General features: G+C 46.6%; 1 protein-coding gene and 1 pseudogene across 2 annotated transcripts; both read left to right on the plus strand.

Annotated features, from left to right (window-relative positions):
* Positions 1-113,813: 113,813 nt before the first annotated feature.
* LOC147727539 (E3 ISG15--protein ligase HERC5-like) lies at positions 113,814-438,217 on the plus strand. 2 transcript variants are annotated; one of them, XM_086961610.1, is made up of 23 exons: positions 113,814-114,162; positions 139,400-139,523; positions 142,652-142,728; positions 164,444-164,665; positions 176,061-176,152; positions 182,104-182,234; positions 203,399-203,523; positions 225,651-225,745; positions 231,095-231,198; positions 235,113-235,172; positions 237,093-237,192; positions 238,106-238,295; positions 278,762-278,916; positions 279,155-279,268; positions 292,420-292,527; positions 326,974-327,144; positions 329,362-329,505; positions 339,238-339,404; positions 368,577-368,643; positions 378,638-378,708; positions 400,783-400,966; positions 401,066-401,174; positions 437,852-438,217. In XM_086961610.1, the coding sequence occupies exons 1-23, from the start codon at positions 113,922-113,924 to the stop codon at positions 438,055-438,057; spliced, it is 3,057 nt and encodes a 1,018-aa protein (XP_086817736.1). In that variant the 5' UTR covers positions 113,814-113,921; the 3' UTR covers positions 438,058-438,217. The 2 variants fall into 2 exon arrangements, with proteins under 2 accessions (XP_086817736.1, XP_086817737.1); XM_086961611.1 differs by lacking the exon at positions 235,113-235,172 and having other exon boundaries at positions 113,856-114,162.
* Positions 438,218-506,093: 67,876 nt separating this feature from the next.
* On the plus strand, positions 506,094-508,454 carry LOC147727540 (arf-GAP with coiled-coil, ANK repeat and PH domain-containing protein 2 pseudogene; annotated as a pseudogene).
* Positions 508,455-576,716: the final 68,262 nt, after the last annotated feature.

The following is a 576,716-nucleotide window of genomic DNA, read 5'->3' on the forward strand; positions in this document are numbered from 1 at the left end:
TGAAAATCTGGCTAGATACGGGAAAGGAAAGGCTTTTTCTCTAGCACACATCAACATTTAAATGTCTGTAAATTAGCTGTATAAATATTTCAGAATAGATCAGGATTTGGAAAACACAAATCAGGCAATTTTTTTATAATTCTGAAGTGTGGTGGAAACATTTTTTTAAATAAATAATACGATAAAAACAAATCAATTTACTAGGTGATGCCATTTCCACCCATTATCATGAGGTACCGGGTTTTTATGGACCCGGCGGTGCCAGGGGGAACACCCAAAGACCTCTTGAGTCCTTCCTCTTTTGGACCACAGAAACACAGAGTCTTCTAGGTGATGTCAAGGATCGAGTTTATTGGCTGCAACCAGTAACAGGTATCCTAGAAGTACAACAGCATGTAGCGCATGTATGTTCTCAGGAGACTGCTCGTTTTTACTGCACTAGTCTCTTCTTTTTATACACAAATATAAGCTTCAGGCAAGAATTCTTTGTTTTACGGTTCAACCATATACATATTTTCACAACAAAGAAAAAGCAGAGTCATGATGGCAAGCCCATATTTTGGTTTGTCCAGTTCGTGATAGATTACCCAGCAAGGCCCAGAACTTCCATCAGATATCGATGAACCCCCAATAAAATCGGGCACCTCCTCCTTGTAAAACTAGTCATAAAGAAGAAACAGGGACAGGTGTGGGTGTGATAAAACATGGCTTGTATGCGATGAATGGTTTATGACATGTTGTGCTTTGATGCTAATTTCGCTCGGCCATTGGGATGGGGACTGCCCGAACAGGTTTGGCTTGAGGCAGTGGAGTCAGCTCGCCCAGGTCACAGAGGAGTCAGGAAAGGTGTACGTGTCCTTTCAGATCGAATTCGGCCTTGGTCATTTTGACTATGTAAGGGCAATCACAAAATGAATGCCGCTCACACAATGGAACCCGAGGGTTCAAGATAGAAAGTACGATTTTAAGGTGATTGCATCACTCGATCATGACGCAAATGCATAGGTATAATGTCCTAATCATTACCGGTCTGCCGATACCAAATTCGTCATGATACGATGATATTTTCGAAATGAGTGTTGGGCTTCGGTACCACATTATAGCAGGGTCCAGAATTTTCAGTACCACAGACCCTCCTTTTGCCCTTATATAGGCAATAACCTATACTCATGCTAATCTGAGTCCAGGTCTGTGTACATAAAGTCATTGAGATGCTGCTGTAGCATCATCTTGTTACTTAGTTCGTCCCTTGACACAGGCTTCCTTACACATGATGTAGCACAGAGGCCACATATTGCAGGAGCGCACTGCACACACAGGCAGAACATGAACAGAATGGCTAAAATCATCCCAATGAATATCAGAGTTTTCCATCCCCAGGCAGATATCAGTTCCCAGAACCACCCCATTAAGGACCAGTCCCCTTTATCCACGTGAATGGATTCAGAGATCTTATGCAGTTTGGAGATGGCCTGGTATACTGTCGGAGCGTTATCGGGGATAAAAATGCAGCAACTGGATTGGATCACTTTACATACCCCACCACGGTCTGCAAGTATGACATCTAGGGCAACCCTGTTCTGAAGAGTCATAAGGCGGTCCGACTGGAGCTCCGCAGTTAGGTTACTAAGGGCACCAGCCGTTTCAATCACGGCGGATTCAACTACCCTCGTCAATTGGCGAATGTTCCTGCTGTTCACCATGGGCCCCCAAAACGGCAGAAAACCTTTTGCGAAATCCCCAAACTCCTGTTCCGCAGTGTCGTCTTTACTCACAACACCCCTAACTGTCCTTGTCCTATGGTAATCTGCCTCGGCCGTGTAGGTGGGTGACAACAGGAACGAGATAAAACATGTGCCCGAAAAGTCAGGGGGCAGCCATGTATATGCTCTATCATGGCAGACGAAGTAGGTACCCTTAGCTGCTAGGAATGAAGGGGAGGTCTGAGGCGGGAAAACGTAAGTTTCAGTACAGGCACTCTTCCCTAACTGAGCTCTGGGGTTTTTGCCATTTCCCTGCAAACATAGGTGACCCTGATGGGGTACTATCCAAATTGGGGAGGATTTCTTTGCTCGCTGGCTCTCACTCAAGGAAATGCCATATTTAGTTATATTCCATCTACTGTACGCCTTAAATTCATCTTTGGGGATCGTTCAATACGTGTTGATATCCCTGCTCATATTTCTGATTCCTGCCACTAGTGCCTTGTTGCTTGAATTTCTTCCTGTGGGACGCGGGGGATATGGTTCTATGGCAAATTGGAACATTGTTTGAAATGCCCACAAAGAACCATAGTAGCTAAATGGCAGGACAAAATACGGGATACCCTTATCTGTCGTGTGTGGCATAAGTCCACATACCCAACAATTTGTCGTGTTCATTACAACCTGGTGCTGGTGTAGGAGCTGAACAAATGAGTTATTTGTGAATTCTAATCTTCTGGCAGACTCGTGTTCAGGTAGAGGGTGAAAAGAGTGCGAGGAAACAGTAGGAGGAGGTATGGGTTGTGTGGTGTGTGCAAATGATACTTCAAAGGTGAATAAAGCATAGCCCACCAAAAACATCATTATACTGCACAACATAAGAATGCATATTATTAAAAATCGCTTTTTCGCCATCACAGTGCATATTCTCGTTTCAAAGTTCGCTGATCTGGCAGGTCTCTCCATCTTGGGAAACTTCATCCTCTAAGTTGCTGCCCGCGGTGGGAGATTGATTCTGCTAAGGAGTGCTTCTGTCGGTTTAGGGCAACTCCCTTAGACCAACCAGAACTGTCGACCTAACCGTCTCCAGCTGCACTCCAAAGACTGTGGCAACCGCGACCCTAGCAGCAGAACCAGATGGCGGTTCGAAAATCAAAAATGAGCAAGTTTCTAGGATGAGAGAGCTGCACAATCAAAAAGAAAAAGCTTTATTTGTCCATAGTCATAGGTCTTGGCCTCAAGTTATAGCGGTTTCGACCAGGTGCTGTGTGGTCTAGAAACAAGAGTTCAGGCTCGACAGTGTTCACTCGAATTGACGGAGGCACAGCTTCTTGTAAAATGTTATCGCTTTCCTTTTCAGTAGTAGTTCCTTTCAAACGTGCATCACTGAAGGGTAAGAAGCGAGGCACAGTCTCAGCCTCAGAGTCAGAAATTCCCTCCTGGGCCCACCGGTCATAAGGCAGAGGTAACGGGACCCTTTTACAATGGGCGCCGTGCACCCAGTTCTTCTTGCCGTGGACACGTACTGCAGAGCGGGTAGCCAGCAGCACTTGGAAGGGTCCGGACCAGCGAGGCTGCTCGTTCTTGGTTCGCTGGAAGTTGCGCACCAGGACCCAGGTGCCAGGTTCAATTGCGTGGCCTGGATCATCAGATGCTGGCGGAGAAGAACTGTGGACCTGTTGGTGTAAAACACGCAATTTAGCCGTCAATTCACACAAATAGTCAAGCAGTACAGGATGCTCTATTTCACTGAACCTTGTGGGCCTTGGCACTCCCCATATGTTGGCTGGGCGGCCGAACACAATTTCATGTGGACTAAGTCCCACTCTAGAGTGAACAGTCATTCTTGTCGATAGTAGTGAAGAAAGGCAGGGCGTCAGGCCATTTAAGGCCTGTGCTTGCTTGGATCTTGGCCAGTTTAAATTTTAACGTGCCATTATCGCACTCTACTAGTCCAGCTGATTGGGGGTGATTTGCAGCGTGGAACTTCTGATGTATGCCTAGTCCTTCACACACTCTCTTCATCACTCGTCCCACGAATTCACTCCCATTATCACTCCAGACCACTCTAGGCATTCCAAACCTAGGGAAGAACTCTTTGACAAGGGCTTTGGCTGTGGACAAGGCAGTATTGTCCTTAAGGGGATACGCCTCCACCCACCTGGAAAAGGCACAAACAACAACGAGTACGTATTTCAGATTGTTGCACCTCTCCATGTGGATGAAATCTAGCTGCAAAACCTCGAACTGATACGTTGGAGGCGCAAAATGACCAGCTGGAGTTGGGGTTCCCCTACCAGGATTGTACTTCAGACACACCATACAGTTCTTGACCACATTCTCTGCACATTTAGGGATTCCACTATTCTGCCATACTGGGGCCAACAACTTACAGATCCCTTTCACACTGATGTGAGCCATCCCATGAGCCATTGTCACCACTGCAAGCACATACGCATCGGGTAACAACCATCTCTGATGTTCTGACAATTCAACCCAACAACCATTCGCGTCCAATCTACCCTTTCTTTATCTCCATTCATTCACCTCTTTCTCTGTGGCTTCGGCTTGGATGTAATTCACACTCTCAATCGTGTCTTCATACATACCCACATCACCAATCCATCTTGCAGGGCCTGCAACATACATTCGACTCATTACATTCCTTGCAGTTTCTTTTGCAACTTCATCCGCAAACGCATTTCCACGACCAACATCATCAGTCACCTTTTTGTGTGCACTGCATTTCACAATCGCAACTTGTAGTGGCAAGGTCAGTGACTCGTGAAGCTCATTCACTAGCTGACCATGTTGGATCTTTGTACCATGCGACGTCAGGAACCCACGTTCACGCCACAATCGTCCAAAACTGTGAGCCACGCCAAAGGCGTATTGGCTGTCCGTGTACACATTCACTCGTTTTCCTTTTGCCAACACACACGCTCTTGTGTTGGAGTAAGAATTTTTACCTGCACAGCTATCCAAGGACACACCTGTCACCTGCACAACATGACCCCTGTGTGGGCCCTGCTGTTTAGAGGTTACAGGCCTCAGTTACATTGCCCTGGGCACTGTCATTTTCTCTTAGCTTAAACAGAAGCAGAAAGCAAGTCTGACCCAAGATTCACCCAGCAGCTCTTGTCTGCAAGGCTCAGCACTCCTACCAGGCCCCCACCTCATTGTATATTTCGCACACACTGTAGAAGTCAAGTTCCTCTATAAATCTTGCAACATGCCCCACGTCCCCCACCTAAGCCATGAATAGAATAAGGGAAGTTCCCACCACAGCTACGTCAAGCAAGATATCCGATAAACTGAGGATAAGTGTAGCGAAGTATTATCGCAGACTGCCTGATTGACACATGAATAGAACCCTTCAAAACAATAATAACACATTTCTGATTAATGACAAACTTCCAGTCAGAATGGCAGGAACTCAGTCTAGGCTAGCATACTTGCCACACAATTACGAGAAGGTAGTCACATCTACACTAATGATGGGAAAGTCACCAGGCAGGGGCGTGAGAGGCGATAGAAGGATATGTGGTTCGAGGTGACGTAATATAGCGTGACCATAGGCCCCTCACCCCTGAACAAGTATAAAAGGGTGGTCCGCCCGATTATCGTTGAACTACTCTCTGTCAGCACATGGGTGGCGGACAAGAGTTTTTCCCAGGGGTTACTCGAGATAGCCCCTGTTTCATGTACTTAGGTTTCATGTACTTAGATTCTACTCCATTGTATATTCTGCTGTAATGAAATGCTTTTTCCTTGTTGCATTTAAAGTTGTATTCCATTATTTGAAATGTTATGTTTTCTCTGACTTTGTTTTATCCGCACTGAATTTAAAGTCTTTGAACTAATACATTCAGGACATCTTACAGGTAGTGGTGAGTGTGCCCAATAATAAGTGCTTAACCTCTTCTATACAATATGCCTCATGCCTCACCAGTGTTCTTAAAGTATAGTTTCTCTCTCTCATAGCTGCTGTAAAATGTACTTTTCAAACTCAAACTGGTCCATGTGACTTTCAAGAGAATGCTGGGTACAGGACCAAGTACTGTATGGTGTTTATGCTATCACTGATTATTTCTAGAAGCTGTGTCTTCAAATAAATTGTACAACTCCAAGCTTCAGTCTCCAAAAGCTCATATGTATGTTTTTTCCTGTTTTAGAGCAAGAGGTCCAGGACAGCACCGGTGCAATTTAAGCCACCCTATTCCCCTTAGTTCTCACTCACGGTCTCGCCAGCGCGGCTTCTGAAAGCTGTGCGCTGAGTCCCCCTCCTGCCTCCTGCCCTTAATAAATCATCCCCTCCGACAAGTGGTGACCTCGTGACGTGATAATAAGGAGTTAAACTGACAGGATGCAGCTGGTTCCTAAGGAGGAAGTACTAAACTGCTACACGACTCTGCAGCCATCCTGCTGGACCATTGTGAGGGAAACACTGGGCTGAGGGTAAGCATACATAATATTGTGTCTGCCCGCCGCTGCGCTGTCTCTCTCTCTTGGGTTTGGCCGAATGGTGGGCTTTGTTGTGATACAGCGGTACATCTGATGGTCCAGGCTTCCTGTCTGTTAACCTTGTTATTTGATTCTACGCAGAGGAGGGATTGTGTGCTAAGTGGAGACTGAGCCTGACAGTTGGGTCATTATTGAGATATATGTGTTTCACTTTGCTTTATAAATAGTCGCATGTTATTGCTAAGCCGCGTGTAAATACTAAGAAGGATTGTAGCAGTCGCATTGTCAAGGCTTATTCTATATTTACTCTTAAACGCGGTGCCTCTCTAGAGGGAGGGGACCTTTAATACATCTTTTAGGCTTTTTTAAGTGACCCTCTGAAGTTTCAGGGAAGGAGGACCGCATGTGGCAGGTCTCTCAGCTTATTTTGGAGCCTCTCCACAGGGGGAGGGCCTTTGATACATCTGCAACAGGGTGTCAAGGAAGGAAAGGGTTGCGTCTAGCATCTTTTTCAGTATATTCGTGCAAGAGATCCTCTGTTTGATAGGAGTGACAGAGACGAGGTAATCTCTCATGTCAGTAGTCCATGAGAAAGAAGGAGTTTCAGCAGGTCCGATTAGCTACCGTGACCTTTGATCTTTCCTTAATTTAGCGGTGATATCCCCTGCTGTGTGTCCAGGGAAGAGTTCTGTGCGGGACTAAGAAGTTTATTTACTCATATTGTAGGCATTATATTTTCGCCAAGCTGAACGTGATTTATTAATTATTGTTGGTACGCCTCACATGTATAAAGAACACTCTAGCACTCTAAAGGCCATAGAGCGTGATTTATGTAAAATAATTGTGGAAGTGTTTACATTTTACTTTCCTCTTATTAGATGCCTGTTTAGACACAGACCGGCATGTTAGCGCCTAGTGTTTAATGGTGAATGTATTTTTAGGTTCATAGAACAAAACTTGTGTGATTCTTACTGTTTTCATGGTCTCTTTTTGTTGGGAGTCACTGGCTCGCACAGAGGCTGACCATAGCGAGACTATACTATTGATTTATAGGTGTATTGTGATCGTTCATTTTTCCTTGACTAATTATAAACTGTGAACATCGAATTTCTGTGTAACACTGTGTTGTCTGGCCTCATACCAATATTACCACTTAAGGGTAAAAGGCCTGCTAAGTAGGGACTGCTGTGCACAACTGTGATGTCTGGCCCCGTACCATTATCACTTAGGGGGGGGGCCCGCTAAGTAGAAATTGCTGCTAAATATATTTTGTGACCATCATTTGAAGACTGTTCTTTTAGCGAGATTCAATAACTAGGGAGATTGTAAATGCATTTCTGTGTTTCCCATGTATGTTGATCTGCCACTGGCTAAGCTGAAGAGAGTCTATAAGCTACAGCATTTCGAGCCACACGGTTGTCACACATATATATATTTCTTGTTTTCCTTTTTTCTTGCTGCTGTTAAACTGCGTGCCCTTCTGGCATTCAGGATTTCCCCTTCCCTCTACAAGCAACTGCAGGCTTCGCGAGGGAAGTCTCAGGGAAGTGCTCTGCGTTATTTTTGAACTACAGATCGTTTAGAATAAATAAGAAATGTTTTTATTTTTTTAACTGCATTCCACGCTAGGAATAGGATACATGAGTATAAGAGGTATCCAGTCATCATAGAAGCATTGTGCTTGTGGTAAACTGTCCCGACCCCGAAAACAACGGACAGGAGGTCAGCCTGTTTTTAATACATATACATACATATAACAAAAGAAAGTACAGATGAGCTATAGTGGACAACAAATTGAGGTAGTCCTACACATATTGAACAATAAAATTGTATCAGTGCAGAACGTGAGCGCACAAACTTATAGAGAATTTAACAGAAAGGAAATTTCCTTAATATCTAGGGCATGGGACTTGTTGGGAATCCCACTCACACAGGGTACTGAGATAAGGGCATCCACATTGCATCTAGTGAAACTGTGCCTCCCAGTGCCAACGTATACATCCCCCACTGATGACACACAACTTACACTCCAGTCAGTAGGTAGTGTAGTAAGTAGCGAAAGCCCTGATACTGCTCCTCAGTGTTCACTCACACCGCCTCCTCCAAGCACCAGCTGCCCGGAGGGGCAGGAAGAGTCACAGGATACCCTCACTCCACTAGGCTGTGAGCATAACGCCCATGGGTTGCATAACAAGCTGCAGCAGCAGCTATCACCAAGACTCACAGAACTATTACAAAGACATCCTTCCACGACGCATTATCCAGAAATCTGGGCATATTTACAAAGACGCATGTTGAAAGGAGATTAGTTTCGCCACATTTACTGCCACAGATAGCCTACCTCAAAGATAACTCGACCCTAGGAGATGAGCAGACAGCCCACACAAGATCCAAGACTACAGATTACGGTACACATAGTGAACGGCTGTGTTGTTGCCCTTTCTGAGGATACAGCAACATCCCCTGAGTCTGTCTCACCCCTGACATGTACAGTCATTTTGACGCTAATTTCAGCCCTAGGAATTGACATAACACACTTGCAGCAGGTAAGACTGACAATAATACCCGGTGGCGTTGCACACTTACGCCAGCCTACACACCACACAGAAGGATAATGTCTAAACCCACAGTACATCCACCAGCCTATGACGCAGATGACATTAATTTAGGACGGGGTATAAAGACTGACATAGAACTCTTATCAGATGTCCAGGCAGCCGTAGGCCCTGACGATGCCTCAGCCCCAGACATCTCAGATAATTCACAAGATAGTACTTCAGAGAGTACATTAGGCCAGCTATCCCTAAGTTCGCAAAGCCCAATACTGCAGGATGCAGCTTCAGTAATGCCAGGTCAAATTGACACGCTATTGATAATAAAAATGAGACGTGTCCAACTCTGCAGCCCCCAGCAGGAAGAAAATAAAGAGAGCCATGAGGCCTCTGGTGCTTCACAGCACAGCTCCTACATGACACTCCCCAGACTCGACAGCCCAGCACCCACTTCCCTCACTGAGGATCACGATACCCCAAGAACAAGAACAAGACATTATGGCCCATTCCGATTCCCGAGCCACCAGCATTGCAATACACAGAGTCAATATAATGAGTGGCAGCCCCTTAACACAGGTCCTAAAAGAGAGGAAGAACACCTGCTACAATTCGATGAAGTAAAGAAAGACAGCGAACAGTATCCCTCTGAGGTAGTAACTGAGGGAGACATTAGCAGGAATAGGACAGAAAGTGACCTATGCCAAAGAACAGGTAAAGAAGTAGGGGACGTGTCACACACACAGTACTCAAGAAGCCCCACAGAAAATACAGCAGCACACCAGCAACTGTCATTATACCTAGCCAGTATAGGGGATAGAATGACTGAGCAGATGGGTGCAAAGAAAAAACAAGGACCAAATGAAGTAGCTAGTAGTGTGAAGGAGGTAGAGCCACACAGTGATGGAGTCCAATATATCATGCCACAGCAAGGGCCATGGATAGACTTACATCAGGAAAATAAAAGTGCAGCCACACCACAGATCAACATAGCAGCCTCTCTCACAGCCAACTTAAGTGTGCCCCAAGCTCCGTCTACAGTCATTAACTATAGCACTCAACCACCTACGCCTATGCCTCAGGCATCACCTCCAGTAGTTACACCACGTAGGCTAGAGAGACCACAGCTAGAGCGAGACAATTTGGATCTGCCAAAAAAGATGTTCGAACAGGCAGAAGAGAGGAGAAGGCAGAGAAGAAGAGAGATAGAAAGAATTGCAGTACTAGGTGACTATGGGCGACTGGATGACGTCCAACAGGAATATGATGCATCAGGTACAGCAGGTCTGCACACCGCCAGATTTGGTGTACTGCACCATATGACCCTTGACAGGCCAAGACCGCCACTGATCAATGGTCTGACGCCAAAAGAGATAGTGATACTTGGAGAAGGGAGTGACCTGTATGTCAATCCATTCTCAGATAAATTGGCAGACTGGACAGAAGCAAATGCATCTCAAATGAAGGTTTGGCCCCAAGAGGGTTCCTTTGAGCCAGATGAAATGGCCACTGCTGAAGAATGTATATTGCAGGGAAATGGAAATGACGATTGGAACTATACCTACATGCGCGAAGGCCTAAGGGTCTGGAAGAAATACGCACGCAGGTATTGTCACACAAGACCCACAGGGGTAACACACCAGCTGCCCCTGCTGTCCAAGGAGGTCAATGACCCCCCTACCTCAGTAACTTGGTCCCTAACGGACAAAGAAAATTTAAAGAGAGAACTCCCACCCCTCATGGAGGGTGCGGGAAAGTGGATAGAAGCCTTTGAAAATGACACTTCAAGTGTGTCATTGGCTATTTGGGATATGAAAAGCCTACTCACATCCCTGATTGGAAAGGATGCAGAGGATATGTTTTCACGCATCAACACAAGGCTTTGCACCACTAATCCAGAATCAGATGGTGATCCTTTCAATAAAATAAGATCAGCGCTATGGAACGAACTGCGCCAGAAGTTTCCAGATGTCTCAGACATCGGATCTCTAATGTCACAAATAAGGCAATTAGCTATTGAGAACACAACTGCTGAATTAGAACAGCAGAAATTAAAGAAAAGAAAGACTCTTGATGCAGTTAAGCTAGATACACCAGTGAGTCAAGTGACTACTGTCACCAATGTTTCACAAAGTGCCAGGAGGTAACACACAGGTAACAACACATCAGATACAACAGGTACCTCAGCAACACATGCCTGTGTACAAAATGGTGCCCCAGACACAAGCCCCTGTATCACAGGGAGCTTCAGTCCTGCCCCCCATTGATTCGGTTTCACAGGGCACCATCCAGCAGCACAAGGCTGGAGGCAATTCAAGTCAGGATAAACCCACAGACAACTCTAGTGTGTCCCTTGTTGTCATGTCTCACAAAGATTAAAGAGGACCCAGTTGTGAATGTCATGATTAACAACAACACGTATAGTTTTTTTGATTGACACAGGTGCCACATTCTCCTGTATCAAGTGGAGGGCACTGCCCACTTCCAACTAGAGCGCAAAGACACTAGATTTCTCTGAAAAGATATTAAGGGTCCCTTTCACAGAACAAGTACGAATAGAAATAGGAGATAAAATTATTGAGGAGCGTCTACTTCATGCACCACAGTCCACGTGATCTGATGGCCAAATTAAATATGAAAGATGAGAATATGTTTCAATGAAAAAGGCACAATGCCCTTTTCGGTTCCCAAGTGCACGCAGACTGTCAGTTCTATGTTTGCATTTTTGTTCAGAAATAGATAGTTATGTTATGTGAATGGTCAAATATAATTCACACTGTATATTTCGCTAAATATTGCAAAATAGAGCAACTAACTAAAATTATTTATTCTTACGTCCCAAAATTCAGCAGCAGCTGACACAGGCACAAGAAAGATATAAAATGATGGAATGGAATGCACACTAGTTGCATCGCATTTCTTTTCAGATATAGACACGAGATCATGTGCTGCTAGGCCTATTGAGCATTTCATCCTTCTAAGGTGGATTCAAGAAATACCTTGAGTTGGGGACAATAGAGATCTGCTGTTTATCATAAATATACCATTCTGAGTGAACATGTGCATTACAAATAAGCCATCTTTATTTCTACAATACGATTCGTATATTTTACATATTGCAAATAGAAACAGCACATGTTTTCAGATATTAAAAAGAACTGAAAAGCCAACGGGGTTGTATTTTTTTTATTTTCGGATCGCGTTCACAAGTAGCTTTCCTGGCCAAGTGCATATTCTGGGCGTAGAGCCAAACAGGAAAAAGGTTTCCTGTAGTCGACAGTTACCAATAAGATTGATGAGAAAGGGAAAAGTATTGTGTAATAATACGTTGGTCTATGGAAATGAGCAAGAGAAATGAGTGGCCCAAGATCACACAGTTAGGTGAAATAAATAGTAAGGAATATGTTAAGATGAATGAGAGGAGATAAGGAATACGTTTTCAGATATGCACAGCTGTACAGTAGTTACTTCACACAGGCCCAGTACTGGGAAAGAAAAGAAAATAAATAAAAAGGAATACAGATATAAAGTAGATTTCAATGTTAAGAGGACGTATGCAGGGAGAAAGCAATGCTCAGTATTAAAATATTGTCAGACTGAAATGTGCGGATTTTAGAGGTGGTCGTATATCTGAATTATGAATATGAAAGAAGTAGCCAGAAGGCCCGGACATGCACCATCTCTATCCCCAGCACAAACTGACTGTGCCCTCCATTCTGCTTGCCCAAATACACCCTCAACAGTGCAAGAAGATACATCATGCCCATACACTATTGGTAATACACAGCACTATGATTTCATTGCGCAGCTGCACCTTAGAGAGACACAGAGAAGTGCACCACCTGAAGAAAAAAGTTGAGGAAAGAGAGGGGAGTACAACAGGATATTTCATATTTTATTTTTCAGACAGACAAATGACAGGAAAGCCTGTCATACCACAGGCCCTTCTGCAAATAGCACTCAGTCAGTTGCACCTTCCTACACAGGCCTCACATGATATCATGTCCACAACTTAGCAGACAGAGTGGTTCATCCCCAGTGCACATGAACAGATACAACACTTTGTATCCTTTTAGGGTCCTTTTTAGAGCTCCACATTAACTATGTAGACATGATTGACAGATGCCTAATAATAAGACACATCATGTTAGTGGTGTGCCCCTTTTTCACTGTGGATTTAAGTTGGACCATGTGTCCATTATGACGCAAAGGCCGCAGCTAACTTCCTACTTCATGAGGTCATATGTCACTGAGGATTACTGGATGCCGTTGCAGTGACCCGCAGTGACAGTGGCGACGAATGTTGGGCCTGTTCAAAGCCAAGATCAGTAAGATAAGTGCCACAATTGGGAAGGAATGGCTATATTGCCTTCTCGTTGCTCTGTCTACACTTAGAAACACTCCCAGCTCTGATCATCACATCACATCTCATCGGCTTGTCACTGACAGATCAATGAATATGGTTGTTCTGTCCACCAGACTTAAAATAAGATACTGGGCCCTCTTCTGATATTATAAACGATGAATAGTTGTTCATTTATGTGCACTAATGCGTGCTCCAAAGTTCCTTTCCATCCAGATATCGAAGAAAAGAACAAGGGTCCTATCTCTGATGAACTTCCGCCTATCTGCTTTGGGACACACATCTTTGTAAAGGAGCAGTCCGGAAGTGGAGAGACTTTAAATTCAATGAACACTTGCAAATGAACTTTTTGTGGTCCCACTCGTCACCATCCAAGATCTGAACATTGAAGACATCATGTACCCACAGACTTTACGGGAATGTGAAGATCGTGTGATGGCCTACGGACTGAGACGCAGCAACAGAACAACTCTCCATGTCAAGATTTTAATTAATAAGATATGTACAAATATAATTATTTTCTTTGTTATGTTTGTAGTTTTAGTAACAGCATTCCACTGGTTAGCAGTGCGATCAGAGAGAGAAGATACTAGCAATATTAAATTTGTAGCGACTACAGAGCTCCCCATGCACAAGACACTTCCTGCTAACAAGCAAACTGGGATAAGCACCAGTAGTAGCTATGACACCTCTGTGCCTGTCTTGACACTTTCTATACACCATGCTGACCCTACAGGAAGGGACTTGACACTCGATATCATCTTGATCCCCACTGTGCCAGGTACCCCAAGACGATCCCGCCAAAATAAAAGAAGTCTTAGACATAGAATGAGTAGCGAGATAGTGCCAGTTAGATATACATCGCATACTCGACTTATGGCAGACTGGGTTAGTAATCTCCAAGACACAGTTGTTTACACCTTCGACCAGCACTCTATGTCTGATTTTTCCTCCCAGCGTCCTGGTGTGTCAGTACAGAATGATGGTACCCATAACGCATTGTTAGATAACATGTGGTACAGAGACATGAGGGAGGTGGGAAGAAAAGCCACAAATGAGTCATGCTTTGTATGTTCTCACATTCCACACGCTGTAGCCACAGATGAATTGATCTTTCCTAAAGAAGTCCCACCACCCACAGCCAAATGTCTTTTACACTTGCTTCTTTGCCGCATACATGGTCAGATACAGCTCCACTCAGCCAAAGTGGATGATGCATTTGTAAATACAACAGAGTGGGATGACAAGTATGGGAACATTTAGGGACATCACCAATGCATTGGAAATAGAAAGGAGAATGGAGGTTTACCGTGATATGAAAGTACCTGCCGACATAGTGCAGGATTGGGAACATCACTATAAGAAAATAGGGTACTTCACCTTCCCAACACCCCCATCCAAATGCCACTCACCTGAACATCACCGATGTAACAACACCCATAACACATGCCCTTGTCAGTGGAGACATATTCTGCACCTGAAGGCCAACATTTATTTCGACAATAAGTGGAATGGTCCACATGACATAATATGTAAGGCAGCGTCCTTAGGTAGCACAGCTATAGGACAAGAGCACAAACATGATTTAAATGTGGAGACAGAAAGGGAGTGTGATGAGATATGGGGTAGGGAAACTAGAAGATACACGTCCAGTGAGGGTACACCATACACACAGGAAAAAGAATACAAGCTAAAGTCTCCTCTCCTTTGCTTCCTAGGTAGTGGAACGGTACCTGTGGGCAGGAATGCCAATTACAAGAGCACTAGTACTAATTCGGACTCGAAGTACAGCACGTCCATCCTCATTGGCATCTATTGGATATGCGGAGAAAATATGTATCTGCAGCTGCCTCCCCAATGACAAGGACTTTTGTTCTATCTTGACGATGCATGAATGGCATCTCGTCGTCCCAGCAGCGGACATTTCCCGCATCCACACACACACAATGGCAGGTGATGTCACCCTGCCCCACCACCGAAAAAGAGAAGTCAATAAGTACTCCTCAGATGACACATTCCATGAGATTCCGGAAGATTTCAACGATGCTGAACTTTTCTTTGGGGGAGCGATCCCCATGTTCCAGACAAAAGCCAATGCTCAATGGCTCCAAGTAACGAGATATGAACTGATGCAGCTTGTTAACAACACCCGTGATGGGTTCAACGCCGTGGAAGAAGAACTACGACCTTTGAGACTAATGGTTCTGGAACAATGCTATGTTCTAGACCAGTTAATTGCGATGAATAGTGGTGGATGCGACAGAATGGGAAAATAGTCCTGCTGTGTCTTCATTTTGGCCGATGATGCTGATAACGGAACACTTACAAACGCCATTGAGGACTTGGACAATTTGGGGAGACAGATGCCTGAGGATGGAAGTGCAGAAGCAGATGTTTTACGTAATTGGTCCAACTTGGACTGGATGCCTTCATGGCTATCTGCAGTACTAAAATTTATAATGCCTATATTATGTGTGCTTGTGGTTGTGTAATTTTGAACACAGGTTATGTTGCATTATGTTAGAAGATTAAGGTCTAAGATAGTTGAGATGAACTACACAGGTACATGCATGGGACAAGGGGAAGATGTAGAGATAGCAGTGCTGAACATAGAGCGTACCATCCCTGACCCTCACTTAGCGCAGGTCCCCTCTCTGAAAGTCAGTACCTCCCTATGAGACCATGTGTAAGAGATTGGACCAGAAGAGGATTTAGGAACAAATTCTTCATAAAATTGCCCTGGCCACCCCCCGTCTCCAGCTAAGTATGCAGTTCGAATGATGTTTAAAGATGATTTGATAAAGTTCGAATTTCGAACTTAAGGGGGGAATGTTGGAGTAAGAATTTTTACCTGCACAGCTATCCAAGGACACACCTGTCACCTGCACAACATGACCCCTGTGTGGGCCCTGCTGTTTAGAGGTTACAGGCCTCAGTTACATTGCCCTGGGCACTGTCATTTTCTCTTAGCTTAAACAGAAGCAGAAAGCAAGTCTGACCCAAGATTCACCCAGCAGCTCTTGTCTGCAAGGCTCAGCACTCCTACCAGGCCCCCACCTCATTGTATATTTCGCACACACTGTAGAAGTCAAGTTCCTCTATAAATCTTGCAACATGCCCCACGTCCCCCACCTAAGCCATGAATAGAATAAGGGAAGTTCCCACCACAGCTACGTCAAGCAAGATATCCGATAAACTGAGGATAAGTGTAGCGAAGTATTATCGCAGACTGCCTGATTGACACATGAATAGAACCCTTCAAAACAATAATAACACATTTCTGATTAATGACAAACTTCCAGTCAGAATGGCAGGAACTCAGTCTAGGCTAGCATACTTGCCACACAATTACGAGAAGGTAGTCACATCTACACTAATGATGGGAAAGTCACCAGGCAGGGGCGTGAGAGGCGATAGAAGGATATGTGGTTCGAGGTGACGTAATATAGCGTGACCATAGGCCCCTCACCCCTGAACAAGTATAAAAGGGTGGTCCGCCCGATTATCGTTGAACTACTCTCTGTCAGCACATGGGTGGCGGACAAGAGTTTTTCCCAGGGGTTACTCGAGATAGCCCCTGTTTCATGTACTTAGGTTTCATGTACTTAGATTCTACTCCATTGTATATTCTGCTGTAATGAAATGCTTTTTCCTTGTTGCATTTAAAGTTGTATTCCATTATTTGAAATGTTATGTTTTCTCTGACTTTGTTTTATCCGCACTGCATTTAAAGTCTTTGAACTAATACTTTCAGGACATCTTACAGGTAGTGGTGAGTGTGCCCAATAATAAGTGCTTAACCTCTTCTATACAATATGCCTCATGCCTCACCAGTGTTCTTAAAGTATAGTTTCTCTCTCTCATAGCTGCTGTAAAATGTACTTTTCAAACTCAAACTGGTCCATGTGACTTTCAAGAGAATGCTGGGTACAGGACCAAGTACTGTATGGTGTTTATGCTATCACTGATTATTTCTAGAAGCTGTGTCTTCAAATAAATTGTACAACTCCAAGCTTCAGTCTCCAAAAGCTCATATGTATGTTTTTTCCTGTTTTAGAGCAAGAGGTCCAGGACAGCACCGGTGCAATTTAAGCCACCCTATTCCCCTTAGTTCTCACTCACGGTCTCGCCAGCGCGGCTTCTGAAAGCTGTGCGCTGAGTCCCCCTCCTGCCTCCTGCCCTTAATAAATCATCCCCTCCGACACTTGTAAGTGCAATCAACTCTGCTGCTTGTGCAGAATTGTGTGGGATACGTGCAGTTTCAACAATCGTATGCAATGTTGTCACAGCATATGCTGCAGTCGTATCACCATTCGGCAACTTGAAACACGACCCATCAACCCATAAGGTATCATTACATTCAGGAAGAGGAGTTTCCTGTAAATCTACTCTCCCTTTTGTCTCTTCTTCTGTCCTAAAGCAGCAGTCATATTTTTCGACCTCATCTGTCACTACTGGAATTGGCAATAACATGGCTGGGTTGAGTGTATCACACCTCTTTATGTGTACATGACTCGCTAACAGTGTCAGCTCATAACTTGACAATCGAGCACTAGTTAAGTGCTGTGTCCTTGTTCTGTTTAGCAAAATGTCTACTGCATGTGGGACCATAACTATTAGTGTATTATTCATTACTAACCCAGCAGACTGTCGAATACAGACAGCTGCTGCCGCAGTGGCCCTGAAGCAACTTGGCAATGCCTTAGCTACCGGATCCAAAGTCGCCGAAAAGTACGCGCATGGACGCTGTTTGTCCCCAAAGGATTGTGTCAGGACTGATAATGCGCAACCTTCCTTCTCATGGACATACAATGTAAAAGGCTTACTGTAGTCGGGGGTACCCAACACAGGAGCCGAACACAAGGCATCACGTAATTCGTAAAAACTTTTCTGACACTCTTCAGACCACGGAATGGGTTTCGGTGTATCCTTGCAAGTTAATGCCACCAAAGGTTTGGCCACCAAGGAGAAATTTGGTATCCATTGTCTGCAATATGATGTAATGCCCAAGAAAGCACGCACTTCTCTCTGTGTCCTTGCAACACTCAATTTTGCAATTGCCTGTATTCTTTCTGGGGTCAGCTTCCTTCCCTAATTCGATAAGATGTGACCTAAGTAGGTCACTTCTTGTCGACAAAATTGCAGTTTTGAAAGAGAGACTTTGTGTTTCATATCACACAAATGACGCAACAATGACAACGTGGCTTCTTTGCAAATCTCCTCAGTATCTGCAGCGACTAGCAAATCATCTACGTACTGAATAAGGGTCGCGCCATCAGGTAAAACAATCGTGTCAAGCTGTGATTTCAGAGCCTGACTGAATATTGATGGACTTTCACAGTAGCCCTGAGGAGCGCGTTTGAAGCGGAAGCTTCGGCCTCCTAAATTGAAGCCAAAAATATCTCTGCTCTCCTCAGCAATCGGGATGCTGAAGAAAGCATTCTTTAGGTCAATCACTGTGAACCAAGTGGCTGAAGCTGGAATCATAGTCAATAGGGCAGTTATATCAGGAACAACTGGAAACTGTGGCACAACAATCTTATTCACCTCTCTAAGATCAATCACAAACCTATAGACAGGTGGTTGGGAAGGATCAGTACGCTTCAAAACCGGCAGTACAGGACTATTACAGATGTTCCCTGTTGTCTCTTCAATGACATCTTTCTCAATCAGATCGTAAATGATTGCTAACAACGCCTTTTCACCTTCGCTAGAGATCTTGTATTGGGGAATACGTGGCATTCTAACATTGGCTTTCAATGTTATATCATATGGCGCTATTTCCAAAAGACCCACATCATTAGAGCCAGTGGCCCAAAGTATATCCGGAAGCGAAGACAATTCTGTTGGAATTTTTTCCCTTGACAAAATACATTGGAGAAACCCAGTGTGAGTTGTACTCCCGAAGGAGAACAGTACAAAGTCGCATATAATCTCTTTAACAGATCCAATCCCAACAAGTTTTCACCACAACCTGTTGTAAGAATGAGGGGTGCTTCTAATTCACATGGCCCAACAGAAAGGGACATAGGACTAGAGATTGGGTTCCTAACCGGGGCGCCAGAAAAACCTACTGAAACATTCATTTCGCCAGACAAAGGTGCACCAGGAAGTTTTGAGTGCATAATAGAACTCTTTGTAGCACCAGTATCCAACAGAAAAGGCTCTGACACACCTGATGTAATCACCTCAACATAAGGTCCATTCTTATCTACTGGAACTGAAACAACTCCCTCTCTTTGTCCATGGCTGTCCTAGCAATCATTACCCTCATTCTCGTTCTCTGCATAGTAGTCATCAGCATAGTACTGAGCTGTCCTAGAAGACGCATTATTCTGCTGGTCAAAGCTATTCATAGAATTCTGAGGCGGAAAAGAAGGAGCATTCTGGGGGAAGTTTCCACGACCCCTACCTCTAGGAGCCTGTTGAACACCTCTACCTCTTGCACCAGAGACACCATTCATACGCCGTAACAGAGCCGGACAATTATTCTTGAAATGACCCTCTTCCTTGCAATAAGCACACTGATTCGGACCATATGGTAAACGCTGTTGAGAAGACTCGTTTCTTTGCAAGTTTCTCGAATACTGCTGAGGTTGCTGATAGTCGCGCTGACTATTATTACGAGGTGGATAAGCTTGCTGTAGAAGGACTTTAGTTTTCAATTCTTTAGTCTTTTTATCTGCGTTCTCTAGCTCATCTTTACGCCTATTCTCGTAGTACTGGGCTGTGGCTAAAATCTGCGCTGACGTGGAAACAGCCCATGCACTCTCTGAATCTTTCAACTTATTACATAGTTCAGGAAGCAAATTATGTACAAATTTGTCTACAAACAATCTTTGGCCACCCTCAGTAGCCATATCCTGACCACTATGATCGACGAAAGTCTCTTCAAACTGCGTGAAAAAGTCAGACACATTCTCATCTTTTTTCTGTTTGCACACAGACAACTTGTCCCAATTTACACGTAATTCGGGCATTAAAGTCTTCATATATGTGATAATTCTACCAGGAAGTTCTGCTACCAAAGGCTCGGGCTTAGAGCCACCAACCTGTCTAGCATCAGCAGCAGCAATATTAACCCATGTATCACCTAACTCTTGGTCATGATCTGTATGACGAATCTTTCCCATAAAGGCTGTGGAACAACATTTCCAAACAACATGTCTACATCGGCTAAATTCATGATACATGAACTGGCAGTCTGTGATAACTCCTTATAATACCCTGCAGGATTTTTACGGGGATCAGGCAACGTCTGCTTTAGAGCCAAAACCTCAGATCTTTTCCAGGGAACATGTACCCACACACGCTGAAAATGCGGCGGAATTGCTGGATTCGCATTTGCATCACCTTCCCTCCAAACTGGAGGAACCACTCTCATGGGATACTGTTGCGCCTTTTTCCTACCTGGCATGTCATGCTCGGAAAGTGATCTAGAATTGCTTCCTTTACTCCTATAAGACAACAACGTCTCAATCGCTTGTTCAACATCGGCACCCACAATCATGCCTTCTGCGAACTTGAACCGTACACAGAATAATTCAGGCATGTCGTATGCTGGATCATTGCCTTCCAAATCCTCACAAAGAAATACACACATTTGTTTAAAAACATATCTCTGTGTAGATGCTTCCCACTGACGGAAAACTTCCATGACGGACTGAACGTCATACTTTACAGTATCAGTAACCCATTTACGCGCTAACTCATTCAGTAATTCTCTCTCGTGATAGTCAGGCAGTCGACTCCGCAACTGTCTTCGTTCTGTGTTAGGGGTCGTCTTAGGCGACCCAAAGAAAGGTGAGAAAAGACCAGTGACAGTATTTGCCACTCTCTGTCGAACAGAAGGAGACGCTGGCGGAAAGGCAGATGCGCCAGAAAAGACAGGCTGATGTAAAGTAGAAGTCGAGGCAGTAGCAGAAAGAGTATTAGGAGCAGTTGGAGCAGTAGGCGAAGTCGTAGAAAAGGCAGATGGAGTATGCAGCAAAGGCGGCGGCCCTTGAGAGGGCTACGCCGGAGGAGTAGAAACCAGCTGAAGAGGAGCTGGTGATTGTATTAGAACCTGTTGTCCAACAATAGGGGGTTGTACAACTAAAGGTTGTTGCGGTGCTGTAGCACTTTGCGCATATGGAGGTGGAGAACTCAGTAGATGAGACATTAAAGGATCCTTCTCAAGTGTCTCTTTTGATCCTTGTCCTTTATGTGGCAAAACTGGGTAGCATTTATCTACTGCTAACTTCCTACTTCTAAGCATTTGTTCATTTTCTTGTTCTTCCTCATTATCCCTGAATGCAATGGCAGCTTGTACCATTGACATACCTCGTTTATTTTTCTTTGCTAATTTCATTTCTTTCTGTTTGGCTTCCTTGCGCCATAGACGAAAAGAGTCAAACATCGCCGGCCGGGCTTTCTTCTTGAAAAGTTTCACCTCTAGATTGTCTAAAATCTCTGTGTCAAAGCTACCATATTGAGGCCATTTTAAGACACCATTGTTTCTGGTGTATCGGATCCACACTTCATTATATGTGATAGGGCCTACGCCATGCTTCACATAGAGCTCATATGTTGGAGTTCCAATTGTAGGAACCAGACATGAGTCCTCTAATCGGGAGTCCCTATTACAACCAAGACAAAACAAATTTCCAAGTCTGCTAAGACCAGGCATCTTCGCTCACTAGTCTAGTTTCAAACTTCAAAGGATTATCGAATACGATAGTCTCGTGAATACACGAGTCCCTCGGCTTTGGAGCTTGCAAGTTCCAAATCAAAGCGTATCTCAAGGATACCAAAACTAAGAATCAAACTAAGGACTGGGAGACGCTCCACTTATACTTAACTGAAGTATTGAAGATCGATGACGTCACTAGAAGACTCGTCTATCGTTTCGCTCTACCAAGCATCAATGGGTCCAAAACAGGGCGATAGTCAGGGCAGCAGTCCTTCGTAGCCGTCGGGACGCGGGGAACCTCGCAGCAAAGACCTTCGGAACCACGTCGACATAAAGGGGTCGCTGAAGTGGCTGGCCATCCTCTGGAATTTTCACACGAAGCTCCTCACAAACATCTGGCTTGGACCAACACCGCTTGATACCGCCCCGAGTTGGGCGCCAACTGAGGTACCGGGTGTGGGAGGGCAGGTCGGATATACAGACGCGGAGGCTGAATATATTGGCGAACAGCACTTTTATTATCAGGAAACAAGGTTTTAGGTTTCACAACGGGTTCCGCACTTCCTCCCGCGGCACCGAGTTCTCCAGTGTTGAAAGGATTTGCCGTGGTACTCGATGTTCCTCCCTCTTCTTCCAGTGGTTGTTATTCCTGGGACGATAGGGTCTCTGTGGTGTTGGTTTACCGGAGGTACCGAGAGGGAAAAAGAGAAAGGGGCCGTCAGTGGTACTGTTGTTTCGAAACCCTTGCTCCTACACCGGAAGGTAGTGCACGAAAAATGAGGATGGTGAAGGGTTGTGCATAAAGGTATTGAAAGTGGCAGATAAAAGGGGTAGGTAGTGAATTGGTACGAAATGAGGATAAGATTTAGCGGAGATAGAGTCATAGACCAGATACAACTAATCCCAAGATAAACAACCAAAAGTGATACTGTCGGGTACTGTTCTCTCACAGGTGAACGTTTCGGTTTCCCATTTACTAAATTCCACCCAACACCCACAGTTTACTCTCTACCTCCCACCTCCCGCAACACACAACAATTCCCCAAATGGGCTTCGGTTCAATGTCACTCACCGGCCCCGCCGTAACTCTCCTGAGTCACGGCACGCTCTCCAGCCTCCTCCGGGGGACACCACCACTCCTCCGTCCAGCGGTCTTCGGTTTCCCCCGCCTCTTCTCCACGCTCAGCAACGCTGTCTTGACTCTCGGCGTTCAGCTCCGGCTCCCGGCTCCGAGATTCGGCGTCCTCCTCGTGGTCCGTCTCTGGTCCCGCCTCCTCGACGTTCTGCGACCCAGCTTCCTGTGTGGCATCTGTTTTTATTCGTCCATTTTCTGTAGCGCCTCCTCTAGCCGTTACCTCACGCTGTGGAAAGAGAGGAGAGATATAGGTCTTCGTCCGTGTTTCTGGTGCAACGTGATGTAGGCTTGTACGTGCAGGGGCGTCTGGGCTTTGTAGTCCAACCCTATCAGGTGTTCCGACAAGATCTTTCTCACACCGGGTTTTTATGGACCCGGCGGTGCCAGGGGGAACACCCAAAGATCTCTTGAGTCCTTCCTGTTTTGGACCACAGAAACAGGTGATGTCAAGGATCGAGTTTATTGGCTGCAACCAGTAACAAGTATCCTAGAAGTACAACAGCATGTAGCGCATGTATGTTCTCAGGAGACTGCTTGTTTTTACAGAACTAGTCTCTTCTTTTTATACACAAATATAAGCTTCAGGCAAGAATTCTTTGTTTTACGGTTCAACCATATACATATTTTCACAACAAAGAAAAAGCAGAGTCATGATGGCAAGCCCATATTTTGGTTTGTCCAGTTCGTGATAGATTACCCAGCAAGGCCCAGAACTTCCATCAGATATCGATGAACCCCCAATAAAATCGGGCACCTCCTCCTTGTAAAACTAGTCATAAAGAAGAAACAGGAACAGGTGTGTGTGTGATAAAACATGGCTTGTATGCGATGAATGGTTTATGACATGTTGTGCTTTGATGCTAATCTCGCTCGGCCATTGGGATGGGGACTGCCCGAACAGGTTTGGCTTGAGGCAGTGGAGTCAGCTCACCCAGGTCACAGAGGAGTCAGGAAAGGTGTACGTGTCCTTTCAGATCGAATTCGGCCTTGGTCATTTTGACTATGTAAGGGCAATCACAAAATGGATGCCGCTCACAAAATGGAACCCAAGGGTTCAAGATAGAAAGTACGATTATAAGGTGATTGCATCACTCGATCATGACGCAAATGCATAGGTATAATGTCCTAATCATTACCGGTCTGCCGATACCAAATTCGTCATGATACGATGATATTTTCGACACGAGTGTTGGGCTTCGGTACCACATTATAGCAGGGTCCAGAATTTTCAGTACCACAATCATTTGTGCGCTGTAAAGTTTTATCAGTAAAAATGTATATGCAAATGTATTGTCATTTCAATTGGAAATTTGTTGTCTGTAATGGCAGTGCGCTATTACACCATACATACTCCACTCTACAACACTCTACTCCACTCTACAATATTCCACTCTAAAACATTCCACTTTACGACATTTCAATCTGACACTCCAATTTACTCTAGGTCACAACACTCCACTCTACAACACTTCACTCTACGACACTCCACGCTACTTTACTCCACTCTATGTCACTACAAGGTATGCCATTCCACTCTATGACACGTTACGTTGCTCTACGCTTCTCCACTCCACTCTACACCATGCCACTCCACAATATGCCACTGTACTGTACTCTATGCTATGCCACTCTGTCACTTGACTTTACATCTCTCCTTCTACACCACTATACTTTATGACACTCTACTCCACTCATACCATGTTATGCCACTCCACTCTATGATACTCTACACCACTCCACTTTGCTTCATTCTGCGCCACTCCACTTTACTCGACTCTATACCACTTTACTTTGTGACACATTATTCCACTGGGCGACCCTCCAATCAATGGCCCACCACTCCACAACCCTCCACTCCACTCTGCAACATTCCACTCCACTCTGACGCTTGACTCTACAATACTCTATGCCACTCCACTCTATGTAATTCACTCTAAACCACTGCACACCACTTTACTCCACTCTATTAAGGTTGTATGACTAAACAACTACCTACTAAATCACGAGTGCCTGAACAACGAACAGTAAACAACAACCTACGCCAAACCACTAACTATTTATCCACGACTTAATGAACCACAAACACCACGTTTAACCACTATACCCAATGCACTCAAAGGAATCCATCAATTATAACAACAGAATCCTCAATAGACTTCCCAGAGGCGCGCGCTTCCAAGTTGATGCAGGCTTGCCAGGTGAAAGCAAGAAGTTTCTTTAATCACCCGAATCTGTGTTGGCAAACTCCGCAGTCTCTCGTGGAGATAAACTTAAATAAGAAGAGCACGCTGCAAGCGCCGAGTAGCTAACCACTTCTTCTTCCAGATGTCAGAAATATTTAAGGACATTAAAGCAGAGTATTTATTTTAAAAAAATTAAAAACTCAGTTACGTGCTTCCACTCTCTCGTGTCCCTACCCTAAAGTTTTATAATTGGTAATTAAATGTTTGCTTAGAGCTACTACGTTGGCTACAGATTGCAACAATGGTCAACAAGCGCTTTTACGAAACACACCAAACACTTCAAAAATGAAAAATAATTTGTGTCCTGTGATCGGGATCAAGAAGCAGATAAGGATGTGGAAACAAAGCTTTCCTGAAATATGCTTCTTGTTAAAAATTTGTAGAAAGAAAATAAAAAAGTATGGTCCGTAAATCTGCTGAGAGTCATTTGTGAGAACAGCAGTACCATCTGAAAATTTCTGCTTACGCAGCTCCTCGTCCTGACGGCTGCAACGAGCCGGGGTTCACACCGTGACTGGAGGACAACGCATCGTACAACGCATTGCCGCATCGAGTCATCCTGGTCGGAATGACACGTCCACTGCCGCTGAGTTCGAGTCTACGATCGCACCTGGAGAGGGTTACGCTCCGCACGTTCGTGTCATACCGCCTCGCACCGCATCAAAGATCAAGCATCGCTGCTCCCGAGGTATGGCTCGTACGCCGCAACGTAAGAAGATCGCACCACATCGAGCTCCGTCCCCTCAAGCACCGCGACTCGGAGTTCAACAATCCGCACAGGCGCCGTCAACAAGCTGGAACTCGCACTGCGACAGGAGGACATCGCCGTGTACAACGCTTTCTTTTGCAACGCATCGTCCGTGCCGGACGCAACTAAGTAAAGGTACTGTACGACTCGAACAAACATCCCGTACGGACTGGACCGGCGAGTCAGCTGCGCTTGTTAGACTCTTTGTGTTATTTTCATTGCTATGAGAGCCGGACAAAGAGTACGAACCGTACAGAACTCTAAAACCAAGCATTTTAACAAGAACTCTGTATTGCTAACAGTATTGTGGGTTATGTTTGTCGTTATTTGGTCTTGTGCTAAGTCTTATATAAAAGCTAACTATTTTTTATATAAAACCTGTGTGGTGTCCATTTGTAGTGTTGTCACTTGATTACTGTGTGTGATTACAACTGCTTAACTTACATCGCCTGTGAGATAAGCCTTGATTGCTCTCGCCACGCAACCTAGAGGGTGAGCAGGGGTTATTTCTAGGGGATAATTCCTTTGCCCGGACTAGAGGAGAGGATCCCTGCTTGTCACAAGTACATACCTCTGCCAACCAGAGATCCCTGATTCGAACATTGGTGGCAGTGGTGGGATTCTGAATTTGCATTTATGATTCATGTACAGTGGTTGGTGAACACTACTTAGTGAGTTCAGACCATAACGCAGCCATGTACTTTTTGATTTTTGTTTGCCAAGGGATCTCCATTTTTGAAAGTCATGCCTGGTTCAGCCATTGTAGACAAACCAGCCTCTGTAGTCTGTGACATTGAAGAAATAGATTGAGAAGAAGAGAGGCTAGAGAGCTACACAGTACCACTGCTGAAGGGCGTCTGCAAAAAGTTCGGAGTTTCCCAGGCTGGATTTAGAAACAAGGCATACTACCAAAAGGCGATGCGAGCCTGGATTGAGTCAAGGGCACCTGAGGATATGATGGAAATTGAGCAGGCAGAAAGCCTCCATGGTTTTGGCAGAGTCCTGTCTCCAGAGGAGTTGGCAGACAGGAAGGAAACCCGAGCACATGATATGGAGATGGCAAAACTTAAATTGAATGGGCAACTGGAGCTGGAAAGCAAAAAGATGGCTCTGGAGGAGAGAAGAATCCAAATGGAGCATGAAATGAAATTGAGGGAGATGGAGCTAAAGGCTAAAAGTTTGGAGCTTACTCACTCTGGTGGCAGCACACCACCAGTGCAGGTAGAATCAAGGGTGTACATACCAAAGGAGGTGGTGAAAGAATTAAAAAAAAATGATGACATAGGGCAGTGGTTCAAGGCCTATGAGGTAGCCATGTCTTCCCACCGGGTCCCTGAGAGAGATTGGGGAGCGAGGTTGTGGGGGCGGTTCCTGAGTGAGGGTCCTCCATGTGAACCGCCTCAAGCCCCACTTCGAGTGGTCTGAGGTGAGCATGTTCCTAGCCACCGATGATGGAGTGGAAGAGGAAACTGAGCCTCTACCCGATCTCCTGTGTGCTAAGGAAAAGGATTGCTGCGTGGAGCGGGTAGTTCTCTCCCCCCTCCCTGACACCTGAACAGCAGGAAGACTGTCGCCAGTTATTGAGACAGTTCGCTGATCTATTCTCCCTGGTCCCCAGTGTCACCGATTGGTGTGTCCACGATGTAGACACTAGGGACAGCCCCCCTGTGCGAAACAAACCCTACCGCGCCCCAGACAGAGTTCGGTCCTGTATTAAGGAGGAAGTCTCTAAAATGTTTGCCCTGGGGGTAGTAGAGTCCTCTGACAGCCCATGGGCCATCCCAGTGGTCCTGGTCCCAAAGGTGGACGCGCCTGGTACCATCCCCGAACTGAGTTTCTGCGTGGATTACCGTGGACTCAATGCTGTCACCCGAACAGATGCGCACCCCATCCCCCAAGCAGATGAACTCATTGACCGGCTGGGATCCGCACTCTACCTCAGCACCTTCGACCTGACCTCAGGGTACTGGCAAATCGCCCTCACAGAGGGGGAAAAAGAGAGGTCCGCCTCCTCCACCCCCGAAGGGCACTACCAGTTCCAGGTGATGCCCTTCAGTATGAAGAACGCCCCTGCCACCTTCCAGAGACTGGTAAACTGGGTACTGGCAGGGCTGGAGGGATTCAGCGCCGCGTACCTGGATGACATTGCCATGTTCAGCACCGACTGGAGAGCACACTTGCGACACCTCTGGGAGGTGTTGATGGCCTTGCGCCGGGCCATACTCACCATCAAGGCCAGTAAGTGCCAGATTGGACAAGGGTCAGTAGTCTACCTAGTGCACCAGGTAGGGAGCGGCCAGGTGGTGCCCCTCCAACCCAAAATCTACGCCATCCTGGCTTGGGAACCCCCACGACCCAGACAGAGGTGAGGGCCTTCCTAGGCCTCACCGGTTACTACCGGAGATTCATCAAGGGGTATGGCGACATGGTGGGACCACTGACAGAATTGACCTCTACGAGACAGCCTAAGAAGGTGCACTGGACCCCCACCTGTCAGAAGGATTTTGACACCTTGAAGACAACCATGTGCACAGCCCCAGTACTCCAGGCCCCTGACTACTCCCGGGAATTTGTTGTCCAGACAGACGCCTCAGAGCATGGTATAGGGGCAGTTCTATCACAGCTGAATGAGGAGGGCCTAGACCAGCCAGTAGCATTCATAAGCAGGAGGTTACTACCCAGGGAACAAAGGTGGAGCCCCATCGAGCGACAGGCCTTTGTGGTGGTCTGGGCCCTGAAGAAACTGAGGCCCTACCTGTTCGGAACTCACTTCCAGGTCCAAACCGACCACAGGCACATTAGGTGGCTAATGCAGATGAAGGGAGAGAATCCAAAGCTGTTGCGGTGGTCCATATCCCTCCAGGGGATGGACTTCACCGTAGAACACCGCCCTGGTACCGACCACGTCATCGCGGATGGTCTGTCCAGGTTTTTCCGCCTCAGTGAAGAGAACTCCGAAGGGGATGGGTGGTTCTCCCTGCCTTTCAGCTGGGGGGGGGACACGTGTTAGACCTGGCATCCTTGGCGTGGGTCTCCTTACATTCTTTCCCCTGGGCCCCCGTGTATGTCCCATTCTTCTGGCTAAACTCCTTCATGCTCCACCCCAGAACACTGTGCGAGGCCTCATACTAATAAATTAACCCTGGACCACACAAATTCACCCGACCCCGGGGAGGAAACAGGAACTCCAGAGTAGCGCCCCATCCCCAGGGTTCATGAGACCTACACGTAGCGAAGACCTGTAGGACCCCCCAGTGTAGGAAAAGCAGTGTCCTGTAAGATCCCTGACTCCCTACCCCCACCACCGTACTCTGGGCCATAATAAATGTGGGGGCCTGAAACATCCTGCCAAGTTGTCTCCCAGCCTGGTGTTAGCATGCAGGCGCTAAGTGAGGGGGGTGGAGGAGTTTCGGCCAACCGTCCTGTCTCCCCCCGAGGCCGGCCCGGCTCCCCCCTGGCCGTCTGACAACTCTACCACCAACTTGAAAGGAGCCAGGTGCCATCTGGCAGGAAGCCCGGACAAACTTCAAAGGGTTGAAGCCCTATAACTGGAGGACCCTTCCCCACTGGCGGCAGTTGACTTTTGAACCTCCAGTGCCCTGCTGACGCTGTAGCGGCTCCTGCAACCAACACCTCCAGTACGTGCCGTACCCGGACCTCCAGAGCCCTGCTGACGTTGTCGCGGCTCCTGCAACCCACACCTTTAGTACGTGCTGTACCTGGACCTCCAGAGTTCTGCTGACTTTGTCGCGGCTCCTGCAACCAACACCTCCAGTAGGTGCCGTACCCAGACCTCCAGAGCCCTGCTGACGTTGTCGTGGCTCCTGCAACCAACACCTCTAGTACGTGCCTTCCGACCGCAGAGTACGCTCCGTACTCCGGGACGCACCCGCTGGTGCGCCTTGCTTCTTCTGCCTTCAGGACACAGAGTACGCTCTGTACTCTTGGACGCACCCGCTGGTGCGCATTTCTTCATCTGCCTTCAGGACCCCGAGTACGCTCCGTACTATTGGACGCACCCGCTGATGCGCATTGCTTCATCTACCTTCAGGACACCGAGTACGCCGCTCTGTACTCCTGGACGCACCCGCTGGTGCGCATTACCCCATCTGCCCTCCAGACCGCAGAGTACGCTCCGTACACCTGGACGCTCCCGCTGGTGCACATTGCCTCATCTGCCCTCCAAACCGCAGAGTACGTTCTGTACTCCTGACACGCACCCGCCGGTGCGCATCGTGTCTTCACCGTCTGCCACAAATCTACGCCTCGGACTTTCCTCAGCCCAGCAGAATTGCAACTCGGGCTCGTGACCCACGAGCCAGATGCCAGGGGCGCCCTGCACTTGGGCATCCTCGCATCACGTGGCTCAAGGATTGAGAGCCGTATGCCTGATATGCCCTGCATCAGTCTAACAGACCTCCCCACGTGGCTCGAGGATTGAGAGCCGGCCGCCAGACCACCACATCACCGCTGCGCTTCCCGGTCTTGCAGGATCGACCCAGCAAGGGATATCTCAGGCCCGAGGACTCGTGAGCCCACCCCACTCTTGGCAGACTGTGAGTACTGAGGAAGCCACCACGATTATACCCCGTTTGAACTGTCTCATGTTGAGGAATGCCCCTACCACCCACCCTAATTGTATAGCGTACCCGTGGACTTTGCAAGCGAGGACCTCTGTTACATAAAGAACCCTTTTATTCCTATACCAACTGGTGTGTTGTCCTTTTGTGGTATAGTGAGATCTCACTGTGTGCAACTATCAATGCCTAACCCTCCCATCTGAGGGTCAGATTCCAAGTGCTCCGCAACGTTCCTGGGAGAGGGGGGTCCCTGTGTGGTCAGAATTAACTACCTCTACCACCCTGAGACCAGCCTCTTCTAACAATTTACATCTAAGGCAACTGAACAGGTGTTGAATAGAACTCAAAGCAATACAGTACAAAATGTATTAAGTGGGGAAAAAAGACGTACCAAGTTAACATTTAAAGTGAATCTTAATTAAATGGAGTCTGTCCTCCTCCCCCTCCATGTAATCTAATAATGTGTATGTATTACACATACTATCAAAGATATGAGCAGGAGTGCAAATCAACATTTTTGTATTGGATAAGACTGGTCATACCCTGTTACGTCATTTAAATAAATATTGATTTATTGAATACATATTTTTTGTTTAATTTGTGCTGGTGGTTGAAGGTGATGGACACCAGCACTTATTTTTCCAGACCTGGATTTATTTTTTCATCATCAGACTTTGACCAAGGAATGAGAGAGAAGTGCAGAAAAGGGAGAAGTGAACGATAGGAAATCAGTGACCAAGAAATAAATAGATGCCTAAAAATCTGCAAGAGGACGATAAGGAGAATGGAAATGTAGTGTGGTGGAAGAAAGAGACAAGAGGTGGAATCAAAACAAGGCAGACTTGATATTCCTTAATCCTGGCATTTAATAGCAGAGCTCCAAAGAGAAATTTGGACCCTACCTTCTTTTTTTATTTTTTAAACAAATTCAGCTGTGGAAAGCATTTGTGATTACTGATCTTCACTAATGAAGAGAACCTCTAGGATATAAAACAAATGCAACATTGAGTCTTTCATGGGGCATAATACAGATAAATGTCAAAACATGAGTTTGATGGTTGCCACCTGGGTGCTGCATAAATGATAGAGGATATGTTTAGTATGGCAGTTGCCCATGGAAGCACTTGACAAATGTGCACTTGGATCACAAAAGTAGGAGTCTCTCCCAGCAATACAAGGGTTTAAGGTGTATCCTCAAGAAGGTAAAGTATAAAAGAGGTCCAAGAGAACCCGCAGAATGCTGCCAGGCGTAGTAAAAGGTATAGCCATCATCCACATATGTTAAAATCGGTGTAACCTATCAATGAGCGCTACTGGGATACAAGTCTTTTATGACTTAACGGAGGGATATTGTAGAAAATCCAAATGTCTACCCAAGGAATTTGCATAATACAAACTGTGTGGATATCCACTTATTTATTTGTTTTATGTGGCATGCACACACACCCAGACTGCCTTTACTGCAAAAAAAGCAGTTGCATAATAATCTATTTTTACAGAGAACTGTAAAGTTTTTCTCCAACTTGCAGAGAGGAACTTCAGCAGACTTTCCTTACTACAGGCACGTTTCTACGTGAAGCTCTCAGATCACAGGTGCAGCTAACAACTGAACAGGCTCTTGTTCCCAGACAGAATGTTGGAGCACATTCAGTCAAATTAATGACTGAACAGCCTCAAAGCACATAAGGTGCTGGTAGAAACCGCACCAAGATGGAATACAAAAGACAATCCTTAGTGTTTCCGAACTGTGATTAATGGGAAGAGTCTGCTGCACTGCTGTATAAGTGAATAAGGGGCTACTGCAATGATATCAGGTGTTAGACCTAGCATCCTTGGAGTGGGTCTCCTTACATCCACTCCCCTAGGCCCCCCACGTGCATGACCCACTCTTCAGGCTAGACACCACCATGCCCCCAACAGTAGCCCTGTGTGAGGCCCCCCATAAGGTAACCCTGGCTTCTGATTTCACAGATCCCCCATGACCCTGGGGAAATAACAGAAACGCCAGCATAGCACCCCGATCCCCCATATCCATGAAGCCTAGGCTTAGAGCAGAACAATAGAATGCCCAGTTCAGGAATCACCCTTTCCCTAAGACCCCTGACTCCGTAGCCCCCACGCAGGGCCCCGAACCAAGGGAAACCGGGGGCCAAACGCACCATGCCAGGCTGTCTTCCCCCCGCCTGAGGGTAGCGAGCCTCTCCCAAGTGAGAGAGGTGGAGTAGTTTCGATCACACCTCCTGACTCCCCCAGTGATGGGCCGCTCCCCGCCGGCCGTCTGGGAACCCTGCGGCACGACTTCAAAGGGATTGTGGTGCCAGCTGGCAGGAAGTCCCCACAATCAGCAGCGGGGCACCAGGAAACCTCCTGGGAGATCTCTGGACTTCAAAGAGAAAAGGACTATAACTGGTGGCCCTTTCTGCTACAGAGGGTTGTCATTTTTCTGGTACGAGAGAGCACTTCTGACCTGGTCGTGGCTCGTCTGACTTGGATCCTAAGTACGTTTCACTCCTGGCACCCGGAGAGTCCTGCTGATGCTGTCGCGTCTCGTCTCAACCCCCAAGTACGTCCTGTTATACCCGGATCGAGCCCTGCTGACTTGGCATTGGCTCTACTCACCCCTAAGGACGTTCCGCTTTCAACTGCTCGAGCCCTGCTGACCTGGTCGCGGCTCGAGCCGGACGCCTGGTACCTCTCGTACCCGCAGCATCGTAGAACCAACGCGGCTCGAGAAGTGGGAGTCGGACGCATGGTACGTCCCGTACCCGCAGCATCATAGAACCAACGCGGCTCGAGGATTGAGAGCCGTACGCCTGGTACGCACTGCACCCGCAGCCCAAAAGAGTCAACGCAGCTCGATGAGTGCGAGCCCTACACCTGGTACGCTCCGCACTTGCAGCATCACCGTATCACGCGGCTCGAGGATTGAAAGCCGTACACCTGGTACGCACCATACCCGCAGCCCAAGAGAATCAACGCGGCTCGAAGATTGCGAGCAGTACACCTGGTACCGCCCCATACCTGCATCCTCCCCGTATCACGCGGCTCAAGGATTGAGAGCCGTATGCCTGGTACACACCGCGTCCGCAGCCCAGCAGTCCCCACGTGGCTCGAGGATTGAGAGCCGGCCGCCAGGTACGCTGCGTACCTACCGCTGTAACGTCACCGCTACTCTTCACTGTTCCCCAGAACTGGCCCGGACGTTGTGTACCTCTTGCCCGTGGACTTGTGACTACCTGCCTTGTGGGACTGTGAGTGCTGGGAATGCCTCTACGAACTAATCCAGATCGAACTGTCCTTTAGTCACTATGTACCGGGGGATGCCCCTACCCCCACATGAGTGTATGGTGTATTCCTTGACCTTGCGAATCTGATGATAATCGTTATATAAAGAACCTTTTACTCGTATACCCAACTGGTTTGGTGTCCCTCTGTAGTGTGATGAGACCTTACTGTGCAAGACCATAAATGCATAGCCCTCCCATCTGAGGGTCAGACTAAAGCGCTCAGCATCGTTCCTGGAGGAGGTGGGTCCCTGTGTGGTCAGAAGTATTTACCTCTACCACCCAGAGACCTCCAATTCCAACACCAGGCAATCATGATCTATTTTAGTCTATGGCTGTGGTGTTTTATTAATGTATTATTTGTAGAGTTAGACCCCTTTGGACAACAAGTTTCACCCTCCTCTCGAGAACATTCCTCCCTTGCTGCTCATTATTGAGTCATATAACGCTGTGCGTAGGAGCTAGATTAATAATTATTGTCAAAGTTGTAAACCTGCAAGAAGCCTTATTGGTTGCATCATTGTTAGCTTACTAATTGTTCTTTATTTCTTTAATTGTTTTATAGCCATTTTACTTTTTTCGTGTACAAGTATAACCAATACATTGTAATTAGTATAGAGCCATACAATCTGTATGCAAAACATGATTTCAAGAGGATCGAACGAAAAGGCCAGTACAGCTTCATGAAAGAACGCAGTCTATGCATATGGGCCACCTATACATAGATAACCGTACATGAAACCTATGACTGCAACAATGTGGGTGGCAAGGAACATTGCATGGTTGAGGACTTGTGCAGTGAATTAAAAGTCAATATAACCATAACAGTGGATGCACTCCTCCGTAGCGCTGAGGTAACCTAATCCAAATGTGACGAAGCCAGCAAGAGATAGTTTGGGCTAATAGAAGAGAGGGGGTGGGGGAACAGAATGGGGAAAGGAGAAGGAGAAAAAATACAGTCCAAAGATATCTTTAAGGGGTGGGTGGAGTGACCAGGCTCCCTTTGCAGAACTGTTCCAGCAATAGCTTCTTAGTAATTGTTCTTCATTATAGTAGGATTGGTTTGGTATGTTTTTCTGAGGGTCTTATACATTACTTAATATTTTGTTGTTGTTGTTTTTTGAACAGGTGGATGGTGAAACATTTATGGACCTCTCCGGTGTAAATCTGGATCTATTTTGAATCGCTCCGCAGGAGTAACTTGTGCGACTGCCATTGGAGAACCGGGCCTTATGGGCCTGGCGGCGCAGGGTACGCCTTAAATCCCCGAGTTCACCTGCCTTGTCAGACAGAGACACAAGACACTCTGTTAGGCATAGAAAACCAGGTTTATTAGCTGCAGCTAAGCACAGTTGTCCCAGAAGTACAGAGTAGGTTCTCAGGAGACTGCCACTTTATTCCGTGGCGCACAATCTTTTATAGGACACATATTTACAACGTATACTCCCAATACATACAAAGCAAGCCAATAGGAAAAGTTGGAAAACAAACTATCAGGTGTCCCAAATACGCCCCTCTTTCAGACCCTGTGTGTCACCCCTCCCCACAAATTAATCAGTGCTAGTGCCTGCAATCCAATTTGCAGGTGGCAGGACGTATTTGTGTGCCTCAAAGGATAGTTGTGTAACTAGAGAATACAAGGATAGAATAGCGAAGGCCAGTCGGATAAGATAAAGTGAGGAAAGAATAGGGGAAGCCAAATAGTCAGTCGAGACAGGGATCAATCAACCCAGACATGGGTTAGTGAACTTGGCCAGACCCTGACACCGGTTTCATAAACAAGGGCAGGGGGTTACTTTTTAACAGAAGAGACATGTAGCAGCTGGGAAAGGCAAAAACACTCAGTTCGCCATGCTGCCTGAGTGAGGGCAACACAAAATGGCGACGAGACACAAAATGGCGGCCAAATAAGGGACGAAGTCGGAAACCGAAGAACCTCACCATATTCTGATGGCACTGGACTGATAACGCCACTGTTTGCATGACGTTACATGCCAGAGAATTGTGCAGTTGCAGCTGCACATCATATAAGCAAAGGCATTTCCTGAAAGTGAGCAGTGAGAACAAGTGATGTTCTACCCTTGAATTTCGCAAATTTTCTTTTTAAATTGGCTTATTTTTATTCAAAGTCAAAGTCAAAAAGCTTTATTTCGATAAAAGTAATTATCATAAAAGCAGCTCAGTGTATAAAAAGTTACAGATAAGAACAACAGTAATGAGTTTAAAAGATTTTGTATCTCTGTACAAGACATTTAGAAAAGACAATAGTTTCAGTGAAAAAAATGCTTGTACAATGTTGAACTAGCCAACTAATTGATTGAGTTTTAACAAATCAAGCAAGTATGGCAGTATTTTCAGTTTAAGAAATTTACTAAGAAGAATTAAACAGATTGTTTTAGCTTTTTGGCTCGTATAGCCCAAGCCCAAGATAAAAATTTGGCTAGGGCGCAAGCATAGGGTACGCTACTGTCCGAAATAAGTATCCTGATTGCCTCATCATGACTCCTAGTCCCCAGCTGACGGCATAGGTTTTTGAGCCAGACCCTCCTTGGTGTAGCATACTCGCCGCACACGAACATAAAATGTGCCAGTGTTTCCGGTTTAGCAAGACATGCAGGGCATAGCTCGGACATTTCCATACAGGATTTCCATCTTTTGGTAAAAGTGTTAAGTGGTAGAGTTCCCACTCTGAATCTGAAATACAAGGCCCTATCGAAGGGTTTTCCAATTGCATCCAGATACAATTCCCGTCTAGGGCAGTCTTTAAACCTCAAAAAGTCCTCTGTAAGCCTGCCCAGGGAGGTACTAGAGTTTCTTTGTGAGCAAATCCAGTCCCAGTAGAGCTTTTTGAGTGTTTGCTTTGGGGGTGAAGTTTTATTCAGCCATGATTCAAGTTGTCCCAACTTAGTTAGTAAGGTCTTCATGTCTTTTAGCCGTTTGATTTTATGCCAGCTTGGCGATGACATGATTTCCTTAAGGCCTCTGGCATATCCACTTAGTTCTTCTACACGCCAGATGCGAGCCCATAGTAATAATGGGCGAAATTTTGCGATTTCGCCAATCTGGGTGCAGCCAAGGTCCATAAATAAAGGAAGTGTGGGAGTACCTTGTGGAAGGGACATTATTTCTCTGCAGAATTTGTTCTCGGATCTCTGCAGAGCATCAGTGGTCGAAAAGCCCCAAAGTTCGGCCCCGTAGAGGGCAGAGCTAACACCTTTGGCTGTGTAGATCTCAAGGACTGAGCCTATAGGCCTTGTTGTACTGGAACGTTGCTCTCTCAAAAGGGCACCTGTGATCCTTTTGTGGTTCAACAGCATTTTATCTAGGTGTGGCGTCCAGTCCATTTTGTCCGATAGGCGTATCCCGAGGTAATCGAAGACCTTTACCCTTTCCAGGAGCTCAGCATTTAGGGTGGGGGAACGCACATGTTGTTTCGGTGGATTGAAGACAAGGGACTTCGTTTTGTTTGTATTTATTACCAGGCCTCGTTTGGTACAAAAGGATTGGAAATTGTCCAAAAGTCTCTGGAGTCCCATTGGGGTTTTGGAGATTAAAAGCCTTGGAGATTAAAAGCGTGTCATCCGCGAAGAGGAGTGTCGGTATGCGTTCACCAGCCAGGGATGGCTCGTCAGATGGATGTTTGAGAAGATGCTCAACCACCCCATTGATGTAAAGAGAGAAAAGGGTGGGAGCCAGAACACATCCCTGGCGGACTCCTCTCTCAACCGGAATACTACCCGTTTTCTCCCCTCCAGGGCCCCACCTGACTTGGGCAAAGCTGTCCTGGTGCAATCTGACTAATAAGGATAGCAAATAGTGGGGCAGCCCCATGTCAGCAAGTACTTTCCATAATGAGTCCCTAGGTACAAGGTCAAAGGCAGTCTTTAAATCGATAAACGCGAGATAAAGACTGCCCTTGCCTATAACCACGACCTACCAATATACCATCATGAGCCTGAAGGCTTGCTCAATCGTTCCAGTACCCACTCTAAAGCCTGCCTGGAAGTCAGAAAGGATTTTATTTTCTTCTACCCAATTTAAAATTCTAACTAACAGGACTTTGCCGACAACTTTTTGGCTGATGTCTAGCAAGCTGATCGGCCTGTAGTTAGATGGGTCATCCCTCGAACCTTTCTTGTGGATAGGGACCACCTCAGCCCCTTTCCACGATGAGGGAATAGGGGCACCTTTACAAATGGCAACAAGGAGGGAATGAATCAATTTACCCCATTTAGCACTGTCGGATTTTAGCAGGTCTCCGGGAATCCCATCAGGTCCGGCCGCTTTTTGTGGAATGATAGTGCTTATTGCGTATTCCACTTCCTTTGGTGTAAAATCAAAGTCAATGGGGCAAAGTGCATAGTTTGTGGTGGGCGAAGGTGTAGCAAGCCCTCCCTCTTCCAAGACATCGTGGCAGGAATAGAGTTTGGAGAAGTGATCCTCCCACGCCTGACTTGGGATATTGCAGGTTAGCAGATCGCTGTCTGGTCTATTGCGTGCCCTTATAGTGTCCCAAAACCATTTAGAATCTTTTTTCAGGCTGGCTTCTTTAAGGGTTGACCAGTAGGCGTCTTCCCACTCCCTTTTGGCTAACCGCAAAACCTTTTTGTGTTCCCTCCTAGCTATTTGTATTGGTAGTTGGGACTTCCTTTTGACTGCCTCAATAAGACGTGTCTTGGCTTTCCTGCACGATGCGGAATACCAGTCATATCTACCTTTGGGTTTGGTTAGAGGCATGGTTTTCCCTATAGTCCCTTTTACCCAAAAAAGGTCTCCTATAGTTTTTATGGCTACTTCGTAGATAGGTGTTACCTTATCTGCTGCCATAAGTAGGTCTATGGAGCTGATTTCATCTTGTGAGCCTTTAATCACCTCTTCAATAGTGGACAGTTTATCAACATTACACAAGATTTTATTCCACTTGAGGCGTCTTCCACAGGGGGCGACAGTAATCTCCTGTGGGCAGTTCGGTGGTACTAACGGCGCTCCGGGGGACCAGGAATTCATTAGGGTTAGGGAAAGTGAATTATGGTCACTCTCTATAGTAGGGATAATAACCATATCGATGACCGAGCTCCAAAGCCCCCGGTCCAACAGAATATAGTCTATCCTCGTGGAGTGACCAACTCTATTGAACGTTGGGGCGCCCATCTGATCAGAAGGTGTGCGGCCATTGGCTGCTCTTAATCCAAACTCTAAGGTGAGTGCATTAAGCTGTATTGCACTGCAAGTCCAGCGCTTAATGGGAGGAATAGAGAGCATGGGAATACCCCACCTGCTATCCTCTTCTCCTAGATCAGGTATTCCTTCTAGGGGGAGTGGCTCATATGTGCAGTTGAAATCTCCTGCTATTATGATGTGACCGGGTTCACTATGGTCCCCTAGTTGGGCCTCAAGCTCCGATATTGTTGGTGAGATACACCCATTTTTGGAGCCTCTAGCGTAGACATCGTAGAGAACTACAGGTAGTCCCCCACGTTGGCCCGATAGAGAGATACCAAGGATATCTGGGTTTGCTGTCTTCTTTATGGTTATCCGGCAATTAAGCGAGATGCTTACCCAGATGATAAGCCCCCCTGATGGCCGCCCCTTCCCTATCTTAGGTTTTACAGCTGGTGTAAAGAAGGTGACAAACCCAACACGATACAGTGGCTCAGTGCTCCAGGTCTCCTGGAATGCACAGATCTTGTGGGCGTCAATCAGGACGTTCCACTCCGGCAGCCCTAGTTTCCTAGAGATCCCCGCAAGGTTCCAGCTAAGGATTTTTATCTCGCTATGTATTGGATCACCGTCGGGGATAATAGTAGTTCTAGGGTTAGGTGGATCTACTCTGTCCTTAGTTGATATGTGGGAGAGTGGTAATGCAGGTGCCACTATTGGGGATTCGGGACAGATGAGGAAAGGGATGGCTAGGGGAACATCCTCCATATCATTATTAGTGATAGTAAAGTTTGGATCTGGAGTTTCCATGAGGTTGAGTCAGTCAACCTCATCTAGCACACAAAATCTATTGGGGTGAGCTAACTGTGAGTACAAGGGATCGAAAGGAGGGGGCAAGTCTTGCCATGACTGATGCCACTGATGGTTAGCGGGTTGTGGGGGCTGAGGGGGTGGCTGCCACTGCTGAGCCGGCTGATAGAGAGGTGGTGGGTGTTGGAAAGGTTGTTGCCACTGCAGACTAGTATGGTGTGGAAATAGAGATGAGAATTGTGATGGTTGCTACCAGTGTTTGGTAGTATGTTGCGGGGGATATACAGACCCTCTGTTATTTGGAAAAGTAGGCCGATGAGTATTTAGTCTTGGCGGCATGGGAAGAAAGTAAGACAAAGGGAGTGGGTTAATTTGGGTGGCAGGTCCACTGTTGGGTGTATTGCATATGTAACTGGCTGTCCCTATGTCCCTAAAGTTAACTGTGATTACATCCCCTGCTATTGTTTTCTTACTCCTGCCCACCCAATCCCCTCTACGCACAGTAAGAATTTCTCCACTCATGTAACTAGGTAAAGGTTTATGTAACTGGAGCCACTGGGCACATTTATTTCTTAGCTCTACAAAGGTTTCTTTTACTCCCTCCTTCAGTGGTGGAACAGCTGTCAGCACAACCACGAAAGGAGAGACTTCCGGTGGCAGGCTGATTGCCTTAAAACGTGCCTGTTTTGACTTAGAGCCTTCGGGCTTGTTTGTAGAGAGAGGAGCAGTTGGGTTGGTGGACTTTCCTTTAGGATCTTTTGCTTGTGAGATGGTGGTTTTATTTCCATCAGCAGATAATTGCAAAGCCTGAGTAGGACCCACCGCCTTCGGGGTAGATAAGAGTGGGGGTTGAGCAAAGTTGTTCCCTGTTTGGGAGAGGTGTAGTGTGGCTGAATCCTTAGTAGCTAATAGTATTTTGGCCTTGTTGGATGTGTCTTTAGGGAGCTTGGCGCAAGGTGAAGGCTTGGAAAGTGTTTCTTTAATCCCTTGCGACTGGGTAGACCCAGACCCATTCATCTTATTAGGCCATTTCGAGTTCATTAGTAACGTAAGTCTGTCAAGTTTGGAAATTAAGGGCTTAATTTGCGCTGCTATTGTGGCCTCAAGGTCCAATTTAAGATCTATTACCATATTTTCAACCCAGCAGGGTATGCCTGATGCAGAATGCGGGGTGGGCGATATCAGGTTATGGTTCCTGGCTTTAGCTTTGGGTTTTTCCTTAGACTTAGTCTTGGACGCAACCTTTGTAGAAATGGTAACCCTTCCCCCTGAGTCGATAGTTACAGGAGCTGTTCCTTTATCAAGTTGCCCATCTAGACTCGGTTCTGTCTTGTCAGATGGCTGACAGGCTTCTAGATCTGGGGTAGCCTCAAGATCACCATAAGACGGATCGGAGTCAGATTGGGTGACTGACAAGTCGACAGCGTTCGGTACAGTGAATGCGCCAGTGGTGGACAAGGGTAGGGGTAAGGAACAGTTGTTCAAAGCTTGCTGGGAGGGCGAATTTGCAGTTGCAAGAGAGCCCAAGGACGAGCGCTTGGCGTTCATGAGATCCAAGGAAACTCTTTTTTCCAGCAATATAATACTTTTATCGATGGTTTCATTCACCCGTGAAATAAAAAGATCTATAGGTCCAGTCACTTGTGCTACGGCCATGGCTTTTTTAGTACAGCTTCTGGTTCTGTTGCGCATAGTTGACATCTGTGGAGCTGGGCCAGATGCAACAAAGTTGGCCTCACAAGAACAGTAAGTGTTAAGACTGGAAGGCGGCCACTATGTATTTAAGGGAATGATGGAAATCACAGTGCCGCCTACCTTGGGAATGGATTGGAGGCGATGAAACAGGGGTTCAGGGCCAGGGCTGTCCTCTGCCGTCCTTGAAGGATGTATGACGTTACTCCGCATACCGTTACAACTACCTACCATTACAACGCGACCATTACAACGCATACCATTACAACGCATAGCGCTTTGGGGTGCTGGATAGTGGTAAGTATAATTTACTATTCTAACTCCAGTCCCCGTGGACCCTAGGGAAGGTGTTGGATAGTAAATTATACTTATTCCATATCCTAGAGCGCCCCCCAGCGCAATGCGTTGTAATGGTATGCGTTGTAAAAGTCGCGTTGTAATGGTAGTGCGGAGTAAAAAATGCGTTGTAACAGGTGCATACCGTCCTGGAACGGCCTTAAACGGCCCGCTCTTTGCCCGGTCTTCGCCCCGGGGCCGCGAGAGGTAATGAGCTCTCAGGCGGGGGGGGGCGTGGCACTGGGAGGGGGCGCGGCGCGGCGGGAAGAGGAACCAGCTGGCGGTGTCAAGCAGGAATGCTGGTCCTCGCAGTCCCGCTCGCCGCGCCTCTCACCTCCGCTGCGGCCGAGTCCTCCGTTGGCAGAAACCCCAGCAAAGTAGAAATATGCTCCCAGCTACTCCTGTAGCGAGCGCGGACAAACACCAAAGGGACAGCGTCTAACTCTCGAGCGGCACCCCTTTGCATCCGTCTATGGAGGCCGATTATCATCTATGTTGTCTTTCATTTTTATATCTTCTCCATTAGCCCATGAAAAAAACTCATTGAACAATTGAAATGAGTTGACAGGACTAACTGTTGTCCTTGGTAAGCTGCTCATAACACCCATCTCATCCCCAGTAAACAATTTCACTTTCCAGTACTTTGGGATTGGTGCCTTTGTCGAAGGCCCCTGAGTGGTCGTGCACTATGAGGGCTGCTGTATCAACTGTCGAGGATCATCCTGATGTTATCTGTGGCCTTGATGAGGGCTGTATCTGTGCTGTGATTGGGCCAAAAGCGTGGTGTATAGGAGCATTGAGAGCGAGTTGCATGTTAATGGCTTTCTCCTTGGTAGTGTAGAAGGTAAATCGGAAAGTAGTTTGCTTGTTGAGTGGGGTCTATCACTTGTTTCTTTAGCCATGCATTGATCATTGTTTTTGTTTACAGGCATCAGGGAATGCCTTGATGGTGATAGTTGTTCAGGATTTGGGTGAGAACTTTGCTGATGGGGATGTGCCCATATTGTAGATTTGGGGCAGGGGTCCGTTGGAGATCCAGAGTGGATGGTCTCATGATGTTGGTTGCTTCTTCTGCTGTGAATGTTTCCCAAGAAGTCAGTCTTTCTGTGGAGGGTTGTGGGTAGGCTCGTTGTGAGCATGCAGGGCTTTGGTGGTGGGCGTCGCAGTTATAGGTTGTGTTGAGTTTATTGGGGAAGAAGTCAGATGTTGTCTCCTAGTTCTAGTGAGGCAGTCATGCTGTTAGTGGTGGTACCTAGTCAGATGGAGTCTTGATGTCTGCGCATATTTCTATGCTGCTATTTGAGCTCTTGTGTATGGGCTCTGCTAGAGCCTTCTTTGTATCTTTGATTTGCTAGAAATAGCATCTAAGGGCTGCTCTGCAAGTCTGCTGTTTTCACTGTGGCTCGTTCTCCATCTTTGCAGTTGTTTGCAGTGTTTGTTTACTGTGTAGAGAGCCTCAGTGTTGCAGCTGGCCTGCTTCTGATTCCTCTCTGTGTGTTGTGTTAATGAGGTTCAAGGGAGGAGTTTTGTCACTAGGGTTTGGCCGATTTCTTTGCACTGTGTCAAGTCGTTCCAGATGCTTCTTGGTTGCTGCAATCCAATGTTGTTGAGGGTAGTAAAGACCGAATCAGTGGTGTGTCTGGACGTAGTGTCTGGGTCTGAGTATACATTACGTGTTGTCAGTTCCGGTTTGTGGTGTTGGTATTCCTGTCTTCCACACAGAAGTTGAAGTCTCCTTGTAGGAGCTAGTTGTTGGAATTGATGGCAAGGGGAAGACAAAGGCAGCAATGTCTGTGAAAGTAGCTTGTGCCCCAGTGGTTTTAAGACTAGGGTTCCACTCAGGGTGTAAGTTGCGGAGGGTCATAGCTTGATATATAGGTGCTCCATGTAGCGGGTTGCATTCTCTGTGGTTGCAGTGCATTTGAAGGATTCTTTGAATACTGTTACGATTCCTGTGTCAGGTTTGTGTTGGTGGTCGTGACTTGTAAGCTTTTTCCTGATGGGATAGCTGTGGCGATGTCTGGTGCCATCTCGGTGATCACGATTCAGAAAAGGGGGTGATTCAGAAAAGGGGGTGGTGATGAACAGAGTGTCTGAATTAAGCAGACCACTCTTACCCAGTCCAAAGATTAGGGCTTGATCCATCACCGTTATTTATCTCACTGCACCATCCCAGCTCAGAACCTGGCTATATGCAAATCAGTCTGTCCCTGGCCCAGTGCATCATGGGAACAGGGCAGACTAAACTACCAAGCCAATTCTTCACCAGAAAGGGACAAGCTACCGGGGACCGGTTTCTGGCATTTCAGCCGTCTTCGGCCCGGCTTGCTTGAATCCTGATGGTGCAGTGAGATCAGTCATATTTCTGTAAAGAAGAGGATGTTGTGGATGTTCAAGATTTCTGTGAAATGTTTGCTGAATGAGCAGGGGTTGATCATGCATGATAGTTTGTCATGGGGCGTGTTTCTAGCTGGGGGTGGTAGGAGTGCTGTGTGTGGGTGGTGTAGGTGTACTGTGTGCGGTGTTGCACGTGAAGCAGAAGTGGGTGCAAGCAAAACCTCCCTTTGTTTTGCGTGCTGCAGTACAGAAGCAATGAGTGGATGGATGGCCTTGGTTTAGTGACATAAGTTCTGCAGCGTGAATCTTTCTAGACTCACTATGGTGTGCATTTTTCCGCCATCTAGTGGTTGGGTCTGGAATTGTAGTCTTTTTTTCTCTTTGTTTTTGTGGCCAAGGTTGGCATCGACATCCCACCATTTGGTGTCCTTCATGATGTCGACGTGCTTCCTGCGGAAGCTCCCACCTTTGGTCGCCATCTTCAGACAGAGGAGTTCCAGAGTTTGGAAGAGGAATACAAGCAAAATAGAAGATATTCAACGAAGAATCAAGTTTTCAGCTACACTGGACTAAAGGTCCGGTACCCGGAGCGACGAGGGAGAAGTTTAACAAGCGAAACCTCGACGTTCGACGGAGAATGCACTCGTAGGGGGCTCTGTGAGCACAGGGATGGACAAAACACTGTTCAAGTTTTGCACCAATTGCCACCACAGGTACGCCCAGAAGGATCAGCATCCAGTCTGCAACCTCTGCCTGCCGCACAACCACAGAAGCAAGGACTGCAATGTCTGCTTGGCGTTTACACCCAAGACCCTCAGAGTAAAGGAGAGGCAGAGAAGGGCAAACCACAACATGCAGGGCCAGGGACCACCTCCATTGCTCCGAGACTTGGGCCTCTCCAGTGGAGAAGAGGACAACATCGCCGAAAGGACCGGAAGACTGCACGGTCGTCGAGGTCCATAAGAAGACGTTGAAGGAGGTAAGGGAGTCGTCGACCCCTAAACATCCAAGCAACACTCGCAGAAGTGAAGCCAAGTCCTCGAAGGGAGCTCTGCCGCCGAAACATCAGACTTAAGCAACAGCCTCCAGGGACAGTCAGCCGAGCGGATCCTTCGATAAGGACTCCCAATCGGCGAAGACCCTCAAAGTTGTTGAAGGTTGCCCTCCAGAAGGACACCTCGGCGCCGAGGAAAGAAGGACTGACGTCCTCGAAGAGAAGCGCTCCAACCCTCGATGCCGAACATGCCGCCGAGATGGAGAGGAAGAAAAGGAGGCTCGAGGCTGAAATGGCGAGCATCCAACAGCTGAAGAAGGACTTCGATGAGAAGATGTGTCGATACACCATCCCGCGGTCGAGGTCGAAAGGGACGACAAAGACGCGGAACCGTTGAAAGCGCCCGAACCAGTCGAACTGGGAGAAGAGGACTACTATTTCAAGGGGGAAGGCGACAAAGATCTGCAATCCTACCGGGACCCGACATCCTCGAAGGCACAAGATGTGGAATGGCAAGATCTCGATGCTGAATCACCAAAAGAAGGTGTAGACACTTACCCTTGAGGCCTTCGCCGCCAGACAACATAGGGATATACAATATGGTCGTGCAGAAGGCTGCACAGACTTATGGAATGAAAATGGAGGAGGAGAAGCCCAAGGCATGTTTCCTCCTGGAAACTACTGCCTCAACAGACAAGGAGCCAATTCCTGCCCATGCTCCCTAGGGTGCTGGAATTGGAAAGAGAGGCCTTTAAGGAGCCAGCAGTATGCAAAGCTGTGACACCTAGAACCAAGAAGTAGTACAAACATTCTTTAAAGGACCCTGCATACATCCAGGGGTCAGTGCCAGCCGACTCCTTAACTGAAGCAACAGCTAGGAAAAAGGCTAATGTTCTCACAAATGCCGGACCACCTCCAGACAAGGAGAGTAGGAGGTACAAACTAACATCTTAAATACACCCTTCAATGGGGAGCAACTGTTCAGCACACCAGTGGGCGACAAGTTGATGCAGCTCAAGTAGGACAATGAAACAGCAAGGTCCATGGGAGCGCTGCAGTTCAGGCGGAGGAGAAGAGGCACACCCACAAGGAGGCCAGTTGGTAGAAGTGGAGCCAACGTGCCGACCGCTTTGCACCAAACGTTCCAGCAAGGCTCCAAGGGAACAACCAAGGCCAGCAGCAGCAGCAGGGTCAGCAGCAGCACAACTGGCAGCACAAACCCTGCGGACAGTCCTTTCGAGGGCGCGGAAAAGGACGAGGACAAGCACAAAGGTGAGTACAACAGCCCTCAACCAAGTGACTCCGCCATGCATCAGGCCCCCACCCTAACAACACCTCGGGGTGGGCGGACAGGCAAAAAGGAACAATGCAGCTAAACATTCAACGACAAACAGTACCTCGAACAGGGAGAAGAATAAGAGACTTCATCCTGGAATGGAGGAAGGTCACATCGTACAAATGGATACTAAACGTCATACAATACGGGTACTGTATAGAGTTGGAAAGACAACCTCCAAACAGAAAACCAAGAAGAAAGGCACACTCATTAAAAATCTCTCGCAGCTAGAGGCACAAGAATTGCTTAGCAAGGAAGCAATAGAAGTGGTACCGCAAAACCAAAGGAACAAGGGGTTTACTCAACCTACTTCCTGGTGCCAAAGATGGACGAAACACTAAGACCTATCCTAGATATAAGGTTCCTGAACAAATTCGTAAGGACTAACCATTCAAGATGACCTCCCTACAAGAGGTAACACCACAAATACAGCAAGGAGACTTCATGGCTACCATAGATTTAAAGGATGCATACATGCACATCCCCATCAACCACAAACGAAAGCGACTACTAAGGTTTGTGATCAACCAAAGCCACTACCAGTTCACAGTACTGGCATTTGGCCTAAAATCCACACCAAGGGTGTTTACAAAATGCCTAGCAGCTGTTGCAGCACACCTACGAAGGCAAGGGATACACGTATACTCTATCTCGACGACTGGCTTGTAAAGGCATGTTCATTCAAGCAATGTAAAGAACACATCCAGCAGGTCATACTAACACTGACAGGGCTGGGTTTCTTGATTCATTGGGAGAAATCATCAACCGAGCCAGAGCAAATCAAGATATTCTTAGGGGCGTAGATAGACACTACACAGGCCAAAGTGTTCCCCAGCAGGAAGAGAACTTTGGCGATACTGAAGGAAACACTTAGGGCTCGATGTAGATAGCCAAATACCGGCCGGTAACGGCCAAAAATCGGTAATTTCGGCCTTTACCGACTGGTATAAGAGTATCGAGATGTATGTGTTGAAAAAGATACCGATTCAGTAAAAACCAGTTGGTAAAATACCGAATCGGTATTTCATGAATCGGAATATACCGACTTCTTATTTACCGAATCGGTAAATAAGAAATGGTTATTTTCCGAATCGGAACATACCGAATTCTTATTTACCGAGTCGGTAAATAAGAAATGGTAAAAATTGCAGATCGAGATGTAGGAAACCCAAAAAATACCGAATTCCATGAAAATCGGTATTTAAGAGTCGGTATTTACCATGTATTGAAAGCAGGTGGAAACCAGGTACAGGATATAATAGAAGGCCCCAAAATGCAACAGTGCAACCACAATGGCGGCTTTCTACATTATGACAAGGCGGCTACGGATGCAGGCAGCAGGAGAGAGGGTCTGTCTAAAGGAGGAGCAGGTGTATAGGCAGAGGATCACCCTCTTCCAACTGACTGAAGCTGAGATCTTGCAAAGGTACAGACTCCACCCCAGAACCATCCTGGACTTGATCAGGGACCTCCACCCATATCTGGAACACCCAACCCCAAGAGCACACGCCATCCCACCCCACGTGCAGGTGTTGTTGCTGCCTACACCTTCTTGCTTCTGGGAGCTACCAGCATTTGATTGCTGTGGTAGGTGGGGTGTCCCAGAGCAGCCTGTCACGTTTCTTCAGAAAATTCCTTGATGCCATGATGCAGAGGATGGAACACTACATTGAGTTCCCTGACACACCTGCTGAACTAGCAAAGACCAAAACCGATTTCTACCAACTTGCACAGTTCCCGTACATCATAGGCTGTATCGATGGGACGCACATCCCACTATGCCCACCTGCAGCAACAGAACACATATATAGAAACCGGAAGTCTAGGCATTCAATCAAAGTGCACGTGATCTGCAACGCTGCCAACATAATTACGGACATTGTAGCAAAATTTCCAGGGAGTATCCACGACTCCTACATCTTCCAGAATAGTGGGATATACAGACACCTTGTGACTGGTGATTTTGGGGATGGATACCTGCTAGGTAAGTAAGTGTGAGACACCCTGATAGTCAATGCAGAAGGATCAATCTGCTGTGTCTGTGGGCTTCTCCCTCGCAGCAGTTGCTGGTGCACTTGCCTCCCCTCCCTGCGCTGCACTGCGCGATGACTCTCCTGTGGGCAGACATGGACAATGATCACCTGTGTGTTTTCATTAGACAAATTCCTATCACACAATTTCCTATGCCTCAACTGCTTGTGTATGGAGAGTGTGGCATGGCATGCAGTATTCTGTGTTGGCTGCTATGATGAATGTTCCTATGACTACGACTACAATGATGCATTGCTGGTGAGTACTGACATGTGTTCTGGATTGTGATTGAGTCACCCACATTGGGGAAGGGACCAGGGAATGGGTGGGGATTCATGTCCATGTATCTTACCTTTCTGTCTTGCAGCTCTGGCTGAGCTGTCAGCATCCCCAATCCCGTGTATGCTTTCAGGCTATATGGTGGATTCCACAAGCTGCTCCAATTCAGTGAGGCTTGGTGCACGGCTCTTCCCTCCACTTGTAGCTGAGGATTCTTTCCTCTGGTTTGCAATCTTCTTTTTGGCGGTGATCCTCAGATCATACCACCTTTTCTTGATGTCTTCAATTTCACGATGTGTGACCCCTAGGGCATTTACTTTGCTCTAGATCGCCAGCCAGGTGTTTCTTTTAACAGACTGTAACTTGCAGGGACTGTCTCCCAAAAAGCTGGCTGTAATGCTGCACTAACTCCTCCACCAGCACCTGGAGCTCAGTTGTGCTGAATTTAAGCTTCCTTTTTCTGTCAACACCATCCTTCTGGCCTTCTGGGACTCAATGGTGATGCTCTGCTGGGCTCAGTGCAGCCTGCTCCTCTGTCTCCCCTCCAGCTCTCCAAACAGTTCTGTGGCTCTGCACCTGCATGGGTGTGGCCAACTCCAGGCACTGGGTGTGGTACTTGCATCTGATTTGTTGATTTCACAGTTGCTTTGTTGTTGGGTGTGGTGGGTGTCCCTGATTGGTTGACTGGCTCACATGTCTTCCATTTGAATTTTCGAGATCGGATGTTACCGATTCGGTAAATACCGATTCGGTAATTTCCGATTCGATAATCTCCGATTAGGTATCTCCCATTCATTCCTATGGGCCTGGAGGCCCATAGGGTTGAATGGGTAATACCGATTCGGTGATTACCGAAATGACTGTTACCGATTCAGTATTTTTTAACGATTTTTTAGCTACATACAGTTTTCCGATTCATAAATACCGATTCGGTATGAATCGGTATTTATGAACCGGTAAAATGAAATTATCTACATCGGGCCCGTAATTACCGCAAGGGGCAAGTTCTGACAGTGAGGACGGTGAGCAGGGCTGTGGTCGCAACAGGATGCGGCCAAGCACATCAATTACCTGGAACTAAAAGCAGTGTTCCTAGCCCTGAAAGCTTTTCAGAAGCACCTGTATGGAAACAGGGTGTTGATCCAGACAGACAACACCACAACCATGTTCTACATCAACAAGCTGGGAGGATCATAGTCAGTAGCGCAATAGAGGCTAGCACAGGAGATATGGACATGAGCCATCCCACTAAGGATAAACCTACTAGCAATACATCGCTCAGGCAAGGACAACGTGGAGGCAGACAGACTCCGGCATCAAGATCAAACGAATGGGAGATCAACCATCAGAAATTACAGAAGGTATTCCGGAAGTGGGGTACACTGCAAATAGACCTATTTGCAACACACGAAGATGCCAACACTTAGCATCCAGACCACCGGTCACAAGGGAATGCGATATGCATAAGTTGGTCAAAGACATTTGCATACGCTTTTCCCCCGATCCACTGATACACAGGGTACTCAGCAAATGCAGGATCAGCAACATGTCGCTGATACTAATAGCGCCTCAGTGGGCCAGAAAGTCATGGTTATCGCAAATTGTGGAGATGGAGCAGGCAACAGCACACAAATTCCCAAAGAGAAGGGACCTATTAACAATGCAGAACGCAAGGGTGCTGCACCCAGTGCCAGAGAGCCTCAGCCTGGCGGTATGGCTCCTGAAGACCTAGAGTTTGCACATCTCAAGCTACCGGCGAGCACAATGGCAGTGCTCAGGCATGCAAGAAGACCTACCATAGGGAAATGTTACTTAGCAAAGTGGAAAAGAGTCTCAGAATGGGGCATTAGAGAAAAACTGCAAAGAAAGATCACAAGGGAGTCAACAGTGTTAAAATACTTAACACATCTACGGCAAAGCAAACTAAGCTACACGTCCCTAAGGGTACACTTAGCAGCGATTGTGACATACACTAGAGGAGAAACAGGGAAAAGTTTCTTCACCTCCCAAGTCGTAAAGAGATTTCTAGAAGGGGCGAAGAGAATCGCACCTCCAAACAGAATGTCAGCACCAGCATGGAACCTCAATGTAGTGCTGACCCAATTGATGAAGGCACCATTTGAGTCCATGCACAAAGTTACACTGCACATGCTCACACTAAAAACTGCCTTAGCAGCTATCACATCACTACGGAGAGTAAGTGACATGCAGGCGCTAACAATTCAAGAGCCCTACCTGCAGAGATACATAGTGATAGGATTGTTATGAGAACAGACCCACACTTCATGCCAAAGGTGGTGTCTCGGTTCCACATCAACTAAACAATCCAAATACCTAGTTTTTTCCAAAAACCAACCACGAGCACAGAGAGAGCGCTGCACACACTGGATGACAGAAGGGCGGTGATGCACTACTTAGAAAGGACAAAGGAGTGCAAAAAGACAAAGCAACTCTTTGTTTCCTTCTGAAGAACCGGTTAAACCCACTTACTGGATCTCAGCGGCGGGGGAACCGCCCTAGTCTTCCATACCTTCCATACTTAGTAAAAGGAAACACAGGAGCCTTCATCTGCAGGAGGAAGCCAGATTTATTTCAATAGCCCGGGCTATGGCACAGAGTCCCAAGCTAGTCAGAGACAAGACAGAGGAGGCTGCTACTTCACTTTGTAGCTTACAAGCCTTTTATACATTTTTCATCCCAGTCTTTTGGTTGTTAGTCCATTGTTCAATCAGGGCAGATTTTGCAGTTGATAACCAGATCCAGACGATGTTTGTAGTTGGTGACCTGGTCAAGGCTTGGTACACAGATCATTGTTCACTCAGCATGCTCAAAGCCGTTCTTTCAAGTCATTGTTTAATCAGCCTGATAAGGGCCCAACAGTCAGACCATTGTCCAGATAACCTGATCACGGTGTCAAGGATGTTTACCAGGCTGGAAGCAGGAGATAGAAAACAAGCTTGTTTACACAGGGCGCGGGTGTCTCATGGCTTTCTGTTGAACTGCAAAGAACAGGGGGTTGGGTGTGCGACAGTTCCTGGGCAGAAATGCAGGCTGCAAGATGGTCTCTGTCGTGTCAGTTCAGATTTTCCTCAGGCATCAGCAGAAACGACCAGGTGGGTCGTGTGGAAGCGTTTGACACGAGATGGCAATGAAAAAACAATGGAGTCCTGGTACAAATGATGCCGATCAGAAAAACACTTTTCCTCACTTCGCAAGCAGTTTCTTGGGACGACCTGTCACCAAGAATACCATTGCACGATGGATTGCACAATCCATTCAACTATGCCATGAACCAGCTGGGCAGCATTTGCAAGGAGCAGCTCATGCCCACTCAACAAGGAAGAAAGGAGCTGAAATTGCGTTTCGAGCTAACACACCAATTCAAGACATTTGCCAAGCTGCAACATGGTCTTCAGTGCATAGATTCAGTAAGCACTACTGTGTGGATATCCAAATGAACAAGGAAGCGCAAGTGGGACAGAAGGTCTTGCAACACATTTTCAGTAACCAGTGCTCATCTTCCACCCAGTCACCACAATAAGGACAAACCTCTACAAACTCTATGCACAGCATAGTGAATCCAGAAAGATTTACGCTGCAAAACATATAGGTTCTTACCTGTCGGTGTAGTTTTGCAGCTTGAAGACTTTCTGGATTCACTATTGAACTCCCCCCTCCTCCGCCAGAAAAAGGAGGAAGGGGATTAAGGATGAACAAGACTTACAAATTAAGAGGAAAAACAAGAATAACGCAAGAAAAGAAAAAATAAGAAGATGGCGACCAAAGGTGGGAACTTCTCCAGAAAGCGCGTCAATGTCACAAAGGACACCAAATGGTGGGCTGCCAAAGCCCACCTGGGTCACGAAAAAAAAATAGAAAAAAAAAATACTATAATTCCGAACCCAACCACTAGATGGCCGAATAATGCACAGCATAGTGAATCCAGAAAGTCTTCAAGCTGCAAAACAACACCGACAGGTAAGAAACTGTACGTTACATCGCAGAGTAGAGGAGGTGGAAGGACCAGAGTTCATTACACTGTGCGTGGGTAAGAATCTGGTAAGGAGCATCAGAGGTGGGGACAAGCGCAAAGAGATGATGGCGCAACCAGGGGTCAAGGCGAAAGAAGAAAAGAAATGCAAAAAGTCGAAGTAGAGCAAGAGTAAAAGTACAGAAATGGGGCAAAGAGTACAATGCGAGTACAAGCTGCAAAACTCAGGGGCATAGTCTCAAGGAGTTATCGCCGAGTTAACAGCACTTTATCGCAGCCAAAGTGGCGATAAATATATGGCCCTATTCACAAGCTGGTGCAAACAGCCCATATCACCAGTTAACCTGTGATAGCAGCCTAAAAAACATTGCCACAGATGACCCCCACAACTATCGCTAATGAAATGCCAAGTAGGCGTTTCTGTGCCAAAAGCTGTGACAACACCACTCAGCAACATTCTCAAACGACCAGCCAGATTGGCGATACGAACCCAAAACAGGCGATAAGGTGCGTTAGCAGCAGGAAACTAACACCTGCACTGACCTAGTGTAAAGTCAGACAACAGCCTACACCAGAAAGGGGATCAAAGCCAAGAGCCACACCTGAAGGGCAACAGATGCGATGGAGCCAACGATCATGAAGCTGGAAGCCCCAAAAGGGCCACAACACCCACCGCCACCACCCCCACCACCCCATCTCCCCAAGCCCGAGGCCTGCAAACATGGTCCCTCCACATCATGCAGCCCCGCTCCCCAGGCCACTAGGTCTCACATTTCATTCTGGGTCTTGATTTTGCCATGGCAGAGGACATACCAGTACTCAGCCCTTGAAATGCCACTAACTCTGTGATCCAGGAGGCGACGCCACATGGCGGAAGGCCCACGCTGCTCGCTGGCTCTGGAACTACACTGCGGTCCAACAGGGCACACAAATCCTGAGCAGAGCGGACCTCGGGGACGGGGCATCATCACAGGTTGCACACCCGCTCAGCACTTAAGGTGCCCCTATCCCAGTGCACTGAAAGTCACCGACCCGTGGCGGTGTGCTTGTGCCCGCCGCAGTGTATCGGTGCCACCAAGTCTGTGCCCTGCAAGTCATGGACCCTGTGTGATTGGGTATCGTGGTGGGGACGCCATCATGTCACCTCTGGGCTGGGGAAATGTGATGTTTCAGGGTCCTCATGCCTACATGAGCACCACACAGATACACCCAGATAGAGGTTGGAAATGGTGTCAAGCACGTGCGCCCGGCCCTTTTTATTGGCAGGATCACATGTCCTGTGATGGGTGTGCGGGATAGGTGTGGTGTGGGTGTACACCAGCCGTGAGTGAGTGCCTGTGGCATGCTGACAGCTAGACCTGTGACCAGCAGATCACTACAGGGTAGACCAGGGACATGTAGCGTTGCTGCTCCCCCCTCCTGTGAGCGTAAGCGGAGTGGGCTTGCCTGGCGTATGCCAGTCCAGCGTAAGGGTGTGAACAGTGACCCCGGGGCTCTGGACGTTCCTCTGTATGGGGCTGGACAAGGAAGCAACTAATGCGTGTGTCCCTGTTGTGTCTGCGCCACCCGGACTGCATTTGGCAATGTGTCACCCTGTGACCCAAGTTCTACGACATGAGCACATAGACATAAGAGGAATTAATTGAGCGTACATTCATCCATACTTCCACACTTAAAAGAACATAGACATGACACATCTGTGTGATTAGGAATGTTTAATGCACATTCAGTGGAGTGTTGCATCTGGAGCAGTACATGGCAGTGCAAACCCCACTTGACGATGTTGGCCCATGGAGGGCCAGCCAGAGTCCTTCAGGGAATGACAAGTCCAAAAGACGAGTAAGAGTTCAGTCCGCAGTCTGATTGCTGTGTCATTGGCGATCAAACAAAATATGGCAGTCCATGTCGAGGTTCAAGGTGAGTGTCGCAGAGTGCATCGGGGACAGTGAAAGGCGATGATGCAGAGTGCAGAACAAAGCAGAAGCTGCCCATATGGCGGAGAAGAATGCTACTGCGTCCTTCGGACCATGAAGGCAGGTTCATCTGCATCTTCGTCCACTGCTGTTGCATGTGCCTCACGTGTGGATGGAGTTCTGTCTCCTGTACTGTGTGGCAGTGACACCTCAGGGGCCAGAGGTGGAATGTGTGCCGCACTGTGTGACACTGACACTCCAGGGTGCGGCGATGTAGATGTAGTGGTAGTAGCAGCATGCATCACACCAGGCCTTGTGGCAGCAATGCCATGAGGATGGTCATGAGGTCATTGAGGATCCCAGCTACCACTCACTGGTGTGCAGCCGTGGCAGCCGCTCTTATCGCATTCGCCCGCTCTATGGTCTCCATTAACCTCTACATATTTCCCAACTCCCGTGTGACATCGCTAGAGCCACTCTGACTGGACAGTTCTTCTATTCTCTGAGTCAGAGCTCCAGCGATGTCAGCCATGGTCAGTTGGAGAGCTGACTGTGATTGTCTGTTAGGGACTGTGAGTGGCCCCTGATGGGACTTAGACACCCACGGATTGCATCTAATTTGTCTGCCATGTGGTCGAAGCCCACCCGCACCTGTTCAGCCAGATTCTCCTGCAACTCCAACACACGGCGTTGGAAGGTCAAGTGTTGGTGGGGGTCCTGGGAGGCAGCTGTGGTGATGGATGTTGCCTGCTGTGTGGTCTGTGCAGGAAGTGGGGTCCCCTCGATGCAGCTGGGCTGCCCAGCTCCTGGAAGAGAGTGGGCTACGGAGGCTGTCCACGAGCTGTTGGAGGGCATCGGAGTCAAAGCTGTGGTGGTTCTTTTCGTCATCAGAGAAGAGAAGTTTGGGCTGCTCTGCTGGAGGTGTTGATTCTCCCTCTGCAATGTGAAGGGGAAATGCAGTTTAACTATGTGTCCACATGTATGTTGTCGCATTGTACATGTTTTTATACAGACTGCATGACTGTGTACATTGTGGCTGTTTGGGAGGGGCTGCCTATTTGATGGGGGACAGTGGACATTTCGGCAATATGACGTGTGTGTGTTTGTACTTGTACATTATCAACTCACATTTCCCTTCAATGCCAAATGTGATTGGCCAGTGTCTACACCCAGTCTGCACCAGTTGTATCTTCTGTTCTGTTGTGGACATGGTGTGGTTTGTACCTCATTGTTGTCAGTGTTGATGTGCTCTGCATGTTATTTGTGTGTGCTGCATTTTGGGGGAGTCGCCCCAGCAGCTCTGATTTTGCTGCCCCTTCTCCATTTCATGTGATGTGCCTTTGACTTCTGTGCCTATACAGTGCTGAGATGTTGCATGCTTGAGTACATTGGTCTCTTGGTGGGAGTTGGGGGCTGGGACATGGTTTGTCCCCAGATGTGCTCAGCTCAATTATACATGTGTGCCATTGTGCCCATCTCCCTCCATCCCCCAGACCCTGGTCGTTACTCACACTGGTGCTGTTGTGTCCGGTCATGTTGAGCAGTGTCTGGGCCCCCAACTCTTGCCACCATCTCCCCACTGATGACTGTGAACACCATTTCCTCCATACGTCCAGCTCCTCCTTTGGCGACGGACTTCCACCTCCAGTCTGCATTGATGCCTTCCGGTTGTTGGCGAGTTTCAGCTTGGTTTTGCGCTTGACATCATCCCAGTTCCTCTTGACCTCTACCATTGTCCTCTTCAGCACTCCCACTGCATTCACCTTGCCCACGTTGAACTGCCATAATCCATTTTTGGTTGCCAATGACACAGTGGAGGTGACAAACAGTTGGTGATGGTGTTCTATCACCTCCGTTATCAGGACACTGTTTTCCTGCGGACTGAACCGCTTCTTCCTACTCTTCTTCTCCTTGGCCTTCCCTGACCCCGAGGTCCCAGGCAGGTCCTCCGGGGGGCTTGTGGGGTTCTGGTTCTCCTCCTTACTTGCTCTGGTAACATCCATTGTGCTTCGCTATTGTTTGGCATTTGTCTGTTTTTTTCTACTTTATGGTGATTTTTCCCACCTGACGTGTGTGAATTGCAGGCCTGTCACTCTTTTTCGTGGATTTTTGTATTGCGATTGGCCGCATCGCTGCTTTTTTTGCTTTCGTGTTGCGCATTTTTGTGGCATCGCGTTGGTTTTAACTCCGTCATTTGATGCGTTATCGTGAGACTATCGTTTTGTACCGTCGTGTTGTGAATACTTAGTTAACACAGCGTAATTTTACTGTGATAGACTGCTATGTTGAAAGTTGCGTTAAGCTAATTTTGAGATAGTTATCACACGTTCTTGAGAATATCCCCCAAAGTGTGGGAGAGAGCACAGATCAAAGATTGCAAAATATGCTAAGTGTGAAAGTGAGAGTGTTATAAGGGGCGATCCCAAGGGGGGACACAATATCCTCCTGACCACCCCAAGACCCACCTCTCCCAGGAACACTGCCGAGCACTGGCGGGAGACCCTTCAGGGAAAGAGTCTTGTCTCTAGAATCGCATGCGCTGAGCTCGCACCACTCGACAAAGGGACACCACACAGTAGGTTCTGAGGAACAGTTCTTTTATCGATCAGAACATCTGGATCTTTATGGTTCTCAGGTCATGTATGTACAAGCAGAACAAGGGTTCATAGAGTCTCAGTAAGGATGGGGGTAGCGGGACAGTCTCAATTGTTCAGAGTTAAAGGCAAGAGCGTATCCGGCGCACAGCTCTCAATCCTCGAGCCGGGGGATACGGTAAGATCTTGGGTCCAGCCGGACCAGAATAGCCTCCGAGCCGCGACCAAGTCAGCAGGGCTCGAGCGGGAATGAACAGGAGGTCTTACGATCTTCCGGGAGCCGCGATCCAATCAGCAGGGTTCGAGAGTTCTCAGAGTTCAAGGGAGCCGCGACCACGTCAGCAGGGCTCAGATGGTTCAGGCAGAAGTCTGTCTCTGCCAAGTTTGAGCCGCGACAATGTCAGCAGGGCTCGCCAAGATTCAAGAGTTTCAGGTAGCGTTTCTTCTTCGATGTTCCGTAGAGCCGTGACCACGTCAGCAGGGCTCTCTTCTTCCAAGATTCAACTGCCTGATCGTTTCAGAGCACCCCTTGTTATAGGTCTGTTCTCCTTTGAAGTCCAGAGTCCTCGCAGGCAGGGATCTTGGCGCCTGGGGGCCGTTTGTCGGGGTTTCCTGCCACCCGGCCCTTTGATCCTTTGAAGTTGGGTCTGGAGGGATCCCAGACACCCAGCATGCATGGAGCCAACCCCCCAGGGGGCAATCGAAACCCATCTCCCGAGAGGAGGTCAGAGGTGTGAGCGAAACTGCTCCTCCCTATCTTGCTCACGGGGACTCTCTACCCCCCAGCCGGGCATGGCACGTCTAGGGCCTAGGTCTTGCTGGGGTCGAGGTCGGCCATCTTAGGTACAGGGGCATGGTTACCGGAGGCCTTCGGGTGTGATGGGGTGTGGGGGCGTCCGGTACCGGGAGGACTGAGGGTGGTGACGGGGAAGTATTGTCCTATCTGTGGGATCATGGAAGGAGTGGGTCGGGTAGGCCATGATATTCAGGGATCTGGTGGGGTGCACGGGTCAGGGTTGGGACGCTATGGGTCAGGGAGGCCCATGCCACGAGGCCGGGTCTAACAGAGAGCAAAGTGAGCAATTGTGGCGAATTGTAAGAAAGGGTACAAAAACGAGCAAAGGGTGAAAAAAGAGAAGACTGCGTGAAAGAAATTAGCAAAAGAGCTGGAGAGGCTTGGGCACAGCCAGGATCTCCAGTGCAGGGGCTGGGTTCGTGAGGGCCTTGAGGGCAGGGCCTCAGCTCTTTCCTAATTTGGAACAGGTTTATGGCTGACCTGATGGAGATGAAAATGTTGTTCAGTTCCTTGAAGGTCTGTTGCCCTGTAGATTTTCTTTTTGCACTTCTTTGTTTACAGTCTGATGGTGTCCTGGCTGCAATTGGGCTGAGAGCAACCGAAGATGGGGAGCTTGGTCAGCCAAATCGGAGGGAAGACCGGTTGTTAGGGCTTTTCAAATTGCAGCCGGTTTTGATGAAGGGTGGGTGGCATAGGGGTCACTGGGAGTTCAACAATGATGGCTATTCCTTTATACCATTTAATTTCATTTTCCCACAAATCTTGCCTTTTAAGTCATAATAGCCGTGCTATATGGTAATAATAAAGTAGAAATAGTTCAGAAGCTAACAATTGTATACCATGTTGCTTGCAATTTCTACAATAAAAGGAAGGTTTTGACCTGCGAAATAAAATACTCTTTTGTACTGCCAGTCCTATGCATGTTTGTGGATTTATGTTGCAACTCAAAACACATTCTACAATATACTTCATAAAAACGAAATTATTTTCACCTCGTAGTAGTAGATTAGTATAATCAATTGAACCTATTAAAAATACAAACTTATCCTTGGATGTTAGCCTTAAGGGAGTGAAAAGAAGTTGGTAGCTCTGATTTGCCATACTTCAGTTTCAATCACAACCCCGATATTCAAGCCAACAGAAGTTGTTAGTCAAGGTGCTGTGGAGTTTGGTTCTCATGGTTCGAAGTTGTGGTGATCTAGATGGTTACAACTGTCTTTTGAACTGTCTTCTCAGTCTGAAGCAAGACCTTTGAACTTCTACCTGTGCACAATTAACAGCACAGTAAATTGAACTAACTGGGCCAATATTTAAACATGGTCCAATGACATTATTAATATCAATGCTTAATTTGAGCTGGTGGTTTCCGGTGCTCTGCACATATTTGTCAGCACCGACACCTATGATAGCTGCCACATGGTGGTGGTGTTTGTGTAATTTAGAGATGAGCAGTACAACAGTTGTTTATTCATTAAATATGAATTAAAAACAACTAATACATATTGCCAAAGCCATTCTTATAGCTTTGGGGGCATCAAAAAGTGTGAATTGTCCCACTTGTAGCAGTGTGATGGTTAGTAGTTGTGCTGCTGTTGTCATTGTCAGCGCTGCCAGTGGCAATGGGTGGTGCAAGCTGCGGTGACCTCCTGACAATGGTGCTGGCACTTACTTTATTTTTATTTTTTTACAAACTAAGCACTGACTAAGATAAGCTTATTCTCTTGTCCTCAGAACTGCTTGCACACTTCTTCAGAACTTTGTAAACTACCAAAGGAGCAGGCACAATGGGGCATATAAACGGAATTGTTCTGCCTGCTAATTCAAACTGAAGAAACCTCGAAATTGAGTCAAATATAGGTATCTTGAAGCATTCGAAAGGGCTTTTTGGTCAGATGAGCAACTGGGTGCACAGCCTAGGTGAACGCACTATGTGTAAAAGGGGGCTGCATTTGTTAGGTGCAGAAGGGTGAGTGGATAAGCCTGCCGCACCACTCAGTAAAGAGTAGACTAAGCTGCTCAATGAAAGATTACGGGATATTTTAATGAATGAAATTAAGATGGTTAACTGACCTATAAGACTAAGACTGTATAGTCCTTTTGAGTAGAGAGAATGATTATATATAAGAATCATACTGTATAATTCTGTTATTGGTTTAACAGTCACGTATGAGTGGGTTGTGCACTTCGGGCGCATTCGTCGACATCGGGAGACAATTGTATCCCGGCAGCCCACTTCACCTGTCACTTTATCTCACTACGGCCTGGCGGTATTGCCCGTGGACGCTCGGTTACGAGAAACAGAGGTTTCTTTCTAGATAACATAGCCTTTGTAATACATACAGAAAATTCTAATATGGCAGAAAAAATATTTTGTGTTTTCGTAATATGCCAAGAATTTATACAGCAAGATCGTTATTCGCAGGTATAAGAGAGGCTACTTACAATTTTCGTGTTATCTGAATTCGGGTATTCAACCATGCCGAATTTGCTGAAATATTACAAAGTTAATTATTTATATATTTTAATGGAGGCAATGGAGCTAATACACTTCCTCATACACCACGTTCGTTAGAGGTTTACGTTCTAGTCCATTTAATTTGAACCTCTATGTGCAATTGGCTGCTACAAAAGTGAAGGATTTCCGGGTCACGTGTCCAAACAGGAACACGTCCCGGTGAGAACACACTCCGCGACCCGGTCTCTGCTACACAGAGGTAAGCACAGAATTATACGCCATACCGGGATCTTTGACTGGTCTAAGAACATAACGAGACTCGAGCAATTGCCAGATCACCAATCATTTACAAACGCTTTTTCTTCTTTTTCAGTCTCTGTCGCTTTCGAATTGTTTGGGAGTTGTACCCGACTTCTCATCGTGGTGGGTTACAGCCACTCAACCCGCCTAGGTAAGAGTACTACCTATGACTCTACCTTTAGCATCACTATGTAATACAGCCTCTAAATGCATTTTCTGCATTTCAGAATTCTTGGATTCCAACTCTGCAGTCCAAGACCGCAAAATTACACTGGACGCTTCGATCACTATTTTCGAGACTCCACGCACACTATTGCTTTACATTGGTAAGCCCTTTGCTTTCATAATGACTATCTCTGGCGATGCATATTCGATGTATATATTCACTCAGACACTACAGTTATTTTTAGGTCCTTCGTATGACCGATTGACGTTCAAGTATAGAATTATCCCGAATCTGATATGTGCTTTATGACGTAGTTCTGTTATTCCTGTTGCTCCCCCCATCCACGCCTCAGTGCTTAACACAGTAAACAGGCTCGGTCTTAGCCAAACACGGGTGTAGTGAATCAAGCACTGCATCTAGTGCATTGTAAATAGTGTTTTCCATCCAGTGTTTGTTTTCACCCAGACTCTGCCCTAATTATACAAAGACAGTGTTCTCTAATATATGTGCAGAACTTACTTGTTTTTGCTCACACGATCACCCCCCCTTACCTTACACTTGTCACACTTTGTTTTGACCCTACCTCAGTTTTGGAACCAATCCTTTGACTCTGCCTCTTCTCTAAACCGACGGTCACGGGCCCAGCTGGGTCGCAAGTATCACCAGCAGTGCGGTGAGCCTATACTCTTTATTTATTTTATTGCCACATACTGTGGTTCCTTATTTGTCCCAGAATTGTATCCCCAAATACAATTGTAATGAGCTTTTCCTCCGTTCATCTTGTTTTTATTCACAGACCTTTTGGTTTAGATACAGCCATTATAGGTATGTGGTCTACTGAGGAAATATGAATTTTTATGGTCAATTGTGTCCCCTATCGTAGACCCCAACGGCTCCATGTACGTGCTACAAGTACATGTATGTTCCCTCCACTTCCAGCTATGAAGACGCAAATACATTTGCGTCCAACGTTAACATGTCCTCTTTCAGATCCACCATGAATGGGTCGAATATTCCGTTCCTAAATATGCCTTGCCACCGTCTTTACATGGTGCACTTTTCACGTTTTCGGCTCTGGCGAGTTAGGCCCTGATTTCTGCCATCGAGCCTTTCCCTGCCTTCTGCCTCTGAAAGCTACAGCCTGGACCTGCATCCGTATCCCTGACCCTTGTCGTACTCCTTGCGCGGCTAGCGGTGCCGGGCTCGGCCTGCTTGCCTGCCAAGACTGTATTCAGCCTTCAAGTTATCTGCTCCGCTCCTCGAAAATACATTCCTGTCTAGTAGTTTAAGTAAACATCCTTCCCAGCTGCAGAGCAAAGGGCCCGGCCTTTTCTGTCTCCATGCAAGTAATTTACTGCTCCCGTTACCATGGTAGGCCCATGCCCCCCTTGCATCTCACATAGACACGTAGACGCTTATACACGCACTAGCAGTCAGTATAGAATAGCCTCTGCCGAGAGACCTTTCCTTCCAGATAATACAGTTCCTCAAACACCAGATATCAGATATGATTTGGGATTAGGTTGTTCTGACACCCCAGACTTCTGTCTCCTCATGTGAGGCTAAATGTCAAGTCCCCTTCACCCTCCAGTTCCACGTCAATCACACGTCATGCTGCTGCGCGCGCATCTCTGCCATATATTTTTGCTGACACTGCAGGATTCTCCTATGGATCCACCCACCTGTGACACCTCTATATGACGTTTCTAGTACATACCCTTGTGCACGCCTTCTGTTACGCCTTTTTCATTACGTATGTGTGTTCTTATCTCTCCTCTCAGCTGTTACGCCTTCTGCATCCATCGCCACTGTAATGCATTGACTATATATATGATAACCTGTCAATAAAGTATTGTCTATCCCTTCCTGAACCTTCGTGGTGATGGAATATGATTGCCTGGTTCGAACCAATTCCTTTTTAAGGAATAAAACCCCTTTTTAAAACCTCAGATACCACGGACTCTGTCTCTTATTATTTCTGAGTTATTCTTATTGAACTTTACCGCATAAATTAAGTATAGGTAATTTAAATTTACCACATAATTGGCGCCCGAATAGGGACCCCTCCCCCACCTTACGCGCCGGCGGTGCGTTGCCGGCCCGGTCCCCTGCCACAGCCGTGACGGACAACAACGCGTACCCGCAGGATTTCCTGTACCTCCCTCAGGCCAACGGAGGTGACTGAGGCTGCGATCGACACCGAGACGAGGCGGTAAGGAGTGCGGAGGATCCCGACCAGAGCCTAGCTGAGAGAGCAAGGTCCGAGGTATTCAGAGGCCCACCAGGTTCCGAAGTTCCGAAGTACCTACGTCACGAGTCGAGTCGAGTCCAGTCCGGTCCAGTCCAGTGTCGAGTTTCCGAGGCCTTCCGTTCCGTGCTTCCCGGTGAGTACCGTTGCTGGGGACGCATCTAGACGAGTGCATTAATTTGTGCCGGTCAAGACGGGTTTGGGTACACAGACCCGGTCTGCACTGTTTTAGCGGTGTATCTGTACTGTTTAGCAGTACATCCGGTATGCAGTTAGCTAGTTGTATTCTAATTATTGTTGTTCGTTTTTACATATTTTGAGTGTGTTTTTAAATGTTGTGGTATGAGTGATTGTTCGATCTTCATTACTGTGTTCATTATATTCACTGTGTTCAAGTACGAGTAAGTATCAAGTAGCAAGGTTCAAGATGCCTTTATTCTCTAAACTAAGACAGATAAAAACTAGAAAAGGGATACTCGAGGAAGCTGTTCCCATCCCACCTAGGGACACACCCGGATATTTTATGTACCATAAGCACGGCCTAGACGCCGTATTATTCCTTGACCTGTGGGTGGACTACACCAAAGATTTAGCAGAGAATCTGAGATGGCCCGTTACGGGGACATGGGATGCAGATTGCATCATGAGAGTAGAAGAAGCGTTATGGAAAAAGAAAGCCAGACAGTCACAGAAAGATGCCATTGAATTATGGCGTAAAGAATCACATAGACGCACAGAGAAAGAATTCAGAAAAGCAGAAAAACATAGAGAGGATTCAGACAAAGCCCGAGAAAATGTATTAGTTGAGGAAGGTATACGAGTAAAAGCAGAACAAGTAGACAGACAGCGAAACACTCTTGCGAATGGTATGTATCCTCTCCTGGCCGAGGGTTTACCTAAGGCCACCCCGGAGGTACCAAAAGATCTGCCACCTCCATTGCTCCCGACTAAATTACGTCACAAGACCGCAGAAGACATTTTCCTTTCTTCCTATTTAGACGACGTAGCTCCCGCATATACAAATCCACGTGTCCGCACACCACCCGTTGACGGCACTCCACCCCGAGATAATCTACCCCCACCTCCGCAACAACAGACTCCTCCTCCCGCTCCACATCCTCCGCCTCTTCCCCCAGGCCTTCCTGCACCTATTATTCCTATCATGCACCCACTAAACCCTTTCTTACCTGGCACCTCAGGAGGTGCGACAGGAGGTTTTCAAACGCCACCACAAGCACATCGATTGACTTATAGGGATTTAGCACAACAACGTACACCTCAATCAGCGAGTTACGACATACTTAAAGAACCTCTTACAGACTGTAGATATGATTCAGTACCCGGTAAAGGCGACAGAATGTTGCTTGCATTAGTACGTCTACGACGAGTCGCAAACTATTTAATGATACTACCAGGAATGATTGATCATCTAGACAGAATATATCATTTTGTCTAAACGGGGGAAGGTCCCAAAAGTATCGGCGACGCCATGGCACACCAGAAAGTTGACACTCAAAAGATGATATTACGTTTTTTCATAAACTGCTTGATAAGAGACCAAGATAGGCCTGGTGTAGACCAGGACGAAATGAAAGCACTCAACAAATGGGGTCAGAATATAGCAGACGGAAAACATGATAAACAGGCTTGTATAAAAAACATGTACCGAAGGATCCGAAAAGCGGTAGAAAAGATACACGAAAGAAGACAGCCTGAAATAGAAAGAGATTCAGATAAGAATGAATCCTCGGAGGAGGAACAACCAGAAACGACAACAGGAACATTGCAATTACCAGCTAGAGAAATGATAGCATATGTAGGTAAGGGAAGACCCTTTAATAATTCAACACGTCCGGTACGTCCAGAAAGTAAGAGACTTTTTCAAGCTGCCATGTCAAATCCGAAGACCCCTGAACATTTGTTTCAGGCTACCGATAAAATACTTCAAGAACGAATGGGGTACCATGTACTCGATTCCATGGACGAACAAGAATTAGCCAGGTCAGCAGTACAATGGGCTGACAGCTCTGAAAAATATAGTGATGATGCGTTAGCGCAAACGTTTTTAAATCTTGCCCCAGATGAACAGCGTCTAGCTGGTATGTACATGATACAACACCTCCTTATATTGTACAAAAGCCAACATTCTGATCCTGGTCCCCTACCTGATATATTAATAGAACTACTCATGAATAAATGGAGAGGCCTAGGTACCGATTTAATTAAAGTAATTCTAGAACATCGGCACAGATATAGTGCCTTCCTGTGTCCACAGTCTGTTCCAGTTCCAGCCATAGAAAGAAAATCGTATTACATAGACAGACAGAATCCCTTACGAGAAGTGCACCCAGTCAGGAATGATGATAATACTTTTAGACGTGTGTTTGTGTACACGCCCATAACTAAAATAGAACTATTGGAAATGAAGAAATTAGTGCCCAGCCATGACAAAGATCCAGCAGGTTTTCACCGTGAAATAAAAGACATGTTACTCATGGGTGATTATACCTATCCTGACATTATGAAAATATTAAAAGTATTATTGCCTGCTGGTATTTACGAGAAACTCAAAGAAAAAGAATGGGAGGTGGGAGAGCAAAAGATCGATTGGGCTGCATTAGAAAATGAAGAAAATACTCGAACTCCAGGCCTAGGGCTTGGGGAAAAAACTAAAGCATTACCAGGATTGTTAGTACAAGTATTGCCACGTTTATTAGCAACGAAAAAGGAGGACTGGGGTGCAATCTCAGCCTGCAAACAGAAACCCGAAGAAGACACTAGTGATTTTTATTCCCGATTCGAGAAATGTTTTGGTATTAATAGCGGCCTGAAAGCAAGTAGCGAGTCATATCCACATCTTTTTGTAACAAAATTAGTCGAGAATTCCCTGCCCCAGGTTAAGAATCGTGTATTGAAAGTTGAGAGCACATGGCAAGCTAATACCCCTTCACAAATGTTACAAATGTTACAGTACCACCAGAATAGAATTAGAGAAGAACAAAAACACGAACAAAGACGTATGAAAGACACGAAAATGAAAATGCTAGTTGCTCAGTCCGTTCCAGCTGACGGTCAGAAAAAGGGTATGACCCAGTCCAGTAATTCGGCGGCTCCTGTTAAAGGGACATGCAACTATTGTAAACAGCCAGGACACTATATAAACGATTGTGCCGTTTTGAAACACAATATCTCTACAGGTAAAACTAAAGAGAGACCGCGTCCACCTAGACAAGATCAGGCCCAACAACAAGTACCCCAGATCCAGCCTATGCATGCTTCACAACAGTCAGTACAGACCGTAGCAGTACCACAACCACAGCCCATTGCCGCAACACAAAACACGACACAACAGATGTACCAGTATGCACAAAATGATTATCCCGATTATCAACGATACACATGAAACAGCCTAGAGAGGGAGGTTGGCTTGCCTCTTATTGAGGTTCCTGTAGATCAAGAGGGTCCTTATGTACATAGTCAAGTATTAGGGAAAGACAGAAAGTTTTTGATTGATACAGGGGCAAGCAGGACAACTATAAGTCACGACGAGGTTCCAGGGGCACCCCTCTCAGGCTCACAGAATGTTTCCCTTGGATTTTCAGGAAAGCCTATTGTTAATGAAGTATCGCAACCACTTCCCCTTGCAGTTGGTCCATTGACACATACTACAGATCTATTACTCACAAAATCATGTCCAGAAAACTTGTTAGGTATAAAGACACTGAAAGCTCTAGGAGCTGTTATTTGCTGTTGAACAAACTTGTTAGGTAACAGGGAAATAGGGCGCACAGCTAAGAGTATGGCTAAAGTGTAAAATTCAAAAGTATCTAAATTAATTGCTACTAGGCTGGAAAGGGATGTTACCTATACCCCTTAGGTATCCTGAACTTGTCCAAGATAAAACTTTATAGATATTCCTGCCGAGCAATCAGAATTATTATACGATATTTCTAAACAACATGTATATTATTTTTACAAATTTCATAAGGCAAGTGTAAGAGCAAGAATCCAAAGTCTCATCCAATAAATTTCCAGACTCCCGGGTCTTGTAATACGCTGGTCCGTATTTTAATTTCAACTTTCAAAGTTCAATTCAAGTTCAATTTCATAGATCCAAAGTCACAATTCCATCCAAAATGCTAGGTGCAATGTTCAAAACAATATTCAAACTTCCAAGGAAAAGCAATCACTGCAGCCAACACGTGTTTCGTAGGGCATTAATCTCATGCCACATAACTTCATCAGGGCTGCAAGCCAAAATGATAAAATAGTAATGAATATACTGACAATAATCAAACTAGGAAAGTACCTAAAATCAGGTCACCACCTAAGTGAAAGGAAAACATAGTACCCTTAATCTCGTGACACATTAAAAAATACAATAGAAATACAATATGTGACAGTCCCGGTGTCTGATGAGTAAAGTCAACAAAACAGTCTGAAAATATTGCCAAATTCAGTAAATACGGTGGTAAGTTACCTAATTAACAATAAAGTTTCCATCAATTTCAAACTCCTTCCAGGGGGATGTTTAAATCAAATTTACAATGTCTGGAACGATATAAAGAGGCTCTTAGTTCTGTCACCACGTTTCATCATAAAAATTCAGGCTGTTTCTCAAGCATTGTTTGTACCCTTGTGTTGTTACTCTATCTTGTTTTAAAAAAATCTCCAGACTAAATGTAACAGCAAATGCTTATTCAAATCTCCTGTAAGGACGACTGTGTTACCTTTTCTCTTATCTTGGTTTCCCACGTTTATTTTACCATCGATCGGTTCTGCGCTTCGCAGGAACTACAATAAAGAGCCTAAAGGTTAGACTCTAACTTGTTAGGTACGAGATAATACTCCGTTCGATAACCAATTCCCCTTACCTATTTATCAGTGAAGACGTGTAGCAATCCGCTTCCGTTTTGAGTAATCTCGTAATCTACACCATATCATCAATAAAGGTTCTAAAAGAAAAAGAACCTAAGATTCAACGTCCCACTCTTGTATGATATTACAAAGGTATCAAAAATAATAATACGCGAAGACCCCCTTACCTGTGTCCCTCTATCTAGGACTCCGTGTATCTACTCCTGGCTCTATCGAGTGTCGGCGTTTGTTGTAATCGCCATTTTGCTTAAGTACCCGGTCATTTTGTCTTCTACTTCCTAGTACTGCAGTGCGCGATATCGCCGCCATCTTTGAATGACCCATTGTATCTGTGTGCAAGGCATATTAACAAATTCACCACAATATTTGGCGGAAAGAGCTATTATTTTAATATTAGTACTATTAAAGTTTGTCTAAACGAGTAAAACGAAAAACGTTTTTTCAATAATGATGACCGATAATGTGATTAGCAACATGATTCCACCGCCAGTTATTTAATAGTTACACGAAGGTGGCAGTGGACAGTATATACATTTTTTGCATTAATAGAAAATAAACTTAGCCCACAGTAACATGGCGGCCGTAAACATGCCGCGTTTCGAATAAGTGGCTCGTTATATATAATTTTTAGCGATGCCTTTATTTACTCGTTTAGACAAACCTTTAGGCTCTTTATTGTAGTTCCTGCGAAGCGCAGAACCGATCGATGGTAAAATAAACGTGGGAAACCAAGATAAGAGAAAAGGTAACACAGTCGTCCTTACAGGAGATTTGAATAAGCATTTGCTGTTACATTTAGTCTGGAGATTTTTTTAAAACAAGATAGAGTAACAACACAAGGGTACAAACAATGCTTGAGAAACAGCCTGAATTTTTATGATGAAACGTGGTGACAGAACTAAGAGCCTCTTTATATCGTTCCAGACATTGTAAATTTGATTTAAACATCCCCCTGGAAGGAGTTTGAAATTGATGGAAACTTTATTGTTAATTAGGTAACTTACCACCGTATTTACTGAATTTGGCAATATTTTCAGACTGTTTTGTTGACTTTACTCATCAGACACCGGGACTGTCACATATTGTATTTCTATTGTATTTTTTAATGTGTCACGAGATTAAGGGTACTATGTTTTCCTTTCACTTAGGTGGTGACCTGATTTTAGGTACTTTCCTAGTTTGATTATTGTCAGTATATTCATTACTATTTTATCATTTTGGCTTGCAGCCCTGATGAAGTTATGTGGCATGAGATTAATGCCCTACGAAACACGTGTTGGCTGCAGTGATTGCTTTTCCTTGGAAGTTTGAATATTGTTTTGAACATTGCACCTAACATTTTGGATGGAATTGTGACTTTGGATCTATGAAATTGAACTTGAATTGAACTTTGAAAGTTGAAATTAAAATACGGACCAGCGTATTACAAGACCCGGGAGTCTGGAAATTTATTGGATGAGACTTTGGATTCTTGCTCTTACACTTGCCTTATGAAATTTGTAAAAATAATATACATGTTGTTTAGAAATATCGTATAATAATTCTGATTGCTCGGCAGGAATATCTATAATGTTATTTGCTGTTCTCCGGAAGGAGTAAGACTGTTTTTACGTGACTTCAAGGGTCACTATGTATTGAGAGATATGGATCATCGGTTACAGAATGTCCCTGCACATTTATGGGCACAAGGCCCCACTGATGTAGGTTGTATGCACATTACACCATATCGAGTCACACTCAAGCCAGGAGTGGTACTACCACGAATGCGACAATACAAGTTACCCCCAGATGCTGTAGTGGCTTTACTGAAAATCATTGACGAGCTCATTGCACAAGGAGTGGTTGTAGAAACCGACTCGAATCTATGTAATTCCCCCATCATTCCAATTCTTAAACGTACTGATCCAAATGCACCTCCAATTTATCGATTAGTTATCGATTTACGAGAATTGAATAAATGCATTGTACCACAATATCCCGTGGTCCCAGATATCTCTTCATTATTGACAGCTATTGATTCAGAAGCAACGTTCTTTACTGTAATTGACCTCAAGAACGCCTTCTTTAGTGTTCCAATTGATCCGGAGAGCCAATATTTGTTCGGATTCTGTTTAAATGGACGAAGCTTCAAATTTGCACGCGCACCTCAAGGATTCACAGAAAGCCCCAGCATCTATAGCCAAGCACTGAAGAGACAACTTGACAGTATTCACATGCCTGTTAACACTGCCCTGCTTCAGTATGTCGATGATCTTCTGATCAACGCCCGATGCGAACGTGACTGTGAACGAGCATCACTGACGGTTTTGCATTTCCTGGCCGACAAGGGGCACAAGGTGTCCCCTTCGAAGCTGCAATTCTGTGTTCAGCAAGTTGTGTACCTAGGGCACTTGCTGTCCAAAGGGGGGAGACAGCTCACACCTGATCGCATCCAGTTAATTGTAAACATGTCACCACCGAAGACACAAAAGGAGGTACGGGCCTTCATAGGCCTTACTTCTTACTGCAGACAATGGATTCCCCAGTATGCATTTCTAGCAAAGCCACTCATACAGTTGACAACCCAGGAGGCAGCGACATCGACTGTCCTCCCTTGGACTCAGGAACATACACAAGCTTTTGAAGACTTAAAGAAAGCCTTATGCCAAGCACCTGTTTTAGCAACACCATGTTACAGCAAGCCTTTTACACTTTTTGTTACAGAACGCGAAGGTACTGCATTGTCAGTACTCACTCAGGAACAAGCAGGTTCACACAAACCGTGTGCTTACTTTTCTAGTACATTAGATCCAGTAGCCCAGGCTCTGCCTGCGTGCTTGAAATCTGTAGCGGCAACAGCTCTAGCAATTAGACAAAGTGATTCCATAGTGTTAGGACACCAATTGACAGTGCAAGTTCCACATTCCGTGGAAGTTCTTTTAAACCGAACACAGACCCAGCACTTGACTATAGCACGACTGACAGGTTATGAATTGACATTGTTTCAGCCACACATAGAAATCAGACGCTGTAATACACTGAATCCTGCTACACTTTTGCCATTAAGTGGAACAGACCCATTGGCACATGATTGTATTGAAATTATTACTATTACGACGAAACCCAGACAAGACTTGACAGACACTCCATTATCAGACCCAGACCTGACACTTTATGTGGATGGTTCATGCATGAGAACAAGTACAGGAGAGTTAGTGGCCGCCTATGCAGTCACGACAGAAACTGAAGTTGTAGAAACGAATTGTATTGACACCTTGTCAGCTCAAGCAGCAGAGCTCATCGCTCTGACACAAGCCTGTATTCAAGCCAAAAAGAAGAGAGTTAACATATACACAGATTCACGTTATGCATTCGGAGTTGTACACGACTTCGGAGTACTCTGGCGAGAGAGAGGTTATTTGACTTCTCACGGTGCCAAAATTCAGCACGGTCCCCTCATTCAAGCTCTGTTAGATGCAATACATCTGCCTACAGCTATATCCATCATGAAGTGCAAGGCACATACGAAAGTCACAGATATCATTTCCCAGGGTAACGACCTGGCAGACCGAACAGCCAAGCATACAGCTCAGAATCAGACTTACGCAACTGACATGACAAAGACAATAGTCCCGACACCGACACACTGCATGACAGTTAAGGATCCCGCACTAGATGTAATTGACAAACAGACACATGCTACACCAGATGAAATCAAGAAATGGACTGAACTAGGAGGGATCCAGACAGATCAGGGATGGGTGACGAAGGGAAAATCTACATGGTTTCTCCCCGACTCTATGGTTCAAGTTATCATTAACACAGTACATAGTCCAGCGCATCTAGGAGAAAAAGCTATGCTAGACAGTATTCAAAACATTTGGTTCAATAAACATTTACGAGCAGCAGCCAAACAGAAAGTGCGTACTTGCATGATTTGTTGTCAGTTCAACCCAGGTAAAAGCATTCCTGTAGAGCAAGGTGGATTTCATCCTCCCGATCACCCTTTTGAAGTCCTCCAGATGGATTATATCCAGATGGAACGTTGTTGAGGATTCAAATATGTCCTCGTAGTTGTTTGTGCACTTTCCCGTTGGACAGAAGCATATCCAGTCCCAGATTACACTGCTCCGACCACTGCCAAGCAGCTGGTTCGTGAATTCTTCCCCAGGTATGGTTTGCCCCGTATCGTATACTCAGATAACGGTCAGCCATTCTCATCCGAGCTTGTGAAACAGGTTACACTCCTGCTAGGATATCAGTAGAAATTTCACTGTGTCCGACATCCCGAGGCAGCAGGTCTCGTGGAACGCCATAATCAGACTCTGAAAATTCGTCTTGCCAAAATCTGTAGGGAGAAAGGCGTCGACTGGATAGTAGCTTTACCAGTTGCGCTCTTCTATATGAGAATGGTCGCACATTCCAGAACAGGGCTATCCCCGTACGAGGTGGTCTTTGGTAGGCCACCGAATATGTGGGGGACGCCTTTGCCTCGAAAAATTACCGATGTTGATTGTAATATGCTGACAGATTACCTTGCCTCCTTGATGTCTGCACTACAATCTTGTCGTTCACAGGTAGCTGCAGCCTTTCCCGACAACACAGAGGTGAAACCCCATGAAGTCGTTCCCGGCGATCTCGTATTCGTGAGGAACTTTGACAGGAGGAGTCCGCTGGAGCCCCGTTGGCAAGCGCCGAAACTAGTACTCCTAACAACAAGGACAGCGATTAAAGTCGAGGGCCGCAAGGGCTGGCTTCACTCGAGCCACGTCAAGAAGTTTCATGGACTGCCGCCAGATCTGAACTCTCAGCCCTGCCCTCCTCCACAGACTGATTCAAAACTCCCCCTGGCCGAGAAAACTGCTTCTCAGGAATATAAATTAAAATTGAGGTCTAGCAAGTCAGACAGTTTAATTGTTTAAGTCCTCCCCTAGGTGAATCGGTTAGACAAGTCTCTGACATGTATCCCCTAGACCCCAATAGAGAGAGAGATAGACAGAAACAGCTCAAGAAACATGAATATTGTAAATCACTTCGTAGTCACTGTATTGTGACATTACTGATTATGTTTTTTCTGAGTCTTTTGATTATTGCTGCAAGTATACAGTTACATATATATTACCCTATTTTCAAGCGTGCACATTCTGCCTTCAATGTTACTGCCGAGCACTCTTTCAGTGAACTACCCCCGCATGAGTTGTCTTACCAACTTGCGCTGCGCAACAATACATTCATCAGTATGTTACATCATTCTCATCAGACCAGCAACGCTACAAATTGTTGGATATGTGGCCGACTCCCTCCCTATCAGAAATACAAGGGAGTTCTGCCCCTCTTTCCGTACCCGTTCACACACAATGGTTCCTGTGGCGCATGGTTTAGTTTGATTAATTCCTTAGATTCAAGTTCCGTAGTTTACCAGGGCAACTGGGTATGGGGAAATCTGAACACTGTTTTGCATAAAGTATGTTTCCCTGACAAGGAGGGTCTTCCAAAAAGGACAGGGACTGATCTAGAAAATGAAGTATATGGATTAGGTAACTTTACACTTAACCTCATGATTCTGAATGTCGAATCTGAAACCGCACCAGTCTTGCCTGCTATGTCAGTATTACCAGTCAAAGGTGAATTATGTGTTAGAAAGAATGGTTCAGTACACCTGGGTCATAGTAAATGTACTACTGTGATCGAATTCAGTGATAAAGGCAAGTCTACATTTAAAGCTTCCCGTCACTCCTACTTCGTTTGTGGTCATACCGCATATATACGCTTACCTCCAGATTGGGATGGCACCTGTTACATTGCATTCCTTCTGCCACCTGTTTTCCTAGCCCCTCCTGATTATCATAGGAATTCCCATCTAGTACACAATAGACCCCAGAGAGATCTCCCGATTGTCGACTACACTGAAACGGCATGGGAGCAATACACAGACTTCAATAAAGGTTTCTTTCCCTACTTAGGTGCTGTCTTTAATAGTAAACTGATACGTAGATTAACCAGAACCCTCGAAGCAGTAGTGAATGAAACTACTTCCGCCCTAGGCAACTTAACGGAGGAGCAGTCTGCGATGCGGATTGTTGTTCTTCAAAATCGTCTTGTCCTTGACGTCATCCTGGCCGATAGGGGCGGAGCCTGTAGGGTCATCGGATCGAGCTGCTGTGTTTTCATTCCAGAAAACGCGCCAACAGTATATAAAGCCATAACCCGTCTTCATAAGATTGCAAGTCAGATACACCAGAATCCAGGCACCTGGACTTGGTCCGGTTGGTTCTGGAGCGTGTTGTCAGCCTGGGGATGGAAAGTCCTATCCTTCCTAGGTATTGCCCTTCTCATAGTATTCAGTTGCTGCCTATGTCTACAATGTGGGCCAGCGATTTGCGGCCTGTGTGCCACATCATGTATTCCTCATTCAAGTCCACATTCAAAACACCGTAAAAAGAAAGAAGAGCAAATGATGTTACATGAACAGATTGATAGATTAATGAGGCCGTAGGGGACAAGGAGGGAATGAGGAAATATGAATTTTTATGGTCAATTGTGTCCCCTATCGTAGACCCCAACGGCTCCATGTACGTGCTTCAAGTACATGTATGTTCCCTCCACTTCCAGCTATGAAGACGCAAATACATTTGCGTCCAACGTTAACATGTCCTCTTTCAGATCCACCATGAATGGGTCGAATATTTCGTTCCTAAATATGCCTTGCCACCGTCTTTACATGGTGCACTTTTCACGTTTTCGGCTCTGGCGAGTTAGGCCCTGATTTCTGCCATTGAGCCTTTCCCTGCCTTCTGCCTCTGAAAGCTACAGCCTGGACCTGCATCCGTATCCCTGACCCTTGTCGTACTCCTTGCGCGGCTAGCGGTGCCGGGCTCGGCCTCCTTGCCTGCCAAGACTGTATTCAGCCTTCAAGTTATCTGCTCCGCTCCTCGAAAATACATTCCTGTCTAGTAGTTTAAGTAAACATCCTTCCCAGCTGCAGAGCAAAGGGCCCGGCCTTTTCTGTCTCCATGCAAGTAATTTACTGCTCCCGTTACCATGGTAGGCCCATGCCCCCCTTGCATCTCACATAGACACGTAGACGCTTATACACGCACTAGCAGTCAGTATAGAATAGCCTCTGCCCGAGAGACCTTTCCTTCCAGATAATACAGTTCCTCAAACACCAGATATCAGATATGATTTGGGATTAGGTTGTTCTGACACCCCAGACTTCTGTCTCCTCATGTAAGGCTAAATGTCAAGTCCCCTTCACCCTCCAGTTCCACGTCAATCACACGTCATGCTGCTGCGCGCGCATCTCTGCCATATATTTTTGCTGACACTGCAGGATTCTCCTATGGATGCACCCACCTGTGACACCTCTATATGACGTTTCTAGTACATACCCTTGTGCACGCCTTCTGTTACGCCTTTTTCATTACGTATGTGTGTTCTTATCTCTCCTCTCAGCTGTTACGCCTTCTGCATCCATCGCCACTGTATTGCATTGACTATATATATGATAACCTGTCAATAAAGTATTGTCTATCCCTTCCTGAACCTTCGTGGTGATGGAATATGATTGCCTGGTTCGAACCAATTCCTTTTTAAGGAATAAAACCCCTTTTTAAAACCTCAGATACCACGGACTCTGTCTCTTATTATTTCTGAGTTATTCTTATTGAACTTTACCGCATAAATTAAGTATAGGTAATTTAAATTTACCACACTACGTGTTCATAGGTTACAACTCCATGTGACCTTATCACTTATCACAGAGCTTGAAGTCTGAATGAACCGTGCACTTAAATGAACACTCGTGCTTTTATACCAGTGAATGCGCCACGTTCAGGTTTTTGTAGAATATCCCCGAGGTTCTTTCACAAATACACATGGTCACTAGCACGGCCACAAGATAACACAATTAATGCACCTACGGCACGTATGTCTTGTGGTTGCACTTGAAAGTCACTAGACACAACTTTGGGAGTTTAAGTAGTGGAAGTCTTGAAACTGCTTTTGAGACTTTACATTATGACTCTTGTAGAAATGTACAGACGCATAGAGAATGTTCCATTGTTACTTATTTGTCTGTTTCAGCCCTGAGGATTTGCAATAGCGATGAAACACGTGTCGGCTGGCTGTTTGACATAATAAAGGACTCCTACGGACTACTCTCCCTCTGGTGCTTCTGATTGACTTCTGTTGTTTTGTTGCACTGTACTTTGTATATATTTGCTCACATAATATATGTGTTACTGTTGCTTGAGTAAATTAAAAAAAAAATTGAATTTGAATTTAAAAACATTTGTTGAGCGCGCTTATACCCAGCGGTTTCATGGCGCTTTAAGGATTACGACCAGCAGACAGCAGCAGGAAAGGGCATACTAAGTGGCAAAGGCGCTAGAAAAAAGAAAAGTTTTCAGGTTTTTCCGGAACTCTAAATAGGAGGATGAAGTACGGAGTGCCAAGGGGAGGGAGTTCCAGAACACTGGTGCAAGGGTTGCAAATTTCGCCCCGCCCACTTTCTTTTTCTTGAAGCGGGGTATGGTCAGGAGTGCCATGTGGGTTGAGTGGAGTTCTCTGCCCGGTAAGTAGGGGCTGATGGCTGAACTGATGAACTCGGGAGCAGTGCCCATCCTGGCCTGGAAAGTGAGGCAGCCGAGTTTGAATAGGGATCGCTCTCTCAAGGGCAGTCAGTGCAGTGCCTTTAGCAATGGAGTGGCTCGATGGTATTTGGGCAATCCGTGAATCAGGCGGGCAGCCTGATTCTGCACTAGCTGCAAGCGGTGTATGGCGTAAGCCGGCGCGCCGTTGTAGATTATGTTTCCATAATCAAGGCGCGAGAGCACCATAGCCATTACGATGACCTTCAACGACTGGATGGAAAAGAAGCAAGAGATTTTCCTAATTGTCCTGAGAGAAAAGAAGCAGGAGGATACCACCGAACTAACTTGGGAGTGCACAGAGAGTTGTGAGTTGAGCAAAATCCCAAGGGTCTTGACTTTAGGGACCGGGAGTGGGGGAACACCAAGTGAAGGGGGCCAAAATAACGGGGACCATGGACTGCAACCACCTCCAGTCAGGACTAACTCAGTCTTGTCTGGATTGAGCTTGAGGTGGTTGCAGTTCATCCAATCCTGGATGAATCGCATAACGGTTTGAACATTCTGAGCGGACGAGGGGGAATGGGATAGATTAAAGATTAGCTGGAGGTCATCGGCGTAGTTGAACACCGTGACCTCCAGCTGCTGCAACATAAAAATGAGGGGGTAGATGTATAGATTAAACAAAAGGGGGGAAAGTGATGAGCCCTGGGGGACGCCACACTCCACCTTACGGGAGGCGGCAGTGAAGCCAGCAAGGTGGACTGCTTGAGCCCTGTCACATAGGAAGGACTCAAGCCATGAGAGGGCTGAGCCCTCTATGCCCGCCGCCTTGACACGGGTGAGGAGGATGGAGTGGTCCACAGTGTCAAAGGCGGCGGACAGGTCCAGGAGGATAAGGGCCTGCGAGAGATTGGTGTCAATGCCCTCGCGAAGTCCATCCATTACCGATATCACTACCTTCTCCGTGGAGTGTTGCGGTCGGAAGCCCGCCTGGCGGGGGGAGAAACAGTGATTTGCTTCCACGTGAGCGCTCAGGGTGGTGGTGACATGAGTTTCCAAAACCTTTCCCAAATAGGGCAGCAGGGAAATGGGGCGGTAATTGGAAGGGGATGAGGGGTCAGCACCAGGTTTTTTCAGGATTGGAATAACGACCGCTGCTTTGTGAAAGTTGGGCACAACACCATTGCTGAGCGAGTCGTTAAGGAGTGTGAGGGGGGGACAGGACAAGTTAGGTAGATCTCTCTAAGGATGTGAGCAGGGCCAAAGTCCAAAGGAGAGCCCGATTTTACCCGTTGGAGCAACGGGGGAAGGGAGTCCGTGGTCAGTGGAGGAATGATGGTCAGTTTAGAGGCAGTGGGGGGGGGAAAGGGGTTGACAAATGTAGGTGAGGGAGGGGGTATGTTAATTTTAATTTTTGAGTGCATTGGGTAAACCCGAAATATAGGTCTCTTGTTAGTTTAGTTTAGCTAACTAATACGGAGGAGACATGTGCCCCTTAGGCAGACCACAAAACAGCCCTGGCAAAGTTTGTCAGACCAATGCCGATACGGTGCATAACGATTGCAGTGAGCAAACCAGACCACTAGGCTTTGGGGGGGCAGGAGGGGGGGGTCACCCCCAAGAAAATGTAGGGAAAATGGTGCATTCTAAAACACGTTTGTCATTATATATTCTGTTGTATTCACTTCGAAAGCATATTAAATGATGGCCTATAGTGTTCACCAGGATGCAACTATCTTTCTTAGGGCTTTTCAATTATTCCCTCACTATCACCCTTAAACAGTATCTCTCATCTCTCCATAGCCCCCACACAAAGTCTGCTGCCAGCTGGCGGGAGCTTTGAAAAGGCTCCTGCTGGCTAGGAGCAGATTTTTATCTGTTCCCTACCCGCACTAATGAGGAGCAGCAAAAATAGCTGCTCCCTGCCAGTTCCCGCAACATGGGGGTGGGGGAGGGTGGGAACAGGCTGTGGTCACAATGGCCATGGGGCTCGAACCATGGCCCTCAAAGAGTGTGTGGTGGGTGCCTTGGGTGGCACCAGGGGACCTGCCTTTAAGTAATGCAGGCTTCGGGGGATGGGGTCCCCAGGACCGATAACAGCTCCGGGTTGGGAGCTGCGCTGCCTTCCTCCCCTTTCTTTTAAGTAGTGGCCCTGGTGGATGGGGTCCCCGGGCCTAATCAGGCTCTGGGAGGGAGGAGCCAGTGACCCTCTACCTCTTTAATTGAAAAAAATATATACTGGTGGAATTGGTATCCAGGGTCTTATGAGGCGTGGAAAGGGAGGCAACACAGCCCCTTTAATAAAAACTAAAGGCCATGAGGGATAGAGCCCCCAGGGCCTAAAAAGACTTGGGCAGGGGTTGCCACATCGTCTCCTCACCTTTTCAGTAAGTTTCGGCACCTGGGGTGCGCTCCCAGGGCCTATAATATTTTAGAGTGGGGTCCCCATGGCCTCCCTCACCTTTAAAAATGGGAAAAAACACCCGGGGGGTTGGAGTCCTAAGGCACTAAAGAGGCTCAGGGAGGGGGTGGTTACATGGCCGCCTCCACTTTAAAAATCATATGGCCCAGAGAGGGCAGGACCACATGCCCCCTCCTCTTTAAAATATATCTGGCCTTGGGGATGGGGTCCCCTAGGCCATATTAGGCTTTGGGAAAGGGGTCGCCCAAATTCATTCCCATTTAATTAAAATGACCCTGGGGATATTGTCCCCAGGGTTTGAAAAGGCTCAGAGAGAGGGGCGGGGGCACTGGTGCACGTGGCCCTTTTTCCATTTAAAATTCTTAAGGCCATGAGCGATGGGGTCTTCAGGGCCAAATGATGCTTGGGAATGGGGAAATTGGCTTCACCCCGGGGGATGGGATCCCCGGGACTAATAAGGCTTGGAGGAGGGCGAAGGGGGTGGGCGCTCACTCCCCCTTTTTTTTTCTTGTATTTTTAGACGAATGGGGTCCCTTGGCCTGCAGGCTAACCTTATGCTGCTCATGGCAGAGGCCGACCACAGTGTGGTTTGGCTGCCTGCTGGGGACTTGTACACTGGGCAGGCACTGTGACAAACTCCCTGCCAGGGATTTGGGTTTACGTATAGTGGTAAAATAAAACTGTACGTAAAAAAAAAAATAGAAATTTACTGAAAAAAAACACAAAGGTTAAAGTAATGTTTTGGTTAGGTGTGATAAAAAAGATTTGTTTTTGCTTTTAAAAAGAACTTAGAAGCCCACTGAAAAAGATCATGTTTAAAGTAACATTATAGTTAGGTGAATATGTTAGTGACAACTAACGTTATTAACTAAAATATACATAGAAATTCACAGGTTATAGTTAGAGCTAAGAAGGTTTGTTTGGGTAGAAATGCACTTATTTTTAAAATCAAAGCTCAACGCCGTTATGTTCTGACTCCTGAGTTTGTGCTTCTCCAGATCAAGCACTCTGTAAAAAAAAATGCCTACCAGTGTGGATGACGTCTGAATCTTATGCCTTGTAGTCTCCTAACATTTTCTGTACACAGATATACACATGTGATTCATTGCCTTTGTATGTGTGTGTGACGTAAAGTGCTCCGACACCTTACACTGGTATGAGAGGTGCTATAAAAAAAATAAATGTGAGAGTGGGGCGAAATAGAGAAGAGAGCCACTGTTTGAGGGTGTTAGTGAGGCAATTGTTGTAGGGCCCTAACAAAAATTGTATTCTGGTGTACAGTAAGTTCCTAATTTACTATGCTTTAAAAGCTAATGCAATTGAATATATAAAGACGTGTTGTAAAATGCAACACTTTTTCTCAAATTTTCTTGGAGGGGTGGTCCAGCCCCGCCTCCCCCCACCCCCCCCCCCCCCCCCCCCACCCCCAAAGTTTCTTTGTTGTGGTCATTCTTGCTTGCTGCACTCGCTATGCACTGTACAGGGGCTGGTCTGACAAAATTTGCCAGGGCTGCTTTGGAATCCTAGTCCAGCCTTTGAGGGTGACCACCCCACCAGGCTTTTGATGCAGGTTATCTTTACCCTGCCACCTTAGGTTTTTTTAAAGATAATTTTTGCAGGACTGAGGACTGAGTCCCAGAGTCCTAAAATGGTTACCCCCACATCTTTGTTGATGTAGTGGCAGACGATTGGCTGTTATCTTTAGATCTATTGGATCCACGGAGGATCCGCTTCCCTATATGTACATACATTTTCAAATTTAGTTTCTCAGAAAACTGCTGAACAGATTTACAACAAAAAGCACGCTTTCCGGAACAAGAACTAGGTTTGTGCCAAATTTGGTGTATTTCCATTGTTGCTGTATTGCTGTTAGGTTTTCCTATGGAAAACTGCATGGGCAAAATGTTTTGGGACCCTGCGTTTTTCTTGGAAACTTTGTTGACGATTCGTCAAATGGAGCCAAAGTTATAAGCAAACCAGAAAATCAATTTCCTGTGAAAACTTGGTCCTAAGTATAACTACCTAGTGGCGACTGCTACTGTATATATGTTCTTGACAAGCTGTCAGTTCTACAGGTTACTCTACTTTCTGTAGGTCTTCATATTAATATTAGAAATAGACATTGCTAAACTCTGGAGATGCATGTAAATGCATGCTTTAAAATTGCATTTCAGCAGAATCCTACACCTTTCAAGTATTGCAGCCTTCCTTTGACAAATAGGACATTGAAATACTACCCTGGTGAATTGAACAACATTAATACAGACATTTACTTTCATAATACCCTCTTTGTTAGCTGCCAGATGTGGCTTATTATCACCTTTAGCTTCCTTCGCTTTTGTTTGCCCGCATGACCATACATATTTTCTCATTTTCCTTTGATCCTGAGGTTACTGCTTCCTATCAGAACAGCCTTAAGCTCTCAATATTTCCCTACATATGCGCCGGGCACTTACTTTACTATTGCAACCCCTGAGCTGATCGTCTGACATTGCTTGAGCAGTGGGCTAGTGGTAGCCTAGAAGCAGACAGACTTTTGTCCTGATTGTAGTGCATATCAAAAGTACCTAACACAGCACTATCTTATATGCAAATAATGATGTTTCTTTTTATAGTCTTGCATCTTCAAATTGATCACATCTCAAAAAGCATCCTCTATATTCTTAATACCCTGCCTGAAAAAATGACCTTTAATTAAAAATTCTGATAGTCGCCTCTCCTTTTTCTTCCAAATGACCCTCTTTCCCTTCCATCCTCTCTACATTCCTCCCCTCTGCCCAGCTTTCTTAGTCACATGAATGTTTGCCTTAATATCTTTTCATGTATTTCTGCAAACTGTCCACCATTCTTTTTAAAGCACACAACTTCTCCAATATTAAACCTGCAACCTAATAGTTAATTTCTCATTGCTCATTTATTATCCCCGCCAACCATCTGCAGGAACTATCACTCACTCTACTAAATATCAGGTCTAATGCCTATTTATTTAATCTACCACAAATAAAATGGAGAACTGCACAGAATGGCTTGAGTACACAAGAGTAAAAAGAAGAAGGGAGGCCTCCTCTATTGTAAAATAGGGGACAAGGAGTCTAAGTAGGAGGAACAAAAAGGTCCCACAGCCAATCAACTTGTAAGAACCCAAGTGTAGATCACATATCTCTCAAAATACCAGGTTTACCTTGAAACTTGTACCATATTACCATGAACAAATATTAAGCAAATCACGAAACATGGAAGATGTGTGTGTTATAAAAGTATACAATTTATTACAATACAAAGATAAAATCAAACAATGTATACAATAAATGTGCCCAAAGACACAATAGCTTGTTAAAAAACAAATAAAAAAATCACAATTTATGAAAAATTGTTTTTAATAAATTGTGATTTTTTTATTGTTTTTTAACAAGCTATTGTGTCTTTGGGCACATTTATTGTATAAATTGTTTGATTTTATCTTTGTATTGTAATAAATTGTATACTTTTATAACACACACATCTTCCATGGTTCGTGATTTGCTTAATATTTGTTCATGGTAATATGGTACAAGTTTCAAGGTAAACCTGGTATTTTGAGAGATATGTGATCTACACTTGGGTTCTTACAAGTGGATTGGCTGTGGGACCTTTTTGTTCCTCCTACTTGAGTACACAAGACTACTCCCAGCAATCAACAATAGCCGTTAACACTAGGCTACCTACTATCCGTATGTTGCTGAGCATTGTGTTTCCCGGCATAAAACACTTTCACACCTCATCAGTTCTAGTAAACGCTATATAAAGTTACAGTACAAATACTGTACTGTATTCACAATTTTTATTTTTAATCATGGGAAAAATACAATACTGTGAGGTTGAGTGTAAACTTTATTAAACAGTCATGAACATCTACTCTTCTGACAATTGTTGAGCAAAAGGTTTTATCTTTTTTCCACAGGATGCCCGTAGAAGAACAAACTGGTGCCTGGCTAGTATTTAGCCTTTTTAAGGAAGCTTGAGTTTTTAGGTCTCCCCTGAGCCAGCGCATGCACTGTCTGGTGAGACATTTAGTAGCTACTTAGAAAAGTGCTACTTTGCCGGCCACCGGCTAGCTATCAGGCGCACAAGAGCGCACAGCTGCCATCGTGCACCGCTGTCATTTGGCTTCTTTCATTGCATGTGTGAAGGCCTTCCCCTACCCCCTCCCTTCTTTCACTCCCTCTTTGTCAGCTTCCTGCCTTTGTATGGCGCGCGGTAACCTGTCACCGTTTCACTTTCATTATTTTCACTCCCTCCTTGTCTTTGTCAGCTTCCTGTATTTGTTTGCAAACTATGTTTAAGCTTGAGACAAGGCTGACTTTTAATTACAGGCAGAAGTTCCATTTGGAACATTATGTGTTAATGCAGGGTTTTCAGCAACATTAAAGCTGTGATTTATGAAACATCTTGACATAGTTTATTTTGAGATGCTTTTAGTATTACTGCCACACACACAGCCACACCCACACACACAACCACAGCCACATGCACAACCACACATAAACCACACACACACACAACCACACACACACACAACCACACACACACAACTACACACACACAACCACAAACACACAACCACACACACAACCACACACAGAACCACACAAACACAACCACACACACATACATATAATCATACACTGAAGGCGGCGGAATCTGTGGAATCTGCCGATTTTTCCGGAGGACGCCTAGGTTTCCCCCGCGATTCCGAGGTGGGGAGAAGTGACCGCATCTCTGCTGCACCCCCGTTCGTAGGCAAAGGTCAGGTTGTGTATGAGGCGCGGGGAGGGGGAGAGACGCGAGACGCGAGCGTGGCTGCCGATAGAGGCGGCCGCAAAGTAAGAGCCCGGGGGTTTTGACCGGAAGGCAGTCTGACTAGGTCCGAATTGCCCGTGGTCCCCCCCCCCCGCGAGCACCACTCGCCGCCAGTCCCTCCGTGAGCCCCCCGCTGTTCACTACTTGCCAGCAGCCGTGGAGCCATTGGGGGCCACTAGGATTAAAGTCTCCCCCACTGTTGTCTGACCTGTGACATGTGAGCCTCCCGCTGTTCACCTTATTTTACCAGTAGCTATGGAGCCATTGGGAGCCACTGGGATTAAAGTTGCCCCCACCACTGTCTGATTTGGAAATCATCTTCCCTCAGAGGCTCAGCCCATAAACTTGTTCATTTACTAGTTTGTTTTACCTTGTTCATGTTCATCTTGTCAATCACTCCAGCTGTCTGTGGGGTCTGTAAGAGCCATAAGAGCCATAAAAGCCACGGAAAACCACAGAAAATTATAGCTTCTGGATAAAATTGATTATCCTTGTCACTCCAGGACCCAGAACACAGGAGTTAGGAGCTAGGACCAAGGGGGGTTACCATAAGGCCGAGCAGGTCAACAGGTCAACAAGTTAATACGTCACAAATCCATTAAAATTCATTACACTTTGTCCATAGCCAATTAAAAAAGACCAAGGATTGACTAAAACAAGACCTAAGTAAGAACCCTCGCAGAAGACCCCACTAGGAGGGGTACCACTGAGGGAAAGCACTACGTGCCTCAACCTCAACCTCAACTAACGATTTGACACAAACTAGTTAAACAATATATAGGCAATGAGATCCGGCAGAGTTAGGCAAACACTACTCAAATCAAAACGTAACTCCAAGCCCAAGTCTCGGAAAAGGAAACTGGAGCCAACACTGTCACCACATCCAATTAACTCTGAGGAAACAAATCCTAATGTTCACAATATAGACAAAGTAGGCCTAACTATGGAAACTTCGATGTCAGATACAATTCAAAGCCAAATTTCGACTCTAACCCTAAATAAAAACGGTCATACCAAGGACTCTGCAGCATTATCATCGGCCGACGTCTCTACCATTTCAACCGTTTGTCCAATCGTGGCTCTTCAGCAACCTTTGAGATCGCCAATTCCGCCAAAGTCAGTACAGTTATCCACACAAACTTTATCACCCCCTGTATTAAAGTCATCATTGACAGCCCCAAACAACCTCATAACCATCGAAGGAACGCCAGCGAGCAAAAAGATACGTTCCCATCAACCAAAGATATATACGAAGTTCTCTTTTTTAAAAGACCCTGGAACAGTTATTTATTCTAAGATAGGGAACATAAAAGGTCTCCACACACCGCTCCTATCAAGCAAACCTGACTGCAAACCTAACTGCCGTCATACTCACAGCAACCCACCAGATTCTCCCCGGTTAGCCGGGGTCCTCAATTTCTCCATCACTGAGCCAGCACCTGCAGCACTTACATCGCCTGAAACAAGAAGAGAGGCAGTACCCACCGACTTAGCAGGCCAAGGAGCTATTAACCACAATAACCACAATAGCCAAAGAAATGATAATCGGGAAACGCCATACCCCAGAAAAAAGACCACCAAAGATTGCACATGTAGCCCACCAAAGATACTGAAGCTTGTAGAGACAGTAACCCATTTACAGTTAGCTAGCCAGACAGAGTCTCACTCTAGACATGTTAGTTTACCGCACTTAGAAAACCAAGACTCATTAGTCAAAATTAAGGCTCAGATCCATAACAATGAGAAAAGAGAAGATCCACTTTCTCCCCAATTACTCAGTAGTTCACCAAACTTAACAAAGGTAACCCGAGACATACAGATAGAACCACCAACAAAAACTAAAGAGCATGAATGCAGAACGCAACTCCTCCAATCGTCCAATACCCCTGCAATTCAAACTAAGATACCTCAAACAAACTCCAACGGCACCTGGGAACAAATAGCAGACCAGCAGCGCAGATGTCGCCTCAACGCCGTATTTTATCACCACACAACAATTCCCAATCCATAAATAACTCCACAAACAATTACATGACTTTCATAGCAACACAAGAACGGGAAGAACTAGTTGCCTCTTATAATCTTAAACCACCTCACGGTAATTCATCCATTGACGCAAACAAATCCCCGAGACTGGAAAAAACCAACAACATTGGAAACCCATTTTCCGAATCCAAATGGATAACAATTTCAACACTTTGCAAAATTCAGCTATAGCCCTAAAATTCCAATCTCATAAAATGGATCTGCAGCTTTCAGTCCTTCAGACAATGGCTGACTCTATTTCAGGAATTGACTGGAAAATCTCAGAACTAAATGGTCTCATAAAGAGGGGCCAAGATGCCGTTTCCGTGGATCAAATAATTCCATCACAATCACTACCCTGCGATCCGATCCTAGACAAACTATCATCTTTACCATCTATGCTAGGGGACCTGATAAGCGATCTAAAATCAGTAGTCTCACAAATTTCGATCTGACAAACTTCGGACTTAACTCCAGAATATTCTGTAGCACAAATAGCCCTAGTGACCGAGCAGCCGGCCGAACAGAGCCCAGTTATCACCCTACCCCTAGGTGGAAGACCAGTACTAACATCACTCCCGGGAACCATGGAAATCGAACCCACAAACAGCAGTGCAACTCCAGTTGAATCAGCTTCAATGAACACTCAGGCCCCGAACAAGATCCGTAGAAAGTAAAAAAGGAAAGGAAGAAACCGTCTGTCAATGGATGTAAGACATAAAATAGAAGTACAATTAAACTCACCTCCTGTAGTAACGACCAGTGGTCGAAAATATAAAGACATCGAACAACTTCCATTTTTACATAAGGACCCCGAGCGTCCTCTTCCATTGTCCCCAGCACCTCGGACAAAATTAACAGCCAGTGCCGCCCAGGAATCTGGACAGGGAGAACCCAAACAGAAACTTGCTCAACCTGAAACAACTCAACCAGCGCACAATATTGACCTAACACCTCTTGAACATACTCTGATATAAGAAACTGAGGATAATGCTACGACTAACAACGCAGAGTCAATTCAGCAACCAACATGAAGATTGAATAGCAACGTAAGGGAACCGAGGACAGATAACCATCAAAGTGAAAAACCAAATTATTCTGACACAATATGCCTAACCTGTCCTCCCCGGTCCACCCAATATGGCCATGAGGGATCACAAACTAATTCAACAATAACCCAAAATCAGAACAGTCCGACAACGATCCTCTTCATTCCTGAATACACGTCCCAAGGTAGGGACGACATACTGAACAGGGGTAACATATTAAGACTTTTGGACTCGGTTACAAGCTTAGCAAACATCAGTTCCTCTGACCTCATGCAAATAGAGTTCCAGCCAAACAACGAATCGCAACACCCAGACACAACAAAAGCAACCTGGAACTCCTTTGAGACAGCCAGCAAGATCATGGAAGATGAAGCAACGTTCCAACAATGGGGGATAGCATTGAGACTTGAAAAGCAACCTCGCTATCCTACGCCATTTTTACCCCTCATTAGACCTTCGGACCGAAACAATACCAACTCAGTACTAAGGGGAGCTAGGAGCAACTCCCCAAGGATGTACTCCCAAGATACAAAAACATTCCTACCTGAACAAAATCAAAGGTATAATAGCTACATTGCCCCAGATACCCTCCTTAATTGGAAGTCAATTCAACGAACAATTATTATAACGACTGGTGCAAATTGACAACGAGAAAAAGACATTGCTAATCCCCTAGAAAAGACCAGGGAAATCAGCATTTGCTCCTGGAACATCAATGGCCTAGCCAGTAAAAGCAATGACCCAGAGTTCCTACAATATCTGAACACATTTGATAGTCTATTGCTCCAAGAAACCTGGGAAGAAAAGGCATTTGAGCTGCAAGGGTTTACATCTTGTTGTACTCCAGCAAACAAAAACTCCGTCTTCGGACGAAGATCAGGAGGCCAGATGTTCTTTGCTTCAATAGCAACAGTAGGTGAAATTACGGCAATAGAATCCCACATATCTCCCCCTAGTGCAATACAGGTGGTAAAGATTTTGCTTTGGTTACAGAAGCAGCCTCAAAAAGTAACAATAATCAATACATATATCCATCCTAAACAGAAACAAAAAGCGGCCAAGGACCTGGTGAAAGCCCTGGAAAAAATAATGGAAGAAAAAGACTCCGATTTAATCATCTTGGCAGGGGACTTTAACATGTTCCTTGTCAGTACAGACCCAGATAACTACCTCACCCAAGAACTGAACGACAAGGCTCCATAAAAACTAACAAATCAACGAAGTATTCAAAAAACTTACTTCGAAACCTGGATCAACTTAATCTAAGAGCCCTGAATGGGAGTTATGTCGAAGATAATCCACCAGTTGCTACTTTTCACTCCAAAAGACAATCTTCCCACCTTGACTATATGTTTACATCCTTAAATATGCTTGGCTGGGTAACAACGTTCAAAATAGGGACGAGCGACTTCAGTGACCACCTGCCTCTAGAAGCTACAATAAGAGTTGACTCACAACTGGAAACTGATCCACACATAGGCTTTGACACTAAAGTTACTTCAAATTTGAGGCGGCTCCAGTGTAACGTCGATAATATCGACTCCATAAGCAATGCAGCAAAAACTCTTTTCACTCAAACTGTCAGCTCTTCAACTAAGTTGTCGGAAGTTTGGCAAAACTTCATTCAAAACATTAGTGAGAAATTGCTAAAAACGTCGCCAAATTGTTTACGTCAAGGGAAGGGAATTTCAAAGAAAATACAACTCACCCCAGAAATGAAAACGCAAAAACGGTTAATAAATCAAACATTGAGGCAAATGCGAAAGGATCCCACAAATCACAACTTGCAAACTGTCACACTGAAAGCAAAAAAACTGCTAAAACGGATGAAATGGGAAAAACAGAAGCTAAGAAACGATGCCCTATGGGCCAAACTTCTTTATGAAGGAAAGCGGAAAAATAGCTCCAGGTCTGGCAAATGGTTAAAAAAATTAAGAATCCAGAACATCTCGGCCAAAACTCACACTTTTCAGAGGAGGTATGGACAAAATACCTACTCAAGCACTTTAATAATGAGGAATGCCCAGACGACGAGGCAACAAAGAAACCCAGCATAGAAGTTATGAGGGCTAAAACAGAAGAAAAAGACAACTGCTACATGGCAACAAGGTCCCAGGAAACATGTGAGCACAGCTTAAGAAATACCCAGACTCTTCCTGAGTCCTGGCATGGGTCAGTCTTTAGCCCGATTTTCAAACATGGCAGCAAGAAGCACCAAAACAACTATCGACTTATTGCCCTCATAGACGTGGAGGTCAAATATTTCGCAGGAACCATCTTGGAGGAGCTAACTCTATGGGCATCTGAAAATTCCATAATCCCGATCAACCAAACGGGGTTTTTCAGGGGCCAAGGGACTTCAACCAACATCACGGCACTGACCTTGCTGATGGGAGCAGCAAAAGAGATTAAAACACCTTTATATCTCTCGTTCATTGACTACACTGCTGCATTCGACCATGAGGATCGCAATAAACTACAGCAGAAATTGGATCACTGGGGAATTCCTTAACACCTCCTGGATGTGCTAATACTACTACACTCAAACACCTGGATCCAAGTGAAACTAGGAGCAGGCACCCATCTCTCGAAGCCCATTAGGACAACAAAAGGGTTAAAACAGGGGTGTGTATTAGCACCAATTTTATTCAACCTTTTTCTCGCTGATCTACCAGGGGAACTTGACAAATGCCCTAATCATGCGCCTAAACTAGGGAAAATTATCCTCTCCAACCTGCTATACGCGGACGACTTGGTGCTGATAAGTTTGACACCCATGGGCCTTCAGCTTTTTCTGAATGTAGCTCACACCTTTTCAGTAAGGAATGCCCTGCAAATAAATTTCAATAAATCAAAGGTCATGGCTGTGAATTATAGGAAAAAAAGGAGAATTATTTGGCACCGAAACGAAGAAAAACTGGAACTGGTAACTACTTATAAGTACTTGGGTGTAATTTGGGATTCAAAAAACACATTTAAACCACAACTTGACTCCTTTCGAGGGAAGGCGACTATGACCTACTTGACTATAAAATCATTAAAGGCCAAACTTCCTGATCTAACACTTAAACCTCTCCTCCAAATCCTGCGTGCAAAATTACAGCCGACCCTTACATACGGGAGCGAATCGCTTCATGGGAAGGATGCCGCATTACTGGACATAGTTATAGCCAACTCATACAGGGCTATCTTTAACCTCCCAAAATACGTCTCACCTGCTCAGATCCGGCTGGAATTCGGAATTCTTAAACAAACACTAGAAAGGTGATGTGCGTATGTAACCAGCTGGCATAAGATTCGCACTGCGGAGGTTGGCTCCTTAAATTCCAATGTATGGGTAGAGCTGCTTCGGCATCATAAATCTTCAGCCAGAGATTATTTACTTGAATCACTTCAAGTCCTAGGTCTGACCGAAGTCTGGGACACTCCAATAGACCTCTTGTCCTTCAAAAAAGTCGCAAAAAAATCAGCACGCATCATCTCAGCAATTGAGGACAAGAAGGCACTAGCAAACAGAGCGCACGGCTGGATCACGCTTGGTGATTACGGAAGAATGCAACCACAAGCATACCTCAACATTGGTATGAAAATAAAAACCAAAGAAAAGTTTCTAAAACTACGCCTCGGTGTACTCCCACATTTACCAACCTGGGAGAGAAAAAACTTCTCACAGCAGTGTCGCCTGTGTAAATCCGGCAAGGAGGACATCGTCCATGCGATTTGCATTTGCCCCAAACTAAAGGACTTGAGGTATAACTTATTACGACCCTCCTTCAAATTACATGGTGTTCGGACATGCAGGCAGGCTGTCAAACTGTGTTTCAACCCCAACAACACCAAATTAAACTGCCAGGCCGTAAAGTTCTTTGACTTAACAGGAAAAAGACTTAAGAGTGCATGATGAACATTGGAAGATATTAAGTATAACCATGAACTGATCTTAACCAAACTTTTAATCTGATAAGATTAAGTACAAATGAATTTTTCTAGATAATTTGTACTAATGTTTTATAATTTTGTAAAGTTTTTAATTAATCATGCACAAATAAACAATTACTTACTTACACACACATAACCACACCCACCCACACACACAACCACACACACAACTGCAAGCACACACAACCACACATGCACAACCACACACACACAACCACACACCCAATCACACACACAACCATACACACAACCACACACACAACCACACACACAACTACACACAACCACACACACAAACACACAACCACACACACACACAACCACACACACAACCACACACAACCACACACACACAACCACACACACAACCACAACCACACACACAACCACAACCACACACACAAACACACACACACAACCACATACATAACCACACACAACCAAACACACACAGAACCACAATCACACACACACAACCACAACCCTGCACACAACCACACATACAACCACACACAACCACATACACAACCACACACACAACCACACGCAAAACCACACACACAACCGCATACAACACCAAATACAACCACATCCAACCACCCAACCACACACACAACCACAGCCACACACACAACCACACACACAACAACACACAACCACACACACAAACACACACACCCACACACACACAGACAACCACACACTACCACACACACAACCACACACACAATCACACACACACAACCACACACACAACCACACCCCCACAGCCACATACAACCACAAGCACAACCACACACACACACACACACACACACACACACACACACAACCACAATCACACACAACCACACACAATGCCACACACAACCACACACACACAACCACAACCACACACAAACACACACACAAACACATAACCACACAACCACACACACACAACAACACACACACACAGCCACACTCACAACCACACACAACCACACCCAACCACACACCACAACCACACACACAACCACACACACAACCATACACACAACCACTTACATATACACCACCACACACATAAACACAACCACAAACACACACACACACAGACACACAACCACACACACACAACCACACACACAACCACACACAACCACACAACAATCACACACAACCACACACACAACTACAACCACACACACAACCACACAAATACACACAACCACACACACACAACCACACACACAACCACAACCACACAAACAACCACACAACCACACACATACACACACCCCCACACACATACAATCACACACCACCCCACAACCCCACAACCAAACACAACCACACACAACCACACACACAACCACACACACAACCACACCCAACCACACACACAAACACACACACAACCACACACAACCACACACAACCACAGACAGAACCACACATACACAATCACACACAACCACACACAACCACACACACAACCATACACACAACCACTTACATACACACAACCACACACATAAACACAACCACACACACACCCACAGACACACAACCACACACACAACAACCACTCACAACCACACACACAAAACCACACACAAACACACACACAACCCCACAAACAACCACACACATGCACAACCACAAGCACACACCACACACACACAACCACACCAACCACGCACACACAACCACACACACAACCACAATCACACACACAACCACAACCACACACACCCACACACACAAACACACACACAACCACACACACAACCACACAACCACACACAAACCACACACACAACCACACACACACAACCACACACACACAACCAAAACCACACACACACAACCACACATACACACAACCACACACTACCACACACAGCCACACACACAACCACACACACACAGCCACACCCACAACCACACAAAACCACAACCACACACACAACCACACAACCACAAGTACACATGTTGGACCTGGCCTCGTGGCGTTGTTCCCCCGTTCCTCAGTATCCCGCTAGCCCAGCCCTGCACCCCGAAACCCCTGGTCCTCCTGTTCTCTGTCCGCCCCGCTCCCTACACGACCCTACCCATGGGCGACCATCCCCGCATGCTCCTCCCGGGACTGGGCACCCTGAACCTGCATCACCCCACAGGGCCACCGACCGCCATTACCCTTCCCAATGTCCCTGACCCCATAGCCTTGCCTGACCCCGGTCCCAGCGAAACTTAGGCTGCAGACGTGCCAGTGCTGTGCCAGGGGGGTAAAGGGTTTCCTGAGTGAGATAGGACCAAAGAGTTTCGATTGCACCTCCGGCCTCCCCTGGGGACTGGTTTCTCTCACACCTCTGGCCTACCCCCGTGGGCTGGTTTCGATCGCACCTCTGGCCTCCCCGAGAGCTGGCTCCAGACCCTGCTGGGCGTCTGGGAATCTCCGGACGCATCTTCAAGAGGATCAAAGGGCCAGCCGACGGAACTCCCCGACGACCAGCCCCGAGGCATGAGATCTCTGCCTGCGAGGGTCCGGACATCAAAGGGCCACTGCGCGATATCAAGGGGCGCCCAAGAACTAGCGAGCAGTTGTATCCTGGACAAGAGAGCCCTGCTGATCTGATCGCGGCTCAACCCCTTGAGGAGAAGACTGAACTTTGGAACTCATCGAGCCCTGCTGACGCTGTCGTGGCTCATCCTTGAAACTCTAAGGACATTCGCTGAACACCCTGAGCCCTGCTGACGTTGTCCCGGCTCCTCAAGAACTGACAGACACTCTGTTCACTCCGGATCGAGCCCTGCTGACCTCGTCGCAGCTCGAGAAGAACCTTGGTCCGGCTGGACCATCGACGCTACCAACACGACCTGAAGCGAGAGGAGTGAGTACAGCAGCTAGTACGAACACCATCGCCCGTATCCCCTGGCTCGAGGATTGAGAGCTGTGCGCAGGGTATGCTTCGTACTCACCTGATACTGAGACTGTCCCGCTTCCTTGCTCCCCATAACCGAGACTTTACGATCCCTCGATCGCTTGTAAATAAGTGTTCATTTTGCCTAAAGCTCTACTGTTGATAAAGAACTTGCTTACTGAAATCCACGGTGTGGTGTCCGTTCATAAGTGTGGTGTGAGCTCAGTGTGTACGATCTTAGTCCCGGGGTCCTCCCCGGCGAGGACTTCACGTTAGGACTCGGCAGTATTCCTGGAAGAGGTGGATCATGGGAAGGTCGGGAGCATATATTCTGACCCCCTGGGATCGCCCCTTCTAACAACACACATAACCACAAACACAACCACACACACACACACACAACCACACACAACCACAAACAACCACACACACTCGACCACACAACCACACAAAAAGCACACACACAAACACATACAACCACACACACACAACCACAAACACTAACAACCACACACACACAACCACACCCACACACAACCACACACCACAAACACAACCACACACACAAACACACACATACACACATAACCACACACACACACCACACACAACCACACACACACAACCACACACAAAACCACACACAACCACAACCACCCACACAACCACACACACACAACCACATACACATAAACACACACAACCACACACACACAAACACACACATACACACATAACCACACACACACACCACACACAACCACACACACACACAACCACACACACACAACCACAACCACCTACACAACCACACACACACAACCACATACACATAAACACACACAACCACACACACACAAACACACGCATACACACATAACCACACACAATCACACACACACAACCACACACACAACCACACACACACAACCTTGATAAAGAACTTGCTTACTGAAATCCACGGTGTGGTGTCTGTTCATAAGTGTGGTGTGAGCTCAGTGTGTACGATCTTAGACCCGGGGTCCTCCCCGGCGAGGACTTCACGTTAGGACTCAGCAGTATTCCTGGAAGAGGTGGATCACGGGAAGGTCGGGAGCATATATTCTGACCCCCTGGGATCACCCCTTCTAACAACACACATAACCACAAACACAACCACACACAAAACCACACACACAACCACACACAACCACAAACAACCACACACACTCGACCACACACACACAACCACACAAACAACCACACACACAAACACACACAACCACACACACAACCACACACACACAACCACACACAACTACAACCACATACATACAACCACACACACACACAACCACACCCAGACACAACCACACACAACCACAACCACCCACACAACCACACACACACAACCACATACACATAAACACACACACAAACCACACACAACAACACACACAACTACACACACTACCACACACAACCACAACCACCCACACAACCACACACACAACCACATACACATAAACACACACAACCAAACACACACAAACACACCCACACAAGCACACACACACACACACACACACATACACGCATAACCACACACACACAACCACACACACAACCACACACAACCACAAGCACACACACAACCACATAACCACACCCACAACCAAACAGAACTACAACCACACACACATCCACACACACAACCACAAACACAACCAGACACACAACCACACAGACACAACCACACACACACAACCACACATAGACAACCTCACACACACACAAAACCACACACACAGCCACACATACAACCACAACCACACACACAACCACACACACAGCCACACACACAACCACTCACATATAAACACACACAACCACACACATACACGCTCAACCACACACACAACCACACACAAACAACCACACACACACACACAACCACAAGCACACACACAATCACACACACACACAACCACAATCACACACACAACCACAACCACACACACAACCACACACACACACACAACAATAACCACACACACCCACGCACACACACACAACCACATATAGAACCACACACCACCACACCCAGATATTTCTGTTCAAATATCGAAGGTCAACACACATTCTGATATTCTTCCTCCCATCCTTGGATGGCAAAACTATAGGTGCCAACCACTCAGAGGACTCAATCTCCTTGATTACACAAAAATTCTTCAATCTTTCCAATTTAGTGGTTGTATCATCAGATTAGGAACCTTCCTTACTTTATCAACTACAGTTCTTGCTCCTTTTTTGAGTATGATTCTATGTTCAAATCCTTGACGCAGACACAACTTATCCTAGAAAATTGCAGGAAAATGACTGACTATATCATTGTCATCACTCAAATTTGCAATCATCATAACTTGATCAGGTTAATTAGGATTCAAGGTAATTCCATTTTGATGCCTCCAACTTAAGATATTGTCCTCTTTCTTCGCACATTAAGGTTTCCCTTAGTTTCTCTACCCTTAAACATTATTGTCATTGGAGCATAGCCTAACAGATCTACAGAGACACCACCATAACCCACAGGATTTATGTCAGGTTTATGTAAAACAATTCCTTTTGCACCAAATATAGGGTCCCAATCATGGTGTAGAGAGAACCAGCGTCAGCTAGTACCCTAACTTCTTTCCCACCAATGACAACCATGCATTCAGGCATTTTTTTCACATTTGCATCATGGTCTGAAACTACAGTAGGAACGGGCATTACATCGAAGCTAACTTGTTTAAACCCTCCTGCAATTGTTTTACTTGTTGAAGGGTATCAGTGCTTAAAATTCATTTTCCTTCTTGACAGGTACAAGCTGTTGCATAGAGGCCTTTTTTGTCACACCTCCAACAAGTGGAGAGTCTTGTATAACAATTCAGAGTATTTTAGGAGTAATTAGCATTACCACAATGATAACACTTGAACTTCCTAAGTAAATGTTTCTGGGTTACCAAATTCTGTTTCTTTCCATTGACTGCATCTTCTTGAGATCTGTCATTGACCCTGGCTTTCTCAGCAATAACTGGTTCATCGTTCCTCATCTTTTTGATCCACCCGAAGTGTGTTCAATCCTTTCAATAATAAAGAAGGCCTCTTTTAGGTTATGATTCTTGGCTAAAAGTGTTTCTTGAACCTTCAAATTGTTGGTACCTTGCACCAATTGATCTCTAATAAGCAAATCAGTGAGGTCACTGAATTCAAATAACTTTGCTGGATTTTTTAAGGAAGCCACATAGTTAGAGACTTTCTCAATTTTCCCTTTGTGGCTAGAATAAAATGTTTGCCTCTCCTTTACTACATTTGTCTGGGTGCAAAATGCAGCTCCAACATCTCCACTGACATTTCATATTTCATATATGTCAGTTGGCTCTCCATCCCCTTGAACTACTGCACTTTCATCCAAGCTCTCGTAAATATTTCTGACTTTGATTCCTAAATTGTGTAGTAGAGTTCCTTGCTTCTGTAGTGTCTTGTGAGTTAGACAGGACAGACCCTTTTGGTCCCTGACAGACTCTGTAGAACGATGATGTAAGTGTTTTTGTTTGTGTGATAGAATCAATAATTTAGAATCTTCAGTTAACGGTTCCACGCTGAGGAATAAAGATGTGTAATACCAAGCTCTGTGTGTGGCATGATGATTTGCACGTATCCGGGCTGGGAAGGACACTATAGCTTCCTAACAGGGGAGAATTTCTCACTTCCAATGGCAACCAGAATAGAATCAAGTAGTTTCCTCCATCTCTTACATGTTAAAAGTGGCTCCCCTGCCTCTGACAGAAAAGAAAGAGGTTTCAACATCTAGCTGCTGACATCATTCTCAAAATGAAAATAAAATTACTAGGAAAGTAAGCTAACACAATTAGCTAAAACAACAGGCCAACACAACTAGTTAACTAAACAAACTAATATAAGAAATCTTCTGGTCTTGACGCTCCTTGAATATTGCTGCAGCTTTGTGGAGATCCACATGCCACCAGTGTTTCCTTCAAGTGAATACTCATAACCTCAGGTACTATCTTCATCTAATTGAAGTGCTGTCACATCATTTGTTTACAGTTGGCAGATGCAGTATGAGTTAATCACGCAATGACGTCACACGTGACATACTGGTAGCCAATGAAAATGCTACTTTCACAGCAGTCGCTAGCCAATGGAAAGACCTCTTCCAACAGTCTCCTCTCTGTGGCAAAGCTCTGTATAGAATCTTGCGCGCGCACGTCTTGTAAGTAAACAAGACCATATTCATTACCACATGCTATCTGGCTTGTAAAATTTTAAACACTTTTAATTTGCCAGATACCTTGTCAGAAATCAAATATTTTGTTTGTTTGAAAGGGTGGATGGGTGAGTGAGTGGGAGGATGAGTGTTTAAAAGGAAAGGGTGGATGGATGAGTGGGTGGCTGGATGAGTGAAAGGGTGGATGAATGAATGAAATGAAGGATGGCTGGATGGAGTGAAAGGGTGGATGGAGGAGTAAAAGGATGAATGGATGATTGAAAGGATGGGTGGATGAATGGATGAATTAAAGGGCGGTTGGATAAGTGAAAGAGTGGAAGACTGAGTGAAAGGGTGGATGGTTGGATGGATGGATGGCTGGATAGGCTTTATGATGGATGGATAGGTTTTGATATGGATGGAGGATGGATGTATGTAAGGATTGGTGACTGACTGAATGATGGATGAAAGATTTAATGGATGACAGAATGTAAAGGTGTAATGGTGGATATCAGCTGGTGGATGGAAGGATGAATGGACAGATGCTTGGATGGAAGAGACCAGCAAGAGCTTCTGGAGAGGGTCACAATTATTTGCTTTACTTCCTTGGTGCCAAAAGGTGAACAGATTTAAAGTGGGGGGTATTTTAATTTTCTGGCTGCTCCCTTGAGCCAAACTACAACATAGCACTATAAAACAAATGAAATGCATGTGAGAGAGGGGCCACGGAGAGATGAGGGGCACTAGTGGAGGGTGAAAGTGAGGGATTTCATGAATAAGGAGCCTTTTTAGGTCTCGTCCTATTCCATTCCGCAAGGAATGAATAGGTCGAGACTATTGGGGCGAAACTAAGAGCTAAACTAAGCTCTCAAAAATGCGGATTTCCAGAAGTGCATGTGTCCCGTGCACGCGCTTCTAACCGCCTGCCTGCCTGCCTGGCATCACCACATCAAAGTCAGCCATCTGTTGCTTCCCCAGCGTGGTGCTACCAGCAGCTTCACTTCAAAGGGATCCGCTCCGCCCCCTGCTGCATCAAAGGCTTTCATTTTGCGACCGCGTTCCTTTATGTTATAAATGTTTGAGTGCACGATAAACAATGTGCAGCGTCCCATTTAAGAAAAGCCACTCACTGGTGATGTCATCAGCCATGCTTGCACGAAAATGGTCCTTTAGCATGAGGCTAAGGGTTGCGCGCGCCACAATGTAAAGCCGAGCCACCACTATACTGCATCTCTGACATACCATCTTCGAGCACAAATGTCTGCTTGATCAGAAAAGAACTTAAAACCTGGCTATTCGATAAATAATGAACCCCCTCCCCAAGCGCCTTGAGACCCTCTGGGTGAGTAGCGCGCTATACAAATTCTTGAACTTGAACTTGAACTTATACAATATGTAACTTCACAGAAATAGCACATCTGAAGCATCAGTGTCACACAATATTTAGTTTGCCCGTTTTATTTGAAGTGTTTTTGTTTGTTGCCAGGTTGTGTTTCTTTAGCGCTTCTGGCTATGCATACATTCTAGAAGAACTTGTGCTGAGCCTGCCATGTTATGCCATTTAAACAGACCCAAACAAGGTTTGCAAACCCCGTTGTCGATGGACTCGTATCATCCTTATGGTTGGAAATGTATGTTTCATGCAAAAGTTAGTTTTGGTGCTATGGTGCCACTTTGCGTCACACGAGTGCAGAGACAAAAGAACAGTGAATCTGGACCCGATACTTGTGGAGACAGACGGACCGGCGATCTGCAGAGAGCAAGCAGCTCATTTCTCAGCTCTATTATGCTGCGTTTAGTTTGTGAGTGCATTGCTCTATGCCACAACACTTCCCATATGCAGCTTTGAATGCTTTTTAGGAAGAGTCCTGTCTGCCAGATTAAATCAAGTGCCTTTTGGAAACCAACAAAGTTTACAAGAATTCAGTCCGTGTAGTGCAGGGGCATGTTAGTTTTTAGGGTGTGTACTAAAAGGATGGTGTTGGTTTCAATAGCCACTCTTTCCCCTTTGCTCATTTTCATTAGCATCTCCTGCTATTCTGCCCCTTCCGTTTGCAACGTGTCGCCCTGTACTTCCTGTTTACATATTCCCACAGGCCTTCTTTCTCCTATGACCTCCAGCCTCTGTCTTAAACCTCTTATGTTTGAGAGCTGTATAATGGTTTTTCCCCGCTCTATCAGCCAGATTCATCAATGTCCCGATTTGCGAGTCCTTAATAGCGATTATTAAGGAATCGCTATTAAGGACTCGCAAATCGGGATTCATGTAGAAATTGCAAAATAAATTGCGATTCCTACAGCCTCCTTATTTGCGATTAGCAAATTGCTAATCGCAAATAAGGAATAACTCCTCATTCATTCCTATGGGCCTAAAGGCCTAAAGGCCCATAGGAATGAATGGGGAGTCAATCCTTATTTGCGATTAGCAATTTGCTAATCGCAAATAAGAATGCGTTCATCATGTGTGCCTTTCTTTCTTTAGCTGAGATGCACTGAGCTCTCAGGGTCAGCCTCTGGCTACCTAAAGCTGGAGGCTGAGTACCTCTGTTTGGCTTACTGGAGGGACAGGTCAGGTTTGGGGGTTTTAGGCCCCAGGTTTGGCTGTGCCCAACAGTGTCCAGCTGTGGGAGGACCCTAACTACTTTTAAGGGGGATCCCTCAGGAGTCTGTTTTACTTTCACTTGGCTAGGTTTACCAGCTTCAGTGATCCTAATCTGCTGATTAAGGAGTTCTTTTGGACAGGGGGCCCTTTGGGGTCCACCACTGACCTCCCTGACCTCCACAGCCCTGGGCTGACTGAGGCAGGGTAGAGAGGGGCAGGTTACCTGCTCCAGACTGGGTCCCACCTTGGAAGGGTCCACTGACATCAGGGGCTCTGCCAGGCTAGGCCTGACTACCTCTGGGGCAGTTCCTTCACAAGGGGTCAGATCAGTTCCCTGAGGAGGCTGATCCTTTCCTAAAGTCTGGTGAGAGGGAGATTTCTCTTCCTCCTCAATACTCTCTGTCTGAGTGAAGTGATCCATAGTTTCAGGCTTCACAACACTATTATCTGTTTGAGTAGAGGCTGTGACCATTACAGCCTTGCCAACCTTTTCAGGAAGGCACTCAGTTTGTTTTTGGGCTGTGACTGTCACAGCCCTCCTATCCTGTTCTGGAAAGTCTGTCTGAGCCTGGGTAGTGGCTACCACTGCCCTTCCAACCTTTTCAGGGAGGAATGGTGCTTGGACTGGGGCTGTAGCTATTACTGCCCCCTAACCTTTCTGGATAGGCCTATCATCCTGGAGTGAGTTTCTTGCTCCACCTCAGCCCATGCTGAGAGTTCCAGGTCATTCCCCAGTAAGCAATCTACAGGTAGGTTATCTGTCACTGCCACTCTCATGGGCCCTGTGACATTACCCCAGCTGAGCTTGACTACTGCCATGGGATGCCTTCTTTTCACTCCATGAATGTCTGTCACCTGATAACTGAAACCAGGGGTCAGTTGAGCAGAGGGGACCAGATGGTCAATCACCATGGTGATGCTGGCCCCTGTGTCTCTGAATGCCTCAACTTTCTGACCATTGACTAGGAGCTCTTGTCTATACTTTCCCAAAATGTGGGGTCCAGTAGTGAAGTTGGCAAACCCCATGCCAGTCTCACAGACAAGAGTGTTGTTAGGGGACCTGGCTAGGTCATAGTCCTCCTGATTGCCCAAAGTAATGCCCACCACATTCTTGGGGGCACTCCCACCACCTGGGGGATTACCACTAGTGGTAACAGGAGGTTTGGGAGTATTACTTGGGGGTATATTTCCCTTATTGCTATTTTTAGGGCAACTGGCATCACTTTTGTAATGGCCCACCTGTTTACAGGTATGGCAATAAGGTTTCTTCTGTTCTGAAGGAGTGTTCTGGGACCCACCACCCTTGTTGGAGTTTTGGGGCCCTTGGGAAGTCTTCTCTGTGGATTTATCCCCACCCTTCTCTTGAGGCTTGGTTGATTCCTTCTTTTGGTCTCCACCCTGGTTCTTAGGCCTGACCCTGGTTCTGACCCATTTGTCTGCCCTCTTACCCAATTCCTGTGGAGAGGTCAGATCAGAGTCTACCAGGTGCTGGTGTAATAACTGGTTCTGACAATTACTTAAGATTTGCTCCCTCATAATTAGATTGTACAATCCTTTAAAATCAGTAACCTTACTACCCAATAGCCAGCCTTCAAAAGCCTTAGTGGCACAATCAACAAAGTCAGTCCAATCCTGAGACTGAGTTTTCTGGGTGTCTCTGAACAGCATCCTGTACTGTTCAGTGGTTAAACCAAACCCATCAACCAGTGTATTCTTCAGGACTTGGTAATTGTTAGCATCCTCAATTCTAGTAGTGAGGAGCTTATCTCTACCTTTACCTTCAAAGGAGAGCCACAAGATAGCTGCCCACTGACTTTGGGGAACACCCTGCACAGTGCAGGCTCTCTCCAAAGCAGTAATCCATTTGTGGATGTCATCCCCTTGTTTAAAGGGGGGCACTATCTTATTCAGGTGCTTTGTATCAAAACTCCTTTCCCTATTGCTAGGTATAATGCTGCCACCAGTGGGTTTTGACCCACTCAATTCTTGCTCTCTAGCAAAGGCAAGTCTTTCTTTGGCCAGGGCAAGTTCTTCCCTTGCAATCCTCAGATTGACTTCCCTTTCCTTGGCTTCATAGACTCTCCTCTGAGGGGAGGTCATCCTCCTCAGATCAGATGCCTGAGAGCCATTGGTTTGAATGGATCTGTTAGAGCCTCTTGATAGAGACCTAACTCGTCCACTCCCAATGTTAAGCTGGCCTGAGAGGGGTCCCAGGGGTCTCCTAGTACCATTCTCATGCCTGCTTAAGTTGTCCCTAGTTAGCTGACTAACTATTTCTGGACTTTTGTCTGCCTCATCCCCAGATGTCTCCTGATCATCATCCTCCTCGCCTGAGAGATGGATGAGATCTGGGTCACCCCAGGTTCCTTCTAGGGCTGGCATGTCCACTTCTGGATGAGAAGAGCTAAGAAGTTTCTCAGCTTTTCTGGCATCATAAGTCTCTAAGAGACCAATCAGAAATGGGATTGTGGGGTTAGACCCCTGTTTTAGCTTCCTGGAGGTACACACTTGTCTCATCTCCTGGAAGCTAAGGGCTGCATATCTAGAAGAGGCCTGTGGAGGGTCCTCAACCATCAGAGGGGTCTCAGTAGACTCTCCAAGGTTAGACATGCTTCTAATGTGGTGTAAGTGATGCACCTACCTACACTATGTGTTTGCCTACTGATCCCTTGCTAAGAGTTGCAGCCAAGGTGTGCTTAGCCTTGAGGAGCTGCAACAGCTGGTTCAGTAGAACTCAGAGTATTCTAAGCTAAGTTATATGTACCTAAAGTACTTATGTGATCTTTCAACAAGATATTCTTAGGATACGTGTGGTAAAACAACAGCAAGCTCAAATCCCAACCGCTGCTCACCAATGTGAGAAGTTGGCCTGATATGCAGTGCTCACTATTCTAGTGAACACTATGTATCAGTCCAGACAACCCTTATTGATGATTGGTTGTAAGTCAACCTTATAGACCAGCTATCCTAGTAGCGTGGATACGAGCAGTCTAAGGCTAAAGACTCGAGAGGGCGTGTTAAGCCAGCTGTTATACCACACATATACCCCTTGAACACCAAGTGAAAGGACACCACACAAGTGTTATGAAAATAAACAGTGTATTTATTAAAATCACAACAGCCCTGTACTCTTTATGAGGACAGGGTACTAAGCACAAAACAAAACTCTGACGAAAATACTTAAGTTAGCACAGTATATACAAATGCCCGAGGGGCACGGAAAACCATATACTCTGAAAGTGGAATGCGAAATTACTAGCAGGTAAGTACAGTACTAATAGGCTTTGGAATCGCTAGGTCTTGACTATAGAATCTTCAGATTACTTCTAGGAGGCCTAGGGGACTCGGGTGCAGAGTGTGCACTCTCACGCGGGATGCGGGACAAAGTCTATGGTAGCTAGTAAAGACAAAGTTAGTGTTCTCGGGCGAACCCGACCTGGTAGGAGGAAAACGAAAGTGGATTCTGACCCTTGGATAGTGAGGCTATGCTGGGGCACCGAAATGCCGAAGTTACCTAGCCCAGGGGCTGCAGCTGCATATGTCTCAAAAGACGTCGGGAATCCTCGTAGACGGACCAGGAGCCTGGAAGAAAGATGCTGGCAGGCGACCAGTGAAGAGAGTTCGAAGTGATCCAAGCCTGGATCTTGAAGAGAGACGACACCTGAAAGCAGAGGGGACCAAGTTCGTGACTACTAGCCAGTAGTCAGGAGGCACCAGGAGGGCACCGGATGGTAGTCACCTCGACTAGGTGAGCGGGTGACGCTGTGCTCTGCAGATCTCACCGACCAGGAGGCGTTGTCGGCGACCAGGATGGAGGAGCGAGCTGTCCCACGATGGATGAAGCTGTCGGCGTCGCTGGACCCAGGATTGGGCAACAAAGCCTTGGCAAATTCAAGCCCACGCGGTGGACCTAAAATGGCGTCTGGAGTGGACCAGGAGGGTCCGGGGTGCTTCTCTTTTGGAAGGAAGCAAGGGCCAGTCTGGAGCAACCAGACCAGCAGCAGTGATGTCGTCGGGCGTCGTGAAGAAGGCCACAAGCCAGCCGGCTCATAGCCAAACAACGCGGTGAGCAGCAAAAAGCAGAAGGGCCCCTCGCAGATCGTGGAGATGCTGGAGGGCTGATCTTCGGTGCTAGAGCTGCTCAGGGTCGGGGCTTCTCGGACCCCAAAGCACTCACCAGTGGAACACTCGGTGGGCTTGCTGTAAAGAAGTCGTGCAGTCTTGGCGATCGTCGGTCCCTCGAGGTCTCGTCGCACTCACGGTTCTCAGCTTGGCTGTAGAGGTGAGTAGAGGTCAGAGGTGCCAGGGAATCCGGGTCTCGTCGAGCTGTGTCGTCGGATTCCTGAGGAAGGACTTGCAGCAGACCGCAGTGTTCTTAAGATGGTGCCTGCGGATGCAGGGTGACTACTCCTTAGTCACAAGGGAGAATCTTGAAGAAGAAATCTTGATGTCCTTTCGCAGAAAGTCGTGTCTTGATTCCAAAGATGATCTAATTTGAACAGGGGGCCCGCTCCTATCTTTATACTAAGAAAAGGGGCTGACCCGGTGACTAGGTCCTGCCTATGGGTGGGACTAGGAAGGGGGGTGGTTACACCCCTCTCCCATGCTGGACTTTCCCCAGGCCAGGGGCTGGTGTGCCCCTGGAACTGGTTCTGACCGGCCTATGCGTAGTGAGCACCGGGGTGCCACTCAGCAGTCACCTTCCTGTAAAGCCCTGCCTACCCAGGATACACAAAACCCTGTCTGGGATGGTGCTAGCACCGCCCCTGACAGGAAACCCTTTGTCCAGGCTCCCCTCGCTGGAAGGACTCCCAGCTGCAGGGGGTCAGACTCATGTCTGTGGTGGCAGCATCCATTTTGTGGAGCTGAGGCTTCGTTTAACTTTAACCGGGGTTCACAGTTACATACATGTCGTGTCCCTCTGGAAGGGTGGAATGCTAACCCTGTCGCCAGAATTGGCGAGGGGTTAGTATTCCAATTCGTATGACACCTTACTCGACATGTTTTGATAAAGCAATACCAAAGATAGCATTTAACCGCGAGGATTATAATGCACTTAAGAGTATATGGTATGCGTTATCATGGAACAGCTATTAGGACTTGGTTCCGCAAGCTGCAGACAGGCTCAGCTCGTGCCAGAGCACCATCTCACACGATTCCAAGCACTCTGCCTTCAGGATTGTCAAGGCCTGCCATAGGAGTGACTGATAGGAATCTGTGTGTCCATTTCTAGGGTTATTGTAAGGGTGATTACACGACTTTGCCCCAGCTGTCATGCAGCTAGTTGTGTCAAATTTAGGAGGCCAGCCAGGGGTGGCATAATACATGCTTCAGTCCCGGGTAGGCCCTGGGTACACCTATGCCCTGAGTTACAGGGTCTGATAAGGTGGCCCAGTACCAATTGGAAATGTACCTAAGGTACATGGAATCCATTTTACAGAGAGAGCAGTAGGCCTGGGGTCCAGATTGGCAGGGTCCCAGGTCGACTATGTCAAAAACCAGCTAAAACACAGGGCAAAAAGTTGGGGGCAACCATAGTCAGGAGGTACCTTCCTACAGTGGTCTTCCATGTATTTTGACCATCAGCGACAGGCCTCGAAAAAAATCATACATTTTTTTACTAGACCTGCAGGTCTGGTACCTTGAATAATCTAAACTGTAATGTACTTACCCCATAAACTCAGCAATAAGGCCATCCGATATTTTAATATTTTGCAGAGCCACCTTTTTCTTCATTATCACATATGACAGCACCTTCCAATTTCTGAGTTCAGAATTCCTGCCGTCCAAACAAATCTATTTGGTTTGATTTAAGAGACTAACCGTTTGCTCGATGCATAATACGAATATAGCCCACGTGTAGGGTACACATGATCCCTGGCTTACCTCTTAGTTCACTAATAGCATTGCCATCAGGGCAGGGGCGGGAATGTTTCTCAGTTCATCTTTAAAGATTCACTTTTAATAAATATATTACTAAAGAATGAGATGGGAGTGCACTGTCATTTACAGACAGTATATTTTTATTGGAAATGGCCATAAAAGTTCCCACTACCTCACAAACCTAAAAAAAAAACACGGACCACACACTAGCTTATCAGACCATGTCCTCAGGCCTTGACTGAGATCCCTATAGGCCAGTCTGGCCGTAATGGAAACTGATATTCAGTGGAACTTAACTTGAAAGTTTAGGAGCACAAACCATTGTTCCTGTTCTACTAGTGAGAAAAAAGGCTACAATCCCCATAAATTCTATAAAGTACCTCATAAATGGCTTCCTTTATGTAACATCTTTATGTGTTGTGGGTTTGGGTTAATCTTTGTTGTTCATGTTAACTGGGTGTTCAATATCTTTTATGTTCTTCAAGGTTCTTGCATACAGCACACAGTGGTGGTCACATGCCAGTTATCCTGTCCTTGGAGAAGCTCCTGGGGTGTACTTTATATATCCTGTTGCAATTTCAACTTTTCTGGTGTTTTTTATTTTATTTTATTTTATTATGCTTAATTTTGTCTGACTCCTGCCAAATAACTCTCGGAGAGCTAAACAAGAATTTGTATACAAAAATAAAAGATCAACAATACAGTGAAGATACAAATTTTAAAAACAAATAAAATCACTAACTGTCCAAGTAGAACAAAACCATTATAGGAATGGGTCTATTTGTGAAATATAACAAGTAAGAGGCCAGGTGAAGAAGAAGTGGAAAGGTAATCTAGAGTAATTGCAGGGCAGTTTCTGGAATACCCTGAGTTTGGCTTTTGCACATAGTGGAAATATCAAAACGTGGTGTCCTGGGAATTGGAACTGCTAGCCCCAAGTCAGTAGAATGCCACAGAAAACAAGATACCTAGCAACTCTGTGCAATTGTGATTGGCTTAAAGTATGCCCCAGAATGTCCGAGTTTCTGGAGGGAGCGTCCAAAGGGCTTTTACCAACATGGCCGCTGGTTCGGCAGAGATGCCTCGCTGCTGTGGAGTCTGAGCTGGCGGCTCTGCCCCCTCCGACCGGGAGGATTGGTGATTGCGGCGACTAGCCTGCGAGGAACCGCTCCAGTGTAATCCATGGCTGGAAACCAGAGCCTGTGGAAACCGAAGCCTGCAGTGAGTTATGGCTATCCTGCGATTTAACCCTGGACATGTCTACCCTCCAGCCCCGACCTATATTTCTTGCCACACCGCAGCCCCTTCCGGAACATACCCACGCTAGGCCCCCAGAGAACACTCTTCATCAGCGATGCACTTCCCATCGATAGTTATTTGGATCGAGGCGCACCCAGCATCCAGATGTATCTAAATGCCCGTTTTAATTTTGGGTAATAAGTTGGCAAACATAGAAAACCAGATATAAATGAACAGACCCGTTTCTGCCATAGCGGCTAACACATATCAGTCAGTTACCGCCCAGGATTCGTTCGCCATACTAGCTTCTCGCTTGGTACTACTTCACCCCGGGCATATCATCGCGTCTTATAATCAACTCTTATGAAGGCAACTATAACAACCAATAAGCGAGATACAGAGAATATCCTCATCTCCATGACTGAACAGCAAGAGATTTTTTCTTAAATGAAGAGTATAGCTATTGTTTTTTGTTATGTTTCTGTCTTAAAGCAAATGACGGACTCCTGAGGAAGGCAAATGCCGAAACGCGCGTAGAGTTTCCACCCACCGCTTTGCTTACTCCGCTAGCCCGACCTATCACCATAGTCATTTGTACTCTGTCTGTTGGTTTTTCTTATGTGTTAAATCTCTTAATTCTCACCTTCGTCATTTGAGTGTTTTTGTATATGAAATGACAAATTACGTATTAGTGATGTCTTAAATATTTATATGTATCTTTTAGAAACAAGATTCTTATAAAAAAAAATGTAGAAAATATTTAAATAAAATACAAACTATTTTTGAATATAATCATTGGGTTCTGTTTTATCAATTTGGTTTACATGTCACTTCAATGAGTTAATTAGTTCCTTTGGTTCCTTGGGTTCTTTGGCTCATTCACTAAGCTCACTACCATATGTTTTTCTAAAAAATTGTCTATTCTACTCCCTGCCGGTAGTGTATGCATTAGCAGCAGGGGTTCCCCTTATTTCTAAAATATGACACTCTTCATCAGCGGCCTGTCCCGCCACGGACTCTCATGGACTTCTTTACTTTTTCTTTTGTCCTGTCCGCCATTTTGCTGCTGTTCTCTGCCACTTTTCTCTGGACACTGACCCGCTATCTAGTCCATTCCCTCGTCCTTTACCCTTTTCCCTCGTTTTCCCCTTGACGATCCTCAAATGTTTCTTCCCTTTTCTGTTTTGCCTTTTCTCCATATCCTTGTATCCCTCCCACCCTTCCTTGGTGCTGTGACTGTGTGTCCCCTCCGACCCCACTTAATGGAACTCTGCTCTCCTTTTTTAGGTCGAGCTGACGTAGCATTCATGCGAAAGCATGAATGCTGTCAGCAAGACAACTAATGTCATCCGTATTTAGGAAAGTGAACAGCAGAGTGTCACGCGCTTTCCCAGTGTCGGATTTCACCGCGGGAGCGAGCGCGCTTGCGCAGACCGCAGGGCTTGCATGCAAACACGACGCGCACACAGGCAGGCCCCATCCACTGCACGCACAGGCAAACGCGCGCGCGCGCACACACACACACACACACGCACACGCAGGCACACACATGCAGGCACACAGCCCCCCCCGCCCCCTCCCGCCCCCTCCCCTCTTACCTCACCGGAGTCGGGCTCGCACCATCTGCCAAGGGAGCCCCGCAGAGCACTCGAGCTCCTCTCCCACTCTACGAAGAAGCGGAGCTCTCCCCATAGGCATGGGGGCCTCGCAGTCTCCCCGCTGGTCTTCACCCGGGCCCCCTCCTGGGACCCGGGACTTCATGCGGCACTTCTCTTCTACGGGCTCGCGCTGGTGCAAAGGAAACGAAACTGAAGAGTGGCGCGCATGCGCAAGCAGCCCCCGCCCTCCCACTGCTCACAGGCCGGTAAAGAGCTGATGGCAACGCAGGACTGGTGATTTTAGTGTAATTGTGTGCTTATGTCATTAATTTCGGGGCCCGCTGCTAAAGATAGCATTTACTTTCCTGGCAGTCTGTCGCTACCTAAATAAGCACGCGTTCTAGTTTAATACTTTTATGGCTCTTGGTATTTATTGCTCGCCATATAGCTTGCTTTCAAAGGAGACAATGCCGTTCACCCGGATTCTTGGCAGCGCGCTGACTCAAGGTGCTGTTTTTCATGTAGGGAGATAATAATTAATTAGCATTTGGAGAAGGAACTGCGGTCCCTCGTGAAATACCGCGCGCCTAAAGCTTCTTTAATTTAAGCGAGAGAGAGGGCTGCGGCAGAATAATGAGCAGATAGGCATGTTGTGTTATTAAAAACAACAAGGTGTGATAGCTGCAGAGAGTGAGGGCTGAGGACCTGCGGTGTGACAGCAACTACTTCTTACTCGAAAATTAAGAACTACACACATTCCAGGGGATCCCAGAATCTTGTACAACGCCGGTGTCTGCTGCTCTTCATGTTTGTGTATTTTTTTTTAAATTGTATTTGAAAAAGATATGGTTGCACTTTGAAGAAACGCAGCATGCACCCTGTGTGATAGTTGTGTAAACGTTGCACCCATCAACCTCACACCGCAATGGAATGCTGCCTACCACCTCAGACATCGCTGTTTATTTATTTATTTTTACTTAATAGGTAGAGATATGCTAATAATTGCCGCCGATGCCGAGGCTCCAAACATGTTAAGGGCATCCGTTTTAGCACTTCCCTCTCCTGTGTTATGTTTAATTTGTGGCTCCGGCACGATTCTCTGCATCATTTGTTTCAGATGCTACACTTACCCATCCCAACCGTGTTTCTTTTTTCTTTCTCTCCCCACCGCCCCTCTGAGATTGCGGTTTAATTATTTATTTTTAATTACTAGATAGGGATTTGCTAATAATTACAGTCGATGCTGAGGCTCAAATTATGTTAAGGGTGTTTGTTTGTCCACTTTCCCCTACAGTGTTATGTTTACTTTGTGGATCTCTCAACCTCACCCACCCTCACCCTCACTCACACTCTCACACACCCTCTCACCCTCACACCCCCTCACACACCCTCTCACCCTCTCACACCCCCTCACACTTACACACCCACATACCCTCACCCTCATGTACCCTCACCCTCACACCCCCTCACCCTCACACCCCCTCACAGCCTCTCACCCTCACACACCCTCACACACCCTCACCCTCACACCCCCTCACCCTCCCTCACCCTCACCCCCCCTCACCCTCACCCTCACCCCCCCTCACCCTCACACCCCCTCACCCTCACACCCCCTCACCCTCACTCACCCTCACCCTCACTCACCCTCACCCTCACACACCCTCACTCACCCCCACTCACCCCTCACCCTCACACACTCTCACCCTCACACACCCTCATACACCCTCACACACCCTCACTCACCCTCACTCACCCTCACTCGCCCTCACTCGCCCTCACTCACTCACCCTCACTCACCCTCACTCACCCTCACAGGATAGCAAAACATAGCATAGCATAACATAACAAAGCATAGCAAAACAAAACAGCATAGTATAACAAAACATAGCATAGCATAACAAAACACAACAAAACATAGCAGAACAAAACATAGCATAACATAACAAAGCATAGCATAACATAACAAAGCATAACATAACAAAGCATAGCATAGCATAACATAACAAAGCATAGCATAGCATAACATACCATAGCATAGCATAACATAACAAAGCATAGCATAATATAACAAAGCATAGCATAGCATAACATAACAAAGCATACCAAAACAAAACATCATAGTATAACAAAACATAGCATAACAAAACAAAACATAGCATAACATAACAGCATAGCATAACGAAACAAAGCATAACGTAACGAAACATAGCATAACAAAACATAGCAAAACACAACAAAACATAGCATAGCATAACAAAACATAGCATACATAACAAAACATAGCAAAGCATAGCAAAACAGCATAGCATAGCATAACAAAACACAACACAACATAGCATAACAAAACGAAACAAAGCTTAGCATAGCATATCATAACAAAACATAGCATAACAAAACATAGCATAGCAAAACAAAGCATAATAAAACACACCAAAACATAGCATAGCATAGCATAACAAAACATAGCATAGCATAACAAAACATAGCATAGCATAACAAAGCATAGCATAGCAAAACACAACAAAACATAGCATAGCATAACAAAACACAACAAAACATAGCATAGCATAACAAAACAAAGAATAGGATAGCAAACCTAAACCTAGCATAACAAATCAAAGCATAGGATAGCAAAACAAAACATAGCATAACAAAACACAACAGCACATAGCATAACAAAACATAGCAAAACACAACAAAACATAGCATAGCTTAACAAAACACAACAAAACATAGCATAGCGAAACAAAACATATAATAGCATAGCATACCAAACACAGCACAGCATAGCATAACAAAACATAGCATAGCATAATAAAACACAACAAAACATAGCATATCATAACAAAACATAACAAAGCATAGCATAGCATAACAAAGCATAGCATAGCATAATAAAGCATAGCATAGCAAAACATAGCATAGCATAACAAAACATAGCATAACAAAACACAGCATAGCATAACAAATCAAAACATAGGATAGCAAAACACAACATAGCATAGAGCCTCACTTAGCACCACTCAGGGGCACCACAGCATCACTATGCGCTACCACAGCATCACTGAACGCCACAGCATCACTCGTTCGCCACCACAACACCACTCAGCGCCACCACAGCATCAATCTGTGCAACCATTCAACACCTGGTTCAAATATATTCTCTCAATGTTTCAAGCTTTATTACAAATGTCACAAAAAGATGTTAATATTTCACTTCTGTTCTTGGATTTTCACCACAATAAAATACAATGAACATAATCTTCACAAAAGTTATTTACAAAAGTTTAATCTATTGCCATTATAAATTACAATAACTTTTATTTAAGTATTAATTATTTAAAAAAATTAAAAGCCATTGTTATTTGTAATATCAATACATCTAAGTCACGTAAATACAACACATATTGCATTACAAATGCTATAGGTGTAACATTTGTGAAAGTTAAAACTATTGGCATTGTAAATGACAAAGCTATTACTTTCACTATTTTCAAAAGCAAAACCTAAATAAAAAATGTGTCATTTACAATACCAATAACTCAAACTTTCCTAATGCGAGACCTATTGCATTGCAAATGCTTGTCTTCTCTACCATTCCTATGTGACTCTTAGAGTATATCCATTTGTACCTCTTGCTTGAGTGACTTTACTACTTGTACATTTGCAATTTTTCTTTCTGTTTGTATCACTTCCTTGTGTGACTTTACATCTTGTACATGTGCAATTTTTTTTGTTTGTATTTTTTATGTAACGCGTGTAATCCTAAATCCTTATGTTTTGCAACTGGTTCTTTACAGGCACGCAACACCCACTCGACTCCCCGGGCTTCAGCCCCCCCCCCCCCCCCCCCGCCCCACTCTGCCTACTGATTAAAGGTACAGCCCCCCCCCCCCCTCCCTCTCCAAACAACCCCCCCCCCCCCCCTGAAATTTGGCTTTAGTTGCGCCTCTGGGTTCTTATGTAGAGCGCTCTGACACCTTCGGGTAAAGTTCGCGCTGTATAAAATCGCATTAAATAAAATAAAATAAATGAAAAAAGGAGCATATAGCAAACAAACACTCTAAGACATTTCGAAAATGTCTGCTTCAAAGAGGAATAATCTGCTAAAACAGTTTCAATTAATCTAGGGCTGAAAAGAATGATTACTAATAAAATAAAGTATCGTAATAATGCAGCAAATTTTTAATTTTTGTGCCGCAAAATGTGCAAATCTATCTGATTTTTAAATAAAAATGCGTCTCTTTTCAAGTTCGTAATGTTACTGTACTGTACTGACTGCGTCGGGTTTGAGGCTTTAACATTGGATTGTGAAAACCTTTTCTTCACGTTTTCCCTTCCTCTGACTCAGGTTTTCATTTCCAATCTCGAGGCTCTGGTTTCGGTTTCCTTTCTGCTGCTGCTCCTAGGTATGCAGAGACAGGGTTTGCCTCGAGGGCTGATGTCGTCATCGCCGTCTCCGGAAACGAAACTGAACTGTCCCGCAACAGTGTATATAAAATCGGCAGGCGTTGGGCGCACTTGGTATTGCGGTTCTAGGCATGGGTAAGAAGAGAACTTCGGGGAGCGGTGCGCCGCTGGCAGGGGGCGCGCTTCCCAATCTGCCCTCATCTCTGTGGTTCTATTCGGCTGGGGAATGCCAGCCGAGCCGGTGCCCCCTGGAGTTCAGTGGTATTCGGCAGGTGAGCTGCAGCCTGCGGCATGTGGCTGTGGTGCTGAGCGACGGCAGAGTGGCCCTGTGTGCCACACAAGAGGCTGGAGCGCTTCTGACTGGAAAACCGAGTGAGTGGCCGATGGCTAACAATATATGTCTTTTTTTTATATGAAACGAAAACTTAAACATCTTCTGTCTGGGAGTTCCATACACTTTGGCGATTTTAGAACGTTGCATTTTTAGAGGGGCTTGCAAAATCTTTACATTCACTAAAAGTGTTTTTTTTTTTACTTCTGGCGTTAGCCAATATCTTCTGATGTTACTAACATTATATACGTCATATACTTACAGGAGTTTTCGGCCAGCTCTCTCCATTCATCGGTCTGTTGTTGTGTCATTCACATATTTCTTCTGCCCACGGACAATATGCGTCAGTCCACTTCACGCAGTAGTCGAATTGGGGATGAAGCTTCAAAAATGCAATAGGTCTCGCCTTTCATTAGTTAAAGCCATTTGCTTTGCTATACAATACCATTAGCTAAGCAAATGGCTTTAACTTAACGAAAGGCAAGGCTTATTGCAGTTTCAATGCTTGTTATCTAGGCATGCCTTTACTGCATGGGGCTGAAGCCCCCTCGGCCCCTGGGACAGTCACTGCATGCAGGCCCCGATGGAGGCACCCCACCCCTCCCCTAATGAGCTGTCACGTGAGGGTTGCCCATCAGCACCATTGCCATACGCCATTTCCGGGTGGGAGTGGAGGCTTAACCACACTGGACCCCCTGCCGGGGACGTCCCTTATGCTGCCCACTCATACTTGCACCCAGATTTGTTCTGTCCATTGTCATTGCATGCTTTACATAGGGCTGTCCCCGTTACTATTTCACCACCTGTAAGGGGCTTGGCCTAATTGTTTATGCATGTTTGGCCTGTAATGGGGGCTTGCAGTGGGATTGCACCATTATTATTTGAATGTGTTACTGTAGCCAATTTACCCCCAAACCCCTGTGTAGTTTTCTTATTCCATCTGCTGCAAGGTGCTTTCTCTACCCATTCGTTTTTCAGCACCTCTAGGCCGAAGATGGTTTGTCCCCTCTTTCATTGCAACACCCTGCCCAGTACGAAGCTCCACTCCTGTACTATTTAATTATTTGTAATGTGCTTACCTCACCCTATTTCCGTGCACGTTATCTGGACACAGCTACCTGTGGGAGATGGATTTCTCCTCTATCACTGGGAGAGGCCCCATCAGCCCCATTAGGAATGTGCAGGCTTATTCTGTGCTGCTCCTGCCCTTCAGTCCCATTATCATTGAGACATGCCTGTCCTGGAAGGAGGTCGTCACCTCCCCCGCTGTGTGACCCGCATAGGGTTTAAATATACCGCACACTAATAGCCAAATCCCTGTCTTATTAGGACATTTGTTTTTAGAGAAGTTTGATGTATATGGTATAATTGGAGCATGCTTCTGCAGCATTTAAGGTCCTCTTTTCCAATTTCGTTTGGGCCCTGTGTCCAATAGGGCACATGACACTCTACTTTCCATTGGACCATACATACCTGTTCTCGAGGGAGTAGGGGGTGGGCCTTCACATCCTCCATTACTGTTGGAGCATGCCTGCCCAATAGCAGCGTGGCAACATTGGTACTAGATTATTAGTGGAACATGCATGTACTGTACTTTGTCCTCTTGTTACAAGCTGTCTGACCAGCTGCAGGGCTTCTCGTTATCCCCCCATTCTAATTGTATCATGGCAACAGCCAATTTCTCTACCCGTCCTGTGGGGTATGGCTGCCACCCCTCTGGATCCAAGGGTAATATCTTGTCACCTCCTAGAAAATGCCACACAGGCAGCCTCGGTGACAGCTCTGGTTCTCGTCTATGCACCATCTCCTCCACCCTTGGATGTCTTGGCTCACTGTGCAGCACACACCAGTTATTCAATGCGCTGGTTGAAATAACCACCCCTCCTTGTGGAAGTGTCTCCTTGTGACCAAGCACCTCTTCATGAATCGGCGGCTTGGCTCAGCTGTGCCTTCCACAAATGCGTTTAGCCTAAGCTATGACATGAGCCAATGGGAAAAGGGGGCAGGGCTTCAAGTCACCTTCCTCGACCATATTGATTTCAAGAAGCTCTCTGATGCCGATAGCAGCGCACATGCGCTGCTTTCGCCAGCCGAGACCTAAAAAAGTAGGGGAACTGTGGGTGGAGAATCAGAGGGCGGGAATAACCCGAGAACTGAATCAGTGGGCGGAGTCAGAGGTGTAGCTAGAAAGCGCAAAACATCCCAATTTTTTGTATTTGTTTGGCATTTCACTGACCAGTTACAGCTTATTATGTTATTTGATTCAAACAACGGATACACATGATTATTTAAGGTTTAATATGAGTTATTGACATTAAAATACAATCACAAAGTAGGATGGATATTTGTCCATTCACAGAATGTCCCAAATACACTTAAAAGTGAACTCACAGCCATTTGTCTCTCATCCATGGAGTTTCTGTCATCGGCACTTCTCCTCCCTTTTTCCACAAGATCAGTTCCAACATGAATGGCAAAATATCCTATTTTGCAAATGTTTTCCATATAATTATGGCTCTGCAATATTTGCCACATAATACAACATCTGCTACATAATCTGCTACATAATCTGACTGACAATTTTAACTAATAAATTGTTTGAAGCTCAAACGGATCAAAAGTTACTAAAAAATGTGATTTGAGTTACTGAGAAGTGGATGGCTCTTTGCAAAAGTTGACTGATCACCTTTCTCACTGCTGCATTTGTATGTTACACTGGTACTAATAAGGCAAAGTCTTTCCAGCATGTGTTAAAATGTCAAAATAATAAAAGTGTCAGTAAATATACTGCATTATGTTGCAGCCTTTTTTTGCCGCATAATTTAGTCTACACTGCGGCGTAATTTTGTCCTCTTTTATTGCATAATTCCAGTGCCCCACAGCAGGCAGCACATCTTAAAAGTGCTTGTGCATGAAGGAGAGAGAATGTGAAGTTTGCAAAACCTAGTTTTGTGTGCGTGCAACTCCTGCATTGCCAATCCCTGGTGAGTTGCAGCTACTACTGCTGCACTACTGCTAAAACAAGGCCAAGTGAGGCGGCCTGGCCTCACGGGCAGGGCCGGCTTTAGCGGTGGTGGTGCCCTGTGCTACAGTGTTTGTTGGCGTCCCCCAATGACCACCTCCACCACGGATTCTCTCACTACCAACCTTTAACAGTGCCCCTCAAGTCTCCATAACTGCTCTTTCTCAGATGCATTTAATTGTATTTACAGCACCACTCATACCAGTGTAGGGTTTCAGAGCACTTTACATCACAAACACTACTCAGAGACAATTATACGTGTGTTAATCACTGTATAGGAAATGTTACATAACAAAGGATTACAATGTGTGGGAGTCACATGACAACCATACTAGTGGGCAGTGTAGTTTAATAGTGATTGGTCTGGACAAACACAAACTCAGAATTTGAAATGTAATACCATGGCTGGGGGGTTTTCTTGAACAAAACTGATTTCTATCCAAATGAGCACTTTTTCCAACAGTAGGATAATCAGAGACTTGGGGGGGGGGAGGGGGGGGGGACGATAATGCTCTATTTGATACCTTGCAGTTTGCATGCAGCTCTTAGATGACAATAGCTCACTGTTCTATGTTAGGATTTTAACTTCTAAACTGCAAGTAACTAAAGATCTGTCTGACAAAAGCAGTAACCCATTGACCTATTTACATTATGTGCACTTTGTGATCTGTATGGTGCATGTTCTTTGCAGCAGGCACATTAACCCTCTACGCAACCTTTCCATGAATCAAAACTTCCACTAGACACAACTCTGATCTCTCTATGGGAAGAACATTAATCAATGGAGTTATCATAACATTTTTATTGTTGCTGAAATGTGCTGTAGGCCAGGAAGGAGGCAGCAAGCATCTTTAAAACCATAATATACTTGCCACTGAAAGTCAGCACCCGGTGCAAATACACCGGTCACACCGCCGTAGAGCTGGCACTTTTCAAGGGACCTCAGTGACAGGTTCACTGTTGCTCTAGGGTGTGCTGCTTCATAAGCCTGCCCGCAAGACTAGAGGTGAACTTCAGTATGGATTCAAGTGGACAGGCATCCAAGGTTAACCCACACTTGCCCCCACTAGGGTAAACTTGCTGTTGCTAAGACACCAGGGCTTCTGTGGTCTTGCAGGGCCTTCTAAGGCCTAGCATAGGAATGTGATCCCTCAGGAGAGTGGTCTGGGGGATTTGTCATGAAGGCTGAACCTGGATCACCAGTTTCAAATTCGGCAGCTCTGACCATAGTGCCACATCTACTCTCCCACTGAACATCATTCTGCCCCACAGAGAGATACTCGCACGGCCTTCAACTACAACCCAATTGAACCCTGCTATAAATACCTGGATGCAACTCAGTTCGAATTACGCACTAGACAAGAGCAATACGCTGCCTAAAAAACGTAACAACATCCTGAAAAAAGCAAACACTCAAGGGAATGAAAGATTAAGTTAAGCATGTGAAACGTAAGCAGGAACAACATGGTTACCTTAACGCATTTACTCTCAATAGTCGGAGATCAGTGAGTGCTTTTGCCTGAAAAGTTAAGGACATGACTACAGGGCCAAGAAAGGATCCGCTTCAATGTCCATTGCTTATATCCTTACAAAACGCAAGCAGTATGGTTTAAAAAGACCACATCCATGAACACCAAGCCGCGATACGCATTTTGTTTTCCAATCCATCCATCAATCCGGCATTGCAGTATCCCCAGGAATGGTGCACTTCCTCATTGAGTGTAAACAATGCTGTTCAAAGAAAAGATAACACAAAAGTAGCGCTTCACTGGCAAACTCTGTAAAGTGACACTAGTGTATTTGGGTCTGAATAAAATCAATCTGGACACTTAGTGAACACTGTCTTGCTTTATTTAGTTATTTATTTATTTTTCACAGTTGAAACTTTTATTTCTCTCCATCCAGAGGCTGTACTTTGGAATAGAATGTCAGAAAAAGACATTTGCAGCAAAAGTATTTTTCTTTTTTGGGTCCATTTCACAGGGGAACAAATGAACCAAAGAGAGGGTGAGAACCTTTTCTTGAAGTCACTGTTTTCATGAGGAGGAGTGAGACAGAAAGAGGGAGTAAGAGGAAGAAAGGGAGAGGGGGCAGCTGCCAGTGACAGAGGAGAAATGTACACTGTCCTTGTCTTTTCTGGCAAGAAAGAAAAGACAGAGTCCTTTTCCTTCTCTGTCCACCGCCTGACCCCGAACTGCCAGGAACGCCAAGCCTTCTCTGCAGGCCGTGGCTATTTCTGCCGTCCTGGGACGCATTATTAAAATGAAAAAAAAGTAGGGTAACAGGATCTATTCAATTATAGAAGTAGGGGCACGCCGTGACCTGCTGTACCACCCACTTCGACCACTGACTTCAAGCTTTGGTTATATTCACTGTGAGCAAAGGCGTTCTGCCCAAGGAGCACATCCACATACAAGGGAGTTTTCCTTTGGAGCCTCAGGCAGGGGCGGCTCCTTCATGTGGGCGGAGTAGCGTCGCCATTCTGCTTTCTCACAGTGAGAGAAGCAGAAACATCATATGGTATTATAAATACCATTTTATGTTTCTGCTTCTCACTCTGTGAGAAAGCAGAAGGGTTTGGTTGGGGCCGGGCGGGTGTGCTCTAGGGAAGGGGAGGAGTGGCTAGCCCACTGCTGAGGGTGCTGACCAAACCAGTCATGCACACTCTGCTTTTTTCTCCATGTAGGCGGCATGCGGCCTACATGGAGAAACTGGCCTCCCCATGGATGCCTGGCTGGTTGGGGTCCCGAACACTAACAACGCTGCAATTGCAGCGTTATGATTGGCTTAGGGGAGGGGAAGGAGGCTTCCTGATTCCAGGAGAGGGGCAAACACGGGACCGGACAGGCGAAAGTAATTTTTTTTTTTAATTAATCTTCTCCCCTCGACCCCCCCGCCCCCACACCAGCGAGTCATGCCGACATAGACTGAGAGCCTGGCTCTTCTAGGTCTATGTGTGCTTTTTGAGACCAAAAACCTATTTTTAGCCAATGTTTTTTTATATTGGCACAGGCCCAGCTCTTCAACAATTACACTTTATAACCGTCACGAAAAGGCAAATCAAATATTGCCAAAAGGCTAGAAGGCAATATCAATCCTATTGGCTTTGCCAATGCTTTACACTGTTTAGTTGTGACAGACAGATCTGTTCAGGCTCTTGCAACATATCATTGCGATATCATCGGTGTTCAAACTTTTTCCAGATGGATAGTAGTTTTATTTTTGGGACTTTTGCATCTCGAGTATGTGATTTTAAAGCATTTGGTGACCCTGCAGAGGGATGAAGATCTTGGTACCTCTTGCCCCAAGGAGTTAACCCCCCACAGGGGGCTGGACAGTGTTCACTTCCTACCAAAGGGGCTCTAGAAACAGTTCGACTACCCTTGGCTCAGAGAGGATATTATCCTTATTACACTGTAGGAGAGTGCTTATTTATTGTATGGGAGAGTGTCGGTCAGTAGCTGTGGCAATTTAGGCAGTGGGCCCTTGTCAAGCCTGCATTTTTAGCCTCATACATCTGTGACACCCAGGGACCTATATCACAAACTGCAATTTGTAGTATGTTTAGTAGTACTACAGTAGTACTACTCTTGTACTACAAAATGGTATTCACAAATCAACATGAGGAGACCTCTGCCTTTCATATCATTTCTATGTGGAGAACTCATCGAATGCAGACATTTCTGCACATGTAAGACTACATCTTCGTAGTAAATATGAGAGAGACAGGGGAATGGCTGGAAAATGAAGAATGCTTATTACGAAATTAGAGGCGTTTAAGGAGGAGTAAGGAGGAGTTTAGGAGGGCTAAAAAGGGCTTAAGGGTGGTACACCCACCTACCCACAAAAGAGTAAGTTCATTGCTATTCACAAACTGCATTTCCAAAAATACTACATTCAAAACAGTCTCACCACAGTTGTAAATATTCTCCAGCTCAAACTTGGGGTGTGCGATAAATTCAGCTCCACCGGTGGGGTTTGCGGCATTTGCAGCGTTTTCCTCACTCTGGGCTACTCTTGTGATGCAGCGTTCCGGCAAAACTCCACATACTGTCGTGTGACAGAGTCTTTTCTTGCACGAGGCTTGCCAACTTTAAGTTGGTGAGCGAGAATTGTTGTCCCCTAGGGCGATTTTCAGGCACTAGTGCGGGACCCGACGAGATTATCTCAATGCAGGCAGTCGCAGGCAGTCGCAACCATTCAGGGTGAGAAAGCTGCCCGGGGGTACTTTATCCCTTATAATTTATGGTAGCACAATCACCTTTCCCACAAACCACTTTAAACCTTGGTGCGGTGCGTATCTCTTTCATATGAAAGAGCGAGCAGGTTTGCAAACATGCAGAATGAAAATAGAATCTCTAGTGCAAAATTAAATATTTACTGGAAAGAGATATTAGAAATAGTCCAGTTTAAGTCAGTAGTTTTTCAGTTTTAAATCACGTTTATTTGGACCATTGGTCCACAAACAATACATATCTTGTTAAAAATACCTCTAAAAGAACACTTCATTAAACACGCTAAAATACATCTTAAAACACATTCCATGATAAAAACCCTTGGTTACCCAAATTACGGATAAGCTATTTACTAAAACTCATTTAAAAGGTATAAAAAAGTGCCTTCACTCTTTACATAAATTTCCCGCTAGCAACAGCAATATCTAATTGGGTCATTTCAGTCATCAAGGTTACAGCCTGGGCCCTTGTTATAATCTCATATTTCTTAAATATCGGTTTTAAGAAAATAATTTGTAGATCCAGAAACTTGACAATCTATTCAAATATGTAGCAAATCACAAGAGGTGCCCAAAGGACAAGTGCATTTTCCCGTCTTATCCATCATTGCACATTTTACCACTTTACTTATATAACACAGTTTCACCCCAATTCTTACCCTAAAAACCTCACTTCTTAAACGGCAATCCGGTAACCTATCAATATAGGGAAAGCAATGATAATTTTTTCGGCCGGCAGTCATAAAATGCACTGAGGTTTTGTTTGCAAGATAATTTTGGTCCTGTGCATTAGATATCTCTTTCCCCAACGTCCTAAGTATCTTCTTGTCGAGGCTAACCAAAGAGATAGTGGGGCCCAAATTAATCTCCATCATAAGACATAGCTTCATCATAATCACCCTAGCCTCTCTTGCCCATTTTAGTTCGCTATTTTGTATTTCGTTTTTACACTATTGAGATATTTTGGTGTTTTCGCCTACTCCTAGGCGTTGCCAGAAGCTTAGTAGGGCCATACCATCTAGAATGCCCCATGAAGTCAGTCCTAATTCCAGTCTTACGGCCTGGACCATTGCTGATAAAGGAAGTGTAAATAGATTTTTTAGATTTTTACCTTCCTCAACATCCCAGTCTTCTTTGCCACTCAAATATAACAATTCAGCACCGTCCAGAACTTGTGGGGGAACCATGGCCGAATAAGCTTTTAGAACTGGCCGATCTGACATAGCGCCATAGGATTTATTAAACAATTTCAGGCCGCTAATCGATGCAGACGTTCTTAATTTTGATGCCTCTAGGTGAGTGTACCATATCATACTTTTCTCAAACCATAGCCCCAAATACCTGCATTCAGTAACCAATTCCACTTTCTCTGTCCCTATCCACCATGTGAACCCAGCCTTCCTCCGGACAAAGCTCAAGGTTTTGGTCTTATCCATATTAATCACAAGTTTTTTCTTGGAGCAGTAATTGTTCAATATATTCAACTTCCTTTGCAGGCCAACTTCGGTCTGGTCCATAAGCACCAGATCGTCGGCATAAAGCAGGCATGCAATATGCTTACCATCTTGTTTCGGGCTTGCCCAATGACGTTCCCCAAGGTCACTGGCAAATCTGCTAAGAACAAGGAAAGCAGCAGGGGAGCCAATACACATCCATGCCGCAGCCCATTTCCAATCTCTATTTTCCCAGATAAACTACCATCTATATCTAAAATTATCTGGGCCCAGTTTTTAGTATGGAGCATTTGGATCAGACGTAACAGATCATTTGGGATTCCATATCTGATTAGGGCCTCCCACAACAGTTCCCGGTCCACCAGATCGAAGGCTGCGCGGAAGTCTAGAAAACAACGAAATAAACTTCCCAGCATTTCCATTGATTTCCGTGCGATGGCCCAAAGAGCAAAGCAATGGTCAATTGTGGAATGGCCTGCTTTAAACCCCCCCTGTTCCGGGGAGATAATCTGATTTTCCACTGACCAGTCTTTTAATTAACCCAGTATGGTTTTTGCAAAGAGTTTTTCCCCTATATCTAGGAGATTTATCAACCTGTAGTTTTTCTGTATTTTGTGATCACCCTTTTTAGGTCGAGCTCTCTCGACCTATTGTCGCTGAGTTGCTCCTCAAGGGAGATAGATTGGTGCACGAGCGCCGATTGCACATCGTGGACGCACATCATACCCGCCCCCCAGCCGTGCACATCTTTTGCTCCACATTCCACATTCACAGCGGCAGCCTCTCACAATCACGCACGCACACAGCCACACTCACGGAAGCACACACACACACACACCCACCCACCCCCTCCCTCTCTGCCCCCCACCCACTCACCTGGCTCTTTCCGGTGTCCCTCTCCCTCTGCAGCGGGTCAGTGTAGGCAGCAGTCAGCCTCGGAGGTCGGCGTGTCTTGACTCTTCTCCGGCGATCTGATGTGCACGCTCACGGTGACGTGCACTCCCACTGCGCTGTTTCGCGTACTTCCTGGAACAGATAGGCGTGTGGGTGGAGCAGCCGGTTTTGGTGTGTAGCATGGGCTGTAGCAGTACAAGCATCCCTCGTACACAACAGGTACAGCGCCGGGCCAGGGCATAATTCAGTGCGTTGTAAACAAGTGTATATGTATTCAAAACCCGCTCTATCACTCTCTTCTCCTCCCCGCAGGCGGGTGTGTAAATCAGCACGTTAAGGCTGCGTCAACCCCCCTGTCACGGACCGCCTGCTTCCGCCCGCCCTGGTCCCAGAATCTTACGGATCTCCGCCCACATCTACGGTGAAGCTGAAAGACCGCAAGAGGCGGGACGGAAGCCAGCACCACATTATGGAGGCGCGCAGACGTTGTACGGTGGCTGGCTCTGCCATCACCCTCTGCCTACTGCTGTTGGTCTGTGGTGTCGCAGCCGAAGAGGAGAAACCACCGCAAAGCAGGACTAACCGGGCAGACGAGGAGTGCCACTTCTATGCCGGGGGTCAGGTGTACCCAGGAGAGGCCACCCGAGTTCCAGTTTCTGATCATTCCCTGCACCTCAGCAAGGCAAAGAGTAAGTGGAACCCCCTCCGCTTCCTTTCGTGTTACCTTGTCATAGGCATCTCAAGCGGTGTCCATAGTGCAGTAGGGGCGATAGCAGGAAAGTCACGGAGCTTACTAAAGACTCGAGGAGAAGCTCCGCGTTGACAGCTTGAGTTGGGGCTGCTGGAACAGCGTCCAGGGCTATCCCGGCAACCCCGGGACGCCTGGTCACCCTACATATAGCGAACCTGCTCTCTAACGTGCTAAACGTTCTTCAGCGTTAGTGTCCAGAAGCCGTGTCCTTCACATCATAGCTGCCTCGCGTTAATTAGCCTAAGGCCAGTCTTTCCTAGTGCCTCACACAACGCGAGCATGAAATCCCTCTGGGCTGCCTATGTTTATGCTGGTTATTTAAATCACTGCCTCGCACTGGTTTTGAAATGACTCCTTTGTTGCCACGGCACTGTCTCCCGGCAAATTTGTATATTTGAACTGAAAAGCATATCGTTCTCTGGATAAATGTGTTCCGTGCGGTGCAGCCCTTCGCTTACTACTCGAGGGCTCATCAACACTTACTTCACCGCTTGATAATATAACGTTGAGAATCCTTGTCTGGCATACACGCTCCCCGCTTAAACTCGATGGAAGTAGAGTAAACAAAAGGATAGTTCAAATAGAACTTTGCGAGGGTGTATTTTTTTAAAGTGAAATACATAATTCTACCAAACGGTGTTAGTGACCGAAATAGAGCCTTCTAACAAGATTGCATTTGGGGGCTATCAGCAGTACTCTTTGTTTTTCCACTGTGGAGTCAGCTATTAGATATAGTGCAGTGAACAACCGGAGCGTTATTTGAAAATATGATTACCAGCTCTTGGAAAGGACACGTCAGGCAAAGCTCATTGGTCTGAAGCGCACGTCAAGATATCAGCTAGCTAGCTGTGCACAGGGTTGTGTTTTCTGTTGTCTGGGGCAGCCAAACGGTTCCAGTTAGCTAATGGCCATTAAGTTAATGGTACACGTGTAACAAACCCCACACCTATTTTAGATTCTCAGGTGCAAACGCTTTGGAGTTTATCACCACGTGCACTGTTTTTGTTTGTAGCCTGCTAATCTCACTAAAGTTGCAGGGTTTATATGGGTTGCAAAGAGCTGAATGCCCCAACTCAAGCCTCAGGCTTTTACGTTTCCATGTTTGTGTGTGTGTGTGTGTGTGTGTTTTTCTTTTTTTAGCAATTCTTTGTTTAGGTTTATTTGTCATAACTTAAACATGCATTGACAAAGTCTATTTAGTAAGTGACCTTGCTTCTGCATTTATTTTTATCCGAACGTGTAAATACTTGGATGAATGAGTGATTTAAATCTAGTGCTCCTTCAGTGCCTGTTGCAGCTGAGCCCTAGTAACAGCAAATGCACAGGCAGAGATTGCTATCATCTCTGCATGTCCTGAACTCCTCTTCAGACCATGCTGAAGTTTCTAAATTGTTGCACAACAGACAGTCCACTTGTAGGTCTGCGGAAACCACAACTCCTTTAGGGGCAGTTACCCCAGCCCAGCTGAGATTAACAACCACCAAGGAATGATCAGTCCGGACATTGCTTGCATTGGTCACTTGGTAAAGTTGACCAAGTACGATTTGATCAGGAGACACAAGTTTCTGTCACCATTGTGACACTGGCCCCTATCAATGAATGAATGAATTAATTAATTTTTTATTGCATAATTACTTAAAATCATTGCAAATTGCATCCCAGTATCAATGTTTTAATTATAACTGTTCTCACACCTTTTTGTATATCGGAATTTTGCCCTAAAATACATGGCTTAAAATGACCATTAAAATTTGACAGCACCCCTGTTTTATAATCGATGACTCTGAGCAAAGAGGCTACTTGATACATCACCATGTGTCCTAGGCCCTGGTGCTCCAACTTTTGGGGGGGAAATCTTGCTGTTCATAACCCTCTATGCCAGCAATATTCCACACTTGTTTTGTTCCCTGCCTGCAGTTGCCAGATTGTTATGCGGCCTCCATGCCTCTTATCAGGCATGACCCGCGGGTCAAGTTCTGAATCTCAACAGTTTCGGACACACAGTTTGCATCTGGCTTATTTTTATTTAAGTCCCTTCGAGCCATACTCCAAAATTTGCCAAATTTGGCCTGAGCTAAATCCCGTTCTTGCCACGAGGTCCTCCGCCTGCTTCGGCACCCAGGTTTCTTTGTGTAGATTTCTGCCGTTTCTGTTAGCTAGGCTTCCGCTGTAACTAAGTTTCGCCTGTCTGTTTTTTCGTTTTCCATCTTAGCTATCTATTCCCAGAATGCTTCTGTTTATTGTATTTGCACAAATCAAATATCTTGGTCCATTCCATTTTAATAGTCAGGCATTTTGTTTATTTGGTGTTTATGGTTCGGATGGGTTTATTTATAGGCACTTTCTGCCCCCGGGATGCCAGTTTTTTAGGTCGAGCTCTCTCGACCTTTTGTCGCTGAGTTGCTCCTCAAGGGAGATAGACTGGTGCACGAGCGCCAATTGCACATCGTGGACGCGCATCATGCCCCGCCCCCCCCAGCCGTGCACATCTTTTGCTCCACATTCCACATTCACAGTGGCAGCCTCTCACAATCAGGCACGCACACAGCCACACTCACGGAAGCACACACACCCACCCACACCCTCCCTCTCTGCCCCCCACCCACTCACTTGGCTCTTTCCGATATCCCTCTCCCTCTGCAGCGGGTCAGTGTAGGCAGCAGGCAGCCTCGGAGGTCGGCGTGTCTTGACTCTTCTCCGGCGATCTGATGTGCACGCTCACGGTGACGTGCACTCCCACTGCGCTGTTTCGCGTGCTTCCTGGAACAGATAGGCGCGTGGGTGGAGCAGCCGGTTTCGGTGTGTAGCATGGGCTGTAGCAGTACAAGCATCCCTCGCACACAACAGGTACAGCGCCGGCCAGGGCAGGGTTACAAGATTGTAATGTAGGATAAAATGATAATAAAACAGAATTTATGGAAGTTATTTTTATATTTTGTGCTGCAGGAGTAGCAATTGCATCGCTTCCTAAAATGCATATTTCTTTTCTGTACTTGAGGGCAGTTGCACAATTCGTATTGGAGAATATTAACCGCATCGCTGCTGCGGTGATTTTTCCCCTACGCAGCTTTTTTTCAAAAGCTGCGTTAGATGATGAGCTCAGCTCTTCATCCGCACACGCCCCCCGTGGCTGATGACGAGCTGAGCTCGTCATCAGCATCGAAGGGGTTAAGAAGGTTCTTGTCATATCAAGTCAAATTTATATTGCTGTGACTTCGAATAATTTTTAAATCAGCTATTATAGTCAACCCCTTCATGACATGCAGCCCTTATTATTTAGCTAAATTGGGGTTTCGCCTAAACCTCGTTCCCATCATTCTCTCAACTGCAGGGACATGAGCAGCAATGAAATGAGCAGCTGTTTTGTCGGTCATTGTTAATGGGAGAAATAGAGTATGCTTATGTGATACATTTTCAATCTGTTGTGGAGGATCCAGATGTATGTTTACAATCTGCTGTTTTTCACCCCTGTATGGTCCAAAACACACTATGGTGCCTTTTTTAAACGTTTGTCAATGTGAAACAGTATTTGTTTACCAAATACAACTAGCTGGTGTTTTGTAGCCTTGTCTAAATGGTATAATTTTAAGTATGAATTAATACAGCCATTTTGTTTTTAGTCCAACATTTAAAGATTGTTGTCGATTTCCTAGTCACTCCTTAATGGTTGTCATATCTATGACCTCTGGATCAGTTGCTGGGTCATTGTTGCCTTCTGTATTTGGAAATACATTTTCTTATATATGTTAATCTGGAACTTTACCATGCAGCCAGATTTTGACAATTTAGTTTATGCAAAATTAGAGCTCAGGTTCCTGAGGCTTTCCCATCTGTGATTACAGTATCAATATTTAGACACTTTTGTAAGGAAATTCTATGGAATACAGTGAGTGCCTTTCTCTAAGTTATGTAAGTATTTATTTTGAAAAATAGGAGAGAGATGTACATTTCTTTCCTTTTGCTCTAATGAGCATTTGTGATTTTTGAGATTGACAGTGTCCACAAAACCAGAGTAGTTGTTTGTCTACAGTCGAAATATTTTCAATGTCTCTCTTTAGCCTAGCAAAGGGCACAGAGATGCCACTATAGCAGCAGATTGTGTGGTATACAACTGCCACTTAACATTCACAATAATTGGAGCACTGTAAGACCCATAGGATCGCTGAATTAGTGTCTAGTGGATGACTTGAACTTCTCTTGGGTGGGTTATGTGCTTGGTGGCATGAGTTTAGCTTGATAAACCAGATGCAAGAAGGATAATCAGTCCTGCCATTGGAGGGGTATGAAGGAGGGGTGGGTAATACCTCTGTGACAGTGTAGTCAGCAGAACCTGTCTACATAGGGCTCATTCCATTTCAGGTAATTCTTGAACATTTGGTAAATTCGTTGTGTTCTCAATGTTTGATTAAGCATGTCATGAAGTGAATGACTAGTGGCTGGCCTCGTTCATATTTTTTTTAAATCAGAGTTCATTGTAGTTGATCTGAGCAATTGTACTTGATTTCAAATTGTTGGTGCTAATGTATTAAGGTTTTGATGATAATTGCCCTAGAAGGTCTTGTGCAGGTTGTACAATCGTTCAACATCAAGGTAGTGGTTGAGTGTATATGTTAATTCAGTTAATGTATATGCTGGCCACTTGAGTCTGTATCTCTGAAACTGTTGTATGCTCAGTAATATTGCTGTAGTCTAGTCCTAAGAGCACCAGATATCTGTTAAGGTCTATGAAGGGAGCAGGATAAGTACGTTTTCAATAAGGCGAGTTAATAACGATTGATGGGAGCCATGTTCACTTTGCAGGCAGGATTAAATCAGCAATTTAGAGTAACAATTTTCTGATGTGAGTGCACTAGATCATGGACTGACCGTTTTTAGGTCTCGGCCTGCGTAGGCTGGGCTTGCGCAGTCTCGCTGGTGAGACATTTTGTTTTACAGTATGGGGGCTTGAACCCGCCCCTCTTCTCCATTGGCTGGCTTCCTAAACGGAGGCCAGCCATTGGAGGAGAGGGGCGTCACTCCGTTCAAGCCCGGATTTGGGGCTGTGTTTTTTACATTCTTTCTATTTTCTTTCTCTCCTCTTCCAATTGGCTGGAATTTTACATTCCAGCCAATGGGAAGAGGAGAGAATGAAAAACACGCCCCCCAGTCCTAAAATGTCGGGGCTTTTTCGGGAGCCATTTCTGCTGGACCGCCGCCGGAAGAAGTAGAGAAGCTGCCGAGTCCTCCGGTGAGTGCTCGCTTTTCTTGCCTCTGTTCCCTGATTGTGTTCATTTTCTGGCGTCTGCCCCCTCGTTGTTCTTGCTCTCCTGCCCCCTCGTTCTTTGTGCTTGCTCTCCTGCCCCCTCGTTCTTTGTGCTTGCTCTCCTGCCCCCTCGTTCTTTGTGCTTGCTCTCCTGCCCCCTCGTTGGTTGTGCTTGCTCTCCTGCCCCCTCATTCTTTGTGCTTGCTCTCCTGCCCCCTCGTTCTTTGTGCTTGCTCTCCTGCCCCCTCGTTCGTTGTGCTTGCTCTCCTGCCCCCTGTTTGTGCTTGCTCTCCTGCCCCCTGTTTGTGCTTGCTCTCCTGCCCCCTGGTTGTGCTTGCTTTCCTGCCCCCTGTTCCCTCGTTGTGAGCGTTTTTTCAGACCTCTGTTCCCTGTGTGTGTCTCTGTGTGTGTGTCTGTGTGTGTGTGGCTCTGTGTGTGTGTGGCTCTGTGTGTGTGTGGCTCTGTGTGTGTGTGTGTGTGTGGCTCTGTGTGTGTGTGTGTCTGTGTGTGTGTGTGTGTGTGTCTCACTGTGTGTGTGTGTCTCTGTGTGTGTGTGTGTGTCTCTGTGTGTGTGTGTGTGTCTCTGTGTGTGTGTGGCTCTGTGTGTGTGTGTGGCTCTGTGTGTGTGGCTCTGTGTGTGTGTGTGTGTGGCTCTGTGTGTGTGTGTGGCTCTGTGTGTGTGTGGCTCTGTGTGTGTGTGGCTCTGTGTGTGTGGGGCTCGTGTGTGGGGCTCTGTGTGTCGGGCTGTGTGTGTGGGTGGCTCTGTGTGTGTGTGACTCTGTATGTGTGTTTGGGTGGCTCTGTATGTGTGTGTGGGTGGCTCTGTATGTGTGTGTGGGTGGCTCTGTATGTGTGGGTGGCTCTGTATGTGTGTGTGGCTCTGTATGTGTGTGTGGGTGGCTCTGTGTGTGTGGCTCTGTGTGTGTGTGGGTGGGTGGCTCTGTGTGTGGGTGGGTGGCTCTGTGTGTGGGTGGGTGGCTCTGTGTGGGTGGCTCTATGTGTGTGTGGGTGGCTTTGTGTGTGTGGCTCTGTGTGGGTGCAAATGCAATAGGTCTTGCATTTGCGAGCGATTAAGCTATTGGCATTGTAAATTACAATGCCATTTATTTATGTTTTAAAAACATAAATAAAAATAATGTCATGAGCAATGCCAATAGCTCTAACTTTAACCCCTTCCATGCTGGTGACGGAACCATTCCGTCATCAGACACGGTTGAGCTGTGCTGATGACAGAATGGTTCCGTCACGACCACACCCATTATCATTGGGGCCCAGCACAGGGGGAAAATATCAACAGCAGCGATGAGGTTAAGAATGGCGAGACCATTGCATTGTAAATGCTTGTTATGTATTGGTCTTATAATTGCACCCTTCCAACTTTCTGGTACAATTCCTGATCCCAAAATTACTTGGAGCATCTTTGCAAAAAACTCAGCCCACTATTCTGGTCTAGTTTTTATTATCACTGCCGGAAGGTTATCTGGGCCTCTGCAGCACGGGTAAGTTTCAAACTTGCTATGATTTCTTTTATATACCTTGGGGTAAAATATTCCTTTATGTCCTCCCTTACCTGTGGCCAGTCTGAGATCCGTGGCTCTTCTTGTATTGGCCATTTCCCGTAAATTTCTTCCAGGTAGCCCACCCAGTCATCTTCAGGAACCATACAATCCAAGGCACCTACTTTCCTACCCGCACTTTCTTGGACTAATTTCAAGAATCCTTTAACGTCTATGATTTCAATTACTTCCAACATGTTTGCCCAACACTTATCTTTATAAATTCTTTTTTTGTTCCGAATTAGTGTTTTATATTTTAACCTTAGTTACTGGAGCGACAGATATAAATCCACCTTAAACCTAGGCCATAGTCTTCTCTCCTTCTGTCTAATCTGTGCCTTGGATGCCCTGCACTCGTCATCAAACCAGGTCTTCCTTTTATTAGCACTGTGGCTCCCCAATCCTGACTTTCTAGCCTTAAATTTTGTCTTTAAGGTGTTCGCCAGCTTAGCTATGGTAGATTCAAACCAGGAAATTCCATTTCTAAGTTGAAATTCTTCTATAGGGATTGCCTGCTGGATTAGCTTTATTTTTTCTATATATTCATCTGTTGTACAAGTCGTCAGCCGTTTTGGATAGTCCACGTGAACATGCAGAACCCTTTCTCTATTTTTACTTCTTGGTAGGTGTAGTTATGCCCTCAATGGTTAATGATCACTACCTGTCATTTTCACCACCTCAAAGTTTTTAAGTAGCTCAAAGCACCAGGCCTGGCAAAACACATAATCTATTGGGCAAACTTGCTGGCCCCTCACAAAGGTCCGTCCCACTGGCTGATCTGGCTGTAATCTCCCATTTGCGCGTACCATGCCCAGTGACCCCATCAGCTAGGTAAAAGATATGTCCTGTGGTGAGATCTCTCCTTTTGGGAAGATGGCCACTTCAATATTTTAAGATTCTAAAAATTCTTTGTGCCAACTATCCACCCTTCGGGGGTCTAATCTATGATTGATGTCACCTACCACCAATAATATATCCTTCTGGTACTTAACGCCAACGGACGCTATATCTTCTTCCAATTTTCCCAGGTTCACATTATATTCGTGGTCCTTTCCCTTCTGTATATATACATTTATGATACATAATCCTTCATAGCGGGGATCTGGCTTCTGCAATAGAACCCTACAGCCTAATGCCCAATCGCAAAGTAGTTTTAACTTTTCAGTCTTCCTAGCTATCTGTGAGAAAATCAGCGTTAGTTGACCCCCCGATGGCCTCCCCAGGTTATTTTTCTTTACTGCTTTAGAGTATTGGACAAATCCTTCTGTAACTAAGGTTTCTATGGTATCGTCACACAGCCAGGTCTCCTGTAGGCACACAATATCATTACTTTTTATAAAATTGATCAAACTTAATCTGTGCCGATATTTTCTTATAGCTTTTTATATTGCATGATGAGACTGATAGGCTGTGTGACAACCCATGTTCCTAGTGGATTTCACTCAGAAATCCCTCCTCTTCATACTCCCTAAATTCTGGGGATGCAAGGACGTTAAACCTATTTCCCACAAATATATCTTTTCCATATCTTGCAAATTCGCTATCAGGTATGGTTATTGCAAGACCCTCCTTCTTATTCCAATTTGAGTTAATTAACCTTATCTGCCGTAGTCCTAGACCAGCATGATTTGTCAGGAAATGCTGTCCTTGTATTTCCTCCTTTCTTACCAGTCTAATTCCTTCCTTTTGTAGCTCATTACTGGCTTTTTCCACCGCGTCTTTCACTAAGGCAGAGTAAAAAAGGACCTTGGTCACATCACCCCCTGTGCTACTTGTAACAAACCCAACTTCTCTAAGGTCCTCTGTGCCAATACTGCAGAGACTTGCACCTTTTGCCATGAAGAATAGAAGTTGAGATCGATTTAATGGGTTTAGTTTTCTAACTTTTTTTCCCCGCCTTTACCATTACTATAAAGTTCTAGGAAAACCCATAAGACGGGGGTACATTCTTGCCTTACACCATAGGTTTCCCCCTTTAATCTGGTTTTCCTTTTCTTTATCATAGGATCTCCATCATCCTTTTCTATAGGGGCCTTGCTGCATCTAGGATTTCCAGATCTCACTTGTGTCATTATCCTCCTTTCAGTAACTTTCCCCTCGTTCCCCTCGTTCTCCTCCTTCTCACTCATTGGAGGTGCCAGACCACTTTTACTGCTCTTTGATCTTTCTAATCTTTTCCGATATTCTTCTTGTTCCACTAGGGGCTTTACCTTGTTCTCATTTGGTCTTTGCATTATTTCCCTCGCTTTACCTTCTTGCTCCACCTTTTCTCCTTTCCCTCTTCTCAGCTTCCTTACATGATGTTTTATTAAATGCCTTTTTGAGAGGGCGACCTCCCCCCCCCTTGGTCTCGGGAATCTACTCAAATAATATCTCCTTTCATCCCATTTCTTCACAATCATTGGCTGTCGGGATATATATACAGTTGGTTCCTCTTTCTTTAAATTAGCAGCCCTTAATCCATCCTCCTCCTCCTCATTACTGCCTGCCCCCTCCTAATCTCCGCCAATCGGGCTAACTGAAGCCGGCATTAGTTATCTAATTTGAGTCAGCTCACCCAACATGGCTTTAGACTGCTCTGCTTGTGTTTTTAAGAGATCATTTTTTAACCTCATCTCTGCGGCGCGAATTCTGCCGCAGTGCTGAATGTTCCGATCGCGGGCGTGGTCATGACGGCTCCCGGCCGTCATCAGCACACGACCACCGTGACTCATGACGGCCGGGACCCGTCATGAGCATGGAAGAGGTTAATACAGAAACCTCAAGCAGGCCTTGCAGGGTTTTTTGGAGGATCCACATAACCTCAAGCATGGAAGTACTCGAGGTTCCTGTAACCTCAAGCCCATGCAGTGGCGAGTGTAAAAGTCCATTCCCTGTACCAAAAGAGCAGTCCACACCCACGTTCTCCTTAGGATGGGTCATTGTTCCATTTATGTCTTTTAAACTTAAATCCTTGGTGCTTGATGTTACATCCTTGCCTTCACCCTCCATATCACATTCAAGTGACCGCTTCAACATTCTTGGCGAGGAAGACAGCAGTAGATTCAAGAAAACCCTAGATATATTGAATATCGTCTGGTTTAGGGAGGTTACATCCACCTCTCCCATGGACTCAGAGGTTGGGTATGCCACGGCACTTGCCTCCTTGTACGCCACATCCTTCCCCTTAAAATGTCTTCCCAAGAAGTTTTTAATCGAATTAGACACTGATGAGCCACCCTTTGCTATTTTTGGTTTTGCTGATTACGGCGTTAATGACAAAGATTGCACATTTCTTGTTACTTGTTTCTTCCTTCCAGCTGGCTCGCTCAGTGTCCCCTTTGATTTACCTACTCCACTCCCTTCGCCAGTCACTGGAATGTTCATCTCAGACTTTTCCCCGGTTTTTGTGGTTTTACGGGTTCTTGCTTTGGCCGGTGCCATCTTTTTAAATTCTCTTCTCCGTTTGACACCTTTGGTCTCGGGTCACAAATGCTATGGCCTGGTTAGGTAATACTTACCCGTCCCAATCTCCGCTGGGGCTACACGGCCCCCTTTCCCAGACTCAAATTACAGCTTGTGCACATAAAACTGCTGCTGTTGCTTATAGGTAAAATAATGTCCTCAGTTGTTAAGAAAAATAATTACAACTCTTCCACATTTTAAATAAAATTGGAAAAACTGCCCTACTCTTACCTCTGTTCCACGGTTTACCGTTGCACACTTCCAACCCCTTGCTACCATCGGCAGGTTAACAGTTCAGGTGCTGTCTCCAGCTCTACTCAGCTGGTGTCAGACAGTGCTCCTACGGTCCCGCATTTCACTTGGCATATTGAGGACTAATACCGAGTGCCTACAAACACTGCCTCTACTTCTCTGCCAATCCCTGGCAGTGTCTGGTTCCCCCTCACGGACCACAGCCACTTTTCAGGTCCTTCCACATAGGGTGACTCGGATCCTCTAGGCACAGCGGGTCCTCTGCCCAGCATGGCGTAGTAAGCGCCGTTTTTCGCGAAGGCTGTTGCCAGTGCAGGCTCCACGAGAATCAGCTGGTGCGCGTGTGCGCATGCGCATAGACGCAGTACGTCAAACGTCTGACGTCTGCTCCATCGAATTCAGCTCAAATTCAGCTTCCTGGGGTGAGAGCGGTGCAAGTGCGCGCGGCAACCGGGAACAGAAGTCAAACAAAAGTCAGTAAAAAAAAGCTGCAGTAGCTCAGAACATATAGAAATATGCATAAAGATTCTAGCTTTTCTCTATCTAAGGAGTGGAACAAATAAACATATTCCCTCTGCTTGTCATTGTAAGCTAATAAAATAGAGCAGAAGAAAGAAAAGCAACATTCCATTTGTTGCTTTAAACAGCTGCCTTAATTATGCTCTGTGACCTGACCTGCCTTTCACCTCAGCTGCTGGCTCTGGCAGTAGGCATTGTGACTTCAGAACTCTACTGTAATAAAGTTATCATAGTCAAGGTCTAATGACTTTTCTTTACAATCGGCGACTTACTGCATCACAAGTCGCCAAATATAAAGAAGTTAGTGACTGCTTTATATACAGGGATTACAGAATCTCATGTATTATAATAGTCTTTAGCTTTTTCTCGTGTCAGAACTTAGTTTAATTGCTATCTGTGTTTCTTTGATTGAAAACAGGAATGGTGGGATCGATCCATTGATTGTGTCACTTGTTTGTGTTTGTATTTCCTCTATTGTTAAAAAGTCTGATGAAAATGATATTTTTCCTGCATGAACGTAAGCCTGTACATTTGGGTCCCAAACTACTCATAACTAAAATACATATTAAAGGTATATAAGATGCATGGGTCTCAGCAGGGCAGTTTTTGTTAACATTTAGCCTAGGGAGGAGAGGCATTGTTATATATGCTGCCCCCATGAGTTCTGTTCTCCTGTGTTGCTGTTAAAAGCAGAGGCTGACGATGGTGGGTGTTGTACATTACATAAAAATATAAATAGGCAACAAGATAAATACAGGCGTTCCTCAATTTGGGATTATCCATGCGATGTCACTGAGAACCCATTAGTGAAAAACAAAACTGTAATTCACTGTCACTCGTCCATAATTCTACAATTTATAATTTAATGTATGTTTTCTATCTTCTATGTATAACTCTTGTGAATTTAATGCATGTTTTGTGTTTCACAGTATATGCATTTGGCAATGCATACCTGCCTTGTAATGTGAAAAGTAAGTGTGTGTGTGTGTGGTGTGTGTGTTAGTTCATGGATTGGGTGTAAGGTACCATTGCTTCTGTGTGCTATTATCATCCTGTACTTCCTTCTGAATAATTTTTCTCTAGTAACTTGCACAGACAGGGGCATTGTAACATGGGGAAAAATAAAAAATCCAGAAATTTTCATTAGATATTTCACTAAAGAGAATAACTAGAGCATTTTTTCTTAGTTTAGAGGTTCTGTTTGACGTTCAAAAGCTATAAGTAAATCTGTATTGCTGACCCAACCAGCGATTGCTCTGGCGATATGATACTGCCTGATCAGTGTGTGGCCAGTAAAGCTGGTTACCGTGAGGGCCATGAGTCATAGTTACTGCGTGGGGCAATTTTTTCTTATTACAGAGTTGGGCAATTCAAGCTTGTTCATTTGTGGGGCCATTATTGCCAGTTATTGTATGGGCCGTTAACGCTTGCTACTGTGTGCGACCATTATGTATGGATATTAAAGCGTGCCATGGAGCAGGGCAATTGCTGTGACGGGCCTCTATGCTTCTTACTGTCTGTGGCCATTGATGAACAGTTCTTGCCTCTGGTCACTGGCACACATAATTCTTGGGGTCACTATGACAAAATACCTGAGGCAATTGGCACATACACTGGCTATGACCAGAACCACTGAAACAAGCTGGTGCCTGCGCCGTTGATGCATGCTGGTATCAAAGTGCACAGACATATTGCTTTCCAAGAAACCTGATGTTCATTTGTCCCCATCTTCATCTGCCCGTGCTGCATATTTTACGGCTCCTTTTTCATTCAAGTCAATCAGTAGGGAGGCCTCACAAAGCCTTTGAAGTGAGGGACCTGTGCAAGTGAACGTGCATAATAATTGTTTGCTACTGTACCTGTTTAGTCAAACTTCTCTCAAAAAGCCAAGATGATTCATTCTTTACTGATGCGTGGGTTTTGGTTTTGTGTGCAAGGTCAACTTGTTTCTTTTGTAAATGTTTTTTAATGAGGTTAGGATTTCTTCTGAATCCTGTGGTTGGAGTGGGGTGAAATCAAGAACCTAGCAGACTACCTCAGCTTCCTTAATGGTGACACTTGGTGAAGCTACAAACATTGGTTTGCTGCTTAGGGTTAATTCAAGTTTTGAAAAATAGGATGTCACTGCAGCCATTGTTGGAGTGTACAGAGCTGTGCTGTCCTGCACCTGAAGGATCCAGTTCATTTAGGCTATGAAGCCTTCAGCTGTAGTTTGTTACCTTACTGTTTTGGATGTGGCCTTCAAGGCCTTTATGGATGTTAGTTTATACCCACATGTGAGTATGTCTTTCCAAGGTTACACCCTTTTATTTTAATAGGCCGAGGTCAGCATTGAACTAACCCTTCTTCTTGCAGTTGCATTGTTTCTTTTTTTTGTGGACAGAGAGAAGCCAGCAGATGAAATGATATCCTCTAGGTGGGCCAGGATTTAATTCAGGAAGGTCAGCAGTAAAGCATCTATATGGACAAAACTTGGGAAAATTAATTAAATAGCGTGGATGCTCCACTCGGTCTACCGTGGGACATGTAAATGTAAATGTACAGGAATTTATATAGCGCAAATCACCGAGCGGTTTCTAAGTGCTTGCTTAGGGAACCCGTCCTGGTATTCCCCTGTGAGATAACCCCGGCAGGGTATCCGCAAGGTGAAAGCCAGGCATCCCGCCGCAAGGGGCCGTTATGGAGATTAAGCAAGCTATTGCCCAGAGTCGCAAAGTGTGAACCTGTGAATCGAGTAGGCACCGGAGCAAGAATTGTCGAGCCCATGGACATTTTTGGACTCAAGACCCCGCTGAGCCGGGAATTGAACCCTGGTCCCGGGCTGGCCTCTGCTTCCAGGTCTGCCTCCTCTAACCAGTGAGCCACACTTCTCCAGTGTCCTTCAGGCAGTTGCTCGGGTTTCAGTTAATCTTTTTTTTCAATAGTGGCTTTGACCACGGCATGTTCAGGCTATGAGACGACCTAGAATCTGAAGATCGAGAGCATAGGAATAAATGAGAACAAGAGGTCCAGGTTTTGCCCATTAGAATGGTTTGGTTGACCAGTCAATTGGAGGAAGCTTAGGTTATCAAGGTGATGGATGATCCTTGAGTGTACTTCTTTGATGTGTTGCCGGCCCACACACTGAATACTCCTAGGAGGAAAGCTTTCGGTCACAGTAAACTTGGTGAATTATGTTAATGGGATATGTGAAAATGTTCTTTGTCAGGGAATGGTATGCCCATGTGCATGCAGGATGATGAGGTTGGGGTTGTGTATATTTGATGATGAAGAGCTATTGGGGAGATTTGTACGTTGGACTGATAATTTCCTTTCAGGTAAATACATTGTGTAATTTCACAGCTACTTCTTAGACTCACCCCTATGGTTCTACTTCAAAGAACTGTTGGAAATGACTTCATATAGTAGTAGTGGTGAAAAAGAGTAACATAATTACCAAAAGCAATGTAACCAACACAACAAAGATCACTCAAAACGAAGTAGAACCCCAGGAGAAGGTAGTCAGTAATTACTTCAGGACACTGGATTGTTCGATTGGCCCTTTTCTATTTAATTTTTTTTTTTTTTACACTACATGCATCGGATAACTTGATTGAAGCAAAACACAATGGTAGTGAAATAAGAGGCAGCAGTGAGCGTAGGAGAGTGAACATTACATGAGTAGGTTTGGTGTAACCAGTTTTGCAGCCAATCCTGAATTCGAGTTGGATGATGTTCTTGACGAAATGGAGCTGGTAATGAGTTCATAATTTAGTACCTAAAGAGGCTACAGACCAAGCCTGTGAAGTCATTGTAAATATTACAGATAATGTAATTTCATGAGTTGCATAAAACGGCATGTCTAATAGGATGTCTTCTTACATCAGTGGCGGTCCATGTAAACTGACCTTATGCTTGTTCTCTTCTACAGAGTATATCTCACTAAAAAAACAGAAGGTCACTGCTGTGGACTGTGGATTATCGAACATGCTCCTGCTCTCTGCTGATGGAAAACTGCATGAACATGACTATGTAACCAGCAGCTCACCTTTTCAGTAGGAAATATAATATGCATTTTTCTTTTTCTGTCAATTGCACCCTTAGTGCTTTTTTATAAGATTGCTTCCACACATGTTTCTCACTGCTGTGTTGTTTTGCAATTTTAGCCGCAAAGGTATCTTTGATCACCATGTTTTTCTGTGCCAGACAGTAATTTGTTTTCAGAAGAAACCAATAAGATCCACATGGGTAGTTGAGCTTCATCTTATTCTATGACACTGTGCATTCGAACTCCTAACACAGAGAAGGTTGTCCTGCTAGAAAGTAATCCAGGAGCTTGTGCAGACTCCCTTCATGTTACCACACACTTCCACTCAATTTGTCCATTTATGCCACACTTGCTTAGGTGATTGACACTGCCTATGAAAGAGTAGTACGATGTGCTTTTCTTCTCTCCTTCCTACGGGTATGATCAGTTTGGTAATGATGCAAGCTCAAATTAGCTCAAGCAGAAAAGCATACCCAGCACAAAGACCCAGGCGGTGCATTATCTGTTGGTGTTTGGTATTTATCCGTTTCCAGGCCTGTTAGGCTGCAGGGATCTTTTAACTCCTGTATGGCCTTGTTGGTTGATACATCCTCCATGGAGATTTGTTATTCAGCTCAGTATTGTTCAGGTGTTCAAGGTGAGTAGGGGTCAGCTTCTCCTTTTATAGAGCAGTCCAGTTTCTCTTCTCTCACTCTGGACCTGCAGTAAGGTGTTCCAGAAATCTAGGCTTGGCCAGCCTGAGGGCAGAAATCCACCAGCAAATGGTCTTTCTGCCCCCTCGTATATTTCTGCCCAGCACTGATGAAAAGGGACTCATTAAGGCCAAGCCAATTTACAGGCTCCTAGCTCAAGAGTGCCACTATCAGCATAGCTCAGCAGATGAGACAGGAAGCTTTGGTCAACCAAAGAGCTGACTTTTTCAAAGTCCAAAATATTCCTTCTTTCATGGGGGAAGTCAATCTCCTTCCCTTTTTTACAGGATTGTATGGGTTGTGGGAGTAGTTTTAAACAGGTTACACTAGTATGCACCTTTCAAGGCCCGCACCTGTATCAAAGTAAGACTAGTTCAACCACAGATATAATATTGCTAGGGAATAGCCTGCACCACATACAAAATGAGGAAAGAGTGAGTTTCACCCAGCACAGGGAACATTAACTAGACATTGGATGTGATGAAGGAATGTCCCCCTTTTGCCCGTTAATTCCAGTTTTAGTAAGGGTGCAATGCGCAGTAGGGCTGTGCAGATTTTCATGTATCCTGTGGGCAAAGGACAGCCCACCATATTGTGTAAAGCAAAAATACAGAGTTCCATTTTGCAATTTGTCGAACTGTGACTCACCCATTTGCTACACATGCACGCACATATCCTACACTTGTGAATAGGAAAAGGAGATGAGTTATGGGAGACTTAAAGAATAGAGCCAGGTGGCAGTCTTCCTGCAGAGTTGGTGTAGAAAGGTCTGTACCTCTGAACTAAAATTGATGATACTCCTGCCACTACCAGCAGCAGTCATTTCATATAAACTGGAGTGAGTGGGCACTAGTCCACCGCAGGGTGAACTTTGAATGAACACCCTGTCAGTTTAGTTTACCTCTGCTGATGATCAACAATGTCGGAAGGTAGAGCACCTCCAGTGGATGCAGGGTTTACTGCAGGAAAAAGGAGGTTAGCCAGAAATACGAACATGAAAGGGGATCATTGCTTTACATGCGCTTGCAGAGAACTCCTGTGCCGACAATGGACAGAATATGTAGTCATGGGTCTGACTGGGGGAAGTGGCATTCACTCCCACTGTCAGAAATAAATCTCTGCAAACATGTAAATCAACATCTGTCTGACCAGCTAATAAATCTGTCTTTTTAAGAACTTGGATATATTTGCAACCTACTGCTAGTAAGCATTGAGCTGTTGAAATACAACTATAGAAAGAGGCACAAACATCTTTAGAGATATTTTTGATTTGCCCCTGTGAGGACCCTCTATCAAGTTTGTTTCTCACACACACATTTCATGTAATCTCTCTGCAGTCAGCGAGGAGACTTTTTTTCAGGAGACAACTGAAGGCTTTGGCCACTGGTAAGCTCTGAGATATTGACAGCTGTTGTAGAAAGGTGTAGCAGAATGAGATGACTTTGCCCCGGTCCTGTTCCAAATCGGAATTTCTTAGGCAGAGGTCTTCCCCTTTACTTTGTGGTAGAATGCAGTTTTGAAGATGTGCATTAGGAAATTAACTTGGTGATACGAATCAATTTTCTTTTGTGAATGTGCTCCACTTGCAATATGTGCTTCACCAGGGTAAAATGACTGGATTTTGGTCTTTGGTGTATTCACTAGTTTTATCTAGACTGGACTATGGGAACTCAATCCTAACAGGCATCCCCAAATCACACCTGGCCCCATTAAAAACAACATTGCATGCGGCAGCAAGAATGATCACAGGATGCAAAAAATCCGACCACATCTCCCCTGCACTCAAAGAACTTGAATGGCTCCCGGTGGATATGCGTAGCACCTTCAGAACGGCCTGTCTAACCCACAAGGCCCTCCACACCGGAAAACCAGAATACCTGGCAAACAAACTCACAAAAGCTGGCCAAAGTAGAATCTTGAGAAGCTCTAACTCCCTGCTGCTCATCCTACCAAAAACCAGAAAGAAGAAAACTGCGGACTGCTCCTTCTCAGGAAATGCCCCCAAAATATGGAACTCTATCCCCCCGCATATCAGAACCATACCGTCCTATGCGGAATTCAAGAGCCAACTCAAATCCTTGTTCCTCATCCGTTCCCTAGGTCCTGGGTAACTAGGATCAACATCCATCCCCAGAACTATGTGAGAACTCTGTATCCTATTGCCAAGAAGTCCTACTGTACGAACTGTCATTTGTGATCACCTTTGTTTGTTACTTGTCTTTTTGTCCACCTTCTCATGCCTTTACTGTAAAGCGCTCTGCTACCTTCGGGTCTTGTTAGCGCTATAGAAAACTTCTAAATAAATAATAAATAAATAAAAAGTCCTGTTGATCCTAATACGGGGGTGGGGCGTGATCTGGGTATTACAGTTACAGTATCATGCAGTGTTTTGTTACATATCAGAATAATCTTTTAGCAATTAAATGCATTTTTTCTTTTACAGTCCAATCACGTGTTTACGTGACAGACACATCATCCAAATTGCTTGTGGTGACCATCACTGCATGGCACTCTCAAAAGGTAATTGGCACGCTTTACATCACTGGTATGCTATTTCAAATAGTAGATGTCTAAATTAAATTATATAATGAGAGTTTTAACATGCCTATACTGCTACAAACAACTAATGGTTTTGAAAGAATAGCTCAAGCCTGTGATACAGAAGTCCACGGGTTACATCCAGGTTGTCAAGTGTATTGTGTATGGCCAAATAGTTCCATGTTATGCAATAAACAAAAGCATACAGTGTGAAATTCTTCCACTTCACAATAGCCAAAAAACGACTCTATGTGCTTTTCTCACAAATTACCACTTTGCCCAAGAGGCAGCTAATCAGGTCCTCTTCGCAAAGGCTCTCCTGGCACAGCACAATCAATATAAAGAGCCACACTTTATTTAAGAGTTTACTATAGTGTGGGTTGGGCTCTGGCTGTCATCTGAGTGATTTATAAGTAACTATCAATCTGACATAGAGAGCTCAAACTCTTCAAGGGGTTATTGTTGCGGGTGTTGTTGAAAATATTCGTAGGGTACAAGGAAATGCAGTGATGGCAGTGTTTCTGGAGAGTGGATATGGAGAATAAGTTATAAGAACAGATCTAATGGTGAAAAAGCAACTGGAAGATACAAGCCTTGAGTTTGTATTTATAAAATAGGTTTTTCTGGTTCGGTTTATTGATAAACTGCAAGGCAGTTTCAGTTATAAACTGTATTTTTGGAGGGAGATAGGACAAGAACCCAGTGTCTCAGGTCAAAGGATTTCTTGGCTTGTGGTGAGCAGGGAAATATTCCGATGTGTGGTAAATAACTGACATAACAATAGACGAATCAAAACGAATTGAGTTGGTTTTAGTGTGAAACAATGGGACTTTGTTTTGAAGTGGGATTAAGACTGCCTTGTTGACACCCTTTCAGAATTCATAGAGTGAGAAATGATTTTAAAGGTTACAGTTAATTGGGCAAATGAGCTGAATTTTGGCAGGATATATTCTTGGAGATGTTAGTTTTTAGATGGTGTACAACTAATATTAATAATAGGTGGGCAGGACATGAGATGTTGGATAGAAAACAGGATAGTTGAATTACATATTTAAGGAATACTAACTTTCAGCCTAAGAATTTGTTCTCCCAATGGCTTCTTGCAGAGTTTAAAATCAGCATGGGACAGGAACAGCCCCTGGAGCTGTGTCTTTGACATTCACTGGAGGCAGCAGCTTGTTCCCTTAGTCTCATGCCTTTCAGGAGGAAGAAAGTGCATCTTTAATTCCTGCAGTTGGTGTACAGTGATGTGTTTTCCGCCACATCACTCAGCCGGCTTCAGCATATTCGCGGTCTCAGCTGATCAGCGAAGTATTCCACATGTGATGCCGAGTGCTGAATAGCTGGGAGAATGTTAAGGCACGAACAATGCAAAAATCTGTTTCTTCTTCCTTTGCCTGTCAAGTTCAAGTTCAAAAGACCTTTATTCGAATTTGATAAAATTCATAAAAGTACCGAACACAGCAAAAACACACATATACATATAATACAAAACAATTATATAAATAACATTCCATAATAACAAAGTAGTTCATACAGTGATTAAGCAGTAAATTTCATTATCTAATAAAGTTTTTGCAGTAGTATCATTATGGCTGATTCTGATTTCAGGGGCTTTCCATTGTCTTGCATGCACGCATGGCTAGTCTTAAAAAAGTGCTGGTGCGAAAGGTCAGTTCATCAGTGTCCAGGGTAAGCAGCAACATATAGGATTCCTGAAGTGTGAGAGGTCTGAGTTTTCTAAAATATGGGGTTAAAAGCCATTTGATATATTTCACATAAAATTTGCAGAAAAACAGAAAGTGCAAATCATCTTGAGTGCTTGTGCCATCACAGGGGCAGGGAGTAAGATCAGTACAATGTCGGTACCCCAATGGGAAAGACAGCAAAAATTTCACAGTTCCTGCCCTTAGACGAAATAATAAAGATCGCTCCCAGTTTGACATGGGAAGTGAGAGTTAGGGCGGCATAATTTGCATACAGAGACCATTTCCTATGTATTTCTTAACCCTTGATTTCTGAGATTCTCTTCCAAGCCGTTCATTACGGTAAAGTGCATAAAGTGCCTTTTGGACCTCGAATTTATCCTTTAGTTCGATAGCCGTTGGATCAGTGAACAAGATACCTCTACCAATTTCATTAAGTGTTTTTAAAACTTCTTTGAACCAGGGGATCTGCATGCCATTTTCATAGTTTAGGCAATCCTTAATGATGTTTTGTGTAAGGACAGCAGCATCATTCCTCCAGATTCTAATCCAGAAGAGAGCTGGTCTCGCTTTGATAAAGTCACTTATGAAGGGGAGGTTGAGTTCATTATGACAGATAAAATCAGAGGAGGAGATCGGTACACCCAGCAATTTTCTGCAGAAACGGTTTTCCTCTCTTTGGATACTAATGCTGCTGACCGATCCCCAAACTTCGGCTCCATACGTGGCAACAGGAGAACACTGTAATTTAAAAATCTTAACAATAGCCTTTGTTGCGCCGATTTTCTTTGGGCGGGGGAGACTCAGGACAGAATTGTTGGCTTTTGAGAACTTGCTCGTGGCGTGGGCCACATGCCCACTCCACGAGCTGTTCGCAGCGAAAACCAACCCCAGATAAGGAAACTTATGGACAGATTCTAATTTATCTGTTCCGATTCGAATTTTGCTGAGTTTCCTTTTGCCCGGCCCACAGGACATAATAAAAGACTTTTTAAAATTAACTTTCAAATCCAGTCCCTCCATAAAATTTACAAAACTATGTACAAGCAGACGTAGAGCGTTAGGTGTACGTGCCATAAGGACAGCGTCGTCTGCATATAAAAGCACGGGTAGGGGGTTGCCTAGGATTATTGGGACATCAGGGGTAGCTTTCTTTAAACAATTGGACAGGCCGTTAATATAAATAATGAACAGCAGGGGTGCTAGAACGCACCCCTGTCTCACCCCCCTCCCTATCCAATGGCTCCCGATACCTCTCCGCCCATCCCGATACGTACCCGTGCTTTCAGGTCAGTATGGAGATAGGCTAAAAATCTAACAAGAGTGGCATCAAGACCATTCGACAGGAGAATTAACCAAAGCTTAGATATATTCACAAGATCAAATGCGGATGAAAGATCCATAAAAGCTAGGTAGGCAGGGGATGAGCGGGCAATGCAATATTTGTCGATTATCAATTTTAAATTTAAACATTGCTCGACTGTTCCTACCCCGCTCCTGAACCCCATCTGACAAGGATCTAAGAAGTCAGTATCAGACGCCCATTCCAGTACCCTATTATAAATTATACGTCCTAGTATTTTTGAAGTGTTATCCAAAAGGGAAATGGGACGATAATTTGCTGGGTCTGATCTGTCTCCCTTTTTATAAATGGGAACGATGATACTAGTAGCCCAGGTGGCAGGCATGGCTACTTGTGGGAGACTGTTAAAGATGTTACGGAGTATAGGTGTCCACAGCTCAGCATTATGTTTAATAATATCGATAGGGAAGCCGTCTGGTCCGGGCGCCTTATTACCTAGACTCTCTTTTATGGCTTTCCTGACTTCTTGGTCCGAAATCTCTAAGCCTTCTATTTGGCCCATATTAGGGAGAAATTGCTCGTCCGAGGGGGCAGCATAAATATTAGAAAAATGGGTCTCCCAGGCAGCACTGGTTATATTGCAGCTGATTTGTGTGAGCTCTTTGCCCATTTCCCTCGTTCTCCTGACAGCCGACCAAAATGGGGCGCTGCCACCCAGATTGGCACTGATGACCAGCTTATCCCAGTGTTCGGAGAGCAAGTTTGCCTTCCTTTCCGATATTTTGTCTTTGTAGTTTTTCCTGGCAGCTCGGACTACATCTTTACATCTGGGTTTAGCAGAGAGGGCCTTTCTTAAATCTCTATTGGCCACGGAGCAAGATGTATCAAACCACCGTGGCTCTTTGTGTTCGGTAGGGAGTGGGACTGACAGGAGGATTTTTATATTTGAGCATAAAACTTCAAAATCTGTGATCAATTTTTCATTGTTAGTGCTTGGGGAAGAGAGAGATTTCAGCAAATCGGGATATGCCTCCTGAACCGTATCTATGATGGCCCCACAGTCAATTCCCCTCCATTTTAGGCGAAGGCCATCAATTGAGGGTGTAATATCCCTTGCCCCGTTTAGATTCATAAAATTTGGACTGGGTACGAAATTAAAAATAGCTAACAATGGGTTGTGATCACTGAAAGACGTTTGCACCACAGAAGTTTTGATTAAACAATCTGTTAGCAGAGGTGATGTAAATATGTAATCGATAATTGAACCGTTATCCCTGCCCTTAAACGTAGGGGCATAAGGAAAATTCATATCATACCCTACACTCATTACATCAACAAGATCAAAATCAGAGAGTATGCTGATTAGTTCCAAACCCCTGCGGTCATTACAGTAATCAAGGTTAGTAGATCCATAGTTCTCTATGAGTTTCACGTTAAAATCACACCCAATCAGAATGCTAGTCTTGGTATCTACTGACAGGGAACAATCAATCGTGTTTAAAACCTTAGATAATGCAACAAAGTTTTTGTTCGGTACACCATAAAAATCATTATTATAAAAATTAATTAAATAAATTGTGGTCTTTGATTTCAGTTTGTATTCCAGAATTTGAATATTGGGATTGGCAAGGTTATCTAGCTTCAGATCTCTAATTGTACCGCCTGCCAAAATTCTGAACCCCATAAAAAGACCACCCACTTCTCGGCCAAGGCTAGGTTTTACCGATGTCAGGCTGAAGCAGTGGTAGCCTTCAATGTACAGATTATCAACAGCCCAGGTTTCTTGGAACATAAGTATGTCTGCATCATTAATTAGTTCAATCCATGCAGGGTCCAAGAGCTTAGATTCTAAGCCTGCAACGTTCCAGCTTAGAATTGATAGGCCATGTTTGGTTCCACGTTTGACGAGTGTATTCCCAGTAATCCCATTATCGTGGTGGGGTAGTTCGTTAGAAATGGCCAGGACACTGTCCGACAATATAATTTCTGTAAAAGCAGTTTGGGCGTGGTGCAATACAGCTGGGGTTATGGGACCCTCTGAGTTACAGGCTTTTACATCATTGCACATTTCTTTGTTGGGGGATATACTCAGTCAATCCTGTTCGTCTAGAGATGATAAATAATCGAACCGGTTGTAAGTAGGGATGTTGTACATTGGCCTAACTTCAGTCATCTGTGCAAACTGGAACGGATTAGAGATTGGGTAAGGCCTATCTCTATAGTTGCTTTGATGCATGGTTGGGGCTTGAAAGAGCTGCGGGGGGTTGGGGGTTAGGATTGGCATTGGAGGTTGTGGGTGCCAGTTGCGGTTATTAGAGTGGGCGACATTAGGGTTCTGATTCTGGATAAAAAGGGGTGATTTAATCCTTGCTCCAAAATTCGGATCATGATAAGAGTTTGTGGGGAAATGAGTGGGGAAATTAGCCGTGGCTGGTTCGGGGGGTATCAGATGTCGGTAAAAGTATCCTAAGGGAAGGAGCGTGGTATTGAATTCCCAGGGCGATGGTAGAGGGGCATTCGCAAGGGTTTTCTCTGCCCATTGTGGATTTCTAAAGCTTATGGTGACACAGTCGCCCTCAAATTTTTTCCTGAGTGGGCCAATCCAACCCACTCGCTGTGTGTTAATAATCTCCCTTGCACCATCAATAGGGTAATTGCAGTTAGCAATTAGCCAGTGCAAGGTTTTGTTTTTGAGGGATGTGGGATTTTCATCCTGATCCTTCCTTAGCTTAGTAACATTTACTAACACTAATACATATGCACCGCATTCCGGTGGAAGGTTAATGCGGGCAGGAACTTGTCTAGGTGTTTTTGGTGTAGGTTGGGCCGAGGTAGGGTTGCTTGTTGAAATTGCAGAGTGACCTGTGGTGCTCACATTTGGGGGTTTAGTATTAATGTTGGTATTAGTGCCAGGGTCCTTCCTTTTGTCTGTGGGTGCGCCATTGCTATGCAATGTTGCTGCTTTTTGATTAGTAGTTGGACCTTTAGCCAGTGCAGCAGATGGAGCTTTATGTGCATTATTTGGGTTAGTTGGAGGTGCTTGTGGAATATTTGTTTTGGAGCCTGCTATTTTAGTGGTGTTACTGTTATTTGTACTTTTTGCAGGACCTTCCTTTAGAAAATTCTTAATGGGGCTACTCAATTCGGCTAGTTGTTTTTCTATTCTAGTAAGCCTGTTTTTGATGGGGGATAAATAAATGCTTAATAGTTCCCCCAGTCTTTCCAACATAGGGTCGTATGCCTTGTCTGTGTTATCATTAGTATCTATTGTTCTACTCTGCTGAACCATTTCACTTTCATCCCCTTGAGATATTACCGTAACCCTGGTCGTGTTGTGGTTAGGGACAGAGTTGGTATTTTTCCCAGATTTCCTTTGTGCCCGGCCATATTTCCTGACCATGGTAATCCGGGGCTTTGGTGCGTGTGGTTTCTGTTTTTGAACTGCACCCTCTCGTCTACCTCTCAGTTGCCTGGTGTTTTCAGCAGATTTTACTTTAGGAGAGGGGTTAATGGGTAGATCAGGAGTTTTTTCCAAGTCTGTGCTGATATCAGTGTCTGAATCTAACAGGGGAATGGAGGCTGAGAGGTTAACCTCGCTAGGAATGGTGTGAATGTCAGCACATACGTCAAGTAGGGGTCAGATGTTATTAGGCATAGCCTGTGCAGGTGTAGTGGCGGTGGCAATAAGGCCAAGTGAGAAACGTTTGGCATGTGCCAGATCTTGTGATACCCTGCGTTCTAAAAGGCTAATGCCCTGATTGATGGCATCATTGGCCTTTGTTATAAAAAGGTCCATGGGGCCGGTCACAGTGCCAGCCCCAGTGGCAGCTGTTTTGCTGCGGGTACCCCTTGGAGACATGCTGACAGTTACTTGCCCTTATTCAGAGAAATGGGTTGCTACGCGGAACAACAGACACAATTGCTAATGACAACTAGAAAATAGCATATAGTCCCAGCAGTGTTTACTGTATCCACAGTTCCCATATGGGGGTTGGCCAGTGAGTCTAGAAAAAGTACCTTATAGAGATGGCGATGGAGGGTGGCCCCGTCCCGTCCTCCTCGTGCCTCTGAGGGCCACAGAGGGCCCGCCCTTTGCCCGAGCTTAGCCCCGGGCGCGACCCGCGGGGCGAGAGGCGTTCCCTGGAGATAAGGCGCCTCCTGGCGCGCGTTGGTGACGTGGGTCCTGTCACGTTGGAACCCCGGGGCAGCTGGGTGATGAAGTTCCCCAGCTGCGTGTGGCGCCGGGTGGTTCTTGTATGCTGCGGTAGCCGTTCCCCTCACGGCGGGTGTCAAGAGGAGGTGAGCTGCTTGAAGGCCGTTTCCCTCACGGCTGGCGTGTAAGACCAGGTTAGAGCCCCCACCTGCGCTTCGGCGCTCCCTGGAGATAAGGCGCCTCCTGGCGCGCGTTGGTGACGTGGGTCCTGTCACGTTGGAACCCCGGGGCAGCTGGGTGATGAAGTTCCCCAGCTGCGTGTGGCGCCGGGTGGTTCTTGTATGCTGCGGTAGGCGTTCCCCTCACGGCGGGTGTCAAGAGGAGGTGAGCTGCTTGAAGGCCGTTTCCCTCACGGCTGGCGTGTAAGACCAGGTTAGAGCCCCCACCTGCGCTTCGGCGCTCCCTGGAGATAAGGCGCCTCCTGGCGCGCGTTGGTGACGTGGGTCCTGTCACGTTGGAACCCCGGGGCAGCTGGGTGATGAAGTTCCCCAGCTGCGTGTGGCGCCGGGTGGTTCTTGTATGCTGCGGTAGCCGTTCCCCTCACGGCGGGTGTCAAGAGGAGGTGAGCTGCTTGAAGGCCGTTTCCCTCACGGCTGGCGTGTAAGACCAGGTTAGAGCCCCCACCTGCGCTTCGGCGCTCCCTGGAGATAAGGCGCCTCCTGGCGCGCGTTGGTGACGTGGGTCCTGTCACGTTGGAACCCCGGGGCAGCTGGGTGATGAAGTTCCCCAGCTGCGTGTGGCGCCGGGTGGTTCTTGTATGCTGCGGTAGCCGTTCCCCTCACGGCGGGTGTCAAGAGGAGGTGAGCTGCTTGAAGGCCGTTCCCCTCACGGCTGGCGTGTAAGACCAGGTTAGAGCCCCCACCTGCGCTTCGGCGCTCCCTGGAGATAAGGCGCCTCCTGGCGCGCGTTGGTGACGTGGGTCCTGTCACGTTGGAACCCCGGGGCAGCTGGGTGATGAAGTTCCCCAGCTGCGTGTGGCGCCGGGTGGTTCTTGTATGCTGCGGTAGCCGTTCCCCTCACGGCGGGTGTCAAGAGGAGGTGAGCTGCTTGAAAGCCGTTTCCCTCATGCCTGGCGTGTAAGACCAGGTTAGAGCCCCCACCTGCGCTTCGGCGCTCCCTGGAGATAAGGCGCCTCCTGGCGCGTGTTGGTAACGTGGGTCCTGTCACGTTGGAACCCCGGGGCAGCTGGGTGATGAAGTTCCCCAGCTGCGTGTGGCGCCGGGTGGTTCTTGTATGCTGCGGTAGCCGTTCCCCTCACGGTGGGTGTCAAGAGGAGGTGAGCTGCTTGAAAGCCGTTTCCCTCACGGCTGGCGTGTAAGACCAGGTTAGAGCCCCCACCTGCGCTTCGGCGCTCCCTGGAGATAAGGCGCCTCCTGGCGCGCGTTGGTGACGTGGGTCCTGTCACGTTGGAACCCCGGGGCAGCTGGGTGATGAAGTTCCCCAGCTGCGTGTGGCGCCGGGTGGTTCTTGTATGCTGCGGTAGCCGTTCCCCTCACGGCGGGTGTCAAGAGGAGGTGAGCTGCTTGAAAGACGTTTCCCTCACGGCTGGCGTGTAAGACCCTTTGCCTGTCATTTGTTGTAATACCAATCTCCTGAAAGAGTAGAAGGACAAGGCTTATATCTACGCCAATTCAAGAATGTAATTTCTTCAGCATGTCCTTCTTGAAATTCCCAATCCAAGATGGTGCCCACTTTTTTTCTTTCATTTAATTTCCTCCTTAGACCACATATCTGATGGCTTTTGCAATAAAAGGATGCATCACAACACCTTTCTTTCCCCTATTTTTCTTCAGGCTCATTGCTTTGACAAATAGTGTTGTTGGTTGAGGGGGGTGAAACCCTGCTCAAGCAACAGCCATAATCCCTGTCAGTGTGAAACACTAATGTTACTAAATTAATCTGTGCTTAAACCTTTGGTAGTTTAGCACAAAAGAAAATATTTATGCAGTATCCTGCAACAATGTCTCAATGGGTATCAACAGAAAGGGCACAAATTAAGAATAATTTAATTATAGAAGAAACAACAACACAAAGACCCAAGTTTTTATTGAATTTAATTTTTCAACGGAGTCAAAAGAATGCTTCAAGAGTTAGAAAGCAGCATAAGCATTGATATAACATGCAGAGTGAACACATTTTGCTCATGAGAAAACATTAAACGGCACAAGTGAAACACGTGAGAATAAAAGTAAAACAGCAGCATTTGGAAATATTTCAATAATTATTATGCATTAATGTTTTAGGTACAATATTGTTTTCATGAAATCATGTCATAATTAGAGACCCATACATTTTTCTGGTACATGTCAATGGCGTTTGGACTTTCATGAATTGAAGTCATCATCAGGACAATAATAACACAAAGAAGAGAGAATTTCTGTCTAAGTGTTATAAGGAGGTACTAACCATATTATTTTTTTATATTGATTTTTCACTTTTTGATCACCTACTTTGGATCTTTTTACTGTGGGAGAGCCTCATAACATTTTATTTTATTCGATTGATGTATGCATTTATAAAGCGCATGAATGCCCGGGGGCCTCTAGACGCCGAGGTCAGGTAGACCAGATAAGGTTGCCGAGGTGGTTGTACAATACATGTTAGTTGGTGAAGAGGCAAGTTTTTTTTTGTAAAATTTTTTATTTTGCAGACACAGAAAAAATAACAATAAACAAAAGGTACCACATTTGGGGCGTAGAGGGTCCCACACAGTGGGAAGCGTGAAAGTAAGATGAGGCAGAGCAGCAAAACAGAAAGCCAGCAGGTGAAGTCTTCATGTGCTGAGAGTGTCGGCAGTCCCGCATCTATCCCCCAGCATGGGGTAGCTCAGTTAGTGCAGCCGATAAAAACTCCAGGATCGCCCCAGTCTCTAAGTAAGCCTCATCTCGGTGATGCAACTGTCCCAATGCAGCACCCAGCCCCTCCCCCCCAGAACTCCCCCCCCCGTGACGGCGCCGCTCGCATTCCCCATTCATCCAACAAGCATACTCTAGAGCTGAAATAAGTGTAAATTCCTCAATGATGCCGGGCAAACAGCCGAAGGCAAGCCAGCAGAAAGAAAGGACACCAAGGGGCCCCACTCGTGCCTGAAGTTTTTGTAGTTGCCTATAAATATATCCGCCATTCTCTCGAGACTCAGAAGTCTCCACAATCTAGAGTGCCAAAGGGAAACCGCCGGGGCCTCCTTCCGTTTCCAGGCTGAAGCCAACGTGAGTTTAGCCGCGCCGAGACACAGCCATAGGATCTTTTTGTCGGCTCGCGTTTGGTGTTCAAGGCCGGGGTCTCTCAATCCCAGTAGCACGAACTCAGGGGAATCGTCGACAGGGTACTGCAGAATGTCCTTAATATGGGACAAGATCTCGACCCAGAAGGGCTTAATGATCGGGCAATCCCACCAAATGTGGCGGAAGTCCCCCAGGAGGCCGCAACCCCTCCAATACCTGTCCGTGACCGCCGGGAAAATGCGGTGAAGTCGAGCCGGGACCATGTACCATTGCGTAAGAGTTTTGAAATGCGCCTCCCTCAGGAGTATGGAATGATTAAATTGCGTCATGTCCCTCCAAAGCGCCGACCATTCTCCATCCGTGATATCTCTCCCCACCATCTCCTCCCATTGCTCCATGTAGCGCGGTCTGGGGGAAAGGGCCGAGCGGAGCAGCAGCTGGTATAGAAAAGAGATGACCCCCTTCATGGCAGAGGTCTTCAGGAGAAAGGCTTCAAAGTCGGACAGAGGTCTCGTCGCCGCCTCCCGCACCCCCGGCGATGTGGCCCAGTGAAGCAATTGTAGATGCCGGTACCGCTCCCCTGGTTGCACTTGGTAATCCCGCATGCAGTTCTCAAACGTCAGGGGATCGGGGCCATGGAACAAGTGAAGTAACGCCCGGCATCCCCCCTCCCTCCAGCCGTCAAAGGGGCCCTCGGCGAGCGCCGGTGGGAACTCCGGATTAAAATGCAATGGGGTGAATGGGGATGGAAAGGTCGTCCACCTCTCATCGCCCGCCAGTGTGTCCCAGACCTTCAGCGTAGTCCCCGTGGGGGTACTAATATACGCGTTTACTGGGCGGTCCCGCTTCGGCTTCCATGCCAGGTCCCAGATGGACCGGCCTGCCACACTCCGGTCCATATGCAGCCAGTGTTTGTCAGAGAACTGCTGTGACCACTCCACCATGACTCTAAGTTGGGCCGCCTTGTAATAGAGGTTGAAGTCCGGAAGGCCTACCCCCCCTTCATTCCGCAGGCGTCGCAGGAGTGTAAACGAAAGCCGCGCTCGACCACCCTGCCAAACAAATTTCAACATCACCGATTTAAGGTGGCTAAATAAGTGGAGGGCAGTGGGATCGGTAGGGCCTGGAACAGGTATAGATACTTGGGGAGAAGGACCATCTTGATAGCATGTACCCGTCCTAGCCAGGAGAGGAATTTTGGTTTCCATTTATCCAGTTCCGCCCGCGACTTGGCCAAGAGGGGCGGGAAATTGGCCGCGAAAAGGCTGCCCACTGTGGGGGTGAGGTGAACCCCCAGGTATAGAATGGAGCCCGAGGCCCAGGCCAGAGGTGTCATCACCTTCACCCGAGCCACCTCCGTCTGAGGTAGGGTCAGGTTCAGGACATGCGACTTGCCATAGTTAACCTTGTAGCCGGCCACCGCTTCAAATTCCAGCAATATATCCCGTACACATGGGAGAGAGTTAGCGGGGTCGGCCACCGACAATAGGACATCATCTGCAAAAAGGGTGATCTTGTGCTGTTCCCCCGCGAAAGGGATGCCCTTCACCCCCTCATGCTCCCTGACGGCCAGCGCCAGAGGTTCAATGCTGAGTGCAAACAGCAAGGGCGAGAGGGGACACCCCTGCCTGGTGCCTCGTGTGTGCCGGAGGAAGGACGACAGGTGGCCGTTCACCGCCACTCTCGAACGCGGGCTGCAAAAGTTGGCTCTCACCATCGCGATGAACCGGTCGGAGAAACCAAACGCCTGTAACGTGTGGAATAGGAAGCCCCAGTCCACTCGGTCGAAGGCCTTCTCCGCATCCAGCCCCACCAAGACCGCCGGGATGCGGAACCTGTCCGCCTTCTCTATAAGGTGGATTACCCTCCTAGTGTTATCATGCGTCTGGCGGCCCTTGATGAAGCCAGATTGGTCCGCGTGGATAATCGACGGCAGCAGGTCCTGTAGGCGACTCGCTAGAATAGCCGAGTAGAGCTTGGCGTCGATATTGAGCAATGCTATGGGGCGGTACGAGGCACACTGCTCCGGGTCCTTCCCCGGCTTCGGCAGGACCGTGATCACTGCCTCCGCAAGGGTCCCAGAGTTCACCCCAGGTCCAACCATGTCGTTAAAGAGGGCGACCAGGAAGTCACACACCTCAGTCGCATAGGTCTGATAAAAGACTGCGGTGAACCCATCAGGTCCGGGGGCTTTGTGCAATTTCAGGTTTTTGATGGCAGAGAGGACTTCCTCCCTCGTGATCGGAGCATCAAGTAAATCGTTCCAAGCCACTGATACCTGCGGAAGCGATAAGCGCTGCAGGAATTCACGCTGTTTAGCAGTGTCCAGCTCATCCCCCTTGTACAACGCGGCGTAGAAGCGGCCAAAGACATCCGCCTTCGCCCCGTCACTGTGATGGAGCACTCCCGCAGCATCTCTAATCCCACCTATGTATTCACGCTCCCTCTTGTCTTTCAATTGCCGGGCCAGGTGTCTGCCAATCTTGTTACCCCCGGAGTAGGAGTACCGACCCAACCTCAATACGGTGAGTTCAGCCCTATTTGTATAGTGCGCCTTCAACTTGCCCCTCACCGCCGTCAGAGGACGTAGGGTCACCCTCGAGGGATTAGCTTTGTGCTCCCTCTCCAGCGTGAGCACCTCCGCCTCCAGCGCCTCCCTCTCCTTCCTACGTAAAGCGTTCAATTGCGAGTTGAGGCCCAGGCACGTCCCCCTGATCGTCGCCTTGAAGGCGTCCCACGTGGTCACCAGGGACGTGTCCGAAGGGGGATTGCTTTCAAAAAAGTCCCGAATAGCCAGCCGTAAGGCCTGATGGGACACCTCGTCCCTGATCACCGAGGCCGGGAAGTACCACTTCCGGTTCGCGGTGTCAGGAGGCGACCACCGAAGCGTGAGCACCATGAGACTGTGGTCCGACACAGATATCGGGAGAATGGCGGCATCTAAAACATTCCCTCTAAGTGATTGACTAAGGAAGATGTAGTCCAACCGGGAGTAGGAGTGGTGCACATGGGAAAAGAATGTATAGTCCTTTACCTCAGGGTGAAAAAACCTCCAGCCATCAACCAGACCCATCTCCTCCACCCCCCGCTGCGTAGCCCCCGAGAAGACCCCTGTGTCCGCCCGCCGCCCCCCCGAGCTATCCACCTCTCCGTCCCAAACCAAGTTATAATCACCCATCATGAACACAAGACCTTCCGCAAAGTCCCCCACCTTCTCCAGTAGCTCCTGCAAGTACTTATTCTGACCGGTATTAGGCAAGTAGAGCACCACAAATGTACATAGCCTGCCCTGAACATGCCCTTTGACCATCAGCCACCGCCCCTCTCTATCGTTGCGGACCCCCATAGGTTGAAAATGCAACGCTGCCTTAAACAGTAGAGCTACTCCCCGGTGCTTCGTGACTGCTGAGGACCTGTACACAATGGGGTACGCCCTGTGGCGGAGCCGCAGTTCATCCTTTCGTGCTAGATGGGTTTCCTGCAGCCCCACAACATCAAGATGATGGTCTACAACATATTTCAGGACCTTCTGTCTCTTCTGAGGGGAGTTCAAGCCCTTGACGTTCCAAGTGCCTATACTAATCGGCATGGCAGACACCAAACAGAGAACTCGCTATCAGTAATACAATCGGCGCCCAGCTTGCATTCCTCCCCTCCCCCCAGCCACGTGTTCCCAAACGGTTCCAGAATAGTTGATGGATCAGCCCCTCTACAGCATGGCACACATTCCACCGTTCACACTTTGCATTCATCCCCAAAGGCCTACCGTCACGGGCCCCCCCCCCCAACCCAACAGTCCCCCAACCAAACCCCCCCCGAACCAACACAGAACATTGTACAAAAATAGAAAAAAAAGTGCAATAACTATACTCATCGAGATCAGTAGGCTGAAGTCCGTAGGAAGCCCCCAATCAAGAGACAGGCCAGAGGAATGAAACCACTATTCCCCTCGGCCGCAATCGAGGTCGTCTCCCACCAGAGTACTTGCAAAACCCTCGATCAGAAGGCCCGAGCCTCCCCGGCGCCGATCCGCCATTCTTCGGGGATTACGCCGCCTCAGAGCTAAGCTGTGAGTCGGCCAACGTGGCCGAGGCCACCGAAGCGACTGCTGCCCCTCGCTCCTGCAGGCTGGTAGAAAGGTCCGGACGTTGTCTAGCAGGGGAACCGGCGGGGGAGCGCCCCACCCTATGCCATGAGTTCGAACGGCGGCGCCGTCGAGACGGAGAGGCCGCCGTGGCCTGCGAGGACGGCACATCCTCCAATCCCAAGAGCTCTTTTGCCGCCTGAAGCGTGCGGATTTGGGCCAGGCGGTTCTGCCATCTGAAGATAATCCTGAAAGGGTGCCCCCAGGAATAGGCGATCCCCCTCTCTCTCAGAAACAATGTGACAGGTCGGAAGTCCCTCCGCTTTTGCAGGGTGGAAGCAGCCAAGTCCTGGTATAGTTGTGGCCGATGGCCCCGGAATTGCAGTGAGTCGATGGCCCGGGCTTTCCGCAGTATCCTCTCCTTAAGTTGAAAATCATGGACGCACACCAATATGTCAGGGGGAGGGCCCCCCCGCGCCGTGGCAATCCCACCCGGTGCACTCTGTCCATTCGTATCTCCGTCGTGTCCGCCTCATCTAGGACCTGGAGAAACAGCTCCCGAACGTACCCCCGGAGATCCCCCGCCTCACCGTCCCATGGCACCGCCCGTATACGGATGTTATTTCCACGGGAGCGGTTTTCAAGGTCTTCCGTATGCAGTTGAAGGTCCAAATTTTGCTCGGTGAGGCGGATTATGTCTTGCTGGAGCATGTGAACATCGGTGGCCACACTCAGGTCCCTGTCTTCCAGGGTCGCCACCCTCTCTCCTATGCCATCCACGTCCCTCCGCACTTCCCGTAGGTCGGAGGCGTGTTGCGCCCTGAGTTCTGATATATCCTCCTTGATGGAGGCGAACAGCTCCGACATGAAGGCTTTCGTCGCCGGGGCGTCTTCATCAGAGTGCTTCGACGACCCACTCGCCCCAGGGGAGGCCGGTTGTTGGGAGGCTTTGTCCTTCCCCTGGTTTCGTTTGCGGTGCACAGTGGACATGGCGGCTCACCGCGCCCTGCGCCGGCTCCACGTGGCTAAGGAAAGTAGCGGGGCCTGCAGGCGAACCAAATGTTCGGCGCCCGCCGTCGCCTCCGAGCGCACTCAGGCACTCGACCCGTGGGCGTCTCCTGTATCCCAGGCGGGAACCCCAGGGAGCCGGTGTCCTTCTGCCTCGGCCCTCCGTGCCTCCGCTCTGCACGTGTCGCACCTCCAATTAGCGGCAGAGTCACTCCTCAGCCCCACCGCCGTCCGGCTTCGCGCAGCTCCCAGGCCCGGGGCCTCGAAAGTTCAAACAGGCCGCTGGCGCCAACCGCGAGGGGAGGGCTGGTCGATGGAGATAGTAAAGTGCTACTGGTCGTCCGAGTGCCACTGCTTGGCCAGGGGTCGGTGCTCCACCTCCCCCAGGTGTGGTGGGGTACGAGCCGGGTCCCGTCGCCAGGACCTCCCTCGCCCAAGCTCAGGTCCAAACAGCCTTCCGTCCACTCCAGAGTCTGCAGGCGGATCTGGGGCCCCGCCCTTCGACCACGCCGGGCCGCGATGTCTGGAAAGCCCGGGGTCTCACAGGCCGCAGATTGCGTTCGCCCTCGCAGGCTTTTCCAAGGTCACACCGCCTCGGCGACCCCACCAACGTCCGCCGCTCCGCGAGGCGATCGTCTCCGCCACTGTAGGGGCTCGTGGGCACCCCCAAAACCGTGCTGTTAGATGCTTTGTTGGATCAGCGCCGGAGCGGCACGAAAAGGCTTCCTACTCCGCCGCCATCTTGGCCACCAAGAGGCAAGTTTTTAGCATCTTCCTGAAGGATAGCAACGCAGGACTGTTCTTTATGGCAACCGGTAGAAGGTTTCATGTCTTAACAGTCACTAACAGAAGGCTTCTTCCGTCCCTGCTGTCTTCCTTGATCCTGGGTGCTTGTATTAGCTTACTATGTGTAAATCTTAAACTTCTCCCCAGGACATATCAATTCAAATGAGTCCTCAAGAATAGAGGCCCGGCACAGTGTAGAGCTTTGAAGGCTACACATTGTGATTTAAACTTAATCCTTTTCATCCTTTGGGAGCCAGTTAAGGGCTCTTAGGCCGTGGGAAACAAGCTGGAACCTTGGATATCCAATAGTAATCTGGCAGCCATGTTTTAAAGTCACTGCAACCTTTGTAGATGCTGTGCTTGGATCACCATGTACAGGCCATTACCATAGTCCAACCTGAACTAGGCTAATGCTGTTTCCAGTGTTTTTAGGGAGTCTGGCGGGATGAAAGGGTAAACTTTCCTGATCATTTTTAGGATGAACCGTATGGATGAGGGGAGGGTATTGATCTGATTTCTGAATGTCAGCTTGTCGTCAAAAGGGACTCTACGTTTTTCACCTTATGTGTTGGAGCTGGGAAGTCGCCCAGAGTGGAGGGCCACCATCTAGGTGACCAAAAGATGTATTGGAGCCCAGCAGGAAGACCTCTGTCTTATTGTCATTCAATTTTAGGCAGTTAGACTGCAAACACTGGTTTACTTGCATCATGCAGCTGTTAAAGCGATCAGCTGTCTCATCAATGTTACATGAGACTGACACCCCTAACTGGATGTCGTCAGCATATGAAACCACTGAGAAGCCAAACTGTCTGATGATTGAAGCTAGCAGGGTCATATACACATTAAAAAGAGTAGGGCTCAAAGATGAACCCTGTGTCACGCTGCAGGGTAGTGTAAAGGGCTCGGATGAAAAGACTCCAGATTCTACTGAAAGTGCCCTATTGAAAAGAAAAGATGTGAACAACATAAGAGCATTGTCCCTGACCCCCAGCTCAAATAGCCTGGTGGCTAATATTATGTGATTTAGTGTCGAAAGCCGCCGATAGATCTAACAAAATCAGGGCAGCCTTACCCCCTGTGTCCAATATTGCTGTTAGTTCTTCTGCAGCCATGATCAGGGCTGTCTCAGTTTCAGTTCCATGCCCCTCCAGGAACCCATATTGTGAGGGATCTAAGAGGTCCCCGGAAGAGATGAATGCAGTGAGCTGAGCATTTTGTAATTTCTCCAGCACTTTGGCCGCAAAAGGTAGTCTTGAGATAGAGAGTGGAAGAATTGATGCTGTTTTCCAAACATCAGGAAAAGTGCCTGGCCGAAATATCTAATTAAACATGACTCCTAGATGTTCGCTAAAAATTTCAGGGAACGGGTGCAGTACTATAGGAGGGCAGAGGTCCACAGGGGCCCCAGATTTAGATGATTTTACCACCTGAGTGATCTGTTCTAATCTAGGGGGGGAGGAGGGAAGTAGTTTGGAAGGAGTGGGATTTGTGAGTGCTGTACTCTACTCCACTCTAGGCCACTTATGCCACTCTATGTCAATCTACTCCACTCTTTGCCACTCCAATCTGCAACACTCCAGTCGACAACCCTCCATGACACTCTATGACACTTCACTCTATGAAACTTTAATCTATACCACTCAATTCTACTCCACTTTGCGATAATATATGTTCCACAACACTCTACGCCCCTCCAATCCATGTCCCACCACTCTACGACCCCCTATGACACTGCACTCCATTTTGTGACACCTAAAACACTCCACGCCACACCATTCCACTCTACCCTGTGCCACTTCTCTCTATGCCACTCCACTGTACCACACTCAACTGCACTCTACACCACAATACTATACTCCCCTCTATGCTAAGAGACCCTTCTCCACTCTGTGTCCCTCCACTCTGTGCCCTCCACCCTCCACTCTACTCCGTTCTTCTCCACAACATCTGGACACTTGAACCTACTTTATGACACACCAAACCACTCAACTCCAATCTAAGCCACTCAACTCTACCGCACTCCATGTCACTCAACACCACTCTACGACACTCTATGCCACTACTCTCTGCTTTACCCCACTGACATTTAGCCATGCTGAGCAGCTGCCACATGGCTAAAGCTCAAGGGCCAGATTTACGACCATTCCGTTTTGAGGGTCATAAATTGAGATTTTTTACAACTCACAAAAACCGAATGTACTATTGTGTCTCCGATACATTTAGCAATTCCCACTGGGGTCGTAAATGACCTGCCTCATCAATATTCATGAGGCTGGTTGCAATGTGAGACCTATTAGGAGTGGGCTATAATCACAGGGATGGTGACTTGTTGGGGACCACCATGCCTGTGTTTGCTTTGTAAATAAAACAACTTATTATTTTCAAATACAACCCATTTTCCTTAAAGGAAAATGGGATGCGTTTAGAAGAAAAAAATGAAAAGTCTTCTTTTCTTTTTTTAAGGGCAGGCAGGGGTTTGTGAGACCACTATTTGCTCCTAAAAAATATTTTCGCAAACATTCACTAAGGGGAAGGGGTCCCCCTTTCCCGTTTGTGACTGGCTTGTCACCTATTTGGAGTAGGTGGTAAACTGCAATTGTTTTGCAACCACATTTGCAGTCGCAAAACAAACATACATTCCCCTGCGACTGGCTATTAGGAACGGACGCCATTGTCGCGTCCCTTCCTAACAGCAACTCGCAAACCCTACTTTGCAAGTCTGTAATAGGTTACAGACTCACCAATTAAGGATCTGTACATGCTGCAACCCTTTTTAGCAGTCACAAATGTCCCAATTGTCTGTTTGCTATCGCTAAAAACGGTCGTACATCTGGCCCAATATCTCTTGCTTAGGTTGAAACAGAATGGTTTTGCCATTGCTTGTTTATACCTGGTGCCTTCTTTGAAGTAGGAGGCGTTTCTAAAAGTCCCCCTTTTAAAAGTGCTTGGAATTTCCTGACTCCCTGCACTGGCTGCAGACTAGCTACAGGCACAATAGACTAGCTTGAAACGGTTTGTGTGAGAGAAGTGGGGAAGCGTGGCTCAGTGGTTAGAGGCGGCAGACCCGGAAGCTGAGATCGACCGTGGACCAGGGTTCGATTCCCCGCCTCGGCGGGTCTCGGGCTCAAAATTCCACGGACTCGACAATTCTCGCTCAGGTGCCTACTCAACTCACAGGGTCACACTCTGCGACTCTGGGCAATAGCTTGCTTAATCTCCACTACGGCCCCTCGCGGCGGAATGCCTGGCTTTCACCTTGTGGACACCCTGCCGTGGTTTCTCACAGGGGAATACCAGGACGGGTTCCCTAAGCAAGCGCCGGGACGCTTACGGGCAGCTGTGCGCTTTACAAGTCCAGCACATTTACATTAACAGAATGGCCCAGACTACTAAATTACAAGTGGGTCTGTGCCAAGCTCTTTCCCCACCCCTTATCCTGCCCGGGATGGCCCTACTAAGCAACCTAATCCCTCTATTGTGTGGCTGTCTGGTAAGAATACATAAAACCCAACCGCCACTCACACCTAGTCATGTGACCCAGGAACAGGCTGCAGGCACCATGTAGGGCAGAAAAATGGCAGCTTTCTAAAAGTGACATTTTCAAAATTGTGATTTAAAATTCAACTTTTCTTTTACAGTGGATTTTGAATTACAATTTCTCAGACACCAAAAATGACTTTTCTACTTGCTCCCAATCAAAAGTTAGTACTTATTAAATGTAATATGGAAAACCAATGTTATCCTATGGGAGAGGTAGACCCAAATAATTAAAATCGACTTTAGGAGTTTTTTCACTACCAGGACATGTAAAACTTGAAAGTACATGCCCAATTCTTTCATTACAATGCAGCCTGCCCTAGGGGATTTTTAGGGCCTAATCTAGGGATGATTTATATGCATTAAAAAGGAAATTTTTAGGCTTGGCAAATAGGTTATTTTTCCAAGTCAAATAACCAGTTTCAAACTGCTAGCAGGCTGCAATGGCAGACCTGAGAGATGTTTTACAGGGCTACTTAAGTGGGTGGCACAATAAGTGCTGCACACCTACTCGTAGCATTTAATGTACATGCCCAGGTTATATGGTATACCACTTTACTAGGGGTTTACAGGTAAATAAAATATGCCAATAAGGTGAAAACTAATTTTTCCATGTTTTAGGGAATGGACTCAAGCCCTTTAGCTATGGTTGGCAGTGGTAAAGTGCACAGAGTTGTAATGCCAACAAGAATAGGAGGGTTGAAGTCAAAAAGTTTGGGGAAACCACCCTAAGGCTGACGGGTCTATCAATTGCTTGTTACTTCCAAATGTTGCCTTCTTTTTATCCTGCAGGATTCCTTTTGGAATCTATCTTCTGGAAGACAATAGGATAAGCTCTTTCTTAACACTTGTATAAGTGAGGTTTTGGTGCCCTGCCTTTGAACTCTGCATTACTTATCAGTGATAATCAAGGTTTACCAATATTACCAATGATGCTTTTCTGCTCTTTGTGGCTGTCATTTGATACCGTTCATGTATATGTGACATGCAGTGTGGTCCTCCAGTATTCTTTTTTGTTGCATAATATTCGAATTCAGGAAGAAATTGCTTAATCTTTGATGGTCAGAGAGAACTGACAGGAGATTATTCCCTGCCCTTCCTCCGAGAGTAAGTAAGGAAACAGTGAGGGATAGGTGTCCTGAGTGGTAGGGTGAAAAAACAATAAATATAGTGTCTCTGGCTCCCTTTTGTGACGATAACTTGCAGCAGTCCCCCATCAAGTAGGGGTAGTTGTTATAAAATTAAGCTTGATTATTGATCAATATAACTATCATTTCTATCTATATATGATGGAGCCTTGATTTACAGTTTTTTGTGAAGAGATACATGCCAGTGTTAGAATGTGTTAGAGCTCTGGGGTGTTAGAGAGTAAAATAATGAATAACTGCATTGGGCTTGATGTTTCATAACTATGGTGAGCCATATTTTGTGCAAGTTCCTCATAAAGCCATAGAAGCAGGAGGCACAACAAATTCTATAAACCCAGAATGGTTGCCGTAGCAACCAAGCTATGGCGTTTCATTGGTACATAATTAGGACATATACCAGTGTACTACAATATACCATAGAAGCTCAGACAATTGTAAACCGTGAACATGAGTATGCCTGTTGTGTCAATGTGAGTATGTCAAAGAGAGAAAGGAAGTGGATTAGAGTACTTAAAAAACTTTTTGGGAGTTAGTTACCCAGTTTTCGTATGTATCAGAATGAAAAGTTTCAGAATTCATGCTGTCACCTTCCCATTATTTAATGATCTATCCTTTTATGCACGAATTGCTGATTGCAGTAAGCTTTCACAGGAATTAATGATTTTCTGTGTTTTGTTATTCTTTTAAGGTGGAGAGCTTTTTACATGGGGAGGAAACACTCATGGCCAGCTGGGGCTCAGATCGCAACCGTCACACCAGAGCACACCACAGCTTGTGGAACACTTAATTGGCAGCCCCTTGGCCCAGATCACTGCAGGAAGTGCGCATAGCATTGCCCTTTCTCTAACAGGCACTGTTTATTCGTGGGGAAATAATACTGTTGGACAACTGGGACTTGGCCATATAGAAAGTAAGTAAAATTAGGCAGAAGTGTATATTTCTGATAAGGAATTTAGCATTAATCAGTATTATTATCACAAACAATTCTAGATAAACATTGAGCTGTGCAGTTCACTGAAATACACAACATCTGTCCAACTTGAGCTAAAGCAGAGAAAGTACATTTGAAATCAGTGCTTACTGGTTTCAATTTAAAAACATAATTTTCCTACTGATAGAGTTTTGCCACTGTTTACCGATTAAAACCAAAAACTGGGATGACTATATATAAATACCAAATAGTGTCCTTAAGCAGCGATCCTTTAATATGTCTTGTAGTGTGCAAAGAGCATGGACATTTTCATGACCTCTCAATAGGTTTGAGGACCTAATTTTATTAGAGAATTTTTTTTATTAGCTTTTCCTTTTACCAACGTAACATTTAATGTTACTTATAAACCATACCCATCAGAAAATGGAAACAAAAAGTTTAGGTTACAAAATAAAGACACTGGTCTCCCCAGTTTTCTCATCTCTAACATTTTTAATTTTGCAATTTGTTGGATCTCATGTACACTACATTCCAGCGATACCTCACTGGAATGTAGAATGTTAAAATGTACTTTGGAAGTACCAGATTATATATTGGTCAGTTACCTGTGGACTGCTGAGGCTGTGGCTAATAAATACAGACCAAGAAGAATTTCCATCTGTTGACTCTAATTACAATATACTTCACTGCAATTTGGCGACGATTTAGCCACAGCCAAGGACCTATGTTACAAAGAAGCTCTGCCACCAGAGAGAGAAGGAGTATACATTGTGCTTGTGAAGATAATCAGGCCTGTATATATCTTTTTTAAGCCTATGCTCTAAGCGCTGTGTAATAATCCAGTAGAAGCTTTAATTTTTAGAAGTTTATTGGTCAGCACAGCATCAAGTCCTAGTACAGCAGTATCCAGGTTACAACTGACAAACAGTGCAGAATGCTGTATGAGGAAAGCTCTGTTCAGAATATAGAACATATGTAGTAGTAATACTTTATTCGATATTTCCATATCATAAAAGTGCAGACATCATAAAATCAATATACACAAAAGTATCACATAGATAATACAATTCGTTTTAAAAGAGAGTTTAAAAAACAATTTTTACAATAAAAGGTAATTACAAAAACCTGATATGCATTTTCAGTAAGAAAGATCATTCGTGAGAGGGATAGCATTTCTATTTTGTAACATCTAGCAGCCTAGTCCTTATGACCCAATCGCTAGAAAGATACTTTGCAATCCCACATACAATAAGCATGGAGGATGTATCAGTTAGGAGAATACGTAGTGCAATCCTAAAATCTCTAACACCCATCTCTCTGCATACGGGTTTTAACTACCTACTTCCGGGTAGTTTATAAGCCCTGCAGGCAAACAGAAAATGCGGTAACGACTCCTTCTTGCATGAACAACCTGGACAGGTAACCTCGTAGTCTCCTACTCCTTTCCACCCGGCCATAAACTTTTTGAGAGGGAGTGTGCCATATCTCATTTTCAAATAGAGAGATCTGTCTCTAGGGATTTGAATGTAATCCAGAAATGGCTCTAACTTCCTGGTTAGTTTATGTTCCAGAAACTGATTGGTTAATGATCCCTGCTTTGTATTTTTAGGTCTCGCGACCTATCAATGTGCGCAAGCGCATTGAGCGGAGCGAGAATTCATGTCGGCAAAATCCTCGTCAAACCAAGGGCTTTCAGCCGCGGTTTTCTTGAAGTTCATGTGAATCCCGTGAGCAATAAGCACGCGCATTCACGCCCAGCACAGCACATCAAAGGGCTTCTCCTCCCCTAATTATTCGTACTTTCAGTTTCCCGGCCTCTCCGTCCCCTAATTATTCAGTTCCCTCCTGTATCAGTTTCCCTGACGTCACATTCCCCCGCCCTGCCTCCACCGTTCCCTACCAGCTACCACTGCAAATGTTGCCCTGCTTGGACTGGTCGGTGAATTTAAGTAGTATTTTGTGTAGTAAGGAGCGCGCGTTCTCCGTGTGCTTTATAAATTTGCGCCTCACTTGCACGACGGTGGAGCCGTTTAAAAAATACGGGAACTTCCACACTGACATCAACTCACTCTAGTGCGTGAAACAAACACGCAGGAAAACCGGCACTTCGGGTTTTATAGAGGCAACAGTTTACGATGCACATGGAAATGTTGGTTTGTTGTGTGCGCTGTTTAACGTTACAACGTGGCGACCTTAGAGAATCTCATCCCAAAAAAATGAGATATACTTAGTTCCATTCATTTACATACAAGCGGACGCGCACAGACAGACAGGCATACATATATAGTCAAATTTAAAAGTACTCTCACACTCCCTGCCACACATAGACACACAGAAAGACAATACAGAGACGCAAACAGGTACAGAAACAAAGACTCCCCACACGCACAGTCACACACAAAGACACCCTGACTCACACACAAATACATTCATACTTAATTTTGCTGACACGCACGGGAGCACAAATGCACACACACATATGCAATACAACCAAGAATTAAACACACACAGAAAAATAAACTTGCCCACACACACAAATACACACTGGCAAACACACACACACAAACATTCAGACTTAAGTTCTTGGACACACACTGACGCACATCCAGAAAGACACACATACAGGCACGTATAGAGGTAAAGAAAAATAGACTCGCCCACACACACAGTCGCGCACAAATACACACTGCCACACCCACAATACATGCAAACGTAAGTACGCAGACACACACGGACGCACAAACAGAAAGATGCAATGCAAACACGCATACAGAAAAATCGATTTGCCCACACACACAATCAAGCACAAATACACCCTGACATTCAACCTTATGTACGCAGACACATTGGCGCACACATAGACACACAAAGGAATACACAAACAGGCAATTCAAGGACATTACGTGAAACCTAGATTTGTAAACGTGTATTGTAAAGAGAAATGCATGTTCATGTGCTCATGTAAGTAAATTGTGTAACTTGGTGTAGATTATGCATATGTCTGATAGTTGAACTGTGTTTTGGTGGTTTGGGCGAGCACCACTTCTGAAGTTAAGACTTCAGACACAATCCACAACACATTATCACAATACACAAAGACAGATTCAAAAGCACACGCAGACACTTCTCCCTAAACGATTATCCATCCGATGAATCTGGGTGACTTTCATTGCTCGAGCTAGTAAGGACCTGCCCCCCACCCCACACGGGACCACCAGTGTTTACAGCTCCTACTAACGTGGAAACAAGCACTTGCCAATAGGTTTCGCATTTGGAAAGTTGGAGCTATTACAATTGCAAATAATGCCTTTTATTTTTGTTTTCATTTTAAAAACCTAAAGTGCTTTGTCATTTACAAAACCAATAGCTCCAACTTTCCTACTGCGAGACCTATTGGCAATGCCAGTGCTTGTTTAGTTTCTCTGCCTCCACCCACTGCCAATACATTTTTTTAACAATGTGTTTGTGGGGTGGTAATTGTGAAACCCAGAATTCACCCATTCCTAGATTCATCACCAGCTGTTTTAATTTATTGAGCCATTTTATTTTGTTGGAAACGTTCAAATTGATCAATTCATCTAGCACCAAAGCATATTTAGCCAGATCTGGTGTCCTTCTTAGGCGTACCCAGAACAGCAAGGGGCGTAGGCGTACTATGTCACCAATTGATCTTTTGCCCAAATCAATATAAAGTGTTCTCAGAGGGGTTGAAATGGGTAGTGAAACTAAGTCTCTCACAAACTTGTTTTCAGCTCTTACCAAATCCATTGTGTTTTCTCCTCCCCATAATTCGGAGCCATAGACTGCCGCGGCCAATGCCTTCCCCTCATAAACTGCGAGGGCTGGAGCTATTGGCTTGCTGATCAATAGGCGCTGGTTCCTTAATATGACTCCAGACACCCTTTTAAGATTTAGGAGCATTTTTGCTAAATGAGAATCCCATTTCATATTGTTGCATAGTCTGACTCCCAGATAGTCAAATTCTCCAACCACCTCCAAAGCGGCCCCATTTAGATTAAGATGAGGTTTCCTAACCTTTTTTGAGTCTAGCACCATCAGCTTTGTTTTAAGAGTGTTGATGGTTAGCCCTCGCTCATCACAGAATTTACTGAATCGATCGAGCAGTTTCTGTAGACCTGATGGGGTTTTTGACATCAGAAGAGTGTTGTCAGCAAAGAGGAGGGTCGGTGTTTTCTCCCCTGCCAGTACTGGGACATCCGCAGAGTCCTCCCTCAAATAGTCAACCACCCCATTAATGAAGAGGGAGAACAATGTCAGAGGCATACCAGAGCCCTGGCGGACCCCTCTGCTGACTGGCACCCTCTCTGTAAGTTGACCTTGACTACCCCACCAGATTCTGGCATAGGTATCTTCATGGAGCCTAACAACGAGCTGCAAAAGATAACACGGAAATCCCATGGCCAACAAGACCTTCCAAAGGTTAGCACGGGGAATTACATCAAATGCTGGTTTTAAATCAATGAAGGCCAAATATAGGCTACCCTTTGCAATGGTTACAGATTCCCAGTACACTGCACAAAACCTGAAGACCTGGTCCATCGAGCCTACATTTTTCCTAAAGCCTGCCTGGAAGTGAGTTAAAATGTTATAGTCATGGAGCCATGTCTCAATCCTAGTAACTAGAACATATTAGGAAACATAACATGGCACATGCAGTTAAATGGAAAGTGTTATAGGTTACATAACACCTAGAGCTATACAGAATATAACACATCTCCCTCATTAAATAAATGAACCAAACACATGTTATACATAATCTTGTAAAGCAGTAGGTCTTCTTCTGACACGCATATCATCTTTGACTCTTGATGCTACTGAGTCAGAAAAAAAACTTGAACCAGAATTACCCTGAGACTGGAACTGTACATCACTTTGTGTTGGACATTTTGCAACCTTGCTCAAATTCCAAACCTTGCCATCTTGGGTGATGACAGAATTACCGAACACTCTTTTAATTTGAATAGGTCTACCATACTTACTCATACCCTTGCCAATCATGAAAGGTTTCAGAATGCTGACCCAATCACCCACACACAAACTATGCTCCCTTGTCTTCCACCTCCTATTGTACCACAAAGCTGACTTACTTTGTTTACAACTAACTCTATTCGCAACACTTTTGGATATCAACCTCATCTTCTCTCAAATTTTTACATTCCTCCTTAAACCACCAAGGACATATGTCTGACGCAGGATCCCTACCTTTAAGTAATTTGAAAGGGCTAACTTCCGTGGTGGTATGGGGAGTTATACCATAGTTCCATAGCTTCTCCCTAAGCACATTCAACCAATTACCTTTCTCCTTAATGGCATCAGCAACAAAACTCTTCAATACTCGGTTAAAGCGTTCAACCTGTCCGTTCTCATGTGGTTCAAAATGGATGTCCGAATGTGTTTAATATTGCAGGTTTGCAAGAATGATTTCATCTCAGATGAAACCAACTGTACACCATTGTCCGACACTAACACAGAAGGGCAGCCTTCTCTTGCAAAAACCTCCTTAAAAAAAGAAATAACGACCTCAGAGGTAACTTTAGCCACAAATTTCACCTCTGGCCATTTAGAATGATAGTCGATCATAACTAATGCAAAATGTGAGGCTTCTGGTAAAATATAAAAAGGGCCTGAAATATCAAAAGCTACTTTATTCCAAGGAAACTCAGGCCATTTCACCGTTTTAAGGGGTGGAACATACAATTTTAAACATTTTATCATTGGTACAACACTCACTACATTCTCTAACTGTACGGTCAACATACCTGTCCATCCCTGGCCACCAAAAACGCTTAATGGCTGAGATTCCAGGATGAGTTTTGTGCACTAACTTAAGAATCAGCTCCAGTACACCAACTGGCGGAATGCATTTTCCAGATTTAAAAATCAATTCACCTTCACAACACAACTTATCAGCCACATTATAGAAAGGAAGTAAGTCATCCCTGACACTGGTTTTATTGGGCCAACCCTTAAAAAGATAACTCTTTAACATCACCAATTTCTCATCCTCATCTTGACATTTCATCCAAAACTGTTCAGTGATATCCTGATACTGAGGAAAAACAACATCAGATAAATTCAAAACGAAATCAATTTCACTAAAACTATTGACTTTGTCTTCCTGATTTTCACAAGGAAGACGTGATAGACAGTCAGCAGTCAAATTTTTTTTCCAGGGATGTATTCCACAGTAAAATTATATTCCTGCAACTTTGATGCCAACCGTGCAATCCTTGCCGTGGAGTTCCAACCTCCACCAACCGATAAAATATGTACAAGCGGCTTGTGGTCTGTTCTCAGGATAAACTTACTGCCCCATATGTAAATTCTGTAATGTTCAATGGCCCACACACAAGAAAGCAGCTCCCGTTCAATAACAGCATACTTGCGCTCCGTCTCACTCAACGTCCTAGATGAAAAAGCCACATTCCATTCCATGACACAGTCCGTTTGAGATAACACACAACCCAAACCATACAAACTTGCGTCAGTGGTGATGATACATTTCTTACCCATTCTAAAAGGTTTCAAAGTTGGCGAATTGACAATGTCATGTTTAATTTCAGTAAATGCTTTTTCTTGTTCAGCTTCCCTAACAAATTCATTACTTTGCCTCAATAATCTTCTTAATGGTAGCAAAATTGACTACAAACTTGCTGTAGTATTCACACATGCCCGAAAAGGAAAGCAGTTGTTCCTTATTGCTTGGGGCTGGAGCACTGAGTATGGCTTCAACATTCGATTTCTTAGGAACTAAACCTTCCCCAGATAATGTATGTTCCAGGTACTCAACAGATTTCCTAAACAGTTTGCATTTGTGTGCCTTGAGAGTGAGACCATACTTCTCCAACCTACTACAAACTTCATCTAAGTGTGAAGCATGCTCCACCTCATTTTTTGAAAAAATCAAGATGTCATCCTGAAAACACTTTACAAACAAATCAAGGTCTCTGAAAATTTGGAACATAACCCGTTGAAAAACGGAGGCTGCCGATGCCAACCAAAAAGGCATTCTTTTGTATTGGAAAAGTCCCATAGGGGTAATGAAGGCTGTATACTTTATAGAATCCTCAGTAAGCTCAATTTGATGGTACGCAGACCTAAGATCCAAAGTGGAAAAGATCTGCGCACCATCAAAAAGAGAAACCAGCTCATTAATGTTAGGAAGGGGATGACAATCAATAATAATATTAGAATTGAGTGTCCTCAAATCAATGCAAACTCTCAATTTTTGATCGGGTTTCCGCACCAAAACTATGGGCGAAACCCATTCTGACGATTCAATGAGTTCTATAATGTTGTCTTTCAGCAAATCATTCAACATTTCCTTTCACTCATCTCTAACATTTAGAGGAACCCCTCTTAGCTTTTGTTTAACCGGAAGTGCCCCTTCCTTTAACACAATTTTATGTGCAAAGTTTTCCAATTTCAGTATACGCTCACAGAAAACTTTGTCAAACTTGTTGCTCCAAAATGAGATATCATTTTTCCCTTCACCATTAGGACACATAGCATTTATCATTTCTTGCTCACTACACAGCGAGATGGGATCCTTGGCTCGTGGATTTAATTTGATGCCAAGTTCCCATTGGTCATGCCACCCAAGAACATTGACTCCTTTCACAGCAATGTATAATTTGATATGGGCTAACCTTCCCCTAAAACTTAACGGAACTTTTAAAAATCCTTCAATATCAATCTTATTCCCATTGAATCCTTCTGCAATTATATCCGAAGGTTGTAAGCTAGAAATATCACACACACTTTTAAGCTTTTCATTAAAGTATTCCTTAGTAATTATGGTCCACAGGGACCCAGAATCCACCATAAGTTCAATAGCAATTGTAAAAACATGAAAAACACATTTTGGAGATTTCTTACTGGTTAACACTACACACCCACTTTGAACAATAGAAACCACATCACCACGATCGAGGTCCTGTTTGACTTCATCAGAAATACTAATGCAAGATACTTTTGTAGGAGTAATAGTGTTAGAAGGAGTACGTAATTGTCCTGCCCGAAATTGGGTATTATAACGTTTTTCTCTACAAACATTACAAAAATGTCCCAACCTACCACAAATGTTACATGTTTTGTTCAAAGCAGGACAACCCTGGAAAGAAGCAATGTGTGATTTGTTACCACACCTGAAACAAGAAACAGAACTATTAGTAAAATCTGTTCTTCTGTTACTGGAACTATAAGCATTTTTTGTTCCCACTTGTGTAGGCATGACATTTTTTGCCTCTACCTTTGGCTTAGCAAGACATACTTCTTCTTCTGTATTACTTTTACCAGTGTTAGAGCTTTGTTCAACAACAAATCCATCCATTTTTCTGACATTTCGGTGGATTTGGCGATGGCAATAGTTTCCTCCAAATTAGGATCACCTATACACCATAATTTGTCCTGAACTTTTTTGTTCTTAACATGAACAATGATCTGATCACGGATCATTTCATCAGACATGGCGCCAAAATTACAATGCAAAGTTAGAGCCTTAAAGACGTGAGAAAATCATCAAATGATTCCTCTTGCTTTTGTGCTCTAGTGTAAAATTTGAAACGGTTCAAAGCAATATTAGCTGTGGGTTTGAACCTTTTCTCTAATCTACCAAGAGCCTCAGTATAAACATTCATAGTATCACCACTACCAGTAGGAACTGATAACTGGGGTAAAGTTCTAAAAATCTCTTGTCCTTCGGACCCTAGACAGTGCAGTAAAATACTTTTTTTTCTTTCTGCTCCCATACGTTCTCCATCTATAGCTCTCATATAGTTGAAAAATTCCTCCTTCTACCTTGACCAAGGCATGGGAGGATCACCCTTAACTTGTAAAAATTTAGCAGGAGGGTCAAACTGCATTGTAATAGTGAAGAAAATAATACACAGTGGGCTTAAAATAAATTACAATATAACACAGTAAAGGAAGCTCAAAGTACTTGCACCGGGATGTAAACTCAATAAAAGAAAGGAATGAATACCAGTTAGTATGTGTAAATTTAAAATAACGAATAGTTAATGTACTTGTTGAAATGAAGAAAGAAATCTACCAAAGTCTTCCAAAATATCTGGCTGGAACTCTCCTCAGGTCTTGAAAATCATATGAAGAGTAAAACATCAAAATAATACGAATATGTAAAAGAGGAAATAAAGCTGTAAACTTTGAAATAATAAACCAAATGTAGAAGCGCTGCTCTGAAGTAGTTGATAAAATGTAAAAGTGCTGCTTAAAAATGAAGAAGTTCGCATTAATCTCCGAGCAAACTCCGTGAGATGGTTGCTAGGAAACGGACACAAACAAAATGGAAGCACGTAGCACGTAGCGTGACACACGTCACGTCATGATTCCTAGAGCTCCGCGATGACGTTTTCTTCGTGAAGATCCTGCCTGCACTGCGCGATGACGATGCTTTCGTCTTCCTCACGCCCGGTGATGACGTTTCCTTCGTCTTCCCCGCACTGCGCGATGACGGTGCCTTCGTCTTCCTGACGGCGGCGGCCTTCGTTCTACGTCCTCGTCAAGGAATGAGAATTCAGGCTGAGTGACGATGTAGAAGCAGACAGCGATTACCAGGCATCAGCATAAGCAAATGGTTGCCAGGCAGGAGGTAAGAAGCTATGACGAGTAGAATGGAGACGAAGTATGCATCGAGTTGAAGGTAACAGACAACTCAAAAGATGCACACGCTGTCAAAACGAGTCCAAAAAAGTTTAAAGCTTCTCAATTGAATAAACTCTTCGTAGATACAATTTTCCAAGTGGAGAGATAAAATAAGAAGTTTCTTATCAAAGGAAAAGCCAGAAAAAGAGTCCAAAATTTCTAAAATAATCCAAAATTGCAGTAATGGGTCCAAACTCCACTCCTGTGCTGAAGATGGCAGGAGTAAGGTTGTCCTCGTCGCCAAAATTTGTAATAATCCAGTAGAAGCTTTAATTTTTAGAAGTTTATTGGTCAGCACAGCATCAAGTCCTAGTACAGCAGTATCCAGGTTACAACTGACAAGCAGTGCAGAATGCTGTATGAGGAAAGCTCTGTTCAGAATATAGAACATATGAGGAAACATAACGTGGCACATGCAGTTAAAGGGAAAGTGTTACAGGTTACATAACAACTAGAGCTATACAGAATATAACACGCTGCTTTGTCAGTAGTTTCCTACTCCACGTTATTGACTCTGGAGAAGAGACATACGTTTTTGCATATTTATTTGAAGAAAAGGGAAGCTGTGGCTGTTGAAAGCAACATTTAAAGGTTACGCGCTAGACTGATTGTCGTGTGAGACTGCTGAGGTTCATTTAGCTCATTAATGAGGGATGTATTTTCTATCGAGAACAACGTTTTAAAGAAGATAAAAATTTTATCGCAGTTATTCAAGTGTTGCATGTAATGAAAATCAACTCCACGAGGGCACTGGGCGTGGTTCTGCTTGTGAGGGATTCCGAAATTTGAGCACAGTGAACAATCTAACTCCTGACGCGAGCTCACTGTACGTGTCTCTGTTTAGTTAGAGCATGCTTTTTCTCGAGCGCAGTAGATAATTTACATTAGAGCGCGTTGTCAAGTACAGTCAAGCGCTTGTTTTAAAGATAACGAAGTCTTTGAATCCTTCTTACCTTCTGCTCGGGACTATGTCAGGGGCATCATAATGTAGAGGAGCGTTTAAATACTTTCCTGATTAAAGCGTCCTTTCGTTTACCCTGAAGTTCAGTATTGGCACGTATTACTTGGTTGAAGCGTTTACAAAGGAAGTTTCAGCTTTGCTCAACAACTAGAACGCCAACCTATTTATTAAAGAAAGGTCCCAGGAAGTGTTTTTAACAACCAGGACGTGCATCCAGTGGACTTTGGAATAGTGCAAAGAAACATTTCAAAATACAGTTCATTTAACAAAGTGCACAATTAAAGATTGTCTAGCACTGCATCTATTTACAGTTTTAAAATATAGATCTTTCAAACAAAGATTTGTAAAGTCCCAGATTTTACCTGTTTCTCAAGTTACCAGCAATTCCAGCATCAGTAACTGCGGGCATGGAGAAATAATGGTCCATTTCCCTGGCTACTCGTAACGGAGGCTACATTATCTTACCATTGATGATTGGGTAATGATTTAGAAATGATAAGCAGAAATGCAATACAGGTGTTTAGAAACTGCACCTCAGGTTTTAGCTGTTATTTAATCTGATTTCTCAAACACTGAAAATAAGTCATGACAAACAAGAGCTTGATTATTTGTTGCTTTAATATTTAAATTGTAAGAATTCTGCTTATGTGGTGATTTTAGATATTGTTACTCAGCAATCCAGTGTGTCATTAAAATAGTCAACTTTTTTCAAATTTCTCTGTTTTATAGAGCAATATTTGCCAACTCTGGTGAAAGCGCTGTGGAACAAAAGAGTGGAATTTGTCGCTTGTGGTGCTGAGCACACTGCTGTTTTGTCAAAGGTGTGTGTATTTATCAAAATGTTTTTATGAGAAACATATATTTCATATCTTGAGTCTGCACACTGTGTAGTGGCATTTATATTGGGAGCAGCCTATCAGTTGGCTGTGTTGAAAAGCGTATCATCTCAACACCAATGTAAATGATCCTTTAGGGGTAAAATGAGGGAATATTTTGGATATAAATTGTATTTATGTTATTTAGGAGATCATGGATCTAAATATTTTACCTCACTACGTTAATTTAGTGATTCTTGTCTCCTTCAGAGTCTTACAGGCACATGCATCAACGATTTTTGCATGCGCAAACGGTGCGATTCGCAAAAATCGGCCGTTTGCGAATGCAAAATCATGTTTTGAGATGCATCATGCATTTTTGGGAAAATCGCTATTTTAAGCGAATTCCAAAAATGCGATTGCTTTTAAGGAATCGCAATTTTGCGATTCCTTAAAAGCAATGCATGATTAATTTAAAAATTGCGAATTCGCAATTAGGGGGTGCAAATTACCACGAGGTTGAACCTCGTGGTAATTTGCGAAAATGTGTTAAAATGCTCGAATTTGCATTTAAAAACACTGTCATGTTACAGACACACATGTCCTTAGGACATGTATGTTTGAAACATGCACTCCAAAATACATTTCAGGGGTGCAGGGGGGGGTCCTTTGCACCCCCCCCTGCACCCATGGAATGCATCAACATTTTGCGAATTCCAATTTGCGAATTCGCAATTCCCATTGATTCCTATGGGCCTTTTGGCCCATAGGAATCAATGGGAATTGCGAATTCGCAAATTGAAATTCGCATAATATTTGCGATTCGGTAAAAATTGCGATTTTTACAGAATCGCAAATTTTATGCAATTTAAATCATGCATCCCGTTTTGCGATTCCTTATTTGCGATTCCTTAAAAATCGCTAATAAGGAATCGCAAAACGTTTTATTGATGCATGTCACCGTAAATCCCTCATACAGAGACTCCACTATCCTCAATTTAATTCAATATTCTACAGAAAGTCTGTGAAAATCATATCTCTATTCTTCTCAAGGTTGTAATATCTTGATACTTAGAAACAAGACCAGAGAGCAAAAACAGTGGGTTGTAAGACATTTGTTGGGCGGGCTTCAGTTAAGAAAAATGTCAATACATGTCTTTTGAAAGGACATTTATTAGTAAATCTCATCCGAGGAGGTTACAATTTTCCTTCAGAAATTTGTATGTGGACATTTTAAAACTGTCCCTTGGTCTTTGAGGAAATATAGGGGCTGATTACGATGGTGGTTCGTTGGTGCAAAAGGGACCGCTCGCAATAGGTGCGGCGGTCCCGCTAAACAAATTTAGATGTGCCCGCCACACTGGCAGGCGCATCCTGTATGTTTACATTGTGGCGGGCAGCAGCACCCGCCACAATGTAAAAAAACATGTTTTACATTTGCATGTACAACGTGGCAGGCACCGTGCGGTGCCTGCCACCTTGTACATGCAAATGTAGGGGGGTACCATAGCTACCTCCACGTGCAGCACACCACCCCCCTGGGGGCCCGCAACGGGCCCAAAGGCATTTTCCATCTGTCTTTTTGCGGCAGAAACTCCGCCGCAAAAGACAGGCATCCTAATACCCACGGCGGTGCCTGCATTGCCCCATTTTACCTGGTCCCGCAAGGCGGGCGGAAAAGGCAATTTTCATGGGTGATGGCGGGAAATCCGAAACCAGCGGTCCTGACCGCCGGCCCGGTGGTCGCGGATTTCCCGCCATCCTAATCGGCCCCATAGACTGCAAACTGGATAGAAAGCCTAGTCAGAAAATGTGAGTAGTGAGCAAATCCGCTAACAGGCATCATGGTAATAGGAGCCAGAGTCAGAAATGAGGTGGAAAGCAGGCACTTAAGATACAACTGATACACAGGTAGGCATGTGCAAAGAGGGAAAAGGTTTCTTTCAGGATGTAAATTTAGTTGTAGGAAAGATAGCCCCAAAGATAAAAACTGTATTTATTCTGCAGGAGCACTTATTTAGACTGGCCTACTCTTGATAACAAAATACAGATCTTCCTGAGGTGCAGCCCCATATTTTAAGCATTTGAACAGCACTGTGATAAATTGGGAGTATTTTTGGAATTACTTGCCATAGGCAGCTTCAGAATCAGGACAAAATAAAATAAGAATTCACTGACCCCAGAATGGCTAATTTGTAACACAAGCCAACCCATACTGTTTTGGGAGTGAAACTGCCAGGATTATCTGACTGTGAGAGATGATGGAAAGAATTGGCAATGATATGGGAAACACCCCCATGTTATAATCTTGCATACATGTAAATAATGGAAACTAATTACTGAAGCAGAATTTGTGGGTGCATCACAATCCTCCTTGTGAAAACCCATTTTTTATTTAATTACTAAAACGTTTGCCGTTCTTACTCAAGTTGCATCATATATTTTCAGAGCGAGATTCATCTCATTTCCCTCTCATGTCATTGCGACGTAACAATGAGCTCACAAATCAAAACAAGGAAAACAACACTGATTGGATGTATAGCTGCCACTTACATGCTATACCAGTGAAAATTGGTGTACACTGAGGAATGTATTTTTGCTACAATTAAACAAACACGTCCTAAAAAAACTTCTGACATTCATTAATATTGAGAGTGAAAAACAACTTTTGGGAGAGCTAGTGCTCCGGTATGCAAAAGTGAGTGATCCCTATGCGTATCTCTCCCGAGCCTGTTCGGCAGTTCAGGGATAGATCCAAAAAGAAAAGGGACTTTTCCCCCACCAGCTTGGCAATAACCAGGGAGGCCGTGCCACAGAGTCAGCATTTAATAATCTTCCTGGAGTCACATAGGGGCAGGCAGGTTTGTTCTGTCAGCCAATGCTTTAGGACTTTGCCTTGCCTTTCTTCCTCATCCCTCCCTCCCTTTCCTTGTGGTGGTCTGTCTGATCCTCCTTGTAGGGGGCTGGGGATGCACCTTGCATTTTTTGCGCATACTGGCCTTGCCTAAAGCAAAGGATGTTATTTGCTCCAAGCCTTGATGTGGCAGAATGGAGGAAATTGGCCAATACATCATTTTGACCTGCAATTCCTTCCCCAAGTGCCAGGACAATTATGCTGTCCCCTTTTCACCTAACTCTCAACTATGAGTATGCATTTTCACTTAGTTTTAATGATCCTCCTAGCGTTACTGAATGGGTGAACGAGTTGTACCCCTTCATCAAGTGTAGTTAAAGAGTATTTAGTGGGATTCTAATAGCTTTTTAAAAGTGCTCACAGTGCAGCTCAGAGCTGCCTGGATGCCACATCTTTAATTGTGAAGCCATGCCTGTAACTGCAACAAAGCTCTGGGTGGCTGGCACTGTTACCACTGTATGCCAGGAAATACCAGCTTGAAGCATAGTTGTCGAAAGCTGATGGTTTGGGCTGGGGCCCAAAGCACTCACCAGTGGCTGAGATTTATTGTATCCTTCCTTCCATCAATTTGCTGTTTTTGCAGGACTAGAAGCAGTGGTGGACAGTTATGAGAAAGCAGCGATTCCCTGAGTTCTGCACATAGTGCTTGGTAATGTAACATATCTCAGCGCACAGGATTCCTTGTTTCCCTTTCTCACCCAGATAATTTTGACAATTACGAGGTCACAGTCAACCTTAGGAATGCTGCATGACTTATTGATCAGGAAGGTAGGTGGTTGAGGCCCACAGTGGAAGAAGCATATCAAATGTGGGATTCTTCTTACACCTGAAAGAATCTGTATCTTGGAATATGTAGGAGTGCTTATCCATCTATATATAACACTTCCCAAGATGTTGGTGTTTCCAATAATTGTTGTCTGAATTTCCCAATCCAAGATAGAGCTAACTGCGATGTAATTTCTTTGCTAGACCAAAAATAAGGAAGCATGGATAAGTGAAGGATTCACATTTTGTTCCATTAATTTATTGATGCATTCATCGCCTACATCCTAGCATTTTTGTCCCTGACATCTGCTGTGCTCTGTAGCTGGATTCGTACCTGGATTTACACTTCTGAAAGATTTGTGCTGGTTCAGGGTGGTTTTGCTGCCGTGCTTATCTACTCCTGCATTAAGTCATCATCTTCAATCAAAAACTGCTAAGGAGATTTTTATATGCCCTTCGTAGCTTTTACCCAAGCTTGAACCCTCTGTTAAGGAGGAATTTGATAACTTTCATGTATTTATTTTGTACAAAGTGGCACTGTGGCTTCTAGGAGAAGTCACACTTTTCCCGAGCACTCAAGATAGAAACTAGGTAGACCTGAACATTGGGGAGTCCTTGAGATGCACCTCCTCTTTTACCATAAAACTAATGAGGGTCAGGGATTACCAGAACAGATGATAGCTGACCTGGTGTCCACTTCGCAACTGCAAACTCACTAGTGAGCCACATACCCCAGACCTCATTTGCCTTCATTTTATTGATTGTTATGGTGGCCTGGGACAGTTGAAATCAGCCTTAGTGAGCTCTTCACAACTGCGGGGAGGAAAACACGACAGAGTTCAGATGCCCGCGGCCTTTTTATCTTTATTTTCTTATCACAATGTTTTACTACTCTGTGAAAAGGATACAGTAAACTCTATAAGAAGTGTCAAACATTTTGTTTGCCACCCACCATTCCTATTCTTACCAAGGAAAGGGGGTGTAAAGGTATGTTTTCAAGATTTTAAAAAAGTGTTCTGGGCGGATTGCAGTTGCTCTGCTGCCCTGTTTGAAGAAGGTGCATGTTAGCTTGGGAATAAATATGGCATGCACTGTGCAGGTTGGGGCCATATTTATCAAAAAGTAATGCAGCATAGAAAGTCCCCTTGCTGCACTGCTCTGCGTTACAGGGAAAGGATAGGAATGGGCTGTATTTATCACAAAAGGGCGCATTCCAGCCTTTCCCCAGTGCTGGCGCACAAGATGCTGCTTAGCGCCATTGCAGGCACCCTTGCACCATAGTGAAGGGTGCCTGCGTTGTTAGCAGGATAACTTTTTGTGCAGGAAAGGGCAGCTTCCTACACAAAAACAATCCCCTGAGGCATTTTCCTCTTTCGATATGTGCTGCAGAATGCACGCTTAGAAAGAGGAAGTATCATCGAGAAATAAAGATATTTATCTTTGTTACACCTCCCCTAGAAAGGCATATCATATTATATATTTGAAGTCGCTACGTTAATACACGTAGCTCTTCATTAGTATGGAGATTTTGAAGGTGCTACGTAAATACACCTTGCCGTTAATCATTATGGGATTAAGTTTTCACGTGCATGTCAACCCTTCTACCGGTAATAATTGTGCTGCATACCTGATGTGGCGTAAGTGATACAATATCACAAAAGTAACATTAGTTCAACAGTGCATGCCCCATTATGTTATCCAAGTGACACAATGCAACGCCCATGGAACATCTCCTGTGGCAGAGTAACGTAATGCAGCGATTTGCGCTGCATTGCGTTACTCCACTCAGGGCCCGCAAAGCGCTCTTTTATGGCTTGATAAATCGCTTTTCAGGGTTGCTTCGCACATGCGCCCCAGTAAGTGTTGCAAAAGCGACACAGCCCTTTAATAAATATGGCCCAAGGTGTCTAAATTGAGACCTCTGTAAATCAGTTCTATTTATATAGGTTTAGTTAGCCTTATCTTTTTTGTTCTATGTGTTCAAAAGCTAACAGTTTCCAAAGTAGTACAGTTTGCTTATATGAGAGTGCAAACAGAAGAATTGTGTAATTTTAGCAATGTCCAACCCATACTTTTTCTGGGTAAATCAATAGTAAAATGCTCTTAAGTGGGGATAAATCATGTTTTGCTGTTAAATCAAACATAATAAATCCTTTATGATAAAGTTTAAATTGTATATAAGAGTTCACATATCTGTATTTCACAGTTTCTGCATTGATCCATCAAGCCTCCCAATAGCGCTAATGTTTAATAGAGATATTCATATTTCTTCTTAAAGGATGGACTGGTCTACACCTTTGGAGCAGGAGAGCATGGACAGCTTGGACACAAATATGCAAGAAACGAGCCCCTCCCTCGTTTGGTGGTTAAATTACGTGAGCTGCATGTCTCTCAGGTTGCATGTGGAAGGTAAGGGCGCATGCAAATAATTGTGGTTTGGTTCATAACATTGCTACATTTTATTTTATCAACACAAAATATGTTTCAATGTTTCCTAACCCAAAGCATACAAAAGTTTCAAAAAATGGTTTAACATGAGCATATGGATACATTTCAAAGGCATACACTCATAAAAGATGGAAAATACATTATAGTCACATTTGTTTGTTATACTATCAATTATTTCATCAGTACCACAGTGTTCCAAAAAATCCTTCTAAAATCTGAGCTTCTACTTTTCTCTGTGTAGTGTCATCAGAGGAGTGATCAGACATGCGCTATCAAATTGAGAACTCCCTTGAATCCTTCATCCGTGCCAAGGACATCCAAAAGGTTGATTCACAGCCTCTACCTCAGCTTTCTCTTCTCTGTTGTCAGTAATCTTAGATATCCCGTTCTGCAGCTATCAATGACCAGTGAGCAAACGGCATCCTCATCAATATTCATACATCACAGAAACTGGGAACCTACTCATACACGTTTACTGCATTGCTACAATCTGTCCAAAACCTTGCAAGCAATCAATCTACTTCATTTTGCCAAGTACCTCCTTCTGATGACCTCCAACCACTTACTGCTGCCAATACCACGACCAACATAGTGACTCACATTTAAAAGGCAGTGGCCAAGATGTCGGACTGCTAGGCACTCCCTCACAAAGCTCCACAGCCCAACGACTTCAGCAGCTGGTGCGGCCCAGTCATGGGGGGCTAAAACATTGTGAGGTTTCCCATGACTAAGTGAAGACCTCCCCCCTTCCCGTGAAGCCTTGGGCGCACCTCAGAGCCTCCAGGCAGCCTCCTGCAGCCAAAAACAGGCTGCTGCCTCCCACCCATGAGGCGGTGCTGCCATCTTGGAGAGGGCTGAGCCACAGCGCGACCCCCCCACCCTGAACCATTGAGCCCTAGAGACTCATGAGCAAGTTGTGGTGCTGCTACTGCCCTAACCCCCTCCACTTTGCTGCTGTACCTGGGCTGCTGTCCCGATGACTGGAGGGGGCTGTTGCTGAGGACCTGATCACTGTGCTCCCCACCCACTTGCAATGAGGAGTGCCATGGAGCCTAGAGAAGTTGGAGTCTGCTGGGGTGCCTGCATCGACCCTGCCGCCTGGGTCTGGTTACCTCTACTCAGGCATACAGTAGAAACAGCCCCTTCATCTGGATTAAAGAGGGGCCAGGATTGAGAGCACAGCTTATACCAGTGCTTTTTCCGGGCATAACTGAGCGCCCCCTCCCCCTGAGGAGCTAGACACTGTAGGCCGGGGATAACCACAGGGGCAGGGGGTGAAGCTGGGACCTGTAGACTCTGCTGGCATGTCGGTCAGCTTGCAGGGACGCAAGTTACTGGTACTGTGGGCAACCCCGGAGAATGATGGGGAGTATCCATGTCCCAATCCATTTCCTCCTAGAAGGAGATCTCACTCTGGGGTACCACGGAGGAATTGCTGAACGCCGACCCTGGATCTTCTTGAAGACCCGGACTCTGCAATTCACTGTTTTCCGACCTCGAGCACAGGGGTAGGTGCACAGAGTTGTGCAGGCACTGAAGGCAGTGGATGCATGGGAAGAGCTCACCACCGGGGTTAGGCCTTCCTCCCTTTCTTGTCACACATACTACACGGCTGGGGCAGTCAACCACCAATTGGAAGACACTGGGCTCTGGTGGCTCACCGATGTGTTCCTAGTGGATGCTTGGCACACTAAGCACCTTATCTCAAAGGGACATACGTTCTTTTGAGTTGCACACCACCAAACGTACACCTGAATTGGCCACTTCCTAGCTACCCTGCGCATTCTGGCGACCCTGCTACAGGCAGACTTAGAAGTGGCGGTAACGTCTGACCACTCCTAGATCACACTGACATTTAATACGACAGGCAGATGGGTTCAGGTCAACTCATGGTGACTCAATGACACTTTATTTACTTATGACTCCAGAAATTAAGAGATACAGGACACTATTCGTCACTTTCTCGAAGATGGCACTGCCATCTTACACTGAAATCATTTGTAAGGGGGGCCTTCTTTGCGATAACTGCTAAGCTCAGCCGGAGCAAGGGGAGAAGAGGCAGGAATTAAAGGCATGGGTAAGTGAATTAGAAGAGGTATGCAGGTGCACACAGACTACGTTGGTAGCTGAATCTAGTCATGGGACAACTTAAGGCACTGGACTGGGACAGAGCAGAAATAGGCCCTCCTAAAGGCAAAGGACAAATATTATGCAGGGGGTACTAAAGCTGGAAGGCTCCTTGTCCAACAATTGACAGCCCAATCCCCAAAACATCCAATTTCTGAAATCAGCCTGGCAGACGGTAATAGAGCCCGCCAGGACAGCGAGATAGCCAGGGCCTTTGAGTATTTTTTACCACCCTGTACGATGCTGAGGAGGCGAGTATGGGGGACTGCCGGGGGTCCCTGCAACCGGGGCCGCCTACACACCTACCCGGCAGTGATGCCCTAGAGCTTGAGTTACTGCCCACAAATTCCAGATTTCAATTCAGTAAGGCCCGGGTGCCTAGCTGCTTAACCCTGGGATTTTACAAACTCTTTGGGCCCCAACTTGCTCCTATACCTGTCCGACTCTACAACTCCATAGGAGTCTGAGGGCCCGATTCACAGAACTAACTTAAGACAAAATCCTAAACTTACTACCATTTTGGTATTCACAGAAGGCACTTACTCATTTCGGTATTCACAGAAGTTAAGAGTCCAAACTTTAGGACTCCTAAATGCCTTCTGTGAATACCGAAAGTCTTAAAGTTAGGATTTTTCTCAGTTTAGGAATAGTAAAGTTAGGACTCCTAACTTTAGGACTCCTAAACTGAGAAAAATCCTAACTTTAAGACTTAAAGTTAGGATTTTTCTCAGTTTAGGAGTAGTAAAGTTAGGACTCCTAACTTTACTACTCCTAAACTGAGAAAAATCCTAACTTTAAGACTTTCGGTATTCACAGAAGGCATTTAGGAGTCCTAAAGTTAGGAGTCCTAACTTTACTACTCTTAAACTGAGAAAAATCCTAACTTTAAGACTTTCGGTATTCACAGAAGGCATTTTGGAGTCCTAAAGTTAGGAGTCCTAACTTTACTACTTCTAAACTGAGAAAAATCCTAACTTTCAGACTTTCGGTATTCACAGAAGGCATTTAGGAGTCCTAAAACTCCTAACTTCTGTGAATACCGAAATGAGTAAGTGCCTTCTGTGAATACCAAAATGAGTAAGTGCCTTCTGTGAATACCAAAATGGTAGTAAGTTTAGGATTTTGTCTTAAGTTAGTTCTGTGAATTGGGCCCTCAGGCACATTTCCCCCCACCATCAGCTAGTAAGTTATCACAGTCATACCAAAACCCGGGAAAGATCCTGTGCAGTGTGTGCATCCTTTCGCCCCATTTCCCTCTTGAATGTTGATGCTAATCTCTTTACGGGTATCCTGGCCTCCCGGTTGAACCCACAACTGCAGGTATTAATTGACCCAGATGAAACTGGCTTCCTCCCCAAAAAAGGCTGCATTGACAACACCAAACACCTCCTCCATCTTATGGACAAGGCTGCCTAGTCAGACATGCCAGCACTGCTTGTGTCCACCGATGTAGAAAAGGCATTTGATTGGGTGCACTGGCCGTTTCTCTGGCTGTTGCTGGAAAGGGCGATCCTGACATGGGTTTGGAGTATCTACCCTAGCCCGAGGGCACATGTGTAAGTTAACTGCACCCTGCCTCTGCCCTTTGCGATTTCCAGAGATACCAGGCAGGGCTTCCCTCTGTCCCCTGTTCTCTTTGCACTTCACATGGAACCTCTGGGAGACCGGATACAGGCAAATACACTGGTCAAAGGTATCTGCTTTACTGCGCAAGAGCATAAACTGGCCCTATATGCTGATGGCGTAATGATCTCACTGACCCAACCCCATGCACCTCCCCCTGTTATGGAAGATCTTACAGCATTTGGGAAAGCCTTGGGCTTCAAAGTCAATTTTCATAAAACCGAAATCTTAAACCCGACCACCCCACTGGCCAGCCAGGCCATTGTGGAGTGAAGCTTTTCCTTCCAATGGGCCCATAAAAGGGTCTGATATCTGTGACTAACTTTATGTTCCTCACTTAGGGAGATGGTGGAGTGTAACTATCACTCACTCCTAGACACTATCCACATGAATCTTCAGAGCTGGAAATTAGGTGGTCTGTCCTGGATAAGCATACTAGCTGGACTGAAGATGCCACTGCTACCCAAGCCCCTCTACATAATGCAGACACTCCTTTAGGTCCCACCACTGCTTGTGCTAACAAAACTCCAGCACAGGACAGAATCACACACTTGGGATGGTAAGAAAGCCCGCATGGACAGGATACATGCATACCTCTCTGTTCCAGATGGTGGCCTTGTGGCGCATCAGCTTACACACTACTGCTTAGTTGCCCAAATTAGATACATGGTTGAATGGACCCTTACAGAAAAACATTTGTGCTTCATTAATCAAGTCATATCAATGATTCATATATGGAAGGTTCCGTGGCTTCCCAAAAAGCATCACCCAGCAGAGATGTACATCTTCCCCATCACCAGCTCCACCTTGAGGGCGTGAGATAGAGTGATGGCGAAGAAAGGACTGTCCTTCCCTATTTCCCTGCTCACTTCGATTATAGGAATCCTGGCATTTCCACCCACACTAATGGGGAAAGATTATCATGCACGGCAAAACAGCCAGCTGTAGTCGCATTGGCGACCTAAACGATCATTTGGGGCACTTGACTTCCTGCAACTCCGAGACAGCTATGGCCTCCCTAACAGTGAATTTTGGCACTATGCAGCGGTTAAACACTGGGTCACCTACTCATCCATCCAACCGTATGCTAGTAAACCACTCACTAAATTTGAATACTGGTTATTCACTAAAATGGATGACAAACATCCGCTCTCTGACATATACACCTTTCTGAACTTTCCCACAGACAACAGTAAGTATCCAATGCAAAAGAGGTGGGAGGTTCACTTGGAACGCACCTTCACATCAAGGGAATGGGCCAACATCTTCCACAGAGCACTTACCTCCTCCTTTAGTGTATTAGGGAAAGAATCTATGCAGACGATGGCCCACTATTGGTATTACAACCGAGCTAGGGTGGCAGTCTGGAAGGCCAACACTCACTGCTAGGTCACTTTTCAATTTTGTTGAGCCGCATTACATAAGGAAGATGGTTTTTGTTTGGATTCTTGGCACAGTTTTATTTTGTGAGCCAGAGAGTATGCAGAGAAAACGTATCTAGATTAGGATGTATTCTATTAGTTATGTATTAGATTATAGGTTTCCATTAGCATGTGACCATAAATGGGCCTTTCAGTTGCTCTTGTAGTAAATCTGAAACTTTACATATGCAGTCTAGTTTATTTTTTGGGCTTCCTTGCTACTTTTATCAGTATTGTGCTGCTAAGTTGGAAAACCTTACAACTGACAAAATACTTACTCTACCTACCTACAGTACCCAAAAGCATCATCTGGGCACCCTAATATCTACTACTGCCACATTTCAGCAAAATCCAACTGACCATAAAATGAAACAGGCGCAACAGGGCTGCAAAGTTTTGTGTACATGTATATAAATATAGGTGTTGACTGAAAAAAACAAAGGTTACAGGGATGTTATAGTTAGGAAATAGAATTAAACAAACCTTAGAAATTCACTGAAAAAAACAAAGGTTACAGGGACATTATAGTTAGGCTCAGATTTCACTTGTACAGAACCAGTGAAATTAATCAGAGCTAGCTATAACTTACGCCCGCAATTCACTGCTTATAGCCTCACATATTATATCACTCATGACATGGTCAGTGACAACACTGATGACATCACAAATGACATCACTGAGGATATCGTCCAATAAGTGTAAGTGTATTCTAAAAGTTTATGAGTGTTAAACATATGTGCTAAGCTAAGCTACTACAAAAGTTAAATATTTATATTTTGTGTACTACTAATTAGCTATACTATTTCTTACATATATAATGTGAGTGGCTGTGTCCGTATTTTAGTGACTGGGTATGCGAATGGTGGTGTGAGCGGTTGTATGGGTGAATTAGTGGGTGTTTGTGTAGCTGTATGGGTGAATATGTGGGTGTGTGAGTAGCTGTAAGGGTGATTGAGTGGCTGTGTGAATGGCTGTATGGGTGTGTGAATGGGTATGTGAGTGGCTGTATCAGTGTCTGAGTGGCTGTATGGGTGAGTGAGTGGCATTTTAGTGGGTGTTTGGTTAACTGAGTGGGTGTGGGAGTGGCTATATTGGAGAGTGACATTATAAGTGGCTGTATGGGTGAGTGAGTAGACATGTGAGTTCTTGTAACAATGTGTCAATGAGTATGTAAGTGGTAGTGTCAGTGTTTGAATGGCTCTGTTGGGAGGCTGTATGGGTGAGTGACGGGGTGTGTGAGTGGCTGCATGGTTGAATAAGTAGGATCAGCTGTATAGGTGAGTGAGTGGCTGTGTGAGTGAGTGTATGGGTGAGTGGGTAGTTGTGTGAGTAGATGTATGGGTAAGTGAGTGGTTGTGTGAGTGAGTGGGTGTGTGAGTAGCTCTGTTGATGAGCAAGTAGATGTGTGAGCGGTTATATGGATAGGTGAGTGAGTGTATGGGAGGTTGTGGGGGTATAGGTGAGTGTGTTCAGGGTTCTGTTGATGATGTCATCAGTGATGTCACTGACCATGTCATGAGTGATGTAATATGTAAAGCCATAAGCATTGCATTGCGAGGGCATAAGTTATAGTAGGCTCAGCTAACTATAGCTGCTGAATTTCACTGGTTTTGTACAAGTGAAATCTGAGCCTAACTATAACTTTCCTGTAACCTTTGGTTTTGTTCAGTGAATTTCAATTTAAAAAACAATATTTCCTAACTATAACGTCCCTGTAACCTTTGTTTTTGCAGTGAATTTCTGAGGACAGGCTTCTTATCAGGGTAATGCAGTCTTGTATGTGGTTAAGTAGAGTTGGTCAGTGAAAGGCAGAGACCATGGTGTGGCCAGCTGGATTCATGACAATTACAGGATGGGGATCTCAAACGGAACAAGGGATGGTTGTCCAGTCCACTTGCTGGCCATTGGAGCATCTTGTTGCAGCTGGAACACATGTCTGATGCACAAATGGCAAAACAGCATACCATCTTTTTTTAAAAACTTTACAAACTTCACACTTCAAGAAGCTCACAGAGTTAAAAAAAATATGAAGCTGTGAGTGATATGTGTTTTCACACTTCAGCTGCTTTCTAGAGTAATGTAGGCTGCTCAGACGTTCCCAAAATATAGTACTGAATGCAGGTTCTGGTGTGGTAAAATGAACAATATGCAAAAGTGATGAGTGGCTTTCTCTTGAAATGCTTTTTGTTGCAAATAAAGATAACTCTATGTCAGTCAGGTCACGTAGGTTATGATGTAGGTTTATTGAAGAAGATAAATCTTAACTACAGGTTATAAAGTGAATGTATATGCCCCACCAGGAGCTGCATCCTACTGCTCATCCAACTCTGTCCAACTGAGACTCTCCCAGGCCAGGCACTCCTCAACAATGCATTACATCACACACAGTGGCTGAGCATCAGGAAACAGGGAAATCTAGACAAAAAATGCATTACACCTAAATCAGGATATAAAACATTTCCCCCCTTAGGAATTAATAAAAATACATCAGGGAATGTAAGATAGAAATCTTTAAACTCTCATTCATGAAGAAGGCAAAGGGTCCCTTCAACCCCCCTCTCCAACTGACACTCTTACAACTCAGGCACTCATCAACATTCCAACATTCCACTGCTTCACACACACACTGGCTGGGCAGCAGGGAACTGAGGAACTATGGAATGGATGCATTATAACAACATCAAGATCCAACACATATCCTCCTCTTAGAGAAATAAATAAAAATACAAATGAATGGAAAATGTAATAATCAATAAGTCCGACAAATATTCAGACTCTAAAATCATCAAGACAGGAAGTACAATTACACTCATAAATTATTAAGGCAGGTTAATACAATACCACAGCTCCTACTGCACATTATCACAGGTAATACAATTACTGCACCACTCATAAATTATCAAGACTATGGAATGCATTGCAGGACCAGGGAACTTCTCACACCCTCTACTGGACTCACTTAGGCCCTGATTACGAATTTGGTGGTGTTCCTGCAGGCCACCACGCTAACGCCCCGCAGGAAGACTGCCAAACCCGAAGTCAGACCGCCTGCCAGATTACGAGTTAATCCTGGGCAGGCAGTCGGTGCATTGGCCATCCCATGGCAGGGCTTTTCAAAGGCTCATATGTGACCCATGTGGCCCATGGGACTGCCAAAGCATGTTCCTGCATGGCATTGACTGCACAATGTCATGCAGTCCATATTGTAATATACTCGAAATATGCTTGGCAGTGCTGTAACGGCACCACCAGCACATTGCAATCTCTAACTGCTGCAACACCGCCACAGGATCACGGCTCCCCAGGGGTTGGAGCAGTCCTATGGCTATCCGATTGCCAAACTCGGAATATGGCGGTCGGACCGCCAGTGTGGCGGTGGCTGCACCGCCACTACAGTTTCGGCAGTCCGATGGACCTCTGAACTCGTAATCAGGCCCTTAATGCTTAACCCTATAGGAAGGACTAAATAGTACCAGGAAATACTCACAGCCCTCTACTGCACAGCTTTGTAAACCTACTAGATCAGGGACTACTCACGCCCTCTACCTACTGTATACAGGACAAGGACTTGTGAATGATATCTCTCAACCCTCATTCAAGAAGTAGGCAAAGGGTCTTTTCCAACCCATACTCATCCCAAACACAGGGCAATTTGTGAATATAGAAAGAAATCTTGAATCTCTTCCATCAGCTCTCATCCCAACACAAGGCATCTTGCGCATAACAAAAGGGGTGTCTTTCAACCGTCACTCAAACAGTAGGCAACGGTTATCTTTCAACCCTTACTCATTCCTGCAACAACAGGACACTACATGAACTTAGAATCATGTGGCAATGGGTGATTTTAAACCCACAATCCCTAAAAAGAATGGATGTTTTTCAACCCTCACTACAGCAGTAGGCAAAGAGTACCTTTCAACTCTTGCTCATCCAACAGCAGGACACTACATGAACTTAGAACAACTCATCCCAAAACAAGGGAAACTCACACTCACTTGCACTCAGAAAAAATCCTTGTACACTTAGGGTGCCGCAAAACATGTTCCCAATAACTTCTTACCCTAAACTGCATAACAAGCAGGACCAGGAACACTACATGCAGACACACCCTCTCCTGCATACCTTGCAGGACCTGGAATTTCTATATTGAAATGCTACTCTTACAAAACAGAATTTCCTCAAGTGGAAAAAATGCACAATTTTCTCTACTGCAATTTCTTTTTTTTTTTTTAAACTTTATTTTTGTGCAGGCATGAAAAGAATACAGGTGTGGCGAACCCACACCAGCACATCAAACTTACATAGAGTTATTATTCCACAGCTGTTGTGCCCACAACCCTGGGGCCGGGCGGCAACACATTTTTCTTCCAGTAGCGTGCAATTATTTCCAATTTTACGCGCTCCACATGGAACCCCACAATCCTGCTTTTGTCGTTTTCTCCCACAACTCCCCCCCCCCTCCCCCCACAACTCCCCACAAAACTAGTAGCACGTCCCCCTCAAGGGGTGACAGTCAGCACCCATGTCCATCAATCCATGTGTCACTGGTCCATCTGTTACATTCGTGCATAGTATACTGGTGCTCGTCCCCCCCGCAATGCCACGATATAGCATCTCACATGTACGGAGTCTCCGAATGATTCACTGTCTCCGCCTTGCACGGGCACTCGTCATTATCAGATAGCGACCCTCTCCTACCTCCGCCGTCTACCCCTCTATGTGACGCCTCCTATTTGCCCCACTTCCAGGCCATGGTATTGTCTCCATTTACTCCATATCCTTCGGAATTTTTTGGGACAGCCTCTAGCTTTGTATGTCACTCGTTCTGCTGCCATATAGAGGTCCAGACAGTGCTTAATTTGTAAAATATGAAGTGCAGGTGCTCAAATGTTTGTTGGCGACCACACCTACTTTTCTCCAGCTCCACCCATTTTCGCCACTGGCTCCGCCCATTTTATTAGCTCCCCACATCCTCAACTGGCACTGCTAAAAGTCAAATGTAATATGAGGTACAAACACCTGTACGTAACAATTCAGGGCAAGGGTGGAAACACTAACAGGACTATTGCACCGACGAGAGGGTAAAATAAAAACGTGTGTGCACTAGAGGAAGTAGTGATGCCGAGGCATATACATGTATTAAGTAGAAGGGCAGGGGGGCTGCTGTAGTAAATACATAATATTACACTAAGAGACATCGGGTGAAGTACAACAAACGGGAAATAAGGACATGCTAAAAAACTGTGGACCAACAGCACCAATGAAACGTACCAGAACATTAAGCATACTGTCTCAAGAGTGCAGTAACCATTACTTCCCCGTCCCAAGTTTCACAGCAGACCTGTCCCTCCCCCACCCAGACAAATGAGTAGCTTACTAATGCGTTAATGATCGGCAAATTGCTGCTCTCCATGTACAATGTGGCCGGTGTCTCCCTCCGACCCCCACCCCCAGCACACACCGTGTCCCGGGACTGTCATCTAAAAGCAATTGTACTTCACTGTACTCTGCTAAAGAGGGCTGAGCTGGTTCTGACACAGCTGCGGCTTGCCCTCGTGCTGCATAATGGAATGCAGATAGCCAGGAATGAGGTGCATCGGCAGAGCTATCATTTGGACTTAAGACAGGAATATCCAGGGCAAGACACCAGGAAGACACGGTTAAGGCGACTAGGCAGAGCGCTGCACGTGCAATTTATGCACTATGAGAGTTGTAGAGCACATGGTAGAAAGTTTGTTTTCATGAGTCTTTGTATTGGACTTTTGAGCATGTAGTTGTATGGTTTTGCATGGGGCACAATTTTAGGTATGCTGTGTATGTTTTTGATTCAGTTGGCAGCATGGAGTTCTTTGCACAGTAAAAAATGATTTTGCATGCAGCACATTAGGTTTTCACTAATCACGAGTTTGTCATTTTATTCATTTTTAACTTTGGCGAAGGTCTGTAATTACGTTTGGGATTGCACATTATCCACGGGGTGATTTAGGGCCTAATTGCGCATTAGCGGAAGACACAGGTTATCTGGGTACTGATATGCTTTTTTTTTTATACATTACAGTTACCTCTGAATTTAGTAATGGCATAAACCGAGGGCCTCTGGGGCAGGGTGGAGGTACATTGGTGGGTCTAAGCTTGGACACTAAAATAACGTGGCAGAGCAGACAAAAAGTGGGGCCACAGGCAGCTCTGTGTGTAGTTTCCTGATTAGAAAAGGGTGCCTGGGGGCAAAGATTGAGGTGCATTGGAGCAAATTGGTCGCCAGTGGCAATTTAACGGTGACCGTGAAAGGAGCCTGTGAGCACTGTGTATACGGCCAGCACTGCGTTAGAGGGGGTGGGGAAGAGGGTCGTTGTAAAGGTGCATTATTACCCACGCTGAGTGTAGTCTCCAGTGCGCTGGTAGGAAGGATCCCTGTGATCGGTGATTGGTAGAGCCGTGTATGGATAGAAACCTCAGCACTCACCATCAGTAGTTGCCCTCAATGGCCTCCATCATCCAGCGTGAAGCTGATTCTCATACCACTGCCGCAGAGTAGGGAAGCAGCACCCTCGGGATGTTAAGCCTGGAGGCCCAACAGTGCCAGGAAGAGCAGCGGGAGCAGTAACATTGGAAACCAGCGATGTGGAGTGCTGCGTGGCGGGCCATACTGCTCTCAGTGACTGAGACACACAGAGAAAGCCCAGGAGCCCCTCAGCCACCCAGAGAAGCAGCCAACTGTTCAGCCTCAAACCCACGATCTTCGGAGCCCTCAGCCCTGTGCAGCCGAGTCTTGAAAAGGCACAGGAAACAGGATATGGAAGGTGCTGCACCTTGCACTTGCCCCGCTTCTTACAGTGGTTGCTCCCGGGGCTTGCAAGGGCAGTCCGGTGGCACCGTGGCAGACAGGGTTCAGGATTAGAGGTGCAGGCCGGGGGCCACGGTATAATTTATTTTCAAATGTTCCCTCTAGAAATAAAAATGCCCGCCTATTTCCGCTATCGGATTGACGTCAGGATCACTGTAGGGGCAGGAGGCAGAAGCAGAGAGGCGGGCGGGCGGAAGTTAGAGAATGGGGGGAGGTGCCTTTTCCAGAAGGCTGACCTGCTCCGGGGGCTGCGCAGCTTTTCAAGCAGGAGGGAAAAGGGACATGATTAGAGCCAGCAGCCAGGGAGAACAATGTATATTCATAATTAGCCTTAGGCAGGAGCATGGATATGCACTGCTCAGCTGTGTGCTCCCGGGCAGTCCCAGTGGCGGAATGTGCCTCATAATAAAGCATGCCCCTATGCCGCATCCAAATTGATTTTTTTTACGCCGTTTTCCTGTGTGAACATAAAGAGGTCAAAATGGAGTGTAGACCCGGCCCTAAGACATAAGTGCTGGTGCTAAGCACCGGAAAGCTCCGGCACAAATTAAGCACTGGGTCCAGACCTCTCCTCCATTCCTCTATCTCTGGCCGCTCCGCCACCCCCCAATATTTCGCAATGTCCCTTTTCGCTACCACTAGTGCCAACACCAGGAAAATGATATGTGGGCGTGGCAGGTCTACTTCAGTCACCATTCCTAGTAGCGCCAGTTTCGGGTCTAGTGTTAGCTCTATACCCAGCACCTCCCCCAATTCCGTGAAGATGTGAGACCAATACGTTTGAATCTTGTCACAGGACCATATAGTGTGGTAAAAATCTCCCTGCTCAGCATTGCACCGAAGGCATGTGGCGTCCGCTATCCTACCCATCTTGTGGAGACGCCTTCGATCAAAGTATGTCCTGTGTAGCACATTTAATTGGATCAGCCTCAGCCTTGACTTAATGGCCACTTCTCGGGGGTGCATCAGTATCAGCTCCCAGTCTAAGTCCTCTAGTTGCCCTACTTCCGCCTCCCGTATACCTCTGAGTTTCGCCAAATTTCCCAACATATTGTTAGTGAGGGTTTTATACGTGAGAGACACTGCCTGGTGTACCATCTGCTCCTGTAGGAGTCTCCCTTCTAGAGGTGAATATTCCGGTATGTCCTGTAGTGATATCTGCTGCGCATTCCATGCATGTACAAGCTGTAGGTGTTTGTATCGTTGTGTGTGGTGTAATCCAAACTCTGCCTGCAGCATCGCGAATGTCTTCAGCTCACCTTTACTAATCACATCCCCAATAGTAGAGATCCCTATGTCATCCCATCTTTGGAAGCCTTTCAGTTTTTGGAGTTCCGTGAACCATTTGCAGTGCCATAGTGGTGTCTGACGTGTTGGCCTCCCTTCCCACCCCGTGGATCTCGTGGCTCGGGTCCATGCTCGAATCGTAATCATAGTAGCGGGCAAGAGCGTTCTCCCTGCCTTTCCCCCATACAGATAGTGAAGTACATTGTGTGCGGACAATTTATGCCTTTCTAATGCATATGTCGGGTGGTCCGCTGGTGCGTGTAACCAGTCATTAATGGGGGTCAGGTGTTCCGCCCAATAGTACGCCTCCAAGTTCGGTAACGAAATCCCTCCACTATATTGATGTCGTTGGAGTGTCTGGAGCGCAATGCGTGGTTGTTTGCCTAGCCATAGAAATGATCGCAGGTCTGCGTGGATTCTGTTGATAGTGTTAGTCGGGAGCGGATAGTACTCATTTTGCAGTGCGTAGAGGAATTTGGGTAGGGTAATCATCTTATACATCGCCGCCCTTCCCAGTAGGGTGAGCGGCAACTGCCTCCATCTCGTCATGTCTTCCACTACCTCTTTCATTATTCGTTCCTCATTTCTCTGGAACAAGAGCTTTTTGTCCAGAGTGACATAGATCCCAAGGTACTGGAACCCCTCTGAGGTGGTGAGTAGACGGTCCGGCAACGCTACTCCCTGTACTGCTCCCCGTGGCGTATATAGGACTGATTTATGCCAGTTGATGGTGTGGCCTGCCATCGCCCCAAAGCCCTCTAACTCCCTGAACAATTTCCCTACGGAGACCTCGGGGTTCGTTATATACAACAGTACATCGTCGGCATATAATGAAACTTTTTCCTGAGTATCCCCTGACTCATTACACGTGAAGCCATGGATCTCTGGGTTCTGTCGAATTTTGGCCGCCAGTATTTCTATGGTGAGAGTAAAGAGCAGAGGGGACAGCGGGCAACCTTGTCTAGTGCCCCGCTCCACACGGAATTCGCGCGATAGGCACCCATTCACACGTACCCGCGCCTTCGGTGCCGCGTATAGCAGCCCTATCCATTTTTGAAAGTGTGGACCAAAGCCAAACCGCCGCAACACTGCCATGAGAAAAGGCCAATGTACCGCGTCGAACGCTTTTTCAGCGTCCAAGGACAGGAACCAGTGCGGCTCCGTCCTATCTTGTATTTCTTGAAGCCAGTTGTGTGTCCGTCGGAGGTTAAGCTTTGTCGCTCTATCCGGCAAGAATCCGGATTGGTCTGTGTGTATAAGGTCTGGAACAACTGTCCGTAGGCGCGCCGCTAGAATTGTGGCCAGTACTTTCACCTCCATATTCAGGAGGGAGATGGGGCGGTACGAGGCACAATCCTCTTCCGGCTTGCCCTGTTTGTATATCGGCACTATGGTCGCTAATGCTAGATCGCGTGGGAGTCTCCCTAGCTCGTAGGCTTCAACATATAGAGCCAACAGGTGAGGCGTCAATAGGTCGGCCGTCTTTTTAAAGAATTCTGCCGGGAACCCGTTGGGCCCTGGTGTCTTCCCCGCTTTTAATTTATTGATGGCTGTGGAGATCTCCTCCAGAGTGATTCCCGCCTCCAGCGGGGTGCTGAGTTCTTCATCTAATACTGGGATATCCAGATTTTCCATATATTGTAGGGCCTCGTCTACGGACCCGAGGTCTCTGCCTCTATAGAAGTTCTCATAGTGAAGTGCGAAGGCTTCTGCTATGCCCCTGTCGGTATTTTCTAGGCCTCCTCATCCTTCCTGATTCTTTCCACCCACCTTGCGGCTCGTTCTTTCCTGTTAAGCCATGCCAGGAGCTTGCCTGACTTGTCGCCTACATCGTATAGGCGGTGTAACGTTGCTAGGGCTTGCGTCTTTGCCTCATTAGAGACCAATTCCCTATACTTCCTTTGTTTGTCATGCAACTGCCGTAGTATACCTTCCCCTTGGTCTACAAGGTAGTGCCTTTCTAGAGTCAGGATTTCAAGTTCTAACGCTGTTGCCTCCCTGTGCTGTTTGCTTCGCTCGTCTCTCAGTCTCCCTCTAAGTCTATCTCTCAACACAGGCTTCATGGCCTCCCAAAAGATGATGTTAGAGTCCACTGAACCCTTGTTCTCCGCTACGTATACTTTTATGTCTGCCCTCAGACCCCGTACTATCTCAGGGGTTTGAATATCCCAGGCTGCCAAGCGCCATTCCGTCTCACGCCTTTCTGTGTTCTTCCCTAATATTGCATATAGGGGCGAGTGATCTGATATTCCCCTTGCCTTGTACGTGAGCTCATCTCCCTCCGATAGGTACTGCCTTGCAACAAAAATGTAGTCTAGCCTGGAGAAGGTTTTATGGGCCCCTGAGTAAAAGGAGAACGTCTCTTGCATCGGGTGTCGCCAACGCCACGCGTCAGTGAGTCCCAGGTCTGCCACGTATTTCGCAAGGGCTGTTTGCGTCCCCCCTCTGCGTGTTGCTCCCGAACGATCTAATTCTTCCGACATGACGTCATTGAAGTCCCCCCCCAATATTTGCATCGTGTCCGCCGTTTCCAGTAGGATGGACGCTACCTCTCTGAGCGTGCGTGGTTGAAGTTTAGGCGGGGCATATACTGAGATAACTGTAATGCGTGTTCTGTTCCACGATCCCTGTACTCCCACATATGTACCCTGTGGATCGCTCCATGTGCGTGTTACGGTAAAGGGGTGCGTTTTGTTAATTAGTATTGCAGCTCCCCTGGCGCCTGACGTGTAGCCCACGTGATTCAAGACTTTGTATCTCCCCCTCGCTATGAATGTACATTTTCCCGCCCGAAGGTGAGTTTCTTGCAGGAGGATGAGGTCCGGGGCGGTCCTCTTTATGTACGAATTCACCAATCCCCTCTTTATTTTGGACCCCAGACCATTAACATTCCAAGTCAAAATGGAGATCCCCTTGTGTATTCTTTCTGTGGTTGTTAGTGTACCTGCCATACTGTGTAGGTCTTCTGGAGGTCAGTAGGAGACCATAGCGGCTGTGTGTGACAACGTTGACTCTCATTCTTCTGACTGTGTCTCATCATGCGCTCCCATGTCCAACTCCCCCCCCCAACTCCCCCAACTTGTTGAAACTCCCCTGTGCCCTCTCCCGCCCCCCACCCCACCTCTCTCCCCCTCCAGACCCGTCCCCATCAAGGTTCAAGCTGTCAGTAGAAGTCGGTCTGTCACCCCCCCACTCCCTCCCTCTATAGAATTATGATCCGCAAGAGCCGCCTATATTGTCCTGTGGTGTATCCCCCCCGTCGGGCTTGTACCCCCGACAAGGGTATGCACCACTCCTGGGCTCGTGTCAAGACTGTGAAAGAACCGTTACAGCTAACAAGTAAACTATACCTGAAAAAACAAAAAGGTTTAACGAAAGAAAAAGAAACAACAACTAAAAGGGTGTTGGCCACTTGCGTGTCGTGTCCGTGTCCCGGCCGACAATCAAATCATCCACTTCTTCCAGGTTCACGAGTGTGAGTCTTGTGTAGTCGGTACTGTGCTGCAGTGTTTGTCGGATACGTCCTGTTCCAACTGCCGGATCACTGTTTCCAGTGGGTGTAAGGAGCGCCGGTCACTGTCTGACACCTCGTCCTCCACATCCGAGTCCCTGAGGTGTTCCCCTTCTCCTTCCGAACATGCCTGGTCCCGTGACCCCTCCTGTGGCATGTGTGCCGTTCTCGACGTCCCCGGTGATTCGGATCTACCCCTCCTAGATCCCGCCGATGTGCGTGAACGGTATGGGGTTCCTGTGTATCTCGAGTACAGTCTCCTGGATCTCCTCCTCTGCTGTTTTGGCGAGCCCCACCGCGCCTTTTCCTGTGCTGCCCTCACCAGCTCCTCTCTCCCTGCCGTTTCCCTGCCATTGAAGATCGGTCTCTCCTCCAGCCATTGCCATGCATCCTCCGGATGACTGAAGAAGTGTGCCTTATCCTTGTAGATGACCTTGAGTTTTGCCGGGAAGAGCAACATATACGTAATGTTCAATGATCTCAATTTGATTTTCACCGAGTCAAAGGAGCGCCGCTGCTTCTGGACCTCCTGACTATAGTCCGGAAAAATCATTATGTTGGTGTTCTCCACCCGGATTTCGCCCATCTTCCTCGCTTCCCGCAATATTAAGTCTCTGTCAGCGAAGTTTAGGAAGCGCGCGATTACTGGCTTGGGTCGTGCGCCCTCCGGGGGTTTCGCAAGGAGTGCCCTGTGTGCTCTTTCGATCACAAAGCAGGAGGAAAAACGGGCTCCTGGGAAGGTGTCCGTGAGCCACTTGTGCAAGAATGACGTCATATTGTTCCCCTCGATTCCCTCTCTAAATCCTACGAATCGGAGGTTGTTTCGTCTTGCCCTGTTTTCGGCGTCATCCACCTTCCAGAGTAGCTGTCTGTGTGACGCCTGAAGCTCCGCCATTTCTCTTCGAAGTGTCGTTATCGAGTCCTCAGCCTCTCCGATGCGTGTTTCCGTCTCAGTCACTCTGGCGGAGAGGTTCTTGAAATCTTGGCACAGGAGTGTGACCTCCGCGCCCACTTCCCCAATCTTGCCCTCCAACGCTGATCGGGATTCCTGTATGTCCGATCTCGACGCCTGGATTGCTGCAAGTAACCTGTCCGTGTCAGTGGCCCCCTCCGCTGCCGGGCCTGTGCTGTTTTTGGATGGCCGTGGCGCCGCGAAGAGATCCAGAGTGCCTTGTTTGGGATGCTTGGGTGGGGGGTCCCTCTTCCCCATCCTCACTGATTCAGTGGTGTGCCCAGCGATGGAGGATGCGGGCAGATTGGTTTTGGCTGCCTCCTCGTAGTGTGTCCAACAGGGATCTAGTGTATCCAGGCACTGCCTGCCTTATGTCAGATCCCCAGTATCAATCCGTTACGGAGCAGCCCCACCGTTAGTACCGCTATATGACCGACCAGGATGGTGTACTGGTTTGGCGCTCCTTTTCCTCCCGGTCTATCTGGTAGTGGATAGTCCGGCTGTGCGTCTCCTAGTGACCATCTGCGCTGCCTGTCCCACCACGCCTCGGTGCTGCTCTGTGCGGTGTGCGGCGTCGCCCCTCAAATGTAGCTGTGGGGGGCCCCACTCTATGCAGTGGCACGTCTAGCAAGATTTCTATGGGTGCCTCCGTCTGCTCTATCGCTGGTTGCAGTCTCAGCCTACCACCAGGCCCTTTGCCCTTGCTGTGTTCAGGGTATCTCCTCCCCGGCGCACCAACCTTGCGTTGTGCTACTCCTGCGCCTTCACAGGGCTTCCCCTCTCAGTGCCAGCTGTCTGATTAATAATGCGGCCCCGGCGTGGTCAGAAGGCGCCTCTCTCGAGTTCGCGTGGCTGCCGATGCGTAGCGGTCGCCAGTGCTGCCTGTGGGCTCACCTCCGTGTGTTGACGGTGGGAGCGTGAGGAGTGGGGTTGGGGGGGGGTATCTGCCACAGTACCCCCACGTTGCAAGGCTATCGCACCCCACTGCCGGATTCTGTGGACACGGTTGCGTAGGGCCGCCTGGCCTCGCACAGCTCACTCACCGAGGGTGTCGGAGGTCGCGGCCGCCATGTTGGTAAAGGTGGGCTGCCTCCGTGGTCTCGGCGTCCGCGTCTCCCCCTCTCTGGCCGTACCCTGCGTACCTCTTCTGGGCCTTAGCTGTAGCCGGTGTGGGCAGGGAAACCCTGTCTCTCGCCGTGGGCACCGCAGGGCTCTTCTCCGGTCGTCAGTCGGAGGGAGCGGCCGCCATGTTGTGTAGGTGTTCCTCGCGTCTCGGTGGCACCGGCTGCTCCCGGTCCACTCAGCTCGTGGCCCGGCGACCCTCTCTGGCCCAGGTGAAGATGCTGTCCAACAGGGCACCTCCGACTCCGGCCCCTCTGCAGTCCGCTCTCATGCAGCCTTCGCTTCACCGGAGCGCCTCCGCTATGCTTCGATTCTTCGCCCGGTGGGCGGTCTTGAGGGCACCAGGGCTTGTATGGCACCCCGGGCTCGTCAGGTGTCAGCGCCCGTTTGCGCCTGTCTACTCACAGGCAATCTCCTGTGCCCAGTGGGATGTGTTGCTCTGTCCCGGACCTTTCACCGTGCCGCCATCTTGTCCGGCCGTTACACCTTCACCATGGGCGCCGCGTCAAGTTCGGCGGAACTCACTCTGGAGGCTTCGATTTCGGACTGTGGCTCGCTCGTCCCTCTCCAGGCGTCCCCCGACAGCCCGTGGGTGAGTTTTGGCTAGTGGTGATATGTAGTTTGTCGGATATGTAGACGTCGGCCGGGAGCTCCCGGGAGACACGTCTAGTCCTGCATGCTGCTGGCCACGCCCCCCCTTCTCTGCTGCAATTTCAACATGGCATTCACAAAGCGATCTCTCACCCGAACCTTCATCAACAATGCTCATAGGTCCAACTTACACAGTTCAGATAGATCGAAATAACTAAGCTCAGTGAGGTAGGCAACTGTTACTGCTATTGTCGATTTCAATGCAAACTCCTCTATTTTAGCTGAAGTTTTCCTCACTTCAGTTTGTACACTACCATTCGGGATAATTAGCTGGCGATGGCTGCAGTGGTTTTAAGGTCTTTAATTCTTCGAACGTTCACATGGGTTCCAATGCATATCCTATTAAGCTTCTGTATTCCCTTGGTCCCAGCAATGCACTTTGCAGCATTTGGGCTGTCATTTATGTGAGTCACCTTCAGAGCGTATATTACATGCACCTGGAAAGCTGAACAGCCTCTAGGATCCTCGCTGTTGCTGCACTGCCTCACACAGTCCTTGCTCTCAGATTGCCAGAAGCGACGCATTGCATCTTCGCGACCAATTCAAATGCCGCATTGGACACTTGCACTACAACAGTAAGGGGACACACGTTCCACAACCAGTATAAGAACACGCGCTCCCCCACCCTCAAAGGAACAATAATGCCTTATGACAGCTTGTCACGCGGGCCCCATTAATACATATAATACTGCGGCTCACCCATTTCATGTGCTCACAATGTCTGCCCCTCTTTGCATGCTGTGGGTTCACTCCCCACCGGCAAGTCGAGCTATGGCTCCCCCCCCAAACTCATGCAGAGACACACGCACAGTCGAATTAACTCTTGCGCTACAGGTAACGGTTTATCTTGAACTCACAGTTGGTACAATCTTCAGTTGCCTCCACTGCACTTCAAAATTACTGTATAAATGAAGTCACACACTGTTGGCTCAATCTGCATGCGTCAACAGGTCCAACGCTTTTACACTTCACTTGACCATAGGCTGACTGTTCTACCATGTGTAATTAGGTAGACCACCCTCTCAGTTTGTAGGCTGTCTGATGATTTAAGACATTGGTGTGGTTCTGGGCGTCTACTTTACTTTTTTCTTCTCAATTCTTCAATCTCTTTTCTCTTTGTTTTTCAAGTAGATTTACTTCCCCTTCAATCTCCTTTCATGCAAAGGTTAGTTTTCAATTCGTTGCCAGTGTTTCAAATAGAGATAATTCCTTGACAGGCAGGCCACGTAGGTTATATGATTTAGGTTTATTGAAGAAGATAAATCTTAGTTCCAGGTTATATAAGGTGAATGTATATCCCCCACCAGGTGCAGCATTCTACTGCTCAGCTCACTCTCTCCAACTGACACTCCCCCTGGCCAGGCACTCACCAAAATTGCATTACGTCACACACAGTGGTTGAGCAGCACATAACAGGTAAACCAGAGAAAAAATGCATTACACTAAATCAGGATATGACACCTTTACCTTCAGGTTTTGATGACTAATTGTCAGTTCTTTAGTGAACAATAAAATAAGTAAATCAGTTGGCTGCAGCGAGACCTCTTTAGAGTATTTTATTAATTCTCTGTATTTATTCCCTAACAGATATCACACACTTGCTTATGTTACGTCTTCAAAGACAGTATACTTATTTGGGGTTGAAGAACAGCAACAAAGAAGTAATGGGGGCGTGCATGGCAGATGTGTGGCACTACCCATGCAGTTACCAGGTATTGTATTGTCATACTGTATGATTACACTCCTGTTTATCTGTGTAAGTTCTTTTAACAAAAATTACGATTTTATGTAAATAGGCATTTAACTTTAGGATTGCTTGTTATTAATTCAACCAGTTACTTTGGGAAATTATTGAAGCCTATTTGGATAACCTGTGCCTTGTCCACTCTTTCACCTACACTGCCTGCTGTGAAAGATCTACACGTGTCAGGCGAACTCCAGGTGAGCAGAGTGGCACAGCTTATATTCTATCAAAGATGGAGTGCCCAGCACCATGGTGGTGAAAACCTTAGACGTTGATTACGTTAAAGGGAGCTGTTTGCCTGTTGAGTTGAAATTCATCATCGGAGCAGGCAGTAGTGTGTCTATTCTGAAGGAGATACAGGATAGCAGATACTGCTAAGGACTTGAGGTCTTCACTGTACCAGTTGAACAACCTTCTGCAGAGCATGGAAATACACAAATGTTGTGTAATAGGGACCTTAGTCACAGAAATGATATGGGTATGCATCTGTGAGGAGGGGAGGAGAAGGCGTAAAACAGCTGAAGATAAATGATGATAGGGAACATAAAACAGACACCTCCTGGTTTAGAAGATTTTTTTACTTTAGTGGTCAGGTCTGTGCAGCTGTTGGACGCATATCATCCAAACAGCTGTAGCTGTCGCCTTCCACAAGCAATTAGTGCTATTGCTAGTGGAAGGCGACAGCTACAGCTGTTTGGATGATATACATCAGGGCTTAAATAATGGCTGAATAAGAGGAATTACAGAATTCTTAAAGTAGATATATAGAGGTGGTAGAGTGATAAAATGAGTAGAGAAATAGGAAATAAAAGAATAAATGTAAGCAAAAGACTCTAAAACTATGATTTAAAAAAAATCTGAAGATTGCATCTAATGTCTCGGACATCGTGGGTTTAAGTTGACATCCTCATGAGTCATGCCACCATGGCTAATGCAAACAGACAAACAAGATGCTGTTCCGAGTGGGACTATGCACAGTATGCATTGCATTGTAATGTATTTGCATTTATATTGCGCTTACTACCCCTGACAAGGCACTGAAGTGTTTTACGATGGGTAGCACACTGTTCCTAAAACCCAACGTTAGTGGTTAGTCCAGTTCGTTATTGTTGGTTATGAAAATTAATCTTTTGCTGTCATGGAAACCATTGTATGCATTTACTTCAGTTTCTTTGTGGAAGAATAAATTAATAGGAGTTACGTTGTTCATTAGAAGGGGGTATGTGAGTTAATGCAGATGGTTAGTGGGATTAATAAATGAGCTAGAGGGGATGCAGGGGTATTACTTACAAAAGAGTTAGTTCTGATCTTTGAAATGAAGTGTGAACACTTTGCATAAATGCCATAATAGAGATTAAGGCAACCATACATAAGACAGAGTAGGCTGTAAAGAGACGGAGGAGACATGTATGGGTGAGAAGTAAGTGAGGTTTATATGAAAGAAAAAAAAGGTTGGCAACAATCAGTAGTTTTAACTTAAGGTCAGTTTTGATGCATCCTTTGTCTGTGTGCTTTTTGAAATGGTGTGCAATTAGCAGATGTAATATTGTAGAAAGAAACTACATTTTTGAGGCATGTGAGCTGTAGATCACATGCTATGCATAGATCACCATCTAGTGTTGCGTCCGGATGTTTGCACTTTGTTTTTCTTCGAAGAAGTCTTCCTAGTCACGGGTAGGTGACTCCTCCTGTAGATGATAGTGTGCATGGTCATCGACTCCATCTTCAGATTGTTTTTTTCCGCCATCGGGGTCAGATGTTACCCGCTGCGCGCCAGTTCGACACGATCCTTCAGTTTCCCTCGGTGCGTATTTATTTATTCATTTATTTGTTTTTATTTAATTGAAACGTTTTAAATAGCGCTGGCTAGACCCGGAGGTATCGGAGCGCTTTACATGAGATAGGACATTGTTTCAGGACATTGTTACACAGTTACATCAGTTACAGTTGCAGTTACCAGTATATGCTTGGTTGAAAAAAAAGTGAGAATACACAATAATATAAGATAATTAACGAGTAGCATATCCAAGAAACACGTCAAATGGGGAATGAAAGGTAGTTGGGGAAAGGTAAACAGGGGAGAGGAAAGCAGACAGAGTCAGGTAGATCTGAAGGGGCAAAGTACCCCAGGGGGAACAAAGCAGTCAAAGCAGTTGAGGGGAGAGACAGATTAAACCGTGAAGAACCTTGACAAACAATGTCCGATGTCCGGCTGGGTAGGTGACGGAAGAGGGGGTGACCCAGAGCCAGACTGCTTCAGTTCGACACCGATCCTTCAGTTTTCCTCGGTGCGTATTTATTTATTTAATTGAACATTTTTTAAAATAGCTCTGGCTAGACCCGGAGGTATCAGAGCGCTTTACATGAGATAGGACATAGTGTCAGAACATTGTTACACAGTTACGTCAGTTACAGTTGTAGTTGCCAGTATATGCTTAGGAGAAAAAAAAGTGAGAATACACAATAATATAACATAATTCGCGAGTAGCATTTCCAAGACACACGTCATATGGGGAATGGAAGGTAGTGGGGGAAAGGTAAACAGGGGAGAGGAAAGCAGACAGAGGCAAGTAGATCTGAAGGGGCAAAGTACCCCAGGGGGAACGAAGCAGTCAAAGCAGTTGAGGGGAGAGACAGATTAAACCGTGAAGAACCTTGACAAACAATGTCCGATGTCCGGCTGGGTAGGTGATGGCAGAGGGGGTGACCCAGAGCCAGATTCCGCTATAGCAGCATAGAACAGCTCCACTGGGCAGCGGCCAGGGGTACTCGGGTTGGGTGGTAAGTACAAACCATTAAAGTTTCAGCCCGTGGGGCATCGTCATATTTCCATAGAAGGCATCAGTCCCGGTGTTACTGGGAGGCACCGTCCACCTCGTCCTCCATCTCGGGGTGAGTGCGGGCGAGGTACAGATGGAGAAATTGCAGCCAGTATTTTAGAGTCAGGCAGGTACAGGCAGCATCTTGGTACCAAACAGCGTGCATGGCGGGTACAGTGCAACAGTCAGCAAACAAATGGTGCCCCTGGTGTTCATTTGGAGTAAGCCTGTGGGTCATCTCACCAATGTAAGAGTTGTAACTCATCGTGGTAAAGAACCACTGTGGCGGCAATCTTGGGGTCAGGCAAGAGATTCTGCTCTGGTGTTCCATTCGGCCGGCCCCCTTTTATCCTTTATCCTCTGTATTCTCAGGGGCCCCTAGGGCAGTGTTTCCCAAACTGTGGTCCGCGGACCCCCAGGGGTCCCTGACACATTCTCAGGGGGTCCGCAGGCAGAAGTTTTAAAAGCACTGCAAAGTATCTTGTTTCATTAGCAGTTTTCAAAGAACAATAAAAGTGTCAAGATAACACCATTGATTATTGTCCCTGCTGGAGAGAGATGAGAGTTTTGTCCAGTAGCAGCTTGGACTTATCTAATGTAGCACAGAGGGTTAATATGCCTACTGCAAAGAACATGCACCATGCATTTTAAAAAACTGTATTTTATTGGGTTACCGCTTTTGTTAGAGAGATTCTTTTGTTAAAGTGCAGTTCATAAGTGAGAATCGTAATCTAGCACAGTGACCTATAAACTTTCATCAAACAGCTGCTTGCAAACTGCAAGATACAAGTTCGTGGCGTATGGTTTTTCCCAGTCTTTCATTATCCTGATGCTGCTAAAAAGGTTTATTTGAGTGGAAATACATTTTTTATTGTTAAAGTCAATGCTAACCACTGTTGTTATGAATCCTGAGTCTGTGCTTCTCCAGACCAAGCACTCTTTAAAAATGCCTACCAGTATGAATGACATGTGAGTTCTACACCTTGTAGTCCCCTTTGCCTTATGGTATTAGAGATGCTATAAAAAAAATGAAATACATATGACAGAGGGGCTATGGAGAGATGAGAAGCACTGTTGGAGGGTGATAGTGGGGGAATCATTGAAGAACCCCCAGAAAGATTTTCGTATTCTGGTTCATAGTCAGGTCTTCATTTACAATTCTTTAAAAGCTAATACAATTCAATATATAATGGTAAATGTGTTGTAGACTGCACCATTGTTTCCTAAATTTCTTAGGGAGGGAGCCTCCCAAAGCCCCCTTTGTAGTGCTCAGGCTCACTCACTGCACTTGGCATGCACCGTATGGGGACTGGTCTGAAATCATTTGCCAGGGCTACTTTGGGTTTCCAGTTTGGCCTGGCAGGAGCAGGAGCCTCGTACTGTGAAATAAAACCAACCATTGAAAAGTTAGTCATGGAGATGCAGCACCAACATTCCCATTAACCCTTTTCCTTTTCTTGCAAATTCTTTCAATATAAAATACAACAGAAGTGGCGGAGAGTGTCGTTAGCCTCCTTGACTTAACAACACACTCCGCCACTTCAGAAACACAGGGCTGCACCATATGTACAATAATATGGTGCAGCCCTGCGTTTCCCCGCGCTGGCGCTACACTTAACAGGGGAAGATTGTTTATGTACAGGAAGGTCCCCCCTTCCTGCACATAAACAATCTTGAAATGTGTTTTGTTACTTCTATGTGTGCTGCTTAATGCAGCACACATGGAAGTTACAAAATGTAGTTTTTTTAAAAAAGATTGTTGATGTGGAGGATGGGTCACCTTCCTGAATATAAACAATCCAAGGCATTTTGCAAAAACAAGGAGAAATTAAGGATTTCACCTTGTTTTGCCAAGTTAAGACCAGGGTTTCTCTGGCCCTAATTTTGGCGCTGCCTCCCATTTACGCTGCCCTTGTAAATAGGGGGCGGCGTCAAAATCAATGGGTGTTGCAGGGAAACCGCCCACCGAAACACCCACTGCCCACCCCTTTCACGCAAAGCATTGGTTGAATGGGGGTGTCTTATTTACAAATCAACGTAAAGCCATGTTAAGTGGCTTAACGTTGTCTTGTAAATAAGGCGAAGCCCTGATCGACATGGTAACATCTCAAAAAGTGATGTTCCTATGGTGATAAAGAGCTCGTAAATATGGAACTAAAATACTAAGTAATTCAAGTATTTGTTTTGTGTGCACATGTGTGTGATTTTTTTTCGAATTCATATTTTGATGTTGGAAATTTAAATCCTACAAATTGCTTGGGGGTTCCTGGCTTCCAGTGGTGACTCAATGGGGGTCCACAGGAGTCAAAAGTTTGGAAACCACTGCCCTAGGGTATTCCCGCCACTTCTTCAGGCCGTCTAAAGGTCAGGCAGTTGGGGTAGGCAGGCCTGAGATTGCCTAGAACACTTACCCTCAACTGTATTGTTTCAGATTGCGTATTCCATTCTTCGTGTATCATGTTATTTCGAGTAAAACCCTCTTTCTATTGGAGAGCTCATGGTAGGCCGTCAGGCCTAACCGCCTCAATATGACTCGCAGTCGATGGAACAAACTCCCTTTAAATTCTTCCCTCAGTGCTCCTTGAAATACCAGCGCACCTACTCACACGAAGTGTGCAACCTGTGTTTATCACCAGAACGCAGGGAACAGGTCTGCGATGTGTGCAAGGCTTTCTGCTTTAAGAAGACGCTTTGCGACTGACGGGCTCGACTACGCTACATGCAGAGCCAACATACAGGCTCCTTTCCGGACCTCTTCGGACCTGAATCGGAAGGGCCGAGGAGGAACAGGATCCGATCTCTGGTTCAGAGGACGGCTCCGACCAGGATGAAGACATCCCACATGAACAACGTGCTGTATGTACAGTTCCTTCTTCGCCCGACTCCCAAGTCAACCAAAAAAGAAGGTTCAGGACCAACTTGCGCCCTCAGGCCCCGGTCCGCACCGTGACCACGCTTCTGACGTCCCGCCTACTGGCTCGGCACCGAAGCCTGCCAAAAAGCCTTCTGGCTCCAAAAAGACCCATTTCAAGTGTCGGGCACCTAGCCAAAGCCTTCGGGATCAAATCCCAAGTCCGGCTCCGAATCTCATCACTCGGTTCTGAAGACACCAACCCCGAAGCCGTCGGCATTGAAAACTTCGGTGCAGAAACAGACTGATGCATCAAAGTCACCTAAAAAGCCCGGTTTTGGTGATCTGCTCGTAAAACTGGACCCGAAACAGAAAGTATTGTACATACATCCTAAAACTGAACACATTACCACTTAAGTGACTCTAAAGAGAAAAACTGATACTGAAGAGGAATATCATATTCCCTTAAGGAAGAGAATTATTGGGAACTAACCTGTCGCCTCCTCCCCCTCCTCTTCCATCACTACCTTCTCCTCAGTCTCTACCTGTGCCAGCTTCACCTGAGCAATCACCACCACATACACCGGACAATCAGGGTGATGGGGATGATGATAATGATGATGGTCAGCCAGGGCCTACAGATGAGTGGAACAATTACAACACTGACTCGCCCACAGACAATGATCCTGACCTGTATCCTACCAGGCCCTCTCCACCAGACAACATTGTCGGCTATAATGAATTGGTAGGCAGGGCCGCCAATTACCTTGGGGTGCAGCTCCTCAAAGAATCCCTTAACCCGTTTACCGCAGCGGCAATTTCGCTGCGTTGCGGTTGCTCGATTGCTTGGTGGGGCAGCGTCGGACTACGGACGTGCATAGCACTACCGAGGTAGTGCTTGCGACGGTCGTTGGCCGACGGGCGCACTTAAGGGGTTAAAGAGGATTTCCTTTTTGAAACATTGAACAGCACGCAAAAGTCAACACATGTTACCCATGCTGAAAGGAATGACCAGGCACATAGACAACATACTTAAGGATCCTGTCAGAGCACACATCATTACCCCTAGGGTGGATAAAAAATATAAGCCTGCACCCTCTGATCCAGTGTACATTAGAGGACAATTACCCTTATACTTGTTGGTAGTTTCTAATGCATGCAAAAGGGAAAACTCCCAAAGGAATCAAAGCTTCTCGATGCTTCAGGGAAAGGATACCCTCCCAGGCAGCTAACTTCTGGCACATATCTAATACAGAAGCGTTGCTTGCCAACTACGACCGCGCACATTGGGATAAAATGGAACAACTCATCCAATTTCTACCCCAAGAACATAAATCTAAAGCGCAAGACCTGGTACATGAGGGACAATCAATTTCAAACAGCCAAATTAGGTGCTCCCTATATGCTGCTGACACATCTTCCAGAGCGGTGACCATTAGTGTCCTTTTAAGAAGACACGCCTGGCTACGTATATCGGGGTTCAAACCTGAGGTTCAGACCTCCATATTGAACACACCTTTTGAAAGAGAATACCTTTTTGGGCCAGTGATAGACTCTTCACTTGAAAAGATGAAGAAAGATACTGAAGTGGCTAAATCTATGGGAGCCCTTCAGTATACACAAGGCTGTGGTTCCTTTCGGTGCTCTTTCTATTGGGTAGGGTCCAAAAATACTTCTTTGGCAACTGCATCCTTATATAAGGCCAATAACCAACCCTCAGGCTCTAAAAATTACTTCAGAGGGGGTTACAGAGGAAGCAACAGCAAAGGCAGAGGTAGAGGTTCTAGCACACGTTACTCCCCCCCGCCCCCCAAATACAAAGCAATGACTTGCCCATAGATCCCCCGACCACTTAACAACTGTCAGATTTCCTTCCAAAGTGGCAGTCAATGACAACAGACAAATGGGTTCTACAGATCATTTGTTCTGGTTACTGCCTGGAGTTCAACACTCTTCCTAACATTCCCCCAAAGTCACACAAAATTTCACCAGATCATCTACACCTCCTCATACAAGAGGTACAGTCCCTACTACTAAAAGGAGCTATAGAGCCCGTACCACTACAACACCTAGGGTCGAGCGTGTATTCCTTTTACTTCCTAATTCCCAAAAAGCAAATATCTTTGGTTTGTGGTAGCAGGTCAACATTACCAGTTCAAATCTTTCTAGCTCTCAAAGCTTTTTAAGATCACCTGTCTGGCAAAGCTGTTTTGGTTCGAACCAACAACATGCCAGCTATGTATTACATACAAAAACAGTGGGGGGACACACTCTTTCCTGCTGTCCCACTAAGCCCAAGACATCTGGAGGTAGGCTATGCACCACAAAATCTATCTCCTAGCAGTGATCAACCAGATTGCGGATCTCCTCAGCAGGCAGAGGTATCAAATACACGAATGGGAACTTCATCCTCAAGTTCCCATCCCATACTTCCAAGCGAGGGGTGTCTCTCAAATAGATCTGTTTGCAACACCCCAAAACGCAACATGCCAAAGCTTTGCCTCCAAGTATCTACACACCTTATCCAAAGGCATTGCTCTATGGATGAACTAGTCAGGGATATTTGCTTATGCTTTTCCGCCTCTCCCACTCATTCCATCGGTGGTTCGGAAAATCAGGCAAACATCTCTCAAACTAATCCTAGTAGCTCCAACATGGGCACGTCAACCCTGGTTCACAACCCTGTTGGAACTCTCTCTGGTACTGCATCAAAAATTACATTTAACTCCCAGTCGCCTCACACAGAGCCATGAAGAAAACAAACACCCAGATTCCAAACAATTGAACCTTGCAATCTGGCTCCTGAAGTCATAGAGTATGGTTATCTGCCCCTTCCACCAGACTGTATGAACATTATTAAGGAGGCCAGAAGGCCTACCACAAGAGCCTGCTACGCAGCCAAATGGAAGCGATTTGTTATCTATTGTAATAACAATAACATCAAACCTCATGATGCTTCCATACAAAACATTCCCTGCTACCTGTTACATTTGCAGCAGTCAGCGTTGGCCTATACATCCATCAGACTACATCTCGCTGCAATAGCAGCCTTTCTTCAAAATAGAAAGCATTTATCGTTCTTTAGAGTGCCTGTAATCAAAGCATTTATGGAAGGACTCAAAAGAGTGATACCACCAAGACTTCCACCTGCCCCAGTGTGTAATCCTAATATAGTCCTCACAAGGTTAATGGGCCCACCATTTGAACCCATGCACAAATGTGAACTACAGTTCTTCACTTAGAAAACCGCTTTCCTCATTGAAATCACTTCATTAAGGAGAGTGGGTGAACTACAGGCACTAACCATAGAAGAACCTTTTTTCCAGCTTCACAAAGATAAAGTAGTTATTCGTACCAATCCCAAATTCCTACCAAAGGTAGTATCTGCATTTCACATAAATCAGTCGGTTGAGTTACCTGTTTTTTTCCCTTAACCTGATTCGGTTGCAGAACGAGCTCCACACACCTTAAATGTTAGAAGAGCACTGTTGTATTACACTGAGAGAACAAAATCTATTTGTAAGACCAAACAACTCTTTGTCGCTTTTGCACCAGCTCAAAATGTCAATCCTATATCCAAATCAGGTATTGCTAGGTGGATCGTTAAATGTATTCAGATTTCCTATGGAAAAGCCAAAGGGACTCTTAACGGAACCCGCTAGAGCACACTCTACTCGTAAGCTAGGGGCTACTATGGCTTTCTTAGGGAACATCCCTGTTACTGACATCTGCAAAGCTGCAACATGGTCCACACCATACACATTCACCAAGCACTATTGTGTAGATGTGTTAGCAAGACAACAAGCGAATGTGGGCCAAACAGGACTTAAAACTCTGTTTCAGACAACTCCATCAGTTACAGGATAGCCACTGCTTGGGGGAGACTGCTGTATAGTCTATGCATGCAAAAGCAACTATTGATGGACAGAATGCAGAACAATGTCATACATTCACCCCAGTACAGAGATCTGGGCCTCAATCCATCGTTTTTTGCTCACCATGCCATTCCAGTTTGAACCTAGCAATATGCAAATCAGTCTTGACCCTGTGCCCCATGGGAACAGTCCAGCCCGAAATGCCAAGCCAGGTCCTCCCTGGACTGGAAACAAGCCTCCTAGGACCGGTTTCGGGCTTTCAGCCCTCACCAGCCAGGATAGCTTGATTCCAGTGGCATGGAGAGCACAGGACTCACATCTGAGCATACCCGTCTCACTCGAAGTGACAAATGCAAAAACAACAGTTGATGGACAGAATGCAGAACAATGTCATACATTCACCCCAGTACAGAGATCTGAGCCTAAATCCATTGTTTGTTTGCTCACCATGCTATTCCAGTTTGAACCTAGCCATGTGCAAATCAGTCTTGACCCTGTGCCCCATGGGAACAGTCCAGCCCGAACTGCCAAGCCAGGTCCTCCCTGGACTGGAAACAAGCATCCTAGGACCGGTTTCGGGCTTTCAGCCCTCTTCAGCCAGGATAGCTTGGTTCCAGTGGCATGGAGAGCACGGGACTCACGTCTGAGCATACCCGTCCCACTCGGGGTGACAAATGCAAAAACAACAGTTGATGGACAGAATGCAAAACATTGTCATACATTCACCCCAGTACAGAGATCTGGGCCTAAATCCATCGTTTTTTTTGCTCACCATGCCATTCCAGTTTGAACCTTGCCATATGCCCATATGCAAATCAGTCTTGACCCTGTGCCCCATGGGAACAGTCCAGCCCGAATTGCCAAGCCAAGTCCTCCCTTGCCTGGAAACAAGCATCCTAGGACCGGTTTTGGGCTTTCAGCCCTCTTCAGCCAGGATAGCTTGATTCCAGTGGCATGGAGAGCACGGTCCTCACGTCTGAGCATACCCGTCCCACACGGGGTGACAAATGCAAAAACAACAGTTGATGGACAGAATGCAGAACAATGTCATACATTCACCCCAGTACAGAGATCTGGGCCTAAATCCATAATGTTCGAGGCATGTGGGCTGCTGAATTCATATCTGTGCATAGATCGCCGCCTAGTGTTGGGTCCGGATGATTGCACATTGTTGTCCTGGAAGAGTCTTCGAAGTATCACGAGATAGGTGGCTCCTCCCCTGGACTACAGTGCGCATGGGCATCGACTCCATCCCCAGATTGTTTTTTTCCGCCATTGGGTTCGGATGTGTTTCGGTTCCCTCTGTCGGAATCGATAATTGTTTAACTTTCTTTACTTGAGACCAAAAGGTCTTTAGGACTCGCGTCGGTATAGTCTATCGTTCGGGTTTGTTTGTTCATCGGCTCCGAACCATTGCTGCCCTTCCGCGTGCTTTCGGCGCGGACGGGCCTACACGATGCTCCAGACTACTTCATCATGGAACGAAGTCCATTTAAGAGGTGCCCAGTGTGTGCCTCGAAGTACCCGCACATCGACGTGCACCCAGTGTGCAATAAGTGCTTGTCACCGGACCACGACGAGGCCAAGTGTATGGCCTGCTCCAAGTTCCGGTCGAAGAAGACTCTCAAGCTACGCCGGGCCGCAAGACTGCAGGCCCAGAGTTCGGCACCCCCTCCAGCGAACATCTTCGAGGAGGATGTTGACGACGAGACAGTCCAGAATGTCTCGGACTCTAACCCGGCGTCGGAGGTCGAGGAAAACTACGACGCGGAAGACGAGGAGTTCGAGGAAGTCGTCGAGGAGGTAGGGGACGACGACGGGGCCATTGCCACCGTAGAGGATAGCTCGGAGGAGGAGCTTCCTCAGACTGACTCCGGGGCCATCCGCCATTATGAGGCCCAGGTCGAGGGATCGCCTTCGGGCCTTACCCAAGACCTCAATACCCGCCCCACGGCTCTGCCTTCCGGCCCGGCCATGGACATTGGTGCGGCGCCACTCCCGGTGCAGAAACCGAAAGTGAAACCATCGGTGTCGACGCCACCCGTATCGAAACCGAAAGCGCAAGTCGCACTGGTTGGGTCGAAGACTTCGGAGGCCTCGGCGCCGAAGAAATCCAAGATGGCCGTCGAGCTCAAGAGCCACGCCAAAATGGCCGATCCGAAGACTACGGTGTTGAAGCCGAAGGCGAAGACGCCCGACGCGGCTGCGTCGGCGCCGAAGTTGGTCGACGCTCTGAAGAGTCGCGTCGACACCAAGAAGGTCGATGACCATAAGAAGGCCCCAAAGAAGCGGCAGGACGACCCCAAGTCTCTGGCTGCACCGCTTCCACTTGACAAGGCAAAGGGGGGAGCTGCGTCGGCTCCGAAGACTGCGGTCTTGGTTGCCGACCCGAACCCGGAGTCGGAAGACTCTCTCGAGCCGGTCCGTCCCTCCGCCTCGTTCACCAAGAAGGTCTCGGAGTCCCTTCAGCGTATTCGGGAGGGGGCCGAGGCGGTCGAGCCACAAACCACTGTGCCGCCCAAGCCTCTACAGAAACCGGCGAAGGCGCAGACGCCGATTCTCTTCAAGTTGCCGCCGAAGACGGCGCCGAAGGCTTTCACTGCGAAACCTGGGGCCGGAGTGCCCTTGAAGTTGGCTTCGACGCCAAAGGCATCGTTGATGGTTCCAAGCCCGCACCACCGACCACTGGCGGAGGAGGAGCGTCGAGAGGTGATCATCGACGCCAACACAGGCAAGCTCTCTCTCCTTAAACGGAAGATCACCCCGGAGCCGGCTTTGGAGCACTTCCACATCCCACTTAAAAAGAAGTTGGACTCTGCGGGTACATCTGCCCCTATGGAGCCTGCATCTCCACAAAGTCAGGAACTCTCACCCACTCATTCTAATGTTGGGGAGGGTGATGGAGACGATGAGGATGAGTATGCTTATCCAGTTTACTCAGACCCAGAGGATGTGACAGAGCCATGGTCTGCCGGGGGCGACCCTGGGGACCCTCATTCGGGACAGGAGCCGCAGCTTTTTGCTGCAAAGACTTCCCCAACAGAAGACTCTGCGGCCTTCAACGCCCTAATTGAAAGAGCTGCAGCCAATCATGACGTCGACCTCCATGCAGACCCAGTGGACGTCGATTTTCTTTTTGACACCTTTTCAGTGGCTGAAAAAACTGTTAAGACATTGCCAATGCTCAAAGGAGTGTTAAAACATGCGCCAGAGGTTTTCAAGGAGCCCACACGGGCAAGAGTCATTAATCCTCGTATTGACAAGAAGTACAAGGCAGCGCCCACTGATCCAACATATATCAAAGGACAGTTGCCACTAGACTCTTTGGTTGTCTCCAACGCACGCAAACGAGCCAACTCACAGACTACGGGTGATGCTCCTCCCCCAGACAAGGAATCAAAAGTGTTTGAGGCTTCGGGGAAACGTATTGCAGCGCAGGCAGCCAATATGTGGCGCATATCCAGCAAGCAGGCGCTACTTGCACGCTACGACAGGGCACACTATGACACTCTAGAGACCCTTCTACAGCACTTACCAGATCAGTATAAGGAGGCAGCTGAAATGTTGATTCAGGAGGGGAAGCTTATCACCAATGCTTCAATTAAGTGTGCTCTAGATGTGGCTGATACCGCCTCACGAGCAATAAACACTAGCGTTCTACTGCGCCGACATGCATGGCTCAGAATATCAGGCTTTAAACCAGACATTCAAACTACAATCCTAAACCAAACTGTCAATCCAGACCACCTGTTTGGCCCAGAAGTGGATGCCACCCTCGAAAAAATGAAAAAAGACACTGACACTGCTAAATCTATGGGTGCCCTGCAGTCCCAGCAGTTTCGGGGTGGTTCCTTTCGCCGCTCCAATAACAGAGGCACCTCAAGGGGTCAAGCGTCACAATCCACGCAATTCTATAAAAGTAACACCCAATCCTCATATACCAACAAGGGTCGGGGTGGATACCGTGGCAACAACGTCAAAGGCAGAGGACGTGGAAATAACAGCTCCAGGTCCTCCACCGCCAGCAAACAGTGACGCCTTGTCACTGCCCCCCGACCACGCAACACCGGTCGGGGGGAGACTCCAGCAGTTCCTCCCCGTGTGGAAGTCCATCACCACGGACAGGTGGGTCAGATCTCTTATCCAATACGGTTATTGTCTGGAGCTCACATCCACTCCACCCAACATACCTCCAAAAAGCCGTCCTATGTCCGGCGAGCACTTGCACTTGTTGCAGCAGGAAGTCAACGCCATGCTGCAAAAAGGGGCAATAGAGCTCGTTCCACTGCAAGAAAGGGGTACAGGGGTTTACTCCCTGTACTTTCTAATTCCAAAGAAGGACGGATCCCTCAGGCCCATCCTAGACCTCAGACCTCTCAACTTGTATATTCTGTCAGAACATTTCCATATGCTCACGCTGCAGCAGGTTCTCCCACTGCTTCGGCAAGGGGACTTCCTGGCGACTCTGGATCTCAAGGATGCATACTTTCACATTCCCCTGCATCCTTCACACAGAAAATACCTAAGGTTCACCATTCAAAACCAGCACTACCAGTTCAAGGTTCTGCCTTTTGGGGTCACCACAGCGCCCAGGGTCTTCACGAAGTGCCTAGCGACGGTGGCGGCGCATCTAAGACGTCAAAACATCCACGTCTACCCCTATCTGGACGACTGGCTCATTCAAGCAAAGTCGGACCAGCAGTGCGCCGACCACGTGTCCCACACCATTCACCTTCTGCACGATCTGGGGTTCTCACTGAATTACCCAAAATCCCATCTCCAGCCCGCCCACATACGGCAGTATCTGGGTGCAACCATAAACACTCTGGGGGCCACTGCGCAGCCGAATTCAGTGAGAGTCGCCAGTATTCAGTCGCTGATCCAAAGATTCAGACCTCAGCACTCGCTTCCAGCAAGAGTGTTCATGCAGTTGATAGGCATGATGGCCTCCTGCATCTCCATTGTCCCGCACGCGAGACTACATATGCGTCCGCTTCAGGAGGGCTTAGCACGTCAGTGGACTCAGGCTCACGGGCAATTGAAAGACCTAGTGTTGGTGAGCGGTCGGGCATACAACTCTCTGCATTGGTGGAATCCACAAAACCTTTGCAAGGGCCGACCGTTCCAGGAGCCTGTGCCACAGATTATCCTGATGACGGACGCTTCTCTCCAGGGTTGGGGAGCGCATGTACTCCATTACACAGTGCAGGGACTATGGACACTACAGCAAAAGAAGATGCACATCAATGTGCTAGAACTGATGGCGATCTTTATGGCCTTAAAGGCGTTCAAAGTACATCTGTGCAACAAGGTTGTGTTGATCCGGACGGACAACATGACGGCCATGTACTACATTCAGAAACAGGGAGGGACACACTCTCCGCAGCTGTCTCATCTGGCTCAGAGCATGTGGAAGTGGGCCATTCAGAGGAACATCTTCCTCATGGCAGAACACCTCCCAGGCAAAGACAATCAGATGGCGGACCTGCTCAGCAGGCACAGCCACCAAATGCACGAGTGGGAGATACATCCATCAGTACTCCAGCCGTACTTTCAAAGATAGGGTCATCCAGAGATAGACCTGTTCGCCACAAGGGAGAACACAAAATGCCAAAGCTTCGCCGCCAGGTTCCCACACCCGCAATCGCAGGGCAATGCGATATGGATGAACTGGTCAGGCAAATTTGCGTACGCTTTTCCCCCAGCACCCCTGATACCGCTGGTGGCACGCAAGCTCAGGCAACACTCGATGACTCTCATCCTGGTTGCTCCGACGTGGGCTCGCCAACCATGGTACACCACGTTTCTGGAACTGTCCGTGGTACCGCATCAAAGGCTTCATCTCACACCCAGCCTTCTGACGCAGAGCCATGGCGACATTCAGCACCCGGATCCGCGACAGCTCAACCTGGCGATCTGGCTCCTGAGGTCCTAGAGTTTGGCTACCTTAACCTTCCTCCCAATTGCATGGACATCATTCGGGAGGCAAGAAAGCCCACTACCAGAGCATGTTATGCGGCCAAATGGAAGCGGTTTGTCATTTATTGCGCAAACCACAACATTAATCCGCTAGATGCTTCCATTCAGAACATCATCTGTTACCTGTTCCATCTGTACCAGTGTAATTTGGCATATACTTCCATCCGCATTCACCTGTCTGCGATGGCCGCGTACCTCCAGAATAGACAGCACCTTTCACTTTTCAAAGTGCCTGCTATCAAAGCTTTTCTGGAAGGACTCAAACGGGTCATTCCACCGCGGACCCCACCAGCTCCAGAATGGAACCTCAATGTGGTTCTTACAAGACTGATGGGTCCTCCCTTTGAGCCACTACATTCTTGCGAACTTCAGTTCTTGACTTGGAAAGTGGCTTTCTTGGTAGCAATTACATCGCTATGGAGGGTTAGTGAGCTGCAGGCCCTCAGAATCCAAGAGCCTTTCTTCCAGGTTCATGCTAACAGGGTAGTGCTCCGCACTAACCCTAAATTTCTACCCGAGGTTGTGTCTCAGTTCCACATAAACCAAACAATTGAGTTGCCGGTGTTTTTTCAAAATCCTGAGTCACTGGCGGAGCGGATGCTCCACACCCTTGACGTTAAAAGGGCCCTAATGTATTACATTGATAGGACCAAGGATTTTAGAAAGACTAAGCAGCTTTTCGTTGCCTTTGCGTCACACCACAAAGGTAACGCTATTTCCAAGGCTGGTATTGCTAGGTGGATTGTGAAATGTATTCAGATCTGTTATGCAAAGGCTAAACACACTCTTACAATTCCACCGAGAGCCCACTCCACCAGAAAGTTGGGGGCCTCTATGGCCTTCCTTGGAAACATTCCCTTAGAGGACATATGTAGAGCAGCCACATGGTCTACCACACATACATTTACTAAACATTACTGTGTAGACGTGCACTCTAAACAGCAGGCAGCTGTAGGGCAGGCTGTTCTCAAGGCACTTTTCCAAACTGCTGCAGCTGGCACGGGCGGCCGCCGCTAATGGAGGGACTGCTATGTATTCTATGCACAGATATGAATTCAGCAGCCCACATGCCTCGAACTGCAAATGCTACTTACCAGTATGCATCTGTTCTTGGCATGTAGGGCTGCTGACATTCATATCGCCCGCCCTCCTCCCCGGCGCCGGTCGCAGCTGCAGTGTTTACATATCATTTCATGGCATGGTCATCATTCACAAAGTTCACTCTATCTCGGCCACAATGGCTAAAACAATCTGGGGATGGAGTCGATGCCCATGCGCACTGTAGTCCAGGGGAGGAGCCACCTATCTCGTGATACTTCGAAGACTCTTCCAGGACAACAATGTGCAATCATCCGGACCCAACACTAGGCGGCGATCTATGCACAGATATGAATGTCAGCAGCCCTACATGCCAAGAACAGATGCATACTGGTAAGTAGCATTTGCATTTTTTGCTCACCATGCCATTCCAGTTTGAAGCTAGCCATATGCAAATCAGTCTACCCTATGCCCCATAGTAACTGTCCAGCCCGAACTGCCAAGCCAGGTCCTCCCTGGACTGTAAACAAGCATCCTAGGACCGGTTTCAGACTTTCAGCCCTCTTCAGCCAGGATGGCTTGATTCCAGTGGCATGGAGAGCACGGGACTCACGTCTGAGCATACCCATCCCACTCTGGACGAGTATGCTCAGACGGTAAGTTCGGTCTGGACTGTTCCCATGAGGCACAGGGTCAAGACTGATTTGCATATGGCCATGTCCGAACTGGGGTGGCTTGGTGAGCAAAATAACGATGGATTAAACCCAGATCTGTGACTGGGGGTGAATGTTTTGCCATTGTGCAACATTCCGTCCATCATTTTGTGTGTTTTGCTGTTCACCCTATGTGGGAAGGATGTATGTCGTTACAACGCATACTTTTACAACACATACCTTTATAACACATTTTTTACACCGCAACATCCATTACAACGCATTCCATTACAACGCATGCCATTACAACAAATTCTTTGAAGCTACCTTTACAACGCATTCCACTACAATGCATACTACATTTACAACGCACAGCATTACAACGCATACCATTACATTGCATGTATGGTAAGTATTGGATAGTGTAGGGGTAAAAATTACTATTCTAACTCCAGGGGGTGCAACAGTAGGGTAAGTGTTGGATAGTGTAGGGGTAAAAATTACTATTCTAACTCCAGGGGGTGCAACAGTAGGGTAAGTATTGGATAGTGTAGGGGTATACATTACTATTCTAACTCCAGGGGGTGCAACAGTAGGGTAAGTGTTGGATAGTGTAGGTATGCGTTGTAATGGTATGCGTTGTAATGACTGCGTTGTAATGACATGCGTTGTAGTGGTATGCGTTGTAGTGACATTCGTTGTAATGGTTGCGTTGTAATGGATGTTGCGTTGTAAAAGTTTCGTTGTAAATGTAGTGCGTTGTAAAAGTTGCGTTGTAAGTGTTGTTTCCCATGTGGGAAGGGTATGCCCAGACATAGGTCCCATGCTCACTAAGCCACTGGAGTCAAGCTATCCAGGCTGATGAAGGCTGATAGCCAGAAACCATCCTTGGATGCTTGATTCCGGTCCAGGAAAGACATGGCTTGGCAGTTCGGTCTGGACTGTTCCCATGAGGCACAGAGTCAAGCCTGATTTGCATATGGCCATGTCTGAACTGGGTTGGCTTGGTGAGCAAAATAACAATGGATTAAACCCAGATCTGTGACTGGGGGTGAATATTTTGCCATTGTGAAACATTCCGTCCATCATTTCGTGTGTTTTGCTGTTCACCCTATGTGGGAATGGTATGCCCAGACGTGGGTCCCGTGCTCACTAAGCCACTGGAGTCAAACTATCCAGGCTGATGAAGGCTGATAGCCAGAAACCGGTCCTAGGATGCTCGATTCCGGTCCAGAAAAGACATGGCTTGGCAGTTAGGTCTGGACTGTTCCCATGAGGCACATGGTCAAGACTGATTTGCATATGGCCATGTCTGAACTGGGGTGGCTTGGTGAGCAAAATAACGATAGATTAAACCCAGATCTGTGACTGGGGTGAATGTTTTGCCATTGTACAACATTCCGTCCTTCATATTGTGTTTTTTTTGCTATTCACCCTATGTGGGAAGGGTATGCCCAGATGTGGGTCCCATGCTCACTAAGCGACTGGAGTCAAGCTATCGTGGCTGATGAAGGCTGATAGCCAGAAACCGGTCCTAGGATGCTTGATTCCGGTCCAGGAAAGACATGGCTTGGCAGTTAGGTCTGGACTGTTCCCATGAGGCACATGGTCAAGACTGATTTGCATATGGCCATGTCTGAACTGGGGTGGCTTGGTGAGCAAAATAACGATGGATTAAACCCAGATCTGTGACGGGGGGTGAATGTTTTGCCATTGTGCAACATTCTATCCATCATTTTGAGTGTTTTGCTGTTCACCCTATGTGGGAAGGGTATGGCCGGACGTGGGTCCCATGCTCACTAAGCCACTGGTGTCAAGCTATCCTGGCTGATGAAGGCTGATAGCCAGAAACCGGTCCTAGGATGCTTGATTCCCGTCCAGGAAAGACATGGCTTGGCAGTTCAGTCTGGACTGGTCCATGAGGCACAGGGTCAAGACTGATTTGCATATGGCCATGTCTGAACTGGGGTGGCTTGGTGAGCAAAATAACGATGGATTAAACCCAGATAAATACAGGGCACCACCACTTCTCTCTCGATGCAAATCATTTTCTATAATTGCATTGAATTGGCTCCAAATCATTCCGCTTTGTGCCCTTGTGCACAAAACTACATTCCCCATAAGGCCTAGCTCTCTACCTGAGGACTTGTATTAGGTAAACACACCCACCTCCCATCTTGAAACCACTGCAGAACGCCGTATACTAAGACCGAGGCAGACACAGGTATGCTACGCTCGTGCACTCCCTAATTCTGCCACTTAAACTCTCGGCTTTGTTTATTTTTTAATCAATCCATTCCGCTATTTTCGCAGCGGATGCCGTGAAAACCCCGATCTGACAAAGAAAAGAACAAACAGAAAAATACGAGGCTACTCGGTACCGGGACTGTTAATCTCAGGTACGTCTCTAGGGGAGCACTGCCGAGCACGACCGGGTTACATCCAAGCATGTTCCTGATCAAATTGTCCTCTTGTCCCCACAGCGCCCGCCCTTCACGGCGTTTCTTAACTCCCGTCATGGAAAATTATGTGAACATAGCGCCAGCCGCCAGCCTTCCTTAAAGTGCACCAGCTGACGGTAGGTCGTGTCATTCCTTTCCATTTATCGACTGGCCATAGAGATATAGAGTCAGTCCCCTAATGGTTCATTCGTTTTGTAGGTGGCCCCCGCCCTCATTTTGATTATACAACGACAAGTCCATTCCTGCACTTCCAGACTCAACGTGCTCTTTTTCTTGAATTTGCTTCAACCCCTACACTGGTAGGTTCATGTCAATAACGGATTGTCACATTAATAGGGTCTATTGTTCACGATTACAAAAATTAAATTTCGTTACCCTTTCCCTTTACCCCACAGACAGATTAATTGCGCCCTGATGAGATTCCAGGAAACCACCACCTGGATTCGAAACGCGTCGGCCAGTTAGAAAGGATTAATTGTGATCCATTCCTCCATACCAGCTCGCGCTGGTTGTAAAAAGAGTTACAACGTGTATTCGTTTCATTGCTAATTTCTTTCCCTTTTTCTTAACTTTTTTGGGTACTAAACTCATTCTCCATATTTGTAAAAATTCACTGTCTCACGTTGCACATGCTTAAACTGTTCTGTTTGTTTGTTTTTGAATTATCTTGTCATTTATGCTTGAACGTCTTTTTCTCAATTTGTAATACATTTATATGGCAATCAGTCCATTAATTCTGGTGTAAATATGCATTGTTGATAAGTGTCTTTGTGTGTCTTCTCATTTATGATTTTTGACAAACATTGACTAACTGATAAAATGTGTTGGTATAAATAAAAATACCTAGTTGATTACGACATTCAGCGTGTTCAACTCTCCTCAAGTGTGGATTTAAATGTAGGTGAAGAGGCACTCTTTTGGTGTGTTTGTATAGTCTATGCATAGCATGTGATCTACAGCTCACATGCCTCGAACGCAAAATGCTACTTAACCACTATGCATTTGTTCTTGGCATGTAGAGCTGTAGAATCTCATGTGCCCACCCACCTCCCTGGGTACATGTAGCTGCTGTAGCTCTCTTGTCATTATATATATACATATGCATGGACATCTCTATTCTTTACTACTACTCCATTCTCTCACCCTCTGTGGAAAACAATTTGAAGATGGAGTCGGTGACCATGCGCACTATCACCTAAAGGAGGAGTCACCTACTTCATGACTAGGAAGACTTCTTCAAAGAAAATAAAGTGCAAACATCCGGACCCAACACTAGATGGCGATCTATGCATAGCATGAGATTCTACAGCTCTATATGCCAAGAACAGATGCATACTGGGTAAGTAGCATTTTCCTATTTGCATTCGATATTGAGCTCTATTAGGTACTTTTGGCACAAGATTTAGATGAAGAGTGTCCACTGCTCAGCTTCTACAAGACAACCGCTTCAGCAAGGACAGCTGATATGCCATGGGGTTGGAAGTGTATAGTAATGACTGGATTCATACACAGGGAAAATTTACTGAGATTTATGCAGCGCTTGAAGGAAGCAGTAACCTCATGATCATAACAACATGAGAGAATATACGAGGTAAATAATGCAAACATCGAAAAGGAAATTGTGAAAATGCTGGAGCAGATGTCTTCCGTTGTTCACCCACAAGGATCTCACTGTATTGATTATAAGAGCAAAGTTGATCCAATTGGATGCCCCTGGTTTCCCGCAGTACAAGACGGGAGGAGGAGACCCTCCTCAGACAATGGAAATGCACCACCCTCATTCCCATGGGTAGAAAGTGGAGACGCTGCATCTGAAGCAGGGGGAGCGGGGAAAGGACCACATTAAGAAACTCTGCAGACTACCTCTTCTCAAGCACTGTCCCTGGTAGACAGTAGGGGGAAGGTGGGGCTATAGTTTGTGGTTCGAGGTGAGGAAGTCTCTCGGCCAGAGCTGCTTGCTCCCCTGCCTGTCCCTTTACCTGCTGTGTCAGGAAGGCTGAGATGCCGCGTTCTCACACCTCACTGTAACCATGCCCCAGGTGCCAAGTCCAGAACAAGCACGGTGCTCTATGCTACAAATCTATAGTTATAGATAAGTAACTTATTTAAAAAAAGAAGTAACGGTAGTACAACGGAAAAAAAGTCAACACTGAAAACCCCAGTTCTGTCAAAACTGAAGGAAAACAAAGAAAGTTCAACAAATGTTTTCATGTTATATAATTTTTTTTGTGCAAACACGTTACAGAAATAGGTAATAAACAATGACTGCCATTAACGTTTCTTAGCTAGTCATAAAAAAGACGGTGCGCTTTCAGAATTGGTGACTCAGTATTCTCATGTTAATTTGTGAACATGATTGCTTGTGCCTAAATTTTGGAAAGTTTGAACAACTGACGTAAACTTTCTTTTCATTTTCAGAGATCGATATTTATGGACAAAATGGTATTTCAGGAAGAACCTATAGGATCATAGCTGGAGGTAACCAAAGTGCTGTTGTAAATATGGAGGAAAAGGTATGGAGTTTATAACAAATGTATTGCGTATAATGTGACTAATTGGTTTATCAATTATATGTTTCAAAAAGTACTTAGGGGCAGATTTACTAGTCCCTTGCGACACTTTTGCGCCGCCGTTGCTCACTTTTGTGATGCAGCGGCTGTGTAAACAATGTGGCCTATTTACAACATGACGCATCTAGGGAGATGCATCACGTTGTAAAGCCCTGCGTCACATTATACCTGCGTCAGGTATAATGGATGCAGGATGGGCGTCCCCACGCAGGAAAGCCTCATAGAAATGACGCAATGAAATCTACAAGATTTCACTGTGCCACTTCTAAGATGCCACTGCATCAAAACCTTACGCCTGCTTGAAGCAAGCATAAGGAGTGACGCAGTAAAATGTGTATAGGCCCCCCCATGCATTGCTGGAGGTGCGTGTGCTTGAGACACAACTCCAGCGAATGCCTTGCTTTTGGGCCAACAGTTGCGTCAGAATTTCTGACGCATCTGTCAATCCTTTTGCCATGGTGCCCCGTATCGTAAATACAGTGCCTCCATGGTGGCGCAAGGGTATCGCAGGCTGACGGAGGGAAACTGATGCATCTCTACGGTTTCTTGTAAATCTGCCCCTTAATTTGAGCTGGTGGTGCCCACCGGCACTCATTTTTGAAGACAGACTTATTTTTTTTGTTTTAGACATTTTCCAAGAGAGGGAAAAGCACACTAAGTAGAAAGACAGCGGATGAAAACATGGAAAAAAAACATCATAAAGGAGGAAAGCATGAACCTGCAAGAGTGAGATAAAAAGGCAGGAAATGTCTGGTAGTGAATGTACAAGGCACAAGGTTGATTCAAGACTACGCATTCTTGGAATTGGATGCACCAAATTTAATAGCTCTGGCCGCTCGCTTCTGAGCAGAGCTTTGGCCACCGGCTCTCATTATTTTAACTGGTTCAAGCTAGATAAGTATGATGCCAGAGTCTGCGTGTAATAAGGTGCTTGTCTCTGTACTGAGGTGTTTCTATGCAGCTGATAAGTAGTATTGAAAAATAGTGCAGGAAATGAAAGGTAGAGAGTCGAGGCACAATTTTGCATCAGTACAGGTTAGTCAAAGTCACAGTGGTTCCTGTCACTGTTGTAAAGGTATGACAGTTAGTTCCATCCACACGTCAAACTTTTACATTGTGTTTCATTTTTCAAAAACAAACTTCCAAAGCACAAGTTTGTTTTTGAAAAATGTAAAACTAATAATCTCCACACCATGGTCATGTGGGGGTCATTCTTTTTTACTTTCACACTGCCATCTGATCGCCCACTCTGCATTGGGCGGCTGGACTGTGAGTTTAATAGGGAAGGTACTCCGTCACTGATGTGGCGGATTACTCTTTCTGCCAAACTCTAAAGCAGCTGCATATTGTATTAAGAGATCCTTTTTTAATCTTCTGGAGCTTGAACATGTTTACAAATGAATGTACAGATGACTGATGTATTGTCATACGGTTCAAACTTTTTCAGGAAATCTTCACGTTTGTTGGACATCCGAAACATCAAAACTGTGCAAGACTGACTCTCCGCACACCATCAGGATATGTTGGCCTTAGTCCTGGCTAGCTCACAGTGCACATCTGTACCCCTACTGCAGTCAGATAACAGGTGGTTTGTGCAACCTTAGGACACGACAACCTTGACTCCCAAATAAAATCATAGAAACAGATCTAGAACAGCTTCATTTGGTAACTCATGCATGCCCTAATGGAGACACAATAAGTAGTCAAATTGGCATTTCAATATTTATAGAAGCAATACGATTCTTGTGTAAAATACGTGCATTGCAATAATCAATAGAAGGAAACAGAACAGAGAAATCAGCATCAGAGAATGTTAACAAACTTAAACAATTCAAACATTGTGCTGTTACAAAGAGTATATGCATACAGTATATATAACCTAGTGTGCCTAGGGTGGATGAATCTGCCAGAATCCATGTAGGGTGATCAAACTCCTTAGTTACCTGTGGGTATATTTCATCTGTGAGCCCGTCTTGGTGTAGAGCTGGGCACATTCCTTCTCAGGGGGTAAACATGAATCAGCTGGGCTGGAAATCCGCATTGGGGCGACCTCAACAGTGTCAGTGAAATGCTCCTCTAATTAGGCAAAGGAGTCATGTCGTTTATATAATAAATTTCACCCATGTTGCCATGCCAATGTCCCAGTCAGGCTGCCATTATTGATTCTATCTTGACAGAGCTGTCGCAGAGCGAACAATAATAAACCACATCATTTTGTGCAGTGATCTTTGGTTTCGTACGTAATGTTCAAGGCTCTGATAATATGCCTACGAAGATGTGTAAATGTAATCAAAGTTATTTCTTGGATTATTATCCATACAAGCATGCATGCAAATATGTGTCAAATGTCAACGTTCAAGAAAAGATGTCAGCGTAAACATGTAGAATGGTGATGTTACTGCCTGGGCCTAATGTGACCACATGACCATATGTCCCTATGTTTTGTACTTTTTTAAACTAGGACCCAAAGAAGCTACCTGATTATTGTGATGGAATGTTTGAATAAATACATGCTATGGTGTTCCTCCTTCCAAATGTAGGCCGTGAATTAAAGCTTGGTGAATGGGATACTCTGTCAAAAAAGTGATGGATACACCGTCCACCTTATTACAAGTCCTCTATGAGATATTGCACTTGGAATAAGGTGGATTGAATAGCTGTGTCGTTTGTGAGGAGTAACCCATCCACCAAACTCTAAAACAGGCCTTCAGTATCCTCTGTGGTCAGTCTACTACAGTGGGTCCCAAACTTTTCACCCCCAAACAATTTGTATGATTTGAATGTCAAACATTAAAATTGTAATTTGAAAACAATAAACACAGACGTGTGCTCATCAAACAAAAACTAGACTTGTATTACTAAAGATTTTAGTATTTTAATATTAAAAATATTTGCAAAAATTGAAAAATCTTAATGAGAAGGTTAGGGCTGCATCTCGCTACTAACTTTTCATCGTTTGGTTTTATTATGCGGCCCGAGGCTCCTCCTCCTGCCAAGGCTGGACTGGAAACCTAAAGCTGCTCTGGCAAATGTTGTCAGACCAGTCCCTGTACAGTGCACACCAAGTGCAGCGAGTGAGCCTGACTACTACAAAGGGGGCTTTGGGTGGCTCTCCCCCAAGAAAATGTGGGAGGAAATGGTGCATTTTACAACATATTTTACCTTATATATTGAATTGTATTAGCTTTTAAAGCATAGTAAATAATGACTTTACTATGCACCAGGATACAACAATATTTTGTCAATCTTCAATGATTGACAATCTTCAATGGTTCCCTCACTACTACCCTCCCACAGTGCCTCTCATCTCGCTATAGCCCCGCTGTCACATGTATTTAATTTATTTTATAGCCCCTCTCATACCACTGCAGGGTGTCAGAGCACTTTACATCACACACATACAGAGACAATGAATCATACATGTGTAGATCAGTGAATAGAAAATGTTACATAAGGCAAAGGGGACTACAAGGTGTAGGATTCACATGTCTTCCATACTGGTAGGTATTTTTTAAGAGTGCTTGGTCTGGAGAAGCACAAGCTCAGGATTCAGAACATAACTTAGGGGTTAGCGTTGACTTTAATAATAGGGATTTATTTCTACCCAAACAAACCTTTTTAGAAGCATCGGAATAATGAAAGGCTGGGAAAAAGAATAAATTACTAACTTGTACCATGCAATTTGCATGCAGCTCTTTGATGACAGTTTATAACTCACTATGCTAGATTCTGATTGGATCTTGTGAACTGCACAATAGCAAAATAATCTCTGTGGCAAAAGCAGGAACCCATTGAGCTATGCACAAAACACAATACTGTTTTCTTTATGCATGGTAGACATTCTTTGCAGCAGGCATATTAACCATCTGCGCTTCCTTAGACGAGTCAAAGCTGCCACTGGACAAAACCCCCATCTCTCTCCAGCATGTACATTAATCACCGGAGTTATCTTGACACTTTTTTGCTGCCCAAAGACTGGTGATTATACAAGGAACTTTGCAGTGCTTTTAAAACTGCTGTCTGCGGACCCCCTGGGAATGTGTCACGGACCTCTGGCGGTCCGAGGACCCCAGTTTGGGAACCACTGGTCTACACGATTCCCACTCCATCAGAATTGTTCCTCTCCTGATCTTTGGGTGAAAGAAAGATGAGGTTCTCTGTGTACGGCTTCTGGGGAGTTCGCTCAGGCCTAACAAAATCCTACCACTTAAGACTGGACCAAATAGACCAGCCCAAAAGTAAGGGCTTGAAATCAGGATGTGGAGTGACTTCTGCAGGAGTCCCATGCTGGACTATTGCTGACACTTGGTGTCAATGGACCACGCTAGCCTGGCCGTGGAAGTTATATAGTTCAAATGCAAAAACAACAGTTGATGGACAGAATGCAGAACAATGTCATACATTCACCCCAGTACAGAGATCTGGGCCTAAATCCATCGTTTTGTTTGCACTCCACACCACCCCAGTTCAGACATGGCCATATGCAAATCAGCCTTGACCCTGTGCCTCATGGGAACAGTCCAGCTCGAACTGCCAAGCCATGTCTTTCCTGGACCGGAATCAAGCATCCTAGAACCGGTTTCTGGCTATGCAGTTATATAGTTCAGGCATGAATGGAAGACTGGAAAAGACCACAGTTATTAGTCTAAATGATAAATCACGCCACACCTTACTTAAAAAGGCCCCTGTGGCTGGCACAGTGCATCCCACACTCAGGCTGAGAGTGCACTTGTTACTGGTCTCCCTTGCAAGAGGTCTCCCATCTTGGTCTAACATACCCCAAGTTAGGCTTTGAACATACTTTTAGCGACCCAAAGGCAGGCTTCTGGACTATCAGGAGCCAGGTCCTGGTAGGGCAGTCACAGATGTTGCACTCAGTGACTCACACCCGTGTTGCTATCTTTTCTGCACATCCTCTTGTCCTTCCAGGCAGCTGCAATGTGAGCCACTCTTCTAAGCAGCCTGAAGAACGGTAACATTTCGTTAAACGAGTTGTCCAGGCAAAAATGACCCCTACAGCTGAACCTCACATCAGTATGCTGATATGTTCTTAAGACAGCAGACCATATGGTGATATATAAGTGTAATCATTTATTACACTGATGGATAAATTGAATTGTCTATACACCTCTTTGATAAGTTTAACCTGTGCGCATGGGTCCTCTCTCATCCAGGGGAAGTCAATGATTAGTAACCTAAAATATCAACATGGCTGTCTATGCTCAGCCTACTGATTGCATGTTGAAATGCAGAACACACTTGACAAATATATGTTCCTTTTTTTTCGGACAGTTTGGTGACTTGGGTATGAACAGGCGAATAGCCAAAATTGAACCTGGCATGGCAGAGCGATGGCTTGCAGATGGAAACTCAGATCTCTGGCGAAAAACAAAACAGTAGGTTTTACTGGTTATTGCTCTTGAATTGTAATGCATGCTTCTTTTTTTTAGGTACACATTTTGACAAGAGAGAACTCAGCATTCAGAGAAAGTTTTAATTCTAGAGAAAGAACATTCAGAGGCCTTCGGTCCACCACCTACACTTGAGTTTTCCCACTAATAGAAGTATGCCAAATTTGGAGAACCTAGATTACAAATCAGATTTTGTTGAAGAGTTGCACCGTCATTTTGACCCTGCACCAGAGTCAAATTTTACTTGCCAAAGCTGCCAGCGCAATAATAAGCACAATTGCAGCACAGGTATGATAACCTTAAATCCCACCAACTTCCTTTTCCTCACCCGATTTATGTCCCCCATATTTTTCGAGGTACGCAGGCAGATCTGACTCTCTGAACGGCTGAATCCCATGCTTCCATTACCACATCTAAATATTCTGTCACTTCTGAAAACAAGACTTTAAGACACCAGCTTGTCTTTCTGTAGATCTGCTACATGTGAAAAGTTTCCCGCTGTCTGAAAAACAATGCATGTTTGGTAATGATGCAAGCATGGTAGTTGCTCATGTTTTTCCATCATACAACTCTCCTTTTTGGCCTCCAGGGTATGTCACACTTGTAAGTATTTAAAGAACTCAGAGTTGTGGAACCCAAACTCAGTCTTGGGTAGTTGAAAGGACACTATGTGGCCGGTTTCCCATAGGTCACCAAGTGCGGAGTCCCAGTCTGTTCCCATTCACAGAATCCCATCAGCTGAATAACTTACTTTTCTCATATTACCTCCCACAGTGGAGTTTGAGCAGTAGACCTCTCCAGACATTTAATAAATGGACATGGCAGTCCACCAACATAACAGTGGGATCTTGAAGATCTGGGGAGAGAGGCAGGATGGCGGCCCCCATAGAGCAAGCCATGCACCCTCTGCTGGGACCTTCAGTTAGTCGAGCGCCAAAAGCGCAATCTGGATCTTGTGTAGGCAGTGATGTGTGCGTCTGCAAGGCATAAACCGCGTTTTGGTCCACATTGACCAGCAATGTGATTACTCTGGCTAGTCCAGAAGCCATAATTTTGACCTGGAATTTATATTCCACATTTAACAAGGAAACAGGTCTGTATGAGGAGCAGAGGTCGGGTGGTTTGCCTGGCTTGAGTATTGTAGTGATGGTACTGAGGTAGGGAGCCCGTATGGTCTATCTCCAGAAAGAGACGCAGCAGGTATGGCATCATAAGGGAAGAGAATCTCTTGTAGAATTTTTCAGGGAAGCTGTTTGGTCCAGTGGCATAACGAAAGTTGAGCTGGAGGGGGCCACCACATTCCAGGCTCAATAATTAGCTCTCCTGCCAGGGCCATGCCGTCCATATGCAGTGTGGATGGGGGCCCCTGCACCAGTGGTGCAGCTGGGGGCTTTTGTTACGCCACTGGTTCGGTCCTGGTACCTGAGAAGGAAGCCATAATGACTACCTAAAGTTCCTCCAGAGTCAAGGAGGTGTCCAGTCTGGCTCGCTGCATGCATATGAGTGGTGTATGGGTCTTCAGCTATCAGGTGGGACAGCTCCAGTGGGTGCGGGGACTTGTGGTGATTAATAATGTGATAGTTGCTTGAGAAGGTCTCTGCTATCTCCATGGAGGAGCAAATCACCTGTACCTCTAGTGTCTGAATTGTCAGAACGATACACTGTCCCTCTTGTCGCTGGGGCAGCCAGTAAATTAGTTTTCCGAGCCTTATTGCCATGTAAATATAATCGGAATTGAGCTAGAACCCTGGTGACATTAGGTGTTTCGAGGAACTTGAGTCTCAGCAGCTCACAGAACTCATGTTACTGTGACATGAATTTAGCGGGTGAGGTCGATCCAATGGACAGTTCAAGGTGTAGAATCTGGGTTTTTAATGTGGTAATTTCTTTTTCCCTCTCCCACTGCAGGTCTTGCACCGCCGCGAAATGCTTCACCAAGAATCCCCATTTTGAATGCCTCCCAGAGGCTCACCAGGGACTCCACTAACTGTTGATTTAAGTTGAACTAGTCCCTTATAGCCTGCTGTAGTAGGAGGCCAACCAGGATTTCTTCCCTAAGTCACCAGTCATTGAACTGCCAGATCCCAGGCTCCCCTGGATCCGCTGTGCTGAACTTTAACTCCACCGGCACATGATCCAAAAGACCTTAGAGCGAAATGTGGGTGACCCAAGACGAGAGGCAAGGCATAGAGTGGCATAAACAAGTGATCAAGCCAGGGGTGACATTTTTGTGAGGCCGAGCAATTAATGAATGTCCTCTCTTGGAGGTGCCATTTAAGCCAGACATCTTCCAGACTCAGGAAGGCCACCCATCTCCTGAGGGCACCAGAGGGCACAATAGGAAATGCATATCCAATATATTACTTACTGTATAATTGCACCGCCATCCTCGGACTGCATGGGATCAGCATAGTATCCTACGCCGACGACACCCAGCTCATCCTCTCTCTCACGAAGAACCCCCAAAGACACCAGACGCAGCTTCCAAGAAGGAATGAAAAACATTACAGCCTGGATGAGCGACAGCTGCCTAAAGCTGAACTCGGAGAAGACAGAGGTCCTCGTCCTTGGACCCTCCCCCACTTCGTGGGACAACTCCTGGTGACCCCCTGCCCTCAGAAATCCACCCACCCCGACGGACCACACCGGAACCTCAGCATCATTCTAGACTCCTCCCTCACCTTGACCCGCCAGATCAATGCATTTGCCTCTACCTGCGTCTACACCCTCTGCATCCTCCGCAAGACCTTCAAGGGGATCCCCCCGAATACAGAAAGACTGTCACCCAGGCACTCATAACCAGCAGACTGAACTACGGTAACGCCCTCTACGCCGGAATCAACAAAACCCTGCTACAAAAGCTCCAAACCATCCAGAACACCGCAGCCAGACTCGTCCTCGGAACCCCACGACCTGAACACATGACTCAGCACCTACAAGACCTCCACTGGCTCCCCATCGACAAGAGAGTAACATTCAATCTACTCACCCACACCTGCAAATCCCTCGACGTCGGACCCAATTACCTCAACAAAAGCATTTCCTTCCACGTACCAAAAAGGAACCTCCGCTCCGCCGACCTCACCCTGGCAGAAACCACACACATCCACAGAACCAGAGCAGGTGGAAGAGCCTTCTCCTATCTTGCAGCAGCAAAGACCTGGAACGAGCTCCCAGTCAACATCAGACGCTCCACCACTCTGCACACCTTCAGGAAGAGCCTCAAGACCTGGCTCTTCGACTGATCCGGAGCTGCACACCCTCCCCCCTACCAAGCGCCTTGACACCCTCACGGATAAGTAGCACGTTTTATAAACTCCTGATTGACAGTACCAGGAACTTAACTGCTCTGTTTCTATCTGTCGTTAGCAGTGGAAGCCGAGGGCAAAGATAACATAGGTGTCTACAGAGGTGACACTAAAATTGCACCAAAAATATATTTTTTCTGACGGCAGTCTTCAATCAGTGCAGTACTCCGCATCTTTGGTCTAAAGGTTGGCAATGCAACCTATTCAGTCACAAAAAACATGAAGAAGAGAAGCCCACTTCACTCCTACAGCCTGCAGTCGTATGTAGGTTTCACCGCCATGCAGTGTGTGTTAAAGAAAGCCATTGTATTATGGAAAGGAATTTATACATATGTTGCCACTGGATTTGGAATGTCTAGAATGGGCTGTAGGGGTATCTTACGTGAATATCAAAGCACCCGCTCTCTATCATCTAATGTGTTCTATTTGCTGTCTGGATAAAACTTCATTGACTAAAATTTTGATAGGTAGTTATATTTTAATGTGTTTCATCCCTTGCCTTGGCTCAGGGGTTTCTCAGTACTCAGTGAAGAGAAAATATATTTCCACTTTTATATTGTATCTAAAATTGTATTTTTTATTTATTCCTAGGGAAATAAAACAAATTTTTTCATCCGTGGCAAGTATCAATGGAAGTTTCTTGAAACAGAGGTAAGTAAGAAACCCAAATCATGGTAGAATTCTTGTACTCCCAATATTTACCACAAAATATATACTTTGAGTTAAACCATTTCTGCGGATCCAGCACCAACAATTGTCCATTTCTTCAAAGCCACTCCGAAAACTCTAGCACCTGTTTCTCACTCTCCCTTCTGAAACCACCCTCTTATAAACTATAGCCACCCCAATAGGTCATACAGAAAGACCTTTTTTCCCAAAATAATTTTCATGGATGCACTTCTTGAATATGCTCGGGTTTGACCTACAAGCATTTCAATTTCTAGTATTGTAAATAACATAGATTTTTTTAATGAAAGCTAATTCATTGAGTCCTCCTAAACCGGGGGAATCTCCTGAAAATTAGACCTTTTCTGGAAATGTAGCAAGTCTTCTCACACTTAAGTTTAAGGCTGCATTTTTTTTATAAGGGTCTTTACTCTAGTTGACACACACCTAAAGAGAACCTCACACAGATTAGTGTGTTGCGTCCTTAGTGGGAAGAATTTTAATACATTCACTTGAAGGCCAACTCAGCAAATTAGCTGGATAACAAGCTGTTCACATTTTAACCAATCTAGGACACAAATGGCAAATAGTTACATGCCCAAGAGTCTTAATTTCCCTCTGTGAAAAAAATGTTGTCTATGCAGAATGTTCAAGAAAGGAAGTGTTGTGAAAATCATTAACAGTGGTTGAATTTTAATGAATGAATTACTGTCCACTCTTTTGCCCTATGTACATTATTTCTACCCTGTTGGCATCATTGGCAAGATGAGGAAGACCTGAGCTGCGACAGTATCTGTAGATAAGAGTTGAATTAAAGTAGCCTCATGCTCAGTCTAACCTCCTTTTTCATCTCATAGAGGTGTGTGTGAAAACTCAAAGATTCTGCTTATAGTTGCTAAACACCTGGTGTGGCCCAGTTGACCATAAAACAAATGAATGCCTTGTAATGCCCTTGACTGAAGATTTTGCAAACATGACACGCATCACGTTTTCGTGGCTCCCTTGAGGCTCATCCCTTCCTCAGCTTCTCCTCCAGATTTCTCCTATGTGACAGAAGCATCTCTTTTCTTCACACATTTGCATGTCTCCCACACAAGATAGCAAAGCAAATCTATGTAGATATGCTCAAAGCACAAGTACAGGGATCAACTGCTGAAAGTGACCTAGGGCTCCTCTTTGAACCTAAAGACTGAAGAATTGCTTCGTGGCAACAGGTGATGGCAAAAAGAGAAGTTCCCAAAGATTCCTGGTCTCAGCTACCATAGGTGCTCATGATACACAGGCTTGGGGGACCTCAACCCAATCCAATGACTTTGGCAATGCGTCAGCCCTATCCTCCAGCGCAATCTTCCTTAATACTTTAGTCAGTGCCTTTTATGTAATGAAAGGTAGAAACATTTCTTCCATAGTCGGTGGTCCTGATAGCAGAGAAGATAAGATACACAGAAGGTGTGTACACCATCTCTTTCCTGCAGGTTTCAGGTTGTACAAAGGAAGACAGGAACGCATCCAGTGTCAAGTGAAGGCTTTGGTCAACCGCACATTACGTAATGTGGATCTTATTGCTGTTTTCTCTACTTGCAGTCTTTTGCCATTCCTTGGGGATCTTCTAATATTTCTTGCCTTTCTCTTTTAAGATTGTCTGTATGTTCTCATGTCTAGTATATATTCCAATCCAATTTAAAGTGCCTGGGCCCTTGACAAAACCTAAATCAATTGTGACATTAGATTTCGGGATTTGATTAGTGTGTAAATGACACTGTTGCTTGATCATTGAATGCCTTTGTGGCCTCTGGGGATTCGCAGACTAATATTATTGAATGATGATGGTCAGTAGATTTATTTGCTGTTGTATGAAGGTCATTTCAAGGTTTTTTTAATACTGGTGTCCTTTCTTTTCGGTAGAAAGAAACATTGTACAACTTCGGATATATCGTGGATTGACCTCAATGCCGCCTCCCACTTTTTTGACATGATTGAAAATCGTGAACAGGTTGTACAGCAGGTAATGCAAATACTTAAAAAAATTGTGTAGCCTAGCAACTATGGCGAGGTGTTCAAATCTTTTTAGAGTAAGTGCATCTCACTCCTGGAAATTCAGTAGTGTGTCACACGAGTAGCCCATGGAAAGTTTGTTGAATATGGACCTGTGAGGTCACATTCAGCAGCTTGTTGCAAATTATTTCAAAAGTAGACACATATGAATCAGTTTTGTAAACTGTGCCCACTACCCGAACATAAGTGGTGAGTGAAATTCTAAGCGGATTGGCAACTTTGATCATCTAATATTGTAATTTTCCTTTGTGCCACGAGGACATTGTGGGTAGTGGGAGGTACACGCCTTATCTAAGAAATCTGATACGTTAAAGGCTGTCATGCTGTAAGCTAATTCAGATATGGTAGAAGGGATAGTTTGACATGTCCTATGTTAAATGTAAACACTTGAATAAAGACATTTTAAAATAAGGGGTGACTGGCTTTGTAAGTAAAGTTTTGGGCCCTAACATATGGTATTGACGTTTTGATGAACAGTGAGAAATCTTTCCTTAGCAGCAGCTGTTACCACATTATATAGTTTGGGCTCTTATACAGAGAGGGGATGTGCCCTCCCTTCAGATAAGACTCCAGCTACATTTCAGAGCCCAAATGGAATGCTGAACAAGGAAGAAGAGCTAGAAAGGAAAAAGAAACAATATAGCTGTTGCTGGAGTAATGATGAATTTCCCATTTTTGAATAAAGAATAAATGAAATATTGCTCATAACTCAAGCTAGACTTCTGATATCCAGAATGTAAATTGAATTACCTGTAGGCTCCTAAAAATTAGGCACTGTTAAATTTGATTTTGTGTAAGTATCTTTCAGTTTTTCAAAATGATTGTGCAAATAATAATATATCTTCCTCTCATATTTGTTTCAGATTAGTTCCTGCTTGAAGAACAACATTATCAGTGAGCTTTCACAGCTTCCAGCTCATCGTGATGCTCTGGCTATATTCCTCCTCCTTCCAGAATGTTCTTTGATGCATGGGTCCCATGAGTTTCCGCCTCTTGTTGCTGCATTTGCAAAGGCTGTTGAAAATCTGAAACCAACATCTCTGAAAATTCTAGGTAAGTTGATTAGGAAATGTGTAGTTCTGTTTAAGGGCATTAACAGCCACTATGATAAAATGATTAATTCTTGCTCCAGATCCCTATCTGACATCCACTTGCAGACTTTTATCCTGCTATTTTGTGGTGAGCTTGGAAAAGCATTTTATTAACATGAATAAAGTTTGTGTACATCTAATATAGGCAGGGTGAGGATAACCCATGATAATGTTAACTTCAAACCCACGATGCCTACATTATTAGTGTATCTTCACATTGTTTTTCCCAACATCGGATTCACAAGCACTCGCACTATCATACCAAAGAAGTGAAAACCTGAACACGCAGGGCCTAATTCACAAACTGCACTTTGTAGAACGTTTTACAGAACTACAAAATGTACTCCAAATTGCAATTCACAAACTACATGTAGAGTTTTATGCCCCTGCATTACCTATTTGTATGTACACGGAGTTCCTCGTCACGACTGCAGACTCTCCGCATACGTAAATACACTTTTTAGCACCAAATTTGGGAGAGACATTAAAGAGTGGGTGGAAAAAGGCACAGTTTTACAACAAAAGGAGATGGGATTAGGGGGGAGTAAGAGAGGTTTAGAGAGGGGCATCACCCACCCGCACAAGACTAAGCCAATAGCTTTACACAGGGGATGGAAACAAGTAACTTACACTTTTATACTAAATGTACACTCAGAGTTTGTGAATACCAAAACACAGTAAATCTATTCCAGAGTTTACTCAAACATGTGAGTTACCTTTGTGAATCAGGGCGAGAGTGAACAAACTTACAGTATTTGTATATGGTTGGGTGCCTTTTAGTCTGTGTTCTGTGAGCAGTATCCATGTCTGCTAAGTGCATTTTCAATGTTTTATGAATCCTAGAATTCCAGATCCATAGCGCTTTATAAGACATTTAAAATCCACAACTAGAAAACATTTTGGATTAATTGTTATAAAGCCAAGGTAGTGCAGTCAGGGAAACCTCAGAACAGACAAAAAAAACTGGATATATTTCTGGTTCACAACAGTATGTAACCAGGATAGAGAAGGGAGTGACGGAACTGAAATATGACGTGCAGAGATTGCAAATTAAATATTTTTTATTTGACAAAGCCCACCAGGTTGAGAAAGGTGAGCATTTAATGGAGTAATGAAGAAATGTCAGGGGCATAACTATCAATAGTGTATCTCAAATAGGGCCACCTGTGATCAAAATTTTCCAATGGCATTATCACCTAAGCAACTGCAATTGCCTCAATGGCTTTATGAGTGCCAATTGGCAGCTGGACTTTTTAGTTAAGTAACCGCAAGCTTAACTTGTATATCAAGGCAGCAAGTTGCAGTCAGTTGAACACAACCTTCTGCTGGCAGGGTTGAAATAGAGAGAGTTTAACTGTTCCCTCAGGCCTGAAAGTGAACAGATACAGGTGGATTCCGAAAGGTATAGGCAGTTGGGATAGTGATGGCCAAAATGTGATAGCAGCAGGTCACTCGACACCAAGACACAGGAGATAATATTAAACTTCTGGGGTGCAAAACCTCATGGTTCCCTGGCAGTTCGGTTAGTTGAGGCAAACTCTAGGCAGATTTTCAGTGGGCTGGACCCTTTGGAGGCCATTGGGTGTCAGCTCCTCTCCATGATAAGCAACAGCTCCGCTTGCTCTTGGCAGTCACAGCCTCAGAGGCGATCCAGCAGCCCAAGGCTTATTCTGATCCTCAAAAAGCCAACATTTCCTTGTCTGGCAAATGACCAGTTTGCTGACTTGATGGCTTTGGGGGCAATTCTAATGCTATTTTATCAGCACAAAGAGGAAGCCTGGGCCAACCAAAGTTCTTCCTTAATTAAAAGTTTGATATCTTCACTCGTTAGCAAGTGCATCTTTTCCCTCTGTCTACTTTTCACAGGCTCCACTGGAGAAGATGTCACAGATCAGACCAGTCACAACTGGCTCTAATTGTGTATTCAAATCAGACTGGTATGGCTAAAGAGCCCTCTTTTTTAGTAGAATGGATGGCGACTATCCGCACACCCACAGGTAATCCCAGTTTCAGTAGGAAGTCCTGGACAAGAGTAGAGGCAGGCTATCATTTCCACTTTGGCGAAAAGACACATTTGTACACTGTTCCCCAAATGGACACCTTCTACTTAGGTTGAATGCAAGTTAAAAACACGCCATGCACAGGAAGATAGACAGGTCTACACTTATGGGTGACTAACAGGTCTTTAAAGGTGTCAATAGTTGCCTCCCCACCAGGGGTGCAGCTGAAAATACATATAATTTCCATCATTTCAGCAAATGCCTCAGAGTCTGCTAAGAATTCGGTTGAGGTTACACATTTTATCATACCCTTTAAACCGAGCTTGGCTTACTTCTCACACATCTCCTGTAAACGGCTCTGAATCTCAAGTGTTCCACAGATTTGTTGACTTTTTCAAAGCCAGGCAGAGGACGTTCGATCCAAGGAAGCAACTTGAACATTAACATGGAAAAGCCATCTCAGCAACACACACAACAACAGAAATTTATGATAGTAGGAAAAGGTCTGAAGGTGATGGATGCTTTGACTATGTACAAACTTCTGCCATCTCAGAACACAATTCCCTTTTGCCAGACATCCCAGTATCTTACACTGAGAACAAAGATGAAGCTGGTGGATTGATGACATCACATATGCACTTGGTGACGCAAACACATCTTTATAAGAGACCACTTCAGAAATGCTCAAAAGTAATTAATGGGATAGTATTCTGTGACCCAGTCCCCACAATAATCCATCCCTACAAATTCCACTCAGCTTGCTAGTTTCACCTGGGGAATATAAATTTGTAGCGAAGACAATCGAATATGGGCCAGATAAAGACATTGTGCTGGGTGTCGCAAACTGAGATGTTATCAAACACGCATACAGGTAAATAGGACTTTTTATACCAGACACCATTTGCAAACATCAACGGAAGAAATATACCTAATCTGAAGTAAGTCAACAGACGGCGATGGTGGTTGGGCTTCTTCATATTGAGGTAAGGTTCAATACAACTCACCTCCTTCACCATAATATACTGGTGCATTGATAGAGTGGTCAAAGCAGAGGCCTGATGCCCTGCTGCCACCCTGAGAGAGAAGACCTGCTTCAAGCAAGCATGATCTCTTTTGACAATGCAACCGGGATCAATGAAGAGCTCTGGTCTCCCCAGATCTCTAAGAGTGGACATGATATAATGTAGGCATGGAATATGTAACATGTTATCCTAGCCCAAGCAGTCACAAATAAATAGCTTAATTAGCTTTACCTCCTCCTACTGCCAACCTGTGACCAAAGTAAATAATATAGGGGTAATCGTATAAAGTCCGATCTATATCAAATTGCCAACTCTTCATGAACAATTTCTGAGGGAATGCCCTTCGCTACACTTAGAAGGCCCCTTAAAAATATATGTTCGAGGCATGTGGGCTGCTGAATTCATATCTTAGCATAGATGGCCGCCTAGTGTTGGGTCCGGATGTTTGCACCTTGTTGTCCTGGAAGAGTCTTCGAAGTATCACGAGGTAGGTGACTCCTCCCCTGGACTACAGTGCACATGGGCATCTTCTCCATCCTCAGATTGTTTTTTCCGCCATTGGGTTCGGATGCTATTCCTCAACTCCAACTTCGGAACCAAAACTTTTCAACTTTCGAAGGCCAAAAGGCCTTCTACCTCGATTGTATTGTTCTCGTTCGGTACATCTTGACTCGATAAAACTTTCCATCCCGATCCGGTCGTTGACGCGGGCCATTGGGCCTTTTCAACGCCACGTGGGCCTGATGCCAAAGGAAAGAACCCAGTTTAAAAGGTGCCCACAATGTCACTCCAAGTTCCCACATACTGATAAACATACAGTATGCAACAAGTGGCTCTCTCCCTAGCACAACGAGGAAAACCGTCCAGCTTGTGCTCAGTTCCAGTCGTAGAAAACTATCCGGAACCGAAGGGCCCCTAGATAAGAAATGCAGTGGCAGGCACCGGAACCAGAGAACATCTTCGAAGACGAACATGACCTCCCAGAAGCGGCGGACCCCGACCTAGAAATTGTCACAGTAGAAGACCAGTCGGACTCCGATGACCAGATCACACTGGGGCAAACCATGAGTACCACGCCCCCAACCACGCTTCCATCTCAAGACAAGGCTCCAGTTGAAGCATCGCCAATAGGCCTTAGCCGAGATCAACAAACTCCTTCAGAGACCCCGCCTTCCGGCTCGGCTCCGAAGAACAAACCCAAGCCTTCAGATACCCCGGGAACGAGCGGCACTCTTCCCAAAAAGGCAGCCGAACCGAAAAAGGTTCCAGAGCCGAAGAATCTGGTTGATACAAAAAAGGTTGTCGAAACAAAAAAGGTCGTCGATCCCAAAAAAATAGTCGACCCGACAACGGCCGCCGAGCCTAAAAAGAGTTTTGACCAACAAAAAACAAGTCACACTAAAAACCCTGTCACCCCGAAGAAAGCGGTCGATTCTACTAAAAAAACGGTTGATCCAAAATAGGTTATTGAACCGAAAACACCAGTCGATCCGAAAAAGGTGATCGAACCGAAAACACCAGTCAATCCAAAGAAAGTTATTGACCCGAAAAAACAGGTCGATCCGAAAAAGGTCGTCGAACCAAAGAAGGTCGCTGAACGAAAGAAGGCAGTACAGCCAACAAAAGACGTCGAACCAAAGACAGTCGCCGACCCGAAGAAGGTCACCGAGCCAAAAAAAGCTCCACAGCCAAAGGCCCTCGAGCCAAAGACTCACCACAAAGCCACCAAGCCAAAAACATCGGCGCCAAAACCACGGACAGTTGAGGAAGAACTTTTCCATCCTGACCCAGTGAGTGCAGAACAGCCTAAACTGTGTATAGACCCTGAAACAGCACGGGTAACAGTTTACCACAGGAAAAAGAGACCTTTGGACACTGACACTTCTTCCCCTGTTCCTCCAAAGAAGAAAGACTTTGCAACACCCCCTTCAAGGCCTTCGGGCCCGGCTCCGAGGAAAGAGAATACACCTTCCGGTGCCTCGGCACCGAAGAAACACCATGTGCCAGTTACACCTCTTCCATTGGCACCAAAACATCCTTCGACACCGAAGGACTCATCGGCACCGAAAATAAAACACCCTTTGGCGCCTAAAGACAAGGACACTTCAGCACCCGAACCATCGGTGCTGAAGCCAAAACCTGTACCAGACCCGAAAGCTTCGACTCCGAAACCTTCCGGTTCAAAAAACAAAGAGGGGAAGCCAGTTTCCGGCGCCACAGGACCAGCAAAACCTGTCTCCACGCCGAAACCTCTAATATCGGTACCAAAGACCCCAGACAAGACTAAACAACCTTCGGCACCGAAAACATTGCCAAAAGACTCAGTTACTCCTTCTAAGGCAAAAAACACTAGACAACCTCTATCGGCTCCGAAAAAATCGACGCCGAAGAAGATTATAGAAGAGGAAGAACTGTTTAGACCAGATCCTAGATAGAAAAAGGTCCATATTAATCCAAAGACTGGACATGTGAAAGCAATTCCTTATAAAAAGAGACCAGCAGACACACCACTTACACCTGTGGTTCCTGCAAAAAAGGACTGTGCAACTTCTCCAATGCACCCTTCCTCTCCTTCACCTTCTTCCTCTCCTATTACTCCATATGTGGAACCTATAACTTCTCCTATTCAATCTCCTGCATCATCACACCACACTGACGAGGAGTATGATTTAGGTGAGGGGGATGATGTTCCTGAGCCACATACATACCCTTTAGATGAGGATATCAACACAGAATATCCCAAGGATGATTATTCATATAATTTTGCACCAAATAATACATCAGACATCCCTGATCCTCAGTAGTACCCAACAAAACCTTCCCCTACAGAGGATAGTATTGGGTTTAACCATTTATTAAACAGAGCTGCACTTGACCATGGGGTTCCTATGCACTCTGATGCCATTGAAGAGGATTTTTTGCTAGACACTTTCGAACAGTCACAAAGGTCTACCCAAATATTACCAATGATCAAGGGGGTCATTAAATATGCTCCAGAGATTTTTAAAGATCCAGTCCGGTGTAGGGTGCTAAACCCTAGAATAGAGAAAAAGTATAGGCCAGCACCAGGTGATCCAGTATACATTAAGGGTCATCTGCCATTAGACTCCTTGGTAGTGTCAAATGCACGAAAAAGGGACAATTCTCAAACATCTGGGGATACACCCCCGCCTGACAAAGAGTCCAAAATAATTGATGCGTCAGGGAAGCGAATTGCTGCACAAGCAACAAACATATGGCGCATAGCAAACACACAGGCTTTACTATCACGCTACAACAGGGCTCATTACGATCAACTAGAAAAGTTAATGGAGAACCTACCAGATCAACACAAGGAGCTGGCAGCAGAACTTTTACAAGAAGGCAAATTAATATCTAATGCCTCAATTAAATGCGCACTAGGGTACCGATGTAGGTAATTTCATTTTACCACTTCTTAAATACCGAATCATACCGATTCGGTATTTAAGAAGTGGTAAAATGGAGGGGGGGAAGTAGGTATTACAGATTCGGTAAATACCGAATCGTTGAGATTCGGTATTTACCGATTCTGTAAATACCGATTCGGTAATGCCCATCGATTCCTATGGGCATTGAAGCCCATAGGAATAAATGGGCATTACCGAATCGGTATTTACCGATTCGGTAAATACCGATTGCAGCAAGGGTGCAGGGGGTGTCACTTTGACACCCTCTAGCACCCCAAATACAGGCATGTGTGCCATGTGGCACACAGACATGCCCTAAGGGCATGTCTGTCTGTCACATGGCATAGGTGTGCATGCACACATGTGCATGCACACCTGGATTCGGTATTTTACCACCCAATTGGATTTGGTGGTAAAATACCGAATCTGACAGGCCTTTGGCACTCAGAAGAGTCCCACCTACGTACAGGAGTTACCGAATTGGTAAAAAATACCGATTCGGTATTTTAACGATTCAGTAAATTTACAGAATCGGTAAAATAGGCCCCCTACATCCAAAAAACCCATTTACCGGTCGGTAACGGCCGAATCGGCCGTTACCGGACGGTAAATGGCCACCTACATCGGGCCCCCGATGTAGCTGACACAGCATCCAGAGCAGTGAACACTAGTGTTATTCTCAGGGGTCAGGCAAGGTTACGCATCTCAGGTTTTAAGCCAGAGGTACAAACTATTGTTCTAAACCAGCCCTTTAATCAGAACAAATTGTTCGGGCCGGAAGTAGATAATACATTAGAAAAGATGAAAAAAGACAAAGACACCGCTAAGTCTATGGGGGCATTACAATCCACCCAAACTAGAGGTTCTTTTCGCCGCTCCTCTTATAGAGGAGGCTCCAAGCAGACCAGCCCAGACACATCATCATCTTTTTAAACACACACACAGACCTCCTCTAATAAAGGCTGCTTTAGAGGAGGATACAGAGGCAATAACAACAAGGAAAGAGGTAGAGGCAGTAACAACAACCGCTCCTCTTCCACTCCTAAACAGTGACTTCCCTCTGCCTCCCCTACAGCATTCCACTCCTGTGGGGGGCAGACTTTCACAGTTCCCTACCTGTCTGGAACTCCATCACAACAGACAGGTGGGTAAGACAAATTATCCAACAAGGCAACTGCCTAGGAATTCACAGCACCCCCCCCCCCCAAACATACCACCCAGGCAGCGTCCAATGTCTGCAGAACACATAACTGCTTCAACAGGAAGTTCCTAATTCCAAAAAAGGATGGGACATTAAGACCAATTCTCGTCCTCAGGCCCCTCAATCACTACATACAATCAGATCATTTTCACATGATCACTTTACAACAGGTACTCCCATTACTACAACAGGGAGATTTTCTGTCCACACTAGACCTAAAGGACTCTTACTTTCACTTTCCAATACATCCTGCGCACAGGAAGTACTTAAGGTGTGTTATACAAGGACAACACTATCAGTTCAAAGTCCTTCCATTCGGGGTCACAACAGCACCACGAGTGTTTACAAAGTGCTTAGCAGTAGTGGCAGCACATCTCAGAAGACAACAAATACATGTCTTCCCCTACCTCGACGATTGGCTCATAAAAGCAAGATCGTACAACCAGTGTGCACAACACACAAAACAAACAATTCAAACACTGCACAACTTAGGGTTTACGATAAACTACACCAAGTCGCACCTAGAGCCTTCGCACGCTCATCAATATCTAGGAGCTACTATAAACACATCAGTAGCTCTAGCGTATCCCAGTCAAGCCAGGATTCAAAGTATTCAAAACTTAGTCTCCCTTTTTCAATGCCAGCACTCTCTAAAAGCCAGAGTGTTCATGAAACTAATAGGCATCTTTATAGTTCCTCACGCAAGACTGCAAATGCGCCCACTACAAGAATGTCTAGCACAACAGTGGAATCAGGCTCAAGGTCAGCTCACAGACCTGGTGTTGGTAGACAGCTGTACATATCGCGCTCTGCAATGGTGGAACACCAAAAACTTGACAAAGGGACGGCCGTTCCTAGATCCGGTTCCACAGATAGTGCTCACGACAGATGCATCCCTCACAGGGTGGGGAGCCCATCTCTTGCATTATACCACACAAGGTCAGTGGAACAATCAACAGAAACAGTTCCACATCAACCATTTAGAGCTGCTAGCAATTTTCCTAGCTCTCAAGACTTTTCAAGTACAAATACAAAACAAAGCTGTCCTAGTCCTTACAGACAATATGACAGCCATGTATTATGTACAAAAACAGGGGGAGGACACGCTCTCTGCAACTGTCCCAACTTGCAGAGAACATTTGGAGATGGGCCATCCCTCAAAACATACATCTGACAGTAGAACACCTTCCAGGGATCCACAACCAGATAGCAGATCTGTTAAGTCGCCAGTCCGAACAGATTCACGAATGGGAGTTGCATCCACAAGTTCTTCAACCATTCTTTCAAATGTGGGGGCATCCACAAATAGACCTGTTTGCCACCCACGAGAACTCAAAATGCCCAACCTTCGCCGCCAGGTTTCCACACCCACGGTCGGAGGGGAATGCAATATGGATGAACTGGTCAGGCAGATTTGCGTACGCTTTTCCGCCTCTCCCACTCATTCCACTAGTAGTACGCAAGCTCAGACAACAGTCTCTCAAACTAATACAAGTGGCCCCCACATGGGCACGCCAGCCGTGGTTCATCACGCTACTAGATCTCTCATTGGCTCCACATCAGAAATTACGGCTCACACCATCCCTCTTAACACAGAACCATGGAGAAATAAGGCACCCAGAACCAAGCCAACTGAATTTGGCGATCTGGCTCCTGAAGTCCTAGAGTTTGGTTACTTAAACTTACCACCGGACTGTATTAATATAATTAAAGAAGCTAGAAGACCCACTACCAGAGCATGCTATGCTGCTAAGTGGAAACGATTTGCAATATACTGTAACAACAATCACATTGATCCTTTGGATGTTTCCATCCAAAATATCATTTGCTACCTTCTACATTTACAAAGGTCCAATTTGGCTTATTCTTCCATACGCCTGCATTTAGCAGCAATTGCAGCGTATTTACAAAATAGACAACATCTATCTCTCTATAGAGTACCTGCAATAAAGGCATTTATGGAAGGATTAAAAAGAATAATCCCACCTAGGTTACCACCTGCTCCAGTATGGAACCTAAATGTGGTCCTTACAAGACTCTTGGGACCCCCTTTTGAGCCGCTGCATAAGTGTGAACTGCAATTTCTAACATGGAAAACTGCTTTCCTTGTTACCATCACCTCTCTCAGAAGAGTTAGTGAAATACAAGCATTCACAATAGAAGAACCATTTTTTCAAATACATCCTAACAAAGTAAATCCTTCAGGAAGACAAAACAACTATTTGTATCTTTCTCTCCTCCACACAAAGGCAATCCCATCTCTAAAGGAGGAATTGCTAGATGGATTGTAAAGTGTATTCAAATATGCTATCACAAAGCTAAACGTGCACTAACAGTTCCTCCTAGAGCACACTCCACTCGAAAACTAGGAGCCTCTATGGCTTTCTTAGGAAACATACCACTAGAGGACATATGCAAGGCAGCAACATGGTCTACAATACACACCTTCACTAAACACTATTGTGTTGATGTGCAATCCAAGCAGCAAGCTGCAGTAGGCCAAGCAGTTCTTAAAACACTATTTCAGTATGCTGCAACGGATACAAGTGACCACTGCTAGGGGAGACACTGCTGCACAATCGTTGCTAAATGTAGGATCTGCAGCTCATATTCCTCGAACGGAAAATGCTACTTACCAGTATGCATCTGTTCTTGGCTTGTAGAGCTACAGAATCCTACATGCCCTCCCGCCTCCCCGGGACTTGTATCATTTCCAGTACTCATCTTACTTAAATGCACACGCATGGGCATCCTTTCTCTTTACTTCTACTAACTCCATCATTTCCCATCATGGCGAAAAATAATCTGAGGATGGAGTCGATGACCATGCGCAGTATTGTCCAAGGGACGAGTCACCTAACTCGTGACTACAAAGACTTCTTCCAAGAAGACAACAACCTGCAATCATCCAAGCCCAACACCAAGTGGCGATCTATTGCTAAATGTAGGATTCTGCAGCTCTACATGCCAAGAACAGATGCATACTAGTAAGTAGCATTTTCCTTCTCCTAGCAGAACCCCTCCCGGGAATAGACAATCAGATGGCAGGTCTACTAAGCAGACACAGCCATCAGATACATGAATGGGAAATTCACCCTCAAGTCCTCCAACCATTCTTCCGAAAGTGTGGGCATCCAGAGATAGATCTGTTTGCCACAAAAGAAAACTCAAAATGCCAGTCCTTTGCCGCCAGGTTCCCACACCCGTTGTCACAGGGCAATGCGATATGGATGAACTGGTCAGGCAGATTTGCGTACGTTTTTCCGCCAACCCCACTGATTCCATTAGTGGCACGCAAACTAAAGCAACAGTCACTCATAAGAAGAAGTGGAGAAGTGTGGCTCACTGGTTAGAAGCGGCAGACCCTGAAGCAGTAGTCGGCCCGGGACCAGGGTTCAATTCCCGACGCGGCAGGGTCTTGGGTCAATGTCCGCGGACTCGATAATTCTCGCCTAGGTGCCTACGCTAACCATGGGTCCCACTCTGCAACTCTGGGCAATAGCTTGCTTAATCTCCACAACGGCCCCAGCAGCGCCGGGGATGCCTGGCTTCACCTTGGGGGTGCCCTCTCACAGGGAAAGCCAGGACGGGTTCCCCAGCGGTATACAGCGCCAGGACGCCACGTAACGAGGTAACAGTGCGCTTTACAAGTATGCATACATACATACATAAATAATTATCCTGGTTGCTCCCACATGGGCAAGACAGCCATGGTACACAACGCTCCTAGTACTCTCAGTAGTTCCCCACCAAAGACTGCGCCTATTGCCACAGCTATTAACTTAGAACCATGGAGAAATCTGGCACCCAGATCCCAATCAGATGAACCTAGCGAACTGGCTCCTGAAGTCTTAGAATTCAGATATCTTAACTTGCCTCCAGACTGTATGAATATTATCAAGGAGGCAAGACGGCCAACTACTAAAGCATGCTATGCAGCTAAATGGAAAAGATTTGTAATTTACTGCAATAATAACGAAATCAATCCATTATATGCCTCCATTCAGAACATAATCTGTTATTTGTTACATCTGCAAAGATGCAATCTAGCATACTCTTCTATAAGGCTACACCTTGCTGCTATAGCAGCATATCTCCAAAACAGACAACACATGTCCCTGTTCAGAATACCTCCTATCAAAGCTTTTATGGAAGGACTTAAAAGAATTATCCCTCCAAGACATCCACCTTCGTCAGTCTGGAACTTAAACGTAGTACTTACCAGACTTATGGGGCCACCTTTCGAACCACTCCATTCGTGTGAATTACAATTCTTAACATGGAAAGTGGCATTTTTAGTTGCCATTACCTCCCTCAGGCGAGTGAGTGAGCTACAGGCACTAACCATTCAAGAACCTTTCATACAAACACATCACAATAAGGTAGTGCTCCGTACGAACCCTAAGTTCATGCCAAAAGTTATATCAACGTTCCACATCAATCAGTCAATAGATTTGCCAGTTTTCTTTCAAAACCCGCAGTCAGTGGCTGAAAGAACCCTACACACACTAGATGTAAAAAGAGCCCTGTTATATGACGTTGACAGAACTAAAGCTTTCAGAAAGACAAAACAACTATTTGTTGCTTTTGCTCCACAACATAACGGTAACCCTATTTCAAAAGCAAGAATAGCCAGATGGATAGTTAAGTGCATTCAAATATGCTGTCAAAAGGCTAAGCGCACTCTAACAGTTCCCTGAAAAAAACCATTCAACGTGCAAAATGGGGGCATCCATGGCTTTCCTAGGAAATATTCCATTAGAAGACATATGTAAGGCGGCTACATGGTCTACCATACAAACTTTCACTAAACACTACTGTATGGACTTGCAAGCTAAGCAGCAAGCTGCTGTAGGCCAGGCTGTCCTCAAAACTCTTTTTCAAACTGCTGCAGCTGGTACAGGTGACCACCGCTAGAGGAGAAACTGCTATACAGTCTATGCTAAGATATGAATTCAGCAGCCCACATGCCTCGAACAGAAAATGCTACTTACCAGTATGCATCTGTTCTTGGTGTGTGTGTGTGTGGTTGTTTGTGTTTATGTGTGTGGTTGTGTGTGTGGTTGTATGTTTGGTTGTGTGTGGTTGTGTGTGGTTGTGTATGTGGTTGTACGTGTGGTTGTGTGTGTTTGTGTGTGGTTGTGTGTGTGTGGTTGTTGTGTGTATGGTTGTGGTTGTGTGTATGCTTGTGTGTGTGGTTGTGGTTGTGTGTGAGGTTATGGTTGTGTTTGTTGTGTGTGTGGCTGTGTGTGTGGGGTTGTGGTTGTGTTGTTGTGTGTGTGGTTGTGTGTGTGTGTGCTTGTGTTTGTGCTGGTTGTGTGTGTAGTTGTGTGTGTGTGTGTTTGTGTGTGTGTGTGGTTATGTGTATGGCTGTGTGGTTGTGCGTGTGGTTGTGGTTGTGTATGTGGTTGTGTGTGTGGTTGTGTGTGTGTGGTTGTGTGTGTGGTTGTGTGTGTGGTTATGTGTATGGTTGTGTGGTTGTGCGTGTGGTTGTGGTTGTGGTTGTGGTTGTGTGTGTGGTTGTGTGTGTGGTTGTATGTGTGGTTGTGTGTGCGGTTGTGTGTGTGGTTACGTGTGGTAGTGTGTGTGGTTGTGTGTGTGGTTGTGTGTGGTTGTGTATGTGGTTGTGTGTGGTTGTGGTTGTGTGTGGCGTTGTGTGTGTGTGGTTGTGGGGTTGTTGTGTGTGGCTGTGGGTGTGGTTGTGTGTGTGGTTGTATGTGTGTGTCTGGTTGTGTGTATGTGTGTGGTTGTGTGGTTTTGTGTGTGTGTGGTTGTGTGTGTGGTTATGTGTGTGTGGTTGTGTGTGTGTGTGTGGTTGTGTGTGGTTCTGTGGTTTTGTGTGTGGTTGTGTGTGTGGTTGTGGTTGTGTGTGTGACAGTAATACTAAAAGCATCTCAAAATAAAGGAACACAAACATCGAGTTTGTGGAAAGAGAAAGCACGTTGTAAGTCAAACGGGCGCAGCAACGCATTAACCCCTTCCGTGCTGGTGCTCATGACGAGCTGAGCTCGTCATGAGCCGTGGAACGCTTGCATGCAGGGATAATTCCCCTGCTGTGCTGAGCGTTCCACGGAAACGGGTCAGGTCATGACGAGCTCAGCTCGTCATGAGCACACGAGCACTGTGCCTCATGACGAGCTGAGCTCCTCATGAGCACCGGGGCGCTGTGCGCACCCCCTCCCCCGCCACCAGCACAGCAGGGGAATTACCCCCGCATGGAAGGGGTTAACACAACAACCTGTTCTTTGATGTTTGATGTTCTTTGAACGAGAACATCAAAGGGGCGCCACGAAAGTGAAAGTGATCGCGGGCGCTTAATGAGCATGACAAGGTTTGCTATATAGCGCCTCAGCTCTTAAGCGCGCGCCCGCGCACATGCACTGTAGCTCTAGGCTGGCCATAGTAGCATTTTTGAGCTCTCACTAAAAGTCTCGGCAGTCCAGCCCATGTGCTGGGTCAGGCGAGACCTAAAAAGGAGCCAGGTTGCTTCCCTGGTGAACTCTTCTCTTCAAATAAAAATGCTGTGTGCATTCTCTATTAGGACCATACCTTACTGATGCTGTGAGGCCATTATGATGATCTCTCTTAAAAGCAACGAGAGCAGGATCACCCACATGGACACTAGCTCAGCTCAGCCCAGAGCTTAGCTCTGTTAACCCTATCAAAAACTGAACGGTAAAACTGACGGTAAAACACCCTTAACCGTCCAATAAGTCAGAGACTGATCAACAATTAAACAGCTGTGCTCTCGCAACTACATCAAGGTGTTACAAATTACAAAACAGTTTGAGGTATGACAAAATGAACAGAAGCAGATTCTTCAGTGTGTATTCTTGTCCCAGCAGGGAGATGGTTTATTGCATCCAGACTTTAACAGTCTCACAAAATGCCGACACGTGTTTCGTCGTGTGCCGTAGAGTCAACACGACTCTTCAGGGCTGGTGGTACAAGAGAAAGTGTACACATGATCAGTAGTTTGTCATATCATTGCAAAATGTACTGCATATGGTGACAGAAGTGTAACACACATGCAGTAGTGGTGTGCATGCACAATCGCACATAGTGAATGTGAAGGGTGACGACGCCCGAGATGTTGGGAGTGAACCACCTCAAGGAAGTGAGTGGTTGACCTTGAGTGGTGGTGTGAGGTGTGAGGTGGGTCTAGCGTATGACAAGTGGGAAGGTTAAGGTGAGCTCACGGTGGTCCTGCATTTCGAGGGTGACAGGTGTCAAATAATCAAAGTGAGAGCGAACTACAATGGTGTATATAGGAATAGTGGGTGACAAGTTCAAACAGGGTAGTGTGGGCCTGATTGGTAATATATAAACTAACGAAAGTACAGTGGTGAGGCTAAGATGTTCTCTCTAAACAAGCAGGTAATTACCTTTACACTCAACACCAGGAATGGGTCGAGTGTAGTCTGGAGCTAACGGTACTAATCCGTATAGGTAGTTCAGAGAGAAGCTGGAAATAAGAAAAAATATATATATAAAACGTCAGGAGGGCATGAAAGCGGGAAGGAATGATGACATACACCTCGGGGATTGCCCCGAGATGACGCTCAAACAATGGGAAAGAGATTGCGTTGGCAGTATCCTTACCCATGATTATTCTTAGCTCAAATCATATGAGAGAGTGAAGTTGGAGTATCCAGTTGAGTCACACTCTGTTGTGACCGCTAGGTTCCGCCTTATCGGGTGTGTAAGAGTCTACACAATTAGAGCGCTATGTTAAAAGAAATGAATTGCAGGTACCAGGATCATTAGGTTAGAGATAGGCTCTATCGCGTCATGCTAAGTCAAAATCACAGTGTGTCGAGTAAAAATGATTGATGATACATACATTCTCTGTCTGGAAGCGGGTATGTTTCAAGTAGTAGGGTCAAAATTTGTTAGCTCAGCTGTGTTCCGCATTAATAGGGTGACAAAGTGTTCCAAGTGTTAGCTCTATGAAAAAAGACAATGGGGGACAAATAAAGGGCCCGCTTTATTAGGTTGGAAGTGGCATCTACTGTTTGAAGCACCACGAGAGTCCCGGTACGATAGGCGGAAATAATGAAAAATTGCTGTATGGACTTTTACCTGAAAACGTGTGTGTTTCAGGCGGTGACCGGGAGGGGATCCGTCAAACAATAAGCATCCAGAAACGTGTTGGTTTCAAGGGTAAGCGGCGTGCTGTGGAGATTAACAGTAACAAGCACGCATTAGACTAATGTAACCTGCGTTGTGCGCGCGTTCTTTAAAAGTTAGAAAATAGGATAGAATAACACAGCTTACTTAGATTCAGGTATCCCTCCTCTTCAGGTTCCCGGTGGCCGTCTATCATGAATGGACACATGACCGGGAGGGAGGCGTTACTAAATAGAAATCCTAGAGATAGAAAAAGTCAGCCGGTTCGTGCAGAAAAAGAAAAAGCGTGGCCGCCATCTTGGAAAGGGGACTTGATGAGAAAAGTGATAGTCATCTCACAGTCCGTTGTAGTAGAAAAAAAATATATTGATAAGTATATTGTGTCCTTATAAGGTGTCATTAGCGAAAATAAATGTGTGTGTGTATCACAACATTTCAGAGAGGAGAAGAGGAATGGCTACCTAGTGGAAGGTATATGCACTATTTCACAAATGTTGGCTAGTTGAGCGTGACTGGTTTAGTGCGTATAATTGTATCTCGTGCACGTAGTTCTATGTGACATAGTGCTGAAAGCTCTAGGATGGAAAAACGACCGTTCGGTGGTGAGTAGTGTTTGACATACACCAACTGCTATTGTGAGACAGTGCCACTAAGTGTGGTGTGGTTACGGGACAATGACCAGTTGTGATCTTAACGGTCGAATGAAGGTGTATTACCATTCCCATAAATTCGTGACTGGGTATATCACCTGATGCACAACAATTCATAGCATTTCTATCTAATCGCGCCAACGTTGGAATAGCTCGTGTCCGAGTCCTCTGTGAAAGTATAGCATTACAATCAACATTATCACAGTCATAGTACATGTAACATTAAGTGCATATTTCTGATAACAACATCAATTAAAAGGAGTCTATGTAAAGTAAAAGCAGATGTGTTCACATTTCCCATAGGGCTGAAAGTAATTAGATCTTAGCTCTATGGGTAGGTGGATGTTTTGAAATCAGGATCCCAAAAGGTGACTAATCAGTCACCCAAGAAGTATTGAAGCTCAGGGTCATAGTTGAGCCCATGTTCCACGCTCTGTAAGCGCATGATCCATGTGGCCTCCCTACGTCTAAGCGTCAATTCTCGATTGCCCCCTCTGATGTTGAGGGGAATCATGTCGATCCCAAAGACACGTACATTGAAGTCATTCTCCAGAGGTTGACATTCAGCTATATGTAGAGCTACAGGATACCTGGGGTCTTTTTTCTGAATAGCTCTCATGTGCTCTGCGATTCTTTCTTTGAGTGTCCTGATGGTGCTGCCTACATATATTTTGCCACATTGGCATTCAATTATGTACACCACAAATTTGGTCAGGCAAGTGATGTTGTGTTTAATTTTGTACACAGTCCCCCCCGGGTCCTTGAAGGTTGTGGTGCCATGTTTACCCCAAATACACATGGAACAGAACCCACATCTATAGAAACCTAGTCCTCGTGTGGAAAGCCAGTCACGAGCTGTAGTGTTAGGGGGAACTGTAGGGCTCAACTTATTCTTAAGGGTGAAACCTCTTCTGTAGGTGATGGAGGGTCTGTCTGGAAGTAAGTCTTTGAGCATCGGATCTTCTGTGAGTATTTTCCAGTGTTTGTTGAAGCTCTTTTTGGTGGTGTAATTGAGTGCATTGTATTCAGTTATCAGTCTGATTTGTTTGTTGGAGGACTCTGTCTCAGTGCGTGTCTTTATGCAATCTGGTCTTGGAATGGCTCTAGTTTTGCGTTCTGCTAATTTGAGGGATGTATTAGAGTATCCTCTCTGTGTGAATCTGTCTTTCATATTGGAGATGCATTTCTCGAATTCACTGGATTCGCTACAGTTGCGCTTAGCCCTTAGGAATTCACCATAAGGAATAGAACGCAACTGGTGTTCAGGGTGAAAACTGGAGGCATGGAGTGTGGAATTGCAGGAGGTAGGTTTCCTAAAAAGTTTAGAGTGTAGTTGGTTATCCTTCACATAAAATTCTAAATCCAAGAATTCCATGTTCGTAAGGCTGTGTCGCATGGTAAAGCTCATTTCCCATGTGTTGTTGTTCAGATGTTCCAGAAAAGATTGAAGTAGTGCTTCGGAGCCTGACCACAACAGAAAACAATCATCGATGTAACGACCCCAAAAGACTATGGAGTCGACGTATCTGATTCCTTTAGTGCCCCAAATAAGGTCAGCCTCCAAAGCCCCCATGAAGAGATTGGCAAAGGAGGGGGAGAATTTGGAGCCCATAGCTACTCCCTTCTTTTGTCTATACCATTTTCGGTCAAAAATAAAAAAGTTGTTTTCCAGGATGATTTTCATCATTGTTACGAGCATGTTGGTGTGTGCCCAGAGTGAAGCAGGTCGATTAGATAAAAGTTTGGTGATTGCTGATAAGCCTAGTTCAGGATCGATGCTGGTGTAGAGAGACACCACATCTAAGGTCACTATGATGGTGTCTCGTTGCCACTCCATGTCTGACATGATGCTGAGTATGTGTTTGGAGTCCTGTATGTAAGACGGAAGATTTTTGACTAGAGGCCCCAGGAAAAGATCCACATATTCGGCGATTCTTTCGGTGGGACCTCCAATCCCCGATACTATCGGTCTTCCTGGAGGAAATGGTAGATTTTTGTGGATTTTAGGTAACGTGTACAACCAGGGATACGTGGGTTTGGAGACTTTAAGATACAGGTACTCGTTGTCATCTAGAAGACCAGATTGTTTCCAGTTGAGAAGGAGTCCATTGATCAGAAGTGTAAGTGGACCCATGGGGTTATGACTGAGTAATTCATAACACGAGTCTTCATTGAGTTGACCTTGGATCTCATTGTTGTAGTCCACCAGATCCATGACCACCACATTTCCCCCTTTGTCCGCCTCCCTGATGATTATATTGGGATTGTCGCTCAAGATGGAAAGTGCTAGCCGTTCCCCTCTTGTTAAGTTGTCTTTGTATTTGAATTTAGAGTTTAAGTTTTTGAGATTGGTTCTATTTAGGTCCTCAAGAACATGTCTGTGAAATCTGTCAATCACATTATCCCCTGATAGTGTAGGTGTCCATTTGGATTTACTTTTCAAGCCACTCGCCATACTGTAATCAGTCCCAACATCCAACTCCTCAAGTAACTTTTCCATTTCAAGAGGACTGTCTTCCCTGTCCGTTAAAGAAAGAAGCAAATGTGTAGCTTGCACATCTTTAATGGTCAAACAATCGTCATCAAAAACATTTGGAGTGTGTCTAAGTTGTCTCTGTGTGTCTTGTGCTCTGGCAAAATGTTTCTTCAGTTTGAGGTTGCGAATGAATTTAAAGATATCTATCTTGGTTTGGCACAAGTCGCCAGTAGCATAAGGATTGAAGTTAAGGCCTCTACTCAATAAGGAGACCATCTCGGGTGTCAAAGGAAATGAGGACAAGTTGATAACTTGTACTTTATCACCAGGTGTAGCTAGTTCTTCTGTGTGCCTGACCTCAGTTTCCTGCGATAGTCTTCGCTTGTTCCCACGTTTGCCCCTATGGGGTTTGGGTCTGCAGCGACTCTTATTGGCTGTATTCTGATTCCTTTCCTCACACGTTCCATTTCTAAAAAAAAGGTAGAATTGTTGGGCTCTGAGTTAGATAGAATCTCATTCTCAATGTCACTGAGCCCAGTAGAGCTCAGGGAGGTTGTACTAGAATTAGCAGAACTGGCAGTGGTGGTTCTGCCAGTCTGTAGGCCAGTTTTGGGTTTAGGGATTAGGGAGTCATATTTCCGATCAAAGGTGTAGATTCTACCATTTTTGTAGTCTGCCTCATCCCTTTTAATCTGGCGTGCCTTTCTGTTCTTAATTTCCGTTTGGTGTTTGAGAAGAATCTCATCTAGTGTAGTATAGTTTTTGACGGTGGCTTCAGGTTTATTTAGATCCTTAATCTCCTGTTCGATAATGGCAATTTCTGCCTGTAACTTGGTGGTTTTACGGTCAGCACTTTCGATGAGAATATCCATAAGTGTGTTGGAATTCTGAGTGAGTGAATCTTCCCATTTAGTCATGAGATCTCGGTCTAGATCGTCATAAGTGGGGAAGACATGGGAACGTAGTCCTCTAGGCACTAGTTTGTGCCTCAGATAGTATTTAAGAGTAGCCCCGTCCCACCAACGGGAGTTCTCTAATTTTTTGAGTTTCTCTAGTTTAAAGAACTTGTCTCTTAAACCCTCAATGCGCGCAGGCCCTGCCGTGGCCGCTGCCTGGTGTGTAGGCATGCCCTTGGCCAGGTTGTCGAAGAGATCTGCAGCTGCCTTGTCTCTATCCATAGTGTGATGGAGAGATGGGAAATTGGGTCAAGCAAAAATAGTAAGAGGTAACGTGGAGGCACCCTATATGATATAAAAGAGGTGAAACTGTTTAGGGGTTTTTTAGGTTGCGATATCAAGGGCGCACTGCCTCAATTTCTACGTTACTGTGTGTTGGTTCAAAGGTTGCTGTGTAGTGCGTGAAGAGCAGACGGTAAAACACCCTTAACCGTCCAATAAGTCAGAGACTGATCAACAATTAAACAGCTGTGCTCTCGCAACTACATCAAGGTGTTACAAATTACAAAACAGTTTGAGGTATGACAAAATGAACAGAAGCAGATTCTTCAGTGTGTATTCTTGTCCCAGCAGGGAGATGGTTTATTGCATCCAGACTTTAACAGTCTCACAAAATGCCGACACGTGTTTTGTCGTGTGCCGTAGAGTCAACACGACTCTTCAGGGCTGGTGGTACAAGAGAAAGTGTACACATGATCAGTAGTTTGTCATATCATTGCAAAATGTACTGCATATGGTGACAGAAGTGTAACACACATGCAGTAGTGGTGTGCATGCACAATCGCACATAGTGAATGTGAAGGGTGACGACGCCCGAGATGTTGGGAGTGAACCACCTCAAGGAAGTGAGTGGTTGACCTTGAGTGGTGGTGTGAGGTGTGAGGTGGGTCTAGCGTATGACAAGTGGGAAGGTTAAGGTGAGCTCACGGTGGTCCTGCATTTCAAGGGTGACAGGTGTCAAATAATCAAAGTGAGAGCGAACTACAATGGTGTATATAGGAATAGTGGGTGACAAGTTCAAACAGGGTAGTGTGGGCCTGATTGGTAATATATAAACTAACGAAAGTACAGTGGTGAGGCTAAGATGTTCTCTCTAAACAAGCAGGTAATTACCTTTACACTCAACACCAGGAATGGGTCGAGTGTAGTCTGGAGCTAACAGTACTAATCCGTATAGGTAGTTCAGAGAGAAGCTGGAAATGAGAAAAAATATATATATAAAACGTCAGGAGGGCATGAAAGCGGGAAGGAATGATGACATACACCTCGGGGATTGCCCCGAGATGACGCTCAAACAATGGGAAAGAGATTGCGTTGGCAGTATCCTTACCCATGATTATTCTTAGCTCAAATCAAATGAGAGAGTGAAGTTGGAGTATCCAGTTGAGTCACACTCTGTTGTGACCGCTAGGTTCCGCCTTATCGGGTGTGTAAGAGTCTACACAATTTCTACTACAACGGACTGTGAGATGACTATCACTTTTCTCATCAAGTCCCCTTTCCAAGATGGCGGCCACGCTTTTTCTTTTTCTGCACGAACCGGCTGACTTTTTCTATCTCTAGGATTTCTATTTAGTAACGCCTCCCTCCCGGTCATGTGTCCGTTCATGATAGACGGCCACCGGGAACCTGAAGAGGAGGGATACCTGAATCTAAGTAAGCTGTGTTATTCTATCCTATTTTCTAACTTTTAAAGAACGCGCGCACAACGCAGGTTACATTAGTCTAATGCGTGCTTGTTACTGTTAATCTCCACAGCACGCTGCTTACCCTTGAAACCAACACGTTTCTGGATGCTTATTGTTTGACGGATCCCCTCCCGGTCACCGCCTGAAACACACACGTTTTCAGGTAAAAGTCCATACAGCAATTTTCATTATTTCCGCCTATCGTACCGGGACTCTCGTGGTGCTTCAAACAGTAGATGCCACTTCCAACCTAATACAGCGGGCCTTTTATTTGTCCCCCATTGTCTTTTTTCATAGAGCTAACACTTGGAACACTTCGTCACCCTATTAATGCGGAACACAGCTGAGCTAACAAATTTTGACCCTACTACTTGAAACATACCCGCTTCCAGACAGAGAATGTATGTATCATCAATCATTTTTACTCGACACACTGTGATTTTGACTTAGCATGACGCGATAGAGCCTATCTCTAACCTAATGATCCTGGTACCTGCAATTCATTTCTTTAAACATAGCGCTCTAATTGTGTAGACTCTTACACACCCGATAAGGCGGAACCTAGCGGTCACAACAGAGTGTGACTCAACTGGATACTCCAACTTCACTCTCTCATTTGATTTGAGCTAAGAATAATCATGGGTAAGGATACTGCCAACGCAATCTCTTTCCCATTGTTTGAGTGTCATCTCGGGGCAATCCCCGAGGTGTATGTCATCATTCCTTCCCGCTTTCATGCCCTCCTGACGTTTTATATATATATTTTTTCTCATTTCCAGCTTCTCTCTGAACTACCTATACGGATTAGTACCGTTAGCTCCAGACTACACTCAACCCATTCCTGGTGTTGAGTGTAAAGGTAATTACCTGCTTGTTTAGAGAGAACATCTTAGCCTCACCACTGTACTTTCGTTAGTTTATATATTACCAATCAGGCCCACACTACCCTGTTTGAACTTGTCACCCACTATTCCTATATACACCATTGTAGTTCGCTCTCACTTTGATTATTTGACACCTGTCACCCTCGAAATGCAGGACCACCGTGAGCTCACCTTAACCTTCCCACTTGTCATACGCTAGACCCACCTCACACCTCACACCACCACTCAAGGTCAACCACTCACTTCCTTGAGGTGGTTCACTCCCAACATCTCGGGCGTCGTCACCCTTCACATTCACTATGTGCGATTGTGCATGCACACCACTACTGCATGTGTGTTACACTTCTGTCACCATATGCAGTACATTTTGCAATGATATGACAAACTACTGATCATGTGTACACTTTCTCTTGTACCACCAGCCCTGAAGAGTCATGTTGACTCTACGGCACACGACGAAACACGTGTCGGCATTTTGTGAGACTGTTAAAGTCTGGATGCAATAAACCATCTCCCTGCTGGGACAAGAATACACACTGAAGAATCTGCTTCTGTTCATTTTGTCATACCTCAAACTGTTTTGTAATTTGTAACACCTTGATGTAGTTGCGAGAGCACAGCTGTTTAATTGTTGATCAGTCTCTGACTTATTGGACGGTTAAGGGTGTTTTACCGTCTGCTCTTCACGCACTACACAGCAACCTTTGAACCAACACACAGTAACGTAGAAATTGAGGCAGTGCGCCCTTGATATCGCAACCTAAAAAACCCCTAAACAGTTTCATCAAAGGCATTCTCATCCAAACAAATCTGGAGTTCAGAATGACAAATAGATAACAGCTCAAAATTAGGTATAATCTCTGCCCATTTTAATCTATGGCCCTGATCTTTGAGAATGACAGGATACTTAAAAGAACATATGTCCACTGGCTTCATACCTCACTGAAAAGTGGCCAAAAGGTGGCTATGGTCATTGTGAATATTCCATTCCACAAACAAAAAATGACAATAAGGAAAATAGACCAACTGAAATAAAAATATAATCAATAACAGATCTTGCCCCAGCTCATTTAGCAGTAGGTACTCAATCTACAGAAGTAGCTTCTCTTTTGTTGAGCAAGTTGACTAAGTTATAATCTAAGACCAAATTCTTTAACACCTTGGCTGCTGTGGCTTTTCCCCTCCTGTGCTGTCATTTTATGACTACCATTGTTCATGACGAGCTCAGCTCGTCATCAGCACAGCTCCACTGTGCCTCATGACGAGCTCGTCATGAGCATGGAAGGGGTTAAAAACAATCTTTCTGCTCAGTATGATTGAGGTGTATTTGGTCACTAGTTACGCTCTCATTGTCATACATGTCAACAGGCAAGATTCCAAGCAAGGATCAAATTAAATTAACCCATCAACAGCAATACTATTTATATAGATTCGCAAGTAGTGAACAAATCATTCAAAAACTTGCTAAGATCCCTAAGCACATCATGTGTCTCTCTCCCAAAGATTGCATTGTAAACATTAATAGACAGAACCCGGGGCTGGTTTTCAAAGGACTAAGGTATACCGAGTATAAAGGCTGAATTGGATGTAATCACCTCAATTTTAGAGTTCAGATCTAGTTTTATTAATGTTGCTAAACCCCCTCTTGCTCTCCCACAAATAAAGGGAATCGCTTTAGAAATGAGGTAACATGCCTGTCTAGGTATATGATCCCTTCTGTGTCCCACAACTCCTGGAGATGCATAATATCATAAGATTTGTATATGTTAAACCATACTTCATCACAGATTTGACCATGAACCTCAGCAATGTTCCAGCTTAACACTTTCAGATCTCTTAAGGAGCTGGTGTAGGAAGCTGAGTTTCTGTTGCAGTAACCCCCCACTTTTTGCCATACTACTGATGCACTTTGACTTTATGTGCCCTGGGTCCCTGCCAATCAGGTTCCTAGGGCCTGTGTTCTTTCCCAAAACTGTACCTTGTACCCCCAATTGGCGCCTTTCTGGCTACATGTCAGACCCTTGTAAGAGGTACCATGGGTACAAAAGGCACTGTGGCCAGGGGCAAGGCCTAGACAGCGGCTAAGATGGCCGCCCGGTAGAGAAGCTCTGGAGGGAGAACCAGCATATTGTCTTTTTCCCCACAAATAACACACTGAATATCACCCTAAATCCAAGGTTCCAGGCACCAGAAGATTCACTGAACCAGCAGAGCCAATCTCGAGCCACGGAATGGTCTGCGATTTGGAGATACGGCCCTGATGAGTGTCCCGGGAGGAGCCTGTGACTGGGTGGCCTGACGCCTTCCCAGAGCCGGAAGCGGAAGAAAGAACACGGCTTAAGTGTGGTGAGTTGCGGAGACCCTTGCATTGGTGGAGACTCTGTCTCTTCCACCCTCCACCCGGTATCCCGTCTTGGACTCACCCGGCCATTCGTCCAGGCCTTGCGCCCCCCTACATCTCCACAAGGTGCGTGGGGACAGGGCCCACGTACTGCAGGCATCGGGGTGTGGGCGGCGGCGGGGTGCTGTTTGGATGGAGGGAGTACGCCAAACGCGAGACCTGCCTGATGAGAGCCGCAGGCGGCTCTGACATCAGCCCGTAGCGGTTCGGCCCATTGCCTTCCCTGCACTGTAATCAGCCATAAACACCTCTGGGGCCACGGCACCTCAAATCCATGAAGTGCTCCATAGATGGCCGCCCAGCACTGCATCTTCTAAGACCCTGTGGGCACGCACAAATCTGGAGCCTGCACATTCAGATCAGCACAAACAGCCTGTGCAAACGTTCAAAACCCTTTCACTGGCCATTTTTGTACCTGACAATTTCAGATATCCTCCAATCCTGGTCCTTGGGGCTACTCTTCATTCCACCTGTGAGGGCTTAGATAAAGAACCTGGAGACGCCATTTTGACTGAGCTCACCCGGGTTGCCATCCTGTGTCTTTCGGGCAGAGCTCTAGGTGACCACCCGGCGCAACTGAGGTCCCAAGGCCCCCACGGCGAATGGCCCATGACGACTGACTTGGCTCCCGAACCTGCTGTTCCACGCTCCGACCTTGCACCATATTAGCAGTGCCGGTCCTAGGCCTTCTGAGGCCCCGGGCGAAAGGGAAGATGTGAGGCCCCTCCAAGTGACATCACAGAAAGTGACTTCGCAGGACTTTTGATCTTAGTTATTTGGCATCAGTGAAGCAAACTAATGTGGATACCAGTAACATGGATAAAAAGTATAGGGAATGGAAAACAGGTGAGCAAATATCCATGAGTGTAACACTTGCATTCTCCTTGAATGATTAGTTGGACATGCCCCCAAATTCCAAAGGAACCAGAGGGTCAAGAAAACAGCAGTATACATTTCACAGCCGAATGTACTGTAGAAAAACACACCTCACACCATAACCCCCAAACTAAAGCTCCTAGGCTCGCTAGGTTACTATGTGATTGGGTTTCTGCAGTGATTTGCCATGGAAATATTTTCACAATCACAGCAAATTAATTGGTGAGAATGTACGGCAAATCACGTGGCACACACTGTCATCTTTTTCCTCACGCACCTAAAGGTACAAGCAAAGAGGTGTATTTATGACATTAGTGGCCTTGAGACACCTGCGTAGCACTCATCATGTAAAAATGAAATAAAAGACAATATTTAAAAACACATGGTGCTCAGATGCACCCAGTGTGGTAGGGAAAGGGCTATTTGCACTCTACATAAAACACTAGTAACAAGCATTCACTTACTTGCAGAAGATGCATCATGCATCCTAGGGGAATATATAAATGTGCGTGTGAATTATGAAACTATCAGCCACTTCCTTTTTTTTATTTTTTTTTATTGACAAGCAGGTCAAGGTGATCAACAAATACATTTTTTACAAAACATATAATATAAAATAACGGTACAGATCAAAATGTAAATAAAGTAGCGCCAGACTCTTTGCATTACACATACTCCACATGTAACAATAAGACAGAGCAAAGAGCAAATGGATAAATGATGTATAGTCCTGGATCAAAAATAAAGAAATGGGATAACACAAATACATTCCCTAAGGCCTACTACTATTATTGTCTTCTATAATCATATACTATTCTAAAAAAGTACCCCAAATTTTAACAAACTTCCCGGTTGCTTTTATTCCCCGGTTCCTTGCGATTGAGCCCTCCATAGTATCAGCCACTTCCTCCCCATCAAACAAAACATGATTGATATTGTTAGATAAAAAACAAAAGTACAATCAACAGCTGCAGGCCCACCATTGGTTGAGACTCCTCCAGGACCCATGGACACTGAGGTCCAGGAGTAACTCTGTTTCTATCATGGCTCTGCATGCAGCACAGCACTGACCAGTAGCATGTAGAAGGTTTCATCCATATCTAAGAATACATGAACTCAGGGAAGCTCTGATCCTTGGCTTAGTTCTGAGCATGATGAACATCACACTTCATAAGGAAAGGTTTCCGACAGATCACAAGCCGTGATCTGAGGCAAAAGGCTGGCATGTGTATTGCTTTTCGAGGATGTGATGAAGGACAGTGTGAGGAAGGAGAGGGAGCTGGCGCAGGAGCTACCTCACATGCAGTGGGCCTGAAGCATGAGGATGTGAGCAGTTTGTCAAACTGACATGAGGGTGAGAGCTGCCACATAATCAAGTATTAAAACAAGGTAACTCTTGGGGGCAAATGCATCACAGTGATCTGAAAGGCTGGCCCGCTGCAGCCTGAATCAGCAAACCCGGCCAATCTGTCCAAAAGAACTAGCTGATATTGCTCAGAAAAGATTACGTACTCTGCAGAGTGGTGTAGGCCAATACTAACTGAATAGAAGGATATACAAACCTTTCAAGATTTATCTAGAACCCCAGAAAGTGTGTTGTGTGTTCAATCAACCATATTTTAATTGCATTTATCTAGTAGATCCCGGTCCCGGAGAAGGCACCGAAGAACATTACTGGATGACTAGCATGCTACACCACTGGGGAACGCTTGTTTGAAAGAGTCTGCATCTCTACATCCTTTATTTGCTCATCAGGAAGATATTTTCACAACTCACAAATTGTTCATACAAGCTCTGTGACAATATTTTAACTTACATGTTTACAAGGATCTCCTTTTCAGAGAAAGGTAATGTACTTAATAGGAAAACACTCTGTAACCAACAGTTGTGGTTAACCTTTCCCCAAATCAATACAGTCCCCTTAATCAGACCATTGCTGTGAAATACATAACCATTAAAATACTGATTGTTGAATGGCAATGAAAAATAAATACTTTAAAGTGTTAACGTTTTAGAACATGAAAGAATGTTGGTAAACAATGTACTGCACTTACCAGTAGCTTTAGTGTGAGACAACATGAGCAGGCAGCAAAGATAACTAGTTTCAGCCTAGTGGCTTTTCACTTACTATTGGCATTCTGGTTTTCCTTTTTTAAACATTGAAGGGGGCTGCAAAACACATCCATGGGAATTGATGAGAGATTTGTATTGGATGTTCGGCGTGTTTTCCACTAGTAAAAGGGTAGAAAGTGTTCCTAAGTATTAGACATAGGCCTTTGCCAGATCAGGAGTCCTGAAGCTGAAAAAATGTTTGAAAGAGTCTTAAAAGGCAATATGACTATGGGAGAAGTGATTTGGTATTTTGTGCGAGAGACGGCCAGAGTGGTGCTCTCATCTTGCCTTCGGTCGCTCCACCTAGGTGGGTGAGGGTGATAGCAGGAGGAAGAATGATTGGTTTCATCACACTCTGAGGTAAATTAAAAGCTAAGCTTTTACTATACAGAGCTGTTCCTTCCTCTCCCTGCCTCCCAATTCTACATATGCTTACACAAAGGAGGAAAGGCCCGGTGCCCCATAAATCCACAGCCCGTGAGAGCTGCTCGATGCATGCCGGAGATTTACACAATGTTCTCGGCATCGATTTTTTGACATTTTAACGTAAGTATAATAATATATAATACAAATTGAACTGAAGCAGGTCTCTTACCTTAACGTAGATTCAACAACGACGGACTCAACGAGGAGGACTAGGCTGGGGCCCGCTACGACGTCCGACTCCTGCCTGCAGCCCGGCCCACGCGGCCCGCCGCCCGATCCGAGTAGTGACTGACTGCCAGGTCACGTATGGCGTGTGCGCATGCTGAGTGCGTCACACTGAGCGGGTGCTGGCCATAAAATCTTGTCCAGGGCCGTCATTGGTAGCGCTTTCGCGCGCTACCATATTGACGGCCATGGGACCCACTGTCACCTGCATGAGGATTCAAGGCCAGCGTCACGTCACCACCAGGGCACGCACGCACCACCACCACCAAGCTAGGTGGTGGGGGGTGCGTGCAGGCATCACGGTCAGGTTTGCGTGCGTGCGCAGGCAGTGTTGTTCCCTCCTTCCCTGCCTTAGTTAGTTACTGCTGCCTGCGGGCCTGCGGCCCAGCCCCTGCGCGAGTGCTGTGCTCACTGTGACTGCGCAGCACTTTTCCAAATTACCCCCATCATTTATTTATTCCCGCAACTGCGGGCCGGCGGCGGGGCCCCCCTGAGCGCGAGGCCCTGGGCAGCTGCCCATCCCGCCCATGGCTAGGACCGGGCCTGCATATTAGTCCCTGGTACCTCTAGTGCAGCATGGGCCACAAGGATCCCAAACAGAGAACCATCCCGTTCGAGAAAGTGGCAGACAAAGCACCCTCGTAATCCTCATAAATGGCCGACAACTCACATGCCATGGTTCACTCTGCGACTACCGAGTCGGCCGTTGCTTCCATGATGCAAGAAATGAGGGCGGCATTCAAGGCCCTAGACTCTTACTTCGATGCCTTAGACAAGAACATCGCAGGGCTGGGGGGCCAAAATCCATGTTCACGATCAGGTTCACTAGATGTTGCGGAGGCTCGCATCTCATACATTGAAGATGGGACTGCACAGTCCCTCAAGAGACTGGAATGAGCGGAACACATTCTAAAAGAATTCGCCATAAAAAATTTAAATTTGGAGACCCGCAGTCGCCACATCAACGTCCGGGTCATGGGGGTTTCGGAGTCAACAGCCACCGGAAGTATGGACCTTTTTGTTGAGAAGTTGCTCACTGAACTCTTTGGCAAAGAGGCATTCACTGCTGGCTTCTTGGTGGAAAGGGGCCATGGGTCGCTGGGCCCCAGACCTAAACCGGGCCTCCCTCCAAGGCCCATAATAGCACGCCTCATGAACTTTAGAGATCGTAACACAACACTGAGGCTGGCAAGAGAGCGTGGCGAAGTAGACTGGCAGGGGTCCAAATTGTCCTTTTATTTGGACTTCACCTCTATGGTCCAGGAATCCTGACGCAACTTTAATGGGGTGAAGGCCACTCTGCGAAACCTAGGCCTCAAATATGGCATGCTATACCCTGCAAGAGTGAGAATTGATGTCGGAGGCAGGACCCGCATATTTTACAGGCCAACAGAGGCTCAAGAATTCTGTTGGACACATAAACAGTGGGACAATCAGCAAACTGCGGAAAGGTTCCTCCCTTCTCCACCTCATAGCGGCTCAGATGCTAGCGCAGAACTCTTTGCGAATTCCGGCAGTGGTAAACACATTCACTGGAATTTATTCATTCTAATGTATCCAATTGGGAACATTTTATACATCTTACATTATGATGTCATTTTGCTGGTTTTGACCGGCATTGCCACCTCTGTGGTTTATCCTTTGAGTTTGTTTATCTTTACAATGGGGTACTATGCTTGGGCCACATCAGTCAAGCTTGAAGTAGAATTGTACTTTTGTCAGACGACTTAAAGAGGGTTGGCCTCCTTTGGGTTGAAAGTGGCTGGGGGGGGCGGTTGATGGGGTTATATGATTCAATAGTTATTTAACACACCTTTGTTCACAATCACTAGCAAATGTTCGACACTCACCGCAGTTCTTTCAGGTTAGACTGTAGACTTTGCACTGAAGACGCGTCTATGGAACAGTGAGGGACCCTCGGCTCTAACCCTGATTTCTTGGAATGTCAGAGGCCTCAATGATAATCGTAAACGATGACAGGTGATCCATTAACTGCTCCGACACAAGGTACACATAGCCCATTTGCAGGAAACACAACCCCCCCCCCCCTCCCACGGATGCAGCGCTATTCAGCGCCAGCTGGGGTGCGCACAGGTACGTTGCCAACTACAGCAGCTATGCTAGAGGCAAAGCCATTTTAATACACAAAAAAGTCCCCTTTAGTCTCAGTGACGTTGTCCGAGATCCCGAGGGCAGATACATCATTGTCACTGGCTCACTCAGTGGCCACAGGGTTTCACTGGTCAACGTTTATTCCCCAAATACTGATTACCCTGAGTTCTTTGACACACCAGGCGCACAACTTGCAAAACAAATGCCTCAAAAATTATTGTTGGGAGGGGACCTTAACTTACTATTGGACCCTAGGCTTGACAGCACCTCAGGAGCCCCTGACACCAAACCTCAGGCACGACGAGCTCTGAAGGACCTCTGCGATCAGTTCACACTATCAGAAATATGGCAGAGCCGAAGGCCTATGCTAACTGAGTACACTCATTATTCTGGTCAACATAGCACCTGGACCAGGATAGACTATTGGCTTCTCTTCCCTTAATTTACAAACTGGTTTGACTCCCTTACAACACTTCCTAGGACATACTCAACCACTCCCTGATAATGTTACATCTGAAACTCCCACAACCAGAGTGATATGAACGGCAGTGGCGCTTACCGGGTCGAGCCCTGCATGATGAACCATTCAAGGCTGAAATACAAGAAGCCATTGAAGACTATTTCAAGATCAACACTGGCTCTGAGAGCTCCTGGGCAGTACTGTGGGAGGGTTTCAAGTCAGTTATTAGGGGTGTCTATATCACTAAACACACCGGGGTGCTGAGGGACCGCCGCAACATGATCACTCGCATCAAACATGACATCACCACACTAGACTCCAAAACCACGGGGACCCTGGACCCTATAGAAGAGACAAAGCGGTTAGCCCTGCTGTCTGAGTAAAGAGAGACAGCCGAACGGGAGATACTATACTTGAGGAAATACCACACGGCCAGGCTTTATGAGGAGGTGGAGCGAACTGGGAGAGCACTGACACAAATATTGAGGCCACCTTACAATAAATCATACATCATTGAACTCCACTCTTCCACTGGTAGCACACTCACCAAGACCTCCGGCATTCGCAACAAGTTCCTAGATTATTACACCTCACTGTACACTTCCAGGATTGGGCCGGACAGTACAGCCCAGAATGAATATCTCTCCGAGATTGCACTGGTGTACCTTGAGAGGTATATGCAGGACTTCTTGGCGGAACCCATCTGAGTGGCCGACGTCACACTTGCCATCGACTCTCTCCGGGGCTCCACGGCCGCTGGGTTAGACAGCTTTACAGGGGATTTTTAAAAAGAATATAAGGACCTTCTGTCCCCGCATGCCATTTGGTTTCAGCACCACAACTGCTCTACTCTACGGCTGCCCCACGGCAAGACTCCATTTAAATGGCATACTTTCCAGACCCTTTGGGCTTTTCCGTGGAACCTGGCAGGGCTGTCCGCTATGCCCTCTCCTATTCATATTGGAAATGGACCCACTCATCGGGCATTTTCAAGAACGCTACTTGTACCGGTGGTTGCAGTTTAACACTGGCCTCCTCCTTGTTTCCCTCTTTGCAGACATCACCATTCTATATGTCTGGGAACCTCATGAAATGAAATGAAAAAAGAAACTTGGTTAAGCGCACTGCGACCAAGCGGCTTCCTGGCGCTGAGGACTCATCAAGACTCACAGAGAGATCCCAAGGGGACTAGCTGGGGAATGCCTGAGAAAAAAGAAAAGTTTTGAGGGCCTTACGAAAGTGGGTGTAGATAGGGATATAACAAATGGAAAGAGGAAGACTATTCCAGAACCGGGGGGCCAGAACCGAGAATCGGGTGCCCCCTGTGCGTGATTTACGGAAACGGGGAACGTGGAGGAGAGAAAGTGATGAGGAGCGGAGAGTGCGGCTGGGGGCGTGAGAGGTGATGAGAGAATTGATGAAATGTGGGGCGGAGCGAGCGTGCGCCCGAAAGGCCAAGCAGGCTAGTTTGAAGTAGGATCTGAAATGAACCGGGAGCCAGTGAAGGGACTTGTGTGCAGGGGTGATGTGAGAAGATTTGGGAAGGCGGAGGATGAGGCGGGCTGCCTGGTTTTGAATGGCCTGGAGGCGGCGGGTTTCATAGGCAGGGATGCCTACGTACAGGCCGTTCCCATAGTCCAGGCGAGAGGTGATGAGAGCCGTGACGATGGTTTTGAGGGCATCTACAGAAAAAAAACGGGAAATCTTACGGATTAAACGAAGGGACAAGAAACAGGAGGACACAACGGAGCTTATTTGGGCATGCATGGACAGATCGTCGCTGACCTTGATGCCCAGGGTCCGAACAGAAGAAACTGGTGAGGGAGGGGGACCAAAGGAAAGGGGCCAGTGTACCGGGGACCAAGGGTTGGAGGGACCACCAGTGAGGACAAGCTCTGTCTTGTCCGGATTGAGCTTCAAATGATTGAAGCTCATCCACTGAGAAATAAAAACTAAAGTGGAACAGAACTTGGGAAGGGAGTCAGAAGGGGACGAAAGATCAAAGACGAGCTGGAGGTCATCAGCGTCACAGAGACCCCCAGCTCGAGAAGAGAAGAGATAAGAGGGCGGATATAAAGATTAAAGAGAAGTGGAGAGAGGGAGGAGCCTTGAGGGACCCCACAGGTGACCGGACGAGGGGGAGCGGAAAAACCGGAAAGGTGAACCGCTTGCGACCTGCCTTGAAGGAAGGACGCGATCCATGAAAAGGCAGTGCCCTGGATGCCCGCTGCGCTGAAACGATCGAGAAGAATGGCATGATCGACCGTGTCAAACGCAGCGGACAAATCGAGGAGGACCAGAGCTTGGGGGAGGTTGCTGTCAGCTTTCCCCTTGAGTTCGTCCAGAACCGCAAGGACCACTCCCTCAGTGGAATGGCCAGGGCGAAAACCCGCCTTGTGGGAGGCCAGAAGATGATTCTCCTCGATGTAGGTGGACAGGCAGGATGTAACATGGCTTTCAAGGATCTTCCCTAGATAAGGGAGCAGAGAGATAGGCCTGAAATTAGATAGGAGAGAGGGGTCTAGACCATGTTTTTTAAGAATAGGGAGAACTGTAGCGGATTTGAATGAAGAAGGGACAGAACCCAAAGCCAGAGAAGCATTAAGAAAAGTGAGGGGAGGGACAGGGCAACTAGTGTAAAGAGTTCTAAGAATCCGTGCGGGAGCACAGTCCGCAGGAGAACCAGACTTAACCTTAATTAGCAAGTCGAGAAAAAGCTCAGAAGAAATGGGTTGAAAATGGTCCAAAGAGGAGGAGGGCAGAGGAAGGGAACCAGAGAGTTCAGGTTGAGGCACAATGGGGATGTTGGCCTTAATGTTGATAATCTTGTCGATGAAATAGTCGTTCAGTGAGGAGCAGAAAGTTTGAGATGGAACAAGAGGAGAACAAGTGCGATCGGAAGTGGCGAGGTTATGGACTAATGAGAAGATTTCTCGGGATTTATTGGCAGAGAGGGCCACTCTCTCGGTGAAGTATTTTGTTTTGGCCGCTAAGATGGCTTTTTTGTAGTCATTGAGAAGAGTTTTGTATTTGAGGCGGAGAGTGGGGCAGTAGTTCCGTCTCCAATGGCGTTCCGAGCGCCTGAGATCTAGTTTAAGGGCTTTGAGGTCGCTGGTAAACCATTTATGCGCGTCGTAGGGGCGGACGGATTTGACCTTCTTGAGCGGGGCAACCTGGTCGCCGGAGGAAGAGAGCCAGGTGCTGATGACATCAGCCTGACTTTCCAGGGACAGGTCAGTCAGGTCAGGGGCAGATGAGGCCAGGGAAGATGAGAGGGCGTTAAGGTCGGTCTGGTTCCAACTTCGAGCCAGAATGTTTTTAGGCAGAGGGGCTTTCTCTGCTGGACCCAAGTGGATAGAGAATGAGATCATAGAGTGGTCCGACCAGACGCAGGGGAGGATGGAGGTAGATAAGACGTTACAACGTGAAGACCAGATTTGGTCCAGGATGTGACCCTGGATGTGAGTGGGGGCCGTGACGTGAGATGAGAATTTGAGACACTGAAGTGTAGCAGAAAAGTCTTTAGACGAAGAGTCCTCCCTGGGGTCGCCCGGCCAAAAGTTGAAATCGCCAAGCAGTAGCAGCGAAGAGTTGTTAACCACCAGTGTGGCCAGGAGATCCTGCAAGATGGACACAAACAGTGGCAAAGCTTGAGGGGGGCGATACATGAGGACAACAGTGAGAGGTGAAGGGAGATTCAGGGAACGGGCCACCAGGTAGTCTACATTGGGTATGGGGGGGGTGAGCGAGAAGTTGGAATTTCAGGGAAGACGGATTATCATAGCCCCACCCCCTCCAACCTTGCCGTCAGGGCGGTCTGCTCGGAGGGCATAATAGGTATTAGGAAGGATGGCCAAGAGGTCTGGAAGAGAATCAGAGGAGAACCAGGTTTCTGTGAGAAATAGGAAATCAGGGGAATCAGTGTTGAGAAGATTGAAGAGTGCCGTTTGATTTTTGGCTGCAGAGCGGGTGTTGAGCAGAAAAGCAGAGGCTGCCGAGGGACCAGAAGAGGGGCAAGTGGCAGGGGAAGTACGAGACGTAGGGGAGGGAGGGCTGGGTGGGACTGAGAGGGAACAGGGGGAGTGAGGGGCGTAGATACCAAGAGTGTTTAAACGGTGCAATAAGGAAGGGGAGGGTGGGACAGTAGCGAGATGTGCAGACAGTTGGGCCGAAGTGTAAACCAGAGGAAGGGCAGGGTCTGTGGCCCCTGGTCCCGGCCCGTCGCGGACGGGCGCAGACCGGCTTAACTTAGGCGCAACTTCATACCAACTTAGGAACCCCTCATCAGGGAAATTCTGCGCTTTGGCAGATTCTCTGGGCTAGGCATAAACTGGCATAAGTCCATCATTTTTCCCTTAACCACAAGCACTGCACTGTGGGAATGTGAATACCCCCTCGAATGGTGTCTGCAAAATATCTTGGGATCCACATCCACCTAAACACCACACAAATCATACGCTTAAATTACGGGCAGACAGTTCATATTTTAGAAACACAAGTTGAAAAATGGCTGAGGTTACCATTATCACTAGCTGGTCGGGTAGCAATTCTAAAGATGGTCGTTCTTCACAAATTTTTATATCTCTTCAATATAACCCATACCCCTCACTGACGTTTTTTTTCGTACATTACGATCACATATCACTCGACTGATCTGAGGGGGAAACAGCCTTGTATCTGTTGGTCCATCCTTACACTCCCATACGAAAGGGGAGGGTATAACGTACCAGACTTGCAATCATATTTCTTAGTGGCACAATGTCGCTATGCACACGCTTGGTTCCACCCAGACGCAAGAATACCATTTCTGCGACTGGAGGTGGATCTTGTCCTTCCCGACAGATTGTCTACAGTGCTTCCCAGGGGCTTCCCTCGCGACCCACGTGACATACTAACAATGTCCACTACCAGCTGGGCATGGGAAAAATTGAGAAAACTCACTGGAGCTATGACCTTATACTCCTCCTCCCTTCATCTGCCAAACGCTAGGTGGCTCCCAATTACTGGGGAAGGCCTGGTGCAGCGCACACTGGCTGCATTGGACGTTGTCAAAATAGTGGATCTGTGTCCTGGGGGCATGTCTTTTCACTTGGGGACGACGCACGGTACACGGACAGCAGTTTTATGACCCAATTTATTATTACCCGAATGCGATCAGCCCTACGGGCTACGGTCCTCACATTTCCAATTGAACCTGAGTCGTTTCCCCCACTCACACTAGTGATAGAGAACCCTGACGGAGCACGTCTCATTTCCAAAATGTACAAAGCTAGCGCCAATATGAGACCAGTATGTGACACTAAGCTCCAACAAGACTGGAAGGCGGATATAGGCGGGCAAATAACGGACGAGCAGTGGTCCAAATGCTGTTTGGTCACCAAAGAAATATCCCTTAACAGCAACCACAAGCTGCTTCAGTTTAAATGTATTTGCCGCGCCTATGTTACACTCAACAAGGCACACTGGATGGACGCATCTAGACCACATACATGTTTAAATGCACTGCACCTCCTGCTGACTTCATCCACCTGGCATGGACGTGCCCCCGAATACAGAATTACTGGGTTGACATCCACTCTACACTTGGGAAAATAGTCGGTTTGCCTCTCAATCCTATTCCAGAGATTGCACTTCTGGGGTACACAGTGAACTTCCCAAAGGGGGTCAGAAGCTTTACATCACTGATACTTCTATTGGCAAAAAGAGAAGTTTCCATACACTGGGGTAGGAAGACGGCTCCCAAAGTACAGGACTGGCTGGTAAGTTAAGCTTATTGCAATATCAATGGAGAGACCTATGCTAGTATCATGCCATCAACCTCACGCCCCAGGGATACATGTGGACCCTATCGGGCATATGTAGCAGCAAATACACGAACCTCAAACTCTCAGTCAGGAAGTGGTATTGTGCCGAATGACATGGGATGATTATGTCAGACTTAATCACATCTGCACTGACAGCGACAATTTGTGTTGTATTATTATGTTTATACGCTGAAAGTCATCTAGGGGCGAGTAGATGTGCATATGAGACAAGACATAGGAATGGGCTGGAGCCAAGCCTTCTTGAGCAGGGTAATTATGGTTACGTTGCTTCATTATACTAGCCGTTCTAACTGCAAATGTCCTTGAACTATTAAGATTGCCATGTAGAACTTGCAAAGTGAATTTGTATGAAAGCATGAATACGGTGAATTATTTGCAAAATGTGTATGTGTTTCATATTGGAAAATAAAGTTTAAAAAAAAGACACTGTGTCCAAGGAAGGCTTCTAAGGGCTGCAGCACTTATTGTGCCACCCTTAAAGGCCCTAAACCTTTACACACACACACACACACTGCCATTGCAGGCTGCATTTGTTGGTGCATAACAAAGTGAACATGACACACATCCCTGTGTGCCATACCTACAACCCACTGCCCTGGCATAGGTCAGCCACCCCTCTAGCTGTGTGCACTATGCCAGTGGTGAGGGTACAGGTGCCTGAGCCCTGTACCCCACAGTGTCTAGACCAATTCTTAGACATTGTAATTGCAGTCATGCCTTTAAGAGTATATGGTGCTGGGAGTTTGTCATTATGAACTCCACAACACCATAATGGCTTTACTGAAAACTGGGAAGTTTGGTTTCAAACTTCTCAGCACATTAAACCCTCAGTGATGCCAGTGTGGGATTTAATGAAAAATGCACTTAGAGGGCATCTTAGGGATGCCCCCTGAAAAACGACCAGCCTCTGGTGGGTTCCCTGACTGGTACACAGCCTGCCACCACGAGACATATTTCTGGACCCCTGGGTGGGAGCCTTCGCTCCCTGAGCCCAGAAACAAGCCTTTCCTGGGCAGAGGTGGTCACACCTCCCTGTGGCCACGAAGAGCGATCTGTGGCTGGGGAGCTTCAAAGGCCTTGCCCCCTTTGTAATGCGACCCCAGCCTCTTCTGCTATCAGGAGCAGGCCCCCTTCCTGTCACCCCTCCTTTTTGGCGTGAAGACAGGTGGGAAAAATTAGCACAGCCCGGAAGGTGTGCCCACATCTGCCAACCCCACCCCACAGGTGGGGGAGGCGAGGTGAAGCCCACTCTTCAGTGCCCACCATCGTGCAGACCAAGGGTGTAGTCACCCTAAGGTCAGTAGCTCATTGGCTACTGACCTCAAGACCCCTAAAACGCCCCCTAAATATAGTATTTAGGGGGTAGCCCTGAACCAAGAAGACAGATTCCTGCAACCTACGAAGAAGGACGTAAGAAGACGCCCAGCAGAGGAGACTGCAGAGAACAAGTGACTTGCCCCCAGACCTACCAGCTAGTCTGTGGTTTCCAGATATCCTGCGCCAAAAATTGCTGTGTCCTGCAGTCAGCGACCTCCAGAACCCTGGCAGGACTGACTGACTGACTGACTTCAACAAAGACCGGATTTCCTGTGAACATCAGCTCTGTTCAAAAGAAACTTCCAAGACAGACTCTGAGCCTGCTGAGGACAAAGAAACCTGACGCCTAGAACCACCACTGCACCTGCCGCCTACATCCCAAATCCTGAAGGCCCACTGGTTCCAGCGAGGTCCCTCAATGCTACAGGGTCCATGTCCACCGTGGGTTGACACCTCCAGGACTCCGCAAATTCGCCGGCTGCCTCTGTATGGCGACACCACCAACCTCGAGTGGCCCGGTAAGGTGAAATCCGACCTCAAAAGACACCCCTGCATCCAGCCGCCCTGCACTTTAGAGAAGAGAACCCGAGATGCACCTATGTCCCGAGCCCTCAACTTACCTGCTTAGCTGTTGGTTCCTCCCAGAATCCTTCCTGGACCAAAATCCAAAACCGGCAACTCCCATTGAAAACAACAAGGCACCCGTCTCTAAAACAGCACCCTGCCCCCAGTCGCCGCTGCTTCGCTGCGGGTGCACTTTGTGTGCTAAACAGGATCCCCCTTTGCCGTGAGCCTAACACCAGGAGCTTTGCTCCCACAACCTTGTGGCCTGCGCGTGAAACATTGAAAAACTGAAATTAACAGAAAACTGCTTACTTACCTTTTCTCTAGGAAATGTCCCAGTGTGATAGCTAGGCATATCACACTAAGTAGAAAAAGTAATCTAGAAAGTAATCCAGAAAGTAATCCAAAGTAATCTAACAGTAATTTCCACTGTATTTAAAGCATTTACAGACCTGTAACAAAGTCATTTTCATTCAGCTCGCTTGTATTGTTCAACCTTCCTTAAAAAGTATCATATACACTTACCTGTGCCAGGCTTGCTTCGTTCTTGGAAATAAATACAACTAAATAATATTTTTATACAAATCAAATTGGTCTGCGTTCAGCCTTTGATAGTGTGACATCATTGGCAGATTGACTGTCTACAACAAATGCTCAACACTACCCTATGATAAAGCCTTACTGCCTGCCCACACTACCTCAAATAGAGAGTAAGGTGCTATCTACTTTTACCTCTGCCTATCATTGGGGTTCCACTGGACTCCGTGCATACTATACCTCATTTTGGTATATTATATACAGAGCCAGCTTCCCACAGCTGGTGACTCTTGTGTGACCTGGATTAGCAGTCTCAGGGCCCAGTCAATCTTGGTCATGTAGCCCACTCAGCGGGTCAAAGCAGTTACTCAAATCTATATTAGATATCTGTTGCTGGGAGTACTGACAACCAGCTCCCCTATCAGGTATGAATTCACCCCCATACCACCCCCACCACATCTTCCCCAAGTTCATGGGCTTGTAAACAAACCCAAGAGGTAACAATATAATTCTACTGGTGATAACTGCTTTGGTCGTAGGTTGTTCAAAATACAGCCCACCCTACCAGCATTAAAAAAATTCTCCACAATGATATCTCCTTGACAAATTTTTGTTAGGATTTTGTCTTAAAACCAAAACTTAAGACAAACTTAAGGCAAAATCCTAACTTTACTACTCCTAAATGCCTTTTGTGAATACCGAAAGTCGTAAAGTTAGGATTTTGCCTCAGATTACTTTTGTGAATCGGGCCCACTGTTTTTCTCTGCTGAGACACCCCTCCCCTGCATCTCTACCAATTTTGGGGGCTGATGTTAGCAGAGGTAAGTCCCAGACAAACACTTGCAACCTGTGTGCTAACCTATATCTTGAGGCATTCATGCCCTGGAAATCCTACGCCCCTTTGAGCAGATTTGCTTACTGTACTGGTGTGGGTATGTGTGAACAAGTTTATGAAGTCATTTTTTAATACAGATCCTTAATTTACACTTGTAAATGGAGACATCTGTGTACCTACGTAGTTAATCAGAATCATTGTGTTGATGGAAAAGTACAGATATAAACTGTGTTTACTATATTGTATCTGATGGCACCATTATCATGAGTACCTATAAATAATCTACTTTATTTCTGTCCCTAGAGAAATTGTGGTCTTCTTTGCCAGCTTCCTCCTTGAATAAACATGTCCTCATGCTTAAAAAGGCCATTGTGAACCTACTAAACAGTGCACATATGAATCGCCAGGATTATGAGATCATTGTCCTGATTTTTGAAATGCTGAATAAATTGTATAAGGTAAGCCTATTCGTTTCTCTACCACAATATCAAGTTTTTAATATTGTCCTCTCAAAATTTCATATACAAAATATTCAATATTCAGTGTCAAGAAGGTAAGTATATATAAACAAGTAAAGATTTACAATTCTTAACACCACATCTACATACCTTGAAGATATATGCAAGTAACATTATTATTCAGGTTACATCATACCCAGAAATACATTTTTAAATATAAAATTTCTGCTTGATGTAGGTAAATATGAAGGCTAACATCGGGCTGCCAGTCGAGGAATTCTACATAAATGAACTGTGCCACATTCAAATTTTATGGGATGATGTGCGCACATGGCAAAAGTTGAAACAAGAAGTAAGTACACTTTTTTCTAAATGTTTGTTGATTTGAGCATGGAAGATTGTTTACATAGGTGTTATTGACTGTGGGATAGGCACGCGCTCAAAGGCAACATGTGTTTCCTGTGTGTGCTACGTTAGTACAAATGTTTTCCTGAGCAAACCTTTCCTAGTAAACAAAGAGCCTCTTTGGATGCACATTAAAAGCTCGGTGAGGAATGCCCCAGCATTGTATATATCACCATAGCCTCCCTCCCCTTGAGCCAACTCAGGGTGATTCAGTGGCCTAGTAAGTGTACCCTAAGTCCTAATTCCTTAAGCTTTCATGGGTAACCCTGTATTCCTCAGAACCCGGGTATCGTTTAGGAGATAGAGACAAACAGTTCTTTTGGAGCAAAAACAGGGGGTTGTGTGCAATTGCTTAGTAACATATACATAAGGTATGACTCTCTTTAGAACGGTTCGTCAGTTTCATATGCACAGGGCAAAAGGTTATCTTTTATTGGCTGCCCCCAGGACTTGTTTCAGTACAAGCAAATAAAATCAGTTGTTGGCCCCCTGACCATTGAGAATTGCTGTTATTACGAAACATCAGTAAGGGTCTTCATCAGGACTGGGTATGAAGCAACCTGGAGTAGTATGGTCCCTTGAAACACGTATTTTATCCAATCTAATTGGACATCTTATGTGGTGCTCGTAAAACTTTCTTCCAATGTCATAGATCCACTGCTAGAATGCTTTTTTGGGAAGAGAGTCCTTATGAAGAGTGACTCCAATGGGCACCACATAAGTTATCCAGTTCGATTTGATGAGCCTACCTCTACAGCCAAATCAATGGCACGCAAATTTGCAGGGCGGAGGGCCCCTCTCACCCCTGAGCCCTGAAGACTTTGCACGTGTTGCACTAATAGCTTAGCCCACGGGGTGAAGCAGGTGAGTGCGTACAACAGGTGGGTTGAAAGGCATGTATAGATATCAGCCCTGCTGTGGCGCTGCACTTTTTAGCGCTACTGCACTGTATTGATTTAAAGTGGCTGTTCAATTTAGAGAAAAACAATCATTGGCAAAGCCAAAAAGTCTGGTGTTGGCCCCCAGCCTTTTGACTTTGGCAATTCTTGTTTTGTTCTGTCATGGTTTTTGCAAAACGTTATTCTTTAGAAGCTGCCGGGCCCGCACCAAACTAAAACACTGAGTAAAGGAAAAATATGTTCGAGGCATGTGGGCCGCTAAATTCATATCTTGTGCATAGATCGCCGCCTAGTGTTGGTTCCGGATGATTGCACCTTGTTGTCCTGGAAGAGTTCGGATGTGTTCCGTGACTCTCGTTCGGAACCTATTGGAAAAACTTGTTTTCTTCAGGCCAGAAGGCCTCTTTAAGCGTCGGTATTGTACTTCGTTCGGTTCTGAGTTAACTTATCCGGTTTCCCGGATACTTGAGCACGTGTGCTCCCAGCTTTTTAGGCCCGATTGAAGATTGACATCGACGATGGAATTCCAGGCCCCGTTTAAACTTGCCCAGTCTGTAACGCAAAGTACCCTCTCTCAGACGTGCACCCTGTGTGCAACAGATGTCTGTCTGCAGACCACGACAAGGAGAGTTGCTTGGCCTGTTTGAAATTCAGGTCGGAAGAGGCGCCTTCGAAAATGAAACCGAAACTGACTAAAGATAAATCGAAACCGAAACCGAAACTGGTCAAACCAGTATTCGTTTCGCAAAGCCTCGTTCCATCAGATCCTAAGAAGGCTCGGAGTGTCATTGCCCCTTCGGGGTCACAAACGGGTGCCAACCCGAAGATCAGTACATCCAAGAAGGTGCCAAAGGCCAAACGAGACGGAGCGACGCTAGTCTGATGTTTTTATACTGTTAAATAACTTTTTAACTCGATGTATTTATATTTTACCACTGTGCTTGTACATATTTTATTGCACTTTTATGGTCTATGACCGAAATAAAGTTATCAAAGTAAGTACGTTTTTATAATAAGAAGATAGAGCTTCAGAATGATTTTTCCTGCTGTCTTCACTATGGGATTTTCTCCATACCTTTTCTAGCCTCCTACAGTTCTGCTTTTCTATTCTGAGCTCTTCCGTATACCATTTCTCCTGCTTTGATGTAGGGTGCTGTTTCATAAGTTTCAGTGGTGCTAGGAGGTCTACTGCTTCTCTTAGTGCAAGATTATATTTAGAGAGAGCAGATTCTACATCATCTGTAGCTATTATGTGAGGTTCTTTCCAAACTTTCTGGATCTCATCTAAGGTGACCCTATGCCATTGTCTGCGCCATATGGGGGGAGCAGGGGGTTGTTTAGCAGGTTTGGCTAAGCCGGGGAGGGTAAATGCAATTAGATAATTGTCTGACCAGTTGACTCGGGTCGGTGGGTGACTATATATAGTAGGGCCGTTTGAAAAAATAAGGTCTAGAGTGTGTCCTCCTGTGTGGGCGGACCCATTATTCTGCAACTGAAATCCTAGCTGGGCATGGTCCGATAGCAGGGACAAGGTGTCTGGGTGGTCAGAGATATCAGCATGAATATTAAAGTCCCCTAGTAGGAGAAAGTTTTCTTTAGCTTTAAGATGTTGTGCTATTAGCTCGATTAGAGAGAGGGGGAAACCGGTATTGGGCACAGGAGGACGATATATCAGAGCGCCTTTCCAGTTTTCCTTAGAGCCTGATGTTATCTTAAATATCATCACTTCCATCGATGAGCAACTACTCTGTTCAATTAAGGAGACTTTTAAACAGTCTTTGTAAATTATGGCTAATCCGCCTCCGATTTTTATCGGGCGGTCGAGTTGTAAGATTTTATATCCTGCTGGGATTCCAAGTGTTATGGCCGGAGTGGTGTGTGGTTTTAGCCATGTTTCTGTTAAAAAACATACGTCAGGGTTCCCAAGTCGCATCTTCAACCCACTCAAGTACAGCAGTACCTGGGAGCGACGTTGGACACTGTGACAGCTACAACCCAGCCAAACTCAGTGCGAATTGACAGCATGCAATTCAGACCACAACACTCACTACAGGCGCGAGTGTTTCTGCAGTTGATAGGCATGATGGCCTCCTGCATATTCATAGTCCCGCACGCGAGACAGCACATGCGTCCGCTCCAAGAGTGTTTAGCACGGCAGTGGAATCAGGCTCAAGGACAATTGAAAGACCTAGTGTTGGTGACGGGTCGTGCGTACAACTCTCTGCATTGGTGGAATCCACGCAACCTTTGCAAGGGACGACCGTTCCAAGAGCCTGTACCACAAATAGTGCTCACGACGGACGCATCCCTCCTGGGGTGGGGGGCGCATCTCCTTCATTATACAGTGCAGGGACTATGGTCGGATCAACAGAAGAAGATGCACATCAATCTGATGGCAATCTTCATGGCAATGAAGGCTTTCAAGATACATCTGTGCAACAAGGTCGTGTTGATCCGGACGGACAACATGACGGCCATGTTTTACATTCAGAAGCAGGGAGGTACTCCCTCTCCACAGTTGTCTCACTTGGCACAGAGCATGTGGAAGTGGGCCATTCAGAGGAACATTTTCCTCATGGCGGAGCACCTCCCAGGCCAGGACAACCAGATGACCGATCTGCTCAGCAGGCACAGCCATCAGGTGCACGAGTTGGAGATTCATCCTTCGGTGCTGCAACCGTACTTCCAGCAGTGGGGACATCCAGAAATCGACCTGTTCGCCACAAACGAGAACGCAAAATGCCCAAGCTTCGCCGCCAGGTTTCCCACACCCGCGGTCTCAGGGCAAATGCAATATGGATGAACTGGTCAGGCAGATTTGCGTACGCTTTTCCGCCGGTCCCGCTCATACCTCTGGTGGCACGGAAACTCAGACAGCACTCGATGACTCTCATCCTGGTTGCTCCAACGTGGGCGAGGCAAGCATGGTACACCACGTTCCTAGAACTTTCCGTGGTGCCTCATCAAAGACTGCGTCTTACACCCAGTCTTCTCACTCAGAGCCATGGCGAGGTTCAGCACCCAAATCCACAACAGTTAAACCTTGCGATATGGCTCCTGAAGTCATAGAATTTGGGTATCTGAATCTGCCTCCTGATGGTCATTAAGGAGGCGAGACAGCCTACCACTAGGGCCTGCTATGCTGCCAAATGGAATTGCTTTGTCATTTACTGTTCCAACCATGACATAAACCCGCTAGATGCATCAACACAAAACATTATTTGTTACCTGTTACATTTATACAGATGCAATCTGGTATACAGTTCTGTACGTATTCATTTGGCGGCAATAGCGGCTTACTTGCAGAACAGGCAACACCTTTCACTGTTCAGAGTGCCAGCCATAAAGGCTTTTATGGAAGGACTCAAACGAGTCATTCCACCCAGAAGACCACCTTCACCGGTCTGGAATCTTAATATAATCTTGACCAGACTGATGGGACCTCCTTTCGAACCTCTCCACTCTTGTGAGATACAGTTCCTAACTTGGAAGGTTGCCTTCTTAGTAGCGATCACGTCGCTTAGACGGGTTAGCGAGCTGCAAGCCCTGACCATTCAAGAACCTTTTATACAGGTTCACGCAAATAGGGTGGTACTACGCACTGACCCTAAATTCATGCCCAAGGTAGTTTCTCAGTTCCACATTAATCAAACTATTGAACTGCCAGTTTTCTTCCCTAATCCAGACTCAGTGGCAGAAAGATCACTGCACACATTAGATGTCAAACGAGCTCTCCTGCACTATATAGACAGGACGAAGGATTTCAGGAAGACTAAACAACTCTTTGTTGCTTTTTCACCACAGCACAAGGGCAAACCCATTTCCAAATCAGGTATAGCCAGATGGATTGTTAAGTGTATTCAGATTTGTTATCAGAGGGCTAAACGCACACTAACAGTCCCCCCAAGAGCGCATTCAGCACGCAAGCTAGGGGCATCCATGGCTTTCCTGGGTAACATTCCATTAGAGGACATATGTAGACCAGCCACATGGAATAACATACATACATTCACCAAACACTACTGTGTTGATGTACATTCCAAGCAGCAAGCTGCTGTAGGACTGGCTGTTCTAAGGTCCCTCTTTCAGGCTGCTGCAGCTGGCTCAGGCAACCACCGCTAAGGGAGAAACTGCTATTTATTCTATGCACAAAATAAGAATTTAGCGGCCCACATGCCTCGAACGAAATATGCTACTTACCAGTATGCATCTGTTCTTGGCATGTAGGGCCGCTAACATTCATATCGCCCACCCATCCTCCCCGGTGCCTGTCGCAGCTGTGGCAGTCAGAATTATTTGTAAGCATGGTCATCAAGTATTGTATTGGACTCCATCCCTGCCACAATGGCGAAAAACAATCTGAGGATGGAGATGATGCCCATGCGCACTGTAGTCCAGGGGAGGAGCCACCTATCTCGTGAATCTTTGAAGACTCTTCCAGGACAACAAGGTGCAATCATCCGGACCCAACACTAGGCGGCGATCTATGCACAAGATATGAATGTTAGCGGCCCAACATGCCAAGAACAGATGCATACTGGTAAGTAGCATATTCCTTTTTGTGTCCAAAAAGACAAACATTCTCATAGTAGTCCCTGGCACTAAAGGAGCTACTTTGTGTGTGGATGTGAAGAGTGCACAAAAGTAAAGAAAATGTGCTGAATGGAATGCTTGGATTAATCTCAGTCACTGGTAGTTACTCGGGCTGTGTCTCAGTCCATGGTTCTTTTACACATCCACACACGCATCTCAAGACTGTTTTCATCCTAGTTAGTCCTCATCAACCAATTATAGCTTGGTTCCAGTGACACAGTGTGCATAGGACACATATCAGGGCATATCCTTGATGGATGGAATGCTTGAATTAATCTAAGCCACTGGTAAAGAGTCGGGCCACATCCCAGACCATCTTTCTTTTGCACAGCATTCCACCTCAGTTTTGGCACAGCCCTACGAAAGTCAGTCGTTACCCTGCTCCATTGGGAACAGTCCAGTCTGAATTGCCGAGCCCTGTCCTCCCTGAATACAAGCAACCCAGGGCCGGTTTAGCCCTAGTTATGGGCTCATTAACCAGGTACAGCTTGGTTCCAGTGACACCATGTGCATGGGACCCTAGTCTAGGCATATCTGTCCCACTTAGGGTGATATACAAAAGTATATAAAACGTGATGGACGGAATGCTTAGATTATTCTCAGCCACTGGTAATTACTTGGGCCACATCACAGTCCATTATTCTTTTGTGCAGCATGTCAACTGAGTTTGGACACAGCTATACTCAAACCAATCTTGACCCTTCTCCAATGGGAACAGTCCAGCCCAGCCTGCCAAGCTAAGTCTCCCCATGTGAAAGGGTAGCATGTTGTAACAAACTGTGCAGAAAGTCAGACAATGGCTAAAGTGGACTATGGGTGGAAGAAACACGAGAATGAAACAACAGCAGACTTATGGATGAGGCCTGGCTAAAAACTCCAAAAAATATACACATAATTGTAGTAAAATCAGAAGGTCAAACTAAGACCCAATCTAAAAAGCCAATCAGTCTTGTGTTGGGTGCTAACCTTTTGCCTTTGTTAATTCTTTTTTTGTAATGGTTTTGTAAATCTTTATAACAAATAGATAGAGTAGATTGCACAGATAGATTAATAGAGACACTTGAAAAGAAGATAGAGAGTCTCACGAAGACAGATATGCTTGTAAAGAAAGATAGATAGATAAATAGATAGATAGATAGATAGATAGATAGATAGATAGATAGATTTGCAAATATAGTTTGATAGATATAAATAGTAGACTTGCGAAGATAGATAGAAAGACAGACAGACAGACACAGAGAGAGTTAGAGGACGGACATGTAGACCGAGAGACAGTAGATAGATAAACAGGTTGATAGATAAGCAGGTAGATAGATGCACAGACAGGTAGATAGACACAGAGAGAGGTTGATAGAGAAGGTTGCAAAGATAAATAGATCAATAGCTAGATAAACGATACATCACAAATTCTGTTAATGATATAGTTAAGTATCTATATAAGCACGACTTACAGGAGCAATAAAAGCAAACTTAAAAGGCATACAAGCAGGTCATGCAGACTACAGGTATAGCTGTAGTCCCCAATTGAAATACATACCACAGTTCAGGTATAAATGCACTTCATTGCTTGCTTTTTAAAAAGAGAGTTAGTTTATAAAGAATAAATTCAAATGCACACAATCTGGTGTACTCTTGAGTTAAGAGCAATCATATAAAAAGGCAGCTCCAACAGGAATTTACAGCGTGAGGCAGGTACTGATAAATGTGAACCGTGCCCTATGCTGTGAAGAACTGGTAGAAATCGTCCTGCTATCATTACATCAGGCTGTAAACACAAAGGCAGCACTAAAGTAATAATTAAGTACAAACAAAAACACTCACACTAAAGTGAACTACCTTTTGTGTGGATGTGCTCCAAGTAAAACAGCAAAATGCAGTCACTCAAAGCAAAGTTAGCCAGTGGCTGCAGAAGGCTGACCCGCTGCCCCTTGCTGTATGCTGTAGTGGGCATAAGAAACATGTGAATGACACAACAACAGATAAAATGAGTAAAACGGGCTGGCTGAAAGCCTCTTTGAGTAAGTATATTATACATATAATTTTTGTAAAATCAAAAGATTTTGGCTAACGTCAGACTTAAAAAAGCAGTTCTCTTTGCCAAGTCCTGCATCACTAACATCAAGCATTCCAGATTGTTTGTGTGTTTGAAGATGTCAGTTCGGGTTTTGAGATTCCTTGGGTCGTCATTCACCGGATGGCCCCATTAGACCCCTTAATTAAGATTGTAAACGAAGGTGGGCAGCGCCGTGAAATCCTCAGTGTTTCATTTTAGAGCCGTCTGTAGGTTTATCTATGCTGCTCATTGCATTCCAAAGCTCCTTCAGCAAATAAAGTGCTGGCCTGAATAATGTGGGATATTTGTGGCAGAAAGTGCATTGCATACCTGTGTCGATATTAATCTGTCACAATTTGTGTATTAGCCTCATGTAGTAACTGTACCTTAGGTAATGACAGCAGAATCCCTTTTACAACCTATCAAGAGGAGGTTTTGGATGCTTATAATGTCCTCTTTTCTGAAACCTGTACAGCAGGGTGTGCCTACAGCGCATCACCTCTTAGTAATGTACGTCAAAACATTTTATGCCAAAATATTCTTGGTCAAATTGATAATACGTTTCACTGAAATTTCCCATGTATTCATATTTGATCAAGAATGTTTTGCAGAGCATGTCATGTCATGCATTATTAGAAGGTGATGAGCTGTAAACGCACCCTCCGGTACAGGTTCCTCACACAACAGTAGACTCATAGAGTAGGAGATGCCCTTTGTGGATTTTACAGTTGTGACGGGCTACTGTAATGGGACTAAAGTATTCTTAGCTGTGACATTTTAAATGTGTATTTTATCTATTTTAGTTAAACTAATGTTTTATAAGTAATATGTCAGCCCTCGCGTTTACTTCAGTTGCCTGGTTACTTTTGATGCAAATGAAATAATAATTATTGTATGTTTGAAATTTTGCATATCAATCCCACGAGGGATCAAATTGCTCCTCAATAAATTAATATTTTAACTATAGCAGAAGGCGACCCGAGCTGCAACAGAGCTCCTAAATTCAGAACAGAGCCACTAAATACAGAATATATATATATATATATATATATATATATATATATATATATATATATATATATATATATATATATATATATATATATATATATATATATATATATAATACAATAATAGATTATTCACAGCTTTTACATCAGAAGCACTTATTGAAAGAAAATAAAGTGACCTAAGTCAATGAACAAGAAAAAGAAATACAAACACAAACAAAATGTACAACGGTAAGAGCAACTATGATATTGTTAGATCTGGCACCATTGGCGTGGTTCTCCCTTCCATTTTTTTGTTGCCTCATGTGTTTTTGCTGGTGTTAGATGTTTTGGGCACTGTGCCACTGCTGTCCAGTGCCACAGTGCGAGTGCTCCCTACTGTAAATTGATGTATTGATTAGTGGTTCCATGATTGGATGTTTGGTTTACTTGTCAGACCCTAGTACATTGCACTGAGTGTACCCAGGGCATGTAAATCCAAATGCTGCTAGTGAGGCTTGCAGCACTGGTTGTGCCACCCACAGAAGCGGCCTTGTAAAATGTGTCTAAGGTCTGCCATTGCAGAGCCTGCGTGCAGTCTGGTACTGTCATGCTGACTGGGCAAGTGCACCCACTTGCCAGTCCCGAAACCTTCCCTTGACTTCATATTAGTTACCCCTATGGTAGGCCCCTATGGTAGGCCCAAGGGCAGTGTGCATTGTAAGTATAAGGTAGGACAAGCCCTGATGTGTGTCGCATGTCCTAATAGTGAATTACAGCCATTTTCGTGTTTCACTATTGCAAGGCTACCTGTTCTCCATAGGCCAGAATGGGCTGCTAGATTATTACATGTTTATAATCCTAGCTGACTCGGAGAACATGGTCGAAATTCGAGTTCAGTATGCCTGGACACAGAATAATAAAAAAACATCTTTTAGTGAAGTTTATTTTAACCACATCATTGCTACTGTATATTCCCGTGCTGTGCTGCAATTTTCAAAATCCCTTGTTATGTGACAAGGTCAACTCGTCATAAGCACAGCGCAGGTAACACCCATGACGAGTTGACCTTGTCACAAGCATGGAAGTGGTCCTTCCATGCTCATGACAAGGTCAACTCGTCATGGGTTTTACCTGGGCTGTGCTTATGACGAGTTGACCTTGTCATGATTCTATAGTATTCAAGTATTTTCAGCGCAGGAGGGGAAAACCCCCTAGCAGCCAAGGTGTTAACCGCATCATTGCTGCTGCATATTCCCGCTGTGTGCTGCAATTTTCAAAATCCCATTGTTTGTGACAAGGTCAACTCGTCATAAGCACAGCGCAGGTAACACCCATGACGAGTTGACCTTGTCACAAGCATCGAAGGGGTTAATATTCTGTGTTTGTAAATACCACTTTTAGAAAGTAGGTATTTGCTTGCCTAACCATTTGAGCCCGCCTCTGCGAGGTTGTGTATTCCTTCGTCTGGTTTTGTGAGTGACAGGGCTGGGTGATTCCAAGAGACAGACTGGGGCAGCCCGGTGGTGAATAGAGAGATCTGCATCTAGATGGGAGGGAGTAGTTGCACCTGGGACCTGACTAGGGCTGGGCCTTCTCTTTACAATGATGGCTCCACCTCCTGTGGTGCGTCTGATGTCTCTGCCCTGCACACTGAAAGAAGAGAAGGAAGACTGTCAACAAAGTGCTCCAGGTCTGTACTTGCCTTCCACAATGCTAGCTCCACCTCCTGTGGGGCGTCTGATGTGCCTGCCCTGTGCTGTGAAAGGAAAGGGGAAGTCTGGTAAACAGAGTGCTTCAGAACTGGCTTGAACTGGGCACAGGCCAGCGAGCAAAGGATTTTGGGGTATAAGTATTGGGAACATGATCCCAAGAAGTTAGATCACTTCTGGACTTACAAGACAAAACCTCTGCTGAGGAGAAGGAACCTGAAGAAATTGAGGAGAGACTATTCCTAAGCTGAAGTGCTGCTTAGGGGATTGGCCTGCAGTGGTTGCCTGACTGCCAAAGGGAAGAGAAAGAACTTTGTGGACTTTTCTTTCAACTTGTGCAAAGATCTCCAAGGGCTTGGAAGAGAACTTGCCCCCTGACCGAAGTCCCAGGACCAGTGGACTTCACCAGCCTTTGTGAATTGCTGCTGGAAACAAGTGGCTATAGAGGCAGGGAGCTGTGACTGACTCTCATGACCGGCCCAGTTTCCTGTAGGCACCGCATCAAGCAATGTCCGCCTCGAACAACGCAAGCTCTGCACTCACCGACTCCGTCCTGACGCCGTCACCGAGCCGTAGCCTGCACCGCGACATGCAACTTCTTGCTACACCGAATCAACCTGGTCTGACTGACGCGGTCACTGCTGCTGACTTTGAGTCCTGTGATCGCACCGGAGTTGGGCACCGCCTCGCACGCTTCGCGACGCACCGCCCGACTCGCACCGCTGTCCGGACTGATCAACACCATCTCTCGAACTTCAGCTCGTTCGCCGCACCGCAAGCTGCAAGCACCGCATTGAAGCACCGTCTCGCCCTGCAACGCAAGCCTTGGATCCACCGACTCTGTCAACGGGCCGCTGCCTGCACCGCATAGAGGGACAACACGTCCTGCAACGCTTCCTTTCTACACTGCGACGAACACCGGAACCAGCTCACACATCTGTGCCGGCTGCCTCAAGAAAAGGTACTGTGACTGAGACTGCCGACATTTGAGTGGGCCTGTACCGACGGTCCACTGGATTTGCTAGACTCTGTGTTATTTTCAACAACACTGTAGCCGGACAGGGCTACCGACTTGCACAGAACCTTGATTTAAAGCCTTTTAACCAGAACTCTTGAAATCTAATAGTACTGTGGATTCTTTTTGTTGTTTATTGGTCTTATGGTAACTCTATATAAAATATACTTATTTTTTATATAAAACCTTGTGTGGTGTCCATTTTTAGTGTTTTCACCGGGTTACTGTATGTGGTCACAAATGCTTAACTTACACCGCCTCTGAAATAAGTCTTGACTGCTCGCGCCACGCTACCTAGAGGGTGAGCAGGGGTTATTTTAGGAGTGTAATCCCCCTTACTCTGACTAGAGGAGAGGGTCCCTATTTGTCACAAGTACCTACCTGTGCCAACTAGAGACCCCCAATTCTATCAGATATGTACCCAAATTGTAGTACAGAAATATTTGATAAAGACATGATTAATCAGATAACGTAATCCATAATGTGAAAATGAGAGAGAACACTGTAGAAGTTCAGAAATCAGTTGTGTGGCTGGAAGGGTGGTTGTCAACCCATACTAGGAAATTACTTTGGAAGAGAAGGTATTAAAGCTCTTTTTTGAAAGTAGAGTAGCTGGAATTTGTATGGGTTGTATTAGGGAGAATATTCCAAACTATAGGATTAATACCTGAAATGTACTGCACCTTTGTGTGCATTCTTCTGAAGATTGAAGATCAGGGAAAGAAAATTCAGAGCTTCTCAGAGAATGTAGACTGCATGAAAGTGTTGGCCTGTAGTACATAATCGTACTTGCACCTGTGATTTAACATCTGGAGTGGTGGACTCAGCCACAGCTTTGACACTTGAAAGAATTATTGTGTCCTCCATTTCACACCTTCACTACAGTGATGGATGCATCTGTCTTAGGATGGGGAGCCCATCTGGGGGACATATCAGTCTTTGGCTTGTGGAGACCATAGGGACTATTATGGCACATCAGTGTTCCCCTGCTCAGAGCTATGAATGTAGCACTGAACGTCAATCCATCGATCGTGATGGCAGCTCAAGTTCAGATTCTGACAAAAAAATACACACAGAAATCTACGCCATAAATTGTGACAGTATAAGGGCAAAAATACTGTGCTGAGGGCCTATGTCTCTGACAGGGAAGTACAGGTAAAATAAAAATGCCTATTATCAGCTCTTTTTGTAGCAGCTCAAGGTATGAAGGTAAAATGCTTGCACATAGAGAAGCATGAACTGGGATTCCGCCATTAGGTTCTAAAACTGTTTTTTGTGTCATTGGTCTCTGGAGGAGCATTTCCTTACAACTCTGAATAAATAGTGCAACCTGTTACTTGGTTGGAGTTCCTTGTGGACAAACCCTAGAAGATGGCTTTGCAATAGGCTGGACGTTTTGCCTGCATCACACTCTTCCACTGTTTGCCCTCATACAGAGCCTCACTCAGGTAATCAGTTGACATGAGTCACACTTATTGCCTCAGACCTTGTAAGGAAGCTGGGGTACCCAAGCCTCTTGAAGCTCTTTCTCGGGCCACTACAGCCCCTTCCTTTAAGGCATGGCCTTGGCCCTCAAATGGCTCTGCCAGTGTAAACTTTTGCCTGACAGACAATATTACACAGGTGCCTCATGTCAAAATGATGGTCACACTACCATAATTCTGGCGTGGCAATAGCCACTTGTTTTCCCTACTGGGACCACCATGCAAGGAAAGGAAAAAGACTCAAAGGTCCTCATGCACAGGGCATGTCGGGGTTAATATTTCATTTTTATTTTCAAGTGTGTGTTTTGTTTTGTTTTTGTTCTTCAACTGCATATCTTCATTTTCTCTTACAGAACATTGATGACTCTCCTATGCCCGTGTCTTGTTTGCGGTTTCCTTTTGTCCTCAACGTACTTGCAAAGCGCCAAATGCTTCAAACGGATTTAGCTCTCAAGCAAGAGGTACAGCTTCATTATTTTGTATAACCAAGCATAAGCTGATTAAGTCATAGGTGCTTTCTATGTGGTGTTCTTAGAAAAAAACAAATACATTTAAAAAGGCAAGTCACAAAGAAAGTGATAGTCAGACAAATTGAGCCAAGCATAATTTATCAAAGGTGTGGATTATTGTAGTCAATTACTAAACTCACGTTCTTTATACTTTATGTATGTTTAATCTAATCTCTGCTATCAATACTGCACCCAAAAACAGCCACACTGAGCCCACAGTACTCACTCCACCTTGCTGCACTCACACTAGATCCTACATACCATGCTTCAAAGAAGTCACTACTTTGTACATTGCAGTTTAAAGGCATTTGTTTGGGAAATGATATGCACCGAGAATCAGTGAGCGTGAAGGACTGTGACAAAAAGATGACTGTACAAACACTATCTGGGATGCTTTAAATACCTGAGCACTAACATGCACAAACCAGTATATTTTCAGAGACACATTTTAACATTATTTTCCAAATAATCTTTTCTGTGACCATGGAAATCAAGCTGAAATATAAATAATTTTAAGTGATATCGAAGTTTTAATGTATTGTTATATTCTACGGAAACATACATTTATTTTATTGCTTTTGTCAAAATTTAAATTACTTTTTTCCTCATTTAATTTCTGTTATCTGATAACTCACTATTAACCTTTAATTGATTTAATTCCTAAATTTTGTAGATGTTTTACTATATTGAACATCATTTGTATTCCACTTGTACTCAAATTGATTTTAAAACCTGAACATTTAAAAAATCATATTTAATATCTTACAAGAGTTTAATGGATTCTCTTGGACAGTGCAACTATAAAATAATCTGCATGTGGCATTAATTAACCTTCTCCTGAAGCTAAGTCAATTTCCTTACCATTCTTACTATTGCTTAATGCAGTAGAGGTATTGAATGCCCACTAAAGCACTAACGGACACAATGGACAAAGTTGTCTGCTATCTGTTTCAATTAGGAAACATTCAGAAATAAAGTCACCAAAGAAGGACCAGATGTCCCAGGTTTGTGCAGACAGTCACAGCATCCTGACGGGTTATATTAAAATTAATACACCTTCTTGTTTTGGGGAGTAGGGTTAGCATGAAGATTAGATCGTAAATAAAGTTCCCACTCACATTTTCTCAGACGCTCTCCAGTTAAGTCAATTCGGTGACAGAAGTAAATTGTTTTAAAGTTGTTTTAAAGTTTGTTTAAAGACTCTCTTACTGTGCTTCCTTATCAGATTCAAGCAACATAGCAGGATAGAAAGACCCCCAGCTGAAGCTTAAGCTCATCAGCTTTCCTTTTGGCTTCATCGCAGCAGATGACAGAGAAGGCAAGAGTGTGAATTAAGGAATACACTTGTCTGCAAAATGTTCTTTTGCAATTTAAGAGATTTTCCACAACTTTAGTATTATATCTCTTGTCAAAATGAGGCCCTGTATGTTTTGTTTTAATTTCCATATTGTGAGCAATATGAATCATGTTTTTACGGATCCTTACTTATCCCTCTGTTACCTTCGTCTCTGCTTTATAGGCCCTTATTGATGCGTGTCTAGTCCTGGTTTTATAAAACATTTTCTGAAAGTTTCAGTTTTGGTTTTACCTTTATAAAGGCAAAACTTCAGGTCCCGGAAAGTAAAGAAAACCGGACTGAAGAAGCTGCTCATGGACAACTTGATATCTGTGATTTCGACTTTGGATTAGTTGAAGCTTTCTGAAATGGAGTAATAACATAATCTCTAAAAGGACAATCTTTTTTGTTATCCCTCACATTTATGAAACAGTTCATGCCATTGGTTTGTGGGAGGTGCCTGTGTAGTCCTTCTGTGTTGGTAAGTGCAGTCATTATAGTTCTTCTGAAGTGCCAACACTTAGTCCTGCATCTGTGTCAGTTACCCGTTCCAGTTTTTGGTTTTAAAAAGCAGGTCACCCTAAGTCACCACAATTAATCTTACCTGATGATATCTTTACCTTATTATTGAAATTAGGTCCTGCACTGAATTTCGTCATGTTTCTAAGCATACATTCTAATTCAACTATATCAAATGCTTTCTCTGTGTTTAGAGAAAGAGCAATCTTAGGTAAGAGGAAGTCGTTTTCTTGCCATAAAAAATGTTGCCAAACTCACACTTCTATGTGTTTAAAGATAGAGCAATGTTAGGTAATAGGGAATCGTTTTTTGGCCATAAAACATTTTGCCAAACGCACACTTTATTTCTTGAAGACCAACCTTGAACAAATCCCACTACAATTTTGTACAGCTACTTTTGTCCCTAATTTTCACTGATTGAACAACAAGGCTTTGGAGGGGGGTTTCAGATTTTTCTTTAAACAAGGAGTATGCTCCTTTGGTTTCTTGCCTACTTTACCTTTTCCCTTTTCCCTTCTCCCTGCTTCTCAACTTAAACCCACTCTTACATCGCTTGCTAGGTGGTGTTTTTCTGGTTTGGATGCTACATTGAGAACTAACTTTAAGGAACTGCTAAATGCTTCTATTTTTTAACTTATTTTGAGGAGTACTCCTTCCTGAAATTAAGGGGTGACTAATTCACCCTGACTTGGGGCTCACAAAATTGTTTTTTTTGTGATTTGTGTAACAAACAGAGAAAAATGTAATTATTCCTCAACCAGTCATATGAGGTGTGGCTTTAAACTTGGCATTACCTCTTCAGAAGACAGAAAGAATCTCTTTCAATCCACTTACAATTATTGTCTTGCACAGAACTTGCAGACAGGTTAATGAAGTTAACGCTAATTTAGCTGAATCAGTTCATTATTTTGTTTATAACTCATAAACTACTAAAATGATGTAACCAAACAGAGTCTATTCTGATGAAACTTCTACCTTCATGACAAGTTTGGTGTAAACCTATACAGGAGTTGTTGCTTTATTGGAAAGTAAATCCAAACATGGGGATTTCGTAAAAAGCTTTCAAATATGTTGACCCTTAACTGTGACACCTCTAAACAATTAAAACAAATTCTGAACAAAGAACCAGTTGGGGTAAAGGTCAAACCTGTGTTAAATTTGGAGGATATTTTTTAAAAGAATCAGAAGTTACTAATAAAACAAAGCACCATTTCCTATGGACTAAGAGTACCACTTTCTGTGGGGACATGGGGACGGCGTTTTGTGTCTGTGTGTGTTTTGTAAAACACAGAAAATTAAAATGCTGTGTTTTTAAATAGACTTTGTTATTATAGTTGGACAGCCTTTCCATTTGTAAAGAGTGTTCTAGGACCTTCTCTTAAGTAGAGATATAGAGTGTTTATGAATTTATTGAAGTTACCCTCGTAGGAGAACATTTGTTAAAGGTAGGTAACTTTGGGCCCGATGTAGAGTTTAGCAGACACTCCGTCCATCTGGGTGGCAGAGGGCATTATATCCACCAGTCTGATAAACTATTGTTCACCAAACTTAAAGATCACCCCTGACCCCGTAGTGATCCCTGTACTGTGACAGGAACCGCCCTGATGGCCGTTCCTCTCAAGGTACAAAAGGTTTAGTTGACTGCCCCTGTCAGTTTTGATTTCTACCACCAAACATTATTTTTGTTTTAAAAAAACAAAACAAAAAAAACTCAAAGTGAGAGTTTGTTAATGAAAAACAATAACCCACGCATCATGGGAACAGTCCAGCCTGAACTGCCAAGCCAGGCCTTACCTGCCCCACTAACAAGCATCCTGGGACCGGGTTCCAGTAACACCCCTCATCAACCAGGCTAGCTTGAATCCATTGGCAAAGTGAGCAAGGGACCCACTTATAGGCATACCCTGCCAATTTAGGGCTATTAAACCAAACACAAGGAGATCATGGACAGAGCACTGAAACTTTTCAGACACTCACCCCAAGTCACAGATCTGGGTTTAATACATCATCAAGAGTGAGAGTGTCTTAAAAGTTTCAATGCTCCGTCCATCATTTCCTTGTGTTTGCTTTACTCTGCTCCAAAGTCAATTAACACTGGCATCTTTTAACACTTGAAATTCCGTGCACCCAACACACTCTAAAGCAGAAGCAATTCTTCCGTTTCATGTAAAACAAAACAGATTTCTTTTAGTTTCCAGTAAAACAGAATTCTTGCAATGAAGGTACTCAACCCTTAGAATTAGGCTCCATTCCTCTTGATTACTATGGTGATACAAATTGAATCATCTCCTTCAAAGGTTGTAAGCTGGTAGGAATCAACACTCTAAAAGTAATCATTAACAATTTGTTGTCCTCCAACATGGGTGATGTAGTGCTGTGTGAAGGTTCCATCAATAGATGTTTTTAAAATGTAATCTCCCCTCAAGGGCTGACTTGTTAAACATGTGCAAATCAGCTCGAAAGTTACTGGTAAAAAACGGAATTAAAGCAGGATGTTGGATTATGGACTTTGGTTCTGAGTCAAGGTACAAGCATAGTAAGTACACCATTGAAACCTATACATCACTAAGACAATCATATCTTAATTAAAATATGAGTCCCTGGGAGAAGAAAGTTTTCTTGCATTGTAGGCTTCTCTATCTTCCTGTCAATGGCTCATTAAAAGCAAAGGTGCAAGCCCATAGTATTTATAAATCAGCTATAAGTCTATTGAACATATAACAATTCCTAAATCCCATTTTTAAGGCCAAAGGTATTACAGCAATCTCTGCGGCACTCAGTGGTACCTATTGACATTTGAAAGTGGTGGTGCGTAAAATAATTGTATTGCACTGCGGCAAGTGAGCGAGCCCGAACAACCTTCGGGGGGGTTTTCTCCCGAGAAAATTTTGAAAAAAGAGTGGACAAATGGTTCATTTTCAAGCAAATTTGAGAAAGCAAGAAGGTGAATAAAGCACTTGTTAATTGCCTTGCTATTTTCCTGTCAAGCAGCATCACACCCCTGTACATCTCCATTCTATTTTCATTGCCTTGCTATGTCCCTGTCAAACACCAGCACAACCTTGTATGTCGCTCATCTACGTTCATCGCCTTGCTTGGTCCCTATTAAACAGAAGCAAGTTCCTGCAGATATCTCTCTGTTCGGTTCATTGCCTTTCCCTGGCAAGCAGCAGCACAATCCTCGACATCTCTCTTCTATGTTCATCTACATACCGCTTTGTACATCTGTCTTCTATGTTTACTGTCACTAAGTTGTGCATTCTACACCCCGACTATTTGATTTACAGGCAGAAAACAATCCATCTATTAGTTTTGGAAGTTGTGTGGTATCATTCAGTCCTATGGAATTGTACGTCTTTAAGGTCAATTCTGCTTGGAAATTTCTTTATTTTTGTGATGTTTGCACTTGTTTCTGTCTTGGAAAAGTGTTTTTTTCCGCCATCAGGCTCGGATGTGTTTCTCGTGCTCCAGGTCGGAACCGTCATCGATTCCACTTTCGACGTGCAATCTTTCACCCTTTCTACAGTATTGTTTTCGATCTCGAACCCCAGTCGTTGCGCATCTCTTGAAAGTCAAAGTTCTCGGTTCGATCGTCGCCGAGGGCCTTCGCGCCTACCTGGGCCTAGGCATCTGGCTCATGGAAAGGACTCCATTCAAGAAGTGTTCTCAATGTGGGTGGAAGTTTCCCCACACCGATCTGCAAGAGGTGTGTAACCTCTGTCTTTCACTGGAGCTTGAGGCCAGAGACTGTGCAGCTTGTGCGTCTTCAGCTCCAGAAAGACCATTCAGGATCATCGAGTTAGAAGAACAATGGCTCGCTCGTCGACATCCATTCCCGACGACATCTTCCAAGAGGGCGTTGACGTACCAGAACAGGAGCGGGTCGAAGAACACCTCATCAGCGCCTCCGAAGCCAAGGACTCCGACATCGAAGACCTCACTCCAGCACAGCGGGTCATAAGTAAAGACATCGACCCCCTCCATACACCATCGAAAAAGGCTTCTTTTACACCTTCGCCTTCGGGTCCAGGTGCACACCGAGAGACTGCTTCCCATGCTCTGCCCGGGGGCTCGGCAAAGAAGCCTTTTAAGCCTTCAGGTGACTCAGACTCAAGTCAGTCTGCCATCGGTACCGAAACACGGTCACCGGCACCGAAAAAGAAACCGCCCTCCTCCTCCATGCTGATCGCTGCCTCCACATGCAAGCACTCTGCACCGAAGTCTACAAGCACCGACCTATCGACTCCGAAAAAAACACTCGGAGCCAAGCAAAAAGCCACTCTCTAAAAGTTCGGAATCACACCCTTCGGAGCCAAAAAAATCTTCAGAACCGAAAAAACAACTGGTTCCACAGAGACTGTAAAACATCACAGTTCCAAGCCAAAAGACCACAAAACCGTTACGGAGTCGGTGCCGCGTAAAGCTACTGAACCGAAAAAGTACGCGCCGAAAGACCAGCCTCCATCAGAAGTGCTATTTAAACCAGATCCTAAACAAAAAACTCTTCTAAAAGACCCTAAAACTGGTCAGCTCACCCTACGTTCAAAGAAGAGACTGTTGGATATGCCTGCATCCGGTTCCACCACCTAAAAAGAGGGACATTGCCACATCTCCCCTCAGGGTCCACTCTCCACCACCTCCTCCTTCACCTCCCCCACCACAACATTCTCCTACACCATCTCCTTCACCAAGGGACAATGATGACACCTCTAATGACACGGGGGTGCAGATGAGGAGCCACTAGGGGACCCTAGCCCACCTTCTTCCCCTGATCCCTGGGACTATTACAACACGCCAGATATCCTTAATGTTTCATTGGAGGACATGTACCCCTCTAGGCCTTCCCCTCCTGAGGACACAACTGGCTTTAATCAGCTACTCCACATAGCTGCCCAATACCACTGGGTAAACTTACATACAGACCCTGTGGAAGAGGATTTCCTAATGGACACTTTGATACCTCACAAAGGTCCACCTCTATTTTGCCTATGCTTAAAGGGGTCATAAAGCATGCACCTGAAGTGTTTAAAGATCCTGTGAGGGCTAGAGTTATTAACCCCAGGATCGTGAAAAAGTACAAAGCTGCCCCTGCAGACCCAGCCTACATTAAGGGCCCCGTAGCTTTAGATTCCCTAGTAGTCTCCAATGCTAGGAAAAGGGCCAACCTCTCAGACATCAGGGGACGCTCCACCCCCTGATAGAGAGTCCAAACTCTTGGACGCCTCTGGCAAAAGAACATCGTCACAAGCAGCTAACATATGGCGTATCGCCAACACTCAAGCTATGTTAGCCAGGTACGATAGGGCACATTATGATGTACTAGAGACCCTATTGCAGCACCTCCCAGACAAATATAAAAACAGGGCCAATGACCTCAAACAGGAAGGAAAAATCATCACTAACACCTCCATTCGGTGTGCTCTGGATGTAGCAGATACCGCCTCCAGAGCCGTCAATACAAGTGTCTTTCTGCGCAGACATGCTTGGCTACGCATTTCAGGTTTTAAACCTGAAGTACAAAGTTCCATATTAAACCAGCCATTTGATCAGGAACACTTATTTGGACCTAATGTAGGTTTATCACTTGAAAAGATGAAAAAAGACACAGACACAGCTAAATCGACGGGAGCCTTGCAATCGCAAGCTCCTAGACGTTCTTTTCGTCGCTCCTTCTACAAAGGCACCTCCAGAAGCTACACCTCTGACAACCCCTCCACCTCTTATAAGGCTCCCACCCAGTCTACAATCACCAGAGGCTACCAGAGAGGAGGCTACAGAGGCAACAATAACTAAGGTAGAGGCAAGACCAACAATACCTGATCTGCCTCCACCCCTACCCAATGACTTCCCTCCGCTCCCCCGAACCATTCCAGTCTGTTCGGGGGAAGAATATAACAGTTCCTTCCTGTCTGGAACAACATTACCACAGACAGGTGGGTGAGACAAATCATTCAATCAGGTTACTGTCTGGAACTTACCTCTGTACCCCCTGAACATACCACCCAAACAGCGCCCAATGGCGTTAGAACATTTATCACTGCTCAAGCAGGAAGTCATCTCCCTCCTACAAAAGAGTGCAATAGAACCAGTTCCCCTGCACCAACTAAACACATGAGTTTACGCTCCATATTTTCTCATACCAAAAAAAGAATGCTATCTGAGACCTCTTCTAGACCTCAGAGCCCTAAACCTGTACATACACTCAGACCATTTACAGACTTCAGCAGGTCCTTCCTCTTCTTTCACACGGCGACTTCCTTGCCACTCTAGATCTCAAAGACGCCCACTTTCATATTCCCATTCACACATCTCACAGGAAATATCGCAGGTTTTTAGTGGACGGTCAAGAAAACCAATTCATAGTACTCCCTTTCGGAGTCACCACAGCACCCCGGGTATTCACCAAGTGCCTAGCGAGAGTTGCAGCTCATCTCAGAAGACAACACATTCACGTCTTCCCATATTTGGACGACTGACTAATAAAAGCCAGCTCATACAGTCAGTGTGTACATCACACCCACTCCACTATTCAACTACTCAACAACTTGGGGTTTACAGTAAACCACGCAAAGTCTCATCTACAACCGTCCCACGTACAACAATACCTGAGTACCACAATAAACACCTCAAAAGCACTCGCTTATCCCTGTCCAGCTAGGATAGAAAGCATGCAAACCCTCATAACCAAATTTCAGCCTCAACAGTCTCTTCCAGCTCGAGTGTTCATGCAGCTCATAGGGATGATGGCCTCTTGCATATTCATAGTGCCTCACGCAAGACTCCAGATGCGTCCTCTCCAAGAGTGCCTAGCATGCCAATGGAACCAGGCTCAATGTCAATTAACAGATCTGGTGTTGGTAGACGGTCACACTCATCGCTTTCTGCAGTGGTGGAACACCAAAAACCTTTCCAAAGGGCGACTGTTCATAGATTGTCATAACAGCGGACGCATCGCTCTCCGACTGGGTAGCTCATCTATTGCATCACACCATGCAGGGTCGGTTGACTCCTCAACAAAAGTTACTCCAGATCAACCACCTGGAGTTACTAGCCATATTCCTGGCCCTAAAGACATTCCAGAAACAAATATCAGGCAAAGCTGTCCTAGTCCGCACCGACAACATGACAGCAATGTACTACATACAGAAACAAGGCGGGACACACTCCCTACAACTCTCCCAACTAGTACAAAACATATGGAGATGGGCTATTCCCCAGAAAATGTTTCTCCTAGCCCAACACGTTCCAGGAGTCCAGAACAATATAGCCGATCTGTTAAGTCGTCAAACGCAGCAGATTCACGAGTGGGAACTTCATCCGCAAGTTCTTCAACCATTTTTCCATATCTGGGGACAACCAGAGATAGATCTCTTTGCCACACACGAAAACGCCAAATTCCCAAGCTTCGCCGCTAGATATCCACACCCACTGTCCAAAGGCAATGCGATATGGATGAATTGGTCAGGCAGATTTGCGTACGCTTTTCTGCCTCTCCCACTCATTGCACTGGTGTTGTGCAAACTGCAGGAACACTCACTTACACTTATCCTAGTTGCTCCAACATGGGCCAGACAACCGTGGTACACAACATTGCTGGAACTATCAGTAGTCCGCACCAAAAACTACACCTCTCCCCACGCCTATTAACCCAGAACCATGGAGAGATCAGACACCCGGACCCAGCACAGCTCAACCTACTGATTTGGCTCCTGAGGAGTTTGGTTACCTTAACCTTCCCCCTGACTGTATGAACGTTATCTGAGAAGCTAGACGCCCCATCACTAGAGCCTGCTATGCAGCCAAGTGGAAAAGATTTGTAATATACTGGAACAACAACAATATCAATCCACTAGATGTGTCTATTCAACACATCATATGTTATCTATTAAATGTTCAAAGGTCTAATCTAGCATAATCCTCTATTAGGTTACACCTAGCTGCCATAGCGGCCTACTTACAGAATAGGCAGCACTTATCACTATTCAGAGTACCTGCCATCAAAGCATTTATGGAAGGTCTCAAAAGAATTATTCCTCCCAGGGTACCACCCTCACCGGTATGAAATTTGAACATTGTTCTCACAAGACTATTGGCCCTCCATTCGAACCTCTTTATAAATGTGAATTACAATTTCTTTCATTGAAAGTCGCTTTTCTTGTGGCCTTTACTTCCCTTAGAAGAGTTACTGAGCTACAAGCCCTCACTGTTCACGAACCATTTTTACAACTCCATGAAAACAAAGTGGTTCTCAAAACCAATCCAAAATTCCTCCCTAAAGTTATTTCTCCCTTTCACCTCAATCAGTCTGTGGAGTTGCCAGTGTTTTTCTCCCAACCACAAACAGTCGCAGAAATAGCTCTACATACTCTAGACGTAAAAAGAGCACTCCTTTATTATATTGAAAGAACAAAACTTTTTCGGAAAACTAAACAACTTTTCGTGTCCTTCTCACCACCACATAAAGGCAACCCCATATAAAAATCTAGAATTGCAAGGTGGATTGTCAAATGCCTACAAATTTGCTATCACAAGGCAAAACGTACATTATCTATTCATCCTAAAGCCCACTCTGCCTGCAAGATAGGGGCTTCAATGGCATTTCTAGGGAAAATTCCCTTAGATGACATCTGCGTAGCAGCTACATGGTCTACACCACACACATTCACAAAGCACTATTGTGTAGATGTGCAAACAAGACAACAAGCTACTGTAGGCCAAGCTGTACTCAAAACACTATTTCAAACTACTGCAACAGATACTGGCTGTTGCCGCTAAGGTTGGGTACTGCTATACAATCTATGCATAGTGTGTGATCTGCAGCTCATATGACTCGAACAGAAAATGCTACTTACCAGTATACATCTGTTCTTGGCATGTAGAGCTGCAGATCCACACATGCCCACCCACTTCCCCAGCTACCTTTACCTGTTCCAGTATTATCTTATTTAGATACAGCATACATGGGCATCTTTTCTGTTACTTACAAAACTCCATCATTTCCTTGCTGGTGAAAACCAATCTGAAGATGGAGCCGATGCCCATGCACACTATCATCCAAAGGAGGAGTCACCTATCTCGTGACTTCCAAACACTTTTCCAAGACAAAAACAAGGGCAAACATTCCGGCCCAACACCAGATGATGATCTATGCATAGTGTGTGAATCTGCAGCTCTACATGCCCCGAACAGATGCACACTGGTAAGTAGCATTTTCCATCTCTGACTTTGCTACATGAGCCTCACAAACACATGAGAATTTGAGCACATACAGTGCCTGCGAGCTAAAACACCAACATTATTAAAAGCATAAATCCTATGCCCCTGGTACAGCTTAAATCAAGGTTTGTGATTTATACTATGTCGTCCAAACATAGCAAAAGGGGGCACACATGTAATACTCACTCGGGCATCAAGCTAGATTGCAGTGTTCCAATTCCCTTATGCCGATGGACCCTCTATTTTTAGGGTGATGTGTGCGGTAAGCCCCCCTTAGTGTTTGGGTAAAGTTCAGGCTACTTGAAGGGATTTTCCCCAAGTAGAAAAGTATAAAGCAACAGGTTTTACCCCAGAAGCTCATTCTGTGAATGAACATAGATTGGTTGGAGGAGAAAGTGATTTAGTGGGATTTATCGTACTTTGCGACATGATGGCAAGAATAACAGCATTTTAATGTTGTTTTACAATTTCGTAAAATACAAGCAATTGCTTTATAAATATGCATAATTACTGACTTTATCTGAGCCACATCCTGCATTATAATACCACATAAAACCTCACATTCCAAAATATAGCTATCATGTCCTCTGTACAGCTTCATTTTCAGCTACTTGCCAGATACTGTGGTCGTATATAGGTACAGCATTTGTATTTTTACAGTAACTGTATGTTCGAGGCATATGGGCTGCAGATGGTACATTATGAATAGATCGCCATCTGGTGTTGGGCTCGGATGATTGCACTTTGTTTTTCTCTTGGAGAGTCTTTTGTAGATTGGTGACTCCTCCTTTGGTTGGTAGTGCGCATGGGCATCGGCTCCATCCTTAGATTGGTTTTTTCCGCCATCGGGTTTGGATGAGGATTGAGACGCTCCAGATCGACTTCGGAAAGAAGTCACTTATCGGCGCGTATTCCCTTTCCAATTCGACGGTATTGTTATCGAACGCAATTTCATTTCCATTCCGACGCGTTTCGACTCCAACATCGAAGAAAAACTTTGATCTACGTCGACGAACAGGAGGCCTTTCTCGACGTGGTCAAGCCCGGAGTCCATGGAAAGGACTCCATTTAAAAAATGTCCAACGTGTGGTGCTAAGTTCCCACACAAGGACCTACACGAGGTGTGCAACCTCTGCCTATCGCCTGAACACGAATCCAGGGATTGCGAAGCCTGCGCAGCATTCTCCTCCAAGTCGACGATTAGAAACCGTCGAGCTCGAAGACACGAGGTTTCCAGAATGCAGTCGGAGGTGATCCCGGAGCTGTTCGAAGACCAGCACCTCGATGAAGAAGAAGATCATGAAGATCAGTCGGGGTCGGAAGGGGACGAGTCGGATGTCGAAGAACTCGACGTGCAACAAACCGTGAGTGACGACGTCCCCTTACCAAAAAACCGACCCCGTGTGGTAACGACCCCGCCTTCGAGCCCGGTCAAACCGCAGAAAAAAGTTTCCGACGCCCCGCCTTCGGGCCCGGCAACGAAACCGAAACTGAAACCGAAACTCTCGGTCTCCCACCATGTCGGATCCGAGAAGCGGTCGACATCGACTTCGACGCCGAAGCTTCATGCAAGGGAAAGCTCGGCATCGAAACACTCCATGTCGAAACAAAAACATGATTCCATGTCGAAAACTTACTCGACACCGAAAAAATCGGAATCGAGCAAACACTCGGTGCCGAAAACACCGAACATTGACGATCGAAAACAAAGGCACCTTTCGGAACCAAAGGCTTCGGTACCGACACAGGAGCAGCAAACAGATCCCAAACAAAAGATTTTGTTTATAGATCCACAAACTGGCAAAGTAGTGACGAAGAAGAGGAAGAATGAACAGTTAGAAGACAAACCTCTTCCTTCTAAAAAGAGAACACTGGGGACAAATACAACTCCTCCTACTTCTCCTCGACCTAAAGTCACACCCTCTTCTCCTATTCCTCACACTATGCCAAATATTCCTCCACCCTCTACACCAAGACCATCTACACCTCAGTCAGATGTAGACAGTGACACAGGGGAGGGAGAACCTCAAGGGGATGATGACACTATCCCAGATGAGGATGACCCATGGGAAAATTATGACGCAGGGTCAGATGATGACAACGACCCAGAGTTATATCCCTCAAAGCCTTCACCACCTGATGATAACACAGGGTTTGTTCAGCTCATTAATAGGGCAGCAAAATACCATAAGGTAGATCTACATACAGAACCTCAGGTAGAGGATTTCCTATTAGAGACACTACCTACTGCACAAAGAACATCAGGTACTCTACCTATGCTGAAGGGTCTTCTCAGTCACACAGCAGAAATATTCAAAGACCCAGTGAGGGCTAGGGTGTTAAACCCAAGAATTGATAAAAAATATAAGGCGGCTCCAAAGGATCCAATATTTATCAAAGGACAGGTACCTCTGGACTCGCTTGTAGTTTCAAACGCTCGCAAGAGAGCGAACTCATTATCTACAGGAGAGGCCCCTCCACCCGATAAAGAGTCAAATTTAATAGATGCATCAGGCAAAAGAGTAGCATCACAAGCGGCAAATAGCTGGCATATAGCCAATACACAAGCGCTACTTGCACGTTATGACAGGGCACATTATGATGAGTTAGAAAAACTCATCACACATCTCCCCAAAGAACATCAGAAGAGAGCAGATCAGCTAATACAGGAAGGAAAGATAATAACTAACACTTCCATTAAGTGCGCCCTAGACGCGGCAGACACTTCAGCAAGATCCATCAACACCGGTGTCATGTTAAGGAGACATGCATGGCTTAGAGTCTCAGGGTTCAAACAAGAGGTACAAACATCTTTATTGAACCAACCCTTTGATCAGAAAACACTTTTTGGCTCAAGCACAGATGAGACCTTAGAAAAGATGAAGAAGGATACAGAAACGGCTAAGTCAACGGGAGCATTACAACAGCCAAAACAAAGGGGTTCCTTTCGTAGATCCACCTAAAGAGGAGGCTAAAAAAATACAGAAACAAATCAGCAATCCACCTCTTTTACACCTACGTCACCCAAAGGTAATTCAAGAGGTAGTTACAGAGGTAACAACAACAAGGGTAGAGGCCGCGGAAATAATAACAACCGCAACTCCCCAACCCCAAAACAGTGACTTAATACAACTTCCCCCAGACCATATAACACCGGTCGGGGGACGTCTATCACAGTTCCTACCTGTCTGGGAAAACATCACATCAGACAAGTGGGTGAGACAAATTATCCAACATGGTTATTGCCTAGAACTCACAGCTACCCCACCAAACATCCCCCCCAGACAGCCTCCAATGAGTCAAGATCATCTGACATTGTTAAAAGAAGAAGTACTATCACTGCTACAAAAGCATGCCATAGAGAAGGTTCCAAAACATCAACAAGGGACAGGAGTATACTCTCTATACTTCCTAATCCCCAAAAAAGACGGGTCTCTACCACCAATCTTAGATCTAAGACCTCTCAATGCATACATAAATTCGGAACATTTCCACATGGTCACGCTCCAACAGGTACTTCCTTTACTGAAGAAAGGGGACTTTCTTTCTACACTGGATCTAAAAGACGCCTACTTTCATATCCCAATTCACAAAGCCCACAGGAAATACCTAAGGTTTGTAGTGGAAGGACAACATTATCAATTCAAAGTCCTTCCGTTCGGGGTCACAACGGCACCAAGAGTGTTCACAAAATGCCTAGCGGTGGTGGCAGCACACCTGAGAAGACAACAAATACATGTCTTCCCTTACTTGGACGATTGGTTAATAAAGGCCAAGTCATAAGAAGAATGCCTTCACAACACACAGAAGACCATTCAATTGCTGCACCACCTAGGGTTTACGGTGAACTACAAAAAATCACACCTGCAACCAAACAAGATTCAACAATACCTAGGGGCTACTATAGACACAGAAAGAGCCATAGCATACCCCAATCCAATCAGGATACAGACAATGATCAAGTTAATACAAAGATTTCAACCACAACACTCACTACCAGCACGAGTGTTTATGCAGCTGTTAGGCATGATGTCCTCCTGCATACTGCTAATACCACATGCCAGACTACAAATGCGTCCACTACAGGAGTGTCTAGCGACACAGTGGAATCAGGCTCAAGGTCAGATTACAGATCTGGTGTTGGTAGACGACCGTACGCATCGCTCTCTGAAGTGGTGGAACACAACAAACATTTCCAAGGGACGGTCGTTCCTAGAACCGATTCCACAAGTGATACTGACAGCGGACGCATCGCTCTCCGGATGGGGAGCGCATATGGACAAATACACAGTGCAGGGGAAGTGGAGTGTGCAACAAAAGAAACTGCACATCAACTACTTGGAACTCTTAGCAGTATTTCTAGCACTAAAAGCTTTCCAAATGCAAATAACCAACAAGGCAGTCCTGATCAGAACAGACAACATGACTGCAATGTATTATATTCAAAAACAGGGGGGGGGACACTCACTCCAACTATCCAAACTAGCACAGGACATTTGGAGATGGGCCATTCCTCAAAAGATCTATCTGTTAGCAGAACACCTACCAGGAGTTCAAAATCAGATAGCCGACATCCTAAGCAGAGAGTCAGAACAAGTACACGAATGGGAGCTGCACGACCAGATACTGCAGCCATTCTTCCAAAGATGGGGGCAACCAGAGATAGATCTGTTTGCCAATCATCAGAACGCAAAATGCCAAAACTTCGCATCCAGGTACCCACACCACCGGTCCCAGGGCAATGCACTATGGATAAATTGGTCCAACAGATTTGCTTACGCTTTTCCCCCTCTCCCACTAATTCCGTTAGTGGTTCGGAAACTGCAACAGCATTCAATGACAATGATACTAGTGGCACCCACGTGGGCAAGACAGCCGTGGTTCCCCACGCTACTACAACTCTCACAGGTGCCACATCAAAAGCTAAGATTATTACCCATGCACCTTACACAGAACCATGGAGAAATAATGCACCCAGATCCCAAACAACTGAACCTAGCGATCTGGCTCCTGAGGTCATAGAGTTTGGATATTTAGATTTACCACCAGAATGTATGGAAATCATTAAACAAGCAACACGTCCTACCACCAGAGCATGCTATGCAGCAAAATGGAAGAGGTTTGCTGTACACTGTAACAGTAATCACATCAACCCTCTGGACGCATCCACTAAACAAATCATTTGCTATTTACTAAACTTGCAGCAATGTAACTTAGCATATACCTCTATCAGGGTTCATCTTGCAGCTATAGCGGCGTACCTACAAAACAGGCAACATCTTTCCCTGTTTAAAGTACCAGCAATTAAAGCTTTCATGGAGGGACTCAAAAGAGTCATTCCACCAAGACGGCCACCTTCCCCAGTCTGGAATCTCAACATAGTACTTACCAGACTAATGGGACCACCATTTGAACCTATGCATAGGTGTGAAATACAATTCCTCACATGGAAGGTGGCCTTCCTGATAGCTATCACGTCACTCAGAAGAGTAAGTGAGTTACAAGCTTTTACGATTCAAGAACCATTCATGCAGTTACACCAAAACAAAGTGGTTCTTAGAACAAACCCAAAATTCTTACCAAAAGTAATTTCTGCATTCCACATCAATCAGTCAGTGGAACTACCGGTCTTCTTTCCAAAACCACAGACGGTAGCGGAAAGGGCCCTACATACATTGGATGTCAGAAGGGCAATATTGTATTATATAGAAAGAACACAAACTTTCAGAAAGACAAAACAGCTATTTGTTGCGTTTTCTCCTACACATAAGGGCAATCCCATCTCTAAAGCGGGCATTGCCAGATGGATTGTAAAATGTATTCAAATATGCTACTTAAAAGCAAAGAGGACATTAACTGTTCCTCCTAGAGCTCACTCTACACGTAAACTAGGAGCCTCTATGGCATTTTTGGGAAACATTCCACTATATGACATATGCAAAGCAGTTACCTGGGTTACACCGCACACCTTCACAAAGCACTATTGTGTAGATGTGCACACAACACAACAAGCTAGAGTGGGACAAGCTGTATTAAAGACTTTATTTCAGACAGTTGCAACAGACACGGGCGACCACCGCTAGGGAGAGAACTGCTGTATAGTCTATTCATAATGTACCATCTGCAGCCCATATGCCTCGAACAGAATATGCTACTTACCAGTATGCATCTGTTCTTGGCATAGAGGGCTGCAGAGTGGTACATGCCCTCCCAGCCTCCCCGGAAACCTGTGTCTGTTCCAACAATATCTTATTTAGATACACTTACATGGGCATTTCTATCTGTATTCTATCATACTACTCCATCTAACCCTACTATGGCAAAACAATCTAAGGATGGAGCAGATGCCCATGCGCACTACCAACCAAAGGAGGATTCACCAAGCTACAAAAGACTCTCCAAGAGAAAAACAAAGTGCAATCATCCGAGCCCAACACCAGATGGCGATCTATTCATAATGTACCACTCTGCAGCCCTTTATGCCAAGAACAGATGCATACTGGTAAGTAGCATATTCCATAACCACCCTGAGCATTTATCCTAAAATACTCCAATCTCAGCACAGTAGGGAGAGTTCAGGTCCCCTACCCAGCTGTGTGAACTATGGAAATGGATCCACAAATGTACCGGCCTAGGGGCAAATTGGTTTCTTCACTGAATCCTCACTGCCTTTATTTTATGAGCAGGAGACAGGGGAGTGGGGATGTATTGAGAAGAGCTTCATACAAGGTTTGCTCGTTATGCCCTTCTTCCGCCACTGACTTTCTGGCAACTAGAGACACAGGTGTATGGAGGCTGCTGATGTCCTTAGAATCAGAATCAATACAGGTGACATACTGATGCAGTCATTAGGATATTGTTGATGGGAGTGACAAGAGGCACAGTTTTGACTTGTAGACCCGGCTTCCTAGCCCATTACATGACTATACATTTTAATGCCACAAAGCCGCATTTTGGTAGTTCACTAAGGTTGGCTCTTGAACGTCCTCCATGCCAGTTAGATATCAAGATAACCATTTCAAATATTTGAACTGAATAATAAATCATCATATTACATCATCATGTTTACATCTCTTCAGGGCGGGTTTAGACACCCAACATAAAACATATTTACAATCAGAAGTATATAGTGGACTGTAATCTAAATGTACATATAATTTTCATCTTGGACATTTGGTTGTCTTTTAGTACATTTCTTGACAACTTGTACATGGCCTGTCCCAGCCACAACCTTTCCTGGGACATAACAGTTAATCTGTGGGGAACCCGAGGTAGGGCTTAAGGGTCCCAAGTGCCAGCAAGCATAGTCCTACCCTGAGTCCAGACACATACCACAATACAAACTCCAAAAGATCTGACGTCACACAAATAAGGAGCCAATACATTTTCAAAATAGTTCCTTTTCTTTTAAACTTGATAAAACATTTCTTAGAATTTTGCTTATTCACTTTGATGTGAAGAATGAAAAGAAAGTGAGTGGCACCTGAGCCCTCACAGCTTTTAAGCCCATTGCTCTGCGCGAAGGACACCTGAGAAATGATCCTTGGTCTGGGGGGAAGAATAAAGCACAAGGCCTACAGGGAAGAGTGCTGACTGTAAAATGAATCTAACCTGCCTGACATGTGCTGTGGTGGATCAATCCTTGCTAGCCCATGACGGTTCCCTCACCGTAGATTCAGTGCTGACCCAGGAGCCTCAGAAACAAGGTGCACCTCAGGTTCTCTTCTACAGGGCACATTACGGCTGGATACAGGGGTGTCTTTTGAGGTCGGAATTCAGCTTACCGGGCCACTCGTAGTTGGGGGGGGAGGGGTCTCTGCGCAGAGGCCGCAGGCGACATCGGGAGTCCTGGAGGGGTCAACCCACTGTGGACTTGGACTCTGAATTGGTGGGGGACTTCGCTGGGACCGGCGGGCCACTCAAACTCAGGCCGTAGGCGACGGGTGTAGTGGTAGTTCCAGGCGTTGGGTTTCTTTGTCCTCGGTAGGCTCTGAGTATTGCTTTGGAGATTCTTTTGAACAGAGCTGCTGTTCACAGGAGATACGGTCTTTGTTGAAGGCAGTTCAGTCCTCCCCGGGGTTCTGTAGGTCTCTGGCTGCAAGACAAGGCGACTTTTGGTGCAGGAGCTCTAGAAACTGCAGACGGGCTGGTAGGGCTGGGGCCAAGTCAGTTGTTCTCTGCAGTCTTCTCTGTTGGGCGTCTTCTTTCATCCCTCTTCTTCGTTAGGTTGCTGGAATCTGTCTTCTTGGGTCGGGGCTGCCCCCTAAGTACTGTATTTAGGGGGCGTTTTAGGTGTCTCGAGGTCAGTAGCCAATGGGCTACTGACCTTAGGGTGACTACACCCTTGGTGTGCCCATCCCACTTGGGGGAATGGGCACAATCCCTAATTCTGATTGGAGAGTGCCTGCCGTCTGCAAGATGGCGGGCACTGAAGAGTGGGCTTCACCTTGCCTCCCCCACCTGAAGGGTGGGTTTGGCAGAGGTGGGCACATCTTCGGGGCTGTGCTAATTTTTCCTGCCTATCTTCCTGCTGAAAAGGAGGGGAGACAGGAAGGGAGTCTGCTCCTGATAGCAGGAGAGGCTGGGAGTCACGTTACAAAGGCGGGAAGGCCTTTGAAGCTCCCCTGCCACAGATGGCTCTTCCTGGCCTGGGGGAGGTATGACCTCCTCTGCCCAGGAAAGGCTTTATTTCTGGGCTCAGAGAGCGAAGGCTCCCATCCCAGGGGTCCAGAAACATGTCAAGCAGGTTGGTGTGTACCAGTCAGGGAACCCACCAGAGGATGGTCGCTTTTCAGGGGCATCTCTAAGATGCCCTTTGAGTTCATTTTTCATTAAATCCCACACTGACATCAGTGTGGGTTTATTGTGCTGAGAACTTTGATACCAAACTTCCCAGTTTTCAGTAAAGCCATTATGGTGCTGTGGAGTTCGTAACGACAAACTCCCAGCACCATATACTCTTAATGGCATTACTGCATTTACAGGGTCCGATTCACAAAACTAACTAAGACAAAATCCTAAACTTACTACTTTTGGTATTTCCAGAAGGCATTTAGTAGTCTTAAATTAGGATTTTGTCTCAAGTTAGGATTTTGTCTTAAGTTAGGATTTTGTCCTAAATGGGGATGTTGTCCTAAGTTAGGATTTTGTCCTAAAGTAGGATTTTGTCCTCAGTTAGGATTTTGTCTTAAGTTAGAATTTTGTCCGAAGTTAGGATTTTGTACGAAGTTAGGATGTTGTCTTAGGTTAGGATTTTGTCTTAAATTAGGATTTTGTCTTAAATTAGGATTTTGCCCTAAATAAGGATTTTGTCTTAAATTAGGATTTTGTCTTAAATTAGGATTTTTTCCTAAATTTAATTTAAGACAAAATCCTAATTTAAGACAAAATCCTAATTTAGGATAAAATCTCAATTTAGGACAAAATCCTAATTTAGGACAAAATCCTAATTTAGGACAAAATCCTAATTTAGGACAAAAGTCCTAATTTTGGATAAAATCCTAATTTAAGGCAAAATCCTAATTTTGGATAAAATCCTAATTTAAGGCAAAATCCTAATTTAAGGCAGAATCCTAATTTAAGACAAAATCCTAATTTAAGACTACTAAGTGCCTTCTCTGAATACCAAAAGTAGTAAGTTTAGGATTTTGTCTTAAGTTAGTTCTGTGAGTCGGCCCCACAATGCCTAAGAATTGGCTTAGACACTGTAGGGGTACAGAGCTCACGCACTTGTACCCACCCTCACCACTGGTATAGTGCACCCAGCTAGGCGGATGGCTGACCTATGCCAGGGCAGTGGGTTGTAGGCATGGCACACAGGGATGTGTCGAAAAAAATAGTGATTTTTTTTGTTAAGCATCGATCTGTAATAACACAATACTGCATTTCTTCAATAATTTCATAGATGCTATGGACTAATGTATTAGCATATTTCAATGTCTATTTGAAACTTACATTTTATGAACTTTTCAGTTTATGTTGTAGTCTAGGTTCTGAAATAGACAGGAACCTCCTTGCTGTTAGAACCTCCAGATCACATCGATAAACGTTGTAATATTTGTGCGGTCTTTATATGCTGTTTGCAGATTCAGGAGCATGATTCTATCGCTGTAAAGACGTTAGTAATGTGTTTTCCGTGCGTTTGTCATATCAGCACTATTTTAGAACATTGACTAGTTTTATTATGGTTCCATGTTTATTCAAGCTGTACGGTGTTTCAGCATCAAGATTCCATTGTTGCAAGGATATTTTAAATGTTGATTCTTGTGTTTTGCAGCGTGAATCTTTCTGGATTCACTATGTTGTGCATATTCCGCAATCTGGTGGTTGGGTCCGGAATCGTAGTCTTTTTTCTCTTTTCTTTTTTTTTTGTAGCCCAGGTGGGCGTCGACGTCCCACCATTTGGTGTACCTTCGGTGACGTCGGCATGCTTCCGGCGGAAGCTACCACCCTTGGGCGCCATCTTCAGATTCTTTTTTCCGCCATTGGGTCTGGATCGTCGCGTGAAGCTCCAGAAGTTTTGGAGGAGAAAAGGAGAAAATACAACAACTCTTTGACGGTAAAGACCTGAGAAGATTGGGAGAAGAAGACCATCAGAGAAGAGACGACGAAGAAAGGGAAGAACATTGACATCTTCGACGTCCTTGCAGGAATGCGCACACAGGGGGCCCCCTGAGCGCAGGGATGTACAAGACACCCTTTAAATTCTGCAAGAACTGCCATCACAAGTTTGCGCAGAAGGACCAGCACCCGGTCTGCAACCTCTGCCTGCCAATCGACCACGAGAGCAGAGACTGCAACGCCTGCTCCATCTTCAAGCCGAAGACACTCCGAGTTTCGGAGAAGCAGACGATAGCTCACTACACGATGCAGGGCAAGGGCCAGGCCCCGACGCTTTACGAACTGGGCCTCTCCACCGACGACAAGGACAACATCGCCGAAGGTCCAGATGACTTCACGGTCGCAGAGACCGATAAGAAAACGACTGACAAGGTAGGAGAGTCTACGACCCCAAAAACTTCCACAGGGCCTCGAAAGCCGGAGGCTGACTCTCGAAAGTCAGAGTCCAGAGCCTCGAAAGGAGCACCGGCGCCGAAAAGTTTGACGACCGAAGCTGCATCCTCCGAAAAAGAGCCCAGCGGATCCTTCGAGAAGGACTCCCGGAGGCCGAAGACCGGCGAAAAGCAAAGGTCGTCGAAGCAAGCCCCCGAAAAAGGGTCTTCGACTTCGAAAGAAAAGGAGCCAAAGAAAGCTTCGCCGTCGCCGCCGCCGCCGAAGGGAGCAGCCGAAACGCTCGACGACGACCAGGCCGCAGAGATGCTGAGAAAGAAAAGAAGACTCGAGGCCGAAATGGAGAACATCCTTCAGAGAAAGAAAGACTTCAATGAAAGGATGAGAAGTTACAAGATCCCCTCGAGGCCGGCAACGGCCGTCGCTGAGGTGCAGGAGCACGAGGAGTTCGATGTCGAAGAGCCGCCGAAAACTCCGGAGCCCTCGGAGCACGAAGAGGAAGAGGACCTCTATTACACAGAAGGTGATTACAGGGAACAGCAGTCAAGCTACGGCTCAGGTTCCTCGACGGCCCAAGACCAGGATTGGCAGGACATCGAGGCCGAGAACCCGGAGGAGGCTGTGGAGACATACCCTTCGAGGCCTTCGCCGCCGGGCGACATCGGGGCATACAATGAGGTCGTCAGGAAGGCGGCGGCAGCTTATGGGGTTAAGCTGGAGGAGGAGAAGCCAAAAGCAGATTTCCTGCTGGAAACATTGCTCCCCACGCAGACAAGAAGCCAATTCCTGCCCATGCTGAAAAGTATCACAGACCAGGGGAAGGAGGCCTTCAAGGACCCGGCTACATGCAGATCAGTAACGCCGAGGACGGAAAAGAAATACAAATTCTCCTCCCAGGACCCGGATAACATCAAGGGGTCCGTCACAACAGACTCAATAATCGCTGCGACGGCCAGAAGAAGGGCCAACGTCTTAACAACATCTGGGCCTCCACCTGACAAGGAAAGCAGGAGGATGGACCTAACGGGCAGGAAAATAGAGAGAAACGCCGCAACGCACTGGCGTATGGCGAACTCCAACGCCCTCCTAAACAGACACCAATACCAGCATTGGGATGAGATGGGCCAATTGCTCAAGCACCTCCCGGAGCAATACTGTGAGAGGGCATCACACCTTGTGGAAGAGGGGAAAAGCATTGCTAACTCGTGCCTGAAGACAGCCTTGGATGGGGCTGAAACATCCAGCAGACTGATGGCTATAGGCATCACCGAGAGAAGGCAAGCCTGGTTTAGGATCTCAGGCTTCAAAGCTGAGGTTCAGAACAACATCCTGAACACACCCTTCAATGGTGAAACACTGTTCGGAGCCCCAGTTGATGAGAAGCTCACACAACTGAAGAAGGACAACGAGACGGCAAGGTCCATGGGAGCCCCGCAATTCAGGGGGATGAGAAGGGGCACTCCTACACGGAGGCCGAACTGCAGAGGTGGAAACCAGCGAGGAGAATCACACCAGGCATTCCACCAGGAACAACAGAGTGACAACCAAGGTCACCAGGGCCAGCAGAGGCAAAACTGGAACTACCAGAACAGGGGCCAGTCCTTTTGATCAAGAGGAAACGGACGAGGCCAGAGAAGGAGAGGCGGTGAACAACCTCCCTCTAGGTGACTGCACACGGGAAAAGGTGCTCTCCCACTCGAACCCTCCGGGAGAGGAGCACGGAAAAACAAGGAGTGGAGAAAAATAACCACAGACAAGTAGATACTGAACATCATGCAGTTCGGATACTGCATAGAGCTGGTAAAGAATCCACCAAACAGGAAGCCAAAGAGAAAAGAGCACTCGGGAAGAGAGCTGCAATTGCTCCAAAAGGAAGCTCAAGAACTCCTACTCAAAGAGGCCATCGAAACGGTCCCATTCAAAGAACGGAACAGGGAAGTGTACTCAAACTACTTCCTGGTGCCAAAAGTGGACGAAAGCCTAAGACCCATCCTGGACCTACGGTTCCTAAACAAATATGTAAAGACCCAAAAATTCAAGATGACGTCCCTACAAGAGGTCATCCCGCAGATAAAGGCCGGGGACTTCTTGTCCACCATAGACCTCAAATATGCGTACCTGCACATCCCCATGAACAGGCAGCACAAGCACATGCTAAGATTCACAGTGAACAAGGATCACTACCAATTCACAACCCTGGCTTTCGGTCTAAAGTCCACACCAAGGGTGTTCACCAAATGCCTCGCGGCAGTGGCCGCACACCTGCGAAGGTAGGGGATACACGTGTAACCCTACCTCGACGACTGGCTCATAAAGGCAAGCTCTTACAGGACATGCAAAGATCACGCAGAGCAGGTCACAAGAACGCTAACAGGCCTGGGTTTCTCCATACACTGGGGAAAATGCTCAATGGAACCGGAGCAGGTGAAGATCTTCCTGGGGGCTCAAATCGACACCGTCCAATGCAGGGTGTTACCCAGCGAGAAGAGAACACTCAGCCTACTGAGGGAGAAACGTCACTACCAGAAAGGGCGAGCTCTGACAGTGAGGACAGTGAGCAAAATCTTGGGAATGATGGCGTCATGCATACACCTGGTCCCCAATGTACGCCTACAGATGAGACCGCTCCAGGAGTGGCTACAACAGCAATGGTCACAAGCAACCGGAAGTTGGGAGGATCTGGTGGTTGTAACGCACAGGGTGCAGGAAGAAATAAGGTGGTGGACCAAAGAAAGGATAACAGTAGGGAAACCTCTAACACCACCGGACCCAACAGTGACCATCACCACAGACGCATCCCAGAAGGGATGGGGTGCACACATGAACAAGTTCAGAGTGAGGGGTCTGTGGAGCCCTACAGATGCGGTCAGATACATCAATTACCTGGAGCTGAAAACAGTGTTGCTAGCCCTCAAGGCCTTCCAGAAACACCTGTACAGCCAGAAGGTGCTGATACAAACAGACAACACCACAACAATGTTTTATATCAACTAACAGGGGGGGACTCAATCATTCCGTCTGTCAAGCTTGGCACAGGAAATCTGGAGATGGGCAATACGACATCTAAAACTACCAGAGAGCACCCTGCGGGTGCTACGAGAGTTCAGAAGGCCCAGCACACGCAAGTGCTATGGGGAAAAATGGAAAAGATTCACTCAATGGTGTTGCAAGAAAAAACTACATAGAAAACTGACCAAGGAAGCTACGGTGCTAAGGTATCTCACACACCTAATAAAGGCTAAGCTAAGCTCATCCTCGCTAAGGGTACACCTGGCAGCGATTGTGGCATAGACAAGAGGAGAAACAGGGAGAAGCTTCTTCACATCTCAAGTCGTAAAAAGATTCCTGGAAGGGGCTAAAAGAATAGCGCCACCAAAAAGAATGCCGCCACCGGCTTGGAACCTGAATGTGGTAGTGACGGAGCTCATGAAAGCACCTTTCGAACCCATCCACAAAGCATCACTGCAAATGCTGACTATGAAAACGGCCTTTCTGGTAGCAATCACCTCGCTACGGAGGGTGAGCGAACTGCAGGCTCTAACACTGCAGGAACCCTACATCCAGATACACAGTGACAGGGTCGTGATGAGAACAGACCCGCACTTCATGCCGAAGGTGGTGTCAAGGTTCCACATGAATCAGAGTATTCAGATCCCTAGCTTCTTCCAAAACCCCACTATAAGCGCTGAGAGGGCACTCCACACTCTAGACGCAAGAAGGGCAGTGATGCACTACATTAAAAGGACAAAGGGACACAGGAAGACAAAACAGTTCTTCGTTTCCTTCGCAAACAGTTACATGGGTAAACCAGTGACTAAAAACACCATAGCTCGATGGATCGCACAGACAATACAATTCTGCCACAAGCAAGAAGACAGGAGCTAACAGGAGGGGCACAAGCCCACTCGACCAGGAAGAAGGAGCAACGATTGCTTTTCTGGCCAACACACCAATTCAGGACATATGCCTGGCAGCAACATGGGCTTCAGTGCACACGTTCACTAAGCACTATTGCGTGGTTGTACAAATGAACAAAGAAGCACAAGTAGGACAAAAGTGCTTCAACATATATTCAACAACCAACGCTCATCTTCCACCCAACCGCCACAAAAGTAACAAAAACCGCTACAAAATCTATGCACAGCATAGTGAATCCAGAAAGATTCACGCTGCAAAACGAATAGTTTCTTACCTGTCGGTGTAGTTTTGCGGCTTGAAGATCTTTCTGGATTCACTAGCGAACCCACCCGCCTCCGCCAGAAAGATGAGGCTGGAAAAGAAGGTGGAAACACATAGAAAAAGAAAGAAAGTTGAAGCTTACAAGATACGTGAAAAGAATTACGTTAAAAAAAAGAGGATTAACAAACATAGCCATGGATTCACTACAAACACAAAAGAAAAAAGAATCCCAAGATGGCGCCCAAGGGTGGTAGCTTCCGCCGGAAGCATGCCGACGTGCCCGGAGGTACACCAAATGGTGGGACGTCGACGCCCACCTGGGCTACAAAAAAAAAGAAAGAAAAGAGAAAAAAGACTACGATTCCGGACCCAACCACCAGATTGCGGAATATGCACAGCATAGTGGATCCAGAAAGATCTTCAAGCTGCAAAACTACACCGACAGGTAAGAAACCATTCGTTTTTCACCACGTTAAGATGGCTACTTCGTAACTCGGTGGTCAGAGCACGGACTTATATTGGCCGGGGTTTCGTCCGACGTTGACTACTTACGTCCCATGGAATAGCACTGGGTTTGCGTGGAGGAGTTGGACAGTGTTACACACTGCAAGAAAAGAGGGAGCGTGTTGTCTTAGGCTACGTTTTAATTGTTGGGTAATTGTTCACAGACTCGGATGAGTATTTGTGTTTGTACGGGAGGCAGCTCGTTAGTACGTCGCTGTTGGGCATACAATTTGTTTGAGTACTGTTGGTTTCTTACACAGGTGCAGCCATGAAGGGTCTTTTTCCAGTGAACTTGAAGGTACTTTGGCATGGGGTACTTCATTATTGCACTAATTTGCATTGTATCGAACAGCCGTATTATAATTTTTTTACATTTTCAATATTTAGGACCTTCATAACACTTTCGCCTGTTGTTGAGGATTAGAATTTGCTGCATTTTACGTGTGGCAGTAAGTACTGTTTGTTCCAACCAAATTACTAAAAGTAAAAGAGCGCGATCACTTGTTCACACTTAAGGTCTTGGTAAAGGTGGTTATTGAACATGAACACAGGTGTTTCAGTCTTTGGTGATGTGAGAAATTCTTTGTCTCTCTTTTACGTATTAGTCTTTGTGTTTTACATCTTGGGCATCTCTTTGTATTGGGGAATGTTGACTCTGTTACCATTCTTGAGAGCACTCGTGGCACTTATCTGTGGCAATTTTTTGAACGTTTGGAAAATTCCAGGCATTTTTGTTTATATTGTTTACTTAACTGATTAGGTATATGAATGATTTGGTAGCAAGTGTTAGTTACACTCAGTCATTGATTTAATGTTTATCATATTTGTTTTCTAGTGGCCCCTGAAGAAGGGACTGTCTGTCCCTAAATGCATGGGGCATCACACAAATAAACAGAACCTCATTTAAGAAGAATGTCTTTATTTTGATTATGTATTCAACTTTGAGTTTGTATGTTGCTATCTATATAATGCATAGAAACAAATGTAATTATTTCAGAGAACTAATATGTCCATTGAAAATAATGACAAGGTTGATATAAAAATCACTTCATTATATTGTTTATTTGTCAGAAAGTTGTGGTTAAAAATTGAAAAGAGTTACAAAAAAACACACACAGCTGTGCACCCAGTTCATTCAGGCACATGGTTACCTGAACTACCATTTCAATTACACAGGGATGTGTGCCATGTCGACTCTTCACTTTGTTTTGCACCAAAACACACAGCCTGCAAGGGAAGTGTGTGAGTGTAAAGGTACAGAGCCTCTCAAGGTGGCACAATAAGTGCTGCAGCCCTTGGAGGCCTTCCCTGGCCACAGTGCCCATGGTACCTTTTACAAGGGCCTGATGTGGCTAGAGATGTGCCAATTGGGGGTACAAGTTACAGTTTTGGGAAAGAACACAGGCCCTGGGAACCTGAATGTGCCGGGACCTAGGGCACATCAAGTCAAAGTGCATCAGTAGTCTGGCAAAAAGTGTGGGGGTGGGGGTTACTGCAACAGAAACCCAACTTCCTACACCTGCTAGGTAACCTTCTTACCTGATTATGTCAATGAAATTTAACATTTTCATCCCGTGGAATAGAGGAAACAAATCCAACCCCTTCTTTTGGCTTCAACAACACTTCACTGGGGTACCAACTCAATCTGATCCCCTTGACACTTCACCACGCTTCCTACATACCACCAATTGCTTCCATTAGTTCTGACGCCATTTCCACAAACTTTGTCTATCACAACAGGACCACTGACATTTTCTCCTCCTTTTCTGACATGGACTCCTTTTTTATACGAACCACATCACCTATTTTTAACTTAATTTCACTCACCGCAGACCGGCAGCCATACTGTACTTTTTGCTTGGCCTTTTCCACCGCAGTATCCCCTTGACTGTCACATCACATCCCTCCAATGACACTCCAAATTGTATCCATTTCCCAATCCAAACTAGGACATATCTTGGTGAATGGCTTCCTTCCTCTCAACAGTTTGAAAGGAGACAACAACGTGGAACTTTGCAGGCTTATACAATAGAACCATTTCATGGAACTCCCAGCATTCATAACAACAAACATATTCAAGACACTCCGCCGCACACACTGAACCACCACCCAATTCATGTGCTCCAGTTGACCATTGCTTTGAGGATGAGAGGTTCTTAAATGCTTGAAATCTCCTGACCATAAGAAATTCTTCACCTCATCATTAACAAACTGGACACCGTTGTCCGGCAATAGAAATTGAGGTAAACTTAACTACATAAAAATATTCTTCAAAAACGTAATCACAGTTTTGCATTCGGCGCAGACACAAACGTCACCGAAGGCCATTATGGAGTAGAATTCCACCAAAACCAATGCATAGCGACATTCGCTAGGATGGGCATGAAATGGACCAACAAGGCCAACTCCAACTTTTTCCCGTACACTGGATGGACACTCAATAGTTTTTTAGGGGGTTTCCTTACAACATAACTTATGGCACAAATAGCACTCCTGCTGACAAACTCATCAAATTCTTTATCCATTGAAGGCCACCAAAACATTTGCCTTAGTCGGCGCTTAGTATAGGTACTTCATAAATGCCCTTCATGAGTCATCTTAATCAGCTTGTGTTTCAATCCTCCTGGAGGAACCAATTTTTCACCACTGAACAACAACCCATCCTCCACAGAAGATCTGCCACTTTACAAAAAGCTTGGCACGCCATCTCAGCAGCTTTCTCATTAGGCCACCCTATTGTGACATATGTAAAGGTTTGCTTCATAACCTCATCAGCCACAACTTCCGCCCTCCATTCTGCTTCAGATACAACACTCATCTCCTCCAAGCCTATAGCAGCAATCGAACAACTTTCCTCCCAAGTTTCATCATCCACATTATCCTTTCCTTCCAAAGGGCATCTAGACAAAGCATCAGGTATTACATTATTTGGACCTTGAATGTGAACAATGTCAAAATGAAATTGCAAACTTTTGGTTGACAACCTCGCCTTATGACGAGTTTGATCTTTTACTTTATCTCCCACTAAAATTGTCACCTATGGCCTGTGGTCAGTCTCCAACGTGAACTTGGTGCCCTAAACACAGAGCTTACATTTTTTAATAGCCCAACAACAAGCCAAAAGTTATTTTTCTATAGTGGAGAAATGGGTCTCAGGCTCCCTGAGCATTCTTGGCGCATAACCAATTGTGTTTTCAACTCCAGCCTTGTTCTGAGTAAGTACAGCCTTAACCCATGGTTGCTGGCATCCTCAGTCATACAGCAAGACAATTTGGGATTTAAAGGTTTAAGAATTTTAGAACGAGCTAACTGTCTTTCAATCCATTCAAATGCCTCCTGACTGTTTACATTCCACACAAATGCCAATTTTTTTTAACAACCTAGTTTTGCCATTAACACGAGAAGCATAATCAGGAATACATTTGGCTTAAAATTCACATAATCCCAAAAATGACTTAAGAGTTGTTTTATCTACGGGTGCCCACGCATTAATAAAAGTATCAGCCAACCTGGCCTAGGTTCAATGCTACCACTTGATACAACATGACCTAAATACTCCACTCTGTCTTTGAGCAATTCACATTTTACCATTTTGAGCACTACCCTTTTCCTTGCAATATGGACAACACTTGGTCAAGAACACTATCATATTCTTGTACAGATTCTGCAAAAAGTAACACATTGTCCTGAAAAGCTGCAACTCCTTTAATTCCCTTAAACAGTTGGTACATTATTCTCTGTAATACTGTGGCGGCTGATGCCAAACCAAAAGGCATCCTACAGTACTGGAACATGCCAAATGGTGAGATGAAAGTTGTGTAGTGTATGGAATCGATCTCTAATCACCTAATGGTATGCTGAAGCTAAGTCCAACTTGCTGAACCATTTCGCTCCACCAATAAGTGCCAAAGGGTCAGAAATCTTTGGAAGTGGATGGGAATCCATCCATAGAGCCTTGTTGAGACTAAACAAATCTATGCAAATCCCCAATTCCCTGTTACGTTTGTGTGACACCATCAATGGAGACTTCCAGAGGGATGACTCAATGGGCTCTTTTACACCTTTCGAATAAGCCTTTCAACTCTTTCTCTAAATCATCTCTGGCTGAAAATTGAACACTGTGAAGTTTGTGCTTGGGAATGGACCCCTGTTTGACCTTTATTTTTTGACAAATTCCCGTGATGGTCCCTACATTATTTGAAAATACTAAAGGATATTTGGATCTTGCTTCTTCCATGTGATCTATGCAAATGACTGAGTCTTGGTCGTTGTCCCTGGCCTCAAAACTATTTTGAAAGCCACTGTTGGAAACGCCCCTAGATGCACAAACCCTTGACTGCCACATATATTTTTCCCAAAATTGTTCTTCCCCTGAAAATCAATGTTTCTTTGAAAATCCAGCTAACTCAATCTTTCTACCCTCGTAATGGACAGGGGCACGACCTGAGGGCTCTAAAACTTTGTTAGGCCATTTCTCCTGGAACAGTTCCTCTGTAACCATTGTGATTCTGGCTGCTGAATCAACCAGCAATCTGATTTCTTTGTACCCACCACTACATCAATGAATGGGTCAATACAGTCTGACGGATCACCTGACCTGACCTCTCCCTCCTTTACTATTAGAACCATGTCTCTCAAATCATTCGGAATCTGGTTGAAACAGTCATTGGCTTCTACTCCTGAATCCTCCATGACCACATTAACTCCTTTGCCTGGATTCCTTTTTGGACCTGACACACCTTGATAAAATAACAAACTTTTTAGCAATTTCTGCCTGTGATCAGTTTTGCCAGACAGGCTCTACTGCTTTTGAGATTAGCAGGGTTCCCACACCTAAAACAAAAATTAGTTTGATTGGGAAAAATAGTTTTACACAATCTCCCCAGCTCCCTACTTTCTTTAGCTCTGACATCTTTAGTAACAGTGCTGGCTTTGACTATTACAACATTTACCGTGTTATTCTTTCCTTCTAACTTCTTTACAGAGATCTGAGACGTTTCAGTAGTTTCGGCAATGTGTAATGTCTCATCTAATTGCGATGACAACAATTTTTGTTGGATCGCGTTGTTTTTGCTATGAGTGGTATATTGGTCGCCGACCAAATGATATGTGAAGTTGTCAAAATTACATTCTGATACTAGTCTCCTAAGTGCTGAGACACAAGTATCTATGTTTTCCCCAGAACGTTGCTTCCACATAAAATATTTGTGATGCAGAACAACAGTGCTTGGTTGTACATCAAACCTGGCCTCCCAATTTTTTTAAGGCCTCAATGTATTCATCAATCACCTCACCTACTGCTCTTTCCACATCAGGTAAGTGTTTGAAAATAGAACGACCTTCAAACCCAATTGAATGTAAAAGAAGGTATCTTCTTTCTGGGAAAAACCTAGATGCACTAATGACTCCCAGATACGTTTGGAATGCATGCAACCAGTTCCTCCAATTAACCCGAGGATCACCCGGGAATTCCAAAAACAGTGGTGATGGATTCACTGATTGCATGCATATTCAACCAAAAGTAACAATACATCAGACAGACACCTGAAGCATGGATGAAGACATAATGAATAAGAAGAGTGTTCATGCCACCAACTGGATACGAGCTTGCTATGTGTCACCGTATGCTAACACACAAAAACTGTGTACACATCTATGGATACAAACAGTACCTGGGTGAGGGTATTCCTTGTAGAACTCTAGGTGGTAAACCTTCAACCAATGTGCGTCTCACCGACTGCTGACACACCAGCAATAAGTGTGTGCATCACTGTCTGTTGACACGGTAGAAATTAGTGTGTGTGTCACCGATTGTTGACACACTACTAAATGAGTGTGCTTGGCACTGTTGTTTGCAAATGAGCGTATTAAAAAACTTGCTCCAGAATCGTAAAATGGCCATATGGCATTACACCGTTTCAAATCCTCTTGCGTTTAACTGAAGAAGACTGTTGCACAGTGGATGGCTTCCCTACTTTAAATGGCCTCCTACAATATGCGCAGAGCATCTCAATACGCAATAGTGCACAGACGGTGACGTCTGTGAAATGCACACTGTACTTCATCTGCAGAAGGGATCCCTGCAGTGCCTCAATATAGAATGGTAACGTCTGTGGAACGCACGTTTCTCATTGAACGATCGCAGCTGTAGAATGCATGCGCCTGCAACTGCTCATCACTCAGCCTGATCGTGTATACCTGATCGGAACACTCACACAAAACAGAGTGGCTTAATAACCCCTAAACCACCCTTCCAGCTTTTACAGGACTGGGTGACTGGGCAAGACAGTCAAATGAAGGTACAAACGTTTATCTGAAATTCTGTTCCTAATGCGGAACTTGTAGTGGGTTCTTCTGCAGTTCCTCTCTGCTCGTCGCCATCACAACATTCTAGCGATCTTCCTTAAATGAGCACTTAACATCTGGAAGATTTTTTTTATCATGTTTTATACACGAAAGCAGAGCTGCAAATATCAAAGCCTGTCTGCCTCTGTCAACGCTTCTCCAACTGTCAGCTGTACATTTCCACATACCCTCATGGGTCATGCAGCATTATATGGAATGCTGAGGCAGTATTCCATAGAATGCAAATGACCCTTCAACACAGAGTACTACACAACACATTAACATATTTACTTTTGGTGGAAGTGTTGGTATTTTTTAATGTTACACGCCTAGATCAACATCTGTGAAGTGGTACTATTCTGTGAAGTGGTACTTTGGGGTAATAAACACTTTGTATGGTATCTAAACTGGTGTAAGCCCCCTCCACTCCACGGAAAGGTTCTTGCAGATCTTGAGTGCAGCGAATATTTTAAGGTAGGTTTAAGCGTATGCTAGTGTCATCTACAAGTTTCAGATAATGAATCAAGTGAATGTGGGTATTGAAACGCGAATGCAGCAGACTATTATACATTGCTTATTGGCTTTGCATGTGTTGCCCTGTAAGTAAATCTAAGATGTAGAGATGTGGCTGAGTTGTGTGTTGCCGAAGAGCCTCCTATGCAGCACACAAGAACGTATACATTACGTATTGTACCAGGGACAACAAACTAGCGCTTCAACGCCTCGTTAGGGGTAGTAAGCGCTATATAAATGCAATTACAGTACAATACAATACAATACTCCCTCATTGACCTAAAATGTGAATTAGTTAGGCAGTTGGTTATTTCACTAAGTTCTTGTTATACGTGATTGTAAATGATGGTGATTACTTCCTGTTCCTGCCTTATAAGGAAAGGAAATGGTTGTATGTCACAATATTAACCATAACCAAATCAACCTGCGAATATATTGAGGGTATACTTTCGCCCATCACTATATCGTGAAAGTATGTGTATATAGGTAAGTGTAGATGTACTATTCTTAACTGCAGATCTGCTTGCCTAGGCAGTGTAGAGTAGTTCATATTGTGGATGCGTTATTGTTGCAGATTGATATTTTGACCACGATATTGTGACTCTCCCCAACACTTGCAAATATATAACTGTTTTGCTGTGGTTTCGTTAGATAATAATAATGGTTTTTATAGATGGTTTTTACTTTTATCAGTAATTTCTATAGCTGTTCAGTAGTGGGAACATAACTGAATATAAAGACTGGATTATAAACAGTTGTTATTTTCATTTATTTAGGTGAGAACCGTGGAAGCTTTCAGTCAGCTGTTCAAGAACTCTATGGAAGGAAGCAGCGAAGTACCCAACTGTCCATTTTTTGTTCTCAATGTCAGAAGTACTAACGTATTGGAAGATACTTTAGACGTATTGAGTACAATTAATGATGCTGATCTTAGAAAACAACTAATGGTACTGTTCACAATATCATTTAGTCATTTTTCCACACGTCCATAGACATATTATTTCACCAACTGTTGCTATTAATCTTCATGGAACTGCTGGTGTTAGTTCAATTTGTACTATTAATTTAGATTTGTATTTACCTCGCATTTTCAGACTAAGGGCCATATGTATCAAAATGTTGTTTTGCGATTCTCAAATAACGATTTTTTTGAGAATCACTATTTGAGAATCGCCAAATTACATATTACTTAATTTCGAATCACATATTGCGATTCACAATTAAGGAATACCTCCCCATTCATTCTTATGGGCCTATGGGCCCATAGGAATGAATGGGGAGACATTCGCAATTTCAAGGATGCAAGGGTGTCAAAAGGACACCCTGTTGCACCCCTGAAATAAGCATGGGTCCAGATGTGACACGCATACATGCCCTAAGGGCCAGATGTGACACTTTGAAAAATGCAAAAAAGTAAATTTTTTCAAAGAAATCCCAAATTACCACCAACCTGAAGTTGGTGGTAATTTGTGATTCCTTAAGCCAAAATCGCACAACTTGGGTGCTTCCTACATTGCATTTAAGGAATCGCAGTTTGCAATTTCATAAATGCATTAGCAAAATAAGCAATCGCAAATTTGGCAATTCCTTATTTTGCGAGTGGGTTTTTGGGTAATACATTGCACACTGCTAAATTGAGATCGCAAACGTTGAAATTCTGCAATTTGGCTTGATACATATGGCGCCAAGTACTGAATACTTCTTTAAAAATGTAAATTTAAATACATATGTGTCTTTAGATAAAATGTGTAAAGTCTCTGCAGTTGAGCCTTCTTGCCGCACCACATGCTTTCAGTTTCTCTTACTCCTTCATCTATTGCCTCCCTTCACACATGCTCAGCTCTCTCTATCTCCAATAGCACTTGTGTTGTTCAGGTGTCAGTACAGCTCCTTCCTTTTTTGAAGTCTAAAAAGCACAATTGTGTTACCATTTGTTGAACTAGGCCAAAACTGCAGGTAGTAAGGGTAAAGAACATCCACAGGCCTCCTAAAGTCCCAACTCCTAACTGCAAGTCTGTTTGCTTTACCCTCTTTATATTTCACTCATAAAATAGCGGCATCGTTTTGTTTCTTTCTTGGACTGCACAAGTTTCAGATTCAACACTGAAGCAAGTACCTCCTGCGAAGGTCATTGAAGGTGTATGAACCCATGGTAACAAGTGATCATGAAGCCCCTAGTTACATACTGGACACTGGCAGAGAGTACTACAAAGGTAGGCAGTTAATTGATAAAGTAAGAAATTAAAATAGCTTAAGTAATAAGGAAATACAACTGGTGTTGCCAGTAGGGAAAAAGAAGAAACCCTGTAAGGCTCAGTGTCAGTTTTTGGGCTAGTTTGTTCACCTTCATTCCTAGATGGTGGTTGGTTGGTTCTGGCCTACATGAGAAATTGCCAACCAGTATGATGAAACCTACGCTAGGTGTTTCCCCGAGTTAGGTCCTGCCTTGAGAGGCCTTGTGGTAGGACAAATCACCAACTGGACCTTAACTGAGACAATGATTCTGGACAAATTCCACATGTTTAAAGTCATTGAGTGGACTACGATAGAAGATGGCATAGGGAAACCCAAACATATTTTTGGGGATAATGGACATGAGGGATAAAGAGAGGATATTGGTGGCTGCAAAACAGAACGGAGGACCTAAACACCAAGGGCACACAACCATGTCCCAGACTCTGCACAAGAAATGATAAAGAAGAAGAACGTTTGAAATGTGGGTGAAAAGAAATTACCGGTGTTGGGGCAAAGATTGGCCTATTCCGTGCTGTGAAATTTAGAGTGGCAGATGACCAAAAAGGACTACTTCTACTCTGATCCAGAAAATGTGCAGGACAACAAAATATAAAGACCTTGATTTCAAGGACTACTTTGCACGAGAAGCGTATATGTGATTCTTCTGTCAGATTTTCAGTCTTAGCTTCATCACTGACTTTTCCTCTTCCACTTCCAACCCTACCTCCCTCTGCCTGGTCACCCACTTTGTTTGTTGAAAGCGCTTTAAAGTGGCTTCTTGTTTACATTACTACTATATATATACCCATAACAAGTATTGAAACTTTTACCCTATTTGGGACATTCGAAATTTTATAGATGCCTGCAAATAGAAATGTATGTTGAACATGGAAATAAACTAAGATGTTGATTTCATATTATGTCCACAGGTGGCATACACTGGAATATTTCCCTACGACCAAGGCAATTCTATAAGGATATTGCTCATCCATGTATTTGAGGACATGCTCCAATCAGATTATAAAATGTTCGTCCAGTGCGCCCAATTTTCTCCATTGTGGTTTCCCGCCAATGTGAGTCTACATTTTCTTACATCTGTTTGAGTGGTCTCTCACTTATCTTTTGTTTGATAATTGTACACTGTATTTATTTGACTGCCAGTGTCTGAGCATATTTTACTGCCTCTATCTAGTAATTATAGTCCATTTATATAAAACAAACAACTGATTATCTGAAAGTGAAGTTCACTTTAAACAAGCAGTGGCAAAGTCAGCAGTGTGACATTTCCTGCGAGCCTCTTAATTTTTTTTCAAAACCATTTTTATTAGGAGTTCGATCAGGTTTAAGCACAGCCCTCCACAATCAGGAGGAGACTGTCAACAGTAGATACGAAAAGACACATCATTGTCATAGCATCGAACCCAATGCATGAAGCGAACTTTCCAAAAAATACTCCCACCCACCCACCCCAAAACTCCCACCAACCCCGGCCACTACCCACCCCTTATCCCACCCTAACCCTGTGCACGTGATCATGAGTCAACCATAAGAGAAGGTGTACAAATGTGGAGCCGGCCAACGGCCTAGGGTGCAGGGTCAACATCCTGTGGTAATGCATCGTCCATGTCCATAGGAGGGTCGAGAGGCAGGCCCCTATAGTCTGCCCACCGTTTCCATATTTTGAAATGTTTGCGGGGACAGCCCCGAGCCTCAAAAACCGGCTGTTCCAAACCCAGGATGAAGTCCAGGCCCGCCCTCCAGGCACCGAGGGGGGGTGCTCGCTCGCTCTTCCAGGCCTGTGCCAGGTCCCTCTTCGCTACCACCAGCCCCAGCAGCAACAGATGGCGCTTGTATATGTTGCCCCCAACATTTTCTAGGACGTGAAGAAGGCCCAACCTAGGGGTACGGGGCAGGTCCCACCCCAGCACCTCAGACAGGCAATCCCAGACCCCGGCCCAGAACCGAGTCAACCGCACACAAGACCACACAGTGTGAAAAAGGGTGCCTCTCTCCGAACCACATCTCAGGCATTCCGGGGTTGCAATTAGGCCCGCCCGCCACAAACGGTCCCTTGTGAAATAAGCTCGATGCAGATATTTGAACTGAATGAAGCGGAGGCGGACTGCAATGGCAGCCCCCCGGGGGGATTCAAGGGCCTCGCACCAGTCGTCTTCGTCCAAGGGGCCAACATCGGCCTCCCATAGGGCCTTCAGTGTCGAGAGCGAGGGGGAGCAGTGCGTGACCCATGAGCGGTAAATCTGGGAAACTTTTTTGTCACCCAAATCTCCCATAAACAGCTTCGCCTCTATGGGACTGAAGTCTGGGAGCTGTTCCAGCCCCACCAGGCTAGGAGTAAGAGCGTGACGAAATTGGAGATAACGAAAGAACTGGGACTTGGGCATGTTGAACTCAGCACTCAGTTCCTGAAAGGATTTAAGAGTGATGCCGGAGAGGACATGCCCCAGGGACGAGACCCCTATTGCGTCCCAGCCGTCGAAGCCCTGCAGCGACGCCAGCGCCGGCAGCAGGCCATTACGCCACAACAGAGTCTCCGCCGTCAGTTTACCCCACCAGCCCATGCGGTGCAGGGCCCTCCGCCAGACAGCAAAGACCACCTGGGTGACTCGTGGGAGCAGCCGCCTCCTCCTGGCCGAGTACAACAACGTATGAAGGGAGGCGTCGCCCATTAGAGAGTGCTCCAGGGCATAGGCCGGGTCACAGCGGTCCCCATACCACCACTCGTTGAGCACCAGGATATGGGAGGCCTGATAGTAAGACAGCATATCCGCGGTAGCCAAGCCGCCGCAGTAAGTAGAGAGGAAGCACGTACGGAGCGCCACCCTGGAGGCACCTCCAGCCCACAGGAACCTGCCCAACACAGAGTCAACACTGCGAAACCACTGCGGATCAATCGGGTAGGGATGATTCTGCAGCTGGTAAAGGAGACGGGGCAAGGCCACCATCTTAAAGATGGCCGACCGACCGTAAATGTTAAGAGGCATACGTGTCCACGTCTTGATGTCCAACTGGACCCTGTCCCAAACCGGTTGAATGTTCCGGTTCCACGCCTCCGTGGGCGAGGCAGAGAGGAAAACTCCCAGATATTTCACTCCCTCCACTGCGATCCGAAGGGATGCAGCCCATGGAAAGTCCACCGCGCCACCACCCAGCACCCATAAGGTCGACTTGTGTGGGTTAAGGAAGAGCCCCGACGCTTGATCAAAGCCCTGCATCAATTCCAGAACCCGCGGGCCCGTATTCTGCAGGTCGGTCATGAAGAACAGCACATCGTCCGCATACAAGGCGATGCGGTCCGCATGATCCACGCTCCAGACAAAACCACGATACAGCGCATCACTGCGAACCCTGGCGGCCAGCGGCTCCATGGCCAGCGCAAAAAGGTAGGGGGAAAGCGGACACCCCTGACGCGTGCCCCGAGTCACCGGGAACCGAGCCGAGGCCGCCCCCGAGATCCGCACCGAGGCCGTAACCTCAGTGTAGAGCAGGCGGACGTATAAGATGAAGACCGGGCCGAGGTTCAGCAGCGGTAGAAGGGTGAAGAGGAAAGTCCAGCTGACTGAATCAAAGGCGCTATCAATGTCAGCCAGCAACAACGCCGCCTGATCCTCTGAAGCTCCGATAGCATCAATCGCCGCCTGCGCCCGCCGTATATTGTGCCGTGTCGCTCGGCGCGGCATAAAGCCAGCCTGATCAGGATAAACAAGGGCAGAGATATGGGGAAGCAAACGATTCGCGAGCGCTTTGGCCAGAAGCTTGGCCTCGAAGTTGATAAGGGAAATGGGCCGATAAGAGTCATGGCGGTCCGGTGGCCTTCCCGGCTTCTGGAACACGACGATTTCGGCATGACGCCAGTCTGGTGGGAGGCGGCCCCGCTCTCGCGCCAGCTCCAATGCACGCAGGTAGTGCGGCCCGAGCTGTAGATGGAATTTCTTATAGAATTCGCTGGGAAAGCCGCTCGGTCCCGGCGCCTTGCCCACATTCAGCTGACCCAGTGCGTCCCCGAGCTCCTCAGCCGTCAGGGGGAGATCTAGGGCGTCACGCACCTCGTCAGACACAGCAGCTGGGGGGACCAATGTGAGATAACCTGCAATAGCAGCGGGGGAGAGAGTTTCCCGGGAGGCATATTGACGCCCATAATAGTGCGCGAAGCTCGCGGCCAGAGTGGCCGGGTCTGTGACTGCCACACCTGCGGCATCAACGAGACCCGGGAGCGTAATGGGCTGCAAGGTTTGTTGACAAAGCCGATGGAGCATTGTGCATGACTTGTCACCCCACTGGTAAACCCGGCTACGGGTGGCCAGCCACGCCTGGCGAGCCTCGTTCAATAAGACCGAGGAGTATGTTTGTTGCGCCTGCAGGAGCCGTCGCAGGGTGATGTCATCCGCCGCATCTCTGTGGCGCGAGCCTCTTAATTTTGATCATTTTAAAGATGTTTTTGTGAAGAATTATTGCAAAATAAATATTAAACAATTGCCTACCATGTGTGCACATGTGCAGATGAACAAACAACCAACTGTCTTTGAATGCTTTTGTAATACACTTTTGAGAAAACATTCAAATATGGGCATCTATGAGAGTGCATGTGTGCACACACACAGTCCCAAGTTTTTGAATGTTTTTGTAATAAAAGGTTAAAAGCACACCCAGTTAGTAGCCTTTTAAAGTCTGCTACATATTTTTGAAAATCAATTCTTTTTTAATATGACATTCTTATATAATGATGGAAGTATGCAGGCTTATGAATGACAGTACCTCCTCTACTTTGTACTTTTAAAAAAATGTTTATGACTGCAATTATAGGATTATGAATGGTACAGTATATTGTTTTTTAAGCTGTTGTGACTGTTTTTATATTAGCCAGTATAACACCTATATCTATCTATCTATCTATCTATCTATCTATCTATCTATCTATCTATCTATCTATCTATCTATCTATCTATCTATCTATCTTGAAGTACCAAAAATTATTTACCACCTCCCAATTAGAGTTATATTCACAACCAATCCCATTCCCTTTACCAATAATCAGTCGGTTGGCAGTGCAGAAGGTCCAATAGTTTATTATAACAGACAAAACTCTGCCAGAGGAGCTCCTTGCGACCTAACCCCCTCGGGGTCCGCCAAGAAGACTGCTGGCACATTATCAGAACATCACATATATACAGTTACATTCTCGAAACCGTTACCTAAGATGGAAAAATACAAGTTGGTACAGGTTGGTGCAGAAGGAAAGACCATATATGGGAGACAAAGCGCTCTTGGTTCAGCTCATCCTAGATTTAGCAAGGTCGTACGGGTGACTCCCTTCTGCTAACTCCGAGAGAGTCCGCCCCACACCCCTCCCGGAATGTGCCTATCGGGCCTCCTCCTGCTACCTATAACCTTGCCAGGCCTAACGAGCTGAGACAGCAGTATTGCAACAGTTGGGCTGTTTCTCAGGGGAACGACTTCGGTGTATAATTGAATGAGGTCTGCTAATGCAGGGCTTCGAGCGAGGCCACAAAATGGCATCGGTCAAGTCAAGAAAGAGTAAAACGTGCAAAGCAGTGTATGCTAAAACCCTACATTAAAGAAGTTCAGGTGTATGCTAATGTGTGCGTACTTTGCGGTGAGTAATCTAGATACATCATGCTAACTCTAAATAATCGATTACGTGCTTTACACAACCGAAAATCAATTCTGGTTCCTCTATCTATCTATCTATCTATCTATCTATCTATCTATCTATCTATCTATCTATCTATCTATCTATCTATCTATCTATCTATCTATCTATCTATCTATCTATCTATCTCTCTCTCTATATATATATATATATATATTACCTGCTGGCGGTCGCCAGTAGGTAGTTATATTTAGAACCTTTTTTCTATTTAAAAAGCGTTTTTTCTTTTGCCAATATCTTTGGCGTCATAGGAATTTTTGGACCAGTCTAAAGCCCGAACTGCTTAACAGAATTACACCAAATTTGGCAAAAAGGTAGCTCTTGGTCCAGAAAGCAACCTTTTTTAAAGAAATGGTGTAAATCCGTTCAGTAGTCGCTGAGTGTTGGAAAACGAGGCAGCATCTGTGAGGCCTGCACAAATAACATGACACATTTGTCCTTCACTGGGAACCAAACACCCTAGGGCAGCGCCTGACTCTCAGAGGGTAGCGTTGCAGAGCAGTCTGAGGCTTACTCAAGGGAGGTGGTGTGGGCTAGTAATCGCCATTTGCAGGTGTGCCAAAAATAACACTCAATAATTGATTGTCCAGTCTGTACTTTGCTTTATAAAAGTAAGAGTACATTTATTAAACACACACACCACTCAATACTATACACCAATTTACAAATATACATAAGCTGTTGGAATTACTTTGTGACATTGCATAACATCTCCACCCCTCCCGCAGGGGGGGTGGGGTCTAGTACCACCACTCCCCCGTATGCACATCCTCTTGCCCCCAATGCAGTGAATTGGCCTTAACCTGGAGTGAGGGCCCTGCGCACTGGCACCACCCCAGCGGCGACCCCCCTCCATAACCTCAACAAGCATTAAACAGGCTACACCTGCCTTGGTGACACATTACCCTGACTGAGCATCCCCTACTGACCATACAGTATGCACCTCTTCACCTTAAGGGCTAACAGTCTGGGATCTTCACCTAAGCGCAGCAGCAAGAATACATGTTTACGCACACTTTAGAAGGACAGTACTCAGTACATTTGAATATCATTAGAATGCATTGCAACTTCAGCCCCTAAAGGCATCACAGATAAAATCACAGGTTTAAGTATCTACAGTCAGACACCCTAGCCGGAATGTCTAGCCTCTTAAATCCACTTTTGCTTATGACATCACTTTGCACCAGCACTTCACATTAACCAGGTGAAATTCAGTCCCCCTTACAAGAAATAACCAGTAATAATCACAGTTCAGTGCAATTACACCTCTTCACCTCCAGGGGATGCCTTTCTAGACATCCTCCATCTCAGCTCTTCACTCTTTGATGCAATTGTCAAAACACCCTCAGCTGAAAAACAAAAGTTCCAGCCCAGAAGGTGTTAACTGCCAGTTGAGCCCTGGAGGGGTTGATTCCTTAGAAGCCCCAAGACACTTGGGGTGGGACTTTTCTCGTGCTGGGGGGAGACTGCGCTTATCCTGCAGCTCCCCCAGCACCTTTGCACCTGTATTGGGGTGACCCCGTTCTTCCGGGGCCACCACGAGCCAAGAAAACGCTGTATTGCCCTTGCAGGCCGGTCCTGGCCTGCAAAGCATTATGGGCTGCGCCGCATATTAGATGAGCGGCTCTCCCGCTGCTCCAGGGAGAGCCGCGCTGGCGCTTCGCCGCTTCCTGGGCCCTCGGTGGGGGGTCCGGTCCCACCCGGATCCCCAGGTAAGTCCTTTGGCTCGGGGAGCCCACCCCTGGCCGATCTGCCGATTTTCTGGGGCCCGGTCCCACCCGGGCCCCCGACACCTCCTTTGCGTCTTCTTGGGGGCCCCGGTCCCACCCGGGACCCCCGTGGCCTTCCTTGCTGGAGGGCAGTCCAGGGAGCCCACCCCTGGCTGCCCCCGCCGGCTCCCCGCGCGGCCCGCATCCCTGTGTGCGACCGCGCGAGCCGGCCCTTCAGTTCTCGTCTTCCCTGACCGGTGGGCAGACACGGAGACCAGCGCGGCTCCCGCTGGCCTCGGGGGAGTGCAGCGGCACTCCCCCTCCTTCTTCCTGACATCGGGGCCCAGGGATGGGGTCCCGGGTCCCCGGACTCGTTCGGGGGGGGCGCGACGGCGCTCCCCCTCACCCAGGCGCCTCGGGACCCGGGGATGGGGTCCCGGGCCCCTCCTCTCCTCTTCTTGGCGGGGGGGGGGCGCGACGGCGCTCTCTGCCACTGCCTCCTCACATGGGGCCCGGAGTTGGGCCCCCGGGTCCCTCTTCCCGCGCCGCTTCAGGGGGGGCGCGACGGCGCTCCCCAGCGCAGGTTTTGGCGGGGGCCAGGGTGGGCTCCTGGCACCCCGCGGGGGCATCTTCACGGGGTGCGCGACGGCGCACCCCGGCTTTACTTCGAGGGGCAGCCCCCGGGACCTGACCCACCCCGGGGGCATGATTGCGGCGGAGCCCCACGCACTTCGTCGTCGGTCCAAGGCGGGGTCAAAGGTCGCCTACCTTCTCGGGGGCATATCTCGGCCCCCTAGAGTCCGATTTGCCCCATTTTCACGTCTTCTCGCTCCTGGTGGCGTCCCCCAGCCACTGGGAGCACTTTCCTTCGCCCTCCGGGTCTCCAAGAGGGTGCATTCTGCAGGGATCGGTCTTCACTGGCTCCCTGCGCCTCTCTTCTCCATGCGCAGAGGCTTCTTCTTCTGCGCACCGGTCCTGGGCTCTTCACCTGGCGCGGTTAGAGGCCTGGGGGCAGTCAGGGGTGTCCTCCTTCCAACTGCCCATTGCTCCAGGCTCCAGCACCTTTCGCCTCCGCAGACCACACCCCAGAGAGAGCTTCTCTTCCTGTGCAAGTACTTTTTAAAAGTTGAGTAGGGGACTGGCAGGAAGTCTCTGGGTGTCCTATCAAACAGCGACACATCACTTCCCTGCCCCTGCTCCCTCCTCCTTGTCCAGCCTCTGGGTTGTTCAAACATGGCGTCGTCCAGTGTCTCTGGCCACATGGCCTCTGAAACCCAACTCCTTCCCCCTTCACATGAGGCAACCTGGTGCCTGGCATCCAGCGACAGCAGTTATTGGATTGGCTTTTAGCTCCACCTATCTTTTCTCCTTGGAGGGAAGATCCTCGCTCTGGGAGGAAAGGTCATTAATCTAACCTACCATGGCCAGACCCCAGCCAGGGACTCAGAGAAATATGACATTTCTGGACGACCCAAAAGCAGTACAAATATGACTTTCGACTTAGCAGAATACTCAATTTCACATCTGCTACACTGTACATTAGTGCGTGTCTGGAATCTGTAGGCTTTGTGGAAGTAATTTTAGCCATGGGCCTCACATCCCCATAGGGAAATAATGAAGTAGAAACACAGTAAGACACACTGACTTTCCCTGGCATGTTCCTTTGCCATGTATAAAGCCTATTCCATGTCACCACCCAATTCTGCATAAGCCAGCCACGCCATTCACTCTGTAGCTGCTCCTGGACTGCGCACGCTAGGAATCTCCCCTGCGCAGCCCCTACACGTGTGCACGCGCATGTACACCTGTGTCTGCATGTAACCAGCACAGTGCCCCATACTCCAGCTGCTGCGCAGCGGCCTAGTCAAGCCAGGGGGACACCAGTAGAATCTCCATGCAGTCTGCTTCATTGTGAGTTCACTGTGGGTGAGTCCCAGATTAGGAGGCTCCCCCCGTGCCCCAGGGTTCCAATCAAATTAGAGGAGTGTGGTGGGGCTCCTGCCCCCCACACTGCCCCAGAGACCACCATCTACCCGGGGCACTAATTATTTAAATACAGGGGTCTGTTGCCACTACCTACCCAGGGCTTTAAACAGTTGGCAGGGGGACTCGGCGGCCCCCCCTCCTGGAGCCCTCGATGGCCCGGGGGACCGCCACCCCCCAGGGCCGGCTCCTGCAATGTCCCCCGGGTGCATGTTAGCAGCTCCCCTTACCCAAAAGCAATTTTGCCTCCCGCAGGAGGCGGGGAGCCGGCAGGGACCGTGGGGGCATTGGGGCTCCTCCCGCAGTCCCCCAACTTGAGGGCTGATCCCAGGGGATGAGGTCCCCGTGGCCAGAAGTGGGCCCCTCCCCTGTAATAAAAAAAACAGAAGGCCAGCTCCAGGGGATGGGACCCCCTGGGCTATAATTGGCCTCAGGAGAGAAGCCATGCGGCCCACTTCCTAAAAAAAAAAAGCAAAGGCTGGCCAAGCCTCAGGGTATGGGGTCCTCGGGGCCAGAAGTGGCACAGGGAAGAGGGACCACGCGCCCCCCTCCTGAATATTTAATATTTAAAAGAAAAACAAAAAAACTTGGCAGTGCCCCGGGGGATGTGGTCCCCTGGCCAGATAAAGGCCTCAGGAGGGGGGCCGCGTGGGCCCCCTCCAAAAAAAAAAAGGCTGGCCAAGGCCCTGGGAGATGGGGTCCCCAGGGCCCCAAACAATTGTAAGAGAAGGGGTACCACGCACTGCTGGTGGGGCGATGAGGTCCTTTTGTGTCCTGAGGATCTCAGGACACAAGTGGACTTCATCCGCGACCAGCAGTGCGCCAGGAGCCGCGTTTGCAGAGTGGTGAAAAAAGGGGTTGTGGCTTTGAGCACTCTCGGCAAACCATCTGTATGGGATATACTGGAGGTAACAGAAGGGCTAGTTGGCCCCCAGGGACCCTCAGGAGGAAAGGGGACTTCATCACCCAACCAAGAGCGCACCAGGAGGCGCGTTTGCAGAGTGGTGGAGAAAGGGGGCGAGGCCTGTGTCCACCTCTCAGCAATACCACTGTGTGGGGCTTACTGGAGGGAAGAGGTAGGCTAGTTGGCCCCTAAGGGCCTCCAGCAGCAAAGAGGACTTCAATCCACATCCAAGAGCGCACCAGCGAGCGCGTTTGCAGAGTGATGGACAAAGGGGGCGTGGCCTGCTATGAAAACTTGTCATTACAAGCTGCTAAATAAAACATTAATATTGGAAATACTTCTGCTGCATTGCTAGATCTTCAATGCACATAGAATTACGTGGTAGGAAGGTATTGAAAAAAAAAGTCTCATTCTTGTTCAAAACTGAAGGAGAAACCTTAGGTAAATCATTTGTCACTTGTGTATTGTGAGGCTTTGCCACAACTTGTTTTTGTACAGTAAACGCTCTGTTTCTTTCCAGCCTATCTTCGAGCCAAAAAAGTACTACCTTTTTGGCATTCTGTGTGGGCTGACAATATTTTACTGCCCCAGTATATATCTGCCATTTCCATTGGCTCTCTTCAGCAAACTGCTAGACCAGCAGCCAACATTGGCAGATCTGAAGGAGCTCGACCCTGTTGTAGGAAGGTACGTATTGGCGTAATGAATCGATGTGTACGTGCATAATGAACTAAAATAAAAAGATTCAGCATTTACAGATTATTTTTGTTGCAACACCATGGAGTGTGTTTCTTTAATTCTACAATAAGCTTCCGATCTACATGACATGTAACTCAAAGGAGTATACAGGTTTATGAGGCAATGTCATAGCAAGCTGATGTATGATCCTGGAAGTCTTTATCGGCTATCAATATCGATGTTTCGTCCTCATCTGACTTTAGAGATAGACACCTTGGTGTCCCTCGGGCACCACACTAGTGACAGGTAGATGCAACTATGTCTAAATGCTGTCCCTTTCTCTCCAGGGCAGAGGGGTCATCACCTCTTTGTTGAAATATTCACAGTATCATTAATTAACTGAAATAGAAAGCTATTTTACATTCTTGTAGGCTTCTCTTTTTGTGTATGTGGGAAAAACCCTCTTTTTGGTTTGGCACCCTCATTGTTTGCTGAATAGTATTGCTGGTTTTTGGAGGCTTGCATATTAGTGCTATGTGCTCTGACACATGGATGTCAGCGTCACTGATATAGGCCTATCAAAAAATTAACAAGGGCCTCAGCCTTATTCTTTGATTCCTTTATCAACCCTATCTCCTTCTTTAGATGTACTCAGGTCCCACTGACCAGTGTCCTTTTCAGAATCAAAATACCCTTTTGAAGTGCACAAAAGAGTCTGGCTATCCCTTCCTCCAGGGTGTGTGCCCCACACAGTTCTCAGGACTGTAGGCAGTCCATACATCCCGCATGCCTCTCCAAGGCCCTGGGCTTCCAATATGGGACACACAGGTCTCCATTCACTGCATCATACACAGGCCTACATACATTACGGCATGCACACGCAAACACATGTGAGCTGCAGGTGCTATATACCAACTTGATGTCGGCCAAGGGTAAGTTAAGCATACACCAACAGAGCATTCCATGAGTGAGACAGTAGGTCTCACTCCCGTGACACAGGTAAAAAGGTCTGTTCATTCTACTGATCAGGTATGCTACCACCATCGCTATCATGCTACTTGACTCTGGCCAAGGTCAGTAGCCCTTTAGCACTACCAGGTTAACACTTTGTGTACCCTTCCTGGTTTAACAAGTCTGTTTGGTGGTTTCTGGTTAGCCAGTTGCCATAGCAAAGAGGTTGCCATAGCAGTGTAAACACTCTGGAATGGTGGTATATGGGCAGTTGTAAGAAAGCTGTGCTGTGAGCAGATTTTAGTTCTTGTTCTCCTATTTAACCTGGATTTAACATCCATCTGCCTTACATGGTTACTACAAATTGGCAACGAGACATGGAGTTTACCTGTGTGCTACTGTATCCTCATTCTGTATTTCTTCAGTGGCCATGTGAAGAGTTGCTGTGGCACCTGAAGTCTTCTCGCGCAGTTCTGTGGAAGTGACAATGATGGACTTGTGTAGAATGTCCAGAAGTGGTGAATTTCCAGTTTTCTTGAGTTTTTTTCCCAAGATTTGGATGGTGGTTCCAAGAGGAGAGCAAGTGGTCCTTTGGTGTATTTTACGTGTGAGCAGCGCAAGCCGATGGCGCGAGTTAGAGTGGGAGCTGTGGATGTGATATTGTGTGCCCATCAGTGCGTCACCAGTTGTCCTGAGTTACCACAAGGGCGCCACGGAACATCACGTTGCTTAGAGGCCATTGTTGATTGACTCATGGTGTGGTGAGGATTTGTTGGCAGTCATGCTACTGGACTCTACGTTGCGGCCATCTTTAATTGTTCCGTGATGGTTATTCTACCTGCAACCTTTTAGCAGTGACAGGCGCACCTGGGAGTAACAGTGTTTCCGCCTGCTCCTACGTGGGGACCATATCTATGATGACATGCACACCATGCAATAACTGTGCATCACATGCACTCCTTGCAGCTGGTTAATTGGTTGTGTGGGTTTCCTAACGGTGACACGCACACCTGGAAATTACTTTTCACAATATCCACCTTAAGGTGACTCTCATTCTAGACTCCTTTTATTTGATGAATGCATTTCTCCTCATGTTATACGGTGATGTGCACGCCTAACATCTGAGGTACTATTGCTTTATTCTGCATTGCTCTGCCTATATCTTTGTGAATAAGGCGGTGTGGGAAGAGACATTTTTGATTGTGCTAGGCAACAATTTGAAGACAACAGGTATACATCCAGTGACATTCACAGGAGAAAAGATTCCCATGTTAGGTTACAGTACTGTGAGTTCAAGAGAAGGAAACGTTTTGGAAAATTGCATGGCAGAATCAGGACCGTCAGTTCTTGGTTTGATTCATGAAAGATATTTAGGTATCATTCTAAATACTAATAGTAATGATCAAGTGTTGCTGGAAAAGTCTGAATTGGATTTGGTGGAGAGGTTAAGGAAAGGCTTTACTGGTGGTTTTTCAGGTACAGTGGGCAAACTCAAAGGGTTTGTGCACAAGATTGTACTCAAGACATGACTAAACCAGTATGTCTTAGAGTGATAAATAATCCTTTGTTTGTTAAAGATGAAGTTGCCAAGGAGAACCGACTGAGTGATCAGGGAGGATTGCACCTTATGCTATTTTGCAAGGAAGGCTAGTGGGCTGATAAGGTTGTGCATTGACTTGAGGGACCTAAACTAGAATATTGTTGTTGATAAGTGTCCTCTTCCTAGGATAAATGAGTTGCTTGCCAAGACTGAGGGGGTCAAGTGGTTCTACACCATTGATTTGACTTCCGCTTATCATCAGATACCTCTTCATACTGATAGTAAACGTTTTACAGTATTTATCACTCCTCTCTGGTGCTATTGATTTGTTAACATGCTGTGGTGGTGGTGTCAGCTGCTGCTGTCTTTCAAAGGTCAATGCATAAATAATTTAGAGGTCTAGCAGGCATGATAGTTGGACATAATCTCTTCTTGGAAGATTGAGGGCAAATGGTTTAACAGCGTAAATGAAGAAATGTAGGTTTTTCAGGCAATCTGTCACTTATTTGGGACATGAAGTTAGTGAAGCTGGAGTTTCACCTAAGAAGGAAATCCTTGAGTCGATTGGAGATATTGGTGCCCCACCTTGTAGAGACAATTTCAGGTCATTCTTAGGTCTGTCGGAATTCTGTTCTAAGTTTGTGATGAATTTTGCAGAAAAGACCTTAAATTTGAGACAATTGTGGAAGGTAAGTCAAGAGTTTGAATGGAACAAGGAAATGCGGATTGAATTTCAGAGAATTAAAAACTATATTTGGGGGGCGTGGCTCGGCCAGCAATCATGACGGACGCAGTTTAAACAAGCTCCATGTGCCCGCCACCTTAATCCAACATTAATCCTACCCCATCCGACTCTAGTGCAGCAAACCTGCTGTGCACAAGACGGAGGATTCACATGGACTAAAAATAAGGGATAAAACTCATAAGGCAGCAGAGACAGACGAAATGGGGGTGGAGGAGACAGCAATCAGGGTGGACAAATTACCAAAATATGGATGTGTTCAGATCGTTTTCAACAATATTTCAATTAGTGATGTTGAGTCGGAAACTTTACCACCCTCTAAAAGACCTTGTAACCCCCAAGCAGTTGTAAATACTGACATAACTACGTGCATCACGCACATTAACCCTCCAGTATTAAGTATGCCAATAAAAAATTAAAAAAACAACTGGGAAAAAAGAGTAAAACCCAGCCTCGACCGAATACGGAGAATACTCCATGTATAAAAATTAACAGTAAGGTTCCTTCCAGCGATATAGGGGGTGTGCTTAATTCCATCGGTGAATTAACAAAGTATGTAAAAGAGTATATGGACACCAATTTAAGAAGGCTAGACAAAATTGAGGAAAGTATGGAGATATTACATAAAAATCAGAACAAGGGTAACCTCAAGGGCAGTATACAAAATCATGAGCCAATTATAGCCTCTACTAAACCCCATAGTATACCCACGAAGGATGTGCCTTCTATTGTTAGTAACAAAGGCAACAAGACAGGGCCTAGTGAAAAAATATCAGCCAACCTGTATAACAGAATAAGGAACAAGGGCGAGTGGCCTACAAATCCGGCGATAGAGGGAGATAGAAGAGGTTTGGGTGAGAGAATATTGAGTGAACCAATGATGAGACCTCCGACCCCCTTTTCTTCCTCAGAAAGTACAGTTGGCCCATCTAACTTAAATCTCTCCCCCACTACCACACCATATATTGTGATTTTAGCAAATGTTGTCCCTCTTGACCGGGGGGAAGATGAAACCTGGGTGTCATTGCGGAATAAAGGCATACATTGCCTGGGAAATAGAACAGGGCTGTCTAATTCTATGTTGAAAGAATTAAAGATGATTAGGAGAATACGATGGAATGGTCCTAGTAGTAAGATATTACAAGGAGATTGTGTTGTTCTCACCTTTGGATCTCCACTCCTAGTAAGGGAAATATTCTGCAGAACACAGGAAAAAAACATCTCTTATAATTGTATAAACGTGCTTCCCTTAGGTTTTTTCCATCAACCCCAGCATATCACAGGGTTTAACGATAATTATCCACTTACACAAGGTCAGTCCAAGCACAGTACCAGACATAGTGAAAATTATCAAATCACAACCAGCTCTCATGGTCCTACCTTTAATTTAGAGGTTTCGAACAGATGTAGGCCCCTTCAGACGTTGGATGACATTGACTGACTACCTAGTCAAGCTAAACATAGCATGATAAGAAGAGGGTCTCACAAACAGGCTTTCTCTGACTCTCGTTTGAATGAGGAGGTTGAGTGGTGAAAGTGGAGTGGTGTGGCTCACTGGTTAGAGGCGGCAGACCCGGAAGCAGAGGACGGCCCAGGACCAGGGTTCAATTCCCGACGCAGCAGGGTCGTGAACCAGGGTCAGCGGACTCGATAATTCTCGCCTTGGTGCCTACTCTAACCAGCGATCACACTCGGCAACTCTGGGCATTAGCTTGCCTCATCTCCACAACGGCCCCCACAAACGCCGGGGATGCCTGGTTTCACCTTGGAGATACCCAGGAGGGAACATCTCACAGGGAAAGCCAGGACGGGTTCCCCAGCGGTCTATATCGCCAGGACGCCTCCGGGTAGCAGTGCGCTTTACAAGACAACTACATTTACATTTACTTTATTTACCACTGATCCACTAGAATGTCCTACATCAGTACATTTTACATCAATGTTAAGGCATACTGCCAGTGAAAGACGTATACAGCTTGGGGAAAGTAACTGTAGTGAAGTCCTACAGGTCACGTTGGAATCCACAAAACACCCTGAATTGAATGGGGAACCAGTATTACAAAATAGTGCCACACTAGGAGTACTTTTTTGGATCGTGGCAGGTTTGCGAAACAAACTGAATAATCCTGTTTGGGAGATTTCAGAGAGAAATTTGCTGTCTTGTATCTCCAAGAAACTTGGTTGGTGGCCAAAATGTACATAAATGGTTGCCAGACATTTCATACCCCTGCAGTCCACTCACTGCATGGGAGACACAAGGGAGGAATCTGTACATATGTATGTTTCTAATTTGGTAAGGGCACTGAAGATAGAGTTGTTAAAATCTGAAATCTACTACTAAATAGTTCTGATTTATATAGATAATAAGTGTATTGTGGCCCTTAAAAACTTCTACAATAATGGACCAAAAGAGCATTCTGGGGTAATTGTAAAGACATTGAATAAAGACCTCGTTAAATTAAAGGAAATTAGGGTTCATGATGTAATCATCATATGGGGAGGGGATTTTAATGTCGGTCTGTGCCCCCTAAGTGGGGCTGGCAATTGTGGTCTGACTCTAGAAGATAATGATCCTTTAAATCACTTTTTGCACTCAGACCGGGCTGATTTCTTAAACGAGATTTTATTCTCGCATGACCTCGGTTTTGCTGTTTAAGCTGCCCCAGTGTGGATTTTGCGCATACCTTTACTGGCAGGGGGTTTGAATCAACAATAGACTTTATAATCAGCCCCAATTGCTATTCATCTCTCATTTCAAACCACAACATAACTTAACCAGCAAATCGCATGGGCTCAGAACATAACGTTAGAAAAATTAAATGGTTATTCTCTTCGCTAGTCTAGTTGTAATAAAGATGAGCTAAACAAACAAATTGTAACTGAGGCTTACAACTCAATCTTAGCCTGTCGGAGGGAAACCACTACATATGAAGATACATTAGCAGCATCCTCTGAAATCACTAAAAGTATTCAAAACTTGTTAAGGGCTGAAAGAAAACCAACACACACTCGCAGACAGAGCTGGTTTGACTCCAATTGCACCAAAGCTTACACGAATTTAAAGAAGGCCCTCCATAAAAGTGTGAGGGATAAGGAGAAAATCAGAGCGTTCAGGAAGGAGTACAATCAAGCACGGAGTACAAGAAGAAGGCAGCTAAAGAAAAATGCATGGGGCAGCCTTCACAAAGCTTCCCTAAGAAAAGATAGTGCTTCCTTTTGGCAAGCAGTGAATGCACCTTTTTTTGGGAAAGTAAATAACCCATCAATGGTGGTGGCAATAGAGGAGCAGAAATGGGTTGATTTTTTCTCAAGTGTGTATAGCTTACAGGGAGATATCGATAGGGACAGTCCTCCATCTAATCAACAGGAGGAATGCCCTCAGGTCTCCCCACTGATTAACTTACAATTCACACATGAGGAAGTGACAGGGGCCATAAATGCCAGCAAGAGTGGAAAGGCCCCGAGGCCGGACGGGTACCCCATTGATTTATTTAAGCCTAATCTTTCACTCTGGATGCCGTTAATAACACGGCTCCTTAAAGCATGCTGCGCAAAGGGTTTTAATAAAACTTGAACTGAGTCTATAATAGTCCCTATCTTTAAGAATGGGGACCGGGAAAGTCCTGCCTGTTACCGCCCCAACTCTTTACTAGACCCGTTGATGAAGGTGGCAGGCAGGATAGTTTTAAATCGACTTCGAAGCTGGGCTGAGGAATCAAATGTTTTAATGGATGTTCAGTATGGTTTAAGACAGGACTTAGGAACCACAGAGCAGGTTTTGAATCCTAGCATTTTAACAGAAAATATACTCAGGCGAAGCAAGGGAAATTTTATCTAGCATTCGTAGACCTCACAGCTGTTTTCGATTGTGTCATCCACTGTAAATTGCGGGATATCCTGATGGAATTAGAGGTGGACCCACTCCTGGTACAGTTCCTGAGATAATTATACAGTGGGGCAACTGCCAGGGTGCGATGTGGAACCAAGGGGGTAGTTACCACGCCGTTTAAAGTAGAGAGGGGGGTCAGACAGGGCTATGTCCTTGCGCCATTTTTGTTTATTCTCTATACTAACAAGTGATGGTGGCAAGGGCAAGTGATCCACCATATATTAATAAAAGCCTGATAGTCTCCCTTCTCTACGCAGACGATGCAGTACTGATGGCTCGTATACAGTTGGGCCTACAAAGAGCCCTTGCTTCCTATACAACCTTTATGAACAGTCTGGGTTTAAAATGAAATGCCCAAAAAACTTACGCTATGAGCTGCGGAAAAGGGAGACAGAAATGTACTAGCCTAACCCATGGGGATAGTAGGATAGAAATTACTAAAACGTTTACATATTTGGGGATCTTACTTGACTGCACTGGTTCCTGGCGAGAGGCTGTCAAAAGAAGGAGTCTTCTCTTTATGAAATCAACTGCAGCAGTGTCCAACTTTGCTGAAAAATTAGGACAAAGGCCCCCCGAGATACTCCTTAAAATATATGAAGCAAAATATTTATCGCCATTTTTGGGGCGGGAGTGTGGGATTACTATGATGCTAACTCTATCTAGTGTGTTGGGAATGCTTTTTAAAATTTTATTTTAGCTGTATACTTCTGTATATAATTGCCATAGTGAGATGGGAATTCCGTATATCATTGATGTCATCAAAGCCCAGCCAATGTTACTTTGGCACAGGATTTGGGCCTCGATTATTACGGGTTTGAACCAAGAAATAATAAAGGACTCAATGAAGCTGGACTATGCGACCAAGATCCCCTGGTTAAATTACATTAAAAAAATGATGTGTGATCTTGGTCATCCTGAGTATTATAATTGTCCTGAGTCAATTAATTCTATCACTAGGAAAGAGTTTAAAAAAATGTGTATGAACTAACTGGAGGAAAATAGACTTGCGTTGGAAATCAATAAGCAAACAGTTCTACAGCACCAATTGATTTTAATAACTTATGAAATTCAACCCTATTTATTATGTTGTCTAAATGGTTATGGCAGATATGTGCTAACACGTTTTAGATTTGGGACTTTTTATCGATTAATTAGCTACCCAAATAGAAATGACTGGTTTAAGAGAGTTATGTTGCTGCCCCTGTGACGGCCTATCCCCACAATCTACAATGCACATGGTCCTTTTCTGTAAATTATATGCAAAAGAAAGAGCAAGATGCATCCTTCCTCTTTTGAAGGCAGGGGGATGGAGGCAATGTCGACCAGCCTTCTTACACCTGCAACTATTGGATAGCTTTTACAGCGTTAGTGCAATGGTCTGTTTTTTAAAAAGTGAACGTAGAGCCAGGAAGTGCGTTAGTGGTTAACTGTTATTGGTAACTCAAGTTAAGTAAAATGTGAGTGATGGTTTTTGCAAGCTATACACAATGTGTAAAATGTTCTCCTCACCTATAAAAATTTGAGTTAATTATACTTCCTGGCCCTTTTTAGGGAAAATGAGTTCCTAGGAGGGAAAAAAATGACAAATTTTTATTATTTTAAGAGCATTTAAATGTTTTTAACTTCGTTGTCTGCTTTTGTGATTTTATATGACTCAAATCGAATAAAGCTTATTTGATTGACTTGAAGAGGGATTTCCGCTGGTGGATTGCGGGTGAGTGCGAGGGCCGCGAGGAGCGTACTGAGCCCGATGCTCGGTGTCCCCTCGCTTGCCATCTGATCCTGTGTGTCCGGGGCCTGGGCTGCGAGGCGAGGTGAGAGGGGGTGCTGGGGTTCTAAGCGGGGGTGGCCAGAGGCCGCGCGTCCTCGCCCTACCGGGCCTGCCTGGGTGATGGTCTTTGTTGCCGGTCCGGGCCATGGAGGGCCCAGTGGGCCCGGCTGCGTTTTATTGCCGTGGTTGCAGGGCTCGTTCCGGCCTGGGCATTGGTCAGCATGGGAGTCCGGCTGCTCTGGGGCTCTCGGGGCGTGGGGGTGGTGGTGCCCTTTTCCATGTCTGCGGGGCCCACTGGCGACGTGGGATGAAATCTCCCTCGGGGGATACCTGGAGCAGGATGCTGAGGCGCGATCATCCGGTTGCGGCTGAGACACACTGGGTGCTTTGTTGGTGCTGGTACATGAAGAGGTGTCCGCCTGCGGCCTTGGAGACAAGTGGCTGCCTTAGGCCCAGGATTGGGTCCGGGGTCTAGACTACGCACTTGCCGCCATCTTGGTTCTCCCTAGGGACTCCAGTTAACAGGCATTGGCTCCGCTGGCCCCTACATCCATCCTGCAATGCTGGTTTGGGCCCTGTGGTTGAGGCTCAGGAAGTGGAGTTCTCCTGTGTGGTGGCAAGTAGATTTTGGCAACACATTGCAACTCTGCATTCTGCACTGCTGAAGAGGATGCTACCCCTGGACGCAGGGATATTAGAGCTGTTCTGCCCGCTGGTGGTCCAGCAAGCTAGGTTCTTTTAGAGGAGCCTGCTTGGCCATTTGCTGCGGGTTACGCAGACAGCTGGATTAGATCCAGTGCGGGTTATGACCCAGTGGGTGATGGATTCCGTGAGGACCCGTCGCGGTGCGCCCCTTGGAGAGTCCCCAGAGGTGGCGGATCGGCGCCCCTGTGACCCTGTACACCCTGCCAGATCAAGATTCACCCCAGAAGTAACTGGAACTGCTAATTGGTGGGATTCACAATGGGGAAGGACAAACCTGGTGCCACGGGTCCGAAACAGAGCTCCCTGGACCAGTTTACAATGTCTGCAAGTGGGGGCCCTCCACCTGGCCCTATTACGGATAATGCAGCCTTGCTTGCAGCTGTTACAGATGCAAGGGACACGTTGGAGGCAAAGATTGGCGCAGTGGGCACTGAGGTCTCATTTTTGCGACAGGACCTGCGTACGGCTGTGGACCGCGTCACCGAGGCCGAGACACGGGTGTCGTCTGTGGAAGACACTGTGCAGATGCTTCAACAGCAGGTCAATACATTGACTGTATTTTCCCAAGAGCTTGCTACCTGAGACGAGGACGCTGAAGGCTACGCAAGGCACAATAACCTCCGCTTCATTGGTTTTCTGGAGGGTTACAAAGGAGGCTCTATGGATCGTTTTTGTGGCTTAAGGATCTGCTGCGGGCGGACAAGATTTCAGCATGCTTTGTGGTTGAGAGGGCTCACCGGGCGCTTACGAGAAAGCCACCCCCATAGAAAATCTACGGCAAGTCATCGCCAAGTTCCTAAACTATGCGGACAGAGATGCAGTGCTGCAGTATGTCCGCTTGAATAAAAATAAGCTTGTTTTCGGCTTCAGGTGCAACAACAAAGATAGTCTTTTAAGCAGCGAAACGGAGGTTATGCGAAATCAACATCTCTTATATGTTACGGTATCCTGCCAGGCTTTGAGTGATTTATAACTCCAAAACATTCTTTTTCAATTTGCCCGAAACTGTCTTCGCCTGGTCCGACGAAAGGGCCCACCTGAAACAACACTCCCCACCGCCACTCGACTCTGACTCCTCTAGGGGCTCGCAGCAGAATCGATCGCGCAGGACGAAGTCTAAGAGGCCGCACCGTTCTGGCTCTGACTGTCAATCCTCCAGTCCTGTACAAGCATTTTGACTGACCCATGGCCAGTGATATTCCTATTAGCACATATCTGATTGTTCATGGGTTGGGTTTACCCCGAGTGTTCTGCACTAAGTAGAGTTGGACATTACGCATGGTGGCTGACCTGCACAGCCGCTAGCTCCCCACGGTTCAAGTTCTTTGGGGTGGTTGGGATCTATTGGATAGGGGCCTTGGAGTCCGTGGTTTGGGTCCTGAGGTTCCCCTCACAGCAGCAGGTGCTCCTAGTTCTTGGCAGTATCGAGAGGGGGGAGGGAGGACATTCGAAGGGGCGGGGTTTCAGAAATGTAGAGTTATGTTTTTTGTTGTTAATACACGCGGACGAACATTCCATTCTTCACTTGGCAGACCATTACTTTTAGACCCATGCTAGATATATGGCCCTTCCGGCAACGGGTTCCCATATCGGTAAACTGATGGTAGTGACTTGGAATATCCGGGGGGCTGCTCAACAAGGTAAAACGGGGGGCCATCCTTAGGCAAGCTAAACGATATGGGGCCGACATTTTTGTAGGTAAGAAGGCTCCTTGTCTAGCTAGTTTCAGATTCCAACAGGTATTCCATGCTGGTTTCACTAGCGGCTCCTGTGGGACCGCTATTCTTATTCATGCCCGTGTCCCCTTCCTTCATACTGAACTCTGGACGGACCTTGGGGGTAGGTACGTTCTCCTGACAGGGACGCTTTATGGTGAACCGCTCACACTGGGCAGTGTAAATGCTCCCCTGCCGCTCATGACTACGTTTGTGGAAGCTTTTACTCAGCTGTGGGGCGAACTCCCTGAGGGGCTGTTCTAATTGGGTGGTGACAGCAATGACGTTATGACACCACTTGATAGGAGATGGGGTCGGGGAGGCTCCCCCCAGGCACCTCCAAATTATCATTGCTTGCTGGGGCATTGGGTTGGGCAGATCTATGGCGGGAATACCATCCCACCGAGATAGGCTACACATACTTGTCGGTGGAAATAGCTCCATTTCTCGATTGGACTAACTGTTCACACCACGCAGTTATGTCTACAGGTTCTTCCAGGTCTCACATCTTCCGAGAGGGTTGTCGGATCACTCGCCTGTCACAGTGACACTCCTAAATTTTTCAAAGCCCCTGCTTAGATGGCAGATGTCTCAGTGGCATCTGCATGATCCTGATTACCAGGAGTGCCTCCCCACTGTTATCCACGATTAACTCTCCCTGAACGATGACTCCGCCCCCTCTAAAGTAATCCTGTGGGAGCCCCTGAAACCTACCATTAGAGGGGTGGACATTAGCTATAGGTCTAACGACAAGCGCTCCCCCAGAGGTCCGAACTTGAGGCACCGTGCATTTCCTTGGAAAGGAAATACTTGCTGGAGCCTACTCCGACCCTTCGGAGGAACCTGTCCCTTGCGCAACAGCTGCTGCACCATCATCTTACAGAGGAAAGCGAAAGAAATCTGGTTGGCGTCCCAGTATTGGATACACCAGTGAATGGACAAATTCAGTAAAATACTACACAGATTATGTCAAGCCAGGCAGGGCCCGGCCATGGTCCCTGCCATCAAGGGTAGTGACGGTGGCTTGTGTACAGTCCCCACGGAGGTGGTGGAGGAATTCAGGCGTCATTTTTCCTCGCTCTATACTAGGAGGGAACAGGTCTAGGGAGAAATCATGGCAGAGGTACTGCGGGATGTTCCCCCTCAGTGGCTATCGTATCAGATGAGAGATCAATTAGACGCTCCCATTACACTAGACAAATTAATAGCTGCAGTCAATGGGATGTGTCCAGGTCGTGCTCCAGGTTCTAATGGGTACCCTATGGAGTTCCTCCGCTCTCATATGGCCATGCTGGGCCCGCACTTATTGGCCACACGGCCCTTGAGAAGCGGTTGCTGCCTCGGGACTGGGGTCAAGCTGAAATTGTCCTCTTTTTAAAGCGCGGCTGTCCACCAGAGGATCCATCCTCATACCGCCCTATCTCCCTAATCAACTTTCAATACAAATTGCTGTGGAAAGTCCTGGCAGACCGCCTGCGGTCATGCATTCAGGATCTGGTCCATATGGACCAATTTGGCTTCATGCCGCATCGGGCCACTCAACATAACATCCGCCACGTCCACAATGCTATGGATATGGCCACAGAGCTGGGACACCCTGCAACCTTACTCTTGGCATATATAGACAAGGCCTTCTACTCCCTTAGCTGGGAGTACCACTTCCAACTTCTAGATCCTCTTTGCCCTGGTGGAGGAGCCCCTGGGGGCGTGGGTCCGCGGGGATCCGGTGCTGAGAGGTTTTGACTTGCCACGCTCACAGCCGGACCGTATTGTGCTTTACACAGATGATGTCCTGTTTTTTATGACCGACCCTTGGATTTCGGGTCCACGTATTCTGCAGATCCTCCGGGTCTTCGTCCAGAACTCGGGGCTCCACACTAACCCTGCAAAATCAGTGCTGTTCCCAGTATGTGGCCATCAGGGCAGAAGCACTTGGGCTGCCCAGTTAAAACACGCCACAGAAGGGTTTCAATATTTGGGAGTATTTGTGTCCCCCTGTCCGCAGATTTTGTGGTCACTCAATATAAATATGCTCCTCGCCAACCTCCGAGATGAGACCGCTATCTGGTCTTCCCTGCCTCTCTTGTTATACGGGCCAACTGCCATTTTTAAAATGTTCTCTTTTCCCAGGGTTCTTTACCATCTGCAGAATTTCCTTTACCATAAACCGCAGGCATGGTTCGCACAAATTCATGCCATACACAATACATTTTTATGGGGGGAGGGGCGATTAGAGTGGCACTTCAGACCTGTACGCAATCCACCTATTGTGGAGGTTTCACTGCTACAGACGTATACTCCTACTATGTGGCGGCTCATCTGTTAATCATTAACGACTGGTGGTATAATTCACCTATGGACCTGGAATTCGCATTAGAACATATGGCCATGGGGAAGACTACCCTCCTGACTCTACAGTGCGCAGAGTCTTGATTTTTTACCACATGCCAGTCGAACATCGATCAGGTTGTGGCGGTATAAGGTTTGATGAATGGGATGGCACATGCTGCTGACGCAGGCGACGCCCTTATGGCACAGTAATTATTTACCCTATAGGTTGCAGTCCTACGAGATGTAGAGCTGTCTCCCTGGGCACTAGTTAATTGCTGCGTTAAACCAGCTCAATTTCAATCGAAAAAAGTTTCTTCACTTATGTTTCTTGAATTCAATTATAGCTTTATTTGTTTATTTCATCCTTGATGTTGTAATCACATCTGATTTCTTTCAATCATTCAAGTTTCTTGAGAATTTAATCATCAATATCCATGTTGTACATCACAATTGTGCCCAATGCATTTCGGCGTACAACGCCTTCATCAGGGGGTTATCTAAAAAACAAACAAAGTGTACATGCATATTGTTTACTTCATGGGGTGATCCATGATTGCATACCTATACCAATGCTGTTATCTTTCACAGTATACTTAGAGTGCCTATATTTATAAATACATCTGTATTATGTGTTGTGTGTCTCTAACCTTTGTTGTAGTGTTAATCCTCATTTCAAATTAACCTCCTTTAATAACCGACTTGTTGGACATCTCCCTTAGTACTCAATATCATTAAAAGACTTCGTTTGCCCATGATGTTAACATAGCTTATTGCACAATCCCGTTCCTTTCGACTGGGTTAAACGTGTGGTCTACTTCTAATTCAATAATCAACTTGAAACCTTTTTCGATGTTTTTACCCTTCACGCTGTGACCGCTGTAGTCAAAGAAAGCTTGTCACTTTAACGATCTCTCGTGTCTTTAAATTCACAACTTTAGTAAACCGCACTCGTGAATTAATGCTATTGTTCACGCTCTTAAATGGCCCCTTTGCTGCCTGTTACGCTGTTTGCTAAACGTGAACACTCGCTCTTACAAGTCCCTGCTATGCGGGTTTCGCTCACCTTTCCACGATTCTAAGTGGTTTCTTTCCTCGTACTTCCTGGCTCGACGTTTGCGTGTGGGTCAAAACGGCTCGATCTGTGATCGCGTATCGCGCTACTGCAGCTGAGTCTGTTTTACGCGCGTGCGTGTTACTGTTCTACCTGTCTTAAAGGGAAAGTGTCCTATTAAGCGCTTGTGTGCAAAAAACTTTATTGTTCTTCTATTAACGGGCTCATGTGTCTGTATATGCAGGAAAAAAGTATAAATCTGAAATATATACCTACTTTACTGAGCTTAAAGATGCATATAGTAAGAGTGAGGCTTGTCTATGATGGAATACAACTGCACCATATTATAACTACATACATTCGGTCAGATGCCTTGCATGAACATGATCTCTGAAGTTTTTACACGGGTGAGTCTCATAACTGTAACAGGAACTCGAAGAGTTCTTTACAGGTAACATGTAAATTCCACTCTTTCGTTTACCCATGCAGCTTTAATGAGTTCAAATGATATATCCAATAATTTTCTCTTTTGGGAAGGTTTTTCTATTGTCAGTCCCTTCTTTTTAGGTCTCGGCTTCGAAACCTATTGTCACGGAGTTCGCTCTCAACGGAGACAGAGTGGTGCACGAGCGCCGATTGCACATCGTGGACGCGCACGCCGAGCCTCCTGGAGCCGTGCACATCTTTTGCTCCACATTCACACTCACGGAAGCACTCACGCACGCACGCACGCACACACACACACACACACACACACACACCCACCCTCCCTTTCTGCCCACTCCCTCTCTGCCGCCCCCCCTCTACCCCCACTCACCGGGCTCTTTCCCTCGCAGCGGGTCAGTCATGGCAGCAGGCAGACTCGGTGTCTTCTCAGGCGATCTTCAGCTGATGTGCATGCCCACGCTGGTCTCGTGCACGCCCGCCACGCTGTTTCGCGCCCGTTGATCCTCAGCTTGTTGCTTACAGCCAGTGGGTTGAACTTGAATGTACTCGACAAAATATCCTTATATAACTAAAAACTGAGCATCATCTTCATCTCACGTTTGTAAAGGTAACCATGAACACCAATTGTGTTAAAATATATTGAATACGATAGATCACCTACCACTCGCCCATACATATACTTTAAATTCCTTATTCATTATTTATTAGAACAAAGCAACGCAGAAGATAATTTTTGGTTGTCTGTGGGTGGGGAGATGGGGTTAGCACTCTCTGCCCTCTTTTCCTATCATTGACTCTTTGGCGCTTATAGGAAAAACCCAAGCTGCTTATACTTTAGAGGAATTCTGCATAAGGAATATTATAGTGTGAGTGCAGAGTGCGCACAGTTCAGAGTGCCCAGAGTGCAGAGTGTGAAGTAGTGAGTGAGCAGAGTGAGTGAGCAGAGTGTGAGTGCAGAGTGCGCAGAGTGCAGAGTGTGAAGTAGTGAGTGCAGATTGAGTGTGCAGAGTGTGAATGCAGAGTGCAGAGTAGTGAGTGCAGAGTAGTGAGTGCAGAGTAGTGAGTGCAGAGTGTGAGTAGTGAGTGCAGAGCAGTGAGTGCAGAGTAGTGAGTGCAGAGTAGTGAGTGCAGAGTAGTGAGTGTGCAGACTAGTGAGTGCAGAGTGCAGAGTAGTGAGTGCAGAGTGCAGAGTAGTGAGTGCAGAGTAGTGAGTGCAGAGTAGTGAGTAGTGAGTAGTGAGTGTAGAGTGCAGAGTAGTGAGTAGTGAGTGCAGAGTAGTGAGTAGTGAGTGTAGAGTGCAGAGTAGTGAGTAGTGAGTGTAGAGTGCAGAGTAGTGAGTGTAGAGTGCAGAGTAGTGAGTAGTGAGTGTAGAGTGCAGAGTAGTGAGTGTAGAGTGCAGAGTAGTGAGTGCAGAGTGCAGAGTAGTGAGTGCAGAGTAGTGAGTGCAGAGTAGTGAGTGCAGAGTAGTGAGTAGTGAGTGTAGAGTGCAGAGTGCAGAGTAGTGAGTGCAGAGTAGTGAGTGCAGAGTAGTGAGTAGTGAGTGTAGAGTGCGGAGTAGTGAGTAGTGAGTAGTGAGTGTAGAGTGCAGAGTAGTGAGTAGTGAGTGTAGAGTGCAGAGTAGTGAGTAGTGAGTGTAGAGTGCAGAGTAGTGAGTGCAGAGTAGTGAGTGTAGAGTGCAGAGTAGCGAGTAGTGAGTGTAGAGTGCAGAGTAGTGAGTGTAGAGGGCAGAGTAGTGAGTGCAGAGTGCAGAGTAGTGAGTGCAGAGTAGTGAGTGCAGAGTTGTGAGTGTAGAGTGCAGAGTAGTGAGTGTAGAGTGCAGAGTAGTGAGTGTAGAGTGCAGAGTAGTGAGTGCAGAGTGCAGAGTAGTGAGTGCAGAGTAGTGAGAGCAGAGTAGTGAGTGCAGAGTAGTGAGTGTAGAGTGCAGAGTAGTGAGTGTAGAGTGCAGAGTAGTGAGTGCAGAGTAGTGATCGTAGAGTGCAGAGTAGTGAGTAGTGAGTGTAAAGTGCAGAGTAGTTAGTGTAGAGTGCAGAGTAGTGAGTGTAAAGTGCAGAGTAGTGAGTGCAGAGTAGTGAGTGCAGAGTAGTGAGTGTAGAGTGCAGAGTAGTGAGTAGTGAGTGTAGAGTGCAGAGTAGTGAGTGCAGAGTAGTGAGTGCAGAGTAGTGAGTGCAGAGTAGTGAGTGCAGAGTAGTGAGTAGTGAGTAGTGAGTGTAGAGTGCAGAGTAGTGAGTAGTGAGTGCAGAGTAGTGAGTGTAGAGTGTAGTGAGTAGTGAGTAGTGAGTGTAGAGAAGTGAGTGCAGAGTAGTGAGTAGTGAGTGCAGAGTAGTGAGTGCAGAGTAGTGAGTAGTGAGTGTAGAGTGCAGAGTAGTGAGTGCAGAGTAGTGAGTGCAGAGTAGTGAGTGCAGAGTAGTGAGTGTAGAGTGCAGAGTAGTGAGTGCAGAGTAGTGAGTAGTGAGTAGTGAGTGTAGAGTGCAGAGTAGTGAGTAGTGAGTGTAGAGTGCAGAGTAGTGAGTAGTGAGTAGTGAGTGCAAAGTAGTGAGTGCAGAGAAGTGAGTGCAGAGTAGTGAGTAGTGAGTAGTGAGTGCAGAGTAGTGAGTGCAGAGTAGTGAGTAGTGAGTAGTGAGTGTAGAGTGCAGAGTAGTGAGTAGTGAGTGTAGAGTAGTGAGTGCAGAGTAGTGAGTGCAGAGTAGTGAGTAGTGAGTGCAGAGTAGTGAGTGCAGAGTAGTGAGTAGTGAGTGTAGAGTACAGAGTTGTGAGTAGTGAGTGTAGAGTAGTGAGTGCAGAGTAGTGAGTAGTGAGTGCAGAGTAGTGAGTAGTGAGTGTAGAGTGCAGAGTAGTGAGTAGTGAGTGTAGAGTAGTGAGTGCAGAGTAGTGAGTAGTGAGTAGTGAGTGCAGAGTAGTGAGTGCAGAGTAGTGAGTAGTGAGTGCAGAGTAGTGAGTAGTGAGTGCAGAGTAGTGAGTAGTGAGTGTAGAGTGCAGAGTAGTGAGTGTAGAGTGCAGAGTAGTGAGTGCAGAGTAGTGAGTGCAGAGTAGTGAGTGCAGAGTAGTGAGTAGTGAGTGCAGAGTAGTGAGTAGTGAGTGCAGAGTAGTGAGTGTAGAGTAGTGAGTGCAGAGTAGTGAGTAGTGAGTGCAGAGTAGTGAGTGCAGAGTAGTGAGTGCAGAGTAGTGAGTAGTGAGTGTAAAGTGCAGAGTAGTGAGTGTAGAGTGCAGAGTAGTGAGTAGTGAGTGCAGAGTAGTGAGTGCAGAGTAGTGAGTGTAGAGTGCAGAGTAGTGAGTAGTGAGTGTAGAGTGCAGAGTAGTGAGTGTAGAGTGCAGAGTAGTGAGTGCAGAGTAGTGAGTGTAGAGTGCAGAGTAGTGAATGCAGAGTGCAGAGTAGTGAGTAGTGAGTGTAGAGTGCAGAGTAGTGAGTGCAGAGTAGTGAGTAGTGAGTAGTGAGTGTAGAGTGCAGAGTAGTGAGTAGTGAGTGCAGAGTAGTGAGTAGTGAGTGTAGAGTGCAGAGTAGTGAGTAGTGAGTAGTGAGTGTAGAGAAGTGAGTGCAGAGTAGTGAGTGCAGAGTAGTGAGTAGTGAGTAGTGAGTGCAGGGTAGTGAGTGCAGAGTAGTGAGTAGTGAGTGTAGAGTGCAGAGTAGTGAGTAATGAGTAGTGAGTGCAGAGTAGTGAGTGCAGAGTAGTGAGTAGTGAGTGTAGAGTGCAGAGTAGTGAGTGCAGAGTAGTGAGTGCAGAGTAGTGAGTAGTGAGTGTAGAGTGCAGAGTAGTGAGTAGTGAGTGTAGAGTGCAGAGTAGTGAGTAGTGAGTAGTGAGTGCAGAGTAGTGAGTGCAGAGTAGTGAGTGCAGAGTTGTGAGTAGTGAGTAGTGAGTGCAGAGTAGTGAGTGCAGTAGTGAGTAGTGAGTGTAGAGTGCAGAGTAGTGAGTAGTGAGTGTAGAGTAGTGAGTGCAGAGTAGTGAGTGCAGAGTAGTGAGTAGTGAGTAGTGAGTGCAGAGTAGTGAGTGCAGAGTAGTGAGTAGTGAGTAGTAAATGTAGAGTACAGAGTCGTGAGTAGTGAGTAGTGAGTGTAGAGTAGTGAGTGCAGAGTAGTGAGTAGTGAGTAGTGAGTGCAGAGTAGTGAGTGCAGAGTAGTGAGCAGTGAGTAGTGAGTGTAGAGTCTAGAGTGCAGAGTAGTGAGTAGTGAGTGTAGAGTAGTGAGTGCAGAGTAGTGAGTGCAGAGTAGTGAGTGCAGAGTAGTGAGTGCAGAGTAGTGAGTAGTGAGTAGTGAGTGCAGAGTAGTGAGTAGTGAGTGCAGAGTGGTGAGTAGTGAGTGTAGAGTGCAGAGTAGTGAGTGTAGAGTGCAGAGTAGTGAGTAGTGAGTGTAGAGTAGTGAGTGTAGAGTATTGAGTGCAGAGTAGTGAGTGCAGAGTAGTGAGTAGTGAGTGCAGAGTAGTGAGTGTAGAGTAGTGAGTGCAGAGTAGTGAGTAGTGAGTAGTGAATGCAGAGTAGTGAGTGCAGAGTAGTGAGTAGTGAGTAGTGAGTGCAGAGTAGTGAGTAGTGAGTGTAGAGTGCAGAGTAGTGAGTGTAGAGTGCAGAGTAGTGAGTAGTGAGTAGTGAGTGTAGAGTAGTGAGTGTAGAGTATTGAGTGCAGAGTAGTGAGTGCAGAGTAGTGAGTAGTGAGTAGTGAGTGCAGAGTAGTGAGTGTAGAGTAGTGAGTGCAGAGTAGTGAGTAGTGAGTAGTGAATGCAGAGTAGTGAGTGCAGAGTAGTGAGTAGTGAGTAGTGAGTGTAGAGTGCAGAGTAGTGAGTGTAGAGTGCAGAGTAGTGAGTAGTGAGTGTAGAGTGCAGAGTAGTGAGTAGTGAGTGCAGAGTAGTGAGTGCAGAGTAGTGAGTGCAGAGTAGTGAGTGTAGAGTGCAGAGTAGTGAGTAGTGAGTAGTGAGTGTAGAGTGCAGAGTAGTGAGTAGTGAGTGTAGAGTAGTGAGTGCAGAGTAGTGAGTAGTGAGTGCAGAGTAGTGAGTGCAGAGTAGTGAGTAGTGCGTGTAGAGTGCAAAGTAGTGAGTAGTGAGTGCAGAGTAGTGAGTGCAGAGTAGTGAGTGCAGAGTAGTGAGTGCAGAGTAGTGAGTAGTGAGTAGTGAGTGTAGAGTGCAGAGTAGTGAGTAGTGAGTTTAGAGTGCAGAGTAGTGAGTAGTGAGTGTAGAGTGCAGAGTAGTGAGTGTAGAGTGCAGAGTAGTGAGTGTAGAGTGCAGAGTAGTGAGTGTAGAGTAGTGAGTAGTGAGTGTAGAGTGCAGAGTAGTGAGTGTAGAGTAGTGAGTGTAGAGTGCAGAGTAGTGAGTGTAGAGTGCAGAGTAGTGAGTAGTGAGTGTAGAGAAGTGAGTGCAGAGTAGTGAGTGCAGAGTAGTGAGTAGTGAGTGCAGGGTAGTGAGTGCAGAGTAGTGAGTGTAGAGTGCAGAGTAGTGAGTAATGAGTAGTGAGTGCAGAGTAGTGAGTGCAGAGTAGTGAGTAGTGAGTGTAGAGTGCAGAGTAGTGAGTGCAGAGTAGTGAGTGCAGAGTAGTGAGTAGTGAGTGTAGAGTGCAGAGTAGTGAGTAGTGAGTGCAGAGTAGTGAGTAGTGAGTGTAGAGTGCAGAGTAGTGAGTAGTGAGTGCAGAGTAGTGAGTGCAGAGTAGTGAGTGCAGAGTAGTGAGTAGTGAGTGCAGAGTAGTGAGTGCAGAGTAGTGAGTAGTGAGTGTAGAGTGCAGAGTAGTGAGTAGTGAGTGTAGAGTAGTGAGTGCAGAGTAGTGAGTGCAGAGTAGTGAGTAGTGAGTAGTGAGTGCAGAGTAGTGAGTGCAGAGTAGTGAGTAGTGAGTAGTAAATGTAGAGTACAGAGTCGTGAGTAGTGAGTGTAGAGTAGTGAGTGCAGAGTAGTGAGTAGTGAGTGCAGAGTAGTGAGTGCAGAGTAGTGAGTGCAGAGTAGTGTGTAGTGAGTAGTGAGTGTAGAGTCTAGAGTGCAGAGTAGTGAGTAGTGAGTGTAGAGTAGTGAGTGCAGAGTAGTGAGTGCAGAGTAGTGAGTAGTGAGTAGTGAGTGCAGAGTAGTGAGTGCAGAGTAGTGAGTAGTGAGTAGTGAGTGCAGAGTAGTGAGTAGAGAGTGCAGAGTAGTGAGTAGTGAGTGTAGAGTGCAGAGTAGTGAGTGTAGAGTGCAGAGTAGTGAGTAGTGAGTAGTGAGTGTAGAGTAGTGAGTGTAGAGTATTGAGTGCAGAGTAGTGAGTGCAGAGTAGTGAGTAGTGAGTGCAGAGTAGTGAGTGTAGAGTAGTGAGTGCAGAGTAGTGAGTAGTGAGTAGTGAATGCAGAGTAGTGAGTGCAGAGTAGTGAGTAGTGAGTGTAGAGTGCAGAGTAGTGAGTGTAGAGTGCAGAGTAGTGAGTAGTGAGTAGTGAGTGTAGAGTGCAGAGTAGTAAGTAGTGAGTGCAGAGTAGTGAGTGCAGAGTAGTGAGTGCAGAGTAGTGAGTGTAGAGTGCAGAGTAGTGAGTAGTGAGTGTAGAGTGCAGAGTAGTGAGTAGTGAGTGTAGAGTAGTGAGTGCAGAGTAGTGAGTAGTGAGTGCAGAGTAGTGAGTGCAGAGTAGTGAGTAGTGAGTGTAGAGTGCAGAGTAGTGAGTAGTGAGTGCAGAGTAGTGAGTGCAGAGTAGTGAGTGCAGAGTAGTGAGTAGTGAGTAGTGAGTGTAGAGTGCAGAGTAGTGAGTAGTGAGTTTAGAGTGCAGAGTAGTGAGTAGTGAGTAGTGAGTGTAGAGTGCAGAGTAGTGAGTAGTGAGTGTAGAGTGCAGAGTAGTGAGTGTAGAGTGCAGAGTAGTGAGTGTAGAGTGCAGAGTAGTGAGTGTAGAGTAGTGAGTGTAGAGTATTGAGTGCAGAGTAGTGAGTGCAGAGTAGTGAGTAGTGAGTGCAGAGTAGTGAGTGTAGAGTAGTGAGTGCAGAGTAGTGAGTAGTGAGTAGTGAATGCAGAGTAGTGAGTGCAGAGTAGTGAGTAGTGAGTGTAGAGTGCAGAGTAGTGAGTGTAGAGTGCAGAGTAGTGAGTAGTGAGTAGTGAGGGTAGAGTGCAGAGTAGTAAGTAGTGAGTGCAGAGTAGTGAGTGTAGAGTGCAGAGTAGTGAGTAGTGAGTGTAGAGTGCAGAGTAGTGAGTAGTGAGTGTAGAGTAGTGAGTGCAGAGTAGTGAGTAGTGAGTGCAGAGTAGTGAGTGCAGAGTAGTGAGTAGTGAGTGTAGAGTGCAGAGTAGTGAGTAGTGAGTGCAGAGTAGTGAGTGCAGAGTAGTGAGTAGTGAGTAGTGAGTGTAGAGTGCAGAGTAGTGAGTAGTGAGTTTAGAGTGCAGAGTAGTGAGTAGTGAGTGTAGAGTGCAGAGTAGTGAGTAGTGAGTGTAGAGTGCAGAGTAGTGAGTGTAGAGTGCAGAGTAGTGAGTGTAGAGTGCAGAGTAGTGAGTGTAGAGTGCAGAGTAGTGAGTGTAGAGTGCAAAGTAGTGAGTGCAGAGTAGTGAGTGCAGAGTAGTGAGTGTAGAGTGCAGAGTAGTGAATGCAGAGTGCAGAGTAGTGAGTAGTGAGTGTAGAGTGCAGAGTAGTGAGTGCAGAGTAGTGAGTAGTGAGTAGTGAGTGTAGAGTGCAAAGTAGTGAGTAGTGAGTAGTGAGTGCAGAGTAGTGAGTAGTGAGTGTAGAGTGCAGAGTAGTGAGTAGTGAGTAGTGAGTGTAGAGTGCAGAGTAGTGAGTAGTGAGTGTAGAGTAGTGAGTGCAGAGTAGTGAGTAGTGAGTGCAGAGTAGTGAGTGCAGAGTAGTGAGTGCAGAGTAGTGAGTAGTGAGTAGTGAGTGTAGAGTGCAGAGTAGTGAGTAGTGAGTGCAGAGTAGTGAGTGCAGAGTAGTGAGTGCAGAGTGCGGAATGCAGAGTAGTGAGTGCAGAGTAGTGACTGCAGGTGCAGAGTGGTGTGTGCTGTTGAGTGCAGAGTGGTGTGTGCTGTTGAGTGCAGAGTGGTGTGTGCTGTTGAGTGCAGAGTGGTGTGGATTGGCAATTTAAATGACAATGCCATTTATTTATGATTTAAAGAAAAAAAAGAAATGTCATGAGCAATGCCAATAGCTCCACCTTTAATGATGCCGAGACCATTGCATTGTAAATGCTTGTTTTTGTACCACTTCCAATATGCATGCTCTCAGTTGGATTATATGATGTTTGGCATCTAGAAAGTGGGCTGTGATAGTAGATTTCATCATCTTTGTCCTGATGTTGCTTTTGTGCTCATTCAGTCTCGTTTTCAACTTCCTTTCTGTTTGTCCCACGTAGACAGAGCCACATGGGCACTTTAACATATAAATGATGTTTGTCGTATCACATGTTGCGTTTACTTTCAAATGGATCTTATGGCCTTTCATCGGGTGTGTGATTTGATTGCCTCTGATAATATTATGGCAATTTCTACAATTTGTACATGGTACTGTGCCTTTGTATGTTACAGACAATTTTTATCCATCGGTTGTTTCAGGATTTCGCCTAGATTCTTGGCTCTTGTATACGCAAACAAAGGTTCAGAGGCAAATATGTTGTTGAAATCTGGTTCCACTTTCAATATAGCCCAATGTCTCTTTATGATAGTTTTAAACTGAGTGCTTATGTATACATATTTGCTGACACACGTTATCCGATTGTCGGTTTTCCGTGAAGTTGGTTTAAGTAATTCTTCTCTAGTTTTGTTGTTGCTTCTGAGAATTGCCTGTTCTAATGCTTGGTCTGGGTAACCTTTATTTTTGAACTGCCGTGTCATGATTTTTGTTTGTTTTTCTTGTTGTTCCGGTTCCGAGACCACTCGTTTTACCCTTAGCAGTTGCGAGTAGGGAAGGTGCTGTTTTAATGATGGAGGGTGGTGACTCTCATATCTCAAAAAGTTATTTCTATCTATAGGTTTTCTGTAAAGGTTAGTGGCAAAACCTGTAGGTTTCCTTGTAATTTCCACATCCAGGAAATGAATCAGTTCATCTTGTATTTCCCACGTGAATTGAATTCTGTCCTCAATTGAGTTAAACGCTTCTACTTGATTCTGCAATGTTTCTCTCGTACCTTTCCATATGACGAATATATCGTCTATGAAACGGACATACAATTCCATATTGGTCTTCCACTCCTCTTTATTATATATATTTCTTCTTCAAAAGCTGTCATGTACAAATTTGCATACGACGGAGCTGCGCAATTTCCCATGGAGGTTCCACTTTTTTGTAATTATTAACGTCAGGTGGCCGCACTGAAAGGGTTCCGCCAATTTGACCGGATAAAGATTTCCACTTTGGGGGACATATGCGGGATGCAGTCCTCAAATCATTTCAGCGACTGCAGAAGGAGTTCCATCTCCATAAAACCCAGTTCTATAGGTACCTCCAACTACGTCATGCTTTGACTCCCTTGCTTGTAGACATTATTGATCTTCCTGAATTCCATCCGCTAGAAGGCCGCCTTCTTATGAGTGATCTAGGTTCATACAAAATAAGACTGATATACCAGACACTGAGGACGCACTCCAATACGACCCTACATAAAAGAAGGGAGGGCGTGGCAGGACAACATTCCAGACCTGACCTATGAAGACTGGGCGGAGGCGATAGCTAGTCCTCGCGGTGCAGCGGTCGCTTCCAGATACCACCTTATTCAGTTTAAAAATGTGCATTGTGTGTATTACACTTGTCTTCGTCTTTGGAGGATGGGAGTGGTGGCATCCCACCAGTGCTTACGATGTGGCAGGGAGGAGGGGACATTTCTCCATACAGTGTGGAGCTGTGAGACTCTTCAGCCCTTCTGGCGTAGGTATCGACCTGCCTTAAAGAGGTGCTGTCCTGGGACCTCCCGCAAGATCCCTGACTGTATTTTCTTCATAGTACTGAAGACATAGGTGGGAACCGATATAAGCAGCACCTTCTCTTTCTCACCCTCACAATCGCCAGGATATTGATCAGTTATGGAAGGGTACTTCTCCACCAACAATAGGAAAGTGGCATAGAGAACTAGACAAATGCATGGGTCTATATGTGCATGGGTGACTCCCAAACATATAGAAAAATATGGTCTTGATGGGCCACATACCAGTACATTGATCTTCCTCCTCTCCATCACAATCCCGTAACAGTAGCCCTATGGGAGGTTTGCAGACCACAATGTACTCTTTTATGTGTTTTGGGTGTACAGAGGTATGGAACTTTGCTTGCCTATGTGGGTGGAGTGGGAAAGTCTGTGTGCAGTTTCAGTGTTTTTGTTATGTATACAAATTGTACCCATTGATATTTCCACATCTGGTAACCCTTTAATAATTTGTCTTCCTGTGGATAATATTGGTCTCTTGCCCACGTGGTACTTTCTAAACCTAATAAAATATGTTAACCCTTTCCATGCTCATGACGAGCTCAGCTCGTCATGAGGCACAGTGGAGCTGTGCTGATGACGAGCTGAGCTCGTCATAAAATGATGTAAATCTGAATTCTTCAGCACCGGAGGGGAAAATGTGCAGCAGCGATGTGGTTAAATATATATATATATATATATATATATATATATATATATATATATATTGTACTGCTGTTCCCTTACTAGGGCATGATCATAGCGCCCATTCTATATGGCCACTGATGCCAGTGGTAAGGGTTAAGGAGCTGTTTTGTCACAAGTCTCAAGTGATGGTGTTGAGAGCACAGTGTAATTTGCTTCATGTTCACTGTCACCTACTGAGGAGAAATACTCTGTTATCGAGAAAGAATTGATGCGTGTGTGGACGACTGAGAAAATTAGGCAGTACTTGTGGGGCTCAAGTTTCACTTTCTGCACAGATCACAAGCTGTTGGTCAACGGTTTGAGTATGGGCAGTTCTGCAAAAGTGACTCCCCTCATAGCCGGAATGAGGTTGTTGAATTATACTTAGGAAGTTGAATATTTGCTTCGTTATAAGAACATGGTAGCAGATTATTTGAGTAGGTCTCTGTTGCCAACTATCAAACAGATTTCCAATGAATGGGGTGAGTATAGTGTTGCTGTTGTGGACTGTGGGCCCGATTCACAGAACTAACTTAAGACAAAATCCTAAACTTACTACCATTTTGGTACTCACAGAGGGCACTTACTCATTGATGAGTAAGTGCCTTCTCTGAATACCAAAATGAGTAAATGGTAGTAAGTTTTTTAAGTCAAGTCAGCTTTATTCGACAATTGTCATAAAAGCAAGCTCAATATGTAGTAAGTTTAGGATTTTGTCTTAAATTAGTTCTGTGAATCGGGCCCATTGAGTGTGAAGCCATTTCGAAGGAAGAATGGTTGTCCGGTTACGAGGAAGATGAGGTGTTGAGTGTAATGATGAAATATGTTTTGCAAGGATGGCCTAGTAAGAATAAACAGGGTGAAGACTGTAGGAAGTTCTGGGAACTTAAGGATGAATTGTCTGGGGTTCTTATTGAAAGGGGATAAGGTGGTACCACACCAGGTTCTCAGACAAAGGATTTTTGATATTATGCATAAAGGGCATTTGAGTACTGTTAAGTCAAAAAAAAGGTTAGAGTCCCGCACAGAGAGAGCTCAGCACACACTCATTGTGAAAAGACCTTTGAATTGTACTACATTCATAGGATAAGATCCTTTAGATGTGCTACCCAACTCCACGTCTTATAAAGTCATTCTCAACAGAGAAAATTCAAGAAGATATTACATTTTAATAGAAGGCTGATGGAGTGCATTTAAATTGCATACCGAAACAGGCAATCACCAGGGTAGACTTGTCCACTTAAGGAAAGGCTGCAACTTCTGTGTTTATAGGTAGCACACCATAGGTGGATATCTGCAATACAGCCGCATAGAAGGGGAAACATTGTTTACAACGCATGCGTTACAACGCGTTTCATTACAACAAATTTTTTGCAACGCAAAATCCATTACAACGCATATTATTACAATGCATGCCATTACAACGCATTCCCCAAAGTAACGCCCTAGCGGAGTTAGAATAGTAATTTGCGTTGTAATGGATTATGCGTTGTAATGACATGCTTTGTAATGGATTTTGCATTGTAAAAAATGTGTTGTAATGACACGCGTTGTAATGTGTCCTATTTGCATAGAAGTCCTTGCAAAGCTTCTGCACAGAGCACTGCAGAGAACTCAACATTAAAACAGACATTTCAAGGTGGGCAAGCAGTCTTATTCCAATGAGGATGCACCTTTACACCCACCATCTGGATGTATATCTATAAACTATCCATGACTGGTGAAAAAAACATCCTTTCCGTTAAATGTAGTTCATCTTTTACCACCTTTTCTAGATTCACATTCACCCTACTTGCCTACAGAGGTGATATGCTAGCGGTTAAACTCCTTGGAAACTGGCTATGATTGTGTCTGGGGATGGAGTCACTCAATGAATAGGAGTATGTAAGCCCTAGTACGTTATGATGATTACAGAAAATCGCCTTTGTAGGGACTAGTTAGTGACCTGTCATGCTTTCCATTTTTTAACAGATTATTCAATTTTTGGTGTGTGAGATTGTTCAAATTGCAAATGACTTTATAAACTGCTTGTAGTAGTTGGATTTTAGCTAACTATCTTCTCGTGAGCGCGCTGTTAACCTGTTGTCACCATTTTGGATTTCTGTATTTAATGTTAATTTAATGCCATAATTTCATCTTTCGATGGCTGAGACTATTTTACCATATTAGGAGCCTTCACAGTTCCCAGAATTCAGTCACTCGGCAGCCCCTTAATGTGAACAAATGGAATGATATTACCCTTACTTTGATCCAAATGCATTTGTTGCCTCATATTAGGTTTTCATTATTTCATATTGTGCACTTGGGGCTTGTACACACTAGGCCTTCATCATTAATCAGTTGAGTGTGTCCAGTCATTTCACATTCCTTGCATCCACAAAGATGTAACTGACGATGGAGCTCCCTGTCAATATAGCCAGCCAAGGACGAATGTTTTTTTTATTTTACAAGCCAAACCTTTGAACACTTTGTTACTGGCAACCAGAATCATCCATGATCGGCTCAGGAAGGGAAAGACCCAGCCAAGGCAGGTATGGTAAGATCCAGAGCTATTAGGGAAGTCACATTACAAAACATTCAAACCACATCTAGACTTAAGATTAATAGTGAAATAAAATAGGTAGAGTTGTGTTCACATGACTTTTAATTATAAACCACTTATACTTCTAGGTTCTCCTTAGACAGTGCCATAACATTATGTAAAATTATCTGAAAGAGACCATTAGTTATAGATTCCTTACCTAAGTAGACACCAGGCGTCATTCCGGCGACCCCGACGCCGACGACGGATGTTGAGTCGACCGATGCCACCTACTGACACACAGGGGTACTTTTAAGAAAAAATGTCTCGATCCAGTCGGACGCCTGGGGGTAATTCTAAGGTAAAGAATCTATAACCAATGTATGTCTCTTACAGATACATCGTTACCGAAGGTAAGTAACTTGTTCGTTATTGTTAATGACGCAAACTCCTTTCGCTATTATTCAGTAAAAAAATGCATATTGTTATGGCGAGCAATGAACACAGAAACACAGTGTTTCTGTGTCCAAATCCAAAATCTACTGAAGATGAAAGAGTATGAAGCATATCCTGAGCAAGTGGAGCACAACAGATTAATGATGCTGGCAACGGAATGCCCTCGCAAAGTGGGATTCAGACCCCTCTGTGAGCATCTTTTTTCCAGTACAGATTTCATGAAATGTTTATGGGCCCAGTGAAGCCTGCTCCTGTGTTTGTCGTTATTAATGCCTGGGACAATCATGGTCGGAGAGAACTAGGTCATACTTTGTTGCCACGATGTTGCCACACCCACTCCCCACAATGTCAGTTTCTATAGTGGTGTGGGGCTCCCCGACTCTTCAATTGAGATTCTGTGCTGAAAAGGTGCTGGACAGCAATCTTGTTCCAAACTATAAGGGAAGGTGAATTATGTTTAGCTGTTCAGCCTCAATACTTTTTTAACTTTACGTACAGAATGACAAAAGAGCACACATACGACGCACAATTTACAGCTCCGATAACAGAATGTTTGTGTTTTCCTTTGTTTTGTTTTTCAGTTCTTTGCAGGATCTTCTAGATTATGAGCATGATGATATTGTGGAAAATTACGGCATCTGTTTTATCGTGAGTTTCCTTTTACTGGAAATCTTTTCCCTGTTGCCAAAAGCCTTAAACTGCTGCTTGACTGTCTTTTTAATGATCATTATCTGAGTGTGTGGTTGTGATGTTCCTAATTTTCTCTCACCTCTGAATATAATTAGCGGGCGTTGCTTTAGACATTAAAGTATTTATTTATTTATTTGTTTGAAAGGTTTTATATAGCACAAGTAATGGCATCAGAGCGCTGTACCACAGAATAAGGATAAGATTGGGCAGTAAAAAGAAAGCATAATAAACATTTGTAGTTAACCAGCACAGTTACAGAAAGCGCAAACCAAACATGTGGAACATGTAGTGTGAACAAAAATTGCAGCAAAAGTTGCCTCAACGAAAGATATACCCCAGTTGTCTTTAAGACATAAATGATAATTATGTTGTCTTCAGGTCAATTGTTGCAGCTGTTTATTCAGGAGTAGCCCATTGACTTGTTTTTTGAATGAAGAGGTCGAATGGTTAGAACGGATATCGGGATGATTATTAAAGTAAGTTCAACCCTCTTCCTCCCAGCGAGACCGGCTTAATTCAACTCAGTAGAAATAAATAAATAAATGACAAGAGAAATCAAGCTGCACTGTTTAAAAATATGTTGCCTTCAAAATACCTCACGCCAGACAGTGAAAAATCTACTGTATTTGGTACAGCAGTATAAATTTGACCTAAGTGGGCAATATCTGCTGACAGAATTCTGGGGAATATATGCAAATACATGAAAAATGCCTTATATGGAGAAATGTCCTGCCTTTAATTTCATACCTTTTTCCAGATGGCCTCTTCCCCAACATTAGAGCAGACATCTTTCACCCTCCACCATCTTGGACCAGGCACAGAAGCTTTCATGGGGTGCTGCTATGCTGTTGATAGGATACGTTGAGCATTCGTGGGCACACGCATCTCTTTGCGACACAAAATGAAGATTTGTGAACTATGAATGCACCCAAATATTTTCTGTCTATTGTTAACTAATGTCCCAACAGCACATTCCCATGTCTACAAATTCTAATTCCTGTAATCAGATATTATCTGCAAAGTACATAGTATACCAAACTGCACTATATACAACCCCCTTACCTCTGCTAGGTTAGAAACTGTCACCATGCTTTGGTTTGTTGCTTCCTGGAAGTGGGTCTATATTCTACCTGTAAACACTGTGATCGGATAAGCTGAGGCCTAACCCTTATAGTCAATGTTTTGGGTGGAACAGGAAAAGTGTTTTCTTGAGAGCGCTAAGCCCACATACCTAAACAAATGCTATGTGTGGTGAGTAATACATCTGGCAAAGAAGGTATCATAGTTTGTTTATCTTTTGGCATAAGTTTGTTCACACCAGGTTTCTGGAAAACGTTTTTGACACAAAATGTACATATTTTGTGGAGAACTTAGCACTCTCAATTTGGGGCAGAGTTATAATTTGCTGCCATTCTATAGTGCAAACAGCATCTGAACATCAGGCATAGATTTCTCACCAGTTTCAAGGACTATTAGATTGGTATTTATATATATATATATATGTCAGTCATGTTGCAGTACACACTGCCACCGATTTTTCTGACAAATGTTGTGTTTGCACTGACCTCTAAATCAGGCTCTCAACATGAATCTTAGGTCAGGTGGTGGGCTCGCACACCCTGAGGGCTACACTCTAGAATGTGGGGCCTTCCAATGCCTAATGTACATTGCACACAGTAGAGATTACGCTATGAAGCATCCACACTACTGCATACTATATTAATTAGGAGCTTTCTGGTGAAACCCAAAATTAGTTTTGCATACAGAGCGTAGCCATGTTTAATGTGTGAGTGATATAAAGGCATGACCCAATGATTGTTTATATGGAACCGAGATGAATAGACAGAAACCCATTACTGACATCACATCGCAGTAGTGGAGGAGGCAAGGAAAATTGTGGATGGAGGAGGCTGCGCTGCGGTGGTCCTACAGACTACATGTTTTTTGGAGAGAGCGATTGATTCGAACCTTACCGATTGACTGAAGGCTGAAAAATTCATTTAAACAACGAGCTAACTCCGCCTGCCGGCCTGAATTGGGTTCAGTGTCCGAGCGCTCCCTGCTCTGCGCGTCTAAGATTCAGTCCTTCATTACTGCGCCATAATTGTGAGCTGCCTCCATACCTGAACGCTCTCCGAAGGCACACGCCCTCAGTCCTGTTCTGCATATACTGCAGGGTTGACTGCGAACTACACTATACCTACACTACGGCAATCTTTGTGCCCCCGTGCAGAATCTTTCCCCCAGTCCCTGTCCTGAAGAGAACCTAGAACATCCAGGTTCGAAACGCGTCAACACTACCACCCTGTGGCAACAATAAAGGGTGCCGCTAGGATATAAATCACATCACAATTTTGGACCCTAGTGTTGCAACCCCATAGAAACATCACACCACAGGCTCTTGTAGACAGGCAGGCTTGGTTTTTCGTTCTCAAACCCGCTTGTCTCTTGGTTTTTTAGTTCCTAGGACTGGTGCTTGTTCTTTGTTTATGTATTTTTTTCACTGTATATAATTGCAATTCAATTGGACCATTATATATTCTAATGTTTTTGTTGGTGTGTTCAATTAACTTTGCTTAATTCACTGTTGCAATTTTGTAAGTGTGTATGTTTGTAGATACTGTATATATGAACCTTTTGATCTGACAGTGGTTCTGTTTGTGCCTGTTTTTCTTAAATAGTGTGTGGAAATTATGTGAAAAAGAAAATAAATTTGTTTGGAATATAAATCCAGTGGTCACACGGTACATATTGGCTGTGTGACTGGGGAATGGTTTTGTGAATAATCCTGTCCAGCCACCTTGTTCTGTTTTTCCTCTTGTTGAGATCCGGGCTGGTCAGATGTAGGATCCGATACCTTCACTGTTTCACTGAGTGATATAAAGGCATGACCCAATGATTGTTTATACGGAACCGAGATAAATAGACAGAAACCCATTACTGACATCACATCGCAGTAGTGGAGGAGGCAAGGAAAATTGTGGATGGAGGAGGCTGCGCTGCGGTGGTCCTTTTGGACCTCAACGCAGCCTTCGATACTGTAAACCACACACTCCTTCTCCAGCGGTTGCGGGAGGTTGGCATTGTGGGTACCGCCCTTAATTGGTTTCGGTCCTTCCTTGCTAACAGATCCTTTGCAGTTTTCGAGGAGGAAGCAGCATCCGAACAATTCCCACTGCATTACGGCGTTCCCCAGGGATCCTCTTTGAGCCCGACCCTATTTAATATCTATATGAGGCCCCTGGCTAATGAGGTCCTTCCCTGGGGAATCCAATTGGTCACCTACGCCGACGATATGCAGTTGGTGGTTTCCCTGGCTAGGGCATAAGCTGTGGATTCCGGGGTCAATAACCTTTCCCCGTGTCTCACCAAGGTCCTCGATTGGATGGACGCCTCTTTTCTGAAACTTAACGGTTCAAAACCAGAGATTATGATACTGGGATATAAGGCCCCCATCAATCTTGACGCTTGGTGGCCCATATGTTTGGGTCCACCCCCTCTCCCGAAGGAGCAAATGAAAAGTCTGGGGGTGTGGCTTGATCCCACCTTTAGTTTTCAAGTTCAAGCCTGTAAGGTCGCCGCTACCTGTTACGGCTTTCTGAAGATCCTACGGAAGGTCCTGACCCTTCTTCCGTTCGAGGCAAGACGGATCCTGGTTCAGTCCCTGATCCTCTCGCGGCTTGACTATGCGAACGCGGTCTACTTGGGGGCACCATTAGGGACCATTAAGATACTCCAGTCAGTCCAGAACTGCTCAGCCCGAATGCTTATGGATGTCCCTAGACACAGCTCGGCGAAGACGGCCATCCGGGCTCTACACTAGTTACCTGTTCAGGAAAGGATCCAGTTTAAGGCCATGTGTATGGCCCACAAACCAATAATCAACAAGGGCCCTGCCATTCTGTGCCCTCTTCTGAGGCACCATCAAGGGCCCAGAGCTCTTAGATCCAACCACCGCAATTTGCTCTCTGTCCCGAGGATCAAGCGATCTCGTACAGGGGGCCGATGTTTTGCAGTACAGGCAGCAAAAAGTTGGAATCAGCTGCCCGATTACCTGCGGCTTGAGCCTAATCATTTACAGTTTAGAAAGCGGCTGAAGACCTTCCTGTTCTGCTGAGTGATTTGTCTGAGATGGGTCTAAAGCGCTGGGATGCCCCCGGGTAGCCAGCGCTATACAAATCTGTACTCATTCATTCATTCATACAAAGACAAAACCTCATGGTTTATTTAGGGGTGGCAGGTATGGGACAGCAACTTAATTAGCAGATGTCCCATAGGGTGGACAGTAATTTGACCAATATTTGGTGGATGACCTGTATCAGTCAAACCCTAAACAACCCTTTTAGTCTTGACCATCGCGGCCACTTGAAGGCACATTGCCAGACAGTGGGCAGAGAGCATATATGATTGTCCACCCGAGTTAAAGGAGTGAATTCATGTGGTTTTTTTACACACTGTCTCCAGCTTCCTCTGAGGTAAATCCCAAATTGCACAACTCAATTTCCGTCTTTTCAGTGAAAATCGTCAGCCACCTTATATCGATTCACAATGTCAAGAAATAACTTAACTGCCTCATTTTAAGACACCGATTGGTAATCAACAACAGATGTGGGCTCTCTATCTAAAGCTTAGCTGATGTGCAGAAGGTGCTCTTATTTTAAATATTTGGAACTGCCTATCAGGGACACAGGGATGTTGTTCATTTGAATTTTGATTGTTTGGACGTTTGTTGGGTGTTTTAAAAATCATAGTTTAGTTTGTGGTAGTTACCTTAAATTATCAGTGTTTGCAGGAGCAGGACATACATATCATTCATTTAAGTTGGTCATCACATGCTCTTTAAAACACATTTGGAAAAATCTAAATGCTGCCAATGTGATGCATTTTGCTTCCTTTGCATGATGACTAGTCCCCCAAAATGACCAGAGGCAACTTAGACAACCTGTGATATGCCCGGTTTTTTAAGGAGGGTCAAACACACAAAAAGTGATGGGAGGAATGCTTGCAATTTGTCTAACCACTGCCAATCACTAGGAGTAGCATTCTGACCCATTGTTCTTTTGCCCACCATGACAACTCAGTTTGAGCACAGCCACGTGCAAATCAGTCTTGAACCAGCTCCAATAGGAACACAAGCAAACCAAAAGCCCTTTCAAACTTATTAGGCTCATCATTCTCTTAGAGCTTGGTTCCAGTGGCACATTAAGCATGGGACCAATGTCTGGCCATACCCTTGCCACTTATGACGGTACATCAAACACAATAGATGGGAGAAATGCTTGCAATTTGTCTGACCGCTGGCAATCACTCGGGATAATGTCTCTTTTTGTATGGCCAGCCCCAAGTTTTTCGACTGATGCTGCGGGTTTTAGGATTAGGAGAGTGCACTGAGGCATGCTAATCAGACATCCATCCCAGTGCCCTGACCCTAAAGTGTATGTTAAATTGGCTGTACCCAATTGGAAATGCCTAACTCAGCTGTGAATCCCAAGTAAATGGTACCCTGGTACCCAGGGCAAGTAAATTAGAGGGCTACCTCAGGGCTTGAAGCACTGTTTGTGCCATCCTGGAGGTCCCCCAAGTAAAACAAGTCCTGAAGCCTGCCACTGCAGACTGGTAGAGCAGTCGTGCATTGCTAGCCTGACTTTGCCATTGAAAGCAATGGCAAAGCCACCACTTCTCCTAGACATGTATATAAGTCACCCCTCTAGCAGGCTTACTGAGCCCTAAAGGGAGGGTGCAACATATGACAATGGCAGGACATGTACTTTCCATGTTCTGAAAGAACAATAAAAAGAAATAACAGTTTTTACTGTGGAAAGACTTGGTTGCCCAATTAATGAGTAGAGGGTTACACAATGACCCCTCAGCTGTGCTAACTCCTGAACGGTGCGACCAAATTAGGCACTCCAGATATCAAACAACTTGTTACATTAAGCCAGACTTGTATCTCAAGTCAAAATTAATGTAACGTGTTGCAGTGTGCCGCTTTAGTGAAGCTGCCACTTTGTCACCTTTAAAACTCCTGTGCCTTCCCAGGCACACATGGAGCCTGCTCCATGAGACTGCTTTCTGCCCTCCTGGAGAAACGTGCCAATGACTCTCAGTAAGGAGAACAATAAGAGATTGCATGCCAAGGAGGTGTCACCTCCCTCCTGCAGGATGTAACTTGAGTGTTTGCCCCTAGAGTTCGGCTTCAAAGATGAAGTCATGTTTAAAGTGCAGGTGTGTAACACCAGGGGGGGGGGGGGCTGCCCCACCGTTGAGGTAGACAGGCTGGCACGGGAACAGACAGGGAAAACCAGTTGCCAAATTAGTTTCCACAGGAGTGTGACGCACTGAGGTAGCCACACATCGGGGGTGGGCTAGTGAGGTCCGAACACATAGAAAGAAGTCTTGCCATCTTGGGAGTTGGCAGAATGGGGCATCTTTGGATAGTCAAATGCCACACTCCACAGGAAGGGGTCACCAGGTGGGAGGGCAACCAGTAATCCTATGGCGACTGGACTTTGGCTAGACAGGAGAGTACTTTGTGGGACGTTCACCCTGCAACCAGGATCCCCTTATCAACTTTGTGGGCTGAGGAAAAAAAGCAGAAAGAACTACGTCACATCCACTGCATCCTTTGAGCATCTTCAGCATCCTTCATCCCTTGCATCAGGACCACTCCATAGGAATCCATTGCAACACTTATAAAATGCCTTGAACTGCTGAAGACCTGCTTCTCCTTTGAAGGTAACTATTCTTGGGGACCTTGCTGGTACCCCTGACTAGCTCCCTGCTGGATTTGTCGCCCCTAGTACTTGTAACCGACCGCATATACACTTCCCTAGGTTTTTTTTGAAAAAAGTTTTTAAGTGTTCAATTTCATTGACTTTGCCAAGGCATGAAATGAAATGAAATGAAATGAAACGTAAACTTATAAAGCGCGATTGCTGCCCTGAGGCGTCCAAGCGCTAACTAGAGAGTGGGGCCGCATTGTCAGAGGCGATCAACCAGGGAATTAGTTGTGAGCGTTAAAAAGAAAAGTCTTTAGTTGTTTGCGAAAGGATGACAGATGAGAGTTGGACCTAATTTGGAGGGGAAGGGTGTTCCACATTTTGGCAGCATTATAGGAGAACATCCTGCCACCAGCTCTCATTCTTTTAATTCTGGGAACTGTGGCTAGGAAGGCCTGGCAAGAACAAAGGTATTTTCTAGGTTGGTACTGTGTGATTAGTTGGCGGCTGATTGCCGGTCCTTTGTGCCAGAAGGATTGATGAGATATGCACATTGCCTTGAAGGCAATTCTTTGCCGGACCGGGAGTCAGTACAGGCTGCTCAGCCCAGGTTTGGCTGACAGTCTTCGTGGCAACTGGAGCAATGTGCGAGCCGCGCAGTTTTGGACTATCTGCAACTTGCGCAATGTGTAGTCGGGCGCGCCGAGGTACAGAACGTTACTAAAATCCAGCCGAGACTGGATCAGGCCTTGGATAGCAACTTGCTTGGCCTCCATAGGTAAGAGTGGAAGTACTTTTTTCAGCATCCTCAGGAGGCCAAAACACGTTGCTGAGAGCTTCGTGGCCTGGGAGTTAAAAGTTAAGGCTTTGTCCAGCCATACCCCCAAGCTTTTTATATTGTCCTTGGGTGCAGGAGGGATACCTAGGCATGGAGGCCAGAAGGAGTCGAAGTGCGTTGGCACAGTGGGGCCCAGGAACATCAGCTCAGTTTTATCCCCGTTAAGCTTAAGAAAGGATGTCGTCATCCAGCTTTTTACTTCCTCCAAACATTTCATTAACCCCATTTGGGCTGATTGGCCATCCTCCTGGGCCAGGGAGACCACTAGCCGAGTGTCGTCCGCGTATGAGATGATCTTAATACCAAACGAACGGACGACCTCAGCCAATGGTCTCATATAGATGTTAAATAATGCAGGGCTTAAAGAGGAGCCCTGCGGCACCCCGCAGCTCAGAGGTTTTCTGCGGGAGACCATGTCTCCCTCAAAAATCTGAAAGGACCTATTGCTCAGAAAGGATTTGAGCCAGAGTATTGCCCCACCTGAGATTCAGACGTCGGAAAGGCGGCGGAGCAGCACATCGTGATTGACCGTGTCGAATGCTGCACTCAGATCGAGGAGGACCACTGCCACTGATCACCCTCAATATAAAATCCTTCTAGCTTCCTCGGTGACCGCTAATAGGGCGGTCTCCGTCCCATGTCTAGGTCGAAAGCCCGTTTGGGTGGCATCTAGCAGCTGGTTATTCTCGAGAAAATCCATCAGATGAATATTGATGTGCTTCTCAAGGATTTTGCTCACCCAGGGAAGCAGGGAAATGGGGCGGTAACTGCTGAAGTCGCCATGGTCGCAGTTTGAGTTAAAATACTTAGATTTATTATAGCCTTCAAATAGCTGGTTTATGAAGCTGGCCCAGCTGCTGATGACCAGAGTGTCTGCCTCCTGTGATAGGGGTAATAGAGCTCTACATTTTTCCTTCTTGGGTAGAGCAGCGGCCCCGTCCATTTTATACGCTTTAAATTTTCTATTTGACATTCTGAGTGGATATGGGCGAGTTCCTGATGGCATGGGGTAGTAGCTGATAGTGTTATAATTTGTGGTCAGTGGTAGCTCTCGGCTTGTGATGCGATGTGGTAGCTTTTGATCATGGGAAGTACCTCTCTGCTCCCTAGAGTGAAGTCCAGAAAGGAATGTGTTCCACCGTCTGAACAGTTCCATGCAGGGGGAATATCCGTATGAAGATGCCCATTCAGCACGGTGAATCCTACACTACCACTACTGAGCTGTTTAACCTCGTACTCCCCCAGTTACGATGATCTGTTTCCAGTGGGAGTTGACTGTGGAGCAAAATGTGCGGGGACCATTGGAGGATCGATCCCTATGTCCACTAAGGAGTTGCAGTGGAAATTGGTGTTGAAGTCTCCTGATATTAAAGTTGGTATATTGCCGTGCTTACTTAAAAGATTGCAGACAATGTTAGTTAGATTGTCCATTTTGGCTTAGCACTTGTTACTCTTTTAAGACTTGCTGCTTAGTGCCACAGCTACCCAAGGTTCACCTAAGGGTTTTACTGGTGAAACATATTGGACTTTAAGGGATTGGTCAGTGTATTACAAGGTGAGGTCACACAACCACACCATATAATACACCTAATTTCCTAACAGGCTTGTGCTGTGGTTCAAAGAGGACCTGGTTTTTCAGTTTGGGCTGGATTGTTCCTGTTGGAGCTGGGTCAAGACTGATTTGCATATAGCTGAGTCTAATCTGAGGTTGCATGGTCAGCACAAGAACGGTGTGTTGAAATGCTACCCCAAGCAATTGCTAGTGGATATACTTATTGAAAGTATCCTACCATCATCTTTTGTATGTTTGATGTGATGACCTAAGTGGTAAAGGGTATGCCCAGGTATGGGTTCCTTGCTCACTGTGATTTACACCTGACTGAAAATCTCCAACCTGGATGAAACTGGTCTTGGGTTGCTTGTGTTCCGGGTCAGAGAGTACCTGGCTTGGCAGTTTTGGCTGATTGTTCCTATTGGAGCAGTGTCAGGACTGATTTGCATATAGCTGGGTGTAATTCAAGGTGGCAGGATGGGCAAAAGAACAATAGGTTGGATTGCTACCCCAAGCTATTGTCAGTGGTTAGATATATTGCAAGCACCCTTCCCTTCCATCACCTTTTGTGTGTTTGACTAAGGAGGGTCTACATGTGCTTAAAAATATAGTATAGCTAGTGGGCGATGGGGCAACTGCTGTCAGGAAATTGCCTCTTGTAAGTACCTAGCTAGATTATCTCTCTGCCCATGTCCTGGTCCCAGTATTTTTCCCATCTGTGCCTTGTTGTAGGTGACCTCTTAACTCAGTGTGTGTGCTGTCACATTTGTGCATAAATGTATGGTGTCTTTCTTAAATTTGTTACGTTTTATAGTACTTAATTTGACAAACTGATTGTTTCAGGCTACCTGGGACGACAAGACGTTGGATTTAATTCCCAATGGAAGTGACATCTCAGTGGATAATTCTAACAAGTGCGTATACCTTTAAAACTTTCTATCTTTCTTTGTCATCTTTCTTACTCATGTATCTAAAGTGCACTTGCCCCAGATTTGTGGGTTGTGCTCCTGATACAGAAAAATGAAATAGATCAAAATGGCCTCTCCTCTGCATATCTGGTAGCCATTTTACTGGAAATCATTTGTCAAGATAGCCTCAGATAGCCTCAGAAATGTTTTAAACTTTAACCAGAAGATCCTAAAGGTCTCAAAGAAACGATGGCCCAGATTTACTAAGGGCTTGAATCAGGTAAGCTCTTAAATCAGATTTACTATGGCACGCGGAGCCACCTTGTATGGACCTTAGAAAATCAGGTCTCTGCCTTGCATTACTCTGCACTAGGAAGGCATTCCATGGGTGGAGTGTGGGCGTTCCCATGCACCTACCCTTGGCTTTTGGTGCATTCCTAGATTTACTAACACTAGTAAACCTGGGAATGCATCAAAATGCTATGCCTTCCCAGGAGAGGGCATAGCAAGGAGAAATATGTGTTCGAGGCATATGGGCTGCAGACCACACACTATTGCATTAGATCACCATCTGGTGGTGGGCCCGGATGGTTACAGTTTGTTGTTGTCTTGGAAGAGTTTTTGTCTGTTGGATGACATCTTCCCTTAGATCGTGGTGCGCATGGGCATCAACTCCATCTTCAGATTGTTTTTTTCCGCCATCGGGCTCGGATGTATTCATCGTTCGGCCCCGTTATCGATCTCTTTTCAAATTCATAAATCAATCATAATACCATCGGCATCGTCTTCGACAGTGATTCCGGTTACCCATGTCAAAGAAAGGCTTCACTTCTCGATTCCAGCATTCGTCGGGGCCGTCGGGCCCAACTACGCCATTGGGCCTTTGGCTCATGGAAAGAACACCCTTCAAGAAGTGCTCTCGGTGTGGACACAAATTCCCTCACACCGACCTTCAAGAGGTTTGCAATCTGCAGAGCATGAGAGTCGAGACTGTGAGGCCTGCGCTTCGTTCCGGTCCAAGAAAACCATCAGGGACCGTCGAGCTCGAATTGTAATGGCGCAGTCATCTTCATCGACACCAGACCTCATCATAGACGAGGCTTCAATTGAAGTAGACACCGAAGAACAGCAGCACAAAGACATCACTTCTGAAGCAGAGGATTCAGCTTCTGGAGCCGAGGATCAATCCGAAGATGACGATCTTCCAGCTGGTCAACAGGTCGTGAGTACAAGCGCCGACCCTGTTCACCCCACCATACCGGGACAGGCTTCGGTTCCACCTCCACCTTCAGGTCCAGGTGCACACTGACCAAACCCTTCTGATGCCCCGCCTTCTGGCTCGGCAGCGAAGAATATAAAAAAGCCTCCAGTCGACTCGGGCTCGAGTCAGTCTGTCGGTCCTTAAGCCAAAATTAACACCGGCACCAAAGCATCCTTCGGTACCGAAAGCGGTCGAGCCGAAAGCAAGTTCGGCACCGAAAGAGGTTCCCAAAGCTACCGAGCCAAGAACCACCCCGGTTCCGAAAAAAGTGGACCCAAAGATGGTTCCGGTGCCGAGACATACTTCGGCTCCGAGGGTAGATGAGTCCAAACGTACCCCGGGAACAAAAATTTCAGATCCAAAGAGCACGGATCCTAAGAAAAAATAAGATAACAAGTCTTCGGAACCGAAACCAAAACCTGCTCCATAGACAAAAGACACTGTTAAAACTAAGCATTTCTGCCCCAAACCAGATAAAGCGGCGCCGAAAAAGGATTTTCCAGTAGAAGAGCTTTTCAAACCTGACCCAAAGCAAAAGACTCTTCATGTTAATCCAAAGACTGGACATATCACTACAGTGCCCGAAGAGATGAAAATGGACTATCCTAAACCAGCACCAGTTCCTCTAAAAAAGCATGCTCAAACTTCCCCATAAGGATTCCTTCACCATTAGTAGAAATACCAATAGATATTTCTCCTGTACATTCACCATCTAGTGCACATAGTCTTATACCACAAGATGAGGATGATGAGGATAGCTACTCACAGGAGGTAGAGAGTGAACAACACATAGACGACATTAATGACCCAGATGATATTCCTGGACCATCAGGTGACCCATGAGAAGATTATAATGCACCAGATGCACCAGATCTGCCACAAGACGATGCATACCCGTCTAGACCATCTCCCCCAGATGACACTATTGGGTTTACGCAGCTCATTCATAGAGCAGCCAGTTTCCATGGAGTGGACTTACATACAGATCCAGTGGAAGAGGACTTCCTAATGGACACACTACTGTCGTCACATAAGACTACAACCACACTTCCAATACTTAGTGGAGTGGTAAGACATGCACCCAAAATATTTAAAGACCCAGTCAGATCCAAGGTAATTAACCCTAGACTAGAAAAAAAGTACAAAGCGGCTCCAACTGATCCAGCATGCATTAAAGGACAGTTGCCATTGGAATCACTAGTAGTGTCAAATGCGAGAAAAAGAGCTAACTCGCAGACAACAGGGGATGCTCCACACCCTGACAAAGAGTCTAAGCTTTTAGATGCTTCAGGGAAATGGACCATCTCACAAGCAGCCAATGTCTGGAGGATTTCTAACACTCAAGCATTGTTAGCAAGATATGATAGAGCTCATTATGTTGATTTAGAGTCACTCATGCAACACTTGCCAGAACAATATAAAACCAGGGCTTCTGACCTAATACAGGAAGGCAAGGTTATTACAAATACCTCCATACGCTGTGCACCAGACACTGCAGACACAGCCTCTAGAGCAATAGATACAGGGGTACTGTTGCGTAGACATGCATCGCTACGCATCTCTATGTTCAAACCGAAGTACAAGCCAGTATCTTAAACCAGCCATTTGACCAGCAACACCTTTTCGGTCCAACAGTCGATAGTGCTCTAGAATAGATGAAGAAAGATACAGACACGGCAAAATCCATGGAAGCTTTACAAACGCAAGCCCATAGACCTTCCTTTTGTCGCTCCTCATATAGGGGCGCCTCTAAGGGTTTCCAAACTGACAATACCTCCTCTTCTTACAAAGCGCCTAACCAAACCTCGCCCAGTAAGGGATATTATAGAGGAGGGTATAGAGGAAACAACAATAAGGGCAGAGGTAGAGGAAACAACAATCGCAATGCCTCTACTCCCAAACAGTGACTTCCCTTCCATCCCCCAGACCATTCCACTCCTGTATAGGGGAGGTTCCTACCTGTCTGGAACTCCATCACCACAGACAGGTGGGTAAGACAAATAATTCAGTCAGGTTATTGCCTGTAGCTCACTTCCACTCCTCCAACAATACCACCCAGGCAGCGTCCCATGTCACAAGAACACCTCATACTGCTAAGACAAGAGGTGGCATCTCTACTGCAAAAGAATGCCATAGAACCAGTCCCAAAACAACATCAAAACACAGGAGTTTATTCTCTATACGTTCTCATACCTAAAAAGGACGGGTCCCTCCGACCTATTTTAGATCTAAGGCCCCTAAACCTGTACATACAATCAGAACCCAGAGAGTCCGCCTCCCTCCCTTCCGCTCCGAAGCCACCAAGATCATCTGCGGCGTACCCCAGGGCTCCTCACTCAGCCCAACCCTCTTCAATATCTACATGAGCCCCCTCGCCACCATCGCACGCAAACACAACATCAACATCATCTCCTATGCCGACGACACCCAACTGATACTCCCCCTCACCAAAGACCCTCTCACCGCCAAAGCCAACTTCCAGGACGGAATGAAAGATGTCGCAGAATGGATGAAGCACAGCCGTCTGAAGCTCAACTCGGACAAGATGGAGGTCCTCATCCTCGGACAATCCCCATCCGCCTGGGACGACTCCTGGTGGCCCACGACGCTGGGCACCCCACCAACACCCACGGACCACGCACGCAACCTGGGTTTCATCCTGGACTCCTCCCTCACGATGACCAAGCAAGTCAACGCAGTCTCATCCTCGTGTTTTAACACCCTGCGCATGCTCCGACTACGGGAACGCCCTATACGCAGGAACCACAGCCAAACTGCAGAAACGCCTTCAGCGCATACAGAACGCCTCCGCACGACTCCTCCTCGACATCCCTCGCCACAGCCACATATCCGCCCACCTGAGAAACCTGCACTGGCACCCCGTCAGCAAGAGGATCACGTTCAGGCTGCTCACCCACGCAAACAAAGCGCTCCACAACATGGGCCCCGAATACCTCAACAACCGCCTCTCGTTCTACACCCCCACCCGCCAGCTCCGCTCCACCAGCCTCACCCTCGCCACCGTCCCACGGATTCGCAGAACCACCACCGGTGGAAGATCGTTCTCCTACCTGGCAGCAAAGACATGGAACTCCATCCCCGCACATCTACGACTGACCCAGGACCATCTCACCCTCAGGAAACACCTCAAGACCTGGCTATTCGAGCAGTAGCAGCACCCCCCCCCCCCCCTCCCCTCAGGGCCTTGAGACCCTCATGGGCGAGTAGCACGCTCTACAAATGTATTGATTGATTGACCACTTTCATATGGTCACACTACAACAGGTTCTACCGTTGCTAAAGAAAGGCGACTTCCTTGCCACATTAGATCTCAAGGACGCCTACTTCCACATTCCCATCCATCAATCGCACAGAAAGTACCTACGGTTCATACTAGAAGGTCAACACTACCAATTCAAGGTACTCTCTTTCGGAGTAACTACAGCACCTCGAGTGTTCACAAAGTGTCTAGCAGTAGTAGCAGCACACTTAAGAAGGGACAACCTTCATGTCTTCCCATATCTGGAAGACTGGTTAATAAAATCTAACTCATACAACCAATGTGTACAGCACAAGCATCAAACGATATGCCTGCTACACAAACTGGGATTCACAATAAATCAAAAGAAGTCACATCTCCAACCGTCCCTGTCTCAGCAGTATCTAGGTGCCACAATAGATACCTCCAAGGCAATAGCGTACCCCAACCCAACCAGAATACAAAGTATGCAGGATCTTATCAAAAGATTCCAGCCACAACACTCACCACCAGCTTAAGTGTTCATGCAACTAATAGGAATGATGGCATCTTGCATTTTCATAGTGCCATACGCAAGACTACAAATGCGCCCCATACAAGAGTGCTTGGCAAGTCAGTGGAATCAGGCTCTGCAACAAAAAACAGATCTGGTGGTGGTAGACTACCGAACATATCGCTCTCTGCAATGGTGAAACACCAAAAACCTTTCCAAGGGCCGGCCGTTTATAGAACCTGTTCCACAAGTAATACTAACCACAGACACATCTCTCACAGGATGGGGAGCGCATTTAGAAAGACACACAGTATAGGGTACATGGACATTGAAACAAAAACTACTCCACATAAATCATCTGCAGTTACTAGCGATTTTTCAGGCTCTAAAATCCTTTCAGCATTACCTATCGAACAAAGCTGTACTAGTCCGGATGGGCAATATGACAGCAACGTACTACATTCAAAAACAAGGAGGAACACACTCCCTACAGCTCTTCCAGCTAGCGCAGAGCATATGGAGGTGGGCCATTCCTCAGAACATTTTTCTGTTAGCAGAACATCTACCAGGAGTTCACAATCAAGTTGCAGATCTGTTAAGTCGTCAGAGACAACAGATACATGAATGGGAACTTTATCATCAAGTTATTCAGCCATTTTTTCAAAAGTGGGATCAACCAGAGATAGATCTGTTTGCTACACACCACAACCTCAAATGCCCAAGGTTCGCCGCCAGATACCCACACCCATTATCCAAAGGCAATGCGGTATGGATGAACTGGTCCAACAAATTTGCGTACGCTTTTCCACCTCTCCCACTAATTCCATTAGTGGTACGCAAGCTGCAGCAACATTCTCTCACATTGATTCTCATAGCATCAACGTGGGCAAGACAACCTTGGTACACCACGCTACTAGAGCTCTCAGTAGTACCACATCACAAATTAAAGCTCTCCCCACATCTACTGACACAGAACCATGGAGAGATTATCCATCCAGACCCAATGCAGCTCAATCTAGCGATTTGGCTCCTGAGGTCTTAAAATTTGAATATCTAAATTTACCACCTGATTGCATGAATATCATAAAAGAAGCAAGACGCCCTACCACTAGAGCATGGTTTGCAGCAAAGACGAAAAGGTTTGTTGTATATTGCACAAATAACAACATCCACCCCTTAGATGTTTCCATACAAAACATCATATGCTACCTGTTGCATCTGCAAAGATCTAACTTAGCGTACTCCTCAATCAGCTTACATCTTACTGCTATAGCAGCATATCTTCAAAACAGACAACATTTGTCATTGTTTAGAGTACCTGCAATCAAAGCGTTTATGGAAGGACTCAAAAAAATAATTCCTCCCAGAATACCATCCTCTCCAGTATGAAATTTAAATATTGTTCTCACAAGACTTATGTGTCCTCCTTTCGAACCATTACATAAGTGTGAATTACAGTTCCTTACATGGAAAGTTGCTTTTTTAGTAGCTGTTACCTCACTTAGAAGAGTAAGTGAGATCCAGGCATTAATGATTCAAGAACCATTTATACAACGTTATCACAATAAAGTGGGTCTTAAAAAAAATCCTAAGTTTCTGCAAAAGTTAATTTCACCTTTCCACCTCAACCAATCTATTGAGTTGCTAGTATTTTTCCCCAACCGCAAACAGTTGCAGAAAGAGCTCTACATACATTAGATGTAAAAAGAGTGCTTCTCTACTACATTATTAGAACAAAACCATTTTGTTAAACTAAACAACTGTTTGTGTCCTTTTCTCCTCCACATAAGGGCAATCCTATTTCAAAATCAGGCATTGCAAGATGGATTGTTAAGTGCATTCAAATTCGTTACCAAAAAGTAAAACGCACTCTATCCATTCCCCATAGGGCTCATTCTACCCGTAAATTAGGGGCATCTATGGCATTCCTAGGAAATACACCATTAGATGACATCTGTACAGCAGCTACATGGTCTACTTCGCACACATTTACAAAACACTTACTGTGTAGATGTGCAGGCAAAACAACAAGCAAGTGTGGGCCAGGCTGTACTCAAAACATTATTTCACACTACTGCAACAGATGCGGGTGGTCGTCGCTAAGGGGGAAACTGCTGTGCAATCTATGCAATAGTGTGTGGTCTGCAGCCCATATGCCTTGAACGGAAAATGCTACTTACCAGTATGCATCTGTTCTTGGCATGAAGGGCTGCAGAACCACACACGCCCACCCGCCTCCCTGTATCTGTTCCAGTATTAACTTATTTAGATACACAATACATACCCCTGACCCTGCCTTCAGGTTAGTCGCCCCCACGCCGCTGCCGCCTGCTCACCCTGGTCTCCTGCTGCCTCCTTCTCCGCACTTTTCCCGCCGTTACCTCCCTGCGGCCCGCCCCCCTGACACCCCATTTGCCGCCCCGCTCCCGCCACCCAGCTGCTCCTCCCTTGCGTCAGCACTCTTAAGGAGTTTGTGCAGCAGCGCAGGGAGCAACCTCTGACCCTGCCTTCAGGTTAGGTCGCCCCCACGCCGCTCCCGCCTGCTCACCCCGGTCTTCTGCTGCCTCCTTCGCCGCACTTTTCCCGCCGGTGCCTCTCTGCGGCCCCGCCCCCCGACACCTCTGACACCCCATTCACCACCCCGCTCCCCCCACCCAGCGGCTCCTTCCTCCCGTCAGCACTCTTAAGGAGTTCGCGCAGCAGCGCAGGGAGCGACCTCTGACGCTGCTCGACAATGGGAAAACAGCTGCCCTCATCCTCCTGGACCTCTCAGCAGTCTTCGACACAGTATGCCACCGCACCCTTATACAGCGCCTCAGCAACACCGGAATCCAAGGAACGGCCTTGGAGTGGATCATCTCGTTTCTCGCCGGAAGAACCCAGAGAGTCCGCCTCCCCCGTTCCGATCCACGGCCACCGAAGTCATCTGCGGCGTTCCGCAAGGATCCTCGCTCAGCCCCACCCTCTTCAACGTCTACATGAGCCCCCTTGCAGCCATCGCACACCAACACAACCTAAACATCATTTCCTACGCCGATGACACCCAGCTGATCCTCTCCCTCTCCAACGACCCCGCCACCGCCAGAGCCAGCCTCCAGGAAGGAATGAAAGACGTCGCGGAATGGATGAAGCTCAGCCATCTGAAACTGAACTCAGACAAGACGGAAGTCCTCATCCTGAGACCATCCCCCTCTGCCTGGGACGACTCCTGGTGGCCCCTTGCCCTGGGCACCGCCCCCAAGCCAACGGACCATGCACGCAACCTGGGCTTCAACCTGGACTCCTTCCTTCACGATGAACAAGCAAGTCAACGCCCTCTCGTCATCCTGTTTCAACACCCTGCGCATGCTCTGAAAGATCTTCCGGTGGATCCCCACCGAAACCAGGAAGACGTTCACCCAGGCCCTGGTCACCAGCCGACTGGACTACGGAACACCCTCTACGCTGGAACCACAGCCAAACTCCAGAAAAGACTCCAGCGTGTACAGAACGCTTCTGCACGACTCATCCTGGACATCCCCCTTCACGGCCATTTCTCTGCCCATCTGAGAGACCTGCACTGGCTCCCCGTCAGCAAGAGGATCACGTTCAGACTCCTCATCCACGCACACAAGGCTCTCCACGACATGGGCCCCAAATACCTCAACAGCCGCCTCGCATTCTACACACCCACCCGCCAGCTCTGATCCGCCAGCCTCGCCCTCGCCACCGTCCCACAAATTTGCAGGACCACCGCCGGAGGAAGATCCTTCTCCTACCTGGCGGCCAAGACATGGACCTCCCTCCCCACCCACCTACGGCTGACCCAGGGCCATTTCTCCTTCAGGAAACAACTCAAGACCTGGCTGTTCGAGCAATAGCGACTCCCCCTCCCCCCAGCGCCTTGAGACCCTAGCGGGTGAGTAGCGCGCTACACAAATTTGCTGATTGATTGATTGATTGGTCATCTTTATCTGTACTCATACAACTCCATCATTTGCCCAATGGCGAAAACAATCTGAAGATGGAGTCGATGCCCATGCGCAATACGATCTAAGGGAGGAGTCATCCAACAGACAAAGACTCTTCCAAGACAACCACAAACTGTAATCATCCGGGCCCACCACCAGATGGTGATCTAATGCAAGAGTGTGTGGTTCTACAGCCCTACATGCCAAGAACAGATGCATACTGGTAAGTAGCATTTTCCTTATTTCTCCTCTTTCTACTTGTGCTGCATTCTGCAGCACACATAGGAAGAGGACAATGCCTGAGAGGATTGCTTGTGTAAAGGAAGGTGCCCCTTCCTCCACAAAAACAATCCTGCCTGTAGCTCCTGCTCGCAGAGAGAGCAGAAACGTGTTCTATGTAAGTAAATATGGCAGATTCATGCCCTCTCCATTTGACACAGCGCAGAAAGTTGTTTTTCTGCGATGCACCAAATATTAGTAAATCTGCCCCTATATGCAGGTTTTTATGCACTTCGTCCAACATGTATTGAGTAGTCTTTCAAAGAGGAATCAATTTCCAGAGGGATGGTGCAGTGTATTACAGTCTACTATGGTTTGGCCAGGGAGTTTATCTCTGAAAGGCTGCTTGCTGTCTGATTGCTGAAGAAATTTTGCCTTGTTCATACCTTCACCCAGCGTTGGTTCTCCGCAATGGAAGAGGAGCTCCGCCCCACTGGCTCAGTCAAAAATAAAAATAAAACTGTATTGTTTTATTTTTCAGCTGCTGGCTGTGCCAGTGTATGTGGGAATTGGTGGGGCGGGGCCAGGCTGTGGGAGGGGGGCCGAATGAAGTGCACTACTAACTTTGCATGCCTGGTTGGCCGGCCATCTTAGGCTGTCCAAACAGACATGTGCAGTTAAGTTTCCCCAACCCGGCTATATTGTACAGCCGGGTTGGAGACGTAGCACAGACAACCTGTCCTGAGCAGAGAATCAACCCAGCCCACTCAGGCCAATCCCTGCGCTGCTCTCATTGCATGAGTGCAGCACGGGGATTGCGCGTGGATTTCACAGGGAATCTGCTGCTTTCCCAGTGTATCCTGGGACCAGGAAGCAGAGGAACTGCGAAGGGACAGAAGCAGCATGAGGTAAGGTTTCTTTTAATATTTTTTATTCTCCCCCTCCCACCCTATCCCTGGTAATATGTGTCAGCTGCCACTGCCTTCACCACATACTACTGTGGATTATTTTTACAGCGATTAATGCTACATGTCACTAGTTGGGTCTTCAGAATCATTATGCTTCATTTCCCAGTGGATACAATGAAATGACGAGGTTCTTTTTGTGCTATTTTTAATTGGTGACACTAGATGAGGGAGAACATCTGCATACACCATATGATGACAGGTTTCTGTATGTTACTTAATATGATAGTGGTTCATTGACAAATTACTGTCTCTTACAAAACAATCTGGCCTGGTCCAACCAGACCCCGGTGAAGTGGTAAATAAAGGGAGACAGGCTAATTGATTGTTGTGTGCCATGATCTGAATGTTATTTAAATATCGAATTCTGACCTAAGTTGGGGAAATTGAGAATGGGAGACTGAAAAGTCACATGGCTTAGGGTTGGACAAGTAAATAATGCATTAATACTTTTAACTCATCGTGATATATGCTGTGTAGGGGCACTAAGGTAAAAGGATATTATTATGTTCTACATCAATTTATTTGGTATTTACTTGTTCTGTTTTCATCTCACTTTCCCTTGTGGTTTCTTTTTGTTCTATTTTACCACTTGCTCAATGTTATTTTATGTAATTTTTTTTAAACCTTTATTATCTTTATGCACAATACACAGCTGTCTGGCTACAACCCAACGGGCCGGCCGCTATGACTTTTAGCAGTATAACATCTCACAGTGGGGCTCCCACCTTGCATGTGGGTTAAGCGACTCGCAGTATTTTCATGCGCATACCGTAAAATCAAAAGACAAGCATTGTAGGTTTCAGTTTAAAATTTTTGATGAATTGAACGTACAACAAAAAACACAGACACATGGCAAAAGTCAATTGCAGGGATTCAAGGGGAGAGGGCAAAGAAATCCAATTATCATACAATAATGAAGCACGTGTCTCGGGATGAAGGGCGACGAGGAGCTCGATAAATACATATTATTACAGACAAACGTCTGGAACGTCAACTAAGGGGAAGGTGAAATATCAATGGTGTAGTCCTGTGGGGGAGTGCAGGCATTCCCACGGTAAGAGTTCCATTGGGACCAAATTCTACCCCATTTCTTAGGTCCGCCCGAGCCACATAGACCGTCTTTTCCCTGAACATACACCTGTCCATGTTCTCCTTCCAAGCCGTTATCGTGGGTGGTCTATGGGAACCCCAGAGTTGTGCAATATCCCTCTTGGCAACCATGTTACCAAGAGTCGCCCAAAAAGTCTGGGCCGTATTATAGTCCGTCGGTTCCCAGACATTAAGAAGGCATCGTCGGGCCTCAGGCAATAGAGAGACCCCGGCGACCCTTTCCATAATCGCATGCACTCTAGACCAGAAGGCAGACACCTCAGGACACTCCCAAATGATATGCAGGAAGGTACCACTCATACCGCAGCCGCGCTTACATAACCCATCAAGAGAGTAACCCATTCGCACCAGACGCGTACCAGTTACATATACTCGATGGAGGATCTTCAACTGTACGAAACGGAGGCGGGCAGGTATGGCCACCTCCTTAGGGGAGGAGACGGCCATTTGCCAATCCTCATCATCGAGTTCCAGGCCGTCCGCGATCCACGAGGCCCTGAGTCGCTCAAGCAGATCAGCCCTGTTATTGATGAGTTTTTTGTAAATCAGGGATATAGTACTGTCCGGCACATGGCCGTCAAGAATGCGATCCTCTAGCGGCGAGGATTGGGGAATCTCTGTCCCGGGGGGCAGACGGAGGTCAAGGCATGTCGCACTTGAATGTACCTGAAGTGTTCCTTGTCGCCAAGCTCATATTCTATTTTGAGCGCCTCAAAAGTCTTAACACTACCTTTGGACCAGAGATCCTCCACCTTGCTAATACCAATCATGTCCCATTTATCAAATCCTTTTGTTCTCCACAAATTGCCCAGTCGATCAGAGTCATACAATGGTGTCACTCGGGTTAACCTATCACTCCACCCCATAGCAGCATTCTCGTCTCGCCACACTCGCACAGCACGGTATACACCTGTTACAACGCAACTTTTACAACTACCTACCATTACAACGCAACTTTTACAACGCATACCATTACAACGCATTGCGCTGGGGGGCGCTCTAGGATAGGGAATAAGTTTAATTTACTATCCAACACCTTCCCTAGTGTCCACGGGGACTGGAGTTGGAATAGTAAATTATACTTACCACTATCCAGCACCTCTAAGCGCTATACGTTGTAATGGTATGCGTTGTAATGGTCGCGTTGTAATGGTAGGTAGTTGTAATGGTATGCGTTATAACGTCATACATCCGCACAGCACTTTTCTTAGGGCCAGTCAGGGCGTTAAATGGCTCCTTAGAATACAGTGCCCTGTTAAAATTCCCACCTGGCAGAAGATGTTTATCCATTGCAAAGGCAGGAGTATGACCAGGGGCGTAGGTTACGTGATTAACCGTGCATAGCTGCGAGGCCCAGCAGTAGCGTCTGATGTCAGGGAGGGCGATGCCACCGTCATACCATGGCAAAGTGAGTTTGGGTAAGGAGATACGAGCACGCCCGTCCCAAATCAGTTGCCTCTGAAGGCTCTCAACCTCACGAAAATACCCGGGAGGTATAGGATCAAAGAAGTTCTGAAGTGCATGTAGGAACCTAGGGAGCGACATCATCTTAAAGAGAGTCGCACGCCCCAATGGGGAGAGGGGCAAGCGACGCCACCGTGAGACGTCAAGTTTAAGCCGCTGGAGAGGAGCATGAAGGTTACGGTCGTAACGAACGGTGGAATCCAAGGAGACATGAATCCCCAGGTACTTAAAACCAGGCTCGACCACCTGAATCGGGAATCTCTGGGGCAACGGGGGAAGATCCCCGGCCAGAACATAAACACAGGATTTGGTCCAGTTAATAACAAGACCCGAGTTCTTCCCGAAGGAGGTGAGAACATCAAAAAGCACATTAAGAGACTTCCGGGGTGAGGTGAGGTAAAGAAGAATGTCATCTGCATATAGCGAGACACGATCTTCAAAGTCAGGGGCCCACTGGATACCCCTGATCGAGGATTCCCAGCGAAGCCACTCGGCCAACGGCTCCAGGGCGAGGGCAAAAAGCAACGGAGACAGCGGACAGCCCTGACGGGTGCCACGCCCAAGTGCAAAAGGACCAGACACCCTGCCATTCACCACCACCTGGGCCAGTGGTCGTTCGTAAAGGAGCTTCACCCAGGCGATAAAATTCGAGCCGAAACCAAACTTGGAGAGAGCTGCCCAGAGATAAGGCCATTCAATTGTGTCAAAAGCCATGGTGGCATTGAGGGAAGCCAAAATGGCCGACTCAGTCAGAGTGCCAGCTCTCGCGAGAACTCCATGGAGTCTCCTAAGGTTAAGGGCTGTATTTCGATGCGGGATGAAACCGGATTGATCCGGATGGATCAAGTCGCCGACCACCTTAATCAGACGAGTAGCCAGTAATTTGGCAAGTATCTTGGGCTCAGCATTAAGCAGTGAAATGGGTCTGTAGGAAGCGCAACAATCACGTGGTTTACCTTCCTTGTGGATGACAACGATGGTGGCCAGGCGCTGGTCAATAGGAAGGAGACCAGTATCGAAGGCCTTGAGAAACATATTTCTCAAATATGGCGCCATTTTGTCGGGCCGTAACTTGTAGAGCTCAATAGGCAATCCATTGGGCCCCATGGCCTTACCAGATCGAAGGGCAAGAATGGCACCAGCGACCTCATCCACTGTTATAGGCGCATCCATCAAGGCCCTGTCCTCATCAGAGAGGCAGGGTAACGCAATATCACGCAGGAGCAAACGGGAATCACACTCATCCCTATCGCTCACAGAGGCATAGACCGTCTGAAAATGGTCCACAAAGCAATCAACAATCCCAATCGGGTCAGACACACGATCCCCATTCAACTTTTCAATCACCGGAACAACTCGATTCGCTCTCTCAGACTTGTCCAACCACGCAATAAGCTTACTCGCCTTATCACCCACATCATAGAGTCTACCCTGCTGGTCTTGATTCATGACTTTAGCCGCGTCTGTCACCAGGGCTCTGTAGTCTGCCTGCTTCAAAGCTAGGGAGTGTAAAGTTGCAGGAGTGTCATTTCCACCCAGTTCACTTTCAAGTACAGTTATTTCATCCTCGAGATGCAATAATTCTTCATGCTTGGCCTTCTTAGTAGCAGCAATCAATGACAATGAATAACCCCGAATAACAGTTTTGAAAGCCTCCTATAGTGAAACAGAAGAGGAGACAGACCCCACATTTTCATTAAAATAGGAATCGATGGCCTTGACCAGCTCAGAGCGCGTCTTGGGGTTTCATTAAAATAGCAATCGATGGCCTTGACCAGCTCAGAGCGCGTCTTGGGGTTTCGCAAGTACCAAGGATTAATAGGAGCAATTCTGCCCTCGCTACCTACCCCAACCGCAACCCATAGCCACAGGGGGGAATGATCAGAAATGCCCATGGGGAGGTGACGGACCTCTCGCACGGAGGAAGAGTGGGCCGCCGGCAGTAGGAAATAATTGATTCTAGAAAAACTGCCGTGGGCCCCAGAATGGAAAGTATATTGCAGTTGCGAGGGGTGTAGCAGCCTCCAAACATCCACCAATCCAAAGGTTTACAGCAGTTCAGAAAGCCACATCTGGAAATTCGGTAAGACTCTGGGGGGGGGGGGGGGGGGGGGATCGATCAGAGTTACCAGAGACCACCGAATTAAAATCCCCCCCAAGAATAAGGAGACCATCAGGAAGCCCCAACAAAAGCCGACCGAGGTCAGCATAAGCAGTGGCCTGGAGACCCGGGGGGCGAATACATTAACTATTGAGAGCATCTTACCCTCCCATCTCCCCGAAATAGCAGCATATCGACCCCTATCATCAAGTGTTATCTCATCTATTTCAAGGGGCAGAGAAGATCTAATCAGTATGCCCACCCCTCTGGAACCGGAGGTGAATCCAGCATGAGCAACCAGTCTATAACCACGTCTATCCAAAGCCCGGCAAGCATTCCCTATCAGATGGGTCTCCTGTAACAAAGCAATGTCAGGGGACTGGCGTCGAAGGAACTGAGAAACAACGCCACGTTTTATCTTATCCCCCATACCATTAACGTTCCAGGACAGCAACTTCAACTCACCACCCACCATCCCGGTAAAGGACCGTAACCCTCCCTCCTCGGAACCCAACTACAGAAGGATAAGAGCAAAGCATACAGTGCCATGTGAACAAAACAAATACAGTAACAAAAACAAACCCTCCCCCCACCCCCCAACAACCCCCCGTTACAACACCCCCACCCTGCACCCCTGTGTACGACTAAAAAGCCACCCCAATTTGCAGTGTGCCTGTCACCCTCTCATAATTACGCCACACAAAGATCCCAGGAGGAGGAGGAGGAGAGTCAACCCACACCCGAACCACCCTCGGGCTCAAGCCTAACAATAATGAAGCAAATGGCATAACTCAGCTGATAAATAGTTACAGGAAACCAGACATCGAGAACCACAGTGTCACTCCTGGGCCGATTTACCCCCCTCTGCTCCACCGGGGCGTCCGCTTAGATCGTCTCTTTTCGGCAATGAGTCGAGCCAGTCACTGGCGCAGTCAGGTCGATCAAAGAAAAATGTTTGTTCCTCATATTCGATGCGTAGTCGAGCTGGAAACAACATCGCATACTTGAGGCCCAAGTCCCGCAAGCGCCTCTTCACTCCCTGGAACCCCATCCTTTGTCGCTGGACTTGAGGAGTAAAATCCGGGTAGATGTTGACAGTACTATTGTCAAACTTCAATGGGCCACGACCTCAGGAGGCCTTGAGGATAGCGTCTCTGTCCCGAAAATGGAAAAGCCTTGCAATAATAAGCCTCGGGGGGGCCCCTGGTTTAATCTTCCCACCCGGAAAGAGATAAGCACGTTCAACAGCAAAGAATTTGCTAAGTCCGGCGGGAGCAAGATGATTGAGGATCAAATCCTCCACAAGAAGGTCAACAGTGGTGTCATCTTGATTTTCCGGCACTCCCACCAAGCCTATGTTGTTCCGCCGGGCCCTATTTTCATATTCGTCCAGTCTTCGGGCCATCAAGTCGTGCGTTGATCGCAGGTTACCAATTTCCGACTGTGCGTCCGCCATATCAGTGATGAGACTGGAGGTCTTCAAATCCAAAGCCTTGACCATCTCATTCGTCTTAGCCAGGTCCGCTCTGATAAGTGTGACATCAACGGCCACAGTATCGATCTTGGAGGCAAGAGCCTCATACTGTAACCCCATATCAGCCTTCATCCCAGTGATGGCACTCATTAGGTCCTGGAGCGAAACCTCCGATGGCGCGGTAGACTCCGTCCTGGGGTCCGCAAGAGTACGGCCGGTACTACCGGAGGGAACCCTTCGGTTGCGTATAGCGGTCCATCACATTAGTCTGGATAGGTCCTCCACGGGTCGGCGTCTTCGTCTTGCGCCTCTCGAACTCAGGTTTGGAAGCCATATTGGAAGCCGTGCCCCGAAGGGGCCCTCTGGACCTGGTGAAAATGGCCGATGCTGTTGAGATACCAAATCAGAATTTTAGGCCAATACTGTAGAATGCGAATCGAGGGATGAAGCAGGGGTAGAGAGATATGGCAGGACAACACAGCGGGTCGAAGCTGCACCGTCTTGGGAGCCGATCCGCTCTTTGAATAGTCAATTGAGGTGTCGAGGAGAAATCGAAACTGAAAGCACAATAAGGCCGACTGGGAGGATGTCCCTAAGGCCGTTGTTGTTGACTTACTCCTCGGCCCACCAAAACAGCAGAGTACCCAGTCTCGATCGGGGCGGGCCAGAAAGATGAAGTTGACGTAAAATCGGTTCCCGACATCCAAATTCGATTTTTGAAAGGATATTGGAGTCAGCAAGAGTAGATCTTCAAAAGCCCATAATAAGAACCAGGATATTTCGAGGATAGTAGCAGGAGGGCGGCGCGGGTCCCGGGAGCCCTCTGCTTACGCGACCATCTTGGACGCCCGCGTAGCTCCTCTGTTATTTTAATTTTTAATTTTAAAGAGCACACTTTTGGTTTGAGGCTACATAGCAGTCACTTCGATTGAGATTTGTGTTAAAAAAATGCTTTAAGACACTCATGCCTTTGGTTGCCATTTCATGATTTACAGCAGCTAGTGATCCAATAAGAAAAGCAACGGGAAGATGGAAACAAAGATAGATACAAATATGGAAAACTATCATCAACCTGACCAAGATTAATTTAACCAAGGTGGAGGAACAGATACTCAGTTTAGGACTTTCTTATTGCCCAGAGAGCAATTTCAATTATACTAAAACTAGGTTGGACATATATAGTGGCATAAAGAAGTTGAAAATAAGGAAACATCACATGTTACATAACAAGGAATTATCAGAAGTACCATCAACACAAAGAGAAAGAAAAGATCAACATAGCTCTATGGATTTATCCACGGATGATATGCCTCTGGAGAGCGCAATTGAAAATTCTACAGGTGTGATACCAAAAGCAACATCTGCCAGAGAACCAAGTGTACCATCCCCATTCCGGGCAAAGTCCACATGCAATTCGATCAGTCTGCAAGACTCAATTGATATCTTCAATGAGCATGTCATAGCTCAGATCAAACAATTGAATCACAAGTTATCGAACGCAAAAAGAAAATACAATAAACGCAATGTGGAATACTACACCCGGATGAAAAAAACTATAGAATGAAACCTCAATAGTCATCAGGAACTGCGATAAGGGAGGCAATATCATAATCTTGGACAAAGAGGACTACACCAAAGAGGCTTTATTACAATTAAATGATCAAACATGTTAAACTAAAAGTAATGGGTCAGATCTTAAAACAATATACAAAGCATACTATACCAAATTATCATCTTGGAGAACCAAAGGGTTAATAACCATGGAGGAATACAAATTCCTAAAGAATTAACATCCTATGACACCATTAATCTATTTTATTCCAAACATTCATAAAGACGCCTGTAAACCACCGGGGAGACCGATTATATTGGCGTGTGACGGACTATTGGAACATACGTCACAATATGTAGATTATTATTTACAAGGACATGTCAAATCCTTACCATCTTATGTGCAAGACACCAGTGACTTTTTAAAACCAATTGAAAGACTGTAATTGGCAAAGTGATTATTTACTAATAGCACTTGATGTAACATCACTTTACACCAGTATTAGACATGATGATGGTATAACAGCATTGAAACATTACTTATCCAATAGACCTGATCAACTCATACAGCACAGTCAAATGTTGATTGAAATGGTTGAGTATTGTATAAACAATAATGTTTTTATGTTTAAAATTATGCTCTTTCAACAAATAACAGGAGTAGACATGGGTGCCAGCTTCTCCCCCAGATATGCATGTTTGCACATGGGCTGGTGGGTTGACCAATTACAGGTATTGTATGCAAAACAATATCATCGCAAAACTCCAGAAAAAACTCCAACGCATCCAGAACGCATCAGCCAGACTCATACTAGACATCCCGCGTAAAGACCACATCTCTAGTCACCTGAAAAACCTCCACTGCTCCCCGTCAATAAGAGGGTTACTTTCCGCCTCCTAACCCACGCTCACAAAGCACTTTACGAACTTGGACCCGAATGCCTCAACACACGACTTTCCTTCTACACCCCCTCCCGCCAGCTACGACCCTCCAACCAAGCCCTTGCTACCGTACCTCGCATCAACAAAACCACCATGGGAGGTAGATCCTTCTCCTACCTCGCAGCTAAAACCTGGAACTCACTCCCCACTCACCTTCGTCTCACTCAGAACCACCTAGCATTCAGAAAGCAACTTAAAACTTGGATATTCGACAAGTAATTCCCCACCCTTCCTCAAGCGCCTTGAGACCCTCCGGGTATGTAGCGCGCTATATAAATCTTTTGACTTGACTTTGACTTGACTTGACTGTCTCGTAGACAATTTATTTGTTGTTTGGAAGGGCTCACATCAGCAGGCGCAGGAGTTTATTAACTAAATTAATGTAAATACACGAAATTTACACTTTACTGCCACGATAAGTGAAACTACAGTCAACGTTTTAGACACCCAGTTGTATATTCATAATAACAAAATAGAGACTAAATTGTATTGAAAAGAGACAGAAGGCAATTTGACGCTACATGCCATCACTGCCCACCCGAGAACTTGATAAACAGCATCCCCTGTGGGGAAATGCTGAGACTAAGGAGGGTGGACAGCGACCTTGAAACCCTCAAAAAGGCATAAGATGAGAGAAAGCCAGATAGTGACGGGGCCATAGTTAAATCCATGATTCCTAATAGATTAGAGCTGGTTAGAGATGATTAGAGATAAACAATAGAATATAGGAGGTCAGCAAGATCAACATGCAATTCAATGTAAACCCAAAACAGATGATTTTAGGATAATCATGGAATTTAGCAGGCAGGCCAAGGAATTGCAAGGTATTTTCTCGCGTAATTGGCCAATAGTATTGAGTTATCCCGTGATATGAACCACATTACCAAACAAGGTCTCTATTACACATAGCAGGGCACCCTCTATGAGGGATAAACTCGTTGAAACATAACTCTTTGAAACAAGCCCTGAACTGATTGAAAGCTGTAGTCGGCTCAAGACCCACAAGGGTTTCTTCATATGCAAGACATGTAAAGCATGTCAACAGGGAATAAACAAAACCAAGTGTACAACCCTCCTTTAGACCCAAGGAGATGTAAAATTAGCAAACTCCTGACAAGCAAAACTAAATATGAGATTTATGTATTGCTAGGCCCTTGTGGGCTACAATACATTGGAAGTACTAAACTTCAAGCACATAAACAGGTACTTCAACATTTTAGAGCTATCACTAATCAGGACAACACATACCCAGTAGCAAGACATTTCAAGGAGTATCACAGTTCAAGAAGTCAGGAATTAAAATATTTCCTTATAGATGCTGTTCTCCCGAGTAGAAGAGGAGGAAACAGGGAGGTCAAGTTACACATGCTTGAAACTAGATACATCCTTCAAATGGATTCTAAGCATCCAGGGGGGCCTAACATGACTGAAGATTTATACACCTGTCTCTAAAAATCTCTCAAAAATCTGGAAATGTATCAATTAAAAACTAACTAGTGATCACAAGTTATAAGGTTTTTATATTTTATATTGGATGTTTTATGTCATTTATATATTTATATATTTAATATTTATACATATGTGACTTTTTAACGTTTAAGACTCTATAGCTGCGACATTGAATCCTACTTTAAGCAATGTTATAATACGAGAATTGAGAATAATGAATTGACAGAAAATAGTACAAGAACACTACTTAATCCACTCCTGAGGCTGCCACTCCCACAAGCCATTTCCTGAGAAGAAGAGCGCAGGGACGCTCGAAACGCGTTGGATTCATTCATGGCGAAATCTGCTCTGCTGCATACACGGTGATGTTTGCACTACCATAGGAAAATTAATACTTGCCAACACTTCTGTGTGTGGGCCTCCAACGTAGGTGCACTTTCTTTTGGATAATGGATAATGTTAATGAATTATGGAGAATGAAATCCGCAGCAGCATGTTTAAGACACCGCCCATTGGAGTTTTTTTTTTTTAAATGGACATGTCACTCAAGCACCACAAGCCCCACAATGCAACATGTATATAAAGTCCATCTGGGGACCGGAAAAAAGATGATTGAAAGGCAGTTTGGCAGTGGTTGCTGGCGGCGTGTTGGGTGTTGGCTCGCCTCTGAGGAAGTTCGAGGAACGAACGAAATGCATAAGGAAAAGGCCACATGCTGTTCGACAAAGATTAAATACATGCAAATAGAAAAGTCAAGTGTGCGACTCATCTTTCCTTCGTGTGGGGGAGTGTTTGGAGTACATATAACGGCTTGGTTCCGCCGTAGAGTTAACGCACCACCCAAAGAGCGCCACAACGTTGCACAAATGAACCGATTGTGGAGACGTGGAAACACATAAGAGCAACGAGGTGTCACCAAGGACCGTCTTTGGTAAGGGCTTTATATCCAGCCTTGAAAATGGGTTGGATTTAAATTGACTTATTGCCTGAACAATGTTAATGAATTATGGAGAATGAAATCCGCAGCAGCATGTTTAAGACACCGCCCCTTTGGAGGTTTTTTTTTTTTAAATGGACATGTCACTCAAGCACCACAAGCCCCACAATGCAACATATATATAAAGTCCATCTGGGGACCGGAAAAAGATGATTTAAAGGCAGTTTGGCAGTGGTTGCTGGCGGCGTGTTGGGTGTTGGCTCGCCTCTGAGGAAGTTCGAGGAACGAACGAAATGCATAAGGAAAAGGCCACATGCTGTTCGACAAAGATTAAATACCTGCAAATAGAAAAGTCAAGTGTGCGACTCGTCTTTCCTTCGTGTGGGGGAGTGTTTGGAGTATATATATATATATATATATATATATATATATATATATATATACCATGTTGGTACGTATATGTGAAGTTAAGCATAGAAAATCTACACTTACCTGTCAATAGTTTTTTCGATATTTTTGACCTTGATATTAAGTACCTGTACCCTCAATATTCTGACTTTGCAATTTAGTAAGTACACCTTGTAGTGGTAGATCATCTAGTGGTAGATCACCATGGACTGGGACATAATTGAGTTGTATTTGGCGGACACTGACCCTGTCATCCTATAGGCAAATGACGTCTGGTGAATGATGCTGTGTTGGGCCTTCAGGTGAGAGGTCATTGTCTGACACTTGCCCAACTCTTGGGTCCTGACTCGCTACTGCTCGTTGGCTCACTTCCAGAAATCTTTTTTCCTCTTTTTTTCATATATGCTTTCATCCCTATTGTGAATGTTAGTAATTTCTGCTTATTTATGAGGTGCTAGGCACCTTTTAACATGAGCTTGTTTCTTTTATTGCAGACATGACTATGTAAACATGTATGTAGACTACGTGTTCAACAAGTCTGTGGAGACAGCTTTCGAGGAATTCAAAAGGGGTTTTTACAAAGTCTGTGAAAAAGAGCTTCTCAAAGATTTCCATCCGAAGGAACTGAGAAGTATCATCATTGGAAACGAGGAATATGATTGGAAGAAATTAGAACAGGTTTGTGTGAAGTGTACCTGATCTATGGATTATTTTATGGCTATTATCTAATGAAATCTCCTCAGTAAATTTTCGATATTTTTGTTTTTTGTTTTAAAGAATGCAGAATATGATGGCGCTTTTAAACAGCAGTCACCCCATCCAACTATTAACATATTCTGGGAGGTTTTCCATGAACTGCCATTGTCAGAAAAGAAGAAATTCCTTTGTAAGTATGTAGGAATAAACATATTTTTCCTAGGAAGATGCTGTGGCAGCTTCTAGGGGACAGCCCCAAAACCAATTGTTTATTATGATTTCCAGTGCTTAATTCACAAAATAATAAGTGATGTGCTCAAAGTTTTGTTCTGAAGCTCGCGACCGGTGGTATCAATTTGTTGGGGTGCTGAACAGTAAGCCTGCAGATTCTTTATTCCACTGCATGCCTCTTTAATCCACCACCAGACACTCCCTGCACCTTTATCACACTCTTGCAGGTTCTTTTTCTTCCCTGCTTTCTCCCATTTGTCACTTTTTTTCCATCTTTCGCTTCCTCCTTTCCCCTTGTGTGTTTTTTCCCACTCTTCCTCTGGATCAGTTTGTTAAGGAAAAATAAGCGCGAGTCTCCACCTGCAAACCACCGGCTCAAATTGAGCATTGATGGTGCCTATGCAACAGAGGTACTGGACAGAACTCTAACTCATACTGAACAAGTAGCTCATTAATGACTTTGTTATGAGGTCCCTGATAATTCCAATTAGTCAGTAACAAAAATGACTAGAGCATTAGAATTATAAAGCCTGCAGTTATTCTGTGGACCCATTGCATTTCACCATTGGGACTGTGGCTGCTGGAAGCCTCTGGGAGCCACACACGCAATTAAACTAGACTAGACTCCTGAACAGTCTGCAAACCTACAAAAGAACCTGACATCTTGATTGGGGGATGTATGACGTTACATCGCAAACTATTACAACGCACACCGTTACAACGCAGATGCATTTACAACGAATGCCTTTACAGCGCATGACATTACATAGCAGATGCTATTACAACGCATGCCATTACAACGTAAGTATAGGTAAGTATATTATTTTATTAAAAAATGTAATTAATTAAAATTAAATTAATTTTATAAATTACATTATTTTTAAATAATTATTTTGTACATATACATATATTAATTTTAAAAAATTGATTAGGTATTTTAAAAACCCTAAAAATACCCCTGTACCCCAAAAACCAAACCCAGCCCTGAAACCTAAAAATACCCCTGTACCCCAGAACCCAAACCCGACCCTGAAACCTAAAAATACCCCTGTACCCCAAAACCCAAACCCAGCCCTGAACCCTAAAAATACCCCTGTACCCCAAAACCCAAACACAACCCTGAAACCTAAAAATACCCCTGTACCCCAAAACCCAAACCCAGCTCTGAAACATAAAAATACCCCTGTAACCCAAAACCCAAACCCAACCCTGAAACCTAAAAATACCCCTGTACCCCAAAACCCAAACCCAACCCTGAAACCTAAAAATACCCCTGTACCCCAAAACCCAAACCCAACCCTGAAACCTAAAAATACCCCTGTACCCCATAACCCAAACCCAACCCTGAAACCTAAAAATACCCCTGTACCCCAAAACCCAAACCCAACCCTGAAACCTAAAAATATCCCTGTACCCCATAACCCAAACCCAGCCCTGAAACCTAAAAATAGCCCTGTACCCCAAAACCCAAACCAAACCCTGAAACCTAAAAATACCCCTGTACCCCAAAACCCAAACCCAACCCTGAAACCTAAAAATACCCCTGTACCCCAAAACCCAAACCCAGCGCTGAAACCTAAAAATACCCCTGCACCCCAAAACCCAAACCCAACCCTGAAACCTAAAATACCCCTGTACCCCAAAACCCAAACCCAACCCTGAAACCTAAAAATACCCCTGTACCCCAAAACCCAAACCCAACCCTGAAACCTAAAAATACCCCTGTACCCCATAACCCAAACCCAACCCTGAAACCTAAAAATACCCCTGTACCCTAAAACCCAAACCCAACCCTGAAACCTAAAAATAACCCTGTACCCCATAACCCAAACCCAGCCCTGAAACCTAAAAATACCCCTGTACCCCAAAACCCAAACAATATATATATATAAAAAAACTTTAATTAATTTATTTTAATTATTTGTAATATTTTTTAAATAAAAAAAAGGTTAAACAAAATGATATACTTACCTATACTTACGGTGTAAAGGCATGCGTTGTAAAAGCATCTGCTATGTAATATCATGCGTTGTAAATGCCAGAAACCGGTCCCCGGTAGCTTGTCTCCTTTCTGGTGAAGAATTGGCTTGGTAGTTTAGTCTGCCCTGTTCCCATGATGCACTGGGCCAGGGACAGACTGATTTGCATATAGCCAGGTTCTGAGCTGGGATGGGGCAGTGAGATAAATAACGGTGATGGATCAAGCCCTGATCTTTGGACTGGGTAAGAGTGGTCTGTTTAACTCAGACACTCTGTTCATCACCACCCCCTTTTTGTAAATCGTTTTTGGCCACTATAGGTGTGGCAGGGTATACTCAGACATGAGTCCCTTTCTCACTGCTCCATCAGGATTCAAGCAAGCCGGGCCGAAGAAGGCTGAAATGCCAGAAACCGGTCCCCGGTAGCTTGTCTCCTTTCTGGTGAAGAATTGGCTTGGTAGTTTAGTCTGCCCTGTTCCCATGATGCACTGGGCCAGGGACAGACTGATTTGCATATAGCCAGGTTCTGAGCTGGGATGGGGCAGTGAGATAAATAACGGTGATGGATCAAGCCCTGATCTTTGGACTGGGTAAGAGTGGTCTGTTTAACTCAGATACTCTGTTCATCACCACCCCCTTTTTGTAAATCGTTTTTGGCCACTATAGGTGTGGCAGGGTATACTCAGACATGAGTCCCTTTCTCACTGCTCCATCAGGATTCAAGCAAGCCGGGCCGAAGAAGGCTGAAATGCCAGAAACAGGTCCCCGGTAGCTTGTCTCCTTTCTGGTGAAGAATTGGCTTGGTAGTTTAGTCTGCCCTGTTCCCATGATGCACTGGGCCAGGGACAGACTGATTTGCATATAGCCAGGTTCTGAGCTGGGATGGGGCAGTGAGATAAATAACGGTGATGGATCAAGCCCTGATCTTTGGACTGGGTAAGAGTGGTCTGTTTAACTCAGACACTCTGTTCATCACCACCCCCTTTTTGTAAATCGTTTTTGGCCACTATAGGTGTGGCAGGGTATACTCAGACATGAGTCCCTTTCTCACTGCTCCATCAGGATTCAAGCAAGCCGGGCCGAAGAAGGCTGAAATGCCAGAAACCGGTCCCCGGTAGCTTGTCTCCTTTCTGGTGAAGAATTGGCTTGGTAGTTTAGTCTGCCCTGTTCCCATGATGCACTGGGCCAGGGACAGACTGATTTGCATATAGCCAGGTTCTGAGCTGGGATGGGGCAGTGAGATAAATAACGGTGATGGATCAAGCCCTGATCTTTGGACTGGGTAAGAGTGGTCTGTTTAACTCAGACACTCTGTTCATCACCACCCCCTTTTTGTAAATCGTTTTTGGCCACTATAGGTGTGGCAGGGTATACTCAGACATGAGTCCCTTTCTCACTGCTCCATCAGGATTCAAGCAAGCCGGGCCGAAGAAGGCTGAAATGCCAGAAACCGGTCCCCGGTAGCTTGTCTCCTTTCTGGTGAAGAATTGGCTTGGTAGTTTAGTCTGCCCTGTTCCCATGATGCACTGGGCCAGGGACAGACTGATTTGCATATAGCCAGGTTCTGAGCTGGGATGGGGCAGTGAGATAAATAACGGTGATGGATCAAGCCCTGATCTTTGGACTGGGTAAGAGTGGTCTGTTTAACTCAGACACTCTGTTCATCACCACCCCCTTTTTGTAAATCATGTAATATCATGCGTTGTAAAGGCATGTGTTGTAAAGGATACTGCGTTGTAATGGTGTGCGTTGTAACGTTGTGCGTTGTAATAGTTGCGTTGTAACGGCTGTTTCCCGATTGGGGTCCTACGTTTTCAATTAAAGGGAAAAAATTACAGAAGCAAGGAAGCAAGAACATTCCTCTATTAAGGGGCCTAGAATTGGGCTTCACCAAGATAGGTCTGTGGCGACTTCACAGAAATGGAACGTCATGAAACTTGTCACAGACTGTCCTTGAACATATAAGGTACCATATATTTGGAGTAATCCTTGAGATTTATATTTTGCTGGGATTAGTTACTTATGGTAAAATCCCTATTAGAATCAAAGTTAATTCCACGTCTGGTGGATGAGTAGAGAAATGCCATGACAGATGAAACAAGCATTTGCAATGCAATAGGTCTCGCATTAGGAAAGTTTGAGCTATTGGTCTTGTAAATGACACATTTTTTATTTATGTGTTGGTTTTGAAAATAGCAAACTTAATAGCTTTGTCATTTACAATGCCAATAGTTTTAACTTTCGCAAATGTGACACCTATAGCATTTGTAATGCAATATGTGTTGTATTTATGTGACTTAGATGTATTGATATTCCAAATAACAATGGCTTTTGACATTTTTAATAATTAATACTTAAATAAAAGTTATTGTACTTTTTAATAGCAATAGCTTAAACTTTTGTAAAAAAAAAATGTGAAGATTATGTTAATTGTATTTTATTGTGACGAAAATCCAAGAACAGAAGTGAAATTTTAACATCTTTTTGTGACATTTGTAATAAAGCTTGAAACATTGAGAGAACACATTTGAACCAGTTGTTGAATGGTTGCACAGATTGATGCTGTGGTGGTGCTGAGTGATGTTGTGGTGGCGACAAGTGATGCTGTGACGTTCAGTGATGCTGTGGTAGCGCCTAGTGATGTTGTATTTCCCATGAGTGATGCTGTGGTGGTGCTGAGTGATGCTGTGGTGAAGCGATATAGAGTGAGGGCGATAGATAGATAGAGTGATGGTGATAGATAGAGTGAGTGCGATAGATAGATAGAGTGTATTTATGTTGCATTGAGTAGTGTAAGTGTGAGGTGTGTAATTATATGGTACTGAGTGGTATTATGTGAAGTGTGTTTACGTTGCATTTAGAAGAGTAATTATATGGCGTGTAATTATGTGGCACTGAGTGGTAATATGGGGAGTGCATGTTGTATTCAGTAGAGTAATTATGTGGCACTGAGTGGTATTTGGAGTGTATGTTGCATTGAGTGCAGTGTAATTATGTAGCATATAATTATATGGCACTGAGTGGTATTGTTTGGAGTGTATGTTGCATTGAGTGCAGTGTAATTATGTAGCATAGTATGTGGCACTGAGTGGTATTGTGTGGAGTGTGTGTTGCATTCAGTAGAGTGTACTTATGTGGCACTGAGTGGTATTTGGAGTGTATGTTGCATTGAGTGCAGTGTAATTATTTGGCGTGTAATTATGTGGCAAAAGTGATATTTGGAGTGTATTTTGCATTGAGTGCAGTGTAATTATGCAGTGTGTAATTATGTGGCACTGAGTGGTATTTGGAGTGTATGTTGCATTGAGTGCAGTGTAATTATGTAGCATATAATTATGTGGCACTGAGTGGTATTGTGTGGAGTGTGCGTTGCATTCAGTAGAGTATGTGGTGTGTAATTATGTGGCACTGAGCGGTATTTGTAGTGTATGTTGCATTGAGTGCAGTGTAATTATGTTGCATATAGCTATGTGGCACTGAGTGGTATTTGAAGTGTATGTTGCATTGAGAGCTGTGTAATTATGTGGCAGTGTGTGAGGCAGTGCTGTTTGTGTGTGAGGCAGCGCAGTGTGTGTGTGTGTGAGGCAGTGTGTGTGTGTGTGTGTGTGTGGCAGCGCAGTGTGTGTGTGTGTGTGAGGCACTGCAGTGTGTGTGTGTGTGAGGCAGCGCAGTGTGTGTGTGAGGCAGCGCAGTGTGTGTGTGAGGCAGCACAGTGTGTGTGTGAGGCAGCGCAGTGTGTGTGTGAGGCAGCGCAGTGTGTGTGAGGCAGCGCAGTGTGTGTGTGAGGCAGTGTGTGTGTGAGGCAGCGCAGTGTGTGAGGGAGGGCAGTGTGTGTGTGAGGCATTGCAGTATGTGTGAGGCAGCGCAGTGTGTGTGAGGCAACGCAGTGTGTAGCAGGGCAGTGTGTGCGTGATGCAGCGCAGTGTGTGTGTGAGGCAGTGTAGTGTGTGTCTCGCAGTGTGTGTGTAACAGCGCAGTGTGTGTGATAGAACAGTGTGAGTGACACACAGCAGTGTGTGACTACATAGTGTGTGTGAGGCAGCGCAGTGTGTGTGAGGCAGCGCAATGTGTGTGTGTGTGTGAGGCAAATTGTGTAGTAAACCTCGAATCGCCGCGGAATCAATTCCACTGGCCCCGCCCAATGTTTACACTATATTTATGAAAGGTAATAGAAAGAAATCTTAATTTCACGCAACGTGGGCCTCTGAATATTTCAAAATTCAATTTTTAAGAGCACGTCACTTTGGAAATGTTCTTCCCAGGAGGTAGCGGCAGCGGTCCCAAAATAAACAAAAACACAGAGCGGGAACATGCTGCAATCGCCTGTCATTTCCAAACCGGGTGAGCCGGGAGGGGGCCTGTTAGACATAAGGTACATTCACTGCAGAAATAGCTTTCATCTGGCGGGAGGCGCTGTGCAGGGAGTCCCTGGCGGGTCAGGGGTGGGGTGATCGAGCTTTATTAGGGTTCCCCAGGGGAGTTCTAGACACTGCTGTCCCAATCCTTTAACTCGTTCAGCGCCTTAGGCAGACAAAAGAATGCGCCGTAGATCGCACAAGGCGCTCTCCTTGACCTCAACCTATGACGGGAGGCGCCGCAGCAAGCCTCCTCTGCCCCAAGAGCCCACCTATACCAATACCATCGATTGCTCAAGCGCCTAAATACGGGTCACAATGAATCGCTATATCAATGGCCTTATAAAAACAAGTAGTTGACACGCATATCTCGGCAGCAGGTGCATTGCCCCCGGATATGCCTCCGCAGCCCAGACTCACCCAGAGGAAGAAGTTGAGGGCCTCCCGGCTGTACAGGCTGCTTCCTAGAGGGAGGATGAGGATGCTGTAGCCTGGCCGCACGGCCATGGGGGCTACCGGGGGGGAAACGGCCCCGGGGTGCCGGCAGCATGGCGCTGGGTGTGTGACTGTGAACGGGAGGGGGGGCGGTGCGAGGGAGACACCTGCTTCTATGCAACCAATCAGCAGGGCCAAGGGTGGGTATGTGGAGGGGAGGGATGTGATGCACGTGCAGACCCTAGGCCAATAGATGCGCATCTCCATTAAAAGGCAGGCGGCTTTGGATTATATTTTTACTGTTGCATCTATACAGCAAACTTCATCTCCTAGCGGAGTTCCTCTTTCAATAAGGCCACGACTCATAATAACCAGCACTCGTATGCCTCCTACAGCGTTTCACAGCCTTCCCTGGGGTGGGACTTCCGCCTTTTGCGGGAAGCCCGCGCCCACAAAGTGACTGGACGAAAAGGCAGAAGGCGGAAGTCCCGCCCCAGGGGAGGCTGTGAAACGCTGTAGGCATGTAGGAGGAGCAGAGGCCGCGATGCAAGTGAGGGAAACCCCGCGTGACAGATCCTGTAGCCAGGTGGGTGGGGCTTAGTTGTAGGGGGTGTGTGTGTGCGTGTGGGTGTGTGCGCGTGTGTGTATGCAGTGTGTGTGTGTGTGCGTGCGTCTGTGTGTGCATGCGTGAGTGTGGCTGTGTGTGTGTGCACGCGATTGCAAGAGGCTGACTTACTGTGAATGTGGGACAGGAGATGTGCATGGCGCCGGGCTCGGCATGCGCGCCCACGAGGTGAAATCACCGAGGGCTTGCGCGTGCCCATCCCCTGTCTCACATTCCCAGGAAGAGGATAACAAAAGATGCTTCGCTGGATGCAGCGCTTCGCGCTGCTACACCCGCTCGACCTAAAAAAGAAAGCTGTACTCGTGGTTCGTGGAAGATAGATTAAGAGCAAAAAGAAGGGATTTCTGCACCTACAGAAAGCAAGGCTCTCGATGGTAGATGAGATCTTTTGCAAGGACAATTCCGGTGCAGAGGACACTGAATAACGACTGTGATTGGCGATATCGAGCAGAGTTTGTACAAAGTCTGTTTTTTCTATTTCAGGTATTAGGAGAGCATGGTGGGGCGGTTCAGGTGAGGGATCCATAGGTGTTTATTGGGTGGAGTCTTCTTGGTTAAATCCCTCTTCCAGCACTTTTCAGTCTTGGAAGTGGAATTTAGAGCACAAGAATTGTTACTTATTTTGGCCTTTGGCTGCTTGGGTCTTTTGCTACACAGTTGATGATGGGGACTGATAATGTCCAGTTGCAGAGGTCTGAGAGCAGGGTGTATCCATGCTGGCGGTCTCAGCTATTCTACGACGGAATCAACTCTGTCCAGACAGGCTAAAGTAGTGGAAAAAATCTAGAACACTTAGCAGCCACAATCACTCTCCTGATGGGCAGGGGCCAAATGTATCCCCTTAATGTCAGAGTCCTGTATGCTCCTGCTTAAAGGATGAATGTCCTGAGCTTTCGGAGATGGCGCAAGACATTCTTGAGGCCCATTTGATACATCTGGACACTTGCAGCATGAGGTCTGGATATTTCCTCACTAAGTTCTCTGCTGTCACCAGACCCTTCTTCTTGCGCATGCAAGCTTTTCCATCCAGGGTTCTAGAGTGAATAAAGAGAATAGGTGGTTGATCCCCAGTGGCAAACTTGGGGTTAGAGAGATTATGTTGGCCTCTGTCTATGCTCAAAACCTGAGACAGGAAAAATTATCTTGGCAATTAATGTTAACAGTAAAATAGATCACTGAATTTACATAATGCACATTGGTCATGAAAATGGAACAGATGCTTGTTATAGGTAGGACAAGGGATAAAAGCTGACTTCCTTATGAAGGAACAGTAGTCCTTCCGGGTGAGATTATCATTGGCTTGTGGTATTGAGTTTAATGAATACTTTAAACACTCAAAATTACATGAGATTTTTTAAATATTTTTGGCAACTAACAAAATGTATGCAAGGCTAGATGTAGTACTAATTGACCAGTAATTGAGATGAATGCTAGATGCAGCACGTCATAGGCTCAACTCACTATCTGATCATGCACCTCTGCTATAAACAATATTTTGGGAGTGGCAAGAGAACCCACCATGAGTTTCATGGTGGTCCAATAAAGGCCTTGTATGGGACACAGTATTTGAGGCAACTGTAAAATAACACATTTTGGAGGGTCTAGCAGAGTGACAAATGTAAGGCCATTACAATCTGAGACTCACTTGAGGAAGTCACTAGAGGAGGTTTATTGTTAAGACAGCTTTCCTCAAAGCACTTGAAGAAAGTGTCCTTCAGAAGCTTCAAGGGGATCTGAGTGTAGCTAAAGCTAAACATAAATAAATCCTAGAGGCTCTGGCACAAAGTGATGGCTTTGAGGACACAATTGCAGATGCTGAAAAGCAACAAGATAGAGTATTCTATGCCACAAGTCAATTAGAAATATGACAGGAGCAAATGAAGCGGGAAAGCTGCAGGCCTCATAATTAAGGAAACAGCAAGCGCTTCACATTTATAGGCCATTACAAATGACAAAGTAGTGCAATATGAGGATCACATCATAAAACCCAACAGTTTTAGCAATTCTGTGGGTTGATGTAGATAGTGATAGACACACCAATTGATGAAGGGCGAGTATTTCAGGAAGCACACAAGTACTCTGATTCTTCCCGGAGGTACCAGAAGAAACAGTCTCCAAAGAAGTAGTTATCAGTGCTACCAGATCCTTGTATCTCTGGACTAGATGGTTTTACACCTTCTTTAGGAGTTTCCATACTTCAGTAATCAAGCTTTTGACCGTACAATATAAATGTTTTGCATCCTGAGCCAGGGTTACAAACCATTTTCCTTTCCATGTGTTGTCCTGCAAGAGTCATCGATAAGTCCCTCATTATTCAACCTATAGGTGGCTCCATTAGCAAACTAATAAGAACATTTGGCTTCTCAACCATCTCTTATGTGACGATACTCAACTAGTGGTATCTATTACTAATGACACAGAAGAAGTGGCTGACTGATTTAATAATTGCATGAGAGCCATAGTGAATTGGACGCAGCTAAATTCTGAAAAGGCAGAGGTACTTATCCTTGTAAATGATATTTCCTTTTGGGATAATGCATAGTGGCCAAGGACTTTGGGCCCTCTGCCTTCTTTTGTATTGAAAGCGAGAAATTTGGGAATCATTTTTGTTTCCAAACTCACCTTTGTTGATCAGACCAATCAGCTTACGTCAGCTTGCTTTTTTCTGCTAAAAACACTAAAGTAAATTCTGCCCATCATACCCTATGATCTTAGGAAAACAGTCACTATCGCTTTGGGTTTTTCAAAACTGGATTATTACAATGCCCTTTATTTGGGCTTGCAGCAAAGGATGTCCAAAAGGTTGCAGAGGATACAGAAGCAGCAGCTTGTCTGCTTGAAAATATCAAGAAGTTCGACTCTGTCTCGAAAGCCTTAGAGGAATTACATTGGCTCCCTGTCAGAAAAGGATACACTGGAGCGGCCCCCTCAGGAACTGAAGATCTTACCCCAGATCCCACAGACCAAAACCAGTGACAATCGAGAATCCGCTGTCTCTGGAGTTAGCCCTGGGGGAAAGAAGAAGTGGAAGACAAAACAAGAAAGACAGGCTTCTGGACACTAGCTCCGCCTCAGGACTTGGACTGGAAATTCCCTGTAAAGCAAACACAACAATTATCCTCCCTAGCACTGCGAAACTACTTTAACATTTACTTCTAATCTCCTGTTTTTTAACACACTCTTAACAGTGTCTGCTATGAAGCTAGCTACTCTCCAAACTGTTTTGCCTGTAGTGTATTTTGTAAAATCTGATTAATTGGAAGAATAAGCTGGTACTTTTTAGTAGTTGCTTTTTAGAATCTTTTCTGTGCCAGCGAATATTCTCCCCGAGGATTTTACAGTCTCAAGTAAGGTTAGAAATACTGTCTTTCGTATTACTTCATAATTCCTCAAAAGGTTAAGGCTTGCATACTCCTCAAGTCTTTCATCAATAATGCAATGTGCCTAGTCACTTGAAGTTTTCTCAAAAAACTAATGGTGCACAGTCTCTGAGCAAGTCTTTAACTTCAGAGTACTCAGTTTCCAAAAGAAAGAAAGTCTCTAGAAGGCTGGAGGCAGCAGCAAGTTACAAGAGCTTGTCAATGCCCGAGAACCTTGAAGCCTCCAAATCATTGCCAGAGATTCATAAGAACAACTAGATACGCTTACTTGCAATTGTGAGTTCTTCTCTTGACAGAGATACTCCCGGAATACCTGCTCCTTGGATTTTCTACTCGTGAGGTAAGCTTCTATCCGCCGACGCTGAGGAGAAAAGAATGTTATTAGAACTCGCTCTCCAAAACCTTAAGAAATGGCATTCTCATTTACTTCCCATTAAAATGAAGGAAGAAGGCATCAATTCTACGAATTTTCTGAGGTAACCGCTATGATTTGACAGCGAGCGTCAGGCGAAAGCTCCTGTCAGATGATTTCAGTCAGTTGAAGTGCGCAGCGCGCTGGTCGTGCATGCGCATCACAGCCGCGCTTTGGGTCGTGACAGAATAACTATACCGCAACCCACTACCAGAAGCGGGAACGATCCGATAGTCCTCCAACATGGCGGAGCGCTGCAATTCCAACAGCACCCGCCGAAGAGAGGATCTCCAACATTGACTTCTTCTTTTCCATAACGAACCCCTACCAGCTGGTAAGGAAACAGAAGCCAAAGGAATCCTCTAGGGCGGGGATAGCGGATCCTGACAGTACCCCCCACCAAAGAGCATCCCCCCAACCTGGGTTTCCTAGGATTGGCCTTATGAAATTCTTGAAGTAGTCATGGAGCATGAATGTTCACATGGGGCTTCCAAGATCTCAAAGTTCTTCCAATCAATCCGATAATACAATGTGCCTCTTTTAAATTTGGAATCTAAAATCTTATGTACCTCAAACTCTTCTTTTGAATCTACCTGAATTGGTTTTGATGCCGAACGTATTCTCAAGTTATGTGGGCTTTTCTTTAATAAGGAAACATGGAAAGTGGGATGCACCTTAAGATAGGAAGGTAAAGGAATTTTAACTGTCACTTGATTTAGCATCTTCTCTACCTTAAATGGACCTAGGAATCGAGGTTGGAATTTTCGATTGCATTTTAACTTCAGATTTTTTGTGGATAGTCAGACCTTATCTCCTGGACTGAAATTTGGGTCTACTCTTCTCTTTTTGTCCGCATGTCTTTTATAGGATTCCTTAGCCTTCGCCAAATTTTCTTTAACTTGAGCAAAGGACTTTTGCATTTCAGATACAATTTCTTCTACTGCGGGGACTGAACTTTCCTCCTTTTCTACAATTAAGGTTGGATGCCTGCCATAGTTTATATAAAAAGGAGAGTACCCAGTAGAAGAATGGGCCGCATTATTATAGGCAAACTCCGCAGCCCAAACTAATTCTGACCACTCCATTCTTTGATCCAAGAGGTAAAGTCGGAGGTATTGCTCAAGCTCTTGATTCACCCTCTCTGTCTGACCATCAGTTTCGGGGTGGTAACTAGTGGAAACACGGGTGTCTATTCCTAACTTTTGAGTGAAGGCCCTCCAAAAATGCGAAACAAATTGTGTGCCTCTGTCGGAAACTAGAACCTTGGGAATTCCGTGTAAACGCACTATGTGCTGGGAAAAAAAGCTGAGCTAAAAGTGGTAAGAAAACAACAGGAGAAAACCCATAAACCACGTTGGGATGGGTGCAATATGAAGATGAGGACAGTTCCCAACAGGTATTATGTAGAGACCGTTTGAAAGACGTATGCAATAAGCATTACAAAGAAGGAAGAGCCAAGGAGTCAAGAAAGTTTTTCATAAACAGTGGTATTATTTCCAAATTGGTTGAAGGTCAATACAGTTAAAGCAGCACTGTACAGAGTGGATCGTGTGACAACCCGGTGACACTTGGTGCAGGTGCTATATACAATAAGTGACAAGTGAGTGTGCAAGTGTTTTAAAATGACAGCAATTGCGACGCATTAAAACAGAGTTCACAACATCAAATGATGGCCCCAGTGGAGACAAGTAATTATTCACTCGAAACAAAGTTATTAAGATGGGAGCACAAGATGTGGAATGCGTCTTTAAGTTCGAGCTGTCTAGTCGACGGCGTTTCGATCCCTGTTGTTCGGGATCCTCATCAGGACGGGGTTGTCGATGAGAACAGTGCTGTGGGTATAAAGGGGAGTTTGAGCGCGTGGACTAGGAGGGAAGCGCATAGGGGGGGGGGGTGGTAGCAGGATTGTGAAGTTCGGATTATTTAGCGAACTAAGGCGTGTTTTGAAGTGGGGGTGGAGGGCCTGACCGTGGCAGGGAAACCGTGTTTTAAAGGGGGTGTCTAGGGTATAGGATACTAGGGGATATTTAATCCGTTATGCATGGGTTGGGTCATGGTTGCGCCATGCGGAAGACTGTAAACTTACGTAATAGCTTTCCTAGGATGGCAAAGTCCGAATCCTGGGTTAAACCTCAGTTTTTCACGATAACTATGGGTTTAAAAAGTGATACGTCAGAGATTTGAAGGAGAGTCCCTCCATTAGTGACGATCAGTGACCTAGGTAGAGGTAATTACCTGGATGATTCTTCCGTCTGGGCAGCGAGCGGCGTAGGCGAGTCCTGCAAGGGCCAAGGGAGAGGGGGGGAGAGTTTGTTTAATGGATGGCTCATGGTGTCAAGGAAAGCCAAACAGACTTCTGAGTTATCCGAGCGTGCTCGGGGTAGGCTTCAGAAAGTTCATTACCTGAATGAATCAAGGAGGATGGCCGTAACCGGGGTCTGCTGTCACAGCGGGTTGCAGGCAATGAATGCACTAGCTATTCGCGGGAGTGAGCCTGCTTAAAAAGTCAGGAGAGGGGCGGCCAATGGGGTGGAGTCACGTGGTATTCGAAGGTGGGGCCGGGCCGGGTCCCGGCGAGCCATAGGCTGTTTCGGGGCCGAGCCTCTGTTGGGAGTGTGGGAGGATTCTGGGTAGTTTACTAGGTTACCTAGGAGATGCTCGAGGGGAATGAGTAGGCAGAATTGGGAGCGAGCGCGCCTGATGTCGTGGGCGGGCCGGATGGGACTGATTACGTACAGGTACGGGCGCGATTTGGGGCAGGGTTACGTTGTAATCAACAAACAACATGCTCTGTAATATATTTGTGACAATATACAGTATACATTTGTGAATGAGCATTTCAAAAACAGTTTCACATATGTTTATATAGTCACGAAAGCATTTGTAGCAGAAAGAAACGGACAGATAGTTAGAGACAGAATTAAGAGAAATTAGATGGAGATGGTATTTGTCCATTCATCAAGGGTATTGAGTCCTCGGTTGACAGAGTCCGTCTTTGCTATCCATTTGCATTCTGCCCTGTTAAGGAGGTTGGTCATGTTGCCGCCCCTGATGGGCAGAGTTGGTTTTTCAATGACCAACCATTTAAGATCAGTGTCTGAATGTGATTTCTCCAGGAAATGTTGGACCAACGGAGCTGTCAGAACTTTGCAATTGATTCTACTTTTATGTTGAATTATTCTTTGCTTGACCATTTGTGTGGTCTGGCCAATGTAGATCAATTCACATGGGCAGCGGATGGCATATATGACATTCTGAGTCTTGCAGTTTGAATGGTGATTCAGTTGGTAGGTCTGTCCATTATAGACAAATTCCTTAGTGTTGTAGGTAAGTTCACACACACTACACGATTGGCATTTGAAGTGTCCTTTCACAGGTGGCATTCCCCAGGCTGCAGTAATGCTTTGTTGGTCCGTGGGAGTGGTTGGCCATGTGATGGCCCGGACCAGATGGTTCGCCAAGTTTTTACCTCTCTGGTATGAGAACAGTGGGGGTTCGCGGAATTGTTCATCAGACCTCAGTATTGTCCAGTTATTTTTGATTATTTTCGCAATTCTGTTGCTTTCCGGGTTGAAAACAGAGACAAATGGAATTCTGTTCATAGTTTTGTGGTTTACATTTGGGACCAGTAGATTCTCTCGATGATTGTACCATGCGCGTTTTTTAGCCTGGTTGATTAGGCGGCGTGGATAGCCTCTATTGATGAGTTTGGTGGCCAGGATGTCGGCTTCTCTGAAATAATCTTTTCTCCATTTGCAATTGCGCCGGATTCGGAGGAATTGACCAAATGGGAGACCATCTCGTAGGCCTCTAGGGTGGTTACTGGTGTAGTGCAGCAAGGTGTTACGTTCTGTCGGTTTCCGGAAGAGCGAGGTTCCTAGTTTTCCTTCTTCTGCATGTATAATCACATCAAGAAATGGAAGGTCATTTGTTTTGGTTTCACTGGTAAATTTAAGGTGTTCCTGTGATGAGTTAAGCCAGGTCATGAATGGTTGTAAAGTTTCAGCAGTTCCATCCCAAATCAAGAGAATGTCGTCAATATAACGACGCCACAGATGGATTTGTGGTTGGTACGGATTGACAGGGTTCAGAATTAATGTTTTCTCTAGGTTGTGGACAAACAGAATTGCAAAGTTCGGGGCAAAGCATGCGCCCATGGATACTCCCTTCGTTTGAAGGTAGTATGTGTTCTTGTATAAGAAGTAGTTGTTTTGTAGTGCTACCCTTAGTAGGTTCATGATGAATTCGGTTGGAATTCTAGCTGGTTGAGGTCTGGAGTTTAGCAGGTTTTTTATTACTTCTAGGCCTTCATCGTGGGGTATGTTTGTATATAGGGACTCAATGTCCAGACTGGCCATGATTTGGGTGTCTAGGTCGAAGGGTTTGTCCTCTATGGTGTTGATGAGGTCCATAGTGTCTCGTATGTAAGTGTCCGTTGTTGGTACAAACTCCTTAATCACAGCATCCAGATATTTGCCTAGAGGTTCCAAAATGGAGCCACATCCTGAGACGATAGGGCGTCCAGGTGGGTTATTGGCGTCCTTATGGATCTTGGGTAGGATGTACAGGACCGGTGTTCGGGGGTGGGGATTGTTCAGGAAATCAAATTCCTTTTTCGTAATGATGTTCAAATCCTTGGCTGAGGTGGTGATATCAAGGATCTTTCGTCTGATATCAGCCAAAGGGTCTTTGGAGAGAGCCCGATAGTGTTCGCGGTTGGTGAGTTGCCGCTCCACTTCTCTGTCATATTGTGTGTTATTCAAGATAACGATTCCGCCGCCCTTGTCTGCGGGTTTGATGACAATTTGTGAGTTGTTTTGTAGGGTCGTTAAGGCTTCTTTTTCTGCCATTGGGAGGTTGTACGGAATAAACCGCGGAGAGGATTTTAAGTCCATAACTTCTTTCATGACCAGGCGTTCGAAAGTGAGGATTTCGGGCGTCATCTGGTTTGAAGGTGGATTGAAAGTAGAAGGGAGCCTGAAGGGGGGTCCATAAGGACGCCAATAACCCACCTGGACGCCCTATCGTCTCAGGATGTGGCTCCATTTTGGAACCTCTAGGCAAATATCTGGATGCTGTGATTAAGGAGTTTGTACCAACAACGGACACTTACATACGAGACACTATGGATCTCATCAACACCATAGAGGACAAACCCTTCGACCTAGACACCCAAATCATGGCCAGTCTGGACATTGAGTCCCTATATACAAACATACCCCACGATGAAGGCCTAGAAGTAATAAAAAACCTGCTAAACTCCAGACCTCAACCAGCTAGAATTCCAACCGAATTCATCATGAACCTACTAAGGGTAGCACTACAAAACAACTACTTCTTATACAAGAACACATACTACCTTCAAACGAAGGGAGTATCCATGGGCGCATGCTTTGCCCCGAACTTTGCAATTCTGTTTGTCCACAACCTAGAGAAAACATTAATTCTGAACCCTGTCAATCCGTACCAACCACAAATCCATCTGTGGCGTCGTTATATTGACGACATTCTCTTGATTTGGGATGGAACTGCTGAAACTTTACAACCATTCATGACCTGGCTTAACTCATCACAGGAACACCTTAAATTTACCAGTGAAACCAAAACAAATGACCTTCCATTTCTTGATGTGATTATACATGCAGAAGAAGGAAAACTAGGAACCTCGCTCTTCCGGAAACCGACAGAACGTAACACCTTGCTGCACTACACCAGTAACCACCCTAGAGGCCTACGAGATGGTCTCCCATTTGGTCAATTCCTCCGAATCCGGCGCAATTGCAAATGGAGAAAAGATTATTTCAGAGAAGCCGACATCCTGGCCACCAAACTCATCAATAGAGGCTATCCACGCCGCCTAATCAACCAGGCTAAAAAACGCGCATGGTACAATCATCGAGAGAATCTACTGGTCCCAAATGTAAACCACAAAACTATGAACAGAATTCCATTTGTCTCTGTTTTCAACCCGGAAAGCAACAGAATTGCGAAAATAATCAAAAATAACTGGACAATACTGAGGTCTGATGAACAATTCCGCGAACCCCCACTGTTCTCATACCAGAGAGGTAAAAACTTGGCGAACCATCTGGTCCGGGCCATCACATGGCCAACCACTCCCACGGACCAACAAAGCATTACTGCAGCCTGGGGAATGCCACTTGTGAAAGGACACTTCAAATGCCAATCGTGTAGTGTGTGTGAACTTACCTACAACACTAAGGAATTTGTCTATAATGGACAGACCTACCAACTGAATCACCATTCAAACTGCAAGACTCAGAATGTCATATATGCCATCCGCTGCCCATGTGAATTGATCTACATTGGCCAGACCACACAAATGGTCAAGCAAAGAATAATTCAACATAAAAGTAGAATCAATTGCAAAGTTCTGACAGCTCCGTTGGTCCAACATTTCCTGGAGAAATCACATTCAGACACTGATCTTAAATGGTTGGTCATTGAAAAACCAACTCTGCCCATCAGGGGCGGCAACATGACCAACCTCCTTAACAGGGCAGAATGCAAATGGATAGCAAAGACGGACTCTGTCAACCGAGGACTCAATACCCTTGATGAATGGACAAATACCATCTCCATCTAATTTCTCTTAATTCTGTCTCTAACTATCTGTCCGTTTCTTTCTGCTACAAATGCTTTCGTGACTATATAAACATATGTGAAACTGTTTTTGAAATGCTCATTCACAAATGTATACTGTATATTGTCACAAATATATTACAGAGCATGTTGTTTGTTGATTACAACGTAACCCTGCCCCAAATCGCGCCCGTACCTGTACGTAATCAGTCCCATCCGGCCCGCCCACGACATCAGGCGCGCTCGCTCCCAATTCTGCCTACTCATTCCCCTCGAGCATCTCCTAGGTAACCTAGTAAACTACCCAGAATCCTCCCACACTCCCAACAGAGGCTCGGCCCCGAAACAGCCTATGGCTCGCCGGGACCCGGCCCGGCCCCACCTTCGAATACCACGTGACTCCACCCCATTGGCCGCCCCTCTCCTGACTTTTTAAGCAGGCTCACTCCCGCGAATAGCTAGTGCATTCATTGCCTGCAACCCGCTGTGACAGCAGACCCCGGTTACGGCCATCCTCCTTGATTCATTCAGGTAATGAACTTTCTGAAGCCTACCCCGAGCACGCTCGGATAACTCAGAAGTCTGTTTGGCTTTCCTTGACACCATGAGCCATCCATTAAACAAACTCTCCCCCCCTCTCCCTTGGCCCTTGCAGGACTCGCCTACGCCGCTCGCTGCCCAGACGGAAGAATCATCCAGGTAATTACCTCTACCTAGGTCACTGATCGTCACTAATGGAGGGACTCTCCTTCAAATCTCTGACGTATCACTTTTTAAACCCATAGTTATCGTGAAAAACTGAGGTTTAACCCAGGATTCGGACTTTGCCATCCTAGGAAAGCTATTACGTAAGTTTACAGTCTTCCGCATGGCGCGACCATGACCCAACCCATGCATAACGGATTAAATATCCCCTAGTATACTATACCCTAGACACCCCCTTTAAAACACGGTTTCCCTGCCACGGTCAGGCCCTCCACCCCCCACTTCAAAACACGCCTTAGTTCGCTAAATAATCCGAACTTCACAATCCTGCTACCACCCCCCCCCCCCCCCCCTATGCGCTTCCCTCCTAGTCCACGAACTCCCCTTTATACCCACAGCACTGTTCTCATCGACAACCCCGTCCTGATGAGGATCCCGAACAACAGGGATCGAAACGCCGTCGACTAGACAGCTCGAACTTAAAGACGCATTCCACATCTTGTGCTCCCATCTTAATAACTTTGTTTCGAGTGAATAATTACTTGTCTCCACTGGGGCCATCATTTGATGTTGTGAACTCTGTTTTAATGCGTCGCAATTGCTGTCATTTTAAAACACTTGCACACTCACTTGTCACTTATTGTATATAGCACCTGCACCAAGTGTCACCGGGTTGTCACACGATCCACTCTGTACAGTGCTGCTTTAACTGTATTGACCTTCAACCAATTTGGAAATAATACCACTGTTTATGAAAAACTTTCTTGACTCCTTGGCTCTTCCTTCTTTGTAATGCTTATTGCATACGTCTTTCAAACGAGCTAAAAGTGGAGCACTAGGGGTCTTTTTTAATGGAATAAAGTGCGCCATTTTAGAAAAGACATCTACAACCACCAAAATGGTGGTGTACCCCTGACTGCGAGGCAAATCTACAATCAAATCCATAGACACAGTGTGCCAAGGATGAGGTGGGGTTGGTAGTAGCCTTAATTTTCCCTGTGGGGGTTTCCGATCAGTCTTCCCTTTTAGACATCTCTCACACGTGGTCACAAATTGTCGTATCTGCGGTTTCATGTCTGACCACCAAAAATTCCTCTCTACCAATTCCATGGTTTTATGGATTCCCTTATGTCCAGTAAGCAGGTTGTCATGACAAGATTCCAATGCCTTCTCTTGGAGCTCTTTCGTAGGAAAAAATAAACGATTGTCCTGATAAGGAAGACCATTCTTGATTTCTCTGCCCTCAGCTCCCTGAGACCAATCCTTCATATCCTGGAATGTCATAGCCTTTTGGACCTTGTCCACAATTTCTGAAGTATGAGTAGCTAAGATATTTTTTTCTTCTGGAATGATGTTTTGCAATTCTCTATCAGATTCCAAAGAAGCTGAATCTATTCGAGAAAGAGCATCTGCTTTGGCGTTACTTCTCCCAGGACGAAAGGTTATCACAAAGTCAAAATCAGCAAAAAATAAGGACCATTTAACTGGCTGGCCGTTAAGGTGCGAGCTGATTTGAGAAACTGCAAATTTCGATGGTCAGTAAGCACTGTTACCTTGTGTCTTGCACCCATCAGATAATGCCGCCATTCCACAAATGCACTTTTCACGGCCAGCAATTCTTTATCTGCAATTGAATAATTGCACTCCGGAGGATTCCATTTTCTTGAGTAATACGCCACTGGATGTAACTGGCCGGTTGTAGGATGACGTTGAGACAAAATCCCTCCAATAGCCACATCCGAGGTATCAGCTTCCACATAAAAAGGATCATCGGTTCTTGGATGTAACAAAATGGGAGCTTGGGTGAAAGATTCTTTTAAAAATAGGAAGGCTTCTTCTGCTTCAACTCCCCCAAACAAATTTAACTCCTTTCTTTAATAGTCGAGTTATTGGAGCAACCTTCTGGGAGAAATCCGAAATAAATCTCCGGTAGAAGTTTGAAAACCCCAAAAAGCTTTGAACCTCCTTTACAGATTTTGGAGAGGGCCATTCTTGCACTGCCTTGACCTTAGTTGAGTCCATACTCACTCCGTCTGGGGATAACACAAACCCCAAAAATTCCACTCAAGTAACGTAAAAAGCACACTTCTCCAATTTCACGTAAAGATGGTTCTCCAGCAACTTGGTTAAAATTGCTCTTACATGTGGAATGTGCTCTTCTACACTGTTAGAAAAAATCAAAATGTCGTCGATGTACACGACCGCGACTCGATCCACAAATTCACCCAACACGTCATTTACAAAGTGCTGGAAGGCAGCGGGAGCGTTGCACAGGCCATAAGGCATCACCTGATACTCGAACAATCCATATCGGGTTCTGAACGCCGCCATCATATCGGGTTCTGAACGCCGCCATCACTCATCTCAAGGAGCTACCCTAATTAAATGATATGCTCCTCGCAGGTCAAGCTTGGTGTAGACCTTGGCATCCTTTACTTGATCCAGTAACACTGAGATCAACGGGAGGGGGTAACGGTTCTTGATTGTCACCTGGTTCAAGTCCCTATAGTCTATGCAACCGCGGAGATCTCCATCTCTTTTTGGGATGAAAAAAAGAGGGGATGACACTGGGGATTGAGAGGGACGTATAAATCCATTGGCTAGATGTTTATCCAGGTACTCTTTCAAAAACCGGTTTTCGGTCTCTGTGAGGGCATAGATTCTACTGCATGGTAAAATGGCTCCAGGCTCAATCTCAATCTTGCAGTCATAGGGGCGATGAGGTGGTAAATTTTCTGCTTCATTTTTATCAAAAACTCCTGAAAGATCTTGGTATTCCACTGGGATTTCTTTTGTTTCCAACCTGCAAATCTGAGCAGGGTGATGAGTGACTAAATTTCGGACTGGCTTATCCTCCTCCTCTCGACCTTGTTCACAGAAACAATTTTCCTTGCAAAAGGAGGAATCCATTTCGATTGTTCTTTTACTCCAATCTATTTGCGGCTTGTGCTCCGTCAACCACGGGAGACCAAGCATCAACTGGAATTTGTTGCGCATCTATTAGATTGAAGGTTATTCATTCCGAATGCCCCTTTAATCCAGTTAACTGAACAATTTCTGTTTCATGGCTAATTGGATCTGACGATAAATTGGTGCCGTCGACATCTCGGACCGCCTCAAAAAATAGTTTTTTCACAAATCGAATTCTATTCTGATGGGCATATTTTATATCGCAGAAATTTCCAGTGGCCCCGAAATCAATCGCAACGGAAACTTCTTTGATTTCTTTGCCTCAAAATCTTACTACGAAAATGGCAATTAAATGAGGGGCTGAAGACTGTAAGGTATTCATTATTTGTTGTTGAACTGGAGTTGACTTTTCTATCGCTTCCACCCATGCAACTCCGTCTACGGGAGAAACTGATCTTTTACTGGCAGGGAAGTTTTGTGTCTTTTTGGACATTCTTTAACTAAATGTCCCAATAATCCACAATATAAACATAGCTGAGAATTCCTTTGTCTCTCCTTTTCTTCTTTGGTTAGGGGCCCTCTGACCGATCCAAATTGCATAGGTTCTTCTGTAGACATTCCTTCAGAATTCTTATGGGGATCACTTTTAACTCGGATCAAACCGTGGAGGTGGAGGACGAAAATCTCTTTTTCTCTCATGCCGAAGTTCACTTGCAACACCAAATCTATAAGCTCAGAGACCTCGTGGGTCTTTGAGGAATTTGAGCCAGGGCATCCTTAAGTTCATCTCGAAGACCTCTGTAGAATGTAGCCGCTCTCTTTTCCTCAGGCCAATTTGTTTCTACAGCTAACTTGTTGAAGTTTGCTAAATAGTCCACCAAATCTCGATTCCCTTACTTGAGATCTAGCAATTTATTATCCGTTGCCTGAGAGGCCGAACGTCGATCAAATATCCGTGCAAACTCCACCTTGAAGTTTGCGTAGTTGAACAGGATGGGATCATTTCTGGTGAGCAAAGACATGGACCAAGCAGCCGCATCCCCAGTCAGATACGACACTTTAGCTTGATCTTCAGTAAAGATCACTGGACGACGTAAAAAGTGTAAGGAACACTGCGTCAAAAAAATCTGTGCCTTTAGAGGATCTCCACCATATCTCTCGGGAGGAGCTAATGGAATGATAGGAGAGATAGCATGAATCACCTGTGTGGAGATGTCTGACGAGGAGGGGTGTTGGGATGATGAGGAAGTCTCTCGGAATGCTGACCCTGCCACAACCAAATCATCTAATCTCTGCCGGGTTTGAATAGACTCTTGACTCGATCTTCTGAACTCATCTCTCAAAGCTTTATGTTCGAGGCATATGGGCTGCAGATGGTACATTATAAATAGATCGCCATCTGGTGTTGGGCTCGGATGATTGCACTTTGTTTTTCTCTTGGAGAGTCTTTTGTATCTTGGTGACTCCTCCCTTGGTTGGTAGTGCGCATGGGCATCGGCTCCATCCTTAGATTGTTTTTTTCCCCCATCGGGTTCGGATGAGGATCGAGACGCTCCAGATCAACTTCAGAGAAAAGTGATTTATCGGCGCGTATTCCCTTTCCAATTCGACGGTATTGTTATCGAACGCGTTTCATTTCCATTCCGACACGTTGCGAATTCAAAATCGAAGAAAAAACTTTGATCTACGTCAACGAACAGGAGGCCTTTCTCGACGCAGTCAAGCCCGGAGTCCATGGAAAGGACTCCATTCAAAAAATGTCCAACGTGTGGTGCTAAGTTCCCGCACAAGGACCTACACGAGGTGTGCAACCTCTGTCTATCGCCTGAACACGAATCCAGGGACTGCGAAGCCTGCGCAGCATTCTCCTCCAAGCTAACGATTAGAAATCGTCGAGCTAGAAGACACGAGGTTTCCAGAATGCAGTCGGAGGCGATCCCGGAACTGTTCGGAGACGAGCAAATCGAGGAAGAAGAGGATCAGTCGGGGTCGGAAGGGGACCAGTCGGATGTTGAAGAACTCGACGTGCAATAAACCGTGAGTGACGACGTCTCCTTACCGAAAAACCGACCCCGTGCGGTAACGACCCCGCCTTCGAGCCCGGTCAAACCGCAGAAAAAAGTTTCCGACGCCCCGCCCTCGGGCCCGGCAACGAAACCGAAACTGAAACCGAAACACTCGGCCTCCCACCATGTCGGATCCGAGAAAAGGTCGACATCGACTTCGACACCAAAGCTCCATACAAGGGAAAGCTTGGTATTGAAACATTCCATGTCGAAACAGAAACATGATTCGTCGTCCAAGACTCACTCGATACCAGGAAGTCGGAATCGAGTAGACACTCGGTGCCGAAAACACCGAACACTGACGATCGAAAACATAAGCACCTTTCGGAACCAGGACCTTCGGTACCGATTCAGGAGCAACAGACAGATCCCAAACAAAAGATTTTGTTTATCGATCCGCAAACTGGCAAAGTAGTGACGAAGAAGAGAAAGAATGAACAGACAGAAGATAAATCTCTTCCTTCAAAAAAGAGAACACTGGGGACAAATACAACTACTCCTGCTTCTCCTCGACCTAAAGTCACACCCTCTTCTCCTATTCCTCACACTATGCCAAATATTCCTACACCTTCCACACCAAGACCATCTACACCTCAGTCTGATGTAGACAGTGATCCAGGGGAGGGGGAACCTCAAGGGGATGATGAAACCATCCCAGATGAGGATGACCCATGGGAAAATTATGACGTAGGGTCAGATGAGGACAACGACCCAGAGTTATATCCCTCAAAGCCTTCACCACCTGATGATAACACAGGGTTTGTACAGCTCATTAATAGGGCAGCAAAATATCATAAAGTAGATATACATACAGAACCTCAAATAGAGGATTTCCTGTTAGAGACGCTACCTAATGCACAAAGAACATCAGGTACTCTTCCTATGTTGAAGGGTCTTCTCAGTCACACAGAAGAAATATTCAAAGACCCAGTGAGGGCTAGGGTGTTAAACCCAAGAATTGATAAAAAATATAAGGCGGCTCCAAAGGATCCAATATTTATCAAAGGGCGCATGTACCTCTGGACTCGCTTGTAGTCTCAAACGCTCGTAAAAGAGCAAACTCATTATCTACAGGAGAGGCTCCTCCACCTGATAAAGAGTCAAAATTAATAGATGTATCAGGCAAGAGAGTAGCATCACAAGCGGCAAATAGCTGGCGTATAGCCAATACACAGGCACTACTTGCACGTTATGACAGGGCACATTATGATGAATTAGAAAAACTCATCACACATCTCCCCAAAGAACATCAGAAAAAGGCAGATCAGTTAATACAGGAAGGTAAAATAATAACTAATACTTCCATTAAGTGCGCCCTAGACGCAGCAGACACTGCAGCAAGATCCATCAACACCAGTGTCATGTTAAGGAGACATGCATGGCTTAGAATCTCAGGATTCAAACAGGAAGTACAAACGTCCTTACTGAACCAACCATTTGATCAAAAGACACTTTTTGGTTCAAGCACAGATGAGACCTTAGAAAAAATGAAAAAAGATACAGAAACGGCGAAGTCAATGGGAGCATTGCAACAGCCAACACAAAGAGGTTCCTTTCGTAGATCCACCTATAGAGGGGGCTCAAAAAATACAGGAACACATCAGCAATCCACCTCTTTCACACCTACATCACCCAAAGGCAATTCAAGAGGAAATTACAGGGGTAACAACAACAAAGGTAGAGGCCGCGGAAATAATAACAACCGCAACGCCTCAACCCCAAAACAGTGACTTCATAGAACTCCCCCCAGACCACATAACACCGGTCGGGGGACGTCTATCACAGTTCCTACCTGTCTGGGAAAACATCACATCAGACAAGTGGGTGAGACAGATTATCCAACATGGTTATTGCCTGGAACTCACAGCTACCCCACCAAACATCCCCCCCCCAACAGCGTCCAATGAGTCAGGATCATCTGACATTGATAAAAGAAGAAGTACTAGCACTTCTACAAAAGCATGCAATAGAGAAGGTCCCAAAAAATCAACAAGGGACAGGAGTATACTCTCTATACTTCCTAATCCCCAAAAAAGACGGGTCCCTAAGACCAATATTGGACCTCAGACCTCTCAATGCTTACATAAATTCGGAGCATTTCCACATGGTCACGCGCCAACAAGTACTCCCTTTACTGAAGAAAGGGGACTTTCTTTCTACACTGGATCTAAAAGACGCTTACTTTCATATCCCAATTCACAAAGCCCACAGAAAATACCTAAGGTTTGTAGTAAAAGGACAACACTATCAGTTCAAAGTCCTTCCGTGCGGTGTCACAACAGCACCAAGAGTTTTCACAAAATGCCTAGCTGTGGTGGCAGCACACCTAAGAAGACAACAAATACATGTCTTCCCCTACTTGGACGATTGGCCAATAAAGGCCAAGTCACAAGAAGAATGTCTTCACAACACACAGAAGACAATTCAATTGCTGCACCACCTAGGGTTTACGGTGAACTACAAAAAGTCACACCTGCAACCAAATCAGATTCAGCAATACCTGGGGGCTACGATAGACACAGAAAAGGCAATAGCATACCCCAACCCAATCAGGATACAGACAATGGTCGGGTTAATACAAAGATTTCAACCACAACACTCACTACCAGCACGAGTGTTTATGCAACTGTTAGGCATGATGTCCTCCTGCATACTGCTAATACCACATGCCAGGCTACAAATGCGTCCACTACAGGAGTGTCTAGCGACACAGTGGAATCAGGCTCAAGGTCAGATTACAGATCTGGTGTTGGTAAACGACCGGACGTATCGCTCTCTGAAGTGGTGGAACACAGAAAACATTTCCAAGGGACGGTCGTTCCTAGAGCCAATTCCACAAGTGATAATAACAGCGGACGCATCGCTCTCCGGATGGGGAGCGCATATGGACAAATACACAGTGCAGGGGAATTGGAGTGTGCAGCAAAAGAAACTGCACATCAACTACCTGGAACTATTAGCAGTATTTCTAGCACTAAAGGCTTTCCAAATGCAAATAACAAGCAAGGCAGTCCTGATCAGAACAGACAACATGACTGCAATGTATTATATTCAAAAACAGGGGGGGGGTCACACTCTCTCCAACTATCCAATCTAGCACAGGACATTTGGAGATGGGCCATTCCTCAAAAGATCTATCTGTTAGCAGAACACCTACCAGGAGTTCAAAATCAGATAGCAGACATCCTAAGCAGACAGTCAGAACAAGTACACGAATGGGAGCTGCACGACCAAATACTGCAGCCATTCTTCCAGAGATGGGGGCAACCAGAGATAGATCTGTTTGCCAATCATCAGAACGCAAAATGCAAAAACTTCGCATCCAGGTACCCACACCAACGGTCCCAGGGCAATGCACTATGGATAAATTGGTCCAACAAATTTGCTTACACGTTCCCTCCTCTCCCACTAATTCCGTTACTGGTTCGGAAACTGCAGCAACACTCAATGACAATGATACTAGTGGCACCCACGTGGGCAAGACAGCCGTGGTTCACCACGCTACTACAACTCTCACAAGTGCCACATCAAAAACTAAGATTATTACCCATGCATCTTACACAGAACCATGGAGAAATAATGCACCCAGATCCTAAACAACTGAACCTAGTGATCTGGCTCCTGAGGTCATAGAGTTTGGATATTTAGATTTACCACCAGAATGCATGGAAATCATTAAACAAGCAAGACGTCCTACCACCAGAGCATGCTATGCAGCAAAATGGAAGAGGTTTGCTATACACTGTAACAGTAAGCACATCAACCCTCTGGACGCATCCACTAAACAAATCATTTGCTATTTACTACACTTGCAGCAATGTAACTTAGCATATACCTCTATCAGAGTTCATCTCGCAGCTATAGCGGCGTACCTACAAAACAGGCAACATATTTCCCTGTTTAAAGTACCAGCAATTAAAGCTTTCATGGAGGGACTCAAAAGAGTCATTCCACCAAGACGACCACCTTCCCCAGTCTGGAATCTCAACATAGTACTTACCAGACTAATGGGGCCACCCTTTGAACCTATGCATAGGTGTGAAATACAATTCCTCACATGGAAGGTGGCCTTCCTCATAGCTATCACGTCACTTAGAAGAGTAAGTGAGTTGCAGGCTTTTACGATTCAAGAACCATTCATGCAGTTACACCAAAATAAAGTGGTTCTTAGAACAAACCCAAAATTCTTACCAAAGGTAATCTCGGCATTCCACATCAATCAGTCAGTGGAATTACCGGTTTTCTTTCCAAAACCACAAACAGTAGCAGAAAGAGCCCTACATACATTGGATGTTAGAAGGGCAATATTGTACTATATAGAAAGAACACAAACTTTCAGAAAGACAAAACAGCTATTTGTTGCGTTTTCTCCTACACATAAAGGCAATCCCATCTCTAAAGCGGGCATTGCCAGATGGATTGTAAAATGCATTCAAATATGCTACTTAAAAGCAAAGAGAACATTAACTGTTCCTCCTAGAGCTCACTCTACACGTAAACTAGGAGCATCTATGGCATTTTTGGGAAACATTCCACTAGATGACATATGCAAAGCAGCTACCTGGGTTACACCGCACACATTCACAAAACACTATTGTGTAGATGTGCACACAACACAACAAGCTAGAGTGGGACAAGCGGTATTAAAAACTTTATTTCAGACAGTTGCAACAGACACGGGCAACCACCGCTAGGGAGAGAACTGCTGTATAGTCTATTCATAATGTACCATCTGCAGCCCATATGCCTCGAACGGAATATGCTACTTACCAGTATGCATCTGTTCTTGGCATAGAGGGCTGCAGAGTGGTACATGCCCTCCCAGCCTCCCCGGAAACCTGTGTCTGTTCCAACATTATCTTATTTAGATACACTTACATGGGCATTCTTATCTGTATTATATCATACTACTCCATCTAACCCTACTATGGCAAAACAATCTAAGGATGGAGCCGATGCCCATGCGCACTACCAACCAAGGGAGGAGTCACCAAGATACAAAAGACTCTCCAAGAGAAAAACAAAGTGCAATCATCCGAGCCCAACACCAGATGGCGATCTATTCATAATGTACCACTCTGCAGCCCTCTATGCCAAGAACAGGTCCCGTATTACCGCGCTGCGGTTTGTAAGGGCTGCAGATTTTAATCTTTACTAGTTGCAGTATTTAGCGCGTTTAGCGCGTTTTCGCGCGTTTTGCACTCGTTTTTGTTTTTTAACTGTGCACTGGCTAGGCTCTCCCCCCCCCTCACACCTGCATTTAATTTGTGGAATACTCACCACCGTTTTGGTGGGCCCGGGTTCTGTGGGTGGTCCGGGGATCGTCTTGTGATCGGCGACCAGCGCCATCTTGGATTGGGTCCAGGCTTTTTTGCAGGGCGCCATCTTGGAGCGTCCATGCGCTCCTCCCTCCACTTCGGCGCCTATTTAAGGCACTTTTAATCAGCGGTCAGCCTTGAAAGGTCCCGTATTACCGCGCTGCGGTTTGTAAGGGCTGCAGATTTTAATCTTTACTAGTTGCAGTATTTAGCGCGTTTAGCGCGTTTTCGCGCATTTTGCACTCGTTTTTGTTTTTTAACTGTGCACTGGCTGGGCTCTCCCCCCCCCTCACACCTGCATTTAATTTGTGGAATACTCGCCACCGTTTTGGTGGGCCCGGGTTCTGTGGGTGGTCCGGGGATCGTCTTGTGATCGGCGACCAGCGCCATCTTGGATTGGGTCCAGGCTTTTTTGGCGGGCGCCATCTTGGAGCGTCCATGCGCTCCTCCCTCCACTTCGGCGCCTATTTAAAGTCGCTCTTACCCGCGCAGCGGGAACGCGCAGCTAGGACGCCGTCGCTTGCCGGAGTCTTGCCAGAGTCCTGCCCGTCTGCGCCCGTCAGCGTCCCGGAGGCGCACGGGGCGACAGGGGGGCTTGGATTCGAGCATGTGTCGCTCAGGATCACCCGTGCAGCGGTATACATCTGGGGAGCTTTGCGCTCTCTCCACTGTTGTCAGTGGCTGCTGCACTGTTTTCCCGGGCCGTTACCATGGTAAGTCCATCTGCCCCGGTTGCGGCTGGCGCCCCACCCGAGCGTTGCCATGTTCCTCTGGCATTAACATCGCCAGTGTGGGATTTCGCTGCATGCTACTAAACACCAGATCAGCGTGCAGACATGCTCAAGACATCTTTGAGCTTCTCGACACGGCTAAACCACTGTGTCTCATGCTTACTGAGACGTGGTGGGGAGAACTTTCGAATCCAGACGTGGCCATGGCAATCCCCCCGGACTATAACATCTTCAGGAAGGACAGAGCGAAGGGAAGGGGCGGGGGAGTGGCACTGGTGGTGAAGAAAGGCACGGCTTGTACTATCTTGCCAGTGGAGGACATTCGCGGCTCGGAGTCCCTTGCGTTTTCTATTATCTTAGCTCCGCACCAATCAGTTAAGGGGCTATTGGTTTATAGACCGCCCGGTCCACCCGGTACGTTCTTTGAAGACCTTGACTCTGTCTTATTGGGACTGGCCCTGAAAGCAGAACATTGCATCGTAGCCGGGGATTTTAACTTTCGGATGGATGATCCATCTGACGCGGCCACTATTAAAATCATAGATGCCATGGCACCGCTGGGACTGCTCCCCTATTTGCAGGGGCCGACGCATGACAAGGGGCACACTCTCGACCAGGTTTTCTCGAAATCCCCTCTTGAGGCGCTAGAGATTATCCCGGTACTTTGGTCAGACCATTTGCTAGCTAAATTTTCAATCAAAGGCACAGCTAAATCGGCTGTTGCCGCTCCACAGCAGCATGGCCGAACCCTTAGGGCTTACCATCGAGTGACCCCTGAGATGTTAGCTCAGGCTGCCCTGGATCATCCCTGCCCCCTCACGGGCGACCTGTCGAGGGATCTGGAGTCCTTGCAGGCGTGGCTTTCAGACAGGCTTAATGATCTTGCCCCGGAACTGGCCCCCCGTCTTACTCCAAAACGGGTCTCTGCCCCCTGGTTCACCGCTGCACTGTCGGCTAAGCGGCAGCAGTGCAAGGTGGCCGAAAGAGCTTGGCGGATTAAATATGACCCGGAGGCCAAGCTGACGTATAAGAGTGCGGTTAAGGACTATCACCGGGACATTCGCCTGGGCAAGAAAGCATACCTGGCAGGGAGGATAGAAGCTGCCTCCAACTCCTGTAAGGAGATTTTCTCTATAGTTAGAGAATTTATATCTCCACGGTCTAACATCTCTGAGGAGAGGCCCTCTGATTCCTGGGCCTCCGATCTGGCTAGTTTTTTCACTAGCAAGATCCAACTCATACAGGATTCCTTTCCACCGGCTATACCTGCAGGGCTGATCAATTCTGAGGCCAACCGACCGCCCCCGGCCTCGCCAGGCGTGACGTTGGGCGTGTTTCCACCTTTATCTGCGCCCGCCTCTTTAGCTCTTATGGGCAATTTGAAATCAGGCTTGCCTTTGGACCCGTGCCCTGCTAAAATTCTGGCGAAATTGGCCGAGGTGATTAATCCACTGGCTAACCCGCTCCTGAATCTCTCGTTGAGCCAGGGAGTGGTTCCGCAGGCTTGGAAGCAGGCAATGGTCATCCCGCTGCTTAAGAAGCCTGGTCTGGATCCAAAGGCCCCAGTCAACTACCGGCCTATCTCCCTGCTAACAGCTCTCACGAAAATTGTAGAAAAGCACGTGCAGACGGTGCTGTCCAATTTTCTAGAGACGAACGAGATTCTGCATGCCACCCAGTCGGGCTTTCGCCCAAATCTCAGCACGGAGACCGCGCTCCTTGAGGTCTCAGAAACCATCAAAGGGGTGCTGGATGCTGGGGGAAAAGCCATGCTGGTGATGCTGGACTTGTCGGCGGCCTTCGATACCGTACCCCATGATGGCCTGCCTACCAGACTTAGTGAGATTGGACTAAGGGGGACGGTGTTCAGCTGGTTTTCGTCCTTTCTAGCTGGCCGCCGGCAAACGGTCTGGGCCTCGCCAGATTCCGCCGTGATGCCGCCTTTGGGAGTTGGGGTCCCCCAGGGCTCTATCTTGAGCCCGACCCTCTTTAATATCTTCATGACCCCTTTGGCGGCGTTGGCGGAGTCGTTTGGGGCCCGGATCATATCCTATGCAGACGACACCCAGCTCCTCTTCTCGTGTAAGAGAGGAGGAGACTTTGATGGGGAGAGTATCCGGGATTGCCTTGGGGCCGTGTTCCAATGGTTCCAACTGAACAGCCTCAAGTGCAATTCCGATAAGTCCGAGGTACTCTTCTTCGGGTGTGATATGGAGCCAGATTGGCAGGCATGGTGGCCGACTGGTATGTTCCCCCCCACTTGTTCATCCCAAGTGGCTAAAAACCTGGGGGTCAAGATGGACAAGGGTTTGACTATGAAGTCCCAGATCCTGGGGTTGTCGGGCATCTGCTTCGGCTTCCTTAGGATGCTGCGGAGGTTTCTTCCCCTTTTGTCGGAGGAGCACAGGAAGCTGACTGTGCAGGCCCTGGTAGGCTCTAGGTTAGATTATTCAAACGTTCTGTACCTGGGCCTGCCAGAGTACCTGCTACAGCGGCTCCAAGTTGTGCAGAACGCGGCGGCGAGAGCGATCTTTGGCCTGAACAGACGTGCCAGTGCTGCGGGCTTATTGCAGACCCTGCATTGGCTTCCAATCCATAAACGGATTGTCTTCAAGGCTTTGACCTTGACATACAAGGCCCTCCATGCGACGGGAGCGAAGTACCTCCAAAAGAGACTTGCCTTCTATCGGCCGGCTCGCTCTCTGAGGTCAGAATCCCTGTTTTTAGCGACTGTCCCACGAGTGAAGAGAGCGCGCCTGGGAGGTCGCTCTTTTGGACTACTGGCGCCACAGTTGTCGAACTCTTTGCCTCTTACTCTCCGGGGAGCTTCCAGCTTATTAGTTTTTAGAAAAGGCCTCAAAACCTGGTTGTTCACACAGTAGGCTTTTTTCTTGTTCTGTTTTGTTCTGTGATTCTCTCTTTTTTAATGTGTTATGTTAGCAGTTTGCAGCCTTTCTTTTTAAAGCGCCGGGACACTCTTTTTGAGTAGCCGCGCGCTCTACAAAAGCCATTATAACATAACATAACAGATGCATACTGGTAAGTAGCATATTCCTTTCTTCTAAGGTATTATTTAATTGTTCCTGCATATTATTTAGAACATTAGTCAAAGCCTTTAAATCTAAACCTTCCGCCATTCTGCTCAGGAGGGGACTTGAATCCTCAATTAAGAGGTTGGCACTTCGATGGGGGGCGTGGCATGGCGCTGAGCATGGCGGTTGTCTCGTAGGTGAGCTCCGGACCAGGGCTGGCAATTATCCTGGTAAACTGCACACTGTCGCGAGCACAAGAGGGCTAACAGAGGGCTGTTGCTGTCGGTGGTGCTTGGAGCCGGGAGAGGGAGCAGAGACAACGGCTGCAGCGCCGGCGCCGGACACCACGAGTGGCGACCCCAGGGCAGAGGAGTTCGAAGGCCGCCATTTTGGGGTTGCATAGAGGCGGATAGCGGAGAGCTGCCGCGGCTCGTGGCTGTGTTGCGCACGGGGCTATGGGCAGCTGAGGAGAGCGTCCTGCCCGGACTACCGGCGGCGACTCGCGGAGCGGCTCACCCAAGGGACCGGTGCAAGGAGCGAGCGCGGAACGGGGGCCGGGTCTCCGAGTCGGGACAAGCCGGTGAGTGCGTTGGCTGGCACTGCTTGTCTGCCTGTGTCCCTGACCTCCCCCCTGCTGCTCGGCTACTACAATGGACTACGAGCGGGGCGGCGTTGCTGGACTGCCGGTGGGAGCGGCGGTGTACGCTTTCCTCCCCCTCCCCCCCCCCTAGGACAGGAGAGAGGTGGCGAAGGAGGGGGCTCGGTGGCGCTCGGGACGGGGGAGCAGTGCATGAACGGACCTCCCTGGGGCCACAGTTAGAAACGGAGGACACCGCTGAAGCGCTGGGCGCAGGACAAGCTGCAACAGGAGACAACGGAGGAACCTAGAGGGAAGGCTCCTGCAGGGCACGGTGAGCGCCCCCCCTCCTCCTTCTCAGCCGTGGGCGAGGAGAGACTGCGGGGAAATGTGGAGAGCGCCCCCCCCCACTGCACAGGGACGGGACTAGTGCCGTTCTCCTATTGAACTAAAGGTGCGGCCTGGGAGTGGGGGCCCCCCCTGGGAGACAAGTGGTTCTGTGCCTGTTGTAGGATACACTAACGCCTGGCCAGACACCTGGTTCGCTGTATACCTACGGGGAGCGGTGTGGAGAGTAGCAATTAGCTGGAAGGAACAAGAGACCTGCAGAAGGGTGCAACACGAACTGTTGATAATAGGCACGACAAAGGAGGTGATTGATTACCGCACCAACTAACTGCGATGGTCCGGAATAAAGCAAAACAGCAGGGTGGCACAGACCCAGGAAAGGACATGATGAATAGTGGGGACAGTGCGTCTGCATCCGGCTGCGCCCCCACCCGAAACCTGATGGCCAGGAGGATAAACTGGACTTAATACTACGAGAAGTGAGGGACTCCAGGAAAGCGATGGAGCTGCAGATGGGGACCCTAACTACTGGGCTGAACCTGCTTAGGGCGGATCACGCAAAAACGGCGGAAAAAGTGAAAGAAAATGCGACAACTCTGGCGGAAGTACTGCCCAGACAGAAACAGACTTAAACGGAGGTGAAGCAGCTGCAGACGCAAGTAGCCACACTCCTGGATCGCGTGGAGGGCGCGGAAGGAAGGGCGAGACGGAATAACATCAGAGTGTTTGGCCTGCCGGAGAAATGTGAGGGGTCGGATGCCGCGGGATATATGGAACAATGGTTTCGGGACCACGTTACAGCAGAGGGTCTCTCCACACAATACTGTATTGAACGTGCGCACAGAATACCCACGGGGAGACCGAAACCAGGTGCCCCTCCGAGGCCATTGATAGTCAAATTACTGAACTACCGGGACCGAGACACCCTTTTACAGAAGGCGAGAGAGGTTACACCCATAAACCTTGAAAATAGCAGAGTTTCGCTATACCCAGATCACACAATGCTGGTTCAGAGACATCGGTCATCATTTCTGGCGGTGAAACGACAGCTTCGTGACCTACAGCTACAATATGCTCTCCTCTTCCCGGCCAGACTCAAGGTAATGCACGACCAGAAGGCCTACTTCTTTGAGAGTCCTGGTGATGTGGAGGATTGGCTGGAAGTAATGGAATTGACTACCGCTGCGGAGCACACCTCGCAAGGAGAGACAGGAGGCAGATCCCAGAACAAACGCACAGCGGGGCGAAGAGGCAGGAGAACAGGGCGGATGTCGGCACGCAAACGTGTCACCCCGCAGCTGATGAGTCAGAACAAAACGCAGGCGATCATTGCTACGGCCACCTTCACTAACGTCCCCAGAGTGGTGGACGTTAAAACCTCATCGGAAGAAGATGAGACGCAAGGTTCGGAAACTGAGGGAAGTGTGGCCTTGTTCCCGTCGGCCACCCCGCAGCTGATTTCTGATCTGTTTGGTTGATGGACTCCTGCATGTACAGTTTTCACCTTGTTTCCTAGAGTAACTGTAACCAGTCACGAACCTAGACCCTACCTGAAAACTGTAAGACTCCTACAGTATGTGCAACTTCAATATTTGGCCCTGGTACCGTGAGAGCTCGACAGTAATGACCCGTAGTGGCATAGCACCACATGCAGAGCACAGTGTCAGCCCCCCGCATGGCGAAGGCCCGTTTCATGTGTGTTATGTATATATTTGTTTTGTTCACAGTTATGGTCTGGTATAATTTGCTGATCAGACCGAGTATTTCAAAGGTAGGGGGTTGGGGTGACTGCAGAGTACATAGTGGTGCAGGATCGATAATGCCGTTAGGAGACATGTGGATACGAGTAGGGAGTGATAGTCAGATACAATGCACGCACAGGGTAAATACACAGTGGTAACCTGGAATATCAGAGGTATGGGCACAAGGTATAAAAGACACAGAATTCATGCACTTTTACAGCGCCGCAAAGCGCAGATTGTGTTCCTCCAAGAGTCGCACATGGTGGAGAGTGAATTGGTGAAACTTAGGAGGAAATGGAGAGGACAAGTTTTCTCCACCTCCTATTCTATGCTAGGGGAGCCACAATTTGGGTGAGGCATGGTGTGCTGTTTGTGGCACACGAGCGGAGAATAGATAAACAGGGACGATATGTCTTTGTGAAGGGGCATTGGACGGGCAGTTAGTGGTGCTGGGTCCACTATACGCCCCTAACTTTGATCAAGATAAATACTGGGATACACTGAGCGGAGCACTGGCGGGGTGGGATACATGCCCATGGATACTGGGAGGAGATTGTAACACTGTAATGGATGTGTTCTTAAACAGGTCACACCCCGGTTACACAGTGCAGGGGTCCAAAAACAGGCTGAGGCGCTAAGAAGATGGGCGGCAGGGTGGGAACTCTGTGATGTGTGGAGGATGAGGCATCGGGAACACAAAGAATATTCCCTTTACTCCGCGGTGCATGACCATTGCCTTTTATTTGTTTTCCAGTGCATATATATTGCCTGCACATTTGCAACAGAAAACAAGACATAAACATTTGTGCACCCTAGAGATTACAAAGGATGGGTGTTTGAAACATTTTCAGTGCCTTGTTTGGTATGGGACATAAACGTGTAGATTGTTAAATTCCAGGGGACTTGGAGAGTCTGCTGAAAACTAAAGCTCAAAAGATGGAAGTGTACCCAAGAGAATGTGCCATGGTCCATGGCATCTGCTTCTGGGGTGATACCAAGGCGCTAACCTGTTATCTATCAGGAATTCTTGAAAAGAAAGGAGCTTTTCAGTCCAGATTTCCAGCCATTGCTACAATCTTCCACAGTTTGGAACTTGTGCATAAGACTGTTTCTGTTCCTCAACAATGTAGAAATGCATGTATATTATGTTGTGCAGATTTGTAGCTTGCACTATCACCCAAGAAGGTATCCTAGCGCTGTCTAAAGCTCTTCCTTGAGCCATCCTTTACAGCTGCCATGCTTTGATAGTAGCTGCAAGGGTGAGTGGTGGTTTGTGGAGGGTACTATGGAACTTTGCATTTTCTGATCAGTTTCCTTTTGCTAGATGTGTTATCTTTTACGTGACTTGCCAATTCTGACTCTATCAGAGATATTCCTGCTTTCTGACATTTACGTTTCCCATTCCTTCCACAATTCAGTGTTTCTCATAGGAAGTGACAGCGTCCCTGCTTTTGGAATGGATTGTTTGAAGATTACTATTGGGTCAAGCCCTTTATTTACTGAGGATCATCTTCCATATGCACAAACCTGCTACCAGACCCTAACACTTCCGACATACTCTAAGAAGGAAGTTCTCAGGGAAAAGCTGCTGCTGGCTATCCGCCACAACAGAGGATTCTGTTAATGTAAACCATGAAGAAGATCAATAAATTAATGGTTAACTTTTTTGAACATTGTAAAATAACGTTATTTAAAAAAAATGTGAATATGTATAATTAAAATGTCACTAATATTTTTTTCAGAAATGGGCTGTAATATACTGATCCAATAAAGTTTGAGCTTTATTTTTAGAACGGATTGTGGTATTTCAAGTAATTTAAATTATTCAGTGACATCCAAACCTTCAATTGAAAAAACAGGTTGTTTTCTTCCGTTGCCAAATGTAAATGTCAATTGTGTATGTAGGTAGTAAATCAAAATATTTCCTTTGTATTTGGCAAAAAAAATCTGCTTTTCATGAAGCTTCATTTACAGCATTTAGTGCCAAGATATAAGCAATGTTCAGTTCAAGGTCTCTGGTGACGCACTTTTTCAAAAGCGTTTTCTCCCTTAATGTCTGAAGAGTCTTGTGTGGAGTAGCTTTGAGGGGCATTAGATGAGCCATCTCAGTGTTACGGTTGATTGTTTGCTCAGGCTGGAGAGTGAGGGATCCACCGTCCTTACCTAGATGTATCCCTCCCAGTGGATATGAGTGTGTGGGCGGTGAGGAGACTGAAGAGCCCGAATAATGGTTCCAAGTTCTGCTTCTGTTGGATGCTCCCAAATGCAGGAATTGCTGTCTGTCTTCCAGTCAGTCAATGTAGTCAGTGGTTTCAATAAAAATGTCAAAGATGGTCTTCAATTAAGCTACATGCCTATATAAGGCCTCTTGCCCTCCTATTGTAGTTTGGTCATGCCATTTGATTGTCCCCATGCCCCTTTAATAGTTTGATCTATTCAGGTTTTGCTTCTTGGTGGCATTGAGTCATCCCTTAAAACAGCATTTTTTAATTCCCTATTGTGCTCCATTATTGTTCTTCCTAAGTTGATTATGTGGCTTTGTGTAAGGAACACATTGGCTTCATCCTTCTGGTCCAGCTTAGTTATCATTTAGCTGATCGGACCATGTGCCCTATGCACATGATAATCTATGTCCCCTAGTGGTTCAGCTCCGTCTCAGTGTCACTCTCTATTATATATATTTTTATTTTTTTATTTAAAGAGTTTTATATAGCGCTGGCTAGACCCGGAGGTATCGGAGCGGTTTAGAAACAACAATGTAACAGAAAAAGTTCACCAATAAATCCCAAAAATTAGGCAATACAATTAGGAGAGGAGAGAAAGGAGAGAGAAAAGTAGTGGAGGGGGCAGGGGAGGTGAAAGAGGGAGGATAAGGGAAGAGACCATACGAAGAGACGGAAAGAAGTCTGTCTAAAGACCGACTAGGTAGGTGAAGACCAAGGAGGGAATCCACGGCCCATCTCACCTATAGCTAAACCAGGTAGCTCCATCGGGCATCAGGCAAAAAAGTTCAGTCTCAATACATTGAGAGAGGGGAGAGGAGAGACATAAATAGAGGGAGGATACGGTAGGAGACGACAGGAGGGACGAAAGGAAGTGCAACAATGTGGTTTAACAGTGTAACAGAAAAAGATCAACAATTACACATTACATTAAACCATCAGCAATACATTAGGAGAGGAGAAGGAGGAGAGAGAAAAGAAGTGGGGGATAGATGAGGTGAGAACGTGAGAATAAGGGAAGAGACAACCGAAGAGACGACAGGAAGTCTGTCTAAAGATCGACTGGGAAGGTGATGACCAAGGAGGGAATCCACGGTCCATCTCCCCTATAGCTAAACCAGGGATGTATGTCGTTACTACGCATGCCTTTACGACGCAACTTTTACAACGCAAGTCGTTACAACGACTTGCGTTGCGGGGCACTGGATAGTGAATAGTTTAATTTACTATTCCAACTCCAGTCCCCGTGGATAGTAGGGAAGGAGTTGGATAGTAAATTAAACGATTCCCTATCCTGGAGCGCCCCCCAGCGCAAGTCGTTGTAACGACTTGCGTTGTAAAAGTTGCGTCGTAAAGGCAAAGCGTTGTAAAAGTTGCGTAGTAAACGCTGTTCCCCCTAAACCAGGTAGCTCCATCGGGCGTCAGACAAAGATGTCCGGTCTCGAGTGTTGAGGGAAGAGATTCGCAGAAAAACAGGATGCGAGGGAGAAACGGCAGAAAGACGAAGGAAAATCTGCCCAAAGACCGGCTGGGTAGGTGACGGTCGAGGGGGAAGTCCCAAAACACATCTCCTCTATAGCTATCAGGTAGCTCCACCGGGCTATGGCCAAATAGCTAGGTCTCAATGGGAAACATTTAAATAACATGGAGGGCAAATTAAATGGAGCGTAGAGGGGAGGGAACAGGGAAGGTGAGAAAGGGAGGATAGGGGAAGAGACAACAAGGAGAGACGATATGAAATCTGTCTAAAGGCCGACTGGGTAGGTGACGTCCAAGGAGGAAATCCCCGACCTGTCTCCCCTATAGCTAAACCAGGTAGCTCCATCGGGCATCAGACAAAATAGATCAGTCTCAATACATTGAGAGAGGAGAGAAGTAGAGATATAAATAGAGGGAGGAAGCGGGAAGAGACGACAGGAGAGACGAAAGGAAGTCTGGCTAAAACCGACTGGGTAGGTGATGTCCAAGGAGGGAATCCCCGACCTGTCTCCCCTATAGCTAAACCAGGTAGCTTCATCGGGCATTCTGTTATTTTCTCCGAGCTGCGTTTCTGTGTTCCAGTTCAGTCAACTAATGTGTCACTGTCATCTGATCAATGTTCATTTTCGAAATTAAGGAACGACATACATTTTTACAATTCCAAACATACTACTTTTCTTTTTCCTCTTTCTTCTTCTGCTGTTCTCAGCTGCTTATTCATGTCATGCCTCTCATTCTTCACTTTAGGGCCTACTGCTCTGTGTTCCCCTTGTAGCATTTGATTAGTTTGTTTTCACGTGAATATGCCAGCAACACACTTAGTCACACACCCTAACAATGTATACAATTAATCTAATTCTGTTATAAATCAATGTATATGAATTGAATGTGCTTAATTCCTCACTGAGAGCAATCCTGCCTGTTTTATTGGGACACCTCTGCCTCTGGGGAGCACGAAGGTGGAGGAGTTCTCCCAAGAGGTGGTTCACCAGCGCTTTCCCCGCCACCGCTGGTATCTTCTATCCCCAGACAACAATAAGCAACCTAGGATGGATCGCCATCGCCCGCCCGCCTTGCCAATGCAGATGCAACATAGTTCGAGGATAAGAGCTACCAAGCGACGCTGAGCCAGGTCGCTCTCAGCTCTCTTCTCTTCCTCTGGCTGCCTTATGAGAATCCCTGGGCTACAGCGGGCCCTGGCCCCTGGCAAATCAATTATCTGTTTCCCTGAAATTAACCTCAACAACTTGCTAACACTCTACCCACTGCTATAAACGTAATGCTAGAGCAGGCTGGAACAGCACTGGCGCCTATGTGACCTTCCTTCACCACCAATGTAGTTCAGACCTCTCACTCCGACCCCTAAGTTGCACTGACACTATCTACTTCTGCACCAGAGTAAACTTGTGGCTCTTGAAACACTTGTTCCTTCCTGGTTTCACCAGCCCAACCAGTTATTAGGACCTTCATAATACAAACCACCATTTTGTGACTCCCAACTCCAATCTCAGCTCTCTCTCTGAAGATGGTGCCCCCTCATGTGGAAGTGAAATTAGAAACAAAACAGGACTAGCATCCTCCTGCACACATCCTGCAAAAGTGTTGGCCATATTTGAATGCACTCAACTACCATCAGTGACCGAAAAAAATACAAAGTAAAAAGAATAAGTGGAAGAAACAAAGAAAATAAGAGAATAGGGTCAGGAAGAAGTATTTAAGGAAGGAAAGAAGAAGAACGGGAGGAAAGAAGGAAGAGGAAAAATTGAAGAAGAGAAAAAAATATGGACTCGAACCTAGAACGCTCAGGTCTCCATGCCTTCACCATTAAATACCCACCCAACCTATCCAAAAATGCAGCAAAAAAGTTCAAACACCAGCTACTCAAAACACACCTGGAAACACTTATCTCAGACCCATATTGCTGCGCCAACAAGGGTATACTAACTAATGACCTCATCTTTCACTCCAAAAAACGTGCACAATGGAGGAATATCTTTTATGCCATGCTTCGAATCTCCGACACCAGGAAAACTCCTTATGGCTCAAATTGTCGGTATCTCCCTCGTCCTTCTGCAATACGAATGTTACCATATCCCTTTACAACAATGGTAATATCCTAATACAAGCCTCAAATGACAATCTTTCTATTATAGACAAGATCTACCCTATCCTCAAGAAAGCTGTGAACAATAAAAGTCCACATCCCATCACATATCACCCTGGTCACCATGATGGCACTCCCACACCACAAAAAAACGTCCTTGGCTACCACATCTTCACACAATCCACTCCATATCATCAACAATTATTACTGTTCCCACCCCCGGACCTAGTCACACCAGGGCCTCACTCCCAGCAAGGCAGAGGATTCACATGGCAACATGCCAACCCTGTGAACATACATCCCCAGCATCTTTGAGGACAAATAGAGAATCCTCCACCTTTGAATCCTCTCCCGCTCATCATCTCAATCTCCTTCCCGTTGAACCTTCATGCAAGGCTCCCCCTGATACACCAACAGTTCCACTTTATGCCCAGATGCTCTCTTCAGAACCTAAACCCCCCAACCTGATCAATTTTATGTCACCCATGTCTCACTCGCAACCCATAGGCCTTACTACCCTCCGTTCCACCCCTGTCCCCATCTCCACACATGAGGGCCTTTCACAAGACATCCCTGACCCACAAACACCCCATGGCTGTAATAGTACCTACCTGCTCAACCAGATCGAATACGTGGCCTCCCCCCCTTAAACGCACACCACAGTGCATAACCAGCTGTCACTCGATTTACAAAAGGGGGTGGTGATGAACAGAGTGTCTGAATTGAGCAGACCACTCTTACCCAGTCCAAAGATCAGGGCTTGATCCATCACCGTTATTTATCTCACTGCCCCATCCCAGCTCAGAATCTGGCTATATGCAAATCAGTCTGTCCCTGGCCCAGTGCATCATGGGAACAGGGCAGACTAAACTACCAAGCCAATTCTTTACCAGAAAGGAGACAAGCTACCGGGGACCGGTTTCTGGCATTTCAGCCTCTTCGGCCCGGCTTGCTTGAATCCTGATGGAGCAGTGAGAAAGGGACTCATGTCTGAGTATACCCTGCCACACCTAAAGTGGCCAAAATCGATTTACAAAAGGGGGTGGTGATGAACAGAGTGTCTGAATTGAGCAGACCACTCTTACCCAGTCCAAAGATCAGGGCTTGATCCATCACCGTTATTTATCTCACTGCCCCATCCCAGCTCAGAATCTGGCTATATGCAAATCAGTCTGTCCCTGGCCCAGTGCATCATGGGAACAGGGCAGACTAAACTACCAAGCCAATTCTTTACCAGAAAGGAGACAAGCTACCGGGGACCGGTTTCTGGCATTTCAGCCTCTTCGGCCCGGCTTGCTTGAATCCTGATGGAGCAGTGAGAAAGGGACTCATGTCTGAGTATACCCTGCCACACCTAAAGTGGCCAACATCGATTTACAAAAGGGGGTGGTGATGAACAGAGTGTCTGAATTGAGCAGACCACTCTTACCCAGTCCAAAGATCAGGGCTTGATCCATCACCGTTATTTATCTCACTGCCCCATCCCAGCTCAGAATCTGGCTATATGCAAATCAGTCTGTCCCTGGCCCAGTGCATCATGGGAACAGGGCAGACTAAACTACCAAGCCAATTCTTTACCAGAAAGGAGACAAGCTACCGGGGACCGGTTTCTGGCATTTCAGCCTCTTCGGCCCGGCTTGCTTGAATCCTGATGGAGCAGTGAGAAAGGGACTCATGTCTGAGTATACCCTGCCACACCTAAAGTGGCCAAAATCGATTTACAAAAGGGGGTGGTGATGAACAGAGTGTCTGAATTGAGCAGACCACTCTTACCCAGTCCAAAGATCAGGGCTTGATCCATCACCGTTATTTATCTCACTGCCCCATCCCAGCTCAGAATCTGGCTATATGCAAATCAGTCTGTCCCTGGCCCAGTGCATCATGGGAACAGGGCAGACTAAACTACCAAGCCAATTCTTTACCAGAAAGGAGACAAGCTACCGGGGACCGGTTTCTGTTTGGCTGTCACAGCATTGCCTGGGTCACATGCCTTGACGAGATCTCCCTCTGCCTTTTCCACTTCAAGGAGGAAATCCAGAAATTGTCAACCATCACCAAACAGCTCCTAACCAAACATAGTCCCACTTGTGCCCTTGGGAACAGAACTAGATCTCAAACAGGCAGGTAACTCGCCCCAGACCTGCACACAGAGTTTCTTAGCTCAAAAACTATACCCTTCCCCAATGCTCCTCCTTTCTTATGCCATCCCTATAGACAATAATAAGTCCTTCCAGGGTCAAATCCAAACTATTCAAGCTAACCCCTACAGAGAATCCACCCACAATCACAGATCTATAAATAGCAAAAACCTCAAACGCATTAACATCTTTTGGGCAGCCATCGCCCACTTTACTAGCAAACTGAAATGCGTACTTCTCAACTGCATATCAGCTAGCAAACATGAGTCCGATATCTACGATCTCATCTTCACAAATGAGCAGATATTGTTATCTTCGCGGAATCCTGGCTAAACAGCTCCTCTTCTCCTATCCTAGACTAACTAGTCCCTCCAAGCCATGACATAATTCGTCTCGACAGAACTAGGAAACCTGGTGGGATAGCCTGCATTTACTTAAACACAATCTCGGTTAACCAAACAGATACCGTCTCCCTAACTACCTGTAAATATCTTTGCATCAAAATCATGAACAACAGCTTCTTTTGCAAACTACACATAGTCTACCACCATCCTGAAGACAATCTGCCATTCACTGAAAAAATAATGGAAGTCATCACATCCAACGATGACCCGCAAGATTTTCCTCAGAGATTTCAACCTCCACTGGAATAACCTGAACTATCATGCTGTGAACTCTCTTAAATTCTTCCTGTCAGGTCACGATCTGATCCAATTCAGTGACAGTCCCACCCACAACAAGGGAGGGACCTTATCATATTGAAAATGAATACCATCACACTAGCTTCCATTATCTCCTGTGATTGGTCTGACCACTACAGCATCACCGAAGGGACTCGAAACCGAGAAAACAAAACAATGGAAAAGGAATCTTCGAAACATTAACCCTATTGTCCTAGCAACCCGATGTAACACCACCCTGACTCCCCAGGCATGCATGGCAGATGCTCACGACCTCACAGATTTCTATAGCTCCTCTATTCTTGATGGGCTTGATTCTACTGCCCCTTTCAACAAAAAAATGTTTCCACTAAAATCTCCAAACCTTGGTTCAAAGAAAGCCTGAACTCTGACTGACGTAAGCTAAGATTACCAGAAAGAATCTGGAGATCTGTACCCTCTACTGAACACCTAAATTACCTTAGATCAGTGAGGAACACATACAACCGGAAAATAAAAAAAGACAAAGGCCAACTTCTTTAGAACTCAGCTTAACCAAGCCAAAAATCTACAGAAAAAAACAGTTTGAAATAGTCAAGCAACAATCCCTCAACACCCCAAACCAACCTGAACATGGAGAGATAACTACCCCTAACTTCGAGGAACTAGCCACATTATTCTTGGAGAAAACAAAAACCATTGAAAACGACCTACAATCAAAAAGAGCACTACCCCCAGCTATGGGGATGATGTTTACACTTTCCTCCCAGGTCGCGCATCGACTTGGTCCCTCAGGAGAGGTTCCAAAAAACCATGCCTCCTGGCACACTTTCATACCCCTCAATGAAATGGCATCTATAACATTCTTCTAGCGATTAATCCTTCTAACCACTTCAGCGATCCACTACCACCATCAATCTTCAAAGAGATAAAAGCTTCTATGCTCCCCTTATGGTCACAGATTGTAAGTGCCTCACTTTGGCAAGGCCCTATCCCTGACTGCCTTAAAGTAGGGCAGGTAACACCCATCCTAAAGAAATCCAACACACTCTGTTCAGATCTCAACAACATCCGCCCTATCTCCAACATCCCCACTTTGGTGAAACTGCTAGAAAAATGTATGCAAATTCAACTCTGCAACCACATAGAGCGCTTCAATCTCCTGAATCAACATCAATCCATTTTTTTGTCACAGAATCAGCACCCATGAACATCATGGACGACATATTAAAAATACTAGACCATAATGAATCATGTCTTTTGATACTATTTGACTTCTCATCTCCTTTCGACATGGTTAAAAACGTCAGTCTACTGTCCCTACTGGAACGAAGGATGAGCCTATCAGGACCCGTGCTACAGTGGTTTACGTCATTACTCTGCAACAGAACCCAAAGAGTCAAGGTGAATCAATTCCTCTCTCAGCCCAGCGCCGTCACTCTAGGGGTTCCACAGGGGTCAGCCCTATCACTCATTCTTTTTAACTTATTCCTGGAACCCCTGGCAGAAGCACTGAAATCTGCGACCATTCTTTATCACATGTATGCAGATGGTATATGAAAATCTACTCTCCAGAAGACTTAATTTCCCTCAACTCTATTCTGCAGAACAATCAAAGCTGGCTCACTGGCTCACTCAAGCTCATCACCACCAAAACAGAATTCCTCCTCATCTCTCCCCCTAACCATACGCCCAAGATCGACCACTGGCTGAAGCATCTAAAAGCCTTTAACTGGTCTACCCACGTTATTGATTCTGCTACATCCTTGGGAATTACTTTAGACTAACACTTGAATATGCAGAATCATATCAGTTATGCCACCAAAGGAGCTAATCACCAGATGAGTATCCTAAGGAAACTTTAACCCTTCCTACCACAGGACGACTTAAAGATGGCGGTCCAAGCTCTAGTGTTGCCCCCCAGATTGGACTACGGAAGCACCACTCTACGCGGCCTTCCTAAAAACAATCTGGCCCCACTGCGGGCTTCTCTTAACGTTGCAGCCTGACTGGTCTCGGAACACATACCCCTGGCCCTAAAAGCCCTGAACTGCCTCCCTTAGGAGGCAAGAATACAGCTAAAGACTGCCTGCATGATTAATAAAGCCCTTCGTTCCAAGACCTTCAGTTATTTGGCACAAAAGCTAGAGCTATCGGGGGCTGCAGATCATCACAAAGTGCAAGCTCACTACTATTGAAACCACAGATTTTCCACAAAAAGAGAACGTGCTGCATAGCCTTCTCTGGTATCCCACTGAAGATATGGAACTCCGTGCCACCAGATGTCTGCAGAATCTCATTCTCCTCCTTCAAAAAAAGAAGTGAAAACTCTTCTAATGAACAAGTTTTGGCCTAAGATTATAACCTATGGTCTATTGATAACACAATATGTACTTTTTTCTACATAGCTGCCTAGCATTCTGATCGACTGTATGATTAACACACTAATGATTTGCTATAGATATCATTTCGCTATGTTCCATTCACATATGTGACGAGTTTCAACTTCTTCAACTATATCCTGTATTAATTTAATGTAAAGCGCGCTGATACCCTCTAAGGCCATGTTTGCACTATACAAAACTTTATAAATTAAAAAATATATATATTGAGAGCAATATTCCTTAATGAAACAATTGTAAATCTGCAACTCCTTTACTTCATCTCTGAGAAATGTTGCTTGATTAACAAACCAAAAATCTCACATCTCCAAGCAATACTACAACTAGATCACTGGAGAGTGATATATTTCCATTACTTCCTAGGGCACCACCTTTTCAACAATATTTGAGTTTTCCTTTAGTGGGATTAGAGTAATTCTTTACCCTGCAACTGGACAAACATAAGGAATACTTTCTTGGAGACTGAGTACATCTCTGCATGCCTTGCAAATCACACAGGGATTAACCTCACATGTACACTAATGTTGCAACCACATACTTTACAGTAGTATAGCAAGGATGCCTTGGGCCCTGGTGCCAGCAAGTAAATGGATCTTTGACTGCTACAGGAACATAAATATATCAATTATCAGGGTTCAATTGGCCCCAGTGCCACTGCACCTGGTACACCAATGATAGCCCTACTCCTGATGCTTATTACTTTTAATGTGGTGGCCCTTAACAAAGACAATAAGCTTATCTTATTTTCTATTGTGCCAACCATTTGACAAGCCCAATAGTCTTACTTTGAATATTAAGATGTTAAGCTTTCACAGAGCCTATATCGTTGCTGTAATGACTACTTAACAAAACCAATACCCCTGCTACCTTCAAACAAATTCCCCCTTATAGTATACCAATCGATATGGCATAGTAAGGGGAGATTGATTTTTGGGATCATAATCCAATAAAAGTAAAATGTGAATTCAACAGATCAGCAACAATATTTGTATCTCTCTCATGTGTATGTTTCTATATTAGGATGTACAATTTAGTAGTGTGTTAATAATGAATATAATTTTCTGTTTTCAAGCAAAAAGCACAAACTGAACAAAATTGACTTTCAGTCGTTATTGCATTCCCACAACTGTACATTACTCATCTCCAGCACCTCCTTTAAGTACACCTTAAAATATTCTTCTTCGTTTTCCTAAACAAAATCCATGTACTTCAATGGGGTGCTTAGTTCCCAGTCAGGGAAATTGTTGACCTATTACTTGTGTCTACTGCATATCCTGCACAACTAATAACACAAGTTCTTACATTCATTACTGTTAGTTTTGTCAATATTTGTTAAACGTTGTACAACATCATGGGCTGCGGTGCAACAATGCTAAAAAAAAATAGTAAGAAAGCCAATAGATGTCACATATATGAAATCTATTGGCTTTGCCAATGCTTGTTCTGCAAGTAGGTGTGAATAAGTCATTCTATGATTTGCTCTAAACCAGTCTGAACTTTTGAGATAAGGGTTACAAAAAGGTGTAGGGCAAGTCTCAAAAGACAAATGTTATGTTTACATGGGTTCAATGTTAGAATTGAAAACACCTTACTCTGGGAACCCATAAATTGAGAGTCAAAGTGGGCAGAGGAAATGGGGTGGAGTCACAAGGGGCAGTGCTTGCAAAGCAGAGCCTGACAGTCAACTTATACATTTTAAAAAAACTGCTGCAAAGAAACTGGCAACAAGGACATATGTGACAGTAAATCTGTTTTAGATTATGTATTTGCTCACGAAGAGGCTGCATTTTAAAGTATCTTACCGGGTCAAAACACCTCAGGGCCGGACTTAGGCATGTGCAAGCTGTGCACCTGCACAGGGCCGCCAAACCCCAGGGGCCGCCACGCCAATATATATGGGCCCGATTCACAGAATGAACTTAAGACTCAATCCTAAACTTACTACTGTTTTGGTATTCACAGATTGCACTTACTACTTTTGGTATTCACAGAATGAACTTACTACTTTTGGCATTCACAGCATGCACTTACTACTTTTGGTATTCACAGAATGAACTTACTCATTTCGGTATTCACAGAAGTTAGGACTCCTAACTTTAGGACTCCTAAATGCCTTCTGTGAATACCGAAAGTCTTAAAATTAGGATTTTTCTCAATTTAGTAGTAGTAAAGTTAGGATTCCTAACCTTAGGACTCCTAAATGCCTTCTGTGAATACCGACAGTCCTAAAATTACGATTTTTCTCAATTTAGTAGTAGTAAAGTTAGGACTACTAACTTTAGGACGCCTAAATACCTTCTGTGAATTCTGAAAGTCTTAAAATTAGGATTTTTCTCAATTTAGTAGTAGTAAAGTTAGGAGTCCTAACTTTAATACTACTAAATTGAGAAAAATCATAATTTTAGGACTTTCGGTATTCACAGAAGGCATTTAGGAGTCCTAAAGTTAGGAGTCCTAACTTCTGTGAATACCGAAATGAATAAGTTCATTCTGTGAATACCAAAAGTAGTAAGTGCATTCTGTGAATCGGGCCCTATATTCTTAGATACATATTTGCGTGGCGGCCCCTGGCATGGATTTGGCAGCCTCGGGCCCCCTACCTATGCTCCCTGCCCAGGGCCGCCATGAGCCTAGAGCCGCCCCTGAACACCTGCTGCAGAGATCCTTGTGCACCAGGAATTCTGAAGGTAATATAAAAGCAGTAAGATTACTCCCGCGGTTAACACAGTTCTAGGAGAGCCCTGTGTTTTTTCGAGTCACAGTTTTGACTTAAATTAGTATAGAGGGTCAATGTGCCCGCTACAAAGCATATTGTGTAACATACAGATCACAGATTTGTATTTTATGTAGATAAGTAAGTAGGCCACTTCTTTTGACACCAAGATCATTTTGTTATTTCCAGTTTGTAAGTTGCAAATCTAAGATAGCACAGTGATCTGTTTACTGGCATTTACTACATTCAAACTGTAAACCATGGTTTTGGATCCTTACTGTGTTTTTCTCAATCTGCTGTTATTCTAGGATTACAAAGAAGGGTTCGTTTGAACAGTAATACGCACTGTGTTAGGTTTTCTTTCCTGACTTTGTGTTCCTCCTGACTGAACATTATTAAAAGGTTGACCACATTTTCCAAGAACTCCTTCCATTAGCCCAAGGCAAGCATTTTACCTTTTTGAGCACTGTTTGTAATCCCACGAGTTACCACAAATTGCAATCAATAACTACCATTATTTGATGGCTAGCCTTATACTAGGCTAGGCGGTGGGCACAATGCAGCCCTTGTGCATGCTTGCACACACTTTTGTAGGCTCCCAGATATGCATCCATTTATACGTGCGGACATGAAAGTGTGCACACACACAAAGTATTACTTTTTAGGTCTGACGTTAATCTCGATCTTTTGGTTTTATTAAAATATTATGTACAATATACTTAAAGGGGCTTCCAGTCACCTCTCTTTATCCATTGGTCTGTTGTGTCATTCACATTTTCTTTTCTTTAGACACCACAGCATAAGGCATGGGGCAATACTTCAGCCTACTTACGTCACTGGTTAACTTTACTTTGAGTGACTGCATTTTGCTCTTTCACAAGGAGCATATTCACATACAAAGTAATTCCCTGCTGTGCCAGTGTTATTGTTTTTACTTTGCCATTTATTTAATGTTGCCTGATGTGATAGCAGGACACCTTTGAAATGAACAGAGGGCACATTCCAGCTTTATCAGTTCTTGTCTCCTGCCAGTGCTGTTGTAAATTCCTTTTGGTATGGCGTTTGTTTATCTTACTACTTATATTTCATAGCATACCATATTGTGTTCTTTGACTCAGTATTCCCAATGGTGCTTTATTAAACTTTGCACAGAAAGAAAAGCAAACTTTGATGTGCAGCACACTTGTAACACTTTTATGTAAACAACACTTAATTTAAAGATAGGTGGGGTGTAATTTGGGTTTCAATATCAAATATGTTGTAGTGCGAGCCCTCTTTCCTTCCTTCTTTGCATCTTTCTTTCCTTTCTTTTTTCCATCTTCTTTCTAACTTTCCTTCTTTTCTTTTTCTTTAATTTCCTTCTTTATTGCCTTCTTTTCTTCTTTGCCTACTTTATTTTTTCGGCCTTTCATTTTGTCTTGCGTTCTTTCCTTTTTTTCTTGCCTTCTTTCCTTCTTTCTTATTTTTCGTTTCTGCTTTTCTTTCCTTTGTTATTTCCTTCTTTTTCTTTATTGACTTCTTTCCTTTTTTACTTTCTTTATTTCCTTCTTTCTGTTTTCTCTTTCTTTCTTTTTTACCTACTTTCATTTTCTTTCCTTCTTTATTGCCTTATTTTTTTCTTCTTTCTATTTGCCATCTGCCTTTTCTTTACTCCTTTCTTAACTTCTTTTATGCCTTCTTTCATTTTTTCTTTCCTTCTGTATTTCCCTTTTTCCTTCTTACCTTCTTTATTTCCATTATTTCCTTTTTTGCTGCTTACCTTTTTCTTTTTTGCCTTCGTTCCATCTTTCTTCCTACTTTTTTACCTTTTTTTCATTGTTCCCTTTCTTTTTTGCCTTCTTTCCTTATTTCTTTCCTTCTTGTTTTCTGTTTAGCCTTCCTTTCCTTTTTCTTTCCTTTCTTGTCTTTTTGTTATTTCCTACTTTTTTGCCTTCTTTCCTTCATTTTTTTGCCTTCTTTCCTCTTTTGGGTCTGGGCTAGACAGCGCATGCTCTGTCTCAAAGAGATATATTGTATATACTTTGTGGGCTTTAGCCTGCGCAAAGGCTTCGCATTTGCTGACTCCATTGTCGCTCTCTTATTCTTTCTCCTTATTTGCATTTGTCAAGTCTTTTGCTGCATTTGGTCCTCTCCGAGAGCAGGGACCAAATACTATATAAATACACTAATCACCATTTTAACACCTGTTCAGAAACTACTTTTCTCTTTCTTGAAAAGCAGTTGACATGACCAGTCCTGTTTTTACTTGCCTGAGCAGCTGTGTTTCTGTAAACAGGCTTGTCTTTATTTTTCAGCACTCTACAAAGTGCTCATGCTTGTACCAGCTCCGACTAGCAATGTAATCACTGCTGCTCCCAACATGATTGAAATACTATTTGCTATTTAGTCTTTCCTCTCCCACTACCCCTGCCTGCTGCTCCATCCATAGCGCTTGCATGTGTTGTGAAATTGCTCTCCCCACTCTGCATTTTTTTCTTGTCGCCTAATCAGCCATAAATACATTAAGAAACTTTTATTGACGGTGTATAGATGAGCGCAAACAGATGTCTGTTACCATGTGGGCAAATAAAGTGAAAAAGAGTTCAATGCGTTAGGAAAATTTGAAATAGAAGATGGACTATCCTAATGTTAAGTTAAAAAGAGAAGTGTGCCGAACACAAGTTAGCGTTGACGGTAGGTCATGGTCTACCTTGTCATAGAGGGCAAACAGTGATACATATGTATTTTCACATTCATAATAAACGTAATCACCAAATATGTTTATATGAAGTTTGATAGAACCTATAAGTTAAGAAGACTGATTATTTTGCAATACTTTAAACCTTTAACATTTTGAGCTGCAGAAATAAGACAATACAGTTCAAAATTACCAACTGAAAGACGGGTGTTTCTTCTGCGAAAGGAATCCTCAAAGTAATATGAACCGCACTGTTCCAAGATGGCTGATTTTGCTCAGGCATGGGAAGACGTATTCTTATACCAGCTTTCTGGGGTGGACTGATGAGGTCAGAAATCCTCTCACTGTGTGTACACCACTGCCGTGCCTGTACCCACATGTAAGCATTAGTGGGACTTCTGGAGTCTTACTGGTGCTTTGCCATATTTGGTTCTTCCGGCAAGGGACGAGACCCCTTTTGCAACTTGCTTGATTTACATAGGTGTACTACTAACCCAACAACACCCATTTGGAAGTAAAGGTCCCCGTGCTCAGTGTTTGCTAATTTTCCCACTTAAACCCTGCCAAAAACAATATTTTTCCTGCCGTGTTTATTTCTTTTTAAACAAAAAGCTTACAGTATCTCTTTTAGGGACTCTGAACAGGAATGCCAAGTTTTGTGTCACTTTATGTGTAACATCATGTCTTGAATGTGACACTCTGAGTGATGTGTGATCACTACCAACTACACTGCCTTACCATTTTTAGGTCTCGCCTAGCCAGCACAAGTGCTGTCTCTTTGAAACATGCTGTATTCAGGTATGGACTCTTTTTAATTAGCTTCTGTCCCTGTCCTTTGTAAATAATGTTTTTTCATTGGTCAATAGGCTTATTGGATACTCCTTTGTACCGTCCTGTCTCATCTTGTTACCTCCCATAAGGATTGGCCATCTTACATGTGTTGTTACTCTGTACCTTTTAATTACAGGCTCCAGCACTATTTTCTTAAATGATTTTCTCCTGCCTGCATCTGCTGCAGCATGGGAAGGCTGCCTGGTCGCATAGTTGCTCCCCCTGCCTTTCGATTTCCAGCACTGATTGGAAACAGGTCTTTAAATCTTGTACGGTGCCTGCTTTCATGTTTTATTGTATTAGTTTCGTGTTACTGATTTAGTTGGGAAGCAAATAATGTTCTCTGGACATTTTAGCCTTCCACGTTTAAAACACACACAACGCTACCCAACAACAAACAACTGCGCTTATCAAACTCCTTCACATGTTAAGCAGATGCTTAATTTACTGCTCCTATTTCTGCTTTATTGTTCCCCATATCGGCACGAGGACAAATTGCCACCAAATAAAACATTGAAAAATAGGATTCTTTGAGGGAAACAGAGTTTATTGAAAAAATATCAGTGCCTGTGACTGATGTTGCTCTTCTGAGAAGTTATTCATGCATTTTGCTTTCCTACTAAGAAGCTGCTTTGAGTCCCTTTCAATCTCTGTTTTCATCTTGTTTTGCAGCTGGGTGGGGAGCGTAAATTTGGCAGCAGGTTTTCCTCACTCTGGTGCACATACCATACATCATAGGCTGCTGTCTCAGTAGAGATCCACCCCCTTCCCTGAGTCACTTCTTGCCGGTTGCCAAGCAGACAAGTTCTGTCCCAGCTATCTGGTAGGCATTACCGATCCGAACAGCCCCCTTGTTACCTGGCTTTAAAAAGTGCTTCCTTTCACTTTATAAGAAGGACCTTTGGGGGCACGAATGCAAATGATGTCATGTTCTGTGTGCATCTTTTTAGGTCTCGCATAGGCTGCACATGCGTAAGGCATCCGAGGCATCAAGTAATCAGTATTACTAATGAAACTCCACCCATTGCATTTCTCTTTGTTTTGTCACTTGCCATTGGTGAAATCTGGCATTGCTGTTCTTATCTCGCTCATTGTTGGCTAGTGGTCCGGAACGTCACTTCCGTTTCTAGAGAAAGCAGCATCAAACAACTACAGTTAACTTACACTGTAAGGGCAGTATCTTTTAATGTAGGGACTACTTAGTTGTTTTTTTTACATGGGGCCTGGTTCGCGCATACGTTTAATATGCACGGCCACTTTCCTTGGTGTTGCACGGCCGCTTTCCTCTGTGTTGTCAACCCACATCACCACCCGCCCTTCACTCCTTGTTTTTAGAGGTTGCTTTTTGTAATCAGTGCTTCCGCCCTCCCTCTACCCTCCCAGTTCAAACACAGGCTTTACCTTAATCAGATAGCGAATGAGCGCGGACTAGGGTAGCCACGTTTAATGGGTTATTCCCTTGTTGCTACTTATTAGAAGAAAATTGGTCCCTTGTGCAGGTTCGTGCACGCCGTTGCCTTCCGTCATCATTGCTTCTGCAAACGTGCAGTCTAGTTGTTGCGCACGTAGCCGTGCACTAGCGCAGCCGTGACACGTCACAGCCGCGTGAGGTATAAATAAAGGAGGCGTGGTCACGGAGGTAGTCCGGACCACGCGGAGACCAACAAGCGTGTCCTGGGTCCCGTCATTTACGCGCAGCGATATTGGCGCTGCGCAACAAAGGACAGGGCCCGAAAATGGCGACGAGGGCCTGACGAGCCCATGCAGTGCCGCGGAGCGCTCTATGCCCCGCTCCGCCGCCAACCCTCGGCAATCCTTGCCCGGACGGGCCCCACAGGCGGAACCACGTGGTGCAACGAGCCTCACGACGTGGGAGGGCGGCGCGCGCCGTAGATCCCGGCAGAAGGACGCACAAGGGCATATTCTGCCCAGTCATAGGCCCCGAGGAGCCCAGGATAAGGATGAAGGTACTGGCGCTGCCCCTCGCATAGTGGAACCATTTATCCCCTGCATCCTCAGCGACCCAGAGTGAAGAGGAGGGTGCGTTCCCAGGAGGCCGCGCATATTGGCCCTGCTGACGACGGCCGGCTGAGGCGCACACCGCTGGCGTGACTAGGCAACCCAGGCAATGAGGAGCACCAAGTCTGCAGTTGATCACCCCTGTGTGCCCAGGACAGTAGGGGGCGATATCTCCCTCCATCATGGCGACCATTCCCCATAGAACCCTTCACTGTCGACGGTGCACCGGCCTCCCTGGCCCCGAGATAGAAGGACTGGGTTGAACGGCTGCAATTTTACTTTGAAGGGGCAGGCACGGCGAGGGAAAGGCGCAGGGCGTTTCTCCTGCATCTTGGTGGGAAGGACATTTATCGGATCTACAAGACCCTGGTGGAAGCCACCCCTCACACCTATGTCACGCTTCTCAACGCGCTCAATGCCCACTTTGAGTCAATGCAAAGTAAAGACTACGAGCGTTTCATTTTCAGGCAGGCGCGACAGGAAGCGGAAGAATCGAAATTTGCCTAGCTTACGTAACGGTAAGTTTCAATTCTATTAAGGACACGGAGGCGAGGATTATGCTATATCTTCCTTCGCTTTATTAACATAAAGACTCCACAGCAGCTTAGGAAAAGATATAATAAGAACAAAAAATGCTTTAAACATAAAGCAGTGACGTAATGTTCAACAAATCAAACAACAACTCCCAAGAGTCTCTTTGCATAACAATAGTCCATAGTCCTTCCACTCTGTCCATCATCACTATATAACCGGACTTCTCATCATCTTCCTCCTCTTTCTTCGCGCAGATCACGCTTGAGCCTCATTGGTCCTGTTTAGCACCGTCGTTGCCTGTCGAAAAAGGAACAGCATCAGCGAGGCGGTCCAGGAATGCGACAACAAGGCGAGGAGCATTCAGTGATTAATACAGTACTGACAATGTAAAGGAAAACGCTTTACTTACTGCCATACGGGTGGGTAGAGACACCACTGTAGCCTGGGTGGGATAATCCTCGCCTCCGTGTCCTTAATAGAATTGAAACTTACCGTAACGTAAGCTAGGCAAATTTCGATTCTATGTCAGGACCGGAGGCTTCAGATTATGCTAGTTTAAAGCTTACTTACCACCAACTGGGCCAAATCCACCACCGGCTTAAAATAAAACCTCTTGAAGGTGGAATCCGAGGACCAATCCGCCGCTCGCATTAGGTCCTCCAGACGAGCACCCACCGAGAATGCCTTAGAGGCCATGGCCCCCCTGGCGGAGTGTGCTCCAAAGAGAGAAGTATTGATGCCCGCTTCTTGCATGACCCACCGCACCCACCGAGCAATAGTGGGGGAGGAGACAGCTTTGTGTGGCTTCCGCAGGGCAATCAACAACTGACGCTCGTCCTCATATTCTTTGAGGCATTGCACGACACACAACTTAGGAGTGTCAAGAAAAGCTGTATATGAAATAGAACGCGACGACGTTTTCGTGCGTCGGCCTACTGTAAAAGTAACCCCATCCGGGAAAAAGATGCGTGCAGAGACATCCAGCGCGCGCACGTCAGAGACGCGCCTACAAGAAACCAGACATAACAACATGGCTAACTTCGCCGACAGCTCTTTAAGAGACAGATAGGAATTGGCCAGCCACGACAGGAACAAATTCAGAACCAAATTGACGTCCCAAAGGACGGAGTACCTGGGTTCCGGAGGCAGCGCGAGGCGGATAGCTTGCAGAAGCCGGCACACAAAAGGATGTTCCCCTACTGGATGGCCATCGATGTTGTCATGGCCAGCCGAAATCGCCGATCGAATAGCATTGATCGTCCTATACGCTAGGCCCCTGTCGGCCAAATGCGCCAGGAAATTCAGCACGGGAACGAGGCCTGCGACCAAGGGATCGTGATCCCTTCGTAAACACCAACGCATCCACTTAAGCCAAGCGGATCTGTAACGCTTCGTCGTACTATCGGCCCATGCTTTGGAGAGCAAGTGCTCAGCCGACCCCGAAAGGCCCGGGAGCGACCAGCGTCTCCTGAGAGCCTCCACGCCACGAGGCGGAGAGAGTTCTGCATGACGAGGGGATGCGGTTCCTGATCCGGATCTGTCAGGAGCAGAGGAAACAGGGGGAGTAGGATTGGAAAATCCCAAGAAAGTTCCAGAAGAACCGGAAACCACACTTGAGACCTCCAGAGTGGTGCAACCAACACCAGCTCCGCTCCCTGGCGGCGTATTTGGGCCGCCGCTCGCATTATCATGGAGAACGGGGGAATCGCGAACGGTTGTTCCCGACTCCAATCCTGCAAAAACGCTTCCGTGGCCTCCGCTAGAGGGTCCGGCCTCCAGCTGAAAAAACGCGGCAGCTGGTGGTCGAGACGGGACGCAAAGAGGTCCACTGAGAAGGGACCCCAGAGGGTGTGCAGCCACCGGAAAACCTCCGGATCCAGATTCCACTGGCTGGCGTCCCTGAGATGTCTGGAGTGCCAATCCGCCACTTGATTGCACTGACCCGGCAGATACTCCGCCGTCACCGCAATGTGACGAGACAGGCAATAATCCCAGAAGTCCTTCGCCAAGTCCGCAAAGGCGCGGGACCGAGGACCTCCTAGATGGTTCACATAACGGACCGCCGAAATATTGTCCATCCGTAACAGGACACAAGCTTTGACCGAATCTTTGGTCCAACAACGAACCGCGAAGGAGCCCGCAAGGAGCTCCAAACAATTGATATGCAATTGTTGTTCTTCTGAAGACCAGGCGCCGCCGGTGGAAAAATCCCTGCACCGGGCGCCCCAGCCGGACCTGCTGGCGTCGGACTCTATGATCAGGTCCGGAGCCGAACCGAAGATCGCCCGACCATTCCATGCCTCCATGTGAGACAGCCACCATGACATTTCCTCCTTCACTTCGTCCGTGAGGGGAACCCACTGATCGTAACTCATCCCACGGCGCAGATGTTGCGCCTTCAGGCGTTGGAGAGCCCTGTAGTGCAGCGGGCCTGGGAAAATCGCCTGGATGGACGACGAGAGAAGACCCACCACCTTGGCGATATGTCGCAGGGACGTACGATCTCTCGCGATCGTCTGCCGAAGCAGGTGTCGTATCTTTGCGACCTTCCGACCCGGCAGGCTCAAGACCGCCTGTACCGAGTCCACCACGAAACCTAAAAAGGTGATCTGCTGAGTGGGAACCAAAACCGACTTGGAGCCGTTGATCACAAACCCCAGTCTCTGGAGCAGGCCGACAGCCTGACGCAGCTGGCCCGCCAGCACCTCTGGGCACTGCCCCATGAGGAGGATGTCGTCCAAGTATACTAGCATATGGACCCCTTGACTTCTGAGAAACTCCACTACCGGGTGGAGGACTTTCGTGAAGCACCACGGGGCCGAAGAAAGGCCGAACGGCAGAGCGGTGAATTCGAACACCCTGTCGTCCCACAGGAATTGTAGGAAACGACGATGAGGGGGGTGGATGGGGACGACCAAGTAGGCGTCCTTGAGATCTAGTCTCACCATCCAATCCCGAGGGAGGAGCACGTCTCGAAGGAGGTGGATACCCTCCATCTTGAAGTGACGGTAGACCAACCACCCATTGAACTCTTTGAGATTGATCACAGGTCTTTTGCCCCCATCCGTCTTGTCCACTAAAAAGACGTTGCTGAGGAACCCATGCGGATGGCGCATTGATAGACGGATGGCTCCCTTGCGCAACAAGTCCGAGATCTCCCCGTCTATCAATCGCGCGTCTGACTCTGAAAAACCCATCGGGCGCGGGGGCCTCGCTTGAGTGGGCTGGTCGTAAAACTCGATATAGAAACCTCGTACAGTCTGCAAAACCCAAGCGTCGGCAGTGAGCAATTCCCACTCCTCGTAAAAGCTTGCCAGTCGCCCCCCAATTGGAACCTGATCCAAACAAAGTACACTTACCGGGGGCATTTCCTTGTCCGGAGTTCTTCTTGAACCCTCTGCCACCGAAGCGCTGTCCCCTGGTGGGGTAGAAGTTGGTATAGTTGGCAGAGGTCTGGTATTGACCTCTTCCGGAGCCTTGTCCTTTGTTGTTGGTCTGCTGACCACGGCCGATCGCGCGGCCCCTACCGCGACCGGCCCCTCCAGAGAAACGCTGGTGGAACACTCTCTTGATGCTAGACTGGGCCTTATCCAGCGACGTGAACGTATTCACAAACTTGCCCAGCTCCCTGATGAAGGGCTCGCCGAAGAGGCCTCCCTGGGCCACAGCACCCGCCTCCGACGAGGCCAGGTCCCCCAACTTTGGGTCCAGCTTGATTAGGAGCGAACGCCGCCTCTCAGTGGACAGGGCACAGTTGGCGTTGCCCAAGAACACAATCACCCTCTGGGCCCAATTCGAGAGCACCTCCGGTGAAATGGCGGTGCCATTCGCTCTAGCCTCCTCCGCCATGTCGAGGATCTTCGTGGCGGGCCCGACCGCATCTAACAATTTGTCCTGGCAGGCCCGCCAGGACCGGTCAATCCCTTTCCTGGGGTCCTTCATAAACTTCGCCAGGAAGGTGGCCATCTTGGGATCCAATTCCGGGGTCATGGCCACTTTCCCTTCCAAAGTTGGCCGAGGACACTCCCCACGTAGGCAACCCCTCGCTTCCTTCTCCAGGGGCTTGCGCAGCCTGCCCGCGACAAATTTCGCCACCGTCTCCCCCGGTGCCCAGGCCGCGGAGCGGGGGTGGACTATCTCGTCCGGGTCCAGCATGCCCGACTCATCCCGGGGCATCTCCTTGGCAGAGGGCGCCGGAAGCCAAGATCGGGTTGACTCCCCGTCGTCATCCGAGTCCGGAGAGTCATAGATTGGGGAGGCGGGGGCCGTAGGCACGTCCCCCGAAGCACTAGGGTCCACCAAGGGCGCAGGGGGCACCATTGTCGCCTTAGCCAGGAAGGCGTCTCGAAGACGCTCAAAAGCGCCCCTGTCCACACCTTGGGCCTCCGAAGACGGCCCCTCCTTACAAGGCCTCTTCGGGGCGGGTGGCAACCCGCCGGACGTCCCCGGGAGTTCGGGGGACGGAGGCACATGCGCCGCTGCCAGCTTCGCGCACTCTTCCACGATGCGGGCGGAAAGGCGGTCTTCCATGGGGCCTACCACCTCCGTCACGCAGCGGTAGATGGAATTGTCCACCGCCTGGTAGAACTCGTCGTCCTGCAGATAGGGGCAGGGTTCCTCCTCGTATTCCCCTTCCATCTCGGAACCAAGGGCAAATGCGGGGCACCCAAGAGGGCGGCAACCGAGAAAGATCTCGAATGTGGGCTGGCCAAGCGGCTGCGATCACGTTTTGGGCCAACTGACGTGGCAGGTGGGCTGCACCAACCCCCAAGCGCGCAGACCCTCCTCGCCGGGACCGGGTCGTCGCACCCCTCAAGCGCGCTAGGCCACACTTCGGATAAGAGGTGCACAAAGGACACCCGAAGGTGATTCACGCGGTCAGAGCCGCTATACAGACCCCAATGGGGCGTCAAGAGTAGGAAATTACAGACCCGGGGCACCAGGTGTCAGAGGGGTACGCGAGGGCTGGCTTCTGCGCAAGCAGACTCCACGGCGCGGCTCCTGGCACTGCGGAGGCGCGCTGAAGGGTCGGCGAGACGACAGGCCGCCCCCTGGCGGTCTATGTACACACCGCACACAAGTGGGAAATAAAGTCGCGTAGGAACGAAGAACGTTCCCGCAACCGGGGACTCTGTAAGGGAATAAACCATGCAATGAGTCCCCCAACGATCGTACACAATACAACCAATCACATTGAAAAAGGGAAAAATATAGGAAAGGCACTTATCTGGCTGCGGGAGCAGCGAAGAAAGAGGAGGAAGATGATGAGAAGTCCCGTTATATAGTGATGATGGACAGAGTGGAAGGACTATGGACTATTGTTATGCAAAGAGACTCTTGGGAGTTGTTTGATTTGTTGAACATTACATCACTGCTTTATGTTTAAAGCATTTTTTGTTCTTATTATATCTTTTCCTAAGCTGCTGTGGAGTCTTTATGTTAATAAAGCGAAGGAAGATATAGCATAATCTGAAGCCTCCGGTCCTGACATAGAATCCCTCGACGCATTCCATGGTCGTTTGAAGGAGCTAGCGAGCACGTGCGGGTTCCGCGACGAGCAAGAAGAAATTCGCGGCCAGATCATTCAAGGCTGCTACTCCTCCGACCTAAGGGTGAAAATCCTCCAAGAGGATGGCAAACCATTAGCGGACATTCTAAAGCTAGGCCGCTCTAAAGAGTTACCCATGCGAGAGCGTCTCATATGGAAGCAGTGCTCCACAGACCGATCAAGACGGAGCAGGTCCACTTAGCGGAGAACGTCAATGTGGTGCGGCCAAAGCAACGCCCTGCCGGGAGAGGGAGGCAGCCAGAACGCCGAAAAGAATGTGGATACTGTGGGGGCGCGCCGCATAGGGCACAAGACTGCCCAGCGAGCAAGAGAAAATGCGGGTCATGCGGGCGCATGAACCATTTCGCATGAGTGTGCAGGTCATCCAAGCCCAAGCCTGAAGCCGCTCATGCCATAAGGGAAGCCCCAGAGAGTGAGGACATGGACGACGAAGCTCACAGCTATCCAGTGCACTACGTGTTTGCAATAGACCAGCCGCTGAGGAAGAAACGGCGACTCCCGAAGTGCAGGATAAAGATACAGAACCAAGAAGTGAGAGCAACCATCGACACAGGGTCCTCGATCGAACTTATGGCAGCAAACGTCTACAACCAACTGCAAGACAAGCCGACTCTGAAAACAGCCAAGATCAGAGTTTTTGTCTATAGACAAAAAACACCAATACCGTTAATTGGGTGCTTCCAAACAGAGATACAGCACCAAGAAAAGAGGACACCGTCAACCATTTACGTCACCAAAGAAGGTAGTTGAATGCTACTCAGCGGCCAAACAGCTGAAGAACTTCACCTGATATCCTTCGCTATGGCAGTCTAGGAAGAAGAACTGTACACGATCCTTGAAGAATTTGAAGACGCCTTCAAGGGTATTGGATGTCTCCGTGGAAAGGAAGCATCTGTACATATCGACCGGTCCATTCAGCCTGTAGCCCTTCGGCATCGACGAATAGCATTTCACCTAAGGAAACAAGCATTGGAAATGCAATAGGTCTCGCATTAGAAAAGTTGGAGTTATTGGTATTGTAAATGACATGTGATTTATTTGTTGGTTTTTAAAATTGCTAAATTGATGGCTTTGTCATTTACAATGCCAATAGTTATAACTTTTGCGAATGTGACACCTATAGCATTTGGAATGCAACATATTTTGTATTTACATGACTTAGATGGCAGCTCTTGTCGTTAGGCCACATCTCTAGAGAGCAGGAGAGTGCAGCAGGGGAGAGAAGCACAGCAATGCAATAGGTCTTGCATTAGGAAAGTTTGAGCTATTGGTATTGTAAAGGACACATTTTTTATTTATGTGCTTGTTTTGAAAATAGCGAATTAATAGCTTTGTTATTTACAATGCCAATAGTTTTATCTTTTGCAAATGTGACACCTATTGTAACACAATATGTGTTGTGAGGGTGAGTGAGGGTGAGGGTGAGGGGTTGAGGGTGAGGTGTTGAGGGTGAGTGAGGGTGAGGTGTTGAGGGTGAGTGAGGGTGAGGTGTTGAGGGTGAGTGAGGGTGAGGTGTTGAGGGTGAGTGAGGGTGAGTGAGGCTGAGTGAGGGTGAGGGGTTGAGGGGGAGGGGTCGAGGGTGAGGGGTTGAGGGTGAGGGAGGGTGAGGGGTTGAGGGTGAGGGAGGGTGAGGGGTTGAGGGTGAGTGAGGGTGAGGTGTTGAGGGTGAGTGAGGGTGAGGGTGAGTGAGGGTGAGGGGTTGAGAGTGAGTGAGGGTGAGTGAGGGTGAGGTGTTGAGGGTGAGTGAGGGTGAGTGTGAGGCTGAGGGGTTGAGGGTGAGTGAGGGTGAGTGAGAGTGAGGGTGAGTGAGGGGTTGAGGGTGAGGGGTTGAGGGTGAGTGAGGGTGAGGGGTTGAGGGTGAGGTGTTGAGGGTGAGTGAGGGTGAGTGAGGGTGAGTGAGGGTGAGTGAGGGTGAGTGAGGGCGAGTGAGGGCGAGTGAGGGCGAGTGAGGGCGAGTGAGGGTGAGTGAGGGTGAGTGAGGGTGAGTGAGGGTGAGGGTGAGTGAGGGGTTGAGGGTGAGGGGTTGAGGGTGAGTGAGGGTGAGGGGTTGAGGGTGAGGTGTTGAGGGTGAGTGAGGGTGAGTGAGGGTGAGTGAGGGTGAGTGAGGGTGAGTGAGGGCGAGTGAGGGCGAGTGAGGGCGAGTGAGGGCGAGTGAGGGCGAGTGAGGGTGAGTGAGGGTGAGTGAGGGTGAGGGTGAGGGGTTGAGGGTGAGTGAGGGTGAGGGGTTGAGGGTGAGTGAGGGTGAGGGGTTGAGTGTGAGTGAGGGTGAGGGATTGAGGGTGAGGGGTTGAGGGTGAGTGAGGGTGAGGGTGAGTGAGGGTGAGGGTGAGGTTTTGAGGGTGATGAGGGTGAGGGGTTGAGGGTGAGTGAGGATGAGGGTGAGTGAGGATGAGGGGTTGAGGGTGGGTGAGGGTGAGTGAGGGTGAGTGAGGGTGAGGGTGAGTGAGGGTGAGGGTGAGTGAGGGTGAGGGTGAGGGTGAGTGATGGTGAGGGTGAGGGTGAGTGAGGGTGAGGGTGGGTGAGTGAGGGTGAGGGTGAGTGAGGGTGAGGGTGAGTGAGGGTGAGGGTGAGGGTGAGTGAGGGTGAGTGAGGGAGTGTGAGGGCGAGTGAGGGTGAGTGAGGGTGAGTGAGGGTGAGGGGTTGAGGGTGGGTGAGGGTGAGTGAGGGTGAGGGGTTGAGGGTGAGTGAGGGTGAGGGGTTGAGGGTGAGTGAGGGTGAGGGGTTGAGGGTGAGTGAGGGTGAGGGGTTGAGGGTGAGTGAGGGTGAGGGGGTTGAGGGTGATAGAGGATGAGTGAGAGTGAGGGTGGGTGAGGGGTTGAGGGTGAGTGAGGGTGAGGGGTTGAGGGTGAGTGAGGGTGAGGGTGAGTGGATGATGGGGGTGAGGGTGGGTGAGGGTGAGTGAGGTTGAGGGTGAGTGAGGGTGGTGAGGGTGAGTGAGGGTGAGGGGTGGGGGTGAGTGAGGGTGAGGGTGAGTGAGGGTGAGGGGTTGAGGGTGAGGTGTTGAGGGTGAGTGAGGGTGAGTGAGGTGAGGGTGAGGTGTTGAGGGTGAGTGAGGGTGAGTGAGGGTGAGGGTGAGTGTGGGTGAGGGGGTTGAGGGTGAGTGAGGGTGAGGGTGAGTGAGGGTGAGGGGTTGAGGGTGAGGGGCTGAGGGTGAGTGAGGGTGAGGGGTTGAGGGTGAGTGAGGGTGAGGGTTGAGGGTGAGTGAGGGTGAGGGGTTGAGGGTGAGTGAGGGTGAGGGGTTGAGGGTGATAGAGGATGAGTGAGAGTGAGGGTGGGTGAGGGGTTGAGGGTGAGTGAGGGTGAGGGGTTGAGGGTGAGTGAGGGTAAGTGAGGATGAGGGGTTGAGGGTGGGTGAGGGTGAGTGAGGTTGAGGGTGTGTGAGGTGAGTGAGGGTGAGGGTGAGTGAGGGTGAGGGTGAGGGTGAGTGATGGTGTGGGTGAGGGGTTGAGGGTGAGTGAGGCTGAGGGGTTGAGGGTGAGTGAGGGTGAGGGTGAGGGTGGGTGAGGTATTGAGGGTGAGGGTTGAGGTTGAGTGAGGGTGAGGGTGAGTGAGGGTGGGAGGGTGAGGGGTTGAGGGTGATTGGGATGAGGGGTTGAGGGTGGGTGAGGGTGAGTGAGGTTGAGGGTGAGTGAGGGTGAGGGTGAGTGAGGGTGAGGGTGAGTGAGGGTGAGGGTGAGTGAGGGTGAGGGTGAGTGAGGGTGGGTGTGAGTGAGGGTGAGTGTGAGTGAGGGTGGAGGGGTTGAGGGTGAGTGAGGGTGAGGGTGGTTAGGGTGAGGGGTTGAGGGTGGGTGAGGGTGAGTGAGGGTGAGGGGTTGAGGGTGAGTGAGGATGAGTGAGAGTGAGGGTGAGTGAGGGTTGAGGGTGGGTGAGGGTGAGGGGTGAGGGTGAGTGAGGGTGAGGGGTTGAGGGTGAGTGAGGGTGGGGGTTGAGGGTGAGTGAGGGTGAGGGTGGTGAGGGTGAGGGTGAGTGAGGGTGAGGGTGAGGGTGAGTGGTGAGGGTGAGTGAGGGTGAGTGAGGGTGAGTGTGGGTGTGTGAGGGTGAGTGAGGTGTGAGTGAGGGTGAGGGTGGAGTGGGGGTGAGTGAGGGTGAGTGCGGGTGAGTGAGGGTGAGGGTGAGTGAGGGTGAGGGTGAGGTGTTGAGGGTGAGTGGGGTGAGGTGTTGAGGGTGAGTGAGGGTGAGGGGTTGAGGGTGAGTGAGGGTGAGTGGTTGAGGGTGGTGGGGGTGAGTGAGGGTATGTATGTATGTATGTATGTATGTATGTATGTATGTTGAGTTTGAGGGTGTGTGAGGGTGAGTGAGGGTGAGGTGTTGAGGGTGAGTGAGGGTGAGGGGTTGAGGGTGAGTGAGGGTGGGGGTTGAGGGTGAGGTGTTGAGGGTGAGTGAGGGTGGTGAGGGTGGGGTGTGTGAGGGTGAGGGGTTGAGGGTGAGGTGTTGAGGGTGAGTGAGGGTGAGGGGTTGGGGGTGAGGTGTGAGGGTGGTGAGGGGTGAGTGGGTGAGGGTGAGGTGTTGAGGGTGAGTGAGGGTGAGTGAGGGTGGGGTGAGTGAGGGTGAGGGGTTGAGGGTGGGGTGAGGGTGGTGGTGTTGAGGGTGAGTGAGGGTGAGGTGTGAGTGAGGGTGAGGGGTTGAGAGTGAGTGGGGTGAGTGAGGGTGTGGTGTTGAGGGTGAGTGAGGGTGAGTGTGAGGTGAGGGGTGGGGTGTGGTGTGGGTGAGTGAGGTGAGGGTGAGTGGGGGTTGAGGGTGAGGGGTTGAGGGTGAGTGGGGTGAGGGGTTGAGGGTGAGGTGTTGAGGGTGAGTGAGGGTGAGTGAGGGTGAGTGAGGGGTGAGTGAGGGTGAGTGAGGGCGAGTGAGGGCGAGTGAGGGGTGTGAGGGAGTGAGGGCGAGTGAGGGTGAGTGAGGGTGAGTGAGGGTGAGTGAGGTGAGGGTGAGTGAGGGGTTGAGGGTGTGGGGTTGAGGGTGAGTGAGGGTGAGGGGGTGAGGGTGTGGTGTAGGGTGTTGAGGGTGAGTGAGGGAGTGAGGGAGTGAGGGTGAGTGAGGGTGCGAGTGAGGGCGAGTGAGGGTCGAGTGAGGGTAGGTGAGGGTTGAGGGTGAGTGAGGGTGAGGGGTTGAGGGTGAGTGAGGTGAGGGGTTGAGTGTGAGTGAGGGTGAGGGTTGAGGGTGAGGGGTTGAGGGTGAGTGAGGGTGAGGGTGAGTGAGGGTGAGGGTGAGGTTTTGAGGGTGAGTGAGGGTGAGGGGTTGAGGGTGAGTGAGGATGAGGGTGAGTGAGGATGAGGGTGAGGGTGGGTGAGGGTGAGTGAGGTGTGGTGGGTGAGGGTGAGTGAGGGTGAGGTGATGAGGTGAGGGTGAGGGTGAGTGAGGGTGAGGGGGGTGAGTGAGGTGAGGTGGGTGAGTGAGGTGAGGGTGAGTGAGGGTGAGGTGATGTGAGGGTGAGGGTGAGGGTGAGTGGAGGGTGAGTGAGGGAGTGTGAGGCGAGTGAGGGTGAGTGGGTGAGTGAGGGTGAGGGGTTGAGGGTGGGTGAGGTGAGTGAGGGTGAGGGGTTGGAGGTGAGGGGTGAGGGTGAGTGAGGGTGAGGGGTTGAGGGTGAGTGAGGGTGAGGGTTGAGGGTGAGTGAGGGTGAGGGTTGAGGGTGAGTGAGGGTGAGGGTTGAGGTGATAGAGATGAGTGGGTGAGGGTGGGTGAGGGGTGAGGGTGAGTGAGGGTGAGGGGTTGAGGGTGAGTGAGGGTGAGGGTGAGTGAGGTGAGGGGTTGAGGGTGGGTGAGGGTGAGTGAGGGTGAGGTGAGTGGGGTGGTGAGTGTGGTGGGTGAGGGGTTGAGGTGAGTGAGGGTGAGGGTGAGGTGGGTGAGGGGTTGAGGGTGAGGGTTGAGGGTGAGTGAGGGTGAGTGAGGTGGGGTGAGGTGTTGAGGGTGAGTGAGGGTGAGTGAGGGTGAGGGTGAGTGAGGGTGAGGGGTTGAGGGTGAGTGAGGGTGAGGGTGAGTGAGGGTGAGGGGTTGAGGGTGAGGGGCTGAGGGTGAGTGAGGGTGAGGGGTTAAGGGTGAGTGAGGGTGAGGGGTTGAGGGTGAGTGAGGGTGAGGGGTTGAGGGTGAGTGAGGGTGAGGGGTTGAGGGTGATAGAGGATGAGTGAGAGTGAGGGTGGGTGGGGGTGGGGTGATGTGAGGGTGAGGGTTGAGGGTGAGTGAGGGTAGTGAGGATGAGGGGTTGAGGGTGGGTGAGGGTGAGTGAGGGTGAGGGTGAGTGAGGGTGAGGGTGAGGGTGAGTGAGTTGAGTGAGGGCGAGAGTGAGGGTGAGTGAGGGTGAGTGAGGGTGAGTGATGGTGTGGGTGAGGGGTTGAGGGTGAGTGAGGCTGAGGGGTTGAGGGTGAGTGAGGGTGAGGGTGAGGGTGGGTGAGGTATTGAGGGTGAGGGGTTGAGGTTGAGTGAGGGTGAGGGTGAGTGAGGGTGAGGGTGAGGGGTTGGGGTGATGAGGATGTGGGGTTGAGGGTGGGTGAGGGTGAGTGAGGTTGAGGGTGAGTGAGGGTGAGGGTGGTGAGGGTGAGGGTGAGTGAGGGTGAGGGTGAGTGAGGGTGAGGGTGAGTGAGGGTGAGTGTGAGTGAGGGTGAGGGGTTGAGGGTGAGTGAGGGTGAGGGTGAGTTAGGGTGAGGGGTTGAGGGTGGGTGAGGGTGGTGAGGGTGAGTGGGTTGTGGGGGTGGGATGAGTGGAGTGAGGGTGGTGGGGGTTGGGGTGGGTGAGGGTGAGGGGTTGAGGGTGGTGAGGGTGAGGGGTTGAGGGTGAGTGAGGGTGAGGGGTTGAGGGGTGGTGAGGGTGAGGGTGAGTGAGGGTGAGGGTGAGTGAGGGTGTGGGTGAGTGAGGGTGAGGTGTGAGTGGTTGAGGGTGAGTGAGGGTGAGTGTGAGGGTGAGTGAGGGTGAGTGAGGGTGAGTGGGGTGAGTGAGGGTGTGGGTGAGTGGGGGTGAGTGAGGGTGAGTGCGGTGTGATGTGAGGGTGAGGGTGGTGGGGTGAGGGTGAGGGTGAGGTGTGGGTGAGTGGTGAGGGTTGAGGGTGAGGAGGGTGAGGGGTGAGGTGAGTGAGGGTGGTGTTGAGGGTGAGTGGGGTGAGTGGGTATGTATGTATGTATGTATGTTTGTATGTTGAGTTTGAGGGTGGTGGGGTGTGTGAGGGTGAGGTGTTGAGGGTGTGTGAGGGTGAGGGGTTGAGGGTGAGTGAGGGTGAGGGGTTGAGGGTGAGGTGTTGAGGGTGAGTGAGGGTGAGTGAGGGTGAGGGTGAGTGAGGGTGAGGGGTTGAGGGTGAGTGAGGGTGAGGGTGAGTGAGGGTGAGGGGTTGAGGGTGGGTGTTGAGGGTGAGTGGGGTGAGTGAGGTGGGGTGAGGTGTTGAGGTGAGTGGGGTGTGAGTGAGGGTGAGGTGAGTGAGGGTGAGGGGTTGAGGGTGAGTGAGGGTGAGGGTGAGTGAGGGTGAGGGGTTGTGGGTGAGGGGGTGTGGGTGAGTGAGGGTGAGGGGTTGAGGGTGAGTGAGGGTGAGGGGTGAGGGTGAGTGGGGTGAGGGGTGAGGGTGAGTGAGGGTGAGGGGTTGAGGGTGATAGAGGTGAGTGAGAGTGAGGGTGGGTGAGGGGTGAGGGTGAGTGAGGGTGAGGGGTTGAGGGTGAGTGAGGGGTGAGGATGAGGGGTTGAGGGTGGGTGAGGGTGAGTGAGGTTGAGGGTGTGTGAGGGTGAGTGAGGGTGAGGGTGGTGAGGGTGAGGTGAGGGTGAGTGGGTTGAGGGTGAGTGAGGGTGAGGGGTGATGTGAGGTGTGAGGTGATGTGTGGGTGAGGGTGAGGGTGAGGGTGAGGGTTGAGGGTGAGTGAGGGTGGTGGGGTGGGTGAGGTTTGAGGGTGAGGGTGAGGTGAGTGAGGGTGAGGGTGAGTGAGGGTGGGGTGAGGGGGTGAGGGTGATGAGGTGAGGGTTGAGTGTGGTGAGGGTGAGTGAGGTGAGGGTGAGTGAGGGTGAGGGTGAGTGAGGGTGAGGGTGAGTGAGGGTGAGGTGAGTGAGGGTGGGGTGAGTGAGGGTGAGGGTGGGTGAGGGTGAGTGTGGGTGAGGGTGAGGGGTGGGTGAGGTGAGGGTGAGGGTGAGTGAGGGTGAGGGGTGAGGGTGGGTGAGGGTGAGTGGGGTGGGGGTTGGGGGTGAGTGGGTGGAGTGAGGGTGAGGAGGGGTTGAGGGTGGGTGAGGGTGAGGGGTTGAGGGTGAGTGAGGGTGAGGGTGAGGGTGAGTGGGTGAGGGGTGAGGGTGAGTGAGGGTGAGGGTGAGTGAGGGTGAGGGTGAGTGAGGGTGAGGGTGGTGAGGTGAGGGTGAGTGGTGAGGGTGGTGAGGGTGAGTGAGGGTGAGTGAGGGTGAGTGAGGGTGAGTGAGGGTGAGTGAGGGTGAGGGTGAGTGGGGGTGAGTGAGGGTGAGTGCGGGTGAGTGAGGGTGAGGGTGAGTGAGGGTGAGGGTGAGGTGTTGAGGGTGAGTGAGGGTGAGGTGTTGAGGGTGAGTGAGGGTGAGGGGTTGAGGGTGAGTGAGGGTGAGTGGTTGAGGGTGAGTGAGGGTGAGTGAGGGTATGTATGTATGTATGTATGTATGTATGTATGTATGTATGTATGTTGAGTTTGAGGGTGAGTGAGGGTGAGTGAGGGTGAGGTGTTGAGGGTGAGTGAGGGTGAGGGGTTGAGGGTGAGTGAGGGTGAGGGGTTGAGGGTGAGGTGTTGAGGGTGAGTGAGGGTGAGTGAGGGTGAGGGTGAGGTGTTGAGGGTGAGTGAGGGTGAGGGTGAGTGAGGGTGAGGGGTTGAGGGTGAGTGAGGGTGAGGGTGAGTGAGGGTGAGGGGTTGAGGGTGAGGGGGTGAGGGGCTGAGGGTGAGTGAGGGTGAGGGTAAGGGGTTGAGGGTGAGTGAGGGTGAGGGGTTGAGGGTGAGTGAGGGTGAGGGGTTGAGGGTGAGTGAGGGTGAGGGGTTGAGGGTGATAGAGGATGAGTGATAGTGAGGGTGAGGGTGGGTGAGGGGTTGAGGGTGAGTGAGGGTGAGGGGTTGAGGGTGAGTGAGGGTGAGGGTGAGTGAGGATGAGGGGTTAAGGGTGGGTGAGGGTGAGTGAGGTTGAGGGTGAGTGAGGGTGAGGGTGAGTGAGGGTGAGGGTGAGGGTGAGTGAGGGTGAGTGAGGGTGTGTGAGGGCGAGTGAGGGTGAGTGAGGGTGAGTGAGGGTGAGTGATGGTGTGGGTGAGGGGTTGAGGGTGAGTGAGGCTGAGGGGTTGAGGGTGAGTGAGGCTGAGGGGTTGAGGGTGAGTGAGGGTGAGGGTGAGTGAGGGTGAGGTATTGAGGGTGAGGGGTTGAGGTTGAGTGAGGATGAGGGTGAGTGAGGGTGAGGGTGAGGGGTTGAGGGTGAGGGGTAGAGGGTGAGTGAGGGTGAGGGTGAGTGAGGATGAGGGGTTGAGGGTGGGTGAGGGTGAGTGAGGTTGAGGGTGAGTGAGGGTGAGTGAGGGTGAGGGTGAGTGAGGGTGAGTGGGGGTGAGGTTGAGTGAGGGTGAGGGTGAGTGAGGGTGAGTGAGGGTGAGTGTGAGTGAGGGTGAGGGGTTGAGGGTGAGTGAGGGTGAGGGTTAGTTAGGGTGAGGGGTTGAGGGTGGGTGAGGGTGAGTGAGGGTGAGGGTGAGGGGTTGAGGGTGAGTGAGGATGAGTGAGAATGAGGGTGAGTGAGGGGTTAAGGGTGGGTGAGGGTGAGAGGTTGAGGGTGAGTGAGGGTGAGGGGTTGAGGGTGAGTGAGGGTGAGGGTGAGTGAGGGTGAGGGTGAGTGAGGGTGAGGGTGAGTGGTTGAGGGTGAGTGAGGGTGAGTGAGGGTGAATGAGGGTGAGTGAGGGTGAGGGTGAGGGTGAGTGAGGGTGAGGGTGAGTGCGGGTGAGTGAGGGTGAGTGAGGGTGAGGGTGAGGTGTTGAGGGTGAGTGAGGGTGAGGGGTTGAGGGTGAGTGAGGGTGAGTGGTTGAGGGTGAGTGAGGGTGAGTGAGGGTATGTATGTATGTATGTATGTATGTATGTATGTATGTATGTATGTTGAGTTTGAGGGTGAGTGAGGGTGAGTGAGGGTGAGTGAGGGTGAGGTGTTGAGGGTGAGTGAGGGTGAGGGGTTGAGGGTGAGTGAGGGTGAGGGGTTGAGGGTGAGTGAGGGTGAGTGAGGGTGAGGGTGAGTGAGGGTGAGGGTGAGTGAGGGTGAGGGGTTGAGGGTGAGTGAGGGTGAGTGAGGGTGAGGGTGAGTGAGGGTGAGGGGTTGAGGGTGAGTGAGGGTGAGGTGTTGAGGGTGAGTGAGGGTGAGTGAGGGTGAGGTGTTGAGGGTGAGTGAGGGTGAGTGAGGGTGAGGGTGAGGGGTTGAGGGTGAGTGAGGGTGAGGGTGAGGGTGAGTGAGGGTGAGGGGTTGAGGGTGAGGGGCTGAGGGTGAGTGAGGGGTTGAGGGTGGGTGAGGGGTTGAGGGTGAGTGAGGGTGAGGGGTTGAGGGTGAGTGAGGGTGAGGGGTTGAGGGTGATAGAGGATGAGTGAGAGTGAGGGTGAGTGAGGGGTTGAGGGTGAGTGAGGGTGAGGGGTTGAGGGTGAGTGAGGGTGAGGTGTTGAGGGTGAGTGAGGGTGAGGGTGGGTGAGCGTGAGGGTGAGTGAGGTGTTGAGGGTGAGGGGTTGAGGGTGAGTGAGGGTGAGGGGTTGAGGGTGAGTGAGGGTGAGGGGTTGAGGGTGAGTGAGGGTGAGGTGTTGAGGGTGAGTGAGGGTGAGGGTGGGTGAGCGTGAGGGAGGGGTTGAGGGTGAGGTGTTGAGGGTGGGTGAGGGTGAGGGGTTGAGGGTGAGTGAGGGTGAGTGAGGGTGAGGGGTTGAGGGTGAGTGAGGGTGTGACCATATCCATTCCAGACACTGATAATTAATTTCCGACAAAAGTTATTATTTGACGTGGCATATCTTAATTGCTAGGTTTTTTAATTACTAGTTGATGTTTAATTTTTGTAATCATTTTTTTAAGTATGCACCTCTTAAAAAATAAATAAAAATGTTGCTTGTTATGTATTTCCATTTGTAGACCTAGAATAGTTATGGTGCATTGTATGTAGCTTTAAAAAATAAAAATGTAGACTGCTCAATGTATTTCCGTGAATAGATGCAGGTTGCCTCTTTCTGTTAAATAATATCCCTTGTTCAACTTACTATAGTGGCGCGGCATACTATGAAGCAGAGGAGGACTGACTGTCAGAGCCTTGCTCTTTCCTCTCTTGCCAACAGGGCTACTCCAGAATAAGACTACGAAAACCATAATTTGTGAAACATGGCCATTTGACTCGCAGCCCGGTCAGTGGAGGGGCTCCGCTTTCTGATCCGTAGAGGCTGATGCGCAGTCACTTTCTTGAAGAGGAAATGGGGAATAAAAACTTTACTTTTGCAGTGATGTCGATGAACCTGGCTTGATGTCACACTGCTGCATTGTGCTGATTTTCTAAGTAAAAACATGTATAGTGAGGAGCCGCTAGGTCCATTGCTTTAACAAATGGTGTCTTTGTGGCGCTGTTGGTTCATTAATCGTGCACTAATACGGGTTTGAGATGGTGGAAGAGCTGCTTATCTCTTATGGAGATAGATTATCTGGGGGGAGGAAGGGCTCCTAATGGGAAGTGTAGACGGGGAGAAATTGAGAAAAAAGCTGAGCAGGGAGGGTGTTATTGCGGCTATCTGTTTGCCCGAGGGGAGAAGAAATGCCGGCCTGAGGCAGAGCACACGCTGAGAAGCTTGTGGGAGGGGGGCTGGGCTGCCTTTGATCTGGTAATGCGAGGCAGGCAGACAGGCGGCTGGTGGCGTTGTGCACGCGCTTTTTAGGGCTTGCGCTTGCGCAATGACCTAAAAAGCACATGCACTTGAAGGAATCGCCAGTGGAATCGCCAGTGGTGGTTCAACACTGGATAAGCCGTAATAGAGCTTCGCCAGCGATGCGCAGAAGCGCATCAGCAGGCGAGCCCTAAAAAGTGGAACAAGAACTGGAGACTCTCGAAAAACAGGGTATAATTGAGAAAGTCAGCGGGCCCACCCGATGGGTGTCGCCGATTGTGGTGGCGCGAAAACCCAAACAGCCAGGGCAAGTCCGCATCTGCGTCGACATGCACCTGCCCAACGCAGCCGTGAATAGGGAAAGACACCTGACACCCACAATAGACGATATCCTGGGAGAGTTAAATGGAGCAAAATGGTTCTCCAAGATGACCTAAGGTCAGGATATCATCAACTGCCCCTGCACCCAGACTCCAGATATATCACCACTTTCTCCACTCACGTTGGACTCCGGCGCTATCGAAGGCTCAACTTTGGGATATCAAGTGCCGCCGAAGTCTTCCAAAATACGATTAGAGAGGTACTGAGCAGGATCACAGGAGTCCTAAATGTCAGCGACGATCTGCTGATATACGCTGACACCGTGGAACAACATCACCGGAGGCTCAGAAGCGTATTACCAAGGATCAAAGACTCAGGCCGTACGCTACATCGGGAAAAGTGTCAATTCCTACAGAACACCATCAGCTTCTTTGGATACACTTTCTCCAACAAGGGAGTGGCCCCTGACCCTGAAAAAGTGAGAGACGTGCAAGCAGCCCCAGCGCCGAGTAACACGTCAGAAGTTCCGAGCTTCCTCGGGATGGTGAATTTTTGCGGGCGGTTTATCCCAGACCCATCCAATCTCACCAGACCACTAAGGGAGCTCACAAAATCTACTACCCCCTGGCAGTGGGGAAAGGAGCAGGAGCTGGCATTTCAGAACACCAAGGCGGCTCTGTCCGCTAACACGAGCCTATCATACTTCGACCCTACCAAGGCAACCAATATAGCTGTAGACGCCAGCCCGTATGGACTAGGGGCGGTACTGACACAGAGCCAAGGTGGTGAGGACTTGGCGCCCATTGCTTACGCAAGCCGTTCACTAACAGAAACAGAACAGCGCTACTCTCAAATTGAAAGGGAGGCCATCGCAATCCACTGGGCCTGCAGGCACTTCCATGTGTACGTGTATGGACATCCATTCACTGTCTCCACCGATCATAAACCTCTGCTTCCCTTGTTCTGAGGATCAGTCTCCAAACCTCCCCCCAGAATTGAGAAGTGGATCCTACAGCTCCAAGAGTATGGTTACAAACTGGAGTTTAAGCCCGGTGCAACTAACCCGGCCGACTACCTTTCCAGACATCCCCGAGCGGCAACCACCCAGGAAAAGGAAGATGCTGAAGAAACTGAGGAGTATGTGAAGATCATCCTGGAGCGATCACGACCACTACCCATGGGCATCGACTTGATTTTGGAAACGACCCGTGGTGACGAAGTCCTCCAGCTAGTAATAAACGCCATGCGACAAAACGACTGGAAAACACTCCAGACTTCACTAAACCAGAAAACTCCCAAGGCGAAGAGTGCCCTGGAAGCCATCCTCAGGGTGAAGGATGAACTGTCCGTAGACAGTCAAGGATGCCTCCTCCGAGGACCAAGAATTGTAATGCCCGCAAGTTTAACCCAACAGGCGGTTGCACTAGCTCACCGTGGCCACCAAGGAATGGTGAAAACAAAAAGCAGGCTCAGAGCAAAAGTATGGTTCCCTGAGATGGACACCAAGGTCGAACAGCTGGTTAGAGGGTGCCGCTGGTGCCAAGCGGCAGGTCCACCTGAACCTCCACCCCCGGTGATCACAGAAGATGATCCGGCGAAGCCCTGGGAATGAGTAAGTGCCGACTTCGGACACCTCCCGGATGGCCGCTATATGCTCGTTGTCATCGACGATCTGACAAAATATCCAGAAGTGGAAATAGTAACATCTCTGACTGCAAAAGAAGTGACTGCTAAATTTGAGAAAATAATTACCACCCAAGGCATTTTTGAACAGGTCAAGACTGACAACGGACCGCCATTTCAAAGCCAAGAGTTTGCCGATTACCTCCAGGAGTGGGGGATCCAACACAGGAAGATCACCCCCAGGTGGCCTCAGGCCAACGGTGAGGTTGAGAGGTTTATGCGGACCCTCAACAAGGTCATCCGGATTGCTCACGCTGAAGGGACACCACTCGAGAGGGCGATATACACATTCCTGAGGGAATACAGGCTAACGCCCCATCGCACAACTACAGCCGCCCCGGGACCATCAGCAATGGGCCGAATAGTCCGAGACACCATTCCTCATCATCACACCTGGACCCCAACTGATGTAGACCCCCAGCAAACCCTGCGCAACAGGAGACGCTCAAATGACTACGCCAGTTTCAGACGCAGAGCCAGAGAATCATCCATCTGGGAAAGAGATCGGGTCTACGTGAGAGACCGATACCCCGGGAGCAAGTTCAGGCTCCCGTTTGAGCCCAGGCCTTGGACAGTCACCCGCCGGTCGGGCACAATGGTAACCGCTCAACGCGACGGCGAGACCGTCACACGCAACGTGTCATTCTTCAAGCGAGCCTTCGCCCCATCCGAAGATCAGCACGGTCAAGACCCGGACAGGGCGACACCAAGCCCAATGGCATCCAACACCAATTCCCCAGCGAGTGTGCAAGGAAGCACCGAGGAGCGAGCAGCAGCGAACACGCCGGCTTCTGGGAGGCTAAACATAGAGAGCCCCCACCCCTCAGGTGACGGGCTGTCGCCAGTCCCAGCCCGACAAGACGTTCCTCGAAGAGTTCTGTTCCGAGGCGAGGCCGCAGGCTATGGGTTGAGAAGAAACCCAGCCCCCTCTTCGCAGCTGGCGGACTTTGCTGTAGGCTGAGACTGTGAAGCCTGATCATCAGACTGGTAACAGGCCGGCCGGCCATTTTGATTTCTCACATGCCTAGGTGAAGCAAGTGACTCCGTGACAAACTATTCTGTTATGGTTTTTCTTTTGATTTAATAAAAGTTGAAAGGAGTGTAATGTTTTAAGACTGCAAACGTGCAGTCTAGTTGTTGTGCACGTAGCCGTGCGCTAGCGCGGCCGTGACACGTCACGGCCGCGTGAGGTATAAATAAAGGAGACGTGGTCAAGGAAGTAGTCCGGACCACGCGGAGACCAACAAGCGTGTCCTGGGTCCCGTCATTTACGCGCAGCGATATTGGCGCTGCGCAACAAAGGACAGGGCCCGACACCCCCATACCCCTCCCATCTCAAATACAGTGTTTCTCTTGATCAGGCGGTGAATGAGCATGGCGGGAGGTAGCAGCGTTTCATGGGGGTGTCCCTTGTTGTTCTTTCATGCTTTCCAACACGCCCGGACAGGACCAAGAAGCACTTGGGCCCGCAGTACTTCTCTCTGTAAGTACACAGCACTCAGGACCCTTTCTCTGTATTCCGTCCGGGGTGTCTGTCCTCAGGAAACAAAGCTCTTGCACACCGTGATTGGATAGAGGTTCGGCGCTATCTAAGTCTGGTTTGATCGGATAGGAGGCTTGGCGCTACCTAGGTCTTGGCTGCAGCAATTGGGATACGACGCTCTTGTACCCGTGATCGGAGTTACCCTCGTTTGGGGGTGCTGCCCAGGGGACACAGTGCTCTTGTGCCCTTTGGCGCTAGCAAGGCCGTGGCTCTGTTCTACCCCTTGTGATCGGGGAGGGGGCGATACAGTACTTGTGTGTGCCGGATCCCCGCAGCCTGTTTGTCACTGACAGCCGGGGAAGTATCTTGTGTGCTTTGTCAAAGAGTGCTTTAGAGCTCGCTTGTCCAAATAAAGCAGGCGGCTAATGCATCAGGCGAGGGGGCTTTCATGTCAGCAATCCTTTTCCAAAGAGGCTCCGTTTCAGAGTCACTGGAGCTTTTAAATAGCTCTCTTAAATTTGAAGAGATTATTTGAATGCCCTATGCTTGTTATTTCTTTGTGTGCACGGAGGTTTATTCATAAAAATTCCAGCGTTTCCAATCAGTGCCTCTATTATTCAAAAATATAAAGTTGTGCACACATATTTTTTTTGTTAATTTTTCAAATATTGTTACCCGGGAAAAAGCACCCGGCCTCATTTCGTAGTAACTACCACTTTAAAGCAAGTATATATGCATGTGTGTGTGTATGTATGTAAATATTGCTTATTATTAACCTTCGGCAGTGCACTGTCGGCGACAGAGGTGTTACCATTAGCAGTTTGAGCCGTTTTTGCGGTGGGCGAGTGCACACCTGCTGTGCTTATGTACATAATCAGACAGACTGCTCTCTGGGGCCCGTGTGTTTGTTCAGAAGTGGTGCTTTTGAGCAGGTGATCCCACTGCCTTGTACTTACTATGCATGACGGTAAAAATTCAGCTCTTCTTGCAGAGGCCGCCGCACCCTCCCGTAAGGGGGTAAACTGGTTCTGGGCGCTTTGATGCGCCCAGGAACCAGCGGAAGCGGGGTGCGCACCAGCCACCCGACCGGAAGTGACCCGTTGACCTGAGTGCCCCCAAAGGGCGCCCAATGGTCAACCTGGCGAGGTTTGAACCTCCCAATCAGGGGGACTCACCTGAGGCCTGCATGGAGGGCTCAGGAGGATTTAAGCGACGCCGCCTCCCAGCAGAAGCACAACGCCTTCGAGGAGCTGGGAGAACGGCGCGACAACAACAACGACTGAAGGAAAAGAGGCGACGCGGCGAAGGACGAAGCTGAAGAAGGCGAGGCCCCTGTCGGAGATCCAGGTCATCGTCGCCGAGGACGCCTGGTGGAGTACGGAGCGCCGTGCTAGCTCCCCCGAAGCGTATATCAGGTAAAGCGGCAACAAGCTCAGAGCCCGGGGTAAGCACACGCATTTAGCTGTGCCCCAGCCGACGGCCTGACGCAGGCACGCGAAACCAAGAAGCCACAAAAAGTGCGCAGAGACTCACGACATGTCGGAAGGCCAGCCAGACGAGATGGCAGAGGTACTGATGAAGATCCGTGAATTATCGGCCATACACGGTGACGACTGGCTCCACCCGCATTTAGGTAAAGGGAAGGAGAACAGACCGGTGGAACAGGCAGACGAAGAACCAGGGCCTTCCGCACCCAAGAAGCTGAAAAACACGCCGATGAAGAGAACATCCAAGAGGAATCCTTCGAGGAAAGTACGGCAGAAACCTCTTCCGGCGAGACCGGAGGGCAGCGTCCAGGGTGAGACGTCCAGCAAAAAGAAAGAGGGTGAGCATATTAGCAACATCGTAAAGGAATGTTTGAAATCGCTGGCGCCGGGGTTACTTAATGGCATAGGGCAAGAAGTGGCAGGGCCTAGGGAGCAGCGCGCAGAGGAAGCGGCAGGTCTCACGTGGCATATGGTCGATCCGGGGTGGGCCCGGCAGACAAGAGTGCAAGAGCAGGTAGGCTTGTCCGCCCAAGGCGAACAAATTTCCCCGCTACCCGGGTGGGGTTACGGCCCCGTTTCGGGAAGCCCACCTCCGAGTGGGCTAGTCAACGATCATTACATCAGGCCATCCCCCGGTCCGGCCTCCCTGACTACGAAAGCCACCGGCTTAGCGTGTCTCATCCCCCTTGCGGTAAAGGAGAGGATATGGCGCAAATAATTCATAGACATATTTTGACTGCTGGAAATACAGCTAGAGGGGCTCGATCTAACCACGTGCGACAGGAAGGAGGAGGACAGGAGAGAAAGGCGCGGGGCCAGAAAGGAGCGCACCTTCGACAATTGGTTAGATGCGTTCAGAATCATGGCATGCATTATAGTGGAAAGGTTCCCCCACTGCGCTGCTGATTTGTGGCTATACGAGGCCAACATCCACCTAGCACAGAGGCAGTTCCCTGGGGATGCCTGGTTAGAGTACGATAAAGGGTTTAGATTAAAAATGCAGAGGCACTCCGAAATGGAGTGGAATGAGGAGGATGTCTCGGGGTTCATACACAAGATGCTTACAGCCAAGGAGGTTAGGGCCTGGGCGGGCAAAAGCGACCAGCCCTTTCGGAGCTCATACCAAAAAGGGAAGAGTGGTATATATCAGAGGCGGTCGAACGGGAGATCTTACTCCCCAACCGCAGCTAAGGCGATCTGGTGGAGATACGAAGTGGGTGACTGCTCATGGGGTTCAGCCTGTAAGTTCCAACACGCATGCGCTAGCTGCGGGGGCAGGCACGCTACCGTTGCATGCAAAGGTTCCAAACACGAGTCGAAAGGAGAAAAGAGAGAAAAGAGCAAGAAGCGTTAGCCCCAACGCAGGGAGAAGGGGGGGACTGGTGGACATTGCTAAGTGCCAGCTGGCCAGATCCCCCATTATTACACAACAGCTGCGCAGAATGGCAAACAAATATCCGAACAGAACAGATGCCAGGATACTGGTGGAGGGCTTCGAGCAAGGCTTTGTTATTCCATTCCAGGGCCCGCTCCCCTCGGCGGGGGCGAACAATTTGAAGTCGGCAAGGCAACACCCCGAGGTGGTTAGCGCTAAGATAGAGAAAGAATTGAACCTGGGTAGAGTTGAGGGCCCCCTCCCAAAGGAATTACACGAGAGCATAGTCGTCTCCCCGCTGGGCGTGGTCCCCAAGAAAGAAGAAGGTCAATTCAGGCTGATACACCACCTATCGTTTCCGGAAGGTTCCTCCGTGAACGACGGTATCGACCCCGAAGCTTGCTCAGTGGGCTACGCGTCAGTCGACGACGCAATTGAGCTGGTGAAGGCGGAAGGCATAGGAGCCCTCATGGCGAAAGCGGATATTGAACCAGCGTTCCGCTTATTGCCGGTCCACCCCTCCAGTTTTCACCTACTGGGTTTCCAATGGGGCGAGGAGGTGTTTATTGACAAAGCCATGCCCATGGGCTGCGCGATATCATGCGCATATTTGGAGCAGTTCGCCACTTTCTTAGAATGGGCGCTTCATGACCGGCACCAGGAGGGTGGAAAACTGCACTACCTAGACGATTTCCTGTTCACGGGCCCGGCAGGTTCTTCAGTGTGCGCTAGCACCTTGGCAGCCTTCGAGGACCTAGCCAGGTCCCTAGGGTCCCCCTCGCAAGGGAAAAAACGACAAGCCCGACCACGAGACTCACGTTCCTGGGTATAGAATTGGATTCTATAGCAGGAATGGCCAGGCTGCCTCCGGACAAAGTAAAGGAATTTCGCGAGGAGGTATTAAAGCTACGGGGTCGGAAGAAAGCCACCCTGAGGGATATCCAAGGAGTGATAGGTAGACTTAACTTCGCGGCTCGGGTAATCCCGCCCGCCAGGGTATTTTCGAGGCGCCTAACAGGGCTAACGGCCGGCGTCACACACAAACACCACCGCATCAGGTTGAGCGCAGGCGTGAAACAGGACCTGCAGGTGTGGGACGAGTTCCTACAAGATTTCAATGGGGTGCGGATATGGAGAGAGGGGTGGGTGACGGCTGAACAGATAGCTCTTTACACGGACGCGGCCGGAAGCCTGGGTTTCGGCGCGTTCCTGGGAAACAGTTGGTGCGCCAGCCAGTGGCCGGAGGAGTGGCATGCGCAGGGGCTCACTAGGAACATCACGTTTCTCGAGCTTTTCCCGATAATTGTGGCACTGACCATCTGGAAAGAAAATAGAAAAAACCTGAAACTCACGCTGTGGTCAGATAACATGGGAGTAGTGCAGGCCATTAACAGACGCGCAGCGAGATGCCCGGACATGCTGAGGCTAATGCGGCGGTTAATTAAATTACAGCTGGAAGGGAATCTGGAGCTGAAAGCACGCCACGTGCCAGGGTCAGAGAACACGGCAGCAGATGCACTTTCCCGGTCCCAAATGAAGCGGTTCAGAGAACTGGTGCCCGGGGCGGACATGGAGATGACCCCCTTTCCACCGTCCCTCTGGGACCTGGGGGAGTAGACTTATCCTGGCTAATAGGGCAATCACTTACCGCGGAGGCAAACAGAAGATACAGGACATACGCGACCACAGTAATGAGAGTTGGGGGCATAAAATCGCTGGAAGACAGGGCGGAAACTCGCACAGCAGTTGAGAAATTCGTACAATGGGCATTCAACTCGAAGAAAACGAGATCGTGGGCCCAGGCGCACTTGTCCGCCATCGCCCACTTTGCCAGGCTTTACACAGGCGAAGACCCCACTACCTCGGCCTATCTAAAGTCGGCCCTAAAAGGCTGGAGAAGGGTTGAAGGCAAAAAGAAGCACAACAGGCGTCCCATCGATTTCGCTAAGCTGGGGCAGCTCCTTGGAGCCCTCACAGGCTTAATATCAGACAAATATGAGCTGCTACTATTTAGGGCGGCATTCACGACGGCTTTCTTCGGAGCATTCCGAATCAGCGAATTAGTAGCCCCTAGCAAGTCGGGCCCAGCGCAGCAATGCCTGCAGGCGAGAGACATTAAACCAATGGCGAAGGCAGTGGAATTAACGCTGAGACAGTCTAAAACGGACAAGGCAGGGAGGGGGACGACGATACGTCTCCATTGCATCCCAGAGGCTGGGCTCTGCGCGGTATGCTGGCTATTTAGGTACATGGGGGCTCGACCAGCTGGTGAGGGCCCTCTCTTTATACATAAGGATGGAAGGAATCTGAGTAAATTCCAGTTTACAGCCATAATGCGCCAAGGCCTTGGTAAAGCCGGGTATCGCGCGGCATCGTTTGCCTCCCATTCATTCAGGATCGGCGCAGCGACCTCGGCAGCGCAGCATGGCATGCCAGAGGACAGGATCCAGGCGGTGGGCAGATGGCGCTCCAGGGCGTACAAGTCGTACATACGCCCTCACCTCGTGTGAAAAAAAAAAAAAAAAGAAAAGAGAAAGCCCCGAGGGGGGAGTAGGGGAGGTAGTCACTTTGGGATGCCGCACGGCAGGGTGATAGCCCCCCTTGTAACTACGCAGGGTGCGCAGAAGGCCACCTAACAGAATGCTTTCTCTCGACAGGGGGACGCCCGCGGCTGGTCTGGGTGGTGGGACACTCGTTCGTGTCCCGAATGGAGTCGTGGTGGCGGCAAGGGGGCCACAGCACAAGCAGGCCCAAATCGACGTACATCCGCTGGATAGGGCAGCCAGGTATGAGATGGGAGCAGCTACTGCCGACGCTGGACGGCCTCATGGCAGATTCGGCCTGGCTGCCCGACGTCCTGATCATCCACCTCGGGGGTAACGACCTGACCCGGCTAGGGCGAAAAGCAGTCGGGCAGGCCATCCAAAAGGATCTCACCAAGACAGCAGCGTGGCAGGGACCCACAACGGTTGTCTGGTCCGAAATGATCAGCAGGAAAGATTGGAGAGGTGCTGATTCCAACAAGGCCGTCGATAACGCAAGGAGGAAATTAAATGTCGCGATGCACAAGTTTTGCCTCGCCAATGGGCTGGAATCAATCCGGCACGGCCTCATCCACCCCGGCCGCCCAGAACTCTACGGGCAGGACGGGGTGCACCTCTCCGAAAAGGGGATGAAGGTGTTCTGGGATAACTTGTGGGGTGCAATGACACTCGCAGGTTGCAATAAAAAAAAAAAAAAAGAAAAAAAAAATACACAAATATGGAAAAAGGTGGGAACCACGAACCAGGTGCAGGGGGGGGAGCCGCAGTAAGACGTGAGCCTCCCTGCGGCGTGGCGGAAATCCTACACTGGTTGGCTAAGAAAACACACCGGCGGGCGGTGTGTAAGAGGATGGCCACTCACTTTTGAATGCCGCACGGCAGGGTGACGTGGCGGCATAAAGGAGGGGAGTAACAGGAGGGGACGGCACTCGCGGCCCAGACCCAGCCGGACGGCAGGGCGCAAATGGTAGCGAGCTGGGGACCTAACTCCCGACAGGAAAGCTCCCCTCCGCAACACGCAGAAGGCGTGGGCAACCAACCACTGGAGCACCAATAGACTGGCAACAAACTGGTTTGTGTACAAGCCCCATTTTCGAACTAAGGAGGGCACAAAAAGACTGACACCTGTTATCACAAGATGGTGTCATAATTTGTAATATGGCAATTATGATTGATGATTACTGTTCGTAAAATGGAAGATTGCTTGAAACCAGTTTGTGTTATTAATATGTCTTTGGTTATTAATAAACTGCGGCCAACAACGACCACTACTAATACCAGTTATTGTTGGCTGACATTATTTCCCACCATTGGCAATGTAGAAAAAGGGTAGGGCTATGACCTTTTTCAAGATTTGCCCGGCGCTAACCGCCTTTGTACCATTCAAATTACCAAGCAATGAGGCAGGCGCCGGAGACCAGAAGGCAGGAAACAGAAGTTTTATTCCGACGGAGCAGAACACATCAGATCAGACAACAAGGCATCATCTCGAGGTGCTCTAACAGCCTCTCTGAGGCCTGGCCTCTTATACCCTGGTTTATGACATGTGAGCATTCCTTATTGCATAAAAGACTCTTTAAACTTATGAAATGACATCCCCATAATCCTTGTGTCAAACCCACCCCCACATACATCCACAATAGAGGTCCTCATCCTGCTGATAACAGGAGGGGGCTGTCACGCGGTTGAGTGTTCCGCCGATTCTTAGGATGTGTGCGCCTGATCGTATCCCATGGGGTGGGGAGGCCATGATCAATAGTGGGTCCTTTGAAGAGGGGCGACTCCATACAATAAGGGGCAGTAAACGGTATCTCCCGGCTTAGGCGATGGCCTCAGACCTGTGTGGTCAGTCGGACTCGGGGGAAGGGGTCATCAAAGGAGAGGTATTCATGCCGCGTGGACAATCAAGCGCGGAGGGATGGTTTATCAACAGAGGGGTATTCATGGAAGGAGAGGAGGTGCTGGTCAGGCGCGGGCGTGACTCCCAAGGACAGGGTCATGCAGGAGGAGAAGGGTTATATTCATGTGAGGGAGGGAGGGGGAGCCAGGGTGCGCGGAGGATGCTTGCAGGGTCAGAGGAGCGCGCTGGCGATCGATCGTGGACAGGGAGACCATGATACCTAAAATGGCTGTTGTGCACGTTGTTCGTGGGTGACAAGCTGGCGCAGATGATGTTCAGCTCGTAAACTAAAATTCCACAGTCCTCCCTTTCAACATGTCTCGCCAACTTGTCAGTTCGGATTTATCCCCATAAGGCCACGTATTTCTACTTCATAGAGGGGACTCATGTGCTCATTTCGGAAGTCCAAAGTCTTTGGGCACATACAGTTAGAAACAAGGCCGAATAAAGATGGCAGACATTGGATACCCAAACAACACCCACATAATATCACAACAGGTATCAGTACGAAGGAAAACAACCTCCACCCCAGTCCTTCAAAGTGTCCCAAAACCAGCTCCCAAGCGACCATCCTTCTTGTTCTTGGTGAACCTCCGAGGAAAGTCTGTGGAGGTGTTCAATTGCTTTGTAGACTGAAGGCGAGTTATCTGGCACGTAGGTGCAACAGCTAGATCCGATGATGCGGCATGCTCCTCCTCGATCGGCTAGAACCACATCTAGAACAAGGCGGTTTTGAAGGCCCACAAGGCGGACCGCCTGGAGCTCAGCCGTGTTGTTAGCGAGGATGCCAGCCGTGATGTTGATCATTGTTTCTACTGCCTGGGTCAGGTGTCGGATAGCGCAGCTGTTTGCCATTGGGCCCCACAGGGGAACGAGTCCCTTTGCTGCATCCAGGAACTGTGCTCCAGTGGAGTCGGCTTGTCCAATGTCATCTGCACGCCTCTGCCGGTGATGGTTAGCAGGGGCTACATATGTGGGGGGGAGAACGAAGGCAATGTAGCAGATACCCTTCCAACCTTTCGGGAGCCAGATGTAAGCTTTGGTGCCACACACAAAGTACATGTTTGGAGAAGCAACAAAGGAAGGGGGATCAACTGAGTCCAATGTTCTGATGATTCGGCAGGAACTGTGACCCACCAGCTGTGTTCCCTGGCCTTCGAGACACACAAGACCTGTGACATTGATAACAGACAGAGCCACAGTCAGGGTGGCGGTAGTTTGTTTTTGCAGATGAGAGAAGGTGGATCTAGCTGGATTGTGGAGCACCTGTACTTCGACACGTTCTTTGGCTGGAATGTCTTTAAGGAAGGTGGCGCCCGTGAGCGCAGGACACAGGGGAGCAGAGGTCTTTCCGGTTTTGTTCAGCCAAAACCCAGAGTAGAAGCGCGACACTGTCTGACCGGAAGTGGCGTTATCCATGTGGCTCTCTTGCATGAGGATCAACCAGGCAAGGCAGGAGCCGTGAACTGAGAAAGGAGAAGGGATGAAGGGGATGGAGTGTCCAGTGGCATGCGGGAGCAACCCGCAGATCCAGCAGTTTGTGGCATTTGCAGCAAGGTTGTGTTGGTGCAACAGTTGCACGAAGGAATTGTTCCAGAATTCCCTGCGCCTTTCTCGCAGCTGAGGCGACAGGGAGATCAGGTGATGCTCTTTCATGGGGGTCGGTTGTGCAGTGGGCAGCAATGCCTGATGAGCCGGTGTGCTCTCCTCCAGGATCCAGAAGGAGGTCATGAGGTGGAGGCAAAAGAGGAAGACAATAAAGAGGGCGATTGTCTTTGATTTGTGCATATTGTCAGTCTTTGGGTTCCTGTAGCGGGTATTTCCTGTTGTTTCCATCATCTTCCTATCTGGCGCTTCCATCATCTTCTTATCTGGCGCTTCCATCATCTTCAAGGTGCTCGGTAGCGGGCAGAACCACAGACTCCGTTTAGCTTCTCTCCCGGTAACCCTTGGTTGTGTTTAGGTCACCGTTCTGAGATTCAACTTAGTCCGTGGCCTACTTAGCCGAAGCTCCCTCCTTTCGACGCAGGAAATACCCTTCTCTAGTTGGCACAGTGGGATCAGAGAATTTTGCAAGTTCAAGTGCCTCAGTATCGGAATAACAGTTCAATGTTGGTCGATCTTTGTTCAGGAGCTCTTCTTGGGTGTTGACGTTTTCTGTCGTGGCCAGGGTCGCGGAGACCTTCCGGCAGTGGTGTGCGTGCAGCCAGTGCCTCTTCCCCTCCACTCGAAGCGACGTCCGTGTGGTGATAAGCACTTGCCAGGGGCCCGTCCACCGGGGTTCCAGGCTCTTGGTCCGTTGGAAGTTTCGGATTAGAACGAAGTCCCCCGGTTGGATGTCGTGGCCTGGGCCCCTGGAAGCATCGGGGATGGCCTGCTGCACCTGTTGATGAATGACAGACAACGTTTTAGTTAACTTGCACAAATAATCAGACAGTAGGACGTCCGGGACGTCATGAATGGAGGTCGGTTTGGGAGCAGTCCAGAGGTTCATCGGTCGCCCGAATACAACCTCGTAGGGAGTCAAATGGTGTTTGGTGGGAGTGGAGCGCATCGATAGCAAAGCCAGTGGGAGGGCATCCGGCCATTTAAGTCCGGTGGTGGCCACTATTTTTGACAATTTCAACTTCAGTGTGGCATCATGGCGCTCCACCAGGCCGGCGGATTGGGGGTGGAAGACCGCATGAAATCTCTGTTTCACCCCCAACCCCTTTAGGATTAGTTGGATAACCTCAGCTATGAAGTGGGGGTCATTGTCGCTCCACAAAATTCGACAAAGGCCATAGCGAGGAAAGACTTCTTTCAGTAGTACTTTGGCAGTAGTCATGGCAGTGTTGTCACGGGTTGGGTAGGCCTCTACCCATTTGCTGAAGGCACATACAATGACTAGTACATACTTCAAGCCTTGGCATCTCTCTAGCTGGAAGTAGTCCATCTGAAGGACCTCAAAGGGGTGATTGGGGGTCCCAAACCCTCCCCGGGGTACCACAGTTCCTTTCCCGGGGTTGTGTTGCAGACAGATAAGGCACTGCTGGACTAGGCGTCTGGCTGAGCCGAGGATTTTGTCGTTGTGCCAGACTTTGGAAATTAGTTCGATCATGGGTGCAGATCCTATGTGTGCGGGGGAGTGAGCCATCGTCAGTATGGGGATCAGGTATGAGTCAGGCAGCAACCATTTGTTTGCATCCTTTGTTCGCCAGCAGCCCTCATCATCCTTCAAACCCACCCCTGCCCACTTAGTCAGTTCGTGAGGGGTGCTGGCCGACTGGATGTCTCTAATCATTTCCCTTGCGTCAGTCCATTTCTCTGCTTGTGACCTGGTCACATACATGCGTGTCACCGTCCTATTCTCAGCTGTGGTTCGTGCAGTGATGTCGGCCAGTGCATTCCCTTGTCCGACTAAGTCTGACACCTTCTTGTGTGCCTGGCATTTGATCACCGCTAGTCGTGTGGGGAGGAGAACCGCTTCAATCAGGGCAGAAACCAGATCTCCGTGAAGGATGGGGGTGCCGTGGGACGTCAGGAATCCCCTTTCCCTCCACAGGAGCCCAAAATGGTGAACCACTCCGAAGGCATACTGGCTGTCTGTATATTCGTTCGCGGTGGTTCCTGTGGCTATGATGCATGCTCGTGTGAGGGCTATCAGCTCTGCTGCCTGGGCAGATCGTTGTGTGATGCGGGCTGTCTCAACTACTGTTCGGGCTGTCGTTACTGCATAGGCAGCTGAAGTGGTGCCATCTGGGAGTTTGATGCATGAGCCGTCTACCCATAGCTCTCCATCGGGGTCTGTGAAAGCAGTGTCTCGGAGGTCAACTCTACTCCTAGTTTGTTCGTCCGTGAGGGTCACACAGTCGTGTATGGGAGGCATGTCGGGGTCATTTTCAGGCAGGGGCAACAATGTGGCAGGATTCAAAGTCGTGCATCTCTTTAGTGTGATGTGGGGTGCAAGTAGTGTCAATTCGTACCCAGTCAGTCGTGCGCTAGTCAAATGTTGAGTCTTGGTTTGGTTCAGAAGGGTGTCGACAGCATGGGGTACTAACACGGTGAGAGAGTTTGAAAGTACAATTCCCTCGCTCTAACGGACAGAGACAGCAGCGGCAGCTACTGCTCGAAGGCAGGCAGGCAAAGCTCTGGCTACAGGATCAAGAGTGGCGGAGAAGTAGGCACAAGGGCGCTGCTTTGGACCTATAGACTGAGTCAGGACAGACAATGCACACCCCTCCCTTTCGTGGGTGAAGAGGGAGAAGGGTTTGGAGTAATCCGGGGTTCCCAGGACGGGCGCTGAACAGAGGGCATCTCGTAATTCCTTAAAGGATGCTTGACACTCAGGGGTCCAAGGGAGTGGGAAGGGGGCATCTTTGGTCAACAGGGCAAGTAGGGGTTTCACAATGAGGCTGAAACTAGGTAACCACTGTCTGCAAAAAGAGGTTAGGCCAACCAAAGAGCGGACTTGCTTTTGTGTTTTTGGGACGGGGGTGTCTAGGATGGTTTGGATTCGGTCGGGTGTGAGTTTCCTCCCTTCTTTGGACAGGAGATGGCCTAGGTATGTCACTTGTGGCTGGCAGAACTGTAATTTCTTTTTGGAAACTTTATGGCCATTTTCTGCAAGAAAGTGTAGGAGTTGGACAGTGGCTGTGATTGCAAGTGGGGTGGTGTCGGCCGCCAAAAGGATATCATCGACATATTGGATCAACAACACTCCATCCGGTAGCTGGACGGCGTCCAGCTGTCTTTTGAGGGCCTGGCTGTAAATACTGGGACTTTCAGTGTACCCCTGGGGAGCTCTACAAAATCGGTACGAGCGGGATTTCAGGGTGAAGCCGAAGAGATAACGGCTGTCTGGATGGATGGGGATAGAGAAAAACGCATTCTTGAGGTCGATAACAGTGAAGGTGGTGGCAGTGGACGGGATGAGGGTCAGAATGGTGGTGATATCTGAGACTACGGGATATTGGGGTACAACCACTTTGTTGATCTCTCGCAGGTCGATGATGAAGCGGTACGCTTTCTCATCTCCCTCGCCTTGCTTCTTGACAATGGGTAGGATAGGGCTGTTGCAGACATTGCTAACCACTTCTTCGACCACTCCTGCATCCACCAGAGACTGAATGATCGCTACCAGTGCCTTCTCACCCTCGGGCGATATCCGATACTGCGGGAGTTTCGGGAGCATAACGTCCTGTCTCACAGTTATATGAATAGGGTCAATCATCATTCGTCCCACATCAGAGTCATTTTTGGCCCATAGGTACGGAGGCAGGGTATCAAGCAAGGACAGGTCAGCATCAGTTATGGAGCACATGTGTCGTGCAGGGCAAGATTTGGGTATGTCTGGGTTATCGTACAGGATGACTCGGACTCCATCCGGGGAACACCTAATGGTAGCTCGAAAATGCTTCAGTAAGTCAATGCCCATAATGGCGTCAGGGGAGTTGGAGGAGAGCAGAAATGTTGTGTCAGTGGTGTTGCTTTCTAGGTCAAAGGTGACAGGTACGGACAGGGGGTTAGTGGAGGGCGTCCCATCGAAACCTATCGATGTAATGTGTGAGCCAGACAAGGGTGCCCTTGGAATCAGTCGTTTTGATAACACACTACGTGTCGCCCCAGTGTCTACCAAAAATGGAGACTCTGTACCCAGGACCTTAGCAGTGACATAAGGACCTTGCTGGTCAACACAGAGCTCGACTGGATCCCTCCCTTGCCCCTGGCAGTCTTATGCAAAATGGGGGGCATTCTCACCGTCGGATAGTTGATACTGGTTCTGTCGGGGGCGGTCAAATGCGTTCGATCTCCCTGATCTGTCATTGTTGGTGTCGTTTGTGTGCCCTCGTCCTTGTCCCCTATTTCTCGGTCCACCCGCTACATCCTTTGGGTCCCTATTTCTGGTCATTTCTAGCAGAACCGGACACTGGGATTTCCAATGGCCGAATCCTTTGCAGAAGGCACATTGGTCATCGCTAATGTCTCTTCGTCCAGTGTGGGGTGTTGGGGTGTGATCTTTAGGAGGTGGATTTCTAGGGATGGTCGATTGGTAGTTCCCCCTTTGGGGTTCCCGTCCGACCGCTATACCTTGTATCTGGGCTATCATCACCCTTTCTTTCAAATCTTTCTTCTTTTTCTCGGACGCCCTATCATTCTCATTTTTCTGGTGCTCGTAATACTGAGCCATCTGAAGGATAGCTGCGGGTTTGGAGGCCCCCCAACTACTCTCACTCGTCTGCAGTTTTTGGGAGACCTCTTGTGATAGGCCCTTCACATAGTTTAGTACAAACAGGTGTTGTCCGGTTGCGGTGGTCATGTCTTGGCCACTGTAGTCGGAGAACACTGTCTCGAATCGGGAGAAGTATTCTGATACATCTTCCTGGGGTTTCTGACGACAGGCCGTGACTATCGACCAATCTACCTTTTTCTCTGGGATCAGTGTCTTTAATTTCTGAACTAATTTGTCTGGGAGTTCTAATATGTCCTTTACTGGTTTCCTTCCAGGCTCTCGCTGTCTATCTAGTTCACTGAGTTGGTTCCAGGTATGCCCAAACAGATCTGTGTGGTCAGCCTTCAGGATTTGCTTCCACACGTCAGCTGGCAGGCATAACCCGAAAAACAAGTCAATGTCCGCTAAAGTCATTATCGTCGAACCCAAGGCTGTGGCCAATTCGGTATAGAATGCTGTCGGGTTCTTTCTTAAATCGGGCAGAGTTTGTCTAAAAGTTAGGATATCTTGTCGGTCCCATGGTTGGTAAACCCAATTGTACACAACCCTCCCTTTTGCAACTGCGTGATTAATATCATCGTTTGTTCCCAGACCACGTGGCGGAATCCAGTAAGGGGCCGCTTCTCTGATGGGCATCATAGTATTGGCTACTTCTACTGAGGTCGTTTCAGGGACTGTAACCTTGGCTTCTGGTTTTTGTTCCGTGAGGTGGCGGAAGACCTCAAGCATCTGCATGAAGAGCTCCGTTGCCTCACATTCAGTCCCATCTCCAACATCAACCTTCCTATACAGCGTTGTCAGTTTAGCGGGGCCCTTACTTTGATACCTATCCTCATATGCGTTCAGGGTATGGTAGCTGAATCGCAAAATGAAATGCCGTCTGTGGCTGTCGGCATGCGAGTTATACATGTTCATTGTATATTCTTCGCTCTCCCTTCGTTCTACTAGTGTCTTTGCTATTTTGTCAATCCCATCCCGCTCATCTTTGCTCAACCTATTTGGTCTGGCTGGTGGGTGCTTGCTAGCCTCGAGGTCATCAGGTGGTGCTGCTAATGTGGCTGGTGCGGAGGCCGTGAGGGCTGGTGCACTAGCGCTAAGGTCGTTCTCGTTCGCACTCAGGGCCTGCAGGTGTTGTTGGCAGGGGGCATATGGAGGGGGCATGTAGATGATTGGGGGACCTAGTAGTAACTCATCGTTCGCCCGCTGTTTGGAGGGCAATTCAGGGTAGAGCGCAGAGGGGGTCCTAACGGGACATTGACCTGCCGATCCTGATTCTTGGTTTTGTGTAGCTTCCTTTCTTGCTTTTATTCTTCTTCTAGTTGCTTAGCGGCTAGGTGGGCTGCCTTTCGTAATTCTTTCCCTATTTTTGCTTCTTCTCTTTTTCTTCGCTGTTCCGTTTCTTTGCGCCACATGCCGATACTGTCGAGCATAGTGGGCGTAGTCTTATTTTTCTGGAGCGCTACTTCTAATGTTTTTATTTTATGATCATCAAAGGAACCTATCAGTGGCCACTGACTTTTGTGGTCCGTTTTTGTGTATTTATGCCATAACCTAGTATAGGCAATAGCGACTAGTCCATGCTTAGTGAACATGTCCTTATTAGGGGTGCCTTCCAGTGGAGCTGGATGGTTCATCTCTAATAAGTGGTCCGGGCTGAACAGGCTACCAATCAGTGGTGAGAAGATAGGCATGACGGGTTACAACGGGGACAAAGGTATGCACTACCTATCTTATCACGGCGGGCAAAGACTAGACAGAATATTTCTATTCTCCGTTGTTTGCCGGCGGTGAATACCTCAAAAGAACCAATATCGAACAATCAGTGTTCGGTCAATCAAACAATCAGTGGGGAGAATAAGTGGGTACGACGTGTTAAAGGTTTGCGTTACCCACTCTTTTTCTACCTGCAAAGAGAGACCTTGTTCTTCCCTGTTTGCAGACAGAGAATCTCCAGACAACAATCCACGAACTGCAGTTCGGGAAAACAGTGGGGGAGGAAGATAGGCACGACGGATTACAATGGGGACAAAAGTCTGCGTTACCTATCCTTCACTGCTTGCAAAGAGAGAGCCTGTTGTTTCTCCGTTTGCAGACGGTGAATCTCCAGAGGGATCAACAAAAGAGTAATACTAGTATTATCCAAATCAAACAATCATTTCTCAATTTGTCGTGTTTACACGACCTTACCCGGACCGCATGGACGGTTTCCTGTCTTCCGAATCCAGCGCCCGATCGTCCTCTATTCTTCGTGATGTTCGTGGCACTCCTGATGGTTCCCAGTCAGGACCGTAGATCACTCGAGAGAGGTCTGTTCGGAACTAGTGAAGGTCGGATGATCGGCTGTCAGACGAGGGTCTATCGGACACGAGCTCTCCCGATCGTTGCAGTCGTTCACTCTGTCGTCGGGACCTCTCCCACTGGATCCACGTGTCACTGATGGGCCCCACGCTTTGGGACGCCAATTGTAGAAAAAGGGTAGGGCTATGACCTTTTTCAAGATTTGCCCGGCGCTAACCGCCTTTGTACCATTCAAATTACCAAGCAATGAGGCAGGCGCCGGAGACCAGAAGGCAGGAAACAGAAGTTTTATTCCGACGGAGCAGAACACATCAGATCAGACAACAAGGCATCGTCTCGAGGTGCTCTAACAGCCTCTCTGAGGCCTGGCCTCTTACACCCTGGTTTATGACATGTGAGCATTCTTTATTGCATAAAAGACTCTTTAAACTTATGAAATGACATCCCCATAATCCTTGTGTCAAACCCACCCCCACATACATCCACAATAGAGGTCCTCATCCTGCTGATAACAGGAGGGGACTGTCACGCGGTTGAGTGTTCCGCCGATTCTTAGGATGTGTGCGCCTGATCGTATCCCATGGGGTGGGGAGGCCATGATCAATAGTGGGTCCTTTGAAGAGGGGCGACTCCATACAATAAGGGGCAGTAAACGGTATCTCCCGGCTTAGGCGATGGCCTCGGACCTGTGTGGTCAGTCGGACTCGGGGGAAGGGGTCATCAAAGGAGGGGTATTCATGCCGCGTGGACAATCAAGCACGGAGGGATGGTTTATCAACAGAGGGGTATTCATGGAAGGAGAGGAGGTGCTGGTCAGGCGCGGGCGTGACTCCCAAGGACAGGGTCATGCAGGAGGAGAAGGGTTATACTCATGTGAGGGAGGGAGGGGGAGCCAGGGTGCGCGGAGGATGCTTGCAGGGTCAGAGGAGCGCGCTGGCGATCGATCGTGGACAGGGAGACTATGATACCTAAAATGGCTGTTGTGCACGTTGTTCGTGGGTGACAAGCTGGCGCAGATGATGTTCAGCTCGTAAACTAAAATTCCACAGCAACAGCAGAATGCGGGGGCCGGTAAGTATGTATGCTTGGGTCTCCGCGGAATAGGCATATGCGAGGGTTACTGCAGAGGCCGCCGCACCCTCCCGTAAGGGTGGGGGAGGCTTGAAGGCCGGCGCCATAACCCTCGTGGTGCCACCAGCGGGGGTAAACTGGTTCTGGGTGCTTTGATGCGCCCAGGAACCAGCGGAAGCGGGGTGCGCACCAGCCACCCGACCGGAAGTGACCCGTTGACCTGAGTGCCCCCAAAGGGCGCCCAATGGTCAACCTGGCGAGGTTTGAACCCCCCAATCAGGGGGACTCACCTGAGGCCTGCATGGAGGGCTCAGGAGGATTTAAGCGACGCCGCCTCCCAGCAGAAGCACAACGCCTTCGAGGAGCTGGGAGAACGGCGCGACAACAACAACGACTGAAGCCCACCAACCCACACCTAAGGAACAGCAAAGTCGCAGTGCTGGATGAGGGAAGGGGCGTTAGCGGAAATCCTACACTGGTTGGCTAAGAAAACACACCGGCGGGCGGTGTGTAAGAGGATGGCCACTCACTTTATGAATGCCGCACGGCAGGGTGACGTGGCGGCATAAAGGAGGGGAGTAACAGGAGGAGACGGCACTCGCGGCCCAGACCCGGCCGGACGGCAGAGCGCAAATGGTAGCGAGCTGGGGACCTAACTCCCGACAGGAAAGCTCCCCTCCGCAACACGCAGAAGGCGTGGGCAACCAACCACTGGAGCACCAATAGACTGGCAACAAACTGGTTTGTGTACAAGCCCCATTTTCGAACTAAGGAGGGCACAAAAAGACTGACACCTGTTATCACAAGATGGTGTCATAATTTGTAATATGGCAATTATGATTGATGATTACTGTTCGTAAAATGGAAGATTGCTTGAAACCAGTTTGTGTTATTAATATGTCTTTGGTTATTAATAAACTGCGGCCAACGACGACCACTACTAATACCAGTTATTGTTGGCTGACATTATTTCCCAACATTGGCAACAGCAGATAGCGGGGGCCTGTAAGTATGTATGCTTGGGTCTCCGCGGAATAGGCACATGCGAGGGTTGTGCCTGTGATCACACAGCTGTCTGCAGTAAGTCCAGAGTGAGTAGGAAGCTCATTTGTCTCCTTTCCTTGTTGCAGGCGGTGCTAACAGATTCACACTCCTGGATGGGCCTTGGACATCTGCCCCAGTTCTTAGATAAACACATCTCCCTAGCACCTCGAACAACCCTATGCGCTAAAGGGCAGAGAGAACGCGTCAGGGAGCAGCCGACAGACCACACAGAAAAGAAAATCTTTCATAGGAAACTGCATTTGATAGTGTAGAATTGGGTAGCTAAAATTTGACCTCAATCAGTCGGGTCCTCATGCATCATATCTCCATCACGTGTCACTTCCCTTTTATTAAGCAGTTTTCGGGTTATTTTTTTGGGTTACAACACAAACTTTGCAAATAACCTTGAAGTGATCTTGAAATCTAACTTACGTATGCTCACGCTGCTCTTCTATATCTCCATACTTGTGCCTCATGCTGCTCTTCTCACTCTCCTTCCTTTTCCCTCATGCTGTTCTTCTCCTCACTCCCCTTCTTTGTTCCTCATGCTTCTCTCCTCCTCACTCTCCTTCTTTGTGACTCACGCTGCTCTTCTCCTCCTCACTCTGTCCTTGTACCTCACTCTGTCCTTGTGACTCACGCTGCTCTTCTCCTCCTCACTCTGTCCTTGTGCCTCAAGCTGCTCTTCTCCTCACTCTCCATCTTTGAGCCTCACGCTGCACTTCTCACTCTCAGTACTTGTGCCTCACGCTGCTCTCCTCCTCACTCTCCTTCCTTGTCCCTTGCCCTACTCTTCTGTTCCTCACTCTCCTTCCTTGTGCCTCACGCTGCTCTCCTCCTCACTCTACTTCCTTGTCCCTTGTCCTACTCTTCTGTTCCTCACTCTCCTTCCTTGTGCCTCACGCTGCTCTCCTCCTCACTCTCCTTCCGTGTCCCATGTCCAACTCTTCTGTTCCTCACTCTTCTTCCTTGTGCCTCACGCTGCTCTCCTCCTCACTCTCCTTCCTTGTCCCTTGCCCTACTCTTCTCCTCCTCACTCTCCTTCCTTGTATCTTGTCCTACTCTTCTGTTCCCCACTCTCCTTCCTTGTGCCTCACGCTGCTCTCCTCCTCACTCTCCTTCCTTGTATCTTGCCCTACTCTTCTGTTCCTCACTCTCCTTCCTTGTGCCTCACACTGCTCTCCTATTCACTCTCCTTCCTTGTCCCTTGCCCTACTCTTCTGTTCCTCTCTCTCCTTCCTTGTATCTTGCCCTACTCTTCTCCTCCTCACTCTCCTTCCTTGTCCCTTGCCCTACTCTTCTCCTCCTCACTCTCCTTCCTTGTCCCTCACGCTGCTCTCCTCCTCACTCTCCTTCCTTGTCCCTTGCCCTATTCTTCTTCTCCTCCTCACTCTCCTTCCTTGTCCCTTGCCCTACTCTTCTCCTCCTCACTCTCCTTCCTTGTCCCTTGCCCTACTCTTCTCCTCCTCACTCTCCTTCCTTGTCCCTTGCCCTACTCTTCTCCTCCTCACTCTCCTTCCTTGTCCCTTGCCCTACTCTTCTGTTCCCCACTCTCCTTCCTTGTGCCTCACGCTTCTCTCCTCCTCACTCTCCTTCCTTGTCCCTTGCCCTACTCTTCTGTTCCTCTCTCTCCTTCCTTGTATCTTGCCCTACTCTTCTGTTCCTCACTCTCCTTCCTTGTGCCTCACGCTGCTCTCCTCCTCACTCTCCTTCCTTGTCCCTTGCCCTACTCTTCAGTTCCTCACTCTCCTTCCTTGTGCCTCACGCTGCTCTCCTCCTCACTCTCCTTCCTTGTCCATTGCCCTACTCTTCTGATCCTCACTCTCCTTCCTTGTGCCTCACGCTGCTCTCCTCCTCACTCTCCTTCCTTGTCCCTTGCCCTACTCTTCTCCTCCTCACTCTCCTTCCTTGTATCTTGCCCTATTCTTCTGTTCCTCACTCTCCTTCCTTGTCCCTTGCCCTACTCTTCTGTTCCTCACTCTCCTTCCTTGTGCCTCACGCTGCTCTCCTCCTCACTCTCCTTCCTTGTCCCTTGCCCTACTCTTCTGTTCCTCACTCTCCTTCCTTGTGCCTCACGCTGCTCTCCTCCTCACTCTCCTTCCTTGTCCCTTGCCCTACTCTTCTGTTCCTCACTCTCCTTCCTTGTGCCTCACGCTGCTCTCCTCCTCACTCTCCTTTCTTGTCCCTTGCCCTACTCTTCTGTTCCTCACTCTCCTTCCTTGTGCCTCACGCTGCTCTCCTCCTCACTCTCCTTCCTTGTCCCTTGCCCTACTCTTCTCCTCCTCACTCTCCTTCCTTGTATCTTGCCCTATTCTTCTGTTCCTCACTCTCCTTCCTTGTCCCTTGCCCTACTCTTCTGTTCCTCACTCTCCTTCCTTGTGCCTCACGCTGCTCTCCTCCTCACTCTCCTTCCTTGTCCCTTGCCCTACTCTTCTGTTCCTCACTCTCCTTCCTTGTGCCTCACGCTGCTCTCCTCCTCACTCTCCTTCCTTGTCCCTTGCCCTACTCTTCTGTTCCTCACTCTCCTTCCTTTGCCTCACGCTGCTCTCCTCCTCACTCTCCTTTCTTGTCCCTTGCCCTACTCTTCTGTTCCTCACTCTTCTTCCTTGTGCCTCACGCTGCTCTCCTCCTCACTCTCCTTCCTTGTCCCTTGCCCTACTCTTCTCCTCCTCTTCTCCTCACTCTCCTTCCTTGTATCTTGCCCTATTCTTCTGTTCCTCACTCTCCTTCCTTGTGCCTCACGCTGCTCTTCTCCTCACTCTCCTTCCTTGTCCCTTGCCCTACTCTTCTCCTCCTCACTCTCCTTCCTTGTATCTTGCCCTATTCTTCTGTTCCTCACTCTCCTTCCTTGTGCCTCACGCTGCTCTCCTCCTCACTCTCCTTCCTTGTCCCTTGCCCCACTCTTCTGTTCCTCACTCTTCTTCCTTGTGCCTCACGCTGCTCTCCTCCTCACTCTCCTTCCTTGTCCCTTGCCCCACTCTTCTGTTCCTCACTCTTCTTCCTTGTGCCTCACGCTGCTCTCCTCCTCACTCTCCTTCCTTGTCCCTTGCCCTACTCTTCTCCTCCTCACTCTCCTTCCTTGTCCCTCACGCTGCTCTCCTCCTCACTCTCCTTCCTTGTCCCTTGCCCTACTCTTCTCCTCCTCTTCTCCTCACTCTCCTTCCTTGTATCTTGCCCTATTCTTCTGTTCCTCACTCTCCTTCCTTGTGCCTCACGCTGCTCTCCTCCTCACTCTCCTTCCTTGTCCCTTGCCCTACTCTTCTGTTCCTCACTCTCCTTCCTTGTGCCTCACGCTGCTCTCCTCCTCACTCTCCTTTCTTGTCCCTTGCCCTACTCTTCTGTTCCTCACTCTCCTTCCTTGTGCCTCACGGTGCTCTCCTCCTCACTCTCCTTCCTTGTCCCTTGCCCTACTCTTCTCCTCCTCACTCTCCTTCCTTGTATCTTGCCCTATTCTTCTGTTCCTCACTCTCCTTCCTTGTGCCTCACGCTGCTCTCCTCCTCACTCTCCTTCCTTGTCCCTTGCCCCACTCTTCTGTTCCTCACTCTTCTTCCTTGTGCCTCACGCTGCTCTCCTCCTCACTCTCCTTCCTTGTCCCTGGCCCTACTCTTCTCCTCCTCACTCTCCTTCCTTGTATCTTGTCCTACTCTTCTCCTCCTCTTCTCCTCACTCTCCTTCCTTGTCCCTTGCCCTACTCTTCTGTTCCTCACTCTCCTTCCTTGTGCCTCACGCTGCTCTCCTCCTCACTCTCCTTCCTTGTCCCTTGCCCTACTCTTCTGTTCCTCACTCTCCTTCCTTGTGCCTCACGCTGCTCTCCTCCTCACTCTCCTTCCTTGTCCCTTGCCCTACTCTTCTGTTCCTCGCTCTCCTTCCTTGTGCCTCACGCTGCTCTCCTCCTCACTCTCCTTCCTTGTCCCTTGCCCTACTCTTCTGTTCCTCACTCTCCTTCCTTGTGCTTCACACTGCTCTTCTCCTCCGAACTCTTCTTATGCTTCATAATGCTCAACAACTATTATAATCCAATCTACATTATTCCACTACACACCACTAACATACACTCCGTAACACATGAGTAAAATACATCGCCATTTACTTTGCCAAAGGCTCTAACTCAAACAAATGCAAGACCTATTGCATTTCAAATGCTTGTTTCATTCTGGCATTGCATCTCTTCTGAAGTGCTATTTTACTCTGCAGCAGTCTTCTTCCTATTTTTAACGGTGGATACAAAGTTATTGTGGCCTGACTACGAACATGCTTTTGGAGATAGGCACAATTACTTTTTATTATACCGTTAAATAGTATGCAGGCTGTGGTTCATCCTCTGCCACCAGCTCCTCTTATCGGATATGTAAGTAGGCACCACCAATTCGGAAATGCAAGGCAAAGTAGAAAACCATCTAGTTTGCATAATTGTAGGCCTTGAGTAGTAAGAAATGGGCCACATTCCATGAAAATGATCTTCAGGCAACAGGATATAGCCCTTTTATAGTTGCCACTTTAGGATCAGACAGCCAAGAGCATGGCTGTATGTTGTCCCACCTATTGAGAAAGACAGTGCAGAACCTGCACAAGAGTCAAACACTAAGCAGCTTATGTGGCAGTGTTAGTTACACTGCATCTAAGAAGGATGACAGTGCCTTTCAAAGCAGAGTTATTCAAACTGTGGGGGGGGGAGGGGGGGGCGCGACGCCATCTGGGGGGGGGGGGGGGGGGGGCGCTCTCCACCATAAAATTTCACCTTTCATTGTTTCCCACGGCGGAGAGGCAGAGTGGAGCTGCAGGGGCCCTAAGAAGGGGTGAAAACTATCAACGCCTGATTAACATGCAAAAGGTAATTGAAAGACCTGTGAAAAACTAGAAGGGGGCTGTGTGTCTGCGAAGCTGAAGCTGTCTCATCCCCGGCTGCCACCCAGAGACGCAGGAGGGGTGGGGGAGGGGGAGGGGGGGGGGGGGGGGGGGTCGAGAGAAGCCCTTTCATTCCAATGGGCGCCTGTTCTTGGCTCGTGATATCTGCGAAATTATTCACCGGCTGCTGACAGCATAAACATAATGAAGAGGTAGTGAAGGCACCACGGAAATAGCGTCCCCTTCTCCAGAGTCCTTGCAATACTTGTCTAACAGCGTAACCAGTAAGATGAAAAAATGTAGAGAGATTTTCGGGCTCCTTGTAAAAACCGCGCCCTTTCCGGTATAGATTAATTTGGGTACAATTAAGGATCCAGATCTGTCCGGAGAACGGGAGGGCAGGGGCATCATACCCGGCCTGGCATTTACACCCACGCTTTGCTGTCACCCAGAGGGAACTGGGACAGTTAAAGACAAGCCGGAGGAGGCAGGAGATGAAACACATAAAAGGATCTGGGATTAGAACGGGGCATAGAGTGAAAGAAAGTGTAGGAAGGAGAATGAGAGGAAGAGGGAGAAGCAGAGGAGGAAGGAGAGTGGAAGAGGGAGAGGCAGAATGGAGGACGAGAAAACATGGGAGGGGAAGGGGATGAAGGAGGCCTTAGAAGTGAGGAGAAAAATATACTGATAGGTGAGAAAAAGAAGGCGTGCAGAGGAAGAGAGAGGTTAGGAGGTATGAAAAAAATGGGTGGTAGTAGGAGGAAGAGGGAGATAGGAAGTGAGTGTGGAATAGAAGGGAGTGAAAAGAGAAAGGAAGAGATAGAAACCGAAATGGGAAAGAAGAAGCGTAAAATTGGGCAACAAAATGGAGGGAAAGGGAATGAGAGAAGATGAGAGTGTGTGTGAGGGAGAGAGGAAGAGGAAAAGAGTGCAAGTGAACGAGAATAAGTGAAAACAAGAACGTGAGTATGTTATTTATGTATTTATTGTTTTGCAAAGTGTTTAACAGTGGTCTTTTTGTCACTTACAGTAACATATGGACCGCCAGGGCTCACCATATCTCGCTTAGGTAGAAAAAGCATAAGTATGAGAAACCTATTTTCCCCAGCATATGCTTATTTTCACTTTTCTGCAGATGGATTGAGAAAAAGTTGAAATTAGAATCTTTTGTGAATATAAATGGCATTCTCCTTCCAGAAGGGCTTTTAAAATGTGCCAGGATTTTCTGCAGGTTATTTCGTTCATGTGTTATCGGATACAGAAGCACTGCCGTAATTCGCTCACTGCTCACCGACTGCAGTTTAAATTTTACACCCAGTGCTGCTTAGGATGGCCAGAGTTGAAATTGTTTTTTTTAATGCCATTGGACAGTGTTTCTCAGCGGAGAGCATGGTCTTTTAATGGTACTCATTTTATTGACCACAGAAGTTTCTTTGAGGAGGCTTTGCAAGAATTAAGTGGAGAACCCGTAACAATTTGCACACATTTTATCTTGAAAAATGTAGTTTTGGACTGTGTAGTAAGCCTCTGTCATTTCACCACACCAACTCGCAAACCTGCAGTTTTCTAAACACTCTTACTGTGTTTAACATTATTAGCCAGATATGGACTGGGAAATGCGGATGACAGTCGATTATGTAGAATACCAGGTTCCAGAATTTTTTGTCAAGTGGTGGGGGGGCCCGACATCTAAATAAATTCAGCTGGGGGGGGCTCAGCCTAAAAAAGTTTGAAGACCTCTGCTTTAAAGCATGTCAATGATGCCACTCAGGAATGTTTGAAGCCAACCAGTGCAGGTGAAGGAGTGCTGGGAGCTACACTGAGGTGGCCAAGTGAAGGAGCAAAGGAGTGTAGATAATTATGTTTATTGCTTCTGTGAGTAACAAGAAGAGCACGATTTTGTGGATGTCAAAATAATGTAGTTAGTGCATATGTTTGTGGGTGGTGGTATGGAAGTGTGAGAGAGTATGATTGGGCCTGTAAGTTGTCTGTAACCCTGCCAGGTTTCCACCTGGTCCATAGTCTCATTTCAGAACCCAGTGTCCTGCCAGCTTACCACATCATCTGCAACATTAATAAGACCACTTCTAGCATCATAGTAGCCATACTGGATATATTCTATGTACCTAGCATAACCCTAGCCCTGATAAAAAAGTGCTCTTCCAATTAGGCATGCTGTGGGCACCACTAGTGCACCACCACCAACTCGGCTCCAGTGCAGCCTCACCACAGCACAGCACCAACGCAGCATCACTTCAGCATTAGCGCACCACCTGAGCATCACCTCCACACAAGCACACTACCACCTCAGTATCAGCACCAGTGCGGCACCAACACAACATCAGCACAGTACCACATCAGCATCAGCTCAGGACCACCTCAGCAGCAGTACAGCACCACCTCAGCACAGCATCATCACAGCGCCACCTCCTTATCAGTGCACCAACACCAGTGCAGCACCAACTCAGCATCAGCGCAGCACCGCATCAGCTCAGCACCACCTCAACATCAGCACAGCACCATCTCAGCATCAGTACATCACCACCTCTACATAAGTGTACCACCACCAGCTCAGCCCCACCACAGCACCAGCGCCGCCCCACCTTAGAAGCAGTTGAGCCCCACCTCAGCACCAGAGCAACACCACCTCAGCACCAACGCAGCACCACTCTAGCATCAGCACAGCATCACTTCGGCACAGCACCACTCAGCACCACAGGAGAAACAGCTCAGCACCACATGAGCACCAGCACAGCAGCACCACCTCAGCATGACTCAGCACCACCTCAGCATGACTCAGCACCACCTCAGCCTCACACAGCACCCCCTCAACACCACATGGGAACCACCAGAGCACAACCTCAGCATCAGCACCGAACCACCAGCATCAGCACAGCACCACCTCCTCATCAGTGCACCTCCACCAGTGCAGCACCAAGTCAGTGTCAGCTCAGCATCACCTCAATATCAGCACAGTACCACATCTGCATCAGTGCACCAGCAGCACAGCCCAACCTCAGCACCAGTGCAGCCTCACCTCAGCAGCAAGTCAGCACCACCACTTCAGCATCAGTGCAGCACCACCTGAGCACAGCTCCAACTCAGCACCACCTGAGCACCAGTTCAGCACTACCTGAGCACCAGCGCAGCATTAACAACTTAGCACGACTTAGCACCACCACAGCATCACTCAGCACCAGTGCAGCATCTCCTCAGCATCACATAACAGCACCACCTCCACAGTAGTGCACCACCATCCACTGCAGCACCAATTCAGCACCAGTGCAGCACCACCTCATCAGCAACTCAGCACCAATGCAGCACCACTTCAGCATTAGCGCATCACTAATGCAGCATCACCTCAGCACCAACTCAGCATCACTACACACCAACACAGCACCACCTGTGCACCACCAAATATCACTCAGCATCACCTCAGTATCACTCAGCACCTCCTCAGCATCAGCGCACCACCACTTCGGCATCAGCGCAGCACCACCTCAGCATCAGCACAATACCACCTTATCATATGCACAGAACCACCCGAGCAGCAATTCAGCACCAATGCAGCACCATTCCAGCAACAGCACAGTGCCACCTCAGCATCAGCGCAGCATCACCTCAGCACAGCACCAACTCAGCATCAACTGGGCACCACCTCAGCACCAGTGTAGCACCACCACCTAAGCATGACTCATCACCAGCTCAATGTCACTCAGCATCACTTGAGCATCACCTCTGCACCAGCACACGACCACCTCAGCACCACCTCAGCATCACCCAGCACCACGTAAGTCTGCCCACGGAATCTGGAATCTGTTGATTCTCCAATAGTATCGCTCTGCTGCTCGTGTTGCAATTACGATACTATATCCCAACCTCCACTCCCCCATTGTGTATGTCCTGCCTTCTCCATAACAAAGAAAAAAGTTATAACAAACAAGCATTAGAACAGGAAGGAACAACTTAAAAGCATTGCAAGGAGAAAACAACTACACAACCGTTTTTAAGTTAATTCTTTATTTGATCATGTCGTTTGGGTGTATATAATATCTTCTTGGTTATATATAAAGGTAACAAAAACACTTATAACACTTTTTTATTATAACTTGTCAAAATGATATACAGCAGGCACAATGCTCTACACCTTAGTTTAAAGACACTGGCAAAGCCAATATCTCTGGCTAAACACTTACAAGGTCCCAAAGGCTAGACCTATTGGCCATGCCAATGCTTGTTAGAGTTTGACCACAAGCTTCTGTGACTACAGGATTCATTTTGGGGCATAAATGTTTGTCCGGTCACAGTACACGCTACCGAGTATTGAGGCTTCAATAGGTGTATGTTCCAAGACGTCCACAGAGGCTTGAGTGTATAGCCCTCACTGCCTCAGCAGCCGAAACACAGAGGCTTTAACAGAGAGCTATCTAATATCCCCATTGCCCACAACCCAGGGGCTTTACCTCAGAACCTTGTGTGAGTAGCCAGTAGTAAGACATAGTGAGTTGCATGCCTGATGCTGAAGTATGAGGTGATAGGTATATCATAAGCTAGATTTCAAGCAAGCCGAAGGGGGGTTCCGTTTTTGTGCCTCAGACCTCGACATGTGTAGTCGTGGGTTTTCTCTCTCCTTCTCAAATAAAACCCCTAACTTTAATTTACAATATGCTAATTGGATCTCTAGTTCATTTTCTTAAATTTAACTAAGAGATCCATTACTACATTGTGCTTCTCCAGACGCTCTTAAAATATACTGCCCACCAGTATGGATGACATGTGATTCCTACATCTTGTAATCTTCATTGGCTTATGTGACATTCCCTGTAGACTGATTTACATATTTGCCTGATCGTTTGTCTCTGTATAATGTGTGTGTGATGTAAAGTACTGTGACACCCTACAATAATATGAGTAGAGATATACAACAAATGAAATGCATAAGAGAGAGTGGCTACGGAGAGATGAGGGGCACTGGAAGAGGGTTTTAGTGAGGAAGTCTGAGGTGGAAGTCAATAGGGTGCTACGGAGAGATGAGGGGCGCTGGTGGACAGTGGCAGTGAGGGAATCTGAGGAAGAGATCAATAGCGGGGGCTACGGAGAGATGAGGGGCGCTGGAGGAGGGTGGCAGTGAAGGGATCCAAGGAGGAGGTCATGAGGGAGAGCCCGAGAAGTGTCACTTGCCTGATACTCTAACATCAGAAACATTCTCTTTCCATCAAGGGGACATTACATGAAAAAGAAAACTTTTTGAGAGTGAGAACATTTAGAAAGAGATTTGAAAGGAAAATAATGAGCTTTACTGGCCCTTCCTTGTAAGACTTAGTAGAGATAAAGGAGGGCCCTGAAGCAGGCCTGGCTAGACATATAAGTGACAAATCTGGCCCGCCGTGGCCCACCCGATTGCACACTTGGCCCACCCTAATAAAAGTCCTGGAGCTGGGCCTGGATAAAATTAAGATGTGTGCTTATGTGTTCCTTTGAATTTAATGTGATGTTCTCTGGTGATGTATTAGTCTATACTGCTGTTCCTCATGTACAAAACGTGGCCATGGACCCATACCTGCTGACGGCAGACCTCACTTACTCTTAATGGTTTCTCTTTCCAAGGCCCCCGGATGGAGCAAGTGTGAAAGAAAAAAATACATGTCCCTAAAGTAAAAACTGTCAATCAAGAGCTGTATTGATCTATTGATTTTCGGACATTATAAACATCTTGTTTTACAGAATCCACAGTCCTAATTAAGGCATCTGTGAGGTGTTAAATAATCTGTAACACGTTCAATAGTATAGTACTTTAGCAGACAGGTATCCCTTATTGGCAAAGACTCTGGGGAGCAGGAGTGTCTGTGCTTACAGAAACCTTCCTTTAAAATGGACGTTTGTGACCAGACAATGAAAAAAACAGGTTTGCCTATGTACAGAAAAATTATTAAAGACCACTACCTCCAATGATAAATTGCCTTGTTGCTGATAATGCAAATACATTGGTGGAACCCTGCTGAGGACCACAATCTGATTCTATATTTTGTGTCTATGACGCTCAGACTCTTGCATTGTTGTCTGTTGTCTATGTCTATGTGCGTATCTAGGAAACTGGAGTGTCTGCCAGCAGGGACCGTGCTCAGAAGTGGAGGAAGCGCAGAGGACTGAGAGCTGCGCAGCGGTGAGGCAGGCTGAAGAGTGACAGACTTCAACTGCTGTGCTCAGACCCCCTCATCTTGCTGCTGCCTCTTTATTCCTGCCCTCACCTTGATCGCCCGGGAGGGGCCGAGGCGACAGCATGAAGGGGGCCGTTGATTTCGAGGAGTGCTTGAAGGACTTTCCCCGTTTCAGAGCCGCTTTGAAGGAGGTTGAAGGTGATGTGACGGGACTGGAAGTGAAACTTGATAAGCTTGTTAAGCTATGTAGTGGCATGATTGATGCAGGCAAGGCCTTTTGGGCTGCCAACAAGCAATTTATGAATGGCATGCGGGACCTGGCACAGTATTCGAGCAAGGATGTGGTGATTGAGTCTAGCTTGACCAAGTTTTCAGACTGCCTCCAAGAAATGATCAATTATCACACAATCCTGTTTGACGAAGCTCAGAGATCCATTCAAACACAGCTCCAGACATTTATTCAGGACGATCTTCCAAAATTCAAAGATGCAAAGAAGCAGTTTGATAAGGTCAGTAAAGAAAAAGAAAACGCTCTAGTTAAACATGCCCAAGTTCAAAGAACAAAACTGAACGAGGTGGAGGAGGCAACAAACATCTTAATCGCAAAAAGAAAGTGCTTCCAGCACATAGCTTTGGACAACGTCCTTCAAATCAATGTTCTTCAGTCAAGGCGGAGGTCTGAAATTTTAAAATCAATGTTGTCCTTCATGAAGGCACATCTCGGCTTCTTCCACCAGGGCTACGATCTCTTCAGTGAACTTGAACCGCACATGGAAGAGCTTGGTTCACAGCTGGATCGGCTTGATGTGCATGCAGCAAAGCAGAAGAGGGACATGGAACAAAAACACTCCACTATTCAGCAGGAGGATTTCACCAACGATGATCTCGGACTTCAATACAATGTTGATACTGCTAATGGCATTGTGGTGGAAGGATATCTCTTTAAAAGGGCCTCTAATGCCTTTAAAGCTTGGAACAGGCGCTGGTTCTCAATACAAAACAACCAACTGGTATATCAGAAAAAAATGAAGGATAACCCCAAAGTGTTTTTTGAAGATTTACGGCTCTGCACAGTTAAACACTTTGAAGACATAGAAAGACGTTTCTGCTTTGAAGTAGTCACACCAACAAAGAGCCGCATGCTACAGGCTGACTCAGAAAAGCTGCGACAGGCATGGATTAAAGCTGTCCAAACCGGCATTGCTGCAGCATATAGAGAAAAGAGTGATGAGACGGAGAAGCTGGATAAGAAATCTCCACCTTCCACAGGAAGTCTGGACTCTGGCAGCAATGTGCAAGAAAAATCAGTTAAAGGTGAAAGTGCCTTACAGCGGATCCAGTGTATCGCTGGAAACTCGGTCTGCTGCGATTGTGGTCTGGCGGATCCGCAATGGGCCAGCATCAACCTTGGAATCATCCTGTGCATTGAGTGTTCTGAGATACACAGGAGCCTTGGTGTGCACATTTCAAAAGTAAGGTCATTAACGTTAGATACATGGGAGCCTGAAGTACTAAAGCTGATGTGTGAACTGGGAAATCAAGTTATTAATCGAATATATGAAGCTAAATTGAAAACCCTTGGAGTAAAGAAGCCAGACAATGAAAGTCCAAGAGTGGAAAAGGAGGCATATATCAGAGCAAAGTACATGGAAAAGAGGTTTGTGAACCAGGACTGCGTTGCTTCACACCCTCCTGATGGACAGGAAAGGCCTTATTCCCAGTGCAAGAACGAAGACCTCAGCAGTTCTGAGAAGTCCCTGGCATCACAGGATCACTTCTCAACATCTGCCAGAAGTTCAGTGAAAAGCAATGCCAGTGTATTGCACTTCAGTTCAGAAGGCATTCGAGAACTTCTTGCCTCTTTTGTATCCTCAAAAAGTTTGCATCAACCAGTCCTAGAAGTCGAGAAGCGAGATTCTGCAGTATTTCAGGATTCGAAAAAGTTTCATCCGGGGCTGTACCTTTATCGAGCTGCGCATGAGAGAAGCCTTCCTGATATGGCAGAAGCATTGGCACATGGCGCAGATGTTAACTGGGTGAATGCAGAGGACAACAACGCAACACCCCTCATTCAGGCTGTGCATGGGGGCTCTTTGGTCACTTGTGAGTTCCTGCTGCAGAATGGTGCCAATGTTAATCACATGGACCTGCATGGCAGAGGACCCCTGCATCATGCAACTGTTTTAGGGCACACCGGGCAAGTCTGCTTATTTCTGAAGCGTGGGGCAAATCAGCACACCAAAGATGAAGAAGGAAAATGCCCTTTGACTATTGCACTTGAAGCTGCAAATGCTGATATTGTAACCCTGTTGCGAGTGGCAAGAATGAATGAGGAGATGCGGGAATCTGAAGGACTGTATGGACAGCCAGGTGACGAGACCTACCAGGACGTAATCCCTGATTTTTCACACATGGCATCCAATAATCCTGAGAAATTAAACCGTTTCCAGATGTCCGATACACCAAAGTTTTCAAAGATGTAGAGGAGAAAAGTGCACCCTTGTCCTCACCCACACCTGGTGCTTCCTGAGTAAAGTGCCTGGTCCCTGGCTCATTGCCTGACTTGGGAACATTAGTTTAAGAACCGAACAGTCTGGAACCTCCAACAGCATTTGATTGACACCATGAATATAGGGTCCTTTATATACAGAAAGACACCACAGGGCACCAGAAATATGAATACCTCAGCAGCCAGTCTAGCAAAGTGCTCCTTGGTTTAAATATATCAAGTTACCACATGTTCCTACTGTCCATGTATTTCACCTTGTGGTACCTCAGCGGAAGGATACACAGATTTGAAGTCTTCTCATTGTAAATCCTAAGTGAAGCAGATGCCATGCTATGTAGTATATGTCAATTCTGGCGTCTGTTTTCCATGTAAAATGCACACCAGTGCATGTTCTAAAATTGTTTATACTGTTATTCTAGACGGCAGCTTTTGAATATCTAATTGTAGTTTTCATGTCCTAGTCAACAATGACTAGCTTGCCATTTCATTTTCTTAGCTTCAATAATAGAGGTATCAGTTTTAAAAGATACATTTGGCACATGGTTAAATGGGCACCATGTAGCATTCTTGTTTATGAATTTATTTACCCATTTTTTAAATTCTTTAATATTGTGAACGGTATGCAAAGTACGAGGTTTTCAGAATCCTTGCTAGCACCTTACTTAGATGTAATGAATGTAATTCTTGGAACCAAATCAAGAAATTGCCAGGTGCATGTATATCCAAATAGTGCAAATTCAATTGAGTCACTTATCAGGTGCACATACATTCTAGTTCATCTGTACAGTGCTCACACAGTGGGATTATTGTAACGTACTCGATTTTTCAAAAAACATTGCACTCCATGCACCTTCTCTTGAAGCATCTCTAGTAACAACAGCCTTTCTTCGTACCAATGTAATTTTGTTCGCCCATTAATGCAAGTCAAGTATTACACAAAAAAAGTAAATAAATTAGAACAGATTTTTACCATTTTTAAAAAGGTATATTAATGTTCTTCCAACTCGAAGGGAAATGTTATGCAAACAAATGTATGTAAATAGTTTACTTCTTGAAGAGACCGAAATAAATAAAACCTTTTTGTTTTGAAAAATTAATTTCCAAAAATAATATTAATTTATTAAGTTCAAACTGGTAATTATGAGCCTTTAAGTGGTATACGATTTGCAAAGAGTGGCGAGTTTCCTGTTGATTTCTACACTTTTAAAGCACTTAGGCATAGTTAATTCACTGCATGAATTTGGGGGTGGTCAATATGCCCCTCATTTACAAGAAAATGATGCAGCGTCGCGCCGCAAGCCATTTTGCTGCGCAGAGCTGCATAATTTTCAAAGCATATGGATGCATTGTGTTGACAACAATGCAATGCATGCGTGTGCTTTCCCCTACGCTGGCACACAATTGGCTGCCATGTGCCAGCGCAGGCACCCTTGTGTCCTTTTTCAGGGATGCCTGCATTGTGGGGATGATTGTTTTTGTGCAGGAAGCCCAAAAACAATCAGTGATGACATGTCCTCTTTCTATGCATGCTGTAGAATACAGCATGCATAGAAAGAGAAAAGAACGAGGAGAAATAAAAGTATTTCTCCTCTTGCACCACTCCTACCCCTTCCCTAGTGAGGCATAGGATTCTGACGCATTCCCAGCTTTTCAAAACATTGTAAATCTAGGAATATGTCAAGTTGCATGGATGTTGCGTTGGAACATCCACAACAACACCCATGGAATGCCCCTTTCCTCCGGAGTAATGTGTGAAAGGAACTCATATTTACAAGGTCATGAAAAATCACAGTGGGTAACTTTACGTGGCTTGTATATATGGGCAGGCACACTGTGCCGCCGGTGTGTTAAAAAAAGTGACGCACCAGTGGCGCAATGGCCTTGTAAAGGAGGCCCTATGTTTGCAGTGTCTTGTGGATTCTACATTGAAATCTTAATCATGTGTCTTCCCTTTTAGGAAAGAAAGCTTTGCAAGTAAAGAATATTCGTCACAGTTTTATTTAACCCTTCCCATGCTTGTGACGGAACCGCTCCGTCACAAGCCACGGGTGAGCTGTGCTTGTGACGGAACGGTTCCGTCACGGCCCGCTCCCCGCGCCTGCGCGGCGCTGATTTTGCGCCTGCGCTGACGCTTTAATGGGCGGGCGGGTTTGTGACAGAACCGTTCCGTCACAAGCACAGCTCACCCGCGAGCCGTGACGGAGCGGTTCCGTCACAGTATGGAGCCGCCGCGCGGCCGCCCCACCCCCTTAGCGCTGCGGCGGAATAGCCGCCGCAGCGAAGGGGTTAAAAAAATTGTATCTGAAGAACCTATGATCAAGCCAAATGTGGTATTCAGAATGCATCCACTCACACAAAAAACCCTACTGCCGCGAACACCTTTGTGCACATGTACATGTAGGATTACGCGCCGTGTACACGGTGGCCAAGCTAAGTGGGCATCACAGAGCTGAATGCAGGAAGGATACAAGGATTTTTTAGCACTCACTCCAGGAAACATAGGGCCTCATTTATAAGCCCATTGTGGTGCCAGTGCACCACTATTTTAGAAGCACGAGTGGTGCAGAGTGCCTGCCCATATTTACAAGGCTGTATAAAGTCACCCTGCATGACTTTTCATGACCTTGTAAATATGGGACCATTTTACTCATTACTCTGAGTGAAAAGGGCGTTTAATGGGTGCTGCTGCGGGTGTTCCCAAGCAACATCATGGAACCTGACACATTCACAGATTGACAAAATGTTGTAAACCTGGGAATGCGTCAGAATCCTATGACTCCCCAGGGGTGGAGCATAAGTGGCACAAAGAGGAGAAATACTTTTGTTTCTCCTCGTTTGTTGCTCTTTCCATGTGTGTTGCATTCCGCAGCAAACATAGAGGACCAACTCGCCTTTAATGATTTTTTATATGCAGGGAGGTGTCCCTTCTTGCACATAAACAATCATCCCTACAACGCAGGCACCCTTCCACCATGGTGCCAGGGTGTCTAAGTTGGTGTATGGCTGCTGTTTGTGCACTAGCGCCAGAGAGAGGGACAGGAATGTGCAGCATCTTGTAGATACAATGCATTTCTGCCCTTTTATTTTGACTCATAGCAGCACTGCAGGAATACTTGCTATGCTGCTGTGCATCAACATTTTGTAAATGAGGCCCTAAGGAAAGTTTTTGAGCTAAGGCCCTCCACTTATATCGTAAAATTGCATCCTTCCTTCTATCAGTAATTTGGCTCCGCCACCCAGAAGCTCCATTCTTATAGTGCCATTTTATGAAAGCACTGGCCCTGTCAACATAAAGAAAAAGCAGGAACTGGTCAGAGGGAGAAAGTACAATCTTCCTGAGGCAGGGAACAATAAGAATGCTGAACTGTGAACATAAAAAATCATTATTCACATTACCAGTGGGTTGCTATAATACTCAGCAGTTCTTCCTAAATGTAGCAATATTAGAACTGATAAAAAGCACAAACATCATTCAGTGGTGCAAGGGGTAACCATGGTCCCTATTCTACTTCTCGCACCCTTATGGTTATCTCTTCTCTCAGAGTAGTGCCAGCCTAATAACGTGGAAAAATGCATTGACTGACTTGATGTTTCCTTGCCACAGTGTTTGATGAATGAATGAAAGCAGTATGGACGCAAGGTCTGCCACTGCTGGTAGGATTTGAACCACTTTCGAGTTCTGAGAGTTCCAACTGTCTTTCTTAGCGTGCCATTCTCCTAGAGTTTTTTCACCTCTCCTTAAATATTAGAAGGTTAAAACCCCTGCACTGCAGCCTCTGTGGTTTAAATCAAGAAAGACTACGGGGTTAAAGGGGTTAAACGGAGAAGAGAGGTATGACAAAGACTGAGGGGCATATTATCAAGGGGGTTTATCCCCACTTTTTTGGCTTTAAAAGCCAAGAAAGCGGATATAAAATTATCTCCCTATTACCTTGCTGTCGCTAACACCAGTTAGCGACAGATAGTAGGAGATAGCGACCATCATGGGCCCCACTTTGCATGTCAGTGATATTTATCACTAATGACATGCAAAGTGGGCGTGCCAAGATGTTAGCGACTGGAAACAGTCGCTAACATCGCTATCTCCTATTACCAACTTTTGGAGATATTCGCGCTAAGCGCAAATATCTCCAAAAGCTAATACCTGCCCTGAGCAGTTCTTAGCCATGTTATCTAATGGGAGGTGTATAACATGGCTAAGAGCATTAGCTCGGTAATGCATGAATATCGCTGACTTTTCAGCGATATTCATGCATTGCGGCCGATTTTTATCGCATTTGCGATAAACCTTGGTAATACCAAGGTTTATCTGCGATAAAAATCCCTGCAGCTCTGTGGTAAATGTTTGTCTCTAACCAAGCAATAGCGATAATTATCGCTATTGCTTGGTAATATGCCCCCTGAGTGTCCTTGAAAGTGTGAATTGATGCACCAATGAGGGGGAGAAGGTATGTATGTCTTGTGATATTGGCGGGAATGCATGCATATGTGATAGTGAGGGGTATATGTGTGTAAGGCACATATATTTGTGTGAGTGGCAGTGCTTGAAATAGGCTGAGCATGTGTTACTGACTGGAGAGGAGTGTGAATGCACCTTTATGGAGGGGGTGTGTGCATATGTCAGTATTTATTTGTTCGCGTTTGTGTGTTGAGAACACACAATAGAGGGGTGTGCTCATTTGGCAGTACCCATGGAATTATCATGTGTTGAAAAGCAAGGGGACATTAAGAAGCTGAAGAACATGCACTTGACTGCAAGAGTAGTTTGTGAAGCAGTGTCTGTGAAAGAGTATAGAAGGTGTGAGTGTATGTGTCAATGAGGGTGAGATGTCTGCATGTGACAGGGTGGAGTCAGATATGTGTGTAGGACATTAAGGTGCACGTGTGTAGTAACAAGCAGGGTGGTGGTGTGTTCACAGAGCAATGAGGGAAAGAGGGGTGTGTGGTTTGAGGGAGAGCTGTGTGACTAAGGACCAAGAGAACACAAAGGTGAATGAACTGGGAAGTTGAAATACAAAGGTACAGGGATGTAGGCCATGAGAGCACAATGATGGAAGGGCCCAACCCGCTGTTGATTTAACCATGCTGCACAGTATTTCCTATACAATATCCCCAAGGTACCTCCTCAGTGCACATAACGAGAAATAATGCACAAAAACATTTTTTGCAAAAGATCTTTTACGTTGTAATACCACTTATAAACAGTTTCACATGTACAATATTTACAAGGTACCATAAAGTAATAGGCCCACAGCGCAAAACTTGGATGAAAAAAACAATTTGCACTATTTTTTTACATTTTTGGCATTAACTTTAGAATGAGATTGAATGTGTCTAGTCAAAGCCCAAATCATTTTAGCAGTTCCTGTTTTTAAAGATGTTCCTTTTTCTGAAGCCAAAACAGATTATTTCTCCATTATAACCTATGGTCACTGAAGGGAGCTTAAATTGACTACCAGCGATTAAAATGTCAACTCAACAAAATGCTACTGGTACCTCTGGGATGCCAATCTAACAGATTTGTCTGTTTATCTGCTAGTTAAATTGGGCACCTTGTACCAGGCCACACGACCCTTATGACGTATAAGTCCAAAGATAACCTTTAGAAAGTTAACCTAGTTGTAGCTGTGGAGAGCAGCCTTCAGGCTTAATCTTGAAGGGATATAAAGCAGCTTGTTTTATCAGAATATCACCTCCTGAATGACTAAATGAAAGGAGAACCACACAGTAGTTATATAAAACTATGTATTTATTAATATAACTATCTCTATTAATTTCTACACAAGATTAGAACATAAAGCACACAATACTGTATCGGTGGAGTGGGTAGACCTTGAGGGGTGGGGAAAAACATGGCGGCAGCTAGCTAACTGGCCGCGGTGCTCTGGACTGAGCTCCCGCTAGGATTGTTCCCCGCCGTGCAAATGAGCAAGTAGATAAAGAACCGACCCTCTAAATATAGCGGCCTTCTGGGGGCACTTGTTTTGTGTAGAACTTGCCTGAGATTTTCAATTTCTTCCGGTAGCAATTGGATTATCGGCAGGGAGATGAGGTATTCTACCCTCAGCGATGTACATTCTCGCGAAGTCCTCTTTCTCCTTCCATGGATTTCGAACGAGGGCGGAGGACGCCGACTGGAGCTTGAAGGTATCGGGGGATCCCAAACGGGGCTCTACGGTCTCTGTGGGCTGTTTCCTAATGACTGTGTAGTCCAGAGCTCTTTGATCAGCTGTGAGAGTTTCTGCACTGTTGCAAAGTTTCCCAACCCGCGCTAGGAGCTGCTGCCCGCCACCCTGCCCCAGGAGTGTGGGGTCTATTCTGAGCCTGGATTGAGGGTTTGCTCAGCCGCGCTAGAGCTGAGGAGAGGCAGAAAGCTGAGAATCTTCGTCCCCCCTTTTCAGGGCTCAGTAAATGTGGAGAACTTTTAGTGCACAAAAAAAGTCCCCTGCTGTAAGGAAGAAGTACAAGGTCAGTTACAGCGTTCTGGGTTGACTGCTACAGTGGAGGTGTCCGCGGTTTCTGAAATTGGTAAGGGGGACTTAGCATGCTTTACGTTTGTGGGGGGTGTGATTAAAACGGAAATTAATCATATTCCTTCTGATTGCACTCCTTCTACTGAGGTTATCTCACAGAGCTCCCATACTATAAATACTCCCAATACCGTTAATTCCCCTAATACGTCCAGAGGGGGTGCCAAAGGCGGCCAAGGGCGAAAAAAGTAAGCAGGAATTAACAAAGCGGGTGTCTCTGGGGGGCCGGGGGGGTCAGAGAAGGTGTCAAGCCTGTTCCTAATACACCAGTTAAGACAAAATCTTCATCTTACTTGAGCACAGAAGTCAAGTCTAAACATACTAGTTCGAGGGGCAAATCTAAGGCTAAAGATCCCAAAACTGTGCTCTCCATAGGGTCAAGGACTACCCCCTCACTTCGCTCCTACTTCAAGGTCGTACCTCAGATACTGCATCTTTCAGACGAAACTGATATGGCGTACGTTTCAGATGCTCATTCCTCCCTTCTTAGTCAACCTTTGGAGCCAGTAGCTACACCATCGCTGGAGGAGAGTGATGCAGCTGAGAAGAGGTCCCTTCTTTGTCAAAGTCCTGAACACTTAGTACCTACCGGGCCCCCTGGAGACTCTCATGGCTTCCAGGGTATTGGGAGAGAACCACAGCCCACGCAACCTTCATCTCAAACTTCATCCATGACAACGCAGAGCTTACCCCTGACCCTAACTACAGAGTCGGCTCAAGAGGCCGATGAGATAAACTTTCTTGAATCAGGAGGGGCATCTGGAGGGGCAGACATAGAAATCTTTTTTGCTCCTGCTTTAGTCGATTCAGAATCACTACTGACTTCTCCTGCTTACCCGATGACGGCCGCATCTTTTTTGGGAATGTTCACTGCCCTTACCTTGGAGATAAGGAAAGGTTTCGCTGAATCTTCTGCTAATCAAGTAGAGTTTAGAAACTACTGTGAAACATTGGATAATAAAATTGATGGGCTCACTATAGGAACTGGTGTGCTTGAAGAGACAGTAGGATCACATTCAATCTGATTGGATCAAGCAAAAGTTGACATACAGAAACTCACAAAAGAAGACTTGGCTCTTAGCGAGAGGATGGAAACTCTTGAAAATAATGCAAGACGGGGGAACATCCGTATCCTTAATGTACGTGAAGGATCAGAGGGAACAGATATCAAGCAGTACATCGTTGCTCTACTTAAAGAATCCCTACGTTTAGAACATTCTTTTGAGGAACTGTCGGCTGACATTGAAAGAATTCATAGGGATCCCTTTAGACAAAACCCCCAGAGATCCAAACCTCGCAAACTTTTAGTCAATTTTCATACTTATGTTTTGAAAGAGCTGATTCTTAATATGGCTTTGAAACAGAAGACTTTGGCTGGGAAGGGGTTCACTTTTCTTATAAGATCAGACCTTTCTAGAGTTACACTCGAAAAACAATGGGAATTTGGGAGGCGCCTTGATGCCTTTAGGAGGTTAGGTGCAACAGCTCAGCTCATGTTCCCGGCAGCTCTTAAAGTTATGCATAATAGCAAGATGTTTAAGATCAGGTCTGTACAAGCAGCCGATGAACTATTAATGGAGTTGGGCAAGGGGGTACTTAAGGTATACATTTATGTTTCTACAATCTACCTTACTTCCTTAAGGATACCTTCCCCCTATCATTCATCTTCTAAATTTTGATGCAGGTTCCTCACTTGCCTATTTGGCAAATATGCGGTGTTAGATATGCTCACAGCTTCATTTGTTCTCTTTTCTTTGCCCTTCTTGCTCTTTATATCTTCTTTTGAATATATAGCGGGAGATTTTTCTTGCCAGGAGTGCATGGAGGGGCACTATCTACTGGACACTGTTCCGGTTAGATATTGTAAGCGTTTTTCACGGGGGTGGGGTAGATACTCTGGGGGGGTAGGTGGAGGGAGGTGGCAAAAATATAAAAAAAGGTCTCAATAACCTAAATAGTCATATAAGGAATGGTAACAGTCATATTTTGAGTAAAGAAGTTATGGACGATAACGTACAACTGCAGCTTTTGTTACAGTATTTTAGGTCTTCTTGGATGAGGGATGAGTAGCGTCAGGTTTATCTCCTGGAATGTCAACGGCCTCCGCACCAAGCCCCGAGCTAATAGAATCTTGCAATATCTGAGGGACTTGGATGTGCAGGTTGTGGTGTTGCAGGAGACCCATTTGATTCACAGTGAAATGCTCGCCCTCATCAAGAAGAATCGGTGGATTGACTTTGCGGTTTCTACAACTCAAACATCGCATACCAGGGGTGTATCGATTATCTTTAAAAAAGGTGCTAAAGCTAGGTTGGTCTCACAAGCTGTGGATCCTTCTGGTAGATGGGCCAGTGCGTCAATCATTATAGGAGGGTTTCAAGTTACAATTGTGGGCTATTACGGCCCGAACCAGGATGACCCTTCCTGTCTGGAATCCGTTTTCTCGCAGCTACTTTCCTTCTCAGGCCCCACAATACTGGCCGGTGATTTTAACATTGTGCTGGTCCCTATCTTAGACAAATCTCCTAATAGTCGTTCCCTTGTTTTGTCTAAAACTAGATCCTTCCTACTGGATGCCATGAGGCAATATGGGTACGTGGATGTGTGGCGACAGCGGTCGGGGCAGCAACAAGGGGTCTCTTTTCGTAATTTCAAATACCATCATAAGTCAAGGATTGACTTTATTTTAATCAGTCAAAGACTGGTAGAGTCCGTTAAATCCATAGACTACCTCCCATCTCACCTTTCAGACCACTCTGCGGTTGAGATGGAACTGGGCCTCCGTATTAAGAAACCCCCTACTACGTAGTCCTTTGATCGCTCTCTCCTTTCCAATGTTGAGGATATCCTCTATTTAAAGTCGGAGACCCATCATTTTTTTATATCTAACAACGGCACTGACACAAATAGAACTATTTGGGACTCATTTAAAGCAATACAAGGAGAAGATCTCTTCTATTGAAGTAGAAATGGCTCGTATTCAACAGGACATTGACACTAATTGTACAGCTTCAGGGTCCACCTTAGATCCTCTTCAGGATCAATTGTTGATCTTAAAAGGTAGCCTGGCTTCGGTTCTAAATCTGAGAGTCCAACAAAGATGGGAGGCCAGCAAGTTAGCGCACTTCAAATATAGCGAGGGTGCTGGGAAATTACTAGCATGGAAGTCCAAAATAGATCAGGTCCGTAACATTATAGCCGCTATAAAAGTAGGAAGTAACATCTTTACATCGGATGAGGAAATCAGGAGGGCTTTTAGGGAATTCTTCCTGCCAGCTGAGTTATATAAAATCTTGGAGTTAGAAATTGTTCCCTTCCTCACTATCCTTACCAATCAAATCCTTCTTGAAGGACTGCCACCTCCGGTATTGTGGGATAATGCCTCTATTACCCTCATTTTAAAACCTGGTAAACCTAAGGAGGCCTGTGGATCGTATAGGCCGGTCTCAATACTAAATGTGGATTACAAAATCTTCACCACAGTTCTATCAACTAGATTGGCCTCAATTGCCCCCTTGGTCCTTCATTATGATCAGAAAGGTTTCCTGAAAGGGAGACAACTTTATGAACTCACTTATGACTTAATTGGCGCAATGAATATGGCAATAACCAACAATCTCCCGTTGGCCGCCCTCACGCTGGATGCAACCAAGGCCTTCGACAGAGTCAACTGGGTGTACCTGTCGGAGGCCTTGGCCAAATTCGGCGTGGGCGAGGGGTTCCGTAGGGCGATAAGCCTGCTGTATAATAATCCATCTGCGTGCCTCCTTGTTAATGGAGACCTGTTGAACCCCTTTTCCATCTCTAGGGGGACCCGGCAGGGATGCCCGCTTTCCCCCCGGCTTTTTGATTTTTACATTGAGCCCTTTGCGCAACATCAAAGGGAGGAGGCGACCATCAAGCCTTTTTCGTATCAAGGTTGGATGAGAAAGGTATCATTATATGCCAATGATGTGCTTATTTTGACATCAGAGGTTACCACTGCACTCCCGGCTATCTTGAGATTGGCTCATACATTCGGACAAGTGTCGGGATATGAGATCAATGCAACCAAGACTGAAATGCTGATATGGAATGATGAGGATTCTGTAACAGAATTTCAAGCAGGCACGTCAATGCGATATTTAGGATTGACGATTGTGAAGGACATTAATAAACTTGTCCAAGTCACCTTATCAGCAGTCGTCAAAGAATGCCGTAAACTTCTCCAATCATGGTCGCACCTGACCCTCTCATTATTAGGTAGGGCTAACCTCATTAAAATGTCGATCCTCCCCAAAATTTCTTTTTTATTTAATACCATTCCTTTATATTTTGATCAAACTATATTAGCCAAGTTTCAGTCCAATATTTCCTCTTTTATCTGGAATAACCATCTTCCACGAATTGTATGGAAAAAACTAAGACGGCAAAGGGACAAAGGTGGCCTGGCGGCTCCAGACCTAAAGATCTATGCATGGGCCTTCCAATTATCCCATTCCCGAATGTTGCTGAAAGTGCCCACTGGGGTAGGCTTAATGTGTGCAGCTATGTTGGATGGGGAAAGAGTTAATCTTTCGGGCTTTCTTTTTAAATTTGGCAATCCTAAGTTTAAAAAAAAAATCAAACTGAAGACTCTTCAAGGTCTTGCAAGAACATGGTCCGAAGTCATGAAATCAATAAAACAAAATTATCTCTGTGAATAAACACCGCTGTGGGAGTTGCCTGAAAATCCCACTTGGCTTGAAGACAGTCTAGCTATTCCTTTGAGAGAGGCTGGCCTGGAAGTTTCGGGAGACCTCTTTTATGAGGGAGATCTACTTTCCTGAGAGCATCTGTAGGTTAAGGTTGGCCCCAATCTCTCACTATTTAAATATTTACTGATTGTTAGCTGGACTCAAGCTTATAAAACCTCTTCCGCCAACAGGAGTAAGTCCAGACTTGGAGGACACAGTCCATTGGTATCAAATTTAGGAAACCTTGGCCCAGTTAAAAAAGAAGTATCCAAGTGGTATAATTTCATAATGGATGAGTCGGATGGGGATTTCGTTTTGCCGAAGTCACTATGGGGCTCTGTACTGATGGACCACAATCTACAAGATCTTGGGTTGGCTTCTTTTGAACTCCTTTGGAACATCGTCAAGCCCTCCTGGTTACGCAGGAATCACATCTTTACCCTGCATAGGGCATACTATTCCCCTCTTAGGCTGTCTAAATTTTCAGGAGGAGACTCAGTGTCTTGTGCTAAATGTGGGCTGGTTGCTGCATCAGATTCACATATGTTTTTTGAATGCCCTCATCTAGTCACATTCTGGGAGGAGGTTAGCAACTCCCTCAATGCGTCATTGGGAAGACCAGTCCCTATAGATTTGTCCCTTGTGATATTTGGTGTCTTAGAGGGTGTACAGAGTCCTGCCAAAAGCCTAGTATTTTATGCAATGCTGCTTGCAAGAAGGGAGATCTGCAGGAAATGGAAGGACTCTTCACCTCCTACTTTCAGAGAATGGCAAACTTTAGTCCTGCAGACCTCACGTACCGATCTGGCCAGATCTGGTAATCAGAGCAAAAGGGCTTTTTGGCATTTATTATCATGGCTTCACTGATTTAACCGAAGTTGTTTTTTTTGTTTTTTTTTCCCCGGGTCCAATGATTGATCTCCTATGGTGCCTCTAAAGTTTGCACCAGTGGAACAGCTGCTACCCGGTCCAAGCCCTGCCCCAATTGGCTGTCACTTACCCCAAGGTTTGCCGTAGATAGGTAAATCGTGGATTTTGTGCTTCTTTGGAACGCAGTTGATAGCTGAGGGATGGATGGCCCCCATTATACTTGTCTCCCTTCCAGTTTTTCAGATAAACTGAGACAGCTAATCTCTGTTACTTCCTTTTGGCACTTTGTCTACATGGTGGTTATGAGGACAAAAAAAGAAGAAAGAAAAAAGAGAAAAAAAAATACTGTATCAATAGAACATTCGTAAGTAGCAAAATACACAACAGGTTCCGGGGAGACCGAACCATATACTAAAAAAATGGTATAACAATTACGACTTCATTATACACTGTGCCTAGAGCACGTAGAATCCCTGGGACCCAAAAGAACTACCCAGAGGAGTGACACAGGGAACCCACGGAGGACGTGTTCAGTGAGGAAACACAACAGCGTGCTCCGAACAACTCTATGGGAAAGTTGCAGTTGGAAAGTTAGAGTTTAAGGACACTTCTATGCGGACTTCAAGCATACCATTTGGAACATAGGAGGTTCTAAGCCCTAAACCCTTGTTACCTATCCCAGAGGAGCTGGGTGCATAGGAGTCAAGTGGTATCAGAAACCATCGTCGTTTCCATTGGAGAGATGCAAAGAAGTACTTCTGCCAGGAAGGTGAAGAGTGTCAGGTGGAATCCAAGCCTAGATTGAAGGCGAGACGAACCTGAAAGCAGAGTGGACAGAGTCTGGGCCACGGCAAATGGCCAGGGGCTCAGTAGTTGAATGCCTAACGATGTTGGGTGTTTCAGGTGCGAAGAAGGAATGCTTGACTCTGCTGCCACAGGTACGAGGAGATGTCAAGGATGACCAGGATCTGGAGGTGAGCTGTCCTTTGAAGGATGTCGAGTGCTGAGGGGTCGATGTCCAGCTGGAACACCAACAAGCCTTGGCAAATGCAACCCATGTGGTCAGAGGAAACTGCTTACAGTGTGAATCAGCAAGGTCCAGGGGACTCTCCAAGCAATGGAGAGTCAAGGCCCATCTGGAGCAACCAGGTAAGCCTAAGAACAAACAAGGTGACCCTCGCCAGGACCCATAGGCCAATGGACCAGGGATCGAGAGGAGACCTCAAGCAAGTTTACAAAGCACCAGAGCACAGAGCACTCTGTGAGTGGAGTTTGGATATCTTCGGAGCAAATCCTAATCAGGGTCAGGACTACACTAGCTCAATGCACAGGCTCAGGGATGACTAAAAAAGCATATGCACTTGCAAATATACGTGGAGCACAGGGGTTCGGGTTACACAGCCCCCACAAGGGATACTGGTCTCAGAATCGCTGAGAGGTCAGATCTCCCTCATGGACCTTCTGGAACCCATCTCCTGTGTTGCACAAATCTTCGGAGTCCACAGGAGCTCTGGAGAAGCAAACCAGTCGGATGTGTTTAGGTGCCTGCTGCTGCAGGGGAGTAGCTCCTTTACTCCAAGGGAGATTCTTCAGTGGTACAATCGATTTGCAGGCATTCAAAGTACTTAGTGTCTTCTTAGCAGAATCGTGTCCAGGTAAAATCTAAATTCCTGTAGTCAGGTAACCCACTTTATAGCCATGGGAAGGGGTTGGATGGATTCTGTGGCCCCTCCTAGGGGAGGGGCAGGACAGAGGGGTGGCTACACCTATATCCTTTGTCCAGTTTTGCACCAGAGCATGAGCCAATGCCTCCCAGAACTGGTTTGAGCTGTACTATGCACAGGGGCACCAATTGTGCCCCCAGTGCAGACTTTCTGGCACTGTCAGAGTGTACTCCCCAGCCCCTTTACACTAAATCCTGTCTGGAAGGTGGTCACACCTCCCTGTGACAGGATGCCTATTGTCATGCCCTCCTCTGCTCGAGCTTGGTTCAGCAGCAGGAGAGCAGAATCGAGCAATCGGAGGTCAGGCAGTTGAAGTACTTCTTAGCAGAAACTCATCCAGGTAAAGTCTAAAGTCCTGTACACAGGAAACCCACTTTATACCCATGGGAATGGGTTGCACGGATTCTGTGGACTCTCCTAGGGGAGGGGCACGACAGAGGGGTTGCTACACACATGTCCTTTGTCTAGTTTAGCGCCAGACAGGGGCCAGTGGCTCCCAGAACTGGTTTGAGCTGGACTATATCTCAGTAAGTGGCGCAAGCACCATCTTACACAGTCTGCTGTAGCAGGCCTGTCGTGTAATGTTGAATGGCCTCTCATGGGTGGCATAATACATGCTGCAGCCCATGGGAGGACTCTGGGGTACCTATGCCCTGAGTACATGGTGTACCATATACAGGAACTGATAAGGGTACATCAGTATCCAATCTGGAGTGTACCTTAAGTACATATGCAACAATTTAAGGGTGAAAGCAGATAGACTGTGGTTCTGGAGAGCAGGATCCCAGTCAGACTAGTCAAAAACAGAGGTACATCAGCAAAAAGTGGGGCTAATCATAAGTAGCAGATCCAAACTTCCTACATAACCCCCCTCCCCAAACATAAGGACATTAAACTAACCTTGACCAGTTGAGTCTTCATGTTCTAAGTGGAAATATTTGGAGAGTCCATCTGCATTGGCATGGTTACTCACAGGTCTATGTTCCACGGTATAGTCCATCCCCGGTAGGGAAATGGACCACCTCAAAAGTTGGGGGTTTCACCCTTCATCTGTTTTAGCCATAATAGCCGCTTATGGTCTATCTGAACAATGAAGTGAGTGGCAAACAAGGATGGCCTCAGTTTTTTCATGACCCAGACCATAGCAATGGCTTCCCTTTCAATAGCTGACCAACATTTCTCTCTGGGGATCAGCCTTCTGCTTATAAAAGCTACTGGCTGATCCTGACCCTCTTCATTAAGTTGTGATAACACAGCCCCTACCCCAACTCAGATGCATCAGTTTGAACAATGAATTGCTTGGAATATTCAGGACTTTGCAGAATGGAAGCAGTGCACATGGCCTGCTTCAGGTCATCAAAGGCCTTTTGACAGCTAACTGTCCCCTGAACTTTCTCAGGCATTCTTTTGGAAGTTAATTCATTCAAAGGGTCACTATGGAACCATATCCTTTGACAAACCTCCTGTAGTACCCAGTCAAACCTGAGGCTTGGTAGTTGGAGCAACTCATTCCATTATAGTTTGACTTTTACTCTGCAAAGGTTGAACCTGGCCTCCACCCACAATGTGGCCCAGGTACACAACGTTACTCTGCCCATTCTGGCACTTGGTGGCCTTGATAGTGAGGCCTGCCTTTTGTAGGGCCTCCAGAACATTTCTAAGGTGGACCGGGTGATCCTCCCAGGTGGAGCTAAAGACAGCAATATCATCTAGTTAATCAGCACTAAAGGCTTCCAGACCTGTGAGAAACCAGCCTTTGAAATGTGACAGGTGCATTCTTCAATCCAAAAGCCATCACCACAAATTGGTAGTGCCCACTGGTGGTTGATAATTCTGTTTTTGGTTTATCTTCCTCAGCTAATCTGATTTGCCAGTAACCAGCTGTCAGGTCAAATGTACTTAAGAATTCGTCAGAGGACAAAGTGTCAATAAGTTCGTCTGCCCTTGGAATTGGATGAGCATCAGCCCTAGTGACTGCATTGAGTCACCTGCAGTCAACACAGAACCTCATCTCTCTCTTACCACCCTGGGTGTGAGGTTTTGGTACTAAGACTACTGGACTAGCCCAAGGGCTATCTGAGGGCTTAATCACTCCCATTCCAACATCTTCTGGACTTCAGTCCTGATACAGTCCCTGACATGATCAGGTTGCCTATAAATCTTATTTTTAGCAGACAGACACTCACATGTGTCCACCTCATATGTACACCAGGTAGTCTGACTTGAAGTCAGTGAAAACATATGTCTGTACTGATTGAGGACCTTCCTGCAATCAGTCTCTTGCTGTTCAGTGAGGCTGCCTATGCTCATGAGTATTCTCTTTAAATCTAGGGACACTGTTGCTGCCACCATGGGACTCTTGTCCCAATCTTTTACTAGCTCTCTAGAGCTCTAATGCTTCCTTATCCAATGACAATTGCTCTCTTCTGTGCCTAACTTGAATTCTAAAGCTCTAGGAATGGGCACTGTCTGTCATAAGAGTTATCTCTCTTATTAGATATGGACGGTCCTACAGAAGTACCTAAGGGTCTAAATTCTTCAGAGGGAGACCTATGCCTCCAAGGTAAACTCTGAATTCTACCAGGAGGATTAAAGAGCTGGCCCTCAGGGCTTTCTCCATGCTCTTCCTGATCCGGATTTGCCAGGTTGGAATCATCCTGATTCTCCTGGTCAGGGTTTGATTCTAGGCCAAAGAAGGTAAGCCCTCCTAGCCTATCCTCATTCCCTGCCCCACCCACTCTACCTAGCTTATCAGACCCTGGGGTCTTTCGGAGTTCAACTAGAAGCAATATGTCTATGAGGCATTGTGTGTTGGTGCTTCTCCCTGTCCTCAACTTCCTAGATACACACCTGGCTATCAATTCTAATAAATAAAGGCCATTGGAACTAGTTGGCAAAGAACCACTTGGCTCTTCTCTAGAAGACAAACTAGTGTTATGTGGTAAAGGCACACGGTGAAGGTAGAGCCAAGAGTCTGGATTATCGATTCAAGTAGCAGGTCTGACATTAAGACACGTTCAGGTCAGTGGTTAGGAAGTTCTTGCTAGTGAACATGACCGAGATTTCTTTTACAGAATGACATGCAACTGAGTATTACTGTGCGTTGTTTTTTAGATCGGGTCATCTCTGCAAGTATTCCTCTACAGAGCAACATACCAGTAAGCTTGTATGTACATTGTTTTTCATACGACTCGACTTGAGAAATCCGATGAGTAACCCTGCTGTATTTCCCGTGAGTGAAGCCCGGAATTAGCAGCCACATTTCCTGTGATTAAACCCTGGAATCGGCATTGGATGTCAGCGCCACGTTGTGCGGCCGTAAAATACTCTTGAAGTACACCACACCAAGGATTGTTTGCAAATTTGAAATTTGAACTGGAGCCTTTTGGCCCAACATATACTGTAGACGGTGCCACGCGACCCGGTGTGGTACTTTTAGGTGCCCTCCTTCACTACCCTGGCATCCCACCCCCATTTGTCCTGATGAAGACCCCGTAGTAGGGCAGAATTCAGCCTACGCCTCTGGGTTCGAAACGCCGACACGCCCTTTCTTCGTTCCTACCCCTTCAACAACAGATAATTATTTGACTGTGTTATTGTGTAATTGGGATAGGAATACGAAATGTATGAAATGTCGCAATGACAATGTATATATGTCAGTGTGGTACTGAATTCTAAATGTAAAAAAGACCACTTGTAATTTGCTTTGAAACTTACTTAAATTCTGCACTATCCTGATCACAGTCCCTTCCCTCACCTGTCCTTCCTTTCCCACGCCCCTCCTTTCTTGAGCCATATGAATAAGTCTATTACTGTTTTTGTTAAATGTATTGACAACTGATCTGCAATTGAGGATGTGTATTAAATAACATCTCTCAGAGTAATTTGTCCGGAAAGTTTCTTTCAAATATACTTGTATCATGTGAATTATGATTGTGTATCTCTAATACTGTTTCAACTGGGACCCCTTTATATATATCATTGTAACATGGGTTCCATGGAACTGAGTGTATGTTTTATTAATTTCTGTTTACAGATCAAGCCCCGGACGAAGGGCCGATGGCCTGAAATGCATTGGGCAGTTCTTCAAATCATTTTCGAATTATGATGCATATGTAACTGATGTATGGAAATAATGGATTTTTTTGCATTTATAATTAAAAGTCAAAGTTATGTTGTGATGAATAGAACATAATATTGTGGAAATCACCATTTTTTTCAATAGATGAATGTACATATATGTTGAATTCATTTTATCAACCAGTTGATGGTTGGGCTACAGTGCGTAGAGGCCAAGTGGAAACACTTGAAACCCAATTAGCATAGGCATCTACCTAACCTAGTGGAGACTAAGCTCTCTTGAGTTGGAGAAAGGGTGTGCTAGACCCTTTACTTGCCTAACTCCAAGTTCAGGAGAACTTACTTATTCTAATATTATTATTATACATACATAATACTTAGTGGTTTTCTGTTAATCAATCAATGAGACTTATCTGGTAAAACAATGCAGGCTTGAATCCCAACCGCTGCACACCAATGTGAGAAGGTGGGTTGGTATATGCTGTCCACTAGTTAAAGTAGGCACCTTGTAGCAGGCCACATGACCCTTATGGTCTATGAGGTCAAAGATAACCTTTAGAAAGCTATCCTTGTGGTAGATGTGGAGAGCCACCTTCAGGCTTAATTTTGAAGGAATGTAAAGCAGATTGTTTTACAAGAATATCACCTCCTGAATGACTAAATGAAAGGAGAACAACACCGTAGTTATATAAAAATATGTATTTATTAAGATAACTATCTCTACTAATCTCTACACGAGATTAGAAAGCACACAATACTGTAACGATAGAACATTAGTCAGTAGCAAAATACACATCGGGCTCCAGTGGGTGACCGAACCATATACAAAAAAATGGTATAACAATCACGACTTCAATAGACACAGTGCCTAGAGCACGTACAATAACTTGGACCCCAAGGCACCACCCAGAGGAGTGACACAGGGAGCCCACAGAGGACGGGTGCAGTGAGGAAAAACGACTGCATTCTCCGTACAACTCTATAGGAAAGTCACAGTTGGAAAGTCTGGGGCAGATTTATGATAACTGGGGCATCCCCAGGGATGCGCCAGTTATTTTGCGCCGCTGCTCCGCCACCCATGGTGTGCCGCATTTACAATGCGGCACACCTTAGGGCAAAAACGGCACAGATGCATGACGCATCTGTGCCGTAAAGGTGGCGCATTGCTGGAGTTGCGTCGCAAGCGTGACGCAGCTCCAGCAAGGCACGGGGGTGCCCCATCTTTACAATGCTGCGTCAAGACCTACGCCTGCTTCAAGCAGGCGCAGGGTTTTGACGCAGCATTGGCCTGAAAGTGACTGAGTGCAATCTTATAGATTGCACTCAGCCACTTTTGCGAGGCGCACCTGCCCCGGAACGCCCACCCTGCGCCGGAACGCCCACAAGTGGCACAGGGCTTTACAACATGACGCATCTGCCTAGATGCGTCACGTTGTAAATGGGTCGTAGGGATGCGCCACGTTTACGCCGCAGTTGCGTGACTTAAACGTGGCGCATTCCCAACTTAAATCTGCCCCTTAGAATTTAAGGACACTTCTACGTGGACTTCAAGCAAACCCCTTGGAACATAGGAGGTTCTAAGGCCAACCCACCAGTGAGTACCAAAGTACCCCTGTTACCTATCACAGGAGATCTAGGTGCATAAGGGTCTAGTGGTGTCGGAAAACTTTGTTGTTTCCAATGGATAGCTGCAAAGAAGAACTGTTGCAAGGAAGCCGAAGAGTGTCCAGTGGAATCCAAGCCTAGATTTGAGGTGAGCGGAACCTGAAAGCAGAGGGGACAGGGACTGGGCCACGGCAAGTGACCAGGGGCTCGGTAGTCGAATGCCCACCAATGTCGGGTGTTTCAGGTGCGAAGAAGGGATGCTTGACTCTGCAGCCATGGGGACCAGTAGATGTCGAGGATGACCAGCATCTGGAGGTAAGCTGTCCCAAAAAGGATGTTCAGTGCTGAGGGGTCGAAGTCCAGCTGGAGCATCAACTAGCCTTGGCAAATGCAAACCAGAAGGTCAGAGGAAACAGGTTACCATGTGGACCAGCAAGGTCCAGGGGACTCTCCAAGCAAAGGAGAATCATGGCATGTCTAGAGAAATCAGATAAGCTCAAGAACAAATGAGGTGACCCTTGCTAGGACCCACAGGCCAACGGACCAGGGGTTGCGAGGAGACCTCAAGCAAGTTAATAAAGCACCAGTCACAGAGCACTTGGTGAGTAGAGGTCGGATGGCTTTGGTGCCAATACTGCTTGGGTTCAAGACTACACGGAGTCCAATGCACAAGCTCGGGTATCGCCAAAAAGCATATGCACTTGCAAATGTACGCTCTGCACAGGGGTTCGGTTTGTACTACCCCCACGAGGGATACTGGTCTTAGAATTGCTGAGAGATCATATCTACCTCAGGGACCTTTGGGAACCCACCTCCTGTGTTGCTGACATCTTCGGAGTCTGCAGGGGCACTGGAGAAGCAAACCGGTCAGATGCGTTTAGGTGCATGCTGCTGCAGGGGAGTAACTCCTTTACTCCAAAGAAGATTCTTCAGTCGAGCAATCGTAGGTCAGGCAGTTGAAGTACTTGATTTCTTCTTAGCAGAATGTCATCCAGGTAAAATCTAAAGTCCTGTAGACAGGTAACCCACTTTATACCCATGGGAATGGGTTGAACGGATTCTGTGGACCCTCCTAGGGGAGGGGCACGACAGAGGGGTGGCTACACCCATGTCCTTTGTCGAGTTTAGCGCCAGAGCAGGATCCAATGGCTCCCAGAACTGGTTTGAGCTGGACTATGCACTGGTGCACCAAATGTGACCCCAATGCACACTTTCTGACAGTCTCAGAGTGCACGCACCCGGCCCCAATACACTAAATCCTGTCTGGGAGGTGATCACACCTTCCTGTGACAGGATGCCTGTTGTCATGCCTTCCTTTGCTCGAGCTTGGCTCAGCAGCAGGAGAGTAGAATTTTGTTTGTGGCTGGCAGCATCCATTTTGTGCTGCCCAGGTTGTGAAAGCTGATACCTGGTAGACCGGTGACCCACAGTAATGATTCAGGAAGGGTGGAATCATACCTCCCACACCAGTTACTGTTGTGGAGGTATGATTCCAAGCTGTTTTACACCAAACACAACATGTTTCCAAGCAACCGTTTTAAAGGTAGCATTTACCTCAAGGTTAGAATGCACTTAAACGTATATGTCTGGCTGCATCACAGACAACCCTGGAGAATGATCTCCGAAGGCTGTAGAGGGACTCTGCTCATGCAGAGGCACCCTCTCATGTAAAACCCAGCACCCTACCTTCAGGCTTTATAATGCCTGCTATAGGGATGACTGATAGCTTTTTAAGTGTAGTGATTTAGATCGATATAGTGAACCTATATTTCAGTAAGTGTTGCAAGTACCATCACACAGAGTCTGCTGTAGCAGGCCTGTTGTGTCATTTTGAATGGCCTCTCATATGTGGCATAATACATGCTGCAGCCCATGGGAGGTCTCTGGGGTACCAAAGACCCTGCAATGCATACTCCTCAACGCCCGATCCCTCCACGAACATGCCACCGAAATCTGGGACCTCCTCGACTGCACCATCCCAGACATTTAGTTCTTCACCGAAACCTGGACCAACACCACCTCAGGACCAGACATCGCCATCGCCATCCCCCGAGGATACAAGATCTCCAGAAAGAACCACCCCACCCAACTGGGAGGAGGAATCGCCATTGTCCACAAATCCAGCCTCTCCGCTTGAGCACACTGCCCGACGAACCCACAGAACTGATGGAACGCCCTTCACTACAAGATACTGGCCAGCCCAAATGCCACCCTCTGAGGAACCCTCATTTACCGACCCCCTGGACCCCAGAGACCCTTCGCAAACTCCATCATGGACATCATCTCCCCGCAGGCTATCACATCCACTAACTACACCCTGCTGGGAGAAATCAACTTCCACCTCTACTACCAACTGGACCCCAATACCACATCCTTCCTGCTCCACAACTTTGGACTCCGCCAGATCATGACCAAGCCCACGCACTCAGCAGGACACACCCTCGACCTCCTGTACAGGATACTCCATCACCTTCATCCACATCACTGAACTCCCATGGACCGACCATTGTTTCATCCACTTTAACTTCAGAACAACCACCATCCACAGAGACCAGCAGCTGCTCCCACGAATAAACTGGACCAAAATCACAAATAACCAGCTCACCTCCTCACTGAACAATTCCACCCCAACCATCACAGAAAATGACAACCCCAACACCGCAACCCAAACCCTGCATTGATGGATCTCAGATGGCGCCTGGAGAAACACCAAATCCACAGAAGCCCACAACAACTTCAGAGCTTCCAACAACGTCCACCATCAACTCAGAGAAACAAGGAAAAAAGCGATTAAAGACACTATCTCTAACCATGCACACAACAGCAAGGAGCTCTTCAGCATCATCAAGGAGTTTGCCCATCCCTCCAGCGAGTCTTCTGACATCCCTCCCTCACAAGACCTCTGCGACAAACTCAGGACCTTTTTCCACCACAAAATCAAGAGCATCTACGACAAATTTGACAATGGCAACCAACGCATTGAACCCTCACCAACCACCCGACACCCTGAAACCAGCGATTAACAACTGGACAGCCCTCACCACTGAAGACACACTGAACACAATGAAGTCAATCCACTCAGTGTCCCCCACATACCCCTGCATCCACCATATCTTCAACAGAGCCGCTGATACCATTGCACCCATGCTCCACCACACCATCAACCTCTCCTTGGCAAACGGCTCATTCCCCGATGACTGGAAACACGCCACGGTCAACCCCCTCCTAAAGAAAGACTCAGCGGACCCCATCGACCTAAAAAACTACAGACCCATCTCCCTGATCCCGTTCCCAGCGAAAGTCACAGAGAAAGCAATCAACAGCCAACTCGCCACATTCATTGAAGAACACAACATTCTCGACTCCTTCCAATCTGGCTTCAGAAAAAACCACAGTACGGAAACTGCCCTCCTCATCGAAACAGACGACATCCGCACCCTACTGGACAGAGGAGAAACAGTAGCCCTCATCCTCCTCCACCTCTTAGCGGAGTTCGACACAGTCTCTCACTGCACCCTAATGCGCAGACTCTATGACGCAGGAATCCAGGACAAGGACCTTGGCTGGATCTGCTTCTTCCTCTCTGGCAGAACGCAGTGGGTCAGATGCCCCTCTTTCCTCTTGGACCCTACACCTACCACCTGCGGAGTCCCCCATGGCTCTTTAACGTCTACATGGCTCCAGTCGCCCCCATCATCGGAACCTACTGACTAAACATTGTGTCATACGTAGACGACACCCAACTCATCCTCTCCCTATCCAACGAGCCCAACACCACGAGACACAACTTTTGAGAAGGCATGGAAGCCGTTGCCAACTGAATGAAAAACAGCTGCCTACAACTAACCACCAACAAAACAGAAGTACTCATTATGGGCCGACCCCTGATGCCTGGAGTGACACCTGGGGGCCCACCGTCATTGAAACCCCGCAAACCCCCACGGACCATGCACACAACCTGGGAATCAGCCTGGTCTCCGAGCTCAAAATGGACCAACAGATCAACTCTGTTTCATCTTCCTGCTTTCACACCGCAAGACTGGTCCTCAACCTGCCAAAACCCTGCCACATCTCCCAGCACCTGCGCACACTCCCCGTTGAGGTGAGAATCAGCTTCAAGATACTCACCCACGGACACAAGGCCCTCCATGGCACGGGACCATCATACCTGAACAGCCGACTCAAATTCCACGCACCTCAAAGGACCCTACAATCAGCCCAGCTCTCCTATGCCATGGTCCCCCGCACCAGAAAGACCAGATCGGGAGGTCGCTGCTTCTCCTTCCTTTTTTTTAAAAATTTGTTTTTATTGCAGAATTAGAAACCGGTACACATAATAGATCAACCAGCACACTCCTAGTGTCCCAACGCATGGATAAAAGAAACAGAGTATCGTACACAGCCATTTAGCCCACAACCCGGAGGCCGGGCGGCGCATTAATCCATTCTTCCAGCAAGAACATCACAGTGATCATCCCATAGGGACAACTGGTCAATAGCATCATTCTGTATCTGCATTTTACCCCCCTAAACCCCTAACCCGCCCCCTACAGCCTTCTAACTAAGCGACATCACAATTGTAATCCTGGACCACTACCCATCTAACGATGAACGCCTATCGTGTCGGTCTAGTGCATCCCCATAACACCCTCGCAGCCAGTCTGGGCCTTCCTGTCACGCTTGGAACATTTCCAACCCTGGGTCCAGCTGCAGTGCCTCTCTGAACTCGGCCACGGTGCCTAACACTATCCCCTAGTAACCCCCTCTCCCCCCCCCTGCAACAGCTGACGATATGGGCCTTGTTCACTAACACTGCTATGGAGCTCGCTACATATAGAGTGATGCCTTTACACTCTCAAGCCTCATGGAGCCCGGGTACACAATTAACCTACTCCTCATCCTCCACCATGTGATCACGTACCGCCTGGACTATCATCTCCCACGCCCTTGCCATTTCCAAGCTCTTTTCATTATCAATCTTGACCGCCTGTCTCATTCGGAGCACACTCTCACATTCAGACCATTTCAGCAGTTCATTCACCCATCGCCTCACCGACGGTCCCTCCTTAGACTTCCAGTGCCAAGTAATTTCTCTCTGCGCCAGTATAAGCCCCAGATCAATGAATTTACTCGTCACTTTTGTGTTCTTCGTGTGTGGGAACCAGAGCAACAGACACGCCGCCATGTCAAAATCCACCTCTCGATCAGTCACCACATTCAGGAGTTCCCCTACTTCCAGCCAATACGTCCCCAACTTCGGACAGCCCCACAACAGGTGATCTATGTCAACCTCTGGTGCCAGGCACCTTGGGCACAGCGCTTCATGCACCCGGAAGTACCTTTTGATCTTGTCCGGGGTCAGGTAAGCCCTATGCAGGACGTAAAAGTGTACCTGTTGAAAACGTGCATTCCTTGTCCCTTTCCATGTCCGCTTCAGAATATGTCCCCACACCGTGTCTGGAATGGGCCTACCAATACTATCCTCCCATTTCGATTTCAGATCTAGGAGCGGGTCCAACCCCTCATGCAACATCCTATTATGTAGGCAAGTCATCGCTTTAAATGTACCCGCAGCCATCACGGCATACTGGCAGGCCATAGTCGTTTCCGGCTCGAGGAGCCCTCCTTTCCAGTGTTTCTGTATCGCCGCCACCACTGCCGCGTGCAAGAGGAAGCTCCCGTCCGGCAGACCAAACTGTTCCTGCAACGTCTGAAAGGGGACCAGCATTCCATCCACATACAAATCTCCCACCATCTGTAAACCCAACTCCTCCCATTCCAACAGCGGAGACCAATCACCTCCATGCGGCAGCGCGGTCAACATTCCCAATGGTATCTCTGGGGCATAAGACCGGGACATCTTTGCTCTCTTCAAACTCCTGTGCCAACACAGCCTGAGCGTCTTTTCCTCTATAGTAAGGCCCCTCAACTCTAGTTTCTGCTGCATAATTATGTAAGCCAGGACGTGACGTTGTATACCATTCCCCCGTTCGTGTTCCAGCCCTCTAAATACCCTGGCCGCGTGCTGCGTGAGAATCTGAAGCTGCGCCGCCAAATAGTACAGCTCAAAATCGGGGACTGCCATCCCCCCTTCAAGCTTGGGTCTAAGCAAAGTATTCAATGCTACTCTGCGTCGTCCGTGACCCCAGAGGAAGTCCGTTACCAACATCCGTAGTTCTTTAAAAATCCTCTGAGGGATCCAGACGGGCAGTGTGCGGAAATAATAAAGCAACCTTGGGAGCACCACTATTTTCAATAGTGCCACTCTGCCCAGCACTGACAAAGGGAGGGAGGCCGAAAAGGATATACAGCCTCTCAATGCTCGTATACAACACCCTATATTACCCTCCAACAGGTTCGTGACCTCACGGTAGATGCGGACTCCCAAATAAGTGAAGCAAGATGGCTCCCAGATCACACCCAAATCACGAGGGGGGCACTGTGCATCAGCCTTAAGCGGAAAGATACAAGTTTTCTTCCAATTCACCATAAGTCCCGACAACTGACCAAACCTGGATAACATATCCATCGCCCCCACTAGAGCCTGCTCCACATCTGCCAGGTACAGCAACAAATCGTCCGCATATAGGGATATGTAATGCGATTGCCCACCCTGTTCAATCCCCTGATACATGACTCCTGACCTAGCTCGCGCCGCCAATGGTTCTACTGCTACTGCAAACAGCAACGGGGACAGCGAACACCCCTGTCTCGCCCCTCTACAGACCGGATAATCCGAAGACACAAGTGTGCCCAGGCGCACCCTCGCTGTTGCCGATGAATACAACACTCTCGTCCATCTACCAAACTCCTCACCAATACCAAACTTCCCCAGTACTTCTTCTAAATAGGCCCATTCCAGGCTATCGAAAGCTTTTTCAATATCCACGGACAACACTGCCGGTTCTCCATCCGTGTCCGCGGCGCCATCCAATATCCTAATTAGTCGGCGTATGTTTAGCGTCGTGTTCCTAGTAGGGATGAACCCCGCTTGGTCCCCGTGCACCAACCTAGTCATGTGTGGAGCCAATCTGGTGGCCAGGATACGGCTTAATATCTTATAGTCCACAGTCAACATGGACAAAGGCCTATATGACGTTACATCGGATGCCTCTCTACCGGGTTTCAGCAATGGTACTACCAGTGCCTCCCTCATTGATCTGGGCAGGTGCCCCAGTCTTCTAGCCTCCTCATACACCACCAGTAGTCTGGGCGCCAAACTATCCACGTATTTCTGATAAAATTCGATCGGCAGGCCATCCACCTCAGGCGTTTTGTTCCTTACCATGTGTTTAATGGCCACCCTAATCTCGGTTAGCGTTATAGGGCCTCCTAACTCTTTCGCATCATCGTCACCCAGCACTGGGAGCTGCATCGAATCCAAGTAAGCCCTGATTTCTGAGGCCTCCACCCCTAGGTGGCATTCGTACAACTTCACATAATAAGACCGAAAACATTCCATCACCGCTGTCTGCGAATAAACCATCTCCCCTGACTCAGTTTTTATGCTCATAATTGGGCAGCCTCTAATTTCCGGATTAGCAATCCTGGCAAGTAGCGTGCCTACTTTATCCCTCTCGGCATGTGCTTTAATGGTATATTGCCTATAATCATAACTCCGCAGCCGTTCCGTTTCAGTCGCCACTACCTCTTTGGCCTCTAATAAACGAGCTTGTAAGTCCGGTCGGTCCGGTCTACGCCGTTCCAAATCCCTCAACTCCTCCTCCGCTTTTGCAAGCGCATTCAAAACTGACGTTTGTGCATTTGAGAACCTGCCCATGCATACTCCCCTCACCACCACTTTCATCGTGTCCCATTCAGTAGATCTAGTATTAGCTGAACCCTCGTTTTCCGCAAAGTAGTGGTCTATGCCCTGTTGAACCGCGTCACTAAACACCGAATCTTCTAAGGTGTCGGGCCGAAGCCGCCATGTTGGGACTGCTGATCTCGCACGTTGCCACTGTATTAATACCAACAAGGGATTATGATCCGAGATGGTCCTGGTCAGGTATTCTGTATGGGTGACCATGGCAGCCAGGGAACCACTGCACAGGACCGAATCGATCCGAACGTGTAACGCATGGAGGGCCGAGAGAAAGGAATAGTCCCTGCCATCAGGGTGTTGCTCCCTCCATACATCTAGCAATCCCCACCTCTCTTGCCAATCCTTCCTATGTGCGGCTAATCTACGTACTGGGGAGTCAGCCAGTGGTGGGTGTGACCTATCGAGTGCCACATTAGTGATCAAGTTAAAGTCCCCTCCTAGGATCATAGGGCCTGCCAGGAAGGAGGCCAGTGAGCTCGTGAGGCCATCAAAGAAGTGAGCCTGGTCAACATTTGGGGCGTATACACAGCACAATACCACGTCTCTGCCATATAGCCTCCCCTCCACCCCCACATATCTACCCTCAGGGTCCACCAGCTGGTTCACAACCTGGAACGGTATGCCCGCTCTTACCCATATCAGCACCCCTCTTGCGAACGCTGAGTAAGTGGTGCCAAAAACTTGACCTCGCCATCTCTTCTGTAGTGCCGTGCATTCCTGTTTAGTTAAGTGAGTTTCCTGTAACATTGCAATCTGGACACCCCGCCTCACCAGATAAGCATGCACTTTGTGGCGTTTGATCATTGTTCGCAGTCCTCGGACATTCCATGTTAGGCATTTCAAATTAGGTAACGTCCCCATAGGAATCCTTACTGAACCAATTCAGGTGCAACAAGTCGCTGCCCACATTGTTGCTGTTGCTTCCCCCCAAAAGAACTGTAGAAAAAACTCCCCAAACCCCACTCCCCAGGACAGAGCCTAATAACCCAGTTTCAGCCCCGTTCCAAACCTGTAACACATCACACATCAGTCTAATCTGTGGTCGCCACCAGAGAAGGCCTTAAGTGCCACAAGGGGGTGAGTTATCGCCGACCCAGGGCAGGCGGAGCCCTCACCCCGCGCTTCCCATCCCACACTGCTTATGCATCACCATACCTGCCAGCCCTTCTATCACTAGTAGAGTTTATCTCCGTAGGAAGCAGGTATCAACAGTCCCAAACAATAGTCACTCATTAAAGAGTCCATCGGATGTCTGTGGGGTGACCGCAGGGCCCTTCGAGCTCTCCGCCTCCGTTAGTTCCTCTCCAGTTCTGCCTCCGTCCTCACCAGAGTCCGATTCAACCAGGTCCCTCTCCTGTTGCGACCTCGTGATACTCGCCGTTGCAGCCAGCGCCCCCTTCTTATCCGCAGCCATTTGACCTCCCCGCTCCGCTCTCTTGAGCTTGTTTCGCAAACGGATTTGTTGTGATTTTCGGATCTGGAGCGGTTTAGGTCTCTCCCGCTGATTTTTACCAGTTCGGTCCGTGCCAGCGCGATACAACTCAAGCCACGACCACGCTTCATCAGGGGTCTGGAAAAATTGGGTGTTCCCATCCAGGATAACACGTAACTTAGCCGGGAAGAGCAAGGAGTATTGAATGCCTTCTTCCCTCAGCTCCTTTTTCACTGCCAGGAAGGACGCTCTGTTCTTTTGGACTTCCTGTGTATAGTCCGGGAATATCGTAACTCGACTATTTTCCACCTGAAAAGGGCCCAACGTGCGAGCCCTCTGGATTAACAGGTCCCGATCTTTATAGTGCAGGAGTTTCACCACCATCGGCCTAGATGGACGGCCGAGCGTCGGCGGGCGAGCTGGCACCCTGTGTGCCCGTTCCAGGGAGAAGAAAGGAGACAGGCCCTCCGGCGCCACCACCGTCTTAAACCAGTTCTCCATATAGGCCACTGCGTCATCCCCTTCAATTTTCTCCGGAAGGCCTACAACCCTCACGTTGTTCCTTCGATTACGACTTTCCGCATCCTCTGCTCGTCTCTCTAGTGTGTCCAGGCAGCTGAGGATATCCGTTAGCTTATGTTCCGCGGTCACCACCGCCGGTTTCAGTTCTTGAAGCAATTGTTCATGGTCCTTTACTTTGTCCGATAGCTTGGCATGATCCGCTCTCAGGAGACCCAGCCCTGTGGCGACCCGCGCAATGTCCTGTTGCAAAGCTTCCTTAGTCGAAGTTATTGCATCCAAAATGTTGTCCAGCCGCTGGTTCAGCCTCTGTTCCTGATCCATCATCAACGGGGAAGCCCGGGCCTCACCAGCCCGGGTCAGCGCAGTTGCGTCCTCCCGGCCCTGTTCCACAATGGCAGCTCCGCCTGCGGCCGCCATTTTAGGTGCTTCGGGCGTCGTCATACGGCCGCCAGAGGCCTTCTTCCTGATCACGTAGTCCTCTTCTCGAGAGTTGTGCTCACTAGCAGCGGCCGTAGCGCCGACACCCCAACCTCTCTGACAGTGCCAACAACCACAAATGCCAGGGCCGCCCGCTTCAAAATCGCCAGAGCTGGGGTTGGGGGGGAGGGGAAGGTATAAGCGGGTGTCGCGTAAGCCGTGTCCCAGTCCAACGCTGGCCTCCGCACCCCCAAGTCCACCTCCCAGACCCGTTCAGGTGGGCCCTAGCTGTACCAGTCCCGCTGGAGGTGGCTCACACTGCAGGTCGATTCTGGTCCGCCTCGCCCCTTGCGCGGAGACCGCCGTCCCTCTACGCCGCCATTTTCCTCCTTCTCGGCGCAGCACCTCCGGCTTCTTCTTTTCGGGTCTCAACGATATATTCGGTCTCCCGAGAGCTCTCAGCTGCTCTCCGATGGTTCCTCAACACTTCACAGGAGGAATTCGCCGTTCAGGGAACACCAAGGGTGTAGTTTTCAGGAGAAATAGCGGGACCATGCGCGGAGCTGCAAGCTCACGCCGCCATCCCGATCGGCGTCCAAGCCACGCCCCCGCTGCTTCTCCTTCCTCGCGGCCAAAGCATGGAATGCCCTTCTGCTCCACCTCAAATGGATAACATCGATCCCCATCTTTGCAAGAAACCTCAAAAAAGAGCTCTTCGACAAACCCCCTCCTTGATGGAATTGAACCTGAAAACCACCCCTCCCACCCCTAGCGCCTTAAGACCATTACAGGTGAGTAGTTGCTCTTTAACAAACCCCTGATTGATGGATTGATCAGTTTGAACAATGAATTGTTTGTTTGGAATAGTCAGGAATTTTCAGAATGGGAGCAGTGCACATGGCCTGCTTCAGGTCATCAAAAATGCCTTTTGACAACTTACTGTCCACTGAACTTTCTTAGGCATTCGTTTGGAAGTCATTCCATTCAAAGGGTCACTATGGAACCATATCCTTTGACAAACCTCCTGTAGTACCCAGTCAGGCCCAATAAAGCTCTGACCTGAGTCTGGGTAGTTGGAGCAACCCAATCCATTATGGTTTGAATTTTGCTCTGCAATGGTTGAACCTCGCCTCCACCCACAAGGTGGCCCAGGTACACAAACTTACTCTGCCCTATTTGTCACTTGGTGGCCTTGATAGAGAGGCCTGCCTTTTGCAGGGCCTCCAGAGCCTTTCTCAGGTGGACCGGGTGATCCTCCCAGTTGGAGCTATAGACAGCAATATCATCTAGATAAGCGGCACTAAAGGCTTCCAGACCGGTGAGAAACTAGCCTTTGAAATCTGGCAGGTGCATTCTTCAATCCAGAAGGCATCACCACAAATTGGTAGTACCCATTAGGGGTAGAGAATGCTGTTTTTGGTTTAGCTTCCTCAGCTAATCTGATTTGCAGTAACCAGCTGTCAGGTCAAATGTACTTAAGAATTTGTCAGAGAACAAAGTGTGAATAAGTCCATCTGCCCTTGAAAATAGATGAGCATCAGCCCTAGTGACTGCATTGAGTCCCCTGTAGTCAACACATGACCTCTACTCTCTCTTACCACCCTGGGGGTGAGGTTTTGGTAATAAGACTACTGGACTAGCCCAAGGGCTATCTGAGGGCTATCTGTGGCTCACTGGTTAGAGGCGGCAGACCTGGGAGCAGAGAACGGCCCGGGACCAGGGTTCAATACCCGACACGGCAGGGTCGTGGACCAGGGTCAGCGGAATCGATAATTCTCACCTCGGTGCCTAATCTAACCAGGGATCACACTCGGCAACTCTGGGCATTAGCTTGCCTCATCTCCACAACGGCCCCACATACGCCGGGGATGCCTGGTTTCACCTTGGAGATACCCAGTAGGGACCATCTCACAGGTAAAGCCAGGACGGGTTTCCCAGCGGTCTATTGCGCAGAGATACTCCTTCGGGAGTCGATTCTAGCGCGTTAGAAACCCACAATTAATTAATTAATTAATCACTCCCAGTTCTAACAGCTTCTGGACTTCAGTCCTGATACAGTCCATGACATGATCAGTGTGAGAAGTTGGCCTGGTATATAATGCTCACTAATTCTAGTGATCACTTTGTACCATGCCAAGCAACCCTTATGATGATTGGTTGTAAGTCAACCTTATAGACCAGTTATCCTAGTGGTAACGTGGACAAAGCAGTCTTAGGATAAACTCTGAAAGGCATGTGAAGTCAGCTGTATTACCATACACAACCCCCTTGAATACCAAATGAAAGAACACCACACAGATATATATTGAAAATATATATTGATTTATTAACTAAAAGTATCCCCTGGACTCTTTATGAGCACAGAAGCACAAGCGTTAAACACAAGACAGTTTAAAATACACAAAAGTTGCACAATATGGATGAGCCCTAGGGGCCACCTAAACCATATACTAAGAAAGTGGTATAAGAGATACCAATCGGAAAGGAAACAGGCCTAGGGCCTTGGGAATCGCTGGAGCTATTCGAGACTAGCAGTGACTAAGTCGGGAAAGGCCCGCGGGACTCGGGTGCAGTGTTTAAAGTGCACGCACTCACCAATGCAAAGTCTATGGTGCGTAAAAAGTACAAAGTTAGTTCGTTTGGAACCTTCCGAGTGACCTAGAAAGCTGAAACTTGAGACACAGGCCCTAGAGGTGCGTACCAGTGTAGAAACACCGGTGGCGCTGAGTTACCTCACCCACAGGAAGTGGGTGCACAGGGTCGAAGTAGTGTCGGGTTTCGTCACGCTGGTCGGTGGTGCTTGGAGCTGAAGATGCTGCAGGCGGCTCGAGGTGAAGAGCTCCGGTGGATCCAAGGATGGATCTGAAGATGTGAAGACCTGAAAGCAGAGGGGACAATGTTCAAAGTCACTAGCCAGTGACTACCGTGGAACCAGATTGGAACCAGGCGATGTCGGGTGCAAACAGGCGTTGAGGTGTAGCTTCTCTCTGCAGCCACGTGGACACCGGGGGTCGAGGACGTCCAGGAGTCGGTCACGAGCTGTCCCATGCAGGCTTCTCGCTGTTGGCGGTGTCGGCAACTTGATTGTAGCAAACAGGCTTTGGCTAATGCAAGCCACGTAGGAATTAAAAAAGGCTTGTTACTCGGACCATCAAGGTCTGAGCAGGGGCTCCTTTTTACAGGAGCTTGGGCAAGTCTAGAGCAACCAGACCCACAGAGTAGTTTTTAGTTGTAGTCGCCAAGATGGCCGCTGACCACGTGGCTAGTGGCCGGGATGGTGCGTCGAGTGGCACAATGCAAAAGGGCCCCACGCAGATCGTGGAGATGCTGGGGGGCTGATCTTCGGTGCAAGGGCTGCTAGGTGGTGGGGGTTCTCAGTCCCCAAAGCACAACATCGAGGATGCCTCTGGTGCTGCGCTGTCAGCTCTTCGGGTGTCTTCCAAGAAGTCCGGTCCCACGTCTCTCGGTGCCTCCACGGGTCCCTTCTTTGCAGGGACTGTGGATCGGGCTGTGAGAAGTCTGGGAGTCTGGGTCTTGTCAGGCTCTGTGCTCGGGCTCCGGCGGGAGGTGGTGGCAAAGCAGACGTCGATTCGCTGGTTGGTGCCTGTGTTCACAGGGTGGCCACTCCTAGGCCACAAGGGGGATTCTCTTCAGTCTTCTGTGCAGCAGAATGTTGAAGTCCAGTCTTCTTCTTCGTGTAAAGTTGATTCAGGATGATCTGCTGTGCAATGGCACTGCTCCCACTATTATTCCCAATCGGAGGGGTGGATCACCTACTAGGTCCCTCCTCTGGGAGGAACCAGGAAGGGGGGCGGTTACACCCCCTTTCCTTTGTCCAGCTCCTCGCCAGACCTGGGTCTGGAAAGTCCCAGGACCGGTTTGGACTGGCTTATGCACGGGGACACCTTGTGTGCCCCGGGCATGTCTCAATCTATTCAGCCCCTTCCTACCCAATACACAAAACCCTGTCTGATGTGGTGCTCGCACCTCCCAAGGCAGGAAGCCCTTTGTCCAAGCCTCCCTCGCTGGAAGGACTCCCAGCAGCATGGGGTCAGACTCGTGTCTGTGGTGGCAGCATCCATTTTGTGATGCTGAGGCTCTGGTTAACTTTAACCGGGGTTAAGGCTACACACATGTCGTGTCCCTCTAGAAGGGTGGAATGCTATCCCCGTCGACAGAACTGTCGAGGGGATAGTATTCCAATTCGTATGACACCTTACTCGACATGTTTTGATAAAGCCAAACCAAAGATAGCATATAACCGCGAGGATTATAATGCACTTAAGAGTATATGGTATGGCAATATCCCGGAACAGCTTAGGGAGTGGTTCCCGACAGCTGCAGACAGGCTCAGCTCATGCTAGAGCACCATCTCACATTTCCAAGCACTCTGCCTCCAGGATTGATGAGGCCTTCCATAGGAGTGGCTGATAGGAACATATGTGTCCAGTTTAAGGGTAGATATAGGGATACTATATCTAAGTAAGAGGTGATTACACCAACTTACCCCAGCTGAGTGATCAGCCAGTTGTGTCAAATATAGAGGCCAGGCCAGGGGTAGCACAATACATGCTGCAGCCCTTGGTAGGCCTTGGTAACACCTATGCCCTGGGTACCTAAGGTACACTGTTACAGGGGCCAATAAGGTGAACCAGTTCCAATTCGTAATGCACCTAGAGTGCATTGGCAGTAATTTAGAGAGAGAACAGCAGGCTGTGGGTCTGATTAGCAGGCCCACAGCCACATTAAGTCATAAACCAGTGAAGCAAAAAGCAAAAATTTGGGGTGACCATAGGATAGCAGACCCTACTCTCCTACACAACCCCCCCCAAACGCAGGGACATTAGACTAACCTTGACCAGTTGTGTCTTCAGGTTCTAAGTGGAAGTACCTGGAGAGGCCATCTGCGTTGCCATGGTCAGTCCCTGGGTGGTGCTCCACTGTACAGTCCATCCCCTGTAGGGAAATGGACCACCTTAGTAGTTTGGGGTTTTCACCCTTCATCTGATTAAGCCATAAGAGGGGCTTATGGTCGGTCTGAATCTTGAAGTGAGTGCCAAATAAGTATGGTCTCAACTTCTTCTGGACCCACACCACAGCAAAGGCCTCCCTCTCAATAGCTGACCAACGTTTCTCTCTGGGGGTCAGCCTTCTGCTAATAAAAGCAATGGGCTGGTCCTGGCCATCTACATTAAGCTGTGAAATCACTGCTCCCACTCCCAACTCAGAAGCATCTGTTTGGACAATGAACTCTATTGAGTAGTCAGGACTCTTCAGGATAGGTGCAGAGCACATGGCCTTCTTCAGGTCATCAAATGCCTTTTGACAGATTTCTGTCCACTGAACCTTTTTGGGCATCTTCTTGGATGTCAGATCATTAAGAGGAGTCACAATGGACCCATAGTTCTTAACAAACTTCCTGTAGTACCCAGTCAGGCCCAAGAAAGCTCTGACCTGAGTCTGGGTGGTTGGAGGGGACCAGTCCTTTATGGTCTGGATCTTACTCTCCAGTGGTTGAACTTGGCCTCCACCTACAAGGTGGCCCAGGTATACAACCTTGCTCTGCCCTATCTGGCACTTTGTTGCCTTGATAGTGAGGCCTGCCTTCTGCAGAGCCTCAAGCACTTCCTTCAGGTGGACCAGGTGATCCTCCCAGGTGGAGCTAAAGACAGCAATATCATCCAGATAAGCTGCGCAAAAGTCATCCACCCCAGTAAGGACTTGATTCACCAACCTTTGGAAGGTGGCAGGTGCATTTTTCAAACCAAAGGGCATCACCACAAATTGATAATGCCCACTAGGGGTAGAAAATGCTGTCTTGGCGTTAGACTCCTCAGCTAACCTGATTTGCCAGTAGCCAGCTGTCAAGTCAAATGTGCTCAAATATTTGGCAGAAGCCAACTTGTCAATGAGCTCATCTGCCCTTGGAATAGGGTGTGCATCTGTCCTGGTGACACATTGAGTCCTCTGTAATCCACACAGAACCTCATCTCTCTCTTGCCATCTTTGGTGTGAGGTTTGGGGACCAGAACCACTGGGCTAGCCCAGGGGCTCTCTGAAGGCTCAATGACACCTAATTCCAGCATCTTTTGCACCTCAGTCTTTATACAGTCCCTGACATGATCATGTTGCCTGTAAATCTTGCTCTTTACAGGAAGACTGTCACCAGTGTCCACCACATGGGTACACCAGTTAGTCTGACTGGGTGTCAATGAGAACATATGCCTGTATGCCTGCATAACTTGTCTACAGTCATTTTGCTGATGTTCAGTGAGGCTGCCATCTAAGGCCACACCATCAACTGAGCCATCCTCAGGGTCCTGAGTGAGCAGGTCTAGGAGAGGATAACTCTCTTCCTCCTGTCCCTCATCTGTAGCCATGATCAAGCCCATGTCTGCCCTGCTGACATATGCCTTTAGTCTGTTGACATTGAGCACCCTGTGGGGGCTCTTGGGAGTTCCTAGGTCCACCAAGTAGGTAACCTCTCCCTTCTTTTCCAGAATTGTATGGGGTCCAGACCATTTGTCCTGGAGTGCTGCTGGGGCCACTGGCTCCAACACCCATACCTTATGTCCAGGCTGAAACTCAACCAAGACAGCCTTTTGGTCATGCCAAGCTTTCTGTAATTCTTGGCTAGCCTCAAGGTTTTTGGATGCCTTTTCCATGTACTCTGCCATCCTGGAGCGGAGACCAAGTACATAGTTCACTATGTCTTGTTTAGGCTTTTTGAGAGGTAACTCCCATCCTTCCTTCACCAGACACAGGGGTCCTCTTACAGGGTGCCCAAACAACAATTCAAAGGGGCTGAAGCCAACCCCCTTTTGAGGGACCTCTCTGTAAGCAAACAAAAGGCAGGGTAGAAGGATGTCCCATCTTCGCCTGAGCTTTTCAGGTAATCCTTTGATCATACCTTTTAGGGTCTTGTTAAATCTTTCAACAAGCCCATTACATTGTGGATGGTAAGGAGTGGTGAACTTGTAGTTGACACCACATTCCTTCCACATAGCTGTCAAATTTGGATATTTGGAGGGGTATTTATAGAGCGCAGCGTTCGCTCCGGAAGGAGCATCATGGCGCTGTAAGTCCTAGAAACCAGATTGCAGAGTGACAGGAAGAGGGGGCTAGATGGCAGCTTTTGTCCAGTCGTCGGAGAGATTGAAAATCCACGTTTTGAGGAGTTTCCTAAAAGGCTTCTCGAGAGTCTGAAATCTGAGATGCCTAGGCATGATGTTCCAGGCTCTAATAGCCAGAGTGCTGAGGGTTTTTCCGCCTTTAGACTTCAGATTAAATTTGGTGGGGGTCATGAAGTTTTCTTGTGAGGATCTGAGGGAGCGACACGGATTATAATGAGGGAAGCGTCTGGACAAATAGGACGGGCCAGATTTGTTAAAGGCTCGGAAGGCTACGGTGAGAATCTTAGAGAGTATTCTCTTGTGCAAGGGGAGCCAATGTAAGGTTTTAAGGGCTGCAGAAATTGATGATTTGCGTGGAAGTTTTAAGACAAGACGGGCAGCAGTGTGCAGAACACTTTGCAGTTTCGAGAGGGTGGACTTTTTGGTCCCTGCCAGAAGGCCATTGCAGTAGTCAACTCGTGAGAGTATAAGGGCTACCGCAACAGTCTTTCTGGAGTCAAGAGGGAGAAAGTCCAAAAACTTTCTCAGGGACTTAATTATGCCGAAGCATTTTCCTGCTACGGTCGAGACGTGGAGATCGAAAGAGAGTTCGGAATCGAAGAGGACCCCGAGGTTTCTGGCCGATGAAACTGTTTGAGGAGGGGCTGCAGAGTTGTCAGGCCACCACAGGGCAGGGCAAAAAGAGGCATTCTTTCCAATGGGGAGGATCTCGGTTTTATTTGAGTTGCAGCGGAGGTGGTTAGCGTCCATCCATTGAAAGACAGCTGTTAGGCAGTGTTTAAGATTGAGCTCTGCCTTGTTGGAATTGTCGTCTAGGGGGATGATAAGCTGAGTATCGTCGGCATAAGAGGTGACGGTTATGCCGAACGATTCTATAAGGGTAAGAAGAGGGATAAGATAAATGTTGAAGAGGAGGGGACTTAGGATAGAACCTTGAGGAACTCCAGAGGACACCTTTTTCTCATTGGATTGGAAGGGACCAAGGGTGACAGTTTGGTACCTATCGCTGAGAAAAGACCTAATCCATGATAGGGCTGAGTTGGTGATGCCGATGTCCATAAGTCTATTTATCAGGATGGAGTGGGAAATGGTATCGAATGCTGCCGTGAGGTCAAGAAGGATCAGAATAGCCTTCCTCCTTTGATCTTGAAGGGTTTTGATGGAATCGGTCAGCTCGATCAGGGCGGTTTCGGTTGAGTGGTTAGACCGGAAACCAGATTGCTGGGGATGAAGTAGGTTGTGGGAATCCAGAAATGTCTTGAGCTCTTTGTGAACTAACTGTTCTGTTATTTTACCCAGAGCGGGTAACAGGGTGATGGGACGGAGGTTGGTCAAGTCCGTTGGGGGTTTGTTCGCCTTTTTCATAAGTGGCTTAACCATGCCTTTTTTCCAAGAGAGGGGGACAAGGCCGGAATTGAGGGATAGGTTGATTATTTCATTGATGATGGGGTTGACTTCATCGATGATGAGGTGGAGAATCTTAGGGGGACAGGGGTCGGAAGGGGAGCCTGATTTACAGGAAAGGATCGCTTCTCTGGTCTGAGTCAGAGTTACCGGGGTGAAGTTTTTGAGACTGTTAGCGGTCAGGCACGGTTTGTCCGGATCCGGGATTGAGTGTGCTGGAGGGGGGGGGAGGGAAGTTTTTTTGAATGGAAGTGATTTTATCATCGAAGTAGTCGGAAATTTTGTCACATAGCTCTTGAGATGGGGGGATTTCAGGTTGGAGAGCTTTGGGGTTGGTGAAGGTTTTTACTATTGTGAAAAGGGTTTTTTGCTTTTGGCTGGCTTGTTTAATGGCGCTAACGTAATAAGTTCTCTTAGCTAATTTGATGGTGGAGAGATAGTTTTTCCTCTGTAGAATATAATTATTACGGTCGCTATTATCGTAGGATCTGCGCCATTTACGTTCCGCTTTCCTGCAGAGTAGATGAACGGCTGCTAGGTCAGGCGTATACCAGGGGGCTTTGATTTTAGTTTTCTTCAGAGTACTTTCCTGTTGATTGGGTGGGCATCGTTTAGTGATTTCTTGTGAGAGCCAGTTGTTGAGGCGAACTGCATCTCTGTCGATGTTACCGGAAAGAGAAGGGGCATTGGTAGGGGAAAAGGGATGAAGAATAAGATTTTTCTGGACAGTGTTCCAATTTATGGAGTGGGCGTGTTGAAGAGTGCGTTTTTTACTGGTAGGAGGGTGACAGCTGGAGATATGGAAGGGGATCAGACAATGATCAGTCCAAATCAGAGGTATGGGGGGCCGGGGGGTGATGGACGGGAAGTTGGAGCAAACACCGTCCAAGGTATGGCCAAGGGAGTGGGTAGGCAGCTTGACGCTTTGTTGTAGATTGAAGATATCCAGTGTCTCTCGGAAGTTCCTAGTGTGAGAGTCGGCTGAGGTCTCGAGGTGCAGGTTGAAATCACCCAGGAGGGTAAAGTGTGGATAACGGAGTAAGAAGTGTCCAAGGGCATCATTTAGGGAGTCGAGGAATTTGGTGGCATTACCGGGAGGGCGGTAGATCCGGACATGAAGTTGGCACCTCTGTCAGATATTACCTCCTTAGGAAACCCCACTCTGGAGAAAACTCCAAGTAAGGCCCTGGCCACAACAGGAGCTGTTGTGGTCCTAAGTGGAATCGCCTCTGGGTACCTGGTGGCATGGTCCACCACCACCAGTATGAATCTGTGCCCAGATGCTGTAGGGGGATCCATTGGACCTACAATATCAATCCCCACTCTTTCAAAGGGAACCCCCACCACAGGTAGTGGTATCAGGGGGGCCTTTGTGGTTCCACCTGCTTTACCACTGGCTTGGCAGGTTTCACAGGAGCGACAAAACTCCTTGGTGTCTTCAGACATGTGAGGCCAGTGAAAGTGAGGGACAAGCCTGTCCCAGGTCTTATTCTGGCCTAAGTTTCCCGCTAAAGGAATATCATGGGCCAAGGTGAGAAGGAAACCCCTAAATTGCAGAGGTATAACCAACCTCCTGGTTGCACCAGGCTTGGGGTCTCTACCCTCTGTGTAAAGGAGTCCTTCATCCCAATAAACTTTATGGGCACCTTGAGCATTCCCAGCAGCCTCAGCAGCAGCCTGCTGTCTGAGGGGTTCAAGAGAAGTACAGGTTAACTGAGCCTGTCCCAAGTCTGCCCTAGAAGGTCCCCCTGTCCCCAGAAACTCAACCTGATCAGGTTCAAGTTCTTCAGAGACAGTTCCTTCAGGGGTCTCAAGACCAGCTTCCTGTGAAGCTTGATCCTCACTTTTAGGCAGTTGGGAAGTCACAGCCTTAACCCTCCTGTTCTTCTTCTTGGAAGGTGCTTGGTCCATTGTTCCAGGATCCAAGACCTGAGGTTCAGAGAGGCACTTCTTGGCCTGTAACCTGGTCACAGCAAGGACATGTGATGATATCCCCAACATCTCTGCATGAGTCCTGTACTCAACTTCTGACCATAGAGAGTTCTCCAGGTCATTGCCCAACAAACATTCAACTGGGAGATCAGCACTAACCACAACTCTTTTTAGGCCAGTTACCCCTCCCCAGGAAAAGTTAACAAGTGCCACACTATGTGTAGTAGTGACATTGCTGACATTGGTCACCAGGTAATTATCACCTGGCATGTATTATCCAGGGTCCACAAAGTTAGGTGTCACCATTGTGACACTGGCACATGTGTCCCTGTAAGCTTGAGCCACTTTGTTATTAATCAAAGGTGTCTGTCTGTATTTGCCCAGGTTACTGCGACTAATGTCAGGGGTCAAATCTATGGCTTAAGTTAGCCTGGTTCAGTCTACTGACCAGCACCTGACTATTTCTGTCATAATCTGACTCACTGCTCCCCCCTTCTGTCTCTTCTTCCTCTTCCTCCTCCTCATCTACCTGAGGAGCTCCAGTGATTGGGGCTTCCTTATCTACTAGGATTATAGGGACAGGGGCTTCTACAGTGTCATCCTCAGAAGGATGGCCTCCTTCAGCATTCCCTGTGGGGTCTGCCTTAGAGGTCTTTAGAGTCTCAGACTGGTCCAAGATCTCTCTAAGGTGGTCTGTGGTAGGGGAAGGCCCTGTCCTCAGACCCCTTAAGACACAAAGCTGTCTTAATTCCTTAAAGGAAAAAATAGCAAATTTGGATGGTGCCCTTGGAGGGTCACTCTCAACAGGGATGTTCTCAGTGGAGCCCTTTGCTCCAGACATTGCTCTAGTGTGGGTGGATGTGTTGCAATCTACCTACACTGGTGTTTACCTACTAAACCTATCTAGTAGTTGTAGTCAGGGTGTGCTACTCCCTTTCCTCTACAACAACTGAGTTCAGTAGAACTTAAGTATACTAGTCTTGTTTTATATGTACCTAGCAGGTACCTGTATGATCTTTCAAATGATAATCTCAAATATTGTAATGGTAAAACAACAGCAAGCTCAGATCCCAATCCGCTGCTCACCAATGTGAGAAGTTGGCCTGGTATATAATGCTCACTAATTCTAGTGATCACTTTGTACCATGCCAAGCAACCCTTATGATGATTGGTTGTAAGTCAACCTTATAGACCAGTTATCCTAGTGGTAACGTGGACAAAGCAGTCTTAGGCTAAACTCTGAAAGGCATGTGAAGCCAGATGTATTACCATACACAACCCCCTTGAATACCAAATGAAAGGACACCACATAGATATATATTGAAAATATATATTGATTTATTAACTAAAAGTATCCCCTGGACTCTTTATGAGCACAGAAGCACAAGCGTTAAACACAAGACAGTTTAAAATACACAAAAGTTGCACAATATGGATGAGCCCTAGGGGCCACCTAAACCATATACTAAGAAAGTGGTATAAGAGATACCAGTCGGAAAGGACACAGGCCTAGGGCCTTGGGAATCGCTGGAGCTATTCGAGACTAGCAGTGACTAAGTCGGGAAAGGCCCGCGGGACTTGGGTGCACGCACTCACCAATGCAAAGTCTATGGTGCGTAAAAAGTACAAAGTTAGTTAGTTCGGAACCTTCCGAGTGACCTAGAAAGCTGAAACTTGAGACACAGGCCCTAGAGGTGCGTACCAGTGTAGGAACACCGGCGGAGCTGAGTTACCTCACCCACAGGAAGCGGGTGCACAGGGTCGAAGTAGTGTCGGGTTTCGTCACGCTGGTCGATGGTGCTTGGAGCTGAAGATGCTGCAGGCGGCTCGAGGTGAAGAGTTCCGGTGGATCCAAGGATGGATCTGAAGATGTGAAGACCTGAGAGCAGAGGGGACAATGTTCAAAGTCACTAGCCAGTGACTACCGTGGAACCAGACTGGAACCAGGCGATGTCGGGTGCAAACAGGCATTGAGGTGTAGCTTCTCTCTGCAGCCACGTGGACACTGGGGGTTGAGGACGTCCAGGAGTCGGTCACGAGCTGTCCCACGCAGACTTCTCGCTGTTGGCGGTATTGGCAACTTGATTGTAGCAAACAGGCCTTGGCTAATGCAAGCCACATAGGAATCGAAAAAGGCTTGTTACTCGGACCAGCAAGGTCTGAGCAGGGGCTCCTTTTTACAGAAGCTAGGGCAAGTCTGGAGCAACCAGACCCGCAGTGTAGTTTGTAGTTGTAGTCGCCAAGATGGCCGCTGACCACGTGGCTAGTGGCTGGGATGGCGCGTCGAGTGACACAATGCAAAAGGGCCCCACGCAGATCGTGGAGATGCTGGGGGGCTGATCTTCGGTGCAAGGGCTGCTCGGTGGTGGGGGTTCTCAGTCCCCAAAGCACAACATCGAGGATGCCTCTGGTGCTGCGCTGTCAGCTCTTCGGGTGTCTTCCAAGAAGTCCGATCCCACGTCTCTCGGTGCCTCCACGGGTCCCTTCTTTGCAGGGACTGTGGATCGGGCTGTGAGAAGTCTGGGAGTCTGGGTCTTGTCAGGCTCTGTGCTCGGGCTCCGGCGGGAGGCGGCGGCAAAGCAGACGTTGATTCGCTGGTTGGTGCCTGTGTTCACAGGGTGGCCACTGCTAGGCCACAAGGGAGATTCTCTTCAGTCTTTTGTGCAGCAGAATGTCGAAGTCCAGTCTTCTTCTTCGTGTAAAGTTGATTCAGGATGATCTGCTGTGCAATGGCACTGGTCCCACTCTTATTCCCAATCTGAGGGGTGGATCACCTACTAGGTCCCTCCTCTGGGAGGAACCAGGAAGGAGGGCGGTTACACCCCCTTTCCTTTGTCCAGCTCCTCGCCAGGCCTGGGTCTGGAAAGTCCCAGGACCGGTTTGGACTGGCTTATGCACCGGGACACCTTGTGTGCCCCGGGCATGTCTCAATCTATTCAGCCCTGTCCTACCTAATACACAAAACCCTGTCTGGGGTGGTGCTCGCACATCCCAGGGCAGGAAACCCTTTGTCCAAGCCTCCCTCGCTGGAAGGACTCCCAGCAGCAGGGGGTAAGACTCGTGTCTGTGGTGGCAGCATCCATTTTGTGATGCTGAGGCTCTGGTTAACTTTAACCGGGGTTAAGGCTACACACATGTCGTGTCCCATTAGAAGGGTGGAATGCTATCCCCGTCGACAGAACTGTCGAGGGGATAGTATTCCAATTCGTATGACACCTTACTCGACATGTTTTGATAAAGCCAAACCAAAGATAGCATATAACCGCGAGGATTATAATGCACTTAAGAGTATATGGTATGGCAATATCCCGGAACAGCTTAGGGAGTGGTTCCCAACAGCTGCAGACAGGCTCAGCTCATGCTAGAGCACCATCTCACATATTTCCAAGCACTCTGCCTCCAGGATTGATGAGGCCTTCCATAGGAGTGGCTGAGAGGAACATATGTGTCCAGTTTAAGGGTAGATATAGGGATACTATATCTAAGTAAGAGGTGATTACACCAACTTACCCCAGCTGAGTGATCATCCAGTTGTTTCAAATATGGAGGCCAGGCCAGGGGTGGCACAATACATGCTGCAGCCCCTGGTAGGCCTTGGAAACACCTATGTCCTGGGTACCTAGGGTACACTGTTACAGGGGCCAATAAGGTGAACCAGTTCCAATTCGTAATGCACCTAGAGTGCATTTGCAGTAATTTAGAGAGAGAACAGCAGGCTGTGGGTCTGATTAGCAGGCCCACAGCCACATTAAGTCATAAACCAGTGAAGCAAAAAGCAACAAGTTGGGGTGACCATAGGATAGCAGACCCTACTCTCCTACAATCAGGTTGCCTGTAAATCTTATTTTTAAAAGGCAGACTGTCCCCTGTGTCCACCTCATGTGTACAACAGGTAGTCTGACTTGGAGTCAGTCAAAACATATGTCTGTACTGATTGAGGACCTTCCTGCAATGATTTTGTTATTGTTCAGTAAGGCTGCCGGCCAAGGCTACCATCAACTGAACCATCATCAGGGTTATGTTATGTTATGTTAGATTTCATTTATTAAGCGCTTTATCACCAGCAGATCTCTAAGAGCTGTCAGAAAAAAAAGATCAGGCCTTCACAAGGGGGGTTCAGATTGCACCCCATGCCTCCACAAAAAGTACTGTTTTTAATTTCTTCATGAACGGAGAGCGTGTTCCTTGCGTATATTCTCTGGCAGGTTGTTCCTAATAGGGAGGATGGATGAGGAGAAAGCTCTTCCTCCTTTCAACGACTTGTTAAATCGTGGGCAGGTCCTAAGGTTGGCCTCGGAGGACCGTAGCATCCTACTAGAGGCATAGTTGGCAAGACGGTCATGGATGTAGCTGGGGGCTTGGCCATAGAAGGCTTTAAGCAAGGGTGATGCATGTGTTCATCGGGGCGCTCTAAAGATAAGCCTAGCAGCGTCATTCATAATCACCTGCAATCTGATCCGATGGTTACCCGGGAGGCCAATATACAGGGCATTCCCGTAATAAGGACGTGACAGTATCAGAGCAGATACTGCCTTTCTAAGTGTATTGAAGGTGAGTAATGGTTCAAGCTTACACAGTAGTCTAAGCATGCCTGTGCATGTTCCCACAACTATCTATACCTCTTGGATCATAGTGAGCTTGGCATCGATTTTAATACCCAGACTTTTTACAGCCACAGCTGACTCTGGGTAGGCACCAAGCTCTTGTGGCCAAAAGTGCTCTTTCCACGGGTTAGAATCTGAAGTGACGGCCAATACTTCCATTTTCCGGGTTGATTTTAAGGGAGTTGGCCATCATCCAGTTAACCATGAATTTCAAAATGTTTTGGAATCTTATAGGGCTGTCGTGGAGTTGTCTATCTGAATGACAATTTGGGTGTCATCAGCATAGTTATAGATTTGGCATTCCATATAGTTCAGTGCCGCTATCGGGGGTTGGAGGTAGGAGTTAAACAGCAGTGGTGATAATGACGATCCCTGCAGTCCCCTGCATGAAAGTAGTCCTAAAACGGACACATGGTCATTCAGTTGTATTCTCTGGGAGTAGCTTTTAAGGAAAGAGTGCAGCCATGTAAGAGCTGTGCCCTGGATCCCCAACTCCAAATCCGCGACATTAGTTGGTCATGATTGACTGTATCGAATGCCGCGGATGGGTCCAGTAGGACCAGGGTACATGGTTTATTCTTGTCAGCCCTCAATCTAAGTTCATCTAGAACAGACAGCATCACCAGTTCTGTGCTGTGACGTGCCCTGTACCCTGCCTGGTTAGGTTGTAGAAGGTGGTTACTTTTAATGTGATTGGTCTGGGTTTTCAGTACGTTTTGTTCTAGTACCATTACGAGGAACAGGAACAGTGAGATTGGCCTGAAATTTTTCAAGTTTCTTGTTCTGGCCCCAGGCTTTTACAGAAGCGGGATGACACGTGCTTCCTTAAAGTTGGAGGGTATGTGTCCTGTGGCATGGGATTGATTGAGAAGTGAGAGTACCTTCTTTTCCATGCCAGGAAGCGCCTTCTTAAAGATCCTTAGTGGGCAAGGGTCGTCCGGGGACCATGATTTCACCTTCCCTATTAGATGGGACAGGGAATCGTGCGTAATATTGGGAAAGGTGGTGAGGGGTTCAGTGAAAGTGGGGGCAGTAGTATAGGTGCCAGTGTGCATGAAAACTTGGGGGTGGAGTGGATTTCCATTATTAGATCTTTATCTTTTGTTTCAAAGAAGGACTGGAAGTTATTGCAATCTTCCGGGCCAAACTGAGGTTTCTGTTCCTTGACTTGTCTCAGTTCTTTCAAGATTCGAAAGGTCTCTTTTTGTGTATTTTCTGCTGCAGTGATTTTAGTCTCAAAAAATTCTGCTTTAAATGATAGAATTGTTTTTTTGTAAGTTGCGAACATGGTACAGTATTCTCGCCGGGCTGGGCTCGTCATGGCGTAGCCTCCTCGCACGCTGATGACGAGCCCAGCTCGTCATGTAAGGTGCGTTTTTGAATATCTCAGCGCAGGAGCAGAATTCTGCCAGCGCGGATGCGGTTAAGGCTTAGTTGAACTAGGGGGCTCCCTTACCCTTGGCTTCTAATTCTGGCCCTGTGTGTCGGAGCTGCCTTATCAATAGCATTTTGTAACCTATCTGTCAGGGCCATACTTCCTGTGTCAAGATTTCCCTGTGTGAATGTGGGAGCCGCTGATTCCTGTAGAGTAGTAACCAGGTAATCGGCCCAAATTTGGTTCCAACTCCGCACCACTTTCCAGTCTGGGGGTCTACTGCCTCTTTGCTTAGGAAGTGAGAGCCGACCGCTAAGTAAGTAGTGGTCGGACCAAGGGCAGAGACTAATAGTTACGGGGCTGGTGAAAGGGAGGGAGGACCAGACCAAGTCCAGAGTGTGGCCTTTGTTGTGCGTTGGAAGGGGTTCTGTGAGAGGAGGTCAGGGAGTGTGTCACTCTCTTCCTTCTGTGCCTCATCAGTAGCCATGATCAGGCCAATATATTACCTGTCCACATATGGCTTGAGCCTGTTCATATGGAGCACCCTGTGAGGGCTCCTGGGAGTTCCAAGGTCAACAAGGTAGGCAACTTCTCCCTTCTGGTCAAGTAAGGTATGGGGCCATCTCCAATTGTCTTGGAGAGATGATGGGGCCACTGGCTCCAACACCCATACCTTCTGTCCTGGCTGATACACAGTTAAAACAGCCTTTTGGTCATGCCAGGCTTTCTGTAATTCCTGGCTAGCTTAAAGGTGTGTCACCGCCAATGCCCATGCCTTTACAGCCAATGGGAACCGCAAACGTGGAAGACAAATGATCTTTTGAAAATCGCGGTAGACGTGCTCCGCTAAAGCGGGGCCAGTCATTGGTCACATTTGAAATAAGCTGACCTGGAATACAAGCAGCTGAGTACCACTGAAACAACCCTAGTGGGCTATGTATGTCTGCGAGAGAGCCACACATTTCCACTGCTTCCTGACACTGCTGACTGCCACTCTTCACCACCAACTGCTGCGGTTCCTGTCTCATGGACCCAGTGATGGCGAGAACTGAGAACACCAGGGCCCGTCCCTTCACCACAGAGGAGCTGGAGGTCCTAGTGGACGAGGTGCTCTCACAGTATGGGAGGCTATATGGTGTTACTGATGTCATGATAAGTGTTTCAGAGTGAAAGTAGGAGAGTGCAGGGAGTGCACACATGAAGTTGATCTGCTTCAGTATGTGCCTGAGAATGTGGGTTTGTGTGATAAACTGCCTAGCATGCTGACTTCAGGTAAATGGGGTTTGTAGCCTAATTTCCACAGATCCCTGGCTGTATTTCAGGATGGGAGGGACATGCAGTGTTTTTGCAGCCATAAAGTGACACTGCTGTTTTGGAAAGTGGAAGTCACAACAGACATTGCCTGTGCTAATGGATGTCTGGGTCCATGAGGTTTTCACATGCTCATTTGTGACTTTAAAAAGACTTTTCGAGGAGGAGCTACGACATCAACCAAGATGGCCGCATAGTCTCCCGGCTCCGCCGACCTCCGTCTTTCGGTCTACTATCGTGTCGACTATCCTGATTACCCGCACCGGATCCGTGTGTGTGATCTGACCTGCTTTCCAGTGGTGCAATCCCGGAGTTTCTCCGTCGTTGTGGAGCGGAGATACATCGATGGTCGTCTGAGGCCTAACTCAGTGGGGACGCCGGGGTCTCGAGTGCGGGCTCTGCCGGGTCCGAGTTGAATAACAACGGACTGCTGAATGTGGTCGGGTCCGCTCTCTGGAACATTCGGACTTTTGATTGGTCTGCTACCGCCAATTGCCTGGAGCCCTACAGTAGGTGAGGCGACGAGTGTCGCAGGGGTCCCTGACCGGGGGTTTGACAATCGCATCGTCGATTCCCCCGGGTCGGTACCTCGCTGCGTATTATTGCTTGCTAACCTTCAGTCCCTCATGGCTTACTCCTGCTCCGTCTAATTTTGCCCCGGAGAAGGCGCCTCTCCGTGGGGACCACCATGTTGGAGGAAGAAAGGCAGCTTGCGGAGCAGGCTCGAACTGGCCCGTCACTGCGAACGGTGCTGGAGGCACTCATGGCACTCAAGGGAACCATTGCAGTCCGGACCTGCAGTTTGTTGTCTGCGACGGATGGACTCACAGACCTGAGAGCAGATCCTGACTCGATACCCGCGCCCCGGCAACTAGCCTGCATTTCAATATATGTCTCGGAGACTTGCTTTGACCCGGCGCTGGAAGCAGGGTTTGCTCCTACTATACTGGATCTACCTGACTGTACTGTGCCCGATCACCCTATGGAGCCGTTGGAATCCCCGATTGTGTATCCCTTGGAACATTTACAAGATATCCCCATTCTGGAACTTTCTATTCTTTATCCTTTGCTGTTTTGGACCTTGTCGACTCCCCTCCCCTGTCGGTCTTTCAAGATGGCGGATGGGTTACAACTTGGCTTCGGAAATGGGGAGGGGCAACATTGGCACCAACCATCCACACCGAGAACTGCCGCACTTTTCTCATCTGTTTACTCCTGTTCTGTAGACTCTTGCAGGGATTTGTGGAAAGGGCTTTCTTTAATTAATGACTCTCGTGCATTTGATAGACGGGGCCAGGGTTGAGATTGCTATCTGTGTCTCTCATTGTCGTATAGGTTTAACAGGATTGTTTTTTTTGATCTAACGTAGTCCGGGGCGGGGTTGGTCATGACGGGGGAAGGAGACCGGGAGTCCGTAGAAACATGCCCTCCTCCGATTTCCCTCACCGAGTGGGGCTCTTTGCCTTTTCTTTCTTTCTCTTCTTCTATATTTCGGGTTCTATTACTGGGCGACAGGCATGCTGCGAGGGGGGTGGCCGTAGTCATCAGCAGGGGTGCAGGGTGGGGGGGTGTGGGGATGGGTGTTCGTTTTTATTTTTGTTCTATGGCCTCTTTTCTTCCTTCTCTTCTCTTCCCTTGTCTTCTTCTCCTTTCTTTTTCCGGGTTAGTGTAGTGGGTTCGGCTTTGCTACATCCTGGTCTCTATATCTGTACCTTGATTATTCGAGGTTTTGGTGCTCTGGGGCGGACAATACTGATGGAGTCGACGAACAAAAATGCGCTAGTTTATCCTGATGACTCACGTCTTAACTCCGTTGACTTAGTTGATAGCGAGTTTCTTTTGGACACGTTGTTTCTTTGCTCGCCCCCTTTTGTGATCCGAGACACTGTGCGACACCTGACTCTTTCTACTTATTATTTAAAAATGAAAACCTCCTATCCTGTGTCTAAATTGAATTACCTTTGCAACCGATGCGCTTTGTGAATTGAGATCCTATGATTAGCGGCCAGCCCTGGGGTTGTAGGCCCTTGTCTGTATTTGATTGCAAATGTGAAATAAAGGTTTTCAAAAAAAAAAAAAAAGACTTTTTGTCCAGAGGGTACTGATGGAAGTGTGTTTTACTGTAGATTGCAACCATGAATCTGTAAGCATTATGCACAAGAGTGAAATGCCTGATGGCGACACTCTTGGTGGAAATTCCCATATGACACAGCAGATTGTTGTACTTCTGAATTATCCCCCTTCCATTTGTTTCATTATGTGTACTGACTCGCATGTGTAGGCACTGTTTGCCCTCTCATATTGTACATGCATGTGACTGGTCTGTACCCACGTTTAACCTCAGTGGGAGCTCCCATGTCCTGCACAGTTACTGGCCAATTTGACAGTTACCCATCCCTGAATGGAGAGAGTGAGACATATGTGTTGTCTGCCACCCTATTCATCAATGAGCTATCTTAGGCTTGTGGATTGCACAAGACAGACCTTGTGAGAAGGGTGTGAGAATGCAAGATCTTGTCCCTAAATGTGACCTCCATGACACAGTGAGCAATTCACAGGCCAAGGACATTGAGGGGTGTGCCGTGTTGGACACAGTGAGTCTGCCCTGACACATCATTTACAATGTAATGGATGTCTTGCTCACTCACAAACTGCATCGCAGATGTGGGCCTGCTTCCCATTGCTTTCTGTGCTGGCATTCTGCATGTGTATGAGATGGCCAGGTACTGTGTCCATCCTGATACCTGCATGCATTTAGGTACAATTATCTTATGCTAATGTACTATGTGTCATACTGTAAGGCCTCTGCTGAACATATCCGAAGAGCTGTGCTAAGTTTGTGTATGCTCCTGTACTGATTTTTACTGTAATCAAAAAGGTCCACCTCAAAAGGGGGTTAGTGTGTATCCTGTTGACCTTGGAATACACACATTTGGTTAAAATACCCCTCACACACCAAAAGGGCCCTTGGTGTCATGCTTCATCATCGGGGTCTTCCCGCCCGGCTGCCGGACGGGGCAGTGCTGCGACAAGCGACTACGCTGGAGCACCTTTTTAAATTGTGGGTGCTATGTGAGTGAATGGAGTGAGTGTCAGTGGGGTCAGGGGTGATAGATAAGTGATGTTAAAAAATACCTGGCCTAGTGATACAAAAACTTTTTAATAAACACTGGCTGGTATTATTAAAAGAAGTGGTGTCGGAAAGGGTAAGCGTGTTTATGGGCTTACTTTCCTGTGTGGGTCGACATGTTTCGGGGCGACGTGCCCCTTCATCAGGACCGGGGTAAAAGGTCCCCCTGTCACTCACTAGTGTGTCGCCACTATGGGTCTATTTACAAAAAAGGTGAAAAAGGATCAATGTGTAAGTATATGTACTTTATATTATAATACACACCCCTTGCTATGTAGTAAGATACTGATGTAGTATGCTTATTATGATGAGGAACTGTGCCTCATGGGCCAACACTAGATCGAAGGGTATTATTAGGGTCCAGTCAACCCCCAGCCTCGATGTGCTTCCTCCTCCGTCTGTGGCCTCCACAGGAAAGTAAGCCCATAAACACGCTTACCCTTTCACATAGCACCCACAATTTAAAAAGGTGCTCCAGCGTAGTCGCTTGTCGCAGCACTGCCCCGTCCGGCAGCCGGGCGGGAAGACCCCGATGATGAAGCATGACACCAAGGGCCCTTTTGGTGTGTGAAGGGTATTTTAACCAAATGTGTGTATTCCAAGGTCAACAGGATACACACTAACCCCCTTTTGAGGTGGACCTTTTTGATTACAGTAACTTTAGCAAGAGGAGGACGTGCCCACCTCGGTGCCACGTAGCACCACCTCTTCCTCCCTCCTTTTGATTTCCTTATGCTCCTGTACTGAGACACAGTGGTACATAACCCACTGTTATTGAAATGTCTACCTCCTGTCTCCCATGCCTGCAGCGCAAAGTATACCAGCGTTAGGCATTATTGAGGGCCATTGCAGTCAATGTGCGGGCCCTGGGTGTCTCCAACCGATGGCATGAACACTGTCACAAGAGGTGAGAAGACATCTGCCGGCTGAGCAAAAATGTGGCAGAGATGAAACTGGGGATGCTCCCTTAGACTGGCAGGTTGGCACTTAGGAGCATGATATCACTAATCGCCTGCATCCTGGCAGTGACACAGCCAGAGCTGGATGGACGCTTGAGGGCCCATCAACAGCAAGTTGGAGGTGAGTCTTCTGCGAAGTGTGACTTTGGGTGTGAGTGACTGCATGTATCCCAACCCTGAGCCAGTGCAGAGCTCTGTGATGTTTCTAGTGTGATTCTATGGCTTGTAAGTGGTCTCTGTGTTGAGTGCAGCTGTCATGCATTTACGCTACATGTACTTTCTCATGTTTTTAATGTAATGGCCCTTGACATTGCATGCTGAGATGAGGATTATGAATCCGAAACCGGTCTCAGGATGCTTGACTGTTCCCATGAGGCACAGGGTCAGACTGATTTGCATATCGCCATGTCTTTACCGGGGTGGTGGAGTGAGCTAAAGATTGGTGATGGATTAAACCTAGATCAGTTGACTTGGGGTGAATGTTTGATTTGCTCAAACGCTCTGTCCATCATCCCCTTTGGTATCGCTTTGTTTGCCCTAAGTTGGCAGGGTATGCCCAGACATGGGTCCCTTGCTCAATCTACCACTGGATTCAAGATGGCCTGGCTGATGAGGAACATGAATCTGAAACCGGTCCCAGGATGCTTGTTTCCGGTCCAGGGAAGACATGGCTTGGCAGTTCGGGTTGGACTGTTCCCATGAGACACAGGGTCAGACTGATTTCCATATGGCCATGTCTGAACTGGGGTGGTGGAGTGAGCTAAAGAATGGTAACAGATTAAACCCAGATCGGTGGACTGGGGGTGAGTGTTTGATTTGCTCAAACGCTCAGACCATCATCCCCTTTGGTATTGCTTTGTTCGCCCTAAGTTGGCAGGGTATGCCCAGACGTAGGTCCCTAGCTCACACTACCACTGGATTCAAGATAGCCTGGCTGATGAGGATTATGAGTCAGAAAATGGTCCCAGGATGCTTATTTCCGGTCCAGGGAAGACATGGCTTAGCAGTTCGGGCTGGACTGTTCCCATGAGGCACAGGGTCAGACTGATTTGCATATGGCCATGTCTGAACTGGGGTGGTGGAGTGAGCTAAAGAAGGGTGATAGATTAAACCCAGATAAGTTGACTGGGGATGAGTGTTTGATTTGTTCAAACGCTCCGACCATCATCCCCTTTGGTATCGCTTTATTCACCCTAAGTTGGCAGGGTATGCCCAGACGTGGGTCCCTTGCTCACTCTACCAATGGATTCAAGATAGCCTGGCTGATGAGGATTATGAATCCGAAACCGGTCGCAGGATGCTCGATTCCGGTCCAGAGAAGACATGCCTTAGCAGTTCGGGCTGGACTGTTCCCATGAGGCACAGGGTCAGACTGATTTGCATATGGCCATGTCTGAACTGGAGTGGTGGAGTGAGCTAAAGAATGGTGATGGACTACAGCCAGATCAGTTGACTGGGGGTGAGTGTTTGATTTGCTCAAACGCTCCGTCCATCATCCCCTTTGGTATCGAGATGTGGCCTTAAGACATTGGCTGCATTAGGGGAGCCATGGACATCCCCGGGCACTGAACTGCAGTGTGCCTTATCTTAGTGTGCTTTCATCGATGTGTGGAGTGCCTGACCTCGATATTGTGAGAACTACACATCTGACACCAATGTGGAATTGTAGTTGTGCTTCAAAGCACAACAGGGTGGATAGCAGGAGCTTATAGCCATTGCAAAAGGACATTTGGAAGCCTGTATCTGTGGTGTCCCCTTAAAGTGACTCCATATGTGACTGTGGCAACATGTTGAGATGTACATCATTTTCAACTACAGGCACATAGGTGTGCTTACAGGAATCTGTATGTCAGGTTACATGGAGGCACAGGCAAGCTATTTGGCTGTGTGAACATCACATGGGTCATTAATGCCAAGTATGCACGTTACCATGCATCTTCTGATTTTTACATTAAGTTTGCACATGTAGACTGCACAGGGGTGTGTGCAACATGGGTGTATCATCATCTTGTTTTGTGCTTTGCTTGCATATGATGTTTGTGAGTATGGCACTAAACTGAACCTACATCTCAGGCTCTTGCAGCATCTATCGAGGGCACAGAAGGACAGGGGATGGACACCAGTGGTGAGGCATCTTGCATGACTGCTACACATGAGCTCACTGACACTGATGTGACTAGCGCCTCTGAGGTGGACAGTAATGCCCTTGAAGAATCACGCCTAGAAACACCAACCTCAACTCCATCTGATGCCAGCGGTGAGTATTAGATGTTGGCGGCCACAGGGAGTGGGAAATCTGCCTCTTCTTCCACCACACTTCGTCCAGTACCCACCCTACTGGCTTCTTCCACTAGTGCTGCCCCTGCCCACAGCAGTAAGAAGGGTAGAGTGTCCTACCCCCAGGTACCGCTGCCCCAGCCCCTGTCTCCCCTGCTGCCCTCAGTGTTGAAATAGAAATAATTGCCTATGCCTCCAAACTAATTAAAGTACACACTAGTTTAAGTACAAGTAAACCACAATTTATTAGTTTACCCAAAACAGTTTATGTCTTCAATTTGTATTCAATTTACAAACACAAAGGAGAAATTCAGAAAACACAGAACTAAGACCACTATCAACTTCATGTCTTAGCCATACACAATTTCACAAACACTTTATACATATATACAGTGAACCAAACATATAACTGACATTTACAAAAAAGTGACTTTTTACCAAAGAACAAATATCACCGTAAATAAATTCTAACAGATGGACACAAATAACCTTGTACATTTGTGAATGAAGGAAAACTTCTAACAAACATTTACTAAAACACGGGGAGAGGAGAGAACAAAGTGTTTTCAAAAATAATTCAACTCCCACGACCTGAACAGGATATAATCAATTGAATATCAGGAATATTGCCCATTTCTGCGTCAATAACAATGGCCAACTGGCCAAGAGAGAAGGGGGTGCCGACGCGTTTCGAAACCTGATTAGTGACTTGCAGGATTCTCGTCAGGGCAGTGTGAGTCTAGTCCATGGGAACTGTTTAAAATAAAGAACAAAGCAAAGTGTTTATTACAAAAGGGGTCCTCTAGCCACTACTCTTAGGCCAACGCGAATGCCGGAATAAAGCATACCTTGTGTTTATCCTGCCCACGGTCAGTCCTGTTTATGTAGAAATGTCGTCTAGGCTTTGTGGTTTGCACTGCAACAGAGTAATGAGTATATTGAGTCCCTTGTAGATACACGGGAGGGCCTAACTTAGGCATGAATGTCGAACTGCTGTTTGTTTACCTGTGTAAATCTTGGGGTCTTTGCAACTCTGTGCGATATCTTAGCCCACTTGGGGTTATATTCGTGCTTTCTGAAACAAGTAGACAGAGCGCGTTTTAATAAACTGCTTGCTTGCTGACAAACTCGTGTGCAAACATTGGAATATACCAAAACTAGGTTCACTTACTTGGACATCGGTCCGCGGAGACCGCAGTTGGGGTTCTAGTTCTGTAATCGTTTTAATCCATAACAGTGACCCGCTTAGTGAATCTATGGGATTAAGGAGAGGAACGTATAAACCCATTGATACGCTGTTTTCTAAGCTTGAATTTGCAGAGTTCGCAGTCCCAGTTGTCGGCGACTACCATGCTTACCGCAAATATTCCAAAACTCCGCTCAGTGTACTCGTTCCAGAACAACAGGCAGAGGGACGTGAGTGTCCCTGGCAAACGCCGGTTTGGAGACCTCGGACCATGTGATTCGTAACGGGCCAATCAGAAAAGCGACCGAGTTGTGGTGCTTTCTGGGGCCTGTAGTTTCAGAGAAAACACAGTCCATTCTTTTAAAGAAATTACAGATGCATTTTGGGGCATGTAGTCTCTAAACGGGGAAAGTTATGCCCTATTTATTTCGCTAAGGCTATTCAGGCCTTTGTTGACACTATCAAACTTGAGGATTAAATATGCCTCCCTACGCAACAACATTGCGTCCACATCTTGGAAACGTTTGAGGTCAATCCATGCTAATGTGGTCCATTTGAAGTCATTCTCGGAATGGCCGTTACTGATGAAATGTTCCACCATGGGAGCAGTCAAGACTTTTTTCTTGAGACGGGATCGATGTTGGGTAATCCGAACATTAATGGGCTGGTTAGTTTTGCCTATATATACTCTGTTACACGGGCAAACCACTGCATAGACGACATTACGAGTTTTGCAATTCGTGAAGCAATCATGCTTCCATCTGATGCCATTGTTCATGAATGTATCGCCTTCTAGCGTACTGGAACATGACACACAGTTGCCACATTTGTGGTGCCCACATATTGGTTTGAGCTTCCACTGTGCAACAAGGTCACTTTTGGGTGCTGTGATGTGACTGTCCGCTTTGATTAGGTGTTGCCCTATGCTTCTATTCTTACGCATAGCGAAGATGGGTTTAGAGAGGGGGTGCTCCAAAGTCTCGAGTAGGTGCCAATTGTTCCGAATTATATTCTTGAATTGGTTTGTATGTTGGCCAAATGTTGTAACGCAAACCAATTGGTCCAAATCCTTCTTTTCTTTCTTTTTGAATAATGTCTCTCTTGGAGTGAATTTGGCCCTATTTTTCGAATGTTTTAGCAATTTTTTTGGGTATCCTCTCTCTGCCATCTCACTGCAGAATCTCGTGGCATGGCAGTCAAAATCACATAAATTGGTACAATTTCGCCTAATCCTCAACAATTGTCCGTAGGGCAAGTTGTTTTTTAATGATTGAGGATGCGAACTGGTGTAATGCAGAATTGTATTGCGATCAGTTTCCTTCTTGTGCAAGGAGGTAATCAACTTAGATTCGCTAGTTCCTACAGTAACGTCCAGGAATGTAATTTCTTTAGGGCTGTGATTCAGTGTGAATTGAATATCTGGGTGCCTGGAGTTCAACCACAGATGGAAGTGCTCGAGATCCGCCTGGCTCCCCTGCCACAGGAGCCAGACGTCATCGATGTATCTCAGCCACTGAGTAATATGGCCTGAGAAAGGGTTGTTATTCAAGACAAATCTCTCCTCATATTGTGCCATATAAAGCACTGCCAGTTCCGGTGCATAGGGACAACCCATGGCTGTCCCTTTGATTTGAACAAAAAAGTTACTCTCAAACTTGAAATAATTATTACGAAGAGTGATCTCCGCTAGTGCCACAATGAAGTTAGTCGGCACCCGGTGGGGTCTAGCTCTTTGATCTAAGTAGAGTTCAATGACCTCTAGAGCCTCATCCTGTGGTATCTGGGTGTAGACTGAGATGCGATCGGACTTGTGCTATGCAAGGTTTTAAAAAGAAATCGATATATTTCGACAATGGTTCAAGCACTGAATCGCATCCCGAGCTCAAAAGCAAGCTGTACTGTCTTCCCTCACTAAACTTGAGAAGAAAACTAGTTTCGTGAAAAATAACATCAGCAAAGGTGTACAAAAAGCCATTGGTGATCTGAAATCTGACACTTCAATAGTCATAAAACAAGCCGACAAGGGCGGGGCAGTGGTCCTTTGGCCACGGCCTATGTATCTTGCTGAAGGCCAAATGCATGTGAACAACAGGGAATGGTACAGACCCTCAAAAGAAGATCCCGTCCACGCAATCCAGGACAAAATATCCAGGATTACCAAGGAAGGCTTGGACGAAGGTTTTTTAGGGCCGAAAGAACATGAATTTTTGAACAAAAAAATGCCACGCACTCCTATTCTCTACTTCTTACCGAAGATTCATAAGAACGAGAAGGCACCCCTGGCAGACCCATTGTCTCGGGATGCGATTCAGTGCTTGAACCATTGTCGAAATATATCGATTTCTTTTTAAAACCTTGCATAGCACAAGTCCGATCGCATCTCAGTGACACAACAACTTTCATCAAACAGATTGAGGGGCATGCATTCAATGATCAGACTGAGTTGATGGTGACATTGGATGTTGCCTCACTCTACACCCAGATACCACAGGATGAGGCTCTAGAGGTCATTGAACTCTACTTAGATCAAAGAGCTAGACCCCACCGGGTGCCGACTAATTTCATTGTGGCACTAGCGGAGATCACTCTTCGTAATAATTATTTCAAGTTTGAGAGTAACTTTTTTGTTCAAATCAAAGGGACAGCCATGGGTTGTCCCTATGCACCGGAACTGGCAGTGCTTTATATGGCACAATATGAGGAGAGATTTGTCTTGAATGACAACCCTTTCTCAGGCCATATTACTCAGTGGCTGAGATACATCGATGACGTCTGGCTCCTGTGGCAGGGGAGCCAGGCGGATCTCGAGCACTTCCATCTGTGGTTGAACTCCAGGCACCCAGATATTCAATTCACACTGAATCACAGCCCTAAAGAAATTACATTCCTGGACGTTACTGTAGGAACTAGCGAATCTAAGTTGATTACCTCCTTGCACAAGAAGGAAACTGATCGCAATACAATTCTGCATTACACCAGTTCGCATCCTCAATCATTAAAAAACAACTTGCCCTACGGACAATTGTTGAGGATTAGGCGAAATTGTACCAATTTATGTGATTTTGACTGCCATGCCACGAGATTCTGCAGTGAGATGGCAGAGAGAGGATACCCAAAAAAATTGCTAAAACATTCGAAAAATAGGGCCAAATTCACTCCAAGAGAGACATTATTCAAAAAGAAAGAAAAGAAGGATTTGGACCAATTGGTTTGCGTTACAACATTTGGCCAACATACAAACCAATTCAAGAATATAATTCGGAACAATTGGCACCTACTCGAGACTTTGGAGCACCCCCTCTCTAAACCCATCTTCGCTATGCGTAAGAATAGAAGCATAGGGCAACACCTAATCAAAGCGGACAGTCACATCACAGCACCCAAAAGTGACCTTGTTGCACAGTGGAAGCTCAAACCAATATGTGGGCACCACAAATGTGGCAACTGTGTGTCATGTTCCAGTACGCTAGAAGGCGATACATTCATGAACAATGGCATCAGATGGAAGCATGATTGCTTCACGAATTGCAAAACTCGTAATGTCGTCTATGCAGTGGTTTGCCCGTGTAACAGAGTATATATAGGCAAAACTAACCAGCCCATTAATGTTCGGATTACCCAACATCGATCCCGTCTCAAGAAAAAAGTCTTGACTGCTCCCATGGTGGAACATTTCATCAGTAACGGCCATTCCGAGAATGACTTCAAATGGACCACATTAGCATGGATTGACCCCAAACGTTTCCAAGATGTGGACGCAATGTTGTTGCGTAGGGAGGCATATTTAATCCTCAAGTTTGATAGTGTCAACAAAGGCCTGAATAGCCTTAGCGAAATAAATAGGGCATAACTTTCCCCGTTTAGAGACTACATGCCCCAAAATGCATCTGTAATTTCTTTAAAAGAATGGACTGTGTTTTCTCTGAAACTACAGGCCCCAGAAAGCACCACAACTCGGTCGCTTTTCTGATTGGCCCGTTACGAATCACATGGTCCGGGATCTCCAAACCGGCGTTTGCCAGGGACACTCACATCCCTCTGCCTGTTGTTCTGGAGCGAGTACACTGAGCGGAGTTTTGGAATAATTGCGGTAAGCATGGTAGTCGCCGACAACTGGGACTGCGAACTCTGCAAATTCAAGCTTAGAAAACAGCGTATCAATGGGTTTATACGTTCCTCTCCTTAATCCCATAGATTCACTAAGCGGGTCACTGTTATGGATTAAAACGATTACAGAACTAGAACCCCAACTGCGGTCTCCGCGGACCGATGTCCAAGTAAGTGAACCTAGTTTTGGTATATTCCAATGTTTGCACACGAGTTTGTCAGCAAGCAAGCAGTTTATTAAAACGCGCTCTGTCTACTTGTTTCAGAAAGCACGAATATAACCCCAAGTGGGCTAAGATATCGCACAGAGTTGCAAAGACCCCAAGATTTACACAGGTAAACAAACAGCAGTTCGACATTCATGCCTAAGTTAGGCCCTCCCGTGTATCTACACGGGACTCAATATACTCATTACTCTGTTGCAGTGCAAACCACAAAGCCTAGACGACATTTCTACATAAACAGGACTGACCGTGGGCAGGATAAACACAAGGTATGCTTTATTCCGGCATTCGCGTTGGCCTAAGAGTAGTGGCTAGAGGACCCCTTTTGTAATAAACACTTTGCTTTGTTCTTTATTTTAAACAGTTCCCATGGACTAGACTCACACTGCCCTGACGAGAATCCTGCAAGTCACTAATCAGGTTTCGAAACGCGTCGGCACCCCCTTCTCTCTTGGCCAGTTGGCCATTGTTATTGACGCAGAAATGGGCAATATTCCTGATATTCAATTGATTATATCCTGTTCAGGTCGTGGGAGTTGAATTATTTTTGAAAACACTTTGTTCTCTCCTCTCCCCGTGTTTTAGTAAATGTTTGTTAGAAGTTTTCCTTCATTCACAAATGTACAAGGTTATTTGTGTCCATCTGTTAGAATTTATTTACGGTGATATTTGTTCTTTGGTAAAAAGTCACTTTTTTGTAAATGTCAATTATATGTTTGGTTCACTGTATATATGTATAAAGTGTTTGTGAAATTGTGTATGGCTAAGACATGAAGTTGATAGTGGTCTTAGTTCTGTGTTTTCTGAATTTCTCCTTTGTGTTTGTAAATTGAATACAAATTGAAGACATAAACTGTTTTGGGTAAACTAATAAATTGTGGTTTACTTGTACTTAAACTACTGTGTACTTTAATTAGTTTGGAGGCATAGGCAATTATTTCTATTTCATATTAGTGCGGCCCTGCCTACCCTCCTTTCCATTGGGCCCAGCCACCCCTGTTTTTTCTGCCCTCAGTGTTGAGGCAGTGGACATTTTGCACCAGCTGTGTTTGGGTCAGACTACTCCCCTGAATGCCTTCAAGGATCATGACAAGAAGTTGGCACAGGTGGTTGCCTTAATGGAGGGCATTTATTCTGACGTGGGTAGGCTACAAAGAACTGTCCAGTCTTTGTCCTTCACAGTGACAGCAGTCATTCAGCTGTCACAGGCTCAGAGTCCATCTCCAGTCCCTTCGGCAACCAGCCTGCCAGCGGCAAAATCTGACGAGAGCGACCACACACCACAGGCCCCAGTCTCCCAGTTCTTTACATGCAACACACAACAGCAGCACTCCAAGTGGCCCAGAGCACAGCCCCATCCCAAAACAAAAAAAAAATCAAACAGGAGCGCAAAGGCAAAAGTCCTTCAGGTGACACTCAGGGGCATCAAGCCAAGAAGCAGGCCTCAGGCTCACATGCATACAAATCAGCCTCATCCAAGGACACTCCAGTTCTAAAACTTGCTCCCAAAGACAGACACACAGTTGCTGTGCCTGCTGTGAAGCTGGTGCCTGAAAAGAGTCTGCAGAAAAAGCTCTCTAAGTCAGATTCACCCACAACCTCAACTCCCACACACCTCTATGAGCTGGGACAGAAGGGCAATCTGGGGGGTTCACCTGGTCAACAGGGGATAGAGGGGAAAAGGCAAGGGCAGGACAAGCATACCACCAGATACAGCAGATCACCACAGGGAGGGCCACCACCTGCACCTGACCCCCCTTCGATGGAGAGTGTGCCTGTTGTGCCCACCCCACTTCCCACTCCTAACAAGGCAGTTCTTGTAAATTGAATCCTCAAGAAGTGGAGAGGAAGCCCTCCACATACACCCTTACACACTGTGTTTCACTGCAGCATGTCTCCACCTCCCTGTGCCACCACGCCACCCAGTCCAAGCAGCGCTCCGGCTCCCAAAGCCACTGATGCCTCTACCTCAGCTGGTCCTCTCTCTCCCAGGTCCAGTCCTCCAACTGGCCATGCCAATGATCCACCTCCCAGTTCGACTGACAGCCAAGTCTGAGGCAAAGTCTCCCTCCCAAACCTATCTCTCCCACAGCAGTGCCTGGACTACCCATTTTGAGCCCCGAGCTGTGTTGATTCCCATCACAGTGTATGGTGTCACCCATTCCCTATGCAGGTGCTCATGCACACACGTACCTACTTTGAACTATGGACTGGCCACTTGCCTAGCTGTTTGTCACTTTGGATGTCCCTTCCCTGTGCAGGTTCTCATGCACACATGTACCTACTTTGAACTATAGACTGCCCACTTGCCTTGCTGTTTGTCACTTTGGATGTCCCTTCCCTGTGCAGGTTCTCAAGCACACATGTACCTACTTTGAACTATGGACTGGCCTATGGCCTTGCTTTTTTTCACTTTGGATGCCCATTCCCTGTGCAGGTTCTCATGCACACATGTACCTACTTTGAACTATGGACTGCCCACTTGCCTTGCTGTTTGTCACATTGGATGTCCCTTCCCTGTGCAGGTTCTCAAGCACACATGTACCTACTTTGAACTATGGACTGGCCTATGGCCTTGCTGTTTGTCACTTTGAATGCCCATTCCCTGTGCAGGTTCTCATGCACACATGTACCTACTTTGAACTATGGACTGGCCTATGGCCTTGCTGTTTGTCACTTTGGATGGCCATTTCCAGTGCAGGTTCTCATGCACACATGTTCTTACTTTGAACTATGAACTGGCCACTGGCCTTGCTGTTTGTCACTTTGGATGACCATTCCCTGTGCAGATTCTCATGCACACATGTGCCTACTTTGAACTATGGACTGGCCAATGGCCATGCTGTTGTCTACTTTTGATGCCTATCTGGGTGATATGGAATAAAGACAGTTACTCCTGTTGTCTGCTTTGTCAGTATCCTTGCTAAATAAATTGTTTTCTGTATGGGTATGGTTGCTTGTGACAAATGCTTTGTATGCCACTTTAACACTGTAAATTGCTTGTTTTACTTTTTCTGAGTTTGCCAGTACTGAAAGGCACTTGAGTTTTTCTTGACTCGGAGGCTTATGGGTACAATGATGAGTGTTTGTGATGATCTACTGTTATCATACTCATCATAAGGTCATGTTTGCTAAATTGTACACATGTCATGTTATAATGCAATACTACAACAGAGGTGACTTCTATCCTCAGAGTTACTTGTGGGGTGCCCAGGGTCCAAAATATCTATTTGATCTTTCTTGATATGTGTACAGCAGTGTTGATGTGTGTTCATCTTGTGATGGCCTGTCTTTCTAGTCACATGGGTATATTCGGATATGTGAACTTGATTGGTCATACCATGTGAATGGGCTGACATTGTCAGTAGTGTTGATGTGTGTGTGTCCCTACAATGCCAACTGCACTAATGTCTGACCCAGAAGATGAGTGCCTGTTTGTTTCAATTGTCTGCCATGCGCTTCAGATTGTGTGCACATGTAGGAGTTGTAGGTTGCCCACGTGCAGTGTGTCAGTGTGTTCTTGCACTCCTGGGGAACATCTACTTGTTGTTGCTGCCAGTGGTGAGTATGCAGAGTGTATGACTGCCAAGTCTGTGTTGTGTTTTGTTGATCAGCCATGTGTCTTGTAACTGTTTGTGCTCACTGTGCAGACCTGCTCAGCCACACTTACATTATTTGTGGGTTATCTCACTCATACTGTCACTTGACCCTTTTTTGGCTCTAGTATGGTATGTTGTATGTGGAGTCATGCCATCCCCTATAGGTGCTTCTGAGGCCTACACATCGTGAGTGACTACTCTATGTGTTTGTGTACAGTACACTCCTCACCTGTCCTCTACTGATGGACACACCACTTCAATCTAATGTCTTCCACCCCATGGCTTGCCAGTGTGTGAGCCTCCCAGCCACTTCATTTGTTACACTATGCTTTGTGATGCTGAACTGTGTACAGGGCCAATGTGCTACGCAGGACAGTTTCCCAATTAGTTATGTGTTATTTTCTTATACTAGTTTTCTGTCATGGTTGCTCATAAGCAGTGCATGTGTTTTGGCAGCACAGTCCTCTGGTCATGCTGTTTGCACCTGGGTGTCCTGAGTTATGCACCTGTGGGTGATGGCTAAGCTGTATGTCTGTTTGCTGAGGTACTGCTACCCTTCCTGAGTGTGATGTTCTCTGTGTGCTGTGATGATTTGTGTTGTAGGAGTTCATGGTGTGGCACTCAGATGTGTGTGCTAGTGGTTTGGTTGGTGTGCAAACACTGCTTGGTGTGCATGCAATGTTGTCCGAGTATGTTGCCTTGTACTTGATTGCTGTGCATCCCCCTGATGTCCAGTTGAGTTTTCAATGTGATGGATTGGCATGTGCATCTGTTGTGCTTTTGTGGTGGATGTATGCAGTGTTTGGCCTGTGTTGGCTCTTTCTACTGACAGCTGCTATGTGTGTGTCATGTTCTATTTGCATGACGTTGTGTGTGGGTAGTTGTTGCTGTGTGATACATTCAGATGTGTGTTGCAGGTGTAGTGTGCATTACTTGTGTGTCTGTCACATGCATCAAGGTGTCTTCTTGTTACCAGGTTGTTTTGAGTGCGCTTTGGTGGTTTGTCCTCCTATTTTTAACCTGTCACTTGTCAGGATTGTGCATGTGCATGCTTGTGGTACATTATGGCACCTTGTTCACTTGATGAGTGGTGTGGTGTCTGTGTTAGCTGATTGTCCCATTGATCCCATTTAGTGTTCATGATTGATTTTTGAGGATGCACTTCTTGTTTTTGTTGAGGTATGGTGTCTGGGCATTGGTCTAGAGTGACAATGTTGTGTACTCCTGTTCTGTCTAGGGTCACATTGCCTTTCCACTGTTTGGCTGCCCATATGTGGGCCTGTGGGACTTCTGTGTATGTTGGTTGTGAATTTTGTGTTTGGCTATTGTTCAGCATTGGCATTGGTTCAGGCATCCCTGAGTGTGATGTTTGTGGATGCACCACAGAGAGTGTGATTGGTTGTCATTGAACTCACAGGACACCATTTTGACCATTATGTGCATTTCTCCCAGGTGTTGAGTGCTGCAGGTGTGAGGTGGGTAGAGGATGGGTATGTGTGACGGTAATACCTGTGTTTGACAGTCAAGGAATGTGACAATGGGCCATGTGTGTTGTATTGATGACATACACATGTCAAGTAAGTTGAGACAGATGTGTGGCTGGTCACTGTCTGACTTCAGCCACTTCCTATCATTCCTGTACCTATGCATGGCTTGCCTTAATGTATCCCTGAGTTGTTTCACAGAGGTCACTTTGGTTTAATTTCACTCACTCTGCCATCCATGTCTAATTTGAGGGCCTAAGGTGGGTGTGATATGTTCCTTCTCTTGCATGTGATGTTCAGATGCTATGGGTATGTGGATGGGTGTCAGTGTTGGGTGCTTGTGAGTGACTTGACAGGCAGTGTGGACAGTTCAGTGGATGTTCATGTGCAGTGTGATTCTTAATTTTGTGATCATACTCTGTTTGCTTCACGTGAGTGGAAGGTTGGTGTGAGGAGGAGGGTAGTCCAGCCCCTGAACTTTTGTGCAGGGTGTTCCTCTCCACCCCCACTTTCCAAGAGAGGCTCCCTTGTCCTTTGGTGTGTGAGGTGCGAGGTCTGGCTACACATGGCAGATGAATTGTACAGGGGGGCATAGGAGGAGCAAACAGCATGTTCCCAAATGGGTGTGGAAAGCGTAGTGTCTGAAGGGTGGAGGTGGAGCCCTGTAAATCTTTGTGGACTGCCCATACCTGGCACAGGCCCTGCCTACTACATTGTGAGCAGGTTTTCCTGCGTCTTCACCGCTGTGGTGACATGACCGGGAGTCTGGTTTCACGCTCCGCTGTCATGCTTCCGCCGTCTCTGGGTGGGTGGATTCTCCGCTGCGGTGTGATGGGCTGTTTGGGGCTTCGTGATTTGTACGGCGAACGGAATATCATTCCGCTGTGCCGGGCTCAAATTTCTGGTAGTTCACGTCACTCCATGGCGGAAGGAAAATGGGCTATTTAGCCTATTGTAATATGGCTGGTGCGAGGACCGCTGCTGGAGTGTGGAAAAGGACATTTTCTCCCACCGCCAGCAGCACCACTGTTGTGCATCCGCCCGCCATCCTAATGAGCCCCTAAATTCAAACTGGAGTGGGAATAGTAAATTAATCAAGTTTAGTGTCCAGTATAGTCTTTTTTGTCATGCTATACATGATGACTTGGACCTAAATATGAACTGTATGCTTATTGTCACAGCATGTCCCTATGCCTATTAAAAGTTTGAAGGGCTGCTTTCCATGACTCTATACTTTCTCACTTTTTCTGTTGTCTTGGGAACTGTCTACATTGCAATGCCTAGGGATTTGTTACCAAATTTACTTGATACATCGCTATTGTTGGGCTCCCACACTGATTTTCATAGTCAGTTTTTATGTTTGTTGTGTATATGAGGGATTCAGGTTGGTATAATATGCTCCTATGTTCAACAAATGTAGGGCTGAATTTTGTAAAATGCACCTTTTGTTGTTTGTTGTTGTTTAATTCCTTTCTTAAGGTAGCAACAAGGGGGTGCTTGTTGTGGGACTTAAATCGGATCAACAATGTCCGTTAGTGGAGACTTATTTTCATCTCAGTAGAATTATCATTACGGTTATACTCGAAAAGAGCATATCAGGGCATATAATCTCTGGATCCATGCTCTTTTGATGATAGAAGGTAGTTATAGTGTTCTGAACTACCATAATGGCTGTGGTTTTGCATATATCAAGTAACCAAAGCGGGCCCTCTTTTTACGCCTTGGACGTACCGTGCATGCGCACCAAATACTTAAACCTGAACGCTGTAATGGCAGTTTAATAACTTTACGGAATGAGAGCAGGGAGCAGCGCGCACATCGGTGAGTGCCCATTAACTTTTGTATGCTGCGTTTGGTAACATAACAAGATTTAGACCCTTTTAGTCTCATATAATTACGGTCATATTTTTAGTGCCCTTTTTTCACTTTTTATTAGAGGGGTTCAGATGACGCATGTCTTCTTAGAGGCTTGATACACTGCCTCTTCTTGTCTACCACAACGAGTTGCCTAGCTCTCCTGCTGCTAGGAGGTAAAATGATGTAGATTATGCAAGCATATTCACTTCTTTAGGCTATCCATTCAAGTGAATTAACATTCTTTCATTTCAACTGTCACCTGGGATTGTGCCAGCAGTAATCGGTTACCACCCCCTCTCTTTGACTAAGTTCTTCTCAGGCTTGACTGTGTTAAGTCTAGTTTTTGATATACTTTTGATAACTTTACATGCTGGCCTAGCCAATTTTCAAATTGACTACCTTATACTAATGACGCTTTGGATGGAGAGTTTGTAGACAAGCTCCATGTCATGAATTTAACACTTGAGGGTGTAACTTGTTCCCATTTTGAGAACCCATTTGGTATTTCTTTTAAAATAAAATATTTGAAATATCTCATTTTTTTAACTGCACACGGTTCGTACCATCTAAAAGTCTATATTTATGTTTTTTCTATGCGATCATTTGTACCTAGGTGAGAAACTCTGCATTTCTTGGATACTTATGGAATAAAGTGATATCCTTGAACCCTTTAAAATTTTTAAAAAAGGGTGTTTAAATTGATTACGTTCTTTCATTTGGACACTATTTTGAGGTATTTGTTTGATTATATGATTCTCCTTCTTCTTTTCTTCTCTTCCTTTCTTTTTACTTTTTTGACTGAATTCTAGAGCCTTCAAGGGCTGGCTGCTCCCTTTTCACATTATTTTGTTTTGCCCTTTGCACGAAGAATGGGTTATAAGGTTTTCTGATATATATTTTTTTCATTAATCTTCTATATCGACTGTAGTGTTCACATATTTGAGTATGTCTTTTATGGCTCTAAATGGGGCTAGGTCTCTATCGTACACATTCTCTTATTGGATTTGTTGTACATGTGTCTCAATACACTCTTTTAAGGCATTCAAGGACCCATTATGATGGCGGGCAGACACCATTACGGAAAACGGGACCTCCTGCCAGAGGTGCTGCAGTCCCGCTGGGTCAATTAGGATGTGACCGCCATCTTTTACATTGCGTCGGGTGGTGCTATAAGCAGCACCCACCGCAATGTAAAGGTTTAATGTTGTGCATTGGCATCCACATGGCACAAGGTGCCTGCCTCCTTGTGCATGCCAATGAAGGGGGTACCATGGGTATCCCTCAAGTGCAGCCACCCAAACCCCCACCCACCCGGGGCCCAGAACGGGCCCCCAAAGCCATTTACCATCTGGCTTTCCATGGCAGAGTCTCCGCCATGGGAAGGCATACGCACCACATACATCATAATAAGGATGGCCGTGCCTGCAAGGCACCACCACCTTATTGTGTGCCTTTTCTGCCCGGCCGGCAATCTGACAGGCGGAAAAGCGGTGGAGAGACTTTCCATCCACTGCGGTACCCATCGCCATGCTAATTTGGAGGTGGGAAAATGGGTTGTGATGACGGGCGTATCGCCTCTGTTAAGGCCGGATTGCAACCGCCTGGCCGGCGGTGGCGAACCGTCCGCATTCGTAATGACCCCCTTAGAGTGACATGGAGTGTTTGACACTGAGAGATCTAAATGGTATTTCCCCTGTTGTTCTAAATTTCAGCTGTACATTCTATATTTTTTAGCAACAGCCTTGAGAAATTTGTCTTACGATGAAACACATGTGTGTTGTATGTACGCTCCATCTACGTGTCAACATATCAAGAACTGATCCACTTATGACTTAGACTTAGTCATACCGTTTGTTCTATCACTGCAACTGTTGTACTTAAGTTTAGTGTCCAGCACCTACTTTGACTTAATGCTAACTGGGGTGGGAATAGTA

This window comes from Lissotriton vulgaris, chromosome 3_1 (assembly GCF_964263255.1).
Source record: "Lissotriton vulgaris chromosome 3_1, aLisVul1.2, whole genome shotgun sequence".
Taxonomy (NCBI): Eukaryota; Metazoa; Chordata; class Amphibia; order Caudata; family Salamandridae; genus Lissotriton; species Lissotriton vulgaris.

What these genes read in the sequence shown, in the direction of transcription:
- LOC147727539 (XM_086961610.1), top strand. Translation starts at nt 113,922, where the DNA reads ATGGGTAAGAAGAGAACTTCGGGGAGCGGTGCGCCGCTGGCAGGGGGC. An exon ending in ACCAGCAGCTCACCTTTTCA is followed by an intron (nt 139,524 to 142,651) that starts GTAGGAAATATA and finishes TTTCTTTTACAG; the next exon opens with TCCAATCACGTGTTTACGTG. An exon ending in GTGAACAGGTTGTACAGCAG is followed by an intron (nt 237,193 to 238,105) that starts GTAATGCAAATA and finishes TATTTGTTTCAG; the next exon opens with ATTAGTTCCTGCTTGAAGAA.